The 561,641-nt window shown below is 41.0% G+C and overlaps 3 protein-coding genes and 1 pseudogene across 10 annotated transcripts; 2 read left to right on the top strand and 2 right to left on the bottom strand.

The window, feature by feature from the left end:
* The first annotated feature begins 22,902 nt into the window (after nt 1–22,902).
* On the top strand, nt 22,903–85,351 carry UBQLN1 (ubiquilin 1). Of its 2 annotated transcripts, XM_055427348.1 has the most exons (11): nt 22,903–23,374; nt 61,969–62,120; nt 63,231–63,346; nt 68,662–68,924; nt 69,533–69,691; nt 69,862–70,096; nt 77,066–77,208; nt 80,108–80,191; nt 81,401–81,516; nt 81,768–81,936; nt 83,351–85,351. In XM_055427348.1, exons 1-11 carry the CDS (start codon nt 23,195–23,197, stop codon nt 83,501–83,503), a joined length of 1,770 nt encoding a protein of 589 aa, XP_055283323.1. In that variant the 5' UTR covers nt 22,903–23,194; the 3' UTR covers nt 83,504–85,351. The 2 variants fall into 2 exon arrangements, with proteins under 2 accessions (XP_055283323.1, XP_055283324.1); XM_055427349.1 differs by lacking the exon at nt 80,108–80,191.
* Nucleotides 85,352–105,077: 19,726 nt separating this feature from the next.
* Nucleotides 105,078–127,841, bottom strand: IDNK (IDNK gluconokinase). 6 transcript variants are annotated; one of them, XM_055427356.2, is made up of 6 exons: nt 127,342–127,623; nt 126,537–126,599; nt 124,615–124,712; nt 124,217–124,299; nt 112,968–113,011; nt 105,078–106,395 (listed from the first exon to the last, which is right to left on the bottom strand). In XM_055427356.2, exons 1-6 carry the CDS (start codon nt 127,389–127,391, stop codon nt 106,050–106,052), a joined length of 684 nt encoding a protein of 227 aa, XP_055283331.1. In that variant the 5' UTR covers nt 127,392–127,623; the 3' UTR covers nt 105,078–106,049. The 6 variants fall into 6 exon arrangements, with proteins under 6 accessions (XP_055283331.1, XP_055283333.1, XP_055283336.1 ...); XM_055427358.2 differs by having other exon boundaries at nt 105,079–106,395; nt 124,217–124,303; nt 124,682–124,712; nt 127,342–127,617; XM_055427361.2 differs by lacking the exons at nt 126,537–126,599; nt 127,342–127,623 and adding an exon at nt 127,723–127,841 and having other exon boundaries at nt 105,079–106,395; nt 124,217–124,303; nt 124,682–124,712.
* A 66,889-nt stretch (nt 127,842–194,730) lies between these two features.
* Nucleotides 194,731–529,335, top strand: FRMD3 (FERM domain containing 3). Of its 2 annotated transcripts, XM_055427347.2 has the most exons (15): nt 194,731–195,048; nt 351,668–351,772; nt 380,383–380,425; nt 398,878–398,956; nt 404,561–404,658; nt 410,916–411,039; nt 429,826–429,913; nt 431,880–431,968; nt 435,082–435,145; nt 436,562–436,650; nt 446,426–446,500; nt 446,816–446,884; nt 453,485–453,609; nt 523,908–524,366; nt 529,106–529,335. In XM_055427347.2, exons 1-15 carry the CDS (start codon nt 194,902–194,904, stop codon nt 529,117–529,119), a joined length of 1,668 nt encoding a protein of 555 aa, XP_055283322.2. In that variant the 5' UTR covers nt 194,731–194,901; the 3' UTR covers nt 529,120–529,335. The 2 variants fall into 2 exon arrangements, with proteins under 2 accessions (XP_055283322.2, XP_055283321.2); XM_055427346.2 differs by lacking the exon at nt 529,106–529,335 and having other exon boundaries at nt 523,908–528,297.
* LOC129556964 (syntenin-1 pseudogene) lies at nt 487,318–488,412 on the bottom strand (annotated as a pseudogene).
* Nucleotides 529,336–561,641: the final 32,306 nt, after the last annotated feature.

Here is a 561,641-nt window from a genome sequence, read left to right as displayed (position 1 = left end):
TTACTTTGGCTGGTTACCTAACACAGCCAAAGCAGGAATCCTTCTGTAACATCTGTGATACCAGGTTTTCTCTTGCCCTCTACATGAACGTTCACAAGTCAATTTTGGTCAACTCTAAGCACCTCTAATTATTAAAGATTCTTCCTTTAGGATGTACTGAATCCGCCTCCTTTTCATTTCTCCTTACTGGTCTTAATTTTGTGCATGGACCACACGACTATTTAACATCTATTTGAAAACAACTACCATGTTCACACAAACTTTTTTCTCACCCAAGTAGAACTTTCCCAGGGTTTTCAAGGTTTTTATACATGTACCTATTATATATTTTTAAACTCTCCTCATCTGTCATTGCAGAAATTTTTAATGATTCTGTCATTCATTATATTGCTAGTCTCCTAAGTATTATCTTCTGTACATTCGCTAAAAATGACTCTTATCTCCCAAGATGACAAAAATATTGAACTGAATAGGACCAAGTACAAAGTCCTGTGGGCTTCCCAGGTGGCTCAATGGTAAAGAATCCGCCTCCAATGCAGTAGACAAAAGAGATACAGCTTCAATCCCTCGGTCGGGAAGATCCCCTGGAGTAGAAAATGGCAACTCACTCCAATATTCTTGCCTGGAAAATTCTATGGACAGAGGAGCCTGAGGACTACAGTCCATGGAATTGCAAAGAGTCAGACATGACTGGACATGAGCCACAGTCCTGTGGCATGCTGCTAGAAACTTTCTTTCAGGTGGACATTTTTTTAAGGCATTTTTTTTGGTATAAATATTAGAAAAGCTTTGAAGCGACCTAACTTTTCTATTTTCCAGCACACATTTCCCCATATTATTTACAGAGATGTTGTTTAAGGTTTTTGTCAAAATATCTTGCTGAAATTAGGGTTATTATGCCTGATTATCAGCCCAGTAATGCTATCAAAACCTATCAATAAAGTTACTCTGGCACAATCTTCTTACTAAACTCATTTTGTCTTCTAGTGCATGCATGCTCAGTTGTTTTAGTTATGTCTTTGTGACCCTATGTGGCATACCACGCTCCTCTCTCCATGGGATTCTCCAGGCAAGAATACTGGAGTGGGTTGCCATCCCCTTCTCCAGGGGATCTTCCCAACCCAGGGATCAAACCTATGTCTCCTGTGTCTCCTCCATTGCAGGTGGATTCTTTACCACTGAGCCACCTGCACGCTATTTAATTTTGTCTAATTTTAATGGTTAAAAAATTTTGGAGGGAAAAGTTACAACCTAATATATAATCTATACATACAAAAAAATTTCTTTGCCCATAATCATTTGAGATAGTCCAGAATACTTTCTCTGTTTTGTAAAAACAAGAACAGTCTCTTATATTTATATAACTACAATACAATCATCAAAATAACAAAATCAATACTGCTATATTACTACCATTCAATTCTTAGCCCCCATTCAGGTTTCTGAAACTGACCAAACAATATCCTCTACAGCAAAAGCACTCAGCTCAGAACCATAGGTTGCATTTTGTTGGCCTGTCGTCTTCCTTGTCTCCAGTGTGGAACAGTTTCATAGCTCTGCTTGATTTTCATAACTTTGACACTTTTTGAGTATTACAGGCCAGTTATTTAATAAGATATCTCTCAATTTGGGTTTGCATATTTCCTCATGATTGGATTTAAATCATGCATTTTAGACTGGAAAATCACAGAAGTGGGGCCGTGTTCCTCTCAATGTACCCTATCAAGTGATTCATGATACAGGTTTGTCCCATTTCTGAACACATTTCCTTTGATTGCTGAATTGAGATGGTCTTCTAGATTTACCCAGTATAAAGTTACTCTTCTCCCCTCATTACAGATAATAATTTATGTTTGTTGGGGGAAGGTACTTTAAATTATGTAAATGTAATAATCTTTATCAAAATTTCAATTTATTCATTCACTTATATCTTATGGACTTGTGGTTTCCTAAGTGGCACCAGTGGTGAGGAACCTACCTGCCAATGCAAGAGACATAAGAGACACAGTTTTCATCCCTGGGTCGAGAAAATTCCTTGGAGCAGGAAATGGCAACCAACTCCATTATTCTTGCCTGGAGAATCCCATGGACAGAGAGCCTTGTGGGCTACAGTTCACGGGGTCGCAGAGTCAGGCACAACTGAAGCGACTTAGCATGCATGCATTCTATTCAGTGAATTGTAATCATTATTTTGTTCTCAAATTGTCCCCAACTTAGTTATAGGGAGCCTCCTCAAGCTGACTTTTGTGTACTTTGAGTGTGCCTCTGTTTGTGTACTTTTGACACATCCCATCATTCTTAGCAGTATTTTTTGTTTGCTCTCTGGGACAAAAAATGTACTTTTCCTCCTACAGCCCTCTGAGTCAGGTATTTTCCAGGGAACTGGAAGGTGATTCAGTATCTTTTGTAAGGAGTGAAAAAGCCAAGATCTGTGTGCTTGGTGTGCTGTCTTCCCGAAAGAGTCCTAATGTTATTAGGTGAGTAGGAGAGTAGGGAGAAGAGGCTAGGTGGGAGGTACTCACCTAATAATGTTAGGACTCTTTCAGGAAGACAGAGAGGAAGGAGACTACTTTGTTTTAAAGGGTTTAAAAACATCTCTGTAAGTTAATGAGATATTTCAGAGATACAAAAGATCAGAGAAAGATGCAACAAACATTTGTTTATCAATGTTCTTAAAGAATAAAACAATACAGATAAAAGGAAGCACCTCCCCCGATATCCTTCCCCAATGTCATTCCTTTCCCTACAACACTGAGGTAATTAGTACCCTGATGCCTCTGTTGTTGTTTCTGTGCACACTTTTACACTTTAACATTAAGCACACATGGAACCTTTTCCAGGATAGATCACATCCTGGGCCATAAATCTAGCCTTGGTAAATTCAAAAAAATTGAAATCATTCCAAGCATCTTTTCTGACCACAATGCAGTAAGACTAGATCTCAATTACAGGAGAAAAACTATTAAAAATGCCAACATATGGAGGCTGAACAACACACTGCTGAATAACGAATAAATCGTAGAAGAAATCAAAAGAGAAATCAAAATATGCATAGAAATGAATGAAAATGAAAACACAACAACCCCAAACCTCTGGGACACTGTAAAAGCAGTGCTAAGGGGAAGGTTCATAGCAATACAGGCATACCTCAAGAAACAAGAAAAAAGTCAACTAAGTAACCTAACTCTACACCTAAAGAAACTAGAAAAGGAAGAAATGAAGAACCCCGGGTTAGTAGAAGGAAAGAAATCTTAAAAATTAGGGCAGAAATAAATGCAAAAGAAACAAAAGAGACCATAGCAAAAATCAACGAAGCCAAAAGCTGGTTCTTTGAGAGGGTAAATAAAATTGACAAACCACTAGTCAGACTCATCAAGAAACAAAGGGAGAAGAACCAAATCAATAAAATTAGAAATGAAAATGGAGAGATCACAACCAACAACACAGAAATGCAAAGGATCATTAGAGAATACTATCATCAATTATATGGCAATAAAATGGACAACTTGGAAGAAATGGACAAATTCTTAGAAAAGTACAACTTTCCAAACCTGAACCAGGAAGAAACAGAAAATCTTAACAGACCCATCACAAGCACAGAAATAGAAGCTGTAATCAGAAATCTTCCAGCAAACAAAAGCCCAGGTCCAGACGGCTTCACAGCTGAATTCTACCAAAAAATTTAGAGAAGAGCTAACACCTATTCTACTCAAATTCTTCCAGAAAATTGCAGAGGAAGGTAAACTTCCAAACTCATTCGATGAGGCCACCATCACCCTAATCCCAAAACCTGGTAAAGATCCCACAAAAAAAGAAAACTACAGGCCAATATCACTGATGAACATAGATGCAAAAATCCTTAACAAAATTCTAGCAATCAGAATCCAACAACACATTAAGAAGATCATACATCATGACCAAGTGGGCTTTATCCCAGGTATGCAAGGATTATTCAATATCCGCAAGTCAATCAATGTAATACACCACATAAACAAACTGAAAAATAAAAATCACATGATTATCTCAATAGATGCAGAGAAAGCCTTTAACAAAATTCAACATCCAGTTATGATAAAAAAAACCCAGAAGGTGGGAATAGAAGGAACATACCTCAACATAATAAAAGCTATATATGACAAACCCACAGCAAACATTAGCCTCAATGGTGAAAAACTGAAAGCATTTCCCCTAAAGTCAGGAACAAGAGAAGGGTGCCCACTCTCACCACTACTATTCAACATAGTTCTGGAAGTTTTGGCCACAGCAATCAGAGCAGAAAAAGACATAAAAGGAATCCAAATTGGAAAACAAGAAGTAAAACTTTCACTGTTCGCCGATGACATGATCCTCTACCTAAAGACTCTACCAGAAAACTACTAGAGCTAATCAATGAATATAGTAAAGTTGCAGGATATAAAATCAACACACAGAAATACCTTGCATTCCTATACACTAATAATGAGAAAATAGAAATAGAAATTAAGGAAACTATTCCATTCACTGTTGCAATGAAAAGAATTAAATACTTAGGAATATATCCACCTAAAGAAACAAAAGACCTGTACATAGAAAACTATAAAACACTGGTGAAAGTAATCAAAGAGGACACTAATAGATGGAGAAATATACCGTGTTCGTGCATTGGAAGAATAAATTTTGTGAAAATGAGTATACTACCCAAAGTAATTTATACATTCAATGCAATCCCTATCAAGCTACCAACGACATTTTTCACAGAGCTAGAACAAATAATCTCACAATTTGTATGGAAATACAAAAAACCTCGAATAGCCAAAGCAATCTTGAGGAAGAGAAATGGAACTGGGGGAATCAACCTGCCGGACTTCAGGCTCTACTACAAAGCCACAGTCATCAAGACAGTATGGTACTGGCATAAAGACAGAAATATAGATCCATGGAACAAAATAGAAAGCCCAGAGATAAATCCACGCACCTATGGACACCTTATCTTTGACAAAGGAGGCAAGAATATAAAATGGAGAAAAGACAGTCTCTTTAACAAGTGGGGCTGGGAAAACTGGTCAGCCACTTGTAAAAGAATGAAACTAGAACACTTCCTAACATCATACACAAAAATAAAATGGATTAAAGATCTAAATGGAAGACCAGAAACTATAAAACTCCTAGAGGAGAATATAGGCAAAACACTCTCTGAGATAAATCACAGCAGGATCCTCCAAGACCCACCTCTCAGAATATTGGAAATAAAAGCAAAAATAAACAAATGGGACCTAATTAAAATGAAAAGCTTCTGCACAGCAAAGGAAACTATAAGCAAGGTGAAAAGACAGCCTTCAGAATGGGAGAAATTAATAGCAAATGAAACAACTGACAAAGAATTAATCTCAAAAATATACAAGCAGCTCCTGCAGCTCAATTCCAGAAAAATAAACGACACAATCAAAAAATGGGCCAAAGAACTAAACAGACATTTCTCCAAAGAAGACATACAGATGGCTAACAAACACATGAAAAAATGCTCAACATCCCTCATAATCAGAGAAATGCAAATCAAAACCACAATGAGATACCATTTCACACCAGTCAGAATGGCTGCTATCCAAAAGTCTACATGCAATAAATGCTGGAGAGGGTGTGGAGAAAAGGGAACCCTCTTACACTGTTGGTGGGAATGCAAACTAGTACAGCCACTATGGAGAACAGTGTGGAGATTCCTCATAAAACTGGAAATAGAACTGCCATATGACCCAGCAATCGCACTCCTGGGCATACACATCGAGGAAACCAGAATTGAAAGAGACACATGTACTCCAATGTTCATTGCAGCACTGTTTATAATAGCCAGGACATGGAAGCAACCTAATGTCCATCTGCAGATGAATGGATAAGAAAGCTTGGTACATATACACAATGGAGTATTACTCAGCCATTAAAAAGAATACATTTGAATCGGTTCTAATGAGGTGGATGAAACTGGAGCCTATTATACAGAGTGAAGTAAGCCAGAAAGAAAAACACCAATACAGTATACTAATGCATATATATGGAATTTAAAAAGATGGTAATGATAACCCTGTATACAAGACAGCAAAAGAGACACAGGTGTATAGAACAGTCTTTGGAACTCTGTGGGAGAGGGTGAGGGTGGGATGATTTGGGAGAATGGCATTGAAACATGTCTATTATCATATGTGAAATGAATCAGCAGTCCAGGTTCGATGCATGATACAGGATGCTCGGGGCTGGTGCACGGGGATGATCCAGAGGGAGGATAAGGGGAGGAGGGAGGTGGGGGGGATTCAAGAAGGGGAACACATGTACACCCGGGGCGGATTCATGTCAATGTATGGCAAAACCAACCAATATAATATTGTAAAGTAATTAGCCTCCAATAAAAAATAGCAAAAATAAAAATAAACTACAGAAAAAAAACAACATTGTTTTGCATGCTTAAAACTTGATATAAATGATAAACTATACATCATGATGTGCAACTTGCAGTTTTTGGTCAGTGCTTTTATTACATAGGAGGTAAAATGAGAAAGCCAGAGCTATATGTATCAATTCAATGTTTTTAAGATTAAATTTGTATTTTCCATATAAACTAATGAGGTTTAGCATTTCCATTTGGGTCAAATGTCCATTCTTTTTAGGTATCTGTTTCTTATCCATATACAGGCATTTTTTATATTTTCTGGATACTACTTTATTGGTTATAATTTTCCCGTATTTATTTTTTAGCAGATAACTCATGTTTTCATTTTGTTTTGAAGTTTTCGATGCACATAATTTTTTTATTTTAACATAATTAACTATGTCAGTGTTTTATGATTTGTGCTTTTTTGGTGTTTTTTTTTTTTTTTTTTTAAGAAATCCTTTCTTAGCTGTTAAAAGCTATGAAGTTTTGCTTTCCACATTTGAGTCACCAATTCCATACAACTCCCTCCCTACCCAACTCAAGCTATGAAACCATCTACTGACATGCATATTAATACAGTCATACTCTTCAGGGATTACACCTTGGTTATCCACAATTGAAACTGAGGCCTTAATCTTCTAAAAAAGCTAAAACTTTATCTTGTAAAGCATTTCCCCTTAACTTTGTTGAAGAATATTCAGTTCCAGTTCAGTTCAGTCGCTCAGTCGTGTCCCTCTTTGCAACCCCATGAATCACAGCACGCCAGGCCTCCCTGTCCACCACCAACTCCCGGAGTTCACTCAAACTCATGTCCATCGAGTCAGTGATGCCATCCAGCCATCTCATTCTCTGTCGTCCCCTTCTCCTCCCACCCCCAATCCTTCCCAGCATCAGAGTCTTTTCCAGTGAGTCAACTCATCGCATGAGGTGGCCAAAGTATATTAGGAAGGTTATATAACTAGTTAATATGACTAATACAGCATATATGTGTTATGTACTATATAATATATAAGGTCTTATATAACTAATTAGTTAATATAACTAATTAAAATAGTCATACAATACATGGTTCTTCAGGGACACAGAAGCAATCAGTGTGTATGTGTGTGTGTGTAATATATCTAGAGAATCAGCTCATGCAATTAAAGAGGCTAAGAAGTTCCACAGTCCATCATCTGCAGGTGGGAATCCAGGAAAGTCATCAGTGGAGTTCTGAGAACTGTAGGGCCACTGGTATAAGCCCTAGTTGAGAGCAGTCTATCTGACTGTTTGAGTTGATGTCTCAGTTTGAACAGTCAGGCAGGGAGAGAGAATTCAACCCTCCTCTGCCCTTTCATGGTAATCAAACCCTCAAAGGACTGGAGGATGCCCACTCACATTGGGGAAGACTGTCTACTTTATTGAGCCTACTAATTCAAACACTAATCTCATCCAGGCACATCCTCATAGATACACCCAGAAATGATGTTTGATCCGGGCACCATGTATCCTAGTCAAGTTGACAGAAATTTAACCATCACATCCTACAATTAGAAGTTTTATAAGCCTTGGTAGTCAAGTGGTTTTATTTTTCTGTAACTGTAAATTCTCCTGACTTGGAGAACAGAGAGTCAGAAAGAAATAAATGAAAAATGTTGCCATCTCCTAACTGAATTCATGCCGATTTATGAGAATCTTATTCTTTAAAGAATCCTGGACCAATTCTGGCCTGTGGCTCATTTTTCTACCTATTTTTCTATAGCCCAAGAATTAATAACTGTTTTTACATTTTTAAAGGTTAAAAATCAAAAGGGGATATATTTCATGACCTATAAAATTACATTAAATTTAAATTTCAACATCTCTAAATGAAGTTGTATCGTAACACTCGATTTATTATTGTCTATGGCTGTGAAGTGCTTTAACAGCAGTGCAGTTGCAATAGAGATTGCATGGCATGCAAACTTTATAATCTTTACCACCTGGTCTTTTATAGAAAAAGTTTTTTGACCTCTGTCTGACAGTCTTTTCTCAGATATGTCTTTAAGGATGGAGAGGACTAGAATAAAAATAGTCTCGAGAACTTTCTAATGCTACAGAGTTTCAGGCAAATATAAATTGTTATAAGACTATGTTGGAAGACAATTCTCCATTGGTCTCCCGAATTTCTGCATGTCAGGTGAGAAGAGCCACTGACCACTTTTATTGAAGACCATCTCTTCAATGATGCTTATATAGTGGACAACAGCCTTGGAAGATATAGTGTCTGGCTCCTTCTGGAGCAAAGGACATGTGTGTTTACAGCTCTGGAACATAGTGTTCCCCTCCGGAGAAAGGTGGTTTACTGCCTATTACAAGAGATTTGGGTTCTCCAAGCTCAGAGAATCCTCTTGTGTAACACAACCCATAGCAAGTACAGAAGATACTGATCCTCCTTGCCTTGCCCTGTGGGAACTGTGCTCTGGGGAAATGGTACATGACAATGCTGATACTCTGCCTACTGCTATTGATGCAAGAAATAAAGTCCTTTGTCTATGACCCTGGAGCCTTGTGTCTTCTGTCCACATCCACAAAACTGTGGCAGCCTACCTCATTAGCTTGCAAGCAGGGCAAGTAAAAGTTGATACTAGAGCAGCCTCAGGCCCATTCTAACAACTAATACTCAGTTTTACCCTCTTTCAGACAACAGTGACAGAGACACGTACTACATTGGACACTAGAGGGAAATTTGCAACTGCTATGGTAGAATCCAAGCTAATTTTTAGAATTCTGACTGGTTGTCTGGGGAGTGGGCATACAATGCTTGTTAACAGCAGCAGCAGTTACACTATTCTTCACCTCCACCCTTCCTTCAAGATTATCATGCTAATCTTAGATCTAACCAGAGATGACAGTAAAAGGTCTCACAGGTTTTTCTTTTTAAAACACATCCAAACTGCTATAAGAAGACTTGGTCCCCTCAGATTTTCCTGAGGCAGACTCATTCCCGTGGGAAGCCACAAACAAACCCTTTAGGTTAACGCTCTTACTGCCCCAGATTGGGTTTACAATGCTGGTGAAGTAACCCAGTGAAGATTGAGAAACAGACCCAAAGAAATACAGATAACTTCTTGCAATCATCCCTGACATCATGGAAACTCCCACTAGCACTTATATTGAATTTAAGAGATCTTATTTCGATAATGGGGCAACAGATGGCTGAGATTAAGGTGGACTCCTCCAGAAAGATTGTCAACTGAAGGACACAAACTCTGGGCAAGGCTGGGAAACATGACTGTGGCTGCCAGAGAGCCTAAGACTGCAGCAGAGTGGGCAAATGCTGACACTGCTACCTAAGGCAGGCTTTTGAGTGGACTGAAACATCAACATTTTGTTCGGTTACCAAACCAAACAAAGCTGAGGTCAGCCACGGCACTGCTTGAAAGAAGTCAGTGCACCTTGTTTTCCACACGGTCACTCTCCTTCCTTGTCTCTTGCTCCCTCCCTCCTCTTCACAATCTTGGCCACTTAGAGGGAACAATGGTTGGAGGAGGGGCCAAGGTTTCTCTGTCAACAAGGGGGACCAGAGCTCTATGCTGGCGTGCTGGGGAACTTTGGGGAGGGGATGAAGTCAAACCTGTGTGGCTCCACTGGATACAGGGGTCCTAGTCTCCATTCTGCCAGCCCCATAGGGGAACTGGCTCCTGGATTCAGCTAATGATGTTCAAGCAGGGCTCACCTGGGGAAGAGCTGACATGACCTTGTGGGTTGGGCTCTCCTATCCAATTCAATGTATAGTTGCTGCTACTTTTATTATCTAAATGTACAGCAGGAATCAATGTGTTACATACTTGTGTTTTGTCATCCTCTACTTACCAGAAGAGATTCTTCTGATTGGGAACAGCTGCGTGTAAAGAAGCATTAGCACTCTTGAGGCTCCATAATTTGAGCTACAAGTCTATGGAACTGATGATTTTGCCCACTGGAGACCCTGACAAGGCGAGGCAACTTCCATCCATAGGTGCCCCTTGGGGTTTTGACTCACAGCTTCCTAACAGGGCTGCCACATACACCCCTTTGAAACAGCAGCTATTATCTCGCTACTGAGCTCTTGTTGAAGCCAGAAGCCTCACTGATAAAGGCCTTTCCACTCAGCCTAATACTCCCAGTTTGGGGTGGGTTGACTTGGGCTGAAGGACACCAAGGAGAAGGGCTGAATAAGTCTTGCTCATCAATGGAAATGGTATGTTCAAGCATACCACTGTTGAGGCCCCAGTGGCATTTTGACTTTATATGAGAAAGCAGTAGCTATCTCCCAGGAGCAAAGTTATTCTTTGTCTTCTCCCTCAGGTTTTTCTGCTCTAAACAAAACCACCGGTTCAAAGGGACCCTCAATTCAGTTTCCTCTAAATGCCTGGGCCTGATTCACTGATGGTTTAACTACACTGAGACCTGACAGGAGTTCTTAGAGCTGTTATAGCTGTTCAATCCCAGTGTTAATATGTACAACCAAAAGTGCACAAGGTCACTTCACTCAGTGGGCAGAATTCAAGGCCACTCTCTTATCTCTTACTAACAGTCCTCTTGATGAACCTTGTTATTTTATTTGTACTGACTCTTGGGCTATTGCCAACAGCCCAGCTCTTTGGTCTGTACTTTGAAAACTACAGATTGGCAGATTAAATACACTTTTCTTTGGGGGTGTGAACTGTGGAAACAAACCACAGCTTCTGACCCAACCACTTGGGTCTCTCATGTAGGTATCTGTGGGCCATCCTGATGAGATCAACTGGAGTCAAGTTGCTGACAGAGCATTGCATTGCCTTCACTGCCACTATTCCTCCCTGTGTTCGTCATTGGACTGGACATGATCCACACCCATCATCATAAACTGGGCAAAGTAGAAGAGTCTATGTTTCTGATGCAAAGGCTACCACTGCATGTCAGACTTGGACTGCTGACAAGAGGTGATTCATTCATTTCACAAGGAGTAAGGATACATTGCATGAGTGTGGTCCCCACCCACTCCTGGCAATTTGATTACATTGGACTTCTGACCCTGTCTCAAGGCTACTGGTAGTGGCTCACTGCTCCTGACGCTTTTTCAACTTTGGTGTCATTGGTCTAGTCCAATCAACCACTCTAACCACTGTGGCCCCTGAAAACTAATCTGTGTCATGTTTTTGGCTTTGTGCACCATTTACAGTCTGACAAAGGTACACTTTTTATTGCAAAAGTCACTCAACAATGGGCTACTGGCTAAGGTATTTACAGGACTTTCCATGCTGTTATCCACAGTTCAGTTCAGTTCAGTCGCTCAGTCATGTCCGACTCTCCGCAACCCCATGAAATCACAGCACGCCAGGCCTCCCTGTCCATCACCAACTCCTGGAGTTCACTCAAACTCATGTCCACAGAGTTGGTGATGCCATCCAGCCATCTCATTCTCGGTCGTCCCCTTCTCCTCCAGCCCCCAACCTTTCCCAGCATCAGAGTCTTTTCCAGTGAGTCAACTCGTCGCATGAGGTGGCCAAAGTATTGCAGTTTCAGCTTTAGCATCAGTCCTCCAATGAACACCCAGGATCGATCTCCCTTAGAATGGACTGGTTGGCTCTCCTTGCAGTACAAGGGACTCTCAAGAGTCTTCTCCAACACCACAGTTCAAAAGCATCAATTCTTCGGCGATCAGCTTTCTTCACAGTCCAACTCTCACATCCATACATGACCACTGGAAAAACCATAGCCTTGACTAGATGGACCTTTATTGGCAAAGTAATGTCTCTAATTTTAATATATTATCAAGGTTGGTCATAAGTTTCTTTCCAAGGAGTAAGCGTCTTTTAATTTCATGGCTGCAATCAGCATCTGCAGTGATTTTGGAGCCCAAAAAAATAAAGTCTGATACTGTTTCCACTGTTTCCCCATCTATTTCCCATGAAGTGATGGGACCAGATGCCATGATCTTCATTTTCTGAATGTTGAGCTTCAAGCCAACCTTTTCACTCTCCTCTTTCACTTTCATCAAGAGGCTTTTGAGTTCCTCTTCACTTTCTGCCATAAGGATAGTGTCATCAGCATATCTGAGATTATTGATATTTCTCCCAGCAGTCTGGATTCCAGCTTGTGCTTCTTCCAGCCCAGCGTTCCTCATGATGTACTCTGCATAGAAGTTAAATAAGCAGGGTGACAATATACAGCCTTGACATACTCCTTTTCCTATTTGGAACCAGTCTGTTGTTCCATGTCCAGTTCTAACTGTTGCTTCCTGACCTGCATACAGGTTTCTCAAGAGGCAGGTCAGGTGGTCTGGTATTCCCATCTCTTTCAGAATTTTCCACAGTTTATTGTGATCCACACAGTCAAAGGCTTTGGCATAGTCAATGAAGCAGAAATAGATGTTTTTCTGGAACTCTCTTGCTTTCTCCATGATCCAGCGGATGTTGGCAATTTGATCTCTGGTGCCTCTGCCTTTTCTAAAACCTGCTTGAACATCTGGAAGTTCACAGTTCACATATTGCTAAAGCCTGGCTTGGAGAATTTTGAGCATGACTTTACTAGCGTGTGAGATGAGTGCAATTGTGCGGTAGTTTGAGCATTCTTTGGCATTGCCTTTCTTTGGGATTGGAATGAAGACTGACCTTTTCCAGTCCTGTGGCCACTGCTGAGCTTTCCAAATTTGCTGGCATATTGAGTGCAGCACTTTCACAGCATCATCTTTCAGGATTTGAAATAGCTCAATTGGAATTCCATCACCTCCACTTGCTTTGTTCGTAGTGATGCTTTCTAAGGCCCACTTGACTTCACATTCCAAGATGTCTGGCTCCAGGTGAGTGATCACGCCATCGTGATTATCTTGGTTGTGAAGATCTTTTTTGTACAGTTCTTCTGTGTATTCTTGCCACCTCTTCTTAATATCTTCTGCTTCTGTTAGGTCCATACCATTTCTGTCCTTTATCGAGCCCATCTTTGCATGAAATGTTCCCTTGATATCTCTAATTTTCTTGAAGAAATCTCGTTTTTTCTATTCTGTTGTTTTCCTCTATTTTTTTGCATTGATCCCTGAGGAAGGCTTTCTTATCTCTCCTTGCTATTCTTTGGAAGGCACCATCAAAAGACCAAAAAGCAAGCGATGGCTCAATTTTTGGAAATCTCCACCTCTTCTCCAAAACAGTTGGAATAATCTTCCCACTCATTAGCCTATTAGATTACCCAGCCCATGAAAACTAACCATGTCACATTTTGAAGCTGCACTTGCCCTCTGCAATGGCTCACACTCTGTCTGTGGAATATGTTTCTCTCTGAATAAAACCACTTCTTACCTATCATTTTGTCTCTCACTGAATTCTGCCTGCAATATCATCAAGAACCTTCATTAAGTCCTGAAACCAGGTCTATGATCTCAGTTGAAAGATCAGGGATTTTGGCTGAGTTCGAGTGTTAGCCACAGGAGTTCAAGTCCCAGGCAGGGTTTTGGTTGGGTTCAAGTCCCAGCCATGTGGGTTTGAGTCCCAAGCAGGGATTTGAATGGGTTCGAGTCCCAGCACATAGGTTCAAGTCCCAGTCTGAGATAAATTGTTTCCCTTCTAGATAAGAAGTCTTGGTGTGAGTAAGTGGTGACTGGAGAAAAGGTGAAGTTACTGTTTCTGGAATGGGACACACTGATTTTTTTGGTGGGGGAGGAAAACAATCCTAGCACTAGGAGAAGGAACATCTTGGACCTTGAAAGCACAGGAAAACGAGGGGCATTCATGATCTTCTGTCTTTTAGATCCCTGGGTCTTTACTCATGAAAAAAAACACGGGTGAGGCTCTCCTGAACTAGCAAACACTAAATTTAACTCACTGCTAGGTCTGCCATACCTTACAGGATAATTCTGATCACAACTGCCATTCTCCTTAACTTTAATAAGAAGCCAATTGAAAATGACAGGGAATAGCTGGGTCTCTGAACCTCCCACGTAAAACCTGTGTCAATCGCCCTGGATATCTTTCCCACTCCCATTCTTGTAGCCCTTACTAGTCACAGGCAGGTGGCATAGATAAACAGGACAGTGTGGACTGCTGGCCTATAGGCAGTGCGTCCATTAACAAGGACTAGACTCAATTAATCAAACTGAACCAGGAACCCTGAGGCCTACCAACCAGCTGCCAATCACATTTAAGGGGTTTCAATAATTATGAACAACATTTTCTTTCCAGGTACACCATTTGCACTCCCAGGACTGAATTTCTTTTGTGGAAGTCAGGCATTAGCTTGCCTTCTCTTGAAATCACAGCAGCTTGCACCTTAAGGGAGGTCGTAAGAGACCTTTAAGAAACACTGTCTGTAGATCACACAGCCCTGAGATTACTGGGAGAACTATCTAGAATGCAGCTGCCCTTGATTACGTGCAGGGGTTTCTCTGGGCTTACTTACTTGTTTGCTATCTGTATGCAACCTGTGGGCAGTTATTTCTTAAAATGAGAACCACTGAATTAGAAGAGGTAGGACAAAATTCTGTCCAGACTTTAGCTGAAGATCGATGACAACCACATCAGCCTGGAAGGCATTCAAGCCAGCCTCAGCTCATTGCTCAGGGTTGTTACGATCAGTAATAATTGCCCTGGATTTCTTCCTTGCAGTCCATGACAAAGTATGTGCAGCTGCTAAGACATCCTGCTATAACTAGATTAATGCTTTGGGCCAAGGGGAAAAGTCAATACAGAAGCAATATCTAGGAAGCAGCCAAAGTAGATTCTGATGGTTTATGGGATTTGTTCAGCTGATTGGGTCTGAACCCCTGGGGAGCACAGTTAGTAATACTGCAGTTTGGCCTCATTCTGCTTCTTTGAGTCTATTGATAGTAGTTTATTAAATGTTATATGAAACAAATTTTATGGATTTGGTCCCAGTCTCTGGTGGTCAGATTAGTCAGAATGACAAACAAGTGTAGAAACAAGGAGTGGATATTACTGGGAGAAAATTCTTTTACGGCCTCTCATAATTCTGCACATCTTACAAATATGGGCACTGACCACCTCTGATGTGCAGAATCATGGCTCCCCAAAGGTGTCCATATCTTAATTCCCAGAACCTGGGACTCTGCAGATGTGATTAAGGATCCTACTATCTGGGAGGGCCCAACATCATCTGTATAAAATCTTTATAAGGGAAAGAGGGAGGCAGGAAAGTCACAGGAAACCGATAACGGAAGCAGATGGCCAAGTGATTTGGCCACAAGCCATCCAATGTGGGCAGTCTGCTGTTGTTGTTCAGTTGCTAAACTGTATCCAAATCTCTGTGATCCCATGGACTATAGCCTGCCAGGTTCCATCCTCCACTATCTCAGGGGCAGTCTTTAAAAGCTGGGAAAAGCAACAAATGAATTCTCCCCTAGAGTCTCCATAGCCTTTCATGCTTAGCCCTTTAAGATCCACTTTGGACTTCTGACCTCTAAGTTTGCAAGAAAAATCTGTGTTGCTTTAAGCGAAAACTGTGCTGCTTTAAGCAAAATCTGTGTTGCTTTAAGTGACTAAAGTATGGTTGTTATGGCAGCAATAGGAAATTTATACAATGTCTTTGTTCTGAGCTATTTTTTTCAAGGATATTTGTATAGTGGTTTTTGAAAACATAGTATCTCCCTCCAGAGCAAAGGGCTACAAGTTTACCGCACATTTAAAAGATCTGGGCTCCCCACACTTGAGATTACTTTTATAATACAACCCACTGCATGTACAGGTGCAAGAAAACGCTAATACACTGGCTGCTGCTACTGCTGTAACAAAGTCTTAAGAGTCCTGTGTCTTCTGCCAGTATTCCATGAAACTCTTAGCTTGTAAGTAGGGGAAAATCTCAAACCTTTCACAATTCTCGTTAGATTATAGAACAACTCAGATAAGTTATTATATTATCATCTGTCTTTCTAAAGGAGATCAATCCTGGGTGTTCATTGGAAGGACTGATGCTAAAGCTGAAACTGCAATACTTTGGCCACCTCATGCGACGAGTTGACTCACTGGAAAAGACTCTGATGCTGGGAAAGGTTGGGGGCGGGAGGAGAAGGGGATGACAGAGAATGAGATGGCTGGATGGCATCACCAACTCTGTGGACGTGAGTTTGAGTGAACTCTGGGAGTTGGTGATGGACAGGGAGGCTTGGCGTGCTGTGATTCATGGGGTCGCGGAGGGTCGGACACGACTGAGCAACTGAACTGAACTTTCAAGTAATATGAGAACCAAAGTTTTAAGAATTATTTGGATGAAACGAAAGGACTAGATGACTGATTTTTTTTTAACACTTTTCAGCTTCCTTTGTAAAACACATCAATAAATTGCCTTTTTTGTTTCTTTTGGACTGTGCTGTGCTTCCTGTGGGATCTTAGTTCCCTAACCAGGGATTGAAATGTGGCCCTTGGCAGTGAAAGCATAGAGTGCTAATCACGGACTACCAGGGAAATCCCTTTAAATTGCCTTTTTGTGTGTTACAAAATTCCCCAGCAGCCGGAAACAATTTTTCCTCCCAGAAGCATTACTATTCTCTGAAATTCCTAGGTGACTGCTTTATAGATTTTGTACCCTTTAGTTTCCTTCTCTGCCTTCAGAGAACACCTAAAATTTCCCCATGGCTCATTTGGTTAGTTTATACAAGATGGCAGACTCTTCATATAAGTTAACCTCTTCTAAGGTCAGGAAACACATTCCAAATATATGTGTTCGGAATAAATTTCTCCTCTGAAAAGAAATCATAAGGCTTGGAGTCTTATGACTCCAAGAATAAAACCAAGCTTGAGTCTAATTATAAAAATATTTATCCTAGCATCTGTATGTTTCCAGGAGAACCAGTCTTACCACTTATGTAAGGTATTCAGTGCTTGCCCTAGGGACTGTATCTCATGTTATCTGTAGTAACCTGTTCATAGGTGAGGTCAAAAGAGCATAGCCTATGAATATTTTTAGGCATTCTCTTAAGGTCTGAATAAATTCAGAATCTTGATAAGAGATGAGCAGATGAAATGTAATAATAGATTAAAAGCAAGTTTATAATGGAATCCTGGCAATACTTACCTATACAGGAGAAAATCCACAGTAAGGTTCATCATGAGTAATATAATCAATTCAGAATTAAATAAACTTGGTAGTAAAATATGATTCTTTGATAACTGGAAGGCAATGGCAAGCCACTCTAGTACTGTTGCCTAGAAAATCCCAAGGATGGAGGAGCCTGGTAGGCTGCAGTCCGTGGGGTCGCTAAGGGTCGGACACGACTGAGCGACTTCACTTTCACTTTTCACTTTCACACATTGGAGAAGGAAATGGCAACCCACTCCAGCGTTCTTGTCTGGAGAATCCCAGGGACGGGGGACCCTGGTGGGCTTCCGTCTATGGGGTCACACAGAGTCGGACACGACTGAAGTGACGCAGCAGCAGCAGCAGCAACACTTGCTATTCCAATTTGTGATAGAGAAAGAGGAAAAATGTAGGTGGCAGGGATGACGCCATCAGCTCTCTGTATAGCTTGTTTCCCAAGGGACATTTGGCAGTTTTGAGAAACAGCTGTGATTGTCCTAACAGTGGTGGAGTGGTAGTACTACCTGCCTCTACTGAGTACAGGTCAGCATCTCTGGTGGTTCAGATGGTAAAGAACCCGCCTGCAATGCAGGAGACTCGGATTCAAGCCCTGGGTTGAGAAGTTCTCCTGGAGAAGGAAATAAGAACCCACTCCCGTGTTCTCGCCTAGGAAATCCCAAGGACAGAGGAAACTGGTGGGCTACAGTCTATGGGGTCACAAGAGTTGAACACGACTTAGCTACAAAACCACCACCAGTATTTCCACTGTTTGTTCTTTGTACTCCCTGCATCTACTGAGCAGAGGTCAGGGATGCTGCTAAAAATCCTATAATGCACAGCACCTCCCCACTGCTTTAAACAAAGAATGCTGTGGTCTCAAATGTCAGTAGCGAAAAGACTGAGAACCCCTTGTGTATAGGAATGACAAAAAATGGTGAGACTGATGATGGAATAGTTCTGAACCTTGGCATCAAGTTATGGTTACATGAATTTATACATGGACAGATACATACACATGCAGAAATCAATGACGATTTAAAAATATGGTAAAAACTGAATAAGGCTTATAGCTCAGTTAACATGTCAATTTCCTAGTTTAATATTATGCAGCAAAAATTTAAGATGTCCCCATAGAGGGAAATTAGGTGAAGGGTACACAGGACTCTTTGGAGGACTGTTTTTGCTGCTTCCATGTGAGTCTATAATTATTTCAAAATAAAAAGTAAGAAAAAAAAAGGTGAGACTGGAACAAACTAAGAACCACAGGTGTTTTCTTCAGAGAGGCTTGCTAGAACTCCTTCCCTCGTGCCACTGCTGGCTGGCACAGCTGTGGGAACCAACTGAGCAGCTTGTATTCAAAGTGTGTAGTGGCCACAGACCTATTTGTAAATCCTACCCCATGGTCAAGAGTTTTAGTTGACAAATTAACAAATAACCCTCCTCACCATAAACACTTCTCCAGGGTTAAGGCTCAGAAACTTTTTGAACATTTCACCCTTTTCCCTGTGATTTGGAAGTAGCCCTAGAGATACTAATGGACTGTTCCTAGGCTGTGGACGACAGTTTAAGATCAGTGCCCTAGCAGAGTTTCTATTTCTCACCACTGCCTCTTTCTCATGACGTTGCCCCTTTCAACACACCCAAATCACATCTATTCCTTTACATGTGACTCAAATTCCTTTCACTTCACTTTAAAATCCTTCTCTGATTTTCCTTCCTTCCCCTGCACCAAGCAGGAGGTGAAATAATATTTCCTTCCTCTGAAACTATTGCAAAGCAAATAAGGTTCAAGTATTGTATGTACGTATTGATATCTATCTATCACTGCGACATAAACCTTGCAGGAGACAAAGGAGTATAAAATATGATTTACTGATTTAAATGGATTTCTTCTCTAGTGGTAAAAGGGACAGTTCAATAATTCATTAACTTTAGCAGAAAATGCTATCATGCCAATCAAGACTTGACCCTGTTTTCAAGGACCTTGTCTAATAAAACAAATGTGCACACAAGTAAAACACAAGGCCAAATGGGTAAGTGACACCAGAAAGGTAATAAAGTCATACGGGAATATAGAGTATTTAGAGAGTATGTCTGATCAAAAAGCGTTATCAGGGAAAAACTGTTAGGGAAAGTCTCATTTAAGGTAAGCCTTGAAGGGTGGGTAAAACAATGAAGTCAAAATGAGAGATAAGAATTTCAATTTGCAGTGAAAATTTTGTGTTGAAGCCTAGAGGCAGGAAAGCACAAGACAAGTTTGGAATGCTTAGTGGACTCACTTGATTTAGGGTTAAGATAGGAATGAGATATTATTTTGAAACTCTGTGGAGAGCTAATGGCAGTTATCTGGGTGTCATAATGAAAGCTTAGTTCTACAGGGATAACGTATGGCACCAATAATAAATAGTTTTGAGGATGGCGACTTTAGACTGGAAGCAAGGGAATCTAGAGGAGGTTGTTGTTGCAATCTAGGCCAGAATTAATGAGGCTGTGAACTGGACTGGTAACAGGAGAAATAGCTTTAGATAATAGAAGGCATGTTACAAGTGATGACGTGTACAAATAATTATGGTGGAGGTCAGAGAAAAAAATGATTCTGCTTGGGTGTTTTCTATTAGGGAAACAGCAGTAATAATGGGCATGTGGGGGAGTGTACTGACTTGAAGGAGTGATCCTAGGTGAGAAAAATACAATGTACAAGTATTGCTACAGATAAGAAATAAACCTGTTTGACTGCAGCAGATCGTTTCTATAGAGTAATGGGAGTGAAGCTTGAGAGACTAGCAGTTAGTTGTGGAAGGCCTTGTACCTAGTTAAGAAGCTTGGGCTTCATTTTTGAGACAATGGAAGCATGATTAATGCCTGTTATTTATACCTCTTTTGGACATATGTACCATCTTGTGTTACTATGTAAGTTTCTGGACACAGGATTAAAGTTTACTCAATAAATTCTTGTTGACTGAATCCATTGACTCATTCTGTCAAGGAAGAATTCTTCTACCATGTGAATAATAATCTCTTATAGTTGAATTCTGAATATTGAGAGTTAAAAAAACAGGATCTATCCACTTACAGCCGGCTCATATTCACTTATGAAAACAATGATAAAATGTCAGGAATTTTGTGAGCAAGGACCTCAAGCTGGTAGCTTGAGATTGGCCATTTTGCAAGTGTTTACATCAAGGTGATTGGGAAATGCTAAAGAAAATCAAAGCTTATTTTCTGGAGAGTTAGTTATTAAACACATATCAGCATGGCACTGCTTATCTCCCCCTCCTTCCATTTTTTACCCCTCATCCAACTTGCTTCTAAGTTTTTTGAGGGCAGAGACTGAATCTTATTCCTGTGTCTTCAATATTAATGTACTCAATCAATGTTTATAGAATGAATGAAGTATGCTCTTGTAGTTTTTTTTCTAGACTATTAATAAACAAAAGATATTAAAAAGAAAATGCCTCAAATAGACATTTAGACCTCCTGGGCCAAATTGTTGTTTTTTTTTTTAAGTAGTTTTACCAGGACACAATCAGGCTTTGTCTTGTATGTATTGTCTATGGTTGCTTCCTGATATGAGGGTAGAGCTGAGCATTTCAGACAGAGAATGCATGGCCCACAAAGCCCAACATACCTAGGGTCTAGTCTCTGAAAGTTTGATAATCCCTGATCTAAACCCACACCTCAATGGTTTCTTACAGGGTAGGGCTGTTTCTAAGAAGGTCCATAATGAATTACTATATTGTATATGCTTACAGATAAATTATATTACTTCATAAATCGTGCACAGACATCAAAACTTTTTAGAAATTAATGTAATACACAGCTAATCACAGAGCAATTTCGTTAAGTGCAGAGTTAGATATAAACGGTTTCCAACGGTGGAACTTTCTACCTTGAGGAGTAATGATTACCTCACATCTAAACATATGTAAACAGCCATTCTTTAGCAGAAAGGTCTGTGTAATTTCTTGTTGTTGAAAAATGCTGCCAGAAACTTCGCTGATATGAAATGACGTCGCTATAGCAATTTACACGTTCAGAACTTCTTAGACCCAGATTTCAGAGTGGCTCTGCTAAGAAGTGGATTTCATGCAAGAGTACTTAAAAGAGCCAGAACAGAGCTGGACGGTTTAAGAACAGAAATAGAAAGTGTTCTTTGCACATCTGGGTCACGGTGTGGTGTCAAAGTTTACATTTGCGCAATACTGGTTTATAACGTTTATGTCCAGTGTTGTACATTCCTTGCAAGTCATCTTTAAAGGCAAGTGATGAGATCATTTCAAATTTAATATTCAGGCAATGGCAACCCACTCCAATGTTCTTGCCTGGAGAAGCCCAGGGACGGGGGAGCCTGGTGGGCTGCAGTCCATGGGGTCGCTGGGAGTCGGACACGACTGAGCGACTTCACTTTTCACTTTCATGCATTGGAGAAGGAAATGGCAACCCACTCCAGTGTTCTTGCCTGGAGAATCCCAGGAACGGGGGAGCCTGGTGGGCTGCCGTCTATGGGGTTGCACAGAATCGGGCACGACTGAAGCGACTTAGCAGGGGAAAATTAACTTCCTGTTTCTTATTTACACATGTATTACAGTGAAAACAATTTTTGAACGACTACCTTTTATGTCACCTAAAGCCTGAAACACAGCAGTAAGTTAATTTGATAGAATATAAAATGAACACCTCAGCTACATTGTGCTGTCCCAGCCGGGAGGGCACGCCTTGGATACTATGTTTCTGCCCCAAACATCTTACAGGACAGTATTCACAGAGAATTCACAGGTGGGCTAGCTGGGCTTTCAGCGCCGCTGCCAACATAGGAGGCCTGATCACCTGACCAAACCTGGCTGACCAGGGTGGGAGGCTCTGGCCCCGGAGCACGGACTGCTCGGAATAAAGCAGGGTGGCTACAGGGGCGTACTCCATTTTCCTTTCTTGATGATGAGATTTTTTTCGTCCATTAACTTATCTTTCTAGCGCACCGTGTAGTAAAAGCAAGCGTTTAAAAATTTTAAAGTACGCAGAATTTAAGCACATTTAAATATCAACTACAAAAAGCCCTCGCGGCCATTTGTTCCAGACCCTCCTTCCAGTGGGGTACACCGTGAAAAAACCTGAGACTCCTAGGGGATGCGCATCGTAACCACCGGAATGAGTTGAGAGGGTGCGGGAGAACTACCTGGCCTGCCATCGCGCAGGCGCATTTCCGGCCGCAGCGCCGGGTGGGCTAGCTCCCTTTCCAGTAATTTCGCTAGTCGTGACGTCATCCTCGTGCGCCCTTACCGTGCCTTCCAGAAGCCCCAAATTTATTTTTTGGTGAAAGGGGTAAGAAAGAATGAACTGACCTCTTTCACCCCACTTTGTTTTTAGTCCTTCACTCTGTTGAGCAATGAAGCGGGAGAGGGAAAGAAAAGCACTCAGAGACCCAAACAGTGCCGGCCAGGCATGACTCGGCGACGTCGCCAGCCGCGTTACCCGGCGTGCCCCGCGCGACGCGGGCAGAGCGGCGTAGGGGGAGGGGCGGGGAGGAGGAAGCGGCGGCGGCGGTGGCTGCTGCGGATGTCGCTGCGACTGATCGCCGTCTGAACACAGCGGCTGACGAGCGCCCGACCCGGGCCTGCGCCGGAGCCGACGCCAAGCTCCGCGGCTCCTCGCCCGCCAGGGCGGCCCTGAGCCAGTTGTCACTGAGGCAGCGTGCCCCACATTCTCCGCTGCCTGGCCAGGCCGGCTCTGGCGTTGCCTGGCTCCCGCTCGCTCATCCGCTCCCTCCTTTGCGCCTGAGTCACCGCCGCCGCCATGGCCGAGAATGGTGAAAGCGGCGGCCCTCCGAGTTCCCAGGACAACGCCGCCGCGCCCGAAGGTGCCGGCGCCCCCGCCGCCACCGCCTCCGCGGAACCCAAGATCATGAAAGTCACCGTGAAGACCCCGAAGGAGAAGGAGGAGTTCGCAGTGCCCGAGAATAGCTCCGTCCAGCAGGTGAGGGCCGCTCTAGGTTCGGGGCGGGGTGGGGATGGCGGCAGGACCTCCGCCAGCGGCAGGAGGAGATTGTTTTGCAAGGGCTTGGGAGGAAGGGGTCTTCTCCGAAGGTGCCCTCGGCCTTTCTCCTGGGTCTGATCCCAAATTAGATCACACCCAGGTTTGTGGGTTTGCTCCTGGGGACACCGCAGAGGTTTGTGGCGGGGCCTCTCGGCCTGTTATGGGACGCGCCGATGCCGCTCTCCTCGGCGCCTTCCTACTTCTCCGGCGTCCGCCGACCCCAGCCTCCTCCCCCAGCTCCCCGCCTCCAGCCTCCTCCCTCTGACTCCGCACAAAGGAAAGAGACCCGCCGCTTGGCTCGGGCGGGGTGGAGGCTGGGCGAGGGTTTGGCTTAGCCCGGTCTGCGGTTTTGTCTTTTGAAGGAAAAAAAAAAAAAAAGACGGGGTGCTCATTGTTTTACCTGACTGGGGGTTAAAGTAGATTTTTGGGGTGAGGAGCACGTGTACATTTAGTTCTGCGTTTTGACCGCTGAAATCTTTCCCACCTTCCAATCTTTAAAGAAAAAAAATGAGCTATGACGTAGAAATTGCTTTCAGCCAAATCTTAATAGAACTAGGCTTAAGGAGAAAGGTGGATGACTTTCCTTGACGACTTGCTGGTTCTGTGTGTGTTTTTTTTTTAAGTGTATTTGTCATTCTTTAGATGCCAATCGTTGGGGAGGTTTTTGTTTGATTTTAGAGGAGTAGCTACGTTTATTCACATGTTAGCAATTGCAGTCAGATGAAAGAGCACGAACCTGGAGTTAATGGAGGAAATTTGAAAGTAATTTACCGCTTAAAATCTATTCAGGTATACAGTTATTGCAGTTAATTAATGATCTTGAGGAATTTAACAAATCATTTTAGTTTTTATTAAATATACGTCCCAGAATATTTCCGTAATTACTGAATTGATCTCACACAGTTGGTCAGCAGATATCAAGACAGTGAACGGTTTATGAAGAAGCAAAAATGAAACGTACCTGTAAGTTTCCCTTAAGGAACAACAAATAATTGCGGTATTTGTTTATATGATTATGAAAGGTGGTGTGTTCTGTCAAGTAGTAAGAATGTGTAGCATTGTGAGAAACTTTGACCACCTTTTGAATCCCTATTCTTTGGTCTCTCAATTTTCCTATAAAATTTTCCCTTAATTTTTAAAGTATTTTCCAGCATATAGGAAAGTTGGAATATTGTGCAGTGAACTCTGATGTCTCCATCAGTTAGCATGTGACCTACAGTTAGCATCTTGCTTTATTTGCTTTATCACACAATTAATCATTTATTAGTCAATTTTAATTTTTGGATGCAATTCAAAGCAAGTTGCGAGTGTTAGTACGTGTTACGCTTTTGAACTGTGGTGTTGGAGAAGACTCTTGCGAGTCCCTGGACTGCAAGGAGATCCAGCCAGTCCATCCTAAAGGAAATCAGTCCTGAATATTCATTGGAAGGACTTATGCTGAAGCTGAAACTCCAATACTTTTGGCCACCTGATGCGAAGAACTGACTCATTTGTAAAAGACCCTCCTGCTGGGAAAGTTTGAGGGCAGGAGGAGAAGGGGGACAACAGAGGATGAGATGGATGGCATCACAGACTCAATGGACATGTTTGAGTAAGCTCTGGAAGTTGGTGATGGACAGGGAAGCCTGGCGTGCTGCAGTCCATGGGATCCCAAAGAGTCGGATACAACTGAGCGACTGAACTGAACCCTTAAAAAGCACTTCAGCAATGTGCATAGCATATCATTAACCTGAGTTCAGGTTTTCAACTTAAAATTTTTGAAGGTAAATTTGACTTGCAGTGACATGCAGTCGGTTGCCATTCCGTGAGTTTACACAAATACATACACCTGTGTAATCCGAAGCCTTCTGGAGTTATGAAGCTTTATAATTAACTGTAAAGTTCTCTCTTGCCCTTTCCCAGTCAGTTCAGTCACTCTCCTCCATTCAACCACTGTTTTTCTCTATGGACTCGTTTTGCTTATTGTACTTCAATTCAGTCACTCAGTCGTGTCCAACTCTTTTCAACCCCATGAACTGCAGCACACCAGGCCTCCCAGTCCATCACCAACTCCTGGAGTTTACCCAGACTCATGTCCATTGAGTCGGTGATGCCATTCAACCATCTCATCCTCTCTTGTCCCCTTCTCCTCCTGCCCCCAATCCCTCCCAGCATCAGGGTCTTTTCCAATGAGTCAACTCTTGGCATGAGGTGGCCAAAGTATTGGAGTTTCAGCTTCAGCATCAGTCCTTCCAATGAACACCCAGGATTGATCTCCTCTAGAATGGACTGGTTGGATCTCCTTGCAGTCCAAGGGACTCTCAAGAGTCTTCTCCAGCACCACAGTTCAAAAGCATCAATTCTTTGGCGGTCAGCTTTCTTCACAGTCCAACTCTCACATCCATACATGACCACGGGAAAAACCATAGCCTTGACTAGACAGACCTTGGTTGGCAAAGTAATGTCTCTGCTTTTTAATATGCTGTCTAGGTTGATCACAACTTTCCTTCCAAGGAGTAAACGTCTTTTAATTTCATGGCTGCAGTCAGCATCCGCAGTGGAGCCCCCCAAAATAAAGTCAGCCACTGTTTCCCCATCTATTTGCTATGAAGTGATGGGACCACATGCCATGATCTTAGTTTTCTGAAAGTTGAGCTTCAAGCCAACTTTTTCACTCTCCTCTTTCACTTTCATCAAGAGGCTTTTTAGTTCCTCTTCACTTTTCTGCCATAAGGGTAGTGTCATCTGCATATTATTATTGATATTTCTCCTAGCAATCTTGATTCCAGATTGTGCTTCTTCCCGCCCAGCATTTCTCATGATGTCCTCTGCATATAAGTTAAATATAGAGTTTCGCATAAATGGTGCACAGTACACACTCTGTTGGGTAAGACTTTTTCATTCAGCTTAGGGTTTTGAGACTTGTTATTATGTATCATCAGTAGTTCTTTCCTTTTTATTGCCTTTTGTCTTCCATTGAATGAATATACCACCGTAATTTATCCATTTTCATATTGAAAGTCACCTGGACTCTTTCCAGTTAGTTGCTCTGAACACTTCTGTACAAATCTTTTTGTTGGATGAATGCTTTTATCTCTCTTGTTAATGCTTAGAAGTGGAATGAATGTGTGTAACAGGGAAGCTGAATGTTTAGTTTCGTACGGAACTGTGGTTTTTTTTTAAAGTGCTTGTACTTTACAATCCCCCTGACAGTGCATGGGAATTCTTGTTGCTCCACATTCCTACACACATTTGATAATAACAGTCTTTTTTATTTTTGTTACTCCAATGAGTGTGTAGCCTTGTTAACTTTTGAAGACCATAGTTCTTTCTAGGATTTCAAGTTCAGGTCTCCATTCTGGCTGCTTTAAGCATTTTATTGTAAAAGAGCTAGAAAGAAAGTCAATATTTTGTTAATAGAAAAATTCATTTAGATCAGTTTATAATACTATTATCTGTGAGGATTTTTTAACTTTTTTAATGGTGAAACTAGAATTTCAAATTCTGTGAAAGTTTTAGTTTTAATCCTCTGTAACCAAAGTAAAATTTTAACAGATTAAGTCTTTCTGCAGCAACTTTTTCTCATGGTAGCTGAATTTTTATTTTGGTAAATACTTTCTTTTGAAGTAGAAAATGTGATAAAAATTTAAGCTAATCATTCATTGCATGAAGAACCTGAAGACAAATTGAACTACCTGTGGGCTCTGTTAGGGGAAGTACATTTGGAAAAATGTACAACAATAAGAAAAGTAGTTTTCACGTGGTTTGAAAAATTCTACTTGAAGCACAAGAAAACTTCTGTCATCTATAATTTTAAGTTTTTCTCTAAGGGTTTCACAGATTTAAACTGTTTACGACAGGTTAAAATTAGTCAATAAAATAAGCTTAATGATGTTGAGATTTTACTGAAAATATTTTGTAAAAAATTGGGAAGTATTTGGTCCTGAAAGTTCTTATGTAATCTTAGAGGTAAAAAGGATAAGCAGAAGACCTGCAAAAAATTATATTGAAGGCTTAGGCTTTCTATTAGGCACATCCCATTTTCTACAGTTTAAAAATGTTTTCTTTGTAATGTAAATTCTTTTACTACACTGTGCTGAGATAGTATCAGGGCTTCTATAATAGCTCAGTTGGTAAAGAACCCGCCTGCATTGTAGGAGACCCTGGTTCAATTCCTGGGTCTGGAAGATTCGCTGGAGAAGGGAAAGGCTACCCACTCTAGTATTCTGGAGTATGTATATGTGTGTGTTCTGATAGATTGGATGAAATTATATTAAATTTCTTGGATAAGGTATAAACAAGTTGTAAGGTGGTTATTAAGTTTCTTATTTTTCCCTCTGTTTCTATTTGTAACAGGAAGAAACAAGATACCTTAATACAGTTTGTATTTAATTTTAACTCATTCATGGTTGATGATAAAGCTTATACTTTTTGAAATTAATGTGAAATTTATTTTTTCATTGAGTGCTCAGTGGGGTAATGTTTAAATTTCTACCTAAAGGTGGTTGGAATATAAACTTCTACTATGTCTTTCCAAGGTGGTTTCATTAGTAAGGGTTTTCATGATATAAGTAAATAGATTTTTTTAAATGTGTAATGGCAAAATCCCTGTGTATGAGATTATGTTTTCTCTTACTCATTATTTGCTATTGGAAACAAGTTTGAGGATTTCTAAGTGTCAGCAAGCAAGATGAAGTCCAGAAGAATGTTGTGGTTAAATTAGTGCAGAGAAAGGATGGAACTTCTATACACTAGCTCCTCACTAGGTTGTTTTGGGATTTTTATAGTTCCTTTGACGCCTGGGAAATTCCATGGACCGAGGAGCCTGGTAGTCTGCAGTCCATGGGGTTGCGAAGAGTCAGACACGACTGAGCGACTTCACTTTCACTTTTCACTTTCACACATTGGAGAAGGAAATGGTAACCCACTCCAGTGTTCTTGCCTGGAGAATCCCAGGGACGGGGGAGCCTGGTAGGCTGCCATCTATGGGGTCGCACAGAGTCGGACACGACTGAAGTGACTTAGCAGCAGCAGACTGTAGTCTTAAGATTTTGAAATACAGTCAATCTGAAGTAATCAGGCAGTGTATTCTAGTTTTGGGAAATATCTTCATCACTTGAATCTTTTAGAAAAATAGTAACATAATGTACATGTTATTAACATACTTAGATATAATGTACATATTGTACTGAATAGAATTGAACTTTTCCTTGATAGGGGAAATTACATTGACTCAGGGTCATTATCACAAACATCATTTAAAAGAAAGACTTTATAGTGTAAATCTAGAACTGTCCACAGGCATGCCTCAAGCATATCTGACTATTGAGCCCTTAAAATGTGGTTGGACTGATTTGAAATGTGCTGCTGCTGCTGCTAAGTCACTTCAGTCGTGTCCAACTCTGTGTGACCCCATAGACGGAAGCCCACCAGGCTCCCCCGTCCCTGGGATTCTCCAGGCAAGAACACTGGAGTGGGTTGCCATTTCCTTCTCCAATGTGTGAATGTGAAAAGTGAAAGTGAAGTCGCTCAGTCGTGTCCGACCCTTAGCGACCCCACGGACTGCAGCCTACCAGGCTCTTCCATCCATGGGATTTTCTAGGCAAGAAATGTGCTGAAGGGGTAAAATACACACCAGATTTTGAAAACTTGTGGCTGTTTTCTTAAGAAGCACAATGTGTCCAAGATTTATGTGTGTTGTAGCATGTATTTTACTGCTGAATAATATTCCAGCGTATGCCACATTTTATTTCTCCAGTTGATTCATTCATCAATTGATGGACATTTGGAGTGTCTCTACTTTTTGACTACTATGAATAACGCCAAGGTGAATACTTGCACAAGTTTTTTGTGGATATATTCCTGAGCATATGCCTTTTCAGTTGAATTATTGGGTCACGTGATAGCTGTCTATTGATCTGCTCTTGGGACTGCCAAACTATTTTCCAAAGTGGTTGTACCAGTTTTTATTCCTGCCAACAATACATGAGGATTCCAGTTACTTTCCATTGTCTGTAACACTTGTTACTGTCTGTAGCTTTCCTGCTGTGAAGTGTTTTGTTGTGATTACTTGACTTTCTGTTACTCAAGCAGCACTTCTTAATATGGTCTGGGGGTCCCCATAGCCCGTCCAGGAGGATCATAAGGTCAACACTACTTTCATAATTTTCTGAGATATTTTTGTTTTTCACTCTGATTTTCTCAAAAACAACGTACTTTTTCAGACTCTGTAAGATGTGGGATACCAAGACACATGTAAAAATCCAATTGTCTTCCAATGTGAGACTGAAGTTATTTACAAAAATTTAAAAGTTATTCTTCACACTAGGAAAATAGTTATTTTTGGTTAAAAAAAAAGAAAAGGCTTCTATTAATGTAATGAGTTTATTATTGTGAAAAAAAGGCTTCTATTAATGTAATGAGTTTATCATTGTGAATTAATATTTTTAAAGATTTCTTAGTTTTAATTTCTAGTATATCAGTAGCTTTAACCTACTTAGAGGCACCATGGAGTTTCAAAAGCTCTGTGGGGTTTCAAATTTGTAATAGTGGTGTCCTGAGGCCAAAAATTGCTGCAATGGTGTATTTAATAGATTACGTAGGTAGTTTTAAAAGATTGAGGATTGACTGCACTAAGTTGCCATTATTTCTCACCTAGAAACTATGGTAGCTTACTGGTCAGTTCCCTCCATGCGCCCCCATTAACTCCTAGAGCAGTCTCTGAAATATATTAATCAGATCATGTTGCTGCTGCTGCTGCGTCACTTCAGTCGTGTCCGACTCTGTGTGACCCCATAGACAGAAGCCCACCAGGCTCCCCCATCCCTGGGATTCTCCAGACAAGAACACAGGAGTGGGTTGCCATTTCCTTCTCCAATGTGTGAAAGTGAAAGGCGAAAGTGAAGTCGCTCAGTCGTGCCCGACCCTCAGCGACCCCCCAGACTGCAGCCTACCAGGCTCCTCCATCCATGGGATTTTCTAGGCAAGAGTACTGGAGTGGCTTGCCATTGCCTTCTCCGCAGATCATGTTACCCTCTACATAAACTAACAACTCCCCGATTATCTTGGACTTAACATAATGGGACCATGAGGCTTTGTGTGATAAGGTTTCTTCTGCCTCCAGTCTGATACCATCTTTCCTCCTTGGTCACTTGGCTCTTGCCTTACTGACTTTTTAGTTGCTTGGTCTGTTAATCACTTTTTTTTCCCCGCTTCCTGAGGAGTTTTGTGCAGTTTGTTCTTGCTACCCAGAATGCCTGTCACTCTTTGGCCATTCCCACTCAGTGCAAAGGTCACTTTCTCAAAGAAGTATCCCTGACTTTCCAGAGTAGGTTGAGATTCCCCATTGTTACTTTCTCACAGTATCCTGGTTTTGGTCATAGTTTATTACAATTTAAGCCTGTATTCATGTGATTATTTAATTTTTTTGTGGGTGTGTGCTAGAGAAGATCTGTGGTTGTTCCCAGTAGTGTTACCAAAGTCTAGCACATATTATGGGCTAAGTAAATGTTTATAACTGAATCTTGACCATATGCATGATAATGGATAATTAATAATCAGTACCAATTGCTTAGGACTTCCCTGGTATCTCAGCTGGTAAGCAATTGGCCTGCGATGCCGGAAACCCCAGTTCGATTGCTGGGTTGGGAAGAGCCCCTGGAGAAGGGATAGGCTGCCCACTCCAGTGTTCTTGGGCTTCCCTGGTGGCTCAGATGGTAAAGAATCTGCCTTCAACGAGGGAGACCTGGGTTCAATCCCTGGTTTGGGAAGATGTGCTTCCCTGGTGGCTCAGCTGTAAAGAATCCACCAGCAAAGTGGGAGACGCAAGTTTGATATTGTAGTCGGAAAGATATGCTGGAAAGGAAATGGCAACCCACTCTAGTATTCTTGCCTGGAAAATCCGATGAACAGGGGAGCTTGGCGGGCTACAGTTCATGGGGTTGCAAGAGTCAGACATGACTTAGTGACTGAACCACCACCACCAGTTACTTAGTGTTTACTGAGTGCAGTACAGTTGTCCCTTGGTGTTACCAGGGATTGGTTCCAGGACCCACTGTGGATACCAAAATTTGCAGATGCTCAAGTCCCAAAGTCTCCCTCTGCGTTTGTGAATTTGGACAGCTGGCTATACATAATCTCATTGTTTTCTGCTCTCCTCTCATGGCTTCATTTGAAACTGCTCTCCCTTCATCTCAACAGACTGCCACAGGATGGTCATTCTTGTTTCTAGTTACTGAAACAATTTTTCTAGAAGAGCCTTTCTTTCTTTCTTTTTTTTTTTAGAACAACCTTTCTTAACTGAGAAGCTTCATCTCAACCACAGAACCCAGAAAGATTTGAATCTGTTCCATTCAGTCACTCAGTTGTGTCCGACTCTTTGCCGACAAAAGGAAAGAAGCAAGTTTTGAATGACTTTTTCCAGTCAGTATACTTTTAAATGCATAGGAGAGAAGTTAATTCTTTACCTAAGCTAAGTTGTGTGCTAGTAGATGTTTATCAGCTAGTTCTTTGGGGAAAAACAGCACTAATTTGTAGTGTTTGCTGATTTCCATGTAGTAAATACCTCTCCCTATGGAAGATTTTAGACTGTGACTATAAAACTGGCTTATACGACTCCTGAAAATTAAGACAGAGCTGGTAAGAGCTGTTGCTTACAGTGAATGTCTTCAGGCAGGTGTCAGCCAGCTAGAGTGAGCCAAATTCATCATGCCCATTCACCTCTATATTATCTGTACTTTCAGAACAGCCCATAGAGCTGAAAATACAGTCTGTACCTTTACTGGAAATTCGCTGACTCCTGCTATAGGGCATTAGGTCTCACTATATCCAGATTTTGTCACACGGTTCCTGAAAACCTTTCTCATTGGAAAATTTTGCCATGACTTAAGTTTAACAGCGTGACCGGTAGAGATATAATGTAAGCTGCACGTATAATTTTTCTCTTAGCCACTTAAAAAATTAATTTTTTATTAGAATACTTAGAACATAAAATTTACCATCCTAACCATTTTTGAGTGTACAGTTAGTTCAGTGCCCTTAAATACACTCATATTGTTGTGCAGCCATCACCACCATCCATCTCTAGAATTCTTTTCATCTTAAACCAAAACCCTGTACCTATAAACAATAGTTTCCCATTATCCCATCCTGCTAGCCTCTGGCAGGAACCATTCTGCTTTTTGTCTATGAATTTGACTACTTAGGTTTCTCATAAGAGTGGAATCATAATATTGGTCCTTTTGTGACTGCCTTATTTCACTTAGCATAGTGTCCTCAAGTTTCATCCATGTTTCAGAATATGACAGAATTTCCTTCTTTAAGACTGAAGGATACGCCATTGTATGTGTATACTGTGATACGTATATATCCCATTTTTTCTGTCCATTCAGCTGTCAGTGTCACTTGGGTTGTTTCTGTCTTTTGGGTTTGTAATTGTAATATATATATATTTTTAACCTAGTATATCTTAAGTATCATTTCAACATGTAATTGATATTTCTAAAATTAAGATACTTTTCTTTTTCATACTAGGTGTTCAAGATCTGGTGTATTTTCCATGCACAGCATATCTTAATTTGGACTAGCCACTTTTCAAGTGTTTAGTAACCACTTTTGATAGCATAGCTAATAAGGTCTTCATGATTTGTTTGTTTCCTACTTACCTGTCCCCGGTCATCCAAAGTTTCACAACTTTATGATGAAAGTACTATTGTTACCTGTTATTTAAAAATGAAGAAACCAAGACTCAGGTTAGAAAAGTGGTTAAATTTATACGTTTGTTATATAGTGAGCCTAGATTGAAATACAGTGACTAACTCTGGAGTCCACACCTTCAGGATGCCTTGACTTTTCTCTGGTTGGCTTTTCAGCCTTTAGGTTTATTTAAGTATTAGTTCATTGAAGTTTGCTTGGACTTGCTACTCTAAATTAGATCAGTGACTATAATCTCTGATATAACATTTTGTGATTAAATGGACTTTATCCGCCCCCCCCCCATACTGTAAGAATTTACAAAGACAGGGGCTGTTTTGCTTACCTCTTAATCCTACCTGCCTAGTATTGTACTTGGCACACATTGAGTAATGCAAATATTTATAGAGTGAATGAGCAAATAGTGTGTTAAAGATTTTTTTTTTGCAGTGTTTTGTGCTTAGTTGGGAATATTTTAACAGTGTGATTTGCTTAGAAAAATGTGACTTTTAGTCTTACATTAATCAGGTGTCCAATGGCATTATTTATTAAAAAAATATAGATCTATCTTATTTTTTGATTGTGCTCCGTCTTCAGTGGTGCACTTGGGCTTTCTCTAGTTGCAGAGAGCAGGGGCTGCTCTCTAGTTGTGGTGTGCAGGGCTTCTCTTGTGGAGCACAGGTTTGAGGCTTATGGGCTTCAGTAGTTGCAGCATTTGGGCTCTAGTTGTGACGCATGGGCTTAGATGCTTCACAGCATGTGGAATCTTCCCGGATCAGGGCTCGACCACATTCCCTGCATTGGCAAGTGGATTCTTAGCCATTGTATCACCAGGGAAATGCCAAAGGCATTATTTTAGTTGTTTCTCTATCTGAGCAACTTCCACTGTTAAAAAAAAAAGAAAATCCCGTTAGAATTGGGAGGTTTTTCAAGAGACTAATGTTGCTATCTCCAAATCTACTTGAGGCAAAACTTATTGAGTTAGCATATCAGATTCCATTTATTATAGGTATAAACAATATATATATGTATGTGCATCTATTTGCAAATAATTTTCATTATCAGAAGATATGAACTCTGGCTTGTTCTAGGTAAATTTATGCCGTTCTGAGTGATGTTCTGTAGATATGACTACATAGACTGCTTGATTTATTGATTAAGCAGCTGATGTGTAGATTTCTAGACTGGTATGAGGTCTTTTGTTAGATTTTTTTTATAGCCTTTAAGACTCTCTCCAGTTTTTATAAAGAGTATGGCTTCATTCGTTTTAAAAATACAGACTTCAAAGAAAATGAAATACATCATACATTCTGTTTAGGAAATTTCAAATGAGAAAAGTGTGAAATAAAACATGTATGTGTATGGCTAAGTCCCTTCGATGTTCATCTGAAACAGTCACAAAATTGTTAATTGGGTATACCCTAATACAAAACTCAAAAAAATTTTTTAAAAAGGGAAACGCACTCTTACGTGTGTTATCTATCTAATTCTGTTCAGAAAAATATTAATATATTTACCCATATGTAATTTCCTACTTATTATAGATGGATCATTACCCACACTTTTACCTTACTCTTTATTTGTATCTTCACAGTCTTTCTATATTGGCATATGAGAGCTAACTCATTCCACTGCTATTTATTGATTATTTGTATTTATTAGGTTGGTGCAAATGTAATTGTGGTTTTGGACCATTAGTATTAAATCATTATAGCTAGGTTCAAGCACATCTTTATTAATCAAAATTGGAAACATTACAATCAACACATTTTTGCCAATGAGAAGTAAGTTTGTTTATTCCTGTAGTGTAAAAATCTGTGCTTTAGGATTTGATGAACTTTTGAAAAGCATTTTCTGCCTCCTGTTGGTTATGGAAGCATTTTATCTGCAAAAAGTTGTTGGTACTCGAAGAAGTGGTAGTCAGTTAGCAAGAGGTCAGGTAAATATGGCTAGTGAAGCAAAACTTCATAGCCCAATTTATTCAACTTTTGAAACATTGATTGTGCAGTGGGCTGTCAGGCATTGTCGTGGAGAAGAATTGGGTCCTTTCTGTTGATCAGTGCTGGCTGCAGGCGTTGCAGTTTTCAGTGCATCTCATTAATTTGCTGAGTATACATACTTCTCAGATGTAATGGTTTCGCTGGGATTCAGAAAACTGTAGTGGATCGGACCAGCAACAGACCACCAAACAGTGACCATGACCTTGTTTTGATGCAAGTTTGGCTTTGGAAGTGCTTTGGAGCTGCTTCTCGGTCCAAGCTCTGAGCTGGTCATTGCTGGTTGTTGTATAAAATCCATTTTTTGTCACATGTCACGATCTGATTGAGAAATTGCTCTTCATTGCTGCATACAATAAAAGATGATGACACTTCAAAACGACAATTTTTTTCATTTACAGTCAGCTCATGAGGCACCCACTTACTGAGATTTTTCACCTTTCCAATTTGCTTCAAATGCCCAAGACCATAGTATGGTCGAAGTCGAGTTCTTCGACAGTTTCTCATGTAGTTGTTAGAGGACCAGCTTTGATGATTGCTCTCAATTGGTTGTAGTCAACTGAGACCAACTGCTGGCTGGCCACTCCACTCCTCATCTTCAAGGCTCTCTTCTTCTTGAACCACCACTGCACTGTACATTCGTTAGCAGTTCCTGGGCCAAATGCATTGTTGTTGGGAGTTGTCTCTGCTGCTTTGCAATTCATTTTGAACTCATAATATTGCTCGGATTTGCTTTTTTGTCTAAAACATCATTTCCATAGTCTAAAGTACACAGCAAGTAATGTCGCTAGCAAAAACAAAGCAAGAAATGCACATTTAAGTGACGTATACCATAACCACATTTAAGAATGTATCGCAGTATCAAATTGCAAAGTTTTGCACCAGCCTAATGCATAATATTAATATTTTTGAAAAAGGGGAAAGGGTGTTGTCATTACGAATGTTGTGCTCTGCATTCTGGAGAAAGCATTAACCTTGGAATTTGAAAGATACAGCTTTAAGCCTCTGAGCCTCACTGGCCGCATTCTTAACATGTGATTAAATACCTGCTTTACTAGATTATTTGAAGGATTTCATAAGATAATATGTAAAAGTACCTAACTCAGAGTTTATATACTTCACTTGAATTGGCTTCTTTCCTCTCGTGTCTTTTTGTTTGCCAGGAGATTGAGTCTTAATTTTTTGTAGTAGAAGAAAGCTTAGTTTGCTAGCATGTGAAAGTGAAACATTTAGTTTGTAGTTATTTGTAAAGTTTAGGTCACAGAAACTCTTAAAAACTGTATATTTAAATACATACAGTTTTTAAGAGTTTCCATTGATAATGCATTGTAACATTTTCGACTGTTCAGATTTATAAGAAGGTGCTCCTTTCTCATATAGCCTCTTATGTTTCTGTAGTTTATTTTATGCCCAACATCTTAATGTAAGACTTATGCACTGTTTTTTAATGAGGATACTTTAAGGTTACTCAAACCTCAGGCATTTGGAGAACAATGCCTGAGGTTTGAGTAACCTTAAATGTATTTTTTACATTTTTTGTTTTTTTGAGAGGGATATAAGCAGTACTGAATAAAAAACTGATTAAAAAGTAGAGACTCTCAAAGGACCTGTGACTTAAAAATACTGAAATAGCAAATGTTTGAATGCAGTATGTTATTCACACAACTATTTAGAAAATTCTTGTTAGATGCTATTAATATGTGGTTCTGCAGGAAATGAAATTAAAGTGTTTTAATCTTTAGTTTCTGGGATTTTCTTTGAGCTTGCAAGATTTTTCTGTTTTTTTTCTTAAGGATATTTAATATGAGCAGAGACTGACTATTCAAAGGTAAATTTGGATTATGGGATATTGGTAAGGGATGACTGTTTCATAAAAGTATATTAACTCGATATTTTAAAGTGTTTATAGTTCAGAGTTTATCCTCACACAATTAGGTTAGAAATATTTAAGTGTTTGCCTGAGTGTACTATGCCCAGATATTTTACATTCATCACTTAATTGTCCCGTTAGTCCTACAGAATAATTATAATCTCCATTTTACTGATAGAAAACTGAGGCTCAGAGACAGGTAACATCTTAAAGGTCATACAACTAGTAAGTGGCAAAAATAAGATTTGAATTCAGGTCTAACATGTCTCATAAACATTCTTTCCTAATATGGTAATGCTTTGTCTCTGCCCTACCCCACCATGTGTGTGTTTCTCATTTTCTTCCCTTAAACAAATCAGGAACAGGGAATAAATGAAGTAGACCCTGAACAGATGAGATTTGTGTCATAAAAGTTGATACTATATTAAGTCTTAGATTTTTTCATTTCATACAGCGTCCTATTTTATGTGGCCTTCTAATTCTTGGTTATTTATTTGCCTCCTCCTCCTCAGATTAAAAATAGCAAATTTAGGGGGAAGAGAGTATGCTGTTAAGATAAGAATGTATTGGAAGATAAAAAGCAAATATAAGACAGCTTGAGAGTCTGGAACAGTATTTCTATATTGTAGGACAGCAGCTCATACTGTATCAGTAACTAACTCAGTATTGTCAGAAAGTTAAATTGTATTTGGTAGAATGGAAAGCAGTTTTGGTTTTCACACAGGCGTGAATTTATATTAGCTGGATAATCCACTGATGTGAAACACTTTACTTCAGATGATATTGAGAAAATGAGAAGGCTATTGAATGTTTTGTAGATGCTGAGTTCATTTTAGATCATTAAATAACTTTGAGGTATGTTGAAATTTTGATTCTTGAGATTCTTGGGAATGTGTATAGTAGTTTTCACTTTTCAACCTTTCTAGCCTGTTGGAAATTTCTGTAGGTTGTCAGGAGCAAGACCAGAGTAGGAAACCTACATTTATAAGAAATATGTATCCTTACAGACTCATTCCAGTATGTATTTTCATTTTGAACTGGTGGTGGCCACATGAGCTGAAGAACAAAAATAAGCATATCTATCAAGGTAGTATAGAAATAACTAAAAGAAATTATGAAAATCCTTTTTCGTTAGGATTCTTCCCTAGGTATATGGAAGCATTTTATATAATTTGTTGCAATAAATTTTATGTCTCTACAGAAGAATATTATCTGGGCTGCCTCCTGTCTAAAAGCTGCTTTGAGAATTTTTAAGAATGCTAATCAAAGGATTTGTCTCCAAAGATATTTAAGCAGCTCATACAGCTCAATGTCAGAAAAATAGCCCAGTCAAAAAATGGGCAGGACACCTAAACGGACATTTCTCTAAAGAAGACATGCAGATGGCCAATAAACACATGAAAAGATGCTCCACATTGCTCATTACTAGAGAAGTGCAAATCAAAACTACTATGAGGCATCACGTTGCACCAATCAGAATGGCCATCATCATAAAATCTACAAACAGAAAATGCTGGCGAGGATGTGCTGTTGGTGGGAATGTAAACTGATACAGCCATTATGGAGAACAATGTGGAGATTCCTTTAAAAACTAGGAATAGATCTACCATATGACCCAGTAATCCTGCTACTGGGCATACACCCTGAGAAAACCACAACTGTATAAGACACATGTACCCCAATGTTCATTGCAACAATATTTACAATAGCCAGATCATGGATACAACCTAGATGTCCATAGACAGATGAATGGATAAAAAGTTGTGGTACATACATACAATGGAATATTACTCAGTCATAAAAAAGAAACAAATTTGAGTCAGTGGTAATGAGGTGGATGAACACCTTACAGAGTGAAATTATCAGAAAGAGAAAACTATCATATATTAGGACATATATATGGAGTTTAGGAAAATAGTACTGATGAACCTATTTGCAGGGAGAGGATGGAGACATAGATGTATAGAATGGGCTTGTGGACATAGCATAGGAAGGAGAGGGTGGGAAGAATGGAGAAAGTAGCATTGACATATATACACTTTCATGTGTCAAATAGATAGCTAATGGAAGAGTGTGTGTGTTACGTCGTGTTTGACTGTTTGTGACTCCGTGGACTGTAACTGGCCAGGTGCCTCTGTCCGTGGGATTCTCCAGGCAAGAATACTGGAGTGGGTTGCCATTTCCCTCTCCAGGGGATCTTCCTGACCCAGGGATCGAACCTGGGTCTCCTGTGTTGCAGACAGGTTCTTTACCGTCTGAGCTACAGGGAAGTCTAGTAGCTAATGGGAGGTTGCTATATAACACAAGGAGCCCAGCCTGGCACTCTGTGATGACGTAGAACTGTAGGATGGGGGGAGGGGAGGGAGGCTTATGAAGGAGGGGGTATGCATGCACGCATGTGCTAAGTTGCTTCTGTTGTATTTGACTCTGTGCAACCCTGTGGACCATAGCCTGCCAGGCTCCTCTGTCCATGGGATTCTCCAAGGAAAAGACTGCTGGAGTGGGTTGCCGTGCTCTCCTCCAGGGGATCTTCGTGACCCAGGGATCGAATCTGCATCTCTTATGTCTGCTACATTGGCAGGTGGGTTCTTTACCACTGGAGCCACCTGGGAAGCCAATGTATAATTATGACTGATTCTCGCTGTTGTACCGCAGAAAACACAACATAGTAAGGCAATTTTCTTCCAATTAAAAAATAAATTTAAAAATCCAACTTGATGCTCTTGATTTAAAGTTGAATTTTTCACTTAATGCAAAATTTTGAGCATTCCATGTCAATAAATACAGGATTGCATTATTCTAAAAAAAAGATTGCTAGTTTTTTTTCCCTAAGTCAATACTACTTAGTTTCTGATTTTTTTTTTTCCTGTGTTCAATGAAAGTATAATATATAAAACAGACAGGTAAGTTCAAATGTTAGAGATCAAATTTTGGAAAATTTGAAGCCACTGTAAACTCTTTCCTCTACCTTTTGTAGAGTGCAGAATAGAAGTTTAAGGATGTATGAAGTACATGCAGGATTTTTGGCTCTTCTGTAAAAATATAACATCATATTTGGATTAAAATTTTCTAAAATGTAGCTTATTTGGGAAACTAGAGCACATCTGATTTGGTATAATTAAAATTAAGATTTACTCATTTTTATCTTCAGTGGAGTGGCAGGCAGCTGAGAGTTATTGTTATCCCTTGTTTTGTAAAGTTTGTTCCACGCTTTGAATAATTTACTCAGAGTAAACCAATGTTAGTCTGTTTGGGAGTAGTTCTAATTACCTAAATTGTTTACCTAATCAGTTATTTGAAATTTAAAGTTTATTTTTATAAGAACTGGATTATAATGGGTAGTCACATTACACAGTTTCTCTTTGTACCCTATCTCTGTCATAATGGTTTCTGATCTTCAACATGAAGTGCTATAAATTCTGATTTTGAATTGCCTTAGGTTCCCCTCAGAACCAAGAGTTTCATGAAGCTAGAGGATTCTAGTATCAGTGATGTTAATTTTCAACAATGCTGTAATTCTTTAGGAGAAAGTGATTTCTTATGAGTCTGTAAGGACTTTGGTTTCTTTAGAGTTTTGTGAAGATTAAATGAGATGATGTGGGGATGTGGTTCGAGGCATGATGTAGCTGCTTAGTTAAGTGCATTTAGAACTGTGTGCCACTAAGATCTTACCCCTTTGCATCTAGGATATCAGAGAAGCCCCTAGTATGTCCAGAGAGCCAAACTATCCTTCCCAACATTGACAATTTATGGTTAGTAGGATTCTAGCCCTTGAATATTAGTAAGGGCTCAACTAAAGCATTCACTACCATTCTATGATAGAAGCTTTTGAGGTTGTGGCTGTTTTGCCAGATACCAGGTCTTAACTGTCTCTGCTTAATTTTGCTTGTGGATGACTGTCTTATTCTTGGATGATCATCTGTGTTGTGATTTCTGTGTCTCATGGCCACTCTGGTCTGCTACCTAAAACTAGAATTTTTAGACAAACTTTATTTTTAAGGTTTTTATTGGGGTTTAGTTGATTTCCAGTGTTGTGTTAGTTTCAGGTGTACAGCAGAGTGAATGAACTATGCATATATCTCTCTCTCTCCACTCTTTTTTAGTTTTTTGGTCCATATACGTCATTACAGAGTATTGAGTAGAGTTCCCTGTGCTGCTCAGTAGATTTTTATTTCAATAATTTATTTATTTTTGGTTGTGCTGAGTATTACTGTGCAGGCTTTCTTCTCTAGTTGCAGCCATTGGGGGCTTGTCTCTAGTTATGATGTGTGGGCTTCTCATTGTGGTGGCTTCAGTATCTGAGCCATATAGGCTTAGTGGTTGTGACTCGTGGGCCTTAGGGTGTGCAGGCTTCAGTAGTTGGCAGTTCCTGGGCTCTAGAGGACAGGCTCAGTATTTGTGACACAAAGGCTGAGTTGCTCCACGGCATGTGAGATCTTCTTGGACCAGGGATTGAATGTCTTCTGCATTGACAGGTGGATTCTTTACCACTAAATCAACAGGGAAGCCCTGTAACAGTTTTTATATTGGACTATTTAGTGTAGTTTTACTTTGTTTTTTACTTCTTTATTTTTTTAAGCCATTATGTATTGGGATATAGTTGATTAATGGGGATGGAAGTTTGGGGGAGAATGGATACATGTGTGTATATGGCTGAATCCCTCTGCTGTGTGCCTGAATGTATTACAGTCATTTTACTTTTTTAGTTTTTAAATTTTGCTGAACTGGGTCTTCATTGTGGTGCATGGGACTTCTCTTGTTGTGAATCATGGACTCTATATAGAGTGTGCACGTTCACTGATTGCAGCACACAGACTTCTTTATTTGCATATGGGATTTTAGTTCCCCAGTGGGGATTGAACCCACATCCCCTGATTGGAAGACAGATTCTTAACTGCTGGACCACCAGGGAAGTCCCATATCAGACGTTTTTAAAGTTACCCGATTATTATTTTAGGATTAGTCCCCTTCCTTTGTTTACTGGCCATTTAGATTTCATTTTTGTGAAGTTCTTATTTCAGTCTGTTGGCTCGTTTTCAGTTGGGTTGTATTTTACTGGGTGGCAGGCTTTCTGTATAAAATCTGGGTTTCAAGGTCTCTGTTGGTTTTTGGTTTTGTGGATATTTTCATTCTGTTGCTTAACATTTTACTCTGTTAATGATAATTTAATTTATTGTGGCTTTTTTATGGCTAAATTTTGTGTCCTGTCTGGGAAATTTTTTCCAGTTGAACTAGTATTTTACTGATTTACCTTTTTGATACTGTTTAACTGCGTGGTAGGGCTTCCTATGTGGCTAAGTGGTATAGAATCTGCCTGCCAAACAGGAGATACGGATTCAGTCTGTTTCAGGATCTTCCCTTGGAGAGGGGTACGGCAACCCACTGCAGTGTTCTTGCTTGGAAAATTCCATGGACAGAGGACCTTGGTGGGCGGCAGTCCTTGGGGTCGCAAAAGAGTTGGACATGACTTAGTGACTAAATAACAACAATTGCATGGTTCTGTTTACTTTGTGTGTGGAGTGCATGCTTTAAAAGATTTAAACTTCTTGAAATATGTTGACATGCTTTATGGTCTAGTATTATTATTGTTGTTGTTGTTTAGTTGCTGAGTTGTGTCCTACTCTCTTTTTGTGACCGACTCTCTTTTTGTGACCGCAAGAATTGTAGCCTACCAGGTTCCTCTGTCCGTAGGATTTCCCAGGCAAGAATACTGGAGTGAGTGGCCATTTCCTTCTCCAGGGAATCTTCCTGACCCAGGGATTCAACCTGTGTCTCCTGTATTGGCAGGGGATTCTTTACCTCTGAGCCACCAGGGAGGCCAGTAACCCAGTATGTAAGTTTATAAATGTGCTAGAAAAGAACACTTATTGTGTGGTTGTTGGATACAGTGTTTTATACATGCCAGTTGAGTCATCAGTTAATTAAGTTGTTCGAATCTTTTTTTTTTCTTTTTGCCTGTATTATTCTATCAGTTACTGAGGTAAGTGTGCTGTAAATATGTTACTGTACTTTTGGATTAGTCTGTTTTTCTCTGTGGTTCTATTTTATTTTTGCTTTATGTATTTTGAAGCTGTATTATGATATACATGTACATTTAAAGTTTTCTTGTGAATTGAACACTTTTCTAATGTTGAAATGTCGTAGTTGCTTTTGTATTGTATTAAAGTTTGCTTTGTTCTGGAAACTATTCAGTATCCTGTAATAGACCATAATAGAAAAGAATATGAAAAAGAATGTGTGTATATATTTATATATTTACACACAGTATGTATAATTGAATCTCTTTGCTGAACAGCAGTAATTAACACAAGATTGTAAATCAACTACACTTGAATTATAAAAAAAATTTTTTTTCGAGTAGCCTCACTTAACTCTATTTGGTTAGTTTTTGTGTAGTCTATCTTTACCCATTCTTTTTTTTTATTCCCTTAGTAATTTATGTATATCTTTTTTTAAGCAACGTGAAATTGGGTTTTTAGATCCAGTCTGGCAATTTTGTCTTTGTAACATGTAGTCTGTGTTATGTAATTATTGATACATTTGGTTTACATTTCCCATTTTACCATTGATTTCTGCTTTTCTTGTCTCTTCTATGTTGCTTTTTTCTCTTTTGTTTTGTATTATTCCAGCTATCCCCCACACCTTTTCCAGTTGCCCCTTTTATTAGGTTGGTAGATGTATGCTGTTTATATTGTTTAGTAGTTGTCCCAGAGAATACCATATGCATCTTGTAAAATGTCTAAATCAGTAAGCACTTATACTTCTTTGCTGTTATTACAGGAACCTGAGAACGGTTGAGCCCTGTTTATGCCTCCAGACTCCACTCGAACCCCCCTCCTTCCTCCTTTTTTTCTTCTTCTTCTCCTTCCAACATAAGACATTGTTAATACTGTATAAAATCAGTTTTTATTTTGATTTATTCTTTCCATTGTTTTATTCCTTCCCCTAGAAGAGGATCATTTTCGTCTGTCTGAGGAACTCATTAACATTTCCTGTAGTCTGTATATGCTAGGTAACAAATTCTCTGCTTTTGTGTGTCAGAAAATGTCAATTTTGATTTCATTTTGGGGAAATTTGCACTGGATATGAAATTTTATTTTGCCAGTTACTCTTCCCCCTTTAAAATTTTTCTTAATTTTAAAATCATGCGTAATTTTATCCTTCACTTAAAAATAAATGAAAAAAAATCATGGGTAATTTAAAATATTTGAAGAAGTAGAGATAACAGTTGACTCCCCATGATTCCTTCACCCAGCTTTGACAATTAATCTTAGAGCCAGCCTTGTTTTAAGTGTACTTACCGTTAGGGCTCCTCTCAGTTCCATTATCTGACTCATCATGGATTATATCTCTTCATCCTTTCACATTTTAGCATGTATCTCTAAAAAATACGGACCCTCTTTAAGAAAGCACAGTACATTATCCTACCTTACCAATTAATACTGTCTAAATTTCACCAATCCAGAATTTCCCCATTGTCTCTAAATGACTTTTTAAGTGTAATGATAGCATGAATTTACTATATATTTTTGCCTTTTTATAAAAAGACTTTTTAGTGCAGTTTTAGGTTTATAGCAACTTGAGCAGGAAATACAGAGTTCCCATACTCCTTGCTTCGCGGCCACCCCCCCCCCCCCCCACTTAAATGTCCCCATCAACATCCCACCCTGGGATGGTACGTTTGTTATAATTGATGGACCTATATTGACACATCCTTATCATTCAAAATTCATAGTTTAAAACTCACTCTTGGTGTTTTGACAAGTGTGTAGTGTATATGCTCTGCCTCTACCCTAACTCCTGGCAACCACTGATCCATGTACTGTCTCCATAGTTTTGTCCTTTCCAGAACGTTGTCTAGTTGGAATTATACAGTATGTAGCCTTTTAGATTGGCTTATTTGACTTAGTATGCATTTAAGGTTCCTCCAGGGTCCTTTTGATGGTTTTATGGCTTATTTGTTTCTATTGCTAAATAATATCCCTTTGTCTGGGTGTACCATGGTTTATTTATTCACCTGTGGAACAGTTTCTTGGTTGCTTCCAAGCTTTGACATTAGTGAATAAAACTGTCATATACACCTCTGAGCAGGTTTTGTTTGTCCGTAAGTTCTCAACAACTTTGGATAAATACCAGGGAGAGGGTCCTTGTTGGACCAAATGGTAAGACTGTTTAGTTTTGTAAGAAATTGCTAAACTCTTCCAAAGTGGCTATCAGTTCAGTTCAGTTCAGTCGCTCAGTCATGTCCGACTTTCCGCGACCCCATGAATCACAGCACGCCAGGCCTCCCTATTCATCACCAACTCCCTGAGTTCACTCAAACTCCTGTCCACAGAGTCGGTGATACCATCCAGCCATCTCATTCTCGGACGTCCCCTTTTCCTCCCACCCCCAACCTTTCCCAGCATCAGAGTCTTTTCCAGTGAGTCAACTCGTCGCATGAGGTGGCCAAAGTATTGCAGCTTCAGCTTTAGCATCAGTCCATCCAATGAACACCCAGGATCGATCTCCCTTAGAATGGACTGGTTGGATCTCCTTGCGGTACAAGGGACTCTCAAGAGTCTTCTCCAACACCACAGTTCAAAAGCATCAATTCTTCGGCGATCAGCTTTCTTCACAGTCCAACTCTCACATCCATACATGACCACGGGAAAGACCATAGCCTTGACTAGACGGACCTTTGTTGGCAAAGTAATGTCTCTGCTTTTTAATATACTATCAAGGTTGGTCATAATTTTCCTTCCAAGGAGCAAGCGTCTTTTAATTTCATGGCTGCAATCAGCGTCTGCAGTGATTTTGGAGCCCAAAAAAATAAAGTCTGACACTGTTTCCACTGTTTTTCCATCTATTTCCCATGAAATGATGGGACCAGATGCCATGATCTTTGTTTTCTGAATGTTGAGCTTCAAGCCAACCTTTTCACTCTCCTCTTTCACTTTCATCAAGAGGCTTTTGAGTTCCTCTTCACTTGCTGCCATAAGGGTAGTGTCATCTGCATATCTGAGGTTATTGATGTTTCTCCCAGCAATCTTGATTCCAGCTTGTGCTTCTTCCATCCCAGCGTTCCTCATGATGTACTCTGCATATAAGTTAAATAAGCAAGGTGACAATATACAGCCTTGACGTCCTCCTTTTCCTATTTGGAACCAGTCGGTTGTTCCATGTCCAGTTCTGACTGTTGCTTCCTGACCTGCATACAGGTTTCCTCAAGAGGCAGGTCAGGTGGTCTGGGATTCCCATCTCTTTCAGAATTTTCCACAGTTTATTGTGATCCACACAGTCAAAGGCTTTGGCCTAGTCAATGAAGCAGAAATAGATGTTTTTCTGGAACTCTCTTGCTTTCTCCATGATCCAGCGGATGTTGGCAATTTGATCTCTGGTGCCCCTGCCTTTTCTAAAACCTGCTTGAACATCTGGGAGTTCACGGTTCACATATTGCTGAAGCCTGGCTTGGAGAATTTTGAGCATGACTTTACTAGCGTGTGAGATGAGTGCAATTGTGCGGTAGTTTGAGCATTCTTTGGCATTGCCTTTCTTTGGGATTGGAATGAAGACTGACCTTTTCCAGTCCTGTGGCCACTGCTGAGTTTTCCAAATTTGCTGGCATATTGAGTGCAGCACTTTCACAGCATCATCTTTCAAGATTTGAAATAGCTCAACTGGAATTCCATCACCACCACTAGCTTTGTTCGTAGTGATGCTTTCTAAGGCCCACTTGACCTCAGATTCCAAGATGTCTGGCTCTAGGTCAGTGATCACGTTATCATGACTATCTTGCTCGTGAAGATCTTTTTTGTACTGTTCTTCTGTGTATTCTTGCCACCTCTTCTTAATATCTTCTGCTTCTGTTAGGTCCCTACCATTTCTGTCCTTTATCGAGCCCATCTTTGCATGAAATGTTCTCTTGGTATCTCTAATTTTCTTGAGATCTCGTTTTTCCCATTCTGTTGTTTTCCTCTATTTCTTTGCATTGATCACTGAGGAAGGCTTTCTTATCTCTCCTTGCTATTCTTTGGAACTCTGCATTCAGATGCTTATATCTTTCCTTTTCTCCTTTGCTTTTCGCTTCTCTTCTTTTCACAGTTATTTGTAAGGCCTCCTCAGACAGCCATTTTGCTTTTTTGCATTTCTTTTCCATGGGGATGGTCTTGGTCCCTGTCTGCTGTACAATGTCACGAACCTCCGTCCAGAGTTCATCAGGCACTCTATCAGATCTAGTCCTTTAAATCTGTTCCTCACTTCCACTGTATAATCATAAGGGATTTGATTTAGGTCATATCTGAATGGTCTAGTGGTTTTCCCTATTTCTTCAATTTCAGTCTGAATTTGGCAATAAGCAGTTCATGATCTGAGCCACAGTCAGCTCATAGTCTTGTTTTTGCTAACTGTATAGAGCTTCTCCATCTTTGGCTGCAAAGAATATAATCAATCTGATTTCGGTGTTGACCATGTGGTGATGTCCACGTGTAGAGTCTTCTCTTGTGTTGTTGGAAGAGGGTGTTTGCTATGACCAGTGTGTTCTCTTGACAAAACTCTATTAGCCTTTGCCCTGCTTCATTCCGTGCTCCAAGGCCAAATTTGCCTGTTACTCCAGGTGTTTCTTGACTTCCTACTTTTGCATTCCAGTCCCCTATAATGAAAAGGACATCTTTTTTGGGTGTTAGTTCTAAAAGGTCTTGTAGGTCTTCATAGAACCGGTCAACTTCGGCTTCTTCAGCATTACTGGTTGGGGCATAGGCCTGGATTACTGTAATATTGAATGGTTTGCCTTGGAAACGAACAGAAATCATTCTGTCGTTTTTAAGATTGCATCCAAGTACTGCATTTCGGACTCTTTTGTTGACCATGATGGCTACTCCATTTCTTCTAAGGGATTCCTGCCCACAGTAGTAGACATAATGGTCATTTGAGTTAAATTCACCCATTCTAATTCACTGATTGGTAGAATGTCTCTGTTCACTCTTGCCATCTCCTGTTTGACCACTTCCAATTTGCCTTGATTCATGGACCTAACATTCCAGGTTCCTCTGCAATACTGCTCCTTACAGCACCGGACCTTGCTTCTATCATTGGTCACATCCACAACTGGGTATTGGTTTTGCTTTTGCTCCATCCGTTTATTCCTTCTAGAGTTATTTCTCCACTGATCTCCAGTACCATACTGGGCACCTACCGACCTGGGGAATTCCTCATTCAGTATCCTATCATTTTGCCCTTTGATATTGTTCATGGGGTTCTCGTTTGCCATTCCCTTCTCCAGTGGACCACATTCGGCTGTGGCCCATGTGATCAGTTCGACTAGTTTCCTGTGATTACGATTTCAGTGTGTCTGCCCTCTGATGCCCCCTCACAATACCTACCGTCTTATTTGGGTTTCTCTTACCTTGGTCGTGGAAAATCTCTTCACAGCCGCTCCAGCAAAGTGCAGCCGCTGTACCTTACCTTGGATGAGGGGTATCTCCTCAAGGCCTCCCCTCCTGACCTTGAACGTGGAATAGATCCTCTCTGCCCTCCTGCACCCGCGCAGCCACCCCCTGTTAGACGTGGGGCAGCTCCTCTCGGGCGCTGGGCTGCGCCTCTTTGCCTGGTCTGTTGTGCCGGGGGCCGGCGTCTCTCGCGTCTGCGCCGCCGGGGGCCGGCGTCTCTCGCGTCTGCGCCGCCGGGGGCCGGCGTCTCTCGCGTCTGCGCCGCCGGGGGCCGGCGTCTCTCGCGTCTGCGCCGCCGGGGGCCGGCGTCTCTCGCGTCTGCGCCGCCGGGGGCCGGCGTCTCTCGCGTCTGCGCCGCCGGGGGCCGGCGTCTCTCGCGTCTGCGCCGCCGGGGGCCGGCGTCTCTCGCGTCTGCGCCGCCGGGGGCCGGCGTCTCTCGCGTCTGCGCCGCCGGGGGCCGGCGTCTCTCGCGTCTATTCCCGGTACCATTTTGTATTCCCGTCAGAAACGAATGAGAGTTCCTTTTTCATATCCTTGCCAGTATTTGGTGATGTTTCTGTTTTAGTTTGGCCATCCTAATAGTTATGTAGTGCTCTCTTCTTGTTTTAATTGGCAATTCCCTAATGGCCTATGATACAAATATGCTTCTTTGCCATCTGTGTATCTTTGGTGAGATATCTGTTAAAATTTTTGCCTGTTTTTTAATTGTGTTCAGTTTTTTTTTTTGTTAACATTATTTATTTCTGTCTGCACTGGGCCTTTGGTGCTGTGCATGGGCTTTCTCTAGTTGAGTTGAGCATGGGCTGTTTGTCAGTTGTGGTGCACAGGCTTCTTGTTGTAGAGAACAGGCGCTAGGTGCAAGGGCTTCAGTTGTTGTGGTGCCTAGCCTCAGTAGTTGCGGCCCACACGCTCTAGAGCGTGGGCTCAGTAGTTGTGGCACACGAGTCCAGCTGCCCCTTGGCATGTGGGATCCTCGCAGATTAGGGATCAAACCTGTGAATCACGCATTGATAGGCAGACTTGCTACCACTGGATCACCAGAGAATTACTTTAAGTAACAGTCCTTTATCAGATGATCATTTCTAAGTGTTTTCTCCCAGTCTGGCTTTTCCCATTCTCTTGCAAAAGATTTTGTTTTAAGTGAGATGCAAATAAAGGTCATATGTCAAGGAACTGATAAGTTTCCTGTTTTTTCCTCTTTTGTACTAATTATGTGTTTGTTTTTCCTGCCTTGCTGAACTGGCTGGAGTTTTCAATGTGATGTTGAATAGAGTGAATAGAGAGCAGACATCTCCCTTTTTTTTCCTTTAAAGTTTTATTGTGGTAAAAGTCACATGATGTAAAACATAGCATTTTAACCATGTTTAAGTGCAGTTCGGTGGCACTGAGTCCATTCACATTGTTGCACAACTGTCACCATCATCCGTCTCCCCAGTTTTTCACCTTCCTCACCTGACTGTCTCCATTAAGCTCTGACTCCCCGTGGCCCCTCCCTGCCTCCCGGCCCCTGGCATCTAGCAGTGTATTTTCTGACTCTGGTAATCAATTTGTCTCTTCTAGGTGTCTTGTATAAGTGGAATCAGTTATTATTTGGAGAGCAGACATCCTTGCTTTGGTACTGGTCTTAGAGGGAAAACATTCAATTGGTCGCCATTATTGCTCCAAAGAAGATATTTTGTAGATGTACTTTATCAGGTCTAAGAAGTTTCCTTTTATTCCTGATTTCCTGGGAATTTTCTTAGAAATGAATGCTTTCTAATGCTTTTTTGTTATTGATTGATAAGATGGTGTGGATTTTCTTTTCCTTTTGTCAATATGGTGAATTATATTGGTTTTTCAAATGTGAAATTTCTAGGGTAAACCTCACTTCGTCATTAAGAATTATTCTTGTTCTATATTGCTGGATTTAACTTAGTGGTATTTTATGGAGCATTTCTGTCTGTGTTCATGAGGGATATTGGTCTGTGGTTTTTCTTTTCTAGTTTTGGTATCAGGGTAATATTGCCCTCATGAAATTAATTGAAAGTGTTTCCTTTTCTGTTTTCAGAAGAGAGTGTGTGAGTTCTGGTAGCCTGAATCTTTCAAGATATCGGTCCATTTCATCCAAGTTATCAAACACCTTGCATGCAGAATTTTTCTTGAGCTTTTCTGGTGGCTCAGTCATAAAGAATCTGCCTGCCTGTGCAGGAAACTTGGGTTCCATCCCTGGATCGGGAAGATCCCTTGGAGAAGGAAATGGTTCACGGGATCACAAAAGAGTTGGACATGATTTAGCAGCTAAACAACAACAATAAGGAAGAAGAAATTTTCCTTATTATCCTTTTAATTGTGAGGTCTGTAGTCATTTCCTTTTCTTGTTCGTGATATTGCTAATTTATATCTTCTGACTTTTTTTTGGCCTTTGTATCTAGATTCTAATCAATTTTACTGATTTTTTGAGAGATGATTTTCTTATTTTTCTGTTTTTGATTTCTGCTCTTTTTTTTGGGGGGGGGGGGTTTCATTTGTTGTTTTTCTGTCTTCTAAAGGTTGAAACTTTAGGCTGCTTATTTGTGACCTTGCTTAAATTTATGTCTTTAATGCTATAAATTTTTCTAGGTATTGCTGTAGCTGCAGCTTACAAATTTTGACATTGTAGCTTCATTTTTGTTCAGTTGAAAATATTTTTTTAATTGTTCTTCAAGTCTTTGACCCATGACTTATTTGGAAGTGTTTTGTTTAAGGTGGAAAAGTTTCAGGTATCTCTCTGTTACCGATTTCTACTGTTACTCCATTAGTGTCAGAGAATATACTTACGTGGTTTCAAACTTATAATTATTAACATTTCCAAGGTTTGTTTAAGTCCCAGTTTATGATTTTTCTTGGTTGAGTGTCCCATGTTTACTTAAAAGTTTCATTTCATCTATAGGTTCCTCTCTGCTTTTTCCTGTTAGTAAGTTATTTGTTGAGGACACCTTTTTTGTTGTTGATTTTAGTGACTGTTTCCTTTTAATGTCACTTACTATGTTAATTGCCTGCAAATTTGGGGGCAATTTATTAGACCTAGAGCACTGTCCATCAGAACCATCTCATCACCTGGGAAGCTCATTAAACCATAGATTAAATGGACAATTTGGAAGAAATGGACAAATTCTTAGAAAACTCCACTTTCCAAAACTGAACCAGGAAGAAATAGAAAATCTTAACAGACCCGTCACAAGCATGGAAACAGAAGCTGTAATCACATATCTTCCAGCAAATAAAAGCCCAGATCCAGGTGGCTTCACAGCTGAATTCTACCAAAAATTTAGAGAAGAGCTAACACCTAATTCTACTCAAACTCTTCCAGAAAATTGCTGAGGAAGGGAAACTTCAAAACTCATTCGATGAGGCCACCATCACCCTAATCCCAAAACCTGGTAAAGATCCCACAAAAAAAGAAAACTACAGGCCAATATCACTGATGAACATAGATGCAAAAATCCTTAACAAAATTCTAGCAATCAGAATCCAACAACACATTAAGAAGATCGTACATAATGACCAAGTGGGCTTTATCCCAGGAATGCAAGGATTCTTCAATATCCACAAATCAATCAATGTAATACACCACATTAACAAACTGAAAAATAAAAATCATATGATTATCTCAATAGATGCAGAGAAAGCCTTTGACAAAATTCAACATTCATTTATGATAAAAACCCTCCAGAAGGTGGGAATAGAAGGAACATACCTCAACATAATAAAAGCTATATATGACAAACCCACAGCAAACATTATCGTCAATGGTGAAAAACTGAAAGCATTTCCCCTAAAGTCAGGAACAAGACAAGGGTGCCCACTCTCACCACTCTATTCAACATAGTTCTGGAAGTTTTGGCCACAGCAATCAGAGCAAAAAAGACATAAAAGGAATCCAAATTGGAAAAGAAGAAGTAAAACTTTCACTGTTTCCTGATGACATGATTCTCTACACAGAAAACCCTAAAGACTCTACCAGAAAACTACTAGAGCTAATCAATGAATATAGTAAAGTTGCAGGATATAAAATCAACACGCAGAAATCCCTTGCATTCCTATACACTAATAATGAGAAAATAGAAAGAAATTAAGGAAACTATTCCATTCACTGTTGCAGTGAAAAGAATAAAATATTTAGGAATATATCCACCTAAAGAAACAAATGCTGGGCTGGAAGAAGCACAAGCTGGAATCAAGATTACCGGGAGAAATATCAATAACCTCAGATATGCAGATGACACCACCCTTATGGCAGAAAGTGAAGAGGAACTCAAAAGCCTCTTGATGAAAGTGAAAGAGGAGAGTTAAAAGGTTGGCTTGAAGCTCAACATTGAGAAAACAAAGATCATGGCATCTGGTCCCATCACTTCTTGGGAAATAGATGGGGAAACAGTGGAAACCGTGTCAGACTTTATTTTTTTTTGGGCTCCAAAAATCACTGCAGATGCTGATTGCAGCCATGAAATTAAAAGACGCTTACTCCTTGGAAGGAAAGTTATGACCAGCCTAGATAGCATATTAAAAAGCAGAGACATTACTTTGCCAACCAAGGTCTGTCTAGTCAAGGCTATGGTTTTTCCCCTGGTCATGTATGGATGTGAGAGTTGGACTGTGAAGAAAGCTGATCACCGAAGAATTGATGCTTTTGAACTGTGGTGCTGGGGAAGACTCTTGAGAGTCCCTTGGACTGCAAGGAGATCCAACCAGTCCATTCTAAAGGAGATCAATCCTGGGTGTTCATTGGAAGGACTGATGCTAAAGCTGAAACTCCAATACTTTGGCCACCTCCTGCGATGAGTTGACTCACTGGAAAAGACTCTGATGTTGGGAGTGATTGGGGGTGGGATGAGACGGGGATGACAGAGAATGAGATGGCTGGATGGCATCACCGACTTGATGGACATGAGTTTGAGTGAACTCCGGGAGTTGGTGATGGACAGGGAGGCCTGGCGTGCTGTGGTTCATGGGGTCGCTAAGAGTCGGACACAACTGAGTGACTGAACTGAACTGAACTGAAAGAAACAAAAGATCTGTACATAGAAAACTATAAAACACTGGTGAAAGTAATCAAATAGGACACTAATAGATGGAGAAATATACTGTGTTCGTGGATTGGAAGAATAAATTTTGTGAAAATGAGTATACTACCCAAAGTAATTTATACATTCAATGCAATCCCTATCAAGCTACCAATGACATTTTTCACAGAGCTAGAACAAATAATCTCACAATTTGTATGGAAATACAAAAACCTTGAATAGCCAAAGCAATCTTGAGGAAGAGGAATGGAACTGGGGGAATCAACCTGCCGGACTTTAGGCTCTACTACAAAGCCACAGTCATCAAGACAGTATGGTACTGGCATGAAGACAGAAATATAGATCAATGGAACAAAATAGAAAGCCCAGAGATAAATCCACGCACCTATGGACACCTCATCTTTGACAAAGGAGGCAAGAATATAAAATGGAGAAAAGACAGTCTCTTTAACAAGTGGGGCTGGGGAAACTGGTCAGCCACTTGTAAAAGAATGAAACTAGAACACTTCCTAACACCATACACAAAAATAAAATGGATTAAAGATCTAAATGTAAGACCAGAAACTATAAAACTCCTAGAGGAGAACATAGGCAAAACACTCTCCGACATAAATCACAGCAGGATCCTCCATGACCCACCTCCCAGAATATTGGAAATAAAAGCAAAAGTAAACAAATGGGACCTAATTAAAATGAAAAGCTTCTGCACAGCAAAGGAAACTATAAGCAAGGTGAAAAGACAGCCTTTAGAATGGGAGAAATTAATAGCAAATGAAACAACTGACAAAGAATTAATCTCAAAAATATACAAGCAGCTCCTGCAGCTCAATTCCAGAAAAATAAACGACACAATCAAAAAATGGGCCAAAGACTAAACAGACATTTCTCCAAAGACATAGAGACATACAGATGGCTAACAAACACATAAAAAATGCTCAACATCCCTCATAATCAGAGAAATGCAAATCAAAACCACAATGAGATACCATTTCACACCAGTCAGAATGGCTACTATCCAAAAGTCTACATGCAATAAATGCTATAGAGGGTGTGGAGAGAAGGGAACCCTCTTACATTGTTGGTGGGAATGCAAACTAGTACAGCCACTATGGAGGACAGTGTGGAGATTCCTTAAAAAACTGGAAAGAGAACTGCCGTATGATCCAGCAATTGCACTCCTGAGCGTACACACCAAGGAAACCAGAATTGAAAGAGACACATGTACTCCATTGTTCATCGCAGCACAGTTTATAATAGCCAGGACATGGAAGCAACCTAGATGTCCATCTGCAGATGAATGGATAAGAAAGCTTTGGTACATATACACAATGGAGTATTATTCAACCATTAAAAAGAATGCGTTTGAATCAATTCTAATGAGGTGGATGAAACTGGAGCCTATTATACAGAGTGAAGTAAGCCAAAAACAAAACACACATATAGTATACTAACGTATATATATGGAATTTAGAAAGATGGAAATGATAACCCTGTATACGAGACAGCAAAAGAGACACAGGTGTATAGAACAGTCTTTGGGACTCTGTGGGAGAGGGCGAGAGTGGGATGATTTGGGAGAATGGCATTGAAACATGTGTATTATCATATGTGGAACGAATCACCAGTCCAGGTTCAAAGCATGATACAGGATGCTCCGGGCTGGTGCACGGGGATGACCCAGAGGGAGGATAAGGGGAGGAGGGAGGTAGGAGCGGGGTTCAGGAAGGGGAACTCATGTACACCCGGGGTGGATTCATGTCAATGTATGGCAAAACCAACCAATATAATATTGTAAAATAATTAGCCTCCAATAAAAAATTAAAAAAACCATAGATTAAAAAAAAAGCATAGCTTGCTGGGCCTCATCCCCAGAGTTTCTGATTTGACTGGGTCCTGAGAATTTGCGTTTCTATCAAATTAACCTGGTAATGGTGAAAGTTGCTCATCTGGGGGACAGCACTTTGCGAAGTACAGCTCTAGATCAGTTTCTCAACCTCATTATTGTTGACATTTGGGGTTTTAAAATCCTTTGTTGTTGAGGCTGAGCTGTGTGTTGTAGGTTATTTAGCATCTTCCATCTCTGCCCACTAGTGTTGCTTAATCTACGTTGTGACAACCAAAAATGTCCTCAAATATTGCCAGATGCTCCCCAGGGCAGATAGAGGCCTCCACTCACTTCAGGAACCTTGGATAACACTGCCTTGGATAGTTATCTAGTGAAAACCCTTAAGTCTTTTTCTCTAAGTTCTTTTATTTTAGCCTAGTTAGATTTTCCTTGGAGACATTGTATATTATTATCTTTATGCTTGGATCTTGAAAGTCCAGACGCAAGTATTCCGTTTGATAGCTGTGAGGGGAATGGGGAAAGGCTAAGCATCTAGTATGTCTCTGTTGACTTAATCTTCTTGTTTTAGTGTTGTACTCCTGTTCTCGGTGTGTCTAGTATGTTCTTTAGTCCAGAGACCCTGTTCCCCTTCCAGTGCGGGGGGAGAATCCTTCTTTTTGTTGGGTTTAGGGAGGGACGATTGCTTGCTTAGCATGCAGTGAAGATGTGTCTACTTTGACTTTCAAATCCCCTATTTTAGTCCTTCAGCATCTGTCACCTTATACCCTTTCCCAGCCCCTGGTGGTACCATATTGAGTCTTCTAGGAACTCTGTAGATTGTGGGGATAGATTATGAGGATTGTATTAACTTGGTTTTCTGTATTACAAGTTGAGGATTCAGTTCTCCTGGGTCCATTGGATGTTTAGGATCAAAACTTTGTTCTAGTTAAAACAAAAAGGTCTCAATTTCTTCTATTTTATGCATTTCTGCCTTAAAAATGTTTCTTCTACCAGACTGTATTCTGATTGAGACATGTCTAGAATATATTAAAAATTTTTATAGCTCAGTAATAGGAAGGCAAATAACGCAATTAAAAATGAGCAAAGGATGTGAATAAAGTTCTCCAAAGATATAAATATAAGCACATGAAAAGATGCTCAACGTCATTAGTTGTCAGGGGAATGCAAATGAAAACTACAGCACATCTATTACGGTGGATATTAAAAACAAATTAGATAATAAACATTGGTGACAGTGTGGAGAGATTAGAACCTTATACACTGCTGGTAGGATTGTACAATAGTAATAGCCATTAAATACTTAGGATAACACTCTGGTGGTTCCTCAAGTGATTAAGAATTAACGGTAATTTAATTGTGCATCTGAGTATATACCCAAGAGAAATACAAGCATATGTCCACAAAAGAACTTGTACATAAATGCTTGTTGTTCTTTAGTTGCTATGTCGTGTCTGACTCTTTCAGGACCCCATGGACAGCAGCCTGCCAGCCTCCTCTGTCCATGACATTTCCCAGGCAAGAATACTGGAGTGAATTGCTGTTTTCCTTCTCCAGGGGATCTTCCCCACTCAGTTTATAGCAACATTATTCATAATAGCCCAAAGGTAGAAACAGCCCAAGTGCCCATCAATTGATGGATAAACAAAATGTTGTATATTCATACAGTAGAATGTTTGGCCATAAAAAGGGATGAAGTATTGACATGTACCACACCATGAATGCACCTTTCAAATGTGTTAAGTGAAATCGCCAAGTGCTAACCACTAGACCGCCAGGGAGCTCACCAGTTAGTGGTTTCTTATGGTTTGAAGTGATGTGGGGATAGGGAGGTCATAACTAAAAGGTACTGGTTTCTTTTTGAGAACATGAAAATTTCAAAATTGATCATGGTGATGGTTGAATGAAATCTGTGAATATACTAAAAAGTCATTGTACGCTACAAACGGGTGACTGAAGTGACTTAGCACAGAGTATAGTTAATCTGAGTTCAGTTCTGTTCAGTCACTTAGCTGTATTGGACTCTTTGCAATCCCATGAACTGCAGCATGCCAGGCCTCCCTGTCCATCACCAACTCCTGGAGTCCACCCAAACCCATGTCCGTTGAGTCGGTGATGCCATCCAACCATCTCAACCTCTGTCGTCCCCTTCTCCTCCTGCCCTCAATCTTTCCCAGCATCAGAGTCTTTTCCAATGAGTCAGCTCTTCACATCAGGTGGCCAAAGTATTGGAGTTTCAGCTTCAACATCAGTCCTTCCTTTAGGATGGACTGGTTGGATCTCCTTGCAGTCTAAGGGACTCTCAAGAGTCTTCTCCAACATCACAGTTCAAAAGCATCAATTCCTCTGTGCTCAGCTTTCTTTATAGTCCAACTCTCACATCCATACATGACTACTGGAAAAACCATAGCCTTGGTAGATGGACTTTTATTGGCAAAGTAATGTCTCTGCTTTTTAATATGCTATCTAGGTTGGTCATAACTTTCCTTCCAGGGAGTACGTATCTTTTAATTGCATGGTTGCAGTCACCATCTGCAGTGATTTTGGAACCCAGAAAAATAAAGTCAGCCACTGTTTCCCCATCTATTTCCCATGAAGTGATGTGACAGAATGCCATGAAATTAGTTTTCTGAATGTTGAGCTTTAAGCCAACTTTTCACTCTCCTCTTTGACTTTCATCAATAGGGTCTTTAGTTTTTCTTCACTTTCTGCCATAAGGGAGCTGTCATCTGCATATCTGAGGTTATTGATATTTCTCCTGGCAAGCTTGATTCCAGCTTGTGCTTTTTCCAGCCCAGCGTTCCTCATGATGTACTCTGCATATAAGTTAAATAAACAGGGTGACAATATACAACCTTGACGTACTCCTTTTCCTGTTTGCAACCAGCCTGTTGTTCCATGTCCAGTTCTGACTGTTGCTTCCTGACGTGCATACAGGTTTCTCAAGAGGCAGGTCAGGTGGTGTGGTATTCCCATCTCTTGAAGAATTTTCCACAGTGTGTTGTGATCCACACAGTCAAAGGCTTTGACATAGTCAATGAAGCAGAAATAGATGTTTTTCTGGAACTCTCTGCTTTTTCCATGATCCAGCAGATGTTGGCAATTTGATCTCTCATTCCTCTACCTTTTCTAAAACCAGCTTGAAGATGTGGAAGTTCACGGTTTACATACTGCTGAAGCCTGGCTTGGAGAATTTTAAGCATGACTTTACTAGCATGTGAGATGAGTGCAATTGTGCGGTAGTTTGAGCATTCTTTGGCATTACCTTTCTTTGGGATTGGAATGAAAACGGACCTTTTCCAGTCCTGTGGCCACGGCTGAGTTTTCCAAATTTGCTGGCATATTGAGTGCAGCACTTTCACAGCATCATCTTTCAAGATTTGAAATAACTCAACTGGAATTCCATTACCTCCGCTAGCTTTGTTCATAGTGATGCTTCCTAAGGCCCACTTGACTTCACATTCCAGGATGTCTGGCTCTAGGTGAGTGATCACACCATTGTGATTATCTTGGTCGTGAAGATCTTTTTTGTACGGTTCTTCTGTGTATTCCTGCCACCTCTTCTTAATATCTTCTGCTTCTGTTAGGTCCATACCATTTCTGTCCTTTATCGAGCCCATCTTTGCATGAAATGTTCTCTTGGTAGCTCTAATTTTCTTGAAGAGATCTCTTGTTTTTCCTATTCTGTTGTTTTCCTCTATTTCTTTGCATTGAACACTGAGGAAGGGTTTCTTATCTCTCCTTGCTATTCTTTGGAACTCTGCATTCAAATGGGTATATCTTTCCTTTTCTCCTTGTCTTTTAATCTGAGTAGATTGGTTCTTAAAGTCAGACCTAGATTTCAATCTTGAAAAGCGAGAGTGAAGTTGCTTGGTCGTATCCGACTCTGCAACCCCATGGACTGTAGCCTGCTAGGCTCCTCCATCTATGGGATTCCCCAGGCAAGAGTACTGGAGTGGGTTGCCATTTCCTTCTCCAGGGAATCTTCCCAACACAGGGAACGAACCTGGGTTTCCGCACTGCAGGCAGACTCATTACCGTCTGAGCCACCAGGGGCTCCAGTTTCAAGCTTAATGTGACAGTTGATTAGCTGTCACTGTGAGAGGAGCATACTGAACCTCTCTGTTGCTGTATCTGAAATAGGATTAAAAGTCATCTTCAGTTGCTGAGGTTTAAAGAGCTGGCCTTGTAGTAGCTGCTGCTGCTGCTGCGTCACTTCAGTCGTGTCCGACTCTGTGTGACCCCATAGACAGAAGCCCACCAGGCTCCCCCGTCCCTGGAATTCTTCAGGCAAGAACACTGGAGTGGGTTGCCATTTCTTTCTCCAATGTGTGAAAGTGAAAAGTGAAGGTGAAGTCGCTCAGTCGTGTCCGACCCTTAGTGACCCTACAGACTGCAGCCTACCAGGCTCCTCCATCCATGGGATTTTCTTACTGGAGTGGCTTGCCATTGCCTTCTCCGCTTGTAGTAGCTACTGTTTATTAAACCACCTTATGTACCTGATGCTTGAATTTTACATACATTTTCATTCGGTTCTTGTAAAACTGTGTGTTATGCACATTACCTTATTATTTCTAACAGCTGCCAAAGAGAGAAATGCTTAATAATATGAGAATGGTTAATTCATGATTGGACTTAATCTTTTTATATAGAATATTGTGCTACTGTTGCTTTTTCTTTTTAATTTTGATTTAATAAATGGTGCAAAGCACAATGCCAAAAACATTAACGGTTAAAATTTCACCAAATGAAAAAATACTATAGAATACACAGTTGTAAAAAGCTACATTAAGTTATCCCTCTCTCAAAATAATGCCATCTATGTTATAAACCATGAGCACCCCATCAAAAGACGTGAACTGCTTTTGTTAATTCATATATATATATATGAATGTGTCACTTTGCTATACACCTTAAACAAACACAACACTGTAAATAAAATATAATATAATATAAAATAAAAATAAGTAACAGACCTTTGGGGCTTTACATCGAGTTAGAGTTCCTATCAGAGGGATAACGGCACCACAGCCGTACTGAATCCTCATGAAGGAGGCACACGAATGACTGGATTACAAGAGTTACAGGAATGAGAGCTGCTCACTTCCCAGAAACTACTGGTGCTTTAGCAAAGATTTTTCTAGTTGAAAACTGCTTATCTTATATAATAGGGTTATATATCATTTATTTTCGAAGAAAGGAAAGTTCAGATGGTAAAGGTCTGAAGTATTTACTGCGGTATAATTTCACATTATATTTGTGATTTTTAAATAAAAGTTACATTGAGTGTTGTAACTTGGTTATGGAAAATTTCATTTATACACAAAGGTAGAATGTGATGAATTTTGTTTCACCTCTCCTTGACAGTGATTGACATATGATCTATCTTGCTTTATGTTTGTATTCCTCTACACCTTCCCTCCTACCCCTGTAAGAAAATGTTAGATATTAATTAATGTGTCTTTCCACTTACTGTGACAACCAGAAATAGCATTATATTTCCAAAACATTGCCTTGATGATAATGTTATTGTCTATTGAAACCCAATTCTGTAGGACATTGTGGTATGATGGGATTCTTTGAATTTCTTTACCTGCCCTGAGATTTTCTGACTTTAACAGTGGAGTAAAACCTAAGTGTATAGGTGATTTTGGTGAAAGTGTGAGAAACTTATCTAGCATAGAATAAGTAAACTTTTCTGATCTTGGTTTGGCCAGAAAGTTTGTTCTGGCTTTTCTGCAAGGTACTATGGAAAAACTCAAATGAACTTTTTGGGTAGTCCCATAGTATGACACACTCTTCTGTTGTATGTTTCTGCATTTTATTCTCTTCCCTGGGAAGCCTTTCTTGAAGTTTTCTTGGCTTCTTCCTAATTACATTTAATGAAAACTTTCTCTAACTATCCTTTGTGCTTCCTCTGTACTTTGTGGTTTACTTGACTGCTCGCCTTTAGGGAGGAATTTTTACTTTCTGTTTCTACATGATGTGTGTGTTCTTGTGTTCAATTGCTCAGTTGTGTCTGACTCTTTGTGACCCTGTTGATTGTAGCCCGCCAGGCTCATCTGTCTGTGGGATTTCCCAGCAAGAATACTGGAGTGGGTTGCCATTTCCTTCTCCAGGGGATCTTTGCAGACCAAGACTCGAACCCATATCTCCTGCATTGGCAGGTGTACTTTTTACCACTGAGCTACAGGGCAAGCCTGTATATGCATGATACTGCTTGTTAATAGATGTTGGATGAAGTTGGGAATAAAGTCAGTATAATAAGCCAATAATCAGGCCAGTAATAAGAGGTTGGTTTCCTCTATATTGAAGTAGAAAGGAGCAGAATTTGAGATGGAAATCTGACGAAAGGAATATTGTAAACTTGATAAGAGCTATGTGTAGCTTGAACTACATTTAGTACCATTGATGTAAAATTGAATAAAGCTATGACAAAGAAGTGGATTATTAGGCCTTGAATGTAGGATATATGTATCTGTAATAAAACATTTGCGTTAGAGATGAGTGAAATGGTAATACTCATTTCCCACTAAGATCAAGATATGGACACAGAAAGGATATGTCTCCATATTGTTTGAGTTATTGTAGTATCTGTATTGGGGACTTTTTGAAGTACTTCTAGAAACTAGATTAGATGATGCTATGTAAACATCTGTAATACATACTTATTTTATTCTTACTTAGTTCAAGGAAGAGATCTCTAAACGTTTCAAATCACATACTGACCAACTTGTGTTGATATTTGCTGGAAAAATTTTAAAAGATCAAGATACTTTGAGTCAGCATGGAATTCATGATGGACTTACTGTTCACCTTGTCATCAAAACACAAAACAGGTAAGTTTTTAGAAACATTTTAGCTGTACACCATGAGTAAATGTTTATATTTCCCTTTTAAAAATAACCAGTTTTGCCTTTGAATGATTGGCTGTCATTAATATGTAAATAGATTAAAATTCATTTATTTGCTGCTGTTGATAACCAGATGGTTTTTAAAAAAGCTAATATGATTCAGTAATGCTAATGCTTACACATTTGATATTTTAGAATGTTCATCATCATTATTATTATATTACTTGAATTACAGAACAAGCAAATTAATGTTTTGAGATGTGTTTTTTTGTTTCAGATTTTTGGACAAAGATTAGAGGTGTGACTCATCTTCTTTGCAAATCACAAATTAGTAACCATATTTCATTAAATCTAAGTTCTTAAGAGATAATTTTATTTGTGTACCAGTAAGAAAAAATATCACCCATTAAATTGGTATATTTTCTTTTCATTGAGAATTATTTTCTACTTAGTGAAAGAGCTCCTAGAGCTTCCTTAGACTTACTTGAATATGGTATTTTATCATCATTCAGATTAAGTGAGATTCAGAACTCTTAACTGGTGTCAGATGGAAAGGGTTTCTAATAAACTCTCCTTATTTTTTGCTTGATGTTAAGTAATAATTAGTTGTTATTTGTATTGATTTTACAGCCTTCTTTGGTTAAGTCTGTTTTTTTACTTTCAACATTTTTAGTTCTGAGTAAAACTGCTCCCCAGTCCTTAAGAACTTAGGAGATGGATTAAAATTTGCTTCTATAGTCAGGCTTTGTGATGGTGATCAGTCATTAATTCTTTTTTGTGAGGTGATCTATCTCCCTCTCTTACACAATCAGTATGATTGAAATGTTTATGACATTTTTTATGTTTATGAATGTTTATTATGAAATATTTACGACAAGTGTACTTGAGGGGCAATTGAAGTATAGTTTGGATTTCATTGGATTTTACTATATTTGTTTATATTCATGTTCCTTGTGCTTAATTATCTCAGCATATTTACTTTACGATAATTTGAGTTCGTTTAAAAACTTTATTTGTATCTATTGGAATTTCAGAGCTCCTTTTGAAAATAATTCGCTCCAATGTTTATATTATGGTGTAAATTATTTTTCCTAGGCCTCAGGATCATTCAGCTCAACAAACAAATGCCAGTGGAACCAGTGCTACCACATCATCAGCTCCTAGTAGTAACTCCACATCTGGTTCTGCCACTGGCAACCCTTTTGGTTTAGGTAAGTATCTTTAGTCATTTTTCATAAGGATAAAAATAAATTTCCTTTTTCCCAGGATAGTTTTAAATAAGATGACAGTTAAACATTAAGTCATTTTAGCAATGACAAAAACTTCTCTAGCTTATTTCTATAATTGTACTTATTAAGGGGATATTTGGGGATACAGATGTACTTGCTTAGGTTACATTTATATATAATAAGTGATCAGTAAGTGGCACATTTCTTTTTAATAATGAAAGAGATGTACTGTATGTGTACCTGATTTGACCACCACATAATTGACCAATTCCACATAATTGGAAAAGATTAGTTAGTTGTTGATCATAAGCTAACCCCTTGAACACAATTTTCTCTTTTGTAAAATGAAAGTCTCAGATTGCATTAGTGATTTCTAACTATTCTAAACTCACACAGAAAGGCCTGATGAAAGCCCGGTGGTTAAGGATCTTTTGCATCAGCCAAAACTGCTTTTCTTAAGTTAGTTTTTACACTGAGGTTCTTAGGAAGGTTTAGTTGGGGAATAGAGTGATCTGAAGCTAACAGAAGTTGAAGTAGATAGATAAATGGCTTAGTGCTTCTTTCAGTTCCTAAGTTGTATGACAAGTATAATACCTTGAAATGACATTTTAACTCATTATTGACTGGGGTACTTTTGGTACTCTTGCCTAGAAAATCCCATGGACGGAGGAGCCTGGTAGGCTGCAGTCCGTGGGGTTGCTAAGGGTCAGACAGGACTGAGTGACTTCACTTTCACACATTGGAGAAGGAAATGGCAACCCACTCCAGTGTTCTTGCCAGGGAGCCTGGTGGGCTTCCGTCTATGGGGTCACACAGAGTCGGACACGACTGAGGTGACTTAGCAGCAGCAGCAACACCTGTGACCAGCAATTTTTATTTTGGCTAGCCAAAAATTAATTCTGTTATTTTACTAATACTTTGCAGTTTATTGCATGTAGTAGTTAACACCTGACAAATCTGTGAAGTTTTTTCCAGCACCGTGAGTTTTATTTTCACTTTCTGTATCAGAATCAGTTACTGAAGTTTTCTTTTTGTTGGTCTAATATTCACATCATCTGAATCAGTACTGTATTCTAAAGAACTGTCATCTGCTGAGATGGTAGCATGTATATCACTTGGACATTCAGAGAAAGTATCTGCATAAAATTCCACCTATTAATTCTTCATTCAGAATTTCACGATGAGTCATTGTTACAAATTTTACAATAATAAATGTGAGTTTATAGTATACACAAGGTTGGAACAAAAACCTGACAGAGCAAAATGTGAATAATGACATCATAAGTTGTGTAATGAATTCTTACACAGTTTATCGAGGCTCATATTTTCTTTCACTTCCAGGAAAAGTTTTTTAGTAATTTATTGATAGTTCTACTGTGCCAGTTATGTCGGAAACAACATTTAGGGCATGGCATTAATTCACATTCTCTCTCTCTCTCTCTTTTTAATGTTTGATTTAAACACATTTTGGGCTAAATGTTTCTCTTTTGGTTGAGGCAGATGAGTTTTAGATGGAAAACTGATTAACATGAACAATCTATAAAGATTAGAATGAAATTATTTAGTGTATTATTGAGGTAAATCTGTTCCCTCAATTTTTTTTTTTTAATATTTTTTATTTGGCTGTGCTGGGTCTTAGATGTGGCATGTTAACTGTTAGTTGGGGCATGTGGGATCTAGTTCCCTGACCAGGGAGTGAACCTGGGGCCCCTGCATTGGAAGCATGGAGTTTTAACCACTGGACCACCAGGGATGTCCCACTTCTCTCATTTTATAGTCAAAGAAATTGAAGCCCACAAAAGCTTTTGGTTAATTTGTCCCTTTGCTGCTTATTTCATTGCCATACCCTCCTATCTTAGTTACTTTTCTCCATCAGTTGTTCTGTATACCCTGTATATTTGTCTTTTTTTTTTTCGCTGTGTGTTTTCATTAAGGTCTGTCCCATGTTTAAATGGAGAAGGCAATGGCACCCCACTACAGTACTCTTTCCTGGAAAATCCCATGGACGGAGGAGCCTGGTAGACTACAGTCCATGGGGTCACTAAGAGTCGAACACGACTGAATGACTTCACTTTCACTTTTCACTTTCATGCATTGGAGAAGGAAATGGCAACCCACTCCAGTATTATTGCTTGGAGAATACCAGAGATGGGGGAGCCTGGTGGGCTACCGTCTGTGGGGTCGCACAGAGTCAGACATGACTGAAGCGAATTAGCAGCAGCATCTGCAGCATGTTTAAAAGCGACAGAATCCCACTACCACCTTTTTCTTTCTCAGCTATCTTTGGAAAAGATATATTCTGTTTTCTGTCTGTATTTCTCTTTCACTTAAGTTTGCTGTGCTCTATTTCTTGCCCCATCACTTGCCTTGATAAAGTCACCATTGACCTCTTAGCTTGCCAAATTTAATGGACACTTTTTTAGATTTTTAGACACTTAGATTGAAAGAAAGTGTTTTAAAATCTAAATTGCTGTCTTCTAATGCTTGCCAGTCTTTCCTTGAAATTATTTTTCTTTAATTCCTGATAAGCTTTTCCCCTGGTTAATTTTCTGATCAGTTTTTTCTCTCATTTGTGGGTCTCTTTTTCCTGTTCCTTTTATTAGTATTGTTCCGCCAAGTTCTGCCTTCTCTGTCGTCCGTTCTTTTATTCTGTTTTCCCTACTGACGTTATCCTAACTGTAAATTGTTGACTCTCGAATTTTTACCTAAACCCACATCAATTCTGAACTCCATGCCTTGTATTTAGCTCTTTTTGATATTACCTGATGTTACTCTTAAGTACTTTAGCGTGTATGTTCCTTCTTAGAAAGCAAAGAACAAAACAAATTAATTCATCATCTTGTCTCAGACTACTACCTCTCTCCAGCCAAGTCTGTTGGTCCATAAAATCTTTCCCACCCCATGTAATGATTCTCTTCTGTTACTACTTCCTTGATGTAGGTCCTCAACTTTTAAAAATGTTTATTACTCTATTACATTTCCACACTGTTGTTAAAAATATCTTAAGTGACTGTCTTGCATTTAAAATATTTCAAGATTTTGTGATGTAGCCTCTCCATTTTCATTTAACATTCTGCACAAGTTACACTGGTTAGGATAGGCTATCCTGTGGTAATGTGTCTGCTTAGTTGCTCCTTTGTCCATGGGGATTCTCCAGGCAAGAATACTGGAGTGGGTTGCCTTTTCTTCATGACTTTTTTTTTTTTAGTGAAGTATAGTTGATTTTACAGTGTGCCAGTCTGCTGTCCCACAAAGTGACTCAGTTATACACATATATACATTTTAAGAATATCCTTTTGCATTATGGTTTTCCACAAGATGTTTAATATAGTTTCCTCTGCTGTACATTAGGACCTTGTTTATCCATTCTAAATGTAATAGTTTGGTCATGCTTCGTGTATTCCACTGGTCAGTGAGGCCTCCATCTACATAGTCCTCAGGGACTCAAACTAACGGAATTCTACTATCTTGTAGCTGCACCATTTGGAATATGGCAGAAGATAGAGCGAAAGAGTTTTAAGGTGGACCTTGTATTCTAAACTTGGGCCAAAAGTGACACAGTACCATTTATTACAGTCCTTTGGCCTTAACTAGTCACATGGCAGTTTGTCCAACTGCCAAAAGAAAAGAAGATTGCACATGAGATGTTTGGTGAGCACTGTTGTCTGCTCTTTTGGTCATACTGAATTTTTTGTGGTTTAAGAATGCATCTGTTCTCACATTTATATTTGTGCTTTTGTAGATAATGTGCCTAGTATTAAATTGTCCTCTCAGCTCTCCCTACTTCTTGCCAACTTACTCATTTTCCAAATTCATTAAATGTTGTTTTGTGGAAAAGTAGCCATTTTGCTTTTAATATGTTATCTATTAATATATTAAGGTACTGTTAATAAATATATTATCATGGTATTCTGTGACAGTCTCTTGAAATACTTATTCTACATTTATTTTGTCTTTCCCACCAGATTGAGTTCTGAGGGTATGCTTGTCTTTTCTTGTCACCTTATTCCCAACATATAGCACAGTACTCAGTAAGTGAGAAATGAATGCATTTTGTTGGTTATATACAAAGTTTTACAATAAACAGTCACCCTCCTGAATCTGTTAGGTTTCTCCATGATTTAATTCCTTCAGAGAGACATCTGTTTCCATGATGGGCAGCAGCTCTGTTCCAACCAGTCATCAGTGAATTCTGCTTATTAAACTAGTCTCTAGTCTTCTGGAAAGAGATTATTAGAAGTATAGTCTACTGTATATTTTTCATTTCTTCTTTTAGTGGGCATATTCTGGGATTTTTTTTTTTTTTTCTTTCTGATACCAGCCAGTTCTCCAACAGTGCCTGGGTGGATATCCAGTAGTTCAATTCTGGTACTAATACCTGGAGTTAGTATTAGATCCCACAAGTTAAAGGACTTGGTCCCCTGTGACTGCCCCTACTTCAGATACCAGTCCAGTCCCAGGCTACCTGTACTTCTGATGGACAGGCTGTAAATTGGGGGTTCCTACAACACCTTATCAGGTTTGATGATTTACTCAGATGACTCACTGAATTCAGGAAAACACTTCACTTAAATTTACCAGTTTTTTATAAAGGATAGACCTCAGATACGTAGAAGAGGGAGAGAAGCGTAGGGCAAGGTATGGGTGTGGAGGGTAGGGGAAGAGTACAGAGCTTCTGTGCCCTCTCTGGGCATGTCACCCTCATACAATGTAAATTTGTTCACCAACCCAGAAGTTTGTGAATCTCATTGCACAAGAGTTTCACAGAATTCCATCTGTAGATCCTCTTCTAGCCCTGGAAGTTGGTGGATGGGCTGAATGTTCCAACTCTCAAAAAATCACATGATCTTTCTGGTGACCAACACATTCTGAGGCTATCTGGGAGCCCCATCCTAAGTAATATCATTAACATAAATGAGGTATGATCTAAAGGGACTTGTTACAGATAACAAGATATTGCCTTCTGTCAGGAAATTCTAAGGGTTTAAGAGCTTTGTGCCTGGAACCAGGTGCAACAAACAACCAAATAATATTTTTGTATTATACTGTGCATAGGAAATATATATTTATTTGGTTTTATTATTTAAATATCAGAGTGAACACATTTATTACTAGTCTCAATTATAGAAATTAAACGTACTTACAAAAGTAATAGGAAATCTATTTTTGCTTTAAGCTGAATGGTTTTCTGTTAATAGGCTATTGATTCAGTTAATATTTTTGCTTCATCTTCATATTTTAGCACAGTCATATTAATGATAAAATTTCATTTGTGTTTTTTCCCTTTATCTTCTTAGGTGGCCTTGGAGGACTTGCAGGTCTGAGTAGCTTGGGTTTGAATACTACCAATTTCTCTGAACTACAGAGCCAGATGCAGCGGCAACTTATGTCCAATCCTGAAATGATGGTCCAGATCATGGAGAATCCCTTTGTCCAGAGCATGCTTTCAAATCCTGACCTGATGAGGCAGTTAATTATGGCCAATCCACAAATGCAACAGTTGATACAGAGAAATCCAGAAATTAGTCATATGCTAAATAATCCAGATATTATGAGACAAGTATGTGAATAGTTTCATTTAGTTAAGAAATTATATAATTATTTTTTTTTTATTTTCTGTATTTAAAGAGCTTGCCAAATACATTAGCTAAAAAAAATGAACCCTAATCCTTGTTCAGGAAAACACAACAAAGCACTAATTCGAACTATCTGAACTTTGAATTTTTTGCTGTATTTTAAAGGTTTTTTTTTTATAAATAGTTGTTTTGCATGTCTAAGGAACAAAGAGTCCAATTCAAGAAATGGACATTCCCGCAGAGCACAGTGTTTCTCTCTTGATGTTATTTGAATGTTAGCTTGCTTTTTGAGGTGATTTTCAGCAGGAACTATTCACAATAATTTTCTTTCCTTTTTTAAAAAAATATTATTTTTTTAACACCAAAAACATTTTGTTTTGGAGTATAGTTGATTTACAATGTTGTGGTAGTTTCAGGTAAACAGCAAAAGGACTCAGTCATACATATACATATATCCGTTCTCCCCAACTCACAGTACTTTTCTGATTTAAGTATTGAAGGTTGCTAATTCAGAGAATTAGAAAACTTAGAAAATTAGCTATGACAGTTAATCTCGGCATCTTTTTCCTCCCTCTGGAAATCTTTTTCTTAGACATTGGAACTTGCTAGGAATCCAGCAATGATGCAGGAAATGATGAGAAACCAGGACCGAGCCTTGAGCAACCTGGAAAGCATCCCAGGGGGATACAATGCTTTACGGCGCATGTACACAGATATTCAGGAGCCCATGCTGAGTGCTGCACAAGAACAGGTAATACCACTGCTCTGTGCTTCAGGGCAAGGCTCCTGTTTTAATACAAATACATCTATGATTGAGCATTGTTTTTGTATGCAAAAATGCAGTTTTCATTAACGAAGATTTCTATATCTGTTATTTAAGACATAAGCTTATGCTTTATGATTTTTTGTCTTTTATTACAGTTTGGTGGTAATCCATTTGCTTCATTAGTGAGCAGTACATCGTCAGGTGAAGGTAGTCAGCCTTCCCGTACAGAAAATAGAGATCCATTACCCAATCCATGGGCTCCACAGGCTTCTCAGAGTTCATCAGCTTCCAGTGGCACCACCAGCGCAGTGGGGGGCACTAGTGGCAGTGCCGCCAGTGGTACTGCTGGGCAGAGTTCTGCTGCGCCAAATTTGGGACCTGGAGTAGGAGGTATGCTCCTAACAATGGATGCCTCTTCTCTTGTTATCCTGTGTGCTTTTGTGTGTGTTCAAGGAACAACTTTTATGAACTACCTTTTCATGTTGTAAGATGCTTTTTTTTTTCTTAAGGATGCTTTAAATGTGTAATGATTAGTATTAACTTGTGTGCATTGTAGTTCAAGAGGTTACCAAAGATTTCCAGAGGCAGTTTTGTGGTTTTGTCTTCTCATAAGATGGCCTGGGAGAAGTGGATTGTCTTCTCCTTTCAACAGCTTAGGGAAACTAAAGTGTAGGGGCAACACAGGTAGCCATGTATTTAATCAGTGGGGCACATTTTCCTTGACTTTAGTCCAGTTTTGTGTTCTTTTATAGGACTCAGTGGGTATCCATTCCTCACACCGGGGCTAAACTTAGCTGCATCAGAGCACCTGCTGGCTTTGTTTTAAAAGTCAGCTTTCTAATTCTTAACCTCAGACCTGTGGATCAGAATCTGCCACAGTGGAGTTTAAGATAGGTGTGTGTAAAGATACTAGAGATTCTGATGTGTGAGCAGGTTAGGAATTTACTTTCGGTCATTTTTCTGTAGACTAGATTCAATAAATGGCTATCCTTTTCAGTTATTCAGATATATACATGCTGAGTGTTAGGTCCAAAACCAGTAGCTAGAATGATTATTTTAGTCTTAATACTTAGCTTTTAAATGAGAAGAAATGAAAGCATGAGGCCACTTCCCTCAGGTGAGAGTGATTGGGTATATTTTAAAAGATAACTGTGTTTTGGCAGTGAAACTGAGATGAGATGCTGTATAAGGAATTTTTAAAAATTCTTTACTGAGAGGCAATAATCAGAATGGTCACAGAAGTATATATTCTTTTATAGAATACAGTGAGTAAAATGAGGTTTTTTGATAAAATACAAAGTGAAAGTCGCACAGTCGTGTCTGACTGTTTGTGATCCCATCAACTGTAACTTGCCTGACACTCCTGTTCATGGAATTCTCCAGGCAGGAGTACTGGAGTGGGTTGCCACTTTCTCCTCCAGGGGATCTTCCTGACCCAGGGATCAAACCTGGGTCCCCTGCATTGTAGACAGATTCTTTACCAACTGAGCCACTAGGTAGCCCTAGAATACAAAGTAGTTTTGTAAAATTTTAAATAATGCCATTTTTAAAAATTGAGGTATTATTGACATAAAACATTATACGAGCTTCAGGTGTCAGGTGTAAAGTGAAATGATAGAGTATTTTTATTGCACAATGATTGCTGTGATAAGTCTCAGTCAGTTCAGTTGCTCAGTTGTGTCCGACTCTGTGACCCCATGGACTGCAGCACATCAGGCTTTCCTGTCCATCACCAGTTCCTGAAGCCTACTCAAACTGATGTCCATCCAGTCAGTGATGCCATCCAGCCATCTCATCCTCTGTTGTCCCCTTCTCCTGCCTTCAATCTTTCCCAGCATCAGGGTCTTTTTCAGTGAGTCAGTTCTACGCATCAAGTATTGGAGTTTCAGCTTTGGCGTCAGTCCTTCCAATGAATATTCAGGATTGATTTCCTTTAGGATTGACTGGTTGGATCTCCTTGCAGTCCAAGGCACTCTCAAGAGTCTTCTCCAACACCACAGTTCAAAAGCATCAATTCTTTGGCACTCAGCTTTTTTTATAGTCCAACTCTCACATCCATGCATGACTGCTGGAAAAACCATAGCTTTGACTAGATGGAACTTTGTTGGCAAAGTAATGACTCTGCTTTTTAACATACTATCTAGGTTGGTCATCCGGAGAAGGCAATGGCAAGCCACTCCAGTACTCTTGCCTAGAAAACCCCATGGATGGAGAAGCCTGGTAGGCTGCAGTCCGTGGGGTCGCTAAGGGTCGGACACAACTGAGCGACTTCACTTTCACTTTTCACTTTCACACATTGGAGAAGGAAATGGCAGCCCACTCCTGTGTTTTTGCCTGGAGAATCCCAGGGACAGGGGAGCCTGGTGGGCTTCCGTCTATGGGGTCACACAGAGTCGGACACGACTGAAGTGACTAAGCAGCAGCAGCAGCAGCAGGTTGGTCATAGCTTTTCTTCCAAGGAGCAAGTGTCTTTTAATTTCAATAAAATTGAAAACCATCTGCAGTGATTTTGGAGCCCCCCAAAATAAAGTCTGTCACTGTTTCAACTGTTTCCCCATCTGTTTGCCATGAAGTGTTGGGGCCAGATGTATGATCTTAGTTTTCTTAATGTTGAGTTTTAAGCCAACTTTTTCACTTTCCTCTTTCACTTTCATCAAGAGGCTCTTTAGTTCTTCTTTGCTTTCTGCCATAAGGGTGGTGTCATCTGTGTGCCTGAGGTTCTTGATATTCCTCCCAGCAATCTTGATTCCAGCTTGTGCTTCATCCAGCCTGACATTTTGCATAATATACTCTGCATATAAGTTAAATAAGCAGGGTGACAGTATACAGCCTTGATGTACTCCTTTGTCCAGTTCTAACTGTTGCTTCTTGACCTGCATACAAGTCATGTCTAAACATCCAAAGTTTTAAGTCTAAAAACCCAAATAAACCATGTTTAAAACAAGGAAAACACTATCCTATTCTGATTTTATCAAATGCTTATTTGATTTTTACTGATAAACTTTTGAGAGATGCTTCATTCACATTTTAGAGGTCTAAGAGCAGAGACAAAGGTTTAATAAGGTTTCCCAGCTGATAGACAAATTATTTTTAATTGTAGCATGGTGTCTAAAGTAACAACTTTGTCTTACAAACAAAATGGTCTTGTAACTTTTTACTCAGCTTTTTTATTTAATGGCTTGATATGCTATTTAAGATTTCATGTTAATATTTCCATCAAAGCAAAACAAGAAACAGAATAATGATTGTACCCTGATGGCCTAACATTGTTAGCATATGTTTATACTAGTAGGACATTTACTCAACTATTTGAAGTTAAGCACACATGTACCCGAAAGTTGAAATTCTTTACTCTTCTTTTGCCCTGTAAGCACTCACTCTGGAAACTGAGGAAATTGTTGAGCAAGGGTCAGCAAATTTTTCTTGCACTGGCATAATAATACTTTAGGCGTTGCAAGCCAAGAGCCAAAAGAACAAAATCAAGACTATTTTATTAAGAAGGGAAGGGAATTCCCTGGTGATCCCAGTGATTACAACTCCTTGCTTTCACTGCATAGGGCACGAGTTTGATCCCTGGTCAGAAAACTAGCCATGTGGCGTGGCAAAAAAAAAAAAATAGAATATTACATTAGAAGACCAATCTCCACAAGTTCTTTTATTGATGGAATTAAAAATATAATAATTGGGTATAATATTATTTTTGTTGTTCAGTCACCCAGTCATGTCTGACTCTGTAACCCCGTGGACTGCAGCACACCAAACTTTCCTGGGGTTTGCTCAAACTCAGGTCCATTGAATCAGTGATGGATTATATAGTTTTACACATTCCCTAATGATAGGAATGGAATTCTTTTTAGGGATAACATTTTGCTTAATTAAAATCCACAATGTTTCCTTTTGTCAGTTGCAAATCATTTGTAAATGTTCATCTATTAATACTGATAAGTAATGAGATTTTACTTTTTTCATTTCAATTATGTATTGATTCCAAAAATATGACTATAGCATGTTCATTAGTTGGAAAGTATTTGTAGGATTCTGTTAGAGTCTTCTTGGTTTTTTAACGTGTCATTGCAGATTAATCAATTCCAGTTGAAGATTAGGTCATAGTGCCTCAGTTATACAGTGAAATGAATTTTAAAGCATGGAAATTTCTTTGTACTTGCACTAAGGTCCAAAAAATGCTGTTGGAACAATAATATGAGCTCAAAATTATATTTACTGCAAATCTGTGAAAAGAGATCTTGTTGTTTGTTTTAACTTGACAGCACAAGAATGTAAAAAGCAGCTTGATATTGTTTGTGATTCAAACAGTTTCACTTGTCAGAATGCACTTCACAGTATGGATTTGACATGTAAATGTTGTTTTGTCTTCTAATTTAGGGAATTCAGTGAGAAACATTACCAGGTTCTAGCAAAAGATAATTTCCAGAGTCATTTAGTGTTTGATAATGGTGATTGTGGTTCAGCAGAATTTCAGTCTTAGCTCTGAGCTTAAAAAAAAAAATTACAGTAAAATGGTGTCTTTTTAAAAACAAACAAAACTAGAAAACTACTACTCTTAAGCCATCAAACTGCCATGTACTTAGGCAAGTCAGGATATTTCTGACAAAAGTTCATGAAATTGACTGTAGCTAAGTTCACAAGAATGAAATGAAATTTATTATTGGTAACTTTTATCAGTTAAGTAATGTTAAAGTTCAAAGTATTTTCCAGAGAACCTGCTGATGAATCAGTGGATCAGCTATCGTCTAAATACCTTTTATTTTTATAAACAGTATGTCTGTCCAATTAATCCTTTTAAGACTTTACATGTGTTTTTATCATCATGAGATGTAGCACATCTTAGCAGATTCTACTTCAGGTTGTACCAAATGAATGTTCTCTTAACTCTGAAAATTGTTTTGCTTATTATTTCATGCAGACTATTTATAGAAGCTAATTTTAGTTACCTCCATCTTGACCTTGTTGCCTCACAAAAGAACTGAGCAGTATCGTAACATTTATGTATTCATTAGGAACCAAAGAATACTACTCAAAATAATTCGTGTTTTTAAATTATCAGTTAACAGCTCAATGTCCCTAACTTTTGAGAAATTGTTCTCCTTGAAAGGCGAGTAGCCTCAAACAAGTTTATTTTCCCAGCACGCATTTCCCTGGGTGCTGCAGTCAAAATTTAAATAACCATACTAATTAATCATAACTAGTATGCTGCTTTTCTTGCTTGGTTAACAAATAAACCATTTAGGAACCTAACTTTGGTTGTAGCTTTATTTTCATTTTTAATTTTTGTGAAGAAATTTGGCTGTGATGAGATAATTGTATTTTATTTTTTAACTTAGTTACTTTTGGCTGTGCTGGGTCTTTGTTGCTGCATTCAGTCTTCCTCTAGTTGAGACGAGTAGGGGCTACTCTCTAGTAGTTGTGCAATAGCTTCTCTTATTGCAGAGTGTGGGCTTTAGGGTACATGATCTTCAGTAGTTGCGGCATGTGGGCTCAGCAGTTGCAGTTCAGGGGCTTAGTTGCTCTGCAGCATGTGGGGTCTTCCCAGATCAAGGATCAAACCAGTGTCCCCTGCATTGTAAACGGACTCTTAACCATTGGACCACCAGGGAAACCCCAGTAATTGTATTTTTCTGACTTGCTTTGCTGTGGTACTGCTCTGTCTAACAATGTTGAGGTGTATTTTATTATTTTAGTATCATTGCATAGTAGTATGCTTTGCCACCTCATTTGATAAAATAATTCATCTACTGTGCCTTAAAAGCAGGCACACATAGTTCCAGTTCTCCCCGTTTTCTTCTTGTTCTGACATAAATAGTATGCACTGGTAATGAGAATAGAAATAGCAGTATGCTACAGTGATTCATGGGGCATAAGGTATAACTGAGTTACTGATTTGTGGTTCACCCAACAGCTGTGTAGAGTATGATAGTTCCACATGGAGCCTCTGTCCAAACTTCTTGTCTACTATAAATAATAAATAAGGCAGCATGACTGTGTCCCAACAAAATGTTATTTATGGAACTTGAAGTTTGGATTTCATAGTTTTCACATTTCACACAAAAATTTTGTGTGTGAAATTTTTTTTTTTTTTTTGCTACAGTAATTCATGGGGCATAAGGTATAACTGAGTCATTGATTTGTGTTTCATCCAACAGCTGTGTAGAGTATGACAGGGCCACATGGAGCCTCTGTCCAGACTTCTCAGTCTGCTATAGATAATAAATAAGGGAGCATGACTGTGTCCCAATAAAATGTTATTTGTGGAACTTGAAGTTTGAACTTGATATTTTCACATTTCACAAAAAAAATTTTTTTAACCATTTAAAAGTGTAGAAACCATTTTTAGCTCATGGGCTATATTTGCCCTGCAGACTAGGTTCATCCACTGTATCCTTAGTCTCTGGAATGTGGCGGGGGTAGGGGAGTAACATAAATTGAAATAATATGAGAGAATAGGAAAAACAAAAAACTGCAGAATTACAATAAACTAGAAAGTTAGATGGGAAGAGTCAAATGCTTTGAGCTTGTTAAACTGCACTGAATGGAATAAGAACAAGGGGAGTGAAAAAGTTTGAGAATATATCTGAGTTTATCTAGTCGGCAAGTGAAAATGTGGATATGTGTTGAACAGATTAATTTCCAAAGAATATTGAATTCACATAAATTTAGCTATGATGCTGCTGCTAAGTCGCTTCAGTTGTGTCCGACTCTGTGCGACCCCATAGACGGCAGCCCACCAGGCTCCTGCATCCCTGGGATTCTCCAGGCAAGAATACTGGAGTGGGTTGCCACTTCCTTCTCCAAAATTTAGCTATAGCTCTCTACAAAAAAAAAAAAAGAATAATAGTAGCAAGTATCTACATTTTGCAGATAGGGAAACTGAAGTATGAAGAAGGCCCCTTAATTTGGGGTTGAATTCACTGAGTGCCAGGATTCAGTGAAAATCTCATGGAGGCCTGGGTGAGAAGCCTTCCTTCTTTTTTAGTTGGGAACATACTGAGTGCTGAATATAATTCTAGTTAAGTGATTCTGGAGGAAAAGTTGGCTCAGACATTTTCACTTAAGGAGATTTTTCAGTAGTAAACTTTGCCTTAAATTGATTTTTTAGAACCTAGCCTTTCCATAAGATGTGATTTTCCTGTAAATGCAACTAGAATCTTTAAAGTCAATAAACCCTCCTTAATTGGTATACATTGAGTATGTAGTTTTAGAGATCTTAGTTTTAAAAATTCTTTAAGTTCAGTTGATAACTAATAGGTATGTTTGTCTAAAATTGCCAAAATTATTGTTTTAAAACTTTCTTTTATTTATCTTTCCCTTGGTAAAATGTCTTCTTTTTAAAAAAACTTCCAGCTAGTATGTTTAATACACCAGGAATGCAGAGCTTGTTGCAGCAAATAACTGAAAACCCACAACTTATGCAAAACATGTTGTCTGCCCCCTACATGAGAAGCATGATGCAGTCACTAAGCCAGAACCCTGACCTTGCTGCACAGGTGAGTTTATAATTGTAAGCACTGTGTATCAAAATGGCCTAACCAAATCATTGTGATTTTGGCACGTTTGTTTTGTGTGTGCTGCTTTACTACACTAGAAAAGCAAATTGCATCTCCCAATTTTTTGGACAGTTTGTTTCTTTACATTAAATTAATACTTCATAATATAATTAAAACAGCTTCATTTCCTCTGTCCACTGGCTAGAAAGAAGTTCAGGTTTCCTTTATATCTACATATGTTCATGTAGGAGATGGATAGAAAAGTTTATGATTACTCTCCCTTTTGAAACCTATTCTTCAAAATAGCACTTCAGAAACAGTACTCTTTAGTGTAATGTAAATCTTGAAAGTGATTAAGAAGTGTTAATACATTTGAAAGACTTTTATTTATTAGATTACACAGATTCTGAGTATTAGTCATATTCAAAATGGCAGTTCTAAAAGAGCCTGAAATTGTTCAGTATGGGCAGAGAGATTTGTGGGAACAGTATTCTCATCCTTTCCACTACAGATCTCCATCCAAAGTTAGTACACTGGTCCTTCATCAAGTAATTATTTTTTAACTTGTTTCAGAAGAGACCATAACTGAAAAAATGAGTGAATCACAACCCTAGCTGAATGTTTAGGATAACTTTGGAAATTTTAAGATTAAAAAAACTTTTTTAGCCCCATTCTCAGACAGTTTGATATAACTGTATTGGATTTTTTTTTTCAAGTTCCCTAAGTGATTCTGATGTACCCGTGAGTTAAGAACCATTGGGCTTGAAAAACCTTAGAGAATATGAACTAAACTTGATCGTCTATAATTTATATTTGCTGTTTATTAAAAATGGTTTCTGTGGAATGTTGGGAATTTAAAATAGTTTCCTGTAATCTCTCTCCATTTCCAAAATTTTAAAAGCTCTTAAATCACTTTCTTCATTATATCAAATGAGATAGTTTTTATATTTCTAAAATCTGGAACCATGTTGATTCAAGTATATAGCAGATATGTTTGAGTTAACAGCCCTCAGTAATAATTTCTATTCTCTTAAAATTTGTAAAATTGGAAATAAAGATATTTTTAGATAAATTTTTATATACTTTCAATTTGTATATTGTAGGTATACTTTATTAAATATTGTTTTATTCATGAGAAAATTATTTGAGTTATTAGTATTATATGCTTCAGCTTACTGTGATGATAGCACTTTAAAATAAATGTGGAAAATATGTATCAGAGTGATCCTATTTGTATGGTTTTAAATACATATTTGCCTATTTAATAATCATTAAATGTGCATCTTGCTTTAAAATTTTGACTCTAACAAGCACATTCCCAGCCACTTAAACTAACAATTTTACATTTTTAAAGTGACTTGAGCACTTTTGTATGTTGCTTATTTTACTCTAAAGCAAAACATTGAAACAAAAGTAAGCTAGATGTGAATTGGCTTTTATAATATTGATAGATAATTGTTAGAAACGTTCACAATGTACTTTGGTTACCAGTGTATTAAAGTTTGTAGTTTGATTTTCATTTTTAGGTATTCAAAAAAGTCTGATTGTATAAACTTTATATAGTCAGGTAAGTTAGGAGAAAAATCTTAATCAAATGTGATAACAATTTTCTGAGAAAGTATGAATCGGCTTAAGATGACACACTTTTTCAAATAACATGAATCCTAAAAGATAAATGTGATAACTTTATTGACTGGAGCCATTAAAGAAGCAGGTTTGTTGGTCTCAAGTAGATTTTACTTTATTTACTGTGAACTTACTGGTCACTTCTAAATAAATGCTGTATATTCATAAAACTTGTCCGACTTCTTCCTATCTTGTTGAAATTAACTAAATCTACTTTGCAACAGCTGATAAACTGAGGGAGGGAGGGAGGAATTCTGTCTACTTTTAGCAATTAACATGTAATTACTCTCACATATAGTTCATTATTAATATTTGAGGGTAGGGATCATTCTCCACACCGCTCCCCCACCAGACTTTGGATGTGAACTGGTAAATAGGCTATCAGTAAATCATTGTTAGTTGACTTTTCGCAGGGAAACTGATATAAAATTTGTCTTTTTTGAAGCTATGAGAATTTAGTTTCTGGTTATGCTATTGTGTATTGTAATCTTACTTTTAGGTATGCAACACATTAATATTGGCCCTGACTCTGATTTTTAACTCATTAAACACCCATTTGAAGGTTAGGAGGCATGCCATTTTTTCCATCTCTGGTGGTAGTGAGGTGAAATCTAGAGGCTAATTTTGGTGTTCTCAAATGATTTACATCGTTTAGGTCTTATTAAAGCATTTTAATACTTTATCCCCAGAGATCTATTGGTTCTAGTCCTAGGCTGATTTTCACCTGGCAACTCCATTTCTCTGGCAAGTTGGTTGCTGTTCTGTGGTGTTATTTTTCTGGACCTAATATTAGCTCTTTTGCAGTAAGCAGGTAGATATAGTGGTTCCAAATCTGGATTTTCTCTGTGCTTGCCACTTGTGTGTTGAGGTGTCTGTGCAAGCCATGTATAGTTCCATGTATTGATGCTTACGTTTATTCTGTGAGTGTAGCAGAAAATGTATCTTCATGAATTCCAGTTACTTCCATTTTTCTTTCAAGGGCAAATATTCACCTTTACTCAAGGAAAAGCCTAAGAAAATGATTGCTTTTATTTTTTAGGATATCGCATGACATTATCATAATCACCATTCTCATTGAGAGAGAAGATGCCTCATTTTTGTTTTTTCTGGAGATCCCTCTTGTGGACATTATCTTCCCTTTTTTATTCATGTTCTACCTTCCTCCCTGTTAAGTGCCAGGTTAGGCACTGGGGGGGAAGATAGACTATTAAACAAGGTACATTACTTGTTTCAGATATTTCCAGTTAAAATTGTTTGAACACTTGCCCCATAGATGATGCTGAATAATCCCCTATTTGCTGGAAATCCTCAGCTTCAAGAACAAATGAGACAACAGCTCCCAACTTTCCTTCAACAAGTGAGTAAGAAAAGATGCTAGCTGTCTTTGGTAATGATTTGCTTGAAAGTTTGATGGTAAACATTTTCCTTGCTTTTTCTCTGGCTGGTAGCAAAATGTAGAGTAGAGTCTGCTGTCAATTTGCAGAGAATTCAGCTTGATTTTTAACTGAGCCCCATTTCACTGCTGACCTTTTGCTTCTATTTTTAAAAATATAAATTCTGAGGAAAGGACCATTTGGTTTTTGTTTTTGAGGATTTTTAGGATTTTGAATGTTTTGTTAATATCATAAACCATTTCCTTTCACTTTACTAACTTTGAAGTGCTTCATTGTGTCATGTTATGCTTTATGGTTTAACTAATCTCAAGTAACAGGAAGAGAGCTACCCTTTACGTGTTTGGTTTCTTCATAATGTTTTAATTCCTCCAAATTAATAGACTGCCTGTTTTCCAAGGGGTAGATCTCATTCCTCAAACTTGGAATTAGCAAGATTAAAATTGTCAGTCTTGTCATATAAGGAAGTTACTTTAATTAAAAAGTACTTGAGATTGCCATGGTATGTTACTATTTAAAAAGAAAAGAGGAGTCAGTCTTGGTGTTTTGAAACTGGTAGTTCTAGGGAGGGCTTTTAAATATTATCCAAATGATCCTCTGACCTATAAACCATTATCTAAGGTTAGTCAGTGTCCTTGGTTTATTGTAATGATGTAGGCCTATCTTTTTTGGTTAGTCAGGTGGTGTATATTTGGAAGTAGTGAAGCTGAACCAACACATGTGTTAACTTCACCTTTGGAACTATTGTGTTAGAGTGTATCTGATTGGTAAAATTGTTCCATCAGCAACAGATTAACACTTGGTCAAGGAGGAATATATGGCTTTCACCATATTACCATGTGATATAAACTGTGCATTTGGAGGTTGTCTCTTAAACAATGCTTTTTATCTGTTGGAAAACGAGGAACAACTATGGCTTCTAGAGGGGCTCCTGATTGTGTTTCATTATGAAAAATGGTTTTCACAATGGACTTGGGAGGAGGTCAAGTGATGATTCACACATGACATTGCTGTCAAAGGGGAGGTGCTTGTGTTTATATTGGGAAAGAAATTACAGATTACCAGTGTCTAGGAGTAAGGGTTTAGATTTTCTCCAGCATAGCAAAGAAAACATTTTCATTTTACCTTCACTAATTTTAATTCCCTCGTAACCACTGGTTTTCTTTCTTCCTTAGATGCAGAATCCTGATACGTTATCGGCAATGTCAAACCCTAGAGCAATGCAGGCCTTATTACAGATTCAGCAGGGTTTACAGACCTTAGCAACTGAAGCCCCCGGCCTCATCCCAGGGTAGGCTTATTTGGGAAAGATTGTGAAAGTGCACAGTGGTTACTTTCTCTGAGAATTTCAGATTTAATGGCCATTCCTTTTTTGGGTTGAGATTGTTTGTAAGAGAGTTTTCAAAGTTAAAAATGCTTCTTTTAAGAAAATAACTTAGCTAACATTATGTTAAATTGTAACTGATTTGCCATTAGCCAGCCTGGTCTGGCCTCTTATTTTTTTAGGAGTTTAGATTTACTAACTGTTGGTGTTTTCTCTAGGTTTACTCCTGGCCTGGGGGCATTAGGAAGTACTGGAGGCTCTTCAGGAACCAATGGCTCTACTTCTGCATCTAGCGAAAACCCAAGTCCCACAGTAGGAACCACCGAACCTGGACACCAGCAGTTTATCCAACAAATGCTGCAGGCTCTTGCTGGAGTGAATCCTCAGGTAATTATTCTTTTCTGCTTTTCTTAATGGTAGAAATTTCAAAAAAGTAAAGAAAGTGGTCATCTTTGGGGGCTTAGAGCTTGCAATGAAAAGTTTGTTCTTAATTATATTGATTCTAAAAAATAGGCATAATTGTTAACTTTGGTACTATATTAGACATTAAAAGAAATGTTATAGTTGCAGGGAAGAAATGCTCTGCTGTAATTTTGGAAATTGCTTTTTAAAATGTATTCTTTTTTTGGAGTCCGTGTTAGAAAACTGTTTGAAATAGATTATTTTTTATAAAAGTTTGTCAGGGAGGAATAGAAATTGATTATTCCAAATACCTCCTGAACAACTGTATTCTATCTGCTCTTTGTATTTTGGCTTAAAAGTTGTAAGTACTTCACCCAACCTGCTACTGCTTCCCATGGTAACTTGTGTTACCTCACAAATATGGCTAAAAAATGTGAACTCCTAATGTGCTTGCATCTAGAATCATTTATTTACTAAGAATATGCCACTTTTACAGATGATTGCAAATTCAAACCTGTCACGGTAGATTGTGCTCAAACTACTACATGATGAAAATACAGCATAGTTTTTTATTTTAAGCCTTATTCAATACAATAAACAGGTCAGAGTTTTATCTTATACGAGGATTTGTATTCCTGATAACTAGCATGACATGCTGGCTCAGTAAATGTTCTTCGAATTAATAGGAAAAAGCAATTTCAGGTATTGGACAGAATTGTTACCTAAGTTGAACAATGTATAGGCCTCACCATTATCATTTTGCCCAGAATTGAGTGATCATTTATGTATTTCTGTAGTACATCATTTCTGAAAAGGAGATGCAGCTGAAAAAATGAGGAGTATAGTATGTACATCTGAAATTGGAACCTTTTTCTGAAGACTTGACTGGCTGATACAGAAATTAAAGACATTCTAACCCTCATTAGATTAGAACTTTAGAATTTTATACAAGAGGACACTGGCTTTTACAATTACCCAATTGGTCGATAGCTCCAAAATTTTTTTTTAAATTATTTTTTTAGTAGTAAGTATCTTATTTTTCCATTATTTATATATTTTTAGTTTCTTGAGTTTTTTAATTGGAGGATAATTTCTTTACAATATTGTGTTGGTTTCTGTTGTACAACAGTACTAATCAGTGATAATTGTATGTATATCCCCTCCCTCTTGAGCCTCCCTCCCACCTGTCTAAGTTGTAACAGCACCAGGCTGGGCTCCCTCTGTAAATAAAGTACTAATTGGACTTTTAAATATGTTGAATATGTTTCACGAGAGGCCAGTGCTTTTATATCGCTTGATAGATTAGCAGATGTTAAAAAGCAATTAAAATTTTAAAAGATTATTTAGGTGTGACATGGACTGATTTTCCTTAGAGCTTTGGTTTGTTTTTGTTTAACAGCTACAGAATCCAGAAGTTAGATTTCAGCAGCAACTGGAACAGCTCAGTGCAATGGGATTTTTGAACCGTGAAGCCAACTTGCAAGCTCTAATAGCCACAGGAGGTGATATCAATGCGGCTATTGAAAGGTTACTGGGCTCTCAGCCATCATAGCAGCATTTCTGTATCTCGAAAAAAATGTAATTTATTTTTGATAACGGCTCTTAAATCTTTAAAATACCCGCTTTATTTCATTTTGACTCTTGGAATTCTGTGCTGTTATAAACAAACCCAATATATGATACATTTTAAGGTGGAGTGCAGTAAGATGTGTGGGTTTCACTGTGTTTGTTTGTTTTTTGTTTTCCTGGAACAGTGGGAATCAATGCTTTTTCATTTAAGGCTACTGCATGCATCAAACACTTCTGCATTTATTGTAATTTTTAAAAACATATCACCTTTTATAGTTGGGTGAACAGATTTTTGTCCTGCATCTGTCCAGTTTATTTGCTTTTTAAAACATTAGTCTCTGGTAGTAATTTATGTAGAATAAAAGCATTAAAAAGAAGCAAATCATTTGCGCTTTATAATTTGTGATACAACATTGCTTATCGTGACTTTGGCATGTATTTTTGCAAACAAAAATGCTGTAAGATTTATACTACTGACAGTTTTTGCTTTATTTGTATACAATGTATGTATGCACATTTGGGATAGCATCTCTAGAAACATACTACAGTAGACCATCTGAGCAAAACGTCTGTAATGGATAAAATAAAGATAAGGAAATACTTCAAAGTGGAGTATTTCTTAATTGTGTAGGATCTTACAGCATCTTTGATAAACATCTCAGCAAAAGTACTGGTTAGTGAGGCTAGTTGAAAATACAGTAGAAAAACTGATTCTGGTTGTCTCTTTAAGGACGTATTAATTGTACAGACAAGATGATGTAACATTGTCTCAGCATTCACAGATTGTAAATTACCTTAATCTTTGTGCAGACTGAAGGAGCACTGTAGTATAACCCCAAAGTGCATTTGCCTAGGACTTTCAGCTTCTCCCATAGGTAGTTTAACAGGCATTACAATTTGTAATTGAAATGTTGCTTTCACTGAAAGTGTCTTGATGTTTCAGTTATTTTTAATCGCCATATAAAAATAGAACTATCTTCTGGGTTTATCAGTTTTCTCATGCACAGGCAATACACGAATTTAAAATGATTTGTGAGCCACTTGTTTCTGAAGTGTTTTGGTAGTTCTATTAAGAAATAGTTAAATATTGTGCTTTTCAGAGCCTGAGAGAAGGGGAATTTTGGGGGTGGGGTGGGGTTCTGTCCTGGATTGGGCCAGCCTAAATAATACTGGCAACCAAGATTCTGTTAGGATTTCTGTGCATATAGTGTAGTAAAGAAGTATCATTCAGGGGTGAAAACAAAGAGCCGTTTTAACAATGTTGAGTACATTTGGCTGTTCTACAGCTTTTTTCTTCCCTCCCCAAGGAAATTCTGTTTGCCTAACTCTCAAACTATTGGGGTGGTACATTCCTTTAGGACCAATTAAAACCTAACTTTGGGGTCAGTAATATATTTGGCTGACTCTGGTTCAGTATTCTCTTAGGTCATTCATTATATTCTCTCATGTACAGTTAAGGGAAATTAAAATGTTAAAGTAACTAAAATTAATTCAGACCAGTAAAATCAAGGGAAATACAAGTTGAATTCCATTACTTCTGTAAGTTGCTTGCTATTAAAAAAGGTAAAGAGGCAGGTTGCCCACCATTTCGTGCACTGTTTTGACACTGTCCCCTGGAATAAAACAGGTACAAAGGTTAATTAAGATGGAGGCATGACTAAGAGGAACTTGTTAAGGATGATATTTGTGTGTATCTGCTCTCTCTGCCTTATGCCTCAGTATGGTTTTAAAACTTTTGTACTAGCAATTGGTGGTATACAGTGTTGGGGTAGTGTCATAACCGGTTTGACAATTTATTAATCACAAAATAACAATAAATCTCTAGCTTTTACACTTGTTTGTCTTGCCTTTTTTGTAGAAAGAAAAAGATGTCTTCAATTTACTTTCAGTATTCATGTCTTTTAAAGACTACTAGAATTGATTGACCCCCAGATTTTCCTACACTTGAGGTTATTTTTCATTAATTTTTTTTTGTTTCCTCGGTTAAATTATGTGTGTGTATACTATATTGTGCATTAGAAAGGGAACCAACTGGGACATCGGGTAACTTGGGCTTTTGCTTAGTTTTTTTGGTTCTTGACTAGTTATTTGGAGTCAGGGGATCATGACTGAAAGTGGTGGTGAGGCCTGTGTGGCACACCCACCTAGATGATTCTTAAGAACCTTTTAGTTGTCACCCTGGTGTGATTTTTTTTGTTACTGTTTGTTTCTGATACGTTCATCTTAGATTTGAGTATCTTTTAAGGAGTTTAAGATACTTAAAATTCTCCAAAGCCTTATAAACAAACAAATAAAAAAACCCTCCTAAATTGTTCTCATATTGAGTGGTGAAAATAACATTTCAGGATTTTATTTCCCAAGTGGAATACTTGTGATCCTACACAAATTTTAGCAAATGAGATAAATGACAACTGGCCTCTGTGTATTCAGAATTAGTGTTTCAGACTTGGCCTAAATGTAGTCATGAAAGGAGTTTTTGTTTGAGAAACATTGTTACCATGTTAATTTAGTAGACAAATTACAACAAAATAGGACAGATAAAAATGTTACTAACATTAGTGATAAAAGTGAAGCTGGAGCACATGTCTGTGTCCTTGTGCAAAACAAGTTTATGTTGTTAAGGCAGAGAAATACGTGCATATCATACTTCCTCTCTTAACATTAAACATGTTAAATAAGTCAATAAGTCCAGCATTAAGGAAACCTTTATAATACAGCTTTGTCCTATTCTCTACTGTCCTTTTCACTTAACTGTTCTCGGTAGATCCAGTGAAAACACACTTGGGGAAGATTATACTTAGGAAATGTCTGCTTCTCTTGCACATGGTATTCTCTCCTTTGGAATTTCATCTGTCTTCTTTGGCTTATGTAAAGCCTACTGTGCCTCTGGGATCAGTTTTGTAGGTTTCCTAAACTTGGCTAACCAGTTGATATGCTCTGAAATGTTAACTGCTGCTTTCTGCTTCTCTCATTCACTTACAATTTGGAGGACTTTTGTTTGTTTTTCTGCTCTGAAATCTTCTTGGCAGTTACTTAAGTAACATGAAGTGGTTCTCCTCAACTTCTTTGTATCTTTCCTCTAGTCAACCATACACAACCATTTTGCTTCAGAAAGTGAACATTTATTGAACATCTGTTGAGTAACAGGTTCTTTTCTAGTTGCTCAAAGCATAGGAGTAAATAAAACAAAGTTCTTTCCATGTGGGGTTTACATAGTGGAATGTAGGGAAACAGTAAACAAAACACATATATGGCCTGTTAGGTAGTGACAAGTGCTTTGGTGAAAAACTGAGATTAAGGAGACTAGTTCAGGAAGAAGGTATTTTATTTTATATAGTATAGTCAGAAAAGGCCTCACTGAAAACGTGACATTTAACTAGAGACTTGAGGATCTGGGAGGGTGAATAGCTTTTCAGAAGAGAGGCAGCTAATGAAAATGTGATGTAATGTGAATGTTCTGAGTGTGGGTTCAGTACGACGGTCAAGGTGAGCTAGGGAGAAAGTGGTGTAGGGATTAATTGGAGAGGTGGGGACAGGTAAGTGGTGCAGGTGTTTGATGTGCAGAGCTTAATGCCCTAAAATTTTTGTGTCCCATCCCTAGAGTTTCTGATTTGCTAGTCCTAGACTTGGAGGAGAATTTTCATTTGTAACAAGTTCCCAGGTAAGAACCATTGAACCAGGGTGGAAGCAGAGAGACTGCTAGGATTTCAGAGTTAATACCAGCTTGGGTTGGACTGGTAGCAGTGGAGGTAATAAGAAATTGTAGTATGTTTTGAAGGCAGAGCCAGTAGGTTTTACTGATGAATAAAAGTGTAAGAGTTGAGAACAAGAGAGATGCCAAGCAAGGTGAGCAGGGTACATATGGGTTGGGGTGTATGTCAGAAGTCCAGTTTTGATGTGTTAAGTGAGATGTACTTGATTAGATATATAATTGGAGATAATGAGAAGGCAGCATGAGGAGAGTGTTCAGGCACAGACAAGTTATACAGCTGCCAGTGTATATAGATAGTATTTAAAGACAAGGATGAGGTCTGTGGTTCTCAACCAGAAACGACAAAGGGGGACTTTTGACAATGTCTAGAGAGACCTTTTTGACATCATAGTTAAGGCAACATGTAATGAGTTAGAGGTTAAGGATGCCACTGAATGTTCTCTGATGCACAGAGCAGCCTCCCACAGCAAAGATATCTGGTCTCAAAATGTGACTAGTGCCAAGGTTGAGAAATTCTGACTAGATGAATTTTAGAGCGTGTTGATAAACACACTTTGAGAAGATTTGAGTCCTGGTTTACTGTTAACTTCAGCTCAGAGAGATGAGAGTAGACCAGCAAAGGACATGAACAGGCAGGTATGCTGAAAGTACGTGGAAAGTTTTTTCACAAGGAGAAGGATGGTAAAGTAGTGTGTTGAATGCTGTTGCCTTTAAGTACTCATCATGGATTGACTATTAACCTATGGATTTAGTAAAGGGAAGGACCTCTATGACTATAATAGGGGTTTTAAAGTTTGATTAGGGTAAAATTCTGATTTAAATGAACCTGGAAAATATCAGGATACACACAATTTTGAAGTAAAGAGAATCCAGAGAAATGGGGAGTAGTAGCTGTGGTGAGGGAGGTGGTGGCAGTGTAGAGGAAGTTTGCCTTTTGTGTTTTGTTAAGTTGGGAAGTTGTGTGTGTGTGTGTATAAGAGGACTCGATTTTGGAGAATATGGAGTAATTGTTTTCTACCAGAAACTAAAGAAAAAGGAGTTAACCATCACCTTTGATCCCTAGAATACATCTGACTGATAGATCTAGATAAGCACACAGACACATTTGTTGTATGGGCGAGGGAGAGGATTTCTCTGTCTTTCAAACCATCATTTTCCTCAGCTAGGTAGCTAGCAGCTTTTCCTTGTCAGTAGGAGTGGTACCTTCGCAGCCCATCTGAACTACTATTTATGGTCAACCCTTTTGGAAATGGAGGAAAAGCATCTCTTTCCAACATCTTTGCGTTGGTGAGATTGAATAGAATAAGGTGGAGATTTTTTCCAGAGCTGAGGTAGTAATGAAGCACATTCTCATCTCAGTTTGTAATTCCAGTTTATAAGGTGTTAACATTTGTGCCTCAGACTCCTTAATTATGATGTAACCTGTCCCAGAGCCACAATCCAGTCTGTCTTGCTTACCAACTCTATGAACTAGGCATTTATGGGAGTTCCCGGTATATTTTCCCTCAGAAGGCCAAAGCTGAATGTGGGGGCTAATTCTTTCCATGAGATATATAGTAGTTGCTGTATATTCAAACTAATTTTTTTTTTTTCTTAAAGCTATTCAGACCCATCCTCCACTCCTAATTTCTAGAGAGGGAAGGAAATTGCCAGTGTGTTGTGGTTATTTAATGCTTCATAACAAGCTATCCCACAGCACAGGGGCTTAGAACAAAAATCAGTCATTAATTTTATTCATGATTGAGCACCTTGGCAAGGATTGGTGAATACTGCTGGAGCAACTTGACTGGGTCTGGAGAATTTACTTTCAAGAGAGTTTATTCCCTTAGCTGTCTTAATTACTATGTACTTTCATCTAGGAGTGCAGTTGGGAGTCTCAGTTCCTCTAAGAGCCATTTGTGCTTCCTCACAAAATGGTGGATAGGTTTCAAGGGCATGTATTTCAAGGAAAAATGAAAGCTGTCAGTTTTTTAAGGTGTGCGCCCTCACCCCCCAAACTGGCCCAGTGTCATTTCTCTTGTATTCTACTGCTCAGGCTTAACTTGCCCAGATAGGCCCCAAACCGCTTGATAAGTAGAATATCACAGAATTTGTGATCATCTTAATCTGCAGCACACCATCATGCCAGAAGGGGAAAAATGCTGGAGGAACACATTTTTGTTCCTCAGTGTTCACGCTTTTCCAAAGGAGAAGTGGTGACTTGACTGCTTACTGAATATTGTAGAAGGAGCAGGATACACTTGACTGAACCCCTGTTCTTTGGGAAACAGTCTTCCCAAAAGAAGCATGCATTGTAATTGGCTGTTTTAGCATATGGTAATAAGGTTAGTGAGAAAGCTCTTGTGGGCTTTTCTTTTTTTGCTTTAAAAAAAAAATTATATATATAACAAATTTTACTATTGTAACCATTTAAAAATCTGTAGTTCAGTGGTATTTAAGTATATTCACAGTGTTGTGCAACCATCACAATCACCCAAAACTTCATCACCCCAAGAGGAAACCCCAGAGCCATTAAGAAATCACTCATTATTCCCCTCTTAGCCCAGCCCCTGGCAACCACTTGTCTGTTTTCTGTCTTCTATGCATTTACCTATTTTGGATGTTTCATAGAAATGTAATTATATAATAAAGGCAATACCTCAGAGATAGTATGGTTTCAGTTTCAGACCACCTTCATAAAGCTAATAACACAATATTAAGTGAGTCACACAAAGTGTTTGTTTTTCCAGTGCATATAAAAGTCATGCTCACACTATAGTCTATTAAATGTACACTAGTGTTAATGTCTAAAAAACGATGTATATACCTTAATTAAAATATTGCTAAAAATGCTAACTGTCTGTGCCTTCAGTGATTCATAATCGTTTTTCTGGTGGAGGGTCTTGTCTCAATGTTGTGGCTGCTGATTGGTTAGGGTGGTGGCTGCTGAAGGTTGTGGGGAGGCTGTGGAAGTTTCTTAAGACAACAATGAGGTTTGCCACATTGACTCTTCCCTTTCACAAGTGATGAACTTCCTTTCACGGTTGAACTTCTTTCACAGTCCTCTCAAATCCTGCCACAGCTTTACCAACTAATATATGATATACTGAACACTTTGTTGTCATTTCAACAGTCTTCTCAGTTTCTTCACCAGGACTACATAGATCTCATTTCAAAAAATCATTTTCTTTGTTCCTCCATCAAAAGCAACTACTTATTCATTAAAGTTTTATTGGGAGACAGCAGATATTTGGTCACATCTTTAGGCTTCACTTCTAGTTCTCTTGCCATTTCCACCACATCTGCAGTTACAAAGACCACTGATTACAGATCACCAAAACAAATACAGTAATAATTGTATTTATTGAGAAAAAATTGAAACATTTCAAGAATTACCAAAATGTGACAGAGAGACACAAACAAATGCTGTTGGAAAAATGGCACTGGAAGGCATCCTCGACAGAGTTGCCACAAATTTTCATTTTGTTTTAAAAAAAAGTAGTATTTTCAAAGGACAGTAAAGTAAAATACAGTAAAACGAGGTGTGCCTTTATGTGGTCTTTTATGTCAGGTTTCTTATCACATTTTCAAGGTTCATTCATGTTGTAGCATGTGTCAGCGCTTCATTCCCTTTCATAGCTGAATAATACTCTATTTTATGGGCATACCACATTTATTCATTCATCTGTTGATGGACACATCCCTTAGATATTATGAATAATGCTGTTATAACACTAGTAAGTATTTGTTTGAGTCTGTTTTTAATTCATTTGGCTATCTACCTAGAGTGGAATTGTTGGGTCATATGGTAGTTTTTAACTTTTTGAGGAACTTCCTATTTTCCACAGCAGCTGTACCATTTTACATTCCCATCAGCAAGGTGTGTTTTCCAATTTTCACTACCTCCTTGGCAACACTTACCATTTGCTGTTTTTCTTGATTTTGTTTCAGACTTCAGCCGTTCTCCTGAGTGTTGTATGGTTATATCATTGTGGTTTGGTTTGTATCTCCCTAGTGAGTTAATGATGATGAGCATCTTTTCTTGTGCTTTATTGGCTGTTTGTACATCTTTTTCAGAGAAAGGTCTTTTCAAGTCCTTTGCCTTTTGAAAATATTTGTTGTTGACTTGTGGGAGTTTTTAAAATATATTCTGGATATTAAACCCTTTCAGTTACAGATTGTCTTTTCACTTCTTGATAATGCCCTTTGTACGAAAGTTTTAAATTTTTAAAGTCAGGTTTTTCCTTTGTTCTTCTTTTGTTGCTCCTGATTTTGATGCCGTATATAAGAATTCATTCCCAATCCAAGGTCATGGAGGTTTTCCTCTATATTTTCTTCCAAGAGTTTTATGGATTTAGCTATTATGTACAGGTCATTCACTGATCCATTTGAATTGGTCCGATTGTTCTGGATTTGCAAAGAGTAGACAGGAGTTGTTTTTTTTTTTCTTCCCCATTTCTGTCCCTCTCTTTCAAGAAAAAAAAGAAATATGCCTCAAAGAGATAGGTATTAAAACATAGCTGGTTGTAGACCATGCTCTTGGCCAGTCTTGTTTTTCCCAAAACATTCAAGTTCTTCATTTTCCTCTTCTCATTCCTGTTTCCAGTACTACCTATATGACCTCCCATCTTCTAGTTTCTGGATCAAAGTGTGATATGTTTCATATTCAGGCACTAAACTTACAGTCTTGTGTACAGACTGTGAGCATTGATCCCAGTGGCACTGTTGTAAGCCTAGCATAAAATATTAAGCAGGCAGTGGGTGCAATCCAGCCTGGAGATGGCATGTGGGTGAAATCTATAGTAGAAAGTATGTTTCTGATAGCAGGTGAAGAATCCGCCTGCAATGCAGGAGACACTGGTTGAATCCCTGGATGGGGAATATCCCCTTTTCCCACCCCCACCGCCCCCTGGTGGGCTACAGTCCAAAGAGTTGGATACAACTGAATGACAGAGCACATGTGTTTTTGTTAAGGATTTCTTTTCAAGTGACAAAGACTTGAAACATTGATTAGACTGCGAGGCATGTGGATGGGCATAGCTTTGTGGAAATCCTCAACAAATTTAGGAGATAATTGAGGGCTGTAGTGATGGCACCCCACTCCAGTACTCTTGCCTGGAGAATCTCATGGACAGAGGAGCCTGGTAGGCTACAGTCCATGGGGTTGCTAAGAGTCGGACATGACTGAGCATCTTCACTTTCATGCATTGGAGAAGGAAATGGCAACCCACTCCAGTGTTCTTGCCTGGAGAATCCCAGGGACGGGGGACCCTCATAGGCTGCCATCTATGGGGTTGCACAGAGTTGGACATGACTGAAGTGACTTAGCAGCAGCAGCAGCAGCACGGGCTATAGAACATGTTAATCTTTGAAGAGGAGATGGTAATTCTCAACCTTGGCTTCACATCAGAGTCAGCTAAGAAGACTGAAAAATAAGCCCACCCTATACTAAGTGGAACTGTCGTATGTATAAGGCTCAAATGTAAATTTTATTTTTTATTTATTTTTCTTCCTTTTCTATCTTTTAAATTATGAAAATATGATAACACATTTACAGGAGACTTGGAAAATACATAACTAAGTTACATATAGTTACATTGTTATTACAATTGTTTAAGTAAACAAATTAAGATTTTTAGTTGAAATTTCAATATCAAACTCAGAAATTAACAGAATGAATGTACAAGGAAGCAGAAGAATATAGTAGACCTGAAAAGTATTACAAACCAATTTAACACAGTTAAGATTTATACAGTTTTCACACAAGAAGAAGATACAAATTCTATTCAAGTTCCCATAGACTATAAGAGGCACTGGAACATATACAGAGACATATGACCAGGTGTAGAAATCTCACGGTCCAAAGGTATTGAAATCAGAGTCTGTTCTCTTCAGTTCAGTTCAGTTCAGTCACTCAGTCGTGTCCGACTCTCCACGACCCCATGAATCACAGAACACCAGGCCTCCCTGTCCATCACCAACTCCCGGAGTTCACTCAAACTCATGTCCAGAGTCAGTGATGCCGTCCAGCCATCTCATTCTCTGTCGTCCCCTTCTCCCCCAACCTTTCCTAGCATCAGAGTCTTTTCCAGTGAGTCAACTCGTCGCATGAGGTGGCCAAAGTATTGCAGTTTCAGCTTTAGCATCAGTCCTTCCAATGAACACCCAGGATTGATCTCCTTTAGAATGGACTGGTTGGATCTCCTTGCAGTACAAGGGACTGTCAAGAGTCTTCTCCAACACCACAGTTCAAAAGCATCAACACTTTGGCACTCAGCTTTCTTCACAGTCCAACTCTCACATCCATACATGACCATGGGAAAAACCACAGCCTTGACTAGGAGGACCTTTGTTGGCAAAGTAATGTCTCTGCTTTTTAATATACTATCTAGGTTGGTCATAACTTTCCTTCCAAGGAGCAAGCGTCTTTTAATTTCATGGCTGCAATCAGCATCTGCAGTGATTTTGGAGCCCCAAAAAATAAAGTCTGACACTGTTTCCACTGTTTTTCCATCTATTTCCCATGAAGTGATGGGACCAGATGCCATGATCTTTGTTTCCTGAATGTTGAGCTTCAAGCCAACCTTTTCACTCCTCTTTCACTTTCATCAAGAGGCTTTTGAGTTCCTCTTCACTTTCTGCCATAAGGGTGGTGTCATCTGCATATCTGAGGTTATTGATATTTCTCCCAGCAATCTTGATTCCAGCTTGTGCTTCTTCCAGCCCAGTGTTCCTCATGATGTACTCTGCATATAAGTTAAATAAGCCAGGTGACAATATACAACCTTGACGTACTCCTTTTCCTATTTGGAACCAGTCTGTTGTTCCATGTCCAGTTCTAACTGTTGCTTCCTGACCTGCATACAGGTTTCTCAAGTGGCAGGTCAGGTGGTCTGGGATTCCCATCTCTTTCAGAATTTTCCAAGGTTTATTGTGATCCACACAGTCAAAGGCTTTGACATAGTCCGTGAAGCAGAAATAGATGTTTTTCTGGAACTCTCTTGCTTTCTCCATGATCCAGCGGATGTTGGCAATTTGATATCTGGTGCCTCTGACTTTTCTAAAACCTGCTTGAACATCTGGGAGTTCACGGTTCACATATTGCTGAAGCCTGGCTTGGAGAATTTTGAGCATGACTTTACTAGCGTGTGAGATGAGTGCAATTGTGCGGTAGTTTGAGCATTCTTTGGCATTGCCTTTCTTTGGGATTGGAATGAAGACTGACCTTTTCCAGTCCTGTGGCCACTGCTGAGTTTTCCAAATCTGCTGGCATATTGAGCATCATCTTTCAGGATTTGAAATAGCTCAATTGGAATTCCATCACCTCCACTAGCTTTGTTCGTAGTGATGTGCTCTAAGGCCCACTTGACTTCACATTCCAAGATGTCTGGCTCTAGGTCAGTGATCATGTTATTGTGAATGTCTTGGTCGTGAAGATCTTTTTTGTACAGTTCTTCTGTGTATTCTTGCCACCTCTTCTTAATATCTTCTGCTTCTGTTAGGTCCATACCATTTCTGTCCTTTATCGAGCCCATCTTTGCATGAAATGTTCCCTTGGAATCTCTAATTTTCTTGAAGAGATCTCTTGTTTTTCCTATTCTGTTGTTTTCCTCTATTTCTTTGCATTGATCGCTGAGGAAGGCTTTCTTATCTCTCCTTGCTATTCTTTGGAACTCTGCATTCAGATGCTTATATCTTTCCTTTACTCCTTTGCTTTTCGCTTCTTTTCTTTTCACAGCTATTTGCAAGTCCTCCTCCGACAGCCATTTTGCTTTTTTTGCATTTCTTTTCCATGGGGATGGTCTTAGTCCCTGTCTCTTGTACAATGTCACGAACCTCCGTCCAGAGTTCATCAGGCACTCTATCTTTCAGATCTAGTCCCTTAAATCTATTTCTCACTTCCACTGTATAATCGTAAGGGATTTGATTTAGGTCATATCTGAATGGTCTAGTGGTTTTCCCTACGTTCTTCAATTTAAGTCTGAATTTGGCAATAAGGAGTTCATGATCTGAGCCACAGACAGCTCCTGGTCTTGTTTTTGCTAACTGTATAGAGCTTCTCCATCTTTGGCTGCAAAGAATATAATCAATCTGATTTCGGTGTTGACCATCTGGTGAGGTCCACGTGTAGAGTCTTCTCTTGTGTTGTTGGAAGAGGGTGTTTGCTATGACCAGTGCCTTCTCTTGACAAAACTCTATTAGCCTTTGCCCTGCTTCATTCCGTGCTCCAAGGCCAAATATGCCTGTTACTCCAGGTGTTTGTTTCTTGACTTCCTACTTTTGCATTCCAGTCCCCTATAGTGAAAAGCAAATCTTTTTTGGGTGTTAGTTCTAAAAGGTCTTGTAGGTCTTCATAGAACCATTCAACTTCGGCTTCTTCAGCGTTACTGGTTGGGGCATAGGCCTGGATTACTGTAATACTGAATGGTTTGCCTTGGAAACGAACAGAAATCATTCTGTCGTTTTTAAGATTGCATCCAAGTACTGCATTTCGGACTCTTTTGTTGACCATGATGGCTACTCCATTTCTTCTAAGGGATTCCTGCCCACAGTAGTAGTGATATGGTCATCTGAGTTAAATTCACCCATTCCAGTCCATTTTAATTCACTGATTGGTAGAATGTCTATGTTCACTCTTGCCATCTCCTGTTTGACCACTTCCAATTTGCCTTGATTCATGGACCTAACATTCCAGGTTCCTATGCAATGTTGCTCTTTACAGCACCGGACCTTGCCTCTATCACTGGTCACATCCACAACTAGGTATTGGTTTTGCTTTTGCTCCATCCCTTCAATCCTTCTATAGTTATTTCTCCACTGATCTCCAGTAGCATACTGGGCACCTACTAACCTGGGGAATTCCTCTTCTGTTCTCTTACTACTGTGAAATTGTTAGAGATCAATATCAAAAGATACTTGACAGCGGATATATGTATACCTATGGCTGATTCATGTTGAGGTTTGACAGAAAACAACAAAATTCTATAAAGCAATTATCCTTTAATAAAATTTAAAAAAAGATTAAAATTACCGCCCCCCCCAAAAAGAAGATACTTGAAAATAACTCCATATTTTCAGTTCAGTGTGACATTTAACAAGAGAGATCTTAGGCTTAGCCATCGAAAGTTTCAGTAAAGTTAGAAGACAAAAAACAGAGGGTGGTTGCAGAGAAGAAAGCATTTAAATGAGAAATTAATATCAAGGATACCTTAAAAAAGCTCAAGTACTTGGAAATTAAATGTCCACTTTTAAGTGAGTATATCTAAGAAGCCATTACAAGGAAAATTAGAAAATATTTGTAATAGAATAAAAATGAAAAGAGAATTTACCAGAATTTGTTGCATGCAGCTGAAGCTGCTCAATTAAATACAAATTGGAGTCTTGAATAATGTATGAAAACAAATAATGGACACTAGGAGCCTGGTAGGCTGCAGTCCATGGGGTCGCTAAGGGTCGGACATGACTGAGCGACTTCGCTTTCACTTTTCACTTTCCACTTTCACACAATGGAGAAGGAAATGGCAACCCACTCCAGTGTTCTTGCCTGGAGAATCCCAGGGACGGGAGAGCCTGGTGGGCTTCCGTCTATGGGGTCACATAAAGTCGGACATGACTGAAGTGACTTAGCAGCAGCAGCAGCATAAAATTTTGTGAGATTTGAAGAAAATCTGTACTTTAGTTAATACTGTCACCTTAATTTCCTGTTGTGTTTTTTTTAACAACAATATTTCTTTATATTCTCAAAACTGGATTAGACATTTCAAGCCTCATTAAAATTTTTTTAATCACTAAGATAATACTTTCTAGACTTGGGCAGTTACTAGATGCCAAGATACATGAAAGTATATATCAAAATTCTGAGTGAATATGAATTAGGAATCTAGCATTCTATTCATACTAAGTTAAACAAGTGGAATCAAAATGTCAAATTTTTTAGCTAGGCAAAAATTCATAAATTTTCTAGAATATATAAATTATACATATATATACACACATGTATACAAAAGCTTTTCTACTATGCTTGGTAAAGGCTTGAGAACATCAAAAGAGATGGAGAAATTGGAAAACAAACTAAATGAAATGGGAACACTGAATATGAAACAAACTAGATAAAAGCACATCACATAGTCCAGTTGTTTTTAAACATGGCTGTTCATTAAAAATACATCTGGAGTTTTGGAGAAGAACCTGGGCATTTGTATTTTTCAAAAAATTCCAAGATAATTCTGATATGTATCTGGATTTTAAGAAGTGATTATAGTTTTTCTATTAAATGGTGGTTTTAGTGATCATTGAGAGTCCCTTGGACTATAAGGAGATCCAACCAGTCCATCCTAAAGGAGATCAGTTCTGAATGTTCATTGGAAGGACTGATGTTGAAGCTGAAGTGGCCAATACTTTGGCCACCTGAAGTGAAGAGCTGACTCATTTGAAAAGACCCTGATGCTGGGAAAGATTGAAGGCGGGAGGAGAAGGGAGTGACAGAAGATGAGATGGTTGGATGGCTTCACCGACTCAATGGAGATGAGTTTGAATAAACTCCAGGAGTTGGTGATGGACAGGGAGGCCAGGCGTGCTCTGGTCCATGGGGTCGTGAAGAGTTGGAGACAACTGAGCAACTGAACTGAACTTAGTGCAAATTCTATTATTTTCTGTTGACTAATCATGATATAATTATTAAGCAAAAATGAGAATAGTACAAGACATTTATCAGTGTTACAGTCAATAGCTAGACAGACAATAAAAGATCATTACAATTGCAAGCCATAATGGAAACATGATTAACCTAACAATATAAAAGAATTACATACAGTTTGAGGGGTTAAGTAGAGTGATGTGGTAAGTGGAAGTGCACACATGCACGTTCTCATCTACCCAGCCAGTCTATCTTGTTTCTTGCATTTAATCCATTTACACTTAAGGTAATAATTACCTTATCAATATGTATAATCCTATTACCATTTTCTTAATCATTTTGGGTTTATTTTGTGTAGGTTTTTTCCTGCTCTTGTGTTTCCCACTTAAAGAAGTTCCTTTAGCATTTGTTGTAAAGCTAGTTTGGTGATACTGAATTATCTTAACTTCTGCTTGTCTGTAAAGCTTTTGAGTTCTCTGTGAAATCTGAACGAGTGTTGATGGGTAGAGTATTCTTGGCTGTAGGTTCTTCCATCACTTTAAATATATCATGCCATTCCCTTCTGGCTTCTAGAGTTTCTATTGAGAAATCAGCTGGTAAGTTTCTATTGAGAAATCAGCTGATAACCATATGGGAGTTGCCTTGTATTTTGTCGTTTTTCCCCGTTGTTCTTAATATTTTATCTTTGTCTTTAATTTTCGTCAGTTTGATTAGTATGTGTCTTGGTGTGTTCCTCTTTGGGTTTATCCTGCTTGGGACTCTCTGTGTTTCCTGGACTTGGTTGACTATTTCCTTTCCCATATTAGGGAAGTTTTCAGCTATTCTCTTCAAATATTTTCTTAGGTCCTTTCTCTCTTCTCCTTATTGGACCCTTGTAATGCGAATGTTGGTGTGTTTAATGTTGCCCCAGAGGTCTCTTAGGCTGTCTTCATTTCTTTGTTTTGCAGCCATGATTTCCACCATTCTGTCCTCCACGTCATTTACCCATGTTTCTATCTCAGTTATTCTGCTGTTGATGCCTTCTAGTGTATTATTAATCTCTGTTTGTCCTTTAGTTTTTGTACATCTTTGGTAAACATTTCTTGAATCTTCATCATTGTTTTCCCGATATCCTGGATCATCTTCACTATCATTATTCTGAATTCTTTTCCTGGAAGGTTGCCCATCTCCACTTCATGTAGTTTTTTGGGGGTTTTATCTTGTTCCTTCATTTGAGACATAACTTTCTGCTTTTTCATCCTAATTAACTTTCTGTAATGTGGTTTTTGTTCTAGCTGCTGTGGGATTGTGGTTCTTCTTGCTGCCTCTGTCTGCCCTCTGATGGAGGAGGGTAAGAGGCTTGTATACTTGATGGTGGGGAGTGGTGGTGGGAGAAACTGGGTCTTGCTCTGGTGGGCAGAGCCATGCTCAGTAAAGTTTTAATCTAATTATCTATGGTGGGTAGGGTTGTGCTCCTTCCATGTTAGTTGTTTAGCCTAAGGTGACCAAGCCCTGGGATCTATGGGGTCTATGGTAGGGGTTAGTGGTCCAGGACTTATGCTCCCAGTGCACCCATCCCCACCACGAGCCACTGCTGACCCATGCCTCCATAAGAGACCCTTCAACAGTCACAAGTAGTTCTGGTTCAGTCTCCTGTGGGTCACTGCTCCTTTCCCCTGGGTCTTGGTGCAGACAAGATTTTGTGTACACCTCCAAGAGTGGAGTCTGTTTCCCCTAGTCCTGTGGAAATCCTGTAATCAGATCCCACTGGCCTTTAAAGTCAGATTTCCTGGGGAGTCCTAGTCCCTTTGTTGTCTCCCCAGGCCAAGAAGCCTGACATGGGGCTCAGAACCTTCATAACAGTGGGAGAGCTTCTTTGGTATCATTGTTTTCCAGTTGGTGGGTTGCCCACCCAGCGGGTATGGGATTTGGTTTTATTATGATTGCTTCTCTCCTACCATCTCTTCACGGCTTTGTCTTTGGGGTATTTTTTGGGGGGTGGGTTCCAGTGTCCTCCTGTAGATGGTTGTTGAACACCTGGTTGCAATTTTGGTGTTCTAGCAGGAGGAGATGAGTGCACGTCCTTCTACTCTGCCATCTTGAACCCACTCAGACTTAATTTTTAAAAGCTGAAGTGACTGTAGGGCAGGGTTAGAACTACTGATTTAAAGGAAATAGGAATTTATTAGTAATTTAAAGCAGTGCTTCTCAACTTCATTGTGCATACAAATCACCTGGGATATTATTACACTGCATATTCTGATTGAAGAACTCTGAATGGATCTTAGACATAAAAGTAAGCTAAAATTCTTAGAACCTAGAAGAAAACATTGTGAATCTTTGTGACCTTGCACAGGCAACCAATGGAAAATAAGTTGGACTTCTGTTCTGTTCTGTTCTGTTCAGTCGCTCAGTCGTGTCCGACTCTTTGCGACCCCGTGGACTGTAGCCTACCAGGCTTCTCCGTCCATGGGATTCTCCAGGCAAGAATACTGGAGTGGGTTACCATTTCCTTCTCCAGGGGATCTTCCCGACCCAGGGATCGAACCCGGGTCTCCCGCATTGGAGGCAGACGCTTTAACCTCTGAGCCACCAGGGAAGCCCAAGTTGGACTTAATCAAACTTAAAAATTTTTGTGCTTAAAAGCTGATCAAGTGAAAAAGACAACCCACAGAATGGGTGGAAATATTTGCAAATTGTGTATCTGGTAAGTCTCCAAGATACAGAAAGAACTCATATAACTCAACAATTAAAAGACAATCAATTAAAAATGGACAAAGGATTAAAACAGACGTTTCTCCAAAGAAGATAAGCAAATGGGCAATAAACACAGGAAAAGATTGTTGTTCAGTTGCTAAGTTGTGTCTGACTCTGCGCTCCCATGGACTGTAGCCCACCAGGCTCCTCTGTTGATGGGATTTTTCCAGGCAAAAATACTGGAGTAGGTTGCCATTTCCTTTTCCAGGCATCTTCTCAACTTAGGGATCAAACCTGTATCTTCTAATTGGCAGGTGGATTCTTTACCATTGAGCCACCAGGGAAGCCAAATGAAAAGATGAGGAAAATGCAAATCAAAACCTTAATGAGATGCCACTTCATATTCCATTAGGATGGCTGTAATCACAAAGACAGAATAACAGTTGTTTACTAGGATTGCTGGTCGGAATGTAAATTGGTGCAGCTACTACTTGAAAAAGAGTTCAGCAGTTTCTTAAAAGGTTAAACCGTGGAGTTAGCATTTAACCTAAATTATCTGTGAACAAATGGATAAATAAAATGTGGTAGATCTGTACAGTGAGTACTGCCAATATTTATCAATAAAAGGAATGAAATACTGATACATGCTGAATAAGGGACAAACATTTTTACAGAGGCTTTGGACAACGTGCTTGCTAGGTGGGATGGGAGAACTTCTCAAGATCTTTCCACTTACCTCACTGCTAGAGCCCTAGTTACAAAAAGAGGAAGATGTATGTCCTGATAGATTAATCCTCTAGCTTCCTGTCATTCTTTCAGGGTATAATCAACTGTCACACTGTGGCCCTTACTTAAGGTTGAAAACCTACCAAATTCTCATTTTTTTGAGAAGGGAAGTTTATACCCTCTGAGTTTTTTGCTTATTGCTGTAAAGGTGAATGATTATGTTCTCTCAACTATTTCAAATCTAGGCCTAAAAAACCTTAACGGCAAGAATCTCTGATGAAGGAAAAGCCGTGCCTGTCATCCAGGAGCTGGCCTAGTCAGTACTAAAAGGGAGGCCTCTCTGTCCTGCTGAAAGTAGACAGTTTCACAGAACACCTACAGTATGGCTCTATGACCATGGTCAAGAAATTCTGTAATTGTTCCTGAACAAGACAATTCTGTAATCGTTTCTATACCCAGAGGAAAACATGAAATCACCAAATATCGAATTCCCTGGCGATTCAGTGGTTAGAACTCTGTGCTTTTACTGCCAAGGGTTCGAGTTCAGTCCCTGGTCAGGGAAAAATATCTATCTCCCTGTCCTGGCTAATGTACTTCTTTAAGAACAGCTTTAGGGACTTCCCTGGTGGTCCAGTGGTTAAGACTGCACTTTCAATGCAAGGGGCGCTGATTCTATCCCTGGTCTTGGAACTAAAATTCCACATGCCACATAATAATAGTTTTAGCTTCATGTCATGCGTCTCACCTTTTTCAAGATTGAGATAGCCAGTCAAACCACACTTGCTCACAGTATCCATTTAGAGGGATCCCTGTTTCCCTGGACCTTCCCCCCAATCACCTAACTTGCCCAAATCATAAGTCCTTGTAACAGCTTACAGAGATATGCCCTCATGCTTCTGAAGGTGTGTGTTGTTCTTTATGCAGTGAGCAAAAAACCCAGCTTGTTTAATGCAGGTGTGTTCCTCATCACCTGGCAATGAGTTGTGGCTGCCCATTTTAGATAAAGCATGCATTTTCCATTTTGTCACGCTTCTCCACTCCCCATTGTCTCCCACATCCCACTGTTACTGTTTTTGCTAGGTCCTCTAGGCATTCAAGTATGCAAGTCCTGGTGGGGACTGTCATGATTTTGGGACCTTTCCCCTAGCACCAGCTGATTGGATCCTTGGTTAAGGTGTGTGTTACTCAGTATTAGGTCTGGGGTCCTCCTTAGTGATGGCCCCTGGCTTCTCAACCTTCATCCACAAAGTGAAATTTAATTTCTACAGCATGTAAGATACGTTGCATGAGGGGAAAACACTGGAGGAATTTGATTATCCGGAAGGAAATCAGCAATAGGCTACATTTCACACAAGATTCTGTTGGGAGTTGAAACAATCCCCTATGTTGATGCCCAACGCAGCCTGTGGGCTGGATGTCTAATCAAATTATACTTCCTTGGTAATTGTTAGGCGTTCATAATGCCCATAACAGTCAACATTCCAATCTCAATAATTTTAAATATACATATTTGCTCTTCAGTGAAAAAATGAGGGCTTCCTAAGTGGCACTAGTGGTAAAGAACCCACCTGCCAGTGCAGGAGGCATAAGAGACCTGGGTTCTATCTCTGGGTCGGGGAAAGGGCATGGCAACCCACTCCAGTATTCTTGCCTGGAGAACCCCATGGACAGAGGAGCCTGGTGGGCCACAATCTATAGGATCACGATGAGTCGTACACGACTAAGTGACTTAGCATGCACTCATGCACAAAGGGAGAATAAACTTACCTATTAGTTTCAGAAAATTAAAATCCCTGGTCAATGGTATCTTTGAAGTCAGGCTATTTTAATTTCTTCCTCTTGCACTCCCATCCACTGAAAATTTTGCTCATCAGAGTAATCTCTAGTGAAGCGCAGAATGTGAGTACTGAACCTCTGAAGGTACCTGGTGACACCCTGTAGGTGACCGAGTGTCTGGCAGAAACCAGAACCCAGCCTTTTCAGCATCCCAATTCCTGAGCCTGCTTGCTGTACTGCAGGTCGCCCTGTTATCCTGGACTTCAAGGATATCATCCCAGATGTTGCCTGATTTGACCTGACCAAGGCCTGGGAAGGTGGAAGGAGACTCTGGCAGGAATGAAGAAGGAAGACTATCAGAGCGCAAAGACTTAAGACTCAGAAGGGGTTCATAAGTTGCCAGGCATTCACGAAAGCAGAGGAAGGGAGTTTTCAACCTCTGGCTTCAGATACCCGTGGATGACAAGTATTAAAAGAGCTAACGTTTGTTGAGCCGTTAGCGTGTTGGGTTTTGATCTCAACACTTTGCGTGTGCTATGTATCAGTTCCACAAGCTTATGAGGCAGGCAGCAACCCCATTTTATAGAAGAGAAAAATGTTTAACCTGAACTGACTCCAGTGGTGGGGAGTGGAGAGAGGCAAGGTGGAGAGAGAGTCCTACCAGAGGAGATAGTAAGTGGCATTGCAGGATTGAGGAAATATTTGGTTGGCATCTATTTTTGCACCACTGCAAACGTTTTTTGCCTGTCCCTTCTTCCCAGGTCTTAGTGGCTGGGCAGGGGTGTGATCAGAGCCAGGTGGGGAGCAGCTCAGGGGTGGGCGAGTTGTTTGAGCTTACTACGTCCCCGAGGGCCACCAGAGGGCAGTACTGGTTCATACCATAGTCTCCTTGTGACCATTCTTGGAAAGATTGGGAGCCCTGATTCTCAGCCCTACCAGACTCCTTTTTTAAAAAAGAAAAACAAAACTATTTTCTAATGCCCCCTTTACCATCTTGAAGTAAAATTAACTCCTCTGAAAAGGAGGAGAAAAAAGGAAAGTAATATGTAATAAATTGATGGGATTCAGTAATGTGATGCTTGAACATGGCTACACTAGATGAACACAATAGAGTTAGTTTGATGCTTTGCCCATCAGATCACTGAGAATGAAGAATTATAAATGCAGCTGGATGTAGGTTGTTGTGTCTGACAGAAATTCACTGTGATTTTCTGAAAAGATAAAACATTCTTAATAAGGTTAAAAATAAAATAGGATACAAATGTCCCTTTATTGCATTCTTGGAAATTTCAGTGTGTATTAAAACCACAAAGAACAAAACTGCTTTTACTTATGTATAAAACAGAGTTAGGTTCAGTGCTTCTTTAAACAGCCTTAGCCTTTTTCATTTGATCCTATGTGAAGGTTTGGCCTCCCCAGGTGGTGCTAGCGGTAAAGAATCTGCCTGCCAATGCAGGAGACGAAAGAGACATGGGTTTTATCCCTGGGTTGAGAGGATTTCCTGGAGAAGTGCATGGCAACGCACTCAAGTATTCTTGCCTGGAGAATCCCATGGACAGAGGAGCCTGGCGGGCTACAGACTGGACACGACTGAAGTGACTTAGCACGCACGCAAGAAGATCCAGGAGGATATTTGAAAATCAATTCTTTCTTGTGAAGAACTGCCTTCACTGAGAACTCTAGCTGGTACTAGAGGGTATGAGATGCCCTATCTTTCCACCCCAGGGCTTTGTGTTGGGGGTGCTCAAGCCCTCCAGAGTGCTCCTCACAGTACTCACTGAGTACACGGAACTGACTTGAGTCTTTTCTCTACAGCTGGGGGTGACTCTCATCCAGCCTGAGTATACAGTTTAAGGGCCTAGATCCCGAGTATGAATGCTGATGTTAACTGAAGCCAGGCAAGAGGTGCCCCAAATAGTCTGTCAGGAAAATCCATGGCTCTACATTTTCTTAGGCAAGATTTGTCCAAGAAGTGCCCTTGTATTCCACTGGCACCCCATGCATATATTTTGTTTGTAGTTCCTGAGACAAAAAAAAAAAAAAAATGCATATTCTTGTGAAAGAAAACAGGGAACTGGTTCCAAAACTCACTTTCTGGCCAGAACCAACCAAGGCCTGTAAAGCAGCTGGGTCTTGTGGCCCTGATTAGATAGAGGGATAAGGATGCTTCTTCCTGGAGCCCTATCAGGGAAGAGCTCAAACCCAGCCCATGCTGGCCACATTGCAGCTTTCCCCACTGGCGCCTGGTAAGCTGCATGCCAGCAACACATCAGCACCTCTAAGCGCCCCATGGCCTTGCCTGACCTGGCTGCCACTGGCATAATGCCACCTGTTGCGAAGTTTTCGTGTCTGGTTTTGGCCACAGCAGCTCTGGTATGCCACCCTCACCTGCCTCCACCACTGACAGCTTTTATAACAGGAAAGTGGGCAGGTTAATACTTGCCTGGTCTCACAGGAGTCTCTGTAAAATGGAGTGGGGACTGGGGGCAGACAGTCCTGCACTTCATTCACTCAAATTCCACCTTTGCAAATTTTTCTTTTTAATCCATGAACTGTATGTGCTTTTTATTTACTTTGAAATGGCCCAAAGAGAGGATGAAGAGGTGTGTGGTGTAATGTAACTGCTGGTGAGTGGTCAATTCTGTATGCTTCTCTATTCCTGAGACCAGTCTCCAGAGGGTGCCAAGGATAGCCAAGATTCATTTGTTTGTCCAAGTACAAGCATGATCAAGAATGTTCTAAATAAAGTCAGAGTTTACAGCTTTGACTATAGAATTTCCTCATGATTTGCTTGGGTCACATGGATTTAAACTTCAGTGAAGCTTCAAAGTTTCCACTCCATTTCTCTGAATGTGTCACAGCATGATGATAAAAGTCTCCCAGATTCCCCCAAATCCACCTGAACAATATTTCAACACATTGTGGTTTATTCACTTTAAGAAGAATCTGGAGAGAACATGGTTTGGGATGGGAGACAGAGTTACGCCTGATGGGTCTGGACCACTGATATAAATGATTCTCATTTCATTTTAGAGTTTCCATAATTGTAGCAATTATCTCTGAAAGACTTTTGTCCACGTTGATTTGGATGAAGTTTTCTGGAGCTGATGGGGTCTCCAGAGTATCGAATTGGGACTGCAGTAACTCAGGGGGCATAAAATGATCTTTTCTTCTGAGTAAGCGTCCAGAGATGATGTCAAATGACCCAGTCAGATGGACCACAAGGAGCTTCACCTCAACTGGCTTTTCTTCCTTCCCCGATTCATCACACTTCAGAGGTGCATCATCTTTTCCTTGTATTAAGATGTCTCTGTATACTTTCTTCAGAGCTGAACAGGCTAGAACTACACGCTGTCCAGAGGCTACATCTCTGTTTAAAAAAAAACAAACAAACCTGGGGAGATGGGGAAGGGGAGATCCCAAAGAGTGAAGACATTTAAAATAACTGGTGTCAAGCCTAGGCTGAGGATTTCATTCCCACTTCTCTGACAGTGGAAGGTGTTACAAATGGTGGCCAATTATCAGGCAGTCTTGGCTTTGAGGTAAAGATCTACTAGTGAGCCCTCTTGGGTAATGTGTTTACCTCTCTGAGCATCAGTTCAGTTCAGTTCAGTCACTCAGTTGAGTCCAACTCTTGGCGACCCCATGGACTGCAGCATGCCAGGTCTTCCTGTCTATCACCAACTCCTGGAGTTTACTCAAACTCATGTCCATTGAGTCAGTAATGCCATCCAGTCATCTCATCCTCTGTCGTCCCCTTCTCCTCCCGCCTTCAATCTTTCCCAGCATCAGGGTCTTTTCCAGTGAGTCAGTTCTTCGCATCAGGGGGCCAAAGTATTGGAGTTTCAGCTTCAGCATCAGTCTTTCCAATGAATATTCAGGACTGATTTCCTTTAGGAGCATCAGTTCATCATCTGTTAAATGTGGCTACTCAAGAGTACCTGCCCACAGAACTGTGGTGTGGAAGTTTATCATGGTGCCCAGCACACAGGAAGTGCTGAGTGAGTATCAGCTCTGCCTCTTAGCTATAGGATGTGACTGAGCCAGCACTTGTGGACATGGGTAGCTGCTGGCAGCCACCTGTGTCCCCCACACAGCATGGCTCAGGCTCTCCTCAGATTCTCTCCATTTCTACTCTGCAGTATGCTGGAAGAATCTGGGGAGGTTACCCATGCAGAGCTGGAGAAAGAAGGAAAAAAAAAGAGCATCAGTCTGTTTTCAAGGTGAGCAGAAAGTGAGTTTTCAGAGATGCTGAAAACTAAGAGAAAAACCTGAGGCAGAAATAGAGGTAGATTGACAGGGCACCAATAAGGGAAAACCTAGACAGAATATTAAAAAGCAGAGACATCACTTTACCAACAAAGTCCATCTAGTCAGAGCTATGATATTTCCAGTGGTCACGTATGGATGTGAGAGTTGGACTGTGAAGAAAGCTGAGTGCGGAAGAACTGATGCTTTTGAACTGTGGTGTTGGAGAAGACTCTTGAGAGTCCCCTGGACTGAAGGGAGATCCAACCAGTCCATCCTAAAGGAAATCAGTCCTGAATATTCATTGAAAGGACTGATGCTGACGCTTAAACTCCAATACTTTGGCCACCTGATGTGAAGAACTGACTCATTGGAAGAGACCCTGATGCTGGGAAAGATTGACAGTGGGAGAAGGGGACAACAGAGGATGAGACGGTTGGATGGCATCACCAATGTGATGGACAGGAGTTTGAGTAGGCTCTGGGAGTTGGTGATGGACAGGGAAGCCTGGTGTCCTGCAGTTCATGGGGTCACAAGGAGTTGGGCACTACTGAGTGACTGAACTGTACCTAAGGGAAAACCAGTGTGGTCCAAGACCATACATGAGGATGAGCCTCCCTACCACTAAGCTGATGTATACCAGCCCTGGGCAGGAGAGGCTGTCTTCTTGGAGCCAGGAAGGAACTAAATAAAGTGGTCAAGGGTCAATGCTGGCTTGGGTACTTAGTAGAGATTTCAGTTCAGAACTGAGAACTAAGAATTCTGAAGGGGACTGCCTTGATCTATATATTGTAGACTATTGTAGATCTATATTGTAGACTGTAGACCCAGTGGATGGAGTGTGTCATCAGTAACAAACCAACGTACTTGAGCCTCCCAGCTCTTCTCAAGGGCATGAGTGAGAGCTTGTTAGTTCTGAGCCTGGAGGTCTGATCTCCGCTCTCCTGAGACTTTTCACTTTGGCTTCCATCACAGGTCAGTATCTTTGATCTGACGAGTCTATTTATGTTAGAGACCCACTTGGGTAGGAGTTCTCAAATCCTAAAACCCAAAAACCTTAAAACCCTAAACCCATACAAAGACAGGACTGCCAGTCAGGTCTGTGCAGTGTTTTAAAAAAATGTAAACTGAATTTTTAATAAGTATAATGTCATATGGCCCAAATGGTTTTAGATTTATAAAACATGACTTCATCTTAGAAGGCAAGATTTGGAACTCATTCACTGCCACTCCTTTATCTTCCATGTCCCAACCAGGATTCCCAAGGGCCAGACCCACAGATGGGAGAAGAGGGTCGTTTGCTCAGAGGCATGCTACAGAGCTGGACAGTTTGAGCTTTCACTCCTGGTAGCGAGTTATCTGTTGATTTGCAAATGACCCCAGATCTTCCTGGTTGTCAGCTTGAAGTAGGAGGCAATACAAGTGGTGGCTAAGATATGGCTATAACAACATTATTATTTTCTTTAGGACTTACTATATATATTAGGTACCATTCTTAGTGCTACTGCTGCTGCTGCTAAGTCGCTTCAGTTGTGTCCGACTCTGTGCGACCCGACCACATAGACGGCAGCCCACCAGGCTCCCCTGGGATTCTCCAGGCAAGAACACTGGAGTGGGTTGCCATTTCCTTCTCCAATGCGTGTACGTGAAGACGCTCAGTCATGTCCGACCCTTAGTGACCCCATGGACTGTAACCCACCAGGCTCCTCCATCCATGGGATTTTCCAGGCAAGAGTACTGGAGTGGGGTGCCATTGCCTTCTCCGATTCTAAGTGCTACCCACGCTTTATTCACTAATTCCTCACGACAATCTGTAAGGACTGTTGTGAGTAGGAACTATATCTCCATTTTCAGAAGAATAAACAGGTTTATGGAAGCCAAGTTGCTGAGTTAAATTCAGTTCAGTTCAGTTCAGTCGCTCAGTCGTGTCGAATCTTTGCGACCCCATGAATCACAGCATGCCAGGCCTCCCTGTCCATCATCAACTCCCGGAGTTCACTCAAACTCATGTCCATCGAGTCAGTGATGCCATCCAGCCATCTCATTCTCTGTCGTCCCCGTATCCTCCTACCCCCAATCCCTACTGGCATCAGACTCTTTTCCAGTGAGTCAACTCGTCGCATGAGGTGGCCAAAGGATTGGAATTTCAGCTTTAGCATCAGTCCTTCCAATGAACACCCAGGATTGATCTTTAGAATGGACTGGTTGGATCTCCTTGCAGTCCAAGGGACTCTCAAGAGTCTTCTCCAGCACCACAGTTCAAAAGCATCAATTCTTCGGCGATCAGCTTTCTTCCACTCTCACATCCATACATGACCATGGGAAAAACAATAGCCTTGACTAGACGGACCTTGGTTGGCAAAGTAATGTCTCTGCTTTTTAATATGCTATCTAGGCTGGTCATAACTTTCCTTCCAAGGAGTAAGGGTCTTTTAATTTCCTGGCTGCAATCAGCATCTGCAGTGATTTTGGAGCCCAAAAAAATAAAGTCTGACACTGTTTCCACTGTTTCCCCATCTATTTCCCATGAGTGATGGGACCAGATGCCATGATCTTCGTTTTCTGAATGTTGAGATTCAAGCCAACCTTTTCACTCTCCTCTTTCACTTTCATCAAGAGGCCTTTGAGGTCCTCTTCACTTTCTGCCATAAGGGTGGTGTCATCTGCATATCTGAGGTTATTGATATTTCTCCCAGCAATCTTGATTCCAGCTTGTGCTTCTTCCAGCCCAGCGTTCCTCATGATGTACTCTGCATATAAGTTAAATAAGCAAGGTGACAATATACAACCTTGACGTACACCTTTTCCTATTTGGAACCAGTCTGTTGTTCCATGTCCAGTTCTAACTGTTGCTTCCTGACCTGCATACAGGTTTCTCAAGAGGCAGGTCAGGTGGTCTGGGATTCCCATCTCTTGAAGAATGTTCCACAATTCATTGTGATCGACACAGTCAAAGGCTTTGGCATAGTCAATGAAGCAGAAATAGATGTTTTTCTGAAACTCTCTTGCTTTCTCCATGATCCAGCGGATGTTGGCAATTTGATCTCTGGTGCCTCTGCCTTTTCTAAAACCTGCTTGAACATCTGGGAGTTCACGGTTTACATACTGCTGAAGGCTGGCTTGGAGAATTCTGAGCATGACTTTACCAGCATGTGAGATGAGTGCAATTGTGCGGTAGTTTGAGCATTCTTTGGCATTGCCTTTCTTTGGGATTGGAATGAAGACTGACCTTTTCCAGTCCTGTGGCCACTGCTGAGTTTTCCAAATCTGCTGGCATATTGAGTGCAGCACTTTCACAGCATCATCTTTCAAGACTTGAAATAGCTCAACTGGAATTCCATCACCTCCACTAGCTTTGTTTGTAGTGATGCTTTCTAAGGCCCACTTGACTTCACATACCAAATGTCTGGCTCTAGGTCAGTGATCACGTTATCGTGACTGTCTTGGTCGTGAAGATCTTTTTTGTACAGTTCTTCTGTGTATTCCTGCCACCTCTTCTTAATATCTTCTGCTTCTGTTAGGTCCATACCATTTCTGTCCTTTATCGAGCCCATCTTTGCATGAAATGTTCCCTTGGAATCTCTAATTTTCTTGAAGAGATCTCTTGTTTTTCCCATTCTGTTGTTTTTCTCTATTTCTTTGCATTGATCACTGAGGAAGTCTTTCTTATCTCTCCTTGCTATTCTTTGGAACTCTGCATTCAGATGCTTATATCTTTCCTTTTCTCCTTTGCTTTTCGCCTCTCTTCTTTTCACAGCTATTTGTAAGGCCTCCTCAGACAGCCATTTCGCTCTTTTGCCTTTCTTTTCCATGGAGATGGTCTTGGTTCCTGTCTCCTGTACAATGTCACGAACCTCCGTCCAGAGTTCATCAGGCACTCTATCTATCAGATCTAGTCCCTTAAATCTATTTCTCACTTCCACTGTATAATCATAAGGGATTTGATTGAGGTCATATCTGAATGGTCTAGTGGTTTTCCCTACTTTCTTCAATTTCAGTCTGAATTTGGCAATAAGGAGTTCATGATCTGAGCCACAGTCAGCTCCTGGTCTTGTTTTTGCTAACTGTATACAGCTTCTCCATCTTTGGTTGCAAAGAATATAATCAATCTGATTTCGGTGTTGACCATCTGGTGATGTCCATGTGTAGAGTCTTATCTTGTGTTGTTGGAAGAGGGTGTTTTCTATGACCAGTGCATTCTCTTGACAAAACTCTATTAGCCTTTGCCCTGCTTCATTCCGTGCTCCAAGGCCAAATTTGCCAGTTACTCCAGGTGTTTCTTGACTTCCTACTTTTGCATTCCAGTCCCCTATAATGAAAAGGACATCTTTTTTGGGTGTTAGTTCTAAAAGGTCTTGTAGGTCTTCATAGAACCATTCAACTTCGGCTTCTTCAGCGTTACTGGTTGGGGCATAGGCCTGGATTACTGTAATATTGAATGGTTTGCCTTGGAAATAAACAGAAATCATCCTGTCATTTTTAAGATTGCATCCAAGTACTGCATTTCGGACTCTTTTGTTGACTATGATGGCTACTCCATTTCTTCTAAGGGATTTCTGCCCACAGTAGTAGATATATGGTCATCTGAGTTAAATTCACCCATTCCAGTCCATTTTAATTCACTGAGTAGTAGATATAATGGTCATCTGAGTTAAATTCACCCATTCCAGTCCATTTTAGTTCACTGATTCCTAGAATGTCAACATTCACTCTTGTCATCTCCTGTTTGACCACTTCCAATTTGCCTTGAATCATGGACCTAACATTCCAGGTTTCTATGCAGAGAGATGCTGACTCCGGCGGTACAGATGCAAGAGACGTGGGCTCGGCGCAACCGACCACGTGCAGAAGTGTGGCCGAGAGGAGCTACCCCACGCCCAAGGTCAGGGAGGTGGCCGAGAGGAGCTGTCCCATGTCCAAGAGGTGGTGGCTGCGCGGGCACAGGAGGGCCGAGAGGAGCTACTCCACATTCAAGGTCAGGAGAGGCGGACTTGAGGAGATACCCATCGTCCAAGGTAAGGTATAGTGGCTGCACTTTGCTGGAGCAGCTGTGAAGAGATACTCCACGACCAAGGTAAGTGAAACCCTAATAAGACGGTAGGTATTGGGAGGGGGCATTAGAGGGCAGACACACTGAAATCAATCACAAAAAACTAGTTGATCTGATTATATGGACCACAGCCCTGTCTAACTCAATGAAACTAAGCCATGGCGTATGGGGCCACCCAAGACGGACGGGTCATGGTGGAGAGGTCTGACAGAATGTGGTCCACTGGAGAAGGGAATGGCAAACCACTTCAGTATACTTGCCTTGAGAACCCCATGAACAGTATCAAAAGGCAAAATGATAGGATACTGAATGAGGAATTCCCTAGGTCGGTAGGTACCCAGTATACTACTGGAGATCAGTGGAGAAATAACTCCAGAAAGAATGAAGGGATGGAGCCAAAGCGAAACAAATACCCAGTTGTGGATGTGACTGATGATAGAAGCAAGGTCCGAGTACCCAGCTAGTAATTATGAAGTTGTCTAGAAGGCTGAGTCTAGAACCCAACACTCTGTGGCTGAATGAGTCTTGTTAGTCACCAAATGGAGGTGCATTTCATTTCTGGGATCCTTTATCATTAGTCAGTTATGATTTCAAGAGTGGTTTCCTTTACTCATTGGCTTATCTGGGGTCTGACGTTCTCTTACCTTCGTAAAATGTCATGCAATTTGCAGAGCCATGGAATTCTGTCCTGAAATTAAAACAAACACAAAGTGGCTTTTCCAGATATTGTTTATTTGTACAGAAACTTGTTCATCATGTTCATCAGTGTTAAGGTCCAAAGAAATCTTAGTGGTTTTGAGGCGGCGGCCATGCACAGACTGAGGAGTTAAGTCACTGGGCAGTTCAGCACAGAATCATGTTCCTGGTCCAGGTGTCAGGGGTTCTTTCCACAATGATAAAAATTACCCTAAAATGCCAGTATGTAACCCCCCCATTTCAATCTTCCCATTATAAATACACTTTCTTTGGTTCTGATATGTTTGTGTGTATGTGTGCTAAGTCACTTCAGTCGTGTTTGACTCTTTGCAACTGCCAGGCTCTTCTGTCCATGGGGATTCTCCAGGCAAGAATACCAAAGTGGGTTGCCATTTCCTGATACACTTTCAGATCTTTTATTGTACTGCATGATTCTTCAGGTGCTTCTTATCTCAAATGCAAAGAGTTATTTATAGAAAGTCTTAAGGCAGCTGCCCCCTGGTCCTATTCTTCAAACCGTCCAAAAACAAAGCTTCTTTCAGATAAAAGTATTGTGAGAATTTTGTGTTTTTCCAGAGAAGGCAGAAGTTTACATAGGACACCCTAGAGTGTTATACAAAGAAGTTCCCCTGGGGTAAATACTGATTGGCCATAATGCATTAAAAAAAAACAAACTTTTTATTATGCGAATTTAAAACATATACAAAAAGAGACAAAATGGTACAAAACAAACTTGTCTGTATTCACAACCCAGCTTAAATGATTTTCAGCTCACAATCTGGTCTTCTATATGTCCCAACCCCCATCCTTTATCATTTTGATGCATATTCAAGAAAGATGATGTCTTTAAGACTTTTTTTTGGCTGCTTTGGGTTTTCATTGTGGTGTGCAGGCTTAGTTGTGGTATGGGGAATCTTGGTTCTACAAACGAGGATGAACCCACCCCTGTGCTGGGAGCATTGAGTCTTATCCACTGGACCACCAGGCAAGTCCCCATGATGCATCTTTAAAAGTCCTTGCTCTGAACATTTGATTACTACCATTATATTTAGATTTTTGTATTTGTATAATTGAGATTGACTTGCATTTTTTTTCTTGTGTAGTCCATATTAAATTTTGGTATCAAGGTTATCTTGCTGCTGCTGCTGCTGCTGCTAAGTTGCTTCAGTCGTGTCCAACTCTGTGTGACCCCATAGATGGCAGCCCACCAGGCTCCGCTGCCCCTGGGATTCTCCAGTCAAGAACACTGGAGTGGGTTGCCATTTCCTTCTCCAGTGCATGAAAGTGAAAAGTGAAACTGAAGTCGCTCAGTCGTGTCCCACTCTTCGCGACCCCAGGGACTGCAGCCTACCAGGCTCCTCCGTCCATGGGATTTTCCAGGCAAGAGTAATGGAGTGGGTTGCCAGTGCCTTCTCCTCAAGGTTATCCTAGCCTCTTAAAAACAAGTAGGGCAGCTTTCCTTCTTTTTTCTCTTCTTTGAAACAGCTTGTATACAATATATTATTTTTATGGACTGAATGTTTTTATTTCCCCAAAATTCATATCCCCCATGTGAGAATATTTGGGAGGTAATTAGGTTTAGTTGAGGTCATGAGGATGAGGTCCTCATGAGGGGATTAGTGCCCTTATAAGAAGAGACCAGTGAGCTAGTATATACTCTTTCTCTCCTTCTGCTGCCCTCCCCTTCAACCACCCAGTGGGGATACAGAGAACCTCCAAGCTCAGAATAAACAAGAAACTGACCATGCTTGCATCTTGATCTTAGACTATCACCCTCCAGAACTGGATAGATACCTGTCTATTGTTTAAGTCACCCAGCCTATGTTATTTTGTTACAGCAGTCTGAGCTGAGTGAAACTCATCTGAAAAACTATCTGGGCCTATCTTTTATTTATTTATTTATTTTTGAGGAAAGATCTCTGATTACAGATTGAATTTCTTTAATGAACATTGTATTATATTCAGATTTTTCTATTTTTAATTCAGTTTTGGTGACTGAATACTTTAGAATCAACAAGGTCATGTTTTCACTTGGTGATGGGGGGAGGGCTGAGCAGACTGTCCCTGAGCATTGTAATCCTCATTTGAAGAAAGTCTTCCCTTACATACTTTATACAAGTCCTCACACTTAGGATCAGGTCCAGCTCCATGCCTTATACAAGTATCATCTCCCATCTCTACAGGAATGTCAAAAATCGTACTTCCCATTCTCCTGGCTTATATGCATTCTCAAAACCTGGGGGTAAGAGGTTATTTCAGTTCAGTTCAGTTCAGTTCAGTCGCTCAGTCGTGTCCGACTCTCCGCGACCCCATGAATTATTTAGGTTTAGTTAAATCTTGCTGCTTTGATTCTGGCACCTGAGAATTTCTCGTTTTGCTTTTGACCTTGGTTAAGCCCTTGGTTTTATCCCCCATCCCACTCCCCTAATCTTTTCCACCAGGAGCCTTTTAAGTTCTCCAGCTCTGGGAGAGGTCTTTCAGCTCCTGAGTATTTCCCCTGGGCTTAGGTTTTCCCTATTTCTTATTCAGAGTAACTAGCTCCACAGTAAGTGAAAGGTTCATTCCACCAAGGCCATCACTCTGTGCTCAGCAAACTAAAGACCTTCCAGTTACTAGGATCCACCCTTGTCAGGAAGCAGAGAAGGATTTTGTACACACACATACTACATGCACACATGCTACACACACATACAGTTATAATTTTTTCAATATATGTATCTTTTCATATTAAATAATATTTTTTAAAAGCACTGTGTGCTAATATTGGGTTAAGAGTCCTGGAAGTTTTATTAGTCACATAATTTTTTAAAGACTTTACTCAATCAGAGACCACTTAGAAGTTCAAATGCAACAGCTATAAAATCTGCAGAAGACAGAGATCAAATGACAACTATTACCTAACTTACACAAATGGTATCTTAAATAACTACATAATTCACAGATATTATTACTCAAATTATAACTGCTACTACAATGTACACATGATAGCTCAAATGTATTTAATGAAAGGCTTGTTTATATTAGCACTTGTCTGAGTACTCAGTGGACCCAGTGTGGTTATTTCTAAACAAAGTATACAAGATGATGAGGCTTATCAGTTCTAAACTTGCAGACCATAAAGAACTTTGTGCTCTATGGGGAGACTTATATGCTCCTGGAAAAGAGTGTATATGTTTAAGACTTATTCTTGGCAAGATTTTCTGACATCATACTCAAACACTAAATGTTCTAGAGAAGTCTGTGAGGAGAAAAAAGTTGTAGCAACTACACTTATGGCACTTGAAATTGCCACCGTAACACAGTACTTTCTAGACTTATGATGGGGGTCAGGGAAGAAGAGTTTCAAGGGTTATAGGTAGTGGGGAAAACTAGCTAGACTTACTGAGCCTTGCAGTATTTTATGATGGAAAATTGCCCATGGGAAAGCTGCCAACTCAAGCCCAGATTTGGATTTCCCTTTCCTTCATCCATTTGCAAGTATCTGTGTGTGCTTAGGGAGACCCAGACACTATTCTGAGTCCTTTCTTTCAATACTCTACACACAATCACCCTGAGTTTAACTTCTAAGATTCCATTTGCACCCAAATTTCTAAATTCCTTTCTCTTCTGTATTCTCATTGTGAACAGCTAAGCTTTTCTACTACATTCATGAACTAACAGGGATAAAAAAGAAAACACTATTATTTATACAAAGACCTTAAAATTTTTTTTTAAACCTCTTGGCTGTATCTTCCAAAACAGCTTCTCCAACAGAAGGCTGCAGCAGAGCAGGGTGACTGGGCCTTAAAGACTCACATGTCAGCAGCATGAGCACTTTCCTACCTAGGACTCAGACCTACAAAGATATGGTGCCTTTCAAACCTGCAGGAAGGGCTGCACAGGCAACTTACTTGGCAAAGTGGTGTACTAATCATTAATGGGACTAACTTCAGTGTGTGTTTTACATGTAAATAGAGGTGTCCGGCTTCAAGTTTAAGAAATTATGTCAATTTCTATAAAGTTAAGGAGTCTTCTTACAGCATATGGGGGCCACAGTGAGGTACCTTCCTAAGCACTTGGAAAAGAAGCAGCTTGTTCTTTAAGGCTTTGAAGATCAACACTTGATAGAAAGGGACAGAGATGTCTAAACTCATCTGAAGAAGTAAAAAATGACCCTCAGGCTAGCAGTGCATCACTATGATCCAGCTACTTATTTTTACACACATAAATGAAGCACGTGAGGCTTGGGTGTGAAAGTCCAGGGCAGGAACACTATAGGATTAGACAGCAGAGTACTGTCCAGAGGACATGGAGTTCTGGCCTTATGACCAAATATCATGTTCTCATTAGCAAACGTCTTCATCTAATGTGGTGGGTGGTCTCACACCATTAGAAACTTAAGCTTTAATTCTCCTACTCGATTGCATGTTCACTGAGATACCTGACTGCATTTTGGCTTCTGAAATCAGATTGATGTGTTATGGGCCACATGGCAGTTAAATATCTCCTTGTAAATTAATCAACCGGCATTCTGGTTTTATGTAGAAATCTTGTGAACCTGACTAGTGGGGTTCTCATATGAGACGTGAACCTGTGTCCAATGTGTTGACAGTATCAGGGGTTGAGCCAGCAAGACAGAGCCTGACTACCTTGTTCCCATCTGGGTAGTCAGGCAGCCTTTTCCACAATGCATCCCTGTCACTGTGCATGTCTCCAGGTTAAACAAAATCCTGAGACTAGTGCTGTGATGACCTGAGACTAGTGCTGTGATGACCTGAGACTAGTGCTGATCTCCATTCAGCAAGAATGCTTGGCTTGGAAGAGGTAGTAGGAAGGTCGCTCAGTCGTGTCTGACTGTTTGCGAGCCCATGGACAGTATAGCTTGCCAGGCTCCTCTGTCCATGGAATTCTCCAGGCAGGAATACTGGAGTGGGTTACCATGCCCTTCTCCAAGTTGGAAGGTTTGGATGGTCAAATGCTAATTCACATATTCAATATTCACATACCTACTTAAGAGTTCAAGAAGCAATTATAACAATGCACTGGGACTGATAGACGAAAAGACAACAGAAAACAAGCTGTACTTCTGCGTGAGTCAAACGTTCACAGTGGGTTTGGATGCACCACGGTGGGGGGCGGTGATTTGTTTAATGCCTAGTACTTTCGGTATCTTACCGTTCTTCCCACTAGCAGAGGAGCAACCTTGGGTTTTGTTATTTTAATTAGATTGCACAATTCCTCCAGCCCATCAGCACCAAATCTCTCTGTACAGAGATCAATCTCTGTATTATTTTATGGCTTAGGAAACATATGTTATTGCATTAAGCTGGATATTGACTTTATTAGTCATTATATTTTCTGCATGCCTGAAATATTTCACAATAAGGATGAAACAAACTAATTAAAAAAAAAACACTATATTTGGGTAATAAACTTCCTACCCTTTGTACAGGTAAATAGAACTTTACTTTGAATCCCTGCTTTTTTATTATTTTACCAGTGTCTAAATACATGCCTTAGCTGAGAATTAAGCATGTTGCTTCACTTAGTCACAATAAAATTCCTCAGAAGCCCAACCATGAAAACTAATATTAATAAATGGGAATATAAAACAGAAATAGATGCTTTCAGACATCTGCCCAATCAGAATGCATGTTGGACCAGTTTATTCAAAGCACCAGTTAAGGTCTGGGTCCACCAGCCACAAAATCAATGAAAAAAGGCTGGAGATAGCAATGAAGTACTTTCAACTTTATTTTACAGAAGTTTCCAAGTATTGAGTCACAGTTATTACACAGTGGGATCCTTCCCTAGAGGGTCACAGGGGGCCAAAAGGAGAGTTCTTCCAGAGTCGCTCCAGGTGCTACGTGAATTCCCAGGTGGACACCAGCATTCTCATCCCTGGTCTGTGTGAAGCCAGGCGTCACCTGCCTCAGGTACCCATCCAGGCCTAGATCCCTCCAAGGGATGTGCTCACTGGGGGCTATGCCTCTCTCCTGCTGTTACTCTCACCCTTTCCCTCTCCATTTGACCAACCTCGATTCATTTCTCATAGACTGGGTGTGTGTGGAGTATCAGGGCCTTTAACACAGTAGAAAAAGTAGGGTCTTAGAGGTTAGAGAGATCCCCTTTACTCTGTGCCTTTGCTCAAGTTACTTAACTTCTCTGTGCCTCGCTTTGTTCATCTGCAAAATGGAATCATAATTCACTGATCTGCTTTGGGATTTAAACAGGAAAAGGAGTAGACTTCATTTTAAACATTAGTTTTTGGGGCTGATTTTATAGCTGCAATAAATGGCATCAATTTCCAACTTTGAATCTGGAAAAGACCTTTAATAAATGAATTTGGTATGCAGTAAACTCTAATTCCACAAATAATGAACATTTAATATGTGCAAAGCGCCATACAGAGCATTGGGAATATAATATGGATGGTGTGGTTCCTGTCCTCAAGGGGGTCACAGCCTGATGACGGGTATCTATCAGTTAAACTACACGTAAGGCAGAGATGAGGGCTCCAAGGGATATACTAAGAAGGGCTCTGACAAGAGTAGAGGGAGAGATCAATTTTGATCTGGCCCTAGGAAGAATAAATCTTCAAGGATAAAGAGGATTTTAATGGAAGCAGGGCCTGCCAAGCAGAGGGCAGGGTAAGACTGGGAGTATTAAATATTAAAGATCGTTTGCCAAGACTCTGCAGTAAACGGATGAGGCAGGAGCTTAGCACTGACGACCAGGTGTGGCAGTTACTGTGTGAGGAGGGTGAGGAGAAGCTGTCAGGACTAGTCAGTCAAGACTCTGAGCTGCTAAGGAGTTTGGTCTTTACTGTCGGGTCTTAGGGAGGACCTGGACACACGAGATCCAAATTTTGTACTCATAATGTTTGTGAAGAAAGGGAATGACTGAGATCTCCTCTTCACAGAGGCAGAAACTGAGGCCAAACAAAGGAGATACTAGAGCAAATTCACTGAATTCTGTGTGTAAATACTACAGACAGTATCATAATTAGTGAAGTCAAACACAGAAAGTCTTAGAGGAAAGAGAGGAGGAAACAACATAACCCAAATGAGTATCCACGCTTACTGGATTGCTATTCTAGGTCCCTTCATTCCTGACAGTCCCTCCATGCAGGGATAGGGGTGCAGTGTACCCTGAGCCCCCAGCCCAGGGCTTAAGCAATGAGGGCTAAATCAGAGCTTCGTGAGGACAGAGAATGCTTCCTTGGCCTATCTAGAAAGAGAAAGTGTCTTCTGGAAGGGGATGACAATTAAAGGACAGGCGCTCAGGGGAACAGATGGAAGAGGAGTGTGTCCAGCATTGCTGGGGGAGGTGGAGAGAGGGCACGGAAAGTGGGAGGGGAGCAGTGGAGGTGAGGGACTGGTTTTATCTGGTGCAAAAGTGAACCTAAGCCCATAGAGGGAAAAGATGCATATAAACAAAGTATATACCCACAAAAGATGGGTGTATATATATCAAATTCAATTAGTAGGTATTTTTGGAAGATGAAACCAAGGGTGATGTAGCCTGTGAAAGAATTTGTAGGCACTGGACAAATGTTTTATACAGGATAAGTATTATATTTGTAATCAGGAATAAAACTGTCCAAAACCTCTCTTTTAAATAGACTCTGAGGTTGAAGTCTGCTCAAGTGTCACCCCATGGGCTGCCAGAATAGCATGGACCTGGCACATCAGGGAGACTCACTGACGGACAGCTTGGAAATCATCTCATCATGTTAACTGTGCATCCCTGCCTGGGTGGCATATCTTTCTCTACCAGCGCTGTCCAACAGAGCTTCCCCCGCGATGGAAATGTTCTCTACCTGTGCCGTCTGGATTAGCAGCCGCCAGCCACATGTGGCTTTTGAACACTTGGAAGTATGACAGTGCAATCCCGGAACTGGAGTTTACATTTAATTGAAATAGCTTTAAGGTGCCCTTGTATTCAGCTCAGGTTCTTTACCTTCAAATCTTAGCCTTCTGAGTACAATGTGTGTGTATGTGTGTGTGTGTGTGAGTCACTCAGTTGTGTCTGACTCTCTGTGACCTCATGGACCTCCCCAAATCATTCTGAGAATCTCCCCCAAGGCACACCATTACCTCTGCCTCTAACAGTCTACCTGATGCTCAGCACAGTATCCTCTGGGGGAGGGGGGCCTGCGGGCTGGTTGCCAGGGCAATGAGGAGGTCACGGTGCCAGCTCAGCTGTGACCCACACCTTTGCTCATAGACTCATTGGGCTCTCATCAAAAATGTTAGCCATCTGCTGTTTACTGCATTCCTCTCTGCTTCAATCTAATGTCAGGCAAACTTGTATAGCTTCCTCTGAATATATTTAGTAACTCGTTATGTTTCTTCCAGTAATTGATAACCTTTTCTTCTGTACAATAAATTCCTCTTCTCAATTCTCCTCCTCAGCCCCCAGCCCCATCAATACTGCTCACTTAACAAGGCTCATTTGTGAATAAGAGGAATGATGCTTAAATGCCATTATAAAAATCTGTCCATGTGGGGTTGCTTTACTTTGTTCTTTAATTTTGTACCCAGCAAGGGGGAAAAAAAAATAACCCTAGCACGGTCACACTTTACACACTCCACAGAAGTGATGTGTTACATGTATGTACATATAGATACGGTATTAACAACAACAGTAAGAAGTGATATTCACTGAATGCTTCAGGTGTCTCTGTGCACACTTTAATCCTCTCAAGGACCCAATAAAATAGATCCTGTCACCATTCCTACTTCACAGGAGGAAAATGAGGCACAGAGAGACCAAGCCATTTGCCAAAAGTCACACAAGCTCAGTGGTGGGGCCAGGCTATCTACATTATCTGCTGCTGCTGCTCAGTCACTTCAGTTGTGTCCGACTCTATGTGACCCCATAGACGGCAGCCCACCAGGCTCCCCTGTCCCTGGGATTCTCCAGTACAATATCATTGTTATGTTTAAGTCGTTACTCTGTATCTCCTTTTGGCTGCTCTCCTCCCACCTTCTAAAGTCAAATGTTGTAAACTTAATTTTGATTGTTGCTGGGAGAAATATCAATAACCTCAGATATGCAGATGACACTACCCTTATGGCAGAAAGTGAAGAGGAACTCAAAAGCCTCTTGATGAAAGTGAAAGAGGAGAGTGAAAAGGTTGGCTTGAAGCTCAACATTCAGAAAACAAAGATCATGGCATCTGGTCCCATCACTTCATGGGAAATAGATGGAAAAACAGTGGAAACAGTGTCAGACTTTGTTTTTTTGGGCTCCAAAATCACTGCAGATGCTGATTGCAGCCATGAAATTAAAAGACGCTTGCTCCTTGGAAGGAAAGTTATGACCAACCTTGATAGTATATTAAAAAGCAGAGACATTACTTTGCCGACCAAGGTCCGTCTAGTCAAGGCAATGGTTTTTCCCGTGGTCATGTATGGATGTGAGAGTTGGACTGTGAAGAAAGCTGATCGCCGAAGAATCGATGCTTTTGAACTGTGGTGTTGGAGAAGACTCTTGAGAGTCCCTTATACTGCAAGGAGATCCAACCAGTCCATTCTAAAGGAGATCAATCCTGGATGTTCATTGGAGGGACTGATGCTAAAGCTGAAACTCCAATACTTTGGCCACCTCATGAGACGAGTTGACTCACTGGAAAAGACTCTGATGCTGGGAAAGGTTGGGGGCGGGAGGAGAAGGGGACGACGGAGAATGAGATGGCTGGATGGCATCACCGACTCTGTGGACATGAGTTTGAGTGAACTCCGGGAGTTGGTGATGGACAGGGAGGCCTGGCGTGCTGTGATTCATGGGGTCGCGGAGAGTCGGACACGACTGAGCGACTGAACTGAACTGAACTGAATGTTTAAACTTGGGGAGCACTTCCTGAAACAAACAGAAACCCTAGAATTAGACCTAATATGGGTTAGTGACTCCGGTCCTTCAAGGCAGGACAAAGAGAAGAAAGTGGAGCACAAACTAGGGAGGGGGAGCCGAGTTCATGAAAGTACAAACGCCAGTGTTGCTCTTTGGCCAGTTCCATCCCAATACCGGTCCTTGGGACACCCTTGGCATGTGGACCTGACTGGGGCCACTGCTGCCAGCTGCTCTGTGGACCCACCCTAGGCCCTGCCCTCAGTCTCTCCTGGGTTACAGCTAGTTCTGTGAATCCACAGTTCGTGACTCTGGTTTGAGAAAGACCCTCTAAGGCCCCCACAACAGTGCATAAAGGAATGAGATGTCAGGCCATTCATTCTTTCACTTACTCTTTCACAAATTTGCCACAAATATTTTCTGATATACACTGTGTGTCAGGCTCTGGGGATATACAATGGTTAACAGAAACGGCCACAGTGGCTGTCCTTTTGGAGGTAAAATCTAGGTACAGGGACAAATATTAATCGAATTCTCACACCATCAAATGCCATGTTACAACTGCAACATGGATGATAAGGGATATGCTGCCATGAGAGTTCATTAGAGGAGGTTTTATCTAGAAGTCAGGACGAGCTTTCCTGAAGAAGGGGCACAGGAGCTGAGACGTGATGCATGAGCAGGTAACTGAGAAGAGTGGGGAGGTACATGCCTCACAGTGGGAACAGCAGACACAAAGGCCCTGGGGGAGGAGCATGGCAGTAGAGCTACTGAAAAGGGCAAGGATGGCTCCAGTGGAGATGGGGGTGGGAGGGTGGGGGTGGTATGTGGGAGGGAGGGGTGCACCCAAAGAGACTGGAGTGGGGCACAGCCAGTTTGGCCTGATCATGTACGTGCAGGAGTTTATGTGTCTGGTCTTGACGCTAAGATAATGGGAAATCTCCAGAGGGCCACTTGAATTTGCAAAGATCACTCTAGCTTTGGGGTGGGCGCCAGGGCCTGGAGAGGGTAGGCTGGTAGGTCCCGGGGAAGAAAAGGTGAGCTTCCACATGTGTGAGGCACAGAGGAGCCTGTGCCCTCGGAGGAATCACACTCTGCAGACTCAAATCCCTCAACAAAGTGTTCAGGCAGATCCTGCCGAGCCAGGGCTGACGGTGGCATCAATCCTGATGCCAGTTTAGAGTTTAGACAGGAGTTCAGGGCCACAGCTCGCATACATGGCAGGCCTGCTGTACATCTGGCTTTTGCAGCACTGTCCTGAGTGCATGACTCAGGAACTCTACCGCACCAAGCGCCGCAGGCATCTTCACCTGCATCGGCTGGGACATCCGTGTTGGAAACAGAAACAGACAGTGCACCTTACCTCGTCATTCAGCGGTATCCCCTTCTGCATCTTCATTCGATTTTCCTCCGGGTGGTAGTCATCTGCATCGTAGAATTTCCACCCTAGCTTTGAGAACAAAGCGAAAGAGGGTACGCAGCAGGTCATGCGGCCCATGTGATGGGCACTGTGGGTTCCTAATACTAACAGCAGGTACAGAGACAACCCGGCCACCCTCTCTCCCACCAGCAGCCACACAGACCATCCCTCCTCCACCAGGGGCAGGAGCAGGGAGGTCTGTAAGGATGCTTCACTGATCCCGCCCAGTGGGTTGCTGCAGCTGTTTTTTTCATTCATCATTATTTTCCATGACCAAGGAGAGAGAGAAAATTGCTCCAGGGGGTTTCACAAGCTTTGTGGAGGTGTCTGCGTTTACAAACCACGCAGGCCAGAAGCAACGAGACAACAAGATGAGACTTGCAACTGGGAGGTGTTAGCACAGGTTACCTCAGATGCCAGCAGGGCGCCCACGGTGGATCTGTGGAGAGGACACAGATGCTACGTGACTACCCTTCCCCCATCTGCCTCTTCCATCCAAGGAGCCGTGGGAAGCACACAGCTGCCTCACCGGTATTAAACACCAACAACTTACAATATTGAAACTGAGACACGTGCTCCTCACCTTGGAGTCTAGAGCATGGCTTTAGTTTTCTCCAGGAATTTAAATAATTCTCCAGTTATCACAAAATTTTCCCCCAAAAGCAATACATAAGATCTCATTAAACTCCTGAAGCTTTTTTTTCCCTTAACTTTCTGGTCCCTGTTTCGTAGATAATTATTTTTTAAAAAGAACAGGATGAGATGGTTGGATAGCATCATGGACTCAATGGACATGAATCTGAGCAAACTAGGAGGCAGTGAAGGTCGCAAGGATCCTGTCGGACATGACTTAGTGACTGTCATGTCCAGTCACTACATGGACAACAACTGAATAAAGTGATAAATTCTACTGGGTATACTGGAGGCAGGGGTCTGACAGGGAATTTAACCTCTAAGCACCCATACAAGGTTCACGGAGCTCATAAAAGCATTAAAACATTGGGACTTACAAGGGACACACCCTTCAAACAAAGGACTTGGAGAATTACCAGCATTCATTATTAAGTATGGGAGTTGAATGCTCTCTGTTCAGACCCTAACAAATACAGGTCAGTGAAGAGGGCTTGGGTCCCAGAGCTTGAGATCTGGCCACAGTCTCCTTTCTGCCACTAAATGACTATGCCCACCTTGTCCTCTAAACCTCAGTTTTCTCACCTGTAAAACAGAGGAACTGAGCTACATTTATCCATTCACTTTCTCATTTCACTCGGCCAATATTTAACGAGCACCTACGAGCTCCCAGGACATAATGCTCAGGCCACCGAGACTGGTGTCAGCCATCTTGAGGTTTACGGCTAGTGCAGTGTGGGTAGGGATGGAGGCTGGCAGGCGATGAGTTAGAAATAAAGTCCCCTCTTGCTCTCAACTTCTGAAGTATTACCCAAATGCCAATCACTGACATACAACCTTCAGGATTTTTTTATTGTACCCTCCTACTAGTTCATCATGCCTTCTCACCTAAGTTGTACATGCCACTTTTACAATTATCTATGTGTTATTTTTATTTAATTGCTTCACTCTTTAAAATTAAACAAATGTGTTAAAGAAGGAAATTCTTTCCATCCCTTATACAGGAAGCCATCCTCACTTGCCTTAAGTAGGAGGTAACTGAAAAGATGCACACAATGAAAACAAAACATTATGAAGAAATTCTACACTGTTAATTACCCAGGGTTCTCTCTTTTGTTAAGAAAGTATCAGGAAGGTGTTAAAAAGACACACAGAGACCTCCTCCCTAAAGTGACCAAAGGATTGAGAGAACTAGAACCTCTCCCATTATGTTCACTCCAATGGAGGCTGCATAGGCTGACATGTTGCAGCCTACTGGTGATTAAACTGTAACAGCCAAACTCCAGGGCTGGAGAAACCAGTGCTGTGTACACTTAAGACCAAGTTAGATTAGCCAGGAATGAACATGTCAGCCACCAGTCATAATTTAAAACAAGAGCTAACTAGACTAGGGTGCAGATGAGCATAAAGGAGATAGAAGGAACCTGAAAAACCATTCTCTACCACTCTAACCAAACTTTTTAACCAGGGGACATGGTGAAGGTCCCTGGTCCATGTTTGAAGATGGACCAAGGACCCTCACTAGAAATAAAGCACAGTGATCACCTCACAGGAGACTGGTCAGAACTGACCATTACAAACCAGTTTGGCACCCAAATGCCACAGTAATTTTTGTAAAGCTAAACCTACCTACCTGGAGCAAGAAGGAGTCTTGGAAATACACTGGACTGCATGGGCAGTTGCAGATTCAAACATTCTAGAAGGGTGAAAAGCCTTTGGAGGTTGTGAAACTTCAGTTGTCTTTTGCTGCCTCTGGTGGAATGCTGCCTGTCTTTTCTGATAAAGGGCACTGCTGGACTTTGGACTAAGCGGGAAGCCAAAGACTTCCTTGGCCCCCCAAGTTGGCCGGACTGGGCTGGCCAGGGGCTCTGTGGTATGGAATGCTCTTCCTTCCTCACAAACCTGGAGCACTCTTCATATTTAATACTCCGTACTTCTAGCTGAAGTGGGGAACACAGTAGGTTAACAAGTTAAATTTACTTTCTAAACTCTAATAAGAAAAGTCCAAGGCCAGGAAGGAGGAAGCTAGTGCTACGTCCTGCCTGACAAATGTCTCTAGGCGCTTGGGAGGTTTGCCCGTGCTCTGTGGTCCCTTGCTCTCCTGCACGCTGTTCTGACTTGAGGCCCCCAACAACCTGCCTGGCCCGCTCCAGGGGCCAAGCAGAACCCGTTACCCCAGCAGGCGCCTCTGCCTAAATTCAGAGATGCAGACCCCGAGTCTGGGATGTGGCCCCGGCCCAGGCGCTCCCAGAGCGAGCAGGTTGGCAAGTGGGGAGAGGGAGCAAGGTGCTCTGGGCCTGTTTCCTCATCGGCAAAGGGAAAGGAAGGAGGCTCCCCAGGGAACTCCAGTCGCCACGGGCCCAAAACGGCTCCAGGCCTGGCCTCCGCCGCGCGGCGCCTCCCCATTGCGCCTCCCGAGCCTGGCCCCCAGCACCTACTTCCCCGAGCCGCTGACGCCCATCACCAGCAGCGCGTCGGGAGCCGCCATCGCCCCAGATCCGGTTCCTTCCCTCCGCCTTCCGGAGCCCGTCGGCCCCGCCTTCCCAGCCGCGGAGGGCGGAGCCGCCCGCGACCCCGCGCGCCCCGCCCCGCCCGCGGACAGGACACCGAGGGGCCCCTGTCGGGACCCCGCCCCAGTGCGCGCGGCCCCACTTCCGCGCCGCCCCTCCGGCGTCGAGACCTGCCCCACTCCGCGACCCTTCCCTGGCGAGACACGCCCCTGGCCCGGACCCCGCCCCCAGGCGCTCCGCCCGCCGCGGCCCGCGGAGGCCCGCGCACGCGGCGCCCACCGCTTCCGCGCCCACCGCTTCCCTTCCCACCTCCGTCCCTTCCCCGCCGCGCCCCCTGCGTCCCTCTCCTCTGTGCGGGAAGTGGAGCCCACCGCCGGCAGGGGAGCGGGCTCGAGTCCCTCCATCTGCGGTCCTCTTCGCCTAGACTCTCTCCACGCCCTTGCAGGCCGGACCTTCCTGCTTCTCCTCCACCAATGAGCTTTAGAAAGAGCTTTAGTTTATTTATTTTTTAATGTAAAAGTAATAAACAGAAAATAAATGACACTTTACCACACGACGCGGCAGCAAGCATCAGTTCCCCGTCCTGTATAAATAAACGGGCAGGAATATTGTTTGAAATTCAGTTCAGTTCAGTCGCTCAGTCGTGTCCGACTCTTTACGACCCCATGAATCACAGCACGCCAGGCCTCCCTGTCCATCACCAACTCCCGGAGTTCACTCAAACTCATGTCCATCGAGTCGGTGATGCCATCCAGCCATCTCATCCTCTGTCATCCCCGTCTCCTCCCCCCACAGTCCCTCCCAGCATCAGAGTCTTTTCCAGTGAGTCAACTCGTCGCATGAGGTGGCCAAAGTATTGGAGTTTCAGCTTTAGCATCAGTCCTTCCAATGAACACCCAGAATCGATCTCCTTTAGAGGACTGGTTGGATCTCCTTGCAGTCCAAGGGACTCTCAAGAGTCTTCTCCAGCACCACAGTTCAAAAGCATCAATTCTTCAGCGATCAGCTTTCTTCACAGTCCAACTCTCACATCCATACATGACCATGGGAAAAACCATAGCCTTGACTAGGCGGACCTTGGTTGGCAAAGTAATGTCTCTGCTTTTTAATATGCTATCTAGGTTGGTCATAACTTGTTTGAAATTAGGATAGTGCTGTACACAGTTTTGTAACCTGGCATTTTGCCACAATAATACAAGGCAGATTTCTTTTGATGTCAAATATAGAGTGGGCCATAGCGACACATGTTGTTATGGCTCTGCTATTTTTAATCTGCTTCCTGTTCTCGGGTAAATTACTTAAGTGGAAGAAGCACCCCCTTTAAAGGACCCTTTTGCTTTAAAGCAATGTGTTAATTATGTGCCATTTAAAATGTTTGATTAAAAGCACGTCCAACAACATTCTGCCCAACTTCCTTTACTACTCTGTGTCTTTGAAAACAATGAAGCTGATATAAAAGCATTTAATATGTCAATTACCTCTGCACTGACTTTTTTTCTTAGCCCAAGTGGGTGACATTTCAGTGTTCCTGGATAAAGTTTGTACAGATTAAGTACCTGAGACTTGGAGAGACAGGTGACTTGTGTAAGGGCTTACAGTTCACTTGTGCTTGAGGAACATTTTTTGAACATCTACCATCCACAGAATTCCAAAGGTGACTGTTGTAATTCTCCAGGTGCTCCCTGGCAGGTAGGGGGGAATAGATGTGTAAGCACAGGTGTGGCTGTGCTTGCTTTACCAGCTCAGGTAAAAAAAAGTGTTCACATTTCTCTCAAAGTTCAAATCAGAACGATCAGCAGAAAGTGTGGTTCTTCTCCCCAGATATCCAACCAAAGACATGTCCATGGACCTCATAGTTTCTGTACTAGTCAGGGTGGTGGCGGGAAACAGCACATTCAAGTTGGGTCATTTGAAAAGGATTCAACAAAGGTACTCTTTTCAGAGATGCAGGTGGGGTCAATTAAAGCAACGGGATCTCAGTAAGCGAGGGGAGATGTGAGGGGGCAATAGAAGGGAGTCTTTATTGGGCTAGGCTGGGGGGAGAGACGGGAGAGGAGGGAGAAAGAGCACGTAGTATGTGGATAGACATGTCTGAAGTGAAATGTGGCCTCAGAAAGAGAAGGATACCCCTATTGACCCAACAGGGGAGGAATCAGGAGAATAAATGACCTCCCCTCCCCTTCTCTTGCCCTCTGATCTGCTAGTGACCAAACCCCACGGGCCAATCCCAACTGGAAGGCAGAGAGCCAGGGAGTCTGTTGAGTTGGCCCATGCATCCCAGTCTCCCAGGCACAGAGCTGGGAAGAGAGGGTTGGAAAGTGTATCTGAGTGATGGGGCAAAGAAAAGATATCCAGCACTGTTGTTCTCAAGAGTCAGTGAATTAATCCTCCTGCACTTGGCTTCAGGACATCAGAACTCCCAGGTGATGCTAAGGGCTGAACTTCACATTTTCTACTTCTGAGAGTACCACCTACTGGTCCTGGTTGTCTCAGGACTTCTCAGCTGTTGAGCAACCAGAGGCCCAGCATTGGTCTGATGTTAGGTTCTGTCTGTCTGCTGCAGGAATTGCTATACTAGCTGAGGCACACGATGCCTGGAAGCCTAAAGAGACTCTTGGCGAGCCACTATTTCCTGCATGTGTGACCCAGGTCCAGATCAGCCCCAGACTGAGGACAGCCTGCACTGTGAGTCTTGTCCAGTAGTGGTGGCAGTGGAGAGGCTCCTATAGGCACCGCACATTCCATGGGGGTTAGCTGGGGTGTGTGGGGGGGTGGGGGTAGGGGGGGACATCTTCTCATGATGCACACAAGCAATTCCTGGGAAGCAGAGCAGCTATCAGGATGGCTGGAAAGGGCAGCTTTCCCATTAAAGTGGCCTCACATCTAACAGGTCTCATTAAGAAGAGGTTTCATCTGCACCTCTTCCCTTCCAGACGGTCTTTGATCTTGGTTGAATTTTGAGAATTCAAATAATTGCATGAAAGCGCTCTACATACCAAATTACAGGTCTTAACCAGGCCCCAAAGTAGCCTGTTGTACCTTCTTCTGTAAACTTGCTTCACATGTTCATAATTAAAAAGAGTCACTCAAAGGGCCCAGAACAAAGTTTGGACAAAGGCAAGATGATTTTTGCTACCTCAGTAGATGCAGAAAAAGCATTTGAAAAATTCAACATCTCTTCATGATAGAAGTACTTACCAAACTAGGACTACAAAATATTCAGCCTGATAAAGAGCATCTATGGGCCCCATAGCAGATATTTTACTTAATGATAAAAGACTGAATGTTTTCACTATGATTAGGAACAAGGAAGGGCGTCTGCTTTCACCACTTCCATTCAACATTCTATTGGAGGTTCTAGCCAAGGCAATTAGACAAGAGAAAGAAAAAAAAAAAGCACCCAGATTAGAAAGGAATAAATAGGGTCTTCCCTGGTGGTTCAGTGGCTAAGACTCCACACTCCCAGTGTGGGGAGCCCAGGTTTGGTCCTTGGTCAGGGAGCTGGATCCCACTGTGCCATAACTAAGAGTTCTCATGCTGCAACTAAGAGTTCTCATGCCACAGGTAAAGATCCCTTCTGCCGTGAGTAAGACACAGTGCAGCCAAGGAAGTTTTTTTTTAAAAAAAGAAAGAAGTAGAATTATACTTCCAGATGGCATGATGTTGTATACAGAAAATTTTGAGGCATCTACAAGAACCCTGCTGCTGCTGCTGCTGCTGCTAGGTCGCTTCAGTCGTGTCCGACTCTGTGTGACCCCATAGATGGCAGCCCACCAGGCTCCCCGTCCCTGGGATTCTCTAGGCAAGAATTACTGGAGTGGGTTGCCATTTTGTTCTCCAATGCATGAAAATGAAAAGTGAAAGTGAAGTCGCTCAGTTGTGTCCAACTCTTTGCGACCCCATGGTCTGCAGCCTATCAGGCTCCTCTGTCCATGGGATTTTCCAGGCAAGAATACTGGAGTGGGGTGCCATTGCCTTCTCCAACAAGGACCCTATTAAAGCTAATAAATAAGTTCAGCCAGGTGGTAGGCTACAAGGTCAACATAAAAAAGCAATTATATTTCTATACACCAGCAATGAACAATCTGAAAAAGAAAAGAAATAGAAAAATCTTATTTATAGCAGCATCAAAAAGAACAAAACAATTAGGAAAAAGTTAAAGAAGTACAAAATTTGTACTCTGATGATGTATATATGGGATATGAAAAATTAAGAACACTCATCCTAACTTCCATTAGAAATGTAAACTGATATCACCTCTCTTGACAGTTTGGCATGATAGAATAAAGCTGAATAGGTATATACTCTGTAATTCTGTAATTTTATTTCTAGGTTAACACTTGAGGATATAAGTACACAGATGTACAAGAAGTTGTGTTCATAATAGCCCCAAACTAGAAACAAATGGAATATCCATCAGCAATGAGATGGTTTAATAATCATTGCATATTCAAGTAATGAAACATTGTACAGCCAATAATAAGAAAAAGCATATCAAAACCATAAGGGTTAGTCGCTTAGTTCTGTTTGATTCTTTGCGACCCCGTGTCCATGGAATTCTCCAGGCAAGAATACTGGAATGGTAGCCATTCCCTTCTTCAGGGGGTCTTCCTGAATCAGAGATCGAACCCAGGTCTCCCTCATTGTGAACAGATTATTTACTGTCTGAACCACCGGGGAAGTGCCTAATGCTGATTAGATGAATTAGATCTATGTAAGTACCATTTCTTTTTTAAAAACAAAATTAAGCAGTATGTTTATTTTCTAAAGATATATATATATATATGTAAGAAAACTATTCAGAAAAGCCAGAGAATGATTAACCTAAAATTCAAAATGATGGGAGTCAGAAGGGGCACAAAACGTTTTTTGGTAAACTGGCAGTATTCTGTTTCTTAACATAGACATTGTATCCAATGTGTGATGGTTAATTTTATGTGTCAACTTGACTGGACTAAGAGTTGCCCAGATAGCTTGTTAATATTATTTTGGGTATGTTGTGGGAACGTTTGCAGAAGAGATTAACATTTTACTTGATAAAGTAACATTTTACTTTACTTTTACTGAGTAAAGCAGTTCATCCTTGCCAGTGTGAGTGGGTATCATTCAGTCCATTGAGGGCCCAAATAGAACAAAAATAAGGAAGAAGGGCTTGTGGAATCTTAGTTTGCTGGGATCAAAACCTGGGCCCATGGGAGTCGAGGCACCAAGTCTTAACCACTGGACTGCCAGGGAATTCCCTAATTTGCTCTTTTTAAAAAAAAAAAAAATTCAATCCTGGTAAAACACATAATGTGAAATTTATCATATTAACTATTTTAAAGTGTGCAGTTCAGCAGTGCTGAGTATATTCACAGGTCTCCAGAACTTTTCCATCTTTCAAAATGGGGTGATTTTTTTTTTTAGAGCTGTATGTCTTAAGTGTTAGCAAATAGCATCACCCTGATTTGGTGCTCTGTTTTAACAACTTATTATTTCTGCATGTCTGAGCCAAAGCCTTTGACTATGTGGACCACAACAAACTGGAAAATTCTTAAAGAGATGGGAATACCAGACCACCTAACCTGCCTCTTGAGAAATCTGTATGCGGGTCAGGAAGCAACAGATAGAACTGGACATGGAAGAACAGACTGGTTCCAAATAGGGAAAGGAGTATGTCAAGGCTGTGTATTGTCATCCTGCTTATTTAACTTATATGCAGAGTACATCATATGAAATGCCAGGCTGGATGAAGCACAAACTGGAATCAAGATAGCTGGGAGGAATATCAATAACCTCAGATATGCAGATGACACTGCCCTTATGGCAGAAAGCAAAAAAGAACTAAAGAGCCTCTTGATGAAAGCGAAAGAGGAGAGTGAAAAAGCTGGGTTAAAGCTCAACATTCAGAAAACTAAGATCATGACATCTGGTCCCATCACCTCATGGCAAATAGATGGGGAAACAATGGAAACAGTGGCTGACTTTATTTTGGGGGACTCCAGAATCACTGCAGATGGTGATTGCAGCCATGATATTAAAAGACGTTTGCTCCTTGGAAGAAAAGTTATGACCAACCTAGACAGCATATTAAAAAACAGAGACATTACTTTGCCAACAAAGGTCTTTCTAGTCAAGACTATCGTTTTTCCAATAGTCGTGTATGGATGTGAGAGTTGGACTATAAAGAAAGCTGAGTGCTGAAGAATTGATGCTTTTCAACTGTGGTGTTGGAGAAGACTCTTTTAGAGTCCCTTGGACTGCAAGGAGATCCAACCAGTTCATCCAGTGAATATCCTGAATATTCATTGGAAGGACTGATGCTGAAGCTGAAACTCCAATACTTTGGCCACCTGATGGGAAGAACTGACTCATTGAAAAAGACCCTGATTCTGGGAAAGATGAAAAAGACCCTGATTCTGGGAAAGATTGAAGGCAGGAGGAGAAGGGGACGACAGAGGATGGGATGGCTGGATGGCATCACGGACTTGATGGACATGAGTTTGAGTAAACTCTGGGAGTTGGTATGGACAGGGAGGCCTGGCGTGCTGCAGTCCATGGGGTCACAAAGAGTCAGACACGACTGAGCAACTGAACTGAACTGAGGTATATTGACTTATTGGTCCTGTTCTTCCTGTGCTTTACCTACACCCATTGCCTTTGCCATGTAACTTGGCAGCTGCTCCGCCAGAGCTGAGTTTAACTTTCTGCTCCTTGAATCTGAGCTTGGCCATCTGATTGATTGACTGATGGAATATGGGGAGAAGGACCAGTGTGCGTATTTTGAGCTGAGGCTTTAAGAAACATTGTGTTTTTCTCTTTGTCCTCTCGTGCTTCTGTCATCACCTTCAGAAGAGTTTGTGTTCAATAGCTGTTGTCCCTTGAGTTAGAGCGGCAGACTTGACACACACAGAACTGACCTGAACCTAACTCCCTGTGAAGAGCTGCACCTGTCTGGACCTTCAGTTTAAAGCCAAGTTACTCAGCTGAGCTTTGTCTGGACCAGCCAAGTGCCACTCAACCTACAGACATGTGGAAGGGCTTAGCTGAAATTGCCAGGGCTATCCCCAGTCATGAACACTGAATGTTTTATGCTGCTGATATTTTGTGGTTATTTGTTACAAAACGTTATTATAACATTGGATAATGAATATTCTGCCCTTTTCCACTCTGGCCTCTCTGCCAGTGAGTTCCCACATACACTACACACACACACACTTTCACATATATCACGTTGTTTTCACCTCTGCACTATCATGTCTGCTGTTTGAATTGGCTTTAGCAGGGGCTTCCATGATGGCTCAGTGAGTAAAGAATCTGCCTGCAGTGCAGGAGACACAGGAGATGTGGTGTCGATCCCTGGGTCAAAAAGATACCCTGGAGGAAGAAATGACAACCTACTTCAGTATTCTTGCCTGGGAAATCCCATGGACAGAGGAGCCTGGCGGGCTATAGTCCAAAGGATCACAAAGAATTGGACATGACTGAGCAACTAAGCACAGCAGAGGGTCTGAAAGTAGTACGTTCACTGAAAATAGGAAGGAAAAGAATAACAGTTCCACATAATTACAGATGAGAAAAGCACCTCAAGAGGGTTTCTGCCCTGCACAGGGTTTCTGGAAAGCAGCCGATTCTGCCATGAATGTTTGCTTTCCTCTTGGGAAGTAGAATCACACTCTGCAGGCATCCTTGGGGAGTACTCTGGGGTAGAGTCTTTGCCATGGTGGTGTTGTCTGCAAGATGGGGTGTGTTGATTAACTGTAGATGGTTTGTGATTGATTGTGATGGATTCAATATGGATGGATTTGTAATGGATAGTGATAATATTTGCTTAATGTGTTGATTATTCACTTATTTCTTTCACTTCAGAGGATCATTCATAACCATTTCCATAGCCTTTGTCTGTCCTCCTGCACTCTTTCCCCACTTCTCAAACACTGGTGTCTTGAGAAGGTGTATCTGTAAGTATATTTCACTTTTGATGTGCCTCATTTCATAGCACCTAGCACACTGTTGAGTTCACAGTGGATGCTCAAATGTCAATGAACTTACACACTGCCTTTCATAGGAAGTGCTCAATAAATATTTGAATAAATAAATATATTGACTAGATAGAATAAAAATGGAATCACTTCTCTTGGCCTCAATTTTCTCATCTATTATGTCAAGGAGGGTGGAATGATAAAGTAGATGATTCCTAAGGTCCCTCTCCAGCCTGAGCCAGTATTATACTTGTGTGACACAGTACTGGGGAGCTAGCTATTGGCCCAACCCCTGAAATCCTGCCACATGAGGAGTGGGAAAAGGGGGGGTAATCACAATAGTCAGATGCAGAGCACAGCACTTTCATACACTGTCTCCTTTATTTTTCAAAATGATCTTGTGAGATAGGGATTTATCAGATAAGAAATGACACAGTGAGGTTAAAGAACTAGTTAATAAATGGTGAAGCAGGAACTAGAAAAAATGTTTGCCTGAGTCCAAGAGTTCAGTTTTAACCATAGCATCACGTGATCCATCATTATTTATATCAGGACCTTGGTTTTGATAGTGTCCTATTACACATTTGAGATGGAAAGTTCTAAACCAAGTTGTTTTTACAGTGTGTACCTTGTTACTTTTCCAAAAATATGATTAAATGTATTTAGAATAAGGAATATTTATACAAGTGCAAGATTATAATATTTTACATTGAACACAGACAGCCAGAGTTACGGAGGTAATGAATGTGCTGAGCCCTTCAGGAGAAGTGTTTTTCTGCAGTGTGCCACTCATTATTTGTGTAACATTGCATTTTTATATGTCATGCATACAGAATGGTCTCAGTCCAAATTCTTGCTCATGTGGGTGATTTCTAAAGGAGATCTTGAGAATAAATGGCTGTTTGCCAGGATATGCGATTTGGTTATGAAATCAGGACTCCAGCTGGCAACAAAAGCAAAAATCAATAAGTGGAACTAAATAAGCTAAAATGCTTCTGCACAGCAAAAGAAACAATCAACAAAATGAAATGGAAATCCGTGGAATGGGAGAAAATCTTTGCAAACCATATGTTGGATAAGGTGTTAATACCCAAAATGTATGAAGAACTCATATAACTCAAAAACAAAACAAAATATAATAATCTGATTAATGGACAGAAGAGTTTGGCACATGGCAAGTGCTCAATAATTGTTGGAAATCATGATCGTTATACCAACTCCACCTGTGACAGTCTGACCGTTGTTTGTAAATGTTGACGTTCCCCAGCACTATTCTGGGTCTTGTTCCTTTCTCTTTCCACCAGGCCTCCAGTGCCATGCTATTGTCTACACACAGAGACACAGATCCCCCGTGTCCTGACTGCCCATTTCCATGCCAGTCCTCTAGTCCTAGCTGCCTGGTTTCTTCCTGAATTTCTGCAATTGGCTCCTATTGCTCAGCCAACATCCACTCTGGAGGTACCCTGCACCTCCCCACCCCCAAATCCATTGCGTACCTGGTAGCCAGAGGGTCTTTTTGAATTAGACCATCCCTCGTGTGCTCATGACCCTTCAAAGGGGGAATCATCACACTAAGAATGAAACCCAAGCTCCTTTATATTACCTACAACATCCTTTATCACTTGGTCCTTCCCAACTCTCTGGCCTCATCTGGGGCTATTCTCCTTCTTTGTCACCGTGTACTGGCCTTAGTTATACCTCTATGTCCAGTCAAGTGCTTCTCCCTCTGGGACTCTGCACTTACTGCTGCTTCTGAAAATTCCCATTGCACTCCTCCCCACAACTCCTCTTAATTCCCATGTACTCTTCAGATTCTAGCTCACATTCTGTGGTTGTTGAGCACATCCAAGTGAACAGAGCCCCTAAGATGCATGCAGGACTTAAACAGAGCTCATGACCCAATCAACCTTTCCATGAGTTCTCCCTGCCACATTGAGATGATCCTTACTGAAAAAGAGCAGATTGTTTCTAAACTAGAAGAGGAGGTTGCACAGAAGAAAAATACATCCCAGATGAAAGTGAAGAAACAAAAACTTATGGCCTGGAAATAAATTCCACAAAAAATAAATGTAAATAAAAGTTAAAAAAAGAAGAAGCTGCAGAGAGAAGATTCTGGGAGCACAGAGAGGTCTGAGAGGGCATGTCAAGGAGAAGAAGCCATAGTGTTGTCAGGGAGTACATTCCTTGACTTGGCGTGGGGTCCAGGTGAAGCTAAAATTAAATATAGAGTCTGGCTGTGTCTGTTGAAGTGCTGCTGGATGAGGAGTCCCCTCTCAAGGCCACCATTTGTCTGAGTTGATGTGAGTGTGAAGGAAGAGGCTCTGTAATGAGAGATGATATGCATGACAAAGAGGGTGGTGGGCAGCATGGCATCCGACCATTCTGGGTCTCCAGACTGGGCGTGGAGTAGGACACTCAACCCACTGATGCTTGACTCTCAGCATGGCTCTTGGACACGGAGGACCTCATGAGGGCTTCACTCTGGGTCATCTGGAAACAACTTTGTAGTCAACTGCTCATACCAGTGCTGGCATCAGAAAGGATGTCCAATGGGAAAACCTCAGAGGAGCCTGAGAGCAGCATCCTGTTTATTGCTAGCACCCTTCTGGTTTTCCATAGTGACCATCTCAAACCTCACTTCTTCTCAAAGCTCAGATTATCCTCCACCCACAGCCTCCTTCACTCTGTAGATGGCTTCCTTTAATTTCTCATTGGCAGAGACAAAAGAAATCTTAGCTTCCTTCCACCATTCTTTTAAGATGGTGGTTCTGAAAGTTTTTGCTCTTAGGACTCTTTTTCACTCTTAAAAATTTTTGAGGGCTCCAAAGTGATTTTGTATGTAGAGATTATGTATATTGCTATTTACTGTATTGGAAATTACCATTAGGACACTTGAAAATATTTATTGTTTAAAAATAAAAATAATAAACCTATAATATGCTAACATAACCAATTTTATGAAAGGTATATTTTCTAAAACAAAAATTATTTAAGAGAAGAGTGGCATTGCCTTACATTTTTTGCAAACCTCATATCTGGCTCAATAGAAGACTGGAGGATTCTTATACCTACTTCTGCATCCAATTAATATGTTTTTGTTTGAAGAAGATGAAATTCTGGCCTCACATGGACATGGCTTCCCTAGTGCTCAGATGGTAAATAATCTGCCTGTAATGCAGGAGACCTGGGTTCAATCCCTGGGTCAGGAAGATCCCCTGGAGAAGGGAATGGCAACCCACTCCAGTATTCTCCCCTGCAGAATCCCATGGATGGAGGAGCCTGGCGGGCTGCAGTCCATGGGGTTACAAAGAGTCAGACACGACTGAGCAACTAACATATACATGGACATGTGTTGGAAATACCAGGTGGAGCATTTTAAAAGAGGGAGGATAAAGGGAGGAGGGAGGTGGGAGTGGGGGTTCAGGAAGGGGAACTCATGTTCACCCAGGGCGGATTCATGTCAATGTATGACAAAACCAACCAATATAATATTGTAAAATAATTAGCCTCCAATTAAAAAAATAAATAAAACTTTGACTTAAATAAAATGTATATATTAAGAAAAAAAATAAAATAGTCTTTTAAGAGAGTTATCCATATTCTTCTTTGATATCATATCAAAACTTGATCAGCGGTAGCTTCTTAAAGTCTAGTTGCAATGTGGAACCTGAAACCATGCAAATGAACTTTTTATTCTCTATTACTTTAAAATCTATTCATGTTTTTGCACTTTGAAAGGATCTCTTACCCATGCAATGATTTTGTAATATCATGCATGGGTCACTTGGAAAATATTGATTCACAGGTGCAAATCCCCAAATGTCGACACACTTCATTACACAATACATTTAAAAATCACTTTTGTAATATCAGCATTGATCTCATCAGAAAAGACTCTAAGTCTTGGCACGCCGCTGTCAAGCTCCCAAGGAGCTTGTGGGGACCTCACTTGAAGAACTGCTGATTTAGGAATTGTTAGTTAATTGCTGACTGAGGTGACTGAGGCAGTTAGCTTCTGTTATGATTACCTTTGCTAACCAAGATTGAGTTAAAGAATACAAGGTTTGAAAAAAAAAAAAAAGAATACAGGTTTGTAATTTTGTTTCCATATTTACTTTGTTAAAGGTCTGCCTTCAGGCTACCTCCCTCTCTGGGATTGTGGGAGCCAAGTCTGTATCCTTAGCACTTGTTGCTATGCCTGGTGAAAAGCAAGCACTCAAAATACACCTGGTGAGGAAGGCGCTGGGAGAGGAGGGAAGAATGACGAAAGGAAGAGGGGGATGGGAGAGAGGGAAGAGGAAACGTACCTCTGATACCTCATTGGCAGGGTAAAGACTGACCCCTAGTGGAGCTAGTTTTTTGGGTAAGTTGGAGTGAGAAAGTTTCAAGCGGAAAGCGATGCTATTATTTCTCCTTTGACCTCCCTCAAGTGCATTTTTTACCCTATTTTTCTCTGCCTTTGTATGAAATTCTGAGCATATCCCATAGCCCTTCTGTTCCTCGTTGGAATCAACATATTCCTAATAAAGTGTTTGATTCCTGTTTTGCAATTCCCTAATAGATAAGGAAATGGCAACCCACTCCAGTATTCTTGCCCGGAGAATCCCATGGACAGAGGAGCCTGGTGGGCTATAGTCCATGGGATAGCAGAGAGTCAGACACTACTGAGCAACTAACACTTGCAGTTCCCTAAAATTGATGTCTGCATGCTTGGAGAAGTGATTCTGAAGCAGACTTACAGTAAATAACTGATTTATTTTGTTATCTATAAATTTCTGTTTCAAAATGTTAGTTTCTTTTTAAACTTTGAATTGAGATATAACGGACATATAACATTTTTTAAGCTTAAGGTGTACGTTTATATATTACAATATGATTATTACCATGGTGTTAGCTGACACCTCTATCACGTCACAAACTTATTACTTCTTTTTTGTGGCTGTAGGAAAAAATTAAAATCTAGCCTCTTAGCAACTTTGAAGCTTATAATCCAGTTTCTTGGTCTGTACCAGTTCAGTCACTCAGTCGTGTCAGCCTCTTTGCAACCCCATGAACTGCAGCATGCCAGGCTTTCCTGTCCATCACCAACTCCTGGAGTTTACTCAAACACATGTCCATTGAGTTGGTGATGCCATCCAACCATCTCATCCTCTGTCGTACCCTTCTCCTCCCGTCCTCAATCTTTCCCAGCATCAGGGTCTTTTCAAATGAGTCAGTTCTTCACATCAGGTGGCCAAAGTATTGGAGTTTCAGCTTCAGCATCAGTCCTTCCAATGAATATTCAGGACTGATTTCCTTTAGGATGGACTGGTGCACTGGATATCCTATATTTATATCTACCAATTGCAAGTTTGTACCCTTAAACAACATCTCTCCAGTCCTCCTAAAGGTTAGTTTTTTTTTTTTTTAATATGAGACTGATGTATGAGCTAATTTATCATTGGTGATTTACAATTCATCTCATCCCATTCGGGTTCCAAAAAACCTGAGAAAACAAATTATTAATCAGAAGATTACTCAGTGGGCATGGATTCAGAGTGAAAAATTATTGAATGGGTTCAGCAGATTTACCACAAGCCGTGAAGATTCCAGTGAGCTATAGTCATTACTCTGTGCTGGCCACTGTTTCCTGTCCCAGGAGTTCCTGGAGACTTGAAGAGACCTCTGTATTTGTAGTTCCTTTTATGAGCAATGCCTATTCATGACCCTTCTCCATTTTCTATTGGTTGTTCATCTTTCTTGTGTTGGTAAAGCCTCTTTTGTATTTGTTTGTAATTTTTTTCCTATTTGTCTTTTATTGTCTTATTTACAATAATTACTTGGAGTAGTTTAAGGGTTTATATAATTTCTGAATTTTTAAAAAGTGAAACTTGAAGTCATGGCCCTTTTCATATAATCTCCTGAAACATGTAGATGGTTATTTCTGTCATGTTTACTAGAAATAATTTTACCAGCAGAAAAAATGTTTCATACCTATCAGAAAAAATATATGGTTAAAAGATTCAGGAGGATTTATTGTTATCAGTTTATTGTTTTTTTTGTTTGTTTGTTTTTTGCTCTGTGGGCTCTAGAGTGTGGGGGTTTCTCTGGTTGCAGTGCATGGACTTAGTCACCCCGTGGCAAGTGGGATTTTAGTTCCCCAACCAGGGGTCAACCCCTGCATTGGAGGAATGGAGTCTTAAGCACTGGACCAGCAGGGAAGTCTCCTCAGTTTATTGTTGAATCATTTACTGATGATTTACTGCTCATTTATAGAGAAAGTTGCTGCTGCTACTGCTGCTGCTGCTAAGTCGCTTCAGTCGTGTCCGACTCTGTGCGACCCCATAGACGGCAGTCCACCAGGCTCCTCCGCTCCTGGGATTCTCCAGGCAAGAACACTGGAGTGGGTTGCCATTTCCTTCTCCAATGCATGAAAGTGAAAAGTGAAAGTGAAGTTGCTTAGTCGTGTCCAACTCTTAGACACCCCATGGACTGCAGCCCACCAGGCTCCTCTGTCCATGGGATTTTCCAGGCAAGAGTACTGGAGTGGGTTGCCATCACCTTCTCTGATAGAGAAAGTTGGCATGTATCAAAAATGTAAGAAAACATCTGAGAGAAAAACAACCTTGAGAGAATTCTACCCATACATTTCCTTTAATTATGTGTATTGGTAAGATGTGAATTGTCACTGTATGATTTTAATTGGTCCATCTCATAGAAAAGTGAATGTTCCTTGTGCACATAGTTTGCCAACCTCTGTGTCATAATTTTGATTTTTTTTTGTCTGTAGGAACTCTAATGGGTATTCAAGACATAGATGGACCAAAAAATTTCAGTTAATTAAAAAATATACTTGTCACACATCTTTAAATATTAAAACAAAGCCAAATCTTTAAAAATTAATGATAAAAATTATAATGTTTTTCTGTTGATAGGAAGAATGACATTGTTTGATATCCTTCACTGAGTCTTCTCTCTATGACTTGATAAAGCTTAAGTTACAAGTTAAGTTAAATACTTCATTGATTTATTTCCTTAGAATTGACTTCTATGAGTTTAGAGAAGCAAATTCACAATGATAAGTCATCAGGATGACAGCAAGTTCTGGGAGCTCTGTCAGCACTGGTGTTGGATTGTACAGAAATGATGAGCTCCTTGGTGAATGCATTCAGATGCTAAACCAACCAGCGTGTCACAGATATGTTGCCATCGAGAAGGATTCCTACCCCAGTCTGGCTTCATTCAGCCTTAGAAAATCATCTTCATGTTCTGTTACAAGAATATACATATGATGTAAAAATATGTCCAGCAACATGCTCTGTTTTTATTCTTGAGCAAATGAAGGATCATGAACTATTGGGAAAGAGCCGGACTCCACATCAGTTGTTTGCACAATTGTCATTATTCTTAAGATATCCTGATATCCTTGTTTTTTCATTATAACTTGAGAAATGTTGGTCCTTAAAGGAAAACATAAGATAATTTACTTGAGGACTATTAAGCAGGCCAGTTGAAATTATAAAAACTTATTCTTACATTGAGTTATTTGTATCATAAAATAATCCTTGTTTTTGAAAAGTGTTGTGCCTGACATAGTTCATAAATAGTATAATGAAAAAAAAATTTGAAGGCATTTCAAATGAAATTAGTCCCTTGTCCTCAATACAAAGTGATTTGAAAGAAAAACAAAACCAAATTCTGTAAATAATTCATCTTTGTAAAAAGAACGGTAGTTTCTCTTGCATTATATTTCAAAATTAATGGAACTACCGTTAATGGATCAGCTTTGGGCACACCACGTAAATTAGAAGGTTTACAAATAATGGAAGTATACTTGTTCCATCTTACAGTGTTATTTAAATGAAGCTGAAAGCATTTGTAAATTATAAAATTCTATGAAAATATTGGTGGCTTTATTAGTTGATAGCAACTTAGAATAAAATTGTTCAATTTTACTCCTATCTTAGCTACTATAGAACAGCTATACAAAAAAGATCTTCATGACCCAGATAATCATGATGGTGTGATCACCAACCTAGAGCCAGACATCCTGGAATGAGAAGTCAAGTGGGCCTTAGGAAGCGTCACTACAAACAAAGCTAATGGAGGTGATGGAATTTCAGTTGAGCTATTTCAGATCCTAAAAGATGATGCTGTGAAAGTGCTGTACTCAATATGCCAGCAAATTTGGAAAACTCAACAGTGGCCACAGGACTGGAAAAGGTCAGTCTTCATTCCAATCTCAAAGAAAGACAGTGCCAAAGAATGCTCAAACTACCGCACAATGCTCTCATCTCACACGCTAGTAAAGCAATGCTCAAGATTCTCGAAGCCAGGGTTCAACAGTACGTAAACCGTGAACTTCTAGATGTTCAAGCTGGTTTTAGAAAAGGCAGAGGAACCAGAGATCAAATTGCCAACATCTGTTGGATCATCAAAAAAGCAAGAGAGTTCAGGAAAAATATCTACTTCTGCTTTATTGACTATACCAAAGACTTTGTGTGGACCACAATAAACTGTGGAACATTCTGAAAGAGATGGGAATACCAGACCATCTGACCTGCCTCTTGAGAAACCTGTATGCAGGTCAGGAAGCAACAGTTAGAACTGGACATGGAACAACAGACTGGTTCCAAATAGGAAAAGGATTACGTCAAGATTGTATATTGTCACCCTGCTTATTTAACTTCTATGCAGAGTACATCATGAGGAACGCTGGTCTGGAAGAAGCACAAGCTGGAATCAAGATTGCTGGGAGAAATATCAATAACCTCAGATAAGCAGATGACACCACCCTTATGGCAGAAAGTGAAGAAGAACTAAAGAGCCTCTTGATGAAAGTGAAAGAGGAGAGTGAAAAAGTTGGCTTAAACTCAGCATTCAGAAAACTAAGATCATGGCATCCGGTCCCATCACTTCATGACAAATAGATGGGGAAATAGTGGAAACAGTGACAGACTTTATTTTATTGGGCTCCAAAATCACTGCAGATGGTGATTGCGGCCGTGAAATTAAAAGACACTTGCTCCTTGGAAGAAAAGTTATGACCAACCTAGACAGCATATTAAAGAGCAGAGACATTACTTTGCTAACAAGTCTATCTAGTCAAAGCTATGTTTTTTCCATTAGACATGTATGGATGTGGAGAGGCAATGGCAACCCACTCCAGTCTCTTGCCTGGAAAATCCCATGGACGGAGGAGCCTGGTAGGCTGCAGACCATGGGGTTGCAAAGAGTTGGACACGACTGAGTGACTTCACTTTCACTTTTCACTTTCATGCATTGGAGAAGGAAATGGCAACCCACTCCAGTGTTCTTGCCTGGAGAATCCCAGGGGCAGCGGAGCCTGGTGGGCTGCCATTTATGGGGTCACACAGAGTTGGACATGACTGAAGCGGCTTAGCAGTAGCAGCAGCAGCATGTATGGATGTGAGAATTGGACTATAAAAGAAAGCTGAGTTCCGAAGAATTGATGCTTTTGAACTGTGGTGCTGGAGAAGACTCTTGAGAGTCCCTTGAACTGCAAGGAGATCCAACCAGTCCATCCTAAAGGAAATCAGTCCTGAATATTCACTGGAAGGACTGATGCTGAAGCTGAAACTGCAATACTTTGACCACCTGATTGGACGAACTGACTCATTGGAAAAGACCCTGATGCTGGGAAAGATTGAAGGTGGGAGGAGAAAGTGACGACAGAAGATGAGATGGTTGGATGGCATCACCTATTCAATGGACATGAGTTTGAGTAAACTCCAGAAGTTGGAGATGGACAGGGAAGCCTGGCATGCTACAGTCCTTGGGGTCACAGAGTCGGACACAACTGAACGGCTGAATGTAGCTACTATATTATATATTAATATCAGTTCAGTTCAGTTCAGTCGCTCAGTCATGTCCGACTTTCTGCGACCCCATGAATCATAGCACGCCAGGCCTCCCTGTCCATCATCAACTCCCGGAGTACACTCAAACTCATGTCCACAGAGTTGGTGATGCCATCCAGCCATCTCATTCTCCGTCGTCCCCTTCTCCTCCCGCCCCCAACCTTTCCCAGCATCAGAGTCTTTTCCAGTGAGTCAACTCGTCGCATGAGGTGGCCAAAGTATTGCAGTTTCAGCTTTAGCATCAGTCCCTCCAATGAACATCCAGGATTGATCTCCTTTAGAATGGACTGGTTGGATTTCCTTGCAGTATAAGGGACTCTCAAGAGTCTTCTCCAACACCACAGTTCAAAAGCATCGATTCTTCGGCGATCAGCTTTCTTCACAGTCCAACTCTCACATCCATACATGACCACGGGAAAAACCATTGCCTTGACTAGACGGACCTTGGCTGGCAAAGTAATGTCTCTGCTTTTTAATATACTATCAAGGTTGGTCATAACTTTCCTTCCAAGGAGCAAGCGTCTTTTAATTTCATGGCTGCAATCAGCGTCTGCAGTGATTTTGGAGCCCAAAAAAATAAAGTCTGACACTGTTTCCACTGTTTTTCCATCTATTTCCCATGAAGTGATGGGACCAGATGCCATGATCTTTGTTTTCTGAATGTTGAGCTTCAAGCCAACCTTTTCACTCTCCTCTTTCACTTTCATCAAGAAGCTTTTGAGTTCCTCTTCACTTTCTGCCATAAGAGTAGTGTCATCTGCATATCTGAGGTTATTGATATTTCTCCCAGCAATCTTGATTCCAGCTTGTGCTTCTTCCAGCCCAGCGTTCCTCATGATGTACTCTGCATATAAGTTAAATAAGCAAGGTGACAATATACAACCTTGACGTACACCTTTTCCTATTTGGAACCAGTCTGTTGTTCCATGTCCAGTTCTAACTGTTGCTTCCTGACCTGCATACAGGTTTCTCAAGAGGCAGGTCAGGTGGTCTGGGATTCCCATCTCTTGAAGAATGTTCCACAGTTTATTGTGATCGACACAGTCAAAGGCTTTGGCATAGTCAATAAAGCAGAAATAGATGTTTTTCTGAAACTCTCTTGCTTTCTCCATGATCCAGCGGATGTTGGCAATTTGATCTCTGGTGCCTCTGCCTTTTCTAAAACCTGCTTGAACATCTGGGAGTTCGCGGTTTACATACTGCTGAAGCCTGGCTTGGAGAATTTTGAGCATGACTTTACTAGCGTGTGAGATGAGTGCAATTGTGCGGTAGTTTGAGCATTCTTTGGCATTGCCTTTCTTTGGGATTGGAATGAAGACTGACCTCTTCCAGTCCTGTGGCCACTGCTGAGTTTTCCAAATCTGCTGGCATATTGAGTGCAGCACTTCCACAGCATCATCTTTCAAGACTTGAAATAGCTCAACTGGAATTCCATCACCTCCACTAGCTTTGTTCGTAGTGATGCTTTCTAAGGCCCACTTGACTTCACATTCCAAGATGTCTGGCTCTAGGTCAGAGATCACGTTATCGTGACTATCTTGGTCGTGAAGATCTTTTTTGTACAGTTCTTCTGTGTATTCCTGCCACCTCTTCTTAATATCTTCTGCTTCTGTTAGGTCCATACCATTTCTGTCCTTTATCGAGCCCATCTTTGCATGACATGTTCCCTTGGAATCTCTAATTTTCTTGAAGAGGTCTCTTGTTTTTCCTATTCTGTTGTTTTTCTCTATTTCTTTGCATTGATCACTGAGGAAGTCTTTCTTATCTCTCCTTGCTATTCTTTGGAACTCTGCATTCAGATGCTTATATCTTTCCTTTTCTCCTTTGCTTTTCACCTCCCTTCTTTTCACAGCTATTTGTAAGGCCTCCTCAGACAGCCATTTCGCTCTTTTGCATTTCTTTTCCATGGGGATGGTCTTGGTCCCTGTCTCCTGTACAATGTCACGAACCTCCGTCCAGAGTTCATCAGGCACTCTATCAATCAGATCTAGTCCCTTAAATCTATTTCTCACTTCCACTGTATAATCATAAGGGATTTGATTGAGGTCATATCTGAATGGTCTAGTGGTTTTCCCTACTTTCTTCAATTTAAGTCTGAATTTCGCAATGAGTTCATGATCTGAGCCACAGTCAGCTCCTGGTCTTGTGTTTGCTAACTGTATACAGCTTCTCCATCTTTGGTTGCAAAGACTATACTCAATCTGATTTCGGTGTTGACCATCTGGTGATGTCCATGTGTAGAGTCTTCTCTTGTGTTGTTGGAAGAGGGTGTTTGCTATGACCAGTGCATTCTCTTGACAAAACTCTATTAGCCTTTGCCCTGCTTCATTCCGTGCTCCAAGGCCAAATTTGCCAGTTACTCCAGGTGTTTCTTGACTTCCTACTTTTGCATTCCAGTCCCCTATAATGAAAAGGACATCTTTTTTGGGTGTTAGTTCTAAACGGTCTTGTAGATCTTCATAGAACCGATTAATTTCGGCTTCTTCAGCATTACTGGTTGGGGCATAGGCCTGGATTACTGTAATATTGAATGGTTTGCCTTGGAAACAAACAGAAATCATTCTGTCATTTTTAAGACTGCATCCAAGTACTGCATTTTGGACTCTTTTGTTGACCATGATGGCTACTCCAATTCTTCTAAGGGATTCCTGCCCACAGTAGTAGATATAATGGTCATCCGAGTTAAATTCACCCATTCCAGTCCATTTTAATTCACTGATTCCTAGAATGTCTATGTTCACTCTTGCCATCTCCTGTTTGACCACTTCCAATTTGCCTTGATTCATGGACCTAACATTCCAGGTTCCTATGCAATATTGCTCTTTACAGCACCAGACCTTGCTTCTATCACTGGTCACATCCACAGCTGAGTATTATCAAAAATAACATACTTGGGCTTCTCTGGTGGCTCAGTGGCTAAGAATTTGCCTTGCAATGCAGAGGACAATGGTTTGATTTCCAGTCCAGGAAGATCCCACATGCCATGGAGCAACAAAACCCATAGGCCACAACTACCAAGTCTGTACCCTAGGACCCGTGAGCCACAACTACTGAAGCCCATGCACCTGGAGCCTATGCTCTGCAACAAGGGAAGCTCCTGCAATGAGAAACCTGTGTGCTGCAGCGAAGAGTACCCCCTCCTTGCTGCAACTGGAGAAGGCCTGTGTGCAGTGAAGAAGACCCAGCACAGCCAAAAATAAAATAAAAGAAATATTAAAAAAGAATAACATGCTAATGAGGTGAAAATACACTGAGATTAATTATTTTTTTATTTTTTAAAATTTATTTTAATTGGAGGCTAATTACTTTACATTATTGTATTGGTTTTGCCATATATTGGCATGAATCTGCCCCAGGTGTACACGTGTTCCCCATCTTGAACCCCCCTCCCACCTCCCTCCCCATCCTATCCCTCTGGGTCATCCCAGTGCACCAGCCCCGAGCATCCTGTATCATGCATCAAACCTGGACTGGTGATTCATTTCACATATGATAATATACATGTTTCAATGCCATTCTCCCAAATCATCCCACCCTCGCCCTCTCCCAGAGTCCAAAAGACTGTTCTATACATTTGTGTCTCTTTTGCTGTCTCATATACAGGGTTATCATTATCATCTTTCTAAATTCCATATATACGCATTAGTATACTGTATTGGTGTTTTTCTTTCTGGCTTACTTCACTCTGTATAATAGGCTCCAGTTTCATCCACCTCATTAGAACTGATTCAAATGTATTCTTTTTAATGGCTGAGTAATACTCCATTGTGTATATGTACCAAAGCTTTCTTATCCATTCATCTGCAGATGGACATCTAGGTTGCTTCCATGTCCTGGCTATTATAAACAGTGCTGCGATGAACATTGGAGTACATGTGTCTCTTTCAATTCTGGTTTCCTTGGTGTGTATGCCCAGGGGTGTGATTCGAGATTAATTATTAATAAAAAACAAAATCTTTGATGTGTGTATACAACTTAAAAAAATAATGACTATTAAGAATATAATAGAATGTCTGTAAAAATTGTGATTTAATATTACATTTCAAATTTTTGAAATCTGTGTAAACAAAATGATTTGATCACATATTCCTCTTAAATGGCCAGACTGTCAAAAAACACTTGATAAACCTTAGGGGACCACCTATGTATGTGGACAATATTTGAAGGAGCACAGCCCCCTATTAATGGAATGGAATCTGTCCCCTCCATGGGCATGGGGAAATAGTGTAAACAGTGTCAGACTTTATTTTTGGGGGCTCCAAAATCACTGCAGATGCTGATTGCAGCCATGAAATTAAAAGACTCTGACTCCTTGGAAGGAAAGTTATGACCAACCTAGACAGCATATTAAAAAGCAGAGACATTACTTTGCCAACCAATGTCCGTCTAGTCAAGGCTATGGTTTTTCCCGTGGTCATGTATGGATGTGAGAGTTGGACTGTGAAGAAAGCTGATCGCTGAAGAATTGATGCTTTTGAACTGTGGTGTTGGAGAAGACTCTTGAGAGTCCCCTGGACTGCAAGGAGATTCAACCAGTCCATTCTAAAGGAGATCAATCCTGGGTGTTCATTGGAAGGACTGATGCTAAAGCTGAAACTCCAATACTTTGGCCACCTCAGGCGACGAATTGACTCACTGGAAAAGAGTCTGATGCTGGGAGGGACTGGGGGTGGGAGGAGATGGGGACAATAGAGAATGAGATGGCTGGATAGCCTCACTGACTTGATGGACATGAGTTTGAGTGAACTCCGGGAGTTGGTGATGGACAGGGAGGCCTGGTGTGCTGTGAGTCATGGGGTCTCAAAGAGACGGACATGACTGAGCAACTGAACTGAACTGGACTGAATGGGCATAAACTGGAAGACCTCTTAAGACTGCCAGCATCTTCAACCTGGGTAATAAGGATTTCCCCAGCTCATTGGTCCAAAACACAACAGTTTCAGTGCTAGCTCATCATCTTTCACTTAAACAGTGTTGGGTGTCTTGAGTCAGAAGTACATATTATTAATGATCATTTATGGGTGGAAAGAAATTAGATGAAAGTTGATTTTTCTCAAGGTCACAGATCTAGTGTGACTACCATCTAAATTTAACTCAGCTCTTCTACTTGAGTGTGGGTGAAGTATCAGGTGGAGTGAACTGTTTTTCACTTTAAATTCATAGAAAACTCACTTTATTTTATATGTTGTTACTTGGTTTTGTTTCTTGACCTATCTTTGACTTTTATTATATGGTGTTAAAACCAGACACCTGAACAAAGCTTACCATGTTTCAGCCTCACCAAAACTTTAACACACCATGGAATGGGAGCTTCCTGTGAACATGGCCTTCAGGTTGGAGTGAAAGGAATAGCAAAGCAACCAAGACTGAATCAGAGCGAATGAACCATGAATCATCTGAAAAGCCTGCTCGGCCTCAGATGAACTAGAAATGTTGACTCACTAACCTATATTCTGCTCTGCTTACACCATTCAGTTCAGTTCAGTTCATTTTAGTCTCTCAGTCACGTCCGACTCTTTGCGACCCCATGAATCACAGCACGCCAGGCCTCCCTGTCCATCACCAACTCCCGGAGTTCACTCAAACTCATGTCCATCGAGTCGGTGATGCCATCCAGCCATCTCACTCTCTGTCGTCCCCGTCTCCTCCTGCCCCCAATCTTTCCCAGCATCAGAGTCTTTTCCAGTGAGTCAACTCGTCGCATGAGGTGGCCAAAGTATTGCAGTTTCAGCTTTAGCATCAGTCCTTCCAATGAACACCCAGGATTGATCTCCTTTAGAATGGACTGGTTGGATCTCCTTGCAGTCCAGAGGACTCTCAAGAGTCTTCTCCAACACCACAGTTTAAAAGCATCAATTCTTCGGCTATCAGCTTTCTTCACAGTCCAACTCTCACATCCATACATGACCACGGGAAAAACCATAGCCTTGACTAGACGGACCTTGGTTGGCAAAGTAATATCTCTGCTTTTTAATACCATTAGCCTGCTTTAATTACACAGTATGTTAAATAATGTGGATCCTCAATGTGCAGCAGTTGACTTAAAATTTTTTGCTTCTTTAGTTTTGTGTGGGAGGTACATTGTCATAAGCATCTAAGAACAAGGGGGTAGATGTTGAGAGAGAAGAAGAAGAATCATGTCTCATATCGTAAACATGGTTCTGATTATGTATTCAAGGAAAACATTTAAATTTTTGGCAGTCTTACCCAGGGAAAAAGAAACCTTAGAAAAATGATCATGCAAGTGAAAGGCTTCTTTGTTCAGGTCCTGAATATTTACTGACATCCAAGCCAGGTCATTGAATTTCTTCTTACCCTCACTGGTTCGGTGGAAATACCTCCTCTCTCTCCTAAATGGCAGGGATGGAATGTGACAGAATCCACATGAAAGTACCAGCTTCTTTCTGTTTGAGATTGGGAAGCATACCGAACAAAACTGTGAAAGGGGAAAAAGCTTCTCTTTCTTGCCTTTACATTTTAAAAATTTGGTAAAATACACATAAAATAAAATTTACAATCATCACCCTTTATTGTTGTGCAACCAAGCTCAAGAACTTTTCATCTTGTAAAACTGAAATTCTATACCCATTTAACAACAACTCACCACTCTGCCTGGACAGGGGAGCCTGCCTGGCTACAGTCCAGGAGGTCGCAGAGTTGGTTGGACACCACTGAGCGACTAACACTTTCACTTCACTCTCACCACTCCCCCAGGAGCCATCATTGAACTTTCTGTCTCTGTGAATTTAACTACTTCAGATGTCTCATTTAAGTGAAGCCATACTGTATTTGACTTTTGTGACATGTTTATTTTACTTAGCATAATGTCCTCAAGGTTCTTCCATGTTGTAGCATGCATCAAAACTCCCTTTTTAGGGACTGCATAATGTTCTACTGTATGTATATACCGCATTTTGGTTATTCATTTGCTGATGGACATTTGGGTTGCTTCTACCTCTCGGCAATAGTGAATAGTGTTGCTGTGAATGTGGGTCTGCAAATACCGCTTCAGAACCCAGCTTTCAGTTCTTTTGGATATATACCCAGAAGAAAAATTGCTGCGTCATGTGGTAGTTCTATTTTTAACTTTTTGAGGAACCTCCATAATGTTTTCCATCACAATTGCACCATCTTTCAATCTCACCAATAGTGTAATGTGTTCATTTTTCTCCTCATCTTTGCCGACATTTCTTTATTTTTTTCTCCCTCCTTTTTTCTTCTGCCTGCCTGCCTGTCTGCCATCCTAATCAGCATGAGGTGAAATATCATTGCGGTTTTGATTTACATTTTCTGTACAGTTAGTGAAGTTAATTGTCTTTTTATATGCCTGCTGGCTATTGTATATCATCTTTGGGGTAGTGTCTATTCAAGCCTTTCTTGCAGTCTTTCTCCATCTTAGTGAACTTGTCCATATCCTCTCTTATTTATTTATGCCCCACCTATATCCTGAAATAGGAGTTGTGGCAGCTTCAAGGACATGTATAAGAACACAAAGTGAAATCGTTGAGAGAGTAGAGTAAAGGGAAGCAGAACGAAGAGAAGGTGAAGCCAGAAGTAGGATGAGTACACAGGTACATTGCAGAGGACCTCTCTTGCTGTTGTAGCTGCAAAAGCAGCCAGGACACGGCGGGGAAAATGAACATTCATCATATGGTAAAACCAAATGAGTTTCTCAAAAGATCACGGCCCTTCCTGTCACTGCAGCCTGAGAGAAGTTTTCCTTACACAGGGGACACTGAGAAATGCTGAAATAGAAATAGATGACACCCTCTATTCCTGAATTACAAACAATTTTATATATATATATATTTAAAAGAATTATTTATTTTTACTTTTGGCTGTGCTGGGTCTTTGTTGCTGCGAGGGTCTTTTTCTGTAGTTGGGGCAAGCCGGGGCTACTCTCTAGTTGCAGTGCGCAGGCTTCTCATTGCCGTGGTTTCTCTTGTTGCAGAGCACAGGCTCTAGGGCTTGTGCGCTTCAGTAGTTTTGACTTCCGGGCTTTAGATCACAGGCTCAATACTTATGGTGCATGGACTTAATTGTTCCGCGGCATGTAGGATCTTCCTGGACCAGGGCTCAAACCCATGTCTCCTGCATTGTTTTTTTTTTTTTTTTTTACCACTGAACCACGAGTGTGTGCCGTGCTTAGTTGCTCAGTCGTGCCTGACTCTTTGGGACCTCATTAACTGTAGCCCACCAGGATCCTCTGTCCAAGGGAATTATTCAGGCAAGAATACTGGAGTGGGTTGCCCTGCTCTCCTCCAGGGGATCTTCTCAACCCAGGGATCAAACCCAGGTCTCCCACATTGCAGGCAAAATCTTTAGTGTCTGAGCCACCTGGGAAGCCCCTATTTTTGTATTGTTTATTCACCAAGTCTTGTCCAACTCTTTTTGCGGCCCCATGGACTGTGACCCACCAGGTTCCTCTGTCCCTGGAATTTCCAAGGCAAGAATACTGGAGTGAGTTGCCATTTTCTTCTCCAGCAGATCTTCCCGACCCAGGGATCAAACCTAAGTCTCCCAGGTTGGCAGACAGATTCTTCACCACTGAGCCACCAGGGAAGCCCAAAGCCCCCATTAAAAACAATTTAATAGTAGTTTTAATAAGTCTCTTTCTTAACAGGAGTAGCAGGAGAAGACGGTTATCTTAGCCCATTCAGTCAGAGAGAGAAAGAGGGAGAGAATTCAATTCTCAATTCAATTCTCAAAATTCAAGAATTTTGCCTTTCTGTTCTATTTGGATCCTCAGTGGGTTGGATGATGACTACCCACATTGAGGAAGACCATCTGCTTTACTGAGTCCACTGATTCACATGTTTTCCCTCACAGACACACCCAGAAATGGTGTTTATGCAGCTCTGTGGGCATCTTGTGACCCAGTTAAGTTGACACCACACTTCCCTCAGCGAAATCCTTCCCCATTCCAGTGCCAGAGTTCTCCATCACTGATCCCAATACACTCACTCTCCACCCAAACAGCCTAACTGGCTTCTTGTTACCTAGAGCAGAATAGCCAAGCCTTTTCATGTTAAGGCATATAGAAAGTTAAATGTCTGCATTGTAGGCAGATTCTTTACCACTGAGCCACAAGGGAAGCCCGCCAGATACCTGGAAAGATATGAAATAAGTAATTGGCATTAAACTCCAAAATAATGCCTCTTCAATTCATTTATTGAAGTATAATTTATACACAGTAAATACAGATAAATGTGATAAAATTTTACACATATATCCATGTACTCACATCCCTGATGGAGATATGGAATATTCCAGTGTCCCAGGAAGCTCCCTTCTGCTCTGCTTCCAGCTCATGACCTTTGAGGGTTAAATGCCCTTCTTACCTATATCATCGTAGATCACTTTCACCCATCTTCAAGCTCCATGTATATGGATGTGTGCTAGAACAGTATCTGAACAGTACTAGAGTATAGACTCTGTAAATGATTTCTTTTATTCAAAATCACATCTATGTCATTGATGAACAAACTGTATTGGCCATCCATTTCTTTTTGTTGCTGGGCCATATTCCATTGATAAACATAACACAATTTATTCATCCATTCTACTATTGATAACCATGTAGGTTACTTCCAGTTTTTTGGCTATTATAAATAAAGCTGCTGTAAATATTCTTGTCCTTTTGGTGGACATAAGAACTCATTCCTTCGGTACATACCCAGGAGAGAGTTGCATTGTTTAAACCTTCAGCATTATTACCACTTTTTAATTTGTTTGCTTGTTCTATCAGCTAAGAAAGATTGTTAAAATCTCCCAATTTTATTGTGAATTTGTTTGCCTTCCCCAGTATTCTGTTAGTTTTTGCTTATATAATTTGGAACTATGGTATTAACTGCATACAAATTTAAGATTAAAAAAATCTTATTGAAATTGTTCTTTTATTTTTATTTAATTTTTTAACATATATATTTTATTTAAGTATAGTTGATTTACAGTGTTTCATGTGATTCAGTTGTGTATACATACACACATATATTATTTTTGAAATTATTTTCCATTATAGGTTATTACAAGATATTATAATATCTATAGTTCCCTGTGCTATACAGTAAACCTTTATTGCTTGTTGCATATCTATTTTTTAATTAGAAATCTAGCATGCTACTCATACTAAGTCAAACAAGTAGAATCAAAATGTCATAAATCTTTTAGTTAGGCAAAAATTCATAAATTTTCTAAAATACATATATTATACATATTATTTATATATATGTATACAAAAACTTTTCTACTACACTTGATAAAGGCTTGAAAAACATCATAAAAAAAAGAAGAGATGGAGAAATTGGAAAACACAAACTAAATGAAATGGGAACACTGAATATGAAATAGAAAAAGTGAAACGAGCTAGATAAAAGTAAAAGATCATCATATAGTCCAGTTGTTTCTAAACATCACTGCTCATTGGAAATATATCTGGAACTCTGGAGAAAAAAAGCAATACCTGGGCGTTTGTATTTTTCAAAAAATGAAATTATTCTTTTATTATCATGAAAGTTCCTTCTTTATCTTTCATTTGCCATTTGGGATACTCACTGTTCCTTTCTTCAGGAACCAGCATCAAATATCTAATTTCACTAATTATGCTAAAAATTCATAAGCCTAAAAAATCTTGTGGGATAACTTATACGTCAAATTTCTGTACCTTTTGGGATTATATTTGTCTGCATGTATCAGAAAAGCAAAAAATAAAAGAGGATTAACTAAATTGAAAATTTATTTTTCTCTCATATAAAAGAAATCTAGAAGTAGGCAGTCCAAGTCTAGACGGCAGTTTCACAAACTTGTAGAGAACTCAGGCTCTTGTCTATCTCTCTGTTAGCACAGACTTCCAGACTCATGGTCACCACATGGTTGAAGATGGCTCTTCAGAGCTCCAACCATCATGTCTACATTCCAGACCACAGAAAGGAAGAAGAGAGAAGAGGGTAAAAACTTAGACACTTCTGCTTACATCAAAACATCAAAACTTAGACACATAGCCACACCCAACTTCAAAGGATCCCAACTTAAAGGATCCCAGTTATATATACAGTTGTTACTGTGTTATGTATATGTGTTGTACTGAGCCCTGGTGGCTCAGCTAGTGAAGAATCTGCCTGCAATACAGGAGACCTGGGTTTGGTCCCTGGGTTGGGAAGATCCCCTGGAGAAGGGACTGGCTACCCACTTCAGTATTCTGGCCTAGAGAATTCCAGGGACTGTGTAGACCATAGGATAACGAAGAGTTGGATACGACTGAGCGACTTTCACTTTCACTGTTTTTATTTAGTATTTTTTTTAAAGAGCATGTCTGAAAGCAAGGGTAGTTATCAGTTAGATATATTAAACTATATCTTGCTTAATAAATAAGGAATGTAATCTGCCTTCCCTGACTAAGCTCACTTTAATTGTTTTGCAAAAACTTGTATGTCCTCCAGCTGTCACCTGGCCTAAACAATAAGGTGTTTGCCCAGGTTGTAATTCACGAACTTGGAGTCAGCTGTGTTCAATTTGAGCTTGAACTGGTTAAGACTGGTTGGGATCCACGATGCACCAACTGGGCATGTGCTTGAATGTACTTTTGATGTCATAGGGCCCAAAACTCAACCCTCAGAACGTCGTAACACACCGTTTTCTGAACATGTGTCAGATGAGGAAGCTTGCAGCTTAGTTGCAAGCTAATCGTGCTCTTGCCATGATTATCTCACCTTTTTCTTATTTCCAATCACCTTTCCCCGTGCTTTCTAGAACTCAGCTTTTTTTTTTTTTTAATTGGAGGCTAATTACTTTACAATGTTATATTGGTTGGTTTCATACATGAATCTGCCCCGGGTGTACATGTGTTCCCCATCTTGAACCCCACCCCCCCACCTTCCTCCCCATCCCATCCCTCTGGGTCATCCCAGTGCTCCAGCCCTGAGCATCCTGTCTCATGCATCGAATCTGGACTGGCGAGTCATTTCACATATGATAATATACATGTTTCAATGCTATTCTCCCAAATCATCCCACCCTCACCCTCTCCCACAGAGTCCAAAAGACTGTTCTATACACCTGTGTCTTTTTTGCTGTCTCATATACAGGGTTATCGTTATCATCTTTCTAAATTCCATATATATGCGTTAGTATACTGTACTGGTGTTTTTCTTTCTGGCTTATTTCACTCTGTATAATAGGCTCCAGTTTCATCCACCTCATTAGAACTGATTCAAATGCATTCTTTTTAATGGCCGAATAATACTCCATTGTGTATATGTACCAAAGCTTTCTTATCCATTTGTCTGCAGATGGACATCTAGGTTGCTTCCATGTCCTGGCTATAATAAACAGTGCTGCAAAGAACATTGGAGTACATGTGTTTCTTTCAATTCTGGTTTCCTCGGTGTGTATGCTCCGGAGTGCGATTGCTGGGTCGTATGGCAGTTCTATTTCCAGTTTTTTAAGGAATCTCCACACTGTTCTCCATAGTGGCTGTGCTAGTTTGCATTCCCACCAACAGTGTAAGAGGGTTCCCTTTTCTCCACACCCTCTCCAGCATTTATTGCATGTAGACTTTTGGATAGCAGCCATTCTGACTGGTGTGAAATGGTATCTCATTGTGGTTTCGATTTGCATTTCTCTGATTATGAGGGATGTTGAGCATTTTTTCATGTGTTTGTTAGATATCTGCATGTCTTCTTTGGAGAAATGTCTGTTTAGTTCTTTGGCCCATTTTTTGATTGGGTCGTTTATTTTTCTGGAATTGAGCTGCAGTAGCTGCTTGTATATTTTTGAGATTAATTCTTTGTCAGTTGTTTCATTTGCTATTGTTTTCTCCCATTCTGAAGGCTGTCTTTTCACCTTGCTTATAGTTTCCTTTGCTGTGCAGAAGCTTTTCATTTTAATTAGGTCCCATTTGTTTACTTTTGTTTTTATTTCCAATATTCTGGGAGGTGGGTCATGGAGGATCCTGCTGTGATTTATGTCGGAGAGTGTTTTGCCTATGTTCTCCTCTAGGAGTTTTATAGTTTCTGGTCTTACATTTAGCTCTCTAATCCATTTTGAGTTTATTTTGGTGTATGGTGTTAGGAAGTGTTCTAGTTTCATTCTTTTACAAGTGGCTGACCAGTTTTCCCAGCACCACTTGTTAAAGAGACTGTCTTTTCTCCATTTTATATTCTTGCCTCCTTTGTCAAAGATAAGGTGTCCATAGGTGCGTGGATTTATCTCTGGGCTTTCTATTTTGTTCCATTGATCTGTCTTTATGCCAGTACCATACTGTCTTGATGACTGTGGCTTTGTAGTAGAGCCTGAAGTCCGGCAGGTTGATCCCCCCAGTTCCATTCTTCTTCCTCAAGATTGCTTTGGCTATTCAATGTTTTTTGTATTTCCATACAAATTGTGAGATTATTTGTTCTAGCTCTATGAAAAATATCGTTGGTAGCTTAATAGGGATTGCATTGCATGTATAAATTACTTTGGGTAGTATACTCATTTTTACAATATTTATTCTTCCAATCCACGAACACGGTATATTTCTCCATCTATCAATGTCCTCTTTGATTACTTTCAGCAGTGTTTTATAGTTTTCTATGTACAGGTCTTTTGTTTCCTTAGGTAGATATATTCCTAAGTATTTAATTCTTTTCATTGCAACAGTGAATGGCATTGTAGAACTCAGCTTTATCCTGTAAGTATCCTGAGCCCCTGGCCTTCTGGGAAGTGGATTTGAGATTTGGTCTCCTCTCTGTTGCTTGGCTGCCTTGGAATAATAAACCCTTTCTCTGTGGCAGACCTTGGCTTCTCAGCATCTGCCTTGCTGCAAGCTGGGGAAACACCTGGTTCACTAAGATCTCTGTCTCTTGTTGGGTTCTCTGGGCGCTCAGGCCTTCCTCCTGGGCTGCTTGTGTTGCTGTATTCAAGGAACCACCCTGCTCCTCCTGGCTGGGCGATGTCTCCATTTTGTATAGAGTGAGTCTGACCCCTGGCTGCCTTGTGGATTTCTGATTCCCTCGCATCCCTTCTTTATCTGCGGGTAAGAGTGCTGCCCGCCCTCCAAATGAAAAAGCAAACCTTTCTAGGGATTTTATTGTGGTTCTAGTTTAAGAAACCTTGGACAAACACAAGAATCCAAATGCTTTATTCTTGTTCTCAGGAAGCCCTTGTCTTTCAGTGTCTGACTATGACGTCTTCATTTATTTAATTCAATTCAATAATAGAAGTTCTGATATAATAGTAATAGCTAACACTCCCTGCCAGGGATCTTACTTGTACTAGTATCGCATTATTTCACAGACCAGAAAACTAACATGCAGAAAGGTTAAGTAATTTCCTGAAGTTCCTGAAGTTGCAGAGTCCTAAGCTTCCTGAACCAACCTAGATAGCATATAAAAAGAAAGACATTACTTTGTTAACAAAGGTCCGTCTAGTCAAGGCTATGGTTTTTCCAGTGATCATGTATGGATGTGAGAGTCGGACTGTGAAGAAAGCTGATCGCTGAAGAATTGATGCTTTTGAACTGTGATGTTGGAGAAGACTCTTGAGAGTCCCTTGGACTGCAAGGAGATCCAACCAGTCCATTCTAAAGGAGAGCAATCCTGGGTGTTCATTGGAAGGATTGATGCTAAAGCTGAAACTCCAATACTTTGGCCACCTCATGTGATGAGTTGACTCACTGGAAAAGAGTCTGATGCTGGGAAGGATTGGGGGTGGGAGGATATGGGAACGACAGAGAATGAGATGGCTGGATGGCATCACCGACTCGATGGACATGGGTTTGAGTGAACTCCGGGAGTTGGTGATGGACAGGGAGGCCTGGCGTGCTGTGATTCATGGGGTCGCAAAGAGTCAGACATGACTGAGTGACTGAACTGAACTGAAGCTTCCTGAAGTTGCAGAGTCCTAAGCTTGTGTCCTACGAGAACCACTGGCCATCCCTTCTGTTGCCTTTTGAGAGAAATTGGAAGAGTTATGGCATAATTCTGAAAGCGAAGTGAAACTTGCTTGAAATCTACCAAGACACTGGTTTTGAGAAATGGTAACTTTTTCTAGCCTCTTTCCTCCATCCTGGTTAGTGTTAGGAAGAACAGCACTAGGGTATTTCTGTTATCTCATCTCTCACCTTCCCTTGCCAGAGCTCAACCCCCTCCCTCTTGCTCTCAGCTGGCTGATCTTATCACCACTGAAGTGTCAGCTGACAACCAGGGAGGCTGCCATGCCCAAGAGGCAGGGATCTGTGGGAGAATTACAGAGCTGGATGAACCCTGTGTAGGTAGGATGTGTTTCTTCAGAAAGGAAAGTTGTGTCTTAAGTCATCTCGGATCTAACTTTCCCTCTCAACTTGCCCTTCTCTGTCCATGTTTTTCTCTGGTTAGAAAACAAATCTATATTTTCCATTATGGTAAGTAATGATTTCCTAAAGGAAATCAGTCCTGAATGTTCACTGGGAGGACTGATGTTGAAGCTGAAACTCCAATACTTTGGTCACCTGATGCGAAGAGCTGACTCATTTGAAAAGACCCTGATGCTGGGAAAGATTGAAGGTGGGAGGAGAAGGGGACGACAGATGAGATGGTTGGATGGCATCACCGACTCAATGGACATGAGTTTGAGTAAACTCTGGGAGTTGGTGATGGACAGGGAGGCCTGGTGTGCTGCAGTCCATGGGGTCGCAAAGAGTTGGACACGACTGAGTGACTGAACTGAACTAACAGTAAGTAATAATGTGAGAAGCTTCAAAGTCCCCTCTATTATACAAATTATGGAAAACACACACAAACAGCAGTCTGAATATACTCTTTCCCCCAAGGTTTCAAGGAGGAAGCTCATTTCCTCTTTTAAAGAGTCCCATGCTTTCCACAGGTGGCTCCTCTGTTCAAGTGACCTCCAGCAATGGCCCCCCTTAGGGGAAAACAGATACCCTAAGGCAGAGATTCTGACTTTTCTGCAGATTCCCCTGGAGGGCATGTCAAAATGCAGATTGTTGGGCCCCCATCCCCGATTTACTGATTTGACTGGTGTGGGGTCTGAGAATTTCCATTCATAGCAAGCTTTTAGGTGATGCTGCTGATCCAGGGATCAGCTGCCCTGTTGTCTCCAGCCATTCAGGCATTCCAGGGAAACCAAGGAATACTCTAAGAGTCACCCAACTTTGGGGACTATCAGCTTCTTCCCTCTGTTAGAGGGGAAGAGAGGAAGAGGTGCCAGGATGAGGATTTTCAAGTGTCTTTTTAAACACTTTGCTTCTTGAAGTTACTGGGATTAGGTGCTTACGTGTGTGTGTGTTTGTTTGTGTTAATCTCTCAGTCATGTCCATCTGTTTGCGACCCCATGGACTGTACTGCCAGGTTCCTCTGTGCATAGAATTTTCCAGGCAAGAATACTGGAGTGGGTAGCCATTCCCTTCTCCAGGGGGTCTTCACAACCAGGGATTGAACTTGGACTCCCGCATTGCAGGCAAATTCTTCACTATCTGAGCCAACAGCTGGCCTCAAACTTTCCTTCCTTTTGTTTATTTGTTAACAGTACCATTGTATGGAGAAACTGCTTTGCTGGATCTGTTTTATGTAACAATGTCAAGTTAGTAATTTACTGGGATTCTAATGCTCTTCTAGAAGCTCAGGGAGAGCAGCAAATCTTTGCTGTTTTAGCTTGATTAAAAAAATTTCCCAAAGTGAAATATGTTCACTGTAAAAAATTTAAGTGGTACGGACTTGTGTAGAGCATAAAATGAAAGTTTCTAGAAGTCTCTCTTTTCTTTCCCCAGTCATCCGATGATAAGGTGTTTCCTTTTGGACCTGTCTTTGAGCATGTATGTATTCAGGACATACACCTGGCTGGTTTCTGACTATAGGTCTGTAATATTACTTCTAAGATATTGAAATGCTTCTGTGAGCACTGGTAAACAGCCTCTGTCTGAGCCCCTCTGAGTTCCCTGCCTTCCAGGTTTCACACTGCAGGGCACAGTTTAAATTGGAGTTTTTTTTTTTTTTATTGAAGTATAACTGACATATTAGTCTCAGATGAACATCGTAGTGATTCAGTATTTTTATACATTGCGAAGTGGTCACCATAATCAGTCAACATCTGTCCCCATGCAGAGTGATTGCAATATTATTGACTATATTCTGGGCTGAAATATTACACCCCTGCGACTTGTTTTTATAACTGGAAGTTTCTACTTCTTGGTCCTTTTCGCTTATTTCACCCGCCTTTCTTCCCTCTGGAACCACCAGTTTATTCTCTGTCTCTGTGAGTTTGTTTCTGTTTTGTTACGTTTGTTTATTTGTTTTGTTTGTCAGATTTCACATAAAAGTTAAATCATATGATACTAGTTTTTCTCTGTCTTATTTCACTTAGCAAGGAGCCCTCAAAGTCACCCATGTGGTCATAAAAGGCTGAATAATATTCCATTGTATGTATATACCACATCTTTATGTATCTTTATCTACTGAGGGACATTCAGGTTGCTTCCATATCTTTGCAATTGTAAAAAATGTTTCAATAAGCATGGAGGTGCATTAGTTTTTTGAATTAATGTTTTCATTTCTTTGGATAAATACCCAGAAGTGGAATTGCTGGATTGTATGGTAGTCCTATTTTTAATTTTTTTTAGTAACCTTCCTGCTGTTTGCCGTAGTTCAGTTCAGTTGCTCAGTTGTGTCTGACTCTTTGCGACCCCGTGGACTGCAGCATGCCAGGACCCCTGTCCATCGCCAACTCCTGGAATTTACTCAAACTCATATCCATTGAGTCAGTGATGCCATCCAGCCATCTCATCCTCTGTCGTCTCCTTCTCCTCCTGCCTTCAATCTTTCCCAGCATCAGGGTCTTTTCAAATGAGTCAGTTCTTTACATCAGGTGGCCAAAGTATTGGAGTTTCAACTTCAGCATCAGTCCTTCCAGTGAATAGTCAGGACTGATTTCCTTCAGGGTGGACTGGTTGGATCTCCTTGCAGTCCATAGTGGCTGCACAAATTTTAACATTCCCACCAACAATGAAATTGGAGTTCTTCGTGAACTCTGGTCAAAGGAAATCTGGTAGGGTGTCCACAGCATGTCCAGTGGATTTGGTGACACAATTTAAGTTATTCCTTGGGAAAAATGATAAACGTGCTTTCCTTCTGGCCAAAATATAAGAGAAATATGTCCAGTACTGTGGGAAAATTGGGGAAAACAAGCTTTTGCATTTTAAGATTGTTGCTAGTATTGCTCTACTACTCCCTCTGGTGACAGGGATGGAACCTAGCTAGTTTTGTGTTTAGGAGAATCAGGTATGAGCAGGGTGATTAAGTTCTTAGGACTGAAGTTTTTCAAAGTGGAATTTAGCCAGCTTTTTTTTTTTTTTTTTTGAGGAGAATAATCTGAGCGAAGTAAATTTTTACAGGGAAAAGTTTGTGTGCAGAAAAGGCAATAAAAATAGAAAAGAATACTTTCATTGAAATGAATTCTCAAAAACAGAGGAAATTTGAACGTCACAGGATTATTTCAGATAAAATAATTGCTATTAATTACTGTTGGTTCTGGAAATAAGTCGAGGGTCAGGAAGAATTCTAATATTACCTGAAAAGGACTTAATATTTACTGGAGTAATTTCAATTTTAAAAATACATTGCTTTCTTATGAGTGAAATATATTCTACATTCAAAACTTCTGTGGACAAAATGACTACGGGCTTATCTACCTCAACTGCAGTTTCTCCTATTATTAGAGATTGATTTCTGGGTCTGTTTGAGAAGTTTCCTCGGCTGCTTCACTAATTGCACCTGATCTTAACTCTTAAATCACAAAAGGAACTTAAGTTTGAGAACTGACTCACTGTTACTGAAGTTAATGTTTGGAACCTTTCCAAATACTGCCAGTTCTGGGAAATTGAGATGAAAATATAGCATCACTAGCCCATTTTTTGATTGGGTCGTTTATTTTTCTGGAATTGAGCTGCAGGAGTTGCTTGTATATTTTTGAGATTTAATCCTTTATCAGTTGCTTCATTTGCTATTATTTTCTCCCATTCTGAAGGCTGTCTTTTCACCTTGCTTACAGTTTCCTTTGCTGTGCAGAAGCTTTTAATTTTAATTAGGTCCCATTTGTTTATTTTTGCTTTTATTTCCAATATTCTGGGAGATGGGTCATGGAGGATCCTGCTGTGATTTATGTCGGAGAGTGTTTTGCCTATGTTGTCCTCTAGGAGTTGTATAGTTTCTGGTCTTCCATTTAGCTCTCTAATCCATTTTGAGTTTATTTTTGTGTATGGTGTTAGGGAGCGTTCTAGTTTCATTCTTTTACAAGTGGTTGACCAATTTTCCCAGCACCACTTGTTAAAGAGATTGTCTTTTCTCCATTGAACATTCTTGCCTCCCTTATCAAAGATAAGGTGTCCATATCTTTGGATGAAACTGGAGCCTATTATACAAAGTGAAGTAAGCCAGAAACAAAAACACCAATACAGTACATTAACACATATATATGGAATATAGCAAGAGGATAACGATAACCCTGTATATGAGACAATAGCAGAGACACGGATGTGTGGAGCAGTCTTTTGGACTCTGTGGGAGAGGGTGAGGGTGGGAGAATTTGGGAGAATGGATTGAAACATGTATATTATCATATGTGAAACGAATCTGACGTGGTTGGGGGCTCCCCACCTCAACACTCTGTGGATTTAAGAGGTCGTTCCTTCCGGAAGTGTATAAATTAGCCTGGGATAGAACCTGCACGCTGAATTTACTAATTAAGAAATGAGAAACCAGAACTGTAAAGGTGGCATAGAAATACAAGAAACTATTCTTAAGTAATCTTTTAAAACTTTGAACAGAGTTACAGATTTTGCCATTTGTTATAAATTGGTATATGTAATTTAACCAGAACCATGAGAAAGCTGGTATTGTGTGAATTCTGAGGCACTTTCGACATGTTGTAGGAGTGATGTGGACTTTCTTGAGTTTTACACATTCATAAGTAAATGGTCTGTATCTCGTGCCTTTGTTGGTTTTCTGTGAGCTGTAGTTTCTGGAAAGTGAGCAGCTCTCATTCCTGTAACTCTTGTAATCCAGTCATTCATGTGCCTCCTTCATGAGGATTCAGTGCGGCTGTGGTGCTGTTATCCCTCAGATAGGAACTCTAACTCAGTGTAAAGCCCCAAAGACGTGTTACTTATTTTTATTTTATATTGTACTATATTTTACTTACAGTGTTGTGTTTGTTTCAGGTGTATAGCAAAGTGATACAGTCATATATATATATATATATATATATATATATATATGAATTAACAAAAGCAGTTCCCGTCTTTTGATGGGGAGCTTGTGGTTTATAACATAAATGGCATCATTTTGAGAGAGGGATAACTTAGGTATGGTATTAGATTTTTTTTCTTTTTGCAGCTTGAGGCAGTTGTAAAATAACTTAATGTAGCTTTTTGCAACTGTGTATTCTATAGTATTTTTTTCATTTGGTGAAATTTTAACTGTTAATGTTTTTGGCATTGTGCTTTGTACCATTTATTAAATTAAAAAAAATTAAAAAAAAGAAAATATAGCATCTCACCAATATTTCATTCTACAACTTAATTCACATTAAGCTTATAATCAAGGACGTGTGAGTAACTTTCGTTATGGTTTCCTTTGTTTAGGTTAAGGGAGTCCACTGCGGAGAGAGCTGTCCCTCATCCGAGATTGTAATCAGAGCACACTGTTGTATGTGGAAGTTGGTGATATTGGGGGTGTTCCCGTGTAAAAGGAGGTAACATTTTTCTATCTTAAAATTTTAAAATGAAAATACTTCTCTTTATAACAATATCCAAATGCTAAGTTCCCTAATTAGGCGATTTCAAGGGAAAATAAACTCTGTGATATCACTTTAACTAAATTTAAGATCGGAAGTTTTCTTTAAAAAAATTTTTTTTATTAAGTTATAGTTGATTTACAATGTTGTGTTAGTTTCAGGGGTAAAGCAAAGTGATTCAGTTATATATTCAGTTATATATATTCTTTTTCAGATTCTTTTCCATTATAGGTTAAGATATTGAGTATGGTTCCCTGCGCTTATACAGCAGGTCCTTGTTTGTCTATTTTATATGTAGTAGAGTATATATGTTAATCCCAAACTCCTAATTTATCCATCTCCCCTGCTTTCCCCTTTGGTAACCATAAATTCACTTTCTATGTCTGAGTCTATTTCTATTCTGTAATTAAGTTTATTTGTATCATTTAAGAAGTTTTCTTAAAGATCCACTGGCTGTCTTTTCACTGAACCAGAAATGTTCCAGTTTCAACATCTTCTGATATGGGTCTTGTCTCAAGACTTGAGCACTGGATTTACTGTGGTGATCATTTCATAAAGTATGCAGAATGTCACATCTCTACATTTCAATAAAAAGACTTGATTTAGATAACTCTTTTTATAATGGCCTTCAGTTCAGTTCAGTTCAGTCGCTCAGTTGTTTCCGACTCTCCGCGACCCCATGAATCACAGCACACCAGGCCTCCCTGTCTATCACCAACTCCCGGAGTTCACTCAAACTCAAGTCCACAGAGTCGGTGATGCTATCCAGCCATCTCATTCTCTGTCATCCCCTTCTCCTCCCGCCCCCAACCTTTCCCAGAATCAGAGTTTTTCCCAGTGAGTCAACTTGTCGCATGAGGTGGCCAAAGTATTGCAGTTTCAGCTTCAGCATCAGTCCTTCCAATGAGATATAATTCAGGTAGCGTACAGTTAATAGTGTACAGTTCAGTGGTTTTTAGTATATTTGCAGAGTTGTATGAGCATCATCATTGGAACATTTTTTTGTCACCCCCAATTAAAACCCTGGACCCATTAGCAGTTCTCCCCATTTCTCTTGGGGATAGAATGTCCCTGCATTCTCTAACCCATTCTGGGCATTACATATAAAATATTCATTCAGTATGTGGTCTTTTGTCATTTTTTTCATTTAGTATAATATTTTCAAGATTTATATTACATGTTATAGCATATAGGACTTTGTTAGTTTTTATTTTCAAATACAAATTATTTATATTCATTCTATGAATACATTCATTGTGTGAATATACCATATTTTATTTACCCAGTAATTAGTCGATGCACTTTAGGGTTGTTCCCACTTTTGGGAAGCATTTTGACTAATGTTTCTATGAACATTTGTGTGCAGGTTTTTGTGTGGACATATGTCTTTATTCCTGTTGGATATACATCCTTTAAAAATTTTTTTTTTTAAATTTTGGCCATGCTATGTAGCATGTGGGATCTTAGTTCCCAAACCAGGGATCAGACCCTTGCCCCCTGCATTGGAAGCACAGAGTCTTAAGCACTGTTCTCCAGGGAAGTCCCTGTTGGATATACATCTAAAAGTGGAATTACTGAATCATTTGGTAACTCTCTATTTTATATTTTTAATCTTCTGATTAATCTCTTTAATCATTTGGTAACTCTGTGTTTAATCTGCTAAGCTGTTTCCCAAAGTGGCTGTGTCTTTTTACATTCCCATTAACAGTGTATGAGAGTTTCATTTACTTTACATCCTTGTCAATACTTTGTGTTATCTGTCTGTCTGATTATAAGCATCCTAGTGAGTGTGAAATGATATACAGTTGTGATTTTGATTTACATTTACCTAATCCCATGGATGGAGCAGCCTGGTAGGCTTCAGTCCGTGGGGTCGCTAAGGGTTGGACACGACTGAGCGACTTCACTTTCACTTTTCACTTTCACACATTGGAGAAGGAAATGGCAACCCACTCCAGTGTTCTTGCCTGGAGAATCCCAGGGACGGGGGAGCCTGGTGGGCTTCCATCTATGGGGTCACACAGAGTCGGACACGACTGAAGTGACTTAGCAGCAGCAGCAGCAGCAATGATTAGTGATGTTGGGCATTTTTTCATGTGCTAATTGACCAGTTGTATACCTTTGAAGATCTGTGTATTTACCTTATATTTCCTGCACTGTTGTGTTCTACTAGTTGGAAAATCAGGAAGAAACATATCTGGTCCAGGTTGGGAATTTACTAAAGAAATGAATAGATATTACCTAAAGATCTTGAATGAAGAACAGTGACTCTGTGAAATCTCCTCTCAGTGCAGTAGCTGGGTGTGACTTTGCCATTGGGGAGATGATAGTTGTATGTTAGGTAAGGTCATTTTGGGGATTTTATGTGCACTGGAAGAGTGTATGTGTTAGGTAGAAAAGGCAAGGGCTGGTCTCTACTGAGATGACAGCCCTGCTAATTTTGAGAGTGGTCTCTTCCTTTCATCCACATGGTTTCAGTGGTGGGACTCCCAACAGCCGTGTCCATCAGAGGTGTCCATCTGGTCCCAACCTGGCCAAAATTTCTTGAAGAATGAAGGCAAAGCAGAATAGAGATGACAGACAGACAGACAGACTAGTTGTGCTGTGTTCAGGTCTCTTCCTCCAGCTTATTCCCAGGGTCCTGCTGTCTATTGTCCTTCGGTTCTGTGATCCAGTCCTTAAATCAGATCATCCTTTTTGGTTTAGTCAATTTTAGTAGATAGCAACTACTGTATTGTAGTTGTTTGTAATATTCTACAGCTAAGAGAATATTAACTAATGTCATCTGAGACATTAGTCATAAAGAGACTGACATCCTATTTGCCACATAGTTTTAGTATAATGACTTTATTATGCAAATCAAAACATCGATATCATTCTTAGCCTCTATGCTTCCTAAGTAAAAGACTATTATAATTCCTCCTTCCCGTCTTCCTTCTTTTTTGCATCCTTCTTTTTTTTTTCTGTATTCTTGGAGCCTAGCACAGTGTCCAACATCAATAGACACTCAATAAATGTTTAATAATCTGACTAGAACATCAGATAAAAGGAAAGTAAGAAATTCCCTCCAAATCCTGCCATTAAGTGAGTCAAACCATTTTACTTTTCCCTGGACTTAGATTTTGTCCATATCATTTTTATTTAAGTGTAATCCCAGAACAGACTCAATTTTGTATACTACTTTTCCTCCCAACAACAATATGTCATAAACATGTTTTCATGATGTTCACAGTCTTCTAGGTTGCTATTATCATTGCTTCAATAATGGGAAAGATAAATTTAGAAAGTATTTATACTGAATATTTCATAAGGCAAAACAGAAATTGTTTTCATCACAGCCAGCAAGGCAAATCTGCTCTTCCCCTGCTGTATTGTCTTTCGTTGCAAAATCACATACCACTCAAATCCAACTCTTCTCTTACACCATGCCTGCTCCTGCACTTCTGAATGTGACTGGAGAAAAAAACCACAACCACACTGGACAGTCTCACTGTCAGTTCCTGATCGCTTAACCCCTTGATGCGGCACAGCAATAATTTCATATTTTGTGAATATATTCACAGTCCTATTCTCCTAAATTATTTCATTCTTTTATTTTCAACCTCTAACATGGTCTCCCCCAGCTCACTGTGTGAGCTGATGACCTTTCTCTTTCATAGAGATACAGGAGGCAATCAGAAGAGAACTTATAAGACACAACTACCATCTCTTTTAGCTGTCTCCATATGTGCCAATATGCTTTACTTCTCCTGTTATTATGAATGAGCCAAACAAGTTCTCTTTAAGGCCAGCTCTTTCTTGGCACTTATTCTACCCTCTCTTACTAACTCAAGGATTTTGCTTCAGCAATTCCCTACCATCCTTCCCACCCTTCACTATAAGGTAAGCAGACACTTACTAGTTTTGTTTACGCTGTATGCTCAGTGTCTAGAGGAGTGAGTGACCAACAGTAGCTATTCAGTAAATGTTTGTCCTACGTTGCATGAGTGAGTGGAGTTTGGTGGAGGAGAGGGGAGTTAGCCTGAACCAACTTGCTGGACAGAAACTCATGCTGAAAAATCTGGTGAGAACTTGAAAAACACCCAGAAACTCTGTGAAAGTGAAGGTGTAGTCACTCAATCATGTCCGAATCTTTGCGACCCCATGGACTGTAGCCTGCCAAGCTCCTCTGTCCATGGAATTCTCCAGGTAAGAATACTGGAGTGGGTACTTACCCTTAAACTTTGGAGTTTTCAGAAACTAGCATTCCAGAGAATTTTAGCTTCTGTGTTGAAATGTTTCACCCAAATAACTGAAATAAAAAACTAGCATGGAAAATTCTTAAGTGATTTCACTCTCAGATGACCAGGTCAGAAAACCTGAGAGCTAAATTGAGAAAATTGGGAATGGAAATGGCAGCATCAAATGGCAGGTTTCCTTCTTCGGAGTCTCGTGGCTGGACAGAGGAAGGAACTGCTGCAGACTTCTGAAGATGGGCTGAACATGAGGCAGCATGCTCTCACCTCAGCCCTCAGGACAGGTGGATGCCTGTGGAGGGGTACAAGCTCTTCAGAGAGGTTTGGAAGAAAGTCTATTTATCAAAAAAATCACCTGCCAGAGGAGAGAGAGCTCCCTGAGTGTTACTGAAGTCTCCCAGTCCATCTAAGATAAACATGCTTGATAAAAAGATGGCATGAGTCTTTTTTAAAATTAGCATTAACTACCTACTTGTTTTTTTGGTACAGTTCCATATCTGAACACTTGGGAGCTCCTCAGTCCACCTTCAGAGAGTCTCTGGAACATTCAGGCTAGAATGTTTGTGACCAAGTCCTCCCTTTTCTTAGACTATTATCTTTGCACACAAAAAAGGCTATCTGGACAACTTCAAGAAAACAAAACTGGTTGTATAATCCTACTGCATATTGTCTTGACTGTTTATATTTTCTAATACTGTGTCAAATATGCTATTTTGGAGAAGGCAATGGCACCCCACTCCAGTACTCTTGCCTGGAAAATCCCATGGGCAGAGGAGCCTGGAAGGCTGCAGTCCGTGGGGTTGCTAGGAGTCGGACACAACTGAGCGACTTCACTTTCACTTTCAGTTTCATGCATTGGAAAAGGAAATGGCAACCTATTCCGGTGTTCTTGCCTGGAGAATCCCAGGGACGGTGGAGCCTGGTGGGCCGCCATCTATGGGGTCGCACAGAGTCGGACACGACTGAAGCGACTTAGCAGCAGCAGCAGCAGCATATAGCATAATTTAAAATATACTCAGGTATATTTCTGCATAATCCTTATAATTGTTATGTCAGTAGCTGTACTAGAGTCTCCAGAATTAATACATGGCCATTTTCATATTTTTGAATAGTTGGACTAATTATCATAAGAGGTCAATCCTGGGTGTTCATTGGAAGGACTGATGCTAAAGCTGAAACTCCAATACTTTGGCCACCTCATGCGACGAGTTGACTCACTGGAAAAGACTCTGATGCTGGGAGTGATTGGGGGCGGGAGGAGATGGGGATAACAGAGAATGAGATGGCTGGATGGCATCACTGACTCGATGGACATGAGTTTGAGTGAACTCTGGGAGTTGGTGATGGACAGGGAGGCCTGGTGTGCTGTGATTCATGGGGTCGCAGTCAGACACGACTGAGCGACTGAACTGAACTGAACTGAATGCTTTAGCACTCCTACTTAGGAGCCTCTATTCCTCTCACAAATGGAGTATGCAGAACTGGCTCTATGCATCAGCTGAATAACTGGTGGTTTCTTTGGTGTGAAATGAGACCAGACCCCAGATTTCTCTATTAACCTGCTATATTGCCTAAAATCCCCATCATTAGTGAAAGTCAGGTCAAGGCTTATACTTCAGTTTAAATGCATGTTAATTTTACTTGGAAGGATGACAAACATGTCACTATCACCCATCATGTCCATATCACTCACTAATATATTAGATTGACCTGACATTCACCAGCCAGATGTGAAAGGAATGGACTGGGTACAACTGGAGTTTGGTCTACAGCCTGGACAGTATCTGTTCAGGGACTAAGTGTCTTAGACCCAGGAAGGCTGTGACTGAGGAGGAGGCCCTGGGAGGAAGAAGAGTCCTGCTCTGGGGGTGGACGTCCCCATGCTGAAATCAGCTTTCTTACACTTCACCTCTGGGTCACATGTTACTCCAGCTCTCGTTCTTCCTCATGGTCCTATTGTGAAATCATAGCATGTACTTTCAATGGTCCAAAGTGATGTTGACATCAAGAGAAGACTAGGCACTTTCGTATCTGCTCGTGATGACTGGGCACAGCGAGGCCCAGTGAACTCTGAAGGATTGGGCATGCTGCCACTGTGATGGGCAGTGGTCTCTGCCCTTCACTTCCATTTCAGAAATAGCATCAGCCATCTCCAGAATATTTCAGCCAAAAAAGGGAGAAAGGAAGACTCTTGGAACAATTGTGTACATGATAAAATCTCCTTGTTCTTCTTCTTGGGAGATGGGGTCTTGATGAACAAATTCACACTGTGGTTACATGGGGAAAATTAAGTTAAATATCTGTGGCATCAACAATCTGATGACCAGCCATCTCCAACTGGGCAAAGGCCTTCAGCCTAACGTAGAACATGTTTCCAACATCTTCTGCCTCTGTTTTTGAGGGGATTATTTATCAGCTTTGCTCAGTGCTCCCAAGTTGGCTGGCCTGCGCCACCTTGATGTTAAAGCTGTGCCTCTTAAATTCTCCAAGCCAGGTTTCAGCAATACGTGAACCGTGAACTTCCAGATGCTCAAACTGGTTTTAAAAAATGCAGAGGAACCAGAGATCAAATTGCCAACATCTGCTGGATCATGGAAAAAGAAAGAGAGTTCCAGAAAAACATCTATTTCTGCTTTATTGACTATGCCAAAGCCTTTGACTGTGTGGATCACAATAAACTGTGGAAAATTCTTGAAGAGTTGGGAATATCAGACCACCTGACCTACCTCTTGAGAAATCTGTATGCAGGTCAGGAAGCAACAGTTAGAACTGGACGTGGAACAACAGACTGGTTCCAAATAGGAAAAGGAGTATGTCAAGGCTGTATATTGTCACCCTGCTTATTTAACTTATATACGGAATACATCATGAGAAATGCTGGGCTAGATGAAGCACAAGCTGGCATCAAGATTGCCGGGAGAAATATCAATAACTTCAGATATGCAGATGTCACCACCCTTATGGCAGAAAGTGAAGAACTAAAGAGCCTCTTGATGAAAGTGAAAGAGGAGAGTGAAAAAGTTGGCTTAAAGTTCAACATTCAGAAAACTAAGATCATGGCATCTGGTCCCATCATTTCATGGGAAATAGATGGGGAAACAGTGGAAACAGTGGCTGACTATTTTTCTGGGCTCCAAAATCACTGCAGCCATGAAATTAAAAGATGCTTACTCCTTGGAAGGAAAGTTATGACCAACCTAGATAGCATCTTAAAAAGCAGAGACATTACTTTGTTAACAAAGGTCCATCTAGTCAAGACTATGGTTTTTCCAGTGGTCATGTATGGATGTGAGAGTTGGACTATAAAGAAAACTGAGCACCGAAGAATTGATGCTTTTGAACTGTGGTGTTGGAGAAGACTCTTGAGAGTACCTTGGACTACAAGGAGATCCAACCAGTCCACCCTAAATGAGATCAGTCCTGGGTGTTCATTGGAAAGACTGATGTTGAAGTTGAAACTCCAATCCTTTGGTCATCTGATGTGAAGAGCTGACTCATTGGAAAAGACCCTGATGCTAGGAAAGATTGAGGGTGGGAGGAGAAGGGGATGACAGGGGATGAGATGGTTGGATGGCATCACCGACTCATTGGACATGAGTTTGGGTGGACTCCGGGAGTTGGTGATGGACAGGGAGGCCTGGCGTGCTGTGATTCATGGGGTCGCAAAGAGTCGGATACAACTGAGCCACTGAACTGAAACTGAAACTTGATGTTTAAAAGCTGATAGTCAACTTTGCTGTTATCCTGGGTTTTCCCTTTGATGAGTTAAGTGGAGTTTCTTTAAGAAATATATGTGGTTTTTTTTTTGCCAGAAGTCAGAGATATCTGGTGACTGAAGTGGTGTGTGTGTGTGTCAGTCGCTCAGTTGTGTCAAACTCTGTGAAACCTCATGGACTGTAGCCCATTAGGCTCCTCTGTCCAAGGAGTTTTCCAGGCAAGAATACTGGAGTGGTTTGCCATTCCCTCCTCCAAGGATCTTCCTGACCCAAGGATCAAAACTGGGTCTCCCACATTGCAGGCAGATTATTTAACCATCTGAGAAATTATGGCTCTTTTAAAAAATATTTATTGGCTGTACCAGGTCTTAGTTGTGGCATGTAGGGTCTAGTTCCCTAACCAGGTTTCGAACCTGGGCTAAGAGCCACTGGACCACCAGCAAAGTCCCTGAAGTGTTGGCTTTTGAGAACAAAGAATGGGTGTATTTCTTTCTCTACAAACTGTCCCATACCTCCCAGTTCAGCATAGACCAACCCACAGGAAGCTTTGGATAACTGAAGCAGATCAGGGATGTACTTTCCTTGGGATATCAGATTTCTGGTACTTAGTCTTGGATATCAGCCCTTGTTTTCACCTGCTGCTCTCAGTTGGGCTTTTGTATCAAGCTCCCAGGTTTTAGACAATCTGGTTGTGATGGGAGACTTTGAAGTCATGCAGATGTGCAAATAGAAGAGGTGGAGACCTGGCCCTGACAATGGTTGCTTTCCCCAGACCATCCAGAGCCCGGCACTTAATAGGGATTTAGAAAATTCCTCCCTCCTTCTTTCCTTTTCTTCCTACTTATTTGGAGTAGAATAGGAGAGGAATATTTAGGCAGAAAGTGGACATAGTTTTATACAGCAGTGGAGATTGTTAAAAAAAAAATTAAGGACTTCTTGGTGGTCCAGTGGTTAAGAATCTGCCTGACAATGCAGGGGACATGGGTTATGATCCCTGGTCCGGAAACTAAGATCTCACATGCTGCGGAGCAACTAAACCCATGCACCACAAGTACTAAGCCCTCGTGCTAGAGTCCGCAAGCCGAAACTACAGAAGTCTGTGCTCCCACTACAAGAGAAGTCACCTCAGTGAGAAGCTCATGCAGTGCAACTAGAGAGTAGCCCCTGCTCACTGCAACTAGAGAAAAGACTGCATATCAGCAAAGACCCAGGTTAGCCAAAACTAAAATAAGTTAAAAAAATAAAACTCATTAGATGAATTGCCAGTGTTCTCAGTAGGTCAGTCAATGACTCTTTGCTTATGGTCGCCACTGTTGATGTGACTGCTGTACTTCTAGATGCTTGTGGACTGACTCAGTCAGAGACTCAGCCTCAAGACTCCTGAAGGGGTAGATGGGACAGAGACCTGAACATGCCTTTCTAACTGGCAACAGCCTTTAAATATTTAAATATCATGACAATGACTCTAAAGCTGTTAAAGACTAAGGAACTGTTTCTGGTGATGAAGTTTCATCAGAGGTGGACTCACTGAGTTGGCACAGCAAAGTAACAATACCATCAAGTGACTAATTTTAAATACACGTGTCAGAATGTATACAGCAAATATGCTCTTGTTTGGATATTCTTAGTCCAATAAAATGCTGCCAGTGAAAGTGCTTGGAAGACCCTCAAACGCTTTGGAGCAGGGTGATGTTTGAGAGGTGGACTAGTCTCCCAAGCCCCATGCCTTTTCATTTGTTCTTTTTTCCCTCTTTAGCAGAAATCAGAGGAAAAAAGCCTTCCTGGCTTTGCCTTTAGAAAACCCATGCCCTCTGTGACCTGGTGCCAAATGCTACCCTCTCAAATCATCCTGCCCTCCCCTTCCCCTCTGTGTCCACATTTCTAGGGCCTGGATTTTAATCACAGCTCTGCTTCTAAGTCACCATGTAATCGTGGGCACAATACTGCACTTCTTTGAGGCTCAGTTTCCATGTTGTATGTGTACATATCTTCAGTCTCTCACTTGAAATTTTTAAAAAGTTAATATTTATTTACTGGTCACGTCTCACTTGTTCAGCAAACATTTATTGAGCACCATTCATAGATGAAACCCTCTGCTGGACACTGGATATACAAGTAGACATGACTCTGTCCTCAGGGAGCTTCCATCCCAGAGCTGTAAGATGAGGAGGCATAAGTTTTTGGTCTCTAAGCTTCTTCCAACCTGACATTCTATAATTCTATTATTATTGCAAGTTTTACATTGATGTCTTGCCTCCCCCTCCCCCAAGCGGTTCCTTCTTTCACAGAGCCTATGGTTCAGCAGCAGCAAATTCTTGGCCTAAGGGATTGGTTTCAATAGTTGGAAATGGCTAAAGGTCATGTGGAGCCAGATGCAGTGGAAAAGGCAGCTAAGCCTAGAAAAGAACCAAGTTCCAGGTGTCCTGGCAGTGGAATCTTAGGATCTTGTATTTATTTCTGGCCAGAGTCACCTTGAGCACCGCTTTGGATGCCTGGTGGTGGTCTGTCCAGGGATGTGGTTTTGTTAAGCTTTCAAATCATTTCCCCAGAGCACACTTGCTGATGCTGGACTGAGCACCTCCCAGCTGCTTGTGGGCAGCCTCTGTCCATGAGGTCACTGCGGTGACCTGCTTTGTCATCAGCTTCTGTCTCTCTGCCTTTGCCACAGATAGTACTATTTCATCTCCTCTCTCCCCCAGCTTCCTTCAGAGATTGACAACCAATTCAAGTAGTAAAGGATGACGCATCTCTGAACCTACTCATCATAAATGCTAATTACGTGCCCACTCTCATCTCTGGGAAAAGAAGACTATTGAAGAAGTTGCTGTGATTTCTTTGGTATTCATTAAATATCTAGTCAGATTGTCCTGTGAGTGTTCACTTGCATATCTCACACCTTCTCTAGACTGGGAGCACTTGATTCCATCCACACCTTTATTCCTTTATTCTCCAAACAAATAATAGTTACCTGGTAACAAACAGTGTGATAGCCTAGGATGATATATAAGACCTGATCTTGTCTCTTCAAGCTTATGATACTGGAGATGGAATGGACATGTAATGCAATTACTTGTGATGCCACATAGTAAGTACAGATAGAGGAGTATATGAGCAACAGTGGAAGCACAGAGGAAAAGAGGGCAGCCTGGGTTTTTCTTTGAGGTAGATTGTGTTCTTCTTTGCATAAATACACTCTGTTCTCTGTGGCAAGGATTATATTGGGTTGGCCTGAAACTTTGGGTTTTCCCATAAGGTGTTATGGAAAATTTCAAATGAACTTTTTGGTCAACCCAATACTTAGCATACTATTGTTATTCTACTTCTCTCTGTTACTGTCAGGCTTGGCTATGGAACTTATTTGGCTGATTGAATGATATATGTATCATTTTGAGTCACAAGCTTTAACATCCAGCATGTAAACTGTCATATACTTTCCTTTTACTCTTTGCCATAATGACTAGCCAATATTCCAGATTGTTCTATCAGCCTGGGTCCTGGACTGGAGTTGACATGTGACGGTTACAGAGTAAGCAAGAAATAAATTGGCTAAAGTCATTGAGATTTTAGGGTCATTTGTTACTGCAGCATAACCTAGTAAATTATCACTGATAAACTCTTATTTGTCTTTGTACCCTGGTGTCTGGTGCATACTAACTACTCCATAAAAGTTTTTTTGAATGAATGAAGAGTTGAAAGGATCAGATAGGCTTGAAGGAGAGAGTAATGAAGGGAGGTTCAGTGTGATCCAGAAGGCCTTATATAAAGAAATTCCACTGGGGCTTGGCCATGATGAGTGTCATAAACTTCTTGATGAACTGGACAGGAAAGGCTCACAACACTATTGTCTCTTAAAGTCTTCTGTTTGATTGCTATGCCACAAGCAAGATTGGGAAGCTCACTGATTATTCAGAAAGTGAGTCATAATGTGTGTACTTAGCCACTCAGTCATGTTTTACTCTTTGTGATCCCATGGACTGTAGTCTGCCAGGCTCCTCTGTCCGTGGAATTCTCCAGGCCAGAATACTAGAGTGCATAGCCATTCCGTCCTCCAAGTTATCTTCCCAACCCAGGGATCAAACCCAGGTCTCCCACATTGCAGGCGGATTGTTTACCATCTGAGCCACCAGGAAAGCCCCATAAGTGATAATAAAAGGAAACTATTATCCTTTAATATAATATTATTTACATAATATATGGGCTTCTCAGGTGGTGCTAGCAGTAAAGAATCCACCTGCTAGTGAAGGAGACACAAGAGACACAGCTTTGATCCCTGGGTTGGGAAGATCTCCTGTAGTAGGAAATGGCACCCCACTCCAGTATTCTTGCCTGGAAAATTCCATGGGCAGAAAAGCCTGGTGGACTATAGTCGATGGGGCTGCAGAGAGGTGGACATGATTGAGCAACTGAGCACAGCACAGCAGCATTTGCATATTATTATTTTATTCTTTTATTAGGGTAGCTCATAAAATCATTGGGGAGGGGGATGTGGGATAGAGAAGCAGAACTGGGGCTAAATCTTTTAGGAGTAACACCTCAGAACTTCTCAGTGAAGGCAGTGTCTCCCAACTTCATTAATAAGGGTTAAACAGTGGCTGTAACAAAATTGCTCAATAAACTGTGGTTTAAAGACTGTGGAAATTACTCTTCTTCCATCTAACAGTTCCAGGAGGAGCAGTCTAGGTTGGTGGTCATCTAGGGACCCAGAATATTTCCAGGTCATTGTCCCACTATTGCTTACGGAATTTTCATCATATGGATTATCAAAGCTAAGTGGCTTCTATATCTGAGTCCTTGCCATTGGGAAAAGAGAAGAGGAAGCACATTCATGGTCTTGCCCAGATCTGAAAGTGATATCTAACACTTCTGCTTACAATTTTTTTGGTAAGAAGTTTGTCACATGCCTGTACTTAATTGCAAGGTACATATAACATAATGAGGCAGCCACGTGTCCAGCAACAGAACTATTAGTATGTGTATTAGATAACAATCATAGCAATAATGCTGTGTAACAAACCCTTCCTAAACCTGGTGGCTTTAAACTACAAGTATTTTTTCTCATTCTGCTCATTGGTTACTGTTCAGTTGACCTAAGCTGAGCTGGCTGGGAAGGCTCTGATTAAGGCTACAGGTTGGCTGGGCACGGTTTCAGGCTGTGGGTTGGGTTCAGGCCTGTTTCACATATGTTTGTTCTGGCACCCAGGCATAAAGTGCAGTGTCTCTTTGGGACATATTCATCTCATAAGAGTAGGGCACGAGAGTGCATAGGAATGCTTGATGCCTCTGGAAACTCAGTGCAAAATGCTACATGGTCACTTTTACTCACATCCCATTTGTTGAAGCAAGTCACATGACCAAGCTCAACATCAATAGTGTAGGGGAAATATTCTGCCGACTCTGTTGGGAGATGCTGCCAGCTCAAATAGCAAAGGTGTAGATGTGTAATTCTAATACAGAGAGTATATGAATAATTGAGAACAATAATTCAACCTACACCCAATGAGTTAAGGGGAGAGTAGTATATTTTGGTTGAAATAGCAATCTCTGCCATACCTTTTTCATTTTTTGGTAGTCATAGAATTTGTTTGGTAAACAGGGAAGAACTAGAAGGAATTTGAGGCCATCTATGTGGGACTTGGTGGAAAAATTCAGTATATACTTAAAACAAGATAGATAAAATATAAAAATATTAAGGAAGATAGTAAATATTGAATGAGTATTAAACTTCTAAATAAAGTATTTTCAATTTTTAATGAGAAACGTGGGTATCCTTATGTGAACCTAATTATTTTACTGAGGTATAATTTATGTATGAAAATATATCTATTTAAAGTATATAATACATAACTGCTTATAGATATAAATTTTTATACTTGAAAAGGCTAGTTTCAAATCTTGTGGAAATTTCTTGTGATAATGGTGATAGATTTTAAATAATAGATTGGGCCATGTGAAATAGCCAGTATTAGGTTATTCTTGGCCTTCAAAAAGTGCCAGTTTCATGTGGTTAAACCTAATATAACCAAACTTTGTCTAACAGAGATTTAAGAATGAAGTTAATGAAGTTAATGAAGTTTTTGTCTCAGCATATATTGATGTCAGTTAATATAATTAATTTAATAATTCATTCATAACACTGGCCAAGTGTCATATGCGAACCATTTTAACTTCATCGAAGTTGGCATTCTGCTTTGAATCCATAACACTTGTTAACACACACAATACACACATATTTTACACATTTTTAAATTTAATAATTTTGCAGCTTTAATTTCATTTCAGGAAAATAAAATGTTAGTAAGTTACTTAAACTAGGAATATCTTTCAACAAATCTGCAAGGTGAGATTCATTTTTGAAAAATTGTCATTTCAACTCACACATTCTTGACAACTCTTGCTTTGCATGCCAACACACTTTGGTATGAAAAAGTGGTACTCTGATCCTGTGCTTCACTGAAAGCTGAAACCAGATGGACTCTTAAAAGCTTGTGTTTTGTTAGATTTCCCCATTTTGGTTTCATCATTCAATGTGCAATTCAGAGCTATAGACAAACATTTACATATGCGAGCTTCTCTCTGAATAAAACAACATGTGTTACTTGAAACTCAAGATTTCAGACAAAATCCATGCTTTATAAGGCCTTTACATCTTTCTGACACTGCAGCAAAATCATGAGTGCACAACACTTGCAATGTTTCCATCATATTTCATATTAAAGAAGTCTTCATTTATTACCTCAAATAATTCATCTGCAGTAGTTGATTTGGCACTTTGCTTATGGAACAAATAGTGATCCTCCAAGCATTTCTTTCTGGGCCTTATAATTAACACTATTAGCTGACAGTTATTGATATCTGTAGTTACATCAATCAATTGATAAACTTCTGAATTAGCATGATTTCTCCATTATATGAAATGTCACCCGTGTGTCTGCTAATAGTATCATCTGATGGTGGACTCTTTTCGGTTCCTTTTACTTTTGGTGGTCCCAGTTAGGTTTTGGATAATTCCCATGCAGGCAGATAACAATTTTGCTTTTATATGAGGCATTTTAGGTTTAACTACCAATTACATGACTTTGGTTTCAGCATTCTGATATTGTTATCAATCTCATAAAATAATTCTATTTCTTATTTTGAATATTCAGATTCTTAGAAAGGATTACATCTTTTCAGTTTAATATATAGGAATTGACCTGAGGTGGTGATGTAGATTTCGTGGGGCCATTGCTTTCTTTGCTAATCGCAAATGTGACATCTAAGCTGAGGATGAGAAGATTTATCAGGGCATACAAATCCAAAGTTGAGGTATTCCTTATAAATTCATAGCTATTGACTCAAAATCATCTTTTTTTAAAATTCTCTATTTTAGGAATCAAATAGCTTTTAAATTTTAGTTGAAAAAATTCATAAATAATATATAAAAAATATAAATATTTAATTATAAAACACTCAATGAAACTAGAGGTCTCTGTGGCTTCAGAAAATCTTTAGATCAACTCATTTCTAGGTCATCTTCATTCTTTAGAATATTTTAAAACAAATTATGGTGAGGGGATTCTTAGACAATGGTAGAGTAGGAAGTACCAGGAATCTGTCTATACACCTAGGCAATAATTAAATTGGCAGTATCTGTCTAATGTAACTATTTTGGAACTTAGAAATCTATTGGAGGCTTACAACTTTCAGAGGAAGCTTGGACAGTACATTATAAATTGTAGTTAATTTTAATCAGTTACAGCTCTTAGCCTAGTAACAGCTACCCTTCCCCATCCTCTAGCCCCATGGCAGAAGACCTGAACAGAAATTATCCCTGAAAAAACATGATGGCAGATCTCCTAGGCAAGGGCTTTAAAAAAACCCTCTTAAAGATGCCCCAAAACTGATGTGAGATATGGAGAAAGTAAAGAAAACTATGCATGAACAAAATGGAAATATCAATAAAGAGATAGGAAACTTTAAAAAAAACACCAAAAAATAATTCTGGACCTGAAAAGTACAATAAATGAAATGAAAAAATCACTAGAGATTCAAAGACAGACTTGAACAGGCAGAAGAAACAATCAGTAAACTTGAAGATAGGGCAAGAGAAATTTTCTAGACTGAGAAACAGAAAGAAAAAGATTGAAGAAAAGCAAACAGAGCCTAAGGGACCTGTGGGATACCATCAAGCAGAACAACATAAGCATTACGGGAGTCCCCAGAAGGAGGAGAGAGAAAGGGGCAGAGAGAATATTTGAAGAAACAATGGTGAAGAATCTCCAAATTTGATGAAAGACACGAATACAAACGTCTAAGAAGTTTAAGTAAGATGAACTCAAAGAAATCCATACATTAAAACAAAGTAGTCTAAGATCTAGTATCATTGTGACTTTAGGTTGTAACTACAAATTTAAGTTTCTACATAATTCAAGAGACTAATGCACTGAAAAGAATTATTTGATTATGGTTTGGGGTACACAATGCGCGAAGATATACTGTGACATCAATAATTAAAAGGGGTGGGGACAGAGCTGTGATGGAGCCGAGTATTTGTATACTGTTGAAGTTAAACTGGTATAAATTCAAATTGGACTTTTGTAACTCTAGAGTGTTAAATGTAATCCCCATGGTAACAACAAGGAAATAGCTATAGAATATACATAAAAGGAAATGATAAAGAATTTTAAAAATTCACAAAATTGTGAAAATTAACAGTCTTAACTAGAGGAGCAAAGAAAACAAGGGAAATTAGAAAATACTTAGAAATGAATGAAAATGAGAACACATCATATAAAAATTTATGTGAAACACTGAAAACAGTGGTAAGGGGGATATTTACAGTTATAAATGCTTATAGTAAAAAATGACAAAGAACCCAAATCAGCAAACTAATTCAATAGCTTAAAGGACACGAAAAAGAAGAGGAAGCTAATCCCAAAGTTAGAACAAGGAGAAAAATAATAAAGGTTAGTGCAGAGATAATTGAAATAAAAGAAAAAGAGAAAATCAATGAAACTCAAAGTTGATTCTTTGCAAAGATCAACAAAATTGACAAAACTTTAGTTGTAGTAAGAAAAAAGAGAAGACTCAAACTACAAAAATCAGAAATGAAAGTAATTACTGATTCTAAAAATAAGGATTATAAGAAAGTACTGCTGCTGCTGCTAAGTCACTTCAGTCGTGTCCGACTCTGTGTGACCCCATAGACGGAAGCCCACAAGGCTCTCCTGTCCCTGAGATTCTCCAGGCAAGAACCCTGGAGTGGGTTGCCATTTCCTTCTCCAATGTGTGAAAGTGAAAAGTGAAAGTGAAGTCGCTCAGTTGCATCCGACCCTTAGCGACCCCATGGACTTCAGCCCACCAGGCTCCTCCATCCATGGGATTTTCTAGGCAAGAGTACTGGAGTGGCTTGCCATTGCCTTCTCCGAAGAAAGTACTAGGGACAATTATATGCCAAAAATTGGATAATCTAGATAAAATGGAAAAGTTTCTAGAAATTAAAAATCTACCAAGGCTAGATCACAAAAAAATTAGAAAATCTGAATAGTAAGGAGATTGAATCAGTTATCAAAATCTCTGGACAGAAAGCCTGAGTCTGATGGCTTCTCTGGTTAATTCTACCAAACATTTAAAGAGCTGCAGCTGGTCTTTCTCAAACTTTTCCAAAAGTTGAAGAGGAGGGAAACATTTCCTAAGTAATTTTGTGAGGCCAGCATTATCTTGATACTCAAACCAGAGTCACTACATGAAAACTACAAACCAATATACCTTATGAATATTGGCAAAAGTCCTCAACAAAGCATTAATAAATGGAACTCAGAAACATATTAAAAGGATTATATACCATGACCAAGTGGTATTTATTCCTGGAATGCAAGGTTGATTCAACATGAAAAGTGATAAATGTGGTACATCAAATTAACAGAAGAAAAACCCATGTGATCATCTCAATGGACACAGAGAATTTGACAAAGTTCAGCTTTTTCAAAGTTCATGATAAAAACACTCAACAAACTAGGAATAGAAGGACATTACCTCAACATAATAAAAGCCATATATGAAAACCCCCACTGAACATCATACTCAATGGTGAAAGACTAAAAGCTTTTCCTCTAAGATCACAAGAAAGGCTAGGATGCCCAGTCTTGCCACTTCTATTCAACATTGTACTGGAAGTCCTAGCCATGGCAGTTAGGCAACAAAAAGAAGTAAATGCACCTAAATTAGAAAGGAAGAAGCAAATTTACCTCTGTAGATAATATGATCTTGTGAGTAGAAAACCCTAAAGATTTTTGTAAAATCCTGTTATAAGAAAAGGTTGGCTTGAAGCTCAACATTGAGAAAATAAAGATCATGGCATCTGGTCCCATCACTTCATGGGAAATAGACTGGGAAATAGTGGAAACAGTGTCAAACTTTATTTTTTTTGGCTCCAAAATCACTGTGGATGCTGATTGCAGCCATGAAATTAAAAGACGCTTACTCCTTGGAAAGAAAGTTATGACCAACCTAGATAGTATATTAAAAAGCAGAGACATTACTTTGCCAACAAAGGTCTGCCTAGTCAAGGCTATGGTTTTTCAGTGGTCATGTATGGATGTGAGAGTTGGACTCTGAAGAAAGCTGAGCACTGGAAGAACTGATGCTTTTGAACTGTGGTGCTGGAGAAGACTCTTTTAGAGTCCCTTGGACTGCAAGGAGATCCAACCAGTCCATTCTAAAGGAGATCAATCCTGGGTGTCCATTAGAAGGACTGATGCTAAAGCTGAAACTCCAATACTTTGGCCACCTCATGCAACGAGTTGACTCACTGGAAAAGACTCTGATGCTGGGAAGGATTGGGGGCGGGAGGAGAAGGGGATGACAGAGAATGAGATGGCTGGATGGCATCACTGACTCGATGGACATGAGTTTGAGTGAACTCCGGGAGTTGGTGATGGACAGGGAGACCTGGTGTGCTGTGATTCATGGGGTCGCAAAGAGTCGGACATAGCTGAGCGACTGAACTGAACTGAACTGAAGTAATAAGTGAATTCAGTAAAGTAGTAGGATACAAGGTTGACATGCAAAACTTAGTTACATTTCTATACACAATGAACAATATGAAATGGAAATTATAAAAATTCAATTTACAATAGCACCAAAAAGAAAATACTTAGGAATTAACCAGGTGGCGCTAGTGGTAAAGAACCTGCTTGCAAATGCGGGAGGCATAAGAGACCTGGGTTCAGCCACTAGGTTGGGAAAATCCGCTGGAGAAGAGAATGGCAACTCACTCCAATATTCTTGCCTGGAGAATCCCATGGACAGAGGAACCTGGCAGGCTACAGTCCATAGTGTTGCAAAGAGTCGAACACGACTGAAGCAGCTTAGCACACAGGAAGGCAAAAGACTTGTACAGTGAAAACTACAAAACATGTCAAAATAAACATTTTAATTCTATTTACCTGTGTTTATATACTAGAATATTTACTATTCTTAAGAGAGTATAAGGTCACCCAAAGTGATCTACAGATTCAGTGCAATTCCTCTCTGAATCCTAATGATGATTTTGGTAGAAATAGAAAAACCCATCCTAAAATCCATGTAGACACTCAAGGGACCCTGAATAACCAAAGCAAACTTGAAAAAGAACAAAACTAGAGAATCAACACTTGCTGACTTCAAAGCTTACTATAAAGCTGCAGTAATCAAAACAGCATATTACTGGCATAATAGATATAAAGACCAACAGAATAGCATAGAGAGCCTAGAAATAAAATCTCGCATATGTGGTCAAATGATTTCTGACAAGGATGTCAGGACCATATGGGGAAAATTACAGTCTTTTAAACACATGATGCTGGGAAAAGTGAGTATGCATATGGACCAGAATTAAGTTGGACCCTTAGCTAACACTGTATAAAAAAATTAACTCAAAATGAATCAAGGACCTAAACGTATGACATAAAACAATAAAACTAGTAGAAGAAAGCAACAGATGAAAGCTTTATGGCATTGGATTTGGTAATTATTTCTTAGATATGATATCAAAGTTATAGGTAACAGGAAAAAAGAAGAAAATTGAACTTCATAAAGATTAAAAAAACTGCAACAGAATAAAAAGGCAACCCACAGAATGGAAGAAGATATTTGCAAATCATATATCTGATAGGGGATGAATATCCAGAATATATCAGTCAGTCAGTTCAGTCTCTCAGTTATGTCCAACTCTGCGACTACATGGACTGCAGCACGCCAGGCCTCCCTGTCCATCACTGACTCCCAGAGTTTAATCAAACTCACGTCCATTGAGTCAGTGATGCCATCCAACCATCTCATCCTCTATCGTCTCCTTCTCCCACCTTCAATTGTTCCCAGCATCAGGGTCTTTTCAAATGAGTTACCCCGTCACATCAGGTGGCCAAAGTATTGGAGTTTCAGCTTCAACATCAGTCCTTCCAATGAATATTCAGGACTGATTTCCTTTAGGATGGACTGGTTGGATCTCCTTGCAGTTCAAGGGACTCTCAAGAGTCTTCTCCAACACCACAGTTCAAAAGCATCAATTCTTTGGCGCTCAGCTTTCTTTATAGTCCAACTCTCACATCCATACATGACTACTGGAAAAACCATAGCCTTGACTAGATGGACTTTTGTTGGCAAAGTAATGTCTCTGCTTTTTAATATGCTGTCTAGGTTGGTCATAACTTTCCTTCCAAGGAGCAAGCATCTTTTAATTTCATGACTGCAGTCACCATCTGCAGTGATTTTGGAGACCCCCCCAAATATATATATAGAGAGAAATACTACAGAATTGGAGGCTAATTACTTTACAAGATTGTGGTGTTTTTTGCCATACATCAACATGAATCAGCCATAGGTGTACGCTGCTTCTGTTTTTAGAAATACAAAGAAATTCCAGCAATACCCGAATTTGGCTAATGCAAATTTCCAAAGCAAAAAATGAAAAACAAGAAGCAACAGTGGAAAGAATGAATGAAAATCAATAATTAAATAGCAAATATTATCAGCAACGAAAAACAAAAAGTATTATGTTAATTGAAAAATTGCAAAAATTAATTTAACAATAACACTAAACATTTTATATTCATCTAAAAGGCAAAACATCTTACTGATCAAAACCAAATTAGTTAAATTAACCATCAGATGAATGTGATGATCTGACAGGCAATCAAAGGCACAGGCAGGTGCTATGAGGTGATGCCACTGCTGGGTGCTCTCCTGTGACAAGTCAATAATGCATGGAATTGTATGTCCTCAATTCAGTTCAGTTCAGTTCAGTCACTCAGTCGTGTCCGACTCTCCGCGACCCCATGAATCACAGCACGCCAGGCCTCCCTGTCCATCACCAACTCCCAGAGTTCACTCAAACTCATGTCCACAGAGTCGGTGATGCCATCCAGCCATCTCATTCTCTGTCGTCCCCTTCTCCTCCCGCCCCCAACCTTTCCCAGCATCAGAGCCTTTTCCAGTGAGTCTACGATTTACTAAATGCAAGAATTTAATAGAAGAGCCATCTAAATGGTGTTCAAAATATTTTCAGTGGCTAGTGTTTGTTGTTGTGGGCTTAAACAATGGAAATTAGTTTTCTCACAGTTCTGGAGGCTGGGAAATCCAAGATTAGGTGGTGGCCAGTCAGTTCCTGGTGAAAGCTCTCTTACTCTTGCAGATGGCTGCCTTTCCTCTGTGTCCTCATATGGTGAAATTGATTTATTTTTAAGTACTCTTAATTTTTTAAAGAGCACTTTTATGTTTATAGAAAACTGTGCAGTAAGTACAAAGGGTTCCTACATATCCTACCTCCTCCCTCCCACCCCTGTTTTCCCCTATTATTGTCATCTTGTCCTTTCCCAGAATGTCACACAGTTGGAATCATACAGTATGTAGCCTTTTCAGACTGGCTTCTTTCACTTAGCAATATGTCCTGGTTTGGTCAATAAGTTTGCTTGGGTTTATCCATGACATCTTATGGAAAACCCAAAGGAACTTTTTGGCCAACCAAAAATTTGAGGTTCCTTCATGTCTTTTTGTGGTTTGATCACTCAATTTTGAAATTTTATTTTTATTGATGAATAGTATTCCATTGTATGAATGTACTACAACTTATTTATTCACCTATTGAAGGACATCTTGGATGTTTCCAGTTCTTGGCAATTATCAATAAAAAAGATGCTATAAACATTTGTGTGCAGGTTTTTTTGTGGACATAGTTTTCTTTTCATTTGGGTTAGGAGCACAATTGCTTGATTGTAGGGTAAGCCTGTGTTTAGCTTTGTAAACTACCAAACTGTTTTCCAAAATGGTTGTACCATTTTACATTCCCACCAGCAGTGAATGGGAGTTCTTCCTGCTCCATATTCTTGTCAACATTTGGTATTGTCAGTGTTTTAAATTTTAGCTATCTAATAGATATGTAGTAGTATCTTAATATAATTAATTTTACAATTGTCATATGAAGTTTGATGTTGAGAGTCTTTTCATATGTTTATTTGCCTTCTTTGGTGAAGTATCTGTAAAGATCTTCTGCATATTTTAAAATTGGATTATTTATTATTTTGAATTGTAAGAGTTGTATATTTTAGATATGTATCCTTTGTCTGATATGTGTTGTGCAAATATTTTCTTTCAGTTTTTAGTTTGTCTTCTCATTCTCTTAACAGTGCCTTTTGTAGAGCAAAAGTTTTAAATTTTAATCAAGTCCAACTTGTGCTTTTGGTGTTGTATCTAAAAGTCATCACTGAACTCAAAATTGCCTTGATTTTTTTCCTATATTATCTTCTAGAAGTTTTATAGTTTTGTATTTTACATTTGGCCTTATGACCCTTTTGAGTTAATTTTTATGAATAGTATCTAGATTATTATTATTTTTTTTGCATATGGATATCAGGTTGTTCCAGTACACAGAAAGGGTAGTGAAAAAGAAAAAATCCAATGACTATTATTTTTCCACTGGATTGACTTTGCTTTTTCATAAGAGATCAGTTTATTCTATTTGTGTGGGTCTATTTCTGGGCTCTTTATTCCATTCCATTAATTTATTTGTCTATTCTTTCACCAGTACCATGTTGTCCTGACCATTATAGCTTTACACTGTTTTAAAGTCAGGTAGTATTAGTCTTCCAACTTTATTTTCTTCAGTATTGTGTTGGCTATTTTGGGTCTTCTGCTTTGCCATATAAAATTTAGCAAAACTGTGTCAATATCTACAAAATAACTGCTGGAATTTGATTTGAATTGCATTGAATCTATAGATGAGGATGAGAAGACTTGACATCTTAACCATGTTGAGTCTTCCCACTAGCAGACATGGAGTATCTCTCCAATTATTTAGTTCTTTGATTTTTCATTACTGTTTTTATATAGAATGTGTATATATTTTATTAGATTTATACCTAAATATTTCTTTTTCAATCATCAATTTTAATGGTCATGAAAATACTTTAAAATAATTTTTAAAACTCAATGAATGATATTTACAACCATCACTTTTAAAATATTTTTTAAAATTAGAGGACAGTTGCTTTACAGTATTGTGTTGGTTTCTGCCAAACATCGACATGAATCAGCCACAGGTGTACATATGTCCTCTCCCTCTTAAACCTCCCTCCCACCCCATCATACCCCTTTAGGCTGTCACACAGCACCAGATTTGAGCTCATTGAGTCATATTGCAAATTCACACCGGCTATCTCTTTTACGTATGGCCTCTCAATTTGTTCTACCCTCTCATTCCACCACAGTGTCCACAAGTCTGTTCTCTATGTCTTTGTCGCCACTGCTGTTCTGCAAATAGGTTCATCAGCACCATCTTTCTAGATTCCATATATATGTGTGTGTGTGTGTTAATATACTATATTTGTTTTTCTCTTTCTGACTTACATCACTCTGTATAATAGGCTCTAGTTTCATCTATCTCATTAAGACTGACTCAAATGCATTACTTTTTATAGCTGAGCGATATTCCATTATATATATTTATATATACCACAGCTTCCTTATCCATTCATCTGTTGATGGACATATAGGTTGCATCCATGTCCTAGCTATTGTAAATAGTGCTGCGATGAACACTGGGGTACATGTGTCTTTTTCAATTATGGTTTTCTCAGGATATATGGACAGTAGTGGGACTGTTGGCTCATATAATAGTTTTATTCTTAGTTTTTAAAGGAATCTCCATATTCTCTGTAGTGGCTGTATCCATTTACATTCCCACCAATAGTGTGAGAGGATTCTCTTTTCTCCACAACAATCAATCACTCTTTTGTGGACAGGCCACCTGTTTTCCAGTGGCTCATCAAAGGGCTATGATGCATGGGTTGGGAATATTTTTTTTAATGTTTGGAAGTCCCTTAAGAGTTTAAGGTTTGCATTTAAAAAAAAATATTTATCTATTTATTATGGGCTGTGATGGGTCTTCATTGCTGCCTGAGGGCTTTCTCTAGTTGTGGCCAGCAGGGGCTACTCTTCATTATGGTGCATGGGCTTCCCATTATGGTGGCTTCTCTTGTTGCTGAGCATGGGTTCTAGGGCATGCAGGTTTCAGTAGTTGCAGCACGTGGGCTCAGCAGGGTTGGCTTGTGGGCTCTAGAGTACAGGCTCAGTAGTTGTGGCACATGGGTCTTAGTTGCTCTGCAGCATGTAGGATCTCCCCAGATTAGGGATCAAACCTATGTCCCCTGCATTGGCAGGCAGATTCTTAACCACTGAACTGTGAGGAAATTCTGGGAAGTTTTTGATAAGGAACTGCAGCTACTACCACTGAGCATGAGGTTTTACAATCTCTCGCACTGCCATTTCTTTATTAAGAATTGGACCTTGCCAGTTCTTCTATGCTATGGCTAATTTTCTTACTCCTCAGGTTGATTCATCTTTCCTTCACTCAAATGTCTCTGGTTGTCTGTAGGGATGGGTTCAGACTTGGAAATTTTTGTAGGGGAGTTTAGTCTGTTTTTTATTCGTCAAACCTAGAAGTTTTGTCTGTTCTACAGATCAAGGACTTTAGTTGGATGTCTAGTGATCAGCAAATTCCTGCGGGTCATATTACTCTGAAGTGATTTGGGTCCCACTACTCATGAGTGTCCCCATGCCCTTCCGGGAACTGAAAGTTGAGTAACACTATTTATCCTCTGCTAATTCAGGTTTCCATGATCTCCATTTAAATCAGGGATCTCCTTTCAGCTGCAGGGTTTTTCATAGCACCTCTGGTCACAGAGAAGAGCCACTGTGGTACTTTTCAAAGATGGTGGTGCTTCCTTCACCAACAATTCTCCAGAAGCCATGGTGGAGGCCCCCCACAAGTTCATCATTACGAGAGATGAACTGTCTATATATGAACATTTACTTCAGTGTTTCCTTCTCCTTGGTTCTTTGGACTTTTTCCTTTACAAATATCAGGGAATTTCCTTCTCACTTTCAGAAGGAAATGAGACCTCAGAATGACTTCTGAGACCAGAAGTCAATCAATTTATGTAGAAGGTACACTGAAACCAGAGTCACTGGAAAGTGCACTCAAATCAACAGATTTAGGTTTATTTATATACATACTTTTCAGTTTAAATTAGCAAGACCTTGCAATTCTTTCTTTCCTTGGGGTTGACTTTGTAATTGGCTTTCTGTGGGTGTCTGGATCTGACTCCAGTCTTAAGAGTGAGAGTAGTCAGAGTTGGTGGATGAAGTGTGGCAAGGAGACTGACTACCCTTTCCAAGGTAACTGCCTTGGGTGAGATCAGAATAGGGTCTTCAACCAAGGCAGGAACTGCCTAATTAATATAAGGGAAGAGGCTTTGGTTCTGCTATCAAGAGGGGCTTGGGGACTTGATTTCCTAGGAATTAACCAAATCCTCCTTTATGGTTTTATTTCTACACCCAGATTCCCACTCTTTCCTGATGGTAGCTATCTCTCCCACATGAAATCTGGTGAGGCTGGTAACTCAATTGACTTTATCATTTGGCAACTTGTAGAAAAGATTTTGAGTCCGCTTTTTAGTGATTCAACTGATAAAGAATACTTTTAGCTCTGTCATTGAAAGAATACAGGTTGTTAAAAGGTTGTGAACTGAGAATTTAGGACTCTGAGTGTGTCATTGTTCTTCTTTAGGTGGTCCAGTTTTAAGCTTATCCTTGAGTTCATTCTTTGGATGCATCTTGCTCTTCATGTTATTTTTTGACCATGGCCACTCAGTTTCTAAACGCCTTCTCTTCAGTGATATTTCACTCCAGATGACCATATGCAGTAATTTCCCCAGCCATTTCCCATGTATTCCAAGGGCTTCCAAATTGTACATTAAAGTTGTTGAATCTCAGCCTTCCAAACCAGGCCAGATAGCCAATCTCAGATTCTCCTAATTTCTTCAAAGACTGTTGCTTGCAATTCCGCTTTGGGTGACCTTGATTCTGTCCTTTTTCCTACTGTCTTTCTTCTGGTTCCTTTAAATTTGAGGAATCTCAAATCTTAGGGTATTGAGTTTTAGCGTCTTGAGCATGATTCTTTCAGAAATAAAAGGTTGCTACAATAATGAGGGACAAGTATATAGCTTTAAAAGAAAAGCTTGGGTTGTGTGGCATGGTGACTTTTCCTTGATCTCTAGGCTATCTTAGAACTGCTCTTTGGGTTGGAAGAGATGATTCAACCCCAGGTGTACTTTTCATATGGGATTGGAACACTCTCAACACTTCCATCTCATACGCACATGGAGCTTTACAGAGAACAGACTTGTCTCGCCTTGCTTCATCCCAGTTTCTCAGCCACCTGTGAGATATGCTCAACTTTGAAGCTGAGAAAAGAAATACAGAGACTTTCCCAGGATTCCCAGGGTTGGCCAGTAGCTGGGCCAAGAATGCAATTCCAGACTCTCCACACTGACCTTCCCTTCAGGTCCTGCCCTAACATTCCTCAGCCCAGGAAAGACTATATATAGAGGTCCACATACTACTATCTAAATGGTAACAAGCAATAATCAAGCTATCAACTGTTAAATAAAATATACTCTGCTCTCCTATCTTAACAGTTTGGAGTTTCCAGAAGCAAATGCTGAGACTGAATTTGGCCTGTTGGGTATTTATTTGTTGTTCAGTTGTTCAGTCATGTCTGACTTTTTGTGACCCCATGGACAGCAGCATGCCAGACTTATTAACTATCTCCCAGAGTTTACTCAGACTCATGTCCATTGATTCAATGATGCCATCCAACCATCTCATCCTTTGTCGTCCCCTTCTCCTTCTGCCCTCAATCTTTCCCAGCATCAGGGTCTTTCCAATGAGTCAGCTCTTCACATCAGGGTATTTATACTAGCCATCAACACAGGGAGGAAGCAGGAAGGGGTAGAAGGAGGAATCTGACTGCAGTGCAGACCTCAGGCAAGACTCAGCCAACCCCAAAGGGGTGTCTTAGAGTATATATGGTCCATCAGAGTGTACCAAGTTTAGATGAAATGACTAGACCATCCCTCCCCACCCAAAGACAGGGCATATCTTTGGATGGGGGCCTCTGAAGCAAGAGGTGACAGTTGGGCAATGAGCCCTTCCTGTAACAATACCCCTTAATAATGACCTGTTGAGTTCAGAAAAGGGCAGCAGGGAGAGAATCTCCCTCGTTTCCCACTTCTGGACGGCTTGGTGTCCACATCCAGCCTCAGTCCACCTGCCTCCACAGCTGCCCCTTGGGCCTATGGGCACATCACACAGGGACTTGAGCCACCCTGGGAAAGACAGAGGGGCAGCAGACTCTCATCCCCAATATCCTGGAGGTGGAATCTCAGCGTCCCAAGTGCAGAGACTGGCCTAAAACTGGACGGGTCACACCTCCATTCTTAGGCAATAGAATCCATTCCTGGGGAGCAGAAGGAAGTCTCTAAGGGGGAAGGGGCAGGATAAAGACCTCCTTGAGGTCAAAGTACAAATGTGTGCTATGCTGTGCTTAGTGGTATCCAACTTCTTGCCACCCCATGGGCTGTAGCTGCAGGAGCCTCTGATCGTTGAATTCTCCAGGCAAGAATACTGGAGTGAGTTACCATGCCCCCCTCCAGGGGATCTTCTCAACCCAGGAATCGAACCAGGGTCTCCTGCATTGCAGGCAGATTTCTTTATCAGCTGTGCCACCAGGGAAGCCCAAAGTGCTGCTACCAAAGATCTTAGTGAGGTGTTGGGAGACATACAGGAGAAACTGATTAAGGAAGGTTCTGAGTTTCTTAGAGGAGACTGACTCTCAGTTCATATTAAACAAAGACTTACAAAAATCCTCACGAGTACCAGCGACTGTGACTACTAGCCTTATTGCTGTTGTAGCCGGGCAAGGGCCTCATGCTACTCTCGGGGTTCGTGAGGTCCAATAATCCTCTCCCGCGGTGGAATCCTCCCTGCCGGTGTAGGTCAGGATCGCCCTCCACGCCCCCTTGCCCGCCGCCAAGTCGCTGGGCCAAGCAGAGCAGGACGCTGTCGGGCGCGTGGGGGAGCCGGGGCAGGGACGAGCTCGCTCAGGAGCCAGAGCGATCGCGGCCGGAGAGGGAGGAGGCTGCCGGGCCCAGCCTGACGCAGAGGCGGCGGCGGCAGCGGAGCAGGCCACTGCCGGGGCGTCCCGGCCACCAGCGCCAGCCCGCTCTCCGCCTTCTCCTGCCGCGGCTCCTCACGCGTGGGAGTGAGTGCTTCGCGCGCCCGCCGGGGGTCACGGTCTCGGGGCATCTTCGGCCAGCGAGCCCGAGCGGAGGGAGGTGCAGGAGCGCTCGCAAGGGGCGGAGGCGGGGAAAGGAGCGGGCGAGGCGGAGGCGAGGGGAGAGGAGGGAGGGGACCGTGGAGAGGGAGGGACCCGCCCGCCGCGCCCTGGCCGCTCGGCATGTGTGGCTGCAGGCGCCGGTTGTCGCTGCTGTCCGGGGGCTGAGCCGCGCCCGGGTGTCCAGGGCAGTGTGTGTGTGTCCGCGCGGGCGAGCGCCGCGCCGGCCCCGAGCCTCCCGCTCGCTTCCCCGGGCCGCGGTGCATGTTCGCCTCCTGCCACTGTGTGCCGAGAGGGAGGAGGACCATGAAAATGATCCACTTTCGGAGCTCCAGCATCAAATCGCTCAACCAGGAGATGAAATGCACCATCCGGCTTCTGGACGACTCGGAGATCTCCTGCCACATCCAGGTGCCGGGGCGAGGGAGCGGACTACGCGCCGGGCATGGGACTGGGGGCCTCTACGGGTGGGCGTGCGCGCGGAGGCAAGGAACCCCCTCGGGGGCCTACTAGAAAGCCAGATTTCTCTTCCTCCGCTCTGAGTCTGGGAGCCCTACTGGGGCTGCTGGGGATGGTGGGGGTGCTGTCCCCCGCGTTATCAATTCCTGGGGCCCCTTCCTCTGGCTTAGACACTGGGCTCACGTCTCGCTGCGCCTAGGGTAGTGGACACAGGGCAGCTGCCTCCTGGGGGACTCTAACCCCTCTGTTTCCTAACCTGTCGGGAAATATGAGTTCTGAGAACCCAGAGGGGTACCTGCATGTTGCCCAGTCTTCCTTCTTCCACGTGGAGAAGGCATGCATCAGCATGGATCCACTCATTCTTTCTCTGGCGCCTGGGCTCCAAAGGTGCCTTCAGTCCCAGGGACCTCCCTGCCTCCCCTCTACCGGTGGCCCTCTTAGCGTGGGGCAGCGGCGAAGTTTCCTGGGAGTGAGAGAGGCCAGGCAGCCCCGTGCTCCAAGCCTTAAGGGATGGGGCACGCTGCTCGGACTGGAGCTACCTCGAAAGGAATCCTTTGAAATTTGAGTGTTTCAGGGAAAGGAAAAGGGCTGTGAGGCCAGCAGGGAGGAATGCTGCAGGACCTGGGTCCCGGGAGAAATCGCCCTTTGGGGTATTGGTGACATGTGATCGCGACCAAGTTGGAGAAGGCCAGAGTTGTGTAGGCGAAGGCAGCTTTGATGGCAACTCCATCCTCCAGTACTTAAGTGCCTCTGGTCTTGCAGGAGGTCTGTGAGATGCAATGGTGTGTGTGTGTGTGAGCGCACTCTCAGTGTTTGTATGTAGGCAGGTGTGTGCCCTGTCCCAAGATTCAGGGCACACAACCTGGAAAGGTCATGTTAGGGTTAAGCACTATTAGCTTTTGACTTTTAAGTATCTTTATTTATCTCTGAAATTTCCTCTTCTCACCTATTCAAGTCTTGAAGGTCTAAGACTGAGTGAGCTGTTTTTAAGACACTGGGCACCCATTCTGTTGAGAGATGAATGGGAGCAGCGTCTCCCAGTGGCGAGAATCTTTCTCTGGGCTGTGTTAACTAAGAATGAATGAATGAATGGTACCCCCACCCCCACCCCCAACTTTTTCTTTTCTTTTTGTGGGCACTTGCCACACGGGGACAGTGACTCCTAACTTGTAAGATGACAACTGGGTAAGTTTCACAACAGGTATGTAGTGCTCCATGATCTCCCATTAAAGTGGGCTCCCACTGACTTTTCTGGAGAATCTTGGATTTCATTTTGAACTAAGCACTGCTGTTAAACTTAATAATAAAAGGATTAACGGGATAGGCAGTTTTTCTGCTGCCACAGGGTTGCATGGAAACATTTGGCATGTACTGTCTTGTATTTTAGAGAAAGGAGTTTGCACATTTTATCTTAAGTCCTAAAGTGGGTGTACAGGAACTTTAACCCGTATTGAATATGTTGGTAATAAAGGGGTCAGCCACAGAGAGTGGGGCTGTTGACTTTTCCAGAGCTGTCTCCGCCTTCTATCTACCCTGTCCTGTCCCACTTGGAGTTGACACCACTGTTTTTTTTTTTTTTTTTTCTGTTTGTGGGAGGGAATCTTCCTTAGAATGGATAAATAGTCCCCAGAGGACATATATGTGCTGTCTCGTGATCTGGCAAACAGTAGATTATAGCCAATCTAATAACAGTTTAGAACATTAGAGTTTGTACTGCCCAACTGATGCCAAAGAGGTTAAAATGTTATGTTCCAAAATGTTGATTTTGGCATTGCTTGAGAAAATCAAATGTTTTATTTGGAAGCACATCTGCCCCCAAATGGTGATTATCATTTAATCAATTAAAATGAATCAAAAGATGATTGTAGTGATTTTGGACATTATACCTGCCTAGAGTATTTCAAACCTGGCAATTGATATTACACTTCTGAACATAAGGTCACATAAACCTTTCCATTTGTTTAGGACAAAGACAGAATGATTTTTTTTTTTTTCAAAAAGAACCTTTGAAGTCACTAGTATATGCCCTGGGGAATCCATCTGTCTTTTGTTTCTTGCTTGCCTTTTTCCTCTGGTCTAGAGAATCACAAAGTTAAGAGAGAGTATAGTGTGTTACACAAATTTTCCCTCTATAACTCATGCAAGGTGTGAGTTATGTTTTTTTTTTTTTTTCAAAACAACAGCTTTTAAACATCCTTTTCCAAAGGATATGATTTGTGTGGTTACTGACAAAGAAAATTTTCAGCGTAATGGCTCAGTGTCAGCAGCCTGATGGCCACTTGCTCTGTCTCTTTATAGGATCTAGGATGCTGTTCCATTGTGTCATTTGCATGTGACTGTTTAGGTGGAGTGAAAGAAGAATTCCAACTGGATAGGGAGCAAAAGGAGAGTCTAGGGCACTAGACAGGGGCCTGGGGAAGGAAAGGAGTTGCTGAATGTTCCCTATTGTTGTTGTTGTTCAATTGCAAAGTCATGTCCAACCCTTTGCAACCCCATGGACTGCAGCACGCCAAGCTTCCCTGTCCTTTGCTATCTCCCGGAGTTTGCTCAAACTCATGTCCATTGACTTGGTGATGCCTTCCAACCATCTCATCCCCTGTCACCCCCTTCTCCTCCTGCCCTCAATCTTTCCCAGCATCAGGGTCTTTTCCAGTGAGTTGGTTCTACTGGTCTTTTCCAGCGGAGCCAACCCTGCAAGTCTGGAGACTGTGGAAGGACATGGCTTACTTCTCACTTCTTTCATTCCATTGTGCTCTTTCAAGTAGAGTAGAGTTCTAGTCGTCTTCCCCATTCCATCCACGTTTTCAGATGCTGGCAGGGTGTTCACCACTCCTTCTAATGAGCTTGCCATTTTTAATACTGATTTTTATTGTGTAAGTTGTAGACTTTTCATATTATTTATTCTTTATCAAGTCCTGGTAAACATGATTGTTATTATTGGAATTGGCTAGAAAATTATAAACATTTGTATTTGAATAGAAACTCTGTCACTGTGTGTAGCACCTGCTAGGTGCTTAATAATTATTTATAGATGTAGATTGCATAATTTCTGCCTGGGCTGTTAAATTCATGAGGGTAGGAACTCTTGTTGTGGTTGTTGTTCTTCAAGGAGTCCTCAGTACCTAGAGCCGAACCTGACATATCGTTGTGGTCGATAAACACTTGCTGAATGAATGAATGCCCAGTATTTAATGTAGCTCATTACCTGTCATCATGAGGATAGCATGACAGCATTGGGTTGAGAATAAGGAGATACATAGTTTAGTTATGTTACCAACCAGTGTGCCATGTAGTAAGTCATTTGACATTTGGAGTCAGTGTTCCTTCTTTTGTAAAATAAGGGATTTGGGTTAGAATGGATGTCTCCAGTTTATAAAGTCTATAGTTTATCTGTTCAGTTCAGTTCAGTTCAGTTCAGTCGCTCAGTCGTGTCCGACTCTTTGCGACCCCATGAATCACAGCACACCAGACCTCCCTGTCCATCACCAACTCCCGGAGTTCACTCAAACTCATGTCCATTGATTCGGTGATGCCATCCAGCCATCTCATTCTCTGTCGTCCCCGTTTCCTCCCACCCCCAATCCCTCCCAGCATCAGACTCTTTTCCAGTGAGTCAACTCATCGCATGAGTTTATCTGTTACCTAGACCAATTACCTTTGAGTAAAACATTGCTATTGAAAGATAGATTTTATACATATTATCTCATGTGATTTTCATTCCTGTCCTGGGTTATCTCCATTTTATTGTGTTATTGAATATTTTCTCAATTTTATGGGTATAGAAAATGAGGTGCAGAGAGATTAGGCAACTTGAGTCACCTGGCAAGTAAGTAGATTGAAGCCATGTCATTTGACTTAGAATCCAGAGCCCTGTCTTCTCTGAAGCAGTCTCCTGAGACTTGAGAATTAGGATGTTTAGGCTGCAAGTAAAAGAGCAGCTGAGTTAAAGTGGCTTGAGTAATAAGGACACTTATCATCTTCTCTAATGAGAAGTCCAGAGGTAGGGCAGCTTCAGAGTTGTTCAGCAGCTCTGCATGGACCAGGTGCTTCCCATCTTTCTACTCTGCCTCCTCAGCGCGTCTTCTTTGTCACTTGGAGTTCTCATTATAAGGTGGTTGCGAATGCCCTTCAGGTACTAACACATCCACCATGTAAGAGGTGGGATTTCCTCTTGCATTTCTTTTTATCATAGAGGAACACCATTCCTGGAGGCTCCCATCAGTCTTCCCATTAGATCCCATTGCCCAGGATTGAATCCTCTACCCACGACTTAGCTGTAAAAGAGTCTAGAAATGTGAATATTTGGTATCTGTACTCCTCACTCTCTATAATGAGAGGTGGGCTTTGACTTCATGGAAGCAATGGAGGGGCGTGTGTGTGTGTGTGTGTTAAGGGGCGGGGACCTGCTAGTGGCTAAGCAAGCAGTAGTGTCTTTCAGAATAGGTCAAATTGAGTAATAATTATTGTTACAAAAAACTGTCAGTAACGCTTAATAAGATGTTAGCTGAGACCTGGCTTATTTTAGGCAATCTTTCTATGATCAAATTCTGCAACAAGAATAATTATTGGATAATCCTTTGTAGCTTGTGTTGTTAAATATCAGTTCAGCCCTTACTGAGCCCATGGGTTCTGTGCAGCTACACACTGTCTCGTGTAGAGCAAGCACCTCTGCTCTTGCTTAAGTGGCAGTATGGCCAAGTGGTTGAGAGCTTGTGGTCCAGAATACTACTTGCCTGGGTTTGAACCCTGGCTCTAACCATTGACTAGTCAGGTGACTTTGGACAAGTCACTTTACCAGTTTGGTTTCAGTTTCCTCATCTGTAAAGTGGGGGTAATAATGGTACAACCTCGTGGTCTTGTTGTAACAATCAAATATGCAATATATAGTGCTAGTGCTAAGTTGCTTTCAGTTGTGTCCGACTCTTTGTGACCTCAGGAACTGATGTCCACCAGCCTCCTCTGTCCATGGGATTCTCCAGGCAAGAATGCTGGAGTGGGTTGCCATTTCCATCTCCAGGGGATCTTCCCAACCAGGGATCCAACATGCTTCTCTTATGTCTCCTGCATTGGCAGGCAGATTCTTTACCGCTAGTGCCACCTGGGAAGCCCATGCAATATATACCAAGTACTTACTACCTTAGAATGGACTGGTTGGATCTCCTTGCGGTACAAGGGACTCTCAAGAGTCTTCTCCAGCACCACAGTTCAAAAGCATCAATTCTTCGGCGATCAGCTTTCTTCACAGTCCAACTCTCACATCCATACATGACCACGGGAAAAACCAGTCCATTCTAAGGGAGATCGATCCTGGGTGTTCATTGGAAGGACTGATGCTAAAGCTGAAACTGCAATACTTTGGCCACCTCATGCAAAGAGTTGACTCACTGAAAAAGACTCTGATGCTGGGAAAGGTTGGGGACGGAAGGAGAAGAGGACGACCGAGAATGAGATGGCTGGATGGCATCACCGACTCTGTGGACATGAGTTTGAGTGAACTCCGGGAGTTGGTGATGGACAGGGAGGCCTGGCGTGCTGTGATTCATGGGGTCGCGGAGAGTCGGACACGACTGAGCAACTGAACTGAACTGAACTGAACTGAACTGAACTTACTACCTGGCCCATAGTAAGAATTGAAAATATACTGACTGTTGTCTTACAGTGACGATATATTGGATTTAATCCTAAATAGTGTGAAGGCTCTGGCTTGGAATCTAATGTCTTTAAGCCCAAACTCCATCACTTTCTGACTGTGTAATACCTCAAGTGAATTACTGGGCCTCCTGTTTTTAATCTGTGAACTAGGCATAATAATTCCTCAGTTGCCTATCTCCACTGGGTTGTTGAGATGAAATCTATAAAAGTGTGTTGTAAATGCTAAAAAATCACCCAAATGCAGAACACTGTTCTAATTAATTTAGTTTAAAAAGAGAAAGTTGTTTACCTCATCCTAAGTTTCTTGTCTGTTTTAACAGGAATTGGTGGTCACATGCAAACATACATATGTGCTCAATATCAGGCCCCATGATGAGCCTGCAGGTGAAATCTACACTAGGTTCAGGTAACAGCCACGCATGTTCTGCTAATAAGGACAACTCAACTCTTTTCTCTATCAGACTCATCTGGAGTGCCATTCAGAGTACAGTGAATATCAGACACTAAAGGAATAGGAAAGAGAGGCAATTTGTTAAATACCATGGTCTAGCTCTGATGTGTTTAGGCCCAGATTACATGGGCCAGCTCTTTGTGTTAAGTATATTCTGACAGAAAAGTAATGTTATTTCAATACTCTGCTAAGATCTTATCTCTTGATGTCCTCAGAGCAAAGGCAAAGTGTATTGACCATGGGGAGGATGCAATACTGTTAGCTCCACATCACTGGACAATATATCAGCTGGGTGCTTTTAACTGACAAATTCCAATTCAAACTGGCTTTAACATTAAAGATATTTACTGGATCAGCACTTCCCTGGTGGCTCAAATGGTAAAGAAACTGCCTGCAATGCAGACCTGGCTTTGATCTCTGGGTTGGGAACATCCCCTGGATACAGGAATGGCAACCCACCCCAGCATTCTTGCCTGGAGAATCCCATCAACAGAGGAGTTTGGCAGACTGCAGTCCATGGGGTCACAAGGAGTAAGACACAACTGAGTGACTAACACACACAGGATCACATATCCAGAAATTTTGAGTTAAGTGGGGACCTAACTCAAGAACTATCCTGCCTTTTTGTGAGGCTTTATCCTCAGATTATAGTGAAATGGTTATAGTAGTTCTAGTTCTCACATTTTCATGGGACACCCTCCAGAGGAACTGAAAAACCACTTCCAACTCAGCATTCCCAGCAAAGTCCTGTAGTCATTTCGATCAGACCTCCTGGGTCACCTGCCACCCTGAACAGTGAGTGAAATCAATCAAAATGAGTGTGCTGATTAGCTTAAGGTGCCTTCGGACTCAGAGTGGAATCAGCGTCCTTCCTGGTGGTGGTCTGCATGGGGAACAGAGGTCAGTGCCTCGAAATCAGGGTTCTCTTCCAAAGGAGAAAGAGAGGGAGGGGAAGATGGCTGCTAGGAAGTTTACCGTACTAGACGTTTTGTCTAGGTGAGTGATTCTCACAGTGCATTCTGGGGACCCCCAGGAGTCCCTGAGATCCTTTCAGGGGGTCCCTGAGGTTCAAACTATTTACAAAATAATACTAAGATGTTGTCTGCCTCTTTTAGGTTAAGGAGTTTTACTGAGATATAATTTCAGTTCAGCTCAGTCGTGTCCGACTCTTTGTGACCCCATGAATCACAGCACGCCAGGCCTCCCTGTCCATCACCAACTCCCGGAGTTCACTCAAACTCATGTCCATTGAGTCGGTGATGCCATCCAGCCATCTCATTCTCTGTCGTCCCCTTTTCCTCCTGCCTTCAATCCCTCCCAGCATCAGAGTCTTTTCCAGTGAGTCAACTTGTCGCATGAGGTGGCCAAAGTATTGGAGTTTCAGCTTCATCATCAGTCCTTCCAATGAACACCCAGGATTAATCTCCTTTAGAATGGACTGGTTGGATCTCCTTGCAGTCCAAGGGACTCTCAAGAGTCTTCTCCAACACCACAGTTCAAAAGCATCAATTCTTCGGCGATCAGCTTTCTTCACAGTCCAACTCTCACATCCATTCATGACCACGGGAAAAACCATAGCCTTGACTAGACAGACCTTTGTTGGCAAAGTAATGTCTCTGCTTTTTAATGTGCTATCTAGGTTGGTCATAACTTACATACGATAAAATTCATCCATTTCAAGTGTATAACTTTAAAATAGTCACAGAATTGTGCAACCATCACCACAATCAGACAATCCCCCAAAGAAACCCTATGTCCTTTAGTAGTCATACTCCCTTTACCCACTAAACTTCCCAGCCCTAGGTAACCGCTGATCTACTTTTTGTCTCTATAGATTTGTCTGTTGTGGCCGTTTGATGAAAATGAAGTCATATAATGATCTTTTGTGCCTGACTCTTTCACTTGCATAATTGCTAGGCTCATCCACATTGTAGCATGTATCAGTATTTCTTTCCCTTTAATTGGTGAATAATATTCTATTGTATGGATAGATCACAGTTTACCATCAGTTGATGAAAATTTGGGTTGTTTCTACTTTTTGTCTATTTTGAAGAATGTTGCAGTGAATATTCCAGTAAAATTTGCCATTTCCCTTGGGTATATACCTGGGAGTGAAATTACTGGGCCATATAGTAACTGTTTAATCTTTTGAATTGAATTGTTTGCCAGACGATTCTCCCAAGCAACTGCACTATTTTACATTTCCACCAGCAATGTATAAGGGTTTCAGTTTCTCCACATCCTTGCCAACACTTGTTATTATCTATTTGATTATAAACTGTCGTAGTGGCTGTGAAGTAATAGCTTATTGTGGTTTTGATTTGCATTTCCTTGATGCTAATGATGTTGACCATCATTTCATGTGCTTATTGGCTGTTTATCTTCTTTGGAGAACTGTCTATTTGGATCCTTTGGCTATTTTTAAATTGGATTGTTGTTATATTTTTGAGTTCTAATAATTCTTTACATATTCTGGATACAGACTCCTTATTTAATAAATGATTTACAGCCATTTTTTCTCGTTCTGTGGGTTTTTTTAGTCTGATGGTGTCAAAATTTTAAAAATTTTGATGAAATCCAATTTATCTGTTTTTTTTTTTTTCTTTTGTTCCTTGTGATTTTTGTGTCATAGCTAAGTAACTGTTGCCTAGGGTCATGGGATTTATACCTGTGTCTTCTTTAAACAGTTTTATAGTTTTAGCTATTATATTTGGGTCTTTGATTCATTATTTTACTGATACATGATTTGGATATCACAAATGTCACCATTTTAAAGTATAAAACTCAGTAGCTTTAGTATATTCACAATATATACTATATATACAGCTATCACTGCTAATTCCAGAACATTTTCATCATCCCCCAAAATAAAACTCTTCCTATTAATAGTCACTCCCCATTTGATCCATTTTGAGTTAATTTTTATGTATGATGTGAGATAGAGGTCCAACTTGATTTTCGTGCATATGGATATCCAGTTGTCCCAGCACCATTTGTTGAAAAAACTATTTTCCTGTTTGTCACTCTTGTTGAGATGTTGATTGCTTTTCCACTCTCATTCTCTCGTAAGTGTACAATGGAGTTTTCCAGAGGCTGGATAATATGTGACATAACAACACATTAACTACAGAAGCAGATGGGAGAATCCAGCTATCTTCTATTGAGCCAGACACTGAAGATGCTAAAAATGTAAAAAGTGCTACTGTTCTCAATTAATTGGCTTTATTTTGTAAAACAAAGTTATTTTTCATAAAAGAATGCTATTTATGTTAATGTGCAATGGGTTTGTTATTTTTTAAATGAATCAATTATTGATTCATTTAAAAAATTATCATCAGCGAATATTGAGATATACCCCCCAAGTAAAAGTTCTATAGATCCTCAATAGTGTAAAGGAATTTTGAGGCCAATAAGCTCAAGAATTGCTGGTTTTGGTGATTGTCAATGTACTGAACTTCCTGAAAAAAATTTTAATAGTCCTAAGTAAAACAAAGAACTACTCCCGTGCATCTTGGGTCTCTAGGATTGCAAATTATAAGTACTTGAAATGATGTCAGTTAAGTAAAAAATCCTAGCATGTGCATAAAAAATGTGTATATGTATATTTGAAATTCTTAATATTAACCGTATACCTGTGTGTGTGCACGCACCTGTGTGTGTGTACATTGCAGTGTTAAGAGTAGAAGATCAAGGGCAGGCTCTTCTGTCATAAGCATTCCCAATTGCAGTTGCTCTTCAGCTGAATCTCATTTTTTTTCAACTCTAATAATTTGGAGTCTTACTTTGAGACCCCTCTTTTGATTATGGAATATGTACAGCGACAATGCATTGTGTTTAACATATAAACTGCTTGAATCAAGTCCCACAGTCACTGAATTCTTAAGTTGTTACTTCTTTTACTCACTAGGCAGTTTGGGAACTCTTGAAAACATGGCAGGAATGGAAATACCAGAATTTATTGCACAGAGAATCTGAGATGCACATGCGTGAGTGATAGGCAGTCAGTAGCTAGCATGGTCCTCTCTCTGTTTCCACTTTGTGTGGGAAAGGATGCAAGTTGCTCCTCCTATGAAATAGCAGAGAGCCAAATGTGAAGTCTGTAGATGAGGGGAAAATGGGATTATGATCAGGAGCCCTCAGGGCAGGTTTTGCAGCTGAGATCTGAACTTAATTCAGGCTAAAAGGAGTTGGCATTCAGCTCCTGGGAGGGATGTGTAAATGCTTCGCAGTTTTGGATATTCACGTGGATCTTCTGTGCCATTGTTAAAATGCATATTTCTGATTCATGTGGTCCTGAGGAGGGCCCTGAAATTATGCATTTCCAGCAGGCTTCTAGATGCCGTGTTCTGTGAACCACATTTGGAATAGTAAGGCTTTAATGGAAATTATCTATTTCATAGTAAAATTCTTCCTTGAGTGTGGAGCTTTTTGACCCTTAGCTCTCTGGTAATACCTCACCTGGCACATTTCCCTTGGTAGAGGTTCAGTGAATGTTTGAGTGAGTGAGTCAGTGAATGAGTGAATAAAGAAATCCATCCGGGTGTGTCTATCCCGGTAAACTGAAGTACTGATTTCTAGACATTGATGCTGGAGAGGAAACGATTCCTTTTGACTCTCATCCCCAGGCAAATCAAGAGACTGTTTTTCAAACAGTATTTCCTATGATGGCCAGTCTGATGAAGTGTCGAATGTCTGTGAGAGTGTTAATGGGGGCTCAGGGTTAATAAGAGAATTCTTGTCCCTTTGGGCCACGTTTCCCACTCTTGCCTTCCTGTATCCTGGACTCTTGGTGGCATTGTGAAGGAGCTCTGGCAACTCCTTGGCACAAACAAATCATTGTATATAAAGCCAGCCATGCCTGGAAGATCCCAGAGGCATAGGAGGCTGGGCTGTTCTCACTGGCAGAAGTGACCTCGGGGGACTGTGACCCCCGAGGACAGTGAAAAAATGCCTTCGAGGTGTAATATAAGCTCTCGAGCTTTTTGTTTGGTGACTCTGCCTGAAAGTGCAGGAGGGAAGTGAGAGGATCACTCTGGAAGAAAATGAAGCTCATTCTGAAGGGAAAGAGCATTTGTATAGATCCAAGCCATCATGCTTTTCAAAAGTGGATTAGTAAAGGTTTTTTGAAATAACTTCAATCTTAGTCAATAAGCATTTAAAAATATCTTCTATATGCCAAGCACAGAGCTAGGAACTGGAGATAAAAAGAAAATAAAATCAGACGTCAAGAGGCTCACAGTCATTTGGAAGAAGAGAGACAAGATAATGATTCAAGGACAACATGACAGACATAGGGATAGGTGTATGGGTGGAGGACCAAGAGGAGGCATTTGTATCAGACTGGGGCATCAATCAGTATCTCTGGTATAGATGACTCTTGATTAATAATTAAAGGACAAGGGAAAATCAATTCTTTGAAGAAGGGAAAAGGCATGCAAAATACGGTGAGCTTGTGCTTGATATAAAACTTTGGGCTTGATCAGCGTGACTGGATGTAGAAATGAGGGGAGGGGGGATCTTGGATTAGTCCCAGGTGGTTGGTTTCAGGGACAGGGGTCATGGTGTCACCAATACAGTACAGGCCACAAGTTTTGGGGACTCACTGGAAAATAAAAACCTGGGGCGTCTTGTTAAAAATTATTAAGAATTTCAAGATCACAGCAGGAGACCATTAAACAAAGCATGGGTCCTTCTTAGTATGGATCCCACACCCATGAAGCTAATTCTGAGAAGACAGAATAAAGGAGAAGCAGATTAGGGGAGGAGTTTGGGCATGTAGACTTCATAGTGCCTGTAGGGTATCTGGGTAGAGAATTCTCGGTAGCCAGGCAAAAATACCAGAGTGGGTTGCGGTCCCAAAGGGAATGGCAACCTATCCTGGTATTCTTGCCTGGGGAATTCTGTGGGTAGAGGAGCCTGGTGAGCCCCAGTCTGTGGGGTTGCAAAGAGTTGGACATGACTGAGCAACAAACACACACATGCACAGTTGGAAATAAGGGATGAAAATCAGCAGAGATGTCTGACCTGGAGACACAGATAAGAGAATCTTTAGTATTCACTCTAGTAGTTGTAGAGGTCATGTGGTATGAAAGGAACTATTACATGGGTCTTACTTTTTTGTCTGCCTTTCTGTTTGGGGCATCCTTGTAGATCAAACCAATGGAGTTTGAGCTTTGGAATTGTTTCCAAGAGTGCTTGATCATTTTCCCTTTGTTTGGCAGTTCCCACCTGAATGAGAAGTTCTCCATTTTATTTTGCAAATAGGGCAGCTGCCTCAGAGTTCTCAGTGGAAAAACACTTTCCTTCTCTTAATTTTCATTTCTAGCTTGGACTAACAAATGACAAAAAGTCCTCCCCAAGCTATAAGACTCTGAGTTACAAAACACAGGACTTTCACTCTAGGGAAGTTAACCTTTGAGACAGTGTCATGAACATTAGATAATACATTTTTAAATCCTATCAAAAGGATACAAACTTGAAGTAAATATGTCATGGAGCAACTTTGTAAGTTATGCTGCAATAATTTATCTTTTCTTTACTATTTATGTGTCTCAGATATATCCAATGGCAAATTTTGTTTCCTGTTTAGTTTCTAGGAGATTATTGTGAATGTTGATTAAAATAAATTCAAGGTCTGTAAGATCCCTCAAAGAAATAATTTAATATTGGTAACATGATTTGGATCTTAGATGTGCAGTAGAGCTTTGTCTGAATAGATCTGTTATTATGCTAAGGTTTTAAATATGATTATTCTGTTGCAGGGGAAGCAATTAGCATATTAACAGATTACTATTTGGTCTATTACCTCTCATTTCAGAAGTGTAATTTGCATCTTAGAGGCACTAGGCCTTAAAGGTGAATGTTAGTGTGGAAAGGATTGACTGAATCAGAATTTTCACATGCACCTGTGAAAATTTGAATACAGTATCGGTTACAAATGGATTGATAATAAAATTAAGCAACCTTAAAAAAATCTGTGACTAATTAGCTTTTTTAATAGAAGAGAGGACAAAAACCTAATCAATAAATTGGCTAATATTTCTTCCTTGATGTTATTAACTGATGCTATTTTTGAGGGCTGGTTTTTACATGTATGCCTGCCCATTGTTCTGAAAATAATGCTAGTCTTTGCGATCTTTATCATATGTAGGTATCATCTACAGTGTTATGATGTTGGGAATTATTGGTTCTTTATTTAGCAACATCTTTCTCTCTGCTCATATGCCTCTTGATTTTCTTGAGTTGTGTGCTCATAATGTGAATTAGTTAGTTGATTAAATTGAGATCCAGAGGAGTGATTTGCCTGACTTTGCCTATTTAGCAAAATTAGGATGAGATATGGTGTCTTGGATTATACACTAAATACTACCGTTATTGGGTTTTCGAATCTTTTTTGGTAGTCTAAGGGATATAATTCTTTTCCACTGACAACTGTTAATAACACAGGGAGAAAACCTCACAATGATCACATTTCTGGGTAAAGAAAGTAAATTCATTTCTTAGAAGTGTCATCAAAGGACCACAGTTTTAGTTCTTCTCTACTTTTCTGTAGTCAATATGTGGCTCGATGTAGCTCAATATTCCTCCAAATGAAAATTACCATCAGTTGTTCAGGCATTTTTGAATATTTTGGCATCTAACACAGCCGAATGTGGTCCACTGGAGAAGGGAATGGCAAACCACTTCAGTATACTTGCCTTGAGAACCCCATGAACAGTATCAAAGGGCAAAATGATAGGATACTGAATGAGGAATTCCCCAGGTCGGTAGGTGCCCAGTGTGCTACTGGAGATCAGTGGAGAAATGACTATAGAAGGATTGAAGGGATGGAGCAAAAGCAAAACCAATACCCAGTCATGAGTTTGAGTGAACTCCGGGAGTTGGTGATGGACAGGCAGGCCTGGCGTTCTGTGATTCATGGGGTCGCGGAGAGTCGGACACGACTGAGCGACTGAACTGAACTGAACATTCCTACACAATTAAAAGATGTCTTCCTTTTCCCTTTACAAGTTTGGCATGGAACAGACATTGCTTGTATTTTGAACTTTCAAAAAATTACAAAGGGAAAGAAAAGAGGAAGGATGATGTAATAGAATTTTCTGTCTATCCTATAGTAAATTTACCTTGTAGTCTTTGGATTGACTGGAAGTCAGTTCTTAGTAATCCTAGGCCATGGTATTTAGAAAACTTCTAGAAAAATATGAAAATAAAGTTTTTTTGTTTAGGTACCAGCTATGTCCTTGTCAGGCTCTGTTTGTTCTGAAGGCTTAGGAAGAAGTGTAATAAAATCTCTGGAGTCAGAGGAGGAAAAAGCACTGTATACCACCTGGAGCCGAGTCAAGGATAACTTCACCTCGTGTGTTTCCAAACCTCAAGGGAGATTGTTTCTGCTCGGGGATCATGGCGGTGGGGGATGGGGATTGGTCACCTTGATGTTTGGAGACATAGGTTTTTCACCAGGTGTAGATGGCACCTTCCTGGTTCAGTGCTGATTAAAAGGAAAAAAAGGAGGAAAAGTTGTACAGTAATTCAAGGGCAGCCATGAAGTCTGAGTTTGCAGTGCCAGCAGCAGTGTGGTAATTTGAGAATAGCAAATTAGAAGAACAAAGCAGATTTTAATCATATGCCACAGAGAGGAAGGTGGTTTAGGTTTATCTCCAAATTGGACCTCTGTTAGAGTAAGGGAGGTTTTTAATGCTATAATCCAATGTTTATTGTTAAAGATTTCTTTGTTTCTTTCCTCCAGTGTTTCTTTAGCACACTCACTGGGTAGGAAATACCAGCTTTTTTCCCATCAGTGAACTCAGCAGTTGTTAACTATAAATATAATATTTTCTTGATGTTATTGGAAATAGAATGAGAAAGAGAAAGAGTTTGAGATTCAAGAGCGCTACCCTTTCAGAGACTTTAGTCTGAAGGCAAAATTGTCCCATTCCATCCGTTCTGTCCATCCATTCATCCATCCATCCGTCAACCCATCTACCTACTTCTCCACTCATTCATCCAATAGCACCTCTCTTAAGGACTGGTCTGGGTACCAGAGATAAAAAGATAAGTAAGAATATGGTCCTTTCCAGTCCGGTAGAGAAGACAGACACATAGACAGTTTCAAGATGGTACTGTTATGATTGAAGAACACTAGGATATTACTGGAGCAGAGAGAGAAACCAAGGTTTCACTTAGGGGAAGGTATCAGTTCAGTTCAGTCGCTCAGTCATGTGTGACTCTTTGCAACCCCATGAATCACAGCACGCCAGGCCTCCCTGTCCATCACCAACTCCCAGAGCTCACTCATGCTGCTGCTGCTGCTGCTGCTAAGTCACTTCAGTCGTGTCCGACTTTGTGTGACCCCATAGACGGAAGCCCACCAGGCTCCCCGCTCCCTGGGATTCTCCAGGCAAGAACACTGGAGTGGGTTGCCATTGCCTTCTCCAGCTCACTCATAACCCTCCTTTAATCTCTAGTCACCCTCTTCTAAAGTCACTACTCCTCAAAAGGGTGGATCACAGATATTTTCTTACTCCCATTTAAATGCAAGTAAGAGCATCTTGAAGAACTTTGTGCTTCTCCTTGAAGATATCTCCGCAAAAGTTGTACCTTGCTATAAAAGGTAATTTCAAGAGAAGTCACACATCCCCTCCCCTGCTTTCTCCTGGGTCTTCATCCTCACAGTGTCTCCTGTATAGAAATTTTGGAGCAGCCGCTGGGGCTCCCATTGCAGCCTGGGCAGACCAGGGAAGATTTTCTGGAGGATATCATGGCTTAGATGAGTTTTAAAGAAAAAGTAAGCATTGTCTGGCTGGCAGACTGGGGGAATGTGTTGAGAAGGCGGTATAGTTAGGGAAAGAAGGCAGTGCCTTCTCTGGCAGAAGGCAGTGCATAGGAAAAGGCATGGTATTTGTGAGGAACTCGGAGAAATGTATTGATTTTATAGGTCACCAGAGAGGTCCATAAGATGCAGTGGGAAGCTGGCAATTATGTGCTCAGACTGTGCAGACAATGGAGTGGACAGCTGGAGTCTAGAAAACAGTTCTGGCTACTGTTGACTACAGAATAATTAGGGCAACCCTACTGAGGTATGGCATGTATGGTTCAATGACCATTGCCATTGTTTTGCAGGGTCAGCTTGACTACTGTTCCAGGGCGAAAGATAAGATGCATGGAGTGTTTTGTCTCAGGCACTACCCCAAGGAACACTGGAGGTTTCCAGTTCTTAGCTAGGTTTTAAACTTTCATGTGCTGTTGAGAGTGACAGTGGTTCCATAATCTGAGACCTTCAGTGATGGAGCAAATCTTTCTTAATTACAGATCAGGAAGTTGACAGACTTTTCCAATGCATCCCTTTAACATGTTGTGTGCTAAGTTGCTTCAGTCGTGATCAACTTTCTGCGACCCCATGGACTGTAGCCTGCCAGGCTCCTCTGTCCGTGGGATTTTCCAGGCAAGAATACTGGAGTGGGTTGCCATGCCCTCCTTTAGTAGATCCCGCAACTCACAGGTCAAAACTGCATCTCTTTTGTCTCCTGATTTAGCAGGCAGGTTTTTTACTACTAATGCCACCTGGGAAGTCCTCTAACCTGTTCAGTCCAGTTGCTTAGTCATGTCTGACTCTTTGCGACCCCATGAACTGCAGCATGCCAGGCCTCCCTGTCCATCACCAACTCCCAGAGCCTACCCAAACCCATGTCCATTGAGTCAGTGACGCCATCCAACCATCTCATCCTCTTTTGTCTCCTTCTCCTCCTGCCCTCAATCTTTCCCAGCATCAGGGTCTTTTCCAATGAGTCAGTTCTACGCATCAGGTGGCCAAAGTGTTGGAGTTTCAGCTTCAATATCAGTCCTTTCAATGGACACCCAGGACTGATTTCCTTTAGAATGGACTGGTTGGATCTCTTTGCAATCCAAGGGACTCTTGGGAATCTTCTCCAACACCACAGTTCAAAAGCATCAATTCTTTGGTGATCAGCTTTCTTCACAGTCCAACTCTCACATCCATACATGACCACTGGAAAAACCATAGCCTTGACTAGACGGAACTTTGTTGGCAAAGTAATGTCTCTGCTTTTTAATATGCTATCTAGGTTGGTCATAACTTTCCTGAATCAGCCATAGGTATACATATATCCCCTCCCTTTTGAACCTGCCTCCCTTCTCCCTCCCCATCCCACCCCTCTAGGTTGATACAGAGACCCTGTTTGAGTTTCCTGAGCCATACAGCAAATTCCCGTTGGCTCTCTATTTTACATATGCTATTGTAAGTTTCCATGTTACTCTTTCCATATATCTCACCCTCTCCTACCCTCTTCTCATGTCCATAAGTCTATTCTCTATGTTTGTTTCTCCATTGCCGCCCTGTAAATAAATTCTTAGTACCTAAATAATACAAAAGATTCTTAAATGAAAATTAAATGTTACTCTAACACCACACCCCACACACATTCCTCAGAATCTAACACTCTCCAAGGATTTTTTTTTTTTTTTGGCACATCCTCCCAGAATTTTCAGAAAACAATAATGACTTCCTTATTAGGGATTAATATCCCCCCTATTGATGTGTAGTTTGTAGGGCCAAGTGACCTAGAGAATTTTTTTATATGGCTAGCTTGGCTGACACTTCTAGAACTAGAGGTAAGAGGCACTGGGTTTTTGTCTCAGGCTCTACATGACCTCAGAAATGTTGGGGTCTGCTTAATATTTCTCTCAATTCCTTTACCCTCTTTGGTGGGCTTGTATTTGTGCTGGATGACTGATAGTTACATCCTGGATATTTGGGAGTGTCCTCACTGCTTCCATTGTGTCATTTTATTTTTCTCCTTGTAGCTTGACTGGAATAAAGAAAGAACCCATCTGTGCTCTTCACCTTCTCTGCTTACCTCTATGTCCTGCAGACTTAGGATATTTTCTGAGAGGACCTTTCCTTCCAAAGACCCTGTTTAGATTCCACCCCCTCAGTGATGTGTGAAGAACAGTCAGAAATGCTGAAAGATGTTTGACATGTGAGATTCATTCTAGGGAATAGTGACTTATTTAGATCCCAGAGGACCCCTGTCAGTGAAGGGTGAGAAGAAAGGAAACTTGGCCTCAGGACAAAGAGGAGCAGAAAGGGAAGGTGAAGGCACTTGCTCAGGGTGGGTGTGAGCGTGCCTGGCAGTAAAGGGTATTGGGTGCCTCTGTGACCATGGTGGTCCCTATGAATGTTTTTTGCAGGAGGGATAAGAAACATTTTACAGTCACAGTTGATCAGCCAGTAAGCATTCACTAAACCAACACAATTTTAATGCCTCATCACATACACTATCTGAGTCTTCTCTGCACTAATAAGTGATTAAAGCAAGATTATAGGATACAAGGTTAATGTAAAAAAAAAGTCAATCTCTTTCCTATATACCAGCAAGGAGCAGTTTAATTTGAACTTAAATCATAGTATGTCACTTAAATACACTTAGATAAGTATGTCACTTAGACACACAGAAAAAACAGTGACATTAACCAAGCTCACATAAACAATGCCCTAGAATGAAGCTGAAAGAGTTATGAAAATGGAAATCTAGATGCCTGGGTCCTAGTCTTTTGTCATTCACCAGGTTAAGCAAGTCCCTTCTCTTCTCTGGACCCTGGATGCTCCCTGAGAAAGTTGCAATCATTGGACTAAAAATCTAAAATCTTTTCCAACTTTGTAAGCCCTCTCTAAGAATAAAGGCACACATTTCTTCTCTAAAATGTCTTATTTTTGTCTTTGTAGAGCAGTTTTAGGTTCACGGCAACATTCAGAATAGGGAACAGAGATTTCCCCTGAATGCTTCATCCCTCTATATGCAGAGCCTCCCCCATATCAGCGTCTCCCACCAGAGTGTTACATGTGTTGTAACTAAAACTGATAAACCTACATTGATACATCATTAAAATCCAAAATCCAGAGTTTACATTAGGGTTCACTCCTGATTTTATACATTCTGTGGGTTTGGACAAGTTTATAGTAACATGTGTCCACCATTAAAGTATCATATAGAATAGCTTCATTCTGTGCTTTCTGACTATACATCTCTCCTTTTTCTACCCCAAGCAACCACTTGGCAGAAAGGGGCCTTGCAAGAGGAGCAGGTTTCCACCATGGCCGACCAGGCATCTGCTCTTCAGGAATTTAAATAGAGACACCCAGACAGCCTTCAACACGGCGCTGCAGGGTGGGTTTATCCCTGATGCAAGTTCCTGGTAGATATTTTGAGCAGTTGTGAATTATTTAGGTGCTGAGGCAGAAACACTTCCTCGCATTGAATCCTGAGAATTGTGCATGAAATTGAAGTCAAGAATTTTGACAGTTATTTATTTTTCCCGTTAACAAATGGGGAAAAATAGACAATCCTTCAGCAGTCAGCCTTATGTTTCATCTCTTGCTTCTCTTTCCTGGCTCTCCAAGTGGCCTCTTGGCACTTTGCGAATCTTCTTGCTTTCATTATATTGTATTTTGCAAAATACCTGACAGCTGTTTTCACCATCCTGGGTGCCCTGAGAGTGCTCAGCTTGATCCATTTTCCCACCAGGAGAGAGAAATGAGGTCTAATGAGCCCCTCATCATGGCAAACTTCCTCCTCCTCCTCTGGGCCCTCTGCGAGCCTCACTGCTTTTGCTCCTCCTGGGAGGAGCTTGTGCTATTTGGGGATCGATTGAGCTATTACTGTAAATTTATACACACATTATATGTTATAAAATGCCTCATATTCAATTTATCAGTCTTTTCTCAAGTAAGTCACCAACTAGGGAAGGAGAAGAACTTGTAAGAATGCAGGTCCAATCTGCTGGCTTATCCTAGTGGGTTAACCTGGTGAGGGCAGAACTTGTAAGAGGGGCCAAGTGCATCTTCTTAATGAGGGATGGTGCTGGTCAGAGTCTCTGAGAGGGATCCCCTCATATTTTCATGTCTTTTTTTTTTTTTTGGCTATGTCACATGGTTTGTGGGATCTTAGTTCCCAGACCAGGTATCAAACCCAGGGCCACAGCAGTGAAAGTACTGAGTCCTAACTGCTCAAGCCAGGGAATTCCCGCCATTCTTTTTTAAAAGCAGTTTTATTGAGATACAATATACATACCATACAATTCACCCATTTGAGATGTATAATTCAGTGATTTTAAATATATTCACAAGGCTCTGCAGCCATCACTGCAGTCAGTTTTAGAGCATTTCATCACTCCCAAAAGAAACACCAGACACTTAGCCATCACTCCCCACCTACCCCTGTGTTTCCCCCAACACAACTAATCTACTTTCTGTCTGTATAGAATTGCCTACTCTGGACATTTCATCTACATAGAATCATAACATATATGGTCTTTGTGACTGACATCTTTCAGTTAACATAATGTTTTCCAAGTTCATTAATGTTGTATCAGTACTTCATACTTTTATCAGGATGTATCAGTAAATTTATTTCTTTTCATTGCCAGATAATATTCTACTTATGGATATACCAGTTTGTCCATTCATTTTTTTGATGGACATTTGAGTTGTGTTCAGTTTTTGTCTGTTATGAATAATGCTGCTTTGAGCATTTGTGTACAAGTTTTTGTGTGGACATGTGTTTTCACTGACCTCAGAGTAGAATTACTGGTTCATGTGGTAACTCTATGTTTAAGTTTTGAGGAACTAGCAGACTGTTATTCACAGTGACTGGACTATTTTACATTCTTGCCAGCAGTGTATGAGGGTTCCATTTCCTCCAAGTTCTCACCACAACATTGTTACCATCTGACTTTGACTGCAGCTGTCCTAGTGGGTGTGAAGTGGTAAACTGGATTTACACTGTGGCTTGGGTTTGCACAAGTGGTGACTTCTACTGTATCTTGACAATAACTTTTTTTATATATTTATTTTTGGTGAGAAAACTTTAAGTTCTATTCTCTTCAGTTCAGTTCAGTTGCTCAGTTGTGTCCGACTCTTTGCGACCCCATGAATCACAGCACACCAGGCCTCCCTGTCCATCACCAATTCCCCGAGTTCACTCATACTCATGTCCATCGAGTCGGTGATGCCATCCAGCCATCTCATTCTCGGTCGTCCCCTTCTCCTCCTGCCCCCAATTCTTCCCAGCATCAGAGTCTTTTCCAGTGAGTCAACTTGTCACATGGGTGGCCAAAGTATTGCAGTTTCAGCTTTAGCATCAGTCCTTCCAATGAACACCCAGGATTGATCTCCTTTAGAATGGACTGATTGGATCTCCTTGCAGTCCAAGGGACTCTCAAGAGTCTTCTCCAATACCACAGTTCAAAAGCATCAATTCTTCGGTGATCAGCTTTCTTCACAGTCCAACTCTCACATCCATACATGACCACGGGAAAAACCATAGCCTTGACTAGACGGACCTTGGTTGCAAAGTAATGTCTCTGCTTTTTAAATATACTGTCTAGGTTGATCATAACTTTCCTTCCAAGGAGTAAGCGTCTTTTAATTTCATGGCTGCAATCAGCATCCGCAGTGATTTTGGAGCCCCCAAAATAAATTCTGACACTGTTTCCACTGTTTCCCCATCTATTTGCCATGAAGTGATGGGACCAGATGCCATGATCTTTGTTTTCTGAATGTTGAGCTTCAAGCCAACCTTTTCACTCTCGTCTTTCACTTTCATCAAGAGGCTCTTTAGTTCTATTCTCTTAGCAAATTTCAAATATGTAATGCAGTGTTATGACTATAATAACTATGTTTAACATTAGATTCTCAGACCTTATTCATCTTATAGATGAAAGTATGTACCCTTTACCTACCGCTCCATATTTTTCTTAGCCCCTGGCAACTACTTTTTAACTCTTTCTTTGAGTGTAACATTCCCCTCCCTCCCCGACTTCCCATATAAGTGATACTATGCAGCTGTCCTTCTGTCTGATTTATTTAACTTAGAAAAGTGTTCTAAAATTTTATTCATGTTGTTGCAAATGGCAGGATTTCTTTCTTTCTCATTGCTGAATAATATTCCATTGTTATGTATATATACTTCCTATATCTTGGCTGTTGTGAATAATACTTCAGTGAACATGGGGGTACAGTTATCTCTTTAATATCCTGCTTTCAAGTCCTCTTGGATATATATGCTGGGTCATATATATCGACGTGGAATTGCTGAGTCATATGGAAAAGACTCTGATGCTGGGAGGGATTGGGGGCAGGAGGAGAAGGGGACGACAGAGAATGAGATGGCTGGATGGCATCACCGACTCGATGGACATGAGTTTGAGTGAACTCCGGGAGTTGGTGATGGACAGGGAGGCCTGGTGTGCTGTGATTCGTGGGGTCGCAAAGAGTCGGACACGACTGAGCGACTGAACTGAACTGAACTGATGGTAGTTATGGTGCTGGAGGAGACTCTTGAGAGTCCCTTGGACAGCAAGGAGATCAAACCAGTCCATTCTGAAGGAAATCAACCCTGAATATTCACTGGAAGGACTGATGAGGAAGCTGAAGTCCCAATACTTTGGCCACCTGATGCAAAGAGCTGACTCATTTGGAAAGACCCTGATGCTGGGAAAGACTGAGGGTAGGAGGAAAAGGGGATGACAGAGGATGAAATGGTTTCATGGCATCATCAATTCAATGGACATGAGTTTGAGCAAACTCTGGGAAATAGTGAATGACAGGGAAGCCTGGTGTGCTGCAGTCCATGGGGTTGCAAAGAGTTGGACATGACTGAGTGACTGAATAACAAATGGCAGTTTTATTTAAAAAGTTGTTTTTATTGAAGTGTAGTTGATTTACAACATTGTGTTAGTTTTAGTATAGAGCAGAGTGATTCAGTTACATATGTATATTTATTTTTCAGATTATTTTCCATTATATTGAACTATTGAATATAGTTCCCTGTGGTTTAGTTGCTAAGTTGTGTCTGACTCTTGCAACTCCATGGACTTTAGCCTGCCAGACTCCTCTGTCCATAGGATTTTCCAGGCAAGAATACTGGAGTGGGTTGCCATTTCCTTCTGCAGGGAATTTTCCCAACCCAGAGATTGAACCTGGGTCCCCTGCACTGCAGGCAGATTCTTTACCGACTGAGCTACCAGGGAAGCCCCCTGTGCTATACAGTATAGTGCTATACAGTATAGTGCTATACTTCCCTGTGCTATACAGTAAATCTTTGTTGCTTATTTATTGTATATATAGTAGTATGTATCTGTTAATTCATATTCCTAATTTGCCACCCTTTCCTTCCTTTTCCTTTTGGTCACCATAAATTTGTTTCTATTCCTGTGAGTCTGTTTTTGTTTTGTATATAAATTCATTTGTATTAGTTTTTAGAGTCTGCATAAGTGCTATTTGTCTTTCTCTATCTGACTGACTTCACTTAGTTTGATAATTTCTAGGTCCATCCATGTTGCTGCAAATGACAATATTTCATTCTTTTTTATGGTTTAGTAATATTCCATCTTAAACCAGCCATCTATTGATAGGAATTTGGGTTGTTTCCATGGCTTGATAATAAAGTTTTAACTTAGGCAGTTGGCTGTTCTGCTGGGAGTTAATATTGGAACAGGCAAGGAGAGTGTCTGTCACTGGAACCCTCCTTTCCTCAGGCAGCCTCTCACCCATGGGGCATCCCTCACCCTGGAGCTTTTTCTGTCTGTAGGTCTGGGGGAGGGAGTGGATCATGACTGAACCACTGCTTCAGGCCTTCACTCATTTAGCCACCTTCAGAGTTGGCCTTCTGCTTTAGTGGTCATTCTTAATTATATCTTGACTCACAAGAAAAAGGAAGATTTAAACCAATTTGTTTTTAAAATTCAATTATACATGTTATCCTTTCATAACTATAACCTAAGTTATGAAAGTTTCTAAGGTCACAAGTGTTTTTAATGAGGATACTGTATGTTAAGTCCTCAGCACAGAAGAAAGTGTGTTTTCCAGCTCTCCTGTGTCCTCAGAAATGAGTGGATAAACAGAGCTAAAATCCTTGGAAATATGTTTCTTTTTGATTCTTTATCTTGAGACAGTTGTAGATTCATATGCAGTTGTAGGAAGTAATACCAAGAGATACCATACTTAGGCTGTTTAGCTGTGGGAGAAAATGAAGATTTACTGAGAGACTGGAAAATAACTCTGGAAGCATGCCAAGAATTTCAACTATTTCTGCTGCCATCAGCTCCTTGCTTTTCCCGGGATGAGGATCGTATAACCCAACAATCAAATAAGCTGCTCCCAAGGAGTGGTTACTTATTGACAGCAACTCCTCAGGGTTGTGATTTCTTTTCTTAAAGTAGACAAATCTAATAACAGTACCCACCCCTCTCTTCCTTCTCCTTGTTCTTAAGGGTCAGTTGCTAATACTGAAGCTTTCCTGTCATGACTGCTGCTGCTGCCTCTAATCTGTTGAACCTTTAAAAGACGTTAAGCCTGCCAAAGATCTTATTTTAACTTAGACCTTCTCACACTGGGAAAAAATCCTGTAAATGAGGCAAGGAATATAAATAAGCTAATGATTATAAAATTGGTCAGTGTAGTACCTGGCATTATCTTTTGAGTTTCTTTTATTGACTTGACACATATTTATAGAATCATAACTCTGTGTTAGATACTGTTTGAGATGCTAGGAGTATGATTAGAAAAGAAAAAAAAAATAGAAATTTTTGCCCTCATCTAGCTTATATTCTCCTGAAGGGAGACCACAAAATTATAACAGAAAACAGCCAAAAGTAAAATGCTGTATCAAAAGTTGGGAGTGGGGGCGAAGTGGTGAGGGAGAGGGAATGGAGATGGATTCCATTAAAAAAAAACTCTTTTAATATTATGCTGTACATCACTTAGAAAGATTGAAGGCAAAAGGAGAAGGGAGTGGCAGAGGATGAGATGGTTAGATAACATCACTGACTCAACAGACCTGAATTTGAGCAAACTCTGTGAGACAGTGGAGGACAGAGGAGCCTGGTGTGCTATAGTCCATGGGGTTGCAAAGAGCTGGACAAAACTTCGTGACTGAACAACAATTGTATCACATCCCCAGGACTTATTTATCCTACAACTGGAAGTTTGTACATTTTGACCCCCTTTCACCCATTTTACACCCCTGCCCCTCCCACCTCTCACCTCTAGCAACCACTTATCTGTTCTATCTGGGAGTTTGGCTTTTTGCTTTTTAGATTTCTCATATAAGTGAAATCATACATTATTTGTCTTTTTCTGTTTGACTTATTTCACTCGGCACAATACCCTCCAAGTCCATCCATGTTGCATATGGCAAAATTTCATTCTTTTTTATGGCTGAGTAGTATTCCATTGTGTGTGTGTGTGGTCGTGTGTATGTGTATGCTATCTCCTTTATCCATTCTTCTGTTTGTGGACACTTAGGTTGCTTCCATATCTTGGCAGTCGTAAATAATGCTGCAGTGAACAACAGCATGCATGTATCTTTTCAAGTTAGTTGATGTTTGTTTTGGATATATACCCAGGTATGGGATGGCTGGGTTTTATGGTAGTTCTTGGAGAAGGCAATGGCAACCCACTCCAGTACTTTTGCCTGGAGAATCCCATGGATGGAGGAGCCTGGTAGGCTGCAGTCCATGGGGTCACTACGAGTCGGACAGGACTGAGCGACTTCACTTTCACTTTTCACTTTCATGCATTGGAGAAGGAAATGGCAGCCCACTCCAGTGTTCTTGCCTGGAAAATCCTAGGTACGGGGGAGCCTGGTGGGCTGCCGTCTATGGGGTTGCACAGAGTCAGACACGACTGAAGCGACTTAGCAGCAGCAGCATGGTAGTTCTATATTTAGTTTTTTGAGAAGCTTCCATACTGTTTTCCACTGTTGCTGCACCAATTTGCATTCTCACCAGCAGTGTATGAGAGTTTCCTTTTTGCCACATCTTTGCTGACATTTGTTATTTGTGTTCTTTTGATGATAGCCATTCTGACAGGTGTGATGTAATACTGCGGTTTTGATTTGCATTTCCCTGATGATTAGTATTGCTGAGCATCTTTTCATGTGCCTGTTGGCTATCTGCATTTTTTCTTTGAAAAAATATCTATTCAGTTCTTCTGCCAATTTTTTAATCAGGTGTTTTTTTTCTTTTGATGTTGAGCTATTTATATTTATTGGGTATTAACCCCTTATCAGTTATATCATTTGCAAACATTTTCTCCCACTCAGTAGATTGTCTTTTCCTTTTGTCAATGGTTTCCTTTATTATGCAAAACTTTCAAGTCTAATTAAGTCCCATTTGTTTATTTTTGCTTTCATTTTCTTCAGGAGATGGATCCAAAAAATATTGCTGATTTATGCCAAAGAGTGTTCCACCTCAGTTTTTCTGCAGAAATTTTTTGTAGTATCTGGTCTTTCATTTAGGTCTTTAATCCATTTTGAGATTTTATTTGTATGTGGTATTAGAGAATGTTCTGATTTCATTCTTTTCCGTGTGGCTGTCCAGTTTTTCCAGAATGACTTATTGGAGAGTGTATTTTCTCCATTGTATATTCTTGTCTCCTTTGTCTTAGATTAATTGACCATAAGTGAGTGGGTTTATTTTTGGGTTTTATATTGTGGTTCCATTTATCTGTATGTTTGTTTTCATGCTAGGACCATACTGCTTTGATTACTGTATCTTTATTGTATAGTCTGAAGTCAGGAATTGTGATTCCTCCAGCTCTGTTCTTCTTTCTTAGGACTATTTTGGTTATTTGGAGTCTTTTTGTTTCCATACAAATTAGAAAAAATTTTGTTCTAATTCTGTGGAAAATGCCGTTGGTACTTTGATAGAGATTGCATTGAATCTGTAGATTGCCCTGAGTAGAATGATCATTTTAACAATATTGATTCTTCTAACCCGAGAACACAGTATATCTTTCAGTCTGTTTGTGTCATCTTCAATTTCTTTCATCAGAGTCTTATAGTTTTCAAAGTATAGGTTTTTGCCTCCTTATGTAGTAAACAACTCTTTCTTTATCCATTCGTCTGTTGGTGGACACCTTGGTTGTTTCTTTGTCTTGGCTATTGTAAATAATGCTGCAGTGAACTTGGGGTTGTGGATATCTTTTCAAGGTATTGATTTTGTTTCTTTTGGCTAAACATCCAGAAGTGGAATTTCTGGATTATATGGTAGTTCTATTTTTAATTTTTTGAGGATCTTCCATAATATTTTTCATAGTGGCTGCAAAAATTTACATTCTTACCAGCAGTGCACCAGGGTTCCCTTTCCTCCACATCCAGTAGATTCCAGTTTTAAATGAAGTCAGGGAAGACCTCACTGGGAAGGTGGCATCAGAACTGGGGCTGGCAAAGCTTTTCAGTAAAGGGCCAGACTTTGCTGGCCAAGTGCTTAACAACTTTTTAGTGCAAAAGCAACCCTGTGCATTACATAAAGGAATGAACATGGCTGTGTCTTACAAAACTTCATTTATATGAATAGGCAGTAAAGCAAGTTTGGCCATGGACTGCAGTTTGTCAATCCCTGCACTTGAATAAAAATGTGAAGGAGGTGAAAAATCAGGCCCCGTGGATGGATATCTGCAGGGAGAGCGATGCAAGCAGAAGCAACAGCCGGTGAAAAGGCCCTGAGGTGGGTTTATGTCTGGGGCCAATCCTATGGGAGTTTGTAAATGTTAACATTTACACTCAGTAAATGTTAACTGTGTGTGTGTGTGTGTGCATGTGTACGTGCTCAGTCGTGTCCGACTTTTAGGACCCCATGGACTATAGCCCACCAGGTTTCTCTATCCATGAGATTACCTAGGTAAGAACACTGGAGTGGGTTGCCATTTCCTACTCCAAGGGATCTTCCCAACCCAGGGATCAAAACTGTGTTTTTTGTGTCTCCTGCATTGGCAGGAAAATTCTTTACCACTGTGCCACCTGGGAAGCATGTTTACTAAGAATATTCAAAAGAATACACAGTGAACTACTTCTTTATCAGTTGAAGTACCTGAGATGCATACAGAAAGGTATGCAAGCATACATCATGACACACTTGTGTAAAGTGAACACTTCGAGTGACCGTACCCAGATCCAGAAACACAACTGGACTGGCACCTCAGAAGCCCTCCCCAGGCCTCCTCTCAGGCATTGTCCAGTCAGGTGACCACCAGCCTGGCTTCTAACACTGTAGGTGAGTTGTGCCTATTGTTGAACTTCATATGACTTTTCATAAGAGGTACCTGCACTATTGTCTGTTGCCTGCCTGCATCTATCTCCTTGGGCTTAATGTTGTATTTCTGAGATTCATCCTTGTTGCTCCTTGGGGTTATAATTCTTTAATTCTCACTAATGTATCGGAGTCAGCTCCATGAAAATGATATTACTTAGTTGTTTTTTCCACTGTTGATGGACGTTTATGTTGTTTCTGGTTTTGGCCATTACAACTGCTTTGTTAGCTTTACCATAAAAAACAAAAGAAAATCTCAAGCACAGAGTCAGCCAAATATTTAGGGGCTTTTGGAGTTTTGGGAAACAGTTTAAAATGTTTGAGAACAGGACATGCCCGGATCATTCAGACTGTCCAGGGATGAGGTTGTTGCTTTCCTGCTGCAGCTCAGGAGGTCTGCAGCAGCCAGCACTGCAGCTGCCACAGGTCTAGCTGTGAGGCCCCCCGATCATGGAGTTGGTACGGTTGGTTCAAGTGGCCAAGCCACCCTCCCCTGTGGCACTCCTCTAGCCGATGTCTGTCTTAGTGTTCCAGAAAGAGGCTCTTGTGGTGGGGCCTCTGGGGCTCCTATGAACACTTTTGCAACCATGGCCTGTGGGATCACAGAGAATGTGTATTCCCTAAATCTGCAAACCTGTGATGCAGAAACGTGAAACTTTTTAGGCCATGACACTTTTTTTCCCCTCATCTTTGAAGAGCATGTGAAAGTTTAGGCAACTCAAGATCGAATCTTCCTGGAGAAGGGAAGACCGTTTTGTGAATATTCTTCATGAAGTGCTCAGACAGCTCCGTGAGCAGATTACTTTCTGATGATTCGGAAGCTGACCTTTCCAAGCACGCAGGTCTTATGCTGAACACACAGGCCAGGTGCACTTTGCAGCTGCAGAGTCATGAGGTGGAAATCTGATCACTATGAGGAGGACCTTGGTGGCTCTCATGTTTCTCCCAGTTCTCTCGGGCCACCTGTCCTATTACCCCTCTGCTCAACTGGCACACCCCTTCCCATCTCTGACATCCCCTCCCATGGCACATCATGGCTCCAGCTGCCCAAGTGCTGGCCTCAGCGCTTGACTAATCTTAGAACACTCCTAGGTCATCACTGGGGCTTACACAGCCTCTGTTTCCTTCTTGAGCACTTTCTGATTCAACTGGAGGGTGAAAAATTCCTCCTTGTGGACTCACTCTAAATTGAGGAGTCCAAGAAGACACACCAGTAGGTAAAGACACACCAGACACACACCTGAGGAGACAGGTAGGCTGGAAAAAGCTAGAGAGAAGGCAGCTCTCTATGTTAGCAATGCTGAATGTTCTCACCTGTTGAGAGATGTAGGCTATGTTTTACAGGATATCCCAATAGCATGAATTTTTCTAGACCATTCCATCGCTTCTATAAAATGTACACACCCCTTTTGTTATGCTTTATTATATGGGGACTGCACTCCTTTTGTATGGAATAAATTCTCATGACATTTGTAGACACTAGGCATAGAGCGGATGTGTGGAAATTGTTTGCTGACAGAATGAATAAGGAGAGTATGACTTCGAACTTTCTACAGCAATTCTGATATCACACTGTGTTGTCTCCTGAACTCTTGTTGTCTGATTCTAGCTGACCCAGTCTGATGGCCCAACATCACCTAGAACAGCGGTTCCCAGCCTTTTTGGCACCAGGGACTGGTTTCGTGGAAGAGAATTTTTCCATGGACAGGGTTGGGGAGGGGCAGGGTGGTTTGGGGATGATTCTCTTAAGGAGTGCACAGCTTACATCCTTCACGTGGGCAGGTCACATTAGGGTTCGTGCTCCTATGGGAATCTAATGCTGCTGCTGATCTGATAGGAGGTGGAGCTCAGGCAGTAATGCTAGCAATGGGGAGGAGCTGTAAATACGGAAGAAGCTTTGCTTGCCTGCCTGCTGCTCACTTCCTGCTGTGTGGCCTGATTCCTAACAAGCCATGGTGCATGGCTCAGGGATTGGGGACCCTTGTCCTTGATGACTTCCTGTTAGTCATTCATTTCCTTTCATCAAATATGTTAATTTGTGCAGGGTCCTGAAAGAGGATCTGGGGATATATTGTAGCAGTGAGCAAGACAAGTTCCTGGAGCTTCTATTCTAGTGAGGAGAAGCTGGCAATAAACAAGTACTTATACAAATAAACCGTATGACAAGTGGTGATAAATTCTAACTTTTTCTTTCTAGAAAAGATCAGTTGGGTCAGAGGGATGGGAGAGTGAGGTGGAACTGGGTTGAGGCAGTGTTCTTTCTAGGGTGGTTGGGAGGGTTTCTCTGATGAGATGGTGTTTGAGCAGAGGTGTGGAGGAAGTGAGGGAGAACCAAGTGGATATTTGGGAAAAGAACATCACAGGAAAAGAGAAGAGGTTCAACAGTATCGAAGCGGAAGGGAGCATGGTGTGTTTGAGGAATGGGAGCGGGTGGAGGAGCGAGGGGAGAGGGCCAGGAGAGAAGCCCAGAGAGGTGAAGGTGGGCCCCCTGGAGGGTCTTCCAGGTCACTGGAAGCTCCTGGAAGCCACTGGGAGGTTTTGCTAGAGGGTGGCACGGTCAGACCTGTGTGTTTAAGATCCCTCAGTTGCTGTGTTGAGAACTGATCCAAGGGTGCAGGAGCAAAAGCAGGAGACCCATCAGAAGGCTGATGCACTCTTCCCTATGAGAGATGCACCCGCGTGTGGTGAGAATTTTTAGAATGTCCAAGTCTGCCAAGCTGTCCGATGGTCCAGAACATGGTGCTCTACTTTCATGTGAATTTCAAGCTCAGGATATAAACATCAGCCTGGAGTTGGAGAGGGAGCTGGCAAGGGCTTCCTTGGGCCCCTGCTCCTCTTCCTCTCCAAGGGCCCTTACCTCGGAGTGCTCTGGGGCCAGACCCCAGTGAAGCCAGGTGGAGTCTGGGTGTCAGCAGCACTTGGTGCATTCCTGAAATGATAGCAGGACCCTGACCACGTTGTCACCAGCTTCAGGGCAGCCCCTTCCTCCTCCTGTGAGGAGGAGTTGCACCTAGCATTCATCACACAGGGCCCCCACAAGCCACACTTCCCCTTCCCCATCTTGCTGGAGTAAACTGGGCCTTTTCTTTCCTCCCTCTCTCCCTTCCCTCTTTTATCCCTCCCTTCCCCTTCTTTTTCTGTTTTAACTGAGATATAATTTACATATGGCATTGAATAAAGTGTACAATGTGTTCATTTGACACATTTATACATTGTGATTTGACTACCACTGTAGCTTTAGTTAACACCTCTAGCATGTCACATTATTATCATTTCGTTTTTGTGATGAGAATATTTAATATATAGTCTCTTAGCAATTTTGAGGTATATAATACAGTGTTGTTGGCTATAATCACTGTGCTGTGCATTAGATCTCTAGAATTTCTTCATCTTCTAGTTGCAAGTTTGTACCCTAAACATCTCCCCAGTTTCCCCACATCCCAGTCCCTGGTCACTACCATTTTACTCTCTGCTTCTATAATTTCAGCTTTTTTTGTATTTCACATACAAGAGTTATCATGAAGTATTTATCTTCCCCTATCTGGCTTAGCATCATGCCCTTGAGGTTCATCTGTGTTGTTGCAAATGACAAGATTTCATTCTTTTTAATGGCTGAGTACTATTCCATATGACATAAAGGTATTTCCCCTTATCCCTTCCTTTCCTGACACTTAAGTTGTTTCTGTATCTTTCCTATTGTGAATAATGCTGCAATGAACATAAGTGCAGGTATCTTTTTAATAACCTGTTTTTGTTTCCTTTGAACATATATTCCGAATTGTGATTGCTAGATCATTATGGTAGTTCTATTTTTATTTTGTTTGAGGAACCTCCCTACTGCTTTCCACAGTGGCTGCACCAGTTTACATTCCCACCCACAGTGTACCCAGGTTCCCTTTCTGCTGTGTGCTTGCAACATCTGTTTTGTCTTACCTTGATGATTGCCAGTCTCCCGGGTGTGAGGAGTAGTTGGGTCTTTTCTGTCCCTGGTTTCAACCTTGTCATCTGGGGTGCTGCTTTTCTTCCACATCTCTGAATCTCAGCTTACCCAACTCACTTCGATGGTAGAGATGTGGCCCTTGAACGTTGGCCATAACAACCCTTATGTCAGTTTACACCGTCTTATCTTCACCATTTGGATTCTGTCGTGGTTACGTAGTGCTATGTGACAGATGACCACACACTGAGCATCTTAAGACAACATCCATTTATTAGCTCTGAAGGCCAGCAGTGTGGTGAACTCGGCTGGGTTCTGTGCTCAGGGGATCATAAATCCATAGTCAAGGTTCAGCTGGATTGGCCTTTTATTTGGAGGCTCAAGGGAAAAATCTATTTCCAAGGTCATTCATGTTGGTGGTGGAACCCAGTTCTTTCTGGCTGTAGATCTTAAGACTCCATTTTCTTGGCTGTCGACCAAGAGCTACTCTCAACTTCTAGAGGTCACCCACATTCCTTGTCAGGTGGCCTTTTCTGTCTTCAAGCTGCAATGGTGCATCGAATCCTTCTCATGCTTCCCTTCTGCTACCAGCTGGAGAAAGCTCCCAGCTTTCAGGGATCATGTGATTATATCTGGCCCATCTGTATAATTCAAGGTCATTTCCCTGCTGAAGGAGGGCTGTGCCGTGTAGCACAGCTTAGTGTAGCACAGCGTAAGCACAGGAGCACGCTCTCATCATCATGAGTGGCCCGGGGACTAGGACAGGACATTGTTAGGGCCATTTAGAAATTCTGCCTACCCTGACAGATTCTTTGGCTTCCAATGTCTACAGTGTGCATGGACCTGCCTTTGCCCTCATGACTGATATACCTTGGCGGTTACTGCAGAGTGCTTTTACTTCTAGGACCTGAGTTTCTTCTTTTTTAGAGAAAACAGTTGGTATTTTAAAGCCATGTGGTGCCCTACAGCCCAGCATAGCGACGAAAAATCAGTGTTTAATGTTTCTGTCTGACTCTGAATGGCAGAGAAGCAAGGAAACGATTGCCTGCTATATCATTTTATGATCGTTAAAGCTTCTCCTTAAAGCTAAAATGATAAGGACTGAGATGTTCAAGGCACTGTGTGTTTGAAGTCTCCTGGATCATGAAATGGGAAGTAATCTCTAATGTCCTAGTGCATCATCTGCTTTTTCCTGTCACAGCCAACTTCCAGGAAACATATTGATGTGTCTTCCCGCCTCTGCTGGAAGCTCCCATGACTGGGAACTCATTACCTTACAATGCCATTACAGTCTATGCCATTCTTGGACAGGTCTGTTTATTAAAACATGTCTTCCTTCTGTTGGCCAGTATTGGCTTCCTTCTGACTCACCCACTGTGCCCATTTATGGTCTTTTGCCACACCAGATGCCTCTTTTCTCTTATGAAATGTGGTTCAGAGGTTTCGAGGCAGGCATCAAGATTGGGAGCATCTCTTCTTCAACTAAACTCCAGCTTTGCCAGGCAACGTGGTGCGTGGCCTTCTCTTCTGGTGCTCGGTACTCCTTCAGAATGCAGGCTGGGTTGAGGGCAGGGACGTTCTCTGTTGTCCTCACCACTGCATCCCTGGCGCCTAGCACAATGCCTTGAACACAGTAGATACCAGTCGATTTTTACTGATGGACCACAGTCTCCTTTGGAAATTGGGTCTTTGCATGTTCTTCCTGATTGACATTGCCCAGTCTTGTGAGCCATCCCTGGTCTCTACCTAGAAACAGTTACTATTTTCTGTCTTAAATCTTTTCCAGAACTAGGCACACAAACAAATAAAACAAGTTAATGATTCAGGTGCTTGAGAGAAGTTGCTTCCATAAGTAACACATTTTGGTTCTTGATTTAAATTGTACCTCATTTGGAGCTGCAGCAGGAAGGAGGAGGTAACTTCATTACAGAGAAAAAAAGATCATATTAAACTTGGAATTGGTTTGCCTTCTCTCTACTCAAGGGCATGGAGTCATTTAATCCGATGCATCTCTCAATGCGGGCACTTGCTGCAGGGATGGATGGGAATGAAGTCCCACTGACAGTAAGAAATTCTTTTCCAGAGGAAGTAGATGTGGTTGCCTTGCTGCTTGTTTACATAGCAGTTGCCTTGGTACCTAAAGGTAGCAAATGTGAGTGTTCATGGTGGGTACTTGATGGAATATTTGAATATTACTGCTTTATTTAAAAGGCTTAGTTTTGTGTAATGTAACTATTGACACATTTGCATCATTTTCCTCCAGGAAAAAGTGTAGGTAATTGTATCTGTAAGAAATTGCAAGTTGGAGCCCCTAGCTTGGTAGCTCAGCTCTCTAACCTGAATGCTTCTGTGAAAGAATGACCCAACATAAAAATTTCAGGATGTAGCTCTGCTCTTTGAAAAGTGAATGTGGTACCTTATATGTAAAATACGGGTCTTATCTTGTCTTTGTAACGTTTCTCTTTCGTTCTTCCAACATATTTACTGACTCCTGTAATATGTAGAGAAGTACAGATTTTAAGTAGAATTTTTAAAAGAAAATCTCTAGTTATATCCTTTGAGTGACAGAAAAGCAATTATAGAAAAGTCATTTATTCCATTTTAATACTGTTTGATCATCAGACTAAATTAGTTTGTTATTGACAATTTTGATCTGGAAATAATGTATTTCACACATATTATGCAAATCAATTAAAAATAGAGCTCACTATTCTAGGTAGGAAATTTCAGTTGTTTAGTTCTTTATTTGTTTTTTCTCCCAATAGTGTGCCTAATAATTAACTGACATGATTATACAACTTTGAATTGTAAGTTACAAAGTAATAGAAGCTAACTCCTATATTCTATTCTTATCCTCTTCTCCAAACTCATATTTTGCTGTCTTTAGATTTTTGCATGTGGTTAGAGTCCAAAGAATACATTAATTCTCCAACCTTTTAAGCCAAATTTCATTGACTAATTAACTCAGTTATTCAGCAAACATGTATCAGGCCTGCCTTGTGTTTAGATCAGAGTGCTAGGGTTAGAGAGAAGAAAAACTCTATGAGATAGAGAAGACTTGCCTTAATTTTTTTTTTAAATGTTAACACATCCATCACCTCACATAATTATTTTTTCTTTTTGTGGTAAGAAATTCAAGATCTATCTCTTAGCAACTTTCAAGTATGTAATACAGTATGGTTAACTGTAGTCACCATGCTGTTCATCAGATCCCAAGAACTTATTCATCTAATAACTGGAAGTATATACCCTTTGACCCACATCATCCCATTTTCCCTACCTCAGCCCCTGCAACCACCACACTACTCTTTGTTTCTATGGGTTTAGCTTTTTTTAGATTCCACATATACGTGAGATCCTAAATTATTTGTCTTTCTCTGTGCAGCAGCCCTCGATTCATCTACATTGTTGCAAGTGACAGGATTTCCTTCTTTTTTAATAGATGAATAATATTCCATTGTGTATAAAACTATCACACATCTTTATCCATTCATTTGTGAATGAACTCTTAGGTTGTTTCCATGTCTTGGCTATTGTAGGTAGTGCTGCTATGAATGTTTGGCTACGGTAGATAGTGTTCCTATGAATGTAGGCGTGCAGATATCTCTTTGAGAAACTGGTCTCCTTTAGAGGAGTCTTAACTGTAATGACTCTGTAGAGCAGTAGTTTTCCAAGTATGGTCGCACCACAGTGCTGATGTTGTGTGTGTGTGTGTGTGTGTCTGTGTGCACTCATATGCTTGTCCTGTACACATACTGATATCTCTGGAATATGCTAGAGTAGGAAATGGACATTCTTGATGATCTAAATAAAATTACTGCACTTTGTTTTTTAGAGCAGTGCTTGGTACAGAGAAAAACTGTGTAGTATATACATAATTTCCACTACCCCTTCTCTGTCCTCTCACTCTCCTCTATTATTAACATTTTGCCCTAGTCTAATACATTTGTTGCAATTGATGAACAAATATTGATACGTTATTATTAACTTAACCCACAGTTAACGTTAGGGTCATTCTTCATTGTATATACTTTGTTGGGTTTTGTCAAATGCATAATGTCCACAATAACAGAGTCATACAGAATGTTTCACTGCTCTAAAAGTCCTCTGATTTCTATCTATTCATCCCTCCCTTCCTTCCTCCAAACTTAAGCAACCACTGAAAATTTTACTATGATGTCTATAGGTTTTCCTTTTCCAGATGGTAGCATAGTTGAAATAAGACATTCATAGTGTTTTTAGACTGGTTTATTTCACTTAGCAATGTGAATTTAATGTTCCTCCATGCCTTTTTTGTGACTTGTTGACCCATTGAATAATAAATATTCCATTGCCTAGATGTGCTACAATTTGTTTGTCTATTGGAGGACATCTTGGCTGTTCCCAAGTTTTGGCAACTGTGAATAAAGCTTCTATAAACTTCCATGTGCAGGTTGTTATGTGAATATAAGTTTTAAACTTATGTGAATAACTACTAAGGAACACAGTGCTGGATCATATTGTAAGATTATGATTAGGCTGTAGATTCTGCCAAAGCAACCATAATATTTTATATTTCCACCAACAGTAAATGAGCGTTCCTGTTGCTCCACATCCCCACCAGCATTTGATGGTGTGAGCGTTTCAGATTTTAGCTGCCTAATAGGTGTGTAGTCAGATCACACTGTAGGATATTTATTTATGTTAATTGAAGTAAAGTTGATTATAAGCTATGTAATTTACAGGTATACAATACAGTGATTCATACTTTTTAAAGTTTATACTCCATTTATAGTTATTATAAAATATTGACTATATTCTCTTATTGTACAATATATCCTTGTAACTTATTTTAGACATAATAGCTTATACCTTTTAATTTCCCACCCCTCGAGTGCCTTTTTCCTTTCCCTCTCTCCAGTGATAACCACTAGTTTTTTCTCTATATGAACCTGCTTCTTTTTTGTGCTATTTACTAGTTTGTTGTATTTTTTAGAGTCTACATATAAAGTGATATCATATAGTATTTATCTTTCTCTGTCTGACATTTAATCAGCATAATACCCCTCCAATTCAAACCATGTTGTTGCAAATGGCAAAATTTCATTCTTTTTATTGCTCAGCAGCATTCCATTATATGTATGTATATCCATATGTCTGGATATAGATATGGATACCACATCTTTATCCATTCATCTGTTGATGAACACTTAGGTTGCTTACATATCCTGGCAATTATAAATAGTACTTCAGTGAACACTGGGGTCATGTATGTTTTCAAGTGAGTGTTTTAGGGTTTTTTTGGGGGAGATATATACCCAGGAGTAGAATTACTGGATCATATGTAGTTCTATTTTTAATTTCTTAAGAAACTTCCATACAGTTTTCCACTGTGACTGCACCAATTTACATTCCCACCAACAGTGTATGAGGATTTCTTTTTCTTCACATCCTCACCAGCATTTGTTATTTGTGTTCTTTTTGATGCTAGCCATTCTGACAGAAGTGAGGTGATAGCTTATTGTAGTTTTGATTTGCATTTCCCTGATGATTAGCTATGTTGAGCCCCTTTTCATGTGCCTGTTGGCCGTCTGTATTTAGGATAATTTATTTTTTAACAGAGCAGCCTAGGCACCCGAGCCTCACAAATGCACTGCAGAGATAGGCAGGAGTGGAAAGCTGTGACATATTAATGCATTCCGAGTCCTGCACGATTCAAAAATAATTTACTTCATCATCATTTGTATTCATTAATGTAGCTAGTTGCAGTCAAGTGTCAGAATTGATGAGCACTCTCAGAGGCCCTCTCACCTCCTCCACCATTCATACTGAATTTTTTTCCCCTTGCAGCACATCCTTCACTGATCCTCAGTTTTAGAGAGCTGGTCCTGTTGGGCTTTTCATCTTATTGTCAGTGCAGTGAGTTTGCAGCTGATTTGCCTGCAAGGGGAAAAACATCTTGCTGGAGGTATCTTCTGGTGTCATTTTGTACAGTACCTCATAGAGTTTGTGTTTACGTAAATGGTCCCTTGGAATTTTCTGGCTTGAATTTTCTCTGGTGCCTGATGGAGGTCAGTGTCAGTATAGTCATGATTGTCAGCTCACCAGCTCTGCCTCTTTCAGGATTTTTGCATCTTTGTGGTAAAAGCCAAAGATCCAGAAAATCAACAGGATATTCCCATGCTAGAGGTAACATACACTTTGTACATCACGTCCCATCTCAAAAATCTTTTTAAAAGCCCTTCTAAAAAAATCTCAGAGCTATTTCTCCAAAGTTTTGCTTTTCTCAGTTTTATCTCATTAATAGTAATTATAATACATTATAATTGGGAGAGCGTGCTGGGAGTCTTGTCTTAGAGCTGTTTTTGCGTAGAAAATATACTTCTTTTGCTCTTATAAACATATGTGTGTATTGTTCATATAAAATATATGTGTGCATTGCATATTATATATAATAAACATATACATATATGCTTCCTGGTGGCTCAGTGGTAAAGAATTCACCTGCCAATGCAGAAGACTTGGGTATGCTCCCTAGGTCAGGAAGATCCCCTGGAGAAGGAAATGGCAACCAGTTTGAGTATTCTTGCTTGGGAAATCCCGTGGACAGAGGAGCCTGGCAAACTATAGTCTATGGGGTCACAAAAGAGTTGGACATGACTTAGAGACTAAACATCAACTATATCCATATATATTATTGTCTGGGATATTCTAGGCCAGCACTGTCCAATAAAACTTCCCTGATAATGAAAATTTTCTGCATTGTCTACTGCGGTAGCCACTTGCCACATATGTCTTTTAAACATTTGAAATGCAGCTAGTGCAACTGAGGAACTGTATTTTTCATTTTTAATTAATTTAAATGTAAATTATATGGTCCTATGTGCTTAATGGCTGAGAAATATAGGGGTGGACATAGATTGCTTTGTCGTCGTCCCCTTCTCCTCCCGCCCCCAATCCTTCCCAGCATCAGAGTCTTTTCCAGTGAGTCAACTTGTCACATGAGGTGGCCAAAGTATTGGAGTTTCAGCTTTAGCATCAGTCCTTCCAATGGACGACAGAGAATGAGATGGCTGGATGGCATCACCAACTCAGACATGAGTTTGAGTGAACTCTAGGAGTTGGTGATGGACAGGGAGGCCTGGCGTGCTTTGATTCATGGGATCGCAAAGAGTCGGACACGACTGAGCGACTGAACTGAATAGATTGTTTGTCCAGTGCTAACTCTTTCTTTTGGCAAATTCACAGATATTTTATAGGAGATAGAAATAAACTAAATTTGGAAACCTTTGGCCTATTAACTTTAACTATGAAATTTGAGATGCTTACTTAAAAATTTGTTTCTCGATGTGATTTTCTGTGTCAAGTCTGGCCGCAGATAGATCTTAAGAAGTTTGTAAATGATGCACAGGAGGTTTTAGGAACGTGAAGCTTAAGTCTTTCCCTTGATATCCTCTGTGGGCTGGGATAAAGAGCCAAACAGTGCTGAGCTTCAGAGTCCCATGTATAACAAGAACCACAGAGAGTAAGTACTCTGCTAAGAGGTCTAGCATCAGTGATGGATGGGACTGAGCAGAGCTATGGAATGAATTCCCTCTGCTCTGGAAATTTCTGATTTGGAAACCAGAGAAGTCAGGTGACGGGGAAGTGTATTAGTCAGGACTGGCTAGGGTATGCTGTGATAACAACAGTTTCAGCCTGAAATCTCAGGACTTAATATCACAAAGGCTCAGTTCTTGCTCTTTCCAAATCTAATGTCATTGAGCAGCTGTTTAGAGCCTTTGTCCCTCATGCAGTAACTCCGTGATCCTGGCTGTTGCCAACTTGCTCTTTCATCACTGAAGCCACCAAGTTCCATCCAGGAGAGAAAAAGAGTGTGAATGGTGGCACACACCAGCTTTTAAGTGTTCAGACCCAAAAAGGACACAATCCCTTTTGCTCATACTCCAAGGGCCAGTGCTCGACCTTGGTCTTGACTGTGCAAGGGGGCTGTGGAATGTGGAGGAGCCCAGAGATATTTGGTAAGTTGTGAATTTGTTAAGCAATTAACAAATCTTCTGCATTTAAAAAATCCAACAGTTTAGAATGATTTTGGAATTTTCAACTATTTCCATTAATTCCCTTAGATATAATTTGGGAGGTTGTGCAAAATATTTTATCTCTAGGCTTTTGTTCCAGTTCGGAATTTACTGGGATACTCTGTTTATGTAAATTTGACTTCTGTTTCATTTTTAACATTTGGTGTTATAATGCTAATTCACCTTAAGATCCTTTGGGCATAGGCATTCATAGATTTAAAAGAAAATTATGATAATTTCATTATCCATTTGAGCAGTTTTAGTTCACATCTTTTGGGATGTTGATTGGAGAAGGGAATGGCAACCCACTCCTATATTCTTGCCTGGAGAATTCCATGGACAGAGGAGCCTGGTAGGCTACAGTCCATGGTGTCACAAAGAGTTGGACGTGACTGAGTGACTTACACTTTAAAATACAAATGGAAAGAGTATCGTACATAATTTCCTCAAGCTAGTACTGAAGTTGGGCATTACTATAACATTTTAGAAGCATGCTGTGATTTGTTTTATTTTTAGCTTTGCAAAGCCAAGTGTACTACAGATCCTGGTGAAATGCATTCTTCATTCATAACAGCCAGCTTTAAAGTGGCAAACATGGAGAAATCACCGTTTTTCATAAATCTCTTTCTCCCATATCACATCTTAAGCCAATCATCTGTTGATGGGTACTTGAGTTACTTCCATGCCTTGGCTATTGTAAATAGTGCTGCTATGGAAATCGAGGTGCATGTGCCATTTTGAATTGGAGTTTTCATTTATTTTCCAGATATATACCCAGGAGTGGAATTGCTGGATCATATGGTAGCCCTATTTTTAGTTTTTTAAGGAATCTCCATACTGTTCTCCATAGTGGCTGCACCAATTCACAATCCTACCAACAGTGTAGGAGGGTCCTTTTTGTCCGTATCTTCATTAGCATTTGTTATTTGTATACATTTTCATAATGGGCATTCTGACTGGTGTGAGTTGATACCTCACTGCAATTTTGATTTGCATTTCTCTAATAATTAGCAATTAACAAGCACTTCTTTTTTTTCCTCTTAAAATTTTATATATTTTAAATTAGACGATAATTGCTTTACAATGTTGCATTGGTTTTTGCTGTATTACAGTGTGAATCAGCTATAGATATACATATGTCCCCTCCCTCTTGAACCTCTCTCCCACCTCCCACCTCATCCCACTCTTCTAGGTTGTTGCAGAGCACCAAGTTGAACTCCCTGCGTCACACAGTGAATTTCCGCTGGATATCTGTTTTACATATGGTAATGTATATGTTTCCATGCTACTTTCTCAATTTGTCTCACCCTCTCCTTCCCCCGCTGTGTCCACTAGTCTGTTTTCTATGTCTACATCTACTGCTGCCCTACAACTATTAATCTGTACCATTTTCCTGGATTCCATATATATGCATTAATAGATGATATCTCATAAGCATTCCTTGATGATTCTAACATTGGGATAGTCTGGGAACTCTGCTTAATTTTATTTTGAGGTAACCAAGTTTGTCTAGGAATGGCAGGTTGAATTCTTGTCAGGTTGAAAATAGGATTATTGTTACATAAATAAGGTTAATGACGAAACACTAGTTAGTGTCCTTGACAAAGTAGTTGATAAATTGGGTTGTATTTAATCAATTTCTCAAACTTCAGTCATTACTCTGCAATTTTCACAATTTTTGCATGGTCTTATAATTTGTACAGTTATTTGTTTAATGTTTTTCTTTCCATTACATAAACCAACTTATTGAAATGGGAAATTTCATGCTGTGAAATTGTGATTTTATCATTAAAAAGTTTTGTATACCACTTTTAATTATTTTAAGTACTCAGTGTGGAACCTGCATCATATTTGGGGGACATAGTGTAAATTAATTCATTGTTCCAATGTAAGATGGTCACTGCTTTTATTTTTATTAGAAAACTGAAATATACAATGTGTTTATATCACTCACTGAGTACATGGCATTTAAAAACAACATCATTACAGAAAGATAACAAAAATACAAAATCTTAAAACCTATGGGATATGGAAAACATTATCCACTGAGGCCTTAAATGTAGTAGACTTTACATAAAAAGGAAAAGCAATGAGTATACAAGTATACAGCCAGTTTAAAGTACCAGTTTATGGCTTTATTGGCTGAATTATGCCCTGTAAGCTTGGGATATGCAAACATGCTTGTCAGATTCAAGCAGTTACATTTCACTCGTAGCGTTTATCAAAGCAGAACATTTTTGGTTACACTAATAAATGGTTAATCATAATAAATGATCATCAGCACTGACGTTTTTAATATAATCATTTGTTTGACCTCACCTTTAGTTGACCATGCTCAGCTCTCTATTTGCCTTTATGGTGACCACAAAAAAATTACTATTTTCAAATAGCCTTTTTAAAAAAGTAAATACTATGCCCATTCTCCATGAATTTTGTTTGAGAAAAGTTGCTCACTCTACAAATCACTAGATACCTATACATATATGTTCAGACATGGAACATTTTCTATGTTCTGCAGAAGGTTCTATAAGGTAAATTTAAATGTGTGCACCATTGGTATTTTTGGCAATTTGAAATAATATCTAATAATTCCATCTTAACTGAGAGCTACATTCTTTCTATTTTCTTGTATTTACCATCGGTCTAACACCCTCTCCTGACCCCGTGTCCTCCTCGATTACTGCCTTGAAAGGAAATTTCTCTCCTCCCATGCTTCCTTTGCCCACTCCAGGTAGGTTTTTCTCCTCTTATCAAGGCATCAATGGCTTTTGCTTTATTTAATTCAGCAGTCCTGGAGACTTGTTGTCACTTGGCTCCCAGGACCCTTTCCCTCCACCTTGATTTCCTTGTATCTCTGGGTCTCTACTTCTCCTTCCCCTTGGCTGAGTCCTCCTCATCTGTCCCCATCTCATCTGAGTCCCTTTACACTGGACTCAGATAAAGACAGTGAAATAAGGACAAAGATGCATGTAGAGAGATGTTTCACAGCATAATTTAAGTAAACAATTGGAAACAATAGGAGGAAGGTTAAATAAATTATGAAATGTCCATGCAATGGAATATTGTACACCTGGTAAAGTATTTTTTTCAAAGAGTAATGAATGATACTGGAAATATCAGTGATCTTTTAAATTAAAGTAGGCTATTCAACCGTGCTTACAGAATTATGCAGTTTTATAGAAAAAAATCACATACAGTTCAGTTCAGTAGGTTGCCATTTCCTTCTCCAATGTGTGAAAGAGAAAAGTGAAAGTGAAGTCGCTCAGTCGTGTCTGACCCTTAGCGACCCCACGGACTGCAGCCTACCAGGCTCCTCCATCCATGGGATTTTCTAGGCAAGAGTACTGGAGTGGCTTGCCATTGCCTTCTCCGTCAGTTGCTCAGTCACGTACAACTCTTTGTGACCCCATGAACCGCAGCACGCCAGGCCTCCCTGTCCATCACCAACTCCCAGAGTTAACTCAAACCCATGTCCATTGAGTCGGTGATGCCATCCAATCATCTCATTCTCTGTCGTCCCCTTCTTCTCCTGCCTGCAATCTTTCCCAGCATCAGGGTCTCTTCCAATGAGTCAGCTATTCACATCAGGTGGCCAAAGTATTGGAGTTTCAGCTTCAACATCAGTCCTTCCAATGAATACCCAGGATTCATCTCCTTTAGGATGGACTGGTTGGATCTCCTTGCAGCCAAAGGGACTCTCAAGAGTCTTCTCCAACACCACAGTTCAAAAGCATCAATTCTTTGGCACTCAGCTTTCTTTATAGTCCAACTCTCACATCCATACATGACCACTGGAAAAACCATAGCCTTGACTAGACGGACTTTTGTTGGCAAAGCATTGTCTCTGCTTTTTAATATGCTATCTAGGTTGGTCATAATTTTCTTTCCAAGGAGTAAGTGTCTTTTAATTTCATGGCTGCAATCACCATCTTCAGTGATTTTGAAGTCCCCAAAAATAAAGTCAGCCACTGTTTCCCCATCTATTTCCCATGAAGTGATGGGACCTGATGCCATGATCTTAGTTTTATGAATGTTGAGCTTTAAGCCAACTCTTTCACACTCCTCTTTCACTTTAATCAAGAGGCTCTTTAGTTCTTCTTCACTTTCTGCCGTAAGGGTGGTGTCATCTGCGTATCTGAGGTTATTGATATTTCTCCCAGCAATCTTGATTCCAGTTTGTGCTTCTTCCAGCCCAAGGTTTCTCATGATGTACTCTACATGTAAGTTAAATAAGCAGGGTGACCATTTTTGGCCTTGACATACTCCTTTTCCTATTTGGAACCAGTCCATTGTTCCATGTCCAATTCTAACTGTTGCTTCCTGACCTGCATACAGATTTCTCAAGAGGCAGGTCAGGTGGTCTGGTATTCCCATCTCTTGAAGAATTTTCCAGTTTGTTGTGATCCAGACAGTCAAAGGCCTTGGCATAGTCAATAAAGTAGAAATAGATGTTTTTCTGGAACTCTCTTGCTTTCTCAATGATCCACCGGATGTTGGCAATTTGATCTCTGGTTCCTCTGCCTTTTCTAAAACCAGCTTGAACATCTGGAAGTTCACAGTTCACGTATTGCTGAAGCCTGGCTTGGAGAACATACATATACATGCACACTCAAAGTATCATATATATGCATAGACAAAAGGCAGGTATAAATATATCACAATTTTGACAGATGTTAACTATTTGAAAAATTCCAAAAGGATTATGCATTAATACAGTCCATGGAATTCTCCAGACCAGAATACTGGAGTGGGTGGGTAGCTGTTCGCTTTTCCAGAGGCTCTTCCTGACCCAGGAATCAAACCGGGGTCTCCTGCACTGCAGGCAGATTATTTACCAGCTGAGCTATCAGGGAAACCCATAAAGAAAATAGTTTTTGTGAAAGAAAACAAAAACTTGTCAAGATTGCAGAAAGAGCTGCTTCCCTGGGTATGTTTCCAGGGAAGAGTATGGCAAAGGGCCAGTGGAGAAACATCCCAGATTTTCTTGAACCACTTCTTTCGATGTTGCCTTTTTATTTTAAACTGGCGTGAGGTCCAGGGATATAATGTACATTCGCATTCTAATCTTAGAAGAAAAATACCTGCGGAAAAAGTTGATGTGATTTTTCTGAATATCCATGACCTAAAAATATTTTACTCCTGGAGGAGTGAGGACAAAGGAAGATGGAAGGAAGCCATGGAAGGAAGCCTTCTACGCTGTCCTGCTAGAGTCACCAGCTTTGACTCTGAGCTTAAGGTGTAGGACCGAGTCATAAATACCCATCCACACCTGTTCTAACATCTTTGAGTGACCAGAAAGTTATGGAGTGTAGACATCTTTCAGTAGGAAAGTGGAGTTTGATGAGGAACATTTGGGGCAACTTTGCAGGGAGAAACCAAGCCAAATCCCATACCATGTTTACAGCCCAATGAGACAAGGTTTTTTGAAAAAAAGATTTTAATTAATTTATTTGGCTGTGCCTGATCTTAGTTGTGGCATGCAGGATCTTTCGTTGTGGTGCACAGGCTGCTCTCTGGTTGTGCTGTGTGGACTCAGTAGTTGCAGCACATGGGTTTAGTTGCTCCGCGGCATGTGGGATCTTAGTTTCCCCATCAGGGATTCAACGTGCGTTCCCTGCACGGGAAGGCAGATTGTTAACCACTGGACCACCAGGAAAGACCCAGAGACAAGATTTCTTAGTGGGTAGGTTTGTCGGTGCTTTATTATCATGTCCCCTGTGAAGTGCTCCCGTATTAACCGGGACCTATGGTGTGGTTGCCACCTTTCTTGAACTCTCTCAGTGTGTCACTTTTCAGTTTCAGAAGAAAGATATTTCAATCAAATCACCTTCCATTTAGAACATTAATTAATGAGGGCAAGATTGCCCTGCAATGACCTAGGAGACTGACAGGAAGTTTTGATTTATTCTTAATACATATGGGACTTTTCCCCTTGGGCCCAGGCTGTGATACATATACATTTGATAATTAAAATTATGTATTTCACAAATACATACAAGAGTAGATAGTAACTGACACCATCAACTGCCATCTACTTTCAGAAGCAGCATGTTAACAAATATATTTTAAAAGGATTAACAAATATGTGAGCCCCACCCCATGGACGCTGGTCCCTGTCCCTTTTCTTCCCTCTCTGGCATTACTGCCATCCTGAATTTGGTGTCACATGCACATGTCAATTTGCTTTGGGGAGGATAACTTTTCCTGGCAACCATACCCAGTTAAGTAGATGAGAGCTCAAAATACCACTTCCTGACAGACTGTAATGTAATCGCTCTCCTACAGTGGTCGGGGTGAGCCTCCAAAGTGGTTTACTTGGCTGACCTTCCCATTTTCCATTGTGCCAGTCCTACAAGGGTTTGTGTGGAAGGACATGGATCGACTGAAGCTTTTGGTGTTGCTGATGTGGCAGAATCTTCCAGACAGGTGACCCCTGATGACTCATCACAGACCTGGAGTCCTGGTTGGTGCCCTTCAGCATGTGGTATCTTTCTCCAAGATGGGTGGGTGAGTGTGTGTATGTTTGCGGGGGGGTGTCACTGGACAAAGCTCCTCAGTATGCCTGTCCTTCCCAGGGCTCTGGCAGAGAACATTGAGTCCAGGGAGTTAGGAAATCCAGCAAGCATCACCTTTATTGTCTCCAATCACATTTATGATCTTTTCTTGATCAGAGTTCAATTTGTTATCAAAACCCTCCCCTCTTACCCCTGGTGGAACAGCAAACTAATCACTATGTTTCCTTTTATCTCAAGTTCCTGTAATCAGATGTCCTAATTGATGTAGCTGCTGCTGCTGCTAAGTCACTTCAGTCGTGTCCGACTCTGTGCGACCCCATAGACAGCAGCCCACCAGGCTCCCCCGTCCCTGGGATTCTCCAGGCAAGAGGATACAAATTAAGTGCCGTGGTACTTCCTGAATTAGTCTAGGTATTCCACTAAAAAAGGGATTTCATGGGATATGCTAGTTTAGGTAAACATCTTGAAAATGGCAGAACTTCACAGAACCTTCAGTGTCCCAGTGCTTCCTGGGATTCTCTAAGAGTGAAATAAACATACATGGATGATTATCAAAGTCATCTGACATGAAATTTTTAAAACTGAAGCATCTCATGAAATTATGAACTTGGGACAGACTTTGGGCTCTACTGGAGGGTAGTATTTACTTTCCATGCATTTTCCCCCGCTTTATTGTGCTTGCTTACTAAATGATTGCCTTGGGCAACTACAGGAACTCTGTGTGTGTGTGTGTGTGTGTGAGAGAGAGGCGGGGGTGGGGGAGAGGGAGAGAGAGGTGTGTTAACAAGTTGGATCTTTCACAAACTGGTTAATTAGTCTATAAGTCTGCAAATTATAGAAAGCTCACTAAAGGCATTTTTTGAAGGATTTTGGTTTTCTAGCATCTGCATCTCCTCATTCTCCAAATCCCAGTTGTGCCAAATAGATGAAAAGTTAATTCCATTATGGAGTGCAGAACTGCAAAAGGAAGTTCAAAAAATGCCCTTTTGTTTTTCCATTGCAACATTTCCCAGGAGTGTCCCTCTTTGGGACCGACTCTGCCGCTAATGGCCTAGTGTTTTTGACAGATTTGCGGTTGTTTCTGCTTCTGGGATGAACAGACTGCGGGGGAAGTTCCTGTAATGACTGTGGGGAAAGGCACAATTAGCAGATAAAAAGCCAGGTGATAGAAAATAAAAAGAGACTGGGTGTTAAGTGTGTTTTAGGGTTGGACACGACTGAGTGACTGAATTGAACTGAGAGTGGGGGGATTGAAGGCAAGAAGGGCTGGAAACACAAATCATATTTATTGGGATTGGAACAGTGTTCGGCTGTCCTCTTGTCTTTGAGATTTCAGTGATCTGCCCCTGGGGGTGTCTGACCTGGGAAGGCTGAATGTAAGTCATCAGCCACTTTGTTTCTCTTATGTTGATTAGACTTGGTTGTTACATTTATTGAGATTTTCATTAGTGAATTTTTTACCTGAAGGCATTCATTTTTAAGAGTATTATTATTTTAACATACTATTATTTTTAGCAGTATTGTGTACATTTTTTCTCAGCTACTTGAGGTTGAATCGAAAATAACAATTTTTAAAAGTGGTGAGTTCAGTACAGCTATATATAAGACTAGTTTTAAAAAATCTCATGTTGAATGACTAAATTTGCATTTGAAGATGGTGAAGTCAATGGCACTGTGTACAGCTAATGTCTGAGACAAAGGGAAATGGCACCTTTGATTGTTGTGGGCATCAGACAGTCCAGGTGGCTCTGCTGAGTTTCATGATGAACTTATATTAGTTTGTTATTCTAAATGCCCAACTCTCAACCAGTCCTAAAATATGGTGCCCAAGCCCCATAGTACAGCTGTTGGAACTTTTCTTTCTTTCCGCCTCTGCTTACCTAATATGAGATCTTGCAGACTTCTGCTACAGGTCACACCAGGGCCACTTGACAGGGCTGTTGAGATGGCTGGAGACCTGAGCAGAATAAAGAATAGCCTCTTTTCCTCCTGTCATTTATGAAACACACACACACACACACACACACACACATGTCTGTGGGAGTGAGCTTCTGCTGAAGGGTGAAATGGGAGACTTCACACTTTATTCACTCTTAATTTCTTTCACCCATTTTCCATGTAGCATCTTCTTCTTTATGCAGCATGGACAATGTCTAAATTGCTTTCTGTTCCTATTTTTTACTTTGTCAAACATTTAATGGGGGACCATTAAATGGGGGGACCATGCTGATGGTCCAGCCTTGGGTTTTGTGAGTGGGAAGGAGATTTTTCAATGGAGACATGGTGCCTGCCCTTAAAAACCTCACTATTCAGTGGGTGGAACTTGTGTGGGTAGCTGGAGAGGCCTTCATGGAGAAAGTGAGTTGTGAGTGTGAAATGAAGTGAGGAGAATGATTCAAATATCAGGAGAGTGGAAGTATTGTGACCAATTTTTTTTTTCCGAACATGATTTCCCTTTTCTAAACTGTAGATGTTTTACTTATGACTTCATTGGCCATTTATCTTCTTGTGTAATCCCTTGTTTTCTAATCCATAGGATTAAGCAGTAGAATATTTCTTTTCACTGTTGATCAATTCCTCTGTGGGTTGCAGTTGCATCTAGGACTAAATTTGCATTGAAAGATGGCTAAGTTTCAGTGGAGCTGTGTGAAATTAATGTTAGCTTAGGACTAAATGCAGAGTAAAGTGTTTCAGAGGGGCTCCAAACAACAACATTTTTATTTCTGTCTTTCCTTTTTGTGCATTGGTATGTTCCTTCTGCAGCTGAGTTGAAGGAGAGCATATTACCGAGATGTTTGTGCATCCTTGATGCCAATTATTTCCTTGTATGTAGGTTATGTAGCTATAATAGAATTCTAGGGAAAAAACCTCAGTGGTTCAGTGTGCTTCTTTACAAAAGAGATAGAAGTGAAGTGAAGTGGCTCAGTCGGGTCCGACTCTTTGCGAACCCATGGACTGTGGCCTACCAGGCTCCTCTGTCCATGGGATATTCCAGGCAAGAGTACTGGAGTGGGTTGCTATTTCCTTCTCCAGGGGATCTTCCCGACCCAGGGATTGAACCCTGTTCTCCTGCATTGTAGGCAGACTCTTTACTGTCTGAGCCACCAGGGAAGCTACAAAAGAGATAAAAGCAGTATATATTTTAATAAGAGTCAGATGTAGGACTACTGCTGCTATAGGAAAACCTGTGAGAGTTAATAGCTTGGGCTCTGTTTCTGTTCTGGCTAAAACCAAATATTGGTGAAAATCCAACCTCTGTTTTTCTTGATGGGAACTTGAGAGAAAATTCATTTTTACCAGCCTTTCCTTGCTGTGATGGGTGGTTAAACCATGGTAAGTTTCTGGTGGTGAAGACACTTTGGTGAAATTTTATTTATTTTCTTTTTTTTTTAATTTATTTTTTTTTATTTTACAATATTATATTGGTTGGTTTTGCCCTACATTGACATGAATTCGCCCCAGGTGTACATGAGTTCCCCCTCCTGAACCCCCCTCTCACCTCCCTCCTCCCTTTATCCTCCCTCTGGGTCATCCCCGCACACCAGCCCCGAGTATCCTGTAACATGCATTGACCCTAAACTGCTGATTCGTTTCACATATGACAACATACATGTTTCAATGTCATTCTCTCAAATCATCCCACCCTCACCCTCTCCCACAAAGTCCCAAAGACTTCGATACAACTGTGTCTCTTTTGCTGTCTCATATACAGGGTTATATTTCCATCTTTCTAAATTCCATATATATGTGTTAGTATACTGTATTGGTGTGTTTCTTTCTGTCTTACTTCACTCTGTATAATAGGCTCCAGTTTCATCCACCTCATTAGAACTGATTCAAATGCATTCTTTTTAATGGCTGAGTAATACTCCATTGTGTATATGTACCAAAGCTTTCTTATCCATTCGTCTGCAGATGGACATCTAGGTTGCTTCCATGTCCTGGCTATTATAAACAGTGCTGCGATGAACATTGGAGTACATGTGTCTCTTTCAATTCTGGTTTCCTCGGTGTGTATGCCCAGAAGTGCGATTGCTGGATCATATGGCAGTTCTATTTCCAGTTTTTTGAGGAATCTCCACACTGTTCTCCATATTGGCTGTACTAGTTTGCATTCCCACCAACAGTGTAAGAGGGTTCCCTTCTAATTTTTTGGGTGCTAGATCCTTGAGTTTACCCTTTCTACCCCAAACTTCAACTCTATTCATGTCCAAAAGCCTCCAGTGTGTAGTCAGCCCTGGAAAGTCTGTTCACATTCTCCTGATACATTTAATCATTCCGTTTTCTGTGCTAATTCCTTATACAGAATGATTTGTGGTTAAATCTCTCTCTCATCAAGCACTCTACTAGGACATCTGCATTTTCCAGTCTGCAGACCAGTACTGTCGTGTAGGGAGGGCTTAGAAAATATTTGCTGTATTCAATTCATTTGTTGAGAGCCTCTATTGTGGTGTTGGAAGTTCACCAACTCCAGCAGTGTCCTGGAGATCTGTTACTACATCCCATCTATGTCTTTAGAAGCCTTTCAGCAGATTTCTGAGATGAGGTGGTTTGTATTAAAATTCAGTTTCTTACAAGTAGAGAGAAATATACAGATGGTCTTTATCTCTTATTCCACTGAGATAGGCTTTTTGGAGTGGGGAGGAGAGGGAGGGGGAGGTGGTGAAGTCTTGGTGCTTAGGAATGAGAGAAAAATTAGAACTGCTTTTGACAAAACCTGTTTGATTCATTTGGTTAGGTGGCTTTTCAGTGACCTTTCATAATCCACTACTAATGGCATTTTCCCCACTGGCATAAATTTTACTTTCTGTTGATGATAACTTGGGTGACACCATTAATATTCTCTTCTTGCTCTGCTGAAAACAACAGCATGTCAAACAAGATGAATGGCAGTGGTTAGATGGGAGGTAATGCTGTTTGCAGTGCAAGCAGTGTTGAAAGGATCCCTGCTAACCAAATGCTTAGACAACACATGCTTATAGTGGTGCTTAGGAGGATATTCATAATCAGTCTGTGGCATCATTTTGATTCAAGAAGTCTTTGTTAATGCAAGAGTTTACTTCAAATTTAGGCATAGTGCTGAATATTCAGTGATTGCTATCAAAGGACTTAGTGGTGTGTGTGTGTGTGTGTGTGTGTGTGTGTGTGTGAATGGAAACATTAACTAATGTTCCTTTAAACAAAGATATAGAATAAGTCCCATTATGTTATAGGTTTTAGTGACTTAGACATAGATTCATGGGCTCACCTGGTAGAATACATAAGCTGAGATGAGCTGGAGAAGGGTTTGGTCACTTGACTGGCAAGCACCCTTAAACTGCCATGTTTGAGAAAGTGCATTCTTTTCCCTGCTGCCTGCTGGCTGCCAAATGTAGCTTCCCAGGGACTCTGCAGGCCCTGATGATGGGCAAAACCTTAGGCTATCATAAAGTGTACAGCCTAGAAGAGATGCTCAGTGCTGGTCAGCCTTGGTGAGCTATCAGCATTATAAGTAGGCAGAGTATGTTTTTATAGCCCCTTTGGTCTCAGCTTCAAAATTGTGTCTCTGTATCCCACCGCCGCCATCTCTATAGGGCTTACCTGGTGGCTCAGAGGGTAAAGCGTCTGCCTGCTATGCGGGATACCCAGGTTCGATCCCTGGGTCAGGAAGATCCCCTGGAGAAGGAAATGGCAACCCACTCCAGTACTCTTGCCTGGAAAATCCCATGGACAGAGAAGCCTGGTAGGCTACAGTCCATGGGGTCGCAAAAAGTCGGACATGACTGAGTGACTTGACTTCACTTCATGGAATTTAGTGAATGTATGTTATTCACTGTTGATCAACAGAGATGTGTGCTTGTTCAAGGGGGTAATGTGAATAATTCTTTGCAGTAGGATTATACATTTAGTATAGTCATATATACATTATAGTATATTTTACATTGAGCTTCCCTGGTGGCTCAGATGGTAAAGAATCTGCCTGCAATGGAGGAGACCTGGGTTCAACCCCTGGGTCAGGACTCTTCTTGAGAATCTTCCCCTGGAAAAGGGAATGGCTACACACTCCAGTGTTCTTGCCTGGGAAATCCATGGGCAGGGGAGCCTGGTGGGCTATATTCTCTGGAGTTGCAAAGAGTTGCACATGACCAAACAACTAAAACATGCACATATTTTTTACATTATATATAATATATATGATACACATTGAACTTTGTACCATATATCCATTAATATATTATAATCTGGTAAAAGAGCTTTAACCCACTCCAGTGTTCTTGCCTGGAGAATCCCATGGACAGAAGAGCCTACAGTCCATGGAGTCACAAAGAGTCAGACATGACTAAGTGACTTTCACTACCACTAAGGAGTATTTCCCATCTGTCCCTGAAAAGATCAGTGAGGATCAGTGAGGCTGCACTGCACCCCAAGGGTTTGACAGGAAAGCCAGCTTTAGCTGTGAGACATGATATGTCTCTCATTCAGAATTTAATGATCTGAAGAACTCAACTACTTCTAAATTATTTTTCTCGGTTTTAATGAAATTGCTTAGTGTAATTAAGTGTTATGTGGCAGTAAAGCACAATGCACTATTTACAGATCTCCTATCTCCTAAAGATCAAAATGGGACTGGAAAATTAGTCATGTTCCTGTTAAATTATTTATGAATTACTCAGTGGTTTAATGAGATGGTTGTTAGTGTAAGGGCAAACCAGCTGATTTTTTGCATCAGATTACAGAAGGATATTTTAGATCAGAAATATAAACTATAAGTGTATGTAATTTTACACACCAGTGAGAAAATGACATAATTCAGGTTGGCTGTCTGTGAACAATCTTCTCCAGCCCCCTGTACAGAATTCTGATCTAGGTTCATGTGTCTGATGTCATCTCGATGAGGATTTATTAGTGAATGCCCATACATAGCTAGTCATTGATATCTGTTTCTCTGCCTGAAGCCTAGGAACAGAATTACACCAGTCCTCCAGAACACAAGGAAGCTAAGACATTGACATATGTTTATTTAGTATCCACAGCAGTGGACTTTATTCTATGTTTTTTTTGGGGGGGTAATTAATAGACTGTATCTCTAGATATATGTCAGAAGATTGAGCCTTTCTCTTTGTTGTTTTTTTGTTTACAACTGCTTTGGTTTTATTAGGGTGCAAATAATATTTCCCAAGCCCAAGTCATTTCCCTTCCAGTAGATTTGAGACTTTTCTTGACTAATCATTGATATTTTTACTTCTTTGAAAACTGGCAACACGTTTGTAAAATACAGATGTCTACACTTGACTGAGTCCTTTTTCCTTTGCCACATTTCCCCATGATTGATTGAGGGGGGATTCTGTGACTGGGAAAAATTCCAATGCCTATATTATACTCTGTATTGGCAAGGAATATTTTTAAAAAAACATGCTTACTTGCTTAAGGTCCTTTCCTATAGCTAGTGTGGAAACAGAGAAGGAGCATTTCATCTAGGTAAACTCTTTAAAGAAATTTATTAATATAAAGGATTGTGGGGGAAAGTTTTATACTAATTATTAAGAAAGACTTTAAACATATTCTCCAAAGGAATAAGCACTTACCCTTTGTTTTTTCAAGTTTTTTTTTAATTGGAGCACAATTTCTTTACAATATTGTATTGGTTTCTGCTATACATTAAAGTGAGTCAGCTCTACATAAACATATATTGCCTCCCTCCCACTCCACTCCTACCCTACCTTCTAGGTCATCACCGAGCTGAGCTGAGCTCCCTGTGCTATGCAGCATGTTCTCACTAGCTAGCTATTTTACAGTTGGTAGTATATGTATATGTCAGTGCTAATATACACTCATAATGTATGTCTCTCAATTTGTCCCTCCCTCCCTTTCCCTCATTGTGTCCACAAGTCCATTCTCTAGGTCTGTGTCTCTATTCCTGTCCTACAGATAGGTTTATCAATACCATTTTTATAGATTCCATATGTATGCGTTAATATAAAGTATTTGTTTTCCTTTTTCTGACTTCACTCTGAATGACAGACTCTAGGTTCATCCATGTCACTGCAAATGATCCAATTTCATTCCCATTTTGGTTGACTAATATTCCCTTGTGAATATGTACAACATCTTTATACATTCATCTGTCAATGGACGTTTAGATTGCTCCCATTTCCTGGCTATTTTAAATAGTACTGCAATGAACACTGGGGTACATATATCTTTTCAAATTGTGGTTTTCTCAGGGTGTATGCCTAGTAGTGGGATTCCTGGGTCATATGATAGTTTTATTTCTAGTTTTTAAAGGAACCTCCATATTGTTCACCATAGTGGCTGTATCACCAGTGCAAGAGGTTCCCTTTTCTCCATATCCTCTCCAGCAATTTTGTTTGTAGATTTTTTTGCTGATATCCATTCAGTCCACTGTGAGGTCATACCTCATTGTAGTTTTGATTTGCATTTCTCTAATAATAACCTCAGATATGCAGATGACACCACCCTTATGGCAGAAAGTGAAGAGGAACTCAAAGCCCTCTTGATGAAAGTGAAAGAGGAGAGTGAAAAGGTTGGCTTGAAGCTCAATATTCAGAAAACGAAGATCATGGCATCTGGTCCCATCACTTCATGGGAAATAGATGGGGAAACAGTGGAAACAGTGTCAGACTTTATTTTTGGGGCTCCAGAATCACTGCAGATGCTGATTGCATCCATGAAATTAAAAGACGCTTACTCCTTGGAAGGAAAGTTATGACCAACCTAGATAGCATATTAAAAAGCAGAGACACTACTTTGCCAACAAAGATCCGTCTAGTCAAGGCTATGGTTTTTCCCGTGGTCATGTATGGATGTGAGAGTTGGACTGTGAAGAAAGCTGATCGCCGAAGAATTGATGCTTTTGAACTGGGGTGCTGGAGAAGACTCTTGAGAGTCCCTTGTACTGCAAGGAGATCCAACCAGTCCATCCTAAAGGAGGTCAACCCTGGGTGTTCATTGGAAGGACTGATGCTAAAGCTGAAACTCCAATACTTTGGCCACCTCATGCGATGAGTTGACTCACTGGAAAAGAGTCTGATGTTGGGAGGGATTGGGGGTGGGAGGAGACGGGGACGACAGAGAATGAGATGGCTGGATGCCATCACCGACTCGGACATGAGTTTGAGTGAACTTCAGGAGTTGGTGATGGACAGGGAGGCCTGGCGTGCTGTGATTCATGGGGTCGCAAAGAGTTGGACACGACTGAGTGACTGAACTGAACTGAACTGAATAATCAGTGATGTTGAATATCTTTTCAGCACTTACCCGTAAGCTCCAAAATTTCACCAGAAATATTCTCTTCCAGTGATGAAAATAAATTCTCTGTAGTGAGTCTGAAGGCCTACTGTGTGCCTTTAGAATTAGACTTTTTCTGAAACACATTTCCCATGGTCCATAGGGGTGTGTGCAGGCTCAGTACAGGCACTTGGATTCTTTACACCCATCATAGTTTTAAATTCACACCCTGTCATTTTACACTGTGCCACAGTTTACATTTACATCAGACAAGGTTTTAGTTGCAGACGTTAGAATACACAATAGCTCACTTAAACACAAAAGGGTTTATTAAGTGGTGTAGACTCAATGGCAGGGTGGTAAATGGATTCAAACAGATTCTGGGTGGAGCTCCCAGGAACAGTTCCAAAATCACACTGTCAAGCAGACTATCAAAGGTGCTGCTGCCGCTGCCACGACCAGGGGGCTGCCTGCCATGCCAGGGTGTCCCTGCAACAGCTCCTGGTCCGGAACCACACCTCCTCTGCCGTCTCCTAAACTTTAAAACACAGCTCATGTGGCTCTCAGAGGTGGGAGTGGGCCCACATTCATGGTTGGGTTCTTTGACTTAAATTGGTTTGCTGGTGGCATCTATGCTCCTTCCTGCCTGTGGGTTTGCACAAGCTCTTCCGCCTAATTGGGGTACCACTATTTTTTCCCCTCTGATTGAATTTCCATCCTCCTTCCTTTTTGGTTTGTAGCCCAAGATATCTTATTTCCAAGAGTCCATCCCTAATAGCTGCTGGCTTCAGAAACTTTCCTATTTCATAATGCTACAATACTTTTTTAAAAAATAAAAATTATATATATTTAAGAATGTAAAAATGATGTTTTGATATATACATTGTGAAATGACTACTACATATCTATCACATCACATCATTACCATTTTTGTTGTGAGAACACAAGATCTACTCTCTTAGCAAATTTTAGTATAAAATGCCATATTATCAACTATAGATACCCTGCTGTACATTAAATCTCTAGAACTTACTCATCTTACGTAATTGAAACTTTCTTCCTACTGACCGGCATCTCCCATTTCCCCTACCTGTCTGCCCTGGTAACCGTCACTGTACTCTCTGTGTGTATTATTTTGACTATTTTAAGATTACATATATAAATGAGATCAGACAGATTTTTTCCTTTCTGTATCTGGTTTATTTCACATAATATAATGTCTTTCAGGTTCATCTATGAGGACAGGATTTCCTTCTTTTTTAAGGCTGAATAGTATTCACTGTGTATACGTATATCTACCACAATTCTTTGTTCATCTGTCAATAGACACTTAGACTGTTTCCGTATCTTGGCTGTTGTGAATAATGGTGCATGGAACATGGGAGTGAAGATATCTCTTCAAGATACTGATTTCATTTCTTCCAGATATATATGCTAAAGTGGGATTTCTGGATCCTATGGTAGTTCTATTTTAGTTTTTTGAAGAATCTTCATACTCTTTTTCACAGTGGCTGTACCAGTTTACATTTCTAGCAACAGTTCACCAGGGTTGTTTTTCTCCATATCCTTGCCAATACTTGATGTCTTTGTCTTTTTGGTAATAGTCATACTCCAATACTTTGGCACCTCATGCGACGAGTTGACTCACTGGAAAAGATTCTGATGCTGGGAGGGATTGGGGGTGGGAGGAGACGGGAACAACAGAGAATGAGATGTCTGGATGGCATCACCGACTCTGTGGACATGAGTTTGAGTGAACTCCGGGAGTTGGTGGTGGACAGGGAGGCCTGGCGTGCTGTGATTCATGGGGTTGCAAAGAGTCAGACACAACTGAGCGACTGAACTGAACTGAACTAACAGAGTACTTATTATATTTATGAAAAGTGAAACTGTTAGTTGCTCAGTTGTGTCCAGCTCTTTGCGACCCTGTGGACCACCAGGCTCATCTGTCCATGAAATTCTCCAGGCAAGAATACTGGAGTGGGTTGCCATTCCCTTCTCCAGGGGATCTTCCTGACCCAGGGATTGAACTCAGGTTTCCTGCATTGCAGGCAGATTCTTTATCTGAGCCACCAGGGAAACCCATCATATTTATGTACCAATTATTTATGTTGTAATATTAAGAAGTTTACATGTCCTATTTTTCTGAGTAGTAACTCCACACTTTATACCTATTTTCATCCCCTAAAACTAGTAGAATATACTATGGTAGACCTTTGTTGTTGGTGTTAACTATAATCATTGACAGCATCAGTTCAGTTCAGTCGCTCAGTCGTGTCCGACTCTGCGACCCCATGGACTGCAGCATGCCAGGCTTCCCTGTCCATCACCAAATCCCAGAGTTTACTCAAACTCATGTCCATTGAGTCGGTGATGCCATCCAACCATCTCATCCTCTGTCGTCCCCTTCCCCTTCTGCCTTCAATCTTTCCCAGCATCAGGGTCTTTTCAAATGAGGCAGTTCTTCACATCAGGTGGCCAAAATATTGGAGCTTCAACCATGTCCTCCCAATGAATATTCAGGGTTGGTTTCCTTTAGGATTGACTGGTTTGCTCTCCTTGCAGTCCAAGGGACTCTCAGGAATCTTCTCCAACACTACAGTTCAAAAGCATCAATTCTTCGGCGCTCAGCTTTCTTTATATTCCAACTCTCACATCCGTACTTGACTACTGGAAAAACCATAGCTTTGACTAGATGTACCTTTGCTGGTAAAGTAATGTCTCTGCTTTTTAATATGCTGTCTAGGTTGTCCATAGGTTTTCTTCCAAGGAGCAAGCGTCTTTTAATTTCATGACTGCAGTCACCATCTGCAGTGATTTTGGAGCCCCCCAAAATAGTCTGTCACTCTTTCCCCATCTATTTGCCATGAAGTGATGGGACTGGATGCCATGATCTTAGTTTTCTGAATGTTGAGTTTTAAGTCAACTTTTTCACACTCTTTCACTTTCATCAAGAGGCTCTTTAGTTCTTCTTCACTTTCTGCCATAAGTGTGGTGTCATCTGCATATCTGAGGTTATTGGTATTTCTCTCAGCAATCTTGATTCCAGCTTGTGCTTCTTCCAGCCCAGTGTTTCTCATGATGTCCTCTGCATATAAGTTAAATAAGCAGGGTGACAATGTACAGCCTTGACATACTCCTTTTCCTATTTGGAACCAGTCTGTTGTTCCATGTCCAGTTCTAACTGTTGCTTCTTGACCTGCATACAGATTTCTCAGCATGGAGTCTGACTTTTCTTGGAATATTCCATTAACCCTCTTTCAGGCTTTCTACATAGTAAATGCTTAATGGATGCTGTTGGCCACTCCATAGACAGATTGTAGGATCCATCTATGCCTTTAAAAAAGAAAACTCTTTGCCCATTGTTATTTTGTGAGTTACATATAGTAACTCACGAAAAGCTTTACAGTCTTTATTGAAATCATCTGGTGGGGAATCCAGCAAGTAAATATCCTTTGAAATTTTCAAACAGGTGGATTCTGCTTCCAAAAATGTACTTGGTAGGAACTCCCTGTAAATGAACCTTTCTTATGGCTTCCCAAGTGGTTCAATGGTAAAGAATCTGCCTGCCAATGCAGGAGACATGGGTTTGCTCTCTGGGCCATGAAGATCACCTGGAGAAGAAAATGGCAACCTACTCCAGTATACTTGCCTGGAGAATCCACAGAGAAGCCTGGTGGGCTACAGTCCGTGGGGTCACAAAGAGTCAGACACGACTTAGTAACTGAGCATATACACACAGGCACAAGCCTTGTCACCAATGGTTAATTTGTCCTGGAGACAGTGAAGAGCCTCGAAAGAAGAAAGGCTGGAAAAGTCCTAGTGGTTTGCTGTCTTCACTTCTGTTTGCTTTGCCTTGTGTCTGGTTTGTTAGGAATTTACTTTATATGTAATATATTTAAAAAAACCTAAAACACACCAACAGCGTTTCCCAAGTCAGAATATTGGCTGTCTGCGCAAAGGGTTCTGTGATCAAATACCTCTGGGAAAGCTTACAGTATCCCTCTTGGTGATCACAGGGCTCATTAGCATGGAAAGTGCTGTGGGAAAAAGAAACAGGTTTGATTTTATTGAGCTTTCAGAGTTTCCCTTCCTTATGAGACTGAGGACTCCTCTTTTCTATATTACTTTGAAACATCTCATAAAATTATTCTTGAAGTGAATACCCTGGAAATTTTGGACAAACCAAAGCTTCATACATGGAATTTGAGTTTAAACAAATGATGGTACTTTTTTAAAAAATTTAATAAATGGTACAAAGCACAATGCCAAAAACATTAACAGTTAAAATTTCACCAAATGAAAAAATACTATAGAATACAAAGTTGTAAAAAGCTACATTAAGTTATTTTACAACTGCCTCAGGCTGCAAAAAGAAAACAAAAAACAAAAAAATTAAACAAATGATAGTCCTTACCTTGTAAAAAAGTTAGTATTGGACTTCTTGCTAATGTGAATTTGTATATATTGACTTTCCTTTAATGGTGGTATTGTAGTATTTGATTTGGCAATGTATGGATAGTCTTCTAAATAACAATCATTAAAAAAAGCTGAAAGTAGAATTTCTCTTAGAGAATTATTCTTTTTTATCAATATACCTAGAAAAGCCATTTTCCCCCTTTGATTTTTGTTTTTTTTAAAAATGCCTCTGGTACACAGAATTCGATCAATCATAATCCCTAGTTTATGATACACTCACATCATTGGAACACGGGAGATATCCCTCTTTTTTGTTTATAATAATGTAATTAGTATCCATAAACCTGGGACATTAGCAGTAAATAATATCTAATATATGTATACTCTCCAACCCCAACTTTCTGCTTCATTCTACCTGGGATAGAATTAGAAGGAAGAAAGGACAAGAAACAGGAAAAGTTTGCTAACAATTACATGCTCAAAAATAATCATTTGATATATTAGGCAAGAGTCGGACACAACTTAGTGACTGAACAGCACCAACAGCAAATAGTACTTCTATTTTAATTTTTTGAGGGATCCCCAAACTATTTTCTATAGCAGCTGCACCAGTTTACATCCCACTGCTGCTGCTGCTGCTAAGTCACTTCAGTCGTGTCCAACTCTGTGCGACCCCATAGACAGCAGCCGACCAGGCTCCGCCATCCCTGGGATTCTCCAGGCAAGAACACTGGAGTGGGTTGCCATTTCCTTCTCCAATGTGTGAAAGTGAAAAGTGAAAGTGAAGTCGTTCAGTCATGTCCGACTAGTAGCAACCCCATGGACTGCAGCCCACCAGGCTCCTCTGTCCATGCGATCTTCTAGGCAAGAGTACTGGGGTGGCTTGCCATTGCCTTCTCCATTACATCCCACTAAATCTCCAATTTCTTTACATTCTCATCAGCACCTGCTGTTTCTGTTTTTTTTTTTCCAATCAACAACCACTCCAGTGGGTGTGAACAGGTATCTCATCATGGCTTTGATTTGCGTTTTCCAAACGACTAATGATTTTGAGGCTCATTTCATGTTTTCAGGACTCTCTTGGAGATCTTATGAAAAATATGGACTTTCCCTATAGAAAAGCAAACATATTTTCCCACACACATTTTAAAGTATCACAGAGCCCTTGAAACCTGTATGGGGAGACACAGGCCTAGATTTAGAACCCTCCTTAGGGGATTGATATTATGGTTAGGTGGCTCTCTCTAAGTCATTGCTGTAAAGAGAATGAACTGTATAGTTTTACCTTTTGTTAAGCATGAGAAATTGTTCTAGTTCTAAATCTAGTTCTAATTCATAGTTCTAAATTGAAATATAAGTCTTTGGACACAGGAGTTTTCATTTGCCAGAAGATAGTTTTGGGATAAGAAATAGAAGTAAGAAGGGAAGCCAGTCCTGGAAAGATGAGTAGGGCTGTGGTTCAGGCAAAGAAAATCAGGCTAAGCCTTAGAGCAGCCTAAGTAGTATTTTAGGATGTACTCATGGGGTGAGATGAGAGTCTGATGGCTCTTTTCACACTGGGAGTTCAAGTCTCAGTGGAAAAGGACAAGCAGTATGTAGATTCTTTTAAGGAAAAGATCCAGACAAGGCCCAAACCTTGGAATGTCTAAAGTGTGTGGAGGAGGGGTGGACAACTGGAAGTCCCAGTAGGTAGCACCAGGGAAGCCTGAAAATAGAGGTAGGGATGGTCAGGGGACTGAAGATTCAGGTCGAGAAGCTAATACGTGAGCTGTGGATGATATCTAGAAATACTCAGGTGGGGAGAATACTTTTGCTCAGTAGTTTCAATCAAATGATGCTGCTAGTTGAGACAAAAACCTTTTCTTCATCAGAAGAAAGACCTTGACATGGGAGGGTCTTGGTAACCAGCTAAGAGAAGTACAATCAAGGATTCATTGAGGATGTTGGCAACAAAGCCTTTGTGTTCTAGGAAGGGGAGCAGAATGTGATCAAGTTCTGTGTGAGACCAGCAGCCAGCTGGCCCAAGGTCAAGCTGGTCATCTGCTGCCCTTAGGACTGGGCATAACCCATGATTGGAGAGAGGCTTGGACACAGTCTTGGGTACACCTGATTAAGAGGCTTCAGCTGTAGTATTTGGAATTATCCAAGGCAGTATTTTTCAACCTTGGCTGGGCATTCGAGTCACCTGGGGAACTTTGCAAATCCTTGTGGTCCAGCATGCTCCAGACTCAGTAAGTCAGAATTTCTAGGAAGATGAGGTGAGATCCAGGTATCAATATTTTCTAAAACCATCAGTGATGCTGAAGTGACCCTAAAGCAAGAACCTCTGATTTAAGGGCAAGCAGTCAGACAGTAATTACACAACCTAGTTGTCTTTGAAAAAATTAGCTCTCAAGTAATTTTGGTTAAAACTAGGTTGCTAAGTTCAAAACCATTTCCCTCATCTTCCTCTACTCATTCAGGGGGAGATTTTCTTGGTCTAGTTATGAAAAGCATCTACAGTGAGCTTTTCAAATTTCACATGCATCCAGATCAGCTGTGGGTTCTGATGCAGTAGGTCTGGGGTGGAGCCTCAGAGTTTGCATTTCTAATAAGCACTCAGGGGATGGTGATGCTGCTGGATCACACTTTGAAAAGCAGGATTCTGGGCTCATAACCGTAGAACTGGTTTTCCTTGTTCTTTTAGTCATCATATTTGTGGAATGGTGCTTACTACCTGCAGGATACTTTGCTGGGTACTGAGAGTGTGATGGTGAACAAGAGACAGCCCTTGCCCTCCAGGATCATAAAATCTAGGAGGAAAGGCAATACGTTCATTGCTTCATCAAACATTACTTAAATACAAGTATGATTAGAGCCACAAAGGAAAAAGCACAAACTTCTATGAAACCATGTGATAGGGAGGCTTGATCTAGTTAGTGGGACAAGATTGTGACTCACGAGGTAAAGTAAGCCCCAGGAGACTCATGTTGCGTCCTGATGCTCACTCTGGTTGTGGGAAACCGGTGACTTTTTCCTGCAGTTTCCAAAAGTACTGGCTATATTTAGCATCTTAACCCTCTTTTCCTGCTGTACATTTTCCCATGGTGGCCTCAGCCAATCCCTTGACTTTCCTTATCCACCCTATCTCCACTTCCACCTCTCTTCTGAGCTCCAGGTTTCTAACTATTGATGAACATCTCCAATTTGGAGACACCTTAACCCTTAGAACCCACATATTCAGGGGGCAAACTCCTTACCTTCTTCACCACACCAGCTCTGACAGTGTCACCACTATGTTTTTAACCATTCAAGCAAACACCCAGCATTTTGTTTTAACCAATGTGGACTTCAGTATTGTTGATTCAAGGAAGCAGCACATATTTTTCTCATTGTTGTTTGGTTACTCAGTCGTGTCTGACTCTTTTGCGACCCCAGGGACTGTAGCTCCTCTGTCCGTGGGACTTTCTAGGCAAGAATACTGGAGTGGGTTGCCATTTCCTACTCCCCAGGGGATCTTCCCAACCCATGGACTGAACCCACCTCTCCTGCATTGCAGAATTGTTTCCTGCTGAGCCACTTGTCTACATTTTTCACATAGGATGTGAAATAGGTACACGTTATGTTCATTTGATTCATGTAGTTACTGAAGTTGAGTATACTCAGCCAATACCCACTCAGTGAATACTGTTTAAATAAGTGAGACCTGGGGAAGAGAAAAGTTAGAGGCTGTTCATTTAGTCTGGGTATTTTTGCTGTGTATTTTATATGTCAACTCATTTGCCTCTCCCAGGACCTTTCTAGGCAGATATTGTTGCTTTTCATAGACAAGGAAATTGAGGCTAGTGTGTCCAGGTAGTGGATGACAATAGCATGTGAACTGAGTTTATTCCAACTTCAAAGACCATTGTGTCCTTTTACTAGGCATCGCACTTCATACACTGTAAAGTGTTCTCTAAACTTATTATGAATATATATTTGAGACAAGTTCTTTCAAATATTATGAATGCTTTTTCCTGAAATTTGTCAAATGAAAACCAGTGACTAATGAAATCAGATTTAATTACTTGAAGATAACTATGTCTAACCTGCAGCATGTACTCAATAAACATTTGTCCTCTTTCATGGATTCAGATATTCTCTATTTTGGTTTTCTTTGGATTTTTCCTTTTCCTTTCTATGCTCTACTCTGGATATTTTCTTCTTCTTCTTGTGGTTCAGTCACTCAGTCATGTCTGACTCTTTGCGACCCCACGGACTGAAGCCCACCAGGCTCTTCTGTCCATGGGATTTTCCAGAAACAAGAAAACTAGAGTGGGTTGCCTTTCCCTTCTCCAAGGGATCTTCCCAACCTAGGTATCGAACCCGAGTCTTCTGCACTACAGACAGATTCTTTACCGTCTGAGCCACCAGGGAAGCATATTCTGTTAGTAACAGTTAATTAATTTTAAAGACTTAACAACTAAATAGATGAGAGGAAATGTTCCATCTTGTTTAAGACTTGATCTTTCAGTCAGTTTTGTTGAAAGTGAGGGAAAAGTAGAATAACCCCAAAATGAAATCCACAGGTTATCTCCAACCTTCGAGTCATCCAGCCATCTTGCTCGTTGGCAACATGCAGAGCACTATGTGAGATCTTGGACAGCAAAAAATCATCTCATCAGATCTTCCAAATCAATTTGTGTGCTCTGTTTGTGAATGTGGACCCTCCGGGGGTGTCAAAAGGAGCTCCTTCCTTGGGGCAAGGTGTGCTCTGTGCCGTCACCAAGCAAGGTGAGTTACATGTATTGTCATACTTAAATCTCAAAACATCCCCATGTGACTTATCTGAGGAAATTGAGGCTCACAAGAGTTAGGGAGCTCATCTAAAGTTATATGGGACATGGCAGGGTCCGAACTGGAGCCCAGATCAACCCTGAGTGCACTGTGGGATCCTATTGTCCTTTTTCTTATGTGATGGGACTGGATCCAGAACCTTCTTCCCTGGAGCTCTTCTAGATGTGCTCTGGGGGAAGAAAGACTTCTGTTGGAGCTTCAGGGCAGTTGGAATCAGGGGCTGTGTGTAGTAAGATCCTTTCCTTCATTAAAAATATCTTTTCCATTTGCTGCATCAGTTTTTCCTGGGAAATTGGAGGTGGTTAAGAGCTCGTAGATCTTCTTAGCCAGCTTTATTGGCTTCAGCACTCTGGACCAGCTGCATTTTATAAAGTTCAGATGCCCATTGCTGTCCCCAGAGGTCCCTGTCTTGGGAATGTCTGCTTTTGCAAAGCTCCACAGGATTCCGGCATACATACAAGTTTGAGAACCAGTGAACCTGCAGTGACTCATTCTGGCCCTTTAACTCATTACTGCTCATCCAGGCTTCCTCCCCACCCCTATCTTAGTTTTCTGAGACATCCCATGGGTGAGGAGGCATTGGGCGCATGAGTTTTAATTATGTATGACTATGTAGCCTTTATCTGACAACCGCTGGTTTCTGATTTCCATCTCAGCTTTTAATTCAGTTATCTCTCTGACCCCCAATTTAACACTTATTTTTTAAAGGATGCGCATGCTCTTATTTAATTCTGTGCATTTACTAAGATGTTTGGGCATTTTATCTTTTCTTTTGACTTTTCTTTTTAAAAATTTATTTATTTTTAATTGGAGGATAGTTACTTTGAGTATAGTGTTGGTTTCTGCGGTACACCATCAATCAACCATAGATAATACTGTGTCCCCTCCCTCTTGAACCTCCTTCCCACCTTCCATCCCATCCCCCACTTCTAGGTTATCACAGAGTACCTGCCTCATACAGCAAATTCCCACTGTCTATCTGTTTTACATATTGTAATGTATATGCTCCAATGCCACTCTCCCAATTCGTCCCACCTTCTCCCTCCCACACTGTGTCCACAAGTCTGTTCTTTAGGTCTACATTTCCTCTGCTGGGCATTTTATCTTTATCAGTGACTTGGAGATGGTGAAATGATTAGGTTTTAAGTTTCTCCTCCACAAGTGATAGCCTCATGAATAAGCTATGACTCCTTTCGCTCACCAGGCACTTACTGCCCTGCACTCTCTAACTTGCCTTTGCGATTTTGGGTTGTAGAAATTAAAATTCCTCATGGCATGGGGGATATCCTCAAGCCCTTTGACCTGTGGCTATACCATCTAGTGATGGTCCAAGGAACATGCCGGCTTTCTCAGAACTGGCGTTATCAGGGTGTAGTTTTGCTTGACTCTCTCCTGGGTTGATTTTACCACAGTTGAGCTCTTTCAGAGCGACCTGAATAATTGTTAACCCCTGGGTTGTGAACTGCTATGTACCAGCTGTGGAGATGACATTCCATCCTTGGCTTGCTTTGGGTAAACCAGAGTTTTAGTTTTTGTCTGTGTCTTTCTCTGACTTGGGTGGCTTTTAGTCATTCACTTGGTAATGGGTTGTCTCCAACCAGTGCAATTCCTCATCCCTGTTGACAGCTGTACCTTGTCAGATTTTAGCTGAACCTCCTTTGAGTGCCATCTACACAGTTGGCATTGGTAGGACACTTTGGGTTGGCCTGCCTGAATTATCTATAGCAAGGACTGCGTCTTAGCTCCTGGCATTTCCAGGGCTGGTGTCTTTTATCAGGTTGGAGGGTGTGGGTATGTTCATGAGTGTCCTCAGGGCTCAGGGCAGGGCTCCAAGTCAAAGCCACAGCTGTCTTTCGGCTGCTTGGCTGCTGTCATGGGCTCAGAGGACCTTCCTGTCCCTCTCCATTCACCCCCAGGCCCTGTGTTGCCTGGGTGCCTGTTCCTCCCAGGGCCCCAAAGCGGGGGCAAAGTTCAGGAGACTGGGTGAGCAATTGTGTTTATCCTTTCTGTTAATTGCCCAAAAGTTTCTACAAACGAGTTTACTCATCTTGCTGTTGGATGAGGGTGGGAGCAGTTTGTTGTTTTTCAGTTGCTAAGTTGTGCATGACTCTTTGCGATCCCATGGGCAGCAGCATGCCAGGCTTCCCTGTCCTTCACTGTCTCCCAGAGTTTGCTGAAACTCAGGTTCATTGAGTCGGTGATTCCATCCAACCATCTCGTCCTCTGTTGCCCCTTCTCCTGCCCTCAATCTTTTCCAGCATCAAGGTCTTTTCCTAATGAGTTGGCTCTTCTCATCAGATGGCCATAATATTGGAGCTTTAGCTTCAAGATAAGTTTTTCCAGTAAAATTCAGGGTTAGTTTCCTTTAGGAATGACTGGTTTGATCTCCTTGCTGTCCAAGCCTCAGATTTTCCGAGGAATCAAGGACAATAGGGATTTGTGGAGTTCCCATACACTGGGAACTAGATCTAGCAGGACTTGACTTGTCTGGGCGCTGAATCTAAATGGTTTCTCTGGTTAGTATAAAGAACAAACAAACTTACTCCTGATGCTTGGGCCTACTCTGTTCACCTCGCTGCACTTCTCTGTGTGGCATGTGCTTGCAGAATCATTTAGTTCAGAACTCTGCTACCTGAAATTCCTGGTTGGGTTACTTCTCTCTGTAAAGCAAGGATTCACTGAATGTAATTTGAGAATTTAGCTTCAGGTGGTTAAGGTTTTTGGTGATATTCCTGGGAAAGACACATAAATAGAAATGACTTAAGTTCTATTTTCTCATAGAAATAAAGTTTATCAAGGGGTTATCTTGGATCTCTCTTTTCGCTTCTTCATTTGAAATAATTTCAAATGACTACAAAATTTATAGTTCACTTTCTTATGTAAATGATCACAAAACTACATTTAATCAAAGGGCCTTAGCTCTAGGCAATGTCATTTTAACATGCTGTCTAACAAGATGTATTACTGACAGTGAGTTCAGAAATAGATTTTTTTGGCTGATGTCTTTATTCTCAAATTAAAACAATTTTTTTCTTTCTAATGGTAGCTGGCACTGAGATCCTGGCATGACCCACACCCATCTGATGTTGTATGATAGAGAAACAAGAAAACTTGCATCTTAACATCTAACAAAGCATCTCATGTTTGTTAATACTTCAAAAAAATCGAACTGTTCACTGTGACAGAAATCAGTGGATAGGATTTTGGTGGCAGGGAAGTTTCTGTGAGTTAAAAATGCACTATTCAAACAGAAAAAGTCTCTGGTGGAGCCCATGAACTCTCTGGAGACAAGAGTCAAGATGGCAGAATTCTGTAGAGTGCTGGCCAATCACAGCGTAACCACTTCATCCTATGTTGGTGAGGCTAAAGGAGGTTTGCCTGCACAGCTTTCAAAAGTTCATGTCAGCTGGGATTTCCCTGGAGGTCCAGTGGTTAACCCTCTGTGCTTCCACTGAGGGGGCACAGGTTCAATCCCTAGTCAGAGATATATGGGGCAATTAAGATGGAATCAACTCAGGTAAACTTTTGTTTAACATGGTGTGTGCTGTGGACTGCTATGCAGTGTTGACATTATTTTACTGGAACAAATTAGAAGGAGGTGTGAATTTCAAAAGTATGTCTTTTGACGAGCTTATCACAGGTACCTTAGAAGAATCTTTTAGTTCTGCTTGCTTAATGGTCTTCTGAGAAATCAAGACAGAGCTCTCTGTTTTATTATTACTTTTCACTCAGAGCAAAATTTCTCCAAATCCCTGTGGTGATAATAGTTTTGAAGATGGTTTGTTTCCTGACCAAACACAGATAAATGGTACTCAACCACTGGGTTTCCTGTTGAGGTCAAGATTGTGCTGTAATTGTTTCAAACTAGCTAGGCAACATCTTTTGGTTTGGGTGACACCTGCCCATTTCTTCACCATTTATGAAAGACATCTTTCTAGCACTAATGCTTTATTTAAGGATATCTTTATGGGAGATGGTTTAGTGTTTTACCAAAGGATTGACACATCGACATTCTTTTGCTTGTTTAAGAACCTGCTGGATATTAAGATGCAAGTCGTTAGAAAGCAAACTTATGGTTACCAGTGGGGAAGGATGGTTGGAAGGGCTAGTTAGGGAGCTTGGGATTGACATATACACACTGTTGTATTTAAAATGGATAACCAACAGTAGGATAACTTACTGTATAGCACATGGAACTCTGCTCAATGTTATGTGGCAACCTGGATGGGAGGGGAGAATGCGGGAGAATGGATACAAGTATATTATGGCTGAGTCCTTTTGCTGTCTATCAGAACATTGTTAATCAGCTATAGTCCAATATAAAATAGAAAGTTTAAAAAAGATGGAAGTCTTATGATGTCTCTATTAAACCTAAGCACAGTTACTGATTATCTAGGAGAGGAAAGGTTAGGTGGAAACTTGCCTGTCAGCAATGGGAATGTGATTTTTCTAGTCCCCCTTGTTTACTTCAGTAGTACCAGCATCTTTTGTGGGTGGTCCAGATTGGATTCTTCCATTTCAAACCTTCTCACGAAAACTCACCACCTCCGTCGGGTTTACTGAACAGTTGGACATTTTGTGGTTAATCTCCCCTCTATGCTTGTGAGTGTGTAGCAAGTGTTAGAATTATTCTGGGTTGCTCACAGGGAATTTGAGTTGAAGTTCAACACACCAGAGATGTGTTTTGAAATGAGACACGTTTAGATACTGTTTCAAGTTCTTCCATATTTGCTCCTACCAGTTGGCACCCATTTCCTTTGCAATCTTTCTATGAACTGGGTTACCTAGAAAGGTTTGACTCTCAGTGGCCTGGTGGGGTATGGCATCGGTTTAGGTAAATGCTCAGCACACAGGGTGTAAATCTGCTCTTTTCCCGGATGAACAAGCAGATCCCTTTCTCAGAAACATGCAGCAGACAAATATGCAGCACAGGCCCAGAACTTTGGACCTGGGAGGATCACAGAACTCAGCCTCATAGCCTTGCTGTGTCATGTGAGAATTTACAACAAGGATTTTGCCAATTTATTAGGGGCTGAATTGAGTCCTAAAATCCATGTGTTTAAGCCCTAGTCCCCAGTACCTCAGAATGTGACTGTATTTGGAGATAGAACCTTTAAAGAGATGGACATAAGATAAAATAAGGTCATGTGGTGAGCCCTAGTCCAATAGACTGGTGTCCTTATGAGGAATGGAGGTTAAGTCATGTGTAGCAGTTTTGATGGACCTACAGTCTGTCATGCAGAGTGAAGTAAATCAGAAAGAGGAATACAGATGTCATATATTAATGCATATATGTGGAATCTGGAAAATAGTAGATGAACCTGTTTTCAGGGCAAGTGTAGAGACCCAGACATAGAGAACGGATGTGTGGACACAAGACAGGGAAGGAGAGGGTGGGACAAACTGAAAGAGTGGCATTGATATATATCTGCTACCTTGTGTAAAATGGTATAAAGGAAGACGAGTTTCCCTGGTGGCTCAGCGACAAAGAATACGCCTGCAATGCAGGAACCACAGGAGATGTGGGTTTGATCCCTGGGTTGGAAAGATCCTTTGGAGGAGGGCACAGCAACCTATTCCAGTATTCTTGCCTGGAGAATCCCATGGACAGAGGAGCCTGGCAGGCTACAGTCCATAGAGTTGCAAAGAGTTGGACACAACTGAAGCAACTGAGCACATGTGTAAAATAGCTAGTGGAAAGCTGGTCTTCCGCACAGGGATCAGCTCGGTGCTCTATGATGACCCAGAGGGGTGGGATAGAGGTGGGTGGGACAGAGGTTCAAGAGGGAGTGGATATATGTATACTTATAGTTGATTCACTTGGTTGTACAGCAGAAACCAACGCAACATTGTAATGCAATTATGCTCCAATAAAAAGTAATAATAAAAAAGCAAAAGGAAGTTAAGACACGGATACATACAAAGGGAAGACCATGTGAGGACACAGGAGGAAGCTGGCCATCTACAAGCCAAGGACAGAGGCCTCAGAGGAAACCAGCCCTGCCGACATCTTTACCTCAGACTTCCAGTCTCCAGAGCTGTGAGACAATATGTCTGCTGTGTAAGCCACCTCGTCTGTGGTGTTTTGTCATGGTGCCCCTGGCCACTCAATATACACCCTGCTAGGCAGTCTTTGTTGCCAGAAGGAAAGCAAAGTATCTTTTGGAGATATTTGGCTCAAACCAGAATACAAATTCTTAAAGAAAGAAAGTGCTGAAAAACCAAACCCACCTCTCCTGGTAGTGATAACTTCACAGACAGGACCTCTGCTCTCCTCAGGGGGCCCTCAGGAATCACAGAAAAGCCCGCTAATGTCCAGACTGACTAACAGGGTCTCGACAGTTCTGCTTGTCCACTTGTGTTTTGTTCCCTATTATTTGCTGCGAGGACTGGGTGCTCGCAGTCCTCATGTTACAGATTGTTGCTGCCTGAGGCGCAGCAGTTGGTTTTTGCAAATGAGATGAGGCACTTCCAAGTGGAAACCATTTCTTATAGAAAGCCCCAGAATGGTCTAAACAGATAAGCCCTTTTAAGGCATTTCATGATTTATCTTCAGAGTGTCTTTGAGAATTTTGTTGCTGGTCACTTTAAAGTGCATAATTAAGACTTTTTCTAATTAAATAAAAATTTACAAATGAGTTGAACACCAGTATAATTGATTTTCTAGAAAAGAGGCCTTACTTTCTAGTACGTTATTCCCCACCATATGCTAGATTTTAAAAGTGAGAGAGGATTTCAGTTTAATCAAGGTAGCTGGCTGCCAGGGGAAGCATGTAGACAGGTTCCATTGTTAGGCCTTTTATGATATTAATCTAAACGTTGGTTTCTGTGACTTATGTGCAGATTTCCCCTTTCCAAAGAGTTTTGTTTCAGAACACAGAGGACTGTTTTTACAGAACACTGGAAAAATGAAAAACAAAAGGAAAAGTCAAGCAGAAAGGTCTGGAATTTTCCTGTAATCTGGAGGATGATTTGTGGGGTATCTGCATTAGGGAGGGAAGAAAGAAGGAAGGAAGGAAGGAAGGGGAGACTGGAGTTTGGGGAAGAACCTGGAACAGGAGTCAGGATGCTCAGTTGTTGTGAATGCATAGTACACTCCCAGGCATGTTCATTACCTGTTTCCCATCTGTCCCATCTTCATCATCCCCTATCAGCTCACAAGGTTGTTGGTGAGATTGAAAGGAAAGAGTATGAGAATAAAGAATGGAATGCCAGTTGAGTTTAATAAGAGTCTCCAGGAGTCAGTGATCCTCAGTTCAGTTCAGTTCAGTTCATTTCAGTCACTCAGTCGTGTCCGACTCTCCGTGACCCCATGAATCACAGCACGCCAGGCCTCCCTGTCCATCACCAACTCCCGGAGTTCACTCAAACTCATGTCCACAGAGTCAGTGATCCTAGAGAACCTCATTAATCTTTGATCAGTTTTATTGTCCAAGTGGGAGAGAGCTTCTCAGAGGGACTGAAAACCCACGACATGGTAACAAGGTGTCAATTAGAAAGAGCTATTCATGGTTAAACTGCCTCAGACACAGATGAGTCCTTGGAGGCCTTTGGTCAGGCCTTGGTGTGTCTGGGAAGCTTGAGCCCACTTTCTGAGAGCCTTTTCTCCAGGAAATGCTGACCAAGAAGATCCCAGACCTCTTGGGGGAGTGAGTACATTTAATCTCAGAGTGGGGAGGTGTGAGCTGTGAGATCTCCTACTCTTCATCATCTGATGTGGGAGAGCAAGTGCTCCACTTGGGAGAGATGCTGATTCCTGAACCAGCAGGTGGGACTGAGGCTTTGGGCTTAGATCTGGAGGCAACTGAGGGTTACCAGGTGGCGTAGTGGTAAGTAGGAGATGCAAGAGATGCAGGTTTGATCCTTGGGTCAGGAAGGTCCCCTGGATTAGGAAATGGCAACCCATTCCAGTATTGTGCCTGGAAAATTCTGTGGACAGAGGATCCTGGTGGGCTATACAACCCATGGGGTCACAAAGAGCTGGACACAACTGAGTGACTAAGCACACAACATACACACACACACTGGAGGCAACTGCTTGGTTTTTTGAGAACCCAGAAAATGATGGCTGGATAATACTATGGTCTCTGATCAGAATAGTCTTTCTTTGCCAACCTTGATGAAGAAGTTCCTGAATAATTCACAAGGATTGATGACCTTCAGTGATAACAATGGGAATGGCTCAGTCTGAAGTTCAGAGGGTGCTGGCTCCTCCTGGCAAGTGTCACATGTATTATTCTATAGTTCTAGAGCTCAGAAGTCTGAAATGGATCTCACTGGGCTAAATATCAAGATGTCAGTAGGGCTATGTTTCTTCTGGAGGCTTTAGGGGATAATGTTTCCTTGCCTTTTCCAGCTTCTGGAAGTCTCCTGCACTCCTTGGCTTCTGGTTCCTTATACCATCTTCAAAGCCAACATCTTCAAGTATTTCTCTGGCTCTGAATATCTTTGCCTATTTCCACATCTATGGACCCTGTGATAATGTTGGGTTCACCTGGATGATCCAGGCTCCCTCGAGGTCAGCTGATTAACAACCTTACTTCCACCTGCAACATTAATTCGCCTTTGTCCTATAACCTCATATATCATGATTTCTGGGGAAAATAACATGGACATCTTTGGGGAGCAGTTACTCTGCCTACCATACCCCATCAGCACTCTTGTCACTCATATGGTAATTGCCTCTCACTTTGGTTCTTCTGTAGACTCCTAGAGCTCAGAGTTTGTTTGTTTCTTGGTGCCTTTCCAGCAATTTGTACAGACTTTCAAACTGGAAGCTTTGAGATGATGGTGTGGTCTGTGCAGTGTTATGAATAGATTTAAATTGTTTACCAACATTTAAAAATTAGACTTTTCATGAAAACTGTGAGTGCTTTTTTGTGAAAAGCATGAACCTTGGCAGCACTGAGCATGTGGCACAAGGGGATGTCTTAGTGGCCTTTGTGTCTTAGGGAAGCCCAGGGGCAGAAGTGAGGATGAGATGCTGTCAGCATAACAATGAGCTGGAGCCTGGGTCGAGCTAGGTTGAAATGAGGGGTGAGGCTGAGAGCAGGTGAGGCTGAGAGCATGTTAGTCAGGGCACCAGATGTGTCTGCTCATAGAAAGTTGGAAATGTTCCAGCTGGGGATCAGGGTTCAGGGGGCCCTGGATTAGGAGACAGGGGGTGAACAAGCAGACAGGCTGAACTCACTGATAGAATGTCAAAGTCCAGGACCAAGTGGCCAGAACTGTGAGGAGTGTGTGGGTTAATGGCCATGAACACTCTTAAATGATGAATAAATGGAGTCTGTCGATTCTCTTAAGACTCAACTTCAATTTTCCTCTCCCAGCCTCCTGGATTACATCACATGACCTTTTACTATTGCTGTTTACCTGAGTAAGGTCAACTGCCAGGAGTTTAACTTTTCCTTCTGTTCACTCTGTTGGGTGGGGGCCAGCTAATGAACAGTGAAATTACCTGATGGCAGGTGGCAGAAAGCTAGCTGAGTGTAACCAAATGTCTATAATGATAAGCATTTATTAAATGAAAGAATATTTACTTCATAAATGTAAACTGACCATATTTTTTCCTATTGTAGGTCTTCAGTTTGTTTCCTTAGATTTTTCCTGCTACCAAGTTCCTTGTTTCATCTAGCATTTTCTTTGCCTGTGGAATTTCTGTATTTGATAAAGCTTGCCATTATGACTGTATATTTTTTTTTCCAGATTTATTGAGATATAATTAGCATACAATACTGTGAGTTTAAGATGTACAATGTAATGCTTTGATACACATATATATTGTGAAATGTTTACCACAATAAGTTAGTTAATGCCTCTGTCACTTCACATAATTACCCTTTTGTTGTTTTTACTATGGAGGGAACATTAAAGCTCTATTCTCATAGTAACTTTCAAGGGTACACTATAGTATTGTTAGCTATAGTCATCATGCTGTACATCAGATGCCCAGAACTTACTCATTCAGTTCAGTTCAGTTCAGTAGCTCAGTCGTGTCCGACTCTCCGCGACCCCATGAATCACAGCATGCCAGGCCTCCCTGTCCATCACCAACTCCCAGAGTTCACTCAAACTCATGTCCACAGAGTCGGTGATGCCATCCAGCCATCTCATCTCTGTCGTCCCCTTCTCCTCCTGCCCCCAACCTTTCCCAGCATCAGAGTCTTTTCCAGTGAGTCAACTCGTCGCATGAGGTGGCCAAAGTATTGGAGTTTCAGCTTTAGCATCAGTTCTTCCAGTGAACACCCAGGATCGATCTCCCTTAGAATGGACTGGTTGGATCTCCTTGAGGTACAAGGTTTATACCCTTTACCCACACCTCCCCATTTCCTCCACCTCCTGTGGCCCTTGGCAACCCCCATTCTACTTTATGTGTCTGAGTGTGATGTTTTTAGATTCCACATCAAAGTAAGGTTATATGATATTTGTCTTTGTCTGACTTATTTCACTTAGCATAATGCCCTCAAGGCCATTACTGCATCTTGATTTTGAATATTTTCTGCTAACTTTTCCATTTTTCTGGATTTTAAGTTAATTCAGTGTAGTCTTTTTGTTTCCTTAATCCCCTTGCCTTTTATTTCTGTGAATGCACCCCTCCTGGAAGTCCTCAGGACTCATTATCCGATCACAGGCTTTGTAACTGATGACTTGGGAAGCCATTTGGTGGAATCTGTCTGTTTGGCTTTATGGCAGCTGTGTGTACAGATGAGATAACCAGTACCATTGTAAGGGTCTTGAGCTGAGTGAGTTCCATGTCCTCATAGAATTTATCAGTTCCAGATTTCAGAATGCATTTCTCATCCCCCTCAAATAGAAGGGGGTATGTGATCGAACAAGACACTCCTGTCAGTTGACTCCTTGGACAGGTCCCAGGGTTTGTAATACCCTTACTTATTGCACATAGAAATCTCTGTTCTTTGGTTTCAGTGGTTACTGACCCCCAAGCTGTAGCCATACATCCAGCAAATGCATGTCAAAATGAAGGGGAGTGAAGGCCTCTTTACCCAACCACTCTTAGAAAAGCCACTCATCACTGATTAATCATAATATCAGGAATATTTTTCAGCTGGAAGGGACCTCAAGGAAAAATCCACTTCAGTGTATTTATTTTCAGTAGTCTAATAGATGAGGAGCTGGAGGTCACAGGGGTCAACTGATTGGGCTAGGTTCACTCAGTGAACCAGTAGCCGAGACCTGTCTCATTCAGAACCCAGGTGACCTAACTCTGTTGCTGATCTGAAGGATGGGAATTCATGGGGTCAGTGAGAGTGTGTGTGACATGTGAAGAACCACTTTGTTTTACCCTCAGTTTGGCCTCCATCTGTTTTCTACTGGTTAAGTGCAGGGAAGTCATGTAGTATAAAGCAGACTCCCATGTATAGTATTGCTATTTCTGAGTAGTTGAACTTAGGCTGGTGTTGGGTGGTGTTCTCCCTACAAGTTTTTATAAGGCTTTTACCTGTGTCAACATTATGAATTAGTTTATTAGAAGAGATTGGGCAATATTGTAATTAGGTATTTGTCTTTATTGCTCACGTGAACCTAATATATCTCTATCGAGTAGTGTCATGCCTTGAATTTTATAGCTTGTAGTTTCTGTTAACAAATTCAGAGTGTTTCATTCATTAGCCTTCTTGTATCTCTTAGCTTAAGTTGTACTTTTTCCTATTGAAACAGAATTTTAAAATTATTTAAAACAGTCAGAAATTAGTATTTCAGTGAGATAATATTTATCACTTAGCTCAATGAATACACACAATACATTGTATTGACAAAAAGGTAGTGAAGGAAGATGCTCTTCTACCTATCTGGTAGGAATTAAATTGTATAACCCTTTGGAAGACTCTTTTGTAACCCTAATCAAAATATTAAGTATATGTGTGTGTATATATGTATATAGTAACCACTCTGACTCAGCATTCATTCTAGGAATGTGTTATGGACATTCTTGAGCATTCTTAAATAGCATATATTTGGGAGTATTCAGAGCAGTACTATTTGCTTCAGAGGATTTGAAACTACCTCTCCATTTATGGGAGAGAATCTAAATCAAACATGGCACATCTGTGAGGTAGTATATACAGATATTAAATCATTATTGTCCACCTGAGACTAATACAATGTTCTGTGTCCGTTTTACCTCAGTTAAAAAACAGAATGCAGCAGCTCCATATACACTAATATGAAAAGATCTCTAAGATAAACCATTAAATGAAAACAGCAAGGTGTCACCATTTGTACTAAAAGAGGCAGATAACATATACATGATTGCTTATTTATGTGTGGAGTCTCTGGGCATATGCATAAGGAATAATATTGGTGATAGCTCAGTTGGTAAAGAATCTGCCTGCAATGCAGAAGACCCTAGTTCGATTTCTGGGTCAGAAAGATCCCCTGGAGAAGGGATAGGCTACCCACTCCAGTATTCTTGGGCTTCCCTTGTGGCTCAGCTGATAAAGAATCTGCCTGCAGTGTGGGAAACCTGGGTTCAATCCCTGGGTTGCAGAAAGATCCCCTGGAGAAGGGAAAGGCTACCCATTCCAGTATTCTGGCCTAGAGAATTCCACGGACTGTATAGTCTATGGGATCGCAAAGAGTTGGACACGACTGAGTGACTTTCACTTTCACATATGGGGATGGCAGGGGTCAAGGGCAGGAAAGGCTTACTTTTCACTGTCAAACTTTTGTATATTTTGTACCATTCAAAAATCCTAATTTAAAGTTTATTTTGAGAAGGAAAAAAGATATATGTAAGTAATTTCCAATCTGCCCATTCAAAGCTTTTAATGATTATGGAATACACTGAACTCTTCCTATTATTCTTACTGTGAACTATATACTATGGGTATGAACATATGTAGTCATGTGTAATATTTAAATTTATATTCCTTTATGTGTGACTTGGGTGGTGAATAAAAAATTTTATTTTTCTATCTGAAAGCTTAGTAAGAAATTTCTACTGTCAGATAGTTACTTATCTCAAGTTAAAAACATCTTTTTAAAACACACTTATACATATGCAATTCTAAAGTATGCCAAGTCACATAACTGCTTAGGGAGACATGAAAGTTAAAGTTAGTGAAAGTTAAGTTGCTCAGTCGTGTCCGACTCTTGCAACCCCATGGACTGTAGCCCACCAGGCTCCTCCATCCATGGGATTCTCCAGGCGAGAATACTGGAGTGGGTTGCCACGTATAATAAAAGTATGATGAAATGTACACGCATCCTAAACACTAATTCTGTGAGATCAGTGGTAAGGGAAAATATGGGGTAGAATTCAGGACGGGTGGGTGCATGGTTGTTCATTACATTTTAAAAATATCTTCTTGTATATTTCAAACATTGCATAATAATTTTAAAAATTAACATGTGTTGCTAACTGGTGAGAAATTATAGTCAGGCTTCTGTGAAATCATAAGATGCAGAAACAGTGTGAGCATAAGTTCAGTTCAGTTCAGTCGCTTAGTCGTGTCCGACTCTCCGCGACCCCATGAACCACAGCACGCCAGGCCTCCCTGTCCATCACCAACTCCCGGAGTACACTCAAACTCATGTCCACAGAGTCGGTGATGCCATCCAGCCATCTCATTCTCCGTCGTCCCCTTCTCCTCCCACCCCCAACCTTTCCCAGCATCAGAGTCTTTTCCAGTGAGTCAACTCGTCGCATGAGGTGGCCAAAGTATTGCAGCTTCAGCTTTAGCATCAGTCCCTCCAATGAACCCTTTATTTTCCTTGCTTTCTGTTGTAATACATCAGTACCTAGAACAGAGCCTGGCAGAAGGTAGGCCCTAAGTGGTGGATGGGTTGTGTGATCTTCCAGTGTATCATCTTGTGTCATGGGAACCCAGGAAAAAACGTGGATGGAACTGACAATGCGACCACCATTTGGATAGGTAGGAAGAAAAGAACCTTGGGAATTTCTTGGTAATGGCAACTAAAGATGACATAGAGAGAGGTGATTGGGTATATAATAAAATCCATTTGCCACATTGACATTTTAGGAATCAGTGAACTAAAATGGACTAAAATGGGTGAACTTAATTCAGATGACCATTATATCTGCTACTGTGGGTAAGAATCCCTTAGAAGAAATGGAATAACCATCATACTCAACAAGAGAGTCTGAAATGCAGTACTTGGATGCAATCTCAAAAACAACAAAATGATCTCTGTTGGTTTCCAAGGCAAACCATTCCATATCACAGTAATCCAAATCTATGCCCCAACCAATAATGCTGAAGAAGTCGAAGTTGATTGGTTCTATGAAGACCTACAAGACCTTCTAGAACTAACACCCAAAAGAGATGTCCTTTTCATTATAGGGGAATGGAATGCAAAAGTAGGAAGTCAAGAAACACCTGGAGTAACAGGCAAATTTGGCTTTGGAGTACAGAATGAAGCAGGGCAAAAGCTAATAGAGTTTTGCAAAGAGAATTCACTGGTCACAGCAAACACACAACAACACAAGAGAAGACTCTATACATGGACATCACCAGATGGTCAATACCGAAATCAGATTGATTATATTCTTTGCAGCCAAAGATGGAGAAGCTCTATATAGTCAGCAAAAACAAGACCGAGAGCTGACTGTGGCTCAGATCATGAACTCCTTATTGCCAAATTCAGACTTAAAAGTAGGGAAAACCACTAGACCATTCAAATGTGACCTAAATCAAATCCCTTACGATTATACAGTGGAGGTGACAAGCGGATTCAAGGGACTAGATCTGATAGAGTGCCTGAAGAACTATGGATGGAGGTTCATGATATTGTACAGGAGGCAGTGATCAAGACCATCCCCAAGAAAAAGAAATGCAAAAAGGCAAAATGGCTGTCTGAGGAGGCCTTACAAATAGCTGAGAAAGGCAAAGGAGAAAAAGGAAGATGAACCCATTTGAATGCAGAGTCCCAAAGAATAGCAAGGAGAGATAAGAGAGCCTTCCTCAGTGATCAATGCAAAGAAATAGAGGAAAACAATAGAATGGGAAAAACTAGAGATCTCTTCAAGAAAATTAGAGATACCAAGGGAATATTTCATGCAAAGATGGGCACAATAAAGGACAGAAATGGCAAGGACCTAACAGAAGCAGAAGATATTAAGAAGAGGTGGCAGCAATACACAGAAGAACTATACAAAAAAAAATTTTCATGACCCAGATAATCACGATGATGTGATCACTCACCTAGAGCCAACCACCCTGGAATGTGAAGTCTAGTGGGCCTTAGGAAGCATCACTTCAAACAAAGATAGTAGAGGTGATAGAATTCCAATTGAGCTATTTCAAATCCTACAAGATGATGCTCTGAAAGTGCTGCACTCTATATGCCAGCAAATCTGGAAAACTCAGCAGTGGCCACAGGACTGGAAAAGGTCAGTTTTCATTCCAATCCCAAAGAAAGACAATGCCAAAGAATGCTCAAACTACCGCACAGTTGCACTGATCTCACACGCTAGCAAAGTAATGCTCAAAATTCTTCAGCCAGGATTCAACAGTACATGAACCATGAACTTCCAGACGTTCAAGCTGGTTTTAGAAAAGGCAGAGGAACCAGAGATCAAATTGCCAACATACGTTGGATCATTGAAAAAGCAAGAGAGTTCCAGAAAAACATCTATTTCTGCTTTATTGACTATGCCAAAGCCATTGACTGTGTGGATCATAATAAACTGTGGAAAATTCTTAAAGAGATGGGAATACCAGACCACCTGATCTGCCTCCTGAGAAATCTGTATGCAGGTCAAAAAACAACAGTTAGAACTGAAACAACAGACTGGTTCCAAATCAGGAAAGGAGTACATCAAGGCTGTATATTGTCACCCTGCTTATTTAACTTCTATGCAGAGTACATCATGAGAAACACTGGGCTGGATGAAGCGCAAGCTGGAATCAAGATTGCCAGGAGGAATATAAATAACCTCAGATATGCAGATGACATCACACTTATGGCAGAAAGCAAAGAATAACTAAAGAGCCTCTTGAAAGTGAAAGAGAAGAGTGAAAAAATTGGCTTAAAACTCAACATTCAGAAAACTAAGATCATTGCATCTGGTGTCATCACTTCATGGCAAATAGATGGAGAAACAATGGAAACAGTGACAGACTTTATTTTTTTGGGCTCCAAAATCACTGCAGATGATGAATCTAGCCATGAAATTTAAAGACGCTTGCTCCCTAGAAGAAAAGCTGTGACCAACCTAGATAGCATATTAAGAAGCAGAAACATTACTTTGCCAGACATTACTTTGTCAGTCTAGTCAAAGCTATGGTATTTCCACTAGTCATGTATGGATGTGAGAGTTGGACTATAAAGAAATCTGAGTGCCGAAGAATTGATGCTTTTGAATTGTGGTGCTGGAGAAGACTCTTGAGAGTCCCTTGGACTGCCAGGAGATCCAACCAGTTCATCCTGAAGGATCAGTCCTGAATATTCATTGGAAGGACTGATACTGAAGCTGAAACTCTAATATTTTGGCTACCTGATGCAAAGAACTGACTCATTGGAAAAGACCCCGATGCAGGGAAAGATTGAAGGTGGGAGGAGAAGGGGATGAAAGAGGATGAGATAGTTGGATGGCATCACTGACTCAATGGACTTGATTTTGAGTAAGCTCTGGGAGTTCTTGATGGACAGGGAAGCCTGGCGTACTGCAATCCATGGAGTCACAAAGAGTCGGACATGACTGAGCAACTGAACTGAACTGATCCTGTACTCCAGAGTACATTGCTTGAAAAAGGTCTCTTTATGGTTCTTAGCAAGACTTTATTTTCTCTCTTTGTGTCACACTCAATGACCCACTTTTAAATATTTGGTTAAGATAGCTAATGTGGGTGTAACTCTTGAGTTCCTCTTAGCAGTACTGTGACTGTCTGTCATGTAATTTTGCCCAGCCCAGGAGCCAGGTCGTATGGGAGTAACTGGCATTTACTGTTGCCCACTGTCAGTGGTAGGATAACCTTTGCTTCTTTGGGTAGCCATCAGTCATTTGGTTCACATATTTGTTTAATATTTAGAGATAGGATGACAAAAATATGGGAAAATAATGAACATTACAATAATACATTACTATAATACAGTATCTACAAAAGTGTTAATATATGGAGACAATAAATGAATAATATGCTGGTTTTGCTAGTTACCCCACCCTATGTAGCCCCCTAGAGCAGTGATGTCCAATCAAAGTGTAACATGAACGACATGTTTAATTTAAAACTTTCTGGTTGCCACATTAAAAACTAAGAGATGAAATTAATTTTAATCATATATTTTATTTAACCTAATGTGAAATATTTACCTCAGAGGCTCAAGCAGTAAAGAATCCTCCTGCAATGTAGGAGATGTGGGTTCTATCCCTGGGTTGGGAAGATCCCCTGGAGGAAGGCATGGCAACCCACTCCAGTATTCTTGCTTGGAGAATCCCATGGACAGAGGAGCCTGGTGGGCTACAGTCCACAGGTTGTAAAGAGTCGGACACAACTGAAGTGACTGAGTATGCACACACGAAATATTTTCATTTCAGTACATAATCAATATTAAATATTAATGAGGTTTTATATTCTCTTTCTTTGTAGCAACTCTTGGAAATCCTATGTGTATTTTATGTCTCCAGTAGGGTGCTAAATTTTCATCAGAAATACCTGATCTGTATTTAGTGTTTATAGAATTTACAGTTGAAAAGATAGATTCACATACTCAGGTTGTTCCATAAATACTTAAAATTATTTCCTAGTAACCAAATCAGACACCCATTTTAAAATTAAAATTAATTAAAATTAAATGAAATGAAATATTTAGTTTCTCAGTCTCACTAGTCACATTTCAGTGCCGAGCTAGAATTTATTCATAAATTTCTACAATAGATTTTTTTTCTCCTTGATTCTAAGAATCTGTCAGTGTGATTTTGAGAGTATAATTAAGGTTAGACATATTCTTACTCTTGAGCAGATTAGAAACTAATAAAGCAGATGTATTGTTTTGGGTTAAATTAGTTTTCTGAGTGAGTCTTATAGCTGTTTTGACAAATCTCATTCCAAGAAGTCAGATTTAAGATCTGAGATTTAAGGTCAATAAAATTCTGGATGATATTTAAAAAATTTTTTTTTAAATTTTTTATTGGAGTACAGTTGATTACCAATGTTGTCTTAATTTCAGGTGTACAGCAGAGTGATTCAGTTATATATATACATATATCTATTCATTTTAATTTTATTCCCCATTTAGGTTATTACAGAATATTGAGCAGAGTTCCCTGTGCTATATAGTAGGTCCTTGTTGGTTATTCATTTAAAATGTAGCAGTGTGTACAGTCAGTCCCAAACTCCCTAACTATCCCTTCCCCCAATTCTTCCCCCTCTGGGGCGGGGGGGGATAAGTTTATTCTCTAAGTCTGTGAGTCTGTTTCTGTTTTGTAAATTTCAATATGTTTTTTACATATATACTCAAACTCAGGTCAAGAGATCCAAGTAGCTCTTAGCCTCAGAAGTGATATGTAACTTTCTAGTTTTTAGAAAAGAAGATGATACATTTGGGGACAAAATAAAGATCTTTTCACAGATAATCAAACTGAACTTCAAAAAATATGGAAAATATAAATTCACGGTTTAAACGAATCTCAAGAATTAGCTAACAGGGGGATGACTAATTTAACTACTAGTATAGTAAACTAGTAGAATTGAAACTAAGCAGGACCCTTATGGGGCCTTCTCCTGGGACAGACCCACTTCTCAAATCTGTGCTCCCTTGCCACTTGTTTGAAAAAAAAAATCTTTGACTTCCTGGGCCTTTCCTGAGTTCTGAAGAGCAAGAGGAGTGAGAAAATGCAGAGACAAAGAAAAACAGTCAAGCAGGACAAAAATAATAATAGCTTAGCCATAAATCTAAGTCAAGGACCTTTAGTTCCTCCTCAAGGGCTATAGAGAATATCCTGAGCCATAGCCTTGAGTTGCTCTGCAGATACTAAACCCCACCAGCTGGAAGAAGTTAACTGCATGCTAACCACTGGCATCTAGACCTCAGACCAGTTGTAACCAGGTTGATGACTGAGATTCTAGAAACATCATCCTGTTAACCTCCCCATCAACCAAATGGAGGATCATGCATGAGCTGATGACAGACCCTGTGACCCTCTCCCTCATGCTGTTTTTAAAAACCTTTCCCTGAAAGCCATGGGAAGCTCAGGTCTTTTGAACATCAAGCCTGTTCTCCTTGCCTGGCTCCAACACTGGGCACCTTGCAATAATCATACTTTCCTTTGAAACAACCCAGTGTCAGTAAATTGGCTTTGCTGTGTGTCAGGTGAGTGGACCCAAGTTTTGTTTAGTAACCGAATTTGAAATTGAGCACACCTAGTTTGCGTATAGATTTTATTACAGACTTTCGACACCTCCCATATGACATAGGAGACTATTGATATAGTCTGCTGCACCAGAGGTGGGAGTTACTAGAAGAGGCTGTTGGAGGAAGGTCACAGTTACTGTTTCCCACTGTTTCCAGGGCTGCTGGAAAGTTCTAAGGACTCAGAGGAAGGGGTCTTAGGGCCTCGTGTCTCCCTGCTGATTTCTCATTATCTTGAACCAAGTCCTGGGGCCCGAGCTTTTCATAGAAAATATAATTAATTCTTCCCCTTACACTCACAAACCACCAAGAATTCACCAGGGATCCTTGAAATAGTCGTTAATAATGTACAGGCATCCTGACTGGCACTTTTATCTGTCAGAATGAGGGGCAGAGCAGGGATCAGATCTGATTTGAGTGCTATTTTGTGGGATGGATCTGTGGACAAGTCATTTTCAGGAGAGAAATGGCTGTCTCATTTCACCTCATCTCTGCCACTTCACTCCCGCACCTGGTTAAACCATCAACCTGATTGCACAGCCCGTTCTGTAAGAAGCTAGCATGGGTGCTTCCAAGAAAAGCCAGCGTACCTGTCAGGCACCCGCTCTGTCTAGCTGGCAGCTAGACACAGTGGTTCTGTCTCCCTGCAGGGTTGCAGAGACAATCACCAGGGAAGTAGTTATTGTTCCCTGTTCAAATAGAGACACAGCAGGGATCCTCAGGATTCACATGTGTGCGTGTGTATGTGTGCATTGGGGGCAGTGGAGCATTTCCTTCTAATGCTCGTAAAAGAAGTTCAAAAACTATCTTTTCTGAAAAACACGTGCATATTCTGGGAATATGGAAACCTACTAAGAACAGTATAACCTCTCTTAATCCTCCCTCAAGATAATCACTGAGGTAGCCTGTCTTTCCAGTGTTTTAAAACAGTCCTTTACAAAGATTTCCAATGACTTTGTTTAAAAGGATAGGGTGCATTTTTTTCATCATAAAAACTAGCAAACAAATGGCTTCCAGCATATAGCGTGTGTGCTCTAGAGTTGAGGGTAATTTTGCGGTGGGCTACTTATGCCTCTGGGCTTCTGTACAAGCCATATTTTGTGTGTAAAGTGTTAGTTGTTCAGTTGTATTACAACTCTTTGCAACCCCATGGACTGTAGCCTGCCAGGCTCCTCTGTTCATGGAATTCTCCAGGCAAGAATACTGGAGTGTATGGTTGTATTCCCTTTTCCAGGGAATCCTCCTGACCCAGGGATCAAACCCAGGTCTGCTGCATTGCAGGCAGATTCTTTACCATCTGAGCCACCAGAACAGCCATATTTCATGTGTGGGTACTTATTAAATGGGCATTAATTAAAGTCTGATTTCTTATACTTTATCCCTGTGGAGAAATCTCGCTCCCTCCTCCTCCAATTTGAAATAGCGTCTTTTTTACACCGCTTCCACTTTGAATTATCTTGCCAGTGCAAAAGCATTCACATGTACCGATTACTGGCTCTGGTGCTTGAGTTCCAGTGTGGTATATTTTTAGAGATGCAGTTTCCTAATGATTTTGTTTCTCCTGCCCAGGAAGATGGGCAGGCAGTCTCTACAGCAGCAGCCACGGCCGATCAACATCCAGCCCAGTGGCCACCGAGACCCTGGGTCTACCATGTCCCCAGGGTCTCAGCCCCTCCCTTCCCTCTTCCGAGGGAGCCGAGGGTCTTTGTTCCAGGCTGCCACATGGAAACCCTGCTGTTCTGAAGAGGAGAGAGAGAAGGCTGATGAGATGCGTTTTGCCCATAACTGCCTTTTGGGCAATGGTCTTGGAAGAAAACACGAAAAACAAATGTAGAAACTGAGAGTGACAGTTGGGATCTCATTAGTAGTGGCTGTCACAATATATCCAGCAAAGAGGCAGTGGGCACGCGGCTGACTGTGGCTTAGGGGCTGAAACAGCACGTGTGTGTTTGTGCATGTGTGCACGTGTATGCATGTGTATGTGATTTTGTGTGTGCGTGCGTGCGTGCACCTATGTGCCTGGAGATGGCTTAGGCTTTGCTGCGTAATTACTTGCTTCAGCTTAAAAAAAATTTGTCAGTTGTATTGCATCAGGCTTGGTTATTTTTTCTTTATGGGTGCATCTGTGAATATCTTTAAATTTCAGCTTAGTCTGTTCAGAAGGGCACTCACTGTGAAGAATAAACCTACTATGGCTTTGCCTTTGTTTTTTAACTTGTGGCTTGAAATGCATACAGCAGATGCCTCAAGTACAGTATCTTAAGCCAACAGCCTAGATCAAGGTGAGGGTATTTTAGTTGAACCCTAGATCAAGTTCAGAGGGTGTTCTGAACTCTGGAGGGTACAGGTCCTGACTTGGTCATTGTAAGAATAAATTATTTCTAGTCGCAGTGAACCACTGCTGTCCTTCCCTGCCAGTCCAGTTCCCAATTCCTGAATCTTTCTATAAAGCTGTTGGATGAAGTCTTTCACTTGGTTGTGATTTCCAACCAACCAGAGTGATTCTAGTGCTGAGATATGTCTGCACCTGTTTTCACTTCAGATGAAGCTGAGGTTGGTAAACAGTGCACAGGGTTTTGGAGATCAGGGGGTCACAAATGGGGGGATCTTGTTCCTGAAGATTTCTGGAGTGGGAGCCAGAGTTCTGCGTTCTGGAGTCAGCTCTGTTGTGCTGGCAAGGATCCTCACTGTTTGGGCTTGATGTCTGAAGTCCTACTCTACAATTTGATGGCAGTATGATTCCAGTGGAAATATGGCCTTTCATGTAAAAAGGATAAGCCCCATAACCCTAGAATTAAGCCAGGAAACTTCCCTGATCTGGGGACGTTACCAGATGTCCCTCTTCCAAAAGACACTTTGCAGCTGTTCACTGGCCTCATTCTGTCTTCCTGGAGGCAGTGGCCAGGCCTCTCAACAGGCTGAATGGAAGTTTATAAAGCCATGCACTGGTTGTGTGTTTGTCTTTTTATTTTTTAATTTTTAAAATATTTGGCTAGGTTTTCAAAACCTCAACATGTGGCTAATAATATTCCTTTCTCCAAGGGTCTGTGACTGGTTGGAGACTCGTCCTGGTTTGGTTTGCTGCCTTGCTGTTCCCTGTCGTTAAATATTTTGAATACGGCCAGTAGCCCCTGAGAACATCTGATGAGACCCCGAGCATATCCCCTCAGGAAATGCAATTCCCCCACCACCCCAATTTCCCTACTGCCAGCAGCAGTTCAGAAAGCCTTCCGCTTGTGAACACAATCATGTTTCAGATGAGTAAGACCCCAAAGCCTGTTTGGCTACATCATTGCTGTGAGCTGAGCAAGACGGCAGGTTGCAGGAGACCTGGGAGTCTCTAAGGAAGGCTGGATCTGCTCTCTGGATGTTTACTGCCTTTGCTTCTCCCAGTTGTACCAATGGAGCTACAAGAAATCCCAAAAACAAACTGTTGGTCACTGCTGCCAAGATCGTTGGGGATTTGTGGAGATTGGGTGCTTTCAAGGTTTGGATAGCCTAAGTTAACTTAGCCAAAGCAAAGTAGAAACTTGAAAATCAGATCCCATTTCAAGCACTTTTTTTTTTTTTAGCCTCCAAGGAAAGGACTTTTCCCCCTAAGGAAAGGGTTGGAAAGTGGCTTATGTGCCTTAATTTACCTGGGTAACTGTTTCTATTGTGAGGTTCAGTGGAGCTTTGGAGACTAAGCTGATGCTGACTTGCTGTTTGCACTGGCCACCCTCAAAGGCTGAGGAGCGACCTCCTTTTCCCCCCTCCCTTCTCAAGGCTGCCATGTGCTTGGTGCCACCTGAGGACTAAGGGCTACTCTTCTGGGATTGGCTCTGCTGCCAGGGAATGTACAGTAATGTTTGTGGACATGTTGTCCGTGGCAGGGTCTGGGATGGGCTAGATGAACTGTTGCTCTTCTCTGACAGGCCTGGGCCTCTGCCTGCTGCTTGCTCTGATTCTTGGACAGGGGTCACAAACTCAGATGCCTATAGGACCAGGCAGGTAGCATAAATTGCAAATTGGGCTGGGGCAAGACAGTAGGGAGTAGAAGGAGACTGTGGCAGAGATGGGCATGTCTCTCATCAGATGACGTTTATTTTTAGGTAAGTGATATAATATCTTCTGGAGAAGTGCAGTGGGGGCATACCTGTAGGAAGACTAGAAAGATGTGGAGGCTGTATAGGGGAAGTAACATTGAAACTTGAGTTTTATACATACTCAATAACCAATTTTTCGGTATTCAAACTTAAAAAACCCCCACTCACATCTGCGGGTATTTAATGCTCATAGAAACCCTGTGAAAGAGGTCTCTTATGTCCAATTTTTAACTGAAGAAACGTGGGCACAGTGATGAGAAGCCATTGGTTTGGGGTTACTCAGGCAGGACACAGTAACGTTAGGACTTGACACCCTGACCTCCATCTTCCGGTCCAGAGGCTCTTGCCCTGCCCCAGTGTTGCTGGGTTGGTGGCCTGTGTGGCTCTCGGGTTTCCTCCATCATTGTTGATTGTCCTTCCCTCCCTGGGGTCCGCCTCCCTTGGACTGACTGTCTGACTTCCTGATCGAGGCTGTTATCCACACTCCCTGCTGATGCTGATGGCAGATCCCATCTGCTCTCATGGTGGGCCTCGCCTCAGCCATCATGACGCCTTGGGCCTGTAGCTGGTATTCATCCAGCCTAGCCTGGTCCTCTCATCCCATTGCTGGTCAGGGCTCCTTGGGTTTGGATCCCTCTTTGCTTGGTGTGGGTGTTAGCTTGGCCTGGGTGTGGACCTCCAGGCCCACCCTGCAGGGGCCCACTGGAGGAGAGGGCAGCTGTCTCACTCTCATTTCATTAGAACTGTGATCTGCCAGCTGTGAGGAGGCCTGTGTGTGTGGAGAGGGGGCAGTTCACTGTTCAGGGTTGTATTTTCCTTCTCTTTTGCATATTCTTGATTATAAATAAATGAGAACATTTGGAATCCAGTAAATTTAACATGTCCTCCTCAAGTGCCCCAGAAATGCTTTCCTGTACTTGGGGTAAATACAGAACAATGGGTGGAAAGTACAAGAAAAGGACTTTTCTACTTGGCATGTGTTTTCTTGGGTGTGGATGTCAGCTGCAGCAGACGGAGATTTTTATTTTCAAGCATGGGTTTTAGTTTCACTCAGAAATCTGTATTTTGGGTTACCTAAGAATGAACTTGTATGGATGTGAGAGTTGGACTGTGAAGAAAGCTGAGCGCCAAAGAATTGATGCTTTTGAACTGTGGTGTTGGAGAAGACTCTTGAGAGTCCCTTGGACTGCAAGGAGATCCAACCAGTCCATTCTAAAGATCAATCCTGGGTGTTCATTGGAAGGACTGATGCTAAAGCTGAAACTCCAATACTTTGGCCACCTCATGCGACGAGTTGACTCACTGGAAAAGACTGATGCTGGAAGGGATTGGGGGCGGGAGGAGACGAGGACGACAGAGAATGAGATGGCTGGATGGCATCACCGACTCTGTGGACATGAGTTTGAGTGAACTCCGGGAGTTGGTGGTGGACAGGGAGGCCTGGCGCGCTGTGATTCATGGGGTCGCGGAGAGTCGGACACGACTGAGCGACTGAACTGAACTGAAGGATGAACTGCATGGAGAGGAGCCACTGGGCTTCTGGCGGAGGTGGGGGATGGATCGCATGAGAGCAGATTTCACACCCTGGGGCCTCCTGTTCCAGGGCTCCTGCTCTCTGTTCCATGGGCACCAAAGGGTTACATTTTCTGCTGGAAGCGACCTGTACTCTTATCTCCCCTCTGTTGTAAATGAATTGTGTGCCCCTGGACAAGTTACTAACCTCTCTGAGCCACAGTTCTCATATTTACATCATAAGGAGAATAATGAAAACTTACAGGGTTGTTTTGAAGATTGTTGTTGTTGTTTAGTCGCCAAGTTATGTCTGACTATTTTGTGACCCCGTGGACTGTGGCCCACCAGGTCTCTCTGTCCATGGGATTTCCCAGACAAGAAAACTGGAGTAGGTGTCATTTCCTTCTCCAGGGAATCTTCCCGACCCAGGGATCAAACCCATGTCTCCCGTATTGCAGGTGGTCTCCACCATTGCAGGCAGATTCTTCACCCGCCGAGCTACCAGGGAAGCCCATTTTGAAGATTAGATGAGATTAAACCTATAAAGCATTCCTTGTCAATCCTGTCATGCTTATAAGCATAAGTTACTGTAAACATCAAGGTCTTCAGACTTTCAGGGTTGTGTTTGGATGTTTGTGCCAAGTCATGAAATGGGTGAGTGACTCTTAGCTCCTTCTACTCCCTCTCTCACATATCAAGAAGCCTTGTAGTCTGTGAGCTTGCCTGTCCCAGAAAAGTAATTCCCCAACCATGCAAATATTCCTGATCCCAAGACATTCTTCATATCTTTCATCAAATTCAATCATCCTTCTTCCATTTTTCTCTTTTACTAAATCCACACCTGTGCTGAGTTATGCATGATTAGACAGGATCAGAATAAAGTTCTTTGCAAGGATAAATATGGAGAAATCCTTCCCAGGTATATTTACTTTCTAACCCAAGAATAGAAAAAGTAGTTTTGCTAAATGGATGGATTTCAAATGGGGAAGCAACATAAGTCTGAGACAAGGTTGCAGTGGAAAAAGGGGAAGCTCCCCTTTCTGGTGCCCCTGGGGGCCTACCCTCCAGATGGCACCTCTTTTACATGGTTGGTGTGGTGTCATGTTAATTTATTTCAAATATATTTTATGTAGGATTGGAGTTAGCTAACAAATGATACTAGAATAAAAATATTAAGTAATGATGAAAGTGAAAGAGGAGAGTGAAAACGTTGGCTTAAAGCTCAACATTCAGAAAACTAAGATCATGGCATCTGGTCCCATCACTTCATGGCAAATAGTTGGGAAAACAGTGGCTGACTTTATTTTTCTGGGCTCCAAAATCACTGCAGATGGTAATTGCAGCCATGAAATTAAAAGACGCTTACTCCTTGGAAGGAAAGTTATGACCAATCTAGACAGCATATTGAAAAGCAGAGACATTACTTTGTCAACAGAGGTCTGTCTAGTCAAGGCTATGGTTTTTCCAGTGGTCATGTATGGATGTGAGAATTGGATTATAAAGAAAGCTGAGCGCCAAAGAATTGATGCTTTTGAACTGTGGTGCTGGAGAAGACTCTTGAGAGTCCCTTGGACTGCAAGGAGATCCAGCCAATCCATCCTAAAGGAGATCAGTCCTGGGTGTTCATTGGAAGGACAGATGTTGAAGCTGAAACTTCAATCCTTTGGCCACCTGATGCAAAGAGCTGACTCACTGGAAAAGCCCCTGATGTTGGAAAAGATTGAAGGCAGGAGGAGAAGGGGACGACAGAGGATAAGATGGTTGGATGGCATCACCAACTCAATGGACATGGTTTGGGTGGACTCTGGGAGTTGGTGATGGACAGGGAGGCCTGGCATGCTGCGGTTCATGGGGTCGCAAAGGGTCAGACACGACTGAGCAACCGAACTGAACTAATGGGAACATAGTTTCAGTTTCGGAAGGTGAAAAATTCAGGAGATGGATGATGGTGAGATTTGCACAACCATGTGACTGTACTTAGTGCTGCTGAACTATACAGCTAAATATGGTAAAAATAGTATGTTTTATATTATGTGGCTTTTACCACAGTAAAAAAAATGCAAAGAAACAGTCAGGATAAATGGAATGTCAAGACCATGTGGAGAAGCTGAATGCAAGTTTGTGGGCGGTGTGATTGTGCAGTTGCTGTGGGCAGGCCATGTGTTTGGTTGTGAGCTTCCTGGAAGGCAAGTTGAAAAGGAAATAGCAATCTAGCCATGAGAGAAAAAAATCATCAGTTCCTATGGAAGGCAAACATTTCTCAGTGCTTAACTCCACTCTGGGGCTGCATAGACAACAGGAATTGTAGTCAGCAGTGGCCTCTACAGCATCACAGCAAACTCAGAAGTGACTTTCTAATCTCCCACTTCTTGGCCTATGACTTCCAGAGTCTGGTGTTAATGGGAGCCTGCCACCTTGGGTCAACATGGTCCAAAGACACAGGTTTCTATGGCTGTCTTGACTTTGGTTTGGGATGATGAGAACAGACTTCACTCATGAGCCAAAAGACACGTGTGTTTTGAAGGAAACTCCAGAGATAGTCCACAATGCTTCCTATTGTGCCTGGGAAAATTTGAAGAGGACAGGCTGTATCTTGTTCTCAGCTTGAATTTTCCCAGGCAGCCAAAAGCCTTGACTGGGAGAATCATCATTGAATCAGTGACATGGAGACTAAGCTAGACCTAAACTTGCCTTTATATGTAAAAATGGTCACTTTGGGAAGGATAGGGGGAAGGTCGTTGATTTGTCAAGAGGAGCGTAGAAGAACCTGACTCACTAACTGAGGTCCAGCCCCCTGTGTCATGAGAAGAGGTCTGATGGCCATGCTCGTAGGTCCCCCCGCATCTCTCTGGAGTAAACGCTTGTTCTCTCAGATCCACTGTGGTTAACACAGCCTATTCACAGTGTTAAAGGGACATGAGGCTAATCAGCTTTAAGTGCAGACTAGATTTTTCCCTGTGCATTAATTGTAGCATGTGAACATTCTTTTAAGCAAGTAAAAACAAAGAAATATATTTTTTGTGACTGAAATACCCTTGTTTATTTTGGAAACAGTAAGTGCAAATATTAAAAAAAATTAAAAAGAGCCCAGTAATTTTCTTCTATGGCTCTGAAAACAACTTGATTTTTTCCTGCTTCCACCAAAAAATGGACTCATTAGGCATAAAAAAAAAGATATTAAGTTTTGATTAATCTCAAATCTCTTGATTCCACCACCTAGGGATAATCATTGTTAACATTTCCTTCTATTTTTCTGTCTTTATATAAACATGTCCAAAGCCATTTATATTTTTATGTTGATATCTATATTTTCTTAGCTCAATGGGAAGATTAGTATAAACACTGTCATGTTTCAGAAGTCTTTATAAGACTGCTGAAGATTCCAGTTTCAGAAGTAATATTCCAGATAAACCATTGGGGAAAATGGTGGAAAGGTAAAAAGGAGCGGGTGGGTAGAATGATTTGGACAGAAGAAGGGAAAATGAGGGAAAGGAAGCTAACACCGACTGAGTGTCTACTCTAAGTAGGGGCAACACTGTGATTTCTATCACCCTGGGAGTAGGCTTATGGAGGCAGCGTCCTCCAGAATAAGAGTTCAGGTTTAGGAGCCAAACGGGTTTGAATTTGCATCTTGACTTTACTTGCTGCTAGTTTAGAGCCTCATATATATATATACAATATATATATTTGTAAGATCCATGTAACTCCTTCCTTCAGTCGGTATTGTAAGGATTTAAAAGTAAAATGCACGGGAATTACTTATGCCTGGCATATAGCAGGCACTCACAAATGGTAGCTCTTATAGTTAGCATTATTCTAAGTATGAATAAACTGAGCCTAAGAGAGGGTCATGTGCCTCAGGTCACACAGCTAGTAAGTGATAAAGGTGGGATGAGAACTCAAGTCTGCTTGGCTTTTGTTGTTTAGTTGCTAAGTCATGTCTGACTCTTTTCTGACCCCGTGGACTGTGGCCTACCAGGCTCCTCTGTCCGTGGGATTTCCCAGGCAAGAATACTGGACTGGGTTGCCATTTCCTTCTCCAGGGGATCTTCCTGATCCAGGGATCAAACTTGCTCTCCTTCTTCATCAGATGTCTGTAAGGAGTGATTGCCGGTGCTTGGTTGTTCATATTGACCTTTTCTGGTAACTCCAAGGAAAGTGAAGCACGGCTGCTCTTGTTTGGATGTAAAGCTCCTCTCCTGTAGTGGCGACTATAGCTGATGGCATCAGCAGATGACAAAGGAGGAAGGGTTAATGTGTGTTTGCTTTTCCCCAGGAAAATGGGAATGAATTTCATGCTTGGGATGCTGACTACTATTTAGCAATAAAGCTTTTCTCCCCCTCCTGGATTAGGAAACAGATGTTTTCTGGTCCATTGAGGAATTTTAAAGGCTGGAAATACTTAAGAGTTATTTTTCAGGGCTGTTGACCTCGATTCTTGGATTATGATCATTCTGGCTGGGGCCCAGCACTCTAGAGCTTTCAATCTGCAGAAACTCTGTTGTGTATTTATCCTACTCTGTTCAGTGTGACCTTTTAAATCTGTAATTCATGGGAGCATAGTTCAGAATTAGAAACTGAGATTGTTTATTTTTGCTTCTTTTAAGTTCTGAATAACTAATATATGAGGGTCCTTGCCTGGGGAACTGCCTAGGGATCCATCTTTACCCAGTTCAGTTGGAATCTTTGACTTCTCTGGCATTCCCACCTTCATTTTGAAAACAGCATTTTGAAATAACCAAAGCAGAATCACATTAGCTATAAATCATTGAGGTTCTTTCCTTTTTTTGCTTCAGATGGTTTTTTTAATTAATTTATTTTAATTGGAGGATAATTGTAATATTGTGATGGTTTTTGCCATACATCAACATGAATCAACCATAAGTATACATATGTCCCCCCAATCCTGAACCCCACTCCAACCTCCCTTCCCACTCTGTCCCTCTAGGCTGTCCCAGAGCATCTGCTTCATGCATCGAACTTGCACCAGTCGTCTGTTTTACATATAGTCATGTATATGTTTCAATGCTGTTCTCTCAAATCATCCCATCCTCTCCTTCTCCCACTGGGCATGTACCCCAAGGAAACCAGAATTGAAAGAGATACGTGTACCCCAGTGTTCTTTGCAGCTCTATTTACAATAGCTAAGACATGGAAGCAACCTAGATGTCCATCAGCAGATGAATGGATAAGGAAGTTGTGGTGCCTATACACAGTGGAATATTACTTAGCTATAAAAAGGAACGCATTTGAGTCAGATCTAATGAGGTGGATGAACCTAGAGTCTATTATACAGAGTGAAGTAAGTCAGAGAAAGACAAATACAGTATATTAATGCATATATATGGAATCTAGAAAGATGGTACTGATGATCCTACATGCAAGACAACAATGGCAAGGCAGACATAAAGAACAGACTTTTGGAATCATTGAGTTTTATTCTCTCAGTATGTGATAGGTTTTGCTGCGGTAACAAAAACACTCCCAAATCTCAGTGGCTTCATATAACATTTATTTTCTTGCTCATACTATTTCCTTCTATAGGGGATTTCTGTTCACCATGGTCACATAGTGACCCAGAAAGACAGAGGCTTCATCTGGGAAGCTTCTATGCTTACCATAGTAGTGGGAAGGGAGTGTGTGGAGGGAGTGAATATCTCACTGGCTCTTTAGGTTTCATTGGTCAATGCAAGTCATGTACAGGCCAAGATCCACTTCAAGTGGAGCTGGAAAGTGTTGTACAGTTATACTCTGTGCCTGAAAGGAGAACAGAACCAGAATACATGAGAACCTCCTGGGTGACTGTTGCACCTCCTGGGTACCAGACTGTGTTAGGTGCCTCACATATGTCATCTGTAATCTTAACTCTAATTTCTGCAAAGTACAGGCCCTATTTCTAGAAAATAGACTCAGATAAGGTGAGTTTCCCATGGGCACACAGGATTGGTATTGAAATCCAGTCTGTCTGAAACTAAAATTAATGCTCTTCTGAGATGGTGAAGGACAGGGAAGATTGGTGTGCTGCAGTCCGTGGGGTTGCAAAGAGTTGGACATGACTTAGTGACTGAATAGCAACAACATCTGGCCCCTATCGGCTTCCTCTTCATTTATACATGCTACTGCTTATGTTACCTTTGTTAACTTTGATATAAATAATTGTTATACTCATTGATATATATTCATGTTGATGTATAACTTTGATATAACTAGTTGTTATATGACAACAGTTTCTGTTGGCTTCTCATTGACTACAAAGTAAAGGTCAAATACTTTAGCAAGGCACACATAGCTCTTCATGATCCTGCTTCCACATACTAATCACGTATTTATAATATGACTGAGGCAGTGCCCAGAGGCAGATGCCACTCCCGGTGACACACAGAATGCACAGAACAAGGACAGTTGTTTCTGTCTTTCTTTCTTCCTTCCTTTTTAAATTTAATTCTTCCTTTCCCTTTAAGATTTTTGACTGTGCTGGATTTTGGCTGCCACATGTGGGCTTTCTCTAGTTGCGACAAGGAGGGGCTACTCTATTTGCAGGGCACTGGCTTTTCATTGCAGTGGCTTCTCTTGTTGTGGAGCATGGATTCTAGAGTAAACGGGCTTCAAAAATTGCATCACGTGGGCTCAGTAGTTGTGGCGCATGTGCTTAGCTGCCTTGTGGCATGTGGGATCTTCTTAGACGGTGCATCAAACCCATGTCCCCTGTATTGGCAGGCAGATTCTTTACTACTGGACTACCACGGAAGTCCCAGGAAGACTGTTTCTAAGTCTTGTCCCTAATGAGGTTGTTCGGCCTAATTTAGGTGCTGTGCCCTTGGTCAGGCCTGATTGTACAAGTCCATATTTGCATGGAGAAAGCGTTCATTCCCTTCAGAGACAGACTGGGCAGAGGGAAACCACCTGTGTCTCCTTTTTGGTGCCCATGTTCAAGACCCATTTAGGACATCTTTTGTAAGTAACAATCATGATTTTCCCCAAATAGTAAGTGTTTATTTCAGCAATGTGAGAAATCGAGTTCATAGGTTTTATCCCACTGGGATAGAGCTCTGTGTGCTTAGTCACCCTATACTTTGTGGCTTACTTTGGAAAATACATTTTCTTTCCTTAAAAAAAATCCAGTAAGGTGTTTCCTTGAGTCAGGTCTTTTCTTGGTATGCTTAATAGTAATTTAGCAGAAATTTTTAGCCACTTCCAGCCTCACTGGGAATCTGCTTATAGCACCAGAGCAGCCAGTGTGTGGGAGGTGGGGCTGAGAGTAGAGGCTAATTCTGCAAAAGTAAGCGTGTTCCCACATGTGCCCTCACATGCCCTCCTTCTCTCTCTTCCCTGGCTTCCTTTTATTCCACTCCCTTTTGGGCTCTTGAAGCGAATGTGGTTCAATGCTTCATTCATTTAACTTGACTCTACCACTTCCCATGACTTCCATGTTCTTCTAAAATGCTAAGTCTGATACAAACTTCATGCCCTAGAGCATACAGGAAATAGAGCACTGGACTTCAAAAGATAAAAGGGTGTCTTGGCTCTGTTTTCTCTGCATTTTGTTCTGCTTCCATGGAAGACTCATTTCTGTGCACTTTGCTTAAATGCTGAGTCTGAACCTGGTCCAAGGATGATGGGATTGGTAGGAAAGACTGCTTGGTGCTGGCTGGAGAAGGAGCCGCTATGAACTAGGTCAGTGGTGATGGGCCAGTGAAAATTGTGAGCTGGATGGAAACTCCGTAGGCTTCATGTCATTTTGAAAATAACTTTCAAGTTCAGACTTCAGTGAGAAAGAACAGAGCAGGCATTTGCTTCCAGGACAGGAAGATGGGTAGGCCAAATGATAAAGAAAGTCTCAATATATAGTTTTCAATAAGTTAAGATGAATAAGGTTTTCTGAGACACAACTGAGATATGTAATGTTACATAAAGTGATAAAACTATAATCTTTGGTGTAGTTCTTCTATTGGACAGAAATCATTTATAGCTTATCAATCTTCTACAAGTTAACATCTAACTTTAGAGTGTCTAGACTCCACGGAACAGTGACTATTAAGTTAAGCCAACTATCTTCCATAAAGCATCAGGTGCCATTGTGTAGCTTTGTGAAACAGTGCTCTATTGCTCTGTGTGACCTCAGAAAAAGGGTGCCTAGTCATATTTTGCCTTATCTCCAAATTTCAGATAGTATTTCTAGATAGTACCTATGGAGCTATTGAACAGTCTTCTGATTTCTTGTTTGACATTAATTATAAATGGTTCAGTTCAGTTCAGTTCAGTCGCTTAGTCGTGTCCGAATCTTTGCGACCCCATGAACCACAGCATGCCAGGCCTCCCTGTCCATCACCAACTCCCGGAGTTCACTCAAACTCATGTCCATCAAGTCGGTGATGCCATCCAGCCATCTCATTCTCTGTCGTCCCCTTCTCCTCCTACCCCCAATCCCTCCGAGCATCAGAGTCTTTTCCAGTGAGTCAACTCGTCGCATGAGGTGGCCAAAGTATTGGAGTTTCAGCTTTAGCATCAGTCCTTCCAATGAACACCCAGGATTGATCTCCTTTAGAATGGACTGGTTGGATTTCCTTGCAGTCCAAGGGACTCTCAAGAGTCTTCTCCAGCACCACAGTTCAAAAGCATCAATTCTTCAGCGATCAGCTTTCTTCACAGTCCAACTCTCACATCCGTACATGACCACTGGAAAAACCATAGCCTTGACTAGATGGACCTTTGTTGGCAAAGTAATGTCTCTGCTTTTTAATATGCTATCTAGGCTGGTCATAACTTTCCTTCCAAGGAGTAAGTGTCTTTTAATTTCATGGCTGCAATCAGCATCCGAAATGATTTTGGAGCCCAAAAAAGTAAAGTCTGACACTGTTTCCACTGTTTCCCCATCTATTTCCCATGAAGTGATGGGACCAGATACCATGATCTTCGTTTTCTGAATATTGAGCTTCAAGCCAACCTTTTCACTCTCCTCTTTCACTTTCATCAGAGGCTCTTTAGTTCTTCACTATCTTCATAAGGGTGGTGTCATCTGCATATCTGAGGTTATTGATATCTGAGGTTATTGATATCTCTCCCGGCAATCTTGATTCCAGCTTGTGCTTCTTCCAGCCCAGCGTTCCTCATGATGTACTCTGCATATAAATGGTTAGCTATTTCAAATTGGAGAAGGAAATGGCGACCCACTCCGGTATTCTTGCCTGGAGAATCCCAGGGACGGGGGAGCCTGGTGGGCTGCCATTTATGGGGTCGCACAGAGTTGGACACGACTGAAGCGACTTAGCAGCAGCAGCTATTTCAAGGGTACCCATGGTTGGACATTGTCTCAGTTTGCTCCATCTGTCTGTATTTCCAATGTGATATGTTGTGACTATTTTCAAGGATGACGATCTTTGGGGAAAACAACTGGATCAATATTCTTTCCTTGTCAGGTTCTCTTGTTTTTGTTTTCTTTTTTTCAGGTTGGAAAACTTGGTCCAGGTTGGAAAACTTCAGTCACGGGGTAAAAATGTGTATCTTTAAATGGCATGATTCTTTTGGGGAAGGCATGATTTAGAAATAAGTGTGTTTCTGTTGAGGTTCAAAACAGAGTTGTTATTCCTTGTGAAATAACTGGCTTTAGTCTTGATAAAATGGCTGTTTTATCTTTAAGTTTATAGGCAAAAACTTTTCTTACTTTTAACTGAAAACTTTAAAATCATCTCTATTGCCTGAAGCAAGGTTTTCTTTGCTAATGGGTTGATCCCTTGTGCATGCACAGGAACACAACACAGATATATATATATATATATATATATACACACACAATAAATCGTATTAATTTAGACTTCACCAAAGAAAAATATTTGATTAATTCAAACATACTAGATTCTTATTTAGGAAAAAGCTAAATATTGTCTTTTGTAATGCCTGCTGTGCAGATGGTTTTATGTGTCAATTACTTTATTTAATTATGTTTCAAGAGCTATGATTTGACCCTGAAAGTGACAGAAAAGCAAACAGTTTTACTAGATTTACACATTTATTTCTTCTGGGACAACTTAATCTCAGGGAAGATGCTGCAGAGTCAGAGTCCAAGATCAGAACTTCCTGAAGGGGACTGAAGGGAATAGGAGCAGGGTAAAAGGAGATCAGTCCTGGGTGTTCATTGGAAGGACTTACGCTAAAGCTGAAACTCCAATACTTTGGCCACCTCATGTGATGAGTTGACTCACGGGAAAAGAGTCTGATGCTAGGAGGGATTGGGGGTAGGAGGAGACAGGGACAGCAGAGAATGAGATGGCTGGCTGGCATCACCGACTCAATGGACATGAGTTTGAGTGAACTCCGGGAGTTTGTGATGGACAGGGAGGCCTGGCGTGCTGTGGTTCATGGGGTCGCAAAGAGTCGGACACGACTAAGCGACTGGACTGAACTGAACTGAACTGAAGCTGGAGCCAGAGTGAAGCTAGGAGCCATGAATCAAAAACAAGACCCAACCCAACTCTTTGTCATCGACAAGATACCCTCTTCAAATATAAAGACACATACAGGTTAAAATTAAATGGATGGAGGAAGATATACCATGATAACACAAATCAGAAGAAAGTGGGAATAGCTGTATTAATTTCAGACAGAGCAGATTTCAGAGCATGGAAAATGATGAGGGATAGAGAGGGGCATTACATAATGATAAAGGGGTCAGTTCTCCAAGAAGATATAATAATCCTTAACATGTATTCACCTAACAATACAGCATCAAACCAGGTGAGGCAGATCTGACAAAACTGCAAGGAGAAATAGATGATCCACTGCCATAGTGTCATGGTGTGTAATAGTGTACCCTCAGTCATGCCCAACTCTTTGTGACTCCGTGGACTGTAGCCCATCAAGCTCCTCTGTCCATGGGATTTTCCAGGCAAGAGTACTGGAGTGGGTTGCCATTTCCTCCTCCAATAGTTGGAGACATCAATACTTCTCTCTCAAATGGAACTGTGGGTGAACAAATTTGGTGTGCTTCAGGGCTGCGAGGGAGGCGTTGGCGCTCCAAGAATTCCCAGATGTGTGCATATTGAGGGTTCTCTTTTCCTAGTAATTAGTTTGGGGGAATTTAAATTCTGTAGCAAGCCAGGTTCTAGAGATTTTTGAATGGTACAGCCCACCCAATTTTTCCATACTGTGGTTTGAGTCCACATTAGGGTCACAGGAACAGGGGAGGTGTTAAAAATATGTATACTCATGTTTCCACCTCAGATTTACCAAATCAGAATCTAGGGGTGCATGGGGCAATATCCATTTTCAACTAGCCCTCCAAGTGAGTCTCACAAATTTGAAAAGTAACTTCCTGGGTGGTCCATTCATTTGGGAGTCTGCATGCCAATGCAGGAGACAGTGGTTCAATCCCTGGTCCAGGAAGATCCCACATGCTGTGGAGCAACTAAGCCTGAGGGGCACAACTACTGAAGCCTTCTTGTCCTAGAGTGCGTGCTTGGCAGCTAGAGAAGCCACCATGATGAGAAGCCCAAGCAACACAACTCAAGAGAATCCCCCACCGGCTGCAACTAGAGAAAGCCTGGGAGCAGCAACAAAGACCCAGCACAGCCATAAATAAATGACACTTAAAAATTTGGGGGAAATGAATTGAGGGCAATTGCATGTTGACTAAGCGGGAAGGAAATGGCAGTCTATGTGTGTAGAACTGATGCTCCATGTGAGCATCTGCAGAGCTGGAGAAAACATTACACAAGGAGCATTACATAAGGGATTCAGGGGTTAGCATCATATGTTAGCGTTTCCTTTTTATAGGAAAGGTCATGGTGAGACACTTTCCCCTTTGCTTTGCTTTGGAAACTGCAAGAATCACCAAGCAAACTTTAAGACACTGGCAGAGAAGTGTTCATACACATGGCTTGAGTCTGCATTGGTATGAACTAGTTGCTTTTTTTTTTTTTTTTATAAAAATGACTTAATAGTTCAGAAACTCTGCTGGCCTACTCTGGTTATGTTGTGGTTGAGGGATAGTTGAGTTGAGGTTTATTTGGCTTCTGCCATCTGTCAGGTAGGGTGCCGAGTGCTCCATTGTACCATTTCATTTAATGAGGGACACGTGCCAATTCAGAGGTGAGAAAACTGAGGCTCAGAGAGCCAAGTGATGTGTCCTAGGTGACACAGCCAGGAATGACCAAGGCCAGGTTGTGAACTGAAGTCCCTTTCTGTCTATTGGCATTGTGTGAGCAATAGTCAAATTCTTTTTTTCTGACCTTGGAGACCAATGGCACAACATCCTAAAAGGGCCTTAGCACTCCACCTGGAACTCGGGTGACCAACAGTCCAGTAATCAATGCATAGAACAAGCCAGGAGTAGCTTTCATTTTCTAGTTTGCAGAGAATTTGATATTTGTGAAAACAAATTACCAAGTCAGTGGCCTTGAGGAAATGTCAGTGAAGATGCCTCTGCCTCCCTTCAGGCTCACACAGAGCGCCCCCTGCTGCTGTAAAGAAGAGTTGGCAAGGGGGGAATTTGCAGAGCTGAGCAAGGTGGCAGCTCGTGATACCTCCCCTCTAAGGAGTGTAGCCTGTGAAGAAGACAGGAGAGGGACAGGGTGTGGTTCTGGGGGAAGGTCTAATCCTTCTTCCCCTTATATTGTTTTGTTGTTGTTTAGTCACTAAGTTGTGTCCGACTCTTTTCAACCCCGTGGACTATAGCCCACTACGCTCCTCTGTCCCTGGGATTTCTCAGGCAAGAATACTGGAGTGGGTTGCCATTTCCTTCTCCAGAGGATTTTCCTGACCCAGGGATAGGGCCTGTGTGTCATGCTTGTCAGTAGGATTCTTTACCCTCTGAGCCATCAGTGAAGCCCCTTATCTTAGCTTCTATCCAAACCTCTTATTTCACCATTATTGCTGAGCATGCAGAATTTTACCAAGTGGGTAAACGTCACTTCCACCCATGTCCTTTGTTAATACAAGGCAGGAAGCAAGCTCTAACAGGCTTCCTTACTGTCCCTAGATTTTTTTTTTCATGTTAAGAATGAAAATGATTCAAACACTTTTATATTGCACTTGAACTTACATTGTACATGAATTTATATACCTTTGATATTATACTTGCAAGCAGATATTTCTGCAGGTTTTGTGTGAGTGATCTACAGTCCTTGTTTAAAAAGTTTAACCTGCTGGGCTGCACAGCTTTGCAAGTTCCAGAGGGCTTGGGGCTGTGGGTGGCATTGTGATGTGGTGATGGGGTTATGCGGTTAACTGTGATTCACACATTAGACTTAGGAATGTGAGTGGGCCACTGGGGAGCATGGGCCTGGCCAGGCTATGCGGAGGCAGCCACACAAAGGGCACACAGTCACATTCCTCTGGGGCCTCTGGACAAGCGTGGTGGCTGCCTGCCACTTGGCAGTGGTCTCTGGTATTTGCCTGGGAGAGGTTTCCTGGATTCCTTGGTTCAGGGAAGCACAGTGCCCCAGGCAGAACACTGTTCTTGGCTCCGTGGCAAGGCCAGAGCTGAAGAAGCAGTTTTTGGAGGAGCCTGCAGGGTTTATGAAGGCCCATCATCATGGGAGGAGGCTAGGCATACAGAGGGTAGGAGCATGGGGAGGATTTTTGAATTGCAGGGTTTTGATTTGGGCCCTGACAGGTGTAGTGCATGGTCCCCTCCAGCCTCGAGATTTGGGAGTGCTTTAGGGAAGGAGGACTGGGTAAAGGGTTCAAGTAATAAATGGGATGTTTGATGCCTCAAGAGGATTGTCTGTGCTTAGAGTTACCACAGGTTCCTTCTGAAGAGTCACAGGGTTTCTCTGAATAAGGCATAGCTTCACATTGAACCAAATGGCCTTGTCTGTACAGTTGCGAACTAGCAGCTTGCACACAAATATATTTATGACTTGGTGATCTTTTGATAACTGCTCATTCCTGAAAGGCAAATGGAAACTTCCAATTAGAATTCATGTCAGGTCACAGGGTGAGAGTATGGAAAAATATCACCAAATGCAGGCACAAAGTAGGAAAGCTAAAATAATAAGGGAGCTACAAGATTGCAGAAATGTAAAGGGGCATTAGAATCCAGAGGAAAGGGAAGGCCAAGGCAAGGGACACTCTCTTCACCATTATATGTTCAGCAAAAGCTGATACTCCTGGGGACTAAAATAGAGATGTCAAATGTTTAACCTCAGTGTTAAAAACAAACAAACAAAAATGGAACCATAAAAAGTTAAAATAGAACAGAAAAAAAGAAACAGAATAGAATAAGGAAACAGGATTGAAAACAACCTAAGATAAATTCAAGATTTGGAATTTAATTGTTTGTCTTAGAATTTTTAAGAAAAACAATCTTGGACGGCAGAACAAATCATCCTAACTCCTATTCCTGGAACTGTACTAGAATAAATTATTTACAACAGAATAATAAACATTTGGTGCATACTTGGTGCTAGTATCATTTTGCAAAACAAGAAATATATTACACTGGTATCATACTCATTTATGATTGGAAGTCTTGTTGGATGAAGGAAGTAGTACATTTAAAGTGGCTGATGTTCTGAAATACCCACACTATTGGACAATCTGCACAAGCTAGAAATACACAACCTGAAACACACGTGTTCCTTAAGTGGGTTCAGTTGATCGCACCTACAAGGAAGGCTAATTATTGTTGTTTTAAACTAGTATACACATATATACAGGATATATTTTGTGTGTCAGAGGGCTCTGATGTCATCTTATATAAATTGCAATAAAACTTCATTGTTTAAACTAGGGATTAAATCATGTAACTCCTAGTAGGTCAGACAATATGATATTAATGAACTAATGGGAAGAACGTGGATGACCTGGCCAGTGGGTGGCCATTGTTATGCTCTCTGCCATGGGCATCATGAGCCAGTGTTACCTGATAAGGTGGGTTTTCAAGGCAGGTGAGCTGTTTCAGATTTTAGGGGAAATCTAATTTTTAAACATTGGCTTTTGGACATCAAAGATAATGGCTGTCCAGCCACCAGTGTGCTAACTCTGGCTTTAAATATTACAGTAATGAGATAACAGGTGAATGCTTTCTGGCTCCTTGGCATGAAATTTAAAAAAAGAATAAAAAAAAAAACTGAAGCAAGTTTGTGAATGTAAAAATAGTTCTTCTTTTATCAAGGTCATAATTGTACAATTTTAACAACTTGAAGGATGGACATGTGAAGAAAAGGATGGTGTGTCAGCTCTTTTCTACTCTGAGCCTTAGTCAGTTAGACCTTTGTGGTCCATGTGTACCCAGACACATATATATGCATATACTTACACGCATGTCTGTAGATAAAAATTCTTCTGCTTGGCTCTTGATTACTCCCTTTCTACCAAACTGAGCTGATCTTGGCTTCTATTTGGCAGATGTGGTGGGCTGCAGAAAGCGGGTAGTGGCAGTACAGGGCTGTACTTTAGGAAAATCCCTCTGAAGTGGTTTTGAGGATAAAGAGGAGGACGGGGAGATTAGTTAGGCAGGAGTCTCTTGAAGTTGTTGCCAATAGAGTTGTCAAGACCAGGAGTCAGGGATAAAGTAGCTTCAGTGTGCTGAGGAAGGTCTTGATAAGAGCATTATGGGTTGTATCAAATAAGACTGAATTTAGTAAGTGGTTAGCGATGGGGAGATAAAGGAGTTTCTGATGGTTGCCAAGGCTCAAATATAAGAAACTGACAAGTGGTGGCAAGCAGAAGCCATTGGTGAGAACTGGGTATCAGAGTGGTCAGTGGTGGTGAGTTTGGTTTGGGACCTGCTGATTCACAGGTGAGACTTCAAGTCTGAATCTAGAGCTTAAGTGCCATCTGCTTCTCTGCATGGAGGTTACAGCTGGATCCAGGGTACGAATGAAATCCTTCAGCAAGTGACAGACAGAAGTAAAGACAAAGACCCTGGCCCAGGGAAAAGAATAGGGAGCTGAATGAAATCCAGGAGAGAAAAACACTTCAAGAAGTGAAGGACTAATGAGCTCGCACTTGGTACCTGACATCATATACACGTTCTCACTGAAGCCTCTCGAGGGCTTAAGAGACGTGGTTGCCCGATTATCATAAATGAGGCAGTTAAGCCAGGAGAGGCTGGCAAGGAAGTGGGACCATGGGACAGACGGGGTTCCTTCAAGAAGGTGGATGATGAAGGGAGTGAAAGGGAGCTTGATGGGGAGAGCACAACCGAGAAAGGAGATTTTGGAGGATGTCCTGAGAAGCATGTTTGTCACCCAATGGGAAGGATCAAAGGAAGAGGGAGAGACAGAAGATGAAAACTGGAGATGGGTTACATAATGGATGGAGCTGAGAGGAAAAGCAGAAGTGAGAGATGGGATCAAGAGAGATCTTCAGAGTGACAGGAATCGGAAAGGAAGCTGTCCATGGACACAGTACCTGAGCCCCAAGCAGTGGTGAAACATCACAGCACCAGGGCCACAGATTTGAAAGGAGTGACCAGTTTGGGAAGCCGATGGCCAATTTCACATTACCTGGAGTAATATTATTAGTCATTTATTTTCTTTTTATCTAAAGATTTTCTATGAATTGTTCACATTAATTCTCATGAATTATAGATACTGGATACATTAATCCAGCCTAGATTAAGTAAAGATGACTTTATCTTTCATTTTTTTCCCAAGGAGACTATGCTATTTTTAGGTGCTGTCACAAGATTTGTTTTTGTTTTTTTTGTTTGTTTCTTTTTCACTTCAGTGAAGAACAGGGCTACACCCATCAAGAGCAATATAAGAGGAGTTATTGTGTTTACATCATTATCAAGACAATGGGTTTAACACCTACTGTGGTGATTAAGATTTTTCTGGAAAAAAGCTCCCAGTTATTTGGTAAGAAGGAATTTGGATTTTGGAGTTATTGGTACACATATGACAATAGTGTTTCCCAGTGTTGTGATCTTGGGCCAAAGGAATTGCTTTATATCCTCTAACTCGAAGGTGGTAATTATTCCTTAAAATGTTTCAGTGATAATTAGAAATCTATGAAAATGCCTAGAACCTGCCTTAATAAATGGTGAAAATAATAGTAAATCACTAAATGAACTGAGGACTAAATTTATAAAAGATATCAACATAAAAGCATATGTGTGTCTGTAATTTGTGTGTGTAGTGTATGTGTTTATGTGTAGATGAACTTTATTTTGCCATTCTTATTGGATATTTGAATTGTTTCCAGTTTTATTCTATTACAAAGCATGATGCTATAAACATTCTCTTACATATCTCTTGGTCCATACCTGCTAGACTTGTTCTAGGCTTTCTCCCAGAGAATGGAAGGACTTTTGTGTTCTCCTTCACCTCTGCTAGATGTTACCAAATTGTTTTTGAAATTGGTTGTACTCATTTGCATACCTACAAGCCAAACTTAAAAAATTTAGCTTGCCAATCTCATGGGTGTGAAATGGAATCTTGTTCTTTAATTAGTATTTCCCTGATTGTAGATCAGTTGAGCATCTTTTCAAGCTTGCTAGCCTTATGAGTTTTCTCTTCTTTGACATTCTATTTATGCTTTCTGCCCTTTTTTTCCTAGACTCGTTTTTTAAAAGGTATAAAAAGTATAAGTGCTCTGAATCAGGCATCTATCTATCTGTCTATCTAACTATCATCTATCAGAGTTCAAGAGTCAATTTATATTATCATTAACTGATACTTTATCTGGCAGAAGAATCAATTGCTTGTACATATGATGCTGAATGATGAGTATTGGATGAATCAGATATGGGAGAAAAATAAGCCTGCCATTAATGATGTACAGTGACACATCAAGTGTGATATCTTTCTATAGGGTGTGATTGCAGGGCCTGGGAATCTGAATTTTGAACAAATGCCACAGGTAATTCCTATTTCTTGATGTCTTCAGGAAATCTGGCTCAAACCCCATTCCCGAGACTGACGTTCAGTGAGGGAAGGTCCTTTGGGTGCTTTTCTTCTTATTTCTTTGGCACAAATCTAGCTGAGAATCAGTATAATTAGGGGAAACAAATGGCTCCAGAAAGAAGTGTTCTTGGTTTCATATAACCAGCTATGCTTCCCTCTCCAAGTGATCAAGCCTGTGCCAATGATTCTTGGCTCCTGCTGACCCACTGCTGGCCCTGGGCCACCTGACCTCCTTGGTGTCCCACGGCTGGGTACAATGATGTGTGCTCTGATTTTCTCCATGGTCCTCCAAACCTGCACTTTCCCCACTGTTGCCAGGATGTTCTTCCTAAATGTCTCCTGCATAAGACCTTTCAAGGAATTTGAGAGCTCTTATGAGAGAGACCTTGGAGAAGGGAATGGCAACCCATTCCAGTATTCTTGCCTGGAGAATTCCAAGGATAGAGGAGCCTCGTGGGCTACAGTCTTTACAGGGTTGTAGAGAGTCAGACACAACTGAGTGACTAAAATTTTCGCTTTTTTCACGAGCGACCTAGCTAGGTCCTGTCCCTTTTCAGAAGCACTTTCTTTGACCACTTCTTGCCTCTCACTTACTCTGTGCTTTGGATATGTTGATCTCTGTACTTTGGGAATGTGGGACCACCTGTCTAACACCAGTCATTTTTCTTCTGCTCTTTCCTCTATCTTAGATCTCTTCTCCCACTTCTCTGCTTCCCTGGTAACTCAAGTGGTAAAGAATCCACCTGACAATGCAGAAGATGTGGGTTTGATCCCTAGGTTAGGAAGATCTCCTGGAGGAGGAAATGGCAACCCATTCCAGTATTCTTGCCTAGAGAATCCCACGGACAGAGGAGCCTGGCTGGCTACAATCCATGAGGTTGCGAAAGAGTCAGACATGATTGAGTGCCTAAACAACAACAAAACAACCCACTTCTCTCCCTCTGGCCACTCATCCTTATCCTTGAAGATGGTATTTCTCAGACATGCATGCAGATAAACCAGGGATCTTGTTAAAATAGAGCCTGATTCCACTGGTCTATGGTGGGGCCTGAGATTCAGCTTTCCTGGCAAGCTCCTGGGTTCCACAGGAGGCTGCTAAGTCTGGGGACAACACTTTGAATCACAGGATGTAAAGACACAGCTTGGCATCACCTGCTTCTCCCTGAGTTGTAGATACCCTTCCTTTGTGTTCTTAACACCTGGGCCAGCGTTTGCCATGCTTCTCACACTGTATTATGACAACTGCCTTATCTGTCAGTAAGTTCATTGAGGGCAAGAATTGTGTCTTGTTTACCTTTATTTACATTTGCTGTGCCTGACATGTAGGAAACACTCAGCAAATATTTGCTGAATGAATAAATGATTCCAACAATCCAGACAGATATTTGTCTGGCTGCATTTTGCTGTTTGTGGCTGTTTTCCTATTGAGCCCAATGACTCGCTGCTTTTCCAGATGGCGCCCTGTGGCCTGAAGGGTTGGCTCCACTTTCTACAAAGCGGCAGACCTTGCCAGGGGAGGATCAGCGGAGTGGGTGGTTAGCTTTGGCGTTGGAAGAATCCCACTTCTTTGTGCCTAATTTAGGTCAAGATTAGTGGGTTTAAAATTAGCCCTGAATTTTGTGTTTTCTCGGTAGGGTTTTCTCATGCTTGTGAACACACACGCACACACATCTCTGAGGTTGAATAGCCTCTTCCTTTTCTGATCCTGTTCCACGTAGATGCTGGAATGAGTTTTCCCAAATAGAAATTTGGGTTATGCCACTCTGGGTGGCTCCCTTTCCCTTTAGGGAAAAGTCCAAATCTCTCTTCCTGGCTCATGCACACAGTGCCTGGGATAATGCATGCTTATTCCTGTTGCCCCTGAGTGCCTCCTTCACTATCCAAGTCGTCCCAATTAGGGTGATGAATAATGTGACTGCCCTACTCCTGAGCCCCCCCCCCAACTTCCCCCCCACACCCACATCTCATGCTTTACCTTTTCAGTGAAGTCACTGGGTTGTGAGAATGTTTGCATTGCTGATCCAGTCCCAGGTTTCCAGTCCCAGGCTTCCAGCTCCAGCTGCAAATTCTCATGATGGGGACCCTGCTACCAGCTCACTGTTGCCTTTGCTCTGGACAGCTATTCTATGAACTGGAATATATGTTTATTGTAACCTGTAAGCTGTACCTACTCTAAAACCCAGCAAGATCAAATAATGAACACAGTGGTTAATGTTCTCCCTTAGCACTTTTAGCAGCAATCTCTTAATGATGGCATTAATCCTTTAATGGATGAATGGGTGAGGCATTCTACTTATGGGTGACGAAATAGTAGCTAGATGGGAGAAGAAGTTGCTGGTCTGTAGTAGTTATTTTGCTTAGAGTGTGTAATCTCCCTCCTCTCATCTCTTCATGAACTTGTTTTTCAGTGCTAGTTGGAAAGAGTATAAGTTGGAAAGCCAGAGCAATCTGGGTGAGGCCCAGGTGGTTTCTCAATTCTTCTGAGAGTTAGTATTCACACCTGTCAAAATGAAAATAGTAAGACTTACTTTGCATGGATAGTTATGTTGGTTAATTGAGATAATGTGGAAATGTGGAGTTATATATAATGTAGGTAAGACTTTCTCCTTGTTTTCAAAGACTAAACCGAGTTATTTCAGTTAGGAAACAGTGACAGTATTTCAAACATATTATTTGGTCCTGAGTTGTAGCACTAGGCTTGTTCTGTTTTTAAGCTGGGAGAGCTTCTTTCTTTCCCTTTGTTACTCTGTGTATTTCACTAATGCAGCCACGCCGAATCCCAGCACATGCCTGACTGTTCCTGAGTTACCACTGTGTCTGGGATATAAAAGGGCTGCGCTTATCTTCTGAAAACACAGCTGCTTCAATTATATCATGCCAGGCTTTCTGTCAAGGAAATCTCCATTGCAGATAGGGGAAACGTCGCAAAGATAGAGAGTCAGTGCTCTGCACATTTTTTCTTAAATCTTGGAATTTTTTAAAACCAGAGAGTGCGAGATGGAGAAGTAGGCAAAGGAGAAGGATTTAACAACTTCTATGTGGTTGAATGCTCGTTATTTTGAAGAATGTGAACATAAAAGGTACTCTTTGTGTTAGAATAGGGCAAATATTTACCATTCAGTTCAAGAACAGCATTTAATAGAGTTGCTGTGAAACCACTCCAGCCTCTCAGGGGTCCACAGGCCAGGACTATGAGTATCACCGGTAGCTTGTTGGAGATTCAGTCACAGACCCCATCCCAGTCCTACTCAATCAGAAGCTGCATCTTAACAAGATCTTCAAAGAGACTCAAATGCAGACTAAAGTTTAAAGAAGCTTTGCTCTTGGCCAGTGCTGTCTAATAGAACTTTCTGTGATGATGGTGATGTTCTGTATGTGTGCCATCTAGTACGGTAGACATTTGGCCATATGTGGCTGAGAATTTGAAATAGGACTAAAACAACAAGGACTAAAGTTAAATCATGTTTAACAATTATAAGTGGAATGTAATTAGTCACATGCGGTGTGTGGCTACTAAATTGGGTAGCACAGCATGAAACTTTACCAAGTTTTCTTGCAGGATTCCTGGGGAGGTTAATGCTGCCTCCCATCACCACCAGGGCATAGTCAGGTTTTCCCACATGGCCAGGATGTACCACTGCACATTCCTGGTCCTTGCTGTGACCATGGTCCATGCACAATCCCTGGAATAAATCCAGGAGCTTCGGCATTCATGATACCCTTACTTTCTCCCGGAGGCTCAGAGTGGTTAGCTGGATAGGAAAAAAGTAACTTCAACTGCACTAAGCCAACACAAGACACTGATAACTGTCCTTTTCTAATTGTATTATTTCTGTTATTTCACAAATCCCTGAGTATCAGAAGATTTTATTTCTCTACTTTGCTTCATCTGCAATGTATCTAACTTACAAAATAGAAATTGATGCTTTTTATTGACCTTCTTTCTCCTTTAATATTTTCACTCTCTCCATGGGGAACTCTAGTTCAAGTTATTTTCATTATGGTCCCCCGAAGGGGTCTTGAGAAACTTTCCTTTCTACATCTTGGCTCAAGCATGCTTTCTCGGTCCTCCTAAGCCATGCCCCTCTGTGGCATCTACTCCATAAACACCACCTGTGCTATTGTGAGACACAGATTCTGTAACTGAGATGTCTCTCATTTTTCCTACCTTCTCCATGCTAATCATCATTTCAAACGTAACTTTTTAAAAATCAAATTTGGCAACACAAAACATTTCCCAGTTGTTCACTGGGGACACATGGCCAAGCGATGATGCAAACATCTGTTCTGGTTGGAACAGCCCTCATAATTCACCAAATGGAGTTCTGGGACCATCTGTCTCCCCCTCCTCCCATGTGACCCCAGAGTTCTGTGGAGGTCAGGGGGAGTAAAGAGTCATTTGACAGATGAAAATAAAGTTTAGTGTGATAGCAAACTTTTATTCTAAACTGAAAACATTTATTGATCAATGTACATTTGATTATACCTCGTAGATGTTTTATAACCAGATATAGTGTTGTCATTTCTTTGTATTAGCGTTTGTCCTTAAATAGTGCCTGATTAGGAGACGCCCCCATTTAGACCCTAAGCATGGGAAGGGGCTGGAGTGATCATCTCATGGTATGGAGAAGTAAAGGGCCTTCCATAGCACTTCCCTGGGTGTGGCCTAAGAGTCAGCTTGTAACATTTATAAGTTTGGGTCTCTTGACATACCGGTCTGTAAGTGGGCTTCAGGGAGTCCGTGAACCCCTAAAATTGTGGCAAGGTTTTGTGTGTGTGTGTGCAGTGCTGGGTCCGGGAACTCAAAACATTTATTCGAGTTTCAGTGTTACATCATGCGATTCTTATCCTTTTGAATTCTCCTGATATGGTGATTAGTTTGACCAACTTCTCAGATTTAGGATGAGGCATATAGAACATTTGCTAGAAAATTATAATATGCAGAGAAGGTAGCGTTACTAGTGGGGAACTTTGTCACAAACCATTCTGCCATTGGTGACTGCTGGCTTCAAGGAAGAGAGGGTAAGAATATTTAGTCCATTCAGAGGAAAGTCAGCTTCCCAGATGGTGCACTGGTAAAGAATCTGTCTGCTAGTGCAGGAGATGGGGGTTTGACACCTGAGCTTGGAAGTTCCCTTGGAGGAGGAAATGGCAACCCACCCCAGTATTCTTGCCTGGGAAATCGCATGGACAGAGGAGGCTGGTGCGCTATAGTCCATGGGGTCACAATGACTCAGACACAACTGAGCATGCACTCAAGAGGAAGGTCATCACTGTGGTAAGAAAAATAAACCCCAGCCACTATCTCACTGATCGGGGGAGAGCAGGGTCATCCTCTTATGTGAAATGGAGCTCTTTGCAGAGTTTGTACAGACTTTGGAGCCAAAAGACTTGATCTTGGAGCTCTGCTCTGCTACTCTCTGGCTATGTGATCTTAAGCAAGTGGTTTGTTGTTTTTCTTTGAACCTCAATTTTCTCATATTAAAAACTTAGGGATAGTAATACCTGCTTTGCAGGGCTGTTTTGAGGAGTCACGGCAAGAATGTATACAGGGTCCTGAGGACACAGCAGACCCTCTGCAAATGGTCACCCTTTCCATTATTTCTGCTGACCATTTCAGAGCTACTGAGGACTTGTGTCTTTCTAGATCAAAAGGCATCTTTTAGATTTATTGTTACCATAAGCAGAGGTGTGGGCTACTGAGGAAACCCAGTTCCTGGGCTAGCCTACCTTAGAGCTGCTCTGGGAATGATCATGGAATATGTATATTTGTTAATTTGGAGACTGCAGGAGGTATAACTGTTTGCTCATAGTGCCTGATTGCTTAAAATGTAAATGCTCAATGCCCACATCTCTGAAGTCAGTTGGCTCACTCTCTGATGTTCAGGCTTTTGAGGGAGTTCAGGATGCTATGGTGGATTATTCTTTTCTTGGCTAGCTCTTCCATTTTCTCTCACCATCCATGATATATATGTTCCCATCTATCTGCTGGAATTATGTTTCCTGCAGTAGAGTTTATAGGCTAACAGAGCACATGATCTTCCAGGAAGTTCAGTGATGGCTGGACACATCCTTTGGGGGAACAGAGCTATTAAGACACTGTGTTTCTGGCAAATGTGATCTGTTTTATAGGGAGACATAGGAGAAGGATATGGCTTTCTATTTTAAGCCACAGATGAACCTTCATGTGTAGGGAGCAGGCAGAGTTTCTGTCTGTGGTCTACCTTAGGTTGTTCTGTGGCTTGGGTCAACTCAGTTTCCCTCCTCTGTGGAAAAGAAATGCCTTTAAGAACTGGTATAAGGGACAAACATTTGTTTTATAATAATAATAATTGAGCATTTGAGATTAGCAGATGCAAACTATTATGTATAGGATGGATAAACCACAAACTGCTACTGTATAGTACAGGGAGCTGTATTCAATATCCTGTGATAAATCAAAACAGAAAAGACTATGAAAGAGACTATATGTGAATAACTATCACTTTGCTGTACAGCACAAATTAACACATTGTAAATCAACTATATTTCAATAAAAAATTGTTAAAAAATAATAAAGTCAGATGAACTTTACTTAACTCTTGTCAGTTGGCTGATGTAAGTGCTTCTTAGAATAAGGTGAACACAGAACATGAATCATGCCTCCCAGGTCTTTCCTATCTTGCTTCCCACAATCCCCACCATCTGTAACACACACACACCCCACTTTGCTTTCCACAATCCCTACTATCACACCAGCCCTTCATGATCCTGAATCCTGTGATGACATCTCTTGCATCTTGTGAGACTGGGGGATCTATTGTAATGCCTGTTCAAATTACTGTGAACACATATTTTCTTTTAAGGTTTCTCTCTTCCCAAATTAAAAAAAAGAGCAAAAACAAACTCAGCTGTAGACTATTTAAATGTAACATACGTCACTAGTCAAGTTCTCTAGGAATGGAAAATTCCAAAAAAATCAACCCTGACTTATGTGTCTTGCTACCAACAGACTTTATTTTTTTGGGCTCCAAAATCACTGCAGATGCTGATTGCAGCCATGAAATTAAAAGACGCTTGCTCCTTGGAAGGAAAGTTATGACCAACCTTGATAGTATATTAAAAAGCAGAGACATTACTTTGCAACCAAGGTCCGTCTAGTCAAGGCTATGGTTTTTCCCGTGGTCATGTATGGATGTGAGAGTTGGACTGTGAAGAAAGCTGATCGCCGAAGAATCGATGCTTTTGAACTGTGGTGCTGGAGAAGACTCTTGAGAGTCCCTTGGACTGCAAGGAGATCCAACCAGTCCATTCTAAAGGAGATCAATCCTGGGTGTTCATTGGAAGGACTGATGCTAAAGCTGAAACTGCAATACTTTGGCCACCTCATGTGACGAGTTGACTCACTGGAAAAGACTCTGATGCTGGGAAAGGTTGGGGGTGGGAGGAGAAGGGGACGACAGAGAATGAGATGGCTGGGTGGCATCACCGACTCTGTGGACATGAGTTTGAGTGAACTCCGGGAGTTGGTGATGGACAGGGAGGCCTGGCGTGCTGTGATTCATGGGGTCGCGGAGAGTCGGACACGACTGAGCGACTGAACTGAACTGAACCAACAGAAATCCTATTTTCCCTCCAAATACATAACTAATGCATCCCATAGAACATGTTTGTGTTTTTAGGTTTAGGTGTTTTTAGTTAATATTCAGTGCATTCTTGAGAGAGCAGCACTGGCGAAAGGAATGATTCTGATAGGTGCTGTTTCGTTCTCAGCTGGGAAGAATTTCTTTCTTAAGCACCACCCCCGGGGTGGTACTTTCTTCTTTTTCTGTGTGAGACCTGAGAGGCTCACTCTAATGACTGAAGGTAGCTTTTCTCCTGTCTACCACCCTCTCTCACTCTCTTCCCTTGGGTTACCCCTGCAGCTCACTCCTCCCCATTTCTTTGCTTCACCCAATCTTCCTTCCCTAGCCTTCCTGGAACCCGTGACCTTGAATTTCCATCATTAGCCAGCATCGTTCTACACCAGTGTCCTCAAATTGTGGCCCCAAACTAGAAGTCTCAGCGTCATCTTGTGTGGTAGGCAGGATAATGACCTTCTAATGAGGTCTGCATCCTAATTCCTGGAACCTATGCACGTGTGCTCAGTCATTGTCTGACTTGCTGATCCTGTGAACTATAGCCTGCCAGGCTCCTCTAGTCATGGGATTCTCCAGGCAAGAATACCTGGTGAGTTACCATGCCTTCCTCCAGGGGCTCTTCCTGACCTAGGGATGGAACCTGTATCTCTTGTATCTCCTTCATTGGTAGGCAGATTCTTTACCACTGTGCCACCTGGGAAGCCCATAGAACCTGTTCAGTTCAGTTCAGTTCAGTTCAGTCGCTCAGTCGTGTCCGACTCTTTGCGACCCCATGAATCACAGCACGCCAGGCCTCCCTGTTCATCACCAACTCCCGGAGTTCACTCAAACTCATGTCCGTCGAATCAGTGATGCCATCCAGCCATCTCATTCTCTGTCGTCCCCGTCTCCTCCCGTCCCCAATCCTTCCCAGCATCAGAGTCTTTTCCAATGAGTCAACTCTTCGCATGAGGTGGCCAAAGTATTGCAGTTTCAGCTTTAGCATCAGTCCTTCCAATGAACACCCAAGATTGATCTCCTTTAGAATGGACTGGTTGGATCTCCTTGCAGTCCAAGGGACTCTCAAGAGTCTTCTCCAGCACCACAGTTCAAAAGCATCAATTCTTTGGCGATCAGCTTTCTTCACTGTAGATATGTTAAATTACAAGGCAATAGGAAATTAAGGTAGCATATATCATTAAGATGACTTAGCACTGACCTCAAAATAGGGAGAGAACCCTGGATTATCCAGGTGAGTCCAATGTAATCACAGAGTCTAAATGTGGAGGAGGGAGGCAGTGTCAGAATGATGCAGGAAAGACTTGCCCTGCCATTCCTGGCTTTGAAGATGAGAGATTGTGACCATGAGCCAAGAGATGTAGGTCACATCTAGGAACTGGAAGAAGCAAGAAAATGGATTATCCCTAGAGCCTCCGGAGATAAAGACAGCCCTGCAGACAGCTCAATTTTAGCCCAGTGAGACCCGTTTCAGACTTAAAGTTTGAAGTAATCGTTTTAACTTGTAATTTTAAGTCACTAATTTTGTGGACTTTCTTATAGCAGCAACTGGAAACTAATACCCCTGGGAATTTCTTACAAACAAAAATTCTAGGATGCACCCACTCCAGACCTATTATATCAGAAGCTCTAGGGGTAGGGTTCAGGAATCTGCATTTTGACAGCCCTCGGGGGAATCTGATGCATGTAAAGTTGGAGAATCTCTAGGGCATCCATTTTCCCTTATGAGGTCTGAGTGGAAGGGAAAAGCAGTGGTATTTGGAGAATGTGATCGGGAAGATGCTGTGGGTTAGATGAAATGGTATGGTCAGGTGGCTGCATGTGGGTTCTCCACTGAGATGGCTGGCTTTGCATGAAGTTATTGTCCCTAGCAAGGGACAATGTGTAATTTGTGACATGAAACAGCGTGGCAAACTCTGCTCCTGCAGCTTGTCAGCCAGCTTTTCAAAGAGATGTTTTAGGGGCTTCCTTTAGTCTATTTATTTTTTTTAATATTATTTTTAAATTTTTTATTTTATTTTGGAGTATAGTTGATTTATAATGTGTTAGTTTCAGGTATAGAGCAGAGTGATTCAGTTAGACATATTCATATATCTTCACATTTTGAAATTCTTTTCCTATTGAGGTTATTATAAAATATTAAGTAGAGTTCCCTGTGTTATACAGTAGGTCCTTTTTTTTTCAGATTCTTTTTTTTTAATTTATTTATTTTAATTGGAGGCTAATTATTTTACAATATTGTATTGGTTTTCCCATACATTGACTTGAACCCACCATGGATATACATGTGTTCCCCATTCTGAACCCCCGTCCCACCTCCCTCCCCATCCCATCCCTCTGGGTCATCCCAGTGCACCAGCCCCAAGCATCCTGTATCATGCATCAAACCTGGACTGGTGATTCGTTTCACATATGATAATATACATGTTTCAATGCCATTCTCCCAAATCATCCCACCCTCGCCCTCTCCCACAGAGTCCAAAAGACTGTTCTATACATCTGTGTCTCCTTTGCTGTCTCGTATACAGGGTTATCATTACTGTCTTTCTAAATTCCATATATATGCATTAGTATACTGTATTGGCGTTTTTCTTTCTGGCTTACGTCACTCTGTATAACAGGCTCCAGTTTCATCCACCTCATTAGAACTGATTCAAATGCATTCTTTTTAATGGCTGAGTAATACTCTATTGTGTATATGTACCACAGCTTTCTTATCCGTTCATCTGCAGATGGACATCTAGGTTGCTTCCATGTCCTGGCTATTATAAACAGTGCTGCGATGAACATTGGAGTACACGTTTGTCTCTTTCAATTCTGGTTTCTTCAGTGTGTATGCCCAGGATTGCTTTTGCTGGGTTGTATGGCAGTTCTATGTCCATTTTTTTAAGGAATCTCCACACTGTTCTCCATAGTGGCTGTACTAGTTTGCATTCCCACCAACAGTGTAAGAGGGTTCCCTTTTCTCCACACCCTCTCCAGCATTTATTGCTTGTAGACTTTTGGATAGCAGCTATTCTGACTGGCGTGAAATGGTACCTCATTGTGGTTTTGATTTGCATTTCTCTGATTATGAGGGATGTTGAGCATTTTTTCATGTGTTTGTTAGCCATCTGTATGTCTTCTTTGGAGAAATGTCTGTTTAGTTCGTTGGCCCACTTTTTGATTGGGTCGTTTATTTTTCTGGAATTGAGCTGCAGGAGTTGCTTGTATATTTTTGAGATTAATTCTTTGTCAGTTGCTTCATTTGCTATTATTTTTCTTTAACTTATCACAAGTGGACTCGTTTATTACAAACGTAGCCAAGTGAGAGTGAGTGGTAGAATTAAAGTCAGGTGCTGCCAGTGGAGAAGTTAGAGAATGTCATATCCAGGGACTTCCTTGGTGGTCCAGTGGTTAAGACTCTTGCTGCTAATGCAGAGGACACAGGTTTGATCCCTGGTCAGGGAACTAAGATCCCACAATGTGACATTCTTTTTAAAAAAGAATGTCATGCCCAATTACTCATTTATTTGGCATACATTTAGCCTTCAGTTTAGTTCAGTCGCTCAGTTGTGTCCGACTCTTTGCAACCCCATGAACTGCAGCATGCCAGGCCTCCCTGTCCATCACCAACTCCCAGAGCCTACCCAAACTCATGTCCATTGAGTCAGTGATGCCATCCAACCATCTCATCCTCTGTTGTCCCCTTCTCCTCCTGCCCTCAATCTTTCCCAGTATCTGGGTCTTTTCAAATGAGTCAGCTCTTCCCATCAGGTGGCCAAATGATTGAAGTTTCAGCTTCAACATCCATCCTTCTAATGAACACTAGGACTGATCTCCTTTAGGATGGACTGGCTGGATCTCCTTGCAGTCCAAAGGACTTCCAAGAGTATTCTCCAACACCACAGTTCAAAAGCATTAATTCTTCGGCGATCAGCTTTCTTTATAGTCCAACTCTCACATCCATACATGTCCACTGGAAAAACCATAGCCTTGACTAGACAGACCTTTGCTGACAAAGTAATGTCTCTGCTTTTTTAATATGCTATCTAGGTTGGTCATAACTTTCTTTCCAAGGAGTTCAGTTCAGTTCAGTCGCTCAGTCGTGTCCGACTCTCCGCGACCCCATGAATCACAGCACACCAGGCCTCCCTGTCCATCACCAACTCCCGGAGTTCACTCAAACTCATGTCCACAGAGTCGGTGATGCCATCCAGCCATCTCATTCTCTGTCGTCCCCTTCTCCTCCCGCCCCCAACCTTTCCCAGCATCAGAGTCTTTTCCAGTGAGTTAACTCGTCTCATGAGGTGGCCAAAGTATTGCAGTTTCAGCTTTAGCATCAGTCCTTCCAATGAACACCCAGGATTGATCTCCTTTAGAATGGACTGGTTGGATCTCCTTGCAGTCCAAGGGACTCTCAAGACTCTTCTCCAACACCACAGTTCAAAAGCATCAATTCTTTGGCGATCAGCTTTCTTCACAGTCCAACTCTCACATCCATACATGACCACAGGAAAAACCATAGCCTTGACTAGACGGACCTTGGTTGGCAAAGTAATGTCTCTGCTTTTTAATATGCTATCTAGGCTGGTCATAACTTTCCTTCCAAGGACTAAGCATCTTTTAATTTCATGGCTGCAATCAGCATCTGCAGTGATTTTGGAGCCTCCCAAAATAAAGTCTGTCACTGTTTCCACTGTTTCCCCATCTATTTGCCATGAAGTGATGGGACCAGATGCCATGATCTTTGTCTTCTGAATGTTGAGCTTCAAGCCAACCGTTTCACTCTCCTCTTTCACTTTCATCAAGAGGCTTTTTAGTTCCTCTTCACTTTCTGCCATAAGGGTGGTGTCATCTGCATATCTGAGGTTATTGATATTTCTCCCGGCAATCTCGATTCCAGCTTGTGCTTCCTCCAGCCCAGCGTTCCTCATGATGTACTCTGCATATAAGTTAAATAAGCAGGGTGACAATATACAGCCTTGACATACTCCTTTTCCTATTTGGAACCAGTCTATTGTTCCATGTCCAGCTCTAACTTTTGCTTCCTGACCTGCATACAGGTTTCCCAAGAGGCAGGTCAGGTGGTCTGGTATTCTCATCTCTTTCAGAATTTTCCACAGTTTATTGTGATCCACACAGTCAAAGGCTTTGGCATAGTCAATGAAGCAGAAATAGATGTTTTTCTGGAACTCTCTTGCTTTTTCGATGTTTCAGCGGATGTTGGGAATTTGATTTTTGGTTCCTCTGCCTTTTCTAAAACCAGCTTGAACATTTAGCCCACCAGGTGCCGATTGCTGTGTGAGGCCCTGAGGAAGGCTGAACAAGACAGACAAAATCCCTGCTCACAAGGATCTTTGTTCTAGTGGAGTTGACAGCAAACACATACTTTGATGAATAAGGGGATTTTTTTTTCATGTTCATTAAGTCTCCTGCACAGATTCTCTTGGTTTTTGCTTTGTGCTGTAATACAGGGGGTTTCCCAAGTGGTGTTACTGATAAAGAACCTGCCTGCCAATGCAAAAGAAGTAAGAGACAAGGGTTAAATCCCTGGGTCAGGAAGACCCCCTGGGGGAGGGCATGACAACCCACTCCAGTATTCTCGCCTGGAAAATCCCATGAACAGAGGACAGGCTGTACAGAGGACAGAAAATCCCATGAGGAGACTGTAGCCTGGCAGGCTACAGTCCATAGGGTCGCAAGGAATTGGACATAACTGAAGCGACTTAGCATGCATGCACAATACAAGGAAGTTTAGAATGGGAAGTAACTGAACTATGTCCCAGATCACCTTATAGACTGAGGCTGGTGAAAGAGAAGTATGCATCTGCGTGCTTCTTGATGGACACTTTGAAAGTGTTTTAAGAAAATCAATGTAGAAAACATCTTGGATCCTGCACTAATAGAAACTGTGGTTGAGAAGTAAGTTAGTGGGGGGGGGGATAAAGAAAGTGGGCTCGTGGGAGCAGGGTGTGGCAGCTGAGAAAGTATATTATGATGGAGGGGAGGTGGGAGGAGAGGTTGCAAGGTCCCTTTCAGGCTGTTCAGACAAAGAAGTCCGTATTGAGGAGGAGATTCACTTTATATCTCTGGGATAATAACCTTCCCTGAGTATCCAGATACTAGCTCTGAAGTGAGTTTAAAGAACAGCCCTCTCCAAGAAGGTATATCGTTTATTCCTGAGGATGTCTATTTCACTTTTGGACAAGAATCAGATCTATGTCTGATCGATAGAAAATAAATTATGCAGGGCATTATCTTGGCTGAGTATATAATGATGAACTGCTATTCCTTTCCCCTCTTCTTCTCCTTCATAAATTGCATATGAGAAGCTTATGTAATGTCTATAACGAATCCCCTTTTTGTCTCCCAGGAGCATAGGTTTACTGGTTGTGGTCTGTGTTCATGATTTATTCCCTGCATATTTAGAAAGAGATTCCAGGCAGCTTACAGTGGTGTGCCAGGTCCCTTCCATTTGCTCCTCCAGAGCCACTCTACCTTCTCTGATCCAGGAGACTGATCTGATCAATGACACAGGTATGAGCTGCCTTGTTCTTTGGCTTCTGGTTGGGTTTGACAGAGTGAGGTGTGGGTACTCTAAATTGAGTGTGCCATTAATTTTCTGTTGGGATTTTGAGAGATGTGAATATCAAAATATATAACAAGGAAATAAGCACCATTAAAGAAAATGAAAGGCATAGGAATCAGAACTAGGAACTGAGGTAGCCATCACGTCTGTGTATCTTTTTGTGTGTGTTGGACAATTAGATCTGTCTTTTGTGAATGACCTGTTCAAGTCTTTTGCCCATCCTAAAATTGGGTTGTTAGTCTTTTTGTTTATTCGTAGGTGTGTCTTTAAAATAAAATCTAGATATCAGTCTTTTGTCAGAAATAAGTATTTGAAATATCTCTCCCCAGCATGTGGCTTGCATCTTCACAGTCCTCATGATGTCCTTTGTCTAACAGATATTCTTAATTCTAATGAAGTCCAGTTTATCATTGTTTTTATTATATGGTTAATACTTTTAGTGTTCTATTTAAGAAATCTCTGCTTCCTCCAAGATCATGATTGTATTTTCTTTCAGAAGCTTTATTGTTTTACCTTTCACATTAATGTCTATGATTCATCTCAGATTGATTTTTTTAAAAACTTTATTGAGGTATAATTTACACACCATTAAGTTTACTCATTTTAAGAGTACCATTCAATGATTTTTTTAAAGTGAATTTACAGAGTTGTGCAACTGTCTTCATGATCTAATTTTAGAATATTTTCATCACTAAGGAAAACACCCTTGTCTGCATTTGTATTCATTCCCCTTTCCCACTGTTCAGTTCAGTTCAGTTCAGTCACTCAGTCATGTCCAACTCTTTGTAACCCCATGGACTGCAGCACACCAGGACTCCCTGTCCAACACCAACTCCCAGAGTTTACTCAAACTCATGTCCATTGAGTCAGTGATCCCACCCTGAGCACCAGACAACTACTAATCTACTTTCTCTATATGTAGATTTGCCTTTCAGATTCATGTATGTGTGTGTGATGGGTAGTTATTAAGCATAGACCTTAACTCCAAGCTTTCTAGAAGCCAGAGCAAAAATAGAGTCCCATTTTTTTCATAGTCTTCCTGGCTAGGACTTCAATTCCATCATTTCAGGAAGAATCAAATATTTGTGTCAGGTCTTATAACAGGCATTGGGTAGTATAATAGGCAATGTCTTTGACTACATCTTGGCAAAAAAGCTCAAATAGTTATTTCTTCTGTTGGCACCCTCTAAGAGTTAAGGGATTATGTATCCCCCAGTTGAAATTAGGGAAAGCACATCTGTGAGAAGCTATGATATTAAGGATTGTGCACATGGATTTCTGGACACACTGGGGGAACTTCAGGCAGCTAAGGCACAAGCAGGCAGTGTGGTTCTGCTAAACACGTGAATCTGAAGCAGGGTTTGGGTGAGGATGGATCGGTCTTTTTCATAATTGGATTCTCTGATGGGTAAGTGCCCGAAGTGCCGAAGAAGCCATATTATTTATTTTTCTTCTAAAATTTTCCCCAGCTTTATTGAAGTATCATTGACAAAAATATACTTAATATATTTAAGACCTACAATGTGATGTTTTGATATACATCATGAAATGATTATTACCACAATCAAGTTAATTAACACAAACCTCATTTCACATAGTTACTATTGTATGTGTATGTGTGTGGTGAGAACACTTAAGATCTAATTCTCTATTCTCATAGAAAATTTCAAGTATACATGCAGTATTAACTGCAGTCACCATGCTGTTCACTAGGTTTCCAGAGCTTTTGTTGTTCAGTCACTAAATCGTGTTCAACTCTTTGTGACCCCATGGACTGCAGCACACCAAGCTTCCCTGTCCTTCACTCTCCCCCAGAGTTTGCTCAAACTCTTGTCCATTGAGTCAGTGATGTCATCCAACCATCTCATTCTCTGTCACCACCTTCTCCTCCTGCCTTCAATCTTTCCCAGCATCAGGGTCTTTTTCAATGGGTTGGCTCCTCGCATCAGGTAGCCAAAGTATTGGAGATTCAGCATCAGTTCTTCCATTGAATATTCAGTGTTGATTTCTTTTAGGATTGACTGGTTTGATCTCCTTGCAGTCCGAGGAACTCTCAAGACTCTCCTCCAGCACCACAATTCACAAGTATCGTTTCTTCAGTGCTCAGCTTTCTTTATATCCAACTCTCACATTCATACATGACTACTGGAAAAACCATGGCTTTGACTGTATGGACCTTTGTGGGCAAAGTGATGTCTCTGCTTTTTAATACGCTGTCTAGGTTTGTCATGGTTTTCCTCCCAAGGAGCAAGTATCTTTTAATTTCATGGCTGCAGTCACCCTCTGCAGTGATTTTGGAGCCCAGGAAAATAAAATTTGTCACAGTTTCCACTTTCCCCTCTTCTATTTGCCATTCCAAAGCTTATTTATCTTATAATTGAAAGTTTGTACCCTTTAACCTATATCTTCTCTCCCCTGGCCCCTCCCCATCCTCTCCCAGCCCACAGTGACACCATTCTATTCTTTGTTTCTCTGAGTTCAATTTTTACCTGTATTATTTATTAAAATAGGATCCATGTGCTGTATATAACTACAAGACATGCAGGTGGCAGAACTTATATATTGTGAACATTGAAGGGTCTGGTGTGTCCTTATATTTCTGCTCATCAGTAGCTCGTAGTTTTATACCCTGTGCATGGATGCCAGGGGTCCATGAATAGAGCCAACACTCCTCACAGAAAGAACCTTTCATTCTGTTCCCATGCCTGGAAAAATAGATGGCTGGTTCCCTAGATTTTTGTACCATGAAGTATGAGAAAAAATGGTTTGGGGCCTACATCGTTTTAAGAGTTCTTACCACTTGGTCACCTCAAAAGATGTACTTATATTTTTGATGTACCCAATATGATTACTTAATCTTAAAATATAGCCTAACATAGCTGTTTGAATAGACTATTTGGGAAGAGTTACTGATAGGCCATCAAATATTGACTATCTGCCAACTGCAATGATTTATTTGGACCATAATTTGATGTTGAAATGTTTTCAAGTCATCATTTAGCCGACATGTTCAGCTACTCACAAAGGCTAATCTTCTAGTCAGTCATGGCAAAAGCCATATTACTGGCATGGAGAAGTTTGCTTCTCTGCTGTAGTAGGATATGTAGCCACTGTACCCAAAAGCTTCATGAACTAAACATGCTTAAAAAGGACACTTTTGCACTACCAGGGAGACTATAAATTGGTACGACCACTTTAGAAAGCTCTCTGGCAGAATCTACCGTAGGTAAACATATACATCCTGCATGTCTTAGTAATTCCACTTCTAAGTATATACCCAATAGAAATGGTTATATATGTTCACCAAATATATGTCCAAGTATGTTCATAGCAGCTTTACTTGTAATACATAAAACTGGAAACTACCCAAATGTCCATCATTGTACAACTGTTGAATATATTAATGAATTGAGTAGTCATACAGTAGAAAAACTATACAGCAATAAAGTTAATGACCACACAACAACATGTAGGACTATCAGAAATTATGCTGAACTAAAGAAGACACAAAGAATATTACTATAAGATTATATTCACTTAAAATTCAGGAATAGGCAAAACTGATGATAGAAATCAGTAATGGGTATCTTTAGGGAAATGATGACTGAGGGTATGAAGGAGCTTTTGAAGCATGAGTAGTGTTTTAATGTTTGATCTGGGTGGTGGTTATATAGATTTGTTTGCCTTGTAAAAATTTGCTGAGCGGTATACTTATGGTTTGAGTACTTTACTGCATGTATGTTATATCCATAAAAATATTTACTTAAAAGAGGGCAGCTAGAACAGTCCTGCCTTATGTGTTGAGGATTATCTGATAAAAGTCCATTTCTGTACATTCACTGATTCTAGAAATGGTGCAGATTTTGAAGAGTCATGAATAACCTGATATAAAATATGAATGGATAACTTGACTCAGAGAGAGTTTCTGTATTTAGACTCAAAGTTTGACAAGAATTAATGGAGGAAGTGAGAAATTGCACATTTTTCCACATTCACCTCTCTTTGAGATGAAATAATCTATAATAGTGAGCTTCAGTGACATAGCTGTGTCTCAGATGGCTGACTTCTCACCTGAGATATTAAACTGAGAAACTCAGGTTTGTGCTGTCCACCCACCTAGACAGAATGGCAACCCAGCTTTACAAAGGGATATCTAGCAGAGTAACGGTCTGTATTTTGAGGACTTCTCTCCTCTATCCCTCCCTCCATCCCTCCATGAGAAACTGGTACAAAATATTATGCTTCATGGCCTTGTTAGGGTAAATCTGGAGTTGAATCGTTCAGTGTGCTTTGGGGCCTACCTTTTCCTTGATCCCATAGGATCTGGTCACCTTCCCTTCTCTACCCTCATCTACACCTGTCTCCTTGGTTCACTCTACTCCAGCCCCACTCCATCCTCCCGACACTCCTCAGACTCATCCTGACGCTGCAACCTTTGTCCCTTTGCCCAACATGCCCGCCCTCCCTGGGACACATGCCCTCCTTCATCTCTACCCCTAATGCCTTCAAGTCTTTGATCAAATGTCATCCACCCGGTGAGGCCTATTCCGACCGTCCTATTTTAAAGTGCAGTCAGCACCCCCGCCCCCCAGTGCCTCTCCGGATGGCTGAGAAATTTCTGGACATATGTAAGAGACAACATGATGGGATGGAAGAAACATGGGCTTTGGAACGATATCAAACTGGAGTCTGAAATTTGGAATTTGCGACTTGCTTCCTATTTCTCTGGGTCTAGTGTCCTCAGATATAAAATGAGGCCACTTCATAGGATCATTGCCAGGCAGGATCCTGCAGGTGAAGCGCCTAGCCAAGGGCTTGCACGTGGCAGTTCTCAATAGATAAAATCTCTCATCCGTTTCTCTCTAGCAATTTCTCCCTGCCTCAGTAGGGACTGATTTACACAGTAAAATATTCTAGGAAGTCAGTTCCAAATAGGATTAACATATTTTCATAGGGTAAACAAACTAGCATTGAAAAGTTGAACCTCTCATGTATTAACTGAGATTATTATGGTGAACTTTATCTTACCTACTCAAAAATGACTTTGTTAGAAGCCTGGGAGGGGAAATGGCCTAAAGCCTTCGACACAGATGGGAATTGACTGTTTAATAAGCCAAGTCTCTGATGGGCAGGTGATGTTACAGCGCTAGAGGAAGGTGAGACAATAAAGATCTTCACTCTTGCCCCTGACACTCTGAGGTATTCCAGGGAGGCGCTGTGTCGTGAACAGTCATGTTCTGAAACACCCTGAGGGTCAACAAAAGGTACCATTTGCCTCTGGGGCACAGGGATGTATGTTCTAGTTACTAAGCAACTTGGCCTTCTGAGCTGGCTGGGCCTCATTATTCTGCCTGTAGTGGTGGGAAGCAAATCTGTTGTTTTTGGAAAGAAAAGCTGAGCCTTCCTGGTCCTTTCATTTGTTTTATTCTTAAACTTTTAATTTTGAATTGGAGTAGAGTTGATTAGGAAATTAATGTGATAGTTTCAGGTGAACATATCCATTCTCCCCTAAACTCCCCTCCCATCCAGGCAGCCATATAACATTGAGCAGAGTTCCATGTGCTATAGAGTAGGTCCCTGCTTTTTTAAATATGACAGTGTGTCCATGTCCATCCCAAGCTCCATAACTATCCCTCCCCCCAATCCTTCCCCTTGGCAACTGTAAGTTCATCCTCTAAGTCTGTGAGTCTCTTTCTGTTTTGTAAGTAAGTTAATTTGTATTATTTCTTTTTAGATTCCACATATAAGGGATGTCATATGATATTTCTCCTTTACTCTTACTTCATTCAAAGATCCTGGTGAAAAATGAGTAAGACCTAGGGGTGATTTTATCACTTATGTGGTGAGAACAAGATTAGAAGGGGAAACCTGTCAGTATAAAATTGAGGGGCAGGTATCTGTCCACTTTTACACTTGCTGCTGCTGCTGCTAAGTCGCTTCAGTCGTGTCTAACTCTGTGCGACCCCACAGATGGCAGCCCACCAGGCTCCACTGTCCCTGGGATTCTCCAGGCAAGAGTACTGGAGTGGGTTGCCATTGTCTTTTCCGACTTTTACACGTAGGCCAGTGAATAACTGGGAAAACTGGGAAAGACTGGTTGCGTAACAGAAGCACTTACTGAGAAAGAAGCGTTCTCAAAGTGTGCACACCAACGTTTGAGAACCTGTGAAATTGATAGGAAAGAGCAGAGGCTTTAGAGAGGCATGGAAGAGAGTTTAGGTCTTGGTCCAGATCATATTTGTTTTTGAGCCTCCATTTCCTCATCTGTAATGAATCTACCAAAGTGCTTGTGAAGATTCAATGAGCTAATACACATCCATGACTTAGCACAGCATATATTACAAAATGTCTGCCTTTACTGACAGATTTGTAATTGTATACATTCAGATGCTTATATCTTTCCTTTTCTCCTTTGCTTTTCGCCTCTCTTCTTTTCACAGCTATTCGTAAGCCCTCCTCAGACAGCCATTTCGCTCTTTTGCATTTCTTTTCCATGGGGATGGTCTTGGTCCCTGTCTCCTGTACAATGTCACGAACCTCCGTCCAGAGTTCATCAGGCACTCTATCTATCAGATCTAGTCCCTTAAATCTATTTCTCACTTCCACTGTATAATCATAAGGGATTTGATTGAGGTCATATCTGAATGGTCTAGTGGTTTTCCCTACTTTCTTCAATTTAAGTCTGAATTTCGCAATAAGGAGTTCATGATCTGAGCCACAGTCAGCTCCTGGTCTTGTTTTCGCTAACTGTATAGAGCTTCTCCATCTTTGGCTGCAAAGAATATAATCAATCTGATTTCGGTGTTGACCATCTGGTGATGTCCATGTGTAGAGTCTTCTCTTGTGTTGTTGGAAGAGGGTGTTTGCTATGACCAGTGCATTCTCTTGACAAAACTCTATTAGCCTTTGCCCTGCTTCATTCCGTGCTCCAAGGCCAAATTTGCCAGTTACTCCAGGTGTTTCTTGACTTCCTACTTTTGCATTTCAGTCCCCTATAATGAAAAGGACATCTTTTTTGGGTGTTAGTTCTAAAAGGTCTTGTAGGTCTTCATAGAACCGATTAACTTCGGCTTCTTCAGCATTACTGGTTGGGGCATAGGCCTGGATTACTGTAATATTGAATGGTTTGCCTTGGAAACGAATAGAAATCATTCTGTCATTTTTAAGATTGCATCCAAGTACTGCATTTCGGACCCTTTTGTTGACCATGATGGCTACTCCATTTCTTCTAAGGGATTCCTGCCCACAGTAGTAGATATATGGTCATCTGAGTTAAATTCACCCATTCCAGTCCATTTTAATTCACTGATTCCTAGAATGTCGACGTTCACTCTTGCCATCTCCTGTTTGACCTCTTCCAATTTGCCTTGATTCATGGACCTAACATTCCAGGTTCCTATGCAATATTGCTCTTTACAGCACCAGACCTTGCTTCTATCACTGGTCACATCCACAGCTGGGTATTGGTTTTGCTTTTGCTCCATCCCTTTATTCCTTCTATAGTTATTTCTCCACTGATCTCCAGTAGCACACTGGGCACCTACTGACCTGGGGAATTCCTCATTCAGTATCCTATCATTTTGCCCTTTGTTGCTGTTCATGGGGTTCTCAAGGCAAGTATACTGAAGTGGTTTGCCATTCCCTTCTCCAGTGGACCACATTCGGCTATGGTCCATGTGATCAGATCAGCTAGTTTCCTGTGATTATGATTTCAGTGTGTCTGCCCTCTGATGCCCCCTCACAATACCTACCGTCTTATTTGAGTTTCTCTTACCTTGGTCGTGGAAAATCTCTTCACAGCCGCTCCAGCAAAGTGCAGCTGCTGTATCTTACCTTGGAGGAGGGGTATCTCCTCAAGGCCGCCCCTCCTGACCTTGAACGCGGAGTAGCTCCTCTCGGCCCTCCTGCGCCCGCGCGGCCACCGCCTGTTGGATGTGGGGTGGCTCCTCTCGGCCGCTGGCCCTGGCCTCAGGCGTGGGGTAGCTCCTCACGGCCGCACCTCTTTGCGTGGTTCGTTGTGCCGGGGCCGGCGTCTCTCGCGTCGCATAAGAAATGCAAAAGAGCAAAATGGCTGTCTGAGGAGGCCTTACAAATAGCTGTGAAAAGAAGAGAGGCGAAAAGGAAAGATATAAGCATCTGAATGCAGAGTTCCAAAGAATAGCAAGGAGAGATAAGAAAGACTTCCTCAGTGATCAATGCAAAGAAATAGAGGAAAACAACAGAATAGGAAAAACAAGAGACCTCTTCAAGAAAATTAGAGATTCCAAGGGAACATTTCATGCAAAGATGGGCTTGATAAAGGACAGAAATGGTATGGACCTAACAGAAGCAGAAGATATTAAGAAGAGGTGGCAGGAATACACAGAAGAACTGTACAAAAAAGATCTTCACGACCAAGATAGTCACGATAATGTGATCACTGACCTAGAGCCAGACATCTTGGAATGTGAAGTCAAGTGGGCCTTAGAAAGCATCACTAGGAACAAAGCTAGTGGAGGTGATGGAATTCCAGTTGAGCTATTTCAAGTCTTGAAAGATGATGCTGTGAAAGTGCTGCACTCAATATGCCAGCAGATTTGGAAAACTCAGCAGTGGCCACAGGACTGGAAGAGGTCAGTCTTCATTCCAATCGCAAAGAAAGGCAATACCAAAGAATGCTCAAACTACTGCACAATTGCACTCATCTCACACGCTAGTAAAGTCATGCTCAAAATTCTCCAAGCCAGGCTTCAGCAGTATGTAAACCGTGAACTCCCAGATGTTCAAGCAGGTTTTAGAAAAGGCAGAGGCACCAGAGATCAAATTGCCAACATTCGCTGTATCATGGAGAAAGCAAGAGAGTTCCAGAAAAACATCTATTTCTGCTTCATTGACTATGCCAAAGCCTTTGACTGTGTGGTTCACAATAAACTGTGGAACATTCTGAAAGAGATGGGAATCCCAGACCACCTGACCTGCCTCTTGAGAAACCTGTATGCAGGTCAGGAAGCAACAGTTAGAACTGGACATGGAACAACAGACTGGTTCCAAATAGGAAAAGGTGTACGTCAAGGTTGTATATCGTCACCTTGCTTATTTAACTTATATGCAGAGTACATCATGAGGAACGCTGGGCTGGAAGAAGCACAAGCTAGAATCAAGATTGCTGGGAGAAATATCAATAACCTCAGATATGCAGATGACACTACCCTTATGGCAGAAAGTGAAGAGGAACTCAAAAGCCTCTTGATGAAAGTGAAAGAGGAGAGTGAAAAGGTTGGCTTGAAGCTCAACATTCAGAAAACGAAGATCATGGCATCTGGTCCCATCACTTCATGGGAAATAGATGGAAAAACAGTGGAAACCGTGTCAGACTTTATTTTTTGGGGCTCCAAAATCACTGCAGATGGTGATTGCAGCCATGAAATTAAAAGACGCTTGCTCCTTGGAAGGAAAGTTATGACCAACCTAGATAGTATATTAAAAAGCAGAGACATTACTTTGCCAACCAAGGTCCGTCTAGTCAAGGCAATGGTTTTTCCCGTGGTCATGTATGGATGTGAGAGTTGGACTGTGAAGAAAGCTGATCGCCGAAGAATCGATGCTTTTGAACTGTGGTGTTGGAGAAGACTCTTGAGAGTCCCTTATACTGCAAGGAGATCCAACCAGTCCATTCTAGAGGAGATCAATCCTGGATGTTCATTGGAGGGACTGATGCTAAAGCTGAAACTGCAATACTTTGGCCACCTCATGCGACGAGTTGACTCACTGGAAAAGACTCTGATGCTGGGAAAGGTTGGGGGCGGGAGGAGAAGGGGACGATGGAGAATAAGATGGCTGGATGGCATCACCGACTCTGTGGACATGAGTTTGAGTGAACTCCGGGAGTTTGTGATGGACAGGGAGGCCTGGCGTGCTGTGCTTCATGGGGTCGCGGAGAGTCAGACATGACTGAGCGACTGAACTGAATTGTATACAGGAGTGTGCTGTGGCCACTCTGAAGAGTCTCACATTTTCTTCCAAAAGCTCTTGTCCATCTTTTACTGAACCAACATGAGAAGATCAGGTAGAGCTTTTCCCTGTGCTGATGGAGAGTTGTTGTTGTTGTTGTTTTTCCTTGGTGAGGGGGCAGAAACTGGTCAGATGACAATTAGGAGCTTCATAAATGAGTGTTAGGTTGGATGGAGGGAAATGTGAGGAAGGGAGATGTAAGCTAAGGGCAGCAAGAGTGGATCAACTGATTCTATTTGCAAGCCGATAACTTGCAAAAGCAGGAGTGGGCATTCAGTTCCAGTGGTCTGGCATCTTATCCTGGGTTGGCTACTGTATACTTTAAAAACATTTTATTTATTTATGGCTTCTCTGAGTCTTCACTGCTGCGTGTGGGCTTTCTCTATCTGCAGTGAGCGGAGGTTACTCCTTGTTGTGGTGCACGGGCTTCTTCTTGTGTTGGCTTCTCCTGTTGTGGAGCCCTGGTTCTAGGCATATGAACTCAGGACTTGTAACTCATGGGCTCTAGAGCTCGGTTTCAGTAGTTGTGGTGTTCCACCACATGTGGGATCTTCCCGGGCCAGAAATTGAACCTGTGCCCCCTGCATTGGCAGGTGGATTTTTAACCACTGGACCACCAGGGATATTGTGTACTTTTAAAACACCCCGTGCTGCCATCTTCGTGGCCTTTCTGCTCCGCAACCCTCCTCCATCAGGGCTACTCTCTGAGATCCTGGCACAGGAAAAGTTAGCCTTCATGTCTGCAGACCCACAACTTTTACACTCCCAAGTGTGCTGCTGATCTGTGCAGATATGATTATTTTGGGGAAATGGAGTAGAGTGTATAATTTATTGTAACATTCTTGGAACTGCCTAGGGAGAATTTGGGGACAATCGATTGGTTATTAGATTGGTTTTAGCTGAGTAGCTGTCCTTTTCCTTCTATTCTTTTCCCCAGCGTGGGATGGAAAATCCGTCTCCAAGTTGAGCTCTAGATTAGTCTCCCTATCGTCTTCTCTGCACTTGAATGGCTGAGTTTTCAGTCCATGTGCTGCTGTGTGCCTGTGGTAGCTTGACTTTGCTCTGGTAATTGTAACAAAAGGTGACAACCAGAGGGCTCAGCTTTGAGAGATAGAATCTCTCTTTCTGAATACTCAAATTGGAAGCAGTAAAATTTAAGGTCCGATACCACACGTTATGACAGTGTCAGTCCCCAATGGGGGAAGAAGGCTGAGCAAAGGGAGAGAAAATAGGGATTAAAAAATTCCTTAAATTAACATCTAAAAATTTCACCCTTGCCCAGTTTAACTTTGACTTCCATTAGGATGTAATTCCATTGTTGCACTCTCCATGCGGTTGGATATTTTTGTATTCTTTTGGCTTTGTGAAATTGATAGGTATAATTTAAAATCATTTACTATGTACAAATTATTCTGTGAATTTCCTATGAAAAGTTCCAAGAAGACATTTCTTTGAGAAAAGAAAGCTGAGAGAACTGATAAACCCCAAGTTATACTGTCATATATGGCAATGAGAGGACCAAGGTAGTGCTTCATCAATTTTTGAGTGAGATCAGAGGACAAAGGTGTCATTGAGGATGTTGTAGTCTGTGAGGGCTCTAGCGTAGGGACAGCTCCTACAGTGAATTCTCTAGCTTGAGCTACATTAGTGAGAATACATCAGTGACAGAATGTTGGTAAGTAGAGGCAGGAGGGCTTTGTTCATGCAAGGGAATGGCATGAGTGAAACCATTTTGAAGAGTGTTTGAGTGATAAAATGAACTGGAGGAAAATAAAAAAACAACAATAGCAGGAGCTACCTGAACCACAGATACATAGAGTTTACATTTCTGAATCTGTCTGTTCTCTTCATTGGTGTGTGTCCTTGCTGACATTGGCCAACATCCACTGACCACCAAACAAGGACCCTTTGGCATCTTGTTCATTGTTTAGTGCCCAGGGAAGTAATGATTTGAGATGTAGCTTATAACTTGAGGGAGTAGCATTCATGGGTTGGAAGTGTGTGTTCTGCTCTGGGAGGACTGTCACCAGGATCTTTCTTTGATTTGCAAGAGAAAAGCCACCTCACCTTCCTTTCTTGAGAACTTAGTACTAATAATTAACCATTCATTGTTACCTGTAGGGACTTTCCTCCCTCTCAGGAGGCCTAGGTGGAATCTTTAGGGGCTGGTTCTCCTTGTTTGTACAAAGTATGTGTCTGAAGACTCTGCAGTGGCACACTGGACTCAGAATAAGGCTTCCAGACTGTTCTACAGGGCACTTCAGATTGTGGTAAAGAATTATTTGGCTCTGTTGGCCTTTGACTTGTGTCCTTATTTTCCAAAAATTTTGGCTATGTAGATGATGAGGAAGGATTGGGGGGCCCTTTGCAGAAAGAGGCAGGAGCCAGCAAGTGCAGGGTGGGGGACAGTAGCAGAAGCAGGAAAACCCAGTGTCTCCATGGCTGGAGGTGAAAGACGCAGAAAGGAACTATGTTCTAAGAGGTCTAAAGATACGTAAAGTTTCTAGGCAGTGCTCTGTATCTGTTTTTCTGATTTCCTAACCCTGGCTGCTTTGCATAAATATCACAACCAACTTTTCAGAATGTGTGTTGTGTGGAGGGACCAGGGGTAGGCATGGAATAGGGAATGGAATTTGATAGAATTGCTGCAAAAGATACAAAGTTGTTTACATAAAATAAAACACAAGTTACTTTTTTTGGCTTATAGTTTACTTATCGATATTAGAAGTTGGTGGTGTCTGACTCTTGAGACCCCACGGACTGTAGCCCGCCAGGCTCCTCTGCCCATGGAATTCGCCAGGCAAAAATACTGGAGTGGGTTGCCAGTTCCTTCTCTAGGGATATGAGGTTAGCCATGATATTTTTCTATTTCTTACCATCTTCCCAGCTTTATTGAAGTATAACTAACATATAACATCGTATAATGTTAAGGGGTACAACATAATGATTTGGTTTATGTGTATAAGATGCAAAATGATTACCACATCTATCATCCTGTATAGTTGTAATTTTTTGGTGTGCAGTAAGAATGTTAAAAAAAAATCTCTTACCAACTTTTGAATATACAAACAGTATTAACTATAGTTAATATGTGGTAACTGCATGTTATTATATCCCTAGAACTTATTTATCTAATAATTGGAAGCGTGTACCATTTTCACACATTCCCCTCAGCCCATAAGTTATTATTTAATCTGTGACTGAGTAAAACTGTCAGAATTTCCATCAGGACAGAAAGCAAGAGCCAGTTATGCAGTCCTGCCCTATTCCCAACCACATTCTCAAGCTAAAATCCTCTGTCAACCCTGGTTCCATCCTCATCACAGACGTTGACTTGGAAGAGGGGTGATGGACATGTTCAACATCATCTTTCATTATCCGAGAGCCTCTCCCTCCTTGTCCCAAGATGTCAGTTTCAGGAGGCACCCCTGCTAGTTGGGTTTGGGTGTGAATGAATCCACATGAGTGCTAGACAAAGTGGGGCAGCCCTCTTCATAGGAGGCATTGTGGAAACCCAGAACTGCTGGAGCTCGGGTCTGGGATGGAGGCTCACCATCATCAGGACCAGTCCACTGTTGCATACCCGGGCACCTGGAGGTCCAGAGGTTGGTTGGTGACTTGCCCGGGGTCATCAGTTGGCAAAGACAGGGAACTCTAAGTCAGTACTGGGAATTCAAGATCAGAAGCATCTTCCCTACCTGCATCCTCTTATCTCTTGCTTCTTTTACTTCCCTGATGAAAAGGAGGTGAGACTTTTAGATAATATGATAATAACTGGAATTCTGGTTTGTGAGTCTTAAGGATACTTTAGGCCAGTGCCACAAGGGAGGATAGTCTTTATGTTCCCTTCAGAGAGGAAGCCAGTGATTAAACCTTAGCAATTAAAAAGTGCTTAGAAAGAAATACATTATACTGATAACCAATCTATTGCTTATTTATAGAAAAACTGGAAAATGCAAATAGGCACAAGGAAAAACTAAAAATAGCAAGCTCTCATCTCCCGCAGATATCATCATGAATAGCTATCATTTTAGCTTTTAAATCTTTAGTTTTCATGTCTACATGTACATATAATGCATGTGTTTAAATACACACATGTATGTAAAAATGAGAATTTTATATAAAATGTTCATCCCATCTTATAATCTTACTTTTCCCTTTTTATGTTGTTGTCTTTAATATCTTCTCATACATTCTTAAGAGTGAATTCCTGATGGGGATCTCACTTTCATACTTGTATTTGAGCAAGAGTGTCTATGCATTATTATGCATTTATACAGCACCATGAGGCTCTGTGTTGTGCACGGCTAACAGTGGGCCCAAATTCCTTGGAATAAGGAGCTGGCCGATTGCATCTTATATTTTCCTTCTTCTAGGAAGCTCCTGGCTGCTGCAAGGAGTTGGGGTAAAAAACCAAACAGGCAGAGGAGAGTTAGAGAAGACTGATTTGTAATAGTTGATAATGGCTGTTATTAATAAAATTCACATCAATCATTCTTTATACTTTAAATTTCATTAGAAAAAAAAACAAACCTTGGCTTGGGTTGCTGTGTAGTCAGAAGAGATGTAAATATAACCAAGATGTTGTTCCTCCTTTGTGACTCATCCCTTGCAGAGAGGAGGAGTGTGATAGTCGGGGAACCCAGCCTACATCTTTTAGTCTTTAAATATTTGTGATAAATCATTTGTGTGTGTGTGCATGTGTGTGTGAGTGCCCGGGAATTCCCCCCAGCACAGAGAGGGTTGTTTCAGGAGTTTCAGAGGCTATGTGGACTACAGACCAGCAAATCTCCTGACTAGTGATTCGAGAATCTTCTAGAATTGAAGCAGAGGCATCAGGACAGAGTCTAAGTTAAGGACCATGCTGGGTTGGTCTTTGGCCAGAATAAAAAGTAGCGTCTGAGAGGGGAAAAATTGTAGCTTAGAAGAATTAGGAATGGAAGTGGGTGGAAATCATACATTTCTAGAAGGTCATCCACCCAAATAGGGCTGGTGCTAGCTAGGGTTGTTGGAAAGAGCAAATGACGTAATCTCTGTGCAGCTCTTCGCATGGCCCTCTTTATAGTTAGCACACAGTGATTTGTAGCTTTAATTCTCACTGTGATTATGACCTTTGTCATATTATTTATCATACTGAATTAAATTCCCAGTGGGGCAGCCATGCCTAGATATGTTTATGCTGGTGTAGTGGGAAATATTCTGGGACTAATTTACTAGTTCAGTGAATCTTCTCTTTCCTTCCCAGCCTATTTCATCCCCAGTCTTAGCAACTTTGTCAGGATGTTTCCTGTGTGGTGATGTGTCCTGCGCCATTGCAAAGTGCCCTTTAAAGAGTGAGATGGTTGAACCTAGAGGCTGTTATATAGAGTGAAGTAAGCCATAAAGAGAAAAAAACATATATCATATATTAATGCATTATCATGTATATGGAATCTAGAAAAAATGGTACTGATTTGCAAGGCAGGAATAGAGATTCAGATGTAGAGAAGAGACTTGTGGATGTAGTTGGGGAAGGTGAGGGAGGGACAAATTGAGAGAGTGGCATTGACATATATGCACTGCCATGTGTAAAACAGATAGCTAGTGGGAAGATGCTGTACAGTACAGGGAGCTCAGCTCAGTGCTGTGTGTTGACCTAGAGGGGTGGGATGGCAGGGGTGGGACACATGTGTACTTATAGCTGATCAGGTTGTTTATAGCAGAAACCAACACAACATTGTAAAGCAATTATCCTCCAATTAAAAAAAGAAAAAAAAATAGCCTCATCACTTTTGTTGTTCTAAGCATGCATGAACTTTCAAGCCGCCCTTCTGCCCAGTTTCTCCCTCCTCCTTTCTCCTGGGGAGGAAAAATTATTTATAAGGCTACCAACATGCATCTTAATAGGGGAGAGAGAGGGGATGGGGATATAAAAGATGAAGCCTTTAGTTCAGCAATGGGGTGGGAATTTGGGAGTAAGAGTTTTCACAGCACCTGGAGGGCAAAGACAATTTGGAGAAGCAAAAGAGGGTTTGGGAAGTGTTGTGGGTTAGACCTTGGATTCTCTTAAATGTTACTTGAAAACAAATTCTGGAGAGTTGAATTTCCCTTCAGTACTTAAATGTGTTCGGGTAGGGTGTAAAGACTGAGCCATGTCGACTCCCATGGATGTTAAAGGGCTACATTATATAATTTGCTCGCAAATTCATCTCTTTGCTCTTGTTTAGTTTTCTTTCTTTTCTAATTGCCTGGATGGGGGAAAGTCTTTCCTTAAGCTCAGCAAAGCCTCACTAATCATGTAAGTGGTTTTGAATTTCTCCATAAACAATTCAATGATTCTTGTTGCAGCTGCTTTACCTCATCACTTTGAATGGACCAAGATCTGACTTGTCAGATTAGTCTCAGAAGCCGGAGGATCCCTCTGCCCAAGGCTCTCGACAGATAGACGGGAGGGACTGTGAAAGGGATCTATGCATAATGAACCTGAATGGGTTTTGTTTTTTTAACTATTGAGCTCAGTGTAGATATCTGTATGCAATTTCAGGAGGAAGTCTATCTTCCTTATTAAACTCCTGGGTGCCTTGAGAATTCCATAAACAGAAATGGTCTCTTTGCTCTTCCTGTGTATGAATGGCAGCTCCTAGTTGACTATTGCCATGTTTTTCTTAAAGCCCTATATTCTCACATAATTTTTAAAATAATGTGATCAGCTTGTGATTCCAGGTAGATCTCAGACTCCAAAGTCACTGAATTCCTTAAGTAGTTAGAGATGCCCAAGGAAAATTTGTGAAGATTGAAAAGTGGGTGCCAATACTGTAGTTCTAGGTGAATATTTAAAAAATTCTCTTTCAGAGGGCAAATCTAGCGTATTATGCTGATTAAGTTAACTGTCAGACCAAGCTTTGTGTGATAAATATTAGGATTCTTCATAAGTATTTCATTTCTTATCCTTACGCGCATACGGAATTTCATTTCCCAGCCTGGCATGTTGCAGTCCGTGGGGTTACAAATAGTAGAACACAACTTAGTGACTGAACAGCAATAACTCCTCTTAAAGTTAGGCAAGATTTTTAACTTGCTTTGGCTAATGGGCTGAGGTGACATACTTTTTATTGAAGTAGAGTTGATTTATAGTGTTGTATTATTTTCTGGTGTACAGCAAAGTGATTCAGTTATGTATATGTATGTGAAAGAGTTATATATATATATGTGTGTGTGTGTGTGTGTGTGTATGTATTTCAAATTCTTTTCCATTATTATGATATTGAATATAGTTCCCTGTGCTACACAGTAGGAATTCATCTATTTTATATGTAGTACCTTGTATCTCCTAATCCCAAACTCCTAATTTATCTCTCCCTACCCCTTCCCCTTTTGTCCCATCACTTCATGGGAAATAGATGGGGAAACAGTGGAAACAGTGTCAGACTTTATTTTTTTGGGCTCCAAAATCACTGCAGATGCTGATTGCAGCCATGAAATTTAAAAATGCTTGCTCCAGGAAAGTTATGACCAACCTAGATAGTATATTAAAAAGCAGAGACATTACTTTGCCAGCCAAGGTCCGTCTAGTCAAGGCTATGGTTTTTCCATTGGTCATGTATGGATGTGAGAGTTGGACTGTGAAGAAAGCTGATTGCTGAAGAATTGATGCTTTTGAACTGTGGTGCTGGAGAAGACTCTTGAGAGTCCCTTGGACTGCAAGGAGATCCAACCAGTCCATTCTAAAGGAGATCAATCCTGGGTGTTCATTGGAGGGACTGATGCTAAAGCTGAAACTGCAATACTTTGGCCACCTCATGCGAAGTTGACTCACTGGAAAAGAGTCTGATGCTGGGAGGGATTGGGGGTGGGAGGAGAAGGGGACGACAGAGAGTGAGATGGCTGGATGGCATCACCGACTTGATGGACATGAGTTTGGGTGAACTCCAGGAGTTGGTGATGGACAGGGAGGCCTGGCGTGCTGTGATTCATGGGGTCGCAAAGAGTTGGACACGACTGAGTGACTGAACTAACTAACTAACCCTTTCCCCTTTTGTAACCATAAATTTGCTTTCTAGCTCTGTTTTGTAAATAAGTTCATTTGTATCATTTTTTAAAATTCTACATATAAGTGATATCAAGTGATATTTGTCCTTCTCTGTCTGACTTGCTTTGCTTTAGGTTTATCCATGTTGCTACAAATGGCATTATTTTATTCTTTTTTATGACTGAGGAATATTCCTGTGTGTGGGTGTACACCACATTGAAGTGACATGTCTTAAAGCAGGCATGGGATTCACCATATTCCCTTCCCACTGCTGTGGTTATTGTTGAAGCTGCTTCCAAGAAGAATTCATCATTTGGAGTCCCTAAGCTATGATGAGAAAAGCCCTCCCCTATCAAATCAGCATCAGCTATGTATTGTAGGCAAGAAATAAACCTTTGTGATATTAGCCTAATGACATGTTGGACTGTTTTTAACGAAGTGATTTTTTATTTTATATATTTTTTGGCCATGTCAGGTAGTATGTGGGATTCTAGCTCCCAGCCATGGACTGAACCTGCACCCACTGCAGTGGAAGTGTGAAGTCCTAACCCGAACTGCCAGGGAAGTTCCTGGAATTTTTTGTTACTGCAGCTTAACCTAGCCTACCCTGACTGGCATATCTTGGCTCCAATTCTTGATTTCAAGTCTCAGCTCCAACACTTAAGTTATTTCGTTTTAACCTCTCTGAGCCTCAGCTTCCCCATTTCTGAAATGGTTTGGATCAGATTCTCTCTACAGTACCTTTCAACTCTAACATCCTATAATTCTTCCTCTTTTAAATTAAAGTAAGAACCCTCCTGCCAGTGCAGGAGACATAAGAGACTTGGGTCTGATCCCTGGGTCGGGAAGATCCCCTGGAGGAGGAAATGGCAATCCACTCCAGTATTCTTGCCTGGAGAATCCCACGGACAGAGGAAACTGGCGAGCTATGGTCCATAGTGTCACAAAGTGACATGACTGAAGTGACTTAGCGGGCAGGCATTGCTCCTTTTAATAATTCTGGTCTTTCCTTTGCAGACTAACTCCAGGCTGGAGTTCAAACCTGAATTTTGCCATTTGCTTGTTGTGTGACTTTGGGCAAGTTACTCAATCACTCTAAGCTTTATTTTCATCCCTCCTAAAAAATGGAAAAGCAGCTAGCTCTTGGGCTTATGTGGATTAAATTAAATGCCTAGTTGAAGTAATTTAAACAGTGTGGTCCATAATGCCAGCCACTCAGGGGTCTCTAAGCAAATTCCTGCCAATTCCAATCTCAGAAGAGGTAATGCTCATGTTTGCTCTCTTGATGCTGGGGCTCAGGGCGACATGAAACCCAGAGGGCTTGGCTGATTTCACAACACCTGTTAGAGAAACAAATGTTGCAGATCATAGGCTAGACTAAGGGAAAAAGCAGGTATTAAGTGAAGATGAACTTAAATTCTGGAAGTATTGATTAATGAAGACAGCAAAAGCACTTTGCTTAAAATCTTGTCTCAGCTACCAGAGTAGAGATTACTTAAAGCTCTACTTTTCCCCTTCGGAACATTAAATAATGAAAAAGAGATCTTTATGTTCAATTTTATTCTGGATAATTACCAGATTATTTTGTTAAATTTATTTCCTTGGTCAGTCTCCCGAGTTGCAAGTTTTATGTTCGTGTCCCCTGAGGTGCTCTGCCGGTTTCCTCCTCCCCTCCCTTCTCTCTCCCCCAACTTTCCTTTCCTTCCTTTTTAGGTTAATAGACTCTGTTTTAGAGTACCTTTACATTTACAAAAAAATTGAGGAGAAAGTACAGTTACCATACAACCATCCCCTCCCCTCCTAGTTTCTCCTGTTACTAACATCTTGCATTAATTAGTGTGGTACATTTGTTAACTTGATGAACCAACAGTGATACATTATTATTAACTAAATTCCCTAGTTTATATTAGGGTTCCACTTTGTTGTATAGTCTATGGATTTTGACAAATATGTCACATATCCACCACTAAGTGTCGTACAGAATAGTTTCACTGCTCTAAGTGAAACTATTATGTTTCACCTGTTCACGCCTCCCTCCCACCTCAGTTCAGTTCGTCCGACTCTTTGCGACCCTATGGACCACAGCATGCCAGGCCTCCCTGTCCATTACCAACTCCTGGAGTTCACCCAAACCCATGTCCATTGAGTCAGTGATGCCATCCAACCATCTCATCCTCTGTTGGCCCCTTCTCCTCCTGCCCTCAATCTTTCCCAGCATCAGGGTCTTTTCCAATGAGTCAGTTCTTCACATCAGGTGGCCAAAGTATTAAGAGTTTCAGCTTCGACATCAGTCCTTTCAATGAACACCCAGGACTGATCTCCTTTAGGATGGACTGGTTGGATCTCCTTGCAGCCAAAGGGACTCTCAAGAGTCTTCTCCAGCACCACAGTTCAAAAGCATCCATTCTTTGGCGCTCAGCTTTCTTTATAGTCCAACTCTCACATCCATACATGGCCGCTGGTAAAACCATAGCCTTGACTAGATGGACCTTTGTTGACAAAGTAATGTCTCTGCTTTTTAATATGCTGTCTAGGTTGGTTATAACTTTCTTTCCAAGGAGTAAGCATCTTTTAATTTCCTGGCTACAGTCACCATCTTCAGTGATTTTGGAGTCCCAAAAAATAAAGTCAGCCACTGTTTCCACTGTTTCCCCATCTATTTCCCATGAAGTGATGGGACTGGATGCCATGATCTTAGTTTTCTGAATGTTGAGCTTTAAGCCAATTTTTTCACTCTCCTCTTTCATTTTCATCAAGAGGCTCTTTAGTTCTTCTTCACTTTCTGCCGTAAGGGTAGTGTCATCTGCATATCTGAGGTTATTGATATTTCTCCCGGCAATCTTGATTCCAGCTTGTGCTTCCTCCAGCCCAGTATTTCTCATGATGTACTCTGCATATAAGTTAAATAAGCAGGGTGACAATATACAGCCTTGACGTACTCCTTTTCCTATTTGGAAACAGTCTGTTGTTCCATGTTCAGTTCTAACTGTTGCTTCCTGACCTGCATACAGGTTTCTCAAGAGGCAGGTCAGGTGGTCTGGTATTCCTATCCCTTTAAGAATTTTCCACAGTTTATTGTGATCCACACAGTCAGTAGCCACTGATCTTTTTATTGTCTCTATTCAGTTCAGTCGCTCAGTCGTGTCCGACTCTTTGTGACCCCATGAATCACAGCACGCCAGGCCTCCCTGTCCATCACCAACTCCCGGAGTTCACTCAAACTCATGTCCGTCGAATCGGTGATGCCATCCAGCCATCTCATTCTCTGTCGTCCCCTTCTCCTCCCACCCCCAATCCCTCCCAGCATCAGACTCTTTTCCAGTGAGTCAACTCGTTGCATGAGGTGGCCAAAGTATTGGAGTTTCAGCTTTAGCATCAGTCCTTCCAGTGAACACCCAGGATTGATCTCCTTAACTGGTTGGATCTCCGTGCAGTCCCAGGGACTCTCAAGAGTCTTCTCCAGCACCACAGTTCAAAAGCATCAATTCTTCGGCGATCAGCCCTCTTCACAGTCCAACTCTCACATGCATACATGACCACGGGAAAAACCATAGCCTTGACTAGACGGACCTTGGTTGGCAAAGTAATGTCTCTGTTTTTTAATATGCTATCCAGGTTGGTCATAACTTTCCTTCCAAGGAGCAAGCGTCTTTTAATTTCATGGCTGCAATCAGCATCTGCAGTGATTTTGGAGCCCAAAAAAATAAAGTCTGACACTGTTTCCACTGTTTTTCCATCTATTTCCCATGAAGTGATGGGACCAGATGCCATGATCTTTGTTTTCTGAATGTTGAGCTTCAAAACATCTTAGTTGCTTCCAATTTGGGGAAATTATGAATAATGGTGCTGTGAACATTTGTCTTCACATTTTTATATGGCCATAAGATTTTTACTCATCAGGGTAAATATCTAGGAGTAAAATTATGGCATTGTGCCTACATTTAACTTTGTAAGAAACAGCCAAAGTGTCTTTCAAAGTGAGTGCACTGTTTTATGTTTCTGTCAGGAGTGAATGAGAGTTCCTGTTGCTCCATGTCCTTGTAAGTATTTGGTGTTGTCAGTGTTTTGGATTTAACTATCTAATAGGTGTGTAGTGGTATCTTGTTGTTGTTTCAGTTTGAAATTCTCTAATGACATATGTTGTAGAGCATCTTTTCATGTGTTCTTTGATGCATTGTCTGTTAAGGTCTTTTGCCTACTTTTAAAATTGTTTGTAATTTATTGTTGAATTATGAGTGCTTTGTATATTTTGGATACAAATCCTTTATCAGATATGTGTTTAACAAACACTTCAATTCTTGGCTTGTTTTTTCATTCTCTGAACAGTTTTCTTTTGCAGAATGAATGTTTAAATTTTAAAGAAGTTCAACTTATCAATTTTTTTTCTGTCATCAATTATGCTTTTTGGATTGTATATGAAAAGCCACTGAAAACCCAGGTCACCTAGATTTTGTCCTGTATTTCCTTCTGGAGGTTTTATAGTTTTGTGATTTACATGTGCTGCACTCAATATGCCAGCAAATTTGGAAAACTCAGCAGCGGCCACAGGACTGGAAAAGGTCAGTCTTCATTCCAATCCCAAAGAAAGGCAATGCCAAAGAATGCTCAAACTACCGCACAATTGCACTCATCTTACATGCTAGTAAAGTCATGCTCAAAATTCTCCAAGCCAGACTTTAGCAATATGTGAACCGTGAACTTCCAGATGTCCAAGCTGGTTTTACAAAAGGCAGAGGAACCAGAGATCATATTCCCAACTCCACTGGATCATGGGAAAAGCAAGAGAATTCCAGAAAAACATCTATTTCTGCTTCATTGACTATGTCAAAGCCTTTGACTGTGTGGATCACAATAAATTGTGGAAAATTCTGAAAGAGATGGGAATACCAGACCACCTCACTGCCTCCTGGGAAACCTGTATGCAGGTTAGGAAGCAACAGAGAACTGGACATGGAACAACAGACTGGTTCCAAATAGGAAAAGGAGTACGTCAAGGCTGTATATTGTCACCCTGCTTATTTAACTTATATGCAGAGTACATCATGAGAAATACTGGGCTGGAGGAAGCACAAGCTGGAATCAAGATTGCCGGGAGAAATATCAATAACCTCAGATATGCAGATGACACCACTCTTATGGCAGAAAGTGAAGAGGAACTCAAAAGCCTTTTGATGAAAATGAAAGAGGAGAGTGAAAAAGTTGGCTTAAAGCTCAACATTCAGAAAACTAAAATCATGGCGTCTGGTCCCATCACTTCATGGGAAATAGATGGAAAAACAGTGGAAACAGTATCAGACTTAATTTTGGGGGGCTCCAAAATCACTGCAGATACTGATTGCAGCCATGAATTAACAGACGCTTACTCCTTGGAAGGAAAGTTATGACCAACCTGGATAGCATATTAAAAAGCAGAGATATTACTTTGCCAACCAAGGTCCGTCTAGTCAAGGCTATGGTTTTTTCCGTGGTCATGTATGCATGTGAGATTTGGACTGTGAAGAGGGCTGATCGCCGAAGAATTGATGCTTTTGAACTGTGGTGTTGGAGAAGACTCTTGAGAGTCCCTTTGGCTGCAAGGAGGTCCAACCAGTCCATCCTAAAGGAGATCAGTCCTGGATGTTCATTGGAAGGACTGATGCTAAAGCTGAAACTCCAATACTTTGGCCACCTCGTGCGAAGAGTTGACTTACTGGAGAAGACTGTGATGCTGGGAGGGATTGGGGGCAGGAGGAGAAGGGGACAACAGAGAATGAGATGGCTAGATGGTATCACCAACTCAATGGACATGAGTTTGAGTGAACTCCAGGAGTTGGTGATGGACAGGGAGGCTTGGCGTGCTGTGATTCATGGGGTCACAAAGAGTCGGACACGACTGAGTGTCTGAACTGAATCATCCATTGTGAGTTAATTTTTTAACTTATAAAGTCTGTATCCAGATTCTTTTTTTTTTTTTTGCGTGTGTATTTCTAGTTGTTCTAGCACCATTTGTTGAAAAGACTTTCATTTCTCAGTTGAACTGTCTTTGTTCCTTTGTCAAAGGCTAGTTTAATGTATTTGTGTGGGTCTATTTCTGTTATGGGCTCTTTATTCTGGTTTCTGCCTTATTTGTCAATTACCCTGCCAATACCACACTGCCTTGATCACTGAAACTTTATACTAAGTCTTGGAGTTGAGTAGTGTCAGTCCTCTGACTTTGCTCTTCATCAATATTGTATTGGCCATTCTGGATCTTTTTCCCCTTTCTGTAATAACATTAGAATCAGATTGTTGACATACACAAAGGAACTTCTGAGATTTTAATTGTGCTTGCATTGAATCTGTAGCTCAAGTTGGGAAGAACTGACATCTTGACAATATAGAGTCTTATCTGCATGAACACGGAATAATTCTCCATTTAGTCAGATATTCTTTTGTTTCTTTCATCATAATTTCATAGTTTTCCTCACATTGATTTTGTACACATTTGTACCAGTGTGTTTAATGTTTTTGATGGTAATGTAAATGGTGCTATGTTTTGAATTTCAACTTACAGTTGTTCTTTGCTAATGTATAGGAAAGCAATTCACTTTTGGGGGGCTGCGCTGGGTTTTCATTGCTGCACACAGGCTGTCTCTAGTTGTGGAGAACAGGAGCTACTCTAGTTGTGGTGTGTAAGCTTCTCATGGCTCTGACTTCTCTTGTAGAGCACAGGTTTACAGTGTGTGGGCTCAGTAGTTGCAATACACAGGCTTAGTTGCCCTACAGCACGTGGGATCTTCCCAGACTAGGGATCAAACCAGTGTCCCCTGCATTGTAAGGTGGATTCTTAACCCCTGGACCACCAGGGAAGCCCACAATTCACTTTTGTATATTTTGCTTTGTATCGTGCAACCTTGCTATAATTACTTTTTCGTTCAGGGAAATTTTCTTTTGTCTATTCTTTTGGGTTTTCTACAAAGACAATCACGTAATCTTCAAATAGAGACGGTTTTATTGCCTCCTTCCCAATCTGTCTGCCTTTTATTTACTTCTTTTATTTATTTATTTGGCTGCACCAGGTTTTAGTTGTCTTCTATTTCCTTCTTACTGCATTAACTAGAACTTTCAACATGATGTTTTAGAAGTAGTTAGGAGGCTGTCCTTGCCTGTATCTGATCATAGTGAGGAAGCATCTAGTTTCTCTCAGTTAAGTGTGATGTTAGTTTTGGCTTAAAGCATCTAGTTTTTCTCTGTTAAGTATGATGTTAGCTGTTTTTCAGATGTTCTTTATCCAGTGAAGAATCATTTCATTTTTAATCATTGGCTATAATAACCAAATCAAGCAGACTTGGTTTTAAGTATCGACTTTGCTACTTTCTAGCTGTGTTGACCCTGAATAAGTTAATTACACTTTCTGAACCTTGGATTCCTTCAGTTCAGTTCAGTCACTCAGTTGTGTCCGACTGTTTGCGACCCCATGAATCACAGCACGCCAGGCCTCCCTGTCCATCACCAACTCCCGGAGTTCACTCAAACTCATGTCCATTGAGTCGGTGATGCCATCCAGCCATCTCATTCTCTGTCGTCCTCTTCTCCTTCTGCCACCAATCCTTAGCTTGAGATTAAAAAAAAAAAACACAGCAAAACACTTTTTGATATTGTGGAAAGGATTGGAATTTGAAAGCTCTGAAATCATTCAGAGGTTCAGTTCAGTGGCTTAGTTGTGTCCAACTCTTCGCAACACCGTGGACTGTAGCACGCCAGGCTTCCCTGTCCATCACCAACTCCCGGAGCACTCATTCAGAGGTGAGTGCCTTTAAAAATTGGGGCACTAAACCCTGAAACAGGAAGAAGAGTAAAAGATGGGGAAGAAAGAACCTTTTGAGTATTGGGCAGTGGTAGAAATTGCTGAGAACAGTGGACACATCAAATATGATTCCCCAAACACTGGAATGGATCTGTGTGCCAGTCAGAAGAGAAACAACCCTCTGACTCAGTGCAGACACACAGTCCATCCTTTAGGATGAAAACTGTGGAACACTGGAGAGATAACTGAGGTGGAAAACACTCAGAAGAAAAAGCAAATAGATGGAACCATTACTGACTAAACCACTCTGCCTGCTCAGTCACCTTGGTCACCCTTCAGAAGACGCCATTCAGGACTTGGGCAGTGGAGTGAATGGCCAACCTGTCCTGGCTGCTTTATCTTCTTGTGAATGCAGTTTTGTTTTATTTCTTCCATAGGGCCCCTTTATCTTCCCCAGCCTTGATACAAGTAAGCTACTAGCTGTGAGGATGGCAGTATATTTCTGTCTCCTCAGAGTGTATAGAGGCTACCACAGAACTGAGGTAGTAGGTTTTGACTCTCTACCGAAGACCTTGGTGGGTCTAGGTGGCCACTTCTGTCTGACCTTTACTTTTAGCCAGATACTCATTTTCAGGCAGTTGTTTTTTTCCCCAGTAAATGTCTGGCTTTGGTATTTGTTTTATTTTCTAGCTTTTAGGTCACTGCTACAGTCATAACTATGCCCTCCCCTCCCCCACATTATAAATATGTATTGTTTACAAAAATGCCTGTAATCAATCTAGCCTATATTTTCCTAGTTATATTAGCCATAATATGCTGATTATTACTATAAAGGAGATAAATATTCAAAATTAGGTCTTCAGCTTCTTGAAACCTTGGTTTTACCTTTTATATTTCTGAAAAGAATAACACAAATGAAAAGCTTTTAATTTCTGTGTAAGAACCACAGATTGAACCATGAGAGATTCCTCTATACTTGTTTTCCTTTAAATTTCTCTTAATTTAAACAGCCTTTATTAAATAAAAATTATTTAAATTGAAAAAATTAAAAAAAACCAGCCTTAATATTACCTCTTTCCTGAGGATGATACAATTTTCTGAATATATGTCACAGCCAGATATTAAATACCAGTTACTGGCTGCAATAGGAAGGAACAATTAACAAAGTGATATATCACTTGCTATTTAAATTCCAATTATAAAAGCTAATTCCTTTCCAACACGATACTCTGTTTTGGTTAAAGCCGTGGTGTCTCCCAAACAAAATGTATGAATTTACACAAATACGGTTGAACTTTTTAAGCATAGATATAAACAGAGCATTTTTTATGTTATTCAATCAAACCATAATCTTTCTTAAATCAACAAATGCTTATTCTTCACAATAGAAGCAGAACTATTTAGTTTGCCAGTTTCTAGTTCTATCTTTCGTTTATCTCCCAATGAAAGTGAATGGATTGAGGCTCTTAATTCATGCAAGAAATGTAACCACCTGTTCCTAGAAGACATGCACCTGTGCATGCTAAGTCACTTCAGTTGTGTCCGACTCTTTGTGACCCCATGGGTTGTAGCCCACCAGGCTCCTCTGTCTGTGGGATTCTCCAGGCAAGAATACTAGAGTGGGTTGCCATGCCCTCCTCTAGGGAAATCTTCCTGACCCAGGGATTGAACCCATGTCTAAGTCTCCTGCGTTGACAGGCAGGTTCTTTACCACTAGCACTACCTGGGAAGCCCAGAAGACATGCTCCTGGCAGCAAACTGAGTATGCGGTTGCTGTTTTGGGCCTCACCATTGTCTAGAAGCCCCATTTGGAGTCTCTAGGTATCCACATGGGAATTGGAGTCTTCCTTCCCAGGTGGAAGACCCAGCAGAGACTGACAAGGCTGTTCTTCCCTATATGTGCAGATGCCGGGGCTGCCCCTTCTCAAGAGCAGCTCCTGCAAGTGAAGAGTTCGAAACAAAAAGGCCCTTTGAACAAGAAACACGCAACCTTTATTACTAGAAAACTAGGTCTGGCAGCCCCACCTCTGTTTATCAGAGAGGGTTCCTAGGGTGCCAGCCCCAAAATGAACTGTTTCCAGCATCCTGGTTTGTGCTTCAGATTCTTCAGACCACTGCCTGTTCCCCTCATCTCAGTGATCCTCCCTACTGTCTGGCCTGTGTTGGGCCCTTCTTCCTTCCAAAGGTCCTAGAACTTCAGTGGCTGGACAGCTTCAGAGGGCAACTCAAAGCTGTGTCCATTGAGGACTTTTCCTGGCTATGAGGATGCTTCTGAGTAGTTAAAGGAAAATTCTTTCAAGGAACCCTTTCAAAAGCCTCTAGTTTGCCTCAGATTAGTTGTAAACACGTTTCTCTAGGGGTTAGAGAAGTGAGGGAGGTGGAAGACTGGGTGATGATATGTGGAAATGTGGTAGATTGCAGGGTTCCCCCACCATAGAAGAGGCAGTGATCCTGAGCTGAGCAAACCTTCATGGCCTACATTCCAAACCCTCTGCCTTTTCAAGAGCAGGCAGCATCCAGATATCATGTGCAGTCTCCCAGTTTAAAGACACAAAAACACCGTGCTGGCCAAATAGAACCTGTTGGTAGATGGACCTAACTCTCTGGTTCTTTAGTCAGTTACCTCTGACTGTGTTTCACATTAGCACTGTCATTCTCCTTGTGCTCTTCTGCTTGGCTCGAGGCACTGGTTTACCTTCTCACCAGATCAACATATTGAGCATGATAAGCAGAAAGATAAATTTGTACTGTCAGAAACAAGGAATTTTGTTGGCATCCTTGGAAGTTCACACTTAGGGTGAGCTTCCTGATTGATGATCTGCAAACACAAGCTCCACTTTCCTTGTAAATAGTTTGGTTTCAAAATGGCTGCAGAAGTTCCAGGCCTCAGGCTTATATGTAACAACATCCCGAGTGAACAGAAAGTCTTTTCCATAAGCTCTTTCAGAAGAGCAAGTGAGAACCATCTCAGAAACATCAGTCAGTTGCTCCTCAGGTCTCAGTTGGCCTAAACTAGGTCATGTGTCTTTTCCTGAACCGATCAGATAAAGGAGGTGAGAAAACCCTTTCACTAACTCAGCTTGAGTCCAGAAGGTAATAGTGGATTATAGTTTCCTGAGACTCATGTTCTTTGTGTCCACCTGTGTTTGCACATAACGTTTATACACATGCTTGTGCATGCCTGAACTGAACAAAATCTGGGTTCTTTTAGGAAAGACAAAGCGGTGTATGAATGCTGGGCAATTAACCTGTTGACATCTATGCTAATATGGTTTGTATTTTATAAAACTGCCTCTCTCTAGATCTGGTATAATGGTCGATAACCCGGTGCTTCTTCCTGCCAGGGTCCAAATTCTAGTAACTGGGGCACTTGATACTGTTCCCTAATCCTCATACCATTGTTTTCTTCTGTCTCTACATGGAGAAAAGGGGGAATATTGCAAATTGGGTTCCTACATCTGCTTAGGCATGTTGGACCTGGGTTTGACACACAAACTTAACTTTTCTGAGTCCATTTAAAAAATCTATGACATGGGGAGAACATGAGTTACCTGATGATCTATCTGTTATTAGGAGATTAAATGTATGTAACACAGTTCTTGGGGTACAGTAAGTGTTCAGTATATAGTAATTATCATTATTAAGTTCATACCTTCATTCCTGAAGTTACCTATTCAAACCCTAAATATTGGTTTATAGCAACACATTAAGTATTTGGGGGGTTGGCACTCTTTTCCTCATTTAACTAATATCTAAAAGGTAGCAAAATGTCTTGAATATATGTATGTATAACTGAATCACTTTGATTTACATGTGAAACTAACATAACATTGTAAATCAACTATATTTCAATAACATTTTTAAAATTTATATAAAAAGGAATTCTTTAGCAAAACAAAAATCTTGACCTGAAGTTTTAGGAATTAGGGATTGAAATCTGCCATACTTTTTCGCTGAAGACAAGCCATGGCTGATTTAGTCAGTGGATTTTTCATGTTCTTGTTCTTTAAGCACAAATATATTGTTGTTTTAACCTTATCATTGAACCAGGGAGTTGAAGTAAATGCATCATCAGCAACTGACGACAAGGAGTTAAGCAAAAAAAAAAAGAGTTCTTTGTCTCTTTGTTCACTTTTTCTCCCATAGAGGCCAGTTCTCAGAAGTGAATCCTATTTCTCTTAACTTTCTTGTATCTTGGCTATGAAACTGGAGACAAAGATTTAAGATTATGATAATTCTTATTATTAGTAGTAATGATATCTTACATTGGTATAGTGCTTTACAGTTTGTAAAAATGCTTTCATGTTTTACAAACCACAGATTTGTAAAGAGATTACAGATTGTGTTTTGCTCATTATTTTTCTCTAATTCCTATCCCAGTGCCTGTTGTATGACAGATGTTTAACAAATATGTGAATGAGCCTCAAATTAACCCGGTGGGGTAGATTTGGGAGTTATCATTGTTATTCCCCTTTCATGCAAGAAGAAACTAAGTCTCAGAGATTTCATGACTTAAGGCTTTCTAGTACAAACATTGGGGTGAGGAGGACAGAGGGATTTTCTGAAAAATAGTCTAGTTTTTGACTGTGAAAATTAGGTTCTTTTCTGATCTGTGAAAGAGAACCCTGAGATAATATGGGATTACTGGAAGAAGTTCAGGGATCACATGCAAAATAAGGATTGTCAAAAAAAATGGACAGAGGAGGTGGAGAGAGGGCCCAGCCTCCTTCACTGTTTGAGGCTCCTGGTATAAAGAGACCCCACACCAAACCCTCAAACATGGCAGCCTGGTTTAGGTCAGTGTATTAAACTCTGGTGAGAAACTAGTACTGGATCTTGTTCCCCCAATCTGATTTTGACCAATACTTGTAGAAAACACAGTCAATAAATTACTGTAATTTCTGTACTTATGATGGCCCAGTAACAAAGATTTTACATTCTAGCAAGTCCGTAGACCACACCTTGACTGGATTAGTTTAGATTTTTCACACACTAAAAATGTGGTAAAGAATCCATTTGCCAATGCAGGAGACGCAAGAGATGTGCTTGTGATCCCTGGGTTGGGAAGATCCCCTGGAGGAGAGCATGGCAACCCACTCCAGTATTCTTGCCTGGAGAATCCCATGGACAGAGAAGCCTGGCAGACTGCAGCCCATGAGGTCACAAAGAGTCAGACATGACTGAGCAACTGAGCATAACGCACACAAAAATGTTAAACAACAATATTTACAATATTTTAGGATAGTCTTTGTAAGTGTCAATTCACAATGCACTGTAGATTGTGTGGACTAGTTTTGGGATGCGAGTTTGTGTATGGTAAACAGATTATTCTTTCAACCCTGAGACTATATAACCTCATTTAGAGATGGCATCAGAAGTCTGATTTCAGGTGCTTTCTTGAGGTGTGGACCATAACATCCTACTGACCTTTGTAGAAGGCCCTGCTCACACATTTGTGCCCTATTGTTCTACATGTGTGAAATGCTGTTGTGATTAATAAATCACAACTTGTGTAACAGCTCTAAGGAAGCTAGTTGATTTTTCTTTACTCTTCAGTTGGTACTAAAAATATAAGTGCTATCTTGTGGGAGAATCAATGAAATTTTGACATTAAAAAGAAGTCTTTATATTAATATTTGAAATCCTTGGTAACCACTTCTCTGTGTAGACCTTGAAGGATTAGGGTGAAAGTCAACTAATTCTACTATGGTTGAAGAATCTCTGAAAATAGGACTAGGTGTCTTGCCCGAGACTCACTGTTAGTTTGCAGAACCTAGGTTTTCCATGAGAGAAAGCAGTGCCTCGTTTTTTGATTCAGTAACACTCAGTGTGCCAGACACTGGCTTAGGTAGACACTAAGAGTGTGAACAATGGCCTCTACTATCAGAAACCTCAGGAGGAAACCAATGGAAGGTCTGAGTCATTCACCAGAGTTCTAGGGGCGAGAGGTGTGGGGTAGAACCAGTGATCACCCCTAAGCTCATTTTCTGAAGTGAGGTGTGTGGGACTGGCCGCTGGACTTCTACACCCTTGCATTACTGATCCGTGGACAAACTTTTCCAACTCTTGATACTGGGCCCAGGTGGCCTTTTTGTTTAGGCAAGTGCTGGGCTTCATGCACAGAAATGAGACTGATTGGAATTTCCATGACTTTAGAGCATTGTCATGCTCTCCAGGCAGGAGTGGAACAGAGCAGAACATGGAGATGTAAACTGGCTTCCTTGACACAAGGAAGCAATACAGAGCATCTCGAGATGAAATTGGCTGACTGCCTGCAGATTCGGTTTCTGTTTCAGATTCTGGGCAGTTTCTGTTCTCTAGGCTGGAAAAGTCTTTGATCTTTCTGACTGAGGAATAGACAATTCACAGGGGAAAATGGGCTTTTTTTTTTTTCTTGAGAAAAAAATGTACTTTCTGGATACAAATACAATTTTTTCACTTTTCCCATATTGGGAAAATTTCTCTAGACCAGTGCTTCTCAAACTTGAATGAGTATATGAATAACCAAGAGATCTTACTGAAGTGTAGGTTAAGTTCACTTGGTCTAGGACAGTGCCTGGAATTCTGTGTTTCCAACAAGCTCCCTCCTAAGTGATGCTGAGTTTGCCACAATATTGCTGGACTGAGAGTGGTGCTCTGAGGAGCAGAGACCTGGAATCTGCGTGGAAGCCTAGACCCATGGGAACTGGCCTTATCTGCTTTGGCAGGAGGCATTGATCCCTGTTTCTGATGAAGTTGTATTATCCAGTCACTGCATTGTCTGCAGTGATGTTTCCTTCTCTCAAGGTTCTTAAGTAGTCAGAGATATTGCTTTAGAGTATATATTGGTTGCTGTGCTTAATCATTAAAAAAATCTTTGTTGTGCTTTGGAGTACTACTTCTTCAGGGCACAATGCTAGCAGTAGCTGTCTTGCACGATCAAGATCTATTCAATCCCCCTTCATTACAAGTCATTGCCTTGATCCACAGGTCTTATGTGTCTTGCATATGTTGGGGGTAGTCCACCATCGTAAATTCTGCTGCGGAGAGCTTGGCAATCTAATCGTAGAATGATGAACTTGTGTTATGTTCAGTGATTTGATCCTGCAGCTGCATCTAAGATGGACAGATTGCAGAATAAATCTTTGAAAGGTACTATATCCATTGATTATATTCTGGACATCAAATTTAGCTGTCATCAGATATAGCTTGTCTTTTGAGCCTCCTGGTTTAAAAACTATTACAGAAATCTATTCATTTTGGCATTTTGTCCCTTTTGAGCTACATCAAATGGGTTCTCTTAGAAAGAAAGAAAAGGTTAAAAGCTCATCCAAATTTATACTCAAAAGTGATTTCAGGAAAATTGAGGCTTCATATCACAGTATGTGCTTATAAGCACTAATGCTTTGTTCAGTGCACTGCATCCCAGGCCAGTGAATGACTTCTTCATCTAGTGGTAGTGGTTTCTAATGAAAAAATAATCATGTAGCATAGACCAAACCAATCTTCCAAAATTGTTTCAAAGTGGATTGGAAGAGTGGCTCACTTAAGCTCTCTGATTTCTTCATTTACTTTTGTAGGTCACATTCCATCCCTGCAACATTCCATGGGTCTGTCAGCGACTTTGAAGCAGAAAGTTATCAAATATCCTGAGGAGGGCTTGGAAGAGCCCTTGCTATTAAGGAGTTTTGTTGTAATGGTATTTATCTTAATCAGATTTAGCTGAAATGTCTCTTACTCATAGAACTTTAGAGGGAAAAAGCATCTAGCCAACTTAGCATCTAGTTCAACCAACTCATTTTACTGATGTGGAGACAGCTGGGAAGTTTGCTCAAGGTCATCCAGACCTGTCTCTGAATCCCAGTCCTGGGCTTCCCCCCAAACCCTGATCTACCCCACGCTTTTGTATGTTGATTTATGGGTGTGACGTCTCTGTGAGGCCTGAGGCAGCATGTTTTCTACCTTCCCTGATGGGAATTGGGGTGGTTCCACTGATACATTCATTGCATTTCCTTACCATATAGACCCTGTGTTCTAGCAGAGTCCCAGTAGGTTCACCAATGCTCTAGAGAGGCAAAAATGACACAGAGCCCAGATTCTGTAGCCTGGTGGTCTAGGTCAAATCCTGCTTTGCTCTGTACATATTTTGTGACTTTGGGCAAGCCACTTAGCCTCTCTTTAGATATAAAATGGGAACCTTCCTTGTAGGGCTATTGTGAAGAGTGAATGAATGAATACTACAGAGCAGTTGGAGCAAGCAGCCAGATGTATAGTATGTGGAATTGTGTGTGGTTTTGCAAACTATGGATCTCTACTAGGCATTGAGCGGTGAAATCAGTGTTCTAAATCATTAATAGCATTCTAGAAAGTAAATTCAGTACTAGAATTAAATAGTCAAGTGTGCTTCATCTATGCAGGGCATTGTTTGGTGTTCTTTTGGTTCCTTTTTTGGTGTCCCTTTGGTTTCATGTGTGTGTGTGTGTGTGTGTGTGTAAAATGGCTCACAGTGTGGAAATGAATTTCTCACTGTGGATTGCACTCAAGAGTTTGGAAGCCCAGCTTCAGAGATTGGAATGAGTGAATTGATTTCTGTACATGCAGCCCTATTGGAGTGAATGAGGCACACGTTAGACATGAATGTACAGGCAAGCTCTGACTGAAACATAACGTGCTTCTTTTGCAGAGGGAGACCAAAGGGCAGTTTCTTATTGACCACATCTGCAACTACTACAGTTTGCTGGAGAAGGACTACTTTGGCATTCGTTATGTGGACCCAGAGAAGCAGCGGGTAAGAATTGACCACCATCTAGATCCATTTTGGGGAGGCACTCAGCCTTTGAGGGTGCTGAATAGGGTCTTCTTAGAGCAATTTTGATGCATTTGATCTAATAATTATTGATCACATGGTTATTGACCAGCCCGGGGCATGTGTATATATATCTGTGTGTGTATAAGAGTATATAAGAGTTTGGCACTGTTCTCACTGGGCTTATTGAGGTAGGGGGAAGGGAAATTTAACCTTAGGCCTTTTCAGAAAGCTGCTCCCACCTGACTGAAGAGAGAATGTTCTAGTGCCTTTTGAACCTAGAGTTTGCCAAAGCTTCTCAGACAGTTGTTACATAAAATCTCATTATAGAGAAAAAGCCACCTTTCACTATAAAAAGCCATTGTTAGAGCAGGGAACAAGGAGGTGATTGCCTGATGGGCACGAGGTTTTCTTTTAGGGTGATGAAAATGTTTGACACTTGATAGAAGTGATAGATAAACACCATTGTGAGTGTTTTAAATACCACCTAAAATGTATACTTTAAAATGTTATGTTAGTGAGTATTGCCTCAATTTAAAAAAAAAAAAAAAACTTTGGCAGATTATGGGTAAAGTTACTTTGAAAAGTGTTAGTTGTTCAGTTGTGTCTGACTCTTTGTGACCCCATGGACTGTAGCCCACTAGGCTCCTCTGTCCATGGGATTCTCCAGGCAGGAATAATGGAATGGGCTGCCACTTCCTCCTTCAGGGGATCTTCCTGAGAATGGGATCGTACCTGGGTCTCCTGCATTACAAGCAGATTCTTTACCATCTGAGCCACCAGAGAAGCCCAAAATTTACTTTGAAAACTTTCTCCTTAAGAGCCACCAAATTTGACAGCCCCCATTGTATTTCTTGGGGTAGAAAATAGCAACCCACTCCAGTATTTCTGCCTGGAGAATCCCATGGACAGAGGAACCTGTCAGGCTACAGTCCATGGGGTCACAGAGAGTCGGACACCACTGAGTAACTGAGCATATTGTATTCCTATTCCTGGACACATGTATCCTTCCTGGCCTCTGTTGGTGCATGAGTAGTCTTGCTTTTTGAGTGGGGGTACCAGTCTAAGAGTGTTCAGGTATGACATCTGCCAAACTCACAGTGATACGTGTCCCTCACATTGAAAAGACCCCAGGAATCTCCATCCCAGCTCCTACCACCTAGGGCTTCTCATTCCTGCATGGGTCCCAGCTATGCGTATAAAGGCCCTGTATCCGCTCCAGTCTCTCTTCTTACCCTGCCCTACTGATAAGCATGGCAGTGTGTGGAGGGATCAGCTGGGGGTGACTACCCTTTTTAATTTGTTCTCCTCCTTACTGGTGGCCCTGGTCACCTTTCTATTTCTTTTTCCCCTCCTCGTTCTTGGTTTTGTGTTTACTGACCTTATAAAGTGAGGGAGAGGCTCACAGTGTATTTTTGTAAAGGAGGAAGATACTGAAGGGATAGATTAGTTTTCTGAAACATGGAGAATCTTATTTGCATTTCAGCAGGACCTCATCTTCTATAAAGGGATATAAGGCAGTGGCTCAGAAGGAGATTTTGGGTTCCTGTAACACTTGCAGGAACCCTTGAATGAACCAAGTATTTACCTAAGTAAGAGGAAGGTATCAGGACACTGTGAGGATGTGGGACTGCAATGAGATCATGGAGGGGATTTGTATGGTGTTTACCGTTGAGTAACAGTGACTCCCAGACTAGCTCTGCAACTAAGTCAGTTTAGGTGCTTGCTAAAATCGGTTAGTATGGACCTTATTCTAGACCTCCTGAATCAGAATTACTGGGACTAGGGCCAGGAATAGGTATTTTAATTCATCTTGATTCTAATTTTGATGCAGCCATCTAGCTTTGACTTCTGACCAGTCTTGGAGACTGTGGCATAAAGACATTCATAGACAATATTTCTTATGGCCTCTGAAGATATTACTCTTGTATGGAGAGAGTTCAAACCTACGTCTCTTGCGTCTCCTGCATTGGCAGGTGGATTCTTTACCACTAGCACCACCTGGGAAGCCCCATGGAGAGAGAAACAGGCTCAAAAACATTGTTTGTTACTTGCCCAAGGCCCTATGGGTAACAAGTGATAAAGTAAGTACTTGAATTTAGAATTATGGTTCAGAGTTCCCCTGGCCACACAGACTGTATGAACAACATCAATCATCTAACCACTGCTGAAAATTATTTTTATACAAAATTAACAGCCTACCTGCAGAAGTAATTCTAGCTACCATTAGTTGAGCATTTATCATATGTAAGGAATTTTATTCATATGGTCTTTAGTCTTCCCCCAGAAGGGGGAAACTGAGGCACAAAGATACAATTACGGTTAGTAATTGTAGAGGAAGAATGGGATTTAAAACCACACTATTTCCATTTTATCTCTCAAGTGAAAATTTGAAACACATCCTAAATTAGGAACCTGTGAATCCTTTTTGTAAAGGGCTATACAGAAAATATTTCCAGCTTTGTGACTGATAAAATTTCTGTTGAAGTTCTTAAGTAATTAAATTCTAATGGAAAGTGGCCATAGACAGTACCTATATTAGTGGATGTGTGTGTGTTCCAGTAAAACTTTTTCTCCAATGAAAGTATTTCACAAAAAAGACAATTGGTCATAGTTTGCTGACCCTTGGCCTAGATAATAACTGGATATCACTTAAATGCATAAGCCTTTTTTGTCCCTCTTAACCCTCTCATTGGGGAGATTCTGGGTAAAACATTAATAAGTAAAGCCTTTCAAATTAGACTCAGATATAAATATGAATGCATGTTCTTAAATATACAGGGATAAATACAGAAATAAATATCTATGTGTATTAAGGTGGAGGGCTAGTATGTATACGTATATTTCCAAGTTCCATCCATGGAGCTGGCTCAGAGGCAATGATACCACAGCAATAATAAGCACACTTAGCTCTCAGATCTTGGCTTCAAATACCAGGTTAATAAAAGGAAGAAGAGCTTCTTGCAGAAATGACTTATTCTATAGCCAGTATAGGGAAATAACAAGGTGAGCCTGTAGCATCATGCAGCACCAGGAAATTAAAAAAAAAAATACTCAAAGAACCAAACTGTAGAGCACTAGGAAAGGCACTGAGCCAGCATGAAAGAACTGCCAATGATCAGAACTGAAACAATGGAAGTGACCAAAACAGTAAAAGTATTGAATTATAATCCATAGAATAAAATAAATATTCACAAGTTCATACTGATATAAATAAATAACCAAATAGATGAATAAAAGGAGAAGTGGTAGCTCTTCCTTACAAAGTTCCAATTAATAAATATAGAGAGAATGAGAGAAATAAAAAGCCATTATTAGAGTGCCAAAATAATAATTGCTGTGGGCAAGATCCATTGAAGAATGCTAAAATTAGTGGACAAAAATTTGAGGAGAATCGAGTTTGAGTGAACTCCGGGAGTTGGTGATGGACAGGGAGGCCTGGTGTGCTGTGATTCATGGGGTCGCAAAGAATCGGACACGACTGAGCGACTGAACTGGACTGAACTGAACTGAACTGAAGATATTTGTGCAGTCTCAAGGTATCCTCTCCCCCAACGCACTTTCAGCTTGGTATTTTTTAATTACAAGAGGAAAAAGAATAACTTTATAGTGGAGAAACTTGGCAGACATCACTTTAACCAAGCAATCAGGATTAACATCAGCAATAAAAAGCCTTACCAAAATCATGGACTCCCAGATTCCAAACACTGAGAAGGGCACTCTTTCTCTGTGGTATTCTTTGCAATAATGCATAATTTCATTCAAATCTTGAGGGAACATCAGACAAACTAAAGCGAGAGACATTCTCCAAAACAGTTCGCCCACACCCTTCAAGAATGTTCAGGTCATGAAGGAAAAGGAAAGATTGGGAAACTCTCACAGATGAGAGAGCTACATCAATTAAGACAATGTGGAATCCTGGACTGGATACTGGAACAGAGAAAAGTGTAGGAGTGGGAAAACTGGTGAACTCCGGGTTAAGTCTGTAGCTTAGTTAATAGTATTGGGTTAATATTAGTTTCTTAATTTTGATAATTGTTCTATGGCTATATAAGATGCTAACACTAGGGAAAGATGAGGCACCTTTTCTGTATGTCTAAAATTATTTTTTTAACTTGAAGTTTCTGGGTTATGTGCTTATTGTTCTTTATATTTTGATGTGGCTTAGCTTAATTTTTAGTGTCCAGGTTCAGGTAGTAGATTAGTGGAAAAAATAAGGGCCACTCCAAAACAAAACCATCTTCTCTGATGTACTCACTAAATTGCTTAGAAGGTTGCCTGAATAGTTCTGTTTTTCCTGTAATTTAACTGTTATTGCATTTTGATTTTTGAGGATGCAATGTGAGTGTAACTTCTACATGGATTGCAGAACAGTTACTATACAAAACTGTTTGAACTTTGTACTCAGAAAGAGGCTTGGACTTTTTACTTAGAAAGATGCTTGGACTTTGTAATCACATGGATGCAAATTAAATCCCATCTCTGTTGGTTAATAAGTGTGATCTTGACCAAGTTATGAGCTTCTCTGAGTCTTTGTCCTGATTGTTAATATAGATAACAACACCTACATATGAAATTGATATGGGAATTAGATATGATATGTAAATAATAAATGATATATATGGAGTACATAGCATGTGTTATTTTTATTATTGATTGTTATTATTACTATTACTATGCATTAGCTGGGCTTGCCAGATGGAGCTAGTGTTAAAGAAATTGCCTACCAATTCAGGAGACATAAGAGACGTGGGTTCAAGCCCTGGGTCGGGAAGGTCCCCTGGAGGATGGCATGGCAGCCCACTCCAGTATTCTTGCCTAGAGAATCCCATGGACAGAAGATCCTGGCAGGCTACAGTCCATAGAGTCACAAAGAGTCAGACATGACTGAAGCGACTTAGCATCGTTGTACACATGCATTAGCTAGGTCTAGGTGAGGCAATTACATGAGGAAATACAGCCATGATTGGCAATTCTAAAACCTAGAAATGTTAATGATAACTTCTTTCAAAGGCAGAATGGCCATTATTATGATCTTTGGGGAGAGAAGAGGGAAGAAGAGAAGCTTGGATAATTAGAAAAGGGCTCAAAGACACAGCGATATGCTGAAATGAGAGTCTTAAGCAGACATTAGTTGACAAACGTTAGTTTGTTTTTTGTTTGTTTGTTTTTAACCAGCTCGTGTGCTTTTTCTCCATGGAAAATATTGAATTATTTAGATAGAAAGCTAATCAAGAAAAAATCAAGTTAGTTAGAAAGGCTGATGTGGAACTTATTCTGTTGTGGGAGTTGGTGGTTTGCCTACAACTCTTCACAATTTGATTTACAGTACACTATTGTGGAATATTAAATATTTAGCACTATTACATTTGGAATACCATATGTTTGACAAGATGTCTTGTGTCCCATATGCTGTGAGAGTGGTGAGGACTGAATCAGTAAATTATGACTACCTTTACTATTTAATAGCAAAGGCCCAGAATTTCCATTATTTTAAACTATTTATGTAAGAAGGGACAAACTGAATACTGGTCAATAAAATCTTCTCTGATGCCCACCACATTTATCTTCTAAAGAACTTATATAATCTTAATTGCCTAAGATTAGGAAGAAAGTGAGTAGTATTCTCCTCATTTACTGAAAGAGAAAGCTGAGACTACAAGTGTGGAAGTCTTGGGAGAAATAATTCCAGGAGAAAAAGATCTTATTTGGCTTATCCAAGTATTTTTTTCTTAAATGCAATCTTTCTACTATTTCTGCTCAGGTGTGGAGGTAACTTCTCTTTGGAAAGATGAAGTTTTGAAATAATTAGTTGGGTTTCATATTTCTAGTTCTGTGGCTTTGATTTGTTATGTCCATCCTCTGGATTTTCCTTCTTACTCTTCCACACTTCCCTTTCCCCCAAACCCAGCTAGGGAAGTCACCCTCACTGCTTTAGAGCTAAGGACGTACCCCAGCCCTAGCCAGCCAGAGGAGGCTAATACCAGGACTTTGATGTAGGTAGTTGGTTTATAGACTTCAGGGAGACTGAACCCAATGCTTTTGATTTTTAACTTGCCTATCTCTAAGCATCTGTTTAACCGACTTACATGAGTGCCATTGACTTTTCTAACTTATGGGATATTCTGAAACATACCCAAGGACAACAAATTTACTTTGTAAAACCACACCTCTGGGGCAGTCTCTGCAAGCATCCTTTTTTTAGGGCATTCTATGTCATGTGGCCACTGGATGTCCTTTCTGATAGGATGACCTAGGAAATCATGGATGCAGGGACATGCTGAACTTCCTCCAAATATAATTACAGCCTTGAGGTTTTTGTGTTGGCAGCCAGAAAGAACTAGTGAGCCTATCAGTGAGTTTTGTTAACAATGGGAAAAGACCTTGCCTATGTTAAAGCAGTTTGCTTTTGTTGGAGGTACCTTTGGGGGAGGACATGGAATGGAAAAAGAAACAGGCCCAGTGATTTGAAATTTCACTCTGGGGATGATGCCAGGAAGCTAGATAGCATTATGTCCCACCAGCTGCTCCTTCCATTGAAAGGCTGCTTTCTGCTCCTGGGGAAATTGCTTCACAGATGCTTGAAACTAGGAATGCGAGGGGTACCTGAGATCTAGGACATCCCTAAACTGAAGAGGAGGGCTGTACTTCTGCCTCAAGTCACTGGTCATGAATTTGTCTGCTTAATGAGTCCTCTTTTTTTAAAATAACATTTTTCAAATTAGAGGATAATTACTTTACAATATTGTGATGGTTTTTGCCTTACATCAACATGAATAGACATTAGGTATACATGTGTCCCCTCCCTCTTGAACCCCCCTCCCATCTCCCTTCCAATCCCACTCCTCTAGGTTGTCACAGAGCAAATGATTCCTTTTTTATTTTTAAGTCTCAGAGGTATCAAAAATCAAGATTACTTGGATGTCTGTTTTAGGAGAGATGTGGACAAGTAACCTGGCTTTGCAGGAAAAGACTTCGGGTATTTAAGTTACAAAGAATACATCACTATCATAACAGCTTGAGAACCAGATATGTTGTCAGTAATTTAACTGTGGTCCATTCCAAGGTATTAACGCTGACGGATTTTGAGAAATTGTCATATTCTTTCAGAAGAAAGCAGAATTTGATGTTTAACTAAAATGACTGCTTGCTGATGACTCTTATCTACATGCACCTGATGTCTTCTCAGAAGGAATGGGATGCCTGATAAAGAGGTTGCAATCTGAAAGTCACTTAGCCAACTGAGGTATCATAATTTTAGTGACAGGGAGGAGCAAACTCATGAACTGGTCATCCGGTTTAGGTCAAAATGCAGAAATAAGGAAGAATTTCTGGGAATATGCAGAGTAGGAAGACCCTGAGCTCACCTTCTTTCATGGGTGCATCATAATTATAACTGTTAAAGGACAGCTATCTATGAAAACAAGCTGATGGAGAAAAGATCTCCCACAATTAAAGATACAAAGAAAGAACCACAACATGACAGGTAGAAGGGGTGGTTACACAGAATGGTCACACCCAGGGGAAGCAATCCAAAAACAGGAGGATAGTCACAATTGTAGGGGTTTTCTTCAAGAAGTGAAGACCCTGAGTCCCATACCAGGTTTCCCAGCCTGGGAGTCTTGCATCAGGAAGATGGTCCCCTTAGAACATCTGGTTTTGAAGATAAACAGGGCTTGCATATGGGAGAGCCAGAGATATGTAGGAAACAGATCCTGCTCTTAAATGGTGCATTTTATATGAGTATAAAATCTCATATACTCCAAATCCCAGTACAGGGGCAGTAATTTGAAAGGATCCTGGGTCATATCCAGTTGCTGATCTTAGAGAGCCTCCTATAGAAGCAGAGGCAATTGGGACTCCTGCTAGGGACCTAGACACTGGTAGCAGCCATTTTGGGAAGCTCATTCTATCACAAGGACAATATATATATTCTATCACAATATTAATATATTGCCAAGCACCATTTTGGAGCCCTTCTCTAACCTATTAGCACTGGGGGCTTACCTGTCTACCAGTGGGCTTGCACCAACCTGGGGACCCTCAAGGTCCTGCAGCTAGTGCCTCAGAACCTGGCCTCTCCCACCACCCCAGACCCTGCAGCCAGATTTCTTGATACCCAGTCCTTCCCACCTACAGGCTCACACCAGCTGCAGGACCCTTTAGGACTCTGCAGAGTCAGCTGTGCTAAGACCTGGCCCTTCCTACCAGTGGGCCAGCAGCCAATGAAGCAGGGCTTGACAGCCAACTGTGCTGGGTACCAGCCTTTCCTATGAGCATGCCCACAATAGACAACTCTGCAATGACAAAAAGTGGGAAAAAGACCTAAACTGACTTTTCTCCATAAGAAGACATACAGATGGCTAAACACATGAAAAGATGCTCAACATTGCTCATTATTAGAGAAATGCAAATCAAAACTATAATGAGATTCCACCTCACACCAGTCAGAATAGCCATCATCAAAAAGTCTACAAAGAATAAATGCTGGAGAGGGTGTGGAGAAAAGGGAACTCCCTTGCATTGCTGGTGGGAATGTAAATCGATTCAGTCACTATGGAAGACAATATGGAGATTCCTTTAAAAACTAGGAATAAAACTACCACATGACCCTGAGGAAACCAAAATTGAAAGACACATGTATCCCCATGTTCATTGCAGCACTATTTACAATAGCTAGAATATGGAAGCAACCTAGATGTCCATTGACAGATGAGTGGATAAAGAAGCTGTGGTATATATATACATTGGAATATTACTCAGCCAAAGAAAGGAATGCATTTGGATCAGTTTTAGTGAGGTGGACAGACCTAGAGCCCATTGTACCAAGTGAAGTACATCAGAAAGAGAAAGATAAATATCATACACTAACACATATGTATGGAATCTGCAAAGATCATACTGATGAATTTAGTTGCAGCACAGCAGTGGAGAAACAGACATAGAGAACAGACTTATGGACACAGGGGAAGGGGAAGAGGGAGATGTATGAAGAAAGTAACATGGAAACTTACAATGCCATATGCAAAATAGATAGCCAATGGAAACTTGCTGTATGACTCAGGAATCTCAAATAGAGGCTCTGTAACAATCTAGTACTCTTGCCTAGAAAATCCCATGGATGGAGGAGCCTGGTAGGCTGCAGTCCGTGGGGTCGCTAAGGGTCGGACACGACTGAGTGACTTCACTTTCACTTTTCACTTTCACACATTGGAGAAGGAAATGGCAACCCACTCCAGTGTTCTTGCCTGGAGAATCCCAGGGAGGTGGGAGCCTGGTGGGCTTCCATCTATGGGGTCACACAGAGTCGGACACGACTGAAGTGACACAGCAGCAGCAGCAGCAACAATCTAGAAGGATGGGATGGAGAGGGAGATGGGAGGGAGGTTGGAGAGGGAGATGGGAGGGAGGTTCAAGAGGGAGGGGGCATATGTATACCTATGGCTGATTCTTGTTGATGTTTTGCAGAAAACAACAGAATTCTGTTGTTAATAAACAGAACAACTATTAAACAATTATAAACAACTATTAAACAATTATAATAAAACAATTATCCTTCAATTAAAAATAAATTAATTTTTAAAAAGTAATTAAATGGGCTAGATGCTCCAATCAAAGGACACAGTGTGGCTGAATGGATTAAAAAATAAGACCAATATATATCCTGTCTACAGGAGTTTCACTTCAGATCTAAACACACTCACACAGACTGAAAGTGAGGGGATGGAAACAAGTATTTGTGCAAATGAAATGAAAAAAAAAAGCTGGAGTAGCAAGACTTCTATCAGACAAAATCAGTTTTAAAACAAAACTATAAGAAGAGACAAAGAGAGATATTACATAATGATCAAATGATCAATCCAAGAAGAATATAGAAGAATTGTAAATATATAGGACTTCCCAAGTCACACTGGTGGTAAAGAATCCACCTGCCAATGCAGGAGACACAAGAGACATTGGTTTGATCCCTGGGTTGGGAAGATCCCCTGGAATATGAAATGGCAACCTGCTCCAGTAGTCTTGCCTGGAAAACTCCACAGATGGAATATTCTAGTGACAACTGAGTGACTGAATTCCACACACATGCACACGCATCCAATAGAGGAGCATCTAAATACATAAATATTAATAGATATATATATAGAGAAATTGACAGTAACACAATAATAGTAGAGGCCTTTAAACACCCAAGTTACATCAATGGACAGATCCAAAATCTATAGGACACAGTGAAAATAATTTCAAGAGGGAATTGTATAGTGATATAAGCCTGCCTCAGGAAACAAGAAAAATCTCAAACAATCAAATTCATATCAATGTATGGCAAAACCAACCAATATAATATTGTAAAATAATTTGCCTCCAATAAAAAAATAAATTAATTACAAAAAAAAATAAATAAATAAAATAAAATATCTAAAGGAACTAGCAAAAGGGCAAGCAAAACTCAAAGTTAGAAGAAGGAAAGAAGTAATAAACATCAAGCAAAACTCAAAGTTAGAAGAAGGAAAGAAATAATAAACATCAGAAGTAAATGAAATAAAGACTAGAAAAGCAGTGAAAAAAATTAATGAAACTAAGAGCTGGTTCTTTGTAAAGATGATAAACCAGACTCATCAAGAAAATAAAAAGAGAGAGCTTAAATAAGTAAAATCAGAAATGAAAGAAGAGAAATTACAGTGGACACCATAGAAATACAAGGGATCATAAGAGCTGGCTGCGAGATGCTACCCTACATCCAAGGTCAGGGGTGGTGGCCAAGAGGAGCTACTCCACATCCAAGGTAAGGAGTACTGGCTGCGCTTTGCTGGAGCAGACGTGAAGAGATACCCCACATCCAATGTAAGAGAAACCCAAGTAAGATGGTAGGTGCTGAGAGAGGATATCGGAGGGCAGACAGACTAAAACCACAATCACAGACAACTATCCAATCTGATAACATGGACCACAGCCTTGTCTAACTCAATGAAACTAAGCCATGCTGTGTGGGGCCACCCAAGATGGACGGGTCATGGTGGAGAAGTCTGAGAGAATGTGGTCCACTGGAGAAAGGAATGGCAAACCACTTCAGTATTCTTGCCTTGAGAACCCAATGAACAGTATGAAAAGGCAAAAAGATAGGACACTGAAAGATGAACTCCCCAGGTCAGTAGGTGCCCAATATGCTACTGGAGATCAGTGGAGAAATAACTCCAGAAACAATAAAGGGATGGAGATAAAGCAAAAACAACACCCAGTTGTGGATGGGACTGGTGATAGAAGCAACGTCCAATGCTGTAAAGAGAAATATTGCATAGGAATCTGGAATGATAGGTCCATGAATCAAGGCAAATTGGAAGTTGTCAAACAGGAGATGGCAAGAGTGAACATTGACATTCTAGGAATCAGCAAACTAAGATGGACTGGAATGTGTGAATTTAACTCAGATGATCATTATATCTACTACTGTGGGCAGGAATCCCTTAGAAGTAATGGAGTAGCCATTATAGTGAACAAAAGAGTCCAAAAATGCAGTACTTGGATGCAATCTGAAAAACGACAGAATGATCTCTGTTCGTTTCCAAGGCAAACCATTCAATATCATGGTAATCCAAATCTATGCCCCCACCAGTAATGCTGAAGAAGATGAAGTTGAATGGTTTTATGAAGACCTACAAGACCTTTTAGAACTAACACCCAAAAAAGATGTCCTTTTCATTATAGAGGAGTGGAATGCAAAAGTAGGAAGTCAAGAAACACCTGGAGTAACAGGCAAATTTGGCCTTGGAGTACAGAATGAAGCAGGGAAAAGGCTAATAGAGCTTTGCCAAGAGAATGCACTGGTCATAGCAAACACCCTCTTCCAATAACACAAGAGAAGACTCCACACATGGACATCACCAGATGGTCAACACTGAAATCAGATTGATTATATTCTTTGCAGCCAAAGATGGAGAAGCTCTATACAGTCAGCAAAAACAAGACAGGGAGCTGACTGTGGCTCAGATCATGAACTCCTTATTGCCAAATTCAGACTTAAATTGAAGAAAGTGGAGAAAACCACTAGACCATTTAGGTATGACCTAAGTCAAATCCCTTATAAGTATACAGTGGAAGTGAGAAATAGATTTAAGGGACTAGATCTGATAGATAGAGTGCCTGATGAACTATGGATGGAGGTTCATGACATTGTACAGGAGACAGGAATCAGGATCATCCCCAATAAAAAGAAATGCAAAAAAGCAAAATGGCTGTCTGAGGAGGCCTTACAAATAGCTGTGAAAAGAAGAGAAGCGAAAAGCAAAGGAGAAAAGGAAAGATATAAGCATCTGAATGCAGAGTTCCAAAGAATAGTAAGGAGAGATAAGAAAGCCTTCCTCAGTGATCAATGCAAAGAAATAGAGGAAAACAACAGAATAGGAAAAACGAGAGATCTCTTCAAGAAAATTAGAGATTCCAAGGGAACATTTCATGCAAAGATGGGCTCGATAAAGGAAAGAAATGGTATGGACCTAACAGAAGCAGAAGATATTAAGAAGAGGTGGCAAGAATACACAGACGAACTGTTCAAAAAAGATCTTCACGACAGAGATAATCACGATGGTGTGATCATTCACACTCACCTAGAGCCAGACATCCTGGAATGTGAAGTCAAGTGGGCCTTAGGAAGCATCACTAGGAACAAAGCTAATGGAGGTGATGGAATTCCAGTTGATCTCTTTCAAATCCTGAAAGATGATGCTGTGAAAGTGCTGTACTCAATATGCCAGCAAATGTGGAAAACTCAGCAGTGGCCACAGGGCTGGAAAAGGTCCGTTTTCATTCCAATCCCAAAGAAAGGCAATGCCAAAGAATGCTCAAACTATGGCACAGTTGCATTCATCTCACATGCTAGTAATGTTCAAAATTCTCACAGCCAGGCTTCAGGAATATGTGAACCGTGAACTTCCAGATGTTCAAGTTAGTTTTAGAAAAGGCAGAGGAACCAGAAATCAAATTGCCTACATCTGCTGGAGCATCAAAAAAAAACAAGAGAATTCCAGAAAAACATTTATTTCTGCTTTATTGACTATGCCAAAGCCTTTGACTATGTGGATCACAATAAACTGTGGAAAATTCTGAAGGAGATGGGAATATCATACCACCTGACCTGCCTCTTGAGACATCGGTATGCAGGTCAGAAAGCAACAGTTAGAACAATAGGACATAGAACAACAGACTGGTTCCAAATAGGAAAAGGAGTATGTCAAGGCTGTATATTGTCATTATTTAACTTATAGGCAGAGTACATCATGAGAAACACTGGGCTGGATGAAGCCCAAGCTGGACTCAGGATTGCTGGGAGAAATATCAATAACCTCAGATATGCAGATGACACCACCTTTAAGGCAGAAAGCGAAGAAGAACTAAAGAGCCTCTTGATAAAAGTGAAAGAGGAGAGTGAAAAAGTTGGCTTGAAGCTCAACATTCAGAAAACAAAGATCATGGCATCCGGTCCTATCACTTCATGACAAATAGATGGGGAGACAGTGGAAACAATGGCTGACTTTATTTTTCTGGGCTCCAAAGTCACTGCTGATGGTGATTACAGCCATGAAATTAAAAGACACTTACTCCTTGGAAGGAAAGTTATGACCAACCTAGATAGCATATTAAAAAGCAGAGACATTACTTTGCCAACAAAGGTCCATCTAGTCAAGGCTATGGTTTTACCAATGGTCCGTATGGATGTGAGAGTTGGACTGTGAAGAAAGCTGAGTGCCGAAGAATTGATGCTTTTGAACTGTGGTGTTGGAGAAGACTCTTGAGAGTCCCTTGGACTGCAAGGAGATCCAGCCAGTCCATCCTAAAGGAGATCAGTCCTGGGTGTTCATTGGAAGGACTGATGCTGAAGCTGAAACTCCAATCCTTTGGCCACCTGATGTGAAGGGTTGACTCATTGGAAAAGACCCTGATGCTGGGAAACATTGAGGGCAGGAGGAGAAGGCAACAACAGAGGATGAGATGGTTGGATGGCATCACCGACTCAATGGACATGGGTTTGGGTAGACTCTGGGAGTTGGTGATGGACAGGGAGGCCTGACATGCGCGGGTCATGGGGTTGCAAAGAGTCGGACACGACTGAGTGACTGGACTGGACTGAACTGAAAAACAATTATATGCCAGCAAAATGGACAACCTGGAATAAATGAATAAATTCCTAGAAATGTACAATTTTCTAACACTGAGTCAGTACGAAATAGCAAATATGAACAGACCAATTATCAATAATGAAAATGAATCAGTAATTAAGAAAAACCTCCCAACAAATAAAAGTCCAGGACCAGATGGATTTTCAGGAGAATTCTACAAAACATTTAACACTTATTCTTCTCAAACTATTCCAAGAAATTGAGGAGAAAGGAATGCTTCTGAACTTATTCTATGAGGCCAGAATCACCCTGATACCAAAACCAGACAGAGTCACCACAAGAAAAAAAATACCAGCCAGTATCATTGATGAACGCAGACTCAAAAATCCTCAACAAAATACTAGCAAACCAAATTCAACAATACATTAAAAGAATCATGTACCACGATCAAGTGGGATTTATGGCAGGAATGCAAGGATTGTTCAATATCTGTAAATCATTGTGATACATCACATTAATAAGTTGAATAATAAAAATTATGTGATCATCCTAATAGATGCAGAAAAAGCTTTGATAAAAGTTCAATTCTATTTATGATAAAAACTCTTAACAAAATGGGTATATTGAGAACATACTTTACATAATAAAGGCCATATATGACAAGCCCATAGCTAACATTGTACTCAGCAGTGAAAAGCTGAAAACTTTTTATTTAAGGGTAGGAACAACACATGGATACTCACTCATCACTTTTATTCAAGTTCTAAGCACATCAGTTGGACAAGAAAAGAAAATAAAAGCAAAGAAAAATGGTAAGGAAGAAGAAAAATATCACTGAATGCAGATGACATGATACTATATATAGAAAATCCCAAAGTCACCACCAAAAAACTACTAGAACTAATAAATGAATTCCTTAAAATTGGAGGATACAAAATTAACATACAGAAATCTGGTGTGTTATTTTAAACTAACAATAAACTATCAGAGATATTAAAAAAACAATCCCATTTACAATTGCATTGAAAAGTATTAAATGCAGAGAAAAAAGTAAAGAGCTAAAAGACCTACATTCAGAAAACTATAAGACATCGGTAAAAGAAATTGAAGACGACACAAACAAATGGAGAGTTATAGTGTTATCATGGATTAGAAGAACTGACATTGTTAAAATGACCATTCTTTCCAAGGTAATCTACAGATTCAGCACAATCCCTATCAAAAAAACAATTACATTTTATACAGAACTAGAGCAAATAATTTTAAAATTTGTATAGAATCAAAAGACACTGAATAGCTAAAGCAATCTCAAGAAAGAACAAAGCTGGAGATATCATGCTCTCATTTCAAATTATAAAGCTATAATAATCAAAACAGTATGGTACTGACATGAAAACAGACACGTAGATCAATGGAACAGATTGGAGATCTCAGAAATAAACCCACATTTATATGGTAAATTAATCTATAACAAATGAGGCAACCATATACAATGGGTAAAAAATAGACTCTTCAATAATGGTGATGGGAAAATTGGACAGCTACATGCAAAGGATTCAAACTGTCCTACTTTTTCACACCGTACACAGAAATAAATTCAAAATGGATTAAAAATTTAAATGTAAGACCTGAAACCATAAAACTCCTAGAAGAAAACATAGGCAATATGCTCTTTGGAATCAATCTTAGCAATTTTTTTTGGATCTGTCTCCTCAGTCAAGGGAAACAAAAGCAAAAATAAACAAATGGGATTGTATTAAACTAAAAAAATTTTGCACAGTGAAGTAAACTGTCAGTGAAATGCAGCCTATTGAATTGGAACATATGTTTGCAAAGATATCCAATAAGCAGATAATATCCAAGATATACAAAGACCTCATACAGCTCAACATCAGAAAAACAAACCAGATTAAAAATTGAGTTGAGGACCTGAATAGACACTTTTCCAAGGAATACATACAGATGGCCAACAGGCACATGAAAAGCTACTCAAAATCATTAATTATCAGAGAAATGCAAATTGAAACCACAGTGAGACATCACCTCACATCTGTTGAAATGACTGTAATCAAAAAGATAACAAACACAGTGTTGATGGGGATATGGAAAAAAGGAATCTCATGCACTGTTGGTGGAGATGTATATCGGTGCAGCCACTATTGAAAACACTAGAGATGCCTCAAAAAGTTACAAGTGAGATTGCCTTATGATTCAGAAGTTTCACTTGTGGGTATTTACTTAAAGAAAACAAAAACACTAATTTGAAAAGATATATATACTCCAGTGTTCATTGACGCACTATTTACAGAAGCAAAGATATGAAAGCAACCTGTGTCCACCAACAGATGAATGGATAAATATGTGATTTTATATATATATATATATAAAATATTAAAAAATAAAATCTTGTCATTTGCAACAATATGGATGGATAAAAGGTATTATGTTAAATGAAATTAGTCAGAGGAAGACAAATAGAACTTGATCTCACTTATTGTAGAATCTAAAAAACAAAACAAAAACAGACCCACAGATACAGAGAATGAACTAGTGTTTGCTGGAGAGGAGAGGGTGGGAGGATGAGTGAAATAAATGAGGGAGATTAAGAGGTACAAACATCTGGTTATAAAATAAACTATGGGAATATAATGTACAGTATGGGGAATATAGTTAATAATATTGCCATAAGTTTGTATGGTGACAGATGGTAACCAGACTTACCATAGTGATATTTTTGTAGTGTATATTTATTGAATTACTATGTTGTGCACTTGAAGTTTTTTAAAAAGGCAGACAAAAAATAAGTAGGGCTGGGAAATACCATTTTATCTCTGTTTGAGTTAGAAAAAATGGGAAGATATCCAATGTAGGACAGTGTTTCTCCTTTGTGGTGGGAACCTCCTGGGTTTGGTTCAGATTAAGACTGAAATTAATTTGGAGAATAAGTTTTAAGTGCCATCATTTTAAAGAAAATCACTCATTGGAGATGTCTAGTGGCAAGAAATTCAGAGCTGAATGTACACAAGCAGGTTTGGAAGTAATTTTAAAGGAGCCTATTATACAGAGTGAAGTAAGCCAGAAAGAAAAACACCAATACAGTATACTAACACATATATATGGAATTTAGAAAGATGCAAATGATAACCCTGTATACGAGACAGCAAAAGAGACACAGATGTATAGAACAGTCTTTGGGACTCTATGGGAGAGGGTGAGGGTGGGATGATTTGGGAGAATGGCATTGAAACACGTATGTTGTCATATGTGAAACGAATCACTAGTTCAGGGTCGATGCATGTTATAGGATGCTCGGGGCTGGCATGCAGGGATGACCCAGAGGGAGGATAAAGGGAGGAGGGAGGTGGGAGGGGGGTTCAGGAGGAGGAACTTATGTAAACCCGGGGCAAATTCATATCAATGTATGGCAAAACCAACCAATATAATATTGTAAAATAATTTGCCTCCAATAAAAAATAAATTAACTACAAAAAAAAGGCAGTTTTTAAGTTCATCTGAGAAGAGAATGGAATATAAGTGTGAGTATAGTGTATAACTTAGATAAATAAAAACTGTATAGATTAGGAAATGACAATTTGAAGCAGACATATTTCTTTTTCATTCATGCTCCAGCAGATAGATATCTTTCAAAGTTCAATTGTAATTATGTGTTATATGGATGGAGGTAATAATGAGAGTGTCTTAGGCGGCTTGGACTGCTGCAAGGAAACACCATAGACCAGGTGCTTAAGCAGGACATTTATTTCTCATAGTTCTAAGAGGCTGGATAGTCCAAGATCATGGTCTGATGGGTTTGTTTCCTGGTGAGAACTGTCTTTCTGGTTTGCAGACAGCTGCCTTCTCCTATGTCCTCACATGGTGGAGTAGAGTAGGAAGAGCTCGAGAGAGTTCTGGTCTTTCTTCATTGTCTTATAAGGACACTAAACAAAGAGTCGGACACGACTGAGTGACTGAACTGAATTGAATCCAATCATATAGGTTGTACTCTCATGACTTCTTTTGAACCTTATTACTTCCCAAAGGCCTTACCTCCAGAATCATCACATTGGGGTTAGGGTTGCAGCATGTGAGTATAATGGGTGGGGGCACATTCAGTCCATAATGAGAAGGAAGAGTTCTAGTGATCTATTGCTGTGTAACAACTCTCCTCAAAACTTGCTGGTTTAAAACAATTTTATTAAATTTCAGGATATTGTGGGTCAGGAATTTGATTAGGGTTCAACTGGATAATTCTGCTCTGCATGGGATTGTCTGGGCTCACTCAGCCGGTGGTTGGTATGGTCTGAGTGTGTTCAAGACATCTTCATTCATGAGCCTGGTGCTTCAGTGGGGGTGACTAGAAGGTGGGGCTTGGGGACCCCCTTCCTCTGCATGTGTTTTCAGGGCCTTTCCACTTGGCTTTTCTAGCAGAATGTTTGGACTTCTTACATAGGTTCCAAGTACAAGTGGAACCATTTACCAAATAAACTGTACAAAAACATTGGATTGATAAGTTTTGGACATAGTGAGTTGGGATGACTATGAGCTGTTGAGGCAGAGAGGTTTGCAGTATAGTTGAAAATACGGATCTAAATCCTAGGCTCTAAAATGAAATGGATCTAAAATAAAAAAATTTAGGTCACAGATGGAGATTTTGGGAGTCAATGAGCTCCTCACTACTTTAAAGCCCTGAAGAATAGATTGCAGTGCTGAGGGAGACAGTATAAGTTGAGAGGAGAACCTGAAGGCTGAATAAATGTCCATATTTTAAAGGATGGTCCAGAAGGAGAAACCTGCAGTGAAGACTCACCAGGAACATACAGAGAAGAAAGAATAGAAGGAGGGGAGAGAGAGAGAAACATTTTAGAAGCATGGGTAGTTACAGAATTCATAAAAAGGAATGAACTGCAATTATTGCTCAAATGCTAAGAGATTTAACACCAGGAAGACTGGGTCAAATCCTGTCCCAGACATCTGCTGTTTGTGTGACTTTGACCTTAACCTGTGCCTCAGTTTCTTTATCTGTGAAATGAGGATACTAAAAGCAACTGTGCCATAGGGTTGTTGTTTAAATGCATTATTCCATGTTATCAACATATATAACTTATCTTTTTACTATTCCATGCTTTAAAGACTTTGAAAAGATCCATGAGTCTGGCAACTAGGAGTACTTTGAAATTTAGAAAAGTTTGGTGATAGTATTCTTAAATTTATATGACATGACAGCAAATGTTCCACAGTATGTAACTTGGTACTGATAATAGTAAAATACATTGTAACAAGCATGAAAGAAGCCCATAATTTTCTTTATGATTGCATTTTGGTATTTTCAGTTCAGTTCAGTCGCTCAGTCGTGTCCGACTCTCCGCGACCCCATGTATCACAGCATGCCAGGCCTCCCTGTCCATCACCAACTCCTGGAGTTCACTCAAACTCATGTCCATTGAGTCGGTGATGCCATCCAGCCATCTCATTCTCTGTCGTCCCCGTCTCCTCCCACCCCCAATCCCTCCCAGCATCAGACTCTTTTGGTATTTTAATGTACTTTAAAATGCACATCAATAAACATTTTTTTTTTACAAACTCTATTGTATTTTCAGACCACTATTAGTTTTTTCTTGTACACTATGGATTTCTTGGATGTAGAGCAGAGGTTGGCACACAAGGGTCAGGATGACACTCATCTGTTTTTGTAAATAAAGTTTTGTTGGAACACAGCTACTTCTATTCATTTCTGTATTGTCTGTGGCTGCTTTTATGTTCCAATGGCAGAGTTGGAGTCCTGACAGAGACCGTATGGATCACAAAACTTAAAATAATTACAATCTGGTTCTTGATGTTAAAAAAAAGGTGCTTTTGCTCTCCTGTTTCCTACAGTGTTTCTTCTCCTGGCAGTTACTTCTGTTTTGCTCATCCCTAGGAACCTAGAAAGCAAAAGCAGTTATGGCTGAAGGAGTGAAAAAACACTATTCCAAAGCCACAGAGGCTTTCTTACATAGATTGACTTACAAAAGGACAATAACTTTTGAGTATACCTGATCTACAGATATTTTTGTTGCTGTAGATTTTATTGAAATTGGAGTGGAAGTCATTGTTACCAGGAGTGAAATGACTAAGGCCTAGGCTAACTTTCTTATCCAGGACACTGTTAAGGCTGCCTTCATTTTGATGGCATTCTTTTTTTCCCCATCGAAGGGCTTAGAAATGGCATTAAATTGGTTGGCCAATGCAGGGACTAAGTTACTCTGGGGCTTTGTCCAGGTGGGATGTGAGAATCAGGCCATCTTTTCAGAGCAGATTTGGGATTTGGTTACTATTGAGGAGAAAAACAATCTCCTGTTTGGGAAGGTCTATTCATCATTGTTTAAAGCCCTATTGGTTATTTAACACATTTCTCTAGTCTACAGATTACTTTGGTGTAGAGAACCAAGGGTTTTGAGAAAGATAACAGAGGGGTGTGTGATTTATTCTGTAATCATAAGCTGGGTCAGTTTCAACAGAAGCCCAGCCTTGAAGATAGCTAACTTTTATATTGTTTACTTTTGGTAGTTTTTTTAAAATACCAATTTGAAAATCAATCTACTCAGTCGTAAATCACCAACGCCTTCCTGCCAACTTTTTCTCCATATTTGCCAGAATTAGAAAGTATGAAACAAATGTACCATTTCTATGATGAGAAAGAGAGAAATTATCTCTTAGAGCTAAATGCAGCAGCAAAATTAAAAAGAAATAAATATTTGTTGGCAACATTCTCATCTGCTTCAATTCATGGTATATGGAATGTGAGAGCTAAAGGAATCTTAGAGGTTCTGAAATCTGCAACCCCCAACCCAGAAGATAAGAACTGGCTTGAAATGTGGTCAGATTTTCAGTGCTGAAACAGTCCTAAATTGGGACCCTTCACAGGGAACTTGCAGGTTACTAGGGCTCAAGCCTAAGGCGAAAGGAAAGAATTTGAGAATTCTTCTTGAATAGAAGAATTTCAAATACCAGGGAGGGCAGTTTTGGGTGAAGAGTTAGGGAGGCTGTCTTAGGTTCAGTTCCTAGAAAGCAAATCCTGAGATAAAAATTCCAGTTTTATTATGAAAAGTTCCCAGAAGGAGACTTGTAGGGGAGTAGGGGATTGGGACATTAAGAGAAGAGAAGAAGGGTGTGCCAGGGTATGATGTTAGGCAGTCATGGAGAGAGTAACTTGGGCTCAGTTCCACAGAGGAGTTCAGGAAGAGTGTAGGTCATGCCTTTGGGTTGTCCTGGCCAAAGGAAGAGGGAGTATTTATCCTCCCACATCTGTCCAATAGTTTTTGTTTTTCAGATACTCAGTTGTGTCTGACTCTTTGTGACCCCATGAATGGCAGCATGCCAGGCTTCCTTGTCTTTCACTATCTCCTGGAGTTTGCTCAGACTCCTGTCCATTGAGTCAGTGATGCCATCCAACCATCTCATCCTCTGTTGCCCCCTTCTCCTCTTGCCTTCAATCTTTCCCAGCGTCAGGGTCTTTTCCAGTGAGTCAGCTCTTTGCATCAGGTGGCCAAAGCTTTGGAGCTTTAGCATCAGTCCTTCCAATGAATATTCAGGGTTGATTTCCTTTAGGATGGACTGGTTTGATCTCCTTGCAGTCCAAGGGACTCTCAAGAGTCTTCTCCAGAACCACAGTTCAAAAGCATCCACTATTAGTTATGAGCTGACTTGCTGTGGGATGGTGGAGGTGGGGGTGTGTGGGATATTCATTCTTCACCCTGCAATGGATTCCAGTAACCTGAGGGCAGCCTTCTTTAAAAAAAAAAAAAAGGTTAACTGTTGTATAACTAAAGGGAAAGGGAACCTGGGCTGAGCCTCCAGACACTTTTCCTACAGACATCTTCCTAATACCTAATCACGCTAAGGATGCCTCCTCTGGTTCATCTTTCTGTCGAAGCTCAGTAAGTAGAATCAATGATTGGGTATTACCTTCCTTAGTCTTTGAAATTTTTATTCTAAATAAGATTGAAGGAAATGAAGTTTTCAGCCACAAATTCAGATATTTGGTTGGCAGGTTTTTGTTGCTTCCTCTCTCTAGGAATACCAGTTTTCAGCAAGGAAACAGACTTTAAAAGATCACATATATTCCAAGTAGCAATTGAAGGGAAAATAGCAATGTGATAAATGTTCTAAGTCTTCCATCTAATTACCAAGCACACCACAACATGGTTGTTATTTTCTCATGGGCGTGTAATCCATCTGTACATGCAATCTCAGCAGGAGGTGTTGGTATAGTACAGACTATTTCATTGTCCAACTCCTACCTCTAAAAGGAAGAATGAAAAAATGAAGGCAAATTATCTGTTCATGTAGCACAGAGGCAGGTGGGGTGGGGAGGGAGAGAGGAAGAGAGTGACAAATACGGTCTCCCCGAGAGGGCCCATGTCACCAACTTAAGAATCTCTCTCAGTGAACGGGAGGAAGATCGAAGGGAACAGCTGGTGTTTATTCAGCCTTCACTATGATCCAAGCTCTGTTCTTAGAGCTTCTAAGTGAATTAACCCACTTAAACCTCATATGATGCTATAACTGAGGAAACAGAGGAACTTGATGAAGGTCACACCACTCACTAGAAAGTGGCAGAGCTGTCTTCTGAATCCAGGCCTGCTGGCTCCTGAGGCAACCCTGGGTGCCTGGCTAGATTTGGCATTGGCCTGTTATGTGCGAGATTCTTCCCCTTGAGTCTAAACTACATGAAATCCACTTTTATTCTCTGAATGATGTTGTTTGGTTGTTCAGTCTTGTCTGACTCTTTGCAACCCCATGGACTGTAGCCCACCAGGTTCCTTTGTGCATGGGATTCTCCAGGCAAGAATACTGGGGAGGGTTGCCATTTCCTTCTCCAGGATTCTTCCCAACCCAGGAATCGAACCCATGTCTCCAACAAGTCTCCTGCATTGTAGGCGAATTCTTTACTGTGAGCCATTTTCTGGATAGAGTTTAGCTATTTCTTTTCAGCTGATTTTTAAATAGTGATGTACTAAACAAATGCATGTGAAAATTTAAGTTAAAGCATCACAGATAAAATGGAAGTCATGGTTTCATGGTTTTCTTTGACTGACAACCCTAAATTCCTGTTCTCTCCCTGTAACCCAGCTCCCTGGATCAGTTTAGTATCATTTCAGATGTTTAAAAATACATTTAGATGCTTGTTAAGTCTTCTTTTAAAATATATGGTACTGTTTTGTACTTTTTATTTTAAAAAGAAAACACATTAATCATATGATATCATAGGTCAGTTGCTGCTACTGCTAAGTCACTTCAGTTGTGTCCAACTCTCTGCGACCCCATAGACGGCAGCCCACCAGGCTCCTCCGTCCCTGGGATTCTCCAGGCAAGAACACTGGAGTGGGTTGCCATTTCCTTCTCCAGTACATGAAAGTGAAAGGTAAAGTGAAGTCGCTCAGCCATGTCCGACTCTTAGCGACCCCATGGACTGCAGCCCACCAGGCTCCTCCATCCGTGGGATTCTCCAGGCAAGAGTACTGGAGTGGGGTGCCATTGCCATCTCCAACCATAGTTCAGAGGTTCTCAAATTGTCTTGGTTTATGGCTCTTTCAGTATCTTAGTAATTATTTCATGATGCTCTAGGTCAAAAGAATATTTAACAGTTCCATCTAGTGAGAATTAGATCCAAACAACTTAATAAGTATTTATGTCCTAACATAGCCATTATGGCCTTAATAGCCATTCAAAACATTACACACATCAAAATACAGTTCATTCTTAACCATAATTACCTACTAACCGGCAGTGTATGCCTGTTGGACACTTCATGGCTCTTAAACCCTGGGATCAGATCAGACACTGCCACACTCATTGCCTGTTCCACACCAAATTCCTAATTTGCACAGGACTTGTTTTTTGTCTTTTTTTTTAATCACAGCAACCATGGGAAACCCAACTTTGGAAAAAGTATGACATTAAAAGGAATTTAGTGTGTGCTAATATTGGGACTGTGGACCTCCTTGAGCTCAGAGTTTGCACAGGGTCCAGTAGATGTCTACTGCGGCTGTGTTCCCTGTGTACAATTTGGGAACTAACTGTGGTCATGGTAATAAATTTTGCAGTTCACTTTTTTCATCCTACACTTTGCCTTGGGGATTCAACCGTGTTGCACATAAAGATCTACTTCCTAGAAGACTGCCGCAGAATCTCCCAGATTTTATTTACCCATTTTCCTGATTATGGCCATTAATGCTATTTCTAATATTTTGTAATTTTATATAATACTGCAGTGAAAATCCTTGTTTATTCCTCTTCATTCACATGGCCAAATTAGAGTAAAGGAATTGCTAGGCCATAGGCCAGTCAGATTTTTAAATTTTAGTGACTGAGTTAGTCACTCAGTAGTATCTGACTCTGTGATCCAATGGACTGTAGCGCGGCAGGATCCTCTGTCCATGGAATTCTCCAGGCAAGAATACTAGAGAGGGGAACCATTCCGTTCTCCAGGGGATCTTCCTGATCCAGGGATTAAACCCAGGTCTCCCAATCTAGGGATGGAACCCAGGCAGATTCTTTACCATGAGTCATCATGGAAGTCTTTAAACTTTAGTGCATACCGATAAACTGAGCATGATCCTCTTTGAAGAAATGATTCCCTAAAATTCATTAAAGCATGATTACTTCTGGCTTATTTTTCTTAGAACTCTATACCCTGTGACTATCCCATTGGGGAAGAATAGTTGTTTTGGAAATGTATGTAGTAGTTACATTTTAGACAAAGGTTAATTGAGAAACAAGGGCAGGATATGAGTAGGCTGAGAGGAAGAGGAAGATAGGAGCTGATCAGAAACTGCCGGGCATATTATGTAGGATAATGAGAAGGCCAGATCGTTTATAGTAAATAATTTATGCAAAGCACAGATGGCAAATACCTCGCAGGCATGCCTTAAATGTTCCCTCCCCTTCCACGGGAGACATAGCCAATCCATCATGAATGGCAGACATAACCAATCCATCATGACACTCATTCTCCCCAAACCTTCACCCAATCTTGAGTTCTCCTCACAACCCTGGGAGATTACCACCAACTAATGCCTCCAATGAGGGAGACCCGGGTTCGATCCCTGGGTCGGGAAGATCCCCTGGAGAAGGAAATGGTAACCCACTCCAGTATTCTTGCCTGGAGACTCCCATGGACGGAGAAGCCTGGTAGGCTACAGTCCATGGGGTCTCAAAGAGTCGGACATGACTGAGCAACGGAACGGAACGGAATTAATGTGAGCACACAAAATGAAATTGGCCTGTCATCCCTGGAGGCAGAGAGAAGGTAGGAAGATAGGTTGAAATTAGGCAGAGAAGGGCTAAGGAGTTTAAAGAATGCCAAGCAAGGAGAATTTGGATAACTTATTTACATTTCAGACTCTGTTGGCAAAATGACTGGCTATCCTCCTCTGTGAAACAAAGCAGTAGGTATTGATCTCAGGCTGCTATTATTTGTTTTTGTGCCTTAGTTCTAAATTATGCTATGTATTTATTTCTAGAAAAATAATTAAATCACCAGAGATCCCTTTCATTATTCTTTTCATGTGTCGCATATATTGAAAAATGTGGTCTCCCAATTAAACTGTACTTATTAAATAACAATGACAGTATCAGCAAACAAGCTTTCACTGAATATTTTTCACATGACAGGCACTGTTTAAGCAACTTACATTTATTAATTTTTAAAATCTTCACAACAACCTTATAATGTAGGTACAATTACTGTTCTCATTTTATAGTTGTAAAATAGAGACAGAAAGTAAACATTTTGTAGCTAGTAAGTGGTATAATAAATACCTTTCTCATTGTTCAATTTTAACTGTGTAAAGTCCAAGCATAATTTCTGATTAGAAGGAGATAACCAAAAATACAGTGATGGTTTCCAAGGGCTGGGAGAAAGGGGGAAATGAAAGTTAATGTTTAATATGTATAAAGTTTAAATTTTACAAGATGAAAAGAGTTCTAGAGATGGATGGTGGTGATGGTAGCACACCATTATAAATGTGTTTAATACGCCAAAATGTACATTTAAAAATGTTTAGGATGGTGAATTTTATGTTATTTATGTGTGCGTGCATGCTGACTTGATTCAGTCATGACTGACTCTTTGTGACCCTATGGACTGTAGCCCACCAGACTCCTTTGTTGGGATTCTCCAAGAAAGAATACTGGAGTGGGTTGCCACACCCTGCTCCAGGGGGATCATTCTGATCCGGGGATCTTCAGGGATCGAACCCGTATCTCTTATGTCTCCCATACTGGCAGGCATATTCTTTACCTCTAGTACCACCTGGGAAGGCCCATATTATGTATCAGTTCAGTTGCTCAGTCATGTCCGACTCTTTGTGACCCCATGAAGCGCAGAATGCCAGGCTTCTCTGCCCATCACCAACTCCTGGAGTTTACTCAAACTCCTGTCCATCACATTGGTGATGCCATCCAACCATCTCATCCTCTGTTGTCCCCTTCTCCCGCTGTCAATCTTTCCCAGCATCAGGGTCTTTTCCAGTGAGTCAGTTCTTCACATCAGGTGGCCAAAGTATTGGAGTTTTAGCTTCAGCATCGGTCCTTCCAATGGATATTCAGGACTGATTTCCTTTAGGACGGACTGGTTGGATCTCCTTGCAGTACAAGAGACTCTAAAGAGTCTTCTCTAACACCACAGTTCAAAAGCATCAATTCTTTGGTGCTCAACTTTCTTTATAGTCCGGCTCTCACATCCATACATGACTACTGGAAAAACCATAGCTTTGACTAGATAGACTTTTATTGGCAAAGTAATGTCTCTGCTTTTAAATGTGCTGTCTAGGTTGGTCATAGCTTTTCTTTCAAGGAGCAAGTGTCTTTTAATTTCATGGCTGCAGTCACCATCTGCAGTGATTTTGGAGCCCAAGAAAATAAAGTCTTTCACTGTTTCCATTGTTTCCCCGTCTATTTGCCATGAAGTGATGGGACCAGGTGTTATGTATATTTTACCACAAAAAAATAAGGGAAAAAGGAGTTAACCAGGTTCCCAACATAAGTTGGTGGAATTCTGGCCGAAACAAAGCAATTTGCTGTATTAGTTTGATTGTGCAACAGGTCAGGGATAAATGCACGGTTTTCTGGCAGATTCTTCATTTAGAAGAATTAGATTTAAATAGCCAGGAGACCCCATTTTTCTTTAAAGAATTCAAAGATCTGAAACCCTAGACTGGAATCTGCTGACTGGACACTCAATTCTCTAGTTCCCAGGAAGGTAGGGAGTGTTCAGCGAGGAGAATAATACATTTTAGAGTGAACTGGCCAGTGGGGAAGCCACAAGCCCAAGGTTAAAGGTCTCTGCACTAGAATTGCACTGAAAGCTGGTGTCACCATTTCTTCACTTTGCCATTTCTTTGGCAAGTTCTTTAATATCCCAGGCCCCAGATTTCTTGTCTGTAAAGGGGGTGGTAGTGATGGCTTGTGGAAACTCTGGCACTTAGTGAACCCTCAACAATACTAGCTCCTAATTCAACTTCATGGCTATGTATTTACATCAAACAATAGGGATAATACAGAATCCTGAGGCTTACTGGATCCTACAAATGAGATAAACTGAGGTGTAAGTGCTTGACTGATGGTAAGTTTCCTCCTCTACTTTTGTCTCCAGTATCTAGCAGAGAGAGGGTACCCCATAAGTGAGGACTCCCCAACATCTTGATGGATACTCAGTGGCACCCCTCTTATCATCTATCTATCTAAACTTCTGATGTATAAAGTGATGCTTCCTGATATTCCTTAAGCAGCTTCAAGGGCATCATGTTTTGTAACATCAGAGGCTGCCCTGGTGTTGGCATATCAAAGTGACCTTCACTCATGGTGTGGAGAGAGCTGGTTGCTGGGTCCAGCATTGTGTCTGCTTCAGATACTTATTGGTAACATGACTCTGAGCTATTCAGGATTTGGGGCTTCTTTGTTTTGTGTTGCAGCTGATTTTTCTTCTTGACGACCTCAGGCCTCTGAAATAAGATGTTTAAAATAATTTTTTCCTCCCTACTGTGAAGGAAGAATTGCCTCTGTGTGTGACAGGGCTAATGGTGGCTTGTCCCACTGTTACCTTGAAAGGATGGTGCTGGACTGTGACTCTTAGAGGTCATGGATGTCAAAATCTTTAGTCATCTGTGGCTTGCCTGGAGGGATGGAGCTCAAAGAATCACCTAGGAGCCAACTAGAGCCCCTGGAACATCCCATTTAAGTGCATATTTTCTCCCTTGTCCTTCTCTCCTAGCAACTGTATGACTCAAATACTACTCAGAAAGTATTAATTCTCTGTAATTTATACACTTGCCTGTGATATTATTACTGCCCAATTGCTCATGTTGATCTTCAGAGGGTGGAACCCCAAGGAATATCTATGGGGAACTGAGGCTGTACTTTGGAAAAAGAATATCTTTATTATGTATGCATCATGTGGTCCAGCCATTTGACCCACAATCTCTGCTTTTTTCTCCCCAGCACTGGCTTGAACCTAACAAGTCCATCTCCAAGCAAATGAAATGTAAGTGTCAATCTGTGGGTTCACTTTTGCTATGAAATGTCCAATGATAGATGCTGTTTCTTTACGAAGTTTCTCCTGCCAGGAAAGAAATGGATGGAGTTGAAGATCTGAGGGTGGGGGGCTTCTCCTTCCCCATGAGCGCTGTGTAACTTCTCCTCTCTTATTTGCTGGCCTCGGTGCTCCCCATAGTCACTATTCCTAGAGGCCTGTGTCTCTCCCCCTCCCCAGCATCTTGCCCTCATGTTCCATGTTTGAACAGGGGCACAGGTGCCTCGTTCCCCTTTGATTGTGGGATTTGCTAGTAAATGGTTCAGGGTGGAAAGTCAGTGTTGTGGGGGGATGGTAAGAGAGGCAGGTGTATTTTGAAATTAAAATCTTGCTGATACCTTTAATGAAGATTATAGTATTCTTTCCACCCCTCAAGCTCCCCAATATACTTTCCTGAGTAATGTTTTCAAGCTCTGGTGTTGTGAACTACCTCCCTGCCTCCCCCGATGAGCTCTTGGAAAAGTTGGCTTGGGAAATATCTCTGTAGTGCATAGAATATCTGGTCATCCACTTGGGGGAATTGTGAATAGGGTGTTGACTGATGGTCCTGGGTGGCATGATGTTTTGTCCTGGTCACCTGTGCCAGGCTGTAGTCAACCTGCTTTTATTTATGGTTTAGAGCAGAACTTTTGAAATGCACCTCAGAAATTCATTGCCTGCCCTGGAGTCCATTTATCCCTTCATGTCAACTTTCCCAGGGCTCTAAAATGTGGGTGATAAATCAGTTTCTCATCAGAGATCAGGTTAGCATTTATTAGGTCACTAGTCATCATTCAAGGGAGTCTTTTCTTTTTTAAATATGAAGAAATTATTTGAGGCAAGGTTTTTAAGTAAGAGAAGGAAGAAACTGAGTTATGATGGCAAACTAGTAACCAACATATCTATTCCTTAACTCTTTCCTTTTACCCTCCTGCCCTCTCCCTTTTCCATCCTCACTCAGACCTGTGTCTGTCTGTCCCTTCCCTTTCTTCTCCTGTCGCTCAAGAATAGACTCTGTATGGCCAGTGCAGGACTCAGAGCCAGCCGGGCTGTTCAGGCTAGCACCCAGAGCTGCTGTGGGTGAATGATGCCGCAGAGGAGGGCAAGAAAGATGTGTGAGGTTCAGGCAAGGAGCAGCAACACATGGAAAGTTCAGAGAAGTCAGCCCCTTGAGGTGAGGCTGGAATAGAGTTGGGACAAGCATCCATGACTAAGTAGCAGGACACAGGTACCAGGGAGTTCTGTATAGAATGACATGCAGGCTAATGAGAATAATTTATCTGAGAAAAAACTAGCTGATCCTTGGCTTTTATCCCCTAACTACTTTATCCCTTAAAGTTTTAATATTGTTTTTATATATTTTAAAGTATTTAGGCAAATTTCCAGTGAAGTTATTTTTAGTAAATGGGTCTTTTGACTTGGTTCTTAAACATCATGAAATAGTTTCCTTAAGCCACACACATTTTTAAAATATAACATCTATAAAGTAAGATGTATTTCAATACTTAATAGAAGAGAAAATTTAAAATTTGTGAAGATTTTTCTGCTTAAGAACTTTGTATCTACAATTAGTAAATCTGAACAACCAACTCAGAATATATAATGTTTTGTATCCTTCCTAGCATCAGAGTCTTTTCCAGTGAGTCAGCTCGTCTCATGAGGTGGCCAAAGTATTGGAGTTTCAGCTTTAGCATCAGTCCTTCCAATGAACACCCAGGATTGATTTCCCCCAGAATGGACTGGTTGGATCTCCTTGCAGTCCAAGGGACTCTCAAGAGTCTTCTCCAGAAGGATCTATATAATCACACAAATTATACAAGCATGTAAAGGTTTTAAAAAGTTATTATGACTCAGAAGTGTGGAAGTGAAGTGAAAGTTGCTCAATCCTGTCCAGCTCTTTGCGAACCTATGGACTAATACAGTTCATGGAATACTGCAGGCCAGAGTGGGTAGCCTTTCCCTTCTCCAGGCAGAAGTATGGAAATGGAACCTTATTTCCCCTTGACTGAATTCCACTTGCTGTGTACCCCTATCTCCTCTGAAAAGTTTAACCTTGTTACTTCAGGGTAACTCAGGATCTGCCAGTTTAGTATTTGATCTCTTTCAGCAAATTAGTGAATTCGTAATTTAAATATGAAAATGCATACCCTATGTTTTCCTTCTCCACAAAACAGTATCATGTGGCATGAGAAGCAAACTTAGCATCCATCGTGACTGCAAGGGTGATGTCTCTCAAGCCCAGAATCCTCTGAGTCCTGCAGGACTCCTGTGTCTTATATGATTTGGCCTCTGGTTGCTGGCACCGCTCCCACTGCACCCTCTCTGGATGCAGTGGTGCCACTAGACCTTTGAGTGTGCGCTGGCTTGTGCTCCTGAGACCTCTGGCTCCTGCCATGGTCTTGACCTGAACAGCTATAGACTCTGCCCTCCTGTGGTCCCCACTGCACACCTCTTTCATTGGTTGCATCTCAGCACATCTGTATTCACCACTGGGACAAGCCAAAATTGCTTAGCCTCTTCCATGCCATGCTTCAGCCTCAGGGTTGAAACTTGGCACACTATCTAAGGCTCATTCTCTGCTTAAACACATCATGATGCCATTTCCTTGGTGGTGCTCCAAAGTTCCAAAAGATCACTTCCCCTAAACTCTGGGATTTATTTGTCTTGTCCCTACCCTTCACTCTGTTAGCCAAGCCTCGGATGCTGAGGGATCTGAATTCCTTCTCAGAGATCCACAAAGCATCTTAACCTTGGTTACGTCCTCTCTGGACCTCTCCAGGTTCTCCACCTGCCTTTCTTTCTTACCCCTTTCCAACAACTAATATAGCTTTTAACCTTCGATATAAGATTAACATTCTAATACAACAGCTTTTTTATATATAAACAATAACAGTTTCTCAAATGTAATTTAAAAAGTGCTATCATTTATAATAGCAATAACAAGTAAAAACATAAATTTCTTATAAATAAATGTGTAAGATCTATATAAATAAAACTGAAATTTTACTGTGGAGTTACTGTAGATAAGAGAGCTCAATAAATGCAGACTTCTCATGTTTCAGGTTAATATTAATGAAATCAATGTCACATATTAATATATACATTCAATAATTTTTCACATCACAATTTAAATCAGGTTCTCTATGGCATTTAACAAATTGATTCTAAAGCTCATTTGCAAAATAAAATGTTCAAAAGTAGCCAATATATATGCAAAAAAGAACAATGAACAATGATGGAGTGCTTGTTCTATTAGACAGCAAATCAAGGCCTATGAGCTATAGTAATTAAAAGAGGCCTCATGATAGACTCATATAGTAATTAAGATAGAGTTAGGAATAGGAAAAAAATCAGTAGAACAGAGAAAAACAGTCCCATTATGTTTGGAAATATAGGTTGTAAGAAAGATTATATTTCATATCAGAGATAAAAAGATTCAAGGTATAATTTTAGGGTTGTGTGTTCACTTGGGAAAAAAAAACTAAAGCCGTCCTTCACATCATGCATGGGATTAATAACAAATGAATTCAAAAGCTAAATATATTTAATAATTTATAAGAAGTTAGGTAAAAATTAGGAGTATTTTCTTTTTCAGTAATACTTTATTTTTTGGCCTTGTTAGAGGATGTCGGACATGACTTCGTGACTAAACAACAAGAGAGGGTTATACAATAAGCAAGTGATTTGCTATTATTCTATTAAAATAGAGAAGGATAATTGAAAAAATTGTGATATGTCAATTGCTAAGCATCAAAGACTATGATAAAACTAACACTATTGAAGAGACTGTCCTTTTCCCATTGTGTATTTTCTGGTCCTTTGTCATAAATTAATTGACTGTATATGGGTGGGTTTATTTTATGGCTCTCTCTTCTGTTCCATTGATCCATGTGTCTGTTTTCATGCAAATACCATATGGTTTTAATTATTATAGCTTTGTAATGGAGTTTAAAATCAGGGAGCCTAATGCCTTCAACTTTGTTCTCCTGTCTCAAGATTTTTTTGGGGGGTATTTGGGGTCTTTTGTGGCCCTATACAAATTTTAAGATTAAGCATTTTCTGTTAAAAATGCCATTGGAATTTTGATAGGAATCACATTGGATCTCTAGATTGTTTTGGGTAGTATGGATATTTTAACAATATTAATTTTTCTAATCCATGAGCACACAATATCTTTCTATTTATTTGTGTCACCTTCAACTTTTTTCCTTAATGTCATGTAGTTTTCAGTGTACAAATCCTTCACTTGCTTGGTTAAATTTATTCCTAGGTGTTTTATTCTTTTGATACAACTATAAATGGGATTGTTTTCTTAATATCCATTTCCAGTAGTTTGTTATTAGTTTATGGAATCACAATAGATTTTTCTGTATTGATTTTGTATCCTGCAACATAAATGAATTCACTCATTAGTTCTAATAGTTTTTTGGTGGAGTCTTCAGTGTTTTCTCTATATAATATCATGACACCTGAAAGTAATGACAGATGTACTTCTTCCTTTCCAACTTGGATACCTTTTATTATTTTGCTCGCCTAATTAGTGTTGTAGGACTTCTAATACTATGTCAAATAAAAGTTATGAGGGAGCATCCCTGTCTCATTCCTGATCTAGAAGGAAGAGCTTTCAGCATTTCACTGTTGAATATACTAGCTGTTGTTGTTGTTCAGTTGCTAATTTGTGTCGAATTCTTTGCAAACCCATGGACTGCAGCATGCCAGGCTTCCTTGTCCCTCACTACCTCCCAGAGTTTGCTCAAACGCATGTCCACTGAGTCAGTGAAGCCATCCAGCCATCTCATCCTGTCACCCCCTTCTCCTCCTGCCCTCAATCTTTCCCAGCTTCAGAGTCTTTTCCAATGTGTCAGCTCTTCACATCAGGTGGCCAAAGTATTGGAGCTTTAGCATCAGTCCTTTCAATGAATATTCAGGGTTGATTTCCTCTAGGATTAACTGGTTTGATCTCCTTGCTGTCCAAGGGACTCTCAAGAGTCTTCTCCAGCACCACATTTCAGAAGCATCTATTCTTTGGTGCTCAGTCTTCTTTATGGTCCATCTCGCTCATCCATTAATGACTACAGGAAAAACTATAGCTTTGACTATATGGACCTTTGTCAGCAAGTGATGTCTTTGCTTTTTAATATACTGCCTTGGTTTTTCATAGCTTTTCTTCCAAAGAGCAAGCATCTTTTATTATCTGTAGCTTGTCATAAATGGCCTTTATTGTGTTGAAGTATGTTCCCTTTATACATACTTTGTTGAGAGTTTTTTTAAAGATTATACATAGATTTGAGTTTTCTACATCTATTCAGATGTTAATATGATTTTTATTCTTTATTTTGTTCATGTGGTGTATCACATCAGAAGTATTTTTTGTAATTATGGAGCCAAATAGGATTTCCTAAGGAAAACATCAAATCCAAAAGTAACAAAGCAAAATGCTAACAAATTTATACAAAATTTAAGTGTTTGTACTAGAATATTTGGTTTGTTTTCTCTACAGAGTAGATCCCCAGTAAATATTTGTTGGATGAATGACTATAAAATGAATTAAAATACAACCAAAATAATGGGAAGAACGTTTGTCAAATATATAAAAAGTAGTAATATGCAGACTATAAAAAGTCTAATGCTACAAGCCAAAAGAAAAACTCAATAGAAAAATGTGAAAAAAACACATAGAAGAATAAAAATAAATGGGCAATAAACTTATAAACAGATGTTCAACATTGTTAGTAACAAGGAAAATACAAATTAAAACAAAATATTTTTATACTGCTATTCAGTCACTTCAGTTGTGTCCGACTCTTTGGCACCCTATGGACTATAGCCCACTGGACTCCTCTGTCCATGGGATTCTCCAGGCAAGAATACTGGAGTGGGTTGCCATGCCCTCCTCCAGGGGATCTTCCTGACCTGGGGATCAAACCTGTATCTCCTAAGTCTCCTATAGTGGAAGCCAGATTTCTTACCACTGAGTCACCAGGGAAGCCCTTATTTTAACAGGAAAATTGTAAATATTGATAATAGCCAGTCAATGAGGATGAGGGTAACACTTCTGGTGGGAGTATATAAACTGGTAAAGCCATCTGGGAGGGAAATTTGTCTGTATCTTTCAAGATTAAAAATCCCTATGTCTTTGGTACAGCAAGGTCATTTCTGTGAGTCTGTTGAAAGCAAAATTTATTCCAGCATGTGTATATGTTATGCAAGGATGTCCATTGTGTCCCTTGCAGTATTGCTTATAACACTGGGAACTGAAAGCAATAAAAAGCCTAGAAGTTTTGGCCAAGCTAAATAAATTATGTGGAGTGCATGTACTCATTTAAAGAAAAAAACAGACATATTTTATTGACATCAAAATATTTATTAGATATATTGTAGAGTTTAAAAAGCAAATAAAATACCAAGTATAGAATGATCATAAATGAAAATATAAAAATCATTTATATGGAAATAAATACATATTATCTATATGACTATGTAAATGCACAGAAGACAGACTAAATAGATGTATACTGACTGTAGTTACCTCTGGGAAAGAGAATGAAGTAGACGGAGGTGAGGCCCTCATGTCTTACTACATATAGTTACATTTTACCCTGATCTTTTCAGTGAGAACATACTCATATATCAGTTGATAATAAAAAGAGAGCATAGAGGAAGCTTTATGCAAAAGTCAAGAAAGGAGTAAAGATAGGGAGAAAGGAATCGAAGTGCATTATGCATTAAGCATGTACTGCAGAAATAGAGACGTAGATGAAAGAAAGCCTGCTTAGTCTTCTGAACAGGCTCTCTGCTTAATCCTGGCTGGTGCCTAATTAGCCCAGGAGAAGAGGTAAAATCTTATTCTTGCTCTATGTATCAGGCACTATGCTGCCGCCAAGCACTGTGAAGGGAAAAGTGTTCCTGGAAATGGCTTCTGCATGCAAATCAGGGTGCAGAGAACCCCATCCTCTGTATAACACATGGATTTGGGTTCAGCCATAAGAACACTGTTGAGTCAAGTTGCTGGCTGATATCTTTGGTGCTTCCTCCCTAAAGTTATGATTGTTTTTCGTGGACGCCTGAGATGGTTTGTAATTTGTGTTTCTGGTAATATTTATGACATTTTATGCTTGTGTATCATTCCTTAGTTTTCCAGTAGTCCTGGGGGCTAATATAGTTTTGTTACTAGGGAGCATGTATTCTGCTCTAGCACAGACAGAGGGTACCAGAAGCATTTCATGGTGCCTCAGGAGTAAAGAACCCACCTGCCAATGCAGGAGATGTGGGTTTGATCCCTGGATTGGGAAGATCCCGTGGAGGAAGGCATGGCAACCCACTCCAGTAATTCTTGCCTTGGAAATTCCATGGACAGAGGAACCTGGGGGGCTACAGTCCATGGGATTGCAAAGAGCTGGACACAACTGAGAAACTCTGCATGCACGCATACACCAGAAGCATAGACTTTGCTCTGGTGTCACGAACAGGAGAACAGCCACAGGTCCATACCCAGTCATGGGACTTGTTTGGATGATAATTCTATTCTTCCAATTATTCCCTTTGCTGAGTGTATTAGCTCCTAAGGCTGTGAAAACAAAGTACCATACAATTGCTGGTTTAAAACGATAGAAATTTATTCCACCACAGTTCTGAAGGCTAGAAGTCTGAAGTCAAGGTGTCAACAGGGCCATGCTCCCTCTGAAGGCTCCTCTCGCTCTTGAAGATCGCTGGCCAACCTTGGCTATACTTCCTCAGCTTGAGGCTGCCTCACTCCAGTGTCTGCCTCCATTTTCCCATTGCCTTCTCCTAATGTTTCTCTGTGTCTGTATCTTAATTTCCCCCTCCATCTTTTATAAAGGATATCAGTCATTGGATTTAGAGCTCACCCTAACCCAGTATGGGGCTTCCCAGGTGGCACTAGTGGTAAGACGTGAGACTTGGGTTCAGTCCCTGGGCTGAGAAGATTCTCTGGAGGAGGGCATGGCAACCTGCTCTAGTATTCTTGCCTGGAGAATCCCATGGACAGAGGAGCCTGGTGGGCTACAATCCATAGCATCGCACAGAGTTGGACCCAATTGAAGCGACTTAGCACGCATGAACACAGGCTAACCCAGAATGACCTCATCTTAATTAATTACATCTTCAAAGATGTTTCCAAATGAGGTCACATTCAGGGATTTCAGGTTGATATGAAATTTGGGGGTTACACTACCTAGCTCACTGCACTGAGCGGACCCAGTTTAGATTTCCCACACCCTTTATCATTCCTATTTACTGTTTGGGTAACCTTCATGGTTTTGTCTTGTGGCTCATTTCTTCTCCTTCGTATATGTGTTATTCTTTCCTGAACTTGATCATATGCTCTGACAGTAAAACTTCAAACATTTTACTTCTTCAAACACCCCTTGGACTGTAGCCCCATCTCTAGATCTTTTGGGGCAACCTGTCCTGTTGTCCTCAGGCATATAGATATACTCATCTAATCCCTAGTATTTAGTTTGGAAGATTTCTTTACTTGGTCCATGGCTTACTACTAGCCTCTACAAGTAGTAAGTTCATAATAAATGCTTGTTGTCTAGAACCAAACTGCTCCTTTCAGAGAGCAGGCAGAAGAATTTAAACTGCCATATTCTTTAAAGACAAAGTAAAACTCACACATCTGAACAAAACCTATTGCATCAGTCAAGTGTGTAACACAAAGTCCCCAGCTGCTGTGGTTTAGTTTTGTCTGGTTTTGCCCTCTTCATTTTTCTTCTCTCCAATGCTTCTTTCCAGCTTTAGGGGCAAGTTTTTTTATTCTAGTCATAGCTTTAGTAGGTTTGGCCAACTGTCTTTCTTTCTCTCAGGTTTGACTATTTCATCTAAAATTTATTTTTTTGACCCTTCTCTGAAAAAGTCCATTTATAGGCAGTTTGGGCCTATAAATAATTTCCACATTGTGTTCTTTCTTTATTTCACAACATGGGTAGAAATAATGATAACAAAAGTAATGACAAAATACCTAAAATTTAAAATGTACAATTCTAATTGATTTGCACATTTGGTAAGCCATGGGTTTCTAATTTTTAACCTTACCCTTATAGTGTGGTTGGTGGTGACATGGATGTCACTTTGATTGAGTACAGTGTTAGGCTTTGGGGAGGACCCAGCACTTCTTATGGGAGAGAGGAAATGTGACAGGAGTGGTGGAGAAAGTGGAGGAAAAGGAGCATCCTCCAGCAGAAGCCTTTATGTAACCAGGGAGATACTTTCAGGGCTTCCTTTCTCTTTCCGGAGTGCCCATGTTGTTTCATAATGGGTGATGTGATTCAAAACTACATGTGTTGGCAGCACAAAAGTCGAAATGATCACTGTGATGGGCCAAGAGAGTCCATGCTTGGTTATATGAATCCTAGAGGTGGTTCAAATCTGGGTCAACTGGGTTAGGAAAGCTCTATTCATTTCTGTTTCCCTTTGGCTGGAAATACTTTATAATGCCTCAATTTTAGATGCATTTTTGTGGTAAGAAAAAACACCTCAGTACCAAGTTACATAAGTAATTTTGCATTTTGCTGTTATAATAATAATTATTATTATAATTAGTTGATTTATACCAACCAACATTACTCCTGAGGGGCCAGTTACTTACACAACATCTGCAGCAAGCAGGCACCTGGATCTCCTGCCTTTGGTTTCATATACTTTTACTAACTTTTTGGCTGAAATTCTCGGTCACTGCACCCTAGTCCCAAGCAGCAAAGTTCCTCTTTAGAAGCAGAACTGCCAAATATCTCGTCATATGGGCACCTATTTCACGAGTATTCCATCCCCACTCCTTCCTGAGAAATGACAGTCCTCCTCTCTCCCTTTGAACCGAGATATATGACTTAAGTTAAAGGACTTTACCACATCCACATGGGTTTCTTCTTCAACCTCTAGGGTGACAGTAACTCCTCTGGGTTGAGTGTGAAGGTCACAGGCAGTCTGCTGGGCCCTCTACCTCTTGAACTTGTGTCATCCTCATCATGGTCTCTGTTAACAGGACCCCTGGGCTAGACCCAACCTGCCATCTGGTTTTGTATGGCCATAGGCTGGGAGTAGGTTTCATATTTTTAAATGGTCAGAAGGAAAGAATGATATTTTGTGACATAAGGAGTGTATTAAATTCAGATTTCAGTGTTTTATTAGAACACATCATGCCATTTGTTTATATCATGTCTGTGGTTGCTTCGACCCTGCAACAACTGATGGAAGTAGTTGAGATAGCCGCCCTGATGCCCACAAAGTGAAAAATAGTTACTCTTTTACCCTTATAGAGAAATTTCACAAATCCTTACTTTAGGTGGTTGGTGGCATTCTTATCCCCATTTTGCAGATGAGGGAATGAAAGCTGAGAGTTTTAAGTTTATAGCAATTTGTTCAAATGGTGAACTTGAGATTAGGCATGTTGAATATCAAAGTCCCTGATGGAGTTTCTCCTGTGCAGTACAGGCAGTCAGAGAATTCCAAGGACAAGTATTTGTGAGGCAGCTGCTCAGCACTCCAGTGTCCGCTAAAAGAGTGCTTAGAGGGTGACTTCATTCTCCCCATGCACGTGTGGGTGTGTGTGTGGGTGTGGATGTGCCTGTGCCTGTGTCTGTGTGTGTGTGTGTGATTAACACATAAGAGAGAGCTATAACAGGAGGAAGATGAGTTAAAGAAACGTTGTTTTTAATCTCTGCTTTGGAAGTAGAGGAGATGCAGTACCAGTAACATCTTGGAGGCTGCTGCTTTTCATTTCAGTCAAAGAGGGATGGAGGGATTATCTGTCCCATTGATGGTGATAGTAACAGTTGTTGCTTAATGGTAATAATCATTTCCAACTAGAAGAGAGCAATTGTTAAGAGAGCAGTTCTCTGTGGTTGGTTCATTTGATCATACCCCAAGAGTTACAGTTCGTTATGAGTAATGCTTCGCCCTTTTGGCGTGCAGCGTCTTTTTCCACATACACAGAAAGAGCGTGTGTTCCCGAGCTGTTTCATCACCGAATGTGGCTCATCAGTGTCTCTTTGCACTGCTGCCCAATGGAGAGGTGGGGTGTGGCCCTCAGCTCTCAAGCTAAAGCCCCCGAAAGGACCTGGGAGGGACTTTTGGTTAGGAATAAAAAGGTGTCAGTTGTGCTAAACAGGCCAAGGACCCCTGATGCCTGCTTGAAGTCCTTTGGAAAGTAAGTTTCTTACTTGTAGTGCTAGGGGTCCTTTCTGCAACACCAAACCCTTTGCAGTGGTTTTTCCAGAGTCTGAAAGTCTGAAAAATTGATCACACTTTTTTTTCAAGAGTCCCAGAGGGAGGCATGAGAGATACATTCTAGGTGTAAGTACTGTCCTGACAAATGCCTGCTGGAGCCATGGGCACTATGTTTTAACTGCTGTTGAAAGGAGTTTGGGGGCGGGGGCAGTGGTTCATAGCTGTCAGCCAAAATGTGCATGAGAAGGATCATGAGTTTATATGTATGTTCCCAAAGTTATGTTTTTTTATTGTTCTTTATAATGATTGGAGGAAGGCCACTGTATTTTAAGAAAAATTGCTGAGGGATATTTCACCAGCCAAAAAAACGTTTCACCTATTTGTTTTTATAAGATTTGAGGATGGTAACTGGTTAAAAATCCCTGGATATGGGAATGGCAACCCACTCCAGTATTCTTGCCTGGAGAATCCCATGGCAGAGGAGTCCAGCAGGCTACACTCCATAGGGTCGAACATGACAGAAGCAACTTAACATGTTTGCAAGATGATTAAAAATGGAAAGTCTTTTTTTAATTTCCATTTTTACCGGGGAGGCTGCTCACCTATTCGTTTCTTATCCCTATCCTCATTTCTGGGCAAGATCTCAAAGTGGAGATGAGGAAGTCTGTCTCTGCTTTATAAATGGCTGTTCCTCTACCTGTGTTCTCACTGTTAACAAACCACCCAAATGACAATAACCTGGGATCTGCTGATGCAAAACAGGGGCCCCTGAGCTTCCCTGCGGTGGCACTTGGCCTCCCCAGCCTTTGTCTGGCATGTAACAAAGGGCTGTGCCAGAGGAGCCCTGCTGTTCTTGGGACAATTACCTGCTCCCAGCATTTTAAAGTGGATTTTTACATTTTTCCCTATTCTGCTCCTCAGTGATGTTCTCATTTTTAGCACTTACATGGCTGAGTAAACGCTTTTCAGCTGTTGACTTAAGTGCAATTCATTCTTCTCCTTCTCTTCCCTCCCATATCCAGCCTTCCTTTTCCTGCTGTTCTTCTGTTAGGAGTGCTTACCTAAATGTGAACTTTTGTTTGTTGGGATGTTGTGCCATGTGCGTGTACCAAGAACTTGTTGGATCTGTCTAAACACCTCTGGGGAGGTTGACATGCCCCCCCTCCCCGCCCGTGCTGTTCCCTCTTTCAAAGCAGGAAACAGAGTGTCTTGCTTAAGATCACTGTCTGAAGTTTCTTCTGAGGTTTGAGCACTCCTGTTGGGCTTGGGTTTCCCGTCATCCTGTGTGCTTCTATCACTGATGCCAGAGCCTTAGTACCACAGTAAAGGTAGAGGGTGTTGTCCCCTGTGGGGTGCCCCGTCTAGTAAAGCCACATAGTGGTTTTTCATGATGACACTGTCGGGGAAGGGCCCCGAGTGGAGCACAGGCGTTACTATCTACATGTTACCTCTATGTGCTCTATAGATAGGTCTTTCATCAGACATTTCCAACTCCACTTCTGAACCAAATGTTTGGGCAGATAAGTGTCATCCTTTGTCCTATTCCTCTTTCTCTGTAGCTTAAGAATAAGACATGGAAGCTGAAATAGCAGAGAGACTGAGCTGCTAGACAAAGGGAGTGGGCTCATCTCCACAAGAGGATTTTGACCTTAGACTAGTCCCAGGGAGCACATGCCAGCTGTCAGCTGGAGCCTGGAAAAGCTCCTTTTCCAGCATTTATGCAGCTGGTGGGGTGTCTGCCAGTGCTCCAACGCTGAGCTTTTGACCCTAAACCACTGCCAACACATTTGGGTTTAATGATTTAAAATTTTACATAATTGTATTTCTCGCCTTGTTTAATTTTCTAGAAGTTAATAAAGAGAATTGCACTTAGGTTGGTGGATTTGCTTGTGCGGAAATGAGAAAAGGTAACAGGGATGGGGATGGTCTTCCCTCTCCCCTTAAATTCTATATTCTTCTCCATAGCAGTTATGAGCTTCAAATGTCCTACATATTTCATTTATTTATTTTCATTTTATATCTGTTTATCCCACTAAAATGTGTCCTCCATGAAGACAGAATTTTTTGTGTCTAAACCTGTGCCTGATGTCTAGTAGGTACTCAAAATTTTTGTTGATTTTAATTAATCCACCTCCTAGAAGTAGCTATTGTAACCAACTCCAGAGTCCCTGAATCCATTCCAGCTGTTGAAGGGCAGAGGTTGATTTGTAGGACCTGAGATTTTTCAAAATAGAAATCCTGGAAATTGCTGTAGTGACTCAGACTTGGACCTTCTAGACCAGTGTTCTAACAGGATGAATGTGACAGCAGCACTTGGCTGTTTGCCTTAACATCTGCCTCAGAGGTTGGGCATCATCATTCATTAATTCATCTAGACAGGGAGAGAACTAATCCTTTATCAGTAAGCAACTCTGAGGCTGGAAAGCCGAATAAGATATATAGGTCCAAACCCTCATAAATCTTGTCATCTATAACTAGATCAACATTTTAGGGAGAAATTATTTATCTTTTCAGCTTCTTCCAGCCCTGTGAAGGAGCATTCCTTAGCTTTACTTCTTGCTCTATAATATAATTTTGCATCCACAGCCTTCAGTATGTTCTTTAAGGAGAAGCCTGCTCCTACCTGTGGTTCATTATGTCAAGATCATGCACTTCTTTTAACCTATAGGAAAATTTTTTTCTTTTGTTGGCAACACAGGGCCAATGATGCTGGATCAATATGAGATCACAGTAGGGGTATATGTGATGGTAGAAGAAAACGGGTAGAAAAGTTCAGACTTGAAAACTGCCACCTCTAGGCTTCCCTGGTGGTTTAATGGTAAAGAATCCGCCTGCCAATGCAGGAGACACAGGTTCTGTCCCTGATCTGGGAAGATTCTGTGTGCTATAAAGCAAGTAAGCCTGTGCACCACAGCTATTGAGCCTGTGCTCTAGAGCCCAGGAGTGGCAACTACTAAAGCCTAAGTACCCTAGAGCCTGCACTCTGCAACAAAAGAAGCCTCTGCAATGAGAAGCTAGCACCACAACTAGAGAGTAGCCCCTGCTCTCCGTAACTAGAGAAAAGCCTGTATAGCAATGGAGACCCAACCCAGTCAAAAATTAAATAAATAAAATTATTAAAAAACAAGAAAAATGGCACCTCCTGATTTTTCTGCTACCTGCTTGGCATCCCTTCTCTGATAAGGGGTCTAGTAGTGAGCCTACCACTGGAACCTTGTATTAATTTCTTCCATGATCACATCCCAGAATATGGAGGGGGAGATGGCAGGAGCTTAGTGACTTTTTCTATCTGACTTAGCAACATATATGGAAAGAATTACAGCTCTTGGTCTGCTATAAACTCAGTGTGAATCAGCACTGAGAGGAGGCTGTTCATAGGGAGCAACAGTTATGGTCAAAGTGAAGCCTGTGATGGTCCCCTCACCTGAGCAGCTCTGGCAACTGCTGGGGCTCCAGGCTTGAGGGAACACAGAGGCAGCAGGAATATATCCAGGGTGAGAGCACTCAAAACTCCTGTATGAGGAGCAGTTACAAGAACTGGGGATATTTATTTTATTTGTATTAATTTTTTGGCAGTGTGTGCCTTTTACTGCGGCACGCCAGCTCCTCTAGCTGTGGCACATGGGCACAGTAGCTGTGGTTTGTGGGCTCTCTAGCTGTGGTGTGCAGGCTTAGTTGCCCCACAGCATGTGGGAATCTTGGTTCCCTGACCAGGGATAGAACTCACATCCCTTGCATTGGAAGGCATATTCTTTTTTGTTTTGGTAATTAATTTATTTTTTATTGGAGGCAAATTATTTTACAATATTATATTGGTTGGTTTTGCCATACATTGACATGAATTCGCCCCGGGTTTACATAAGTTCCCCCTCCTGAACCCCCCTCCCACCTCCCTCCTCCCTTTATCCTCCCTCTGGGTCATCGCCGCATGCCAGCCACGAGCATCCTATAACATGCATCGACCCTGAACTAGTGATTCGTTTCACATATGACAACATACGTGTTTCAATGCCATTCTCCCAAATCATCCCACCCTCACCCTCTCCCACAGAGTCCCAAAGACTGTTCTATACATCTGTGACTCTTTTGCTGTCTCGTATACAGGGTTATCATTTGCATCTTTCTAAATTCCATATATATGCGTTAGTATACTGTATTGGTGTTTTTCTTTCTGGCTTACTTCACTCTGTAATAGGCTCTAGTTTCATCCACCTCATTAGAACTGATTCAAATGTACTCTTTTTAATGGCTGAATAATACTCCATTGTGTATATGTACCAAAGTTTTCTTATTCATTCATCTGCAGATGGACATCTAGGTTGCTTCCATGTCCTGGCTATTATAAACAGTGCTGCAATGAACACTGGAGTACATGTGTCTCTTTCAATTCTGGTTTCCTTGGTGTGTATGCCCAGGAGTGCGATTGCTGGATCATATGGCAGTTCTATTTCCAGTTTTTTGAGGAATCTCCACACTGTTCTCCATAGTGGCTGTACTAGTTTGCATTCCCACCAACAGTGTAAGAGGGTTCCTTTCTCTCCAATATTCTTAACCCCCGGACCACCAGGCAAGTCCCTCAGGATGTTTATTTTAGTAAAGGCTCAGAAGGACCTTGAGCTGTGTCTTCAAATGATTGAAGGGCTCTCCATGTGGGAGAAGCATTAGATCATTCTGGCGCCTCAGGTCTTGGAACACGGATGGCTGAAAGGATTGCCTACAGTCATGGAATTCAAAGATGGCTGCCTGGGGACCACCTCTGAGCCTCACTGCGTGGTCCCTTAGGAGGAATGCAAATCCCAGTTTGTATCCAATGAGCTCAGATACCTATTGAAGCCAGCCTAGGGCATGGCAAGGAAATACGCTGACCAGGTAGAAGAGAAAATGACAGCTCTCATGTGGGTCTACCTTCTGTGAGCCTCCTTTTCTCTCTTTGCCTTCAGTCAGCTGATTTTATTCCCCCAAATTCAAATATTGGGAGTCTATATTTAAATATATATATATATTTAATAATATATGAAATAGTTAATGATATATGGAATAAAAACACTTGCATTTAATGATATAACTCATTATTGTATATATCAATAATATATATGGTATACATTATAGAATGCATGTATTGTAATGTTGGAACAACCTGAATAATTAAAAAAGAATAGATGAGTAAATTCTAGTGTATCATATGAACTTATTATGCAATTGTTACAGACAGTGAGTTAGATCTGTACCTAATGTCCTAGATGGCTGGGCAAGATAGTTGAATGAGATAAGAGAAACATACATAGTATGATCTCATTTTGTGAGAATAAATTAAAAAATTACTTATGTGTGTAATCATGTGTGAGGATGGCAAAAGTGCTGGAGCATAGAGATGAAGTGGTTGTTAACAGTGGTTGGAGAGTCTGGGGTGGGGTGGGGAGCTAAGGGACAAAAAGGGCAGGAATGGAGACAAAAGTGAAGGAAAGTGAAAGGGGAAGGCTCATCTGTCTGTCTATCAGTATCCATCTATCTGTCTGTCTTTCATCTCTCTATCATCTGTCTGTCTAGCTTCATTGGTTGTGCTTAAACATTTATTAATTTTGAGGACTTTAATAAAAGGAGGAAGAAAGAAAAGAAAAAAAGCCTTTTTTTAATGTTGTTTTCTTTTTTGTTCTGTTGCTTATATAACAACTGTCTCAATCTTTCTATTAAGGACACATTTTATCATTAAAAACACTATTAGTTTTCATTTTTCAGAGATTATTTCAACAAATTGAAAAAAACCTGGGGAACGTGTAAAGATAAAATATTTTGAATCAAAACTGAGTTTCCAGATATTGTGAAAGATGAATGACTTAAGAATCCATTTGTGTTTTTCTTCATTTTTTGCTGTATAAGAGGTGTACATTTTCCCTTAGTGCTCCAGAAAAATGCTCCCTTTCTTAAATGTAGGGAACACATGGTCAGTTGAGAAACAGTTTAAGTCAAACAACTCAGTTAAGAAATTTGCTAGTTTCTGGTGGAGAAGTGGAGCACTGAGTAAAGGGTTCTGACACCTGTGTGTGTGCGTGTGTATTTTTAATCAGTTTTTCTTTGCTGAGATTTCCAGCAAGATGCTGCTATGTTTTCTGGAATTTGGATGCTTTCTTTCAAACTATTTTAAATAATTATTTTCCAGATTAAATTATCCTCATTATACATTCATTTTTGATGCTGATAGTCCTTTCTACGTGAAGAAGTTGTCTACATACAGAATAGTCCCAGACGTTATAGAATTGACTGGTGATTTAACCCCTGCTTATTATGAAAGAAGATTTGAGACAGAAGGGAGTGCTGTTTCATAGTCACATTTGGATGTAGACTCAGAGATGATCTTAAGCACCATAGTGATTCAGAGACAAATAATTATGTCAGGTCCATAGAAATAATACTACTAACCGTCGTACTTCTTTGATTTTAAGATGCTCATTTTGTATATTAACTGAAATCTAAATGAATCTTACTATACTTGTGTGCATTTATTAGGTTAATATTTCAAGTCAATAGTGGTCTTATAATTAAAGGTATCAGAAATCCTATAGAATCCCCTTGGGAGCTTATTGAGTTCTGGGTGTTTTAATGCAATTGGTACATTCCAGAATCAACAAACCTCAACCAGAATTTCAGTCTACATATAGCCATCTTGATTCAGACAAAGCAAGAAGTTATAAAAGTGTTTCTTTTCATGCAAGCAACTGCCTCATTGATAGATAACACTATAATAATACTAAAATTATACAGAGTAGAGTCTGTGCATGGCAGACTGCATTTTAAAAATCTTGATTTTAGTTCAAAGGCACTATCACTTTGGGAAAACTAGTCATGTGTGGTGACATTTTTCCATCTCACAGGCTAAAAAAATATTTCACTAGGCCAAAATTCTGAATGATACTTATGAACAATGTATCTGTCAGAAGAGAGTGGAAAGAATTGGAAGAGAAAATGTTATTTGAAGCTGTGGCCTGGAGAGAAGGAAGGAGCCGTGACATGGAAAGCTGTACTGACTGACTAGGTTGCCTGTATCCTAGTTTGCTTTAGGTGTCTTGTCAAGCATTTCCATTGAGTTTTGTGGTCACTGTTGCTTTGTTTCTTCTTTCAGAAAATCCTTCTCCTGCTCCCCCCAGGCTAGAGTGGAAGGCTGCATGGCTGACTTGCCTGTGTGTGTTTGAGTTCATGGTCTTTTGCTGCTTTTCTCATGCTTTTTCTTTATGATGTTTCAGCTCATCCACCATACACCATGTGCTTTAGAGTGAAATTCTACCCACATGAACCCTTGAAGATTAAAGAAGAGCTCACCAGGTATTTTGTCTGTTTGTTTGTATGTTTAACATGCCCCTTGAACCAAAGCCAGGGCTGCTGAGTCTTCCTCCTAGTGCAGATCATCTCCACCAAGCAGGCGCCTCAGCTCAGTATTTGGCTTGGAATTGTTTCTCTTGCACTAATTGTCTTGGGATTTTTCAAACGTTGTCATTAGGAGTGTAATTAACTGTGCAAAAAAGCAGTGGGTATAAGGAGGAGCTGCTCCCTGAAAACATCTGACAGTGGGTTGCTAAAAATAAACAGAAGATGACTGTCTTTAGGATATGGGCAAATTCATAGCTAGTGCAGCCCCTAGGACTTATCTTTGGGATCTAAGATTTTCTGGAAGGGAAAAGATCCCTTGACAGAATGGAATGTTTGTCATCCCACTTTCCACTTGCTAAATGACCAACTGTGGAGCCAGCTACCTTCTCCTTGTAGAGTGTTCTCAGCCCAGCTATTTGCATTTTCTAGTTCTTGGGCCTCCCCCCGGCCCGTTCTTGTTTCCTTCTGCCACGGCCACGTGCAAATAGTCTACTTTCTGGAGGTTCCACAAGCAGCCTTGGCAATGCCACTGAGTGGGGTCCCAGGAGGGCCAACTTGGTGGATAAAGAAGAGCCCATGCTCTTAGTGCTTAGTTCTTAATGAGGCTTTGATTTGATGCTTAGTTCTTAATGAGGCTTTGATTTGCTGACCGCAAAAAGTCATTGCGTCTAGTCTTCTCTCAGAAAATCTGTGTGGGTCCAAGTGCAGAAGAGAAGCAAAGGCAGTTGGCCCTGATTGTTGTGTGCAGAGGCACGTGTAGGGTTCTTGGGGGTTGTGCTCTCTTATTATCCATGAGGGGCCAGTCAGGCTCCACCATAGAGGCAAAGGGTAATGTTGGAAGGGAGCTGTTCTCTGTTAGTAATTTGTGCACAGCCATTGGTGGAGGTTTGTGCTTGGGGGTGGGGCCGGGTATGCAGGGGAAAGGAGATGATGGACATTGTAAGTGGTGGTTGGCATTTTGCAATCTGACCTGCCTTTTTTAAAAATTAAGATAAAATTCACGTAACAAATTATTTTTTGTTGTTTCAAAGTGCACAATTCAGTGCCATTAAGCACATTCACCATGTTAGGCAACCATCACCATTATCTAGTTCCAGAGCATGTCATCATTCCCCTGACCCCCAGAAAGCTCGTACCCATGAGCAGTTACTACTCACTCTCATCCCCCTGGCCCAGGAAACCACTCATCTGCTTTCTGTCTGTATGGATTTACCTGTTTTGGACATTTCATGCAAATAGAATCAAATGGTATGTGGCTTCAGCTTGCTTTTGGTTTGAGAAATTTAATCATTTATTTGTTAAGTTCGTCTTCAGTTCTCCTATCTGCAAGGGCTGTATGAGCTACTTAAATAAATAGAGAGAGAGACATATTTGGAAATATTTGTCCTGCCCTCTGAGTGCTAACAGTGTAATTAGAAAGATCAAATCAAATAGTCATGCCAGGCATTATTTCATCAGCGGCCAAAATGGCTCACTTTTGTCACTTGTTTTCTTTAAAATCTTTTCTGGAGGATAAAAATTGAATATGTATCACAATATAAATTAAGGATGTATTTTTTGTTGTTGATGTTGAGAAAAGCCCCTTTTGAAAGTAAAAGGGTACAAAGTTTTAGTTACTAACTCCAGTTAAATCCCTCTCAGTTAAATTTGCTAGCATTTTCCTACTTTTGTCTGAATAGCTAAGGTATTAATAATGAAATATTTTTATGTCTCTGATGGAAATTAAGATAATACTGTGTCCTTGCACAGGTAGAAATGGGCTTTTCTGAGCTAACACTGTCCTTAGAATTTGAAAGGAATCTGCAAACTGTGGAATGACTCAGATACTTATGTTTAAACCCTATCTTGAGAGAGTTTAGTTTTTCTTGTTTGATAAGTTATTTTATCGTAAGTTAATCTAAAATTTAAGAAGAATTTAATAAATGAGAGGCTAAGATCACATTTATGACCAGGCTTAGGCGTAAACACTGAGAAAGAAAAGCAGTTTTAAAAAAAGCAAAACAGCAAGAATACTCACCAAGAAGGACATTTGAAATCATTTTTTAACCTTTTAATCTCTCCATTTACACAGTCACCTTCCAATCTTTTAGATTTCTAGGGCTTAGGTAAATGCTATATACAATTGAATGTAATAAAAGCATATTACTTTAAAACTTTGGGGTAAGAACCATCTTTCAATTCATATTAGATAGAGAAGTGTACCATTAATGGAGACATAATAATGTGTGACCCCGATCCTCTTGTGTTTTCATTGCTTAATTCTTCCATGCAGGGAGGGGTGAGACTAAATGTAAATGCATTATTATTGTTGTTTTTTGGTGACTGTTACATTAAAAAATGAGTATCTGAACCGGAAGTCATTTGCAAGGCTCAGTGGATTATGTGGAACCCATAATAATCCATGATTATTTCTAGAGTTTGCTAATTTGAGCAAGGACCCAATCTCAGCTGTTGTGAAAGCTGATTTTCTTTCTCAGGAAGCTTTCATCAGACTCAATATCTGAGTTATGGGATCAGAACCCAAACCTCTCATTTATGAGTGAATATTTATTTGAAACCATTTTTCACTGCTAAACTCACCAAAATGTGGAAAGAAATGCTTTTTGTTTAATGCATACATTTAGCATGTAGCAAAGAAACTTGATGGCATTCAGCCTGGTAGTTTAAAATCTTTAAGAAAGATTTCATCATCTCAAGTATTTGTACGACCCTGGTATTCTGAATAGTCAAGGGCCTTGGTCCTCAAAGTCAGGTCACTGGATTAACAGCAACAGCATCACCTGGGAACTTGGTCTCTGCCCCAGGCTTGGGATGGGGTCCTGCAATCTGTATTTTCATAAGCGCTCCAGGTAATTGTTGGAGAAGGAAATGGAAACCCAGTCCAGTGTTCTTGCATGGTGAATCCCATGGACAGAGGAGCTTGGCAAGCTATGGTCCACAGGGCCTCAAAGAGTCAGACACAACTGAAGTGACTTTACAGGTAATTGTAAAGCATGTTAAAATTGAAGAACCACTGTGCTGTGCTGTGCTTAGTGACTCAGTCATGTCAATTCTTTGCAACCCCATGGACTACAGCCCACCAGGCTCCTCTGTCCATGGGGATTCTCTAGGCAAGAATACTGGAGTGGGTTGCCATGCCCTCCTCCAAGAACCACTACTCCAAGGCAATTGAATTTTCAAAAGTATTAGTTCCCTTAGGTAGACATTAGAGCATACAGTTCAGTGGGTTTGGTATGTTCCCAGAGTTGTGTCACCATCACTGTGATCCCCTTCCGGAACATTTTTATCACCCCAGCAGGAAACTGAGTACTCAAGCAGTCCTTCCCATTCTCCCCTCCCCTCAGCCCCTCGCAGTTATGTAGCTACATTTCTGTCTCTGTAGATTGGTCTATTGTGAACATTTTATACAAATGGAATCATACAATATGTGGTCCATACGCCTTTTATGTCTGACTTTTCACTTAGCTTAATGTTTTCCTGTTGTAGCAGGAATCAGTAGCTACTTCCGTCCTTTTGTGGCTCAATAATATTCCATTGTATGGATATACCACTTTTCTTTATCCTTTCATCAGTTGATGGGCATTCAACTTCTCTATGATGAAGAATGCAGCTATGAAAACTCATGTACACATTTTGGTGAGGAACAAGATTCTGATTTAATTAGGTCTGGGTAGGACCCATGTTGGTGTTGTCTAAAAGCTCCCCCATGTAATTCTGATGTACAGTCAGGCTGAGAACCTCTGGTTTAGAACCTTTTTACTCAAGTGAGGTCCATATGCCTGCAGCTAAGCATCACCAGGGAGCTTATTAGAAATCTGGACTCTTGGGCCTCACCCAGACCTACTGAACCAGAATCCACATTCTAACAGTATCTCTGGGTAATTCACAAGCTCACTAAAGTGTGAAAGGTCAATTTAGGGAGATACTCTGGGTCCTTGACAAAATGGGTCCTTTGACAAAATTCACACTAACCCAGACAGGAAATTTATTAGGGACTACCTTTATGTCCTGCACACAATTCCATACAAAGCTGGGGACAGAGAGTGTTATTTGAGCCTCCACTGTGTCCCCAGTGCCTAGCACTGTCATGGCCTAAAGCAGGTGTGAGATAAAGATTCATCAGATGGAACCACCAGGGAGCCACTGAACCCATCAGTGCATCCCTGTGTCAGGAGATGGTGAGCTCCAGTGCTCTGGGATGGGCTGGCAGCACCTGAATGGTCTGAGCACTTCAGTCAGGCTGTCTAAGTGGGGTTATGCATGAAGCTGCTTTGTTGTTATTCAGTTGCTCAGTCATGTCTGACTCTTTGCGACCCCCATGGACTGCAGCATGACAAACCTCCCTGTCCCTCACCATCTCCCGGAGTTTGCCCAAGTTCGTGTCCATTGTATCAGTGATGCCATCCAGCCATCTCATCCTCTGATGCCCTCCTCTCCCTCTGCCCTCAATCTTTCCTAGCATCAGGGACTTTTCCAGTGTGTTGGCTGTTCGCATCAAGTGGCTAAAATACCGGAGCTTCAGCTTCAGGCTGAGTAAAAGATGAGATTATTTGAGCTCTGGAGGTCGTGACTGGGACCAATGGGGTGTTGCCCCCACCTGGCCTCAGGAACCTGGAAAGAAAAAAAAGAAAAAGATTGGTCTCTGCACTTAAACTGTAAAATAAGCAGAAAGAATCTGCACACATCTATAAAGTTACTTTAGTCAGAGACAAGGACCCTAAGCCTGACCCTTCAATGAAAGAATCAGTCCAGCTAAGAAATAGGAGATCTGAAGAGGGCATGATTGGCGTGGAGGAACAGAGGGAACAGTGGTGAGATGACCTGAGCTAGGAGTGGCAAGCTGACACCCTGCCCCCCACCCATCCCCAGCTGAATCAGGCCAGGCATATATTTTTTTGTTTGGTGCTACAGTGTTTTCAAAAATAGAGTTTGCTGCAACATTAAAATTCAAAGGATTTTACCTCTCAACGAGTCTCCGCGATGCTGGAGCTGCACGGTGCTGACCGTTTCATGGGAGCCGGCACCCTCTGTGCTCTGCTCCTCGACCCCTCACCCCAGCCCCTGTCACTCAGAATCAGGTTTGTCTGACCTGGAGAAGATGGCCAGAAAGGATATGAAACAGATGACAGCTGTCACTGAGAATAAGCTGGCTTCCTGGCCTTGTAACCAAGTCTTTTTGAGGTTGATTGACTGGGACTAGTCTCCGCAAGACTGAGTGTCTTTCCTGACTCCTCATTCCACCAAGAGCTCAGGCAGCCTGTACCTGAGGTGCTGGTGGGGGTGAGGGCGGCTGTGGTTGTCATTGTGTGGGACTTTTCTCCCAGGGACAGTGGCTGCTAGGCCCCGTGGCTCTCCTCTGTCCTCCCCGTCTCTCTTGGAAGTGGCTGCAGACACTTCAAGTTTTCTGAACTCTGGGGGCCCTTCTCAGTTTTCCTCTGCTTGCCCTCCAAGCAGCACAGGTAGGGTTCTGGTGACTCAGGTGGATGAAACGTAAACAATCCTGCTTCTTCCAGGCCTCAGCCAAAACTTATGGCAACTCTTTCTCCTTTTTCATTGCAGGTACCTTTTGTACCTGCAAATTAAAAGAGATATTTTCCATGGTCGACTGCTCTGCTCCTTTTCGGATGCTGCCTACCTGGGTGCCTGTATCGTTCAAGGTAAGTGTGGGCCCAGCTGCCCATCCCCACCATTGTATGGGACAGCAGAGCTTCGGCTGTTCAGAGCCTCTCTCCTCCCCAGCCTGTGCTCATCCTGTCCGTGCCATGGTTGGAGGCCAGTCAGGGCTGGGTGGTCAGCAATGGAACCCCCCTCCTTCCCTCCCAAGCCCCTGGGGTCCTGGTGGAAGGTGGGCTGTTGTGGTCCCAGGGGCCTCTGCATGAACAGAGTCCTCAAGACCCCAAGGGAGAGCTCAGAGTCTCTCTTTTGAAGGGGATGGAATGCATGACTTTATAAGAAGCTCTGAAGGATTATGGGATCTTCTATCCCCTGAGCTCCAAACACCAAGTGTGGGGCATGCTGGGTATATTGAGCGGGCGATCTGTGTCCAGGAAGGCAGGTGTCAAACAGGTGTCATTTCAAACCTTTGATGAATGCCTTGACAACTGAAGCGACTTAGCAGCAGCAGTAGCAGCAGTTGATGAAATATCAAAGCATTTATACAGGTATATCCACATGTGTCGTATGTATATATTTATGTGTACTATTTCTAATTCTTCACCTTTACAACAGTCACATAGCGTGGTGAGGCGAACCCCAGGCTCACAGTTTGTCATTTCTCAGTTTGAACCTGAATTCCCGTTTCCTGGTTATTTCACCACAGACAAGTGATTTAAACTCTTTAAGCTTTAATGTCTTCATATATTGAAAGAGGTGGTCATACCTCCTTCACTGCTGCATGATGATTTCATGAGACTTAGTCTCAGAGTTGAACAGGCCCCCGAGGGAAGTGGCAAACACTTAGTGGGAAGTGGCAAACACATAGGACCCAAGGTTGGTTTCATATGTTTCTACCTATGAGAAAAAGTTGTTTGAGGGAAGGCAGTCTCCAGGACCTAAGGCAATCCATTGCCATGGGGAAGGGCTCAGGACACAAATGGAGAGTGACTCAGATGTTCTGTTCCCCTGGGCCTGCCGGGAGGCAGCTGGGCCTGCTTGGAGGGACTCAGGTGTTCCAGCCATTTGTAGCTTGGATGCTGATGACATGTTAATGAGAGAGGGGAGGGTGGGGAAGGGAACTAGGAGAAGAGAGGAGGGATGGAGAAAGAGGGAGAGAGAAAGAGAGGGGAGGGGAGGAAGGAAGGAGGGAAGGGGGTGAGAGAGAGATTACCAAGTGAGCATGCCACCCTTATAAAGATCTGAAATAATGAAGGAGCTTATGATGGGGTCATAAGTGGTTCATGACAGTCACCTGTCTGATCACAATTTCAGGCTTCATTCACAGCTTAAGAGAAACCCCCATCATTTTCCTGGGGTTTCACTGTCACTCACCACTGTCCCCAGGGGATGCTCTGTGCTGTGAAATCGTTCCTAGGATCCTGTTTCTGGGTGTGTGCACTCTTAGAGAATTATCTGAAGTCTATCTGTGTTGCTTCTCCCCTTCCTCTGGGAGCAACATAGTGCTGCTCAGCAGGTTTTGGCAGCGCTGTTAAAACCCTTGGAGATTATTCAAGTTTAAAATCAGGCTGACGGTGATACCCTGATGAGATTTAGTCCTTCCATCTACTCCAAGGTGGGGTGTGTGCTTCTGAAAGCTACCTCTCATACACAGAGCTAAAGAATGTTCGAACCCCATGGTTCTTCTTTCCTGTGAAGACTGTAAGTTCCTGGTTAGAGTGCACTGTCTTCCATAAAGGAAAAGCAAATCAATAATAATCCGAGCAGCAGACTAGCCTATGAGCGTTTCAGAACGCATTTAAGCATTAGTGAATCATAGTCAATTCTCCAAGGACAGGCTTAATATGGATCTGTAATGGGAAACTCCATCCTGTTTTATGTTTGAGATAAAGCCACAAAGCCCCATCCAGATGATCAGGGTCCCATTTCATCCCTCATTGCTATTATCACTGGCCACACTCACAGATGCTGTCGGGTGAGTAGAGTTGGAAATGGACTGGCAGACCTCAAAGAAGCCTTTTAGCTCTAAAACGCAGTGGTGTCCACGGGCCATTTGTAGCAAATCCAGTAAAAGCTGGATTCATAGAACTCTGTGTGGCTGGGGGAGTTATTACAGCAGCCTTGGAGATCATTACAGATGCAGATAAAGATCTGCTTTGTCAGAACTGCTTATGCTTTCAGAGTGATAGGAAATGTGGAGTAAAGGATTAGAAAGCCAAGGACATGTTACTTTTTATTGGCATCTTGTTTGCTAACATTCTTTGAAGGAGCATGTTTTAAGCTTTCAGAATGTTCTGAGTATATAAAACAGGCAGCCACCCAGAGTTTTGCTACCTGTACACACTGGATGTGAGTATTTTCAGTGCATGCTTTGCATTGTCTTTCATAATGAAAATTGCAAAACAACACACAAAACCCTAGGGATCTATTTTTGGCCTTTCTTGGTACACATGTTTTCCTGTTCCTTCTGCAAAATAGTAACATGTCAGGATTACTGATCTTATCTCCTACTCCTGGTATGTCCAATCCCTGTGGGTCTGTGGCTCCTTCTAGCTATTCAGAACTCTGTTAGATGTCACTTCCTCTAAGAAGTCTTCCTGGACTATTAAAGGAGCCTCTCTCTGCACGTTATTCTTTCTAGTGTCTCTGTTTTCTTGTCTTTTAATAAGCACTTATATCTGAAATTATCTTGTTAAGTTGGTTGGGGGCTTATTATGCATTGCCTCTTATGTAGAATCTAAAATTTCATGGAAGTGGGACTCTGGAAGTCTTTTTCACTTCAGTACCCCTGTGTCTGGCACATAGTAAATTCTCCACTGTGTTAAGTGAACCAGGGCACTTGCATAAATTGCACCAAAGTATGCTCTATCTCTGTACCTGGGAAAGAGTTATTGGTTTACTACCTCATCCATGTGTTCTCCAAACATTTATTGGACACTCCTAGGTGGCAGGCATTGCTATGTGAAGTCCCTTTGTGGGGTAGGGGCAGACAGGTAAACAGGAAGTTTTGATGGTGTCTCAGTGTCTACACAGGGACACAGGGGGTCCCCACTCTGATCCCATGAGGCCCCTCATCAAGCAAGGGTGGTGAGGAAAGTCTTCTGAAGAAGTCGACCCTGGAGCTGTAATGTCTTGTATCTCAAGTTCTTTCGGAACAAGTTCTCCCTAAACGAAGGGAAATGCCACTGCCATGTGTGCCCTTTAAAGTCAATACTTATTTTGCCATCATCTGATCACACTCATCATTTGGCTTCAGCTCTTTGGATTTTGCTGACAATTAAATTCTCTTTTAATTTAATTTTACATTCTCACAAGCCAGCCCATGTGCTGCGTGTTATTTGTTGTAACTTTGCCCTCAATACCATGTGCAGGCGAGAACCACATGCTGCTTACCCAACTCCTCTTGGGATGGAAAACAGAATTTTAAATGAGCTTAATCATTCATAAGCTTTTGCTTCAGGTGAAGTCGAAGTTAAAGATAAGCTTCAAAGATCAAGGAAGCAGGGCAAGTGATGGCGCAGGTGTTGGCATTTACCTTGTCAGCAGCCCTGTGCAGGTTCCATGGTGTTCCTTCTCTTCGCTGGCATTTGCCAGGCTACTTATTTGCTGTGTTTGGCAGTACAAGGCCATTGTGTCTCACAAGTTTTCCTGGAAGGAGAAGTACCCACCATGAACAATAAAAATGCAACACAAAACAATAGAAGCACAAACAATTCTTCTAACCACTGTGCAAGCTGACATTTGCACTTGATGTGGCATAGTTTACTATCAGTGATCCATTCCCTATGGAAAAGTAGGCTCTGAGTTATACCATTTCCTAAATTTTTCGGTTGATAGCCAGCTCACAGGGATCATGTGTATGTGTATGTGTGTGTGTTTGTATGTGTTGGTGTGTTATGGGTGGTTTTTTTTGAAGAATAAATTGAGTTAATTACTAGTTGGTGGCTCACTTTCATCCCTGGTCCCATTGGCCCACCTATTGGTTGAGTTTCCTTTTTTTCATTATTCTTTATTTTCATTCCTAAAGGCAACAACTGAATTCTTGTATATCATTGACTTGACATACATGCTTATAAAATGATTAGTATTGTTTTGTGTGTATATAGTCTTGCTGCTAAGTCACTTCAGTCGTGTCCGACTCTGTGCGACCCCACAGACGGCAGCCCACCAGGCTCCCCCGTCCCTGGGATTCTCCAGGCAAGAACACTGGAGTGGGTTGCCATTTCCTTCTCCAATGTGTGAAAGTGAAAAGTGAAAGTGAAGTCGCTCAGTCATGTCTGACTTGTAGTGACCCCATGGACTGCAGCTTACCAGGCTCCTCTGTCCATGGGATTTTCTGGGCAAGAGTACTGGAGTGGCTTGCCATTGCCTTCTCCGGTATATAGTCTTAAGTTTCATAAATTAAATGGGGCTATATTTAATCCTTCCTTTTTATACTCAGAACACTGTTTGGGAAACCTACTCACATTTCTGTGTATCATTCTATTTTGTTGCTTTGAATTGCTGCAGAGAGTCCAGTGGGGTGCATTGCCCTTTTGCTATTTACTGCTCCCAGCAGTAATGAACACCCAGGTTGCCCCATATCTTTTGCTGCATCTAAAATTTTTCTAGAATATATGCCCAGAAATGGGCTTGCTGGGTTGTAAGATTAGACTAAACACTCTCGGCTTGCTCTCTAGAAGAGCTACATGCATCAAGCATCTTCAAATGTGTCATAAGCACTTCTGTTTCTTCATGTTCCTGCCAACACATAGAATCATCCGACATACTAAACTTTTTGTTAATCTTATAGGTATAAAGTGACATCTTCTAGTTTCGGTTTGCATAGCCCTCAGTACTGATGAGTTTGAGCAACTCTCTATACATGAGCTCTTTGGGTTTCCCCTTCTGTGAATTGGCTGTTGACATTCCTTCACCTTTTCCTATTGGAATTCCTCCCCATTTACCTATAGATTTGTAGGAATTTTTTTTAAATATTAACCTAAGATTTCTGTTTTGCAAATATGTTATTTCAGCTTTTTATTCTGACTATATTAGTGAAATATTTTAATATTGATATGATCAAATTAATCAATTTCCCCTCTGTGGCTGATGACATTTGGGATCTTATTTTGAAAGTCCTTCCTCATGTAGTGTACATTTAGGTTGTACTGTAATTTGAACTCTATTGAGAAGCTTTAAAAAGCTTTGCTTTCCTCCCAGTTTTGTCCTTTTACTATCATTAGATGATTCAACAGTACAGGGACAGTAGATACAAATTACAGAGTTGGATGTGATTTTGCAGATGTGCTCAAGGCATATTGATTTCTATCTACTTCAAAGTCATATTGATGATCAAGTTCCTCCAATACAGTTTTCCCACCACCTTTAATGTACTCTCCTGGGCTATTTCTACCTGAGATATTTGCCTCGTTTGGCTCATTTTTCTTAGAAAGCTTGTGGAGTCAGTAGAATGTATTCCCATTGCAAGAACAGCCCCTTTGCTGCTTCAGGCTATGGTCAATGCTCATCCTTAGTCCATCTTCTCATAGACCTTCTGGGCACTCAGAAATGTGCAGGCATTTCTTTTTACCCCTAAAGACCCTCTGCAGGAACCCTGTATTAGAACCCAGCAACCTTAATCTGGGATGCTCGGCCATACTTAGACACACACTCTTTAATTTGAAGAGCAATCCATTTATTTTTAAATAAAGAAATCCTCTTGGGTCCTTTATGTTTTGATTTTTTTCATTGAATGGGCCACACCTGCACAAATCTCAGAGTAAACAGCTCCAGTCAGGGAATTCTTCGACTCACAGAAAATTAACTATGAAAGGAGGCTTGAGGAACACTCAGTGGGTTCCAAATAGAGGTGGTAACACTCCTGTCATGGGGAACACTTGGAAATATTGGGAGGCATCTTGGGTGCTCCCAATAGTGGGTGTGCTACCACCACCTAGACCCTGAAGGGTGGGAGTGCTCAATGTCTTACCATACCTTGAAAGGTCTGAAACAATAAAGAATGGTTTATTTCCCCAAACACCAATAGTGCCCCACTGAGAAACAAAGATTTACATTTCTTTATTGTATAGTTGAAGAAAATGAGACTCAGAGTTCATTCAACAAGTGTCCAAGATCACACAGCTAAATCTAAACTAGAATATGACCTTCTAGACACTCAGGCTGTAGTCTTTCCATAGAGACAAACACATTTTGTTGCGTGAGCTTGTTCCACTTTCTTCTTTGGAGAGGCAGGAGCCATTCCATGTATATCCTGTTTTTGTTGTTTTTAATCTTTCTGTTTATTTTTTACTTGTTACAGCTGAGCTTGGTGATTACGATCCTGATGAGCATCCTGAGAATTACGTCAGTGAATTTGAGATTTTCCCCAAGCAGTCACAGAAGCTGGAAAGAAAAATGGTGGAAATCCATAAAAATGAACTCAGGTAATAGTGGTAGACGTTTGTAGGAATGATAGAGGTGAGAAAGTATTCATACTACAGGGAATGTGGAAATCATGTCGTGAACTAAAAATGTTTGTAATGTAGGGGTAGACTGTTTCAGGTGTCAGGACAATATTTCTGGGCACTGGCAAGGTCCCCCATCAATGACAGTCTCAATGATGTGGGGTCCCCTGGGTGGCTGTTTATGAACCATCAGCAATTATTAGAGCCATATATTTTCTTATGGGTTTTGACTACCTTGAGTTTCTAAAAGTGAAATCTAGGATAATTAAGTAATACTTTCTGTTTTGAATTTTGCATTGCCTCTCCCCTGTCCTGTGGTCTTTGCTGAAATTTTGACCCCAAGTATTAATAAAATAGAATCCATTGGCAAAGTTTCCTTTACTGAGCTGCTTTCAAGATAACAGATTCAGTGTCTGCTTCTCTTTGCCTTGTCTGTGAGGCTCTAGGATGATTGTTAACTACAGAGCAGTACCATTAGAAGGAGCAAAATCACATACAGTATTTATTCACTGTGTGTCGGACACTATTCTAAGTACTTGTGCATATTGAGTCATTTAATCTTTGCCGTAGTCCAGGGGATAGGTGCCGTGGTTCTTCCATTTTACAGTTGTGGGAACTGAAGCGCAGAGAGATGAAACATTTTACCAAAGATCACACAGCTAGCAAGTGATAGAGGCAGGATTTGAATCCAGGCAGCCTAGCTCCAGGCTTTTGAGTGTTGTGATACTTCTACTATACATAGGCAAACAGGTAGGAATGAAGCATGGATAGGATTCATCACCAGTTTGGAATCCAGGTAACTCGGGTATTCTAGTCTGTAACTAGATCTTCAGTTCAGTTCAGTTCAGTCGCTCAGTCGTGTCCGACTCTTTGCGACCCCATGAATCACAGCACGCAAGGCCTCCCTGTCCATCACCAACTCCCGGAGTTCACTCACACTCACCCCTATCGAGTCGGTGATGCCATCCAGCCATCTCATTCTCTGTCGTCCCCTTCTCCTCCCACCCCCAATCCTTCCCAGCATCAGACTCTTTTCCAGTGAGTCAGCTTGTCGCATGAGGTGGCCAAAGTATTGGAGTTTCAGCTTTAGCATCAGTCCTTCCAATGAACACCCAGGATTGATCTCTAGAATGGACTGGTTGGATCTCCTTGCAGTCCAAGGGACTCTCAAGAGTCCTCTCCAGCACCACAGTTCAAAAGCATCAATTCTTCGGCGATCAGCTTTCTTCACAGTCCAACTCTCACATCCATACACGACCACGGGAAAAACCATAGCCTTGACTAGACAGACCTTGGTTGGCAAAATAATGTCTCTGCTTTTTAATATGCTATCTAGGTTGGTCATAACTTTCCTTCCAAGGAGTAAGCGTCTTTTAATTTCATGGCTGCAATCAGCATCTGCAGTGAACTAGATCTTAGATTCCTACAAATCACAGGGAATTCATTTTGATAATAATAGCAAGCATGGGCTGTGATAAGACAAGTATGGATGAAGAACTACAAGTGCTGAGATGGTTCCACCTTCTGGGATTCTGGTAATTATATATATATATATATATAACTAATGTCATTGGATTGTGAGTCCTGCAACAAACAACTGTCCCCTTGAGAGGGAGTGCCGAGATCCTGCTTTATGCAGGCACTCCCCCTTCTGGTGAGTTTGAGAAGACTGTATGTGTGGGCCTTCAAGGTGGCAGCATGGTCCTGCTTTAGTAAGACCTTTGTTCTTGAGAAAGAAAGATGATTAGACTTGAAGAAATTGTACCAATTTCAGAAACTAATGTACCTTTTCCAGGGGTAATTTTAGGGTATTGTCTCCTAATGAAAGTTTTGTTGAAAATATGACAATCTGCCTACTCTTTTTACATTTCGGGGACTAGCAAGCTGGAGGTAAAAGTAAAGTCCTGATGTTGCTTCCTGGGTGGCTCAGTGGTAAAGAATCTGCCCGTGATGCAGAAGATGCACGAGATTTCACGAGTTCGATCCCTAGGTCAGGAAGATCCCATGAGGGCATGGCACCTCACTCCAGTATTCTTACCTGAAGAATCCCATGGACAGAGGAGCCTGGCAGGCTGCAGTCCATGGGGTCACAAGGAGTCCAACACAACTGAAACAACTGAGCACAATGTTGCCGTGAGGGCTGTGGACCAGCAGCATGTGCGCAGCACAGGGTGAGACCCTTGGGACAAAGGAGTCACAGCCACTGTGCAGCTTAATAGTGAAAGGAGGTGGAACAGTCTGCTCTGGACATCATTTGCAGGGCCTCAGATGCTTGGAACATATGATAATAAATGTTTGTTGAGCTCTTACTGGATGCCAAAATACTCTGCTAAGAGCCTAACATACATCACCCCACTCAGTCTTCCCAAACTCTACGAGGTAGGTTCCATTGTTGTTCCCCATCTGAGGTGAAGAAAGCACAGCCTAGAGCGAAGGACTTGTCAGTAGAAGAGTCTGGACTTGAGCCTTGTTCTTACCTGACACTGACACCCGTGGTCTTATCCTCTGGGCTGAGCAGCCATAAGGCAACCTGGTAGTCATGTTGATGTTCTGCAGTGATCACCATGGTGAGGGTGGAGACTGTGGTAGGAGAACCGGTTAGTTCTGTCACCGAGGAAACATGCTGGGGACCTCACAAGAATACGAGTAGAGAAACCTAAAGAGGTTCTTGAGAGACATTGAAGCAAGACTTGGTGACCTACTGGGTTTCAAGAGTAAATGAGTGGATCAAAGAAGATTCCAGATTGCCTTTTGTAATCAGAAAGCTGTAGATTGGACCTTGTGCCAGCTCCTGAATTTGTTGATAACCCTGAAAGTAGTCATCATGCATCTAGAGAATATAGAGCATCAGCAGTCAGCCATGGTTTGTAGATCCCAGAAGTAAACGCCATGGCTTGGCCAACAGTGCTTTGCTGTGTTGCGACATGTTTGTAATGCCCAGAAGGCCCTTGTGAAGAAGTCAGTGTTGTATGTGTGGAGGATGAAACGGCCAGAAATCATGTGATACTGCAAAGAGAGATTCAGCGGATATTTTCCTGTGTGTTTTTGCTCCTTTTTCTCCTTAAGTAGACATATGTTTGCTTCTGCATCATTGCAGCAGAGAGAGATTTCAGGTTTGATGAGAAGAAGAGCAGCCAAGCTGATAAGGTGGAAGAGAAGGGGCTTTCTAGAATTGACTGGAAACTGGCTGCAGAGACTGGAAGTGACCCTGGGGATCAGCCAGCCTTTTGTGCACAGGTCATGAAAGTATTGACCTTCTTGTGTGGGAACTGGACCTTTGACTGGACTGCTCTGCAAACCTGAGAGTGCCAGGAAAGAGTCATAGATGCTAGAGACACATCTGTGACTTGGTGAGGCTGCACCAAGGTGTTACTGTCTTACTCTCCATGGTTATCACAACACCTGTGACCCTCCCACACAACAAAGGGATAAAGCATGATCAATGATCTGTTGTTATGGAAACTTCCTGAAAGGTTTCCAGTTGGCCTTTGTTGGGGTCTGACGGGTCCTCCAAATAATGTTCTGCTCCTACCCGTTTTCTGAAAAAATCAAGAAAGAAAACAAAAGAGATGGCAAAAGACTCTCAGACACTAGCAAAAGGACCATGATTTGCCAGATAAACAGTATTAGCTCTGGGGGTTCACAACCTTCTCCAGCCTTTTTACTTGATTAGAATCATTCTCCTCCTATGCTCTCTGTGGAAGGACTAAAGTTGTGATTCTTGAGAGAAAATTAATCAGAGAGGAAAAACTTCCCTTCTTAGGAGGCTACACAGCACTTGAAGGTGGACCCAAGGTGGCTTGGGGGCGGGAGGAGACGGGGACGACAGAGAATGAGATGGCTGGATGGCATCACCGACTCTGTGGACATGAGTTTGAGTGAACTCTGGGAGTTGGTGATGGACAGGGAGGCCTGGCATGCTGTGATTCATGGGGTCACGGAGAGTCGGACACGACTGAGCGACTGAACTGAACTGAATAAGAGAGTTCTTTAGGGGGAAGAAAGAGAGAAAGACTCCAGAATGTTGAGGTGCTTGAAAATATAAGACCAAGATTTTAGTAAGAATCTGCTTGGACTAAGTGCTTAGACTCTTTTGGATGTTGAAGAGATTTGTGAATGAAGTTCATGGGTCGGCTTTGCCTCTTCAAATGTGCCACATCACTGACTGACAGAGAGGAGAAGACATAGTTTTGCAAGTGTAATACCGCAATTAGTGATCATCTCTCTATCAGTCAGGGTAAGCTAGATTTTCCTGAGGAAATAACTCCTAAAAGCTCAGTGGGTTATTACAGGAAAGGTTTGTTTCTTGCTCTTATGTACACCCACGAGAGGTCAGCTGGGGGACTTGGTTCATCCTTGGCACGTAGGGCAGTCACGAGCTTGGATTTGCCAGGAAAGAGAGCTGTGAAAGTCCTGCTTTAGCTTGGAAGTGATCCATGTCACTTCTGCTTATCCACTGTGCCAGAACTAGTCACAGGCCCCACTCAACAGCCCGCCAGGCTCATCTGTCCATGGAGTTCTCCAGGCAAGAATACTGGAGTGAGTAGCCATTCCCTTCTCCTGAGGATCTTCCCAACCCTGGGATCGACCCTGAATCTCCTGCATTGCAGGTGGATCCTTTACCATCTGAGCCACCAGGGAAGCCCCAATACAACCGCCAGGAAGTGCAATTCTATCAGGTGTCCAGAAGGTGTGAAGTGGAAACATCTGGCAAACATCTCTTAATGGCCTTCACAATCTCATTGACTAATAGAGTTTTTGTTTTAATAGACTTTATTTTTTAGAAGAGTTTTAGTTTCACATCAGAATTAAGAAGAGGAAAGTATACAGATTTCCTCAATATTCCCTGCCCCTCTACTTGCACAACTTCCCCCATATCTATGTCTATCCCCCACCAGAGTGGTACATTTGTTATAATAGATGAAACTACATTGATTTGTAGGTATTATGCACAGTCCATATACTTTAGGGTTCACCCTTGAGGTAGTACATTCTGTGGATTTGGACAACAGTATAATAACATATATCCACTATTATAATATCATACAGAAAATTTTCACTGCCCTGAACATATTCTGTGCTCTGCCTTATTCATCCCTCCCTAACCTCTGGCAACCACTGATCTGTTACCTGTCTCCATAGTTTTTCCTTTTCTAGAATGTCATGTAGTTGAAACCTTATAGTATGCAGCCTTTTCAAATTAGTTTCTTTCACTAAGCAGTATGTACTTAAGATTCCTGCTTGTCTTTCTATTGATAGCTCATTTCTTTCTACTGCTAAATAATATTCTGTTGTATGTACCACAGTTTATTTATCCTTTTACCTAGAACATATGGTTGCTTTCAAGTTTTGAAAATTATGAATAAAGTTATTATAATCATCCATGAGCAGGCTTTTGTGTAGGCATAAATTTTCATCTCCTTTGGGTAAATATCAGGAAGCATTATTCCTGGATTGTATGGTAAGAGTATATTTAATTTTGTAAGAACTGCCAAACTGTCTTCCAAGTTGGCTGTACCATTTTGCTTTCCCACCAATGATGAGTTCTTGTTGTTCCACAATCTTTACCAGTATTTGATGTTTTCAGTGTTCTGGATTTTGGCCATTCTAGTAGGTATATAGCTTACAGAGGTTTACTTAGAAAGATTTTTTTGTAAAGGCATCTTTGGGCCTCTTTATGTCATCTGAACTAGAGAATGTAGATACGTACCATTCACATTTTTTAATATATGTCAGTGCTAAAACTTGCTGAAGCCAAATGCTTCTTTTAGATCAGGTGTAGTTAATGAATTCATTTGGCTCTTTGGGCTGTATGGTCTCAATTGCATCCACTCAACTCTGCTTCTGTAGAGTGACATGCTGCTGCTGCTGCTGCTAAGTCACTTCAGTCATGTCCGACTCTGTGTGACCCCATAGACGGAAGCCCACCAGGCTCCCCCGTCCCTGGGATTCTCCAGGCAAGAACACTGGAGTGGGTTGCCATTTCCTTCTCCAATGTGTGAAAGTGAAAAGTGAAAGTGAAGTCGCTCAGTCGTGTCCGACCCTTAGCGACCCCACGGACTGCAGCCTACCAGGCTCCTCCATCCATGGGATTTTCTAGGCAAGAGTACTGGAGTGGCTTGCCATTGCCTTCTCTGGTAGAGTGACATAGACAATACATAAATGAGTGAGTGGTGATTCACTAAAACTTTATTGACAAAACAGATTGTGAACCAGATTTGATCCATGGGTTCTAGTTCGCTGACCTGTTTTAAATATCTGACTTCCCTGGTGACTGAGATAGTAAAGAATCTGCCTGCAATGCAAGAGACATGGGTTCCATCCCTGGGTCAGGAAGATCCCCTGGATAAGGGAATGGCTACCCAGTACAGGATTCTTGACTGGAGAATTCCATGGAGAGAGGAACCTGACAGACTACAGTCCCTGGGGTTGCAAAGTGTCAGACATAACTGAGTGACTAACGGTTTGACTTTTCAGAACAGACCTCAAATCAATTTTTTCTTCACTATCCTGACTCTGGTTGGATGGCATCACCAACTCAATGGACATGAGTTTGAGCAAGCTCCAGGAGATGGTGAAGGACAGGCAGGGAAGACTGGTGTGCTGTAGTCCATGGGGTCACAAAGAGTCAGACGTGACTGTGCGACTGAACAACAAATCCTGACTCTGCAGATAATTTTAAGGCAAAAAGATCCATATTTGTTTTTAAAATTTGGTAGAAGAAACAAGTTCATGATTTATAGATTTTGAGTTTGGTATGCAGAGATGAGATTCTAGCAATAGGATTGCTTAGAAATAGGATATTCCTCCTTCCAGAGCCCTCTGGTGGCTGGAGGAAGCCATTGCCATAATTCCTGCTGGGTGTATGTGCTGTTGTGTCTGACTGTCTGCAACCCCATGGACTGTAGCCCACCATGCTCCTCTGTCCATGGGATTTCCCAGGCAAGAATACTGGAATGGGTTGCCATTTCCTTTTCCAGGGGATCTTCCCAACCCAGGGATCGAACCTGTGTCTCATGTCTCCTGCATTGGCAGGCTGGTTCTTTACCACTAGCACTGCATTGGAAGCCCCACAATCCCTGGGGATGTGACAGTTATGTTTTACTCTCTTGGTTTCTGTTTTCCACAGCTTTAATCCCAACCATCTGGAGGGATGGGATTAAGGGATTAAGAGGGATGACCTATGCCATTAGCCTTGAGGGTGCTTGGAGGGGGTTGAAGATCAAGAATAAGAATGGCTTCACTATCAGGAACCCTGTTAGGCTTCCCTGAAGTTTTTCCTGGAGTTTCTACTCATCCTCTCAATACCAGTTCATCACGTTTCTCATTAGAAGCCAAGATTTCTGAATCAGTTCCAGTCACAAGTCATCAGCTTTTAAATATTCAGAAATCTCAGTTGGCACTGAGGTGGTTTGATGGTGTATTCGTTGCCTTAAAGAGCATAAAAATGTTTGGATTAGCCATCCCCATAATGATCTAATACAGTGTGTTTTGTGCTGGAAGTAATGACGACACTGGGTGTATTTTAAACAGACTTGTTATCTCTTTTTATTTCTCAGAACTCACATTCTATGTAAATCATGTGCCCTGGCTTCCTGGCAAGGATTTATAATTTCGAAAATGTCTAGTTTTCCAGAAATAAGTGCCCTGCTATGGAAGTAACCTCTACCTGTGCTTCCAATTAGTAGTTTACAAGAACCCTCTTAGGAAACTATTTTGTACAGTTTTGAGAAGAAGGGGAAGTGTCAGATTATTTTACAACTCCAATCTTTCTTAAAACGTGCTTTTGCTGTCATCCCTCTTTCCCCTTTCCGTGTATCCTTTCCATTCTCAAGGCTCTCATTCCAAAAGCCTAGAATCTCCTTTCCTGCCTCCCTCCCTCCCTCTACCTTCCTCCTCCCTCACCCTGCCCCTGGATCTCTTTCTCCTTACCTTTCTCTCTCTCCCTGCCACCCCTCTCCCTCTCTCTGGTAGGTTATCAAATCCATTTTCATTCTCTGGTGTAATACTCTTCTTAGGAATGGGAAGATGGAATGATTTGGCATCAAATGCTCCTCCTAGAAACTAAATCTTTGTATTATGTGGCTTAGAGTCAGGGACATTTCTGGAAAGCCTTGAAAGAAAGAAAGATAGCACTAAGTCATGTCTGACTCTTGCAACCCTATGAACTGTAGCCTGCCAGGCTCCTTGGCCAGGGAGAAATGATGTGTGTACCCAATCCATCAACATTTCTTATACAGATAAAATCTGGCTAAGGTGACTTGAAGGGAGAAAGCTGGACTCAGTCATTACTTATTACACTCTTTGATTACCCTTGGTATGTGGTTCTAAATTATGCATAGAATCAAAGACATTTAGAACTTTTGATGAAATTATAACAATGAACGTTATCTATTCATCTATCCACACACCCATCCATGATCCATCCATCCATCCACATATCTGTCCATCCCTTCATGCAGCAAATATTTGTTGAAGAGTAACTATGTGTCAGAAACTGTAGAAGTGTTGGATGACCTACCTAGCCCAGTGATCTTCAGCTGCTTCTCCAAGCTGGAAGCCTCTTCATCGTCTACGTGCTTCATGACCTGATGTTTTTGAAAGATTCTATCCGAAAACAATATTCATGAAGCAACAACTAATTTGCTTCTGAATTTTTTATTGGTCATTCATAGCTATAATTAACATTCAAAGCCTTTGAATATCAAGAGGTCACTGGTCCAAAGCGAAGAAACTTGACAGCTAATTATGACACTTGAGAGACTCTTGGAGTCCAAAGCAGGGGTTATAATGATAATCCTTGGACTGCCATCTGACACAGATATATGTTTTTAGGCCAAATAATAGTTTTGAAAAATGGAAATCAGTTGGAATAAAATTCCAGCTGTACTTGCACCTGGGGGATTTGTTAACACAAAGCCCTGATACCAACTTAGCGAAGCTAAGCAGCAGTGCCCTTTAAAAGAGTCATTTGTTCCCTGAGTCACCACCATCCTGCTCAGCCCATTCACATTCTTCCTCCATTTGATTGTTTGTGACCACCTTGTTTCACCAATAAAGAAACAGAAGCCTGAGAAACTCACTTATTTTCAAGGCTATACAATTACGAAGCAATAGAACTTGACCTGAAACCTGAGTGTTCCTATAAAGTACCCTGAAGTTTCTCTAAGTGGCTGCTCTTCTGTATGTCTTGTCCCTGCCTGGCCCCAGAGCATCACCACTGTCTCCTCCAGAGCATGGCAGTCACCAACATTTGTAGCGTTCTATCTAATGCTCTGCATAGATGTGGTCCCTAATGGTCCTCAAAGATTTTACAGAATATAATTTCCCTAAGTAAAGAGAAATGACAGACTGGGCACTCTTCCAGTTAGGATGTGGAAAGCATGAGACATTTATCTCCCTCTGACACCAAGATAGCATCAATAAGCTAGATAAATTACAAAGTCATATTTTAAAAACTCATCTGAACATGAAGATGCAAAGAAACCTCAATGTACTAAAATCCAGAATGTCCTTCCTGGGGCAGCAGAGACCTGCAGTTGCTTTCACCTCTGGTAGTAGGGAGAGGAGAAAGAATATACCAGAGGTGGGGGGCAGGAAGGAAGCTAAGCCTTTAACAAGCCTTTAGTGACAATGAGTGGGCTGACCTGAATGGTTGGGACCCCAGAGTCTCTAGCGTGAGTTGGAGTCTGGGACCCCAGAGTCTTCAGAGTGAGTTGTGCTTTCCCACCACCACTGGACCCCAGGCCTTCCTGAGTGAAGAGGAGCAGTATGCCAAAGCTGGACAGGGCAGGAAGGCTGAGTGAAACCCCTCTGAGGCACTGCTGACCTTGAGGCAGGGCAGAACATCCCTTGACTATGGTGGCGGACACACAGGAAGAAAAATAATCACTTGAGGTGCAGAGAGCCGTGGGTGGGACTGAAGAGCAAAGGAGATTTCCTGAAGCTCAGAGAATTGGCAGCAAAGCCATAAAGCATAGCAAGCTCTCCAGAGTCTCATGAATGCTAAGATTCCAAGCCCTGCTGAAGGGCAAGTTCTGAGAGCACTCTTAAGCTTTTGAGCCAGTGGTAAACAAACTCTAAAGTTGCAACCCAGTTGCAGCAAAACCTGAGCTAAGGCACGTTGAGAATTCTACTTTGCAAAGTAGCAGATCATTCTGTTGATCTTCTACCCATGAGCCTAATTCTGAAGCTTGCAGACCCAAATAGGTCAGGTGGAGCGAAATTCACCCCCTTCACTGTCCAGCTGTGCTCCAAGTGGCCCAAGTCATTGCTGGAAAGATCCACACCTCACTCCACAATTAGGGTCCACTAATAATTTGCATTTATTCTTGGGATGCTGTGCATTTTTGTACTCTATGCAGTGGTATGCTAAAGGAGAATCAATAAGAGAGTGTTCCTCTTGGCTAAAAAAAGGTATTCAAGACAGACAGAAAGAAGATAAATAGCTAAATACATAATCACTTGACCTTGCCTATTTTATTAGAAAAGCATATCTTGAGAATTATTAGTTCTCAAAAAAGAATTCAGCTTAACACTGGTCTTTATCTCTAAATATCTCATTAGAGACACTATTAATCTTAGTAGAGCAGTTCCTGGTGCAAGATTTAAAGGATAGAAAATCATTATTTTCCATTACCAAACAGAGTTTTTGCCAGAAACAAATGGCCAGTGGGAGATTTGAAAGAAAAACAAATTTCTATTTAATTGAGCTTAGTGTCTTCCTGAAAACCTACTAAATGGTTGCTTCCTTAATGAGTCAGGGGAACTCAGGATTTTCTTAGTGCCGTTGAGATCTCTAACTTTTCCCTTTTGGTTTTGAACCCTTTTCTTTCTCTGAACATTTGTAGCCTTTCTTTGTATATAATTTTTTAGATTAACTCTTTTAAGTGTGTCACCATTGGAGATCTAAGTCAAACCCAATGCAAATGATACCAATTTGAGTACTTTTATTTTGAAGAGGGGTCATTGCTCTATTGTAAATATCTTGACATGCTTCCTGACACTTCCACCAAAGAAAGATTTCTGATTTCAGTCATGTGCAGAGCTAGAAAGGGAACAAATGAGGACAAGGAGGGAGCACGTGCTGTGCCAGGCACTAATCTGATGGCTTTATATCTGTTAATTGTTTATTCTTTATACCAAATCTTAGAGATAGGTACTATTTTTTAATCTTCATTGTATAGAAACAGACAGACACAGCTTCAGTTGTTTTCTATTCCTGTGTTCAGTTCCTCGATCAGGGTTCAGCAAACTTTTCTATCCTAGGCCATTTATTAAATATCTTAGACTTTGCAGGACACATGGTTTCTTTTGCAATCATGCATTTTGCCATAGTAACATGACAGTGTCCACAGATGGTACCCAAGCAAATGGGTGTGTCTTTGTTGCCAAAAGCTTAATTGATGGAGACTGAAATTCGAACATCACATAATTTTCACAGAGCATGAAGTTATTCTTTGATCGTTTTGGGCCATTTGCAAATGGGGGAAAAAAAAAACATTCCTAGCTCCAGGGCTGTGTAAAACCAGACAGTGATGTGGATTTAGCCCACAGAGAGTCTAGTCTGGGGATCTCTGACCTAGATTAAAATGGAGACATCACTGCTGTCTAATCAGATCTAAATATCTGTCACCTGGGATGGAGTGCCTCATCACTGATAAGATGAAAAATGCTTTGAATTTGAAAAATGCTTTCTAGAAGAACCAGTAGAAACCATGTCAGTTGGAAATGCTCAGCCTAGTATCCACGAGAGCTGGCAGATGGCCCTGGACCGTATTGTGCTGGTAGTGCAGGTCCTGAGAAGCACATTGGAACCAGGCTGCCTTGGATTTGTATTTACTCCTCCACTTAATACTTGAGTGACCTTGAACAGGTTACTTTTCCTCTTTGAGTGTCAGAATTCTCATCTATAAAATAAGCATAAGAATTCATGCTTGATAAATATTAAGTGAAAAAATATATATCTACTGCTTGGCAATATAAACAATCATATATTGCTCAGAACAGGAGAGTTTAGTAAAAGGTGGCTCTGCATGGATATCTATTATATTCCTGACCTATTGTGTTTAATTCAGCAGTGCTTTTAGATTGTATAATACTTCACCCAGTAATTCTTCCATTAAAAAAGGAAGAAATTATTTCTCTTTTAATCATTGTAAATGAATAAAATATAAAAGAGTATAAGAAATATATGTGTAATTTAAAGAGTAACTGAAAAACACCCATGACCCCATAACTTTGCTTATGAATTAGAACAGCACCAGATGCTCTCAGTTCTCCTAACCTGACCCTCCCAAATTACCTCCCTTCCTTCTCTGTGCTATTCTGAATTTTAGGTTATTCATTCTCTTATTTTGCTTTTGTAAATATACTCCATACAACAGTAAGTAAAATATACTTTGTTTTTTCCTGTTTTTGACATTCATACATATGAAATCAAACTCTCTCCATGTATCTCACTTTCCCCCCACCAATATTATGGCTTTGAGGTGCTTCACATTGATGCATACAGTCATAGGTGTTCATTTCTGCTTCTGTGTAATTAATTTTCTATCATATGAACATGTCACACTTTATGTATTCATTCTCCTGTTGCTGGCCATTGTCTCTAGGTTTCTGCTGTTATAAACAAAATTACTATGGCTCCTTGAATACTTCTCATAGGGATATAAATAAAAGAGTCCCTAGCATAGATACAACCTAGGTGTAGAAAGCAGGTACAGACCTGGGTCATGGAGTTTGCACAATTTCAGCTTTTCTGGGAAATGGTAGCTTGTTCGCTGAAAGGGCTGCTCCCTTCACATCCACAACATATGAGTTCCCAGTGCTTCACAGTCTTTTCCCTTTCCTTTCCTTTTTTTCTTAAACTCTTAGAAATGGAAGCATAATACCAGCTCAGAAAAGTCAACAAAACATAAATTACAAAGCAAGTGTGTATGTAACCACCACCCGGGTCAAAGAGAGAATTGGTAATACCTCAGAAGTCCCTATGTTGCCCATTCCCAATATCTATCTTCTCCCTTCCCCCTGAAAGGTAATCACATCTCTGACTCTAAATATTTTTGGTTTGTTTTGCTAATTTGAAAAAGTCATATAAATGGAATTCCTTCAGTGGGTATACGTGTATATCTGGCCTGTTTCTTTCAGTTTTATTTTGTAATGGTCACTCATTTTGGGTGTGGCTTGAATTCATTTATCTTCACAGCTGTATAGTGTTCCATTGTATATCCAGTCTACTGTTGGTAGACATGCGTTTCCTATTTTTTGTTATTACCAATGGCACTACTGTGAAAATTCTAGGTGTTTCTTGATGCAACAGGCCTAGAGCCTGTTGTATGTTTGATTTTGAGTGGAATTACCAGGTTATAGGGTAAGCATGTTTAACTTCAGTAGATAATGTCAGTTTTCCAGATAGTTCTACCAAATTACTCTTCCACCAGCAGTATATGAAAGTTGCTTTTGCTGCACATTCTCATGAGTGCTTGGTATTCTTTTAAATTTTGGCTGTCAAATGAGTGTGTAAATAACTTCTTAAAGTTTTTCATTTTCCTGACCTTAAAGAAGTTGAGGACATTTTCATGTGATTATTAGCTATTTGAATATCTTATTCTGTGAAGTATGTATCAAGTCTTTTGCCATTTTTCCTCCGAGTTATCTTTTAAAATTATTTTATTGTTCATTATTGATTTATTGGGGGCTTTGTTTTTTTAATTCTACGTAAGAGTCCTTTTTTTTATTGTACACATTGCCAAAATCTTTTCCCATATTGGGGCTTGCCTTTTCACTCCCGGATGATACTCTGGATGAAAAGAGGTCTTTGAATTCAATGGTGTGTTCTCCAGAGCTGTATAGCGCTGTACCCCTGCTACCATCTGGGGTGGAGTGTTTGCAATTAGATGCTCATCAGATAAAAGTACGGAAAGTGGTCAAAAAGAGACCACCCAGGTAAGCAAAAATTCCTCACTTTCCAATATGAACTTCCAAATTATAACCTTTCAAAATTAACTTGTTCCCAGACTGAATAGAAAAAGGTGTGCTTTAAAACTGAACTTGAACTTCAAGAATAAACAATGTTCATTCAGCTTACAGAAACTATAAAACTCTTAGACGAAAACATAGCCAAAACACTCTTTGACATAAATGGCAGCAAGATCCTCTTTGACTAACCTCCCAGAGTAATGGAGATAAAAACAAAAATAAACAAATGGGACCTAATTAAACTTAAAAGTCTTTGCACAGCAAAGGAAACTATAAACAAGATGAAAAGACAACCCTCAGAATGTGAGAAAATAATTGCAAATGAAGCAACTGACAAGGGATTAATCTCCAAAATATACAAGCAGCTCATGCATCTCAATATCAGAAAAACAAACAACCCAATCAAAAAATGGGAAAAAAATGTTTCTCCAGTTTTTTGAGAAACAGACATTTCTCCAGAGAAGACATACAGATGAGTAATGAACACGTGAAAAGATGCTCAACATCATTCATTATTACAAACATGCGAATCAAAACTACAATGAGGTATCACCTCACACTGGTCAGGATGCCCACCATCAAAAAGTCTACAAACAATAAATGCTGGAGAGGTGTGGAGAAAAGGGAACCCTTTTGCACTGTTGGTGGGAATGTAAATTGACATAGCCACTATGGAGAGCAATAGGGAGATTCCTTAAAAATCTAGGAATAAAACTACTGGGCATACACCCTGAGAAAACCTTAATTCAAAAAAACACATGTACCCGAATGTTCATTGCAGCACTATTTACAATACCTAGGACATGGAAGCAACCTAGATGTTCATCAGCAGATGAATAGATAAAGAAGCTGTGGTGTGTATGTATATATACATACTCACATACATTGGAATATTAGTCATAAAAAGGAATGAATTTGGGTCAGTTGGACTGAGGTAGATGAAGCTAGAGCCTGTTATACAGACTGAAGTAAGTCAGAAAGAGAACAATAAATATCATATATTAATGCATATATATGAAATGTAGACAAATGTTTCTGATGAACCTGTTTGCAGAGCAGGAACGGAGAAGCAGACATCGTGGGGTAGGGAAAGACCTGTGGACGCAGTTTGGTAGGGAAAGGGTGGGATGGTTTTTGAGAGAGTAGCGATGAAACATATGTAATACCACATTTATAATAGGTAGCTAGTGCAGAGTTGCTGTATGACACCAAGAGCTCAACCTGGTGCTGTGACAACCTGGAGGAGGCAGATGGGGGAGGGGTTGGAAGGGAGGTTCAAGAGGGAGGGGATGTATGTATACTTGTGGCTGATTCACATCATTCTACAGCAGAAACCAACAAAGCATTGTAAAGCAACTATCCTCCAATTAAAAAAGCCAATATGCGACTTAGACCAAAAAAGGCTGACAGTTTACCACTAAGGGGAATGGCCAGCTCTCTGGAGCAGAGGAGCTCTTCTTAGTATGGGGCAGAGTGAGAGCCTTTCATGTGAAGCAGCAGGGTTTCCTGGAGCAGAGCTGATGGCCTGCGGCTGTGGGAGGCACGGAGCCGCTTTAGCTCTAGTCCTGGTTCTCTTTGGCCTCCATCTGGGTCATTGGGCTAAAGTTTTGCTTTGAGGGCCACCGGAGTGGGGTGCTGCTTGGGAACATGCTGGTCAGCTCAGCTTTGTGCTTTGTTCCCCGCCAGGGGATAGAGTGAGTGTATGAAAGAGTGAGAGAGAGAGAATAGAGACAGTGTGTAGTGAGGGTGGGGTGGGCATGGTGAGGAGGCAGGAAGCCCCCAATGTTTGGATTCAGTAATTTTCTTTATTTTCTGGTGAAACATAGGGTATTACTTCAGGAACTTAGAAGAGAGCTATGAAGAGAGAAATACCTGTATGTTTTGAAAAAACTTTCAGAAATTCCCTTTTCCCTTCCCCAACAAAATGCTTCATGATTTTCTTGAATCTCTTGCTACTTTATCAAGAAGAGAAATAATTTAAATGACTATGACTTGAAAACAAAAGAATCAAAGAAACGGTACTGATGGATTTGATGGATTGAAAGGGTCATATAGTGTCAAGCAGGGCGAATAAATAAAGGGGCGCCTTTTATATATATCCCAGTGAAATTTCAGAACACCAAAACTAAAGAGAAAATCAGGAAAGGCTTTAGAAAGACTTAACTCTCCTAAAGCAGGTGTTTGAGTTAATCCCTCAGGAATATATTCTGTAAAGGATGAATTTAAAGATTATCCCCTCTATTAACAGAAAAAGGTAGCATATGTGGCTCCCTTCTCTTCCTTCTCCAAGTCCCTGTGGATAATAGAAAATGTATTAGAAAGCAGATGCAAGAAAGACTACCATCTTTGCATCAGCAGTCCTGTGGTATCTCTGGAAGATAGGAAACAAATGGAAGGAATCCAGGTCAAACACACATAGAGAATAGGAGTGGTTCTGTGTACTTCTGGCAACAGATAACGGGGCAGCCATCATGGTGGGTGCATTTGGAACATTGGTTCCCTTGTGCTAAGTCATAGGCAATGCTCAAAGCAGGCTTGAGCTGGAGGTACCATGTATGGATAATACCCTGAAGGAACTACAGTCTTCAGCCTGAAATCAAGTTACTAACTCATACTCTTCTCATATGGCATGTCCTGCCCTTCCCTACAACCTCTGGAGGCCATTGTACTAAACAAATAACATAAAATACAAGGATGAGCATCAAACCAAGAATCACCAAACACTTACAAAGGAAACATTAGTTCATTGAATAAGACACTCTGATGCAGCAAACCAAAGGGCTGTCACCAAGAAAGTAGTATTAATGGGATCAAAGGGATTGGACTTTAAAAGAAACCAAGCAGATATGCTCAGAGTAGAAAGAAGAATTTATTTCATAAAACAAGAACAGGCATCTATTTCAAGAGCTAAGTAAATATTACATTGGAAGTGAAACATTTAATTGATATTTTAAAAATCACTCATAAATGGGATGAAAAACAGGATGCACACAGCTGAAGAAGAATTTAAACTGGAGGCTTGAATAAAGAAATAATTTGGAATGTAATATAAAAAGTGGATTTAAAGAATGAAACAAAGCTTTATAAGACATGGAGGATAATACTAGGAGTTTCAAGATCCATTTACTAGGGTCTCTCAAAAGAGAGGAGCGAGAGAGAGTGGTTGAGGTGAGGAAGGAGACTGGGAAGAAAAGAAAAAAATCAAAGAAATGGCCAAAGACGAGTTGTCTGGGGGCCTCCCTGGTAGCTCACTGGTAAAGAATCCGCCTGCCAATGCAGGAGACACTGGTTGAGTCCCTGATCTGGGAAGACCCCACATGCCTCGAAGCAGCTAAGCCCATGCTCTACAACTGTTGAGCCCATGGTGCTCTAGAGCCTGAAGCTGCAACTACTGAAGCCTTTTGAGTCCTAAAGCCCGTGTTCCACAACAAGAGAAACCACTGTGATGAGAAGCCCGTGCTTTGCCACAAGAATGCAGCCCCCACTCGCCGCAACTAGGAAGAAAGCCCAAGCAGCAACAAAGACCTGCACAGCCAAAAACAAAGAAACAAGGGAAATTATAAAAAGATGAGTTGTCTGATTACAAGTGTCCCTACAGTGCTTGGGCTTCCCAGGTGGCTCCATGGTAAAAAATCTGCCTGCCAATGCAGGAGCTGCAGGAGACACGGGTTCTATCCGTGGGTCAGGAAGATCCTCTGGAGAAGGAAATGGCATCCCACTCCAGTATTCTTGCCTGGGAAATCCCAAGAACAGAGGCACCTGGTGGGCTATATAGTTCATGGGGCTGCTTTTGCTTGGGGTTCATGGGGTTGGCCATGACTTGGCGACTAAATAACCACAGTGCTCATCTTGACGAATGAATAAAGGGTGAACATTCAGAGTAAAGAGATCTTGAAAAGCTTCACAGAGAAGAAAAATGGGATACTGTTTTGATTAGAAGCATAAGGACTGTTAGGTGTCTTGAGCGGGTGGGAAGGGAATCCATCTTTGGGGAGAGGCATGCATGGAAATAGAGTTAATATTGCAATATAGTTTTACACTGTGAATATAAAACTGAATTCCTGTTGTTAGCAAACTCTTTTTGGTTGCTCAGGTTACTTACTATCCTTGGAGAATGGTTTGGATTCTCTATGATACATGTGAGATATTAATGTTAGTCCAAAGCAGAGTCTTTGAAGTGCTGCACAATCCTGATTTGGAAGCTAGCCCTGAAAGGACTTCACAGCCATCTATATTTGCAGCCCCCTTTCTCTTCCTGGAGCCAAGACCTTGTTTACCACCCTGGAGGACACAGCTCAGACTAGAAATGGCTGAGATTTCCTTTCAAAATCCAGGGCTTTCCGATAGAATGGTTGACAGCTCTTCTTTCCTGGATGGCTCTGTTTAGGCTGCTTGTTTCTACCCCAAACAAGAAAAAAATGCCCTGTATCCTGGAGAATCTTTTGAAATAAGTAGGAAAGAACAGATGCTGGGTTTTAGTTCATATTAAGATTGGATTTGCAAGGGCCTACTTATTGGTAACTTGATAACCTGATTTAACTGTCTGGGTCACTGGAGTCTTCACAGTACCTGTGTGTTGATTATGGAACAATTAACTAAGGAACACAGGCTAAGATTTCTTAGCAAAGGCTCCTTGTGGGAGGAATAATCACCAGTTTATTGATCACTATTTCTATAGGGATTTCTGTCTTGATTTAGTTAAGAATGTCATATTTTATTGATTGAAGGGACTCCGTGGTTCTGTTATTTTTCATGTTAACTCCTTGAATTCTTGTGTGATTTCAGAGGGCAGAGCCCACCAGTTGCTGAATTTAACTTACTCCTGAAAGCTCACACTTTGGAAACCTATGGGGTGGATCCTCACCCATGCAAGGTAACTACCTCTCACCGCAGGTTGACAGATAATGATTGTTTCACCCAAAAGACAATTGATTGGTATCCAGGCCTGAAGGAGCCCTTCTAGGATATTCCCACAGCCTGATCCATCACCCGTAATGGGAAGGGACAACAGTGTACTGCAGTCACACATTTGGGTAGTTGATTTTCTCCATTGGAGTCTTCTAACTGCTTGCTCATTCACTCATCCATCAATTGGATGGTTTTACCCCCTGAGAAGTTGTGGGATCCTAACAGGTTTGTTTGTAAAGGCCATTGCCAGAATGCAGTCTTTAGACTCTGATGCTGGGAAAGGTTGGGGGCGGGAGGAGAAGGGGACGACCAAGAATGAGATGGCTGGATGGCATCACCGACTCTGTGGACATGAGTTTGAGTGAACTCCGGGAGTTGGTGATGGACAGGGAGGCCTGGCGTGCTGTGATTCATGGGGTTGCGGAGAGTCGGACACGACTGAGCGACTGAACTGAACTGAACTGAACTGAAGCAGAAGGAAGGGCTTCCCAGGTGGCGCTAGTGGTAAAGAACCCACCTGCCAGTGCAGGGAGATGTAACAGATGTGCGTTCCATCCCTGGGTTGGGAAGATCCTCTGGAGGAGGACAAAGCAACCCACTCCAGTGTTCTTCCCTAGAGAATCTCATTGACAGAGAAGCCTGGCAGGCTACAGTCCATGGGGTCGCAAAGAGTTGGACATGACTAAAGCAACATGGCACACACACAAGTGGAAGGAAAAATCTTTTAATTGACCTTTAGAATATATATTTTTCTTTCTTCCTTTACTTGAATTATTTGACAGCTTTTTGCTCAAGTGGGAGATCAAGACCATGTGTATCAGAAACACTCAGGTCCCACCCCAGAGCCACCAATCAGCATCTCTGGGGAACCTGGAACCTGCCTTTTAAACAAGCTCCCAGCGTGGTACTCAAGCACATGTGTTTCAGAAGCGTTTTTTGAAAACAGTGTTCTTTTCATATTCTAAACCCACTGCACATCAACCAGACACTAACCTGAATCCTAAACTAAGCATTTATATCAGCCAGGCTCTTAAAGATGTGTTTTTGAGTCATACTAGAACATTTCTTTACCTAGGTGGGACCAGCTAATGGTATTCTGTGAAGTCCCTGGTATTAGAGCTCATAGCTCAGGTTGGACCTTAGAAGGGCCTGGGGAGCCCCGTCACCTGCTGGTGTCCAGTCCCATGGGGATGTGAAGGTGCAGCCCAGGCAGAGAGCTGGCAGGCTGGTTGACAGCGGCATGTGCATCTTCTGCCTCTGCCCACATGATTATTTTAGAGTATTTGCCAGATGTCTCTTCCTGTTAATGGTTTAAATTAGATTATTCCACTTCATGAATTAGATTTTATCCACAATCTGAGCCTCTCTGTCTGTTTTATTTATCGCCTGGAGACTGACTTGAGTTTTGTTGTTATCATTGTTGTTCCTTTGCCTTAATTTATCCATGCTTAGTTTTCCTACTGGAGACTGGAATCAAAGTAGGCATTTCCAGGCATACCTTTGTTTTTAAATTACCAGAAATCCCATATGGGGTTGACTAGTTAGTTTAGATGCTCAGGGCTTTGGTTTCAGGGCTAATGACAACCAAGAACTGTTTTCCTACTTACATGGTGGATCTGAGAACTCAGGCAGTCCCATAAGACACTTGGAAGTAGACTAGTGATTTGGGACTAACCTGTATTTTCCCAGGAGGTTTCTGGGGAGGCCGAGGTCCACTCCTCAAATGGAAAAGCTACACATTCCTGGCCCTCGCCCACATTTTAGAGGTACTATCCTTGGAAGTCCCATCTTAGAAGCTTAGTTTATGGCTACAATCATTGTACTTAACCTAAAATTCACCCAGACTGAGGATGAATAAGCATATCATTTATCCTTTATTTGATATTCCTTAATAGAATATGTTCTTATTTCTGTTTTTCTTTTTTTTCCAGGATTCAACAGGCACAACAACATTTTTAGGATTCACTGCTGCAGGCTTTGTGGTATTCCAGGGAAATAAGAGAATCCATTTGTTAAAATGGTGAGTACTTCTTTGGAAAACAATTCTTGTTTTTTCTTAATCTTGTTTTTCTTTCCCAGTCTTTGACTTTCTGTTTGGAACTGCCAGGTAGAATGCCTAAGATCCATTTCCCTGCCTTTGAGCTTCTTACAAAGAGATTATTCATCTATAAATGAAGTTCAATCTGGTTTCCCTTGACCTCAGGAGACCTGGAGTGTGTCCCAGGCTCAGAGGCTCTGCCTCCAAAGGGAAGGTGTCCAGAATTCCTGGTGAAGAAATACCAGGGGTGACCACAGGGTGCCTCAGGGCAGGGTTAGGGTGCAAGTTCCCTCAGACAACAAGGACCCCCTCTATTTCTGTCACTTCTTTTCATTCTCTTCTGTTGAATTCTTGCTGCAGACCCACCCCTCTGTAATCCAGTGTATCAGTGAGGATGCTTTTGACTCAAAGGGACAGGAATGTCTGCTCACAGTGACTTACAGATGAGAGGACAGCAAAAGTTCCGGGGATCCGGCAGCCCCATGGTCCTTTAACTTAACTGCTTGGCAACATCACAAAGGACTTGCGCCTTTGCATTTTCTTCTGTGCAGTTGCAGGGTGGTGGCTTTTGTCCCCAGGTTCATGCTTGTAAAATGGCCATGCATGCAACTTCAGTTGTCACATCTTCCCATGGCAACACCCTCAAGGAGAACAGCCCTTTGCATGTGTCTCCTGTGAAGACAAGGATAGCTTTTTCAGAAGCTCTGTAAGAGACTTCCTGTGTATGTAATTGGGCAGGGTTGGGTCATATGTGCCTCCTTAAACCAATCCTTCCAAGAAGTAGAATTCTGTGATGAGGTTGGTCAAATCAAGATCCATCCTCTTGGAGAGAACATCATCTACATGAACACTTGATTTAGAGGAAGAATAAAGTATGGGTTCTGTCAGTAAGGACGTGGGAGAATGGACCAGCAGTGCCTGCTATGTCCGATCAAGGAACAAAATAGTTTTGGTAAAGAGTGAAGAAGTCTGCAGAAACTAACACAACATTGTTAAACAACTATACTCCAATAAAAAATTTTAAAAAATAAAAAGAAAGACAAATTCAAAAAAAATTGGACTTATCTTGACTGTACTTTAAAACAAAAAGAGTGAAGAAGGCTGAACATTTTGTGTGTATTGGAACATTGTAAGGGCTTAGTCTTGTTCAGAGCTTCAGCTTGATTTGGTTCCCTCTCTGATGGTCCTTGACAAATAAGATTTGTCATCTGGTCTCTCTGGGTTGTGGACTCACTCTCTTGGCTTGAGCCCTAGGGGTCGGAAGTTTCTGATGGACCTCTGGGCATCCACCGTCAGTCCTGGATTGAAAATGCTCTCTCACGCTTATCTGAACCTCCATTTCACGGTTCTTTTAGCATCAGGATTTCTTCCAGCACCTTTTTATCAAGTCCCCATCCACCCCATCACTTCTTGGCCCTCTCCTCTGAGCACCTGCCTTCCCTTCAAACCTTCTCTACAAGAATAGACGCAATCAGCTCATGTCCACTTTGCTTCATACACCTTCTGCTCTGTTTTTATGATCAGCCTTCTCTTCCTAAGAACCCTAATTTGCCTAAATATCTTCCCTACCTACTCTGTCATTGCCTTTATTCATGTAATACTGTCAGTTCGCATCTGTGCCCACATACTCTCTTCCTCCAAAATGAGTATTCTCAAACTTTCATGTGTCTCTAATAAATCACTTAACTGCCTGAGCCTCAATGTACTCATTCATAAAATGGGCATTCATTATATCCAACTACTTTACAGGAAAGAAAGGAGATGGGGGAGAAGGAAATGAAATAGTGTGTGTGAAAGTGACTTGATTTGTGAACTAGGATGTTATATAAATACATAGCATGGTAGGTTACCTCCTTTTTTCTCTGTGTCTTCAGTATTTGTAAAGAAGCTCTGATGTTAACCACCCTTCAGTCCATTCCAGAATAAGTTCCCTAGGGATTTTCTGACTTTGGAGAGCATGGGTAATATGGGCAGGGCTTCCCCCATTCTCTCCTACAATTACAAAGGCTTGAGGGTCCTTAAGGGTGTTTGATCCTTAGGTACTACTCAACTCTGGAGTCCTTGGGTTAGACATGTGCATATTAATTGCAAGTCTCTCCCCTTGGGGCTTTAGTTTCTTCCCGGGTCCACTGAAGAGTTGAGATGGACAGTCCCCAGATCTTTTGTTTCTAGGTTCTAAATCTTGGTGTTTCTGGTGGGATGTTGTCATCCTCATCTCTCCCAGCCATGGCTTAGGAACACATTTGTTAACAGCCACGTACATGTTACTAAAATTAATTTTCTTCCCACGTTAAACCTAGTGTTGTTTTGTTTTGAACATCCACTGAACTTTATCCCTCTTGCAAATCTTCACCACAGGTTAATATGACCTCACTGTTCTTTTTCCCCAGGAAAAGCACAGAGGCACATATCACTGTCCTAGGAATTAGATCAAAGGAATAAAAATAGAATTCCCTCCTCTCTTTACACTTATCTTCTTACCAAGGAGGTGACCTTAGGTCTACATTTCAGGTAGATTTTAACTGGGCATCTCCTTAAGATGAAGCCTCATGTCTTTTGACTATAGTTCCTCGAGGTATCCTTATAGTTTTGAGCATCTCGTTATCTAACAAAATGGTTCATTTATAAACAGGGAGGGCAGAAATGAGAATTTTGCAATGTGGTGCATGTCTTGGAGATGGATGTGAAAGGATACAGATATTGTGACTCCATATGGTTTCATTAACCAAATCTGAAATAACTATTACATACTTCCTACCTCATAAAGTGGGTTGGCTAATTAATATTGTCTTGGTCATTAATATTCGTGAAACCTCTAGAGCTCCTTGGAAGAAAGGTTCAGCTTAACTGTAAAAAAAATAGAATAAATAATTCTGAACTGCCCATGGATCCTCTCTTGGGAAGAAAATTGCTGTAGAATTCACTTGGGGGCTCTTCCCTGCTCATTTGGCCTCCAGCAATGATAAGATAATATCTTGTTTCATTGCTGTCTGCTTGGCATTTGTGAGTCGGATGGATTCCTATGGGAAAGCGGGTACCTTAATTAGCTGCCACTTTTTTTTTCCTTCTCACCCAAAGAGATTTTCTTTTCTTAGGCCAGATGTCTGCAAATTGAAGTTTGAAGGGAAGACATTTTATGTGATTGGCACCCAGAAGGAGGTCAGAAACTGCTTTTCTACCTGTCTGTTGTTGGGTGTGCATGCATGTGTTTGTACATGTGTGTGTGTGCAGGTGTGCCTGTTCATGAGAAAGTTTTAGGTATGACATGTGCCTATAGTAATGTAGCCCCCAAAGAACATGATGTTAAAGTTTGTGATGACACCAGAAATTTAGAGGTAAATAACACCAGGTTTACAAAAATTAGGTTGTGATAGACTTGGGCTTTCTGGTGCCTCAGATGGTAAAGAATACACCTGCAATGCAGGAGATCTAGGGTTCGATCCCTGAGTCGGAAAGATCCCCTGGAGAAGGGAGTGACAACCCACTTCAGTATTCTTGCCTGGAGAATTCCATGGACAGAGGAGCCTAGTGGACTACAGTCGATGGGGACACAGAGAGTCAGACATGACTGAGTTACTAACACTTTAACTTTCACTGACTTAGGAAATAGCTAATGGCGCATCTCCTACCTCTATCAATTGCCAGAATACAAAATTCGGAAACAAATGAATAATACTTAAAGATAGATATCAACCAGTGTTGATTAGAGTTTTATGAAAAGTATAAGTCTTGGGAATCTTAAAATCAAGGAGTTACCCCATGTAGGTTGGGTTTATCATTTGGGAGGAGGCCATTACTGAAGAGCCTCAGAGCTCAGTCTGAAAGTTTCTCGATTTTCTTGAGCCTAGTGTTTAAGCACTAGATATTCAAGGATGGCGAGTAAATTTTAAAATTCATCCAAGTCTGACTGAGAGGTAGGTGATGCCTGGAGCGTTGAGAAAGATTATGAAGCTCTTCTTTATCCAAACAGGACCCATAGAGGTCAGTAATATCTGCAAAGAGTGAGGGAAGGGGGAATATGATTTTAGCATCTTCTAAGTACATAGGACTTCCCTGGTGGCTCAGATGGTAAAGCATCTGCCTAAAATGCGGGAGATCCAGGTTCGATCACTGGGTTGGGAAGATCCTCTGGAGAAGGAAATGGCAACCCACTCCAGTACTCTTGCCTGGAAAATCCCATGGACGGAGGAGCGTGATCGACTACAGTCCATGGGCTCACAAAGAGTTGGACACAACTGAGCGACTTCACTTTACTTCACTTCTTCAAGTACATAGTAATACATCAGTTTAGTTCAGTTCAGTTCAGTCGCTCAGTTGTGTCCGACTCTTTGCGACCCCATGAATCATAGCACACCAGGCCTCCCTGTCCATCACCAACTCCCGGAGTTCACTCAAACTCATGTCCATCGAGTTGGTAATGCCATCCAGCCATCTCATTCTCTGTCGTCCCCGTCTCCTCCCTTCAATTCTGTTTGGTAGGCGGTGGGATACAAATAGGTAAATTCTTAAAAGAAAAATATGAAAAACTTAAACTGTGTTTAACGTGCCCTTAATTGTTTTGTTATATTTTATTAGAAAAAAGCTGTGTTGGCATTTCATACTTCAACACCAGCTGCCTGCAAGCATCTTTGGAAGTGTGGGGTGGAGAACCAGGCCTTTTATAAGTAAGTCACTTTTATTCATTTAATCATAGGTTTGAAAAGCACTTCTGGAGTCCTTTATGTTTTGCAAATAGCTACATATTCATTTCTTTTAATATAGTCCTTTTTTATTATATTTAAGTGAGTTATAAATTTGCTGCATTGTTCAGAGTGACTCCCAACCACTGTTGGCCTGACCATGTCTTGAACTTTATACTGGGTGTTTCCTAATTGCTATGGGCTTTTTTTTTGCGGGGGTGGGCATTGTTGTTTCCACTCAACATGTCACATATCTGTTTTTGGTTGGTGCCCCCCTTAGAAGCAGACCTTGAGAAGAGCTTAGTGCAAATGGGGTGTGGTTTCTGAATGTACCAATAGGGGAGTGGAGGAGGGAGAGGGGAAGCAAGAAATATAGGGCATGATATTTAGTAGTCACCACTGTGAGCCGCTGGACTCAGCTGTGTCTGCTGGGGAACCCTAGCAGACTGCAGAATGTGCCTCAAAGTTCTGCCACTGACCGGCAAAGAGGTTGATCTGTTTATCTACCAATTACCCATTCATTTTAGTTTGGGGACACTTACGAGGGCAGAGTGAATACTCTCTAGCACTTCTGGCTTACTCTGAGCTTGGGTTGTACGTGCTCTCAACAACAGAAAAAGAAACCTTAGGCAGAGAGTCACACATGTTCCTGGTAAGAAGGCTTCAGTGTTTAGAGATGAGAACCAAAGGTTTGTAGGTGGAATGCCATCAGGGTCTTCTAGGATTGTAGAAAGTCAGTGCTGCACAGACCTTCAGAAACCATCCATAAAACTCTCAGGTTTCAAAAAAGGTTCAAATTTAGGATTTTTCCATAAATTCTAGCTTCTCCTATTTGAGATCTTTACTGATTGGAAGAGCAGTGGTGATAGATGCAGTCAGTAGCCTACTGAGCCCTGCCTGGGGTATCAGCACCACTCACCTCTGGAGTTCATCCAGGTGGATTTTGTTCCACTCCGCTACCCTGCCCTGCTACACTGAAATAGTCTTACTTATTAGACTCACCTGAAACTGCTGAATCTATAATCATCCTGGGCTTTGGCTTACAAGGGCCTTCAGGAGAATGAAGGCTGAAATGGGGTTTTTCAAACCCCTTTAAAGCCACAGAACTCTTTTCCTTACACAGAAAGTGTAGACAAAGCCTATATAAAAAAAGATAAAAATAGAGAAGCTGTGCTGTTGGTGGGGACCAAAGTTGGGACTGGGGACTAGAGACCCTTGACTCATTGCTCACTACTCTGCAGGAGGTTGGGTGACCAGTTGTCTGAGTTTGCCCATGACTTTCCCAGGTTTGGAATGAGAATTCCCAAGTCCTAGGTAGATGCCATCAGGAGCATAATTTGAAAATGCTTGGATGAGATGATTCACCAAATGCTGTGCTTCTAGGAATGATGATGCATATCAATAAGACATCAAGTCATCTGTGAGTCTCCTGCAGTGTCTGAAGACTGGTAATTAAAGAATAGCTGATGACCTGTGATGGTCAGCGTGTCTAGACCACTCCATTCAAATGACAGCAGAGAGAAGGAAAGGCAGACAGTCTGGTGCTCTTAGTCTTAGTTGGAACCTACACATTTTTGTTTTTAATCAGTTAAAAAAATTGAGATAACACTCCACATGCTATAAAATCAACTGTTTTAATGTGTAAGTTCAGTGGATTTAGTATAATTCACAAATATATGCAACTGTCACCACAATCTGATTATTCGGGACATTGAATGGTTTTTGCACATGTATTGTTTTATCATGAGAGAGAGAAGTCAGATGGTATATGGAGTAAAATAAATGTAAAAACAGAATTGAAAAGAGGGGAGAGAAGAGGGGAAAACCCACAATCAAAGGAATCCATGTGGGGCATTTGGAGTATGCTTATTATCTGGCAGCTAACAAAGTAGTCTGACAATTCTATCATTGAATGGGCCAAGTAGTCATATCAAAGAAATCACATCCAGTCACCTGTAGGTGCTTCGGAAGACCCAAGGAGTGTAACTGCGAGAACAGGTGGCGCCATACAGAGTTGACTGAGTCCTTGCGTCAACATCTCTGCTCTGGTTGGGCCAGGCTCCCCGATCTCTCCCATTAGGACTTCTAATCCCGAATATTTATCCTAACCTGAGATTTGCCCAAACATTGTGTTCCACCATTATCCCGTAATTATCCCTGTTCCTTAAGAAAGAGGAAAGATATAGCTTATCTTGACCCAGCAGTGTGACCTTGAACCAGTGGCTGGCCACATCTGGCTCATCTGTTGAAGGGAGGGAGCTGGGACTCAGGTATGATTTGCTTGTATCACTGTGGCCTCATGTTAAGAATAGTGGGCTTTGGAGGCCAACAGACTTGGATTTGAATCTTGATTCTGTTGCTTACTAGTCGTGTGACCTGAAACAAAACAATGAACACTGTGAGCCTTATTTTTATTTTTCATCTGTAAAATTCAGTTGGTAATTCCTGCCCTGCAGTGTCTAGTCCTGCCAGGCACACTGACCATCAGTAAATGGTAGCTGCTGCTATGACTATGATGACTCCCTGCTCCGTGAATGGGGAATGTTTTCTGAGTGCCAGTTGGTTGCAGAGCCCAGTCCCTTTGCTTCTGAAGGGCTCTAACTCTGTGAAGCTCAGAGCTTCCTCCACTGCCCGCTTCCTTTCCTGGCCCTGCTTCCAGCTAATCATGGTTTTGGCCTTCATGGTCTGGGCTGGCAGAGCAAAGCACTGATCTTTTTTTTTTTTTAATTGGGGTATAATTTCTTTACAGTGTTGTTAGTTTCTGTTGCACAACACGAATCAGCTATATATACACACACCCCCACCGTTTGAGTCACCCCCTCTTGAGTCACCCTGCGTCCCACCCCTCTAGATCATTACAGAGCACCAAGCTGAGCTTCGTTTGCTATACACACAGCAGTTTCCCACTAACTATTTTACACATGGTAGCGTATATATGTCTCGGAGAAGGCAACGGCAAGCCACTCCAGTACTCTTGCCTAGAAAATCCCATGGATGGAGGAGCCTGGTGGGCTGCAGTCCGTGGGGTCGCTAAGGGTCGGACACGACTGAGCGACTTCACTTTCACTTTTCACTTTCACACATTGGAGAAGGAAATGGCAACCCACTCCAGTGTTCTTGCCTGGAGAATCCCAGGGACGGGGGAGCCTGGTGGGCTTCCGTCTGTGGGGTCACAGAGTCAGACACGACTGAAGTGACGCAGCAGCAGCAGCGTGTATATGTCAGTGCTAGTCTCTCCGTTTGTCCCACCCTTTCCTTCCCCTGCTGTGGTCACAAGTCTGTTCTCTATGTCTGCATTTCTATTCCTGCCCTGCAAATAGGTTCACCAGTTCTACTCTTCTAGATTTCATACATATGCATTAATATACAATTTTTTTTTCTCCTTCTGTCTTCACTCTGTATAGAAGACTCTGGATTTATCCATGTCACAGAGCCCTGATCTTATTTCCTGGGTTGGGAGTGGCTTGTTTCCTTCTTTGCACTTCACCTGTCATGAGAACAGGGAGGCCCCATGGCCAAGAATTCCCTAGTATGCTTTTAACACATGAATGTGCTGCTAGTTGTCAGCTGGCCCGGGTCCACCGATCAGGTTTGAGAGCCCTGGCTCTGAGATCTGCTGCCTGGGAACAGAGCCCAGAAACAGAAACTCTGACTCTCCCTCCTGCTCCAACCCCCTGGGGATCCCCAACACAGACTTAGACAGTCACCATCTGAGAGCTTCCTCCCTGCCATGTGTTTTGGGTGCTGCCACCCCCAGAGCACTGGAATGTGCCATTTCTGGACACTGATTCCCTGAAAGCGCACTAGATTCACTGAACTCTTCAGGGTTTCTGAAGAATCCTAGGAGAGTTCCTGAAGAGTTCAGTGAATCCCTGGTGGTTCTTCTGATGAATCTATCTCACACCTGCTTTAGGCTGAGACAGTGCTAGACACTGGGGACACAGTGGAAGCTCAAATGACACTCTCTGTCCCCAGCTTTGTATGGAACTGTGTGCAGGACATAAAGGTAGTCCCTAATAAATTTCTCATCTGTGTCAGTGTGCATTTTGTCAAAGGAACAGTATTACACTTGGTCGTCAAGGACCCAGAGTATCTCCCTAAACCTACACCTTTCACACTTCAGTGAGCATGAGAGTTACCCAGAGATCCTGTTAGAATCTGGCTTCTGGTTCAGTAGGTCTGGGTGGGGCCCAAGAATCCAGATTTCTAATTAGCTCCCTGGTGATGCTGAGCTGCAAATATACGGCCCACACTTGAGTAATGAGGTTCTAAATCAGAGATCCTCAGCCTGACTGCACATTAGAATCACCTGGGGGAACTTTTAAACAATAACAACATGGACCCTACCTGAGACCCAATTAACTTGAAATCTGAGTTCTCACCAAAATGTGTACACGAGTGTTCATAGCAGCATTCTTCATCATAGTTAAAACAGATGCCCATCAACTGATGAAAGGATAAAGGAAAGTGGTATATCCATATAATGGAATATTATTGAGCCATAAAAGGGAGGAAGTACCTACTGATTCCTGCTACAATAGGGGTGAAACTTGAAAACATGATGCTAAGGAGTGCAAGAAGGAAGGGACTTCTAATAGTACTGGGAGGTTCTTTTGAGGGTAATGAAAATACTCTTTTTATGAATCTCTAACTTTGTAAATTATACTGAAAACCACTGAAGTGTACAATCTAAAAGGATGAACATTATGTTATGTGAATTGTATTTGAATAAACCTTTTATTTTAAAAATTTAGAATCTTGGATGAAGGATCTTGATGTTAGTAGTAATATACCTTTTCCAGGCAGGGTGAGCCTGCAGCCTAGGGTTGCATGCTCTAATCCTGTGATTCTCAAAGTTTGGGTCCCTGGACCAGCATCAGCATTTCTGGGGAACTTGTTATAAAGGCCTGGCTCCAACTCAGACTTACTGAATCAGAACCTTGTATTTTCAAAAGCCCACCCAGTGATTCTGATGCATTCTGTAGTATGAGGACCTGCGTGTCCAAGACATTATTTTAAAAATACAGAAAAGTCTGGGTTTGGTTCCTCCAGCTTCTATGATATGACCGTTGTTAAGTGAATTTACCCTTCTGTGCCTCAGTTTCCTCGTGTAAGAATGTGGATTACTTCTTCCTATGAGAGAGCTGTGAGGATGAAATAAATTAGTGTATTTAAAGTGCTTTTTAAATAATAAATTAGTGCATTTAAGCACATTCCTGGTGGCTCAGCAGTAAAGAATCCACGTGCAATGCAGGAGATGGGGGATTTATCCCTGGGTTGGGAAGATCCCCTGGAGGAGGAAATAGCAACCCACTCCAGTATTCTTGCCAGAGAATCCCACGGACAGAGGAGCCTGACAGGCTTCAGTCCATAGGGTTGCAAAGAGTTGGATGTGACTGAGCAACTGAGAATGCAATGTGCTTTAGATGGTGAATAGTGCCTAGTAGGGTTCAGTAATAGCATATATTGTTATTACAGTGATTACTTCAGAAGCTATAAACCATAGGGAAAAGGGAAATTGTATTGTTAGTTCTAGAGGTGGCCTTTAGAGCACCAGCCAGTGTCTCCCCAGCACCTAACCTGACCTCCATCCTCAGCTCCTGTAGTAACAGGTACCAGAGGAGAAGCTGGAAGCAGGGGTGAGTGGGGGCATATTCCTGCAGAGCTGTGCTGCGTGTCCATCAGATGACACTGATACTCAGAGAGTGCTTTGTCTGTTCCAGGCACTGTGAGTATCTATGCACATCTCACAAATAGTATCCCATGTAAAACAGACTTGCAGTGTCAGGACTGGACAGAACTCCGTAACGCCATGGGAAGGGGTCTCTCGGTAGAGTGACTCTGCCCTGAAAGTTCTGAGGTGGGGGGCGGGGGGAGAGTTGTGACAGTAGAAAAGAGAGAAATGACTAGACCACCATGTGAATACACAGGCGTCACCCAGTCAGGTGCTGGTCAACTGGGGACTGGATTTCCCTGTGAGGTCAGAGATTTGAGAATAGCCAGTGCTTCTGTGCTGAGGTTTTGATGAGTAGCTGGAGATGGAAGTGGGGAGAGGGAAACCAGAAAGAAAGCTAGAGGAGAGAGAACTGCTCCTCTACTAGGCTGTGCCTGCATCGCCTACACTGGGAGGAAGGCTTGCTCTGGGCTCATGCATAGGAGAGCCTGGGAACAGAGAACTGGAACAGGTCAGCTAGAGCTGGAGCCTGAAGCTCTTTTATTTGCCTTCAGAGTGTTTGACATGGTTCCCGGGTATGGCCACGGCTTAGAGAATTGGCTTTGGTAGCTCAACAGTGAGAAGGCAATGCAGAGGTTTGGAGAGTGATATCAGGGGTAGGGGAAGGGAGAGAGGGAGGGAGGGTATCATATAATGAGCAAGGAGTAATATAGGTGTTTTCAGATCATTTTATCTCATTTAAGGCTTCCCAGGTAGCTCTAGTGGTAAAGAGCCCACCTGCCAATGCAGTAGACAAAAAAGATGAGGGGTCAATCCCTGGATTGGGAAGATCCCCTGGAGTAGGATATGGCAACCCACTCCAGTATTCTTGCCTGGGAAAATCCCATGGACAGAGAGGCGCCTGGCGGGCTACAGTCCATGGGGTCGCAAAGAGTCTGACATGACTGAAGTGATTTAGCACTTCTTCTTTAACCCTCCTCAGAACACTATGAACTAAGTATTCTAATATCATCATTCTTTAAAAAATTTGTAAAGAAACTAAGACTCAGAGAAGCTGTGTGACTTGACAAAGGTCACAGGACCAAAAGCAGGAAAGAATCCTGAGCCCCTGTGTTTTGGGGTAAAATGCCACTTGGGAGTCATTCAAGGAGAATGTGGGGACTCCGAGGTTCTCTGATGCAAGTAGGCGGCCTTGGAGCGACCTTGGAGTGTTTGATAAAAATACAGACTCCCAGGCCCCTATCTAGAGGGACTGAATGAGCCTCTCCAGTGATGGCTCCTGGGAGCTGGTACTCCTAACCCTGCTCCAGCATCTACTGATATACAGCCAAAGGTGGACACAACTGCATGCGTGTCCTGTGACCCAGCCGTCTTTCTCTTGCCTTCATTCATTTCCTTCCATCCCATTGTCTGTTTCCCAGTTCCCAGGGGTTTTGTGGGGTTCACGCTCTCAGAATAAATCCCCCTGTTAAAACTCCATAAAAGACCTCAGCCCAGACACTATCGGGCATCTCCCTGAACATTTGGGAGGGCAGGGGATTGGCGGTAATGCTCTCGATAGAGTGTCTCTGAGCCACTGAAACCACACAAATAATCATCGAGGGCACTTAGCTGTCAGAAACAAGCCAATGCTTTTTTCACTCCTCTCATCCTGACCAGACAGCTGTTCGCTTTCTCTGTGAAACATGCTTTCTAGCCAGTTTTCCTTGATGTACTTGGAGGGTTTGTGTAGATGCAGTGGAGCGCTGTGAGGCCTCCCACCAAGAGGCTGTTCTGAGGCAGTGGCCTCTGCATGGGACTTGGAAGGACAGGAGCTGAGGCTGAACTGGCAAGAGACAGAGCCACCCACTGCTCCCTAGACAAGCCCCCGTCTATGGAATTGCTGTGCTAGCCACACCTCCATAAAATGGGTACAGAGTTGAGTCTGAATTTCAAAAACTGCAGAGTCGCACAGAGTTGGGCACGACTGAAGCGACTTAGCAGCAGCAGCAGCAGCAGTAAGCTTTTTCAGCAGACGACCTTGCCCTGAGCATCCTTAGGAACCTAGAGCAATAACAACAAAACAGTAAAAAAGCAGAAACTGTTTTAAAAAGTTTCTCCACCTCCCACCTCTGAATACTTGGGAGCAACAACTCTGCTGAGATGGGGAGAGGCAGCCAGTGATGGGAAATGTGTCCAGGCCTGTGACTCTCTGGGGCTAAAATTGGAGGTGGGGTAGCAAAGAGGCCCAGACCAGACACATCCTCAGGGGAGGAGGCACAACGATGCTGAGTCCATTAGCGAGGCTTGCTGGGCCATTTCTCCTCTTGAGTGCATGTGGTCTGTAGCCTGGCTTTGGCCGGCAGCCTGTCCTAGGCATCTAGACCCCTCTGCGGTGTGGATTTCATGTGCTCTGCTTATCCTGAGGGCTTATTCTCTGGGCCCTGCCTTGACAGGAATCCCTCTCCCTGGGCTTGACTCCCTCTCCTGCCCATCTTGCTCCCTGGATTCATCCTTTGTAGCCAGTACTCTTCTCTGTGGGTTCGGGTGGTTTACAAAAGAGTATTTTTTGTGACTTTCCATTGTCTTGAGGACAAAGACTGAACCTTTAACAAGGACAGCTCAAGGTCAGGTCCTGCTAAATTCGTGGGGAGAATGTGTGAGTGAGACTGTGTAAAACAGTCGTAATAACAGCACAGGGAAATGCACATCAGATCATCTTAGTTCCCCCAGGGCTCAAGGTCTGGGCTTTCACTTGCTGGGCCTTCTGCCTAGAACACAGCTACCACCGGCCATGTTAACACCTTCCCTCCCCTGCAGCTCAGCTCGGAGATCTCTTCCTCAGGCCACCTTCTGTGGCTCCCAGATCAGATCAGCACCACCCCCATACTCTTATTGCATCTTTTTCTTTAAGCACCACTGCTTGTAATTTACCTTTGTTCTCTTCTTTGTGGGGTTTCTAGATGAATATCCATTTCCCTCTGGGCCTTACAATTCCATGAATGCAAAATTTGTGTCTTCCTTGAGCTCTGTGGTGCACAAAGCAGAAGAGACGCTTGGTTAATAGTGCTAAGTGACTGAACCCAGGCTTCGTGGACTCAGGGATGTGAGCTGAAGCTGCCCACACTGAAGCTTCCAGACACAGCCCTCATTGTGTGATTGTCTCTGCTCAGAATTCCATAGAGCTTATTGTTCTATTTGTTTTTTATTAAGATTTTGTAATGATCAGTAGTTAAAAATGATCCTGAACTCTTTTAGACCCATTCTTTCTAATTTGTTGGGTTTAACTGCATCAGGCTTAAGGTGACTGACTTTTAGGTGTCCTGAGGTATCATAGGAATCAAATGCCCCATGTGTGGCCTCTGGACTGCCCAAGTTCTGAATTGTTCTTTCAGAGTGGTGGTGTTTTGTTCTTATTTACGGGAAGGGCTCAGAGGTGCTGAATCAGGGCTTGGCTGGGCTTCTGTTCCTCGTGTATCTTAGTCATCAACCGGTGTGGTTTCTTTTAAAGGGCACTGGGTCATGGTGACTTAACCCATCTTAATACTCAGAAACCAGGGATCATTTCCATGGTGACACAGGCCCCTTGTACCATCTCCCAGAAAATACACAGTAGCTGAGTTCTGTGTGACATGGGTAGTGACCTGTGTCACCAGGGAACTGTTTTCTGCTGCAATGCTGGCATAGCTCCAGGCAAGAAAGTCTGCCCAGCAAAAAACTGTAATGATGCCCTCTGCCTGAGCCCACCCTCTTCCTGTCACTGCAACAGAAACTGGCAAAGAATCTCTGCTAATCATCAATATTGCCTGGTCCTTTTTGCAGATCATGACCTGGTAATAGATGATACCAAATGTGTGGGTCACCAACAACATATACAATAGTGAAAAGAGATCACATAGAAAAGACAAGATTGCAACATACATGGTGAAAGAAACATTTCTTTCAGGTGTGTGTGTGAAAGTGAGTATGAGTGTGTATGTGACAGAGAGATAACAGTATAACGTATATCTTTCTTGGCAGTCAGAAATATCTGATTACCACATATTACAGCATGTTCCGCTTGGACTTTGCAGTGGCATACCACCTCTGCTCTGCTTTTTCTTATAGGTATGCAAAATCCAGTCAGATCAAGACGGTGTCAAGCAGCAAGATATTTTTTAAAGGAAGTAGATTTCGATATAGGTGGGTACCCATGGTTCCACTTCGATGATGGGGTTGGGCTGGGCACAACCTTTGATGTTGGAATATGGTATTGATACTTGTAAATCAGTGCACTTTGGCCCATACCGCAGTTTGGGGGCTCCCTTTCCACCCATCTCTTATGCCCACAGGATCTCTCAAACTCTGTAGTAATATCCCCTCATGGAGGAGTAGAAGGCATGGATTCTCAGAGTTGGGTCAGACCACTGTGAAGTTCAAAAAAAAAAAGTGCACACACCCCTCCCCTTCCACTCTGAGCATCTGTGCACAGACGCCGTGTTTCTGTCTTTTTTGCAGCGGTAAAGTTGCCAAAGAGGTGGTGGAAGCCAGCTCCAAAATCCAGAGAGAACCCCCAGAGGTGCACAGGTGAGTGGGGTGGTCCCCAGGGCTCTAAGAGGTTTCTGGGTAGACAGGAGGGTTTCCAGGCAGACTTCGCCAAATCCACTAGAACAATGAAGGGAGCAAGGGCACTAGCTGCCTGGCCCTATGTTGTTTTCAGCCCCAGTTCCAGGCACTCCCATCATCCCCCAGGTCTCTCTCAGACAGGTCTATCCGGGCTTCATTCTGAGTTACCATAATACTCCTGATTTGGCCTGGAGTATCACGTGAACAAGCAGGAAGAGTGTGAGGCGTGGCTGAGCTGGGCTGTCTCCTGACTGAGTCCATCAGCCTGTCCTCTTAGAAATGTTCTCTGCCCTTGCCTCTGTTCATCACTAGTGGCCAGTTCCCACTGGCCCAACTCCTCCTAGACTATTTCACACAAGGGGGTAGGGTCCCCATTGCTCATCAGACCTTTAATTCCCCAAAACCACTAAGAGGAATGAGGAACTTAGTCATTATCAGGACAAGGGTGTGTTTCTCTGTTAACATGGCAATATATGTAATTCTGAGGAATAATAAATGTTCTCTTAACCATGCTGCACCTCTTATCACCACAGTTTACACAGATCATTGTACATCCTAAACTTCAAGCATGCTCCATATCTAAAGCTGGACATTCTCATCCTGATTTTTCTCCTTTTGAAGGCAAGATCATCATAAGATATATTCTTTAGGAAGTTCTCACACACTGGTGGGCACCAGTCCTTCCTTCCCCACCTTTGAACTTGGATTCTCCCTTATGCTCAGATTTTTTGCCCAGCCTCCTTTATCTCCAGGGTGATCCAATGAGCTGGGTACCTCTCACCTGGTCCTTGGGGCAGTCAGGCAGGAGGAGGCCATGGTCTCTCAGAAGTGTAGCTAAGTCAGCCAGCTTGGGCACCCACATGGGAACAGAACTGCAGTCATCATGAAATCTCGTGCAGATTTGTACAGAGAATAATTCGTTCCTGGTTTGGGGTGATCCAGTGGGAAGCTGTTCATACTGTTCATGGAGTTCTCAAGGCAAGAATATCGAAGTGGTTTTCCATTGCAGGGGACCACGTTTTGTGAGATAGGGAAACCCAGAGTGCTACAGTCCATGGGGTCGCAAAGAGTCAGACACAACTTAGTGACTGAACAACAAATGGGAAGCTGTCACATGCAAGTCTGCAAAGCAGTCTCTCCTGCTTTAAGAAGCAGGAGAAAACTGCAGAGCGAGGGAATCAGGGGCGCCCTGGCTGGGACCCCTTGGAGCAATGCCTGTGAAAGTCTTAGAGTTTACCTGTTAATGACAATGGTCATTTTTTAAAAATAGCCTTTTTATAGCTCCTCCTCTGCCTCCAATTATGGTTACTCAGTGAAGAAGAAATAAAAAAAGAAGAAATAGTAGGACGTATCATTGGAATGTTTCCAGATTCTTTGGTCTAGAAAGACCTCAGGGATCACCTGGTTCAATGTTTCTATTTTACAGATAAGGGAACTTGAGTCTTGGAGAAGTTAAATGATTTGTCTGAGATCATAAATATTTTGGTGGCACAAGTAAGCCTAGAACCCCAGTGTTGTGCCCCTGAGTCCTGTGCTCTTTTCTTTGTAGCATCTGCTGCCTGAAAACCCCTACATTCTCCTAGAAGCTGGGGGAGCAAACCTACCCCAGGGGCTCAGCTTGGGTTTTATTCTTCCATCTTGGAAGCATGAGTGTTTGATCTTAAAAGAAATACTCGATTCTGGGGAACCCCCTTGAAGGCACAAACACAAAGTAGGAAAATGTTTTTAACAGTATACTTTCAGAAAGACCTATTCCAAATAGGCAAGGTTTTCCAAAAGCCCATAGTTACTGTCTACAGAGGGTTTATGAGATCAGGAAAGAATATTTTTAAACATTTCCCTTTTAAATTTACGTTTGCATCATTTGTGAGAATCAAGCCTTCCTAGATCAAGGCTTCTTAAACCATAACTTGCACAGGGATCATCTAGGGTTCCTGTTAAAATCAGATCCTGATTCATGAATTTGACATTTCTAATGTTCTCCCAGATGATGGCCATGTGGCTAGTTCATGGTTTGTACTTTTGAATAGCCAGACTCTAGATTATTGGTGGTGGAGGAAGCAGATTCACCCTAGTGAAAATCTTTTCCTGGAGTAGACTGAGCCACCAGAGCAGATGAGAAATGAGGCACCCATCAATTCAATTTATAGTTTTTCTTTTCTGGAATCTCCTAAAATCTCCCAGAATATTACTGCAGCCAAGGCTCTATAGCCCTTTCAGCACTGATTCGCATGCTCTTTCTCGCTTTTCCACTCCCCTCTCTTACATGTTTGTGAAAGGAGGCCTCTCTGGCCCTCAGTTCTTTGGCAGGATCTCTCAAACCTCTGACATCACAAGGAAGAACTTATTTAAAGTAATGATACATAGTATGATCTGGGAGGACAAGGCTTGGGCCTATTGGTTACCTCCATCTTACCCACCATGTTACACAATGCTTGGTCAAAGTAGGAGGTCAGTAGACATTTGTTGAATGAATGTGTATGCACTGGGAGTGTGGGATGACAGCTTTACCTCTTAATTTTCTGAGACTTGAGATCTGTCCGTGGTACTGCCTTGGGGACCTCGCCCTCCCAAGAAGCAGCACTGTGGTCAGAGCCAGGGTGACGTGTGCCACTTTCAGCACCCAGTAGCTGGCTGCAGGGTAGGAAGTTGTTTCTCTGGAACAATTATCGTATTTTTGAATTGTTTTGACATCTTTGCAGTGGCTGTTAAAAGTGGGAGTATAGTAGTGAGCTCTTTCTCTGGCAATGCTCAAGGAGCTCTGCTCATCTAGAACAGTGATAAGACTTCACTTAGTTTTCTTCCCTCTCCCTTGAGATTCTCCTTTTCAAAGTATAGCCAGTTCTCGGACTTCTACTTCTGTTGATATGTGTGTGACAGAGAGAAACAGATGCAGACTGAAAACACTGTCTTGGGATTTTTCTATTTTTCAAAAAGAGAAGATGCTCACTCTCATGTTAGCTCACTGATCTTTGCTGATGACAAGATCCTCAACTGAAACTCTGTCAGCTGGCTACTTGGTGAGAATTACCTGCCCATTCCAGGGCCCAGTGAAGTAGAGGGCGGTAGCTCAGAGTTCAGATTCGACTCCTTAAACCACATGGCCATAGAGCCTCCACCAAGGGATTCCCAAAAACAGCACTCATACCTGAAATGAGCAACAAGCGAGGAGTCATGAATGGGTCTAATCTTGCTTTTGTTGCTGTGGTATATATCCTGCATAAGTCAGTGTCTCAGATCATCAGTTTGTTCATCTATGCAATGAGATTCATGTATCCCTCCCCGACTTCTAGGTTTTCTTATGGGCATTAAAATTATGAAATGCAATAAAAATGAGGTGGTGATATTATCACTGCTCATCCAAAAATGGGATGCTAGAATCTGACAGACACGTTCACATTGAAGTCTCTTCAGATGGAGCTTTTGCTCACAGGCCAGCACTTCCTTTTGTTCCAAGGAGTGGTGGCCTTAGCTCCACAAACCTTGTATTTGTTGCGCGATATTATGCCATCATTTTTTGAAGCCACTCTTAGAACACACTTTCAGTTCCCAAAGGAAACTTTTCTTCTCAATAGAGTCCTTACAGCAGTTACACTCAGAGACTGTTCTATGGAGAATGCTCATGAATAGGCTGCAAAGCAGGTCTGGCACTTTGGCAGAGTCTGCTGACAGGTGGCCTCTGAGAGTGGGGGGCCACAGCACAGACGCTCACCTGATAGGGAACAGAAGAGCCTCCCTAAAGGTTTGCTGCGGGTCCCTCCTGGTTGTGATCTACAGTGTGATTTCTAGAGGAGGAGAACCTTTGTCGGTTCAGCTGGCATGCGTGTTCAGAGATGGAGTATTCGGAATTAGTTTGTGCAAGAATGGAAAATGGGCTTTTCAGAGGTCAGAAAACTAGACAGTCCACACACACGACATGTGCTTTGCAGAACTAAGATTGCAGTCATGAAAGCCACAGGGCCGATAGAAATCCCATGAAAATCTCAAAGAAAGAAAAGAACCCTTCTATAATAAAAGAAGCCTTTGCTCCTGGTGATTTTCCTCTCCCTCTTATTCCTCCCTGTGAAGCTCGGCGGAGTTGCTTCTGAAAGAAGGGACACGGACAGCCTTCTGGAGACTGACAATTTGCTTTATTCCTCAGGCGTTATTATATAGTTTTACAAGGAAGCAGGACTTCAAAAACCATAGCAACATGACGAAAACCAGAACATCTGCGGAATGTTGATAACATCAAGTTTACTAAACATGCTCTCTCCACCTCTAAGCTTAATCAGTTTCCCAAGCCCCCAAGTTAGCTATTAATCATGGCTCCCGGCATAGTTTTTGATTATCTCAAGGACTACAGGCACAGGGAATGTTCCTTAGGCTAAATGGAAAGAGCAGGGAGTGTTCCTTAAACTAAATGCCAAGAATTGTTAAGGGCTGAGTGAGACAGCTTCAAAGAACAAGATGTTTTTGAGAACGTTGGAGACGTGCCGAGTGAGGCCGGCCCTTCGCCATTGCCTCTGGTGAGGACCTTCTCCTCTGGCTACCTCTTCCTCAGTTTCTCAACACTCCCTTCCTTTCTTCCCCTGTGAGGAATCCCTGCTTCCCATCCTTTTCCTATAGACCACTGCACCTGCTAGGACTTGTCAGACATTACCATCCCTGGGAGGTCTTTCCTGGCTCTCCCCTCACTCACAGCAGGATCAGGTGCCCCTTTCAGCTGTCCCCCAGGCCCGTGGCCATCTCCCATGAGATGTGTGCTTCACTGTGTAGCACACGGAAGGAGTCGAGGCTGTGGCACGCAACGGAGTCATGGAGTGCAAACAGTGGGCAAGACCAGGGCTTTAAACGAAATGAAGCAGGGTGGAAAGTAAAACGTAGAGTCTCACACATAGCAAGATTACTGCTGTTACAAGAAACACTTTAGCCGTGTCTTCCTGTATCTGTGTGTGTGTGTCTGTGTATGTGGAGCGTGCATGTGTGCTAAGTAGCTTCAGTAGCGTCTGACTCTTTGCCACCCTATGGACTGTAGCCCACCAGGCTCCTCTGTCCATGGGATTCTCCAGGCAAGAATACTGGAGTGGGTTGCCATGCCCGTCTCCAGGGAATCTTCCCAACCCAGGGATCAAACCTGCATCTGTTATGTTGTCTGCGTTGGCAGGCGGGTTCTTCACCACTAGAGCCACCTGGCCTGGTGTGTGTGCAGAGAGATGTTATCAAATGTATTTCTGTAATGTGAGTCTTGGTCCAAAAAGTTTGAAAATCATGGTTCTGGGGAGTGAGTAGTTTAGGATGAGGACCATGGTTCCCCAGAATGATACATACATATCAGCTGCAAAATAAAGGATTGTAGAATGAAATAATGAAAACAAGAACTCCATGGTTAAGCAAGTCCTTATAAATTTCCTTTTCAACCAGTGGCAGCTTTTAACTCTAGATGCTACCAGCTTCTTCTCTGTCTGGCCCCAGTGCCTAACAGAAATGCCTAGGCTATTAAGGCAATACTATCAACTAGCCTAGAGAACACCCATGCCAGTCTGAAAGGCCAACTTAATGCCAAGTTTACTTCAGTTTCAAACTGAGCACCCCTTAACAAGATGGCAAGAGAGGTGCTAAAAGGCACATGAGAATGGATAGGTCAGTCTCTGCCTTGGGGTGCTTATCAAGGTGGGGCTGATTAATACACCAATAATTACAGGGCAACAAATATAACAAATTTGAATTGTGAAAGAAGGGACACTAGAGTGAGAAGAAAGGGGGAGAGGGTGTTAGTGGTGAAGGCAATCCAGGAGGGCTTCAAGAAGGAGACATTTGACATCATCTTTGAAGGATGGGTTGGTGTTAGTTTGGACAGGAAATATGGAGATGAGAAGGGTGCCGAAACACCCACCAGAGGCACCCACCTCTTTGTCTGTCAGGGCAGGCAGTGTAAATGGGCTGCCTGGCTATCCTCCAGTAGTTTTGATGAGACAACCTTCACAGTTTCCTTGCCATCTGCTCCCTGTTGCAGCTACCAACACACATGTTCTCCTTTCAAAAGGAGAAAGTGGAGCTGCATTCTGTGGCTGATTGGTGAGTAGGGTGTGAATTTGAGTGGGAATATTAAATATTGATAGTAGATGTTGGACATCCAGCAACACCAAAATAGCTCTCAGCTGTAGATGGCTTGTGCCATCTTCTGGGCAGAGTTTTTGTTTTTGTGGGTTTTGGTGGTTGTTAAATTACATTGAGCCATGCCCTCCATTCACTTTTCTGCATATCTAGTTCGGTGATACCGTCTCTTGTGTATTTCTTTTTCCCATGTCTTTTTTTAATGCCTTGTCTTATCGCACAGCATGTCCAAGTCTGAGGACATATGGGGAAAGATATTTTCTTTCACTGTGTTGCATTAGCACACATGGACATTAGAAGACATGTCAGGACCTTAAGGATAAAAAGGGCTGTGTGTCATCTTTACCACTGGCCTAAAGCACTGTGTGAGTCTAGAGGCAGGGGCCAGCTTGGGTAGTCAACTGAGACGGAGGAGCCAGTATTCCCGATGGAAACCAGTTCTCTCTGGCTTGTATCTGTTTTCAGAACAAATATTTCTCAGAGCCGCAGTTCCCACTCCTTAAACAAGCAGCTCATCATTAACATGGAGCCCCTGCAACCCCTGCTGCCTTCCCCCAGCGAGCAGGAAGAGGAACTTCCACCAGGTGAGGGTAAGTACGCTTCTTTCCAAAGGCCGGCAATTGCAGGCTTACACTGGAGGAATGAGGGAGGCATCAATCCTAGGCACCTTGGGTAATGTGTTGGGGCGGAGGTCAAAGTGAGTCATAAACTGTGTTTTTAGTAAGTAAACTGTTCACATCTGGAAGGCTGTGTTATCCTGAGCATTCTATCAGTTTCTCCCAGAGAGAGTTCACTGGTAAAAAGCATTCCTAAAATTACATGTTAAAGAAGTCATGGTGTTAGACCTATATCCAATATGGTAGCCATTACCCACGTGTGGGCTTCCCAGGTGGTGCTAGGGTGGCAAAGAATCTGCCTGCCAATGCAGGAGATGCAAGAGACACAAGTTCGATCCCTGGGTCAGGAAGATCCTCTGGAGTAGGAAATGGCAACCCACTCCAGTATTCTTGCCTGGAAAGTTCCATGGACAGAGGAGCCTGGTGAGTTACAGTCCATGGGACCACAAAGAGTCAGATGTGACTGAGCACATGTACAAGCACCCATGTGTAGCTATTTAAAACTAACTTAAAAGTATTTAAGATAAAAAATTCAGCTCCTCAGCCATATTAGCTAGATTTCCAATCCTCAGTAGCCACATATGGCTAATGGCTACCATCCTTCCAGAAAGTTCTACTAGCATGTTCTTGGCTATAATCACAATTATATTAGTGGTTATAAAAAATTCTTCATAAATATCTCTACACTAGTCATCCCCTTTCTGCCTCAGTGCTTTTATATCCCCTTATTCCCTTTTCCATGGGGCCTTGTCTGACAGTTTTAATACAAGCCAAAATATAAAGGGTCCATTTTAGCCCAAAGTTGTTATATTTGTAAGTGATATAATATATGTGCTTCTAGCTTTCTTTTTTTTATTTTTAAGGGCTTTACTTAAGGGAAGAATCTAACCACACTGCTTGCTACACACTCCTGGTGAGGCAAATTTTACTATCATTAATTTCAAAGTAAATTTTAAAAAAATTCATATAAGATAACATTACTAGAACCATGAACCCAAACATAACAGGCTTTTCCTTAACTTTATGATGACATTTAAAATCTGGATACTAGGCAGTTTCAAGAGGGTGGGTCATTCTGTCCCCAGGAGATGAACTTCACCTGCAGTTTTAATTCAAGAATGCCTTCCTTAGGGGAAATTCTTCAGTCCGTAATAAGAACATGACTTGGCATATGACCAACCTAGACAGTATATTAAAAAGCAGAGACATTACTTTGCCAACAAACGTCCATCTAGTCAAGGCTATGGTTTTCCCAGTGGTCATGTATGGATGTGAGAGTTGGACTATAAAGAAAGCTGAGCGCCAAAGAATTGATGCTTTTGAACTGTGGTGTTGGAGAAGACTCTTGAGAGTCCCTTGGACTGAAAGGAGATCCAACCAGTCCATCCTAAAGGAGACCAGTTCTGGGTGTTCATTGGAAGGACTGATGTTGAAGCTGAAACTCCAATACTTTGGCCACCTGAGCAAAGAGCTGACTCATTGGAAAAGACCCTGATGCTGGGAAAGATTGAGGGCAGGAGGAGAAGGGGACGACAGAGGATGAGATGGTTGGATGGCATCACTGACTCAATGGACATGGGTTTGGGTGAACTCCAGGAGTTGGTGATGGACAGGGAGGCCTGGTGTGCTGCAGTTCATGGGGTTGCAGGGTCAGACACGACTGAGAGACTGAACTGAACTGAACTGGCATGCAAATATCCATGAGGGAAGTCATAGCAACTGATTCATACTGAAGCATAAGCAATTTTAGTAACTCTTTCCCTGAAAGGAATTTTCAGGGTTGGAAGCAGGACTGGGCAACTGGATACCACAAATTCCATGAGTAGAAGGAAAATGTACAAAATACAAAGGATGGTGGCCTCCGGAGACATCTTTATCCCCCTCTTGGGCATAGCATGATAATAATGAGAACCATTTGTTATAATGGCTCTGTCTCAACAATTAACTCTGTAAGCTCTGTGCTAAATTAATGTTCTTAGTCCAAGGGTCCCTGGATCCATGTTGCTGGTCTACATTTTTCTGTACCTTCTCTGTCTGTATGTTTTCAAAAGCGCAATAAAAGCAGTTTTTGTTTCTGATCACCAGTGGTTTTTCTGGGTTTCCTCCTATATGCCTGGAAGATTGTTTGCAGTGGAAATCACTTTTTCTGGACATCAGGATTAGCTTAAGATTGAATGAAGGAGGATGTGGCTAATGGAGAAGAGGAGGGGAGAAAAGATAATGCAAGCTTGGGATTGTGATTTTGTGTCATCTGTAGACATGGAAGTCTAGATGGGAATAAAAGTTGGAAGAGCAGTTACCATGGAGAGTATTGAAGCCAGACTATTGATGCCATCAGAATGCCCCAGATGTAAGGGGGAGTTGGGTAAGCTTTCCCTTGGACCCTTAATTACATTTAATTAGAAACTTCCATTTTGCTTCATTTTCTATAGTGAAGTTCCATTGCTAAATACTAACCTTGTCGTTAACATTACAACTGTGTGGACAAGAAACATATGCATTATGAAAAGTGAAAGTGAAGTCGTGTCCGACTCTTTGCCACCCCATTGACTGTAGCCTACCTGGCTCCTCTGTCCGTGGGATTTTCCAGGCAAGGGTACTGGAGTGGGTTTTCATTTATTAGGTATTTATAGAGCTATTTTGGACTTTTCGTGAGAGAGACCTATCAGTGTGACTTTACAGAAATTCTTTCACCAGCTGTAAAGTCACACTGATAGGTCTCTCTCATGAAAAAGTCCAAAATAGCTCTGTAAATATCTAATAAAATTCTCTTTTCTAGAAGAATGTTTGCCTTATGGAGCATCTTTGCGGGTTTTGAAACCAAGCAAATCATAGTAACTTCCATGATATAGAATCAACTCAAAAGGGAAAGAAGTAGAAACAACAGTATTGTTCAATGTCCAGCAGATAGAAAGAACTCCTCAATCTAGAGAAGAGAGCAAAATTGTCTTAGGTACTGTGAAATTCAAAGTTATAATTCCCACAGGGAATATAGCTATGTTCTTGATACCCTTACATCTTAGTTACTATTTTAGAGTCATATCCTGCTTTCTCTGTCTTGTCTTTGAGTATCAGGTAGTGGAATTTAGATATTCCATAGGGATAAGTAGATAATTTAATAGATTCAAATATCTCCGATATACAAAGAGAAGAGAGGAAGAGAATACAGCTTTCAACAAAGGTGCCTCCACCTTTGTGGGTAGGCTCTCTTTCTGGGCAGATACAGTGTGATGGATTATAGTTTTATCCTTATATTGTGATATTTTAGCACTTTTTATGTCTCAGCAAGAGCCAAATCAAGCAGCAAAGACATGCTGAGGAGCACAGTCACAAAGGCTTCAGTAATTGTGGCGCACAGGCTTAGCTGCTCTGTGGCAAGTGGGATTTTCCTGGACCAGGGATCAAACTGGTGTCCACTGCTTTGCAAGGCGGATTCTTAACCACTGGACCACCAGGGAAGTCCTGACAGTCTCTGTTATTTTTGGAACTTCAAGATTCCCAAAGATAGCTGGGGAGAGCACTGTTGCCCAGATGAGCTCAGCGGTGTTCTGGGTGAGAACATGTTACCCCAGCCACTCAAACAACAGCTGGAGGATCAACTGTGAGGCTGGCTGTGTCTGAATAGAGAAAAAACAAAATCAGTTCCTAGGCATCACTAAGCAACAGAAACGTTTTCAGTGTCACCCCAAAGTTGCTTGGTTACAGGATCCCAGTAGATTAGTGCTGTGGAAAGCTTGAGATGAATAGAGCAAACCATTTGAAAAGTGCCCCTTAGAGTTTATGAAAATTTCCAAAGAAGAAAAAATTCAGAGTGGGAATTTTTCTAAGTGAAAATGACATTTTCACACGAATAAGGTCCCTACAGTGCAGGTAGCAAAATGCTTGCATGTTTTATTAGTAGAATGTATTTTTCATTAAGGAAAAAAGATTATGGCAGAGAAGGGGAGTGCATTGCTGTCCACCAGAGCAATGGTACAAGTTGGCATAGTTCAACAGGCAGGAAATCATGCTTTCATCTTCTTGATAGATACAACTAATAAGAGTAGAAAATGTTTGACACCCTCTTGCTGGCAAAACAGAAGCACTGTGGAGACACCAAAGTTTCCATAAAGGAGTGCCTTGCGGGTAGCAATGTGGTTGGTTTGATGGTGGTTTAAACCTGCATTTGCATATGATTGAGAAAAATATCTATATCACAGAATAGATGGGAATTAAGTAGATGGTAAAACTAATTCTCCCAAGCTACCCTTTAGCTCTGTTCCTGTGTGTGTGTGTGTGTATGTGTGTGTAAATGCACATGTATGTCATGGATGTGACTGTGTGTGGGCAGAGGGGGAAGTGGGGTGTTTTAAGGGTTCTTTACAGTGTTTAGCCCTAACCATAAGTGATTTAAGTTGGCACCATTGAAATTCTAAAAAATCTATATGTGAACCTGTGAAGGCATTTTGAGCATATAAAAAAGTACAGTTCTCATCCATCAAGCATGCCATACTCGTGACCACCCCGCTCCACCCCGATACTTAAAAGGTGACCCATGGGGCCAACTGTGTTCTCTATGTGCAGATCTTTCTGTACCATACCAGGCAGAGACTCACATACCCTACACAGTTGTTCCAGTCCCATCACTGCTGGCATGTCTAACAGCCCAAGGCTGCCATGGTTACACTGCCTCTACTGGGTCTGGTCTCCTCCCTGCTATTCTGATATGAAACTTCCTCTCCCTCTCTTGTTCCTTTATTGAGTTCCCTGGCCAGAGCTGAAACAGATTTCCTCGGTGTGTTTGTCTCTCTCTTCCATGCCATTTCCCACCGTGTGCTAAGTAATTTCTTCCTTTTGGCTTAAGGTAGATCAGGATGTGCACTGTGAGTGATGCGATTGTCTATCTGCAAATTCTCTTACGTTTCATCAAACACCAGGAACTGTTTATAAATCCAATGGGCTCACCTTTCCCCTTATAGTTAGTGCTACCTGGTGATAGCAGACGAGTTAGCACCGGCTCTTGTCCCTGCCATTGGGTTTGGGGTTTACTGTTTGTTTGTATTTTCTTATTATAAAACGAATTCATCATCTTCTAGAAAATCTGGACAGTACAAAAAGGCATAAATAAGCAGAAAAAAATTACCTCCCAGATTGTCCCACTCCCTAGTGGCAATCAACGTGTTAACAGTTTTCTTCTGTATCCATTTTAATGCCATTTCAGTCATCCTGGGTGTTCAGTTTTTAAAATTCCTGCTTTGTTTGCTTAATGTTGAAAATGTGAGTGCATGAAAATGTATCATAAATTGAACTATAGGTCAAACAATGAATTGGGAGCATATTTAATTCAAACGTGGACAAATGGGTTAATATCCTGAATTAGAACTCACACAAAATACTGTTTTAAGCATCTTTTTGGCATTGCACAGGTATGGACTCTCCCAAACTTTTCCATGTTATGGCCCCCGTCTCCCACTGCTAATAAGCAGAGAGCAGCCAAGCCTGCTTCCACAGGAGCTAGGAGCCTCAGCAGAGAAGAGGTCAGCTTCTGGTTTTATTTATAACTGCAAAGCCAAATTTCAGAATTCCTTATCACATTTATTGAATTCGAAAACTTTGGGTCGGCAACTCCTCTAGGGTAGGAAATGCCAAGAGCAACTCAGGAAGAAATAAAAGCCTGAGCGAGCACTGCATATTCACTTTGGCAGGCTCTTCAAAGCTTCCATCTTCCCCCTTTGTGCTTTTCTTTGGAGTTTGTGTCATCTTTGGAACTTTGGTTTCTGGTATCTACTGATGAATTACGTACTCGTTAAGTTCATTTCACTTGAAAGAGATCTTTGAAATTTGAAGTGTTTACATTGCTAGACAGAAGCTAAATGCCTGGTTCCTGATGCAATTTAAATGTTTTTATCTTGCCAGGATTTTGTATTTTTACATCATACTATGCCAACAGTGTGTGCATCATCTCAGTTCTGTAGTTGGCTAAATCCCTTAAATCGTTCATTTTAAGACATATCCTACTCCTCAGCATAAACACAGCAGGGCTGTGGATAGCTGTTCTGTTTCTGCACTAATGCCTTGTAGCAGTGAGAAACACAAGCTCTGGTCTTGGCTCACCAACCTTTGGGAGCCTCATATTCTTCATCTCTAAGACAAGAAGATAGGACTTGAGCACCACTCAAATGATTCCTAGCTCTAAATTCTTCAATTCTTTTGCCTAATGTCAAGGTCAAATTCCTGGACTGTGGTTTGAGGTCTTTCGCAATGAGAATGGGAACTTGGAGACAGGAATATTTTTCATAGCTTTTGGAGGTTCAGTTCAGTTCAGTCGCTCAGTCATGTCCGACTCTTTGCGACCCCATGAATCACAGCACGCCAGGCCTCCCTGTCCATCACCAAATCCCAAAGTTCACTCACACTCACCCCCATCGAGTCGGTGATGCCATCCAGCCACCTCATTCTCTGTCGTCCCCTTCTCCTCCTGCCCCCAATCCTTCCCAGCATCCAGTGAGTCAGCTCGTCGCATGAGGTGGCCAAAGTATTGGAGTTTCAGCTTTAGCATCAGTCCTTCCAATGAACACCCAGGAATGATATCCTTTAGAATGGACTGGGTTAGAAGGAATGTTAAGGATGTTCTAGCCCAAGTGTTGGCAAACTGACTGATAGCCCATGGTCTCTTTTTTTGGGAATCTACAGATGAGAAAACCCAGAGAGAGGACACAGTTTGCCCAAAGTCACAGAGCTAGGTACGTCTGGGTTTGGGATCAGGTTCTGATTACCAGATTCCTGACGTGGGTGTCTTGCATGACATCAAACACATCTAAAACAGTTCAACTTCTTGTGAAAACAGAACCATTAACTAGGGAACTGCATTTAGTTTTCAGTCATATCATATGAATTATCAAAAGAGACATCTTACCCTATGTAAGTGTAGGGAACTTGTGTGAGTGGTAAGAAGAGCTGCTGCATACTCAAGGCAGGGTTTGAGCATTTGATTCAGTCACAGCCTGCCAGGACCCAATGTCCCCTCAGAAATGTCCGCCCACTGGGAGCATCACCTCCCCAAGGCCCGCATGGTGGGAAGGCTGTGGATAGAGGTGCCAACCAAACAGAATTCCTGATAGAGCCAGGCTGCAGGGCCAACAGCCTTCGTGCAGGAAGGCTGTCTCCCTCTGGGAATCATGTTCTGATTTTTAAAGCTGAATCTGTTAAATAAAGAATAGCTCACTCCAGGCCTAGTTCTAATTACTCATTGTCTTGTGCTGAGAATCTTTGTCTTATTAGTGAAAGCAGTTCAGTTCGGAGCTTCCCACATCACCGCTCCCGCTCAGGTTGGCTCTTGGCTGCCGCACTTAAGTATTAATAATTAATTGCTTTAAAGGCTTCAGCTGGGGTAAAAAAATATATATATCAGTCAAGTGTCCCATGAAGTAATTCAGTCGTAGTCCTTGAGGGTTGGGATGTGAGCCAGGCGAGAGTATCAGCGTGTGCAGCTGTGACAGCCAGTGTGGTCTGTCACAGGCAAGATATTCTGCTTTGGCATTTGGACGAGAAAACACTCCCACCACCATCTCTAAAAAACTGCAGGGAAAGAAAACTGAAGATATTGCTAAGCCATTGTCATTAGAAAGCAGAGGCTATAATTTTCTGGATTCCACAGTCAGCATGGGATTCTATTTTCTCATGTTTTTATTAGCGGATAGGTAGCGAGTGTTAAGTAAATATGCTTTATGATGCTCAGGCTGACATGAAGACTGCAGCTCACAGAATCTCCCTTCCTCCCGTCCTCTTCTGTTAAGACCTGGTGCCAATTATGTGAAAGAAAGTGTCGGGCGGTACAGGCTAGTTCCATTCTTTTAGGTAGGTCTGGGACAGTATAGCTGTGAAAAGAAGAGAAGCGAAAAGCAAAGGAGAAAAGGAAAGATATAAGCATCTGAATGCAGAGTTCCAAAGAATAGCAAGGAGAGATAAGAAACCCTTCCTCAGCGATCAATGCAAAGAAATAGAGGAAAACAACAGAATAGGAAAGACAAGAGATCTCTTCAAGAAAATTAGAGATACCAAGGGAACATTTCATGCAAAGATGGGCTCGATAAAGGACAGAAATGGTATGGACCTAACAGAAGCAGAAGATATTAAGAAGAGGTGGCAAGAATACACAGCAGAACTGTACAAAAAAGATCTTCACAACCAAGATAATCACTATGGTGTGATCACTCACCTAGAGCCAGACATCTTGGAATGTGAAGTCAAGTGGGCCTTAGAGAGCATCACTACTAACAAAGCTAGTGGAGGTGATGGAATTCCAGTTGAGTTATTTCAAATCCTGAAAGATGATGCTGTGAAAGTGCTGCACTCAATATGCCAGCAGATTTGGAAAACTCAGCAGTGGCCACAGGACTGGAAAAGGTCAGTCTTCATTCCAATCCCAAAGAAAGGCAATGCCAAAGAATGCTCAAACTACCGCACAATTGCACTCATCTCACACGCTAGTAAAGTCATGCTCAAAATTCTCCAAGCCAGGCTTCAGCAATATGTGAACTGTGAACTTCCAGATGTTCAAGCAGGTTTTAGAAAAGGCAGAGGCACCAGAGATCAAATTGCCAACATCCGCTGGATCATGGAGAAAGCAAGAGTTCCAGAGAAACATCTATTTCTGCTTCATTGACTATGCCAAAGCCTTTGACTGTGTGGATCACAATAAACTGTGGAAAATTCTGAAAGAGATGGGAATACCAGACCACCTCACCTTCCTCCTGGGAAACCTGTATGCAGGTCAGGAAGCAACAGTTAGAACTGGACATGGAACAACAGACTGGTTCCAAATAGGAAAAGGAGTACGTCAAGGTTGTATATTCTCTCCCTGCTTATTTAACTTATATGCAGAGTACATCATGAGGAACGCTGGGCTGGAAGAAGCACAAGCTGGAATCAAGATTGCTGGGAGAAATATCAATAACCTCAGATATGCAGATGACACTACCCTTATGGCAGAAAGTGAAGAGGAATTAAAAGGCCTCTTTATGAAAGTGAAAGAGGAGAGTGAAAAAGTTGGCTTGAAGCTCAACATTCAGAAAACAAAGATCATGGCATCTGGTCCCATCACTTCACGGGAAATAGATGGGGAAACAGTGGAAACAGTGTCAGACTTTATTTTTTGGACTCCAGAATACTGCGGATGCTGATTGCAGCCATGAAATTAAAAGACGCTTACTCCTTGGAAGGAAAGTTATGACCAGCCTAGATAGCATATTAAAAAGCAGAGACATTACTTTGCCAACAGAGGTCCGTCTAGTCAAGGCTATGGTTTTTCCAGTGGTCATGTATGGATGTGAGAGTTGGACTGTGAAGAAAGCTGATTGCCGAAGAATTGATGCTTTTGAACTGTGGTGCTGGAGAAGACTCCTGAGAGTCCCTTGGACTGCAAGGAGATCCAACCAGTCCATTCTAAAGGAGATTAATCCTAGGTGTTCATTGGAAGGACTGATGCTAAAGCTGAAACTCCAATACTTTGGCCACCTCATGCAAAGAGTTGACTCACTGGGAAAGATTCTGATGCTGGGAGGGATTGGGGGCGGGAGGAGAAGGGGACGACAGAGAATGAGATGGCTGGATGGCATCACCGACTCAATGGACATGAGTTTGAGTGAACTCCAGGAGTTGGTGATGGACAGGGAGGCCTGGCATGCTGTGATTCATGGGGTCACAAAGAGTCAGACACAACTGAGCAACTGAACTGAACTGAACTGGGACAGTATGGGCAGGGTTCAGCAAAGAGGCTCTGGTCGGTTGGCACAAGACTGGATGTTGGGCATGTTCACTGGGGTTCATGCCCAATGCCATCTGCAAAGTAGAGCAGCCTTCCTCTTGGTTTGGCTGATGGAGAACTGGAGGCCCTGGAGCCATAGCTTCCAGAACAGGGGTTTACCCAGTGGCCCACTGGGGTGGAAGAAATGACTATTTAGACGTCTATTGTGGATTTAACTTTTATCACCTCCTCAAACACTTTCTATTGTGTAGATTTTATAAAGGTTATAATACATCAAGAAAGCTGTACACGGGGCTTCCCTTGTGGCCCAGTGGTTAAGAATTCACCTCGCAATGCAAAGGACATGGGTTTGATCCGTGGTCTGGGAAGATCCCACGTGCCACAGGGCAGCTAAGCCTGTGAGCCACAATTACTGAAGCCCACACTCCCAGAGCCCATGCTCCATAAGAGAAGCCACCGCAAAGTGCACCGCAACTAGAGTAGCCCCCCTTCACAGCTAGAGAAAACTCCATGCAGCAACGAAGACCCAGCACAGCCAGAAATAAAGAAATAATTTTTTAAAGAATTGATAGCTGTACATGTATCTGATTTATAAATACTCATTTTTTTCTTAAGTAGGAGCAAACATATTCTCCCCAAAATAGGTTTGGCTATAGCTGCTCTAGATCTTACTGATGAGTCCACCAAGAATAAAATGAACGGCTTGTTTTTGAAACTCTGAAATCCCTGTTCATGCCAAAACTCCAGATTCCTAAAATAGATGCGAAATCTATCTGCTCTAGTGACAGTGGTGACATGCCATTTTACATACTTTCAGTCTTCCACGCTAGTAAACCAGGGTGAGTCACCCAAGCACAGACTAGACTTTAGCCAAGCTCTTCGGTAGATGCTGTGTCACTCTTGCTGAATTGTTCTGCGGTTGCCCAGAGTCCCCGATTTACCTGAGTGCTGGACTCTACTTTCTGTCACTGTTGTTGCTATTGTTTCAACATCCCTCACATTCTTTTTTTAAAATTTATTTTACTGAAGTATAGTTGATTTACAGTGCTGTTAATTTCTGCTGTACAAGGTTATTCATTATACATATATATATATTATTTTTCATATTTTTTCCATTCTGGTTTAGTACAGGACACTGAATATAGTTCCCTGTGCTATACAGTGCAACCTTGTTGTTTATCCATCTTATATATAATAGTTTCCATCTGCTAATCCCAAACTCCCAATCCATCCTGCCCTCCACTCAAGTCTGTTCTCTGTGTGAGCCTGTTTTGTAGGTAGGTTCATTTGTGTCATATTTCAGATTCCACGTATAAGTGATATCATATGGTATTTGTCTTTCTTTGTTTGACTTACTTCACTTAGTACGCTAATCTCTAGGTTCATCATGTTGCTGCAAATGTAATTATTTCATTCTTGTTTATGGCCAAATAGTATTCCATTACATTTACATATATACTGCATCTTCTTTATCCATTCATCTGTTGATGGACAGTTAGGTTGTTTCCATGTCTTCACTGTTATGAATAGTGCTGCTGTAAGTATATGGGTGCATGCATCTTTTCAAATATCTTTGTTCAGATATATGCCCAGGAGTGAGATGGACTCTAGTTTCTGAGTGTATGCAGGCCACAACCTTAGCGGGGATCCTCTGGTAGTAGAAAGAGCATTGGATAGAGATTTTAGAGGGCTGGAGTTCATTCATTCACTTGATATGTATTTACTTCTTCTCTGGAACATGCTGGACACTGGCAATACCTGGATCTTATTTCCTCTTTTAAAAACAAGATGAGATGGCTTCTAAGTTTCCTCCACACTCTGTCCTTCACCAGTGTTTCCCCACATTCCCACTCTTCTTAAGGACATGTTTTTGGATCATTCATCATTACCTCAGAAAACAAAAAGTATAAACATCTTTTTAAATGTGGTTAATGAAACAGTAAGCACGTGGCACAATGATCTTTAAAAGCAGGGTTACATTTTTTTCTTTTTTGTAAATTATAAACTTCCAGCATGAAATTGAAAATTAATAGCAACTAGTTTAAAAGGGAATATAAAATGAACACTTCTTCACTTAAAAGAACCCTCACATCCTTTAATGTCTCCTCCTAGAAAAGAAGTCCAATTTGAAACTTTTTAATCCCCTAATCTCCACTTCAGCACACAAAAAAATTTTTAAATGAGTCAATGCTCTGGCTAAAAGAGAAATAAATAGGGTTATGAGGATGACCCACATGATAACCTGAACATAGACTGGATTTTGCCATTAAAGGAAGAAGTATCCATGTTAGAAAAAAGAAAATGGCTCTTGTGGTCTCTGGGCTTGTCAGTTTCTGCCTGAGCCCCTCTGCTACAGCTGTGTCATTTGGTCCCTAAATGCAGGCTTAGCTCCACCCCTGACTCCAGGGCCAATCCCACCCTACTCTGGGAGGGGATTAATAAGATGAAGCCCAGCTCTGTGGCACAGGATGTGAGTCTTGCTTTTCTATTACCCTGCCTGGTCTTTTCCTAGTCCATATACCAGCCTTGCTGTCTTCCTTAGTCCTTGCCCTGGTGGTGACCCTGGTAATCTATGCCTCCAGGACCTTGAAGGCCCATCTCCCTGGGGCTGGACCATACTTTGCTGGTAGACAGCCTGCATGGAACTCCCTTCCTGTCTCATGTCTCTCAGGGCAATATTCTGTTGTTCCCCAAAACACTTTTTCCCAGCACTGGCCCCATCTTGAGTAGATGGGTCTGATTTTAAATGCCTATTTTCTCTGGTTAATCTTCTCCCACTGGCCAGTGGTGTCATGAAATACAAAATTGTCAGATCCATCAGCAAAATCCTATTCACTTTCAAATACACCCCAGAATCATGGCCACTGCATCATGCTGGCTGCAGGCACTCTTGTTTCCCTCAGGAGATAACAATAGTTCTGCTTCTGCACTGTCCCCCTGCCCCCACCCATGTTTTCCACACAGCAGCCAGGGTGATGTTTTGCAAGTGGAACTTGTATCTGCTGCTGCTGCTGCTAAGTCACTTCAGTCGTGTCCGACTCTGTGTGACCCCATAGACGGCAGTCCACCAGGCTCCCCCGTCCCTGGGATTCTCCAGGCAAGAACACTGGAGTGGGTTGCCATCTCCTCCTCCAATGTGTGAAAGTGAACAGTGAAAGTGAAGTCGCTCAGTCGTGTCTGACTCGTAGCGACCCCATGGACTGCAGCCTACCAGGCTCCTCCATCCATGGGATTTTCTAGGCAAGAGTACTGGAGTGGCTTGCCATTGCCTTATCTAGTTAGGTTCAAATCTGAGCTCTTCACTTTGGCCTCTGAGGTTCATGCTTGGCCCTCTGCTGCTGCTCCTGCTGCTGCTACGTTGCTTCAGTCGTGTCTGACTCTGTGCGACCCCAGAGACGGCAGCCCACCAGGCTCCCCCGTCGCTGGGATTCTCCAGGCAAGAACACTGGAGTGGGTTGCCATTTCCTTCTCCAATGCATGAAAGTGAAAAGTAAAAGTGAAGTTACTCAGTCGTGTCTGACTCCTAGCGACCCCATGGACTGCAGTCTACTAGGCTCCTCCGTCCATGGGATTTTCCAGGCAAGAGTACTGAAGTGGGGTGCCATTACCTTCTCCTGGCCCTCTACTCATCCTCAGATCATTTTCTGCTGCTTTCCTCTTGAATCTCTATGTTCCTACCACGCTGGTCCTCTTAGTTTGTGGCCACCACAGGGTCTTTGAACAGCTGATATATCTACCTAGAAGGGCCTCTCCTTTGATCTTTGCATGATTGGCTATTTCTTTAAGTCTTACCTCAAGTTTCAGCTCCCTGAAAACCCTAAGTACCCAATTCTGAGTGGTTCTCTCTTATGCCACCACCCTGTTTGATTTTCATCAGAGTGTTTAGCACTTTTAAGTACTTTCTAATTTACTTATTTGTCCTCCTGTTTGTTGACTGTCCTCCTTAACTAAAACGTCAGCTCCATGATAGCAAAAACTTTGCCTACCTTATCCCCACATTATACCCACCACTTAGAGATGTTCTGATACACAGTAGGAACTAAATTAATGCTTGCCAAATTAGTGAACAAATGAATGAATGAATTCTAAATGCAGCCAGGACAGCCTTTGTTTATGTAAAAGAAAATCTATAAGGAGAATGATTTCCTAGGATTAGGGTTTGCCAGAAGTCAAACATGCTTTGTTTTGTTTTTAATCTGAAATCAAAAGTCATAGTATATATAGTCATTGTAAAAAATTTGGAAAATACAGAAGCCACAAATCCAAAATTTAAAAGGAATCTGAAATCCCTTATGTTCAAACTATGGTATTCTTTGTTTTTGTTCAGTCAATAAGTCATCTCCAACTCTTTGCGACCCCATGGACTGCAGAACACCAGGCTTCCCTGTCCTTCACTATATACTGGAGTGTGCTCAAATTCACATCCATTGAGTCTGTGATGCTATCTAACCATCTCATCCTCTGCCTCCCTCTTTTCCTTTTGCCTTCAATCTTTCCCAGAATCAGGGTCTTTTTCCATCAGTCAGCTCTTCGCATCAGGTGGCCAAAATACTGGCACTTCAGCTTCAGCATCAGTCCTTCCAATGAATATTCAGGGTTGATTTCCTTTAGGATGTACTGGTTTGATCTCCTTGCTGTCCACAGGACTCTCAAGAGTTTTCTCCAGTACCACAGTTCGAAAGCATCAGTTCTTCAGTGCTCAGTCTTCTTTATGGTCCAATTCTCACATCTGTACATGACTACTCGAAAAACCAAGAAGCAAGAACTAAAATCCTACAGCCTTCAGAATGAAAACTACAGTCACAGAAAGCTAATCAAAATGATCACATGGATCATAGCCTTGTGTAACTCAATGAAGCTATGAGCCATGCTGTGCAGGGCCACCCATGACAGACAGGTCATGGTGGAGAGTTCTGACTATACATGGTCCACTGGAGAAGGCAATGGCAAACCACTCCAGTATTCTTGCCTTGAGAACCCCATGAACAGTATGAAAAGTCAAAAAATAATTGTGGTATGAATGTATATAATCCATCTATATATTTTTAATAAATATTGGAATACACTAGATATACTGTTTTGTGATCTCCTTTTTCACTTATTAAAATATAACATGACATATCTCTGGGACATTAAATAGTACCCTACAATTTTAATTTTTTATTTATTAATCTTTATTAAATTATAGTTGCTTTACAATGTTGTGTTAGTGTCTACTGTACAGCAAAGTGAATCAGCTATACATATACATATATCCCCTCTTTTTTTGAATTTTCTTCCCATTTAGGTCACCACAGAGCATTGAGTAGAGCTCTCTGGTCTTATTAGCTATCTATCTTATAAGATAGTAGTGTATGTGTGACAATCTCAATCCACATTCATCCCACTCCTCCTTCCCCCTTGGTATCCATACTTTTGTTCTCTGTGTCTGTGTCTTTGATGTGCTTTGCAAATAAATTCATCTATGTCGTTTTCTAGATTCCACATATAAGCGATATTATGCACTTGTTTTTCTCTTTCTGACATATACAAAAATAAACTCAAAATGGAATAAAGACTCAAATGTAAGCCCAGACACTATAAAACTCTTAGAGGAAAACAGGCAGAACACTCTATGACATAAATCATAGCAAAATCTTTTTTCAACCCACCTCCTAGAGTAATGAAAATAAAAACTAGCTCAGTCGGTAAAGAATCTGTCTGCAGTGCAGGAGAACCGGGTTCGATCCCTGGGTTGGGAAGATCCCTGGAGAAGGAAATGGCAACCCATTCCTTGCCTGGAAAAATCTCATGGACAGAGGAGTCTTGTGGGCTGCAGTCCATGGGGTTGCAAAGAGTCGGGCACTACTGAGTGACTAACACTAATTAAACTTAAAAGCTTTTACACAGCAAAGGAAACCATAAACAGGACAAAAAGACAGCCCTCAGGATGGGAGAAAATATTTGCAAATAAAGCAAATGCAAGGGATTAATCTCCAAACTATACAAAGAACTCATCCAGTTCAATATCAAAAAAAAAAAAAAACAACCCAATCAAAAAAGGGGCAGAAGACCTAAATAGAGATTTCTGCCAAGAAGACATACAGATGGTCAACGAACACATAAAAAGATGCTCAATGTCACTAATTATTAGAGAAATGCAAATCGAAACTACAATGAGGCATCACCTCACACTGGTCAGAATGGCCATCATAAAAAAACATACAAACAATAAATGCTGGAAAGGGTGTGGAGAAAAGGGAACCCTCCTACACTGTTGATGGGAATGTAAACTGGCACAGCCACTATGGAAAACAGTTTGGAGGTTCCCTAAAAAACTAAAACTAGAACTACCACATGATTCAGCAATCCCAACCCTGCACATGTATCTGAAGAAAATCACAGTTCAAAAGATACATGCACCCCAATGTTCACTGCAGCAGTAGTCACAATAGCCAGGACATAGAAGCAACCTAAATGTCCATAAACATAGGAATGATGAAGAAGATGTGGTACATATATGCGATGGAATATTACTCAGCCATAAAAAGGCAAAAAACTGTGCCATTTGCAGAGACATGGATGGACCTAGAGACTATCATGCAGACTAAAGTAAGTCACAATTTTAACATATATACATTATTAATCACATAAATATACAAAAGTATCTTTCATTCTCCTCCCTCCCACCAAATTATATATATGACTGTCTCTTATTGTAGCTTTACAAAACTGTAAAGTGGTTTAGAGTGGCTAGACATTTTTCTTGCATTTCTTGGCCCTTTCTCATCTTGAGCATATAATTAAAATAAAAGAGAGAGAGGCTCCAGGCTGCTCTGTTGGGTGAAGGACTGAGACTTGATCCCTCTAGCTCCTTGGTTACAGAGCAGCAACATAAGGAGTCCATAGTTCCAGAAGAGCCTGTTTTTTTCCCAACAGAGAGACACAGATGCCTGATTCTTAATACCATTTGTAAAGCTGTTGGGAAATATGGAAAAAATAGAGCTCCATTTATTAATGCAGCCCAATTCAATTTCCTCTACTCAGACAAAAATGGTTTATCTGTAATTGTGACTTGTGCCTGGAGGGAGTGAAATAATACAGCAGAAGTGATGAGAAAACAAATTCACCCTGTACAGAGGCAAAGGAAATAGACTCTTGGTTGAGAGTCCTAAACAGACTGAAGGCAACTGTGCTAACGGGCCGGTAAGGACAGCATTGTCGCCTGTTTCTTCCAGGAAAACCTCTGGGCACCTATGTTGGCATGTGACAAAACTGCACTGTGCATAAATTGCCTTGATACATCTAAGTTATAGAACATTTCAAAATTTTAACCCCTGGGTTTGACCAGGATAGGGGAAAAGCTCTTTGTTTATATGGAAGGGAAAATCTGAATTATAGGTCGTCTTAGAGAGATGGCTTAAATTCTTCTCCAGGGAAATTCCTCATACATTTTTTCGAAGAATGCATTATAGTTGTGAAAATCCTAGTCCCTATCCAATGTCTGTGGGAGATTTTCATCTGGTTTCATGTATGGAGAGCTCTGGAAGGTTTCCTTCGTGTTACCACCATCCTATAGAGGATATCTACAGGTATTCAGGCCATATCTTTATTCACAGGGTTTTAAGTGTGCCATGGGCCAGTGAATAAGAGGGGAATGGACAACTCTGCATCTGCACGACTGATGGGTGGCTTGTTGGGTGATGACACCCGTGGGGCACCTTGTTGTTGTCAAGGAATGCTACCTGATCCTTGCAGATTAGATCTCTTATCTCACACTCTCCTCTACTTGTGACCCCTTCAGTTTTCCTTTTACTTAGAGTGTGGATCCTTCTGTGCAGTCTGCAGTTGGGGAAGGTCTTTCTGTCTTGGAGAATGGTTTGTGAGATTTACAGTTAAGTCTTTGTGGTGGTTGTTTTATTGTTGGGTGGGTTAAATTTGCTATCTGGGCTGAGGATCAAGAAAAGGCTTCCAGGAGCCTTTTGTGAGCATGGGTGAATTAATCAATTAGTTATTTTAAAACATTATCTTAACCACCATTGGAAGACTGTAAAGCTTGCTTTTCACTAGTGTTTGGAAATGGAGACCACTCAATTTGGAATAAGGAGACAGGATTCAAGGTTCAGTGTTTTCACTAATGAGAGTGACCTTGACCTTTGCTCTGTTTCTCTTGGATTCCGTTCCGTTCCGTCACTCAGTCGTGTCCGACTCTATGCGACCCCGTGGACTGTAGCCTACCAGGCTTCTCCATCCACGGGATTCTCCAGGCAAGAATACTGGAGTGGGTTACCGTTTCCTTCTCCAGGGGATCTTCCCTACCCAGGGATCGAACCCGGGTCTCCCGCATTGGAGGCAGACGCTTTAACCTCTGAGCCACCAGCCTCCATGAATTAGTGCTCAGCCCCAGGCTGCCACCCTGCACTCTCTGCTTCTTGGCCACCTCCACTTGGATGCCATATAATAGCCCACAGCTAACCCATCAAACTTAATGGGCTTACAACTACCCTTATGTTTCTTCCTTCCTCAAATCCCAGTCTCCAAATTGCCCCTGCTCTGATTTGGTTAATGACAACATCCATGAAGTTGCCCCAGCCAGAGACCTGGAAACCATCCTTGCCTTGATACCCCTCTCATGCCCGCATCAACTCGGCCACCACTGTCAAGTCCATCCCAGGAGTAACTGACATTGCCCCAACTCTTCAGCCTGCTGTTACATCTTCATTCCAGGTCCTCTCTTCTCTCTCTGGGGACACTGCAGTATCTTCCTTATTTATCTTCATCTAACCCATCCTCTAAACTCCCTTATTAGAAATAGTTTCTAGAACCTTCCCCATTGACTGTGGAGCAGAGTCCAGCCCTGGTGGTCATGGCTCCTCACAATCTGGTCCACACTCACCATATTTCCCTCCATTGGTCCCGCCTGACCCTCTCATCCTTCTGTGACTGCAGCTCTCCACCCACCCCCCACCCAGTACTGCAGACCCACACAGGACCCTGTCTGCTGTTTCCTTCACTGGGGCTGCTCTTCCAACTTTCCTCTGCTCCACCAACTCAGTCCATACTGTTTTGTCAAGTGGCTTCTCCCCTCTGACATGCTCCTGGCTCTGAAGAAAGTACTAATAGTTTTGTTTTCTTTCATTCTTGCATTAATTCTTCTTTTTATCTTTACTGAGATATAATTATATATAACCATGTATAAATTTAAGATGTAAAGTGTATTGATTTGATACATTTATATGGTACTAAATGATGATCACCATAGAGTTAGCTAACACTTCCCTCCCATCACATAATTATCATTTCTTTCTTTTGGTGAGAACATAAGATCAGCAATATTTAAGTATATAATATTGCATTACTAGCTATAATCACCATACTGTATATTAGATCCCTAGATCTTGTTAATCTAACAACTGTAAATTTGTATCCTCTGACAAACATCTCCACATCCCCACTCCCACAACTCCTGGTAACTACCACTCTGCTGTCCATTTTTCTGGAGGTGCCACTTACATTTGATTCTTAAAACCCCTCTTTCTAACCATCAGTTTACATGTCTGGTCTAACTGCCTGCCCCTCCCTGCACAATGCCTGGGATCTTCTCACTAAAGGGTGGATGGTCAATGGAAGGGGAGCCATTCTAGCTGACTTTTCTGTTCCTGACCCTAAGCCCTAAGATTACATATAAGCCATGCTATGGAATAAAACGAAAAATTCAGAGTTCTAACCTGCTTCCACTGAGAACTCATAAGTTCAATGCACATTAGGCTTTTTATGTCATTTACAAATAACTTGTTAGTTTTTTATATTCTTTGCTCTACTTCTACTTTTTTAAGTATGTAAACATTTCCCTGTTCAAACAGAGTTTGCTCATTTTAAACATTTTGTTCAGAAATCTTATAGTCAATTTTGGAGGGGCAGGGACTAAATTCATTCTTTGGAAGATAGAGGTAGTAGCCCAGCAATACATCTGTCTTCTCATGAACATGTTTTTTTAACTTTTATTTCTTATGGAAAGCTGACTGCTTGGAATAATATGCTCTTTCTTGTTTGTAAATAAGATGCAGATCCACATCTTACTGGAAAGTTAGGAAAACATGAGGAAGTGTGGGAAGTTCTTAGAGCTGTCAGCAGGCCTCATGATTCTCAGTCTTCAGGGGGTCCTTCATGACTTTTCTTGTTGGCAGAAGAGATTTGGAAATAGAGGCTGAGATGCCCATTTCCTTGTAGCTAGAGCATCTCATGCTAATTCTCAGGCTTTCACAGAGTTAGGCTTATCCTGCCCCTTACCTCACTGTTTGTGTTCTTCCTCTTTGATTTAACTGATAGAATCTGGAATACCAGAAAATGAAAAGAAAAAGAATCCTAGAAAACAAAACATTAAGCTCACTCACTTCAAAAGTTAATACCTTTTCTCCTGAAGTTCTAGAGACGTTTCCAGCATCATACTTTGGAACCTAATTGGGACGGTAATTTAAGCAAATGCTGCGTATTGTTCTTCATCTTTAGATTTTCCATTAAGTATATGAAATCAGTCTTCAGTTGTTAAGATTCTGTGTCCATGAGAAATTATCACTAAGCTTTTGTTCTAAATTTATGAACTAAAGGTTCTAAGAAAATTCCTGCTGGGTATGTCTGAAAGAAGCTATCTGACAGTTTGAGTGAGTGAAGTGAACAGATTAGTGTTTTAAAAAAACTTGCTTTGTATCTAGATGCCCTGAGATGGATGTGTCAGAGGGTGAGAGGGCAGCTGCATCAGACACCAAAGAGGTGGCTAGGACTGGGAAGTGGGTGAGGAAGAAGAATTAGGAGGTGGAATTGACAGGGTGGGTGACTGTCTAGAAAAAGGGTGATGCTGTGTGTTTGGGGGAGGGTATGATGTTTATTTTCATAGGAAGTAGCTCCTAATCATTAAGCCTCTGTTTCCTTATCTGTAAAATTTATAGATAATAAACCTAGTTAAAAGGGTTGTCATGAGTATTAATAGACCCATAGCAATAGAAAATACATTTTTTATTATGAAAAAAGACAAAGATACTCTGAAAAATAAGATCAGCATCCTCAAGAGAATGTATATTAAGGGCTTAGACCAAAACCTGCTGTAAACCTATCACTGTAAAGCAAAAGTAATGAAAACTCTGACTTGAGGACCAGAAAGGAACCCCTAAATAAACTTCTATATGACAGAGAAGCATTCAGTGTATGATAAGGTACCTTTGCAACACTGGATACTTCTGTCTCCTCTTCAGATGTAGGGTAAACTATCACCCTAAGACGATCCTTCCACGACAGCTCCATCTGAAGCTTTACCCCCAAAACTCCACTCCTGCCAAGTTATCAATGGTGAATCCTGTTATTCCCTTCATAGCACTCACGTTATCTTGTCTCTGTGTTAGTTTACTTGTTGCACATCTGTATCCCCCTCCAGGATGGGGCCAAGACCATAATCAGGCTCAGACTCAACTGTATTCCAAGTGTCTGGGCCAGTGCCTAGCACACTGAAGTGCTCAGGGAGTATCTGTTGGATGAATGAAAGATGAGCCATCCAGTTTGTGAACTGGCTTACATGGATGCAGGCTTGCTGTGTTCAAGGAGAATCTTCTAAAGCAGCTCTTCATGGGTACTCTGTCAGACAAGGAGGGAGAGCATGGGCAAACTGAGCTTGCTCAAATCTTGGTAAATAGCACTCAGAAAGTCAGTTGTTTAGTTGCTGAGTTGTGTCTGACTCTTTGCAACCCCATGGACTGCAGCACACCAGGTTTCCCTGTCTTTCATCATCTCCTGAAGTTTGCTCAAACTCATATTTATTGAGTCAGTGATGCTATCCAGTCATCTCATCCTCTGTCGCCCCCTTCTCCTGCCCTCAATCTTTTTCAGCATCAGGGTCTTATCCATTGAATCAGCTCTTCACATCAGGTGGCCAAAGTATTGGAGCTTCAGCATCATCATTCCGTCCTTCCAATGAATATTCAGGACTGATTTCCTTTAGGATTGATAAGTTGGATCTCCTTGAAGTCCAAGGGACTCTCAAGAGTCTTCTCCAGCACCACAGTTCAAAAGCATCAATTAATTCTTCAGTGCTCAGCCTTCTTTATAGTCCAACTCTCACATCCATACATGACAACTGGAAAAACCACAGCTTTGACTATACGGACCTTTGTCAGAGGAGTGATAGCTGTGATTTTTAGTACTATAAAGAAAAAATACAGTTTTAAAAGTTTCAAAACATCACACAGAATGATATATAGCACAGCACTTTGGTAGTTTTGGCTTTGAGGTTAAAATTTCATACTCAATTATGACTTCTCTAGGCCTCACCAACTTGTAAATATTTTAACTATGTTTGCAACCCTTTGAACTTAAAACTCCTGCAGGTCTGGTAGGAAACAGAGCAAATGTCAGCAGCAATTTTCTCTGGGCTGTCACCTTTGAGGGACTATTGGGATCTCTTTCACCCATTTCCTATCTTCTGGTAGTTTCTCTACTTCCCTGCACTGTGCAGGTGGTGCTTTTTTGATAATAATAATTACCACCTAAGATTTATTTGACTCACTGGAAAAGACTCTGATGCTGGGAAAGGTTGGGGGCAGGAGGAGAAGGGGACGACGGAGAATGAGATGGCTGGATGACATCACCGACTCTGTGGACATGAGTTTGAGTGAACTCCGGGAGTTGGTGATGGACAGGGAGGCCTGGCGTACTGTGATTCATGGGGTCGCGGAGAGTCGGACACAACTGAGCGACTGAACTGAACTGAACTGAACTGAAGATTTATTTTCAAGAATATTAATACTGAAAGTTTGGGGTAAAAAAGTCAGGATCAGAACACAAGGAGGCAGGAAGTGAAAGCAGAGCAGTGTCTGATGGAGCGTCCAGTCTGCTTTTCCTGCCTGTCTAGAAATCACCACCAGTGGTCTGAGCAGACAGAAAGAACACTGTGACACTCTGTCCCCGCTTCCTGTCTTACTGTCTCTCCCTCTCTTGTCTGTCCCTCTCTGACACAGCTCGCATAAGCTCCCTATTTAGAGATGCCACAGTTGTCAGTGTATCGGATAGTCAGGGAAACAGATGGTCCTATGTTAGAATCCTCTACCGCAGGGGTCCCCAACCTCCAGGATCTAATGCCTGATGATCTGGGGTGGAGCGCATGTAATAATTACAGAAATAAAGTGCACAATAAATGTAATGAGCTCGAGTCATTCCAAAACCATCCTTTCCCACCCGTGGAAAAACTCTCTTCCACGAAATGGGTCCCTGCTGCCAGAAAGATTGGGGACTGCTGCTCTATAGCCATGAAGTTCCGATGAAGAATGTTCTCTTTCCCCACAGTGGTGTTGAGGAGAGCCCAGCTGCACAGTTTGAATTCTGTTTCGTCTGCAGCTGTAATTCTGCAGGAGGTTTATTGGCCTTTCTCCTACCACTGCATGTGATGACTGGCCCCACCAAGCAGTACTCTCTTGTGTTAAGGGGAGGAGGCACTCAATGAGTGCTTCATCTGATAAGGGAGATAATAAGAGGAAGAGTATCTAATATGCCAAAGCATCTTACACAGAGTTTTTTCCATGAATTACTATAATTTGAGACTTATGACAATTTCTTTGAAATGGATAGGACAGATAATGTTGTCTCATTTTACAAAGGAGGAAATTGAATTATACAAATGATTGACTACCTGGTCGAATAGCCCTGTCACTTAGTGGTGCTGGGAACTGCTTCCATTTCTTGTTATTATATACCCATTGTATAACAAAATATTATTAAAATATTTTATAACATTATTATATTTCATTATATGATAAATATGATATGTGATTTTCAAATAATTTAGACATCAAATAAATTTAGGCATCAAATAAACTGAGACATCAAGTATCAAGTAACTGATACTTGATGTCTAAATTTATTATGAAAAACATTTAATGTGTGTAATAACTTTTTATTATCTTCCTAACTGGAGTTAGCAGTCAGCTAAAATTTCAGTGAATCTCCGTAACTATTTTAACTAAAAGCCAAATCCACTACACCTGTGAAACCTGTTAGTTTTCAAAATAACTAATAAGGTACATGATATTGATGATGATAGATTAGTCAGCATTTACTGTGCCTGCTACTTATCAGGCACTCAGTTACATGAATGTCAACATCAGTACTATTTTACAGGCAGAAAACTACACTTCAACAAGCTTATATAGCTTTCCCAAGGTCACAGGGCTGGTCAGGTAAACTTAACAGCCTGCAATGTTTCCTTTTTAGGGAAAAGTAACTAGAAATGTTAGAAACAGATGGCTGACAGAAGGGAGAAAATCCAGACTATTTAAAATCCTCACTGTCTTTCCCTTGAGTAAAGGAGAGAAAGGAACGAGCATGTGTTAGGAAAAAATCAGTAATTTTTCTTGAGTAATTCCTGTGATAGCCCCTGATCTGAACATGCCTCGTGGATCACCTTCATTAATCCTCCTAGCAGCCCTGGGAGATAGGTCCTGCCTTTGCTCTGCTCATTTTACAGGCATGGAAACTGAAGTCAGATAAATGGTACAGCCAGGATTAGAACCCAGACGTTGTGCTTTTACTTTTACTTTCTGTAACTCCTTTAAGTTCTCCTTCATCAACCAGGAGCCAGCACTATGCAAGGCAGTTGATATACACAATCTCATTTCCTTGTCCTAACACCCGTGGGAGATTTATTGTCTCCATTTTCGGATGCCCTAGGGTTCCAAGTCATGTAGTAGCTCCCAGTCACCACAAAGCAAAGACAGACTTGTTCCCTTGCCTCAAATCTGTGCCAGGAAGTTTGTCCCCGAAGCAGACATGAAATCCAGGCTTATGAACAGCTCTTATCATTGAACTCTCTTCCTCTGCTATGGCTTCTGCCTGATTTATCAGTGTTTCTGGCATCTCATTGTGGAAAATCAATTCCTCTCTTCACACATGTCTGCTTCTTTCTTTAGCTTCTTGTCACTGCCCAGACATGCATTCCTGATTCTTCAAACAAACAAGACAAATCTAAACAGGAAGGGTGTTCAAGGGCATCCAAATGTTGTGCTATTGCTGTTGGGTCTATGAGCGCAGTGCCTAGAACAAGAACAAGCTTCTTGGGCAGTTTCTCCCATAATCCTTGGGTTGGCTCTGCTTCCCTTTGTTTCTTCCTCTTGAAATGTAGCCACACCTCTAGGTAGAACAGGGCAAAGTAGACAGAAATGGCTGGGATAATATGGGATGCTGGTACTGCTAGGTTCCTTCCCTCTGAATAAAAACTGAAGGTCCCCTAAGAAAGAGGGTAAAAGAATCATACTTAAGATCTCTGAAAAGTAACTTAAAGAGTGGGAACAAGTTAAAGTAAGAAAAAAATTTTACATGCACGAGATGCAAAATATTTTTTTATCATTAGTTATAGTTACTAAAAGGAAAGGAGACACTTCAAAACTACAGTGAAACTTGAAGCTTGAGAATTAAAAGAGAATAACTCTCCGTGGAAAAGAACAGATATAAGGGATGGTGGTGGTTTTGTTTCAGGTTTTTTATTTGCTTTTAGGGGTTTTCATTTTGCTTTTTGTTGTTGCTTTGGTTTTTTTGGGGGGAGGCTGTTTTGTTTAGAGTGTGCTATCAAGTCACATCATGTTATCTTTATTTATAATGATAAGCACACAGATTCATCTATATTCCATCCAAATAGGCAAAGGGAGGTTTTCTCAATATCTGGTGTACTATCATCCCAGTGAGCCCACATTAACCTTTAAAATCCTTGATCTGTGTTCCTGCACAGTATTGATTCATTTGGCATGGGGACTTTCTGATCTGTTTTTCAGTATCCTAAAGATTTTTAGTGGTTTTTCAGGAACTGCTGTTGGTGGCTAGTGAGGGAAGGCCTAGCTGGTACTGTACCAGGGCCCCACCTCTGTGTAGCCTATCTGTTTATAAACGGGGATTCTGCTCAGAATTATATCAGAAAGGGAATTGCAAAGGGGTGAAGATATTGTGAATTTTTAGGAGTATTTTCCTTTCGAGTGTCAGGTTTGGAAATTGACTAACTCTGGTGAGAGGAGGAACTGCCCTGTTGAAACTGGAACTGTTAACCTGTGGGTGGGGAGAAGGAGCCCTCTGGGAGATACCTAGAAGTGACCTCCACCCACAGAGCATAGCCGGCGTCCCCATTCTCCCCTATCAAAATTTATAGTCTGGTCTGTAGTGTACTTTTTTATATAGTTGAGGTCACACTGCTTACATAAACTGCTTCTTCCAGTAATCAATATATTGCAAGCTTTCCCCCACATCATTAAACTCCTAAACATACATTTTAATGGATGTACAATATTCCATCACATGTATTTAATCATTTTCCCACTGGAAATTTAGATTGACTTTTTTTTTTCTTTTCGCTACAATAAATGACACTCTGATGAAAATCTTTGTCCATAAATTTTTGTCAACATTTCTCATTATTTCCTCAGGCTAAATTCCTAAAAGTGGAATTTTTGAGTTGACAGATATCATGCCTATAAAACTCAATGTATTTTGCTAAACTTTTTTCCAGAAATGCTAGATCAATTTATATTCCCACAGTGAGATATAACAATGCATAATTTCAACTGACTGCTCTGCATATAATGTTTTGTTTTATCAAGAGAGGAGAAAAAAAGAATATTTTTATTAGAAAATTATCTTTTGCCCTCAGTCGCTATTTAAAGAAGAAAAATGCATACATGCATAATAGTGGGAGGAAAAAAATTTTTTCTTCTAAAAATGTAAGTGAGAAAATGTACCAGCCAAGAAATAGAACTGAATAATAGTATATAGGGCACAGTTACTAATCAACTGAAATATTTTCAAATATAGGAATTTTTCAATATTCCTAAAATATTGAAAACATTTTGCTCCCAGAACACTGACTCTGGAAAGCAAGCACATTTCATGCTCAGAGGTACAAGTGCAAGACTTTCAAAGTCTTGAGAGAGAGAATTACATTATATTCAGATCCTACATTTGAAACACGAGGTTAGAAGTAGGGGTCCAGCAGCTGACCTCCTGGGAGACTGTCTTCTTAGTCAGCCAATATTGGAAGCTTAGGTTCAAATCATGGCTCTGCCACTTACTTTATGAATTTGGTCAAGTCAGTTACTCTTTCCAGGATGCTGTTTCCTTTTCTATCCAAAAAGGGACATTTTAGCATCCTTGTAAGGACGAGATAGTGCCATGAGGTCCTCAGCACTTTGTCCAGAGCTGTGCTATCCAATATGGCAGTCTCACATGGCTGCTGAGCATTGGCAATGTTGTTGTTCAGTCGCTAAGTCGTGTACTGCTGTTTGCTGAATTGAGACATGCTGTAAGTGTGCAAATGCACACCAATTTCAAAGACTTAGTACCAAAAAGTATCTAATCTATTATATTATTTTGATATTACCTGGTGAATGATACTAGTTTAGATATCTTGGCTTCAAATAAAACACATCATTAAAATTAATTTTATTTCTTTCACTTTTCAAATGCTTCCTTTTTGTTCTTTAATGTGGCTTGCATTTTATTTTTATTGGAAAGCACTGCTCTAGAACATAATAAAAATTCAAATATTTTTTAAAAGAAATCAAGGTGGATTGTTTCTCCCTCACAGAGTTGCCTAGGTATTGTTTTATTTTTGTGGGGCGAGGGAGGCATTCAGTTCCTAGGACTCTGTAGGACATTGGGCTGGGGTCCTCTGGTCTGGATGGTTTCGAATTGGCTAGGGTAAGGATGTTGTATATTATTTCATTGTTTGTCAGGGGAGTGAGTGGAGAGTTTAAAAATAGCATCCCCCTCCCTCTGGCCCCATGCTGATCCCTCTTGAGTTATTTCTGTTGGCTGCATTAGGAGCCTGACATTTGATTCATTCAGTGGGCCCTGCCTCGGTCCTTTAAAACAGAATGGACAGTTAGTGAAAGGTCAAAGCCACTATGGCTGGTGGTAGCTGCCCTGGGCCATGACAGGCAGAGGAGACACGCAGAATTGAAGAAACAGTAATGGCAAAATGCTTAGTCAAGATCCAGACTCGGAGGGGTCTCCGCCTGCAGTTGGTGAACCACTGCAACAGCAATGTGTTTGTCCGTCTGCTGAGACACAGTTCCAAGATCACAGCCAGAAACACGGGTACGTGCCCTGCAGTGGGCTCTGGTCTGCACCTGAGAAGGGTGCAGGCTTCCAGCTGCCACTCACCCGAGAATGCCAGAAGTCTGTGGTAAGGATGAGAAGGAGAAAGAGGGAGAAAAGCAGGGAGGCAGGAAGGAGAGTGGGCAGGCACTGAGGGAAAATGGGAGGGCTTCAAATGGAGGTCCTGACACTCTCATTAAGTGAAATGGTAGGAAGTCATCCTAAAGGCTAATGAATTACATGCTAGTCAGTAGCTCAATGAGGAAGGAGGCAGTGGTGGTGTGTCCAGTCCATTGGCTCAGGAATGAGGGATGATTACAGAGAAGGCAGATTGGATAATCAAAACATGCTCCTCCCTCCTTTCATTGTTTAAAGGGTAAGATCTTCAAGTGCGCTTTCCTGGATGAGGCAAGACCCTCCTATATCTTCAAAGCAGAGCTGTCCTAAAATATGGTCCTGAAATATAGTATCAGTTAAAGAACTGGGATCAAACTGAGGTTCCGCCAGTTTCCTTTTCATTGAAAATGTATTTTGTGGTCCTTGGAGGAAATGGGAATATATATATATATATGTTATATATGGTTTTCACCAAACGATTAAAATTTTTAAAATCCTGGGAAATGTCTGGAATTGGCCATACCTCATGCACATTTGTGGAAATCACTTCTAAGTGAACTCAGTTGTATTTGTATAATGACATAGATAATAGATGATGTATTCTTATAAAATATATTTTAAAGTATAATTTTATAGAATGTTTTCCTTGATCCTAATGTTCCTGATAGCCAATCTATGTACATTGACATGTAGAATGGATATAGGTTTTTTATCATAAATGGGATTGTTCGATATATATTATAGTTCTTTTTTTTTCAATTTATCATATGGTATGAAGGACTTTCCATACCGATACATATTAATCTGTATCCTTTTAAAATTGGCTGAATAATATCTTATAGTGAAGACATATCATAATTTATTTCATCACCAAATTATTACTGGAAATTGATATTTCCTATTTAGTGGCTGTAACCAACAGTGCTGCCAAGGAATGTGCGTTTACAAGTATTTCTCTATGACAGATTCTTAAAAGTATAACTGCTGATTTGATGGATATAAACATTTTAAATTTTGATGGAAATGGGCAAACAAATTATCCTCTGAAAAAACTAATACTCACTAAAAAGGTGAGTACAAGAATGACTTCTTCCCCACATAAGCACTAACCCTGATGTGACCAATTTCTAAGACTGAAAAAAAAAAGAGATTTTATTATTTTAATATACCTGTTCCTTTTTACTTGTAAAGATGAGCGTCTTTTCAGAGGATAATTTTCCATGTGCATTTCTCCTTGGAATTACTTGTTTACTTTGTGCATTTCTGTTTCATTTTTATCCTTCTCTTATAGATTGTGAGAATTCTTATATTATCTTTTTCCTCCTAATTTGTTCTTGGCTTTTAATTTTGTTGTTGTTCAGTTGCTCAGTAGTATCCAACTCTTTGTTACCCCATGGGCTGCAGCACTCCAGGCTTGCCTGTTCTTTAATTTCCATTGAGTCAGTGATGCCACCCAACTGTCTCATCCTCTGTTGCCCCCTTCTCCTCCTGCCTTCAATCTTTCTCAGCATCAGGGTCTTTTCCAATGAGTCAGCTCTTCACATCATGTGGCCAAAATGTTGATGCTTCAGCATCTGTCCTTGCAATGAATATTCAGGACTTATTGCCTTTAGGATTGACTGGTTTGATCTCTTTGCTGTCCAAGGGACTCTCAGGAATATTCTGCAGCATCACAATTCAAAAGCATCAACTCTTTGTCATTCAGCCTTCTTTATGGTCTAACTCTCCCATCCTTACATGACTACTGGAAAAAAACATAGTTTTAACTAAATGGATCTTTGTCAGAAAAATGATGCCTCTGCTTTTTAATATGCTGTCTAGATTGATTGTAGCTTTTCTTCCAAGGAGCAAGCATCTTTTAATATCATGGTTCCAGTCACTGTCTGCAGAGATTTTGGAGCCCAAAAAAGTAAAGTCTGTCACTGTTTCCATTGTTTTCCCATCAATTTGCCATGAAATGATGGGACCAGATACTATGATCTTAGTTTTTTGAATATTGCGTTTTAACCCAGCTTTTTCACTCTCCTCTTTCACCTTTGGCTTTTGTGGTAGCTCATCTGGTAAAGAATGCACCTGCAATGCAGGAGGCCCCATTTTGACTCCTGGGCCGGGAATTTTCCCTGGAGATGGGATAGGCTACCCACTCCAGTTTTCTTGGGCTTCCCTGGTGGCTCAGATGGTAAAGAATCCGCCTGTAGTGACGGAGACCTGGGTTCGATCCCTGGGTTGGGAAGATCCCCTGGAGGAAGGTATGGCAACCCACTCCAGTATTCGTGCCTGGAGAATCCCCATAGAAAGAGGACCCTGCTGGGCTACAGTTGCAAACTGTCAGATGTGACTGAGTGACTAAGCACAGCTTTCACCTTCATCAAGAGGCTCTTTAGTTCTTCTTTGCTTTCTACCATTAGAGTGGTGTAATCTACATCAGTTCAGTTCAGTTCAGTAGCTTAGTCATGTCTGATTCTTTGTGACCCCATGAACCACAGCACGCCAGGCCTCCCTGTCCATCACCAACTCCCGGAGTTCACTCAAACTCATGTCCATCGAGTCGGTGATGCCATCCAGCCATCTCATTCTCTGTCGTCCCCATCTCCTCCTACCCCCAATCCCTCCCAGCATCAGACTCTTTTCCAGTGAGTCAACTCGTCGCATGAGGTGGCCAAAGTATTGGAGTTTCAGCTTTAGCATATGTCCTTCCAATGAACACCCAGGATTGATCTCCTTTAGAATGGACTGGTTGGATCTCCTTGCAGTCCAAGGGACTCTCAAGAGTCTTCTCCAGCACCACATTTCAAAAGCATCAATTCTTCGGCGATCAGCTTTCTTCACAGTCCAACTCTCACATCCATACATGACCACGGGAAAAACCATAGCCTTGACTAGACGGACCTCTGTTGGCAAAGTAATGTCTCTGCTTTTTAATATGCCATCTAGGCTAGTCATAACTTTCCTTCCAAGGAGTAAGCGTCTTTTAATTTCATGGCTGCAATCACCATCTGCAGTGATTTTGGAGCCCAAAAAAATAAAGTCTGACACTGTTTCCACTGTTTCCCCATCTATTTCCCAAGAAGTGATGGGACCAGATGCCATGATCTTCATTTTCTGAATGTTGAGCTTCAAGCCAACCTTTTCACTCTCCTCTTTCACTTTCATCAAGAGGCCTTTGAGTTCCTCTTCACTTTCTGCCATAAGGGTAGTGTCATCTGCATATCTGAGGTTATTGATATTTCTCCCGGCAATCTTGATTCCAGCTTGTGCTTCTTCCAGCCCAGCGTTCCTCATGATGTACTCTGCATATAAGCTAAATAAGCAAGGTGACAATATACAACCTTGACGTACTCCTTTTCTTATTTGGAACCAGTCTGTTGTTCCATGTCCAGTTCTAACTGTTGCTTCCTGACCTACATACAGGTTTCTCAAGAGGCAGGTCAGGTGGTCTGGTATTCCCATCTCTTTCAGCATTTTCCACAGTTTCTTGTGATCCACAGAGTCAAAGGCTTTGGCATAGTCAATGAAGCAGAAATAGATGTTTTTCTGGAACTCTCTTGCTTTCTCCATGATCCAGCGGATGTTGGCAATTTGATCTCTGGTGCCTCTGCCTTTTCTAAAACCTGCTTGAACATCTGGAAGTTCACAGTTCACATATTGCTGAAGCCTGGCTTGGAGAATTTTGAGCATGACTTTACTAGCGTGTGAGATGAGTGCAACTGTGCGGTAGTTTGAGCATTCTTTGGCATTGCCTTTCTTTGGGATTGGAATGAAGACTGACCTTTTCCAGTCCTGTGACCACTGCTGAGTTTTCCAAATTTGCTGGCATATTGAGTGCAGCACTTTCACAGCATCATCTTTCAGGATTTGAAATAGCTCAATTGGAATTTCATCACCTCCACTAGCTTTGTTCGTCGTGATGCTCTCTAAGGCCCACTTGACTTCACATTCCAAGATGTCTGGTTCCAGGTGAGTGATCATGCCATCGTGATTATCTTCGTCGTGAAGATCTTTTTTGTACAGTTCTTCTGTGTATTCTTGCCACCTCTTCTTAATATCTTCTGCTTCTGTTAGGTCCATACCATTTCTGTTCTTTATCAAGCCCATCTTTGCATGAAATGTTCCCTTGTCGTCTGCATAGCTAAGGTTATTGATATTTCTCCCAGCAATCTTGATTCCAGCTTGAGCTTGATTCCAGCTAGATGTAGCCTGGCATTTCACATGATGTACTCTGCATATAAGTTAAATAAGCAGGGTGACAAGATACAGCCTTGATGTACTCCTTTCCCAATTTTGAACCAGTCCATTGTTCCATGTCCAGTTCTAACTGGTGTTTCTTGACCTGTATACAGGTTTCTTAGGAGGCAGGTAAGGTGGTCTGGTATTCCCATCTCTTTAAGAATTTTCCACAATTTGTCGTGGTCCACTCAGTCAAGGGCTTTAGAGTAGTTAATAAAGCAGCAGATGTTTTTCTGGAATTCCCTTGCTTTTTCTATGATCCAATGGATGTTGGCAATTTGCTCTCTGGTTCCTCTGCCTTTTCTAAATTCATCTTGTACATCTGGAAGTTTTTGGTTCACATACTGTTGAAACCTAGCTTGAAGGATTTTGAGATCTTAACTTATTTTAATGTTAACTTAATAGCACAGGTACTTTTCACATGCACAGACAATTTCTACATGTGCAAACTTCTTTTCTGAGTTTTATGTTTTGTCAGTATCCCTCATTCCAAGACTATAAACATGTTTCCTGTATTTTCCTCCTCAGAATTAATGTGTTAGCTTTAACTGTGTGGAATTTCTGATAGTCAACTGCCTTTGACCTGCAAAAATAGTGATTTCATGTGGTTTGATCTAATATTTGCTTTTAATTGACTTGCTGACTTCTTTGGAATTTTTTTTTTAACTTTATCTATACATTTTTAATTAAAATAGAATAGGCATAAGCCAAAGAGAGGAAAAAAAATCAGGATAATGTGTCATTCTGTGAGGAGGCAGGAAATGGAACACATGACTGGGACAGTGTCCTGAGACCGTTCTGGGGCAGCTAGGTTACATACTGTGTAAATGCAATAATCAGTCTTAGCCCACTTAATCTACACATGAAAAAAGGAGTCAAGATTCATTCTATTTATACATTAAATATATAGTGCTTCATTTCTCAAAAAGTGATATCAGTTACTTTTAGAAGAAAGAAGTTCCCATTACACAAGGAAGGACTAGAAAATCTCAAATGCAAGTCAGCAGCTGTGCTAGCTCGGGATGTACTGTCAGACTGCACGGGGCTAGTGTACATCTCAGGTGAATGCAGAACTGCGTCAGGGTTTAGAAAGGCAGCAATCATTACATTTTGGCTTTTATTCTAGACGCTTAACTTAGTTAAGGCAACAGTTCAAGCGTATTAAGTGAAGGCGGATAAAATGTAATGACAATCGATAAGTCTCTTGCAGCTACATACAGTCTAATAATGCTTACATGGAATGAAACCAGTGTTACTTAGCTGGTGTTACACACACATAGACCTGAAGAAAAGTAATCCTAAATGCACTGTGGTGACACTGTAAAAATGCAAATACAGCACAGAACTAAAGCACTGCTTGACATCAAGGTGAAGGTGATGGTTCTAACAGAGCTGCGCCTGTAGCAGTCATCCTACTCACAAGGCTTGTGAAAGCATCAGGTCTCCAGTGAAGACACTAGTCTGTGAAAGTCTTTTCAACTGTAAAACCAGGGTAAGGCTACAACTGTCTTGATGTCTGAACAAGATATACTGGATCGAACAGTAAGATTCCCAGCCCTCCTGTAAGACAGGAAGTCCTCATGCAGCATATGCTCGCTGGCTCCTACAAAGCTTCATGTGCATAACAGTAAGGTCAGTTGCCCAAGACGTAAACGGGAGAACTTCCGGGAAGTTTCCACTGTGCCGTGACTTCTAAACCTCAGGAATGGTGTGATCCATCAAGCTTTTTATAATGCTTGGCACCATCCGTTTAATAATGTGTTCAAAGATAAAAGCAGGCATGATTGTAATAGTAACTATATTTCCAGCTGTGGACAATATGTCTGCGATTTGAGAGTCCTTCAGTCCGATGACATTCTGTCCGTTGACCTCACAGATGTTATGTTCCGTGAGAAGACCGTTTCTAGCTGCAGAACTGTCTTTCACAATGGATGTGATTTTTCCATTTTTAAAAACAAAGCCAACGTGTCCAGTACTGTCCTTATGCATGGTAATTGTCCGTTCAAAGGACCTGTCCCGAACGGTCATGGTGATCTTCTCTCCAAAAGCCTGTTTGAGCACCTTGTGCGCCCGGTCCAAGTTCCAGCCAGCACAGTTCTCGCCATTTATCTGCAGCACCTCGTCCCCAAACCGCAGGTCCACCAGGGAGGATGGAGAATTGGCCTGGACAAGCTGAACAGATATACTGTTGTCTATGGATTTCAGCCTGAGCCCAATCTTTCCATCTTGATCCTTGCACAGGATGACTTCTCGGATCCCTTGCTTGATCTCTGCTCTGCGGATCCCAGTGTCAAACCACCAGTGACGGGGGCCACCATGTAGTTCATGCTGGAAGGCCGTGCCACCAACTGCCCCTGACTTGGTGCTCCAGGGACCAAGGCCATATTTGCACTTATTTCTTCTTCATTTAAACTCAGGCCCATGTACTGAGAGAGCTCCAGATACAGCTTAGGATAGATATTTCCATATTGAGAGATGGGAGCAGAGGCTTCAGATAAAATTGCTGGGTTGGCAGAGTTCGCAGAAAAGGCAGTCTGAGCCTGAATCACCTTGTCTACCTTCAGGTATTCAAGAGATGGTTACAGAGACATTTTTGCAGGATTTTTCGAGGCCACTGAGACCCGCTCTCCGCCGCCGATCACTGGCTCGGAATTCTTCTTTGGAATTTTTAATGTGTGTTTGATATGAAGAAGGGATATACTTTTTCTCCTTCCCAATTGGTTAGTTATTTTTCTCAGAGTTATCTATCATAACCTCTCATTATTTTCAAAGGTGTATTTCTGAATTGCATATTTTAGTATTTCTGCTCCATTGTGAACAACAGTATAGTTTTGACATCAGATAAGTCAAATTCCCCCTTATGGATTTTTTTTTTTATCCAGAGTTTCTTGATAATCATGTGTACTTTCTTGTTTGTCATTTTTGAAAATGTGTTGAGATTTGTATTAAAATTGCAGTGAATTTTAATTAGAAAAGATATGGATCTTCAAAATAATTAAGTTCTCCTATTCAGGAGCATTGTCATATTCCTTCATTTTTCCAAGGTATTCTTTTATGTTATTCAGCTATGTTTTAGTATTATCTTCATGCAAGTTTTGAATATTTCTTATGGATATCTTAGATATTACGTGCCTGTTCTAATTTGTGTATTTTGCTATTCTGAATGGGATTTTCCCTCATCATATTTTTATATGGTCTTCATTGCTTTCAAGCTGAACACCTGACTGACTTCTAATTAATCCCCCTAGCTTATTAGAATCTTAGCCTTTTCCTGTAGCTGATACAATAACCTAGAGATAGTGACCGTTTGGTGCCCTTCTTTCCAATATTTACACTTCTTATTTTCTGTCTTTGTCATATGGCATTATTGAAGTTTACCACAATGACGCTGAAGTGCAGTAGGGTTTTCTGTCATGTTCCTGATTTTGGTGTGATGATTGATTGTGATGACAGAGAGACCCATGAGATGGTGACAGCTGCATCAGTTAGGACACCATTAGCAGCAAGTAACTCTAACAAACACTGGTTTAGATAATAAGGTGATTTATTATCCAAGACTGCACCTAGTCCAGAGTCAGCAAGGATTCCAGGATTGAGAAGCCAGGTTCATTTCATCTCTCTGCACTGCTCTTTTCAGTTAGCCAGAACTCCCCCTCAAACCATTTGCCGTCAGCATCATAGGATGGCTGCTAGAATTCCTGGTGTCTCATTCACATCTGTCAAGAGAAAGTCTGTTATCTGTCCAGTATGTTCTTCTTAGAAGCAAGAAACCTTTCTCAGAACTTACCCCCTCTCCAGGCAACTCTTCCCTTCATTTTTCATTTTCAGGGTTGGCTCACATGCCCACTTCCAAACCAGAGAGAATGAAATTACTGTAATTGGCTTAGACTAATTACCTGGGAGAGAAATGGATGAGTCAACCATGGAAACTATGAGATAAGCATCTATGTAGGAGAGGCTTCTGAGAGAAGGTGAAACATTAAATCTTAAAGAATGAGTAGGAGCCATTTGCGTGCAGAAGGACTTTCCAGGGAAAGGCAGTTTGAGGAAAGTCAAGGAGGCATGATATAGTGTGACATATTTGGGAATCTGATGCGAATAGACGACTCATTGGAAAAGTCCCTGATGCTGGGAAAGATTGAGGGCAGAAGGAGAGAAAGGCGTCAGAGGATGAGATGGCTGGACGGCATCACCGACGCAATGAACATGAACTTGGGCAAACTCCAGGAGATGGTGAGGGACAGGGAAGCCTGGCGTGCTGCAGTCATGGGGTCACAGAGGTGGACACGACTGGGCGACTGAACAACGACAACAAAATAAATAGGAATGATGGAAATGTGTGGGGTGGAGGTGTGCTTTATATACTAAAATGGAGTTTAAATTTTGTCCTGAAAGGCATGAAAAACCTTTTAAGAAGAGAATTCATACAACTAATTAGGCATTTAAAATTATTTTTCTGCCAACAATTCAGGAATGAGACTGAGATCAGGGAAACCAGTGAGGAGGCCACTGCTCTTAGGCAGTTGAGAAGTGGTAATCATGGGATGATGGAGAGGTGGGGACCCCTTTGAAGGGGATGGCTACCCACTCCAGTATTCTTTGGGCTTCCATGGGAGCTCAGATGGTAAAGAATCTGCCTGCAATGCAGGATACCTGGGTTCAGTCCCTGGATTGGGAAGATCCCCTGGAGAAGGGAATGGTTACCCACCCCAGTATTCTTGCCTGGGAAATCTCATGAACAGAGGAGACTGGTGTGGGCTACAGTCCATAGGGTTGCAAAGAGTTGGACATGATTGGGTGACTAACACTTTCACTTTTTTTCACTTTCAAGCATGGGGCGATGGAGAGGCAGGGACCACTTTGAAAGTGAATATGGTGGCAGAGTTTGTAGAAGCTGGTGACAGGTTAGGAGTGAGCACTGAGTGAAAAGTTACAGCCAACCCTTAGATTGCTGGTGTGGGCAGAGGGTGGTGCTCTTTATTAATACTATGTAGTAACTAGTAAAGGAGGAAAAGGCTGGGGTGGGACATACATTGCTTGGATTTGGATACTGAGGTTGATGATCCTACACTCAGGTGTGTGGTGAGTCTGCAGCTCACTGGATGGTTTTGAGTTGAGATGGGTCAGAGATGCAGTAACATGTATTTCTCAAACTAAGTTATGTTCAAACATCTCTGGTCAAGTTAAACCAGTTTTTTAAAAAATAATTTTATGTATTTATTTATTTCGACTCTGCTGAGTCTTCATTGCTGTGCAGGCTTTGCTCTAGTTGCGGTGAGCCGGGGCTACTCTTCATCGCAGTGTATGGGCTTCTCATTGTGGTGGCTTCTCTTGTTGTGGAGCATGGGCTCCAGGACATGTAGGCTGCAGTACCTGCAGTACCTGGGCTCAGTAGTTGTGGCTCACAGGCTTGAAAGGCTTAGTTGCTCCATGGCAAATGGCATCTTCCCCGACCAGGAATTGAACCCATACCTTCTATATTGGCAGGTGGATTCTTTACCACTGAGCCACCAGGGAAGTCCTAAACCAGTTATTGAGTTAAATAAAACAAAACTGGTTTCTTCTCCTTAAGATCTCTCAGACATTTTAATATGTAAATAGTAATGTTATTGAGTGTTTACTAAGTGCCAACCACTTCCCATATGTTTATTTATGACTCCTCTGTGTACAATATCCCCGTACGACATGGCCTGAATTTTTCCCATTTTATAGGTTTTGCAGAAAAGAGTGACTTAGTAGCTCATCCTAGGTTACATGACAATACAAGGCCAGGATTCAGATATAGAATATTTAAGAGAGAACTTGTACTCTCTTTAATTTCAGCTTCAGTTCAGTTCAGTTCAGCCACTCAGTCGTGTCCGACTCTTTGCGACCCCATGAATTTCAACTTATCGAGGCATAATTGACAAAACTGAATTATATTTAAAGTATACATTGTGGCAATTTGATCCACATTGTGAAAAGTTCCCCCTAATTAGTACATGCATTACCTCACAGTTATCTTTTTTTTTTTTAATGAGAACACTTAAGTTCTACCCTCTCGCATATGCCAATTATGTAAAACAGTATTATCAACTATAAAGATCATGTTTTACATTTGAACATCAAACCTTATTCATCTTTCAGGTGAAAGTTTGTACCCTTTCCCCATTTCTCTCACCCCCTAGTCCATGGCAACCATTTTACTACTTTCTGTTCCTATGAGTTTGACATTTCCTTTTTCTTCAGATTCCACATATAAGTGATACCATGGAGTTTTTGTCTTTCTCTGACTTATTTCACCTAGCATAATGCCTTCAAGGCCCATCCATTCTGTCACAGATGGTAGGATTTTCTTCTTTCTTATGGTTGAATAAGATTCCATTGTGTACATATACTACGTCTTCTTTATCCATTCATCTGTGCTGTGCTGTGCTTAGTCACTCAGTCACGTCTGACTCTTTGCAACCCCATGGACAGTAGCCTGCCAGGGTCCTCTGTCCATGGGGATTCTCCAGGCAAGAATACTGGAGTGGGTTGCCATGCCCTCCTCCAGGGGATCTTCCCAATCCAGGGATCAGCCCAGGTCTCCCGCATTACAGTTGGATTCTGTACCATCTGAGCCACCAGGGAAGCCCAAGAATACTGGAGTGGGTAGCCTATCTCTCCTCTAGGGGATCTTCCCAACACAGGAATCGAACCAGGGTCTCCTGCATTGCAGGTGCATTCTTTACCAGCTGAGCTACCAGGGAAGCCCATCCATTCATCTACTGATGGCCATTTAGGTTGTTTCCATATCTTTGCTATAGTGAGTAATGCTGCAGTGAACATGGGAGTGCAGATTTCTCTTTGAGATCCTGTTTTCATTTCCTTTGGATATATACTCAGAAATGGAGACTGCTAGATCATATGGTAGTTCTGTTTAATTTGGGGGGAACCTCCATACTTTTTTCCATAGTGGGTAAACCAACAGTGCACAGGAGTTCCCCTTTTCCTACATCCTCACCAGCACTTGTAATCAGCAAAAACAAGACCTGGAGCTGACTGTGGCTCAGATCATGAGCTCCTTCTTGCAAAATTCAGGCTTAAATTTAAGAAAATAGGAGAAACCACTAGATCATTCAAGTATGACCTAGACCAGATCCCTTATGATTATACAGAGGAGGTGACCAATAGATTCAAGGGATTAGATCTGGTAGACAGATTGCCTGAAGAACTATGGATGGGGGTTTGTAGCATTGTACAGGAGGTGGTGACCAAAACCATCCCCAAGAAAATGAAATGCAAGAAGGCAAAGTGATTGTCTGAGGAGGCCTTACAGATAGCTGAGAAAAGAAGAGAAGTGAAAGGCAAAGATATATCCAACTGAATGTAGAGTTCCAGAAGATAGCAAGAAGATATTAGAAAGTCTCTTAAATGAAACATGCAAAGAAATAGAGAAAAACAACAGAATGGGAAAGACTAGAGATCTCTTCAAGAAAATTGGAGATAACAAGGTATTTAGATTTCATGCAAAGATGGGTACAATAAAGGACAGAAGTGGCAAGGACCTAACAAAACAGAAGAGATTAAGAAGAGGTAGCAAGAATACACATGAGAACTATAGAAAAATGTCTGCATGACCCAGGTAATCAAGATGGTGTGGTCACTCACCTAGAGCCAGACAACCTGGAGTGTGCAGTCAAGTAGGCCTTAGGAAGTATTACTATGAACAAAAGTGGAGGTGATAGGACTCCAGCTGAGCTATTTCAAATCACAAAAGATGATGTTGTTAAAGTGCTGCACTAAATATGCTAGCAAATTTGGAAAACTCAACTGGCCACAGGACTGGAAAAGGTCAATTTTCATTCGAATCCCAAAGAAAGGCAAAGAATGTCCAAGCTGTACTACAACAGTACTCATTTCATATGCTAGCATGGTAATGCTCAAAATCCTTCAAGCTAGACTTCAAGTGTACATGAACCAAGAATTTCTAGACTTACAAACTGTATTTAGAAAAGGCACAGGTAGAGATCAAGTTGCCAGCATCCACTGGATCATAGAAAAAGCAAGGGAATTACAAAAAAAAAAAAATCTGCTTCATTGACTGTGCTAAAGCTTTTGACTGTGTGTTCACAACAAACTGTGGAAAATTCTTAAACAGATAGGAATACCAGACCACCTTACCTGTCTCCTGAGAAACCTGTATGCATGACAAGAAGCAACAGTTAGAATTGGACATGGAATAACAGACTGGTTCAAAATTGGGAAAGGAGTACATCAAGGTTGTATATTGTCATATTGTTTATTTAACTTATATGCAGAGTACATCATGGGAAATGCCAGGCTGAATGAATTGCAAGCTTGAATGAAGACTGCTGGGAGAAATATCAAAAACCTCAGATAGGCACATGATACTACTCTAATGGCAGAAAGCAAAGAGGAACTAAAGAGCCTCTTGATGAGGATGATAAAGGAGAGTGAAAAAGCTGGCTTAAAACTCAGCATTCAAAAAACTAAAATCATGGCACCAAGCCCCATCACTTCATGGCAATAGATGAGGAAAAAGTTGAAACAGTGTCAGATTTTATTTTCTTGGGCCCCAAAATCACTGCAGACAGTGACTATAGCCATGAAATTAAAAGACACTTGCTCCTTGGAAGGAAAGCTATGACAAACCTAGACAACATATTAGAAGGCAGAGACACCACTTTGCAGACAAAGGTTCATATAGTCAAATCTATTGTTTTTCTACTAGTCTTGTACAGATATGAGAATTGGACCATATAGAAGGCTGAGTGCCAAAAAGTTGATGCTTTTGAACTGTGGTGCTGGAAATACTCCTGAGAGTCCCTTGGACAGCAAGGAGATCAAACCAGTCAATCCTAAAGGAAATCAACTCTGAGTATTCATTGGAAGGATTGATGCTGAAACTCCAATACTTTGCCCACCTGATGTGAAGAGCTGATTCACTGGAAGAGATCCTGATGCTGGGAAAGAATGAGGGCAAGAGGAGAAGGGGGCAATAGAAGATGAGTTGGTTGGATGGCATCATCGGCTGAATGGACATGAGTTTGACCAAACTCTGGGAGATAGCAGAGGACAGACAAGCCTGGCATGCTGCAGTTCATGGGGTCTCAAAGAGTCAGACACAACTTAGCAACAAACAACAATAATATATAAACTAGATAAACCACAAAAACCTACTGTATAGCACAGGAAAACTATACTCAGTATCTTGTAATAACCTATAATAGAAGAGGATTTTAAATAATTTTGCTGTACATCTGAAACTAACACATTATAAATTAACTCGTTCAGTTGTGTCCAACTCTTTGCAACCCCATGGACTGTAGCCTGCGAGGCTCCTCTGTCCATAGGATTCTCCAGGCACGGATACTGGAGTGGGTAGCCATTCCGTTCTCCAGGGGATCTTCCCAACCCAGGGATCAAACCTGGGTCTCCTGCATTGCAGGCAGATTCTTTACCATGTGAAGCACCAGGGAAGCCCATAAGTCAACTATATTTCAATAAAACTTAAAAAATAAAATATTTTATACTAATAGTTTGTACCTTTTAATCCGCTACCTCTATGTTGCCCCTCCCTCCTCCCTTCCCTGTATGGAAACTGATAGTTTTTTCTCTTTATCTGTGATTTTCCTTCTGTTATATTTGCTGGTTTGTAGTGTTTTTTAGATTCTCCATATAAGTGATAATATACAGTATTTGCCTTTGTCTGACTTATTTCACTTAACATAACGCCTTTCGAGTCCATCCATGTTGCTGCAAATGGCAAGATTTTATTCTTTATGGCTTAGTAGTATTCCACTGTATGTATACACAATATTTTCATTGTTCCAATACCTGTTGGTAGACAGGTTGCTTCCTTATCTTGGTGATTGTAAATAATGTTGCTATGCACACTGGGGTTCATCTGTCTTTTTTAATTAATGTTTTTAGGTTGTTTTTTTTTTTGATAGACTGAAGTTTTTTGGATGTACACAGAAGTGGAATTTCTGGGTCATGAGGTAGTTCTATTTTTAGTTGTTTTTGTTTTTTTTTTGAGGACTCTCCATATGGTTTTCCACAACCATAACTTTGTGATGAGATCTTGTACTCTTAACCTTAATAGTAATATCCAAAAGGTGATAGTGTGCAGTTTCCTAAACTAATTTCAAGGAAACATGGGCAAGGACACTAGTGACTTGCAGAGCTGTACTGAGAAATGCTGCTGGAGCATGGTGGAGCTATGCATACGGTTGAGATTCCAAGTGGCAGGGTACAGTGTGACAAGAGCAGAGAGCTGAGGCTACTACAAGTAGACATGAAAAGACTGTGGGAAAGACAGAAGTAGCTTAGAATCATGAGATGGAAACCAAGATAGTGTGGAGTCACAGAGGTACAATGGCCAGTAAAAGGACAGGAAAGAATGCACCTTGTCTTCAGCAACATGCTAATCATTGGATGCCTTTGTGAGAGACACTTCAGTGGTCTGGAAGGGGCAGTTGATTGTTGCAATGTAAGGACAAGGATTGATTTTCTTGAATTCTAAGATATTGAAGTCAAAATCATCGTAAGACAAAGGTTTCAAAATGTTCAGCTACTCTCATTAGAGGTATGAGCAAGACATTGGTGGGTGATAACAAAGGGAAGTGAGATTGGTGCTCATGGCTGGGAGGAACATTAGGATTTCCTGTGAAGTGTGTGTGTGTGTGTCTAAGTTTCCATTCGTCTATACTTTCCTGAGTCACTGGGATGACTCTGACGGGTTTTAAATAGAATGAACAGGCAGCCTCCCAAGTTTATTCAGAGGCATCAGGTACATTTCTAGTGTGAGATACTTTGCAGTGCCCATGCCTGAAAGTGAAAACTCTCCTCTGAGAATGTACAAGTCATCCTCAGGATATTTTGTTTTAAACCTATGTGACATAAGCTTCACTTGAAGGATTAGACTTTATACCCAACAAAGGGAAGATAAAAGAGTCACATAGGTTTATGACATATTGTGTTACTACAGTTGGAAGTCTGCATGCTACTTAATGTGGATAGAAAACATTTTATGGACTGATAGCACATGCAGAATAAAATAAACTTGAAGGTTTATTTCTAATCTAAACCACTAATCCCCAGAACAGTAAGTGGTTTTATTTATTTTGCTTCTCTCCTGGCCATGATACAATCACAGGAGCTGTGACATAGAAACATAATTAGGTGACTATAAAATCTACTAGGCAAACCGTTTGCAGGTAAAATAGGCATTTTAATGCTGCTAGGACAGCAGGCAATAGGAACTATACCAGGCAAATAGGGACAAGTGCTCATCTTACATATAATGATACTGTAGTTTCAGCAAATGAAATTGGCCAATAACATGGAAGATTCTTCCTCTTTTATTGAGAAGTGGGGGTCCCTCTGGGCCTCCCAGATTGCCTTCTCTTCAGGAATGTAAATAAGACCATGGTGGTTACTCCAAAGCTTTGGGGTCAGGCAGGCCTGGGTACAAACTCCTGCTGTGTTGTTTCCTGGAGTCATGACCTTGTGCAAGTTACTTAACCTCTCTGAGCCTCAGTTTCCTCGTCTCCTTTTATGAATATCACATGATCACGGGCCTAAAATGTCTAGCCCTGTAAAAATTAAAAATCTTAGTGCCCTTGTCTTTTTCCCTCTTCTGCAATGTTCTTCTATAGATACAGCAGAAATAGCTCTGCTTGTTAGATGCAGGTGATCGGTGCTTTCAGGGAAAGCACATGTATAGTTTTAAGTGGGACATTTTATTGAGACCTAGACTAAGATCAAGCCACAGAATGCTGGAACTGGGAAGGGTCTGGTCAATTTTTAGGTTAAAAAGTCCAAGACTCATAGACATATCCAAGGACACAAAGAAAGTTTGGTGGAATGGAATCTAGTTCCCCAGAATTCCAGGCTGTAGCTCCTTCCACTTCATCCTGTTTCCTAGAAGTGGAGTGATGACCTTTTTCCTTCTCTCACACTCTTCCTTCAGTCCTCTCTCGCTACCCTCAATTCAAGAGCACAGCACACCTCTCAGAGCCAAGATGGCTACACTGATCAACATAAGTAGGCCAATCAGAAGGTAGCTCACCACAGCAAGGATGGTTCCGGTTAACAGGCAACAAATATGGGACCTTTGTAGAGACCTGACAGTTTTGTGAGTTCTTAAGCAGTGATTGTCAGTCCTTTCAGATTCAGTGTCTCCACGTAATAACAAAGATCTTAATATCCTCTCTACCATCCTGAAATGAAACTCAGAGAAAACACAGTCTACTTACACATAACTTTAAAAGTCAAAATAATGTTCTAACTATAATGTCATGGGAAATTATAAGTAATTTACAATAAAAAAATTAAATCTTTCCAAACGTTTTTCTATTTATTTATTTTTGGCTGTGGTGGGTCTTTGTTGCCATGCGTGGGCTCTAGCTGTGGTGTGCAGGCTTTCCATTGCAGTGCCTTCTCTTGCTGTGACGCATGGGCTCTAGGACATGTGGGCTTCAGTAGCTGCAGCTCACAGACCCTAGAGCTCAGGCTCAGTAGCTGTGGTACATGGGCTTAGTTGCCCTATAGCATGTGGAATCTTCATGGACCAAGGATTGAACCCGTGTCTCCTATATTGGCAAGCGAATTCTTAACCACTGGATCACCAGGGAAGTCACAAAGGTTTTTCTTAAGCATGATTCACCAAGAGGCAGAATTAAGGAGTGGGACACTAGCTCTTCTGTGAATGTAATGGGGGGACATGGGTGCCACTCAACAGATACAGAAATGTGTGCCACTGTGTAGGCCACTTGGACACCTTAGTCATTCCGGACAGCATGGTATGATGTTCTGAACAGATAAACAACTCTTGGCAAGATACTTCCTTCAATTTGCCCAGTGTGGTTGTATGCATGAAAAATTCAAAGTATGTTAAAATCTTATCCAGATGCTTTAGGTTTAAATGTAAGACACAGGTAAGTTCTAGATTCAGATCATTCTAAATAGGTTTCTCACCTACATATATAATATTTAATAGGACACCTAAAAGTCATGTAGGATGCAAGATAATTCCTTGTGGGGCCATCCTATGCATTTTTGGATGTCTGGTATCCTTGACACCCACCCACTAAATGATGCTGACCCTGCCGATCTTTGTGACCTCCAAAAAATCCTCTACAATTTTCCAAAATACCCACCCCCTCCCTGCCAGGTGGTGGTACTGCTTTCTTTGTGTCCCTGTTCTGCAGGTTTAGGGGGCATTCCATAGTTGAGTATCAGCATACGGTGACTTGGAGTGCCACAGAGGGAACCAGAGTGGTGGGTCCCAAAGATGCCATTTGCCAAAGCCTTCATCATAGAGAAAGGCCCCGTGTTCCCAAGGTGAGGACTATGTGGTCATGGCAGGTAGAGCAAGCAACAAGGCTGAAAGAGTGTCTACTGCAAAGTGAGCCAATTTGGTTTCAGCCAAATGTCAGCAGCAACAATGGTAGGTTCCAGATAAGAAAGGCATTGCCAAAGGGGTGTAAAGTTACCCCAGGAAATCCAAAGTCTTGGCTAAGGAAGTTAGTGTGGATAAACGCAAATAACTATATTGTGATATTGATATTTCCAAGGGCTTTCTCACATTTCTACATACTTTTGAGCCTTTCCACAAACTCATGAGACAGACAGGGTTCCTGTTATCTTCATTTTAAGACATCTGCTCTGGTGACACCAGATACTGCACTGTTCCATTCATAAAGATCATCACACACAGGCAAACTAGATAAGGACCATTAGCCATTGTCTTTAGCTGTTTTGTACGATACAAGTTGCTGGTAATTGCAGCTGTGGTCTTTGGACTCTGTCACAAATATGCTCAGTGTTAATAGAGAGCTGATTTCTGAATGTAAATGTGAGCAATGCTTATTCCATTTTTACCTGCTACTAATTTTGCTGCTGTACTAAAAAAGGTCTCTATGTTTTGCCTTCGCAATAAGATAAAGAACAGTATTTTCAGCAACAGCATCTGTCGGCAGCCAGCTGAGTAGGCTGTGTTGTGATACATGGTGTGTCTTTAGGAAGTGCCATCACACTGGGATCATGTGAAAGGTGTTGACTGGAATGAGCAGTGTACAACCTGCTTGACCATACGTAATAGGCACACTGCCTGTCCATCACTGATGGCCAGTCTTCTCCTTCAGCATCTTTTGATTCTTGCTATTTCACTTCATAAAGTATTTCTTCAAGTTGAATAATGATGGTGATGATATAAAAAGTTATATTACTATACTAAAATATAATTACAATAGTCAACATTTATTGTTTCCTATGTGTCAGAACTTCTAATTGGGCTGCATAATTATATAAATTTGAAAGCTATTTCCTTTTCCTTAATCACTGTTTTATCACTTCTAAAAAAAGTTTTCAGCCATTAAGCTTTGTGGATACCTCCAGGAGCCTTCTCATATATAGATGAAGTAAAAGAAATTTAATGAAACAATATAGGTCGTCTTACTGATTTAACACTTCTGCTTCTTTGGACACTGTTAGAATTTATCAAAAAAGGGCATGTAGGAAAGAAACTTTAAGCATCTATCATATAAAGAAAATTAAGAAAATATGGATAACTAACTATAATGCAATTTTCCTTGTACTCCATATTAGTGGATTTGTAAGAAAACTAATCTACATGTTTATAAAATGATAATGCTTCATAACAGACCAAATGTACATATTGCTTGGTATAGATCAATGTAACCTAATGTTCTTTGGTAAGATAGTAACATCTAATTCCTAAAACTTTACAGATAGCACTTCAGTTCAGTTCAGTTCAGTTCAGTCGCTCAGTCATGTCCGACTCTTTGCGACCCCATGAATCACAGCACGCCAGGCCTCCCTGTCCATCACCAACTCCCGGAGTTCACTCAAACTCATGTCCATCGAGTCGGTGATGCCATCCAGCCATCTCATTCTCTGTTGTGCCCTTCTCCTCCTGCCCCAATCCCTCCCAGCATATGCATCCATAATTTTGTCTAGCCCTCACCCAGCCTTATGAGGTAGGAGTTACTTTTGTTTTGTGATTAAGCAAACTGAGCTCCATCAACTTTAAAAATTTTTTATTTTATATTGGAGTATAGTTGATTTACATTATTGTGTTAATTTCAGGTATACAACAAAATGATTTAGTTATACACATACACACACTTGTATCTATTCTTTTTTCAGTCTTTTCCCATATAGGTTATTATAGAATAGAGTTCCTTTTGCTATACAGTAGATCCTTGCTATTTATCTATTATATATATAGTGGTTTCTATCTGCTAATCCCAACTTCCTAATTTATCCCCCACCTCTGCATTGACCTTTCCCCTTTGGTAACCACAAGTTTGTTTTCAGTCTGTGAGTCTGTTTCTGTTTTGTAAATAAGTTCATTCGTATCATTTTTTATTCCACATATAAGTGATATCATATGATATTTGTCTTTCTCTTTATGACTTACTTCACCTGGTATGATAATCTCCAGGTGTCCATCAAAATGGCATTATTTCATTTTATTAGTAAAATTCCCGTGTATACATGTACTACATCTTCTTTATCCATTCATCTGTCAATGGAAGTTACTTAAGAACTAAAGTCTCGTAAGTGGCAGAGCTTGGCTGTCCAACCTTTGGTCTACTTTCCACTCCATCCCACTACCTTAAAATGTGAGCACAGAGATGAGGGGAAAAGTATTATGAAACTCCAGCCCATCTAATGCTAGTGGTCAGAAACACTATGACAGGGAAGAAAGCATTTATTTCCATGCCTACCTCCTCCTTTCTACAAAAATAAGTGAATACTTTTGTTGTTGAGATAAAAGTACTGGAGCACTTAGGTGACTGAAACATCTGGAATTTAGCTGATTCTATCACTGCATTTATCTAGCAGCATTTATAGACCAGAAGCCTTGTCCTTCAGTTGGGAAGTTATGTCCGACTCTTTGCAACCCCATGAACTCTAGCATACCAGGCTTCCCTGTCCTTCTTCCCTATCTTGCAGAGTTTGTTCAAACTCATGTCCATTGAGTCAGTGATCCCATTCAACCATATCATCCTCTGTCACCCCCTTCTTCTCCTGCCCTCAATCTTTACCAGCATCAGAGTCTTTTCCAGTGAGTCGGCTCATCACATCAGGTGGGCAAAGTATTGGAGTTTCAGCATCAATCCTTCCAATGAATATTCAGGGTTGATTTCCTTTCAGATTGACTAGTTTGCTCTCCTTGCTGTCCAAGGGACTGTCAAGACTATTCTCCAGTTCCACAGTTCAAAAGCATCAATTCTTCAGCACTCAGCCTTCTTTATGTCCAACTCTCACATCCATACATGACTACTTGAAAAAACCACAGCTTTGAGTATATGGACCTTTGTTGGCAAAGTGATTCTCTCCTTTTTAATATGCTGTCTAGGTTTGTCATAGCTATTTTTCCAAGGAGCAAGTGTCTTTTAATTTTGTGGCTGCAATCACTGTCCACAGTGGTTTTGGAGCCCAGGAAAATAAAATCTGTCACTGTTCCCACTTTTTGCCCCAACTGTTTGCCATGAAGTAATGGGACTGGATGCCATGGCATCTTCATTTTTTGAATGTTGAGTTTTAAGCCACCTTTTTCACTCTCCTCTTTCACCCTCATTAATAAGCTCTTTAGTTCCTCTTCACTCTCTGCCGTTAAAGTGGTATCATCTGCATATCTGAGTTTGTTGATATTTCTCCCAACAGTCTTGATTCCAGCTTATGATTCATCCAGCCCAGCATTTCCCATTATGTACTCAGCAAATTAGATAAATAAGCAGGGTGACAATATACAGCCTTGACATACTCCTTTCTCTATTGGTTTAATAGATTGAATCAATCTATTGTTCCATGTCTGATTCTAACTGTTGCTTCTTGTCCTGCAGGCTTCTCAGGAGACAGGTAGGGTGGTCTGGTATTCTCATCTCTTTCAGAATTTTACAGTTTGTTGTGATCCACATAATCAAAGGTTTTAGTGTAGTCAATGAAGCAGATTTTTTTAGAATTTCTTTGCTTTTTCTATGATCCAGCAGATATTGGCAATTTGATCTCTGGTTCCTCTAGCTTTTCTAAATTCAGCTTGAACATCTGGAATTTCTTGTTTCACATACTGATGAAGCCTAGCTTGAAGGATTTTGAGCATTACCTTGCTAGCATGTGAAATGTGTGCAATTGTATGGTAGTCTGAATATTCTTTGACATTGCCTTTCTTTGGGATTGGAATGAAAACTGACCTTTTCCAATCCTGTGGCCACTGCTGAGTTTTCCAAATTTGCTGGCATATTGAGTGCCGAATTTTAACAGCAGTTATCTTTTAGGATTTGAAATAGCTCAGCTGGAATTCTATCACCTTCACTACCTTTGTTCATAGTAATACTTCCTAAGGCCCACTTGACTTTGCACTCCAGGTTGTCTGGCTCTAGGTGAGTGACCACCAGCACAGTTATTCAGATTATTAAGCCTTTTTTTGCATAGTGTATTCTTTCCATCTCTTCTTAATCTCTTATGCTTTTGTTAGGTCCTTGCCATTTCTGTCCTTTATTGTGCCCATCTTTGAATGAAATGTAAGTACCTTGTTATCTCCAATTTTCTTGAGATCTCTAGTCTTTCCCATTCTATTGTTTTCCTCTATTTCTTTGCATAGTTCCCTCAAGAAGGCTCTCTTATCTCTCCTTGCTATTTTCTGGAACTCTGCATTCAGTTGGGTATATCTTTGCCTTTCACTTCTCTTCTTTTCTCAGCTATTTGTAAGGCCTCCTCAGACAACCACTTTGCTTTCTTGCATTTCTTTTTCTTGGAGATGGCTTTGGTCACCATCTCCTGTACAATGTTACAAACTTCCATCCATAGTTCTTCAGGCATTCTGTCTAACAGATCTAATCCCTTGAATCTATTGGTCACCTCCACTGTATAATTGTAAGGAATTTTATTTAAGTCATACCTGAATGGTCTAGTGTTTTTCCCTACTTTCTTCAATTTGTGCCTGAATTTTGCAATAAGGAACTCATGATATGAGCCACAGTCAGCCCCAGGTCTTGTTTTTGCTGCCTGTATAAAGCTTCTCCATCTTCAGCTGCAAAGAATATAATCAATCTGATTTCAGTATTGATCATTTGGTAATGTCCACATGTAGACTCATCTCTTGTGTTGTTTGTTGGAAGAGGGTGTTTGCTATGACCAGTGTTTTCTCTTGGAAAACTCTGTTAGCCTTTGCTGTGCTTCATTTTGTACTCCAAGGCCAAACTGGCCTGTTACTCCAGGTATCTCTTGACTTTCTACTTTTGCATTCCAGTCCCCTATGATGAAAAGGACATCTTTTTTTGGTGTTAATCCTAGAAGGTCTTGTAGGTCTTCATAGAAATATTTAATTGCAGCTTCTTCAGCATTAGTGGTTAGAACATAGACTTAGATTACTGTGTTGTTAAATGGTTTGCTCTGGAAATGAACAAGATCATTCTGTCATCTTTGAGATTGTATTCAAGTACTACTGAATTTCAGACTCTTTTGTTGACTTTGATTTTTATAGGGCTAAAAATACTCACAGGTACATTTTGTGTAGACTGCACAGATGTTTTTTTTTAAATTTGAATAATAAAGCTTTCAGACAGAGCTCAATATAGTCCATTTTTCCCCAATCACCACCACTCCCTACCGTCCCATACCTGGCCCTTACTCATTCATGTTAAGCATCTGCCTGCTCTGTACAGGTTTGACTTTTGTGACCCTGGATTAATGACCATGATTATGTCTCCCCCAGAAACCAATACTTCATTTTGCCAGCGCACTATTTTTCATCCTTAGATCCTAGATTTCTCAGAAGAAAAAGAAATAAGGAAAGGGGAATAGAGAGTGATGGGGAGACAGACTGAAATTTTACACAGTGTCACTGAGAAGGTGACATTTAACAACCTACAAAAAAAGGGAGAGTGTGTGAGCCTGGCTGAAGGAAGAGTGCTCCAAGCAGAAGGAACAGCAAGAAAGAGCGTATGTGAGGGACAGCCAGTCTTCTGTGGATGGAGTCAAGTGAACAAGGGGAAGGGTCCTAGGATAACAAGGTCAGCTCAGCGGTTAGGAGAGGAGAAGAGGGCTCACTGAGTAGGGCCATAGACACCCCTGCAAGGACTTGGCTTATAATCTGAGGAAGATAAAAAACCATGGGAGGACCCTGAGCAGTTGTGTGACAAGATCGAATCCACACTGCTTTCAAAGGATGACTCCCGCTGCCAAGTTGACAGTGACCCTTACACAGGGAGGGGTTGAAGCAGGGGGATCAGATGAGATGCTACTGCCACAATCTAAATGAGAAAGATGGTGGCTTGGACCAGGTTGGTGGCAGTGGACATTGTACGAAGTGGTCCAGTTCTGGGTATGTTCTATGTATGTGGAGACATAGAAGTTGCTAACGGGTCCATTGTGAGAGTTAAAAATTTTAACTTTTTAACTATTTAAAGGAAGTTAAAGTTTTCTGGTCTGAGCAACTGGTAGACCAGAGTTGCCATCAACAAAATAATGAAGTCTGGAAACTTGAGGTTTCCCTTTTCCTCTTGTTTTAGGAGAAAGATATGGAAAGCAGAAGGCTTAGGGAGAACAGGTTGCATATTAGGAAAAGGAGACTTAAGGAGGAAAAACCATTTATATGAGAAAATGCCTGAGGTAAGACATGGAAGATCTGTGTGACTGTAGATGGTGAAAATAGCCAAAGGGGAATAGGAGTGGACTTCCTAGAGCAGTAATACCACTCATATACAATATGTTTCACTGCTTTCCCAAGTAGGAGAGTAAAATGACCCTTCTTCTTGAGATATGGAATACCAGATATGTAAAGAAGCAGTATTCCAGAAAGTCCTAACTCCTGTCTACACTATAAACATTTTCTCCCTTCAGGTTTCATAGAATATTATCTCGTGGTAGGAAAATTACAGCTTGCATTTATTTATTTTTTAATTGAAGTGAAGGTCACAACATAAAAATAACCATTTTAACATGAAAAATTCATACCATTTAGTATATTCACAAAGCTTTGCAACTTACATCTCTAGTTCCAAAACATTTTCATCACACCAAAAGGAAACCTGATACCCACTAAGCAGATACTCCTCATTCATCCCTTCCCTCAGCCCCTGGCAACCATCAATCTCTATGGATTTACCTGTTCTGGATATTTCATATGGAGATAAATAAAATCATATGTTATGTGAGATTCTGTGACTATATACTTTCACTCAGCATGTTTTTGACATTCATCTACGTTGTCATACATCTACAACAATTGAATAATAGTCCATCATATGAATAAGCCACATTTTATCTATTCATCCATTTATGGACATTTGGGTTGTTTCTGACTTTTAACTTGAATTAGTGCTGCTTTGAACATTTCTGTACAAGTATTTGGATACTGTTTTCAATTCTTTGTATATATACCTGGGAATAAAAATGCTGGATTGTATTATGGTAATCATCTGACCTGAGGAACTGTCAAACTGTTTTCTATGGCAGCTAAACCATTTAAAAATCCCATCAGCAATGTTCAAGGGTTCTAGTTCCTCCTTACCCTTAAGCAAGACTGGTTATCTTCAGATTTTAAGAAATAACAGCCATTCTAGTGGGTGTGAAGTGCTATCTTATTGTGGTAACGATTAATGACATTGAACATATTTTCATGTGCTTGTTGGCCCTTTTTATCGTGCTTGCATGTTTTATGGTATCTTTCATCTAAGATGCTCAGTACTGTCATACCAGAGCTATCAGGAAATAGCTATTGATATTTCAAAGATAAACCATTAATTCAGTCCTGCACATCATTTTCCCCCAGTTTTACTGAGATAGAATTGACATACATCATTATATAAGCTTCGGGTATATAGCATATGAATTTGAGTAAACTCCGGGAGTTGGTAATGGACAGGGAGGCCTGGCATGCTGCAGTCCATGGGGTCGCAAAGAGTTGGACACGACTGAGCAACTGAATTGACTGACTGATACAGCATAATGGCTTGACTTACAAATGTTGTGAAATGATTACTGCACTACCTTTAGTTACCATCCATCATCTCATATAGATAACAAAAAGAAAAATTTTTTTCCTTGTGATAAGGATCTTAGGACCTCTTCTAACAACTTTCACATATATCATATAGCAGTATTAACTATAGTTACCATGTTGTACATTATATTCCTAGTACTTACTTATAACCAGAAATTTGTATCTTTTAACTCTGCCTCTGCTTCTCCCTCTCTCCACTTCCTGTCTCTGGTAGTCACAAATCTGATTCCTTTTTCAATGAGTTTTTTTAAAAAATTAGATTCTGTATATAAATGAGATTATATAGTGTTTTTCTCTACCTGAATTATATCATTTAGCATAATGCATTCCAGATTCATCCATGTTGTCACAAATGGGAAGACTGTCTCATTTTTTTGGTGGCTGAATAATATTCTAGTGTGTGAGTACATGTGTGTAACTGCTTTTTATATGTATTCAGATAAATGGACACTTAGGTTGTTTCCATGTATTGACTATTGTAAATTATCCTGTTTCATTTTTTTTTATTCTAAAATTTTTATTTAATAAGTGGTACAAAGTACAACGCCAAAAGCATTAACAGTTAAAATTTCACCAAAAGAAAAAATACTATAGAATACACAGTTGTAAAAAGCTACACCATTAAGTATGTTAGCCATGGGCTTATCATATATGGCCTTCATTATGTTGAGGTACATTCTTTCTATACCTAATCTGTTGAGTTTATATCATATAAAGAGATGTTGAATTTTGGCAAATGCTTTTTCTCCATCTATTGATATGATCATATGATTTCTTTCATTTTGTTAATTTGATGTATCACATTGATTTGCATATGTTGAACCATCCTTCTATGCCAAGTATAAATCCCATTTGATCACAGCGCATGATTCCTTTAATGTGTTACTGGATTCAGTTTCCTAGTATAAAGAATTTTTGCATCAGTATTCATGAGGGATATTGGTCTATAGTTTTCTGATAGTGTCCTTTTTGGCTTTGGGATCAGGGTCATGAGGGCCTCATAAAATAAGACCGGGAGTGTTCCCTTCCATTTTTTTGAAAGAGTTAAAAAGGGTTGGTATTAATTCTTCTTTAAGATATGCAGGTGAAGTGATCTGGTCCTTGGCTTTTCTTTATTGGGAGATTTTTGATTACCAGTTCAATCTCCTTACTAGTAATTAGTCTATTCAGACTTTCTATTTCTTGTTTCAGTCTTGGTAGTTTGCATGTTTCTGAGGATTTTTCCATTTTTCTAGGTTGTCCAGTTTGTTGGCATATATCAATATTTCTTCATAGTAGCCTTTTATGAGTCTTTTTATTTATGTGGTATCAGTTGCAGCGTTTTTTTAATTTATAATTTTGTTAATTTGGGTCATCTATCTTTTTTTCCTTGGTTATCCAGCTAAAGTTTTGTCAATTCTGTTTATCTTTTCAAAGAACTATCTCTTAATTTGGTTAATCTTTCCTATTTTCCTGTGCTGTATTTTATTTCTGCTCTAATCATTAGTTTTTACTTTCTGCTGTTAATATTGTGCTCAGTTTGACCACATTTTTCTAGTTCCTTAAACCACAGAGTTAGGTTTTTTAAAATCAGTATGATTTCTTCTTTTCTAATTTGGATTAATTTTTTTTCCTCTTCTGATTGCCATGGCTAGGAATTCCAAAACTACGTTGGATAAAAGTGGCTAGAGTAGACATCCTTGTCTTTTTTTTTATGATATTTTTCTTAGTTTTATTTTTTAACACCAAAGCATTTGTATTGGAGTATAACTGATTAACAATGTTGTGACAGTTTCAGAACAGCAAAGGAACAAGCAGTACAAAAACATGTATCCATTCTTCCCTAAGCCCCGCCCCCACCAGGCTGGCACATAATTCTTATCTTGTTCTTGATCTTAGAAGAAATGATTACTTTTCATTGTTCAGTGTGATGTCGGCTATAGATTTGTCATATATGATCTTTATTATGTTGAGGTATGTTCCCTCTGTTAGCCTTTGCCCTGCTTCATTTTGTACTCCAAGGCCAAATTTGCCTGTTATTCCAGGTATCTCTGTACTTCCTACTTTTCATTCCAATCTCCTATAGTGAAAAAGACATATTCTTCCCCACTGGTCATAGTAAACATCATCTTCCAACAACAAAAGAGAAGACTACACATGTACATTACCAGATGATCAATACCGAAATCAGATTGATTATATTCTTTGCAGCCAAAGGTGGAGAAGCTCTATACAGTCAGCAAAAACAAGACCAGGAGCTGACTGTGGTTCAGATCATGAACTCCTTATTGCCAAATTCAGACTTAAATTGAAGAAAGCAGGGAAAACCACTAGACTGTTCAGGTATCACTTAAATTCCTTACTATTATTATACAGTAGAAGTGACAAACAGATTCAAAGGGTTAGATGTGATAGACAGAGTGCCTGAAAAACTATGGACAGAAGTTCGTGATATTGTACAGGAGGCAGGGATCAAGACCATTCCCAAGAAAAAGAAGAGCAAAAAGGCAAAATGGTTGTCTGAGGAAGCCTTACAAATAGCTGAGAAAAGAAGTGAAAGGCAAAGAAGAAAAGGAAAGATATACCCATTTCAATGCAGAGTTCTAAAGAATAGCAAGGAGAGATAAGAAAGCCTTCCTCAGTGATCAGTGCAAAGAAATAGAGGAAAACAATAAAATGGGAAAGACTGGAGATCTCTTCAAGAAAATTAGAGATACCAAGGGAATATTTCATGCAAAGATGGGCACAATAAAGGACAGAAATGGTATGGACCTAAGAGAAGCAGAAGATATTAAGAAGAGGTGGCAACAATTCACAGAAGAACTCTACAAAAAAGATCTTCATGACCCAGATAACCACAATGGTGTGATCACTCACCTAGAGCCAGACATCCTGGAATGTGAAGTCAAGTGGGCCTCAGAAAGCATCTCTACGAACAAAGCTAGTGGAGGTGATGGAATTCCAGTTGAGCTATTTCAAATCCTAAAAGATGATGCTGTGAAAGTGCTGCACTCAATATGCCAGCATTTTTTGAAAACTCAGCAGTAGCCACAGGACAGGAAAAGGTCAGTTTTCATTCCAATCCCAAAGAAAGGCAATGCCAAAGAATGCTCAAACTACTGCACAATTGCACGGATCTCACATGCTAGCAAAGTAATGCTCAAAATTCTCCAAGCCAGGCTTCAACAGTACGTGCATGAACCATGAACTTCCATATGTTCAAGCTTGATTTAGAAAAGGCAGAGGAACCAGAGATCAAATTGCCAACATCTGCTCGATCATCAAAAAAGCAAGAGAGTTCCAGAAAAACATGTACTTCTGCTTTATTGACTATGCCAAAGCCTTTGACTGTGTGGATCACAACAAACTGGAAAATTCTTCAAGAGATGGGAATATCACCTGACCTGCCTCCTGAGAAATCTATATGCAGGTCCAGAAGCAACAGTTAAAACTGGACATGGAACAACAGACTGGTTCCAAATCAGGAAAGGAGTATGTCAAGGCTGTATATTGTCACCCTGCTTATTTAACTTACATACAGAGTACATCATGCGAAATGCTGGGCTGGATGAAGCACAAGCTGGAATCAAGATTGCCTGGAGAATTATCAATAACCTCAGATATGCAGATGATACTACCCTTATGGCAGAAAGCAAAGAAGAACTAAAGAGCCTCTTGATTAAAGTGAAAGAGGAGCGAGAAAAAGTTGGCTTAAAGCTCAAAATTCAGAAAACTAAGATCATGGCATCTAGTCCCATGACTTCATGGCAAATAGATGTGAAAACAATGGAAACAGTGAGAGACTTTATTTTGGGGGCTCCAAAATCACTGCAGATTGTGACTGGAGCCATGAAATTGTTTGCTCCTTGAAAGAAAAGTTATGACAAACCTAGAGAGCATATTAAAAGGCAGAGACATTACTTTACCAACAAAGGTCTGTCTAGTCAAAGCTATGGTTTTTCCTGTATTCATGTTGGATGTGAGGGTTGAACTATAAAGAAAGCTGAGCACTGAAGAATTGATGCTTTTGAACTGTGTGTTGGAGAAGACTCTTGAGAGTCCCTTGGACTGCAAGGAGATCCAACCAGCCCATCCTAAAGGAAATTAGTCCTGAATATTCATTGGAAGGACTGATGCTGAAGCTGAAACTCCAATACTTTGGCCACCTGATGCGAAGAACTGACTCACTGGAAAAGATGCTGATGCTGGGAAAGAATGAAGGCAAGCGGAGAAGGGGGCAACAGAGGATGAGATGATTGGATGGCATCACTGACTCCGTGGACATAAGTTTGAGCAGGATCCGGTAGTTGGTGATGAACAGGGAAGCCTGATGTGCTGCAGTCCATGGGGTCACAAAGAGTTGGACACAACTGAGTGAGTGATCTGATGTTCCCTCTATGCCTACTTTCTGGATAATTTTTTTTATCATAAATGGGTGCTGAATTTTATTAAAAGTTTTTTCTACATCTATTGAGAAGATCATATGGTTTTTATTCTTCAGTTTGTTGACATATTTATATCACGCTAATTGACTTGTAGACACTGAAAAATCTTTGCATCCCTGGGATAAATCTCACTTGACCATGTGTATGATCCTTTTAATGTATTGGTAGATTCAGATTGCTGGCATTTTGTCAAAGACTTTGTGTCCATGTTCATCAATGATATTGACCTTTGCAATTTTCTTTACACATTATCTTTGATTTTGGTGTCAGGGTATAGTGGCCTTAGAGATAGTGGCCTTCCTATGAAATGTTTTTGGAATGTTTCAGAAAGACAGGTGTTAACTCTTCTTTAATTGTTCAACAGAATTCACCTGTGAAATCATCTGGTTCTGGACTTTTGTTGGGAGTTTTAAAATCACAGTTTCAATTTTAGTACTTATAATTGGTCTGTTTATATTTTCTATTTCTTCTTGATTCAGTCTTGGGAGATTGTAAATTTCTAAGATCTTATCCATTCTTCCAAGTTGTCCATTTTATTGGCATATAGTTGCTTGTAGTAGTCTCATAATCCTTTGTATTTCTGTAGTGTCCTTTTTCATTTCTAATTTTATTGATTTGAGCCCGCTCCCTTTCTCTTGATGAATCTGGCTAAACATTTATCAATTTTTAAAAAAACAGCTTTTAGTTTCATTGATCTTTTCTACTATTCTATTTGTCTCTATTTTTGCTGTGATATTTATTATTTCTTCCCTTCTGCTAATTTGTAGTTTTGTTTGTTCTTTCCCTAGTTGATTTGGGTATAAGATTAGGTTGCTTATTTGACATGTTTCTTGTTTCCTGAAGTAAGATTGTTATTATAAACTTCCCTCTTATAAATAATTTTGTTGCTCCCCAAAGGTTTTGGATCATTGTGCTTTTGTTTTCATTTGTCTCTAGGTATTTATTTATTTCTCTTTGATTTCTTCAGTGATCCACTGCTTCTTTAAGAGCATTTTGTTTAGCCTCCACATGTTTATATGTTTCACAGTTTTTTATTTGTAGGTGATTTCTAGTTTCATTGCATTTTGCTCAGAAAAGATGCTTGCAATGATTCGAGTTTTTTTAAATTTACCAAAGCTCACCTTGTGGTCCAGCGTGGGGTCATTCCTGGATAATGTTCCACATCCTCTTGAGAAAAATGTGATTTCTTCCACTTTTGAATGGAGTGCTCTATAAACATCAATTAAGATAATCTGCTCTAATGTGTCATTTAAGGCCTGTGTTTCCTTATTGATTTTCTGGATGACTTGTCCATTGATGAAAATGGGGTGTAAAAAGTCAACCACGTGTAAAAGAATGAAACTAGAACACTAACACCATACACAAAAATAAACTCAAAATGGATTAAAGATCTAAATGTAAGACCAGAAACTATCAAACTCCTGGAGGAAAACATAGGCAGAACACTCTTTGACATAAATTACAGCAAGATCCTCTATGACCCACCTCCCAGAGTAATGGAAGTAAAAGCAAAAATAAATAGGACCTAATTAAACTTAAAAACTTTTGCACAACGAAGGAAACTATAAGCAAGATGAAAAGACAGCCTTCTGAATAGGAGAAAATAATAGCAAACGAAGCAACTGAGAAAGAATTAATCTCAAAAATATACAAGCAGCTCAGGCAGCTCAATTCCAGAAAAATAAACGACCCAATCAAAAAATGGGCCAAAGAGCTAAACAGTCATTTCTCCAAAGAAGACATACAGATGGCTAACAAACACATGAAGAGATGCTCAACATCACTCATTATCAGAGAAATGCAAATCAAAACCACAATGAGGTACCATCTCACGCCGATCAGAATGGCTGCTATCCAAAAGTCTACAAGCAACAAATGCTAGAGAGGGTGTGGAGAAAAGGGAGGAACCCTCTTACACTGTTGGTGGGAATGCAAACTAGTACAGCCACTATGGAGAACAGTGTGGAGATTCCTTAAAAAACTGGAAATAGAACTGCCATACGACCCAGCAATCCCACTGATGGGCATACACACCGAGGAAACCAGAATTGAAAGAGACACATGTACCCCAGTGTTCATCACAGCACTGTTTACAATAGCTAGGACATGGAAGCAACCTAGATGTCCATCAGCAGATGAACAGATAAGAAAGCTGTGGTAGATATACACAATGGAATATTACCCAGCTATTTAAAAAATGCATTTGAATCAGTTCTAATGAGGTGGATTAAACTGGAGCCTATTATACAGAGTAAAGTAAGTCAGAAAGAAAAACACCAATACAATATACTGATGCATATATATGGAATTTAGAAAGATGGTAACGATGACCCTATATGCAAGACAGCAAAAGAGACACAGAAATAACAACAGACTGTTGGACCCTGTGGGAGAAGGCGAGAGTGGGATGATTTGAGAGAATAGCATTAAAACATGCATATTACCATATGTGAAACAGATCACCAGTCCAAGTTCAATGCATGAAACAGGGCACTCAAAGCTGGTGCACTGGGACAACACTGAGGGATGGATGGGAACGGTGGTGGGAGGGGGGTTCAGGATGAGGGACACATGTACACCCATGGCTGATTCATGTCAATGTATGGCAAAAACCAGTACAATATTGTAAAGTAATTAGCCTCCAATTAAAATAATTTTTTTAAAGTCCCTCACTCTTACTGTGTTACTGTCAATTTCTCCTTTTATGGTTGTCAGTATTTGCCTTATATATTCAGGTGCTCCTATACTGGGTGCATATATATTTACAATTGTTGTATATTCTTCTTAGATTCATCCCTTGATCACTATGTAGTGTTCTTCTTTGTCTCTTGTAACAATCTTTAAAGTCTGCTTTTTCTGATATGAGTATTGCTACTCCAGCTTTCTTTTGATTTCCATTTGCATGGGATACCTTTTTCTATCCCCTCAGTCTTTGTATGTCCCCAGATCTCAAGTGCATCTCTTATAGACAACATAAATATGGGTCTTATTTTTGTGTCCCTTCAGTCAGTCTGTGTCTTTTGGTTGGGGCATTTAATCTGTTTACATTTAAGGTAATAAGCAATATATATATTCTTATTGCCATTTTCTTAATTGTTTTGGATTTGTTTTGTTTAGGTCTTTTTTCTTGCCTTCCACTCTTGTTCTCTTGTGATTTGATTTCTAACTTTAGTGTTGTATTTGGGTTCCTTTTTCTTTTTTCTGTGTTTGTAACTATCATGGATTTTTGGTTTGTGGTTACCATAAGGTTTTGATGTAGCATTCTCTATGTAAACAATATTGTTAGTCTTAATTTTATATGAATTTCTATATCCTGCATTTGTACTCTCTTCTCATAATTGCCAGTTTTGATATCACATTTTTGTGCAGATGATTTCTTGCCTGTATTCATAAACATGAGTTTCACTGGTGAGCTTTTCCATTAGTAATTTTCTTGTTTCTCATAGTGGCCTTTCCTTTTCACTTATTGAAGTTCCTTTAGCATTTGCTGCACAACTGGTCTAGTGGTGTTGAATTCTTTTTGATTTTGCTAGCTTTGGATTTCTCTGCTGAATCTGAATGAGAGCCTTGCCGGGTAGAGTATTCTTGGTTGAAGGTTCTTCCCTTTCTTCACTGTAAATATATCATGCCTCTCTCACGACCTGCAAAGCTTCTGCAAAGAAATCATCTGATAACCTTATGGGAATTCCCCTGTATGTTATCTGTTACTTTTCCCTTGTTGTTTCAATATATTTTTCTTTTTGTCAGTTTGATTACTGTGTATCTTAGCAAGTCCTTCCTTGCATTTATCCTACCTGGGACTCTCTGTGCTTCCTGGACTTGGGTAACTATTTCCTTTCCCTTGTTAGGGAAGTTGTCAGCTCTTATCTATTCCAATATTTAGTGTTGTCCCAGAAGTCTCTCAGACTGTCTTCATTTCTTTTTTTTTCTTTATCCTTTGTCCTGCCACAGTGATTTCCACCATTCTGTTTTCCAGCTCACTTACCTGTTCTTCTGCCTCAGTTGTTCTGCTATTGATTCCTTCTAGTGTATTTTTCATTTCAGTTATTGTATTGTTCATCTCTTTGTTTTTTAGTTCTTCTAGGTCTTTGTTAAACATTTCTTTCATCTTCTTGATCTGTACCTCCATTCTTTTCTGTGATCTTAGATCATCTTTGCTATTGTTACTTTGAATTCTTTTTCAGGTGGATTGCCTATATCCACTTCACTTAGTTGTTATTCTGGGGTTTTGACTTGTTCCTTCAACTGGGACATATTCTTCTGCAGTCTCATTTTGTCTAACTTTACATAATTGAAATTTCCATTATGCAGGCTGCAGAACTGTAGCTCTTGCTTCTGCTCTCTGCACTCTGGTTCCGTTCCCTTCCGTCGCTCAGTCGTGTCCGACTCTTTGAGACCCCGTGGACTATAGCCTACCAGGCTTCTCCGTCCATGGGATTCTCCAGGCAAGAATACTGGAGTGGGTTACCGTTTCCTTCTCCAGGGGATCTTCCCGACCCAGGGATCGAACCCGGGTCTCCCGCATTGGAGGCAGACGCTTTAACCTCTGAGCCACCAGGGAAGCCCGTGGATGAGGCAAAGAGGTTTTTGCAGGCTTCCGGATGTGTGGGCTCCTTTCTACTATTGGGTGGAGCTGTGTCTTATCTCTCTGGTGGTCAGGGCCCTGCTCATGAAGACTTTTAGCAGCCTGTCTGCTATTTGCGGGGCTGTGTTCCCACCTTGTCTGTTGTTTGGCCTGAGGAATCCTAGCACTGGATCCTCCAAGCTGTTGAATGGGGCTGGGTCTTGGGGTGGAAATAGTGGCCTCTAGGAGGGCTCACAACCAGCAAGTACTCCCCAGATGTGCCACTATCTTTGTCCCCACAGTGAGCCACAGGCACTCCCCACCTCTGCAGGAGACCCTCTAATACTAGCAGTTGAGTCTGGCCCAGTCTCTCATGAGGTCTCTGCTATTTTCCCTGGGTACTGTTGTACACGGGACTTTTGTAAGCCCTCCAAGAATGAAGTTTTTGTTTGCCCCAGTCCTTTGGCATCCCCATTGGCCTTCGTACCAGATTCTCTAAAGGAATTCTCCTGCTGCTCCTGGAACCTCAGGCGGGAAAACTCGACATGAAGCTCAGGACTTTGACTCCTGTGGGAGCATTTCTGTGGTCAAATTATTTTCCAGTTTGTGGGCCACCCTTGTGGCAGGTATGGAATTTGATTATACTGTGACTGCACTCCTCCGAGTGTCTCATTGACTCTTTGTCTTTGGATGTAGGGTATATTTTTTGGTATGCTCCAACATTTTTTGTTCAAGCAGGTTTTAGAAAAGGTAGAGGAACCAGAGATCAAATTGCCAACATCCACTGGATCATGGAAAACCAAAAGAGTTCCAGAAAAACATCTATTTCTGCTTCATTGACTATGCCAAAGCCTTTGACTGTGTGGATCACAATAAACTGTGGAACATTCTGAAAGAGATGGGAATACCAGACCACCTGACCTGCCTCTTGAGAAACCCGTAAGCAGGTCAGGAAGCAACAGTTAGAACTGGTCATGGAACAACAGACTGGTTCCAAATAGGAAAAGGAGTACGTTAAGGTTGTATATTGTCACCCTGCTTATTTAACTTATATGCAGAGTACATCATGAGGAACGCTGGGCTGGAAGAAGCACAAGCTAGAATCAAGATGGCCGGGAGATATATCAATAACCTCAGATATGCAGATGACACCATCCTTATGGCAGAAAGTGAAGAGGAACTAAAAAGCCTCTTGATGAAAGTGAAGGAGGAGAGTGAAAAGGTTGGCTTGAAGCTCAATATTCAGAAAACGAAGATCATGGCATCTGGTCCCATCACTTCATGGGAAATAGATGGGGAAACAGTGGAAACAGTGTCAGACTTTACTTTTTGGGCCTCCAAAATCACTGCGGATGCTGATTGCAGCCAGGAAATTAAAAGACGCTTACTCCTTGGAAGGAAAGTTATGACCAACCTACATAGCATATTAAAAAGCAGAGACATTACTTTGCCAACAAAGGTCCGTCTAGTCAAGGCTATGGTTTTTCCCGTGGTCATGTATGAATGTGAGAGTTGGACTGTGAAGAAGGCTGATTGCCGAAGAATTGATGCTTTTGAACTGTGGTGCTGGAGAAGACTCTTGAGAGTCCCTTGGACTGCAAGGAGATCCAACCAGTCCATTCTAAAGGAGATCAATCCTGGGTGTTCATTGGAAGGACTGATGCTGAAGCTGAAACTCCAATACTTTGGCCACCTCATGCGACGAGTTGACTCACTGGAAGAGAGTCTGATGCTGGGAGGGATTAGGGGTGGGAGGAGATGGGTACGACAGAAAATGAGATGGCTGGATGGCATCACCGACTCGATGGACATGAGTTTGAGTGAACTCCGGGAGTTGGTTATGGACAGGGAGGCCTTGCGTGCTGTGATTCACAGGGTCGCAGAGAGTCGGACACGACTGAGCAACTGAACATTTTTTGTGTTTTGTCCATGGTTGTTCCGAAGTTAGTTGTGATTTGGGTGTTTTTGTTAAGAAGAGGTGAGCTCCATATCCTTCTATTCTTCCATCATGTTGGTCAGTTTCTTGTTAGATTTTGATTTATGTAATTGGATGCACCAATGGTGGGCACATAAATATTTACAACTATTGTATCTTCTTAATGTATTGACTACTTTATCATTACCTTCTTGGTCTATCCCTACCATTTTTAGGTTACAGTCTACTTTGTCTGATATAAATATTGCTACTCCTGCTTTTTTTTTTTTTGGTTGCCATTTCCTTGAAATATCTTTTTCCATCCCTTTTCTCTCAGTCTATTTATCTTTATGGCTAAAGCAAGTCTCTTGTAAGCAGTATATCATTGGGTCTTGCTTTTTAATTTGCCATTGTATGTCTTTTGGTTGGATAATGCAATCCACTTATGTTTAAAGTAGTTATTGTGAAAAAGGGAGACTTACTATTGCCATTTTGTTAACTTATTGCCTGGCTGTTTTGTAAATTCATTGTTCCTTATTTCTTACCTTGCTATCTTTTTCTTATTTTGATGTTTTGTGGTATCAGTATGCTTTGACTTCTTTATCATGTTCCCTTTGTAATTACTGCAGGTTTTCCCCCGTGTGGTTACTGTGAAGCTTACATAAAAATATCTTAAAACTGTAACACTCTAGTTTAAGCTATAAAACAACTTAACTTCAATGTAGTTCCCAAGCTTCACAGTTTTACTTCTCCTCTTCCTCACATTTTAGCTTATTGACATTACAGTTTGCTTATTTATATAATATATAACTAATAAAAGATTAGTTATGGTTATTTTTACTACATTTGTTTTTTAACTTGTAAACTAGATTTGTAAGTGAATTATGCACCAGCATTACCATATTACACAATCTAACTTGGACTATATTCTACCATTACCAGTGAGTTTTACACTGCCATCTTATTTTTTATGATGGTCATTAGCATCCTGTTACTTCCACTCAACAGACTCCCTTTCGCATTTCTTGTAAAGCATATCTGCTGCAGCTGCTGCTGCTAAGTTGCTTCAGTCGTGTCCGACTCTGTGCGACCCCATAGACGGCAGCCCACCAGGCTCCCCCATCCCTGGGATTATCCAGGCAAGAACACTGGAGTGGGTTGCCATTTCCTTCTCCCATGCATGAAAGTGAAAAGTGAAAGTGAAGTCACTCAGTCGTGTCCGATTCTTCGCGACCCCATGGACTGCAGCCTACCAGGCTCCTCTGTCCATGGGATTTTCCAGGCAAGAGTACTGGAGTGGGTTGCCATTGCCTTCTCCAAAGCATATCTAGTGGTGATGAATTCCCTCAATTTTTGTTTGGGAAAGTTTCTGAAGAACAGCTTCATCAGGAGTAGTATTTTTGGTTCATAGTTTTTTTCTTTCAATATTTTGAACATGTCAACCCATTCTCTTCTGGCCTGAAAAGTTTCTGTTGAAAAATCTGCCATCTTTTGGGAGCTCCCTTGTAATATCGTTTTATTCTTGTTGGTTTTAAAGTTCTTTTTCTTTGACTCTTGACAATTTATTTATAATATGTGTCAGTGTAGTGCTTTTCAGTTCAACCTTTTTAGGATCCCTTTGGTCTCTCTCTTGTATCTTGAGGTCTCCTTCTCTTCCCATGTTTGCTAAGTCTTGAATCATCAGTGCTTTAAATATATTTTCTGTCCTTTTCCTCCTCCCTTTCTGGAATTCCTGTAATATGAATACTGTTTCTTTTCATTGTGTCCCATAAGTCCTATAGGTTGGCTTCACTTTCATTTTTTTTTTTTTCAGTTGCTTCTCTGATAGGAAAACAATGGCCTATCTTCTGGGTTACTGATTCTTCTTTTGAAAATCTCTATTGATTTCAATTCAGTTATTTTTCAGCTGTAGGATTTCTGGGTTGTTTTTTTTTTAATGTTTTCTATTTCTTTGTTGAACTCATTTTGTTCATTCATTGCTTTCCCAATTTTGTTTAATTGTTGTGTATTCTTGTAATTCACAAAACTTCTTTAAGAGCATTATTCTGAATTCTTTGTTCACAGATTTCCATTTCTTTAGGGCTATTACTGCCTTTTTAGTTTCCTTTAGTGTTGTCATATTTACCTGATTTTTCATGATCCTTGATTCCTTACATTGGTATATGTGCATCTGAATAAGTGACCTCTTCTTCTAGACTTTGAAAATTCACTTTGGATTTATTAGTCAGCTCAGTTTGGGTTTCTGGTATCTTCTGGTAACATCCTTGGGCAAATGAGACCTGATATTAGAGTCTATTGTGGGGCTAGGCAACTGTTAAAGCTCTGAGGCTGTCTATGGTGGGGAAGGGGGGGCAGGGGTTACCACTGACTGATAACAGCTGGATAGAATTGCTGGCTTGGTTGCATGCCCAACTGAGGATGTACTATTGGTTCTGTTGTTGTCTGGATTCTCTGGTCAGGACTAGGGACTAAATTCAGTAGTAAATGGGCTATGGATTAACTCCCCTACCCTGGTAGGGTAGCAGAATGGGACCCAGTGCCTATATGACTCATTGTTTGGGGAATGTTGTAAGCAGGGCTGCTGGATGGGCTACACAGGTTTTTGTGCTCTGGTAAGGCTCCCTTGTCAGGTGGACTAAAGGCTATATTCAGCAATGAATGGGACTATGAATTAGTTTCCCTGACTAAGCTAATTTAGGCATAGTGGTAAAAGTAGCTCCAAGGCCACTAAAGCTATCTGTCATCATCAATCAAGTTGACCCAGGCCCTAAGTTCTACAGCCAAACCGGGCCACTTGCTTTGTTCTAAAAGTAATGAGCTTTGCCTACCTATTTCTCAGCTCCATTGTTGCTGGGTAATGCAGCTTCCAGGTATTCTTACCAGCCCTTCCTGTCAAATGGAGCTAATAACTCAGATCCTCCCTGGGCTGGACTGGGATGGCCCATTTTAGGTAACTTCCAAATTTCCCCAAACAGACGTTCTTGTTGGAAGGGGCTGGGATCCAGAATCCACAGTGGGTGGAGCTGTGACTCAGTTCTTCTGCCTGGATGTGAATAGACCAGACTCCAGGGCTCTCCTAACTCTCTTCTGAGGACTGAAATCAGGCAGTCCTGCACCCTACTGAGTTCCCCGGTCAGGTGCACCACCAACTTGGTTCTGCAGATGAGCAAAGCCACTGGTTGGGACTAGTACTTGGCTCTGCAGGTATGAATTTGGTCGGCCAAGATCTGAATGCTGACTGTTGGAAGTCCCTCCCCGCCCCCTTCTCCCTCATAGATTCCTAGTGGTTGAGCCCTACCGAGTCCCCAGTGATACTATGGGATGAAATCCACAATAAGGGCTCCTATAAAGGGACCCGCAATGCAGGGGAAGTAGCTGGATGTAACCCCAAGCTCTCTTTTCCTACTGGGGCAATCTCTCAGTTCGATGTTGTGCCAGCTTCAGGGAGAGGTAATGTGGTCAACATAGCTGTTCCACTTACCCTTCGAATGCAGGGTATCTTGGTCTCCGGTGCAGGAGGGTACTTCAGCCTCACTTCCATGTTTTAGGATTTTCTCCATTGGTGTCTCATTCATGAGTGGTTGTTTGTTGTTCTTGTGAGCTGGAGTGAAGTTCAGTTCAGTTCAGTTCAGTCGCTCAGTCATGTCCGACTCTCCACGACCCCATGAATCACAGCATGCCAGGCCTCCCTGTCCATCACCAACTCCCGGAGTTCACTCAAACTCATGTCCACAGAGTCAGTGATGCCATCCAGCCATCTCATTCTCGGTCGTCCCCTTCTCCTCCCGCCTAGGAACAACCAGTGTTGGCATCTTGGTGACATCATTTCCTGCACATCTTGAAGAGAGGGAAACCCTGAAATGTACCCATTAAAAGCAGGCTTGCATATGTCCGTGCTCAACAGCTCAGTTGTTAATCCCATGGAACCTGCCTGCCAGGCTCCTCTGTCCGTGGAATTTTCCAGGCAAAAATACTGGAGTGGTTGCCATTTCCTCCTCCAGGGGATCTTCCCAACCCAGGACTAAACCTGCACCTCATGTTATCTCCTGCATTGGCAAGTAGACTCTTCACCACTGCGCCACCTGGGAAGCCCAAAAGCAGGCTTACAGTTACCTAATGTACTTGGCTCCCAACTTAGTATTATACTGTAGATCCATCTTGGGAACATTTCTTTGATTCTTCTTTCCCCACTAAGAACCCAATACTCAAAATCAGAAGAGCTGGCCTTAGGCCTGATAGTAGGTAACTGGATTTCCCATCTATAATACGAAGGGTTGAGAAATACCTCTCCCCCAATAAATTTTAAGAAATAATATTCATACCTTTTGACCAAGTAATTTGCCTTTCAGACATCCATCAAATGAACTGAAACAAAAGGGGAGAAATGTAAACAAGAGGCTGTATATGTAACGATCTGTTCCATTGCTCAGTCGTGTCCGACTCTGCGACCCCCTGGACTGTAGCCTACCAGGCTTCTCCGTCCATGGGATTCTCCAGGCAAGAATACTGGAGTGGGTTACCGTTTCCTTCTCCAGGGGATCTTCCCGACCCAGGGATCGAACCCGGGTCTCCCTCATTGGAGGCAGACACTTTAACCTCTGAGCTACCAGGGAAGCTATGTAACGATAGCTCACGGAATTTTTTTTTCACGACTGCAACAGCAGTCTAAATGTTTTGTCATTCACTCAGTCGTGTCCAACTCTTTGCGACCCCAGGGACTGCAGCACGCCAGGTTTCCTTGTCCTTCACCATCTCCTGGAGCTTGATCAAACTCATGTCCACTGAGTTGGTAATGCCATCCAACCATCTCATCCTCTATCGTCCCCTTCTCCTCCTGCCTTCAGTTTTTCCCAGCATCAGGGTCTTTTCCAATGAGCCAGCTCTTCACATCAGGTAGCCAGAGTATTAGAGCTTCAGCATCAGTCCTTCAATGAATATTCAGGATTGATTTCCTTTAGGATGGACTGGTTTGAGCTCCTTGCACACCAAGGGACTCTCAAGAGTCTTCTCCAACACCACAGTTCAAAAGCATCAATTCTTCAGCACTCAGCTTTCTTTATGGCCCAGCTCTCACACCCATACATGACTATTGGAAAAAGCATAGCTTTGGCTTGATGGACATTTGTTGGCAAAGTAACATCTCTGCTTTTTAATATGCTGTCTAGGTTGGTCATTGCTTTTCTTCCAAGAACAAGTGTCTTAATTTCATGGCTGCAGTCACCATCTGCAGTGATTTTGGAGCCCAGAAAAATAAAGTCAGCCACTGTTTCCACTGTTTCCCCACCTATTTGCCATGAAGTGATGGGACTGGATGCCATGATCTTCATTTTCTGAATGTTGAGTTTTAAGCCAGCTTTTTCACTCTCTTCTTTCACCTTTATCAAGAGGCTCTTTAGTTTCTCTTCACTTACTGCCATAAGGGTGGTATCATCTGCATATCTGAGGTTATTGATATTTCTCCTGGCAATCTTGATTGTAACTATTATTATTGGGCAACTATTAACAGTTCACAGTAACTATTAATAGTTAACTATTCATATTAACTTATTAATCATATTAGGCAACTATTATTGTATTAACTAAACAGAATATTTGGCAACCATTATAAATACCAGTAGGAGTTTGTGTCAACATAGAAAATGTCTAAAGGAGCAAGATGTAAATTTGTTCATACAAATATGATTGCAATTACATGAAATGAGAAACCACAAAATTGTGCCTAAAATGAAGACAAAAAATACATAATAAAAGATGCTATTGGATAGTAGACTCTCTAGTTTTACTACAATACTGTAGTGGATGACAGTATTGACTTCCAAAAGACAATACTCAAAATTATAACAGTGATTTCTTGTCATTTTGTTCTTGCAAATATGACCAAAATTGGAGGCTCTTCAGACTATAATTACACATGTAAATGTTGTAAATATTGCCAACCATTTGAGGCATTTTGGTTATTTTTGGTTTAACATGTTGACCTTAAGAATTTATAGTATAGGATCTATTCCTAAAATGACTTTGTTAAAAGTCAGGATTCTACAGAACAATTTCTGGATTCCCTCTCATTTAGTAATTAGTTTGGGTTTGTTTCCATTACAGATCTTTGTGGAAAAAGAAAACCTGAAATTTAAAATTAAGAAAAATATGTCTCTTTACAGGTGTTCCATTGCCCAAAGAAGATATTTCTGCCCCCTTGATCTCCAGCTCACCAGTGAAGGAATCCCACGAGTATGAAGAGCCGTCAAGTGAAGAGGAAGATAAAATAAAAGAAGAACCCTTGACAATCTCTGAACTGGCATACAACCCAAGTGCCAGCCTACTTCCTACCCCGGTTGATGATGATGAGATTGACATGCTCTTTGACTGTCCATCTAGGCTGGAGTTGGAAAGAGAAGACACAGATTCATTCGAGGAACTAGAAGCAGATGAAAATGCCTTTTTAATGGCAGAAGAAGAGGAGATGAAGGAGGCTCACCAAGCTTTGTCATGGAGCTATGACATTCTGAGTGGCACTATTCGGGTGAACCCACTGGTCAAGAGTTTTTCCCGGCTCCTTGTGGTGGGCCTGGGCCTGCTGCTCTTTGTATTTCCCCTGCTCCTCCTCCTTTTGGAGTCAGGTATTGATCTCTCCTTCTTATGTGAAATCCGCCAGACGCCTGAGTTTGAGCAGTTTCACTATGAATACTACTGTCCTCTCAAGGAGTGGGTGGCTGGCAAAGTCAACCTCGTACTTTACATGTTGGGTTGCTCATAAAGCTCATTTCTCATATGACTAAGGGCTATATTCAATACTAGTGATTTGGTTTTTTCTTTTTTCCAGCAAATGCCTGGTTCTGAATGGTCATGGGACCATCAATAGGTGTTCTTACTCATAACTGATTATTCAGAGCTTTAAGTTAGCTTTCCATAATTCACTGCAAGTAAGTTTAAATCAAACACAGTTATTTTAGTTATAGGTCAGGAAGATGACCTCTAAATAACCAAAAATATGTTTATTTTTTATTATAGTACAGACATACTCTTTATCTATTATAATACACTGAGCTGAATTAGATTCTTTTTTTTAAATAGTTAGCACCATTACAAGCTATAAGGTTCAGAGTCAGAGTTTTAGTAAAAACCCAAGGGAAAGTTTTTTGAATATAATCCTTAGTGAGAACAATGTCCTCTAACCAATGCCTATACAACTAAATTTATGCTGGGCTTTTGTTTTTGTTTTTTTAAAAATATTTTTATGTGTTTAAAATATTTTGGTAAATTTTTAGCAAAAAAAAAAAAAAGGAGCTTCCTGGAGTTATTTAAGTGTACAGATTGTAAGACTAATGCACAGAGGATATGTCAGGAATTTTTAATGTCTTGGCACTGGTTTGTTTTTTAAAATATTTTTGGCTGAACAATCACATAATTGTTATTATCTGCATATGAGATAGAAAAATAGGTAGAAAAACACTGTAGAAAATAAGCTCCTGAAACGGATGATGGAACTGGAGGAAGTAGAAATTGAGAGCATCAAGAGGACACAGGGTGGTCCATTTTTCAAAATATTCGGACAAGATGACTTGTTACTTTCATTTGCATTCTGTCCATATATGTTGGCTGAGGCAATGGAATGTTTTTAAAAGAAAGTGAAATTTTTAAAGTAAAATAGTTAAAGGAGATGCTAGTTAGTTGTGTGTTATTGTACATTAACCCAAGAGTGGAAGCAAATGGGAACTGGACAAATGGCAAGTAGCAAAACGAGTTCTGATGAGACTGATAGGCAAGTGATGGTAGACAAATGGTCTATTTTATGAAAGTGATGGTGATGCAAGGTACTGGATGATATACAGAACAGTAAACTCGCTGTCCAAGTGGGCATGAATATTTCTAAGTGGATCTAAATAAAAGTGGAGAAATCTGAAGGCACATTTTTTGATCCCTCATGCCATTCATTGAGATTCTGTGGAAGAAACTTTAAAAGAATTCTATATGTGTGTGAAAGAGAGAGAAAAAGAGTCAGAAAGAATGTGAGGAGAATTATCTTGGCTTTTTGATAAATGCCCATGATCTTCCTCTGGGGCGGTCATTATACTCTTTCCCTTTCCTGGTTTCCTTAGGATCTTAACTCATTCATAATTGGGACTCTCATTAAGAAACTGGAGGGGACTCATTAGATAATATACCATTTCAGCTTGGATGAAGTAGTAAAGTGACCCCCTAACTAGATAGTAAGTGGGACAAATGCTCTCATACCTTCCTTCACACCACTGAATCTATGACAGAAAGAAAGGCTCTGAAGCCTTCCATGCAGAGTACATACCAATACTGTGAAAGAAGAGAGTAGAGTACAGAGCTTAGGGCACAGAACATAGTGATTTTTCCATAAAATGTAAATGAAGAATGGAATGTTTTCATGGGATGGGCTACCTATCATCTCTCCTAACTTCAGCTCTACCATTAGTACAATTTCCAAAATGGCCATTCCAGTCCTACTCATTCATGGAGCCCTGAGTGCGTTATTAGACATTTAATTTTGTAAATAAATTTTTTAAAGTCAGCTCATGAAGACTTCAGTTGAGCAACCTATACTATAATTTGCTATTCAGTTTATAGGGTGGTCTTTCTCATGTGCATTGAGTGACTGATTTTTCTTTTAAATACAGAATATTTGATACCTGAAATTTGATACCAATATAGAAATATATTTTCTGTGGGTTATTTTGAAAGTTTTCAAATGATCCCCTTTGAAATTGAAGTGGTTTCCCCCCTTGTTTATGACTTCAAGTCATATCTTCTGACATAAGGATGTGCCAGTATAGTCTGCAAAAAATTAGTTCCCTCTTCTAATCATGCTTAATCTCATTTTCTTTGAAGAACAAATCATCCAGCCCTCGCCTTTTTACATTAATATTAAATAACATTTTTAAATTATAGAATTAATATATTATGCATCATAAAACACTGAAAAATGCTGACAGAATAAACATCACACATAGTCTAGCCAAGTGGATTTATACTAAGGAGTAATGACTATATAATTTTAACATTTCCAGCTTACATCTCTTAGGCAAAAACTTCACTGTTGAATAGAAATATTTTTAAGTGAAGGATCTGACAGGATAAGGTCTGCTGAATTTAACAACAGCTACCAAAAGTAAAACTCGGATCCTGAAATGTCTTTTTGTCAGGACAGATCAGTCTTTTAGTAATACTCGCTTTTCTTAGAAAACAGTCACCAGTTGCCTGAATCAAAGAGGAGAAGACTGCTTCCAAAGATAGAAGATATATAATATAGTAAGATACAGAATTGAAAGTAAGTGTGTGAGTATATGTATATTCCATATTATTGGTATATATGTGTTTATATATGAATATGTGTATATATGTGTGTTTGTATACACACAACAGATATGCCCTTCGTACACAGATGTTTTTATTTATCCCCAGTTGAGGAATTTGTGACATGGTATTATTCATTTTCCCTCTCTGATAACATAGTGGATAAAGCCCACAGTCTCAAAGGTTTCAATTTTCCATGAAAACTACTGTGTGTACATTTGTGGTTTTATATACACACACACATATGGCAAATACATATACACACACAATCTTTAGTGCTAATGCAAGTTGGATATGAAAAAATTGTAGGTGAAGTACTGTGTATTTCTGTCTGTGCTTGGAACATATTGTAAAATGTTATGTATCTGGAACATATTTTGTGGTTTGTCTAATATAAAGACAACTCTGGGAAGAAGTCAAAATGATTGATTTCACTGAAAAACTAGAGATTTGGGGGCCACGTTATCTATGATTGGAGCCTTATCTTTGTACAGTGAAATTTGCATTTCTGTGTCAACATCCAGATTGTTTTATATGTTAATATGGTGGCAGGAATCCCTAATAAAAATACTCTGGGGAAAAAATGTTTCTGCAATCATTCAGTTTTATTCAAAGTAAAGTTGTATAAATAGCCTGTTGGAAACTACAGAAAGGTACCATCTGGTACCATGAAATGAGGTCACCCTTGAATGGTGATACTATGAAAAGAATGGCTAATGAATGGGATTAACACTTTGCAGAAGTCACCCATGCTAAAAGGCAAAATACTGAATGCACGGAAATGCATCCAAATATAGAAGACAGCTATAGTTAGTGGCCTCAAGATAGAAACAGAAAAGCACAGGAAAAAAACAGAAAAGGGGTTTTCTCCATGACAGGTAGGAGGGAGGACCTCAGAGTGCTAGCAGTATGTCCTTGCTTCCTGTGCCAAAGAGAGCTACGTCAGACTCGACTCAGCAAGACGTGCCATTAAACATCTATCAGTTCATAGGCCCTGGAAGAATTTTCCTATTCTACTCCTGTCTTCCCTCCATGCGTGGCCTAAAAGGCCCTCTTGCTTTGGTTTGGCACAAAGCTAATGATTTCACACCTGACAGTTAAATCAGAAGGTGTCAGTTACTCTGAATGGAATCAAAGGGACTCTCTTTACTACAAGAACACCATAGGTGTCCAGCTGAATTATACCCTAGCTGTGTGGCCTAGTGGGTTTTTTTTTTTCAGTTTTATCAAGCTATAATTGTCATATACCAGTATATTATTTTAGGTAGGTAATGATTTGTGTACATATTGCAAACTGATTACCACCATAAGTTTAATCACTGTCCATCACCTCACAGAGTTAATTTGTTTTCTTGTGATAGGAATGTTTCAGGTTGCTAACTCTCTTAGTAACTTGTAGATATACAATACAGAATCATAACTAGAATCACCAAGCTGTACATTACACCCCCAGGACTCATTTATAACTAGAAATTTGTACCTTTTGACCCCCTTCATCCATTTCACCCATCCAGGGATTAAGGGTAGGTGAAATCTGCCTAGTTCTTTCCTCAGCAGTCCTCAGGGGTCCGAGCACCAGAGCACAGGAAAGAAAAGGAATTTGGTGGTCAGTGTTCAGGTGTGAGATATCAGGAGTCAGTCCCGAATCCACCAGCTCTAGCCAGCACCTGTGTTTGCACTGTGGCTGCCAACTGGGAGGCTCATACAAAATAACCCCTGGCCACTTGTTCACTGAGCAGTCCAGGCTCCTAAGCCACCCTAACCTCTTGGGAGAAACCTTTTTCCTTATTCGTACATTCCTTGCTCAGCCAATCAAGGCAAAGATCTCCTAACTACAGTATAGCATGGAAGGAAAGCACTGGGGAGAAGCTTCCACTGGGGTGACCTCAGTCAGGATGGTTGTGGTTGATGAACTTGAGACTCTTGGGACCACCTTTCTCTACTGGGTGGAGATAATGTGCTAAACGACCCTGCTTACTTGTCCTCCTGCTTCTTCTCTCTCTTTCTCTTTCTCTTGGACCTGCTTTGGGGCTTCCAGTCTACCTGCAGTAAACAAACCCAGCGGGACCTGCCCGTGGTGAGCCCACCCAGGACTCAGCTCTCCACATTCCAGCCTTGGTCTGCAGCAGGGTGGGTAAGTTTGGTTAGCCCCACCCAGTGGGCTCAGCTGTCATCACTTCAGAGAAGATGAAAAAACCTCGCTTGGGCCTCAAATCCCAGCTGTGTTCTTCAATTCATCAATAAAGCTGATTTTAATCCTCTTCTGGCCATTGTGTATATTGTCTATGGAGAAGGGTGGGCGCTGGGGAGTGGTTCAGGGTCTCTGTCACCTCCAGTGTTGCAAGCATGGCAGGAACAGAAGAGTCCGCTACTGGCTGAACCTCAAACATCAGAGGATGTCTGCCACTGATATGGGCCCTGACAGCCGTTAGAGTTGGGTGAGAAAACTTGGGACATAAGACAGTATGTGCCCGACAAGCTCCGTTCCAAGAGCCTGTTAAGTCCAATTTGTTCATAAGTTCACAAAGTTAGCCTAGGTACCCAGCTAACACAATCAGCTACATAGTACTGTACTGTAAGAGGTTTATACATTCAGTTCAGTTCAGTCGCTCAGTCGTATCCGACTCTTTGTGACCCCATGAATCACAGCACGCCAGGCCTCCCTGTCCATCACCAACTCCCGGAATTCACTCAAACTCATGTCCATCAAGTCGGTGATGCCATCCAGCCATCTCATCCTCTGTCGTCCCCTTCTCCTCCTGCCCTCAATCCTTCCCAGCATCAGACTCTTTTCCAGTGAGTCAGATCATCGCATGAGGTGGCCAAAGTATTGGAGTTTCAGCTTTAGCATCAGTCCTTCCAATGAACACCCAGGAATGATATCCTTTAGGATAGACTTGGTTGGACCTCCTTGCAGTCCAAGGGACTCTCAAGAGTCTTCTCCAGCACCACAGTTCAAAAGCATCAATTCTTCGGTGATCAGCTTTCTTCACAGTCCAACTCTCACATCCATACATGACCACGGGAAAAACCATAGCCTTGACTAGACGGACCTCTGTTGGCAAAGTAATGTCTCTGCTTTTTAATATGCTGTCTAGATTGGTCATAACTTTCCTTCCAAGGAGTAAGCGTCTTTTAATTTCATGGCTGCAATCAGCATCCGCAGTGATTTTGGAGCCCAAAACAATAAAGTCTGACACTGTTTCCACTGTTACCCCATTTATTTCCCATGAAGTGATGGGACCAGTTGCCATGATATTTGTTTTCTGAACGTTGAGCTTCAAGCCAACTTTTTCACTCTCCTCTTTCACTTTCATCAAGAGGCTTTTTAGTTCCTCTTCACTTTCTGCCATAAGGGTGGTGTCATCTGCATATCTGAGGTTATTGATATTTCTCCCAGCAATCTTGATTCCAGCTCGTGCTTCTTCCAGCCCAGCGTTCCTCATGATGTACTCTGCATATAAGTTAAACAATCAGGGTGACAATATACAACCTTGACGTACTCATTTTCCTATTTGGAACCAGTTTGTTGTTCCATGTCCAGTTCTAACTGTTGCTTCCTGACCTGCACACAGGTTTCTCAAGAGGCAGGTCACGTGGTCTGGTATTCCCATTTCTTTCAGAATTTTCCACAGTTTATTGTGATCCACACAGTCAAAGGCTTTGGCATAGTCAATGAAGCAGAAATAGTTGTTTTTCTGGAACTCTCTTGCTTTCTCCATGATCCAGCGGATGTTGGCAATTTGATCTCTGGTGCCTCTGCCTTTTCTAAAACCTGCTTGAACTTCTGGGAGTTCACAGTTCACATATTGCTGAAGCCTGGCTTGGAGAATTTTGAGCATGACTTTACTAGCGTGTGAGATGAGTGCAACTGTGTGGTAGTTTGAGCATTCTTTGGCATTGCCTTTCTTTGGGATTAGAATGAAGACTGACCTTTTTCAGTCCTGTGGCCACTGCTGAGTTTTCCAAATTTGCTGGCATATTGAGTGCAGCACTTTTAAGATTTGAAATAGCTCAACTGGAATTCTATCACCTCCACTAGCCTTGTTCGTAGTGATGCTTTTTAAGGCCCATTTGACTTCACATTCCAAGAATGTCTGGCTCTAGGTCAGTGATCACATTATTGTGATTATCTTGGTCGGGAAGATCTTTTTTGTACAGTTCTTCTATGTATTCTTGCCACCTCATCTTAATATCTTCTGCTTCTGTTAGGTCCATACAATTTCTGTCCTTTATCGAGCCCATCTTTGCATGAAAGTTTCCCTTGGAATCTCTAATTTTCTTGAAGAGATCTCTTGTTTTTCCTATTCTGTTGTTTTCCTCTATTTCTTTATACATTAATAATACATTAAAAAAAACAAAAAATTAAGCAGACATTTTTAATCTAACAGTCCAGGACCTTGAAGAGTACAGTAGTACAGCACAACAGCTGGCACACAGGGGCTGGCATCAAGTGAACAGGCAAGAAGGGTTACTGACAGGAGGAGGGGGAGGAGGTGAGAGATGGTGGAGCTGAAGGACCATCAGCAATAGGAGGGCAAGCTGCAATTTCACTCACGCCTGATGTGGATGGAACAGATTCTGGTTCCTTGCTGGATTCAATTCTGCCTGTCCTCTTGAATAAACAATCCAGTGATGTCTGGCTAGTAGCTCTGTTTTACTCATCATAGATGGCACAGTCGTGCTGGATTGCATTCTGAACGGCTGCTGCAGCCTTCATGTACCATTCTAAGTTCAGGTTCTGTACCTTAAAAACTAACAATACCTTCTCAAATAAAATCCCCTTGCCATCTCCTGCATCATGAACCTCTTCAGTTCTTCAGTTATTTCTTCTTCTTGTCTCTCTTTGTCCTTTCTCTGGGCCTCCAATTCCTGGTGCTTCTTGCCAGTACCAGCTACATCACCACTGCTTTTATGCTTGCTTCCAAACATCCTGGACTTTATATAAAGATACTGTACTCTGTAAAGCACACAAAAGTACAACCACTTTAAAGGATGCATGCATACGACAATATACACCAGACACATGAACTAACTTACATGACTGGATATGGAAATGTGCGTTCGCATTTTTGAAAGTTTGCAACTTGAAGGGGACTTACTGTATGTGGTGGACTTCCTGCATTAGTAAAGAACAGGAGGTTTCTTGGAACCACACACCCCTCTTCTTTATCTGTAGCTGATGCTGACCTCAAAAATCTCTGGAACGAGAACCAAATCCATTTTTCCTGATTGTAAAGGAAAACTCTTAGTATTTTAAATAGGATACAGCATATGCTTTGTATGGTTACCAAGTATTAAAATCTGTCTTGCAAATTACAGCAGCTCCTCCAGTTAATATGGTTCATCTTGATCTCCCCATCCACAAGAACTATGATTTTGATCATCCCAAGGGTTTTGAGCTTTCCAAGGAGACTACACTTTAAAGGAGAGAACATACTAACAAACCAACATTGGTTTCCACTTTGCTTGGCAGTTATAGTCTTCGTAGTAAGTTAAAAACACAGCATCCTGGTTTAGGGGTCAGTCTCCCGTTACTTCCGTGGTGTGAATCAGCTCCCTTCCATGCTCAGTCAGCTTCAGTGTCCTGGAAACCCTGGGTTGCTGACTCTGCAGAGTTGCAAACCAGACCCTCAACAGTGGTGGCCACAGAGAGGTACTGCTCCCTGGTTCTAAGGGTTTCTATTTATTGTCCAAACCAGGACTCTTTGAGAGTGAAAGGGGGTGTTTTTAAAGAATATGTCATAGCAATGGGTATTAACTAGGACCTTTTCAGATGTTCTATCTTAGGGTTTGACCTCATAAGCTAGAATGCCCTCTTTCAACAATTCTTCCAGCTTGTTTCCTCTTAAATATGGATAAGGCGAAACAGGGAAGGATTATTGCCCTGTAGTCATAGATCTCCTACTTGTATCAAGAATCAGATTAAAAATCATGGGTTTCAGTGTGGGACTAAATGACACAGAAGATTATTTTAAAAGAGGTTTCTGGCATTGAATATTTAGTGCTTCAGTTCAGTTCAGTCGCTCAGTCATGTCCGACTCTCCGCGACCCCAAGAATCACAGCACGCCAGGCCTCCCTGTCCATCACCAACTCCCGGAGTTCACTCAAACTCATGTCCACAGAGTCGGTGATGCCATCCAGCCATCTCATTCTCGGTCGTCCCCTTCTCCTCCCGCCCCCAACCTTTCCCAGCATCAGAGTCTTTTCATTCGTAATGATGAATTTCTTATTTAATGTGAAACAGGCAGAAAGTGAAAACAATCTCAAGGTTGCTTTTACCTGTGTAGTCATGAATTTGACACTTCCGATCAGCACATACAAGTGATGATGATCAGCTTAACTGTGAGCAACTGAGTCACACTAAGTACACTTAAGACAGTTATGCCAAAACCAACTTGCTCATTTATAACAAGAGCTGTCAGTCATCCTGACACGTGTTTGATGCTAGATGCTCCATGCATGACCTTCCTAAAACATAAGCTGGAATGTGAACCAAACACTATTAAGTCCAAGGAATCACAGCGAGAAAGCTGCCTCTTAGGGAAGTCTGCCCAACAGACATACCTGCCTCAGAAGGGCTGGGGATTATACACATCTTACTCAAAATCTCCCATTTTTGGAAATTTCTAGTGGTAGAGGCTGGCAAGAGATCTCCAAAACCATTTCTTCTTTATGCTGTGCATAGAATTAGACTACATTTCCCAGCCCTCATGTACATGGGTATGGCTGTATTCCCAAGTTCTGGCCGTTGGAATTTGAATGGGAAGTGATCTGTATCACTTCTAAGCACTGGACTAAATGTGAGCCACTGGATGTCAATACCTGCCAGCAACCTAGATCCTTGAATGACCGTGGAGCAAATCACCCTATGTGCATGCATGCGTGCATGATAAGTCACTTCAGTCATGTCTGATTCTGTGTGACCCTATAGACTGTAGCCCGCCAGGCTCCTCTGCCCATGGAATTCTCCAGGCAAGATTACTGGAGTGGGTTGCCCTGCCCTCCTCCAGGGGATCTTCCTGACCCAGGAATCGAACCCTAGTCTCACGTCTCCTGCATTGGCAGGCAGGTTCTTTACCACTAGTGCCACCTGGGAAGCCCAGAGCACCCTATACCTCACCCTAAACCAGACCCATCTTAGACTATTACTTGGGCAGTCTTACCTAACAATTTCCAAGTCCACTGTTGTTACCACTCCTTCTCCCATCACTTAAGTTGTCCAGTTCACCTGAGGAAGGGAAGTATAGCTGACACCAGGTATAGGAACTGCCCAGGACAGGAATGACCCAGAAGATTCCACTGGATAATTCCCTGTGCCTGAGAGTACAAAAAGAAGGATTAGGGCCTACTTTTGATGCTAATATATCTTGTCACTCTTGCTTTCAGAGGCTCAATTGGAATCTCACATAATTAGAACCCAAGGAGCAAGATGACACCTGACTGAGAACTACTGGATTCAGGAGTGGTTCACAGGCACACGTATGATCTGTGAACTTGAACAGGGCCCTGCTCTCAAAGGTTTGGTTTAATGCTCCGCTTGCACATCATGAAATTCTTAATAATATCCTGGAACTTGTGTTATGTCAGTGTACTCCAATAAGATAACAAAATGTGCAGGAGATCAATCAGGCAACAGTGGGCATCATGCATACTGAGCATTTGGTCTGAGTGCCAGGCACACGGGCACACGCATGCACGCACACACCTACACACACACACAGCAGACTGAAACCCCAGGTGTCCCTGAGGGCACTCTGTGCACCAGAACCTAAGCCCAGATCATGACAATGCAGGCAGCTGCAGTGGAAGCTGGCCCTGGGAGAAAGGAGGTATTGCATAGGGACAGCACTACAACCTGTGGTGGGAGGCCAGCTTGCCAGTTGGTCCCTGGAGCCCATCTCTGAAGCATCAGCACAGATTTTTTAAGCACTTTACGGTTAATTAACCCTCACAATAATCCTATTAAGTAGGAACTATTATTACTCTTTTTAATTAAAAATTTAAAACTGAAGTATAGTTCACATACAATATTATGTTAGTTTCAGGGGTACAAAATAATGATTTGATATATATACATACTACAAAATGATCACCACAATAATTCTAGTTGATTCTGTCACCATACATAATTATTTTTCTAGGATTGGCCCAGATATTAACTCTCTGGTCTGAGTGACGGGACAAAAGACCTGCCACCACTTAGGTCATATACTCTGTCATTAACTAATTATAACATAAAAGTGTATACATGGATATTGCAATAAACTAGATCAGAGACTAATTAGGAGTTTTCAAAGAATTTACAATCACTAGTCTTGAAAATCACTGAACATTGCAAAATAAATATCCACAGGCTTGGAAACAGAAATTAAATTTAAAGATCCTCACACTTCACAGAAAAGGATACTATTTTCATTAAAAAAAAAAAAAAGAAACTTGCATGGACTGGCTACTAATGGACAAGTGTGACTTGATATTTTCTTGTGACTAAAGATATAATATTAGAACACATAAACAGGAATTTTAAATTCCATACAAATCATGAAACCACTTTTAGCTTCTCGAACAATCTCTGCAAGTTATAGGAAGGGTCAGAAAAAACAGGAAAATGTCATTATATATACTAACATTTAAACCTAAAGTCAAACTTACAAAAAAACTGATTTGCAGGAAGAGTTAAAACATTTCAGAAAAATTTTTCTAGAAGAACCACCAGCTCTAAGATATATTTGAATTTCTATTTCAAAATAACTGATCAGAACTAAGGTTGTTAAACCCATGAAATACTCTTACCAATAACAGTTGCATCAACAGAGATCCTTTACAAAATAAAAAATTATCAAAAATTACTTGTGATCTTGCATTTGTTAAAAGCTCTGATGTTACTTTCAATCATATCAATTGGAAATGAAGTTGCTAAAATAAGTTTTAATGGTTTAATAAATGAATTTGCAGAAAAGTGAAGCTTAAAAAATTATGTTGCAATCAAAATATATTTATATTGATATATAAAGGGCACTGTTATTTTATTATACAAAATCATGGCACCAAACTATTACTTTCCACAATTTGTAATATTACTTGTTGAAATACATAAATGTTGTTACTCATCTATCACTTGTTTTATAATAAAATATTTTTTAAAGAAAAACTTTTATATTTTGTGACTTTAGCTACACTTTCCCCCTGTGTTTTGAACAAGGGGCTCCACATTATAATTTTACACTGAGCCCAGCAAATGTGGGCTCACTGAATTGACATATTGACAAATATGTCACTGAACTTGACTGTGTTAAAACAATGGAGGGAGGAAACATTGGAAGAGAATCCTTTAATGACTAGAACTGAAGTCTAGATTTTAAGTGTGAAAATCAAATGCACATGGGCTAATTTTTCCTTTCTTTGAAGAATTTAAAACCATCTAACGATAGAGTCTATTTTACAGATAAAATTTTCTCTTTCTTTATAAAAAAGGGAGGGAAGTATCTTTTTGCTAATATTTTTATTTTCTCAAACTTTGGTGAATAGATTGGGTTAAATATGGTGGGTCTAACTAAAGGAGAATGTGTAAAAGTTAAAATCAGTATCTAGGATTTAATAAAGCCTTTTCTGTATAATTGATAAAGTAAATGATCCTAATTACAGTGTGACAAATCCTTCTGCAGGTCAGGTCATTACTAATTCTTTGTTTTAAATAAAATTTAAATAATAGTTAGCTGAATTGATCAAAGCAAAAACTGATTCTCTGAAAAGAATCAATAAAATTAGTATGCTTCCAGAAATGCTAACTAAAAGAGAGAGGAAGACAGAATATGCAAATTACAAATACAGAAATGGAAAGAGGACATCATCACAGATCTCATGGACATTGAAAAGATAACCAAATACTATGAACAATACCATGCCCACAAATTAAAGTAGATGAAATAGACAAATTTCTTGAAAGACACAACCTGCTAAAAATGACAAAAGAAGAAATAATCTGAGTAGGCCTATATTTATTAAAGAAATCAAATAAATAACTAATAACTTTCCAAAAGCAAAAGCACCTGGTCCAGATAGGTTAATTGGTGAATTCTACCAGAAGTTTACTGAAGAAATTATATCAATTCTCTACAATCCTCTCAGAGTTTAGAAGCAAAAGGAATACGTCCCTAAATCATTTTATGTGGTCAGAATCACTCTGATACCAAAACCAAAGGTATTGTAGAAAAAACTACTCACAAATCTCTCTCATAAGCACAGATATAAAAACCATCAACAAAATATTAGCAAACTTAATGTTCAGTTCAGTTCAGTCACTCAGTTGTGTCCGACTCTTAACAGTGTATAAAAAGAACTTTATACAAGGGAGATTTATCCTCATTATGGAAAGTTGGCTCAACATCCAAAATCAATTAATATAATCTATCACATCAATAGGCAAAAAAAAATCAGTCATATTAATAGATGCAGAAAAAATTTTGTAACAAAATTCAACACTCAATGAAATAAACGACCCAATCAAAAAATGGGCCAAAGAACAGACATGTCTCCAAAGAAGACATACAGATGGCTAACAAACACATGAAAAGATGCTCAACATCACTCATTATCAGAGAAACGCAAATCAAAACCACAATGAGGTACCATTTCACGCCAGTCAGAATGGCTGCTATCCAAAAGTCCACAAGCAATAAATGCTGGAGAGGGTGTGGAGAAAAGGGAACCCTCTTACACTGTTGGTGGGCATGCAAACTAGTACAGCCACTATGAAGAACAGTGTGGAGATTCCTTTAAAAACTGGAAATAGAACTCCCATACGACCCAGCAATCCACTGCTGGGCATACATACCAAGGAAACTAGAATTGAACGAGACACGTGTACCCCAATGTTCACTGCAGCACTATTTATAATAGCCAGGACATGTAAAGCTGAAACTGCAATACTTTGGCCATCTCATGCAATGAGTTGACTCACTGGAAAAGACTCTGATGCTGGGAAAGGTTGAGGACTGGAGGAGAAGGGGACGACAGAGAATGAGATGGCTGGATGGCATCACCGACTCTGTGGACATGAGTTTGAGTGAACTCCGGGAGTTGGTGATAGACAGGGAGGCCTGGCGTGCTGTGATTCATGGGGTCGCGGAGAGTCGGACACGACTGAGCGACTGAACTGAACTGAAGCAATCTAGATGCCCATCAGCAGTGAATGGATAAGAAAGCTGTGGTACATATACACTATGGAATATTACTCAGCCATTAAAAAGAATACATTTGAATCAGTTCTAAGGAGGTGGATGAAACTGGAGCCTATTATACAGAGTGAAGTAAGCCAGAAAGAAAAACACTAACATAATATAATAATGCATATATATGGAATTTAGAAAGATGGTAATGATAACCCTGTACACGAGACAGCAAAAGAGACACAGATGTATAGAACAGTCTTTTGGACTCTGTGGGAGTGGGCAAGGGTGGGATGATTTGGGAGAATGGCATTGAAACATGTATATTATCATATGTGAAACGAATCGCCAGTCCAAGTTCGATGCATGATATAGGATGTTTGGGGCTGGTGCACTGGGATGACCCAGAGGGATATTATGGGGAGAGAGGTGGGAGGGGGATTCAGGATGGGGAACACAGGTACACCCGTGGCGGATTCACGTCAATGTATGGCAAAACCAATACAATATTGTAAAGTAATTAGCCTCCAATTAAAATAAATAAATTTATATTTTAAAAAATACTCTCAGAAAACTAGAGGGGAACCTCAATTTGACAAAGAATAAAGAATCTATAACTAACATCATACTTAATGGTGAAAAACTTGAAGCTTTCCCACTGAGATCAGGTGCTAGGCAAGATTATCCCCTCTTAGCACTCCTTTTCAACATCATACTGACAGTTCTAGCCAATGCAGTAAGACATGGAAAAGAAATAAAAAGTATACAGATTTGGAAGGAAATCTGTCTTTGTTCTCAGGTGACATGATAGTCTATGTAAAAAAAATCCCTAAAGAATAGCCAAAATCCCTCCTGGAAGTAACAGACAATTACAGCAAGGATACAGATTAATATACAAGTTGATTGCTTTCTTATATACCAGCAGTGGACAAATTGAATTTGAAATTTAAAATACAATACCATTTACATTGTGCTGTGCTCAGTGGTTCAGTTATGTATGACCCTTTCAAACTCCATGGACTGTAGACCACTCAGCTCCCCTACCTATGGAATTTTCAAGGCAAGAATACTGGGGTGGTTGCCATTTCAGAGGTTGCCTACTCCAGAGGATCTCCCCAACCCAGGAATCAAACCTGCATTTCTTGCATCTCCTGCATTGGTAGGCAGATTCTTTACCACATAGATATGTAAGGAGAACTAACAAAGTCTGATGAATGGAATCAAGGGAAAAATTAAATGGGGAGATATTCCATGTTTATGGATAGGAACACTCAATTTTGTCAATGTATAAATTCTCCCCAACTTGCTTTATAGATTCAGTCAAAATCCCAGCAAGTTATTTCATGATATTGACAAATTTATTATGAAGATTATATGGAGAGGGGGGAAAGACCCAGAATAGACAATACACTATTGAAGCAGAAGAACAAACTTGGCTGGCTGATACTACCTGAGTTCAACTCTGACTATAAAGCTATGGTAATTAAGACTATTTGGTACTGGTGAAAGAATAGACAAGGAGATTAATGGAATAGAACAGAGAGACCCAAAATAGAACCAAATAAACTTAGTTAAATTTCTCTTTGACAAAGCTAAGGCAATACAGTAGAGCAAAGACAATCTTTTCAACAAATAGTGCGGGAACAATAGGACATCCACTGGCAAAAAAGAACCTAGGCAGGGAATATACACTCTTTACAAAAACTAACTCAAAATATAAATCAGCTATATTTCAACAAAATAAATGCTTAAAAACTAACTCAAAACGGACCACCAACCAATATAAAACAGCAGAAGACAACACAGGAGAAAACCTAAATGAAATTGGGTAATATGGTGATGACTTTGGATACAACACCAAAGGCACAGTCCAGGGAAAAAAAATGATAAGCTATTTCATTAAAATTTAAAACTTCTTCTGAGAAAAACATTGTAAAGAGAATAAAAGGCCACCAACTGAGAGAAAAGATTTTTATACACATCTGATAAGGAACTATTATCCAAAACATACAAAGCACTCTTAAATCTCAGCAATAAGAAAATAACCGTTTAAAAAATGGGTCAAAGATCTTAACAGACCATACACTATTCTTTAAAAAAATAAAATCAATAAAAATACTGCTACGGAATAAGCAAACTTATGGTTACCAAGGGAAAAAGGGGGGGTATAAATTAGGAAGTTGGGATTAACAGATTACATACTACTGTACATAAAATAGCTATCAACTGTATAGCACAGAGAACCCTATTCAATATTCTCTAGTAATGTAATATGGGGAAATAATCTTTAAAAATAGATATATTTGTATAACTGAATAAATTTGCTGTACACCTGAAACTAACACAACTTTGTAAATCAACTACACTCCAATATAAAATAAACAAAAAAAAAATGTGATACAACAAAGAAAGCTTTACTCTAAAAAAATGGTATGTCTAGGTCACACACTACACATATGTTTAACTTTCTAAGAAACTGTTGAATTTTTTTCGAAAAAGGTAGTGTCGTTTTATATTTCCATTAGCAGTGTGTAAGAGTCCCAATCCCGCCGCATCCCTGACAACACCTGGTTACAGTTAGTCCTTTCAGTTGTAGTCATTCTAGTAGTGTATAGCGGTATCTCACTATAGTTTCATTTTTCATTTACTTAACTGCAATACTTTGGCCACCTCATGTGACAAGTTGACTCACTGGAAAAGAGTCTGATGCTGGGAGGGATTGGGGGCAGGAGGAGAAGGGGACGACAGAGAATGAGATGGCTGGATGGCATCACCGACTCGATGGACATGAGTTTGAGTGAACTCCGGGAGTTGGTGATGGACAGGGAGGCCTGGCATGCTGTGATTCATGGGGTCGCAAAGAGTCGGACACGACTGAGCGACTGAACTGAACTGAATGACTAATTTTGTTAAGAATATTGCCATTCATATATTTTCCTTGGTTTAGCATGAATTCAAATCTTTCACCTATTTTTTATGAGGTTTCTTGTTTCCTAATTATTGTTTTGAGAGTTTTATATATTGTGGACATTACTATATCACATATACACTTAGAAATATTTTATCCCAGTCTGTATATTTTACTAAAAGCCCCATGAGTTACGAGTTTTTCGGTCTTACTTATTGAAACAGGTACTATTGTCTGCCTCGTGTGAGTGCCAGATACTATTTCTTCTCATCTCTTTGGTGGTTCTTCTCCAGTTATGAAATAAACTTGCTCATGCACATGTGTTATGTTGACCATCACTCTGATGCATCCTTTAGACTCTGCAGATCTGATTTATTTCTTTGTGCCACGCTCCTTGTTTTTCTGGTTTGTGTTACAAAGAAACTGACACTAACAAATTTCTCAAATGCCCCATCCAAGCTCACATAGGCAGGAAGTAATAGGGCTAATATTTGGAGACAGATCTTCCTTAGTACATAGCAGAACTTGGCAGCAGGGGTTGGGGAGAATAACTGGTTTCATTTTCAAGGCCACCTGAGCAATTAATAATGAGAAGTATGAGTAGAAGGCAGTCAGCTCTCAAATAGTGAGAAGAAAAAGGCCTCCACTGTTGGCTTTTGATGGTGGATAGGAGATAATTTTTCTTCAAAAGATATATGGTCAGGTAAAACTGAGAAATTCATTTTGCTAGAAGCTCAGTTGCAAATAAAGGAAAACCTTAGTCAAGCAAAGAGGCAGAGATCAAAGGAAGCTCAGTCCTGCTCATGTAGAAAGAAATGTCTGAGAGAATAGAGGACATGCCTTCCTCTTGTCCTTGGAGCAGATGATGGCACTATTTATGGAATTCTCTCCTGAAGAACACAGACTCTTTCCTTCAAGCAAGAACTGGCATGTTTGCAAAAGGATTTACCCAAGGTTAGAGATCTCCTTTAAGGGGGAGAAGCAGGGGCAGACCATGAGGATTCCAGTGAATGGAGCAGTCTGCACCCAATTTAAATTTGATCTGGACATTACAAGCCAAACTTTTGGAAACTTAATCCTCTGGCAGGACCTGTGGCCTGGAGGCCAGAGATCCAATAGCCATGCTATTTAGAGAAGCCAAAAACCAACACAGTTGAAAAGAGGACTGACTTTTAATGTTGTCAGGCTGGGGCAATGGACCATGCCAAGTGGCCTCTGGGATGGGCAACAGCTGGTCAGGGACAGAACTGTGGGGCTGTGTATCAGAATAACCGGATGCTTGGAGGCAAAACAGAGGCATGAAATAGTAAACGGGAGAGAAGTCATGCAGCCAGGGAATGTAGGATGTCCTCAAAACAACAGCTCAGTGCTGCCAGAAGAAGGTTAGGGTGGTCAGATCATGAAGGCAGAAAGCTTCAGATGATGGTCAATGGAGATATTTTTACTGTGAGAAATCATAAAGCAGAGCACTCTAAGAAACCTCCTGCCCAGTACCTTTGCCCCACATTGAAGGATTTCACATTTTTCAATTTTTTAAAAAATCCAGAATTAACATTGATTATTCTTGTATAGTAGGATTGTGTGAGTAATTTTTATTTTGTTCTTTGTAACTTTCTTTTTTAAGCTTTCTTCCATGGGTTTGGATTATTTTCATTACACTGATGATGAAAACTAGCAGTGTGGAAGCCACAAGGCGGCAAAATAAGGTGGAGCTCCTTCCAAGTCTCATTATCAGAGAACTGTCATTATTTGACCTACCTAGTGCTTCCCTGAATGGCTCCCCTTGCAATGTTGTCTTGATGTGACCTGGCTCAGAGCTTGCCCTAAGTGAGAAAAGCTTTTTCCCCCAAGGACACTTGTACAATACATTTAGAGTCAATTGTTTAAAGGCTGCCTGAGGTGGTGAATAACAGCTGTGGTAAACAACAGGCTTATTAAAAATCTGAAAAGAAAAATAAATGAAACTCTGGGGAATGAGATGCCCATTGAGACTTTGAAAAGATCTGATATATTAGTAGGAATCTAGAAAGCCATGAGTTTACAGCATACACAGGGCTGTGAACATGTCCTAGAGAGATCTGAGAAAGTTCTAAATTCTCACCTAAGACTTTTGGCAAGCAAGAAGTAAAAGTTAAGGCAGAGCTGTCAACTGTCTGGCTGAGTGTTAAAGACACACATTCATACAATCATTCATACACACACACACACACACACTGTCCCTCAGTGAAAAAAACAAAAACAAAAAAACCCTGGGAGATTGGTTCCCAACATTTAGAGAAATCTCTGTCCATTTATTAGCTGGAACTAACCTGAGCAAGCAGAGATTTCAGTAGCTGACAAAGAAAACAGATTTAACATAATTAGTTCAGCAGAGTCACTAAAGAAACAACAACAGACCATGAGGAGAGGGATCTCTGAATTCCAAAACTTCCACAATGTACATTTTCCAACAAAAAATTAGGAGAAACACAAAGAGTGATGAAAACATGGCCCATAAACAAGGGGATAAAAGGAACAAATAAAAACTGACCCTGAAGGAGGTCAGATGTTTGACTTAACAAAGATTTTAAATCAGCTATCTCAAACATGTCTGAATCATGCCTAAAGAACTAAATAAAAGTATGGGATTAATGTCTTTCCAAGTGAATATTATCAGTAGAGATATAAATTATAAAATGAACCGAACAGAAATTTTGGGTTTGAAAAATACAATAACTGAAATGAAAAAATCACTAGAGGGGCTCAAGAGTAGATCTGAACTAGCACAAAGAATGAGTAAATTTGAAAATACGTTGATTGAGATTATCCAGTCTGAGGAAGAGAAATAAAAACAATAAAGATTAATACAAACAAAACCCAAGACATCTGTGAGACACTATCAAGTATACTAACATAAAAATAATAGAATTCCCAGAAGGAAAAGAGAGAGAAAAAGAGGCAGCTATTAATTGTAATCCCCATGGGCAACGACAAAGAAAATGACTCAAAGTTATATGGAAAATAAATGATAGGGAAATTAAAATAATACACTAGAAAATAAATATTTAGTACAAAGAGATGGCAGTAATGGAAGAAGAGAGAAACAAAAGAAAAAAGACATACAGAATGCAAACAGAAAAATGTCAGATGCAAATATTTTCAGTAATTATATTAAGTGTTAGTGGACCAAATACTCCAATTAAGAGATAGATATTGACAGAATCACCCAACTATATGCTGTAAACAGGGTACCACAATTAGATAGCAGTAACTAAAGGAAATATGATATTCACCAATATGTGAAAATTAAACATACTTTTAAACAACCAATAGAGCAAAGAAGAAAAATCACAAGGGAAATTAGAAAATACATTGGGATGAATGAAAACAAAAACACAACATATCAAAACTCATGGAGTGCAATAAAAACAGTGATTAGAGAGAAATTTATAGATGTAAATGCCTATGTTAAAAAAAGAAGAGGTTTCAAATAAATAACCTAACTTTCCACCTTCATAACGAGAAGAAAATAGAGCAAAGTAAATCCAAGCAGCAGAACTGAGGAGATAATAAATATTAGAGCAGGAATAGAGAATAGATAAATGATAGAGAAAATTAATAAAAGCAAAAGTTAGTTCTTTGAAAAGGTAAGTAAGACTGATAATTTTCTTTGCTAGAGTAACAAGAAAAGGGATACTCAAATTACTAAAATCAGGAATGAAAGATACTATTTCTGACCTTAAAAACATAGAAACAATTGAAGGGGAATACTATGAACAATTGTATGCCAACAGATTAGATAATGTGGTCACAATGGGTAAATTAACAGAATATATGAATAGGCCTATGCTGATTGCAGCCATGAAATTAAAAGACGTTTGCTCCTTGGAAGGAAAGTTATGACCAACCTTGATAGTATATTAAAAAGCAGAGACATTACTCTACCAACAAAGGTCCGTCTAGTCAAGGCTATGGTTTTTCCCGTGGTCATGTGTGGATGTGAGAGTTGGACTGTGAAGAAAGCTGATCGCCGAAGAATCGATGCTTTTGAACTGTGGTGTTGGAGAAGACTCTTGAGAGTCCCTTATACTGCAAGGAGATCCAACCAGTCCATTCTAAAGGAGATCAATCCTGGGTGTTCATTGGAAGGACTGATGCTAAAGCTGAAACTCCAATACTTTGGCCACCTCATGCGACGAGTTGACTCACTGGAAAAGACTCTGATGCTGGGAAAGGTTGGGGGCGGGAGGAGAAGGGGACGACAGAGAATGAGATGGCTGGATGGCATCACTGACTCTGTGGACATGAGTTTGAGTGAACTCCAGGAGCTGGTGATGGACAGGGAGGCCTGGCGTGCTGTGATTCATGGGGTCGCGGAGAGTCGGACACGACTGAGTGATTGAACTGAACTGAACTGATAGCAAATAAAGAGACTGAATTGATAATCAAAGAGTTCCCACAAAGAAAGACCAGGCTTCACTGGTTCATTCTACCAAACATCTTAAGAAGAGTTTGTACTAATATTTAAGAAACTTTTGTAAAAAAAAAATATATGAGCAAAGAACACTCCCAAATCATTACCTGGTACCAAAACAAAGAAATCATGAGAAAACTACAGACAAATATCACTTATGAATAGATGCAAAGCTCCTCAACAAATATAGGCAAAGGGACTCCAGCAACATATAAAAAGGGTAATATACTATGACCAAGTGGGATTTATTCTAGGAATGCAATGTTAATTCAACATAAGAAATCAATACAATACACCATATTAATAAAGAACAAAGATTATAATCACTTCAACAGATATGAAGAAAGTACAGGCATATCTCATTTTATCATGCTTCACTTTACCACACTTCAAGATACTGTTGGTGGTTTTTTTTTAAACAAGCTGAGGGTTTGTGACAACCGCGTGTTGAGCAAGTCTATCAGCACCCACTTTTCCAACAGCATTTGCTCACTTCATATCTGTGGCACATTCTGGCAATTCTTGCAATATTTCAAACTTTTTCAACATTATAATATTAGTTATGGTGATCCATTATCAGTGATGTTACTATTGTAACTGTTTTGGGGTACCACAAACCACACCCATACGAGATGGAGAACTTACCAGATGTGTGTTCTGACTGCTCCACTGACCAGATGTTTCCCATCTCTCTCCCTCTCTTTGGGCTCCCCTATTTCTTGAGACACAACAATATTGAAATTAAATTAACAACCCTATAATTGGCCTCTACATATCTCTCACTTTAAATAAAAATCTAGAAATGATTCAGTTTGGTGAGAAAGGTATGTCTAGAGCTGAGAGAGGTCACAAGCTAGGCCTCTTTCCCCAAACAGTTAGCCAAGTTATGAATGCAAAGGAAAAGTTCTCAAAGGAAATTAAAAGGGCTTCTAGAGTGAATACACAAATGGTATGAAAGTTTAACAGCCTTATTGCTGATGTGGTGAAAGTTTCAGTGATCTGCATAGAAGATCCAACCAGCTACAACATTCTCTTGAGCCAAAGCCTAATTCAGAACAAGGCCCTAACTCTCTTCAATTCTATGAAGGTTGAGAGAGGTAAGGAAGCTGCAGAAGAAATGTCTGAAGCTAGCAGAGGTTTGTTCATGAGATTTAAGGGGAGAAACCATCTCCATAACAGATAGTGCAAGGTCCAGTAGCAAGTGCTAAAGTAGAAGCTGCAGTAAGTTGTCCAGAAGATCTAGCTAAGATAATATATGAAAGTGCCTAAAAAATAAATTTTCAGTGTAGACAAAACAGCCTTCTATTGGAAGAAGATGCCATCAAGGATTTTCATAGCTACAGAGAAGTCAATGTCTGGTTATGAAGCTTCAAAGGACAGGCTGACTCTCTTATTAGGGGCTAAAGCAACTAGTAACTTTATGTTGAAGTCAGTGCTTATTTACCATTCCAAAAATCTTAGCACCTTTAAAGTTATGTTCAATCTCCTCTGCTTGTACCCTATCAATGAAACAATAAAGCCTCTATGACAGCACATTTGTTTACAAAATGGTTTGCTGAATATTTTCAGCCCACTATTGAGATCACAAAAAAGATTCCTTTCAAAATTTTACTGCTCACTGACAATGCACCTGGTCACCCAAGCACTCTGACAGAGATGTACAACGAGATTAATGTTTTCATGCCTGCTAACACACACATCCATTCTGCAGCCCATGGTTCAAGAATTTTCAAATCTTAATAAATACACTTCATAAAGCTATAGCTGCCATTGGTAGTGATTCCTGTGATGGATCTGGCCAAAGTAAATTGAAAACCCTCTGAAGATGATTCACCATTATAGATGCCATCAAGAATGTTCATGATTCATAGGAAGAGGTCAAAGTATCGACAGAAGTTTGGAAAAAATTGACTTCATCCTTCATGGATGACTTTGAGGGGTTCAAGATTTCATGGAGAAAGTAACTACAGATGTGGTAGAAATATCAAGAAATTAGAATTAAAAGGGAAGACTGAAGATGTGCCTGAATTGCTGCAATGTCATGATAAAATTTCATCATGAGGTTGGTGCTTATGGACAAGCAAAGAAAGTGGCTTCTTGAGATGAAATCTACTCCTGGTGCAGATGCTATGAGGATTGTTGAAATGACAACATAGCATTTAGAATATTACATAAACTTAGTTGATAAAGTAGCAGAGGAATTTAAGAAGATTCACTCCAATTTTGAAAGAAATGGGTAAAATGCTATCAAATAGCATTACATGCTACAGAGAAATTGTGAAAAGAAGAGTCAATTGATGTGGCAAACTTCATTGTTGTCATTTTAAGAAACTGCCACAGCTATCCCCAGGCTTCAGCAATCACCACCCTGATCAGTCAGAAGCCATCGACATAGAGGCAAGACCCTCCACCAACAAAAAGATTACAACTAGCTGAGAGCTCAGATAATGATTAGCATTTTTAGCAATAAAGCATTTTTAAATTAAGGTATGTACATTTTTTAGACATAATGCTATCACACTTAATAAACTACAGTATAGTGTAAACTTAACTTCTCTATGCTCTGTGAAACTAAAATAACTCATGACTTACTATTGCAATATTCATTTTATTGCAGTGGTCTGGAACTGAACCTGCAATATCTCTGAAGTATGCCTCTTTTTTTACAAAATCCAACATCTTTTCTTGACAGAAACACTCAGCAAACTAGGAAAATAAACTTCTTCAGCCTTGTCAAGAGCATATTAACAAGAAAAACCTACAGTTATCATCATGCCTAATGAGCAACAAATGAAAACTTTGCCCCAAAGATCAGGAAAATATCTTATCATTTCTATTCACACTGCATTGGAGGTTATACCCTGAGCAATTAAGCAGGAATATAAAATAATAAGCATATATAAATTGGAAAAGAAGAATTAAAACCATCTCTATTCTCATCTGTAAAATCTACAGAACACACAAACTATTAGAGCTAACAAACGAGCCCAACCAGGTTGTAGGATACAAAATCAACTGTATTTCTATAATCTAGCAATGAGTGATTAAAAAGGAAAATAAGGGCTTTCCTGGTGGCTCAGTGGTAAAGATCTGCCTGCCAATGCAGGAGACATAGGTTCAATCCATGATCTGGAAGGATCCCGCATGCTGCAGAGCAACTAAGCCCATTTGCCACAACTATTGAGCCTGTGCTCTAGAGCCCAGGAGCCACAACTACTGAAGCCCATGCCCTGGAGCCCATGCTCCACAACAAGAGCGGTGGTTTAGTCGCTAAGTCGTGTCCGACTCTTCCGACCCCACGGACTGTAGCCCACCAGGCTCCTCTGTCCATGAGATTTCCCAGGAAAGAATACTGGAGTGGATTGCCATTTCCTTCTCCAGGGGATCTTCCCAACCCAGGAATCAAGCCCAGGTCTCCTGCATTGCTAGCAGATTCTTTACCGACTGAGCTATGAGGGAAGTCCCACAACAAGAGAAGCCACTGTAATAAGAAGTCTCGCACTTCAATGAAGAGTAGCCCCCACTCGCTGCAACTAGAGAAAAGCCCATGCAGCAACCAAGACCCAGCAGAACCAAAAACAAATAATTTTTTAAAAATCAATTTTAAAAAATGAAATTGAGAAAATTCTATGTACAATAGCATCAGTTCCGTTCAGTTCAGTCGCTCAGTCGTGTCCGACTCTCCGCGACCCCATGAATCACAGCACGCCAGGCCTCCCTGTCCATCACCAACTCCCAGAGTTCACTCAAACTCATGTCCACAGAGTCGGTGATGCCATCCAGCCATCTCATTCTCGGTCGTCCCCTTCTCCTCCCGCCCCCAACCCTTCCCAGCATCAGAGTCTTTTCCAGTGAGTCAACTCGTCGCATGAGGTGGCCAAAGTATTGGAGTTTCAGCTTTAGCATATGTCCTTCCAATGAACACCCAGGATTGATCTCCTTTAGAATAGACTGGTTGGATCTCCTTGCGGTACAAGGGACTCTCAAGAGTCTTCTCTAGCACCACAGTTCAAAAGCATCAATTCTTCGGCGATCAGCTTTCTTCACAGTCCAAACTCTCACATCCATACATGACCAAGGGAAAAACCATAGCCTTGACTAGACGGACCTTTGTTGGCAAAGTAATATCTCTGCTTTTTAATATATTATCAAGGTTGGTCATAACTTTCCTTCCAAGGAGTAAGCGTCTTTTAATTTCATGGCTGCAATCAGCATCTGCAGTGATTTTGGAGCCCCCAAAAAATAAAGTCTGACACTGTTTCCACGGTTTTTCCATCTATTTCCCATGAAGTGATGGGACCAGATGCCATGATCTTTGTTTTCTGAATGTTGAGCTTCAAGTCAACCTTTTCACTCTCCTCTTTCACTTTCATCAACAGGCTTTTTAGTTCCTCTTCACTTTCTGCCATAAGGGTAGTGTCATCTGCATATCTGAGGTTATTGATATTTCTCCCAGCAATTTGATTCCAACTTGTGCTTCTTCCAGCCCAGCGTTCCTCATGATGTACTCTGCATATAAGTTAAATAAGCAAGGTGACAATATACAGCCTTGACACACTCCTTTTCCTATTTGGAATCAGTCTGTTGTTCCATGTACAGTTCTGACTGTTGCTTCCTGACCTGCATACAGGTTTCTCAATAGCATCACAAACAATAAAATACTCAATGATTTAACAAAATAAGATGGCAGAGGAATAGGATGGGGAGACCACTTTCTCCCCCACAAATGCATCAAAAGATCATTTGAATGCTGAACAAATTCCACAAAACAACTTCTGAACACTGGCAGAGGACACCAGGCACCCAGAAAGGCAACTCATTCTCTTCAAAAGGAGCTAGGACAAAATATAAAAGATAAAAAGAGAGACAAAAGAGTTAGGGACCAAGACCCATCCCAGGGACAGAGTCATGAAGGAAGAGAAGTTTCCACACACCTGGAAACCCTCTCACCAGCGGGTCTGTGGGGAGTTTTGGAATCTCAGAGGGCAACATAACCGGGAGGAAAAACAACAACAAAAAACTCACAGATTACGTGCCTAACCGCAACTCCCAGCGGAGAAGTAGCCCAGATGCTCACATCTGCCAGCAGCGAGCAGGGGCTGAACAGGGAGGTGCGGGTTGCATGCTTAGGGTAAGGACCGGGCCTGAATACCCTGAGGACAATCTGTGGGAGCTAACATGAGATGGCAACCCAAACTGTGGAATAGCCAGAGAGAGGAAAAAAGAGAGAGAGAGAGAGAGAACTTTCCTGAGAAAAGCTCTAAGGCAGAGCCTGGTCCGCTTACAGAACAAAGGATTGAGCAAATATCAGAGGAGAGCTAGCCGGCTGTGGACTGGCCCATCCCCCTGCCAGAGGCAGAGAGGCAGGAGGGCAACAGTCAGAGTGGAAAGGCAAGGGGAAATCAGGGCTCCAGAGACTGCATCCTCCACCAAACTGTGAGCGGTTTCCCAGTTGCTAACCAAGTCTTCCTGGGATCCTGGACAGTTGACATCCACCAGGAGGGTCGCAGTCAGAGATCAGCTCACTAGAGGAGACACACAGCACACCTAGACGGCACTCTCCCTGCACACCCAGGAAACCTAGAGGCTGGGAACGGGGAGGTGGTAAGATGCACCACCCACCTGGTCACCTAAGCTGCTTGGACTTGGGAAGGGCACAGAACGCACGCCCAGCCGAGTCTGTTCCTTTGTGGAGTACCCAAGAACTTGGACCTGAGCAGCTTAGACCTGGGAAGTGCACGCAACTCAGGGCCCACTTTAGATAGTTCCCCTGCAGAGCAATCTGGAGCCTCAGCAGTGTAGACCGGGAAAGCACACACACCATGAGTGGGGGCAAACCCAGTGTGGCCCAGGCACTGCAAGCACTTCCCACACATGCCAGTGATATTTGTTTGCAGTTTTCCTCCCTCCCCACAGCACAACTGAACAAGTGAGCCTAAATAAGTGACCACCTTCGCCCCCTTGTGTCAGGGTGGAAATTAGACACTGAAGAGACTTGCAAACAGAGGAAGCCAAAATAAAGAAGAGGGAACCACTTTGGAAGTGACAGGTGCAAAGGATTAAAATCCTGTAGTTAGCACTGACTACATTGGAAGGGGCCTATAGGCCTTGAGAAAAAGTATAAGCCGGAACAAGGAACTATCTGAAACTGAACTGACCCTACACTGCCCTCAATAGCTCCAGAGAAATTCCTAGATATATTTTACTATTATCATTTTTTAATTTAAAAAATTTTATTTTTAAGTTCTTTCAGTTCAGTTCAGTTGCTCAGTTGTGTCCGACTCTTTGTGACCCCATGAATCACAGCACGCCAGGCCTCCCTATCCATCACCAACTCCCGGAGTTCACTCAAACTCATGTCCATTGAGTCGAGGATGCCATCCAGACATCTCATTCTCTGTCGTCCCCTTCTCCTCCCACCCTCAATCCCTCCCAACATCATAGTCTTTTCCAGTGAGTCAACTCATCGCATGAGGTGGCCAACGTATTGGAGTTTCAGTTTTAGCATCAGTCCTTCCAATGAATACCCAGGATTGATCTCCTTTAGAATGGACTAGTTGGATCTCCTTGCAGTCCAAGGGACTCTCAAGAGTCTTTCACTTTTATAACCTATTACCTTGAAAAAAAAAAAAAAGAAGACTCTATTTTTAAAGCAAATTTTATAAATATATTTTTTATAATTTTTGTGATTTTTTTTCTTTTTTTAATACTGTATTTTGGAGAGTCTAATCCTTAGCTTTTTAATCTTTGCTTTTTGGTATTTATCAATTTTGTACCTTTAAGAATCCAATCTTCAGAACCCATTTTTACTTAAAGGTATGATTACTGGCTTGATTGCTCTCTCCCCTTTTGACTCTCCGTTTTCTCCCCCAGGTCACCTCTATACCCTCCCTACCTGTTCTCTTCTCTGCCTAACTCTGTGAACCTCTCTGAGTGTTCCAAACCATGGAGAGTACATCAGTTCAGTTCAGTTGCTCAGTCATGTCCGACTCTTTGCGACCCCATGAATCGCAGCACACCAGGCCTCCCTGTCCATCACCAACTCCCGGAGTTCACTCAAACTCATGTCCATTGACTTGGTGATGCCATCCAGCCATCTCATTCTCTGTCGTCCCCTTCTCCTCCTGCCCCCAATCCTTCCCAGCATCAGAGTCTTTTCCAGTGAGTCAACTCTTCTCATGAAGTGGCCAAAGTATTGGAGTTTCAGCTTTAGCATCAGTCCTTCCAATGAACACCCAGGATTGATCTCCTCTAGAATGGACTGGTTGGATCTCCTTGCAGTCCAAGGGACTCTCAAGAGTCTTCTCCAACACCACAGTTCAAAAGCATCAATTCTGTGGTCAGCTCTCTTCACAGTCCACATCTCACATCCATACATGACCACTGGAAAAACCATAGCCTTGACTAGAAATTGTTGGCAAAGTAATGTCTCTGCTTTTTAATATGCTATCTAGGTTGTCATAACTTTCCTTCCAAGAAGTAAGCGTCTTTTAATTTCATGGCTGCAATCACCATCTGCAGTGATTTTGGAGCCCCAAAAAATAAAGTCTGACACTGTTTCCACTGTTTCCCCATCCATTTTCCATGAAGTGATAGGACCAGATGCCATGATCTTCGTTTTCTGAATGTTGAGCTTCAAGCCAACCTTTTCACTCTCCTCTTTCACTTTCATCAAGAGGCTCTTTAGTTCTTCTTTGCTTTCTGCCATAAGGGTGATGTCATCTGCGTATCTGAGGTTATTGATATTTCTCCCGGCAATCTTGATTCCAGCTTGTGCTTCTTCCAGCCCAGAGTTTCTCATGATGTACTCTGTGTATAAATTAAATAATCGGGGTGACAATATACAGCCTTGACGTACTCGTTTTCCTATTTGGAAACAGTCTGTTGTTCCATGTCCAGTTCTAACTGTTGCTTCCTGACCAGCATATAGGTTTCTCAAGAGGCAGGTCAGGTGGTCTGGTATTCCCATCTCTTTAAGAATTTTCCACAGTTTATTGTGATCCACACAGTCAAAGGCTTTGACATAGTCAATAAAGCATACTGGCTAGATCTGTCTCTCTCCTTTTGACTCCCCCTCCTCTCCTCCTGGTCACCTCTATCTCCCTCCTCCCTCTTCTCTTCTCCATGTAACTCTGTTAACCTCTCTGAGTGTCCCTCACTGTGGAGAATCTTTTCACCATTAACCTAGATGTTTTATCACTGGTGCTGTACGGATGGAGAAGTCTTGAGGCTACTGTAAGAATAAGACTGAGAGCCAGAGGCAGGAGGCTTAAATCCAAAACTTGAGAACACCAGAAAACTCTTGACTCTAGGGAACATTAATCGACAAGAGCTCATGCAAAAGCCTCCATACCTACACTGAAACCAAGCTCCACGCAAGAGCCAATAAGTTTCAGAGCAAGACATACCAAGCTAATTCTCTAAAAACACAGGAACATAACCCTGAGCACTAAAATACAGGCGGCCAAAAGTCACACCAAACCCGAGACACCTCAAAACTCACTACTGGACACTTCATTGCACTCCAGAGAGAAGAGATCTAGCTTCACCCACCAGAAAACCAATGTAAGCTTCCCTAATGAGGAAACCTTGACAAGTCACTCGTCTAACCCCACCCACAGGGAGGAACCTCCACAATAAAGAGGAACCACAAACTTGCAGCATACAGAAAGGCCACCCCAAACACAGCAATCTAAACAAGAAGTAAAGGCAGAGAAATATTCAGCAGGTAAAGGAACATGATAAATGCCCACCAAACCAAACAAAAGAGGAGGAGATAGGGAATCTACCTGAAAAAGAATTCAGAATAATGATAGTAAAAATGACCCAAAATCTTGAAAACAAAATGGAGTTACAGATAAATAGTCTGGAGACAAGGATTGAGAAGATGCAATAAATGTTTAACAAGGACCTTGAAGAAATAAAAAAGTCAATCAATGAACAATGCAATAACTAAGATCAAAAGCACTCTGGAGGGAACCAATAACTGAGGCAGAAGAAAGGATAAGTGAGGTGGAAGACAGAATGGTGGAAATAAATGAAGCAGAGAGGAAAAAAGAAAAAAGAATTAAAAGAAATGAGGACAACCTCAGAGACTTCTGGGGCAATGTTAAATGCCCCACATCCGAATTATAGGAGTCCCAGAAGAAGAAGACAAAAAGAAAGGGCATGAGAAAATACTTGAGATAATAATTGAAAACTTCCCAAAAGTGGGGAAGGAAATAGCCACCCAAGCCCAAGAAACCAGAGAGTCCCAAACAGGATAAACACAAGGCAAAACACCCCAAGACACATGTTAATCGAATTAATGAAGATCAAACACAAAAAAATAAATATTAAAAGCAGCAAGGGAAAAACAACAAATAACACACAAGGGGATTCCCATAAGGATAACAGCTGATCTTTCAATAGAAACTCTTCAGGTCAGAAGGGAATGTCAGGACATACTTAAAGTGATGAAAGAGAAAAACCTACAACTCAGATTACTATACCCAGCAAGGATCTCATTTAGATATGAAGGAGTAATCAAAAGCCTTATAGACAAGCAAAAGCTGAGAGAATTCAGCTCCACCCAATCAGCTCTCCAACAAATGCTAAAGGATCGTCTCCAGACAGGAAACACAGAAAAGGTTTATAACTCGAACCCAAAACAACAAAGTAAATGGCAACGGGATCATACTTATCAATAATTACCTTAAATGTAAATGGGTTGAATGCCCCAGCCAAAAGACAATGACTGGTGAATGCATACAAAAACAAGGCTTCTATATATGCTGTCTACAAGAGACCTACCTCAAAACAAGGGACACATGCAGACTGAAAGTGAAGGACTGGAAAAAGATTTCATGCAAATGGAGACCAAAAGAAAGCAGGAGTAGCAATACTCATATCAGATAAAATAGACTTTGAAATAAAGACTGTGAAGAGAGACAAAGAAGGACACTACATAATGATCAAAGGATCAATCCAAGAAGAAGATATAACAACTATAAATATTTATGCACCCAACATAGGAACTCTGCAATATGTAAGGCAAACGCTACCAAGTTGAAAGGGGAAATTAACAGTAACACAATAACAGTGGGAGACTTTAATACCCCACTCACACCTGTGGATAGAAAAATTAGCAAGGAAACACAAACTTTAAATGATACAATGGACCAGTTAGACCTAATTGATATCTATAGGACATTTCACCCCAAAACGATGACTTTCACCTTTTTCTCAAGAGCACACAGAACATTCTCCAGGACAGATCACATTTTGGGCCATAAATCTAGCCTTGGTAAATTCAAAAAAACTGAAACCATTTCAAGCATCTTTTCTGATCACAGTGTGGTAAGATTAGATGTCAACTACAGGGAGAAAAAAAACTATTAAAAATAAAAACGTATGGAGGCTAAACAACATGCTTCTGAATAACCAACAAATCACAGAAGAAATCAAAATATGCACAGAAAAGAATGACAATGAAAACATGACAACCCAAAACCTATGGGATTCAGTAAAAGCAGTGCTAAGGGGAAGATTCATAGCAATACAAGCTTACCTCAAGAAATAAGAGAAAAATCAAATAAATAACCTAACTCTACACCTAAAGCAAATAGAAAAAGAAGAAATGAAGAACCACAAGGTTAGTAGAAGGAAAGAAATAATAAAATTTAGGGCAGAAATAAATGAAAAAGAAACAAAGGAGACTATAGCAAAAAATCAACAAAGTTAAAAGTTGGTTCTTTTAGAAGATAAATAAAATAGACAAACCATTAGCCAGACTCATCAAAAGGGAGAAAAATCAAGTCAACAAAATTAGAAATGAAAATAGAGAAATCACAACAGACAACACAGAAATACAAATGATCATAAGAGACTACTATCAGCACCTATATGCCAATAAAATGGACAACTTGGAAGAAATGGACAAATTCTTAGAAAAGTATAACTTTCCAAAACTGAACCAGGAAGAAACAGAAAATCTTAACAGACCCATCACAAACATGGAAAATGAAACTATAATCAGAAATCTTCCAACAAACAAAAGCCCAGGACCGGATGGCTTCACAGCTGAATTCTACCAAAAACTTAGCTCTTCTCTAACACCTGCTGCTGCTGCTGCTAAGTCACTTCAGTCGTGTCCGACTCTGTGTGACCCCATAGATGGAAGCCCACCAGGCTCCCCCGTCCCTGGGATTCTCCAGGCAAGAACACTGGAGTGGGTTGCCATTTCCTTCTCCAATGTGTGAAAGTGAAAAGTGAAAGTGAAGTCGCTCAGTTGTGTCCGACCCTTAGCGACCCCACGGACTGCAGCCTACCAGGCTCCTCCATCCATGGGATTTTCTAGGCAATAGTACTGGAGTGGCTTGCCATTGCCTTCTCCGTCTCTAACACCTATTCTACTCAAACTCTTCCAGAAAATTTCAGAGGAAGGTAAGTTCCCAAACTCATTCTGTGAGGCCACCATCACCCTAAGACCAAAACCAGACAAAGATGCCACAAAAAGATGAAAACTACAGGCCAATATCACTGACGAACATAGATATAAAAATCCTTAACAAGATTCTAGCAAACAGAATCCAACAACATATTAAAAAGTTCATACATCATGACCAAGTGGGCTTTATCCCATGGATTCAAGGATTCTTCAATATTTGCAAATCAATCAGTGTAATACACCACATTAAAAAATTGAAAGATAAAAACCATATTATCTCAATAGATTCAGAGAAACCTTTGAAAAATTCAATATCCATTTATGATTAAAAAAAAAAAACCCTCCAGAAAGCTGGCATAGAAGGAACATACTTCAACATAATAAAAGCCATATATGATGCTGCTGCTGCTGCTGCTAAGTCGCTGCAGTCGTGTCCGACTCTGTGCGACCCCATAGACGGCAGCCCACCAGGCTCTGCCATCCCTGGGATTCTCCAGGCGAGAACACTGGATAAACCCACAGCAAACATTATCCTCAATGGTGAAAAATTGAAAGCATTTCCTTATAAGTCAGGAACAAGACAAGGGTGCCCACTCTTACCACTACTATTCAACATAGTTTTGGAAGTTTTAGACAAAGCAATCAGAGAAGAAAAAGAAATAAAAGGAATCCAGACTGGAAAAGAAGTAAAACTCTCACTTTTTGAAGATGACATGATCATCTACACAGAAAACCCTAAAGACACCACCAGAAAATTACTAGAACTAATCAATGAATATAGTAAAGTTTCAGGATATAAAATTAACACACAGAAATCCCTTGCATTCCTATACACTAACAATGATAAAACAGAATGAGAAATTAAGGAAACAATTCCATTCACCATTGCAATGAAAAGAATAAAATACTTAGGAATAAATCTACTTAAAGAAACAAAAGACCTATATATGGAAAACTATAAAACACTGATGAAAGAAATCAAAGAAGACACAAATAGATGGAGAAATATCCAAAGTTCATGGATTGGAAGAATCAATACAGTGAAAATGAGTAGACTACCCAAAGCAATCTGTAGATTCAATGCAATTCCCATCAAGCTACCAATGGTATTTTTCACAGAACTAGAACAAATACTTTCACAATTTGTATGGAAATACAAAAAAACGTCGAATAGCCAAAGCAGTCTTGAGAAAGAAGAATGGAACTGGAGGAATCAACCTGCCTGACTTCAGACTATACTACAAAGCTACAGTCATCAAGACAGTATGGTACTGGCACAAAGAGATACAGATCAATGGAACAAAACAGAAAGCCCAGAGATAAATCCCACCTATGGACACCTTATCTTTGACAAAGGAGGCAAGAACATACAATGAAGAAAAGACAATCTCGTTAACAAGTGGTGCTGGGAAAACTGGTCAACCACTCGTAAAAGAATGAAACTAGAACACTTTCTAACACCATACACAAAAATAAACTCAAAATGGATTAAAGATCTAAACATAAGACCAGAAACTATAAAACTCCTAGAGGAAAACATAGGCAAAACACTCTCTGGCATAGATCACAGCAGGATCCTCTATGACCCACCTCCCAGAGTAAAGGAAATAGAAGTAAAAATTAAAAAATGGGACCTAAATAAACTTAAAAGCCTTAGCACAACAAAGGAAACTATAAGCAAGATGAAAAGACAGCCTTCAGAATGGGAGAAAATAATAGCAAACGAAGCAACTGACAAAGAATTAATCTCAAAAATATACAAGCAGCTCAGGCAGCTCAATTCCAGAAAAACAAGTGACCCAATCAAAAAATGAGCCAAAGAACTAAACAGACATTTCTCCAAAGAAGACATACAGATGGCTAACAAACACATGAAAAGATGCTCAACATCACTAATTATCAGAGAAATGCAAATCAAAACCACAATGTGGTACCATCTCACGCCAGTCAGAATGGCTGCTATCCAAAAGTCTACAAGCAATAAATGCTGGAGAGGGTGTGGAGAAAAGGGAACCCTCTTACACTGTTGGTGGGAATGCAAACTAGTACAGCTACTATGGAGAACAGTGTGGAGATTCCTTTAAAAACTGGAAATAAAACTCCCATACGACCCAGCAATCCCACTGCTGGGCATATACACTGAGGAAACCAGAATTGAAAGAGACATGTGTACCCCAATGTTCATCACAGCACTGTTAATAGCCAGGGCATGGAAGCAACCTAGATGTCCATTAGAAGATGAATGGATAAGAAAGTTGTGGTATCTATACACCTTGGAATATTACTCAGCCATTAAAGAGAACACATTTGAATCAGTTCTAATGAGGTGGATGAAACTGGAGCCTACTATACAGAGTGAAGTAAGTCAGAAAGAAAAACACCAATATAGTATATTAACGCATATACACAGAATTTAGAAAGATGGTAGCGATGACCCTATATGCAAGACAGCAAAAGAGACACAGATGTAAAGAACAGACTTTTGGACTCTGTGGGAGAAGGCGAGGGTGGAATGATTTGAGAGAATAGCATTGAAACATGTATATTATCATATGTGAAACAGATCTCCAGTCCAGGTTTGATGCATGAGACAGGGTGCTCAGGGCTAGTGTACTGGGATGACCCTGAGGGATGGTATGGGGAGGGAGGTGGGAGGAAGTTTCAGGATGGGGAACACATGTACACCCATGGCTGATTCATGTCAATGTATGGCAAAAACCACTACAATACTATAAAGTAATTAGCTCAAATTAAAATAAATAAATTTAAAAAAAAAACAAGTGCAAGGTCTGTACACTGTAACAACAAAATATCATTGAAAGAAATTAAAGAAGACCTAAATAAATGGAAATACATCCCATGTTCACCGATGAGAAGATTCAGTATTATGAAGATAGCAATACTCCCCAAATTGATATCCAGATTCAAGGCAGTCTACATCAAAATCCTTGCTGTTTGTTTTGCAGAAATTGGAAAACAGGTCCTAAAATTTCATACGAAAATGCAAGGCACCCAGAATAGCCGAAACGATCGCAAAAAGAACAAATTTAAAGGACTCACACCTCTAGACTTCAAAAATTAAAACAGAGCTACAGTAATCAAGGCACTATAGTACTGGCATAAGGATAAACAGGTTAATCCATGAAATAAAACTGAGATTCCAGAAATAAACCCATATGTTTATGGACAACTTATGTTTGACAAGGGTACAAGACAATTCAAAGCAGAAATAGCTTTTTCAACAAAAGGACAACAGGACATCCACTCAGAAAATAATGACATTGTACCTATTCCTCACACCAAATTAAAAATTTAATTCAAAATGTATCAAAGACCTAAATATAAGAACCAAAACTATAAAACTCTTAAAAGAAAACATAGGCATAAAATTTGGTGATCTTAAATTAGGCAATGGTTTTAAAATACGACACAAAGCACTATCAATAGAATTTAAAAATGGATAAATAGGACCTCATCAAAATTAAACACTTTTGTGCTTCAAAGGACTCTATAAAGAAAGTGAAAAAAACAACCCAGAGAACGAGAGAAAATATTTTTAAATCATGCATTTGTCAAGAGTCTAGTATCTAAAATATATAAAGAAATTTATAACTCAGTAAAAACAAACAAAAAAATTTAAATGAGTAACAGATATGAATAGATATTTCTCCAAAGAAGACATACAAATGTCTACTAAGCACATGAAAAGACACTTCACATCACTAGTCTTTGCTGCTGCTGCTGCTGCGTCACCTCAGTCGTGTCTGACTCTGTGTGACCCCATAGATGGAAGTCCACCAGGCTCCCCTGTCCCTGGGATTCTCCAGGCAAGAACGCTGGAGTGGATTGCCATTTCCTTCTCCAATGTGTGAAAGTGAAAAGTGAAAGTGAATTCGCTCAGTCGTGTCCGACCCCTAGCGACACCATGGACTGCAGCCCACCAGGCTCCTCCATCCATGGGATTTTCCAGGCAAGAGTACTGGAGTGGCTTCCCATTGCCTTCTCCGCATTAGTCTTTAGGAAAATGCAAATCAAAAAGCTCAATGAAATACCATTTCATATCTGCTAGGATGGCTAAAAAAATAAAAAAGATGTTAAGGATACGGAGAAATTGAAGCTCTTATGAATTGCTGAAGTACAGCTGCTGTGAAAAACAGTTTGGGAGTTCCTTAAAAAGTTAAACACTGAATTACCATACAACCCAGCAATTCCACTCCTAGGTATATAACCAAGAAAAGTGAAAACATATGTTCACATGATAAAAACTGAACATGAATGTTTGTGACATTAGGCATAATAGCACAAAAAGTGAAAACTCCCCCCAAATGTTCAATGAATTAATGGATAAATAAAATGTGGTATATCCACAGAATGCAGTATCATTCAGCTATGGGAAAAAATGAGGTACTGATGAGATACGTGGGACCTGGGAACCTTTGCTACAAGTGCTTGTACCTGGAAAACAAACGGCTCCTGGAGAAACAGAATACAAAGATAGATAGGTTGATCGAAAAATATAACTGAGACTCCAGAGATAAACCCATACGTTTAGGACAACTGATTTTTGATAAGTGTACCAAGACAATTCAACACAGAAAGAAAAGCCATTTCAA

This window comes from Moschus berezovskii, chromosome 7, assembly GCF_049115385.1.
Source record: "Moschus berezovskii isolate FMDL1 chromosome 7, NW_MosBer_1.0, whole genome shotgun sequence".
Lineage (NCBI taxonomy): Eukaryota > Metazoa > Chordata > Mammalia > Artiodactyla > Moschidae > Moschus > Moschus berezovskii.
The sequence above is the reverse complement of the archived record's forward strand: the minus strand, read 5'-3'. Positions and strand labels throughout refer to the sequence as shown.

Coding starts and splice junctions, on each gene's coding strand:
- UBQLN1 (XM_055427348.1), top strand. CDS start 23,195: ATGGCCGAGAATGGTGAAAGCGGCGGCCCTCCGAGTTCCCAGGACAAC. Junction 69,692..69,861: donor TGAGTGCTGCACAAGAACAG/GTAATACCACTG, acceptor CTTTTATTACAG/TTTGGTGGTAATCCATTTGC. Junction 81,517..81,767: donor GCCCCCGGCCTCATCCCAGG/GTAGGCTTATTT, acceptor TGTTTTCTCTAG/GTTTACTCCTGGCCTGGGGG.
- IDNK (XM_055427356.2), bottom strand. CDS start 127,391: ATGGCGGCTCCCGACGCGCTGCTGGTGATGGGCGTCAGCGGCTCGGGG. Junction 113,012..124,216: donor GGATACCGCTGAATGACGAG/GTAAGGTGCACT, acceptor TTTTAATTTCAG/GACAGAATTCCATGGCTCTG. Junction 106,396..112,967: donor TTGCATGACATTTTACGAAG/GTAAGAGAACGT, acceptor TTTTTTAAACAG/AGATGTAGCCTCTGGACAGC.
- FRMD3 (XM_055427346.2), top strand. CDS start 194,902: ATGTTCGCCTCCTGCCACTGTGTGCCGAGAGGGAGGAGGACCATGAAA. Junction 411,040..429,825: donor ATCCATAAAAATGAACTCAG/GTAATAGTGGTA, acceptor GTGTGATTTCAG/AGGGCAGAGCCCACCAGTTG. Junction 429,914..431,879: donor TGGATCCTCACCCATGCAAG/GTAACTACCTCT, acceptor TTTTTTTTCCAG/GATTCAACAGGCACAACAAC.